Source organism: Coregonus clupeaformis, chromosome 1 (genome assembly GCF_020615455.1).
Source record: "Coregonus clupeaformis isolate EN_2021a chromosome 1, ASM2061545v1, whole genome shotgun sequence".
In the NCBI taxonomy this organism is placed as follows: Eukaryota; Metazoa; Chordata; class Actinopteri; order Salmoniformes; family Salmonidae; genus Coregonus; species Coregonus clupeaformis.
Window position 1 is genome coordinate 68,735,643 of NC_059192.1, and position 568,919 is coordinate 69,304,561.

At 43.3% G+C, this 568,919-nt stretch overlaps 3 protein-coding genes and 1 non-coding gene across 4 annotated transcripts; 2 read left to right on the forward strand and 2 right to left on the reverse strand.

The window, feature by feature from the left end:
- The first annotated feature begins 43,380 nt into the window (after positions 1-43,380).
- On the forward strand, positions 43,381-446,289 carry LOC121554626 (pro-neuregulin-3, membrane-bound isoform-like). The gene is made up of 5 exons (XM_041868619.2): positions 43,381-45,521; positions 284,165-284,297; positions 372,351-372,424; positions 403,739-403,765; positions 446,183-446,289. The coding sequence occupies exons 1-5, from the start codon at positions 44,804-44,806 to the stop codon at positions 446,287-446,289; spliced, it is 1,059 nt and encodes a 352-aa protein (XP_041724553.2). The 5' UTR covers positions 43,381-44,803.
- LOC121581302 (ribosomal RNA processing protein 36 homolog) lies at positions 287,615-312,656 on the reverse strand. The gene is made up of 2 exons (XM_045223697.1): positions 312,611-312,656; positions 287,615-288,387 (listed from the first exon to the last, which is right to left on the reverse strand). The coding sequence occupies exons 1-2, from the start codon at positions 312,654-312,656 to the stop codon at positions 287,900-287,902; spliced, it is 534 nt and encodes a 177-aa protein (XP_045079632.1). The 3' UTR covers positions 287,615-287,899.
- Positions 446,290-488,534: 42,245 nt separating the features above from the next.
- On the forward strand, positions 488,535-508,179 carry LOC121572783. The gene is made up of 4 exons (XM_041884815.2): positions 488,535-488,792; positions 499,805-499,920; positions 500,502-500,657; positions 506,963-508,179. Exons 1-4 carry the CDS (start codon positions 488,745-488,747, stop codon positions 507,732-507,734), a joined length of 1,092 nt encoding a protein of 363 aa, XP_041740749.2. The 5' UTR covers positions 488,535-488,744; the 3' UTR covers positions 507,735-508,179.
- Positions 508,180-555,301: 47,122 nt separating this feature from the next.
- Positions 555,302-555,375, reverse strand: trnaa-ggc. The gene has a single exon. It is a non-coding gene; the product is annotated as a tRNA-Ala (tRNA).
- Positions 555,376-568,919: the final 13,544 nt, after the last annotated feature.

Below are 568,919 nucleotides of genomic sequence, written 5' to 3' on the forward strand. Positions count from 1 at the left end.
TCCTCTGCCACCGGTTTGAGGTAATCTTGCAGTCCTATGTGTGGAAAAATGCAGTGATGCATCGCACACTTTCACATAGACAAAAACTATGCGAACACACATTTTACTGTAAAACATACAGGTGGGTGCATGTAAGGTGCAGTATGTATCTGTATAGAGTATATTTCTGTATGCTGTGAAATACAAGTGGACTACTGTAATATGAAGCATTGTAGGAAGTATACAGTATACTGCTTATATACAGTAACAGTGCACTGTACATTGGTGGACATACCTGTTCTCTCTTCGAAACGTTTGTACTATTGAGGACACGGTTGATCTCCCAATATTCGGCTGCACCCTTCGACCCGCCTCAGCCATTGTAAGGCCATGATTGACAACATGGTCTACAATAGTGGCCCTTATGTCATCAGATATGCGCCTATGTCCTCTTCTGCCTCTTCCTCTGTTTTGCCTTCCACCACGCATCCTTGCTCCTCTTCTTCCTCCTCTTGGCTGTTGACCCTGTTCGTTTCCTGGTCCATCCATTATTGGAAAATTGCAACTCTGTGTTGTGGTCTGTCTATATATGCTTGCCAATTGATTCTTCATGAGATGCACCTTTGAGCAATTTAGACAACTGGTTGATTGTTGGTTGAACTAACACTTTACATTCCTTCATGAGTGAGGGTTAATTTCACCTGCACGATTCAGCAATTTACGTTTTTGTACAAAAGGTCTAATAGAAATGTGTAAAACTATGCTTGACAGTTTATGACAAATAGTTCAACAATTTTGCATGTAATGGCTTATGCAAGGAACTAATGCCTAGATGTTTTGAGGGGTAAGACTATTCAACAGAGAACCATCTACTATATTTTGATCAACATGACATGAGCAATTGAAAATGTGGAAAAAAGCTGACACTTGTACATTATCAATTGCAATATGTACAAAAGCAATTGCAATTTGTTCAAAGGAATAAGAAATTGCTTTAATGATGTGCACAAGTGACTAGATGATTTGGAATTTGTACAAGTAGTATCAAGAATTGCACTTTTGATCTAAGAAATGCACCAAAGCGACTGAGAAAAACTGTAATTTGCATTTTATTGCATGACATAAGTATTTGATCACCTACCAACCAGTAAGAATTCCGGCTCTCACAGACCTGTTAGTTTTTGTTTAAGAAGCCCTCCTGTTCTCCACTCATTACCTGTATTAACTGCACCTGTTTGAACTCGTTACCTGTATAAAAGACACCTGTCCACACACTCAATCAAACAGACTCCAACCTCTCCACAATGGCCAAGACCAGAGAGCTGTGTAAGGACATCAGGGATAAAATTGTAGACCTGCACAAGGCTGGGATGGGCTACAGGACAATAGGCAAGCAGCTTGGTGAGAAGGCAACAACTGTTGGCGCAATTATTAGAAAATTGAAGTTCAAGATGATGGTCAATCACCCTCGGTCTGGGGCTCCATGCAAGATCTCACCTCGTGGGGCATCAATGATCATGAGGAAGGTGAGGGATCAGCCCAGAACTACACGGCAAGACCTGGTCAATGACCTGAAGAGAGCTGGGACCACAGTCTCAAAGAAAACCATTAGTAACACACTACGCCGTCATGGATTAAAGGTCCCCCTGCTCAAGCCAGCGCATGTCCAGGCCCGTCTGAAGTTTGCCAATGACCATCTAGATGATCCAGAGGAGGAATGGGAGAAGGTCATGTGGTCTGATGAGACAAAAATAGAGCTTTTTGGTCTAAACTCCACTCGCCGTGTTTGGAGGAAGAAGAAGGATGAGTACAACCCCAAGAACACCATCCCAACTGTGAAGCATGGAGGTGGAAACCTCATTCTTTGGGGATGCTTTTCTGCAAAGGGGACAGGACGACTGCACCGTATTGAGGGGAGGATGGATGGGGCCATGTATCGCGAGATCTTGGTAAGAGCATTGAATATGGGTCGTGGCTGGGTCTTCCAGCATGACAACGACCCGAAACACACAGCCAGGGCAACTAAGGAGTGGCTCCGTAAGAAGCATCTCAAGGTCCTGGAGTGGCCTAGCCAGTCTCCAGACCTGAACCAAATAGAACATCTTTGGAGGGAGCTGAAAGTCCGTATTGCCCAGCAACAGCCCCAAAACCTGAAGGATCTGGAGAAGGTCTGTACGGAGGAGTGGGCCAAAATCCCTGCTGCAGTGTGTGCAAACCTGGTCAAGACCTACAGGAAACGTATGATCTCTGTAATTGCAAACAAAGGTTTCTTTACCAAATATTAAGTTCTGCTTTTCTAATGTATCAAATACTTATGTCATGCAATAAAATGCAAATTAATTACTTAAAAATCATACAATGTGATTTTCTGGATTTTTGTTTTAGATTCCGTCTCTCACAGTTGGAGTGTACCTATGATAAAAACTACAGACCTCTACATGCTTTGTAAGTAGGAAAACCTGCAAAATCGGCAGTGTACACATACTTGTTCTCCCCACTGTATATATATAAATAAATAATCACTGGGGTGAAATATGTTTACCAATACTGAATGAGACGCTCAAGGACCAAAGCCACAGCGTGATAGTCGACATAAAATACACATTGGCTATGCTAATACATTGTAGGTCTGTACATATATAAAAAAGCGAGTGCAGGCAAGGTAAAGCCAGTGGAGGCTGGTGAGGGGAGGATAGCTCATGGCTTTATATACATACATATATATAGAGAGAGAGAGAGCCTGTGTGTTTTATGTTGACTATGTCATGCTGTCGCTGTGGTTTTCAAGTGTCTTATTTACTATTCGTACACATATTTCATAATAATTATTTTGTTCCCCAAACTCTATATTATATTAAAATATATATGTATGTGTTGTTTATTTGATGTATTGATGCAGGGCTCATCTGTAAAAGTAATGATGCAGGGCTCACCCCCTGCTAAAATAAAGGTAACAATAAAATAAGTCATAGTAAACTTGAGTTCTTACTGAAGAAGCCAGACAAGAAACGGAGGATAGTAAGTGCACCAGCGGCAACCACAGAGGCACAGGACCGTTGGCAGCCAGGAACTCAGCTGGACCTGACTGGAAAGTACAGCCGCCCTTCTTTTCCAGATGTTTTTCTCCTTGTCAGTTTTTGGTTTGCTGGTGTATAACACCAACAATTATGGGGCTAAGAAGCAAGCAGGAAAGAAAGAGGCATGGAAGCCCATTTCCATCCAAGACCTATGCTGTTACATCTCACTGGTCATTTACATGGGGCTTGTGAAGTTGAAAAACATGAAGGACTACTGGAGAACATCAACACTCTACCAACTGCCTTTTCCCACCACTGTCATGTCTTCTACCAGGTTTCTGACTACCTCGCGGGCGCTTCATATCAGTGACCTACAAGCTGACGACGACAATGAGAAGAAGAGAGGCACAGCAAGCTTTGATAGGCTCTGCAAAATCAAACCTCTCTACTCCAGCATGGTTGAGGCCTGCAAGACCCAAAAATATCCCAATTCCAGCTGCTGTAAAGGATTACAACAAGACAATGAAATGGTAGAAGACATTGTTCTATCACTTCATCGACATTGCTGTGGTGAATGCATTCATTCTCCAGAAGGAAATGGCAAAGAGCTGCTGACTATCGCACAAATTCCACTGCAGGACCTTCTGTCCCCTCTAACTCTGTCCCTTTTACTCCTGCCACCAGTGGTGTTCACCTGCCAAAATACATAACTGCAGACATAAATGTGCCTCATTGCCAATTTACCAATTCGGCCACTTGGGTACATTTGGGCAAACTCATGAGCGACACCAGGGTGACTTCATACTAAATGTTATGTAGCTCCCTCATTCTTGAAGGTATCAGTCCGAAACTTTGCACATACATTGTTCCCCTCTTGTAGACAACATCTAAATTACCTCCAGCTTCCTATCTGAATGTATGGCTTTTATTTTCCATGTCAATGATTTTGTTTGTTTTATCTTTTACCAGATCTATTGTGATACGTTCTCCTACATTAATTTCACATTTCCACAAACTTCAAAGTGTTTCCTTTAAATAGTACCAATAATAGGAATATCCTTGCTTCAGGTCCTGAGCTACAAGCAGTTAGATTTGGGTATGTCATTTTAGGCGGAAATTGAAAAAAAGGGTCTGATCCTTAAGAGGTTAAAATAAAATTACAAAGTTTAAAGATACATTAATACACATTTAGAAAGTGCATACATTCTTCATAGAACAAGAAGTATAAAAGCAGTAATTCATTGATTGCATGGGTTCCTGCATGTGACCGGCTAAAATAACATCCCACTCTCAATACCACCAAGTGATATTCTATGATGGGCAGTAACGTACGGAACCCCAAAATAACGCTACATATAGAAACTTAGTATCCAAATGTAAATAATCGTATTATGCAAATGTCTGTATCTTATTATCCCAATTTAAGGTTAACACTTATTTTTACAGTCACAATAACATCTAACCATAGTAACCCAGGGCATACCTTGTCTATTCAAACACCCAATTTAATCTGTTCAAGTATACTTAGGTTTCGCCAGGCCAGTGTCTCACTCAGACTCACACAGCAACACACAGTCTCCACTGGCTCTGATCCCTCACCTAATGGAGCTCACTGGTCTGCTGGGGATCAATCCAACCAACCAGACTTTTGGTTACTCTAAACCGGTTCCACCAGCAATCAATCCCTGAGGACACTTATTCCTCTGAAATATTGCCTGGTTTACCTAATTCTGCCATTTACCCCAGCTGTGTCTCTTAACCTATTGGTGATTTATTCTGCTCACCTCTCTCAATACTATGTTCGGAATGTGTGTCAGCGGCTGATGTGGATGTGGTGTAGGAGTCAGGCGCAGGACACAGAAGCTTCGTCCAACAGACTTTACTAGACGACAAATACAAAATAACGGGCCTCAACTAACCCGGAGGCGAGCGATTACGCAACAGTGCGCAAAACACCAAAATACAAACAGAACACGCAAATAGTGCGTCTGTACTCAAAAACATTGGAGCAAAATCAACGGCACCTAATGACAGGCGGAACAATTACACACAACTCACGACAAACAAAACGAGAAACTTATAGGGGACATAATGAACACTAAAAGGAAACAGGTGTACAAGGAAGACAAAACCAAACAAACATCGATAACATACAATGGTGGCAGCTAGTACTCCGGGGACGACGAACGCCGAAGCCTGCCCGAGCAAGGAGGAGGAGCAGCCTTGGCCGAAACCGTGACAGTACCCCCCCCTTGACGCGCGGCTCCAGCCGTGCGCCGACCCCGGCCTCGGGGACGACCAGGAGGACGCGGAGCAGGGCGCGTGGGATGACCACGGTGGAACTCAGTCAGGAGAGATGGGTCTAAGATGTCCCTCCTCGGCACCCAGCACCATTCCTCCGGGCCGTACCCCTCCCACTCCACAAGATATTGAAGACCACCCATCCGACGTTTCAAATCCAAGATGGACCGAACTGTGTACGCCGGAGCTCCCTCGATGTCCAGTGGGGGCGGAGGAGTCTCTCTTATCTCACAGTCCTGGAGTGGACCAGCTACCACCGGCCTGAGAAGAGACACATGGAACGAGGGGTTAATGTGATAATCAATAGGCAGGAGTAACCTGTAACACACCTTGTTCAATCTCCTCAGGACTTTAAATGGCCCCACAAACCGCCAACCCAGCTTCCGGCAGGGCAGGCGGAGGGGCAGGTTTCGAGTCGAGAGCCAGACTCGATCTCCAACTGCGTACACCGGACCCTCACTGCGGTGGAGATCGGCGCTCGCCTTATGTCGACGGATGGCCCGCTGCAGATGGACGTGTGCAGTGGTCCACATCTCCTCCGAGCGCCGCACCCACTCATCCACCGCAGGAGCCTCGATCTGGCTCTGATGCCATGGTGCCAGAACCGGCTGATACCCTAACACACATTGGAAAGGGGTTAGGTTGGTGGAGGAGTGGTGGAGAGAGTTCTGTGCCATCTCTGCCCAGGGGATATACCTCGCCCACTCCTCCGGCCGGCCCTGGCAATACGATCTCAGAAACCTACCCACATCCTGGTTCACTCTTTCTACCTGCCCATTGCTCTCTGGGTGGTACCCCGAGGTAAGGCTCACCGAGACCCCCATGCGCTCCATGAACGCCCTCCAGACTCTGGAGGTGAACTGGGGACCTCGATCAGACACTATATCCTCGGGCACCCCGTAGTACCGAAAGACGTGGGTGAACAGTGCCTCAGCGGTCTGTAGGGCAGTAGGGAGACCCGGCATTGGGAGGAGACGACAGGCCTTAGAGAACCGATCCACAACGACCAGTATGGTGGTATTCCCCTGAGAGGGGGGAAGGTCTGTAACGAAATCCACCGAGAGGTGAGAACAGGGTCGTTGTGGAACGGGCAGGGGTTGTAACTTCCCCCTGGGCAGGTGTCTAGGCGCCTTACACTGGGCGCACACCGAGCAGGAGGAGACATAAACCCTCACATCCCTGGCTAACGTTGGCCACCAGTACTTAGCGCTAAGGCAGTGCACTGTCCGGCCAATACCTGGATGTCCAGAGGAGGGGGACGTATGAGCCCAATAAATCAGACGATCCCGAACCTCGAGCAGAACGTACGTCCGACCCACAGGACACTTTGGGGGACTAGGGTCGGTACGCAACGCCCGCTCGATTTCCGCATCGACCTCCCACACTACCGGTGCCACCAGACAAGACTCCGGCAGTATGGGAGTGGGCTCAATGGACCTCTCCTCTGTGTTATACCGCCGGGACAGGGCGTCTGCCTTACCGTTCTGGGACCCAGGGATGTACGTTATTTTAAATACGAACCGGGTTAGAAACATGTTCCACCGAGCCTGACGAGGGTTCAATCTCCTAGCTGCCCGGATGTACTCCAGGTTACGGTGGTCAGTCAAAATGAGAAAAGGGTGTTGAGCCCCCTCAAGCCAATGCCTCCACACCTTTAGGGCCTGTACCACGGCTAACAGCTCCCTGTCCCCTACGTCATAATTTCGCTCCGCTGGGCTGAGCTTCTTGGAATAAAAAGCACAGGGGCGGAGTTTAGGTGGCGTGCCGGACCGTTGCGATAGTACGGCCCCAATACTGGCCTCTGACGCGTCCACCTCTACCTGGAATGGTAAAGCGGGGTCCGGATGCGCCAGCACCGGAGCCGAAGTAAACAGGTCCTTCAGTCTCCCAAATGCCCTGTCCGCCTCAGCTGACCACTGCAAACGCACCGGGCCCCCCTTCAGCAGGGACGTTATGGGAGCTGCCACCTGTCCAAAACCCCGGATAAACCTCCGGTAGTAATTTGCAATACCCAAGAACTGCTGCACCTCTTTAACCGTGGTTGGGGTTTGCCAATTACGCACGGCTGACACACGGTCAACCTCCATCCTCACCCCTGACGCGGACAACCGATAACCCAAAAAGGAGATAGACTATAGACAGACATTTCTCTGCCTTGACATACAAGTCGTGCTCCAACAGCCTCCCCAACACTCGGCGCACCAGGGCTACATGCTCGGCTCGGGTAGAAGAGTACACTAGAATGTCGTCAATGTACACGACCACACCTTGCCCCTGCATGTCCCGGAAGATCTCGTCCACAAAGGATTGGAAGACTGAAGGAGCATTCATCAACCCGTATGGCATGACGAGATACTCGTAATGACCCGAGGCGGTACTAAATGCTGTCTTCCATTCATCGCCCTCCCGAATGCGCACCAAGTTGTAGGCGCTCCTGAGATCCAGTTTTGTGAAGAAACGCGCTCCGTGTAATGATTCCGTCATAGTCGCAATCAGAGGGAGTGGATAACTGTATTTCACAGTGATCTGATTGAGACTACGGTAATCAATACACGGGCGCAACCCTCCATCCTTCTTCTTCACAAAAAATAAACTCGAGGACGCAGGGGAAGTGGAGGGCCGTATATGTCTCAGAGACTCGGCTATGTATGTCTCCATAGCCCCCTTCTCCTCTTGAGACAGAGGATACACATGGCTCCGCGGAAGCGCTGCTCCTGCCTGGAGGTCTATCGCACAATCCCCCTGTCTATGAGGAGGCAACCGCGTCGCCCTCGTCTTGCTAAACACGAGTGCTAAATCCTCATACTCAGGGGGAATGTGCATTGCGTGCTCAGTCCCCTCCTGTACTCTCTGTTCACCCATGACTGCATGGCCAGGCACGACTCCAACACCATCATTAAGTTTGCCGACGACACAACAGTGGTAGGCCTGATCACCGACAACGATGAGACAGCCTATAGGGAGGAGGTCAGAGACCTGGCCGTGTGGTGCCAGGACAACAACCTCTCCCTCAACTTGACCAAGACAAAGGAGATGATTGTGGACTACAGGAAAAAAAAGAGGACTGAGCACGCCCCCATTCTCATCGACGGGGCTGTAGTGGAACAGTTTGAGAGCTTCAAGTTCCTTGGTGTCCACATCACCAACGAACTATCATGGTCCAAACACACCAAGACAGTCGTGAAGAGGGCACGACAAAGCCTATTCCCCCTCAGGAGACTGAAAAGATTTGGCATGGGTCCTCAAAACCTCAAAAAATTCTACAGCTGCACCATCGAGAGCATCCTGACTGGTTGCATCACCGCCTGGTATGGCAACTGCTTGGCCTCCGACCGCAAGGCACTACAGAGGGTGGTGCGTACGGCCCAGTACATCACTGGGGCCAAGCTTCCTGCCATCCAGGACCTCTATACCAGGCGGTGTCAGAGGAAGGCCCTCAAAATTGTCAAAGACTCCAGCCACCCTAGTCATAGACTGTTCTCTCTGCTACCGCATGGCAAGCGGTACCGGAGTGCCAAGTCTAGGTCCAAAAGACTTCTCAACAGCTTCTACCCCCAAGCCATAAGACTCCTGAACAGCTAATCATGGCTACCCTGACTATTTGCACTGCCCCCCCACCCCATCCTTTTTACGCTGCTGCTACTCTGTTAATTATTTATGCATAGTCACTTTAACTCTACCCACATGTACATATTACCTCAACTACCTCAACTAGCCGGTGCCCCCGCACATTGACTCTGCAACGGTACCCCCCTGTATATATAGCCTCCCTACTGTTATTTTATTTTACTTCTGCTCTTTTTTTCTCAACACTTTTTTTGTTGTTGTTTTATTTTTACTTTTTTTGTTAAAAATAAATGCACTGTTGGTTAAGGGCTGTAAGTAAGCATTTCACTGTAATGTCTGCACCTGTTGTATTCGGCACATGTGACCAATACAATTTGATTTGATTTGATTTGATTTGAAGAGCGTGTTTTCGGCTCGTACGGAGAGCAGGGCCGTGGAGTTGCTAACTCTTAGCCCTAGTCGACCAGCAGTACATCCAGCACACCCGAAAGATGTGCGTCCCTGTTTCTATTGTCATAAGGTGGGACATATGGTTAATGATTGCTTTCTGCTAAAACGCAAACAGGGGATGCCTCTGCACGCCAGGCCACCATTGAGTGTTGGGCTGATTCGTACGGTTGTAAGACCAGAATCAAAACAGATGCCTCAGTGTAAAGGTGGTTTGAAAGTCCCAGTCCCAGATCGCAGTTATGAACCGTTCATTTTTGAGGGGTTTGTTTCCATATCAGATGACGAAGCATCTCAGCGTCCGGTTAGAATCCTTAGAGATACTGGTGCGGCGCGGTCGTTTATACTATCTGATGTGTTTCCCTTGACTGATAATACATATTGTGGTTCCAGTGTGTTAGTACAAGGAATTGAAATGGGATTCGTCCCAGTGCCATTGCACTTTGTGAACGTACACTCTGAGTTAGTCAGTGGATTGTTCAGAGTTGGAGTATGTCCTATGTTGCCAGTAAAAGGTGTGACATTTATAATGGGCAACGATATTGCCGGAGGAAAGTTGATACCCGTATTGGAGGTATTAGATGGAAGTGACCAGTCTCTCTCTGAGGAGCTGGCACAGAGTTATCCAGATGTGTTCCCCGCTTGTGCTGTCACACGTGCTCAAGCACGACAAGTGGGTGACGTGATAGATTTGTCGAACACGATTCTATTCAGAGAGTGTGACCCAGAGGATAGCTTGGCTGCTACCTCTGGTAAGCTGGTGCAGTCTGACCAACAGCCCAGGGAGAGGAGGAAGTATGTGGAACTTGTTGCTGATGCAATACAGTTACCAGTCACTCGTGAGCAGCTGATCGCTAACCCGAGTGGCGCAGTGGTCTAAGACACTGCATCGCAGTGCTAGCTGTGCCACTAGAGTTCCTGGTTCGAGTCCAGGCTCTGTCGCAGCCGGCTGCGACCGGGAGACCCATGGGTGGCGCACAATTGGTCCAGCGTCGTCCAAGGTAGGGGAGGGTTTGGCCAGCAGGGATGTGGGTTTGTTTCCCACGGGGGGCCAGTATGAAAAAAACAAAAAAACATGTATGCATTCACTAACTGTAAGTCGCTCTGGATAAGAGTGTCTGCTAAATGACGAAAATGTAAATGTAACCAGAAGGTTGACATTAGCCTGGCTAAATGTTTTTCTAGTGTTGTTTCAGAGGAGGAGCTAAAGAAAAACATGGCATACTTAATTGATGGTAATCTCCTCATGCGTAAATGGACATCCCATGTTGACGCTGGCGGAGACAGCTTTTTGACAAAATGTTTCATCCCTCGCTCATGATCACCAGTTGTCCGGACATCTGTGAGTCACCAAGACTTATGATCGGGTTTTGTGACATTTATTTTGGCCTGGTTTAAAACAAGATGTGGCTCAGTTCTGTTGGACATGCCACACCTGTCAAGTAACTGGGAAACCGAACCAGGTTATTCCTCCCGCGCCTCTTTGTCCCATACCTGCCATTGGTGAACCATTCGGACATGTGATTGTTGATTGTGTTGGACCATTACCAAAGTCAAAATCTGGTAACCAGTTTCTGTTAACGATAATGTGTGTGGCCACCAGGTACCCAGAGGCCATTCCTCTGCAAAGGATTACTGCTCCGTTGGTGAGTAAAGCTTTGATCAAATTCTTCTCAACTTTTGGGTTACCTAAGGTGGTACAAACTGATCAGGGTATGAATTTCCTTTCTAAGCTTTTCAAACAAGTGTTAAAATCCTTGTCAGTTACACACCATGTGTCAAGCGCATATCACCCAGAGTCTCAGGGTGCGCTTGAACGTTGGCATCACACACTGAAGTCTATGCTCCGTAATTATTGCTTGGAATCTGAGAAGGATTGGGATGAGGGATTTCCTCTAGTTTTGTTTGCTGTCCGTGAGACGGTACAGGAATCCCTAGGGTTCAGCCCAGCTGAACTGGTGTTTGAACACACCGTGAGAGGACCTATGAAAGTCCTTAAGGATCAGTTTTTATCACAAGAGTTGTGTGTGAAAGAAAATGTGTTGGACTACGTTAGTCGCTTTCGTGAGCGCCTACATGGTGCCTGTGCTCTAGCAAAGGAAGCGCTGTCTTCCTCACAGAGACGTATGAAACGGCACTATGAGAACCAGGCTGTTTCTCGTTCACTGCAGCCAGGTGACCAAGTTCTTGTATTGTTGCCTGTGCCAGGAGCGTCATTGTCAGCACGTTTCTCTGGTCCTTATGTAATTGAAAATAAACTAAGTGAAACTGATTACGTGATACAGACTCCTGATAGAAAACGCCAATCTAATGTGTGCCACATTAACATGTTGAAGACATACCACACCAGACCCGTCACTCAGATAGACAGTCCAGAGAAACTAGCCGAGATGGCTGTCTCTATTGCTGCTGCGGCTGTAGTGGGAGGTCACGTTAATGATGTGGACGGAGATGGTTTGGAGTTGCGCAATACTCAGCAGCAGTGTGCTAGATTGCCCAATTCAGAGATGCTGCTGTCTCTCCCGTCAAGCCTGATTCATTTAACGGATGGACAGACAGATGATATTGTGAGGCTATTACACAGCTTTCCATGTCTTTTTAATATAGTTCATACACGCACAAATGTGTTAGAATGCATGACATTAATGTTGGAAACGCTGCAACTATCGAAAGGTCAATGCTATCACAGTGCCCGACTCGTTCCCGTTACCCAGACTGGATGACTGTATTGACACTGTTGGTGCTGCTACTTATGTAACCAAACTAGATCTTCTAAAAGGTTACTGGCAGGTGCCGTTAACCTCACGTGCCTCCGACATCTCTACCTTTGTGACCCCAGAACACTTCCTACAATATGCTGTCATGGCATTTGGGATGCGGAACGCACCAGCCACTTTCCAACGCCTGGTTAACACAGTATTGGCTGGAGTTCATTACATTCATAATTGTAGTGCTTACCTTGATGATCTTGTCATTTATTCTACTGAGTGGTCAGATCAAATTAACACTCTAAGGGTAGTGTGTGAACGTCTAGCAGCTGCTTCTCTAACCCTGAACTGGGCAAAGTGCGAGTTTGGGAAGGCTACTGTTACTTATCTCGGTGAACAGGTCGGCCATGGTCAGGTGCGCCCTGTAGATGCCAAGGTCTCAGCTATAAATGCATTTCCTGCACCTACCACTAGAAGAGAGCTACGTCGCTTTTTAGGGATGGTTGGCTACTACCGTAGTTTCTGTAAAAATGTATCTGCGGTAGTTGCTCCATTAACGGATTTGCTCAGTCCAGCGAGAAAATGTGTATGGCCTGCAGATTGTCACACTGCTTTCAACATTGCTAAAGCACTCTTATATAGTACCCCTGTTCTTGCTGCACCAGATTTTGAACGGCCGTTTAAACTGGAGGTAGATGCAAGTGCCAGAGGAGCTGGTGCTGTTCTACTGCAGCCGGACCAGAGTGGAGTGGACCATCCTGTCTGTTATTTTTTGTGGAAATTTAACAAATGTCAAACTAACTATTCAACCATTGAACAAGCCCTAGCTTTGTTGTTAGCTCTGTAGTACTTCGAAGTCTATGTTGGTTCCAGTGCACTACCAGTGAGAGTGTATACTGACCATAACCCCTTAGTTTTTCTCCACCGAATGTACAACCAGAACCAACACCTTATGCGCTGGGCACTTGTTGTGCAAAATTATAATTTGGAGATCCGCCACAAAAAGGGTTCGGATAATGTGTTGGCAGATGCTTTGTCTCGTGTTTAGAGATGTAGGATATATATATATTTTATCCCGTCAGGATGCTTTTGATCTTAGAATTTTTGTGTGTTGTGATAGTAAGTGTGTCACAAACCATTGTGGTTTGCTCTTTTAAGGGTGGGAGTGTTACGGATACAGGTATCCTGTATGTGTTTTTGTGTTTTTCCTCTCCCTTTGCCCTAATCACAGGTGTCCTTTGTGTTCCTGATTGGAGGTCGTTGGTGTGTCCCAACTGTCAGTTATCAGTTAATCTGCTGATTGCTGAGGTGGACCAATCAGTGGACATTTCTCCTGATTGCACCACCTGTTTCTGTTTTCTTACCCAATCATATCACACATCCCCTTGTTTTAAAAGCTAGTTAGTTGTGTTTCCTGACAGAGAGACTCTTTTTGTTTGTGAGTATGTAGACGGTGGTGTCTTGTTTTTGTGTACTCACTCGTTAACTGTTTAGTCCGTATGGTATCTATATTGTTTGTTTGTGCCTGGGAAAAGGGGGATTTAGCAAGTCGCCCTTGGGCATACACTACCCGTAGGAAAACCTTGTCTAAACACACTAGTTAGACCTGAGCGGACCACCCACTGTATTTTTGTATGGTTAGCAGTAAGCTTATTAGTTCTTGAGGCAGGCAAGATCAGTTTAGGGGCTTTTGACTTTATTGTTTCATTCTTTGGGTCCAGCTCAGCCCCTCTTCCCCAAACCATTTACCGTGTGTTTTATAATAAACATTTTGTGTTTGACGGTAGCATTTGGTTGTTGGCATATTTTGTTCTCACTGTTCCTTGGCAATAGCCTAATTTGCATGAGTTATGTTACGCCCTCTTTTCCATCCACCCTAGACTTTTAAAGCCACAGGGTTCGTAACACTCTGGAAACATTTCAAAGAGAGAGATAGACACCCCATCCTCTCCTAAAAGAGAAAGTGTACATTTTGTTAGTATTCACTATGCTAAATCTTAATCAGCAACACAAACATTTTAAAAGGTAATTTTAGGTTTGGCAACCCCAATGCTGGCGTCTGACACAATTGCTTTTTCAACACTATGAACAATTACTCACAATATTAACTCCACTCTAATTTCTTGTGACCCCTCCTCCCTTTCGTCAATTCTATTAAGCCATTTCAGAATAAGACGGAATAAAGTATCTCACGAGATTGAAAAACACCTAGGGTTTTCTGAGCTTGCAAGGAGTGTTTGGCCTGGTAATTTTAACTTGTTACCTTTTAGAATCCATACCGCTGGCATTTCACATACTGTAGATTCTTCCAACCACGAAATTGGTTCCACACCCGTCGCCATGTAATATTATCCGGGTATTGTTACTGGTCCTATGGTCAGAGACATGGGTAGTAGTCGAATCGCTTTCGATTCTGCCCCAGTTACCCTGCTGAATGTAATACTTTTCCCTTTGGGTAAATTTCGAGCTCCCTTGCCCCGCTACACTAACTTTTCCAATGACCAACACGCCCCTCACCTACAACAGGGCTCTGATGATCTATACCTGGGGATAGATTCACTGCCTGTTTCTTTGTCTTACCTTGGCCGTTAAAATTACAGTGACTTTCACTGTGGCTGTATTAACCACACGCACGGTTGCAAAGTGAGCGGAATTGGATTCCACTCTCAAAACCTCCTTTACTATTTCATCCCAATGAAAATATTGGTCCACTACCCCCGCAATATCCGTTTTGATAACAGGTTTCAAACCTACCATCAAATTATACGTAAACATTCTATCAACATACTCACATACCCAGTCGTTTTTATGCTGAGTACATCTACTAATTTTGGTTTTATCGGTTTTTGCTTTTCTGTTGATAGAACGCTAACATCAAAATGCTGGTGTATTGAGGTTTTTATTTTTATTTTATGTCATTGTGCCAACTCACAATAGCATCTCTGAATTCTTTATTAGATTGGAATTTTCCGTCAGCAGGGAAATGCTGCCCAATTTTTGTCCATGATTGGATTTCTTTTCATTTTCGTGCCGAATTGGTAGAATGCTCTTGCACTTTTTTAGCGCATCTATGGCTTTGCTATAGTTTACCTCTTCTATTCCCCCTTTTATGGGAGTGTCAGAAACCACAGATGAAATTTCAATGGTGGTTATTTCTGCGCCTCTCTCGATGGTGTCCAGAGTGTTTAGATTTCCTCATTCACAGCTCTAATATACACTACCAGTCAAAAGTTTGGACACAACTACTCACTACATTGTAAAATAATAGTGAAGACATCAAAACTATGAAATAACACATATGGAATCATATAGTAACCAAAAAAGTGTTAAACAAATCTAAATATATTTGAGATTCTTCAAATAGCCACCCTTTGCCTTGATGACAGCTTTGCACACTATTGGCATTCTCTCAACCAGATCATGAAGTAGTCTCCTGGAATGCATTTAAATTAACCTCTTAAGGATCACATCCTTCTTTAAAATTTTCGCCTAAAATGACATACCCAAATCTAACTGCCTGTAGCTGAGGACCTGAAGCAAGGATATGCATATTCTTGATACTATTTGAAAGGAAACACTTTGAAGTTTGTGGAAATGTGAAATTAATATAGGAGAACATAACACAATAGATCTGGTAAAAGATAAAACAAACAAAGAAACATGTGTTTAATATTTTTGTTGCATCATCTTCGAAAAGCCATAGATTCAGATAGGAAGCTGGAGGTAATTTAAATGTTGTCCACAAGAGGTCAGCAGTGTATGTGCACAGTTTCAGACTGATACCTTTAAGAATGAGCGATCTACATAACATTTAGTATGAAGTCACCCAGGTGTCCCTCACGAGCTTGCCCAAAAGTACCCAAGTGGCCGAATTGATACAAGTACATAACTATAGCGAACATACAAAAATGCTATGGTAATAACAATTCAAGTTTACACACTCCAAGGAATGTCATACACAATGGATCATTAGCTTCCCTACATAAGACACTAACATTCACACATCTAGATGTGGGTGCGGAGCCAGGGACAGCAGCAGGGGTCCGACTGAATGAACCAGTTTCTACTGGAGGACTTGAATGTGGTCTTTTTGGTGTTGGTTCCCAGAGGTCATCTGTGTCAGAGTCAATAGCACTATAGAAAATACAAAAAATGCAGTTAGAACTCAGGTTTACTATTACTTATTATATTTATTTTAGTAGGGGGTGAGCCCTGCATCAATACTTTAACGGATGAGCCCTGCATCAATACATCAAATAAACAACACATATTTATAAACATATATATTATAGAGTCTGGGGAACACAATCACTATGATGAAATATGTTTACCAACAGTAAATAGGGCACAGACCTACAATGTATTTATACAGACCTAAAATGTATTAGCATAGCCATTGTGTATTTTATGTTGACTGAGTCTCTAGCACTATTAAATATATTTTTTTAATGCAGTAAGAACTCAAGTTCACTATTAATTATTTTATTGAACCTTTATCTTAGCAGGGGGTGAGCACTGCATCAATAATTTTAGCAGGGTGATGAGCCCTAGCCAATTTTATGTTGACTATCACATGCTGTGCCTGTGGGTGTCGAGTGCCCTATTTACTATTGGTAAACATATTTCATATTTCATTCTTACCCACTAAGCGGCAGGTAGCTTAGTGGGTAAGAGCGTTGTGCCAGTAACCAAAAGGTCGCTGGTTCTAATCCCCGAGCCGACTAGGTGAAAAATCTGTCGATGTGCCCTTAAGCAAGGCACTTAACCCTAATTGCTCCTGTAAGTCGCTCTGGATAAGAGCGTCTGCTAAATGATGTAAATGTATATATAGCAATCAAATAAAAATATATCAAATGAATAATATGCAACCATTTAAACAACGGCATAAGCATGATAAGAAATTAAGTATTTTACTTACCAGTCTAAAGTTACATATTTCCCATCCAAAATAAATCAGCGTGAGCCTACAGTGTAATCACTAACTGAGTCCTCATCAACTTCTATGTCACTTTCCCGATCGATTTCTGCAATAATCTCATCCAAATCTGTATACTTGGTCTTCGATTGAGCTTTTCCTGTTTAATTAGCCATGTTCTACTTTCTAAAATAGCAATAAACTTGGTAGAACTAATCGAGCGTGCGTGCGTAATACGATTCCCTCTTTGTTCTCTTGATTGTATCTGCCCAATGTAGGTTGTTGTGCGCAAGTTCAGCACAATGGCCTTTACTCACACAAAGGACCACCCCATACTCCTGTAAAGCCCAGCTCATTGGCTATCTATCTATCTATCTAGCTAGCTATGTTTCAAAATGATAGGTTGTCATTGGACCAGAATACAGTCAATCAAGTGAACACCGCCCGTCTCATTGGTGCGTAATCATGTCAATCCTTGGTGGGCAAATATACCTTTTGTTTAGCCGATGCGTCATGCAGAATCATGAAACATGTTCGGTCGCCTTCTAGAGTATCTGAGGATTGCACAAAAAAACTAGTCGGAATTCAGGCGAAACGCTGTATACAACATGGACCGTGTTAGGATATAAAAATGGATTTTATCAAACAAAACAATGCTACGTTTTATCTCTGGGACCCTCAGGATGACAAATCAGAGCAAGATTTCTGAATGTAAGTTCATTATTTACCTTCAGAGATGAATGTATCAAACCAGTTGCCTTGATAAAAGTGTTTTGTTGTTGTGCACTATCTTCAAACAATAGCATGGTATTTTTTAGCTGTAATACCTACTGTAATTGGACACTGCAGTTAGATTAACAATAATTTAAGCTTTCTGCAATTATAAGACATGTATATGTCCGTGAAAATGTGCTTTTGTTTACAACATCATTGTAGTCACATTATCCATATTGAGCAACAACTGTCCCGATTTCGGGACACCCATCCAGTAGAGGTTAACAGGTGTGCCTTCTTAAAAGTGAATTTGTGGAATTTCTTTCCTTCCTAATGCGTTTGAACCAATCAGTTGTGTTGGGACAAGGTAAGGGGGTATACAGAAGATGGTATTTTACCAAATAGGGCTAAGTCCATATTTTGGCTAGAAAATATCAAATAAGCAAAGAGAAACGACAGTCCATTATTATTTTAAGACATGAAGGTCAGTCAATCTGTCAAGCACTTTAAAAGTTTCTTCAAGTGCAGTCGCAAAAACCATCAAGCGTTATGAAACTGGTTCTCATGAGGACCGCCACAGGAATGTAAGACCCAGAGTTACCTCTGCTGCAGAGGATAAGTTCATTGGAGTTACCAGCCTCAGAAATTGCAACCCAAATAAATGCTTCACAGAGTTCAAGTAACAGACACATCTCAACATCAACTGTTCAGAAGAGACTGTGTGAATCAGGTCTTCATGGTCGAATTGCTGCAAAGAAACCACTACTAAAGGACACCAATAAGAAGAAGAGACTTGCTTGTGCCAGGAAACACGAGCAATGGACATTAGACCGGGGTAAGTTTGTCCTTTGGTCTGAAGACCAAATTGGAGATTTTTGGTTCCAACCGCCGTGTTTTTGTGAGACGCAGTGTGGGTGAACGGATGATCTCTGCATGTGTAGTTCTCACCGTAAAGCATGGAGGAGGAGGAGGTGTTATGGTGTGGGGGTGCTTTGCTGTTGACACTGTCTGTGATTTATTTAGAATTCAAGGCAGCATTCTGCAGTGATAAACCATCCCATCTGGGTTGGGCATAGTGGGACTATCATTTGTTTTTCAACAGGACAATGACCCTACACACCTCCAGGCTGTGTAAGGACTATTTTACCAAGAAGGAGAGTGATGGAGTGGTGCATCAGATGACCAGTCCTCCACAATCCCCCGACCTCTACCCAATTGAGATGGTTTGGGATGAGTCGGACGGCAGAGTGAAGGAAAAGCAGCCAACAAGTGCTCAGCATATGTGGGAACTCCTTCAAGACTGTTTTAAAAGCATTGCTGGTGAAGTTGGTTGAGAGAATGCCAAGAGTGTGCAAAGCTGTCATCAAGGCAAAGGGTGGCTATTTGAAGAATCTCAAATATAAAATAGATTTTTATTTGTTTAACACTTTTTTGGTTACTACATGATTCCATATGTGTTATTTCATAGTTTTGATGTCTTCACTATTATTCTACAATGTAGAAAATAGTAAAAATTAAGAAAAACCCTTGAATGAGTAGGTGTGTCCAAATGTTTGACTGGTACTGTATGCCAATTTTAATCATTATCTAAAGTAGTTATGGTATTTGTGACTTTTAATTGGTCACGGCACCTGATACCTTGTACTAGAACCAATACTGAAGCATCTGCAAATGTACTACTGGAGAATATGGGAGACCTAATGTGTTATACTGGTGTCACGCTTCAAATATCACTGTTGTTGCCAACACATTTAAAAAAAAAATGGTTCCATCGTCCATCCATAATATCAATCTCTCGTCAATTCACATACACTCAGGAAACAAAAGCAAATACGCAAAACAAACATTTATTTAGTTAGGAACATCTTCCTTTCTTATAATTTAAAAGGAGTCCTTCTCCAAAATATTTTTAATTACTCTATGTAATTTTACATTTTGTACCCACATGGTAGTTCCTCCAATGCAAATTTCCGTGTAAGTTTTAAATTTATATCTGGTTTCCCAATCTTAACCAACGGTTTTACCAGTCCAATATTAATTAATTTTATTTTGCAATATTTTTCTAACCTGCAGGGATACTTTCTTACTTCTACAGTGAGGGAAAAAAGTATTTGATCCCCTGCTGATTTTGTATGTTTGCCCACTGACAAAGAAATTATCAGTCTATCATTTTAATGGTAGGTTTATTTGAACAGTGAGAGACAGAATAACAACAACAAAAAATCCAGAAAAACACATGTCAAAAATGTTATAAATTGATTTGCATTTTAATGAGGGAAATAGGTATTTGACCCCCTCTCAATCAGAACGATTTCTGGCTCCCAGGTGTCTTTTATACAGGTAACGATCTGAGATTAGGAGCACACTTTTAAAGGGAGTGCTCCTAATCTCAGTTTGTTACCTGTATAAAAGACACCTGTTCACAGAAGCAATCAATCAATCAGATTCCAAACGCTCCACCATGGCCAAGACCAAAGAGCTCTCCAAGGATGTCAGGGACAAGATTGTAGACCTACACAAGGCTGGAATGGGCTATAAGACCATCGCCAAGCAGCTTGGTGAGAAGGTGACAACAGTTGGTGCGATCATTCGCAAATGAAAGAAACACAAAAGAACTGTCAATCTCCCTCGGCCTGGGGCTCCATGCAAGATCTCACCTTGTGGAGTTGCAATGATCATGAGAACGGTGAGGAATCAGCCCAGAACTACACGGGAGGATCTTGTCAATGATCTCAAGGCAGCTGGGACCATAGTCACCAAGAAAACAATTGGTAACACACTACGCCGTGAAGGATTGAAATCCTGCAGCGCCCATTAGGTCACCCTGCTCAAGAAAGCACATATACAGGGCCGTCTGAAGTTTGCTAATGAACATCTGAATGATTCAGAGGGGAACTGGGTGAAAGTGTTGTGGTCAGATGAGACCAAAATCGAGCTCTTTGGCATCAACTCAACTCGCCGTGTTTGGAGGAGGAGGAATGCTGCCTATAACCCCAAGAACACCATCCCCACCATCAAACATGGAGGTGGAAACATTATGCTTTGGGGGTGTTTTTTCTGCTAAGGGGACAGGACAACGTCACCGCATCAAAGGGACGATGGACGGGGCCATGTTCCGTGAAATCTTGGGTGAGAACCTCCTTCCCTCAGCCAAGGCTTTGAAAATGGGTCGTGGATGGGTATTCCAGCATGACAAAGACCCAAAACACACGGCCAAGGCAACAAAGGAGTGGCTCAAGAAGAAGCACATTAAAGTCCTGGAGTGGCCTAGCCAGTCTCCAGACCTTAATCCCATAGAAAATCTGTGGAGGGAGCTGAAGGTTCGAGTTGCCAAACGTCAGCCTCGAAACCTTAATGACTTGGAGAAGATCTGCAAAGAGGAGTGGGACAAAATCCCTCCTGAGATGTGTGCAAACCTGGTGGCCAACTACAAGAAACGTCTGACCTCTGTGATTGCCAAAAGGGTTTTGCCACCAAGTACTAAGTCATGTTTTGCAGAAGGGTCAAATACTTATTTCCCTCATTAAAATGCAAATCAATTAATACAATTTTTGACATGCGTTTTTCTGGATTATTTTGTTGTTATTCTGTCTCTCACTGTTCAAATATACCTATCATTAAAATTATAGACTGATCATGTCTTTGTCGTGGGCAAACATACAAAATCAGCAGGGGATCAAATACTTTTTTCTCTCACTCTATATGTTTTAATCCGAGTTTGGAATGACATAACACATGCATTTATATCTTACGATAGTAAACCCTGTCATGTCATGGCCAGTTCTCTGCTCCAACAGAGATCCCCGGGAACGATCAGCAGTCAGAGTTAGCCATCCCATTCTTGTCACCAAATTGTTGTGGAAATTCTAACAAAAAGGAAGTGAGACTGTAGATTCTTCAAACAACAACCTCTCCATTTTTTGCTAATCTTATAATAAAGTTAACAATCACTCAATGGTGCAGAGTTAAGAACCCAACGAACAGAGTTCGGTCTCAGCTTTTATATGAAAGTACAACCTCTTATGTTTACGTGGCATTTAGCAGATGTGTGGAAACAAGGGAGGGGAACATTGTGCGGTCTTTTTATAGGTTAGAAATAACACTAGCATATAACAATAGACAATTATCCAATGTCTAATTTGTAATTTTCCACAATAGGATTCACATGTGAGGCCATGTACTAAACAACCCATATCTCAAGACTAAAGACTGGTTTATATTACGGGTCTGTTCGTAAATTCAATCTGGAGTGCCAGAGTGTGCTCACAGTGCGCTCTGGGCGTTCGTAAACTCAAAGCGTTGTCAGATTGTCTGTTCGTAAATTCAGAGCGTTTCGCTCTCGGAGCGTTCAGAGCGCACACTGGACGCTCTGGCCGAGAAGTAGGGTTGATCTGAGCGCTCTGACCTTACAACAGCAGTCAAGCCCCAATCTAACTGGCTAACGTTGGCTAGCTTGCTAGCTACTTCCAGACACAAATGAGGGAACAGCTCACTCTGACCATTTTACTCGCCCTTGCAGAGCTGGTTAGGCTGTTTTTATGTTATCCAGAGCGTTGTTGACTGCAACTGTGCTGCTGGCAACAATTGTATTACTTTTTTTTGCCAATGTTTACTGCCACTGGCCATATTCCGTGGGTGTTGAGCATTCATAAATGTGTCAGTTATTCTGCGCTCTGACACACTCAGATGAGTGCTCTGAAATCGGAATAGATAGCCAGAGCGAATTTACCAGCTACGTCTATCAACAGTTGTCGAAGTGACATCATGAACATTCTATTGAAATGGTTACTTGCTAGTGGAGTCTTTTGTTTAGACATGTAGCTAGCTAGCTAAACATTGAACCATAATCCCAACTCAGAACGTTACTACCCTGCATGAATCTGCAGGTAGCTAACCAACCATGTTCAATGTTAGCTAGCTAGCTAACATTAGGCTATAACTATCAATGCAAATGGCTCTGAGATACGAACAATATTACTACACAGATCATACATGTAATGTTAGCTAGCGAGCCAGCCAGCTAACGTTAGCTAGCTAGCTAACATACGCTATAACTTCAAATGAAAACGACTTTCTGACAAAATTAGAAACGTGTAATATCTGAAAATGTAGCTAGCTATCTTACCCATAAACATGGATGGAGGCTTCTCCCTCTCTGTCATGGATGCCATGGTTGCCTTAGTTTGAAGATGTAATGCGGAGACAGGTGTTTTATAAACAGCCTTCTATGTGTTCTCTTTTTGACTCTGTCTGCATATTTGCAATCAAACGCCAGAATCTTCTCCATCTCCATAGCTATCATACTCTAACTCCACCGTGCATTCCACTGATTTCAAAACTCGGTCCTCCAGAAAGTGGAGAGCAACACCTTTGCAGTTCTACTACGTGATATCTTTCTAAAATGCAGAGTTAGAAAAGATTACCTACACATACTGACCAACTCATGTTATAGACAGAAGCCCTTTCCGAAGTCATCTATCGGCATGTCCAGCCCATCCTTTATCTCAGCCAATCGTTGCTAGCAGGAAGGTTCCTGTCTTTTTCTGTGGCTAAACCAACTATGCTCGTAATTTAACAATTGTATTCGTATTTACAGATGGCATACAAGTTTGTTATGAAGGCACATGAACGTTCACATGTTCCAGAAGGCATTGCTGCCAAAAAACGAATTTTGATAATTGAAAAAAAGTTTACGTTCAAATGGCTCTCCTGTGAAGTAGGGACGCGCGACATATGCCTAGTTTCCTGAAATTAGTCACATTTATGGATTTCTCATAACTGGGCAGGGGCACAGCAATGGCTGGGCCTGGGAGGGCATAGGCCCACCCACTTGGGAGAAAGGCCCAGCCAATCAGAATTAGTTTTTCCCCACAAAAGGGCTTTATTACAGACAGAAATACTCCTCAACTGTAACTCAGTAATAGAGTTACAGTAAATACAACAGTCCCATAACAGCGTAAAACGTAAAAGAGAGTGGTATCAACCCGCAAGGTGCACGGTCAAATTATTAACATGAGTGCCAACGCTGATAAATAATCATAACAACCGAGTGCCTCCCGAGTGGCGCGGTGGTCTAAGGTACTGTGCCACTAGAGATCCTGGTTCAAATCCAGGCTCTGTCGTAGCCGGGCCGCGACAGGGAGAACCATGGGGCGGTGCCCAATTGGCCCAGGGTAGGGGAGGGAATGGCCGGCAGGGATGTACCTCAGTTGGTAGAGCATGGCGTTTGCAACGCCATGTTTGTGGGTTCGATTCCCACGGCGGGTATACCTTTAAAAAAAATATATAGTATGCACTCACTAACTGTAAGTCGCTCTGGATAAGAGCGTCTGCTAAATGTCTAAAATGTAAATGTAACGCAAACTCATCATTACACTATTGTTGTTCTGAATTAAATCAACCTCTTCACCCTCATCATTCAGGCAATTTAAATTTGTTTGTTTAGTAACTTGCACAATTATCGCCCATTCCATCTATTTGTCATTCATTCAGTGGGATGGCGTCATTTGCTTCGCTGGATAGTCAACGATATGTTTTGCATTATTATAAAGGCCTACTGCAACATGTAGCATGTTTTTGTTTCCCTTACAATACATTTGATTAGTAATAGTTATAGTAAATACAACAGTCCCATAACAGCTTCTTTTTACAAAGTAAAACGTAAACGAGAATGATATCGGTCAAATTATTTGCTGCTGATAAATAGGCATAACACATAATTAAATCAACCTCTTCACTCTTCTTATCATTCAGTTAGGCCTAATTTAAATTCAGTTGTGAAGTAAGGTGCACAATTATCGCCCATTCATCCATTCGTCATTCATTCAGTAAGAAGAGAGAAACGCGTTAGCGCCTGGCTGGGTACCAATGTCCTACAGCACATTGTCTTGGTGTGTTAAGTTGGGAATACTATAGGTTTGAAAAGGCTCTAAATTATTTTCTGTATTTGATTTCAAAATTCTGACAAATGAGCAGTGTAAAATAAAAACATTTAGGAAAAGTCAGGGAAGGAGCAAGACATAGCTTTTATTTGGGCAGAATTTTTTATTTAAAAAATCAAAATTATTTACAGACTCAACCATTACTTCCATGGTCCTTCATCCCAGTCCTTTACCTGCCAACAAGCTACGCAGTAATAATCAATTAGCTTATATAGCAACTATTACATCTGAAACAGCGGAATTACTATCAGAACCCAAATTAATCAATCAAAGATTATTTTACATTTTAGTCATTTAGCAGACGCTCTTATCCAGAGCGACTTACAGTTAGTGGTGCATATATTTTCATACTGGCCCCCCGTGGGAAACGAACCCACAACCCTGGCGTTGCAAGCGCCATGCTCTACCAACTGAGCTGATTGCAAAACCACACCAAGCCAGACTAAGTCCTTTCTAAAATAATATTAACTCCTCTTCTCTCGACATAGGAAGCCAGCCCGCTGGGAACCCCAAAAAAACTGTATAGCATGAATAAAGACAAATCACCTGGATGGGACGGTATTCCTTCTGAGGTCTATTTAAAATGTTGGGATCAGTTAGGTCCACTATTACTCGAAATTATTAACACAACCATTCACAAAGGTTCATTTGGGAGAGGTGAATACAGCCCTACTGCCTGTCAAGAACCTCCATCTCTACTTATGGAATCCCATTTTTTCCCCCACATTTTAAATATTTGGGAGTAGATATTTCCTTCCTTAGATAAAAGCATAGTCAGAAACTTTAACAGAACGCTCAAATCAATTAAATCCAACCTCAGTAGGTGGAATAACATCCCAGTTGCTTTAACCCGCAGAATATCTAGAAAATGAATATATTGCCACGGCTTAAATTCTGTAGTTCAATGCTTCTCATGGCTCCCCCCTCATGGCTATTGGGATAAGAGACATAGTGCGGATTCAAAATGTATATGGCAAGGTAAGCGATCCCAGATAAAATTAGCAAACTTACAAAGAGGGAAAGACATAGGAGGACTGTCCATACCAAAGTTTAAATTGTATTTCCAGGCACTAGCATTTAGCCAAATCCTAAATTGGTTTAGACATGATTCTTCCGCCCCCTGGCTGAGTATAGAGAGAATTATGGTGTCTCCATTGCCCTGGAGGAGGTGATCATTTGTAGCTCAGTTGGTAGAACATGGCGCTTGTAAAGCCAGGGTAGTGGATTTGATTCCCGGGACCATCCATAGGCCTATGTAAAATGTATGCATGCATGACTGTAAATCGCTTTGGAGAAAGGCATCTGCTAAATGGCATATATTATATAGAGAAAAATGGTGTCTCCTATTGCCCTGGAAGATGTGGTCTTCACTGATGTATCCCTTAAACAATGTAAACTACGCTTTGGTCCTATTGTTGCTCACACAATTTCTATTTGGCGCAAAATATAAAAAAAACAACAACAATGTAACTGTGTGTAACCACACCAGCCCAGGATCTTCTTTACCTGCGTGATCATCTGAGACCAGCCACCCGGACAGCTGATGAAACTGAGGAGTATTTCTGTCTATAATAAAACATTGAAAAACTCATTATGATTGGCTGGGCCTGGCTCCCCAGTGGGTGGGCCTATGCCCTCCCAGGCCCACTCATGGCTGCGTCGCGCCCAGTCATGTGAAATCCATATACAGTGCATTCTGAAAGTATTCAGATCCCTTGACTTTTTCCACATTTAGTTACGTTACAGCCTTATTCTAAAATGGATTAAATAGTTTTTTCCCCTCATCAATCTACACACAATACCTGATAATGACAAACCAAAAACAGGTTTTTAGAAATTTTTGCACATTTATTTACCCCGCCTCCCCCCCCCCCCATATATATATATATTTTTTTTGAATCACATTTACAGAAGTATTCAGACCCTTTACTCAGTACTTTGTCGAAGCACCTTTGACAGTGATTACAGCCTCGAGTCTTCTTGGGTATGACACTACAAGCTTGGCACACCTGTATTTGGGGAGTTTCTCCCATTCTTCTCTGCAGATCCTCTCAAGCTCTGTCAGGTTGGATGGGGAGCATTGCTGTACAGCTATTTTCAGGTCACTCCAGAGATGTTAGATCGGGTTCAAGTCCGGGCTCTGGCTGGGCCACTCAAGGACATTAAGAGACTTGTCCCGAAGACACTTCTGTTTTGTGTTGGCTGTGTGCTCAGGGTTGTTGTCCTGCCACCACCGTGCTTCAATGTAGGGATGGTGCCAGGTTTCCTCCAGATGTGACACTTGGCATTCAGGCCAAAGAGTTCAATCTTGGTTTCATCAGACCAGAGAGTCATGTTTTCATGGTCTGAGAGTCCTTTAGGTGCCTTTTGGCAAACTCCAAGTGGGCTGTCATGTCTTTTACTGAGGAGTGGCTTCCGTCTGGCCACTCTACCATAAAGGCCTGATTGGTGGACTGCTGCAGAGATGGTTGTCCTCCTTGAAGGTTCTCCCATCTCGACAGAGGAACTCTGGAGCTCTGTCAGAGTGACCATCTGGTTCTTGGTCATCTCCCTGACCAAGGCCCTTCACCCCCGATTGCTCAGTTTAGCCGGGCGGCCAGCTCTAGGAAGAGTGTTGGTGGTGCAAAACTTCTTCCATTTAAGAATGATGGAGGCCACTGTGTTCTTGGGGACCTTCAATGCTGCAGAAGTGTTTTGGTACCCTTCCACATAAATGTGCCTCGACACAATCCTGTCTCTGAGCTCTACAGAAAAGTATTTCGACTTCATGGCTTGGTTTTTGCTCTGACATGCACTGTACACTGTGGGTCCTTTATATAGACAGGTGTGTGCCTTTCCAAATCATGTCCAATAAATTGAATTTACAACAGGTGGACTCCAATAAAGTTGTAGAAAAGAAACATCTCAAGCATGAACAATTGAAATGAGATGGACCTAAGCTCAATTTAGAGTATTATAGTAAATAAGGTATTTTATGTAAATAAGGTATCTGTTTTTAATTTTTTATAAATTTGCAAAAAAATCAAAAAATCTGTTTTCGCTTTGTCATTATGGGGTATTGTCACGGTTTCGGCCGAGGCTGCTCCTCCTCCTTGTTCGGGCAGGCTTCGGCGGTCGTCGTCCCCGGAGTACTAGCTACCACCGTTCGATGTTTCATGTTTGTTTGGTTTTGTCTGTTTGTACACCTGTCCCTTGTTAGTGTTTGATTTGGTTTCCTATTTAGTTATCGTGTGTTGGGTCAGGTGTTATGTGTGATTGGTTATTGTCTAGCTGTTGCTCTCGTTATTACTCTCGTGTTTTGTTGTTTTCGAGAGTCCGCACTGTGTGCGCTATTGCCTTTTACGCACTTTGTATTTTGTGCGTAATTTGTATTTTGCCTCCCGGTTGGGTTGGCTGTTCGCCTGTTTGGTGCTGACTTCATTTACTAAAGTCTGTTCACGAACGCCCGTGTTTCCTGCGCTTGATTTCCACACCGCATCTACACTCAGCTACTGACAGAATCACACATCACACCCATGGAATCAGCAGGAGCAACCGCGCCAACGGACATCATGGAGGATCGTCTGCGTGGGCAGGAGGACAGGATCAACCAGATCGGTCACGCCCTGGATCGGGTGATGAACACTCTCCACCGATGGGAAAGCAGCGGGGTACCCACGCCCACACCTACCGGACCATCCACATCGGTCAGTCCTCCTGTCCCCCTTCCGGAACCCAGCGGGATTCGGCTCTCGCTCCCGAGGGCGTACGACGGCTCCGCTGCCGGGTGTCAAGGGTTCCTGCTGCAAGTGGAGCTCTACCTCGCCACCGTACACCCGGCGCCCTCGGGACACGAGAGCGTCTCCGCCCTCATCTCCTGTCTCACCGGCAAGGCGTTGGAGTGGGCCAACGCCGAATGGAGGAGAATAGACGCCGCTACTATTACCTACGCAGAGTTCTCCCGCCGCTTCCGTGCCGTGTTTGACCATCCACCAGAGGGGAAGGCGGCGGGGGAGCGTCTATTCTACCTCCGACAGGGGATGAGGAGCGCACAGGATTTTGCTTTGGAGTTCCGGACTCTAGCGGCAGATGCAGGGTGGAATGAGCGGGCCCTCATAGACCACTTCCGCTGCAGCCTCCGGGAGGACGTCCAGAGAGAGTTGGCGTGCAGGGATACCACGTTGTCGTTTGACCAACTGGTCGACATGGCCATTCGGCTGGATACCCTGCTCGCCACCCGTGGACGTCCCGGGTGGGGGTTGCCCATTCCACCTTCCGGCACCTCCGAGCCGAGCCCTATGGAGCTCGGAGGTGCTGGCGCTAGAGAACGGAGGAGTAGGAACCCGAGGGGGGCCGTTCCCTGCACCAACTGTGGCCGTGGAGGGCACACCGCGGCTAGGTGTTGGGGAAGGTCCCCCGGTGGAGGTGAAGGCAGGCCCCGCATTGGGGAGTCCTCCCAGGTGAGTAGGCATCCTACTTACCCAGAGCTTTCTGTCGTTCACAGAACCTTGCCTGTTTGTTTTCCAAAGGTTGCACCTCGTTCCCAGCATAAGGCGCTAGTAGATTCAGGCGCAGCTGGGAATTTTGTAGATCGCCAGTTCTGTGTAGAGTTAGGGATTCCTCTCCTTCCCGTTGATAAGCCTTTCCCTGTACATGCCCTAGATAGCCGTCCGTTAGGATCTGGGTTAATTAGGGAAGTTACAGCGCCCCTTAGGATGAAGACGCAGGGTGGTCATGAGGAGACGATTCAGCTCTATCTGATTGACTCTCCTGCGTATCCGGTGGTGCTGGGACTTCCCTGGTTGATTACCCATGATCCTACTATTTCGTGGCGAGAGAAAGCTCTTAAAGGGTGGTCTGTTCAGTGTGAGGGGCTATGTCTGGGTGTTTCCATAGGGGCGACCTCGGTGGAAAGTCCAAATCAAATGCCCGCACTGCATATTCCCCCCGAGTATGAGGATTTGACACTGGTGTTTAGTAAGACAAGGGCGGCGCAGCTGCCGCCTCATAGACAGGGGGATTGTGCGATAGATCTCCAGTTAGGAGCAGCACTCCCGCGGAGCCATGTGTATCCCTTGTCTCAAGAGGAGAGGAAGGCGATGGAAACTTACATCGCTGAGTCTCTGAGACAGGGATACATACGGGCCTCCACTTCACCCGCTTCCTCAAGCTTCTTTTTTGTGAAGAAAAAAGATGGAGGTTTGCGCCCGTGTATTGATTACCGCGGTCTCAATCAGATTACGGTGAAGTACAGTTATCCACTTCCTCTGATTGCGACTATGACGGAGTCATTACACGGTGCTCAGTTCTTCACAAAATTGGATCTCAGGAGCGCATATAACTTGGTGCGCATTAGAGAGGGCGATGAATGGAAGACAGCATTTAGCACGACCTCCGGTCATTACGAGTATCTCGTCATGCCATATGGGTTAATGAATGCTCCCTCAGTCTTCCAATCCTTTGTATATGAGATTTTCCGGGACATGCAGGGGCAGGGAGTAGTCGTGTACATAGACGATATTCTGGTGTACAGTTCTACCCGAGCTGAGCATGTAGCCCTGGTGCGCCGAGTGTTGAGGAGACTGTTGGAGCATGACCTATATGTCAAGGCAGAGAAATGCCTGTTCTTTCAGAAGTCGGTCTCCTTTTTGGGTTATCAGTTGTCTGCGTCAGGGGTGAAGATGGAGGTTGACCGGGTGTCAGCTGTGCGTAGATTGGCAAACCCCAACCACTGTGAAAGAGGTGCAACAGTTCTTGGGTTTTGCGAATTATTACCGGAGGTTTATCCGGGGTTTTGGACAGGTGGCAGCTCCCATAACGTCTCTGTTGAAGGGGGGTCCGGTGCGCTTGCGGTGGTCAGCTGAGGCGGACAGGGCTTTTGGGAGACTGAAGGACCTGTTTACCTCGGCGCCGGTGTTGGCGCATCCGGATCCCGCTTTACCATTCCAGGTAGAGGTAGACGCGTCCGAGGCCGGTATTGGGGCCGTCCTCTCACAACGGTCTGGCACACCACCTAAGCTCCGCCCCTGTGCTTTTTATTCTAAGAAGCTCAGTCCGGCGGAGCGGAATTATGATGTAGGGGACAGGGAGCTGTTAGCCGTGGTACAGGCCCTAAAGGTGTGGAGGCATTGGCTTGAGGGGGCTCAACACCCTTTCCTCATTTTGACGGACCACCGTAACCTGGAGTACATCTGGGCAGCTAGGAGACTGAATCCTCGCCAGGCCCGCTGGACTATGTTTCTAGCCCGGTTTGTGTTTAAAATCACTTACATCCCTGGGTCCCAGAACGGGAAGGCAGATGCCCTGTCTCGGCGGTATGACACGGAGGAGAGGTCCGTTGAGCCCACTCCCATACTACCAAAGTCTTGTCTGGTGGCACCGGTGGTATGGGAGGTCGATGCAGAGATCGAGCGGGCGTTACGCACTGACCCAAGTCCTCCACAGTGTCCAGTGGGTCGGACGTATGTTCCGCTTGAGGTACGCGATCGCCTCATTTATTGGGCTCATACGTCCCCCTCCTCTGGACATCCAGGTATCGGCCGGACAGTTCACTGCCTTAGCACTGGTGGCCAACGTTAGCCAGGGATGTGAGGGTTTATGTCTCCTCCTGTTCGGTGTGTGCACAGTGTAAGGCGCCCAGACATTTGCCCAGGGGTAAGCTACAACCCCTGCCCGTTCCACAACGACCCTGGTCCCACCTCTCGGTGGACTTTGTTACAGACCTTCCCCCCTCACAGGGGAATACTACCATCCTGGTCGTTGTGGATCGGTTCTCGAAGGCCTGTCGTCTCCTTCCCATGCCGGGTCTCCCTACTGCCCTACAGACCGCTGAGGCTCTGTTTACCCATGTCTTCCGGCATTACGGGGTACCCGAGGATATAGTGTCTGATCGAGGCCCCCAGTTCACCTCCAGAGTGTGGAGAGCCTTTATGGAACGGTTGGGGGTTTCGGTGAGCCTTACCTCGGGTTACCACCCGGAGAGTAATGGGCAGGTTGAACGTGTCAACCAGGATGTGGGTAGGTTTCTGAGGTCTTATTGCCAGAGCCGGCCGGAGGAGTGGGCGAGATACGTTCCGTGGGCCGATATGGCACAGAACTCTCTCCGCCACTCCTCCACCCAACTAACCCCTTTCCAGTGTGTGTTAGGGTATCAGCCGGTTCTGGCACCTTGGCACGAGAGCCAGATCGAGGCCCCTGCGGTGGATGAGTGGGTGCGGCGCTCGGAGGAGACATGGAACGCTGCCCACGTTCATCTGCAGCGGGCCATCCGTCGGCATAAGACGAGCACCGATCTCCACCGCAGTGAGGGGCCTGTATACGCACCTGGAGATCGAGTCTGGCTCTCGACAAGAAACCTGCCCCTCCGCCTGCCCTGCCGGAAGCTGGGTCGGCGGTTTGTGGGGCCATTTAAAGTCCTGAGGAGGTTGAACGAGGTGTGTTACAGGTTAGAACTGCCTATTGATTACAGGAATATTAACCCCTCGTTCCATGTGTCTCTCCTCAGGCCGGTGGTGGCTGGTCCACTCCAGGACTATGAGATAGAGAAGACTCCTCCGCCCCGTTGGACATCGAGGGGCTCCGGCGTACACTGTGAGGTCCATCCTTGATTCGAGACGCCGGATGGGGGGTCTCCAATATCTCGTGGAGTGGGAGGGGTACGGCCCCGGAGGAGCGGTGCTGGGTGCCGAGGAGGGACATATTAGACCTGTCCCTGCTGACCGAGTTCCATCGGGGTCATCCACGCGCCCTGCTCCGCGTCGTCCTGGTCGTCCCCGAGGCCGGGATCGGCGCACGGCTGGAGCCGCGCGTCAAGGGGGGTACTGTCACGGTTTCGGCCGAGGCTGCTCCTCCTCCTTGTTCGGGCAGGCTTCGGCGGTCGTCGTCCCCGGAGTACTAGCTACCACCGTTCGATGTTTCATGTTTGTTTGGTTTTGTCTGTTTGTACACCTGTCCCTTGTTAGTGTTTGATTTGGTTTCCTATTTAGTTATCGTGTGTTGGGTCAGGTGTTATGTGTGATTGGTTATTGTCTAGCTGTTGCTCTCGTTATTACTCTCGTGTTTTGTTGTTTTCGAGAGTCCGCTATTGCCTTTTACGCACGTTGTATTTTGTGCGTAATTTGTATTTTGCCTCCCGGTTGGGTTGGCTGTTCGCCTGTTTGGTGCTGACTTCATTTACTAAAGTCTGTTCACGAACGCCCGTGTTTCCTGCGCTTGATTTCCACACCGCATCTACACTCAGCTACTGACAGGTATTGTGTTTAGATTTATTGAGGAAAAAAATGTATTCAATCTATTTTAGAATAAGGCTGTAAAGTAACAAGGGGTCTGAATACTTTCCAAATGCACTGTATTATGACCTAATTTATTTATTTCATTTGACTGATGAACTGTAACTCAATGAAATTGTTGCGTTTATGTTTTTGTTCCGTGTGTATATAATATACACACATATACACACACACACACACACACACACACACACACACACACACACACACACAGTAACAGTAAAGAGTTTGGACAACTTTGCACACTCTTGGCATTCTCTCAGCCAGCTTCACCTGCAATGCTTTTCCATCAGTCTTGAAGGAGTTCCCACATATGCTGAGCACTTGTTGGCTGCTTTTCCTTCACTCTGCCGTCCGACTCATCCCAAACCATCTCAATTGGGTTGATCCCGGGGGATTGTGGAGGCCAGGTCATCTGATGCAGCACTCCATCACTCTCCTTCTTGGTAAAATAGCCCATACACAGGCTGGAGGTGTGTTGGGTCACTGTCCTGTTGAAAAACAAATGATAGTTCCACTAATCCAGAGCAGCGCTTAATTATGGACCTACTTCTCCCCATTTTAGCAACTGTTTTATCAATATGCTTTGACCGTGACAGTCTACAATCCAGGATTACTCCAAGCAGTTTAGTCACCTCAACTTGCTCAATTTCCACATTATTCAGTACAAGATGTAGTTGAGGTTTAGGGTTTAGTGAATGATTTGACCCAAATACAATGCTTTTAGTTTTGGAAATATTCAGGACAAATAATTGTATGTGTGGGGTACAGAGATGAGGTAGTCATTAAACACTATTATTGAGTCCATGCAAAATATTATATGACTTGCTAAAGGTAAAAATTCAACATATTTTTTATGCAAGGTTTGTCTATGTTGAATTTTGGTTACCATGATGACATAATCCTGTGTTTGGAATTTCACCCTCAAAACAACAGTTGATTACTTTTTTCAAATCCAATGTATTTTCCACGTAGATTTCACATCAAAATACGTTGACAAATTACGTTGAAACAATGTTGATTCAACCACTTTGTGCCCAGTGGCAATCATTTTTCCAATAACAGATTATGGTCAATAATTTCAAAGACTGCACTGAAGTCTAACAATACAGCTCCCACAATATTCTTATCAATTTCTTTCAGCCAATCATCCGTCATTTGTGTCAGTGCAGTACATGTTGAGTGCCCTTCTCCATAAGCATGCTGAAGGTCTGTTGTTAATTGGTTCACAGAGAAATAGCATTGTCTCTGATCAAACAAATTTTTCCCAAAAGTTTGCTAAGAGCCGGCAGGAAGCTGATTGGTCGACTGTTAGAATCAGTATAGGGTGCTTTACCATTCTTGGGTAGCGGAATGACTTTTGCTTCGCGTTTACGTCTGAGGACAAACACTTTCCTCCAGGCTCAGATTAAAGATATGACAAAAAGGAGTGGCAATATAGTCTGCTACCATCCTCAGTAGCTTTCCAAGTTGTCAACACCAGGTGGTTTCTCATTATTGATGGACAACAATAATTTTTCCACCTCTCCCACACTAACTTTGCAGAATTAAAAAGGACAATGCATTTTTAATTATTATTAGGTATTTAATGCATGAATATGATGCTCACAGTTTGTTGTTGGCATTTGATGCCTGAGTTTGGATCTGATTTGCCCAAAGGACACCATCATTGCAACATGCAGCTAGGTATACTATCATTCATCCATGTTTGATTGGATCTTTGGAAGTTCAGAAGTAGTTATCATTAGCCCTATAAATAGGATGCCAAATGCATGATATTAATAACAAACCTTTACCTTTGGATATTATATTTTATATGAAGGATGGTTGGTTGATTTCAAATGTGTTCTACAAGTTAATAATAATTAATATGTTGGATTTACGTCTCCATCTCAACCAAAAATCTAAGTTGAAGAATAGGACTGAATCAAATCAAACTTTATTTAAAGTGTATTTTATAGTTTGAATTGATTTAGTGCTATTATTTAACTTAGAGTTTTGGTTGAGATGGAGGCATGAATCCAACATATCAATCATTAATTTGTAGACAAACTGGATATTGAATTGTGAACGCAACCAAATATCAACATTTAAAGGAGGTGTATCTTCTGCTTGGATAATATATATATATATATATATATATACTAAACTTAGTAGTGTACATAGAGGTAGGCATCTGGATGGTAGACTCGTTCTCACTGAAGTGCATAACCTCTCATATACCAGTAGGAGTCACTGTTCCAGCCCGACTCGTTGGATTGTGGCTTCACATTTTATTTCAATATACCTCTTTATTTAGGTTGATGGCAGGATGTTGACTTAATGACGTTGATTCAAACATACCATTTAACTATCAACATTGAATAAAGGTCAAATAAAATATGTCTAATCAAATACGAAATTCAACATAATTTCAACCACCCAATATATATTTCATATAGGATGAAAAATAGCTTTACAGTTTCAACGCAATTTCAACATTTACATAGTTCTGATGATTATGTTGAAATTAGATTCATGTAACAACCTGCTATCCATGTTAAGTAATTGCATTTACAGTGCGTTCGGAAAGTATACCCCATAAACACTACCCCATAATGACAAAGCGAAAACAGGTTTGTAGAAATGTTTGCAAATTTATAAAAAATAAAAAACAGAAATACCTTATTTACATACAGTAAGTATTCAGACCCCTTTGCTATGAGACTCGAAATTGAGCTCAGGTGCATCCTGTTTCCATGTTTCTACAACTTGATTGGAGTCCACCTGTGGTAAAGTCAATTGATTGGACATGATTTGGAAGGGCACACACCTGTCTATATAAGGTCCCACAGTTGACAGTGCATGTCAGAGCAAAAACCAAGCTATGAGGTTGAAGGAATTGTCTGTAGAGCTCCGAGACAGGATTGTGTCGAGGCACAGAGTTCTGGATACTTAGGTAAATGTGATATTTCATTTTTCTATATTTTAATAAAAAATACATTTGCAGAAATGTCTAAAAACCTGTTTTTGCTTTGTCATTATGGGGTATTGTGTGTAGATTGATGAGGGGAAACAACTATTTCATCAATTTTAGAATAAGGCTGTAACGCACCAAAATTAGGAAAAAGTCAAGGGGTCTGAATACTTTCCTAATGTACTGTAAGTTGAAGTTGTACCTTTAATTTCAATGTTTACAACGCTGGTTGAAATTAGATTAAAACAGCACTGGTTGAAGACTTTATGCAATCCAAATCCACGTCACATTAGTTTGACAAATGACATTGAAACAATGTTGATTCAACCAGTGTGTGAGGATGGAAGTGTGTGGGAGAGTAGAGGAACAGAGAAAGAGGAGGGGGAGGTCTAGAAAAAGAGAGACAGGTTGGAGAGAAGTATATCCTTACATAAGCCCCTTCGAGAGCCTTATGTAAGGATCCATATTTAAGACCCCAAGTTTAATCCACCAAGTTAACTTCAACAATCAAGTCATCAACATGCAGGGCTTAAAGTTTGTAGAACACATTTATGGATTTTTCACATGTTCATATCTCCTCCTATCCCCCCGCTTCCTAGTCTAGCTGACACCAAACCCAAAAGTCTCCTTGATGTTGTAGGTACGATGCGTCAATAATGAAGAGGGCTGTGGTTTTTTACTGATTGGTTCTCATCTGCGTCTTTCTCACTCAAACACCTACATGAACAACCACACACACAGCCCACGATATGTCCAGAACAGTGTGTCACAGCTCTCCCTCACTGTGTACCAGGTGAGTCGTGTCAGCCAGGCTACCCGCCTCCTCCTTAACAGATAATTCATAAATCACAATTATGAATATACTTTGGAGAATAAACACTCCCCATCGCCCTGCGGTGCGTTTCTCTTTATTAATCACCATAAATAATGGAATGACTGACAAAAAACAATGACAGCTCCATGGATATTCATATCTGCGTATAGATGATCATTCTGTTTCATTAGTGGCATGTGCTAATGCAAGTGATGACTCAGATGGTATTGTTTACTTACTGCAAGGCTTCAGTGAGAGGCACTCTAAGATCCCTTTGAACTTAACATGCTGCCATGACGGAGCCTTTCCCTGGAGTTCCCTGTGCCACATTTTACCCTGTAAACATCTCGCTGAGAGACATCAATTTCATTCCACAATCTCTCAATCAGCAGGCCTCATTCACATGGCTTATAATCAGAACCATATCTAACTATCTTAGTTGTTGTTAGTTTTTGCCCCTCAAAGGTCAATTCTTAGTCATCCATCATTCAAAGGTATCTGAACAATGTACCTTTCCCAGTAACAAAGTAAAAAAATGATCTAATATTAATTAATAAAGGAGCACAATTATAATTGTTTTCTCAGTGAAGGATCTCTTTTTGTATGTTGGCCTCTTCCAATATGTGCCTCTTTCTTAGTCTTTTCAACTCAATTATGAAATGCAGACTAGCGAACTTACATGAAAGTTCTAATGTGAGACAGTTTTTCACCGCAATTGGCTACATTTATCTAAACATTATTCACCCCTTCAAACACTCTGTCACTATTGAAAAATAGTACTTTGTGCAAAACATATTTATGTTATTGGTTTATAGATCCAACTCCAAAGGCTGAACTAGCATCTGGGTCAAGGAATACTTTGTACATTTATATTTTGAGTGAAGTGACCCTTTAACTGAGCTATTACACTGGATGCAACACTTTTACTAGGCGTGAGATGCTCCCATTGTTTTAAATTAAACCTGGAAGTGAGAAGCCTGGCTCTGCGAGCACTCAACATAAAATTACACTCTGGTACTATTTTAAATAATTCAATGTGCAAATTCGCACCCGAGAACACACCCGTCTGGGTAAGCTTCCTGTGTAGCAGCTAAAAAACCTACTGCTTTTGAAACCAGTGTGCTGCTAACAATATAGCTTCCTCCACTGTCCCTGTCCCCATTCCGGGCTTGGAACTAGTGATCCTCTGCTCACAAACACAAGACTGCCCTCCTTGACAACGTACTAACCGATTTTAGCTATACAAAAGGATCCAATTGGAAAGCTCCATCTGCAACATTTCAAGCTAGCTGTGGAGTGAGCTTAACCGATTTTAGCTATACAAAAGGATCCAATTGGAAAGCTCCATCTGCAACATTTCAAGCTAGCTGTGGAGTGAGCTTACTGTACATTCTTAACATCGTTACACTTTCACAAAACCCCAGTAGTAGATATGTTAAAGGGGGGCTGAACTCACTCATTTCACTTCCACATGCTAGAATCAACGTGAGTTTGAAGTGGGTGTGTTATGTACACTCCTGAGTGGCGCAGTGGTCCCACTAGAGATCCTGGTTCGAATGCAGGCTCTGTCGTAGCTGGCCGCAACTGGGAGACCCATGGGGCGGCGCACAATTTGTCCAGGGTAGGGGAGGGAATGGCCGGCAGGGATGTAGCTCAGTTGGTAGAGCATGGCGTTCGCAACACCAGGGTTGTGGGTTCGATTCCCACGGGGGGCCAGTAATAATAATAATGTATGCACTCACTAACTGTAAGTTGCTCTGGATAAGAGTGTCTACTAAAATGTTCGCTGCTGTTGTGTGTTCCTCTTTACTTGAAATATCCCAAACAGCCAACGTACATGTGACGAATGGCTCAGCAACCATGTGACGCAACATGACATCGTGAAAGTGATTGGTCAAGAATCCCAAGCTCCGAGCATTTCCTGCTTTCTACCCACTGGGCACAGATGTCAATTCAATGTCTATTCCACCTTGGTGCAGCCACTTTTTCCTCATCAATCTACACACAATACCCCATAACGATGAAGCGAAAGTGAACAGATTTGTAGAAATCTTAGCAAATTTTAATTAAAAAAACAACAGAAATACCTTATTTACATGATTATTCAGACACTTTGCTATGAAACTCGAAATTGAGCTCAGGTGCATCCTGTTTCCATTGATCATGCTTGAGAGGTTTCTACAACTTGATTGGAGTCCACCTGTGGTAAATTCAACTGATTGGACATGATTTCGAAAGGCACACAGCTGTCTATATAAGGTCCCACAGTTGACTGTGCATGTCAGAGCAAAAACCAAGCCATGAGGTTGAAGGAATTGTCTGTAGAGCTCAGAGACAGGATTGTGTCGAGGCACAGATCTGGGGAAGGTTACCAAAACATTTCTGCAGCATTGAAGGTCCCCAAGAACACAGTGACCACATAGAATCTTCCTAGAGCAAACAGAGCAATCGGGGGAGAAGGGCCTTGGTCAGGGAGGTGACCAAGAACCCGATGGTCACTCTGACAGAGCTCCAGAGTTCCTCTGTGGAGATGGTTGTCCTTCTGGCAGGTCCTCCCATCTCTGCAGCACTCCACCAATCAGGCCTTTATGGTAGAGTGGCCAGACAGAAGCGACTCCTCAGTAAAAGGCACATGACAGCCCGCTTGGAGTTTGCCAAACGGCACCTAAAAACTCTCAGACCATGAGAAACAAGATTTTCTGGTCTGATGAAACCAAGATTTAACTCTTTGGCCTGAATGCCAAGTGTCACGTCTGGAGGAAACCTGGCCCCACCCTACGGTGAAGCATGGTGGTGGCAGCATCATGCTGTGGGGATGTTTTTCAGCGGCAGGGACTGGGAGACTAGTCAGGATCGAGGGAAAGATGAATGGAGCAAAGTACAGAGAGATCCTTGATGAAATCCTGCTCCAGAGAGCTCAGGACCTCAGACTGGGGCAAAGGTTCACCTTCCAACAGGACAATGACCCTAAGCACACAGCCAAGACAACGCAGGAGTGGCTTCGGGACAAGTTTCTGAATATCCTTGAGTGGCCCAGCCAGAGCCCGGACTTGAACCCGATCGAACATAGCTGTGCAGCAACACTCCACCATCCAACGTGACAGAGTTTGATAGGAATAGCAGAGAAGAATGAGAGAAACTCTTTAAACCCAATAAGTCTCGAGGCTGTAATCGCTGCCTAAGGTGATTCAACAAAGTACTGAGTAAAGGGTCTGAATACTTATGCAAATATATATATATTTCTATAAACCTGTTTTTCTTTTGTCATTATCGGGTATTGTATGTAGATTGATGGTGGGGGGGGGGTGGGAAACAATTTAATCAATTTTATAACAAGGCTGTAACGTGACAAAATGTGGAAAAAGTCAAGGGGTCTGAATACTTTCCGAATGCACTGTAAATGCTGCATGTCACAACATGAGAGGGGAAATGATGATGAACAGGCAATCTCTTATGTACAACATCTTTATTAATTAAAGTATAAAAAAACTGTAGAATTCACACGTGAGTTTGAGGGTAAACATTTCTCAAAGCCCATCGCTCAACTTTTTGTGTTTTGTGCCTTTCAGAATGCAGCAAAAGTTCAGTCATAATAAAAGAGCTTGTACCTTCCTCGCTGTGTCTCACTCTCTTTCTCACTCTCTTAATGTAGTTTGCTCTTTGAACGTAGCTCCGTGATCTTTGCATTAATGGTGCTTCACATGTTAGATAGGGCGCTCCCTCGCCCTCCATTTGGCAAATCTGACCATAATTCTATCCTCCTGATTCCTGCTTACAAGCAAAAACTAAAGCAGGAAGTACCAGTGACTCGCTCAATACGGAAGTGGTCAGATGATGCGGATGCTACGATACAGGACTGTTTTGCTAGCACAGACTGGAATATGTTCAGGGATTCATCCAATGGCATTGAGGAGTATACCACATCAGTCACTGGCTTCAATAATAAGTGCAATGACGACGTCGTCCCCACATTGACCGTACGTACATATCCCAACCAAATGCTACGGATTACAGTCAACATCAGCACTGAGCTAAAGGCTAGAGCTGCCGCATTCAAAGAGCGGGACACTAATCCGGACGCTTATAAGAAGTCCCGCTATGTCCTCAGACGAACCATCAAACATGCAAAGCGTCCATACAGGACTAAGATTGAATCCTACTACACATGCTCTGACATTCGTCAGATGTGGCAGGGCTTGCAAACTATTATGGACTACAAAGGGAAACCCAGCCGCGAGCTGCCCAGTGACACGAGATTAGCTAAATACCTTTTATGCTCGCTTCGAGGCAAGTAACACTGAAGCATGCATGAGAGCACCAGCTGGTCCGTACGACTGTGTGATCACGCAAGTGTCTTCACTGACATTTTCAAGCTCTCCCTGACCGAGTCTGTAATACCTACATGTTTCAAGCAGACCACCATAGTCCCTGTGCCCAAGAAAGTGAAGGTAACCTGCCTAAATGACTATCGCCCTTCACGTCGGTAGCCATGAAGTGCTTTGAAAGGCTGGTCATGGCTCACATCAATGCCATCATCCCGGAAACCGTAGACCCACTCCAATTCACATACTGCCCCAAAAGATCTACAGATGATGCAATCTCAATTGCACTCCACACTGCCCTTTCCCACCTGGACAAAAGGAACACGTATGTGAGAATGCTGTTCATTGACTACAGCTTAGGGGTCAACATTATAGTGCCCTCAAAACTCATCACTAAGCTAAGGACTCTGGGACTAACACCTCCCTCTGCAATTGTATCCTGGACTTCCTGACGGGCCGCCACCAGATGTTAAGGGTAGGCAACAACACATCTGCCACGCTGATCCTCAACATGGGGGCCCCTCAGGGATGTGTGCTTAGTCCCCTCCTGTACTCCCTGTTCACCCACGACTGTGGCCACGCACGACTCCAACACCATCATTACGTTTTCCGACTACACAACGGTGGTAGGCCTAATCACCGACAACGATGAAACAGCCTATAGGGAGGAGGTCAGAGACCTGGCAGTGTGGTGCTAGGATAACAACCCCTCCCTCAACGTGAGCAAGATAAAGGAGCTGATCGGGGAGTACAGGAAAAGGAGGGCCGAGCACGCCCCCATTCACATCGACGGGACTGTAGTGTGGACTACAGGGGGAAAAAAAGAGGACTAAGCACGCCCCCATTCTCATGGGTTGAGAGCTTCAAGTTCCTTGGCGTCCACATCACCAACATACTATCATGGTCCAAACACACCAAGACAGTCGTGAAGAGGGCACGACAAAGCCTATTCCCCCTCAGGAGACTGAAAGGATTTGGCATGGGTCCTCAGATCTTCAAAAAGTTATACAGCTGCACAATCGAGAGCATCCTGACTGGTTGCATCACTGACTGGTATGGCAACTACTTGGCATCCGACCGTAAGGTGCTACAGAGGGTAGTGCGTATGGCCCAGTACTTCACTGGGGCCAAGCTTCCTGCCATCCAGGACCTATATACTAGGCTGTGTCAGAGGAAGGCCCAAAAAATGGTCTAAGACTCCAGTCACCCAAGTCATAGACTGTTCTCTCTGCTACCGTACGGCAAGCGGTACCGGAGCACCAAATCTTGGTCCAAAAGGCTCCTTAACAGCTTCTACCCCTACTTACATTTACATATTACCTCAATTACCTCGACTAACTTATACCCCCGCACATTGACTCGGTACCCCCTCTATATAGCCTTGTTATTTTTATTTTATTGTGTTACTTGTTTTACTTTAGTTTATGACAAGTATTTTCTTGCCTACTTAAAAAAAAACTCTGCATTGTTGGTTAAGGGCTTGTAAGTAAGCATTTCACTGTAAGGTCTACACCTATTGTATTCGGCGCTTGTGACAAATAACATTTTCTTTTATTTTGATTTGAGAGGTCTGTCTGTGATAAAGAGATGCTCAGCATATTTAACACAACAGTCAACCAAACAAGTCCTGCAGGCTCTAGTTTGATCTAATCTTGACTATTGCCCAGTGATATGGTTAAGTGCTGCAAAGAAGAACCTAGAAAAGCTGCAGCTGGCCCAGAACAGAGCAGCACGTCTGGCCCTTCAATGTACACACAGCTGTCAACAGTATGCATGTAAGTGTCTCTTGTCTCAAAGTAGAGGAGAGACTGACCTCATGATTGAGCCATGTTCACATGGAACTCCCTTCCATCTCAAATGACTCAAGTAAACAGTCAAATTAGCTTTAAAAAACAAATAAAACAACACGTCACAGCACAACGCCGCTCCCCTGTCTGACCTAAATAACTCATAGACATATGTATATGTACTGAAGTATGTATGTGTGTAACTCATAGATGCTGCTGCATTTAAATATAATATATGAAAATGTAATATATTAATGTATTTGGATGTAGGCCTAGAGTAATGGGTCTCTCTGTTTCTCTGTGCTGTGTCAGTAGGACCTTTTTTGGTTCAATTGTTCTTATTTCATATTTGTGTAGTTCAGTCCTTGAGCTGTTCTTGTCTATTGTTATGTATTATGTCATGTTTCATGTGTTGTGTGGATCCCAGGAAGAGTAGCTGCTGCTTCAACAACAGCTAATGGGGATCCTAATAAAATACGAAAAATACTAAAGATAAGGTTGAAGGAGGGCTTTAACCCACCCATAAATTATGAGCCCAATGTCTGGTTTGTTTCTCTCCCGCACTGCTGGTGTTTGTTCGGGGGGATGTAGCGCCTCCCTACCTCTCCCTCTCTCTCTCCTCCTCCCCTTCTTCCGTGCCTCTCTCTCTCTGTTCCCTGGAGTGTGTCTGTGGCCACTCTTCTCTCCTCCACACGGAGTATTGTGCTGCTGCTGATGCTGCAGAGCTTACTCCCAGGATCTCTGCCTCATTTTGCTTTCTCTCTCTCCCTCTCTCTCATTTAACGGTGATAGGGAAGGCAGTGTGGTCTCTGCCTCTGTCTCGCTTTCACACGCAAAAGCTTACAAGGGCGCACAGAGAAGGGATGGGGCAGTTGTTGTTTGTCAGTCTGGAGTCCTGCTGAGAGTGAAAGGGAGGAAAGCGCCAGTCGGGAGCCGCGCAGCCTACATATCTCTCTCTCTCCCAGTCTGCAGCCTTCAAGAACAGCAACCGCATCAGTTTTTCAGAGCAGCACTCTCCCCCGTCCCCTCCTCCTCCTCTTTCTTGCTCTCTCTCTTTCCCTTTCCGTCGCCAATGTGGGAATGTAGCGGACTGAGGTAGCAAGCAAGCAGCCAAGGCTTTCAGATTTTTCTACCACAATGACAGGCGGTGGACAGACAGCTGGAGAAAGACGGACAGTCCGGGAGATCTGAGGGGAAAGGAATTGGATGGGGATCAGTTGGATTTACCCCCTCCCCCTCTTCCGCCTCATCCCGACAGATCCTCTCCCTCACTCTCTCTCCAGTTCCACTGGCTCTCTTCATGCAGGATTACCGTTCGCCACTACAGCTGAAACACCGCTGCACAGGGCTGCCTGGGTGAACAGCAAGGGGTAGGCTGACCAAAAGCAGGGAAGACGACTGTAGAGGAAGCCCCTTGACTGGAGCCTATATAAAACGAGTGCAACCCCTCCAGAACCCCAGAGGAAAAGGAATCGAGGGCTGTGGATTAGAGTGCCATTGAGAAGCAGTGAGTTGGAGCCGCAGAGGAGGGGTGCTACCCTGCCTGGTTTGTTTCTCATTGAAACACACACAGGATTTACAGCTACGGTCTTAAGCTCGCCACACCGTGGATCGATGCCCTTCTGCCTGCCTTTTTTCTTCAGCTTTTTTCCTCATATGGGAGTGAAGTACCTTGGGATTTACCGTTGTTTCGTTACCACCTAACTACAGCGAGGCTCGCCCCCTCGGTTCAGCACCCTCACCTGTCCGTGTCCAACCTGTGTGTGTGTGTGTGTGTGTGTGTGTGTCTGTTTGTTTGTTTCTGTATTTGTGTGTACTTAGCTAGCTCTGCGCCAGAGGGAGTGTATATTTGCTTACGTGTGCATCCTCGTGAGCTGCTTGGCTTCTAATTACTTGTACGTGTCTGTGGGTGCTCTCTTGTGTCCGTGTGGGTATAAATTTAGGCATTTTGTGTGGGTGCATTGGTAAAATTTAAAAATAAATTAAGATGTAAGATGCCGTCTGTCATTCGTGCCCTTTTGTCATTGGGCCACCGGTTTGACCCCTGACCTTTGACGGCATCGGCAAGATGAGTGAGCACTCGGGAGCGAGCACTCTGGAGGCCATGACCCTGGAGGAACCCGGGGACGAACAGGCCTCCCCTCGGGCACCGGGGCCTCTTCGCTGTGGGCCCTGTGCTGTGTGGCCCCGCCAGCAGACCTGGCTGTGTGTGGTGCCCTTGGTGATGGGCTTCGTGGGCCTGGGCCTCAGTCTCATGCTGCTCAAATGGATTGTAGTGGGCTCCGTTCAAGACTATCTGCCCACGGACCTGGTGGACGCCAAGAGCATAGGGCAGGATCCCATCTTTCTCTCCGAACCCAGCGCCCTGCCCAAGCGACCAGACACTATGACCACGACTTCCACCACCAACCCTCCAGCCCCGAGAACTCGATTTGGGCAGCCCTCCAACCACTCGGCCCCGCACCTCCACAACCGGATCGGCAGTGGCACCCATGTGACGGGCACCACCACCACTACCCATACCACTCGACTCGTCCCGCCCGGGGGTAAAGAGGTGACCCCGCGCAGCACCACAGTACGGCGGAATGGCAACACGGGTAACGGTCGTAAGGATAAGAACCCACCGAACTCACGACCTAGTCCAACTTCCACGACTACCAAACCCACAACCAAGGCGCTATCGCCCACTTCTCCGCCATCTCCCCCAGCCAAGCCCACCGGGCGCTGGAACCCTGGACGCTCTGTGAAAGGTCCAGCCACACGCCCACACCACCGCTTCAGAACATGTAAGTCTGTTTTTCTTAAAGGGAGGGTGTGTTTGTGTCTGTGTGTGCAAATGGAACAGTGTTTCACAAGAGCTCTAGCGTTTGTTCTATCCGGCGAATGGCATTGGAGTGCTGGTGGAGCTGGTGCCCAATTACCATACACTAATGTATTGCTGCTGGATATGAAAAAACCCACAAAAGGCTACTTTGTATAAACCATAGTCTAAATATGTACTCTATAAAGATTATCTACTCTAACGTCATGAAAGGAGGCACTCATGTAACGTAATGGCATTCACACTGTGGTATTCATTAGCCAGTCCCTCCAGGATTTCGTGGGGACGTTGTGATATTTGCGGGCAAAAATGCTTTATTTTGCTGCAGAAATTCCGACATTTTGCATGGCAATATGCAATGATTTTGTCCAATTAGTTTGTTGACGTATGGCTTGATTGAAACATATTATGCAATAAATGTGCAGAGCTCTCTTTTTGCACTGCGGTGATGGGTCCGTTTTATAATAATAATAATATGCCATTTAGCAGACGCTTTTATCCAAAGCGACTTACAGTCATGTGTGCATACATTTGTACATATGGGTGGTCCCGGGGATCGAACCCACTACCCTGGCGTTACAAGCACCATGCTCTACCAATTGAGCTACAGAGGACCATAGTATGCGATAATATGTCAGCGATTTTACTGTTTTATGCAGAAATAGTGTGGTGATTGGTCAAATTTGCAAGCCCTCGCATAATATGCGGGGAATTGTTGATTTAGCAACCAAAAAAATGCAATCTCAGAATCGCGGAATCCTGGAGGGACTGAATAGAAATCTGGAAGCACTTGATTTCCTTCCCCTCATCTTTATCTTTGGCTTGTGCATTAACGTGATAAGAATCTCTGCTCCTGCAGGCTCCACGCACTTGATATTAGTGTCATAAAAAAATGGTTGCTGCTATCTCTGTGAATTGGCTCTATGATGGGTCCTGTTTCTCAGCTGAACGCGGGGGACACGAAAGCTTCTTAGGCAAGCGCTGTGACTGTGGACAACATATCCATGTTTTGGAAAACAAATATGGAGGAGGGAGAGCGGAGGAGACCGGGAAGCTCTCACCTCCTGCCTGTGTGTATCAGATGGCGAGGCAAAGATCCCATTTAGATAAGTGATGATATGAGCACTGCTGCAAGTAAAGCAGAGAGACTGAGAGCTGAAGCTCCGCTAGCCTAACCCTAGGGCAATATTTTCATCTTGACTGGCTTAGGTTGAATATAAAACTCCATTAATGTATGTTTAAATCGGGAGATGCTTTGCATGGCTGATGTCAGTTATGCAAGATATCGCGAATGAGGGGGCTGTCTGCATATAGACTACAGATTCTATGACATGGGTGGAGACTTCACAGAGAATAATATTTAGGCCTCCTCATCAAGTCTCTTTCCCATGGGGTTTCAGGTGAGACCTGAGGTTTGGAGTTAATATGTAATGGAACGCCATAAAAACATTATTTTCCAGTTAAACAGTTTCAGGTTGAGGAGGTGTTACATAACCAGATTACATCTAGCTAAATATGTATTTATCAGGTTGTTAAATAGACGTGTTTAAAAAAGTAATCTTACGACCATTATACAACCTTACCATGACGAGGTGAGAACACGTCAAGCTGATGTCACTGATGTCATTGTGGCTGGTAGCCTAGCGGTTAAGCGCGTTGGGCCAATAACCGAAAGGACAGCATACAGGAAGGTATAAGAGCGTCTGCTAAATGACGTAAATGTAAATGTAGTGTATAATATTTGTACATTGCTATATTAGCAGAACACTGCTTCTACAGTATTATGTGAAGTATGGAACCGTCACACTTGAAAGTTATCAAAACACTTTGTTTAGAATATCTACATAAGTTCAGCAATTGCATTCTTCTCATATTACTCTGTAGGCTACTGACAATGTAAAGCTTCCTCCTGGAGGAAGCTATGAATTGGTCAGTAGCCTACAGAGTGGTATGAGATGAGTGCCATCCTCCTGCATGACACATCTGCCTGTAGTTACTGCTGGACTCATGGGTTGAGGCAAACTCTGTCATGTCCAGAATGAAGTGTCATGCACTCCACCACTCATGCCACCTGACTGCAGCTGTCCATAACCTGTAATACATTACATAGATTAGATAGAAGAGACTTCACCCACTGGATATTTGAAGACAGAACATCACCCGAGAGCTGTGCATGTCAGTATGTGGTTAGACAGCCAAATCCTTAGATTTGACATTCTAGTTGACATTCTAGTTCTGGTTAGACAGCTGAAGTTGTACTCTATACACACCTTTTTTTTTTTTGCTAGGTAAGTGTAGGCATACTGTCTTTATAAGCCATTGATATGATATTTACAGCATAACATTTTTGTCTTTGTTACACGATTATACTTTGTTACACGATTATACTTATATAATTTTTTTGTTGATAAGCAGAGCGATGTTTGTGCAATGTCCACCACATGTAGCCTACACCATATTAGTAGTTCTGGAATTTGTCCCCCGGGAAAGATCTTACAGTGGGCATAAGGAGAGATGAGACGAGACAAAACTTGCCAGTTATAGAATATTGTGTTGTAGGACAGCTGAGCTGACTGAAGACCAGGCATTCAACTCGCAGTTGATACCGTTTCCATGTTAAGATGTCTTTAGATGACATGATGAAATGTTGAAACTAAGTTGCAAGCTACTTTCGTAGCGATTGTCTTGTAAAACACATTCCAGACACAGTGGGTGGACCGCCGGCCATCTTTGTGGTAGTACCAAATTGCAGTAGTCTGAAGGGATATGTCCATTCTATGCATTCTATTTCTATGATTGAAATTACATCCACCCTGTATTAAAGAGTATGCTTTGTCTCAAATGATGGCGGGCACAACACAAACACCTCAGATGGTATAAATAGGATATAAGCTACAACATACAGTATGTGAAAAATCAGAGTTTAGGCGTTTTATTATTATTTACATTAAAGGTAAAAAAAAAAATGAAAATGTGTATTAAAAACATTTTTCTATAAATTATAAAAAAAGTTTGACAACCCTGTTTGTAAGCTTTTAAATTATATCAAACTCAACCATTTATCTTTTCCAGTGATGAAGACATGGATGTCTCATGGCAGGCTGGGGTATGCAAAATGGGTCAACTTTGAGCACCACAATCTCCTAAATGTTTTGGCATTCAGGTCCAAAAAATCACTTCCTGACCACGTCTACCATGGAAAATATGTATGGAAAGTTTCGTTCAAATCAAAAGGGGTGCAGTCAAAAAGTTATTGAAATCAAATGGAACGACCAAATATCAAATAATCAAAATATATTGTGATTGTCTTCAAACTATTACACTTCTCTATATTTTTTTACATTGGATTTACACATTAAATATACAAAGTGAGGAACAATACTGCAATTGTTTTTGTGTTTGTATAGAATGTATTTATGTTCAGGGCCAATGCAAATTCCTCAGCGGTTTCTATGACTGTAAGTAAATATATTGTTATATTTCTAGTACAAGGGTCTAGACCTCAGGGCTATGTGTTAATGCCAGAAATATTAGTTTAAATACATGTAAAATATATACACTACCGTTCAAAAGTTTGGGGTCACTTAGAAATGTCCTTGTTTTCGAAAGAAAATCAATTTTTTTGTCCATTAAAATAACATCAAATTGATCTGAAATACAGTGTCAACATTGTTAATGTTGTAAATGGCTATTGCAACTGGAAACGGCTGATTTTTTAAATTTTTTATCTACATAGGCGTACCGAGGCCCATTATCAGCAACCATCAGTCCTGTGTTCCAATGGCACGTTGTGTTTGCTAATCCAAGTTTATCATTTTAAAAGGCTAATTGATCATTAGAAAACCCTTTTGCAATTATGTTAGCACAGCTGAAAACTGTTGTGCTGATTTAAAGAAGCAATAAAACGGGCCTTCTTGAGACTAGTTGAGTATGTGGAGCATCAGCAATTGTAGGTTTGATTACAGGCTCAAAATGGCCAGAAACAAATAACTTTCTTCTGAAACTCATCAGTCTATTCTTGTTCTGAGAAATGAAGGCTATTCCATGCGAGAAATTACCAAGAAACTGAAGATCTAGTACAACGCTGTGTACTACTCCCTTCACAGAACAGCGCAAACTGGCTCTAACCAGAATAGAAAGAGGAGTGAGAGGCCCCGGTGCACAACTGAGCAAGAGGACAAATACATTAGTGTCTAGTTTGAGAAACAGGTGCCTCACAGGTCCTCAACTGGCAGCTTTATTAAACAGTACCCGCAAAACAGAAAGGGGACAAATATTTTATCATGGCACTGTATCTCAATTTTTTCATTTGTTACTGTTTCGGTTTGGACGATTTTGACTTATTTTGGACTTTAAAGAAACACCATAGCTAGCATATGTCTGGCTATCTTTCATTTGGACAGATGTACTTCCCCAGAAACATATATATTTTAGTCCCAAAACCATACTTTTTCTTGATATATTAGATGTTTGGTAGTGACACGTCTTAAAAATACATGAAGATTTACCAATTTGCTCACTCATTTTCTCCAAAATGTTTACACACAGACTACTCACCATGTGGCCATGCTGGTGAGGGGTGCAATCCCATCATCTGGTGATATTTGTAGTGTTATTTGTAGTGATACTTTTATTGTGTGTGCTTCAGTAGTGATATCAAAATATGTTCTATTGAAATAATAGTGTTAAAATAAATACAAAATATTAGCTTTATTTTCAAACATGTTTAGGAGTCAGGGTTTGTGACAGCCACCTACCTCTCAATAATAGGTGTATAAACTGACTTTGTAAATTATGTTTGTTATTGCCTTTGAATTAGAACATATCATGATGCAAATAAATGTTCCTTTTTTTGGAGACTTAACTGTAGTAAACAATGACTTTGTACAATATGTTTTTTATTGCCTTGGATTGAATTAGAACATATCATGATGTAAACACATGTCCTAAGTTTGTAGACAACTGTTTTCTTGAAATAGTTGTTTTGGGGTGGGTCTGCAATTTTCACCACTTCTGTAGAATCACCCATATAGGGAATACGGTGCCATTTCGGAATCATTCACTGAAACCTCACATGGCTCCTCTCTTCATTTGTTCCTTTCCTCTTTTCCTCTCCTTCTTGGTGATGGTCACTCATTCTCTCCATATCATTGTGTTCTATCTCGATCTACTTTCTGTCGCACTTTCTCCTTCACTTTCTCTCTACCTCTGAATCCTTTTCAATCAAGTTCTCTTTAATCATATAAATACTGCATTATGCATGCAAGCACACAAATCTACACACACATTTACACACGCACCATCAAGGCTTTTTGTACAGAGCATCATTGCCCCTATTTGTGACTCACCACCTGGATTTGTTCTTATGTAGCTAAATTTGAAATTGTGTTTTTTACATTGGATAAAAGTAGAGACTCAGAGCTACAAAATGGTATATCACACATTGCATTTGTGGAACAATGGGAAAGTAATTCTGCTTTGAAAGTTGTAAACTCACTTTTGATAAAATGGCATTTGAATGTTTTGGTGTCTAGTGAAGAGCTCCTTTGTCTACACCCATTCAGCATCGTTCACACCCTCTTAAGCTTTAGCCCCACCCATCTCATTTCGCTCTCAGAGCGTTCAGAGCGCACACTTGATGCTCTGGCCAATGATTTGTTTAAATAACGTGTAAGATTATATATGTCACGTAACGTTAGCTAACGAGCCAGCCAGCTAACGTTAGCTAGTTAAACAACAATGAACATGGTTCAATGTAAGCAAGCTAACATTAGGCTCTAACTAGCAAAGCAAACGGCTCTGGGATACGAATAATAACATCATACACGTAACGTTAGCTAGGGATTCAGCCAGTTAACGTTTGCTAGTTAGCTAACAGTACACTTTAGTTTGAAATGAAACCACTTTCTGTCAAAATTAGAAACGTGTAAGATCTGAAAATGTAGCTAGCTAGACTATCTAACCCGTACATCATCATGCATGATGGACGCGTCTCCCTGTCACGGATGCCATGCCACGGTTGCCCTTAGTTTGAAGATGTAATTCGGAGATAGGTGTTTTCTCCATCTCTTTAGGTATCATACACTAATTCCACTGATTTCAAAACTCGATCCTCCAGAAAGTGGAGAGCAACACTTATGCAGCTCCACTACACATTTGTTTTTAAAACAGCGTTCGACAGGATTACCAACACAGACTGACAGAAGACTTCTACATGGCAGACCAATCCGAACGAACACAATAAAATAACGAGGCTATATACAGGGGGTATCGGTACCGAGTCAATGTGCGGGCGTACAGGTTAGTCAAGGAAATGTGTATATGTAGGTAGGGGTGAAGTGACTATGTGAGTAGCAGCAGTGTAAAAAGCAGGGGCCACCCGGACTGTAAATAGTCTGGGTGGACATTTGATTAATGGTTCAGCAGTCTTATGGCTTGGGGGTAGAAGCTGTTAAGGATCCTTTTGGACCTAGACTGGCACTCTGGTACTGCTTGCCGTGCGGTAGCAGAGAGAACAGTCTATGACTTGGGTGACTGGAGTCTTTGACAATTTTTTGGGCCTTCCTCTGACACCGCCTAGTATATAGGTCCTGGATGGCAGGAAGCTTGGCCCCAGTGATGTACTGGGCCGTATGCACTACCCTCTGTAGCACCTTACGGTCGGAGGCCGAGCAGTTGCCATACCAGGCGGTGATGCAACCGGTCAGGATGCTCTCGATGGTGCAGCTGTATAACTTTTTGAGGTTCTGGGGACCCATGCGAAATCTTTTCAGTCTCCTGAGGGGGAAAAGGCGTTGTCATGCCCTCTTCACGACTGTCTTGGTGTGTTTAAACCATGATAGTTTGTTGGTATGTGGACACCAAGGAACTTGAAACTCTCAACCCGCTCCACTACAGTCCCGTCGATGTGAAAGGGGTGTGTTCGGCCCTCCTTTTCCTGTAGTCCATGAAAAGCTCCTTTGTCTGGCTCATGTTGAGGAGAGATTGTTGGCCTGGCACCACACTGCCAGGTCTATGACCTCCTCCCTATTGGCTGTCTCAACGTTGTCAGTGATCAGGCCTACCACTGTTGTGTCGTCAGCAAACTTAATAATTGTGTTGGAGTCGTGCTTGGCCACGCAGTCATGGGTGAACAGGGAGTACAGGAGGGGACTAAGCACGCACCCCTGAGGGGCCCCCGTGTTGAGGATCAGCGTGGCAGATGTGTTGTTGCCTACAATTATCACCTGGGGGCGGCCTGTCAATGATAGCATTACCAATCAAGGCACTATACAGCACTGTGATCTACACTGATTGTACAAAATATTAAGAACACATGCTCTTTCCATGACTTCGACTGACCAGGTGAATCCAGCTGAAAGCTATGATCCCTTATTGATGTCACTTGTTAAATCCACCTCAAGCAGTGTATATGAAGGGAAGGAGACTTTTTAGGCTTTGAGACAAATAGGATATATATTGTGTAGGTGTGCCATTCAGAGGGTGAATGGGCAAGACAAAATATTTAAGTGCCTTTGAATGGGGTATGGTATTAGGTGCTAGGAGCACCGGTTTGTGTCAACAACTGCAAAGCTGCTGGGTTTTTCAAACTCAACAGTTTCCCCTGTGTATCAAGAATGATCCAACACCCAAAGGACATCCAGACAACTTGACACAACAGTGAGAAGCATTGGAGTCAAAAGGGGACAATCACGCTCTCCCAGAAGCTTGGCTGGTGCGTAAAACCCGTGAATTCAGACAAACAAAACATGCAATGGGTCCGCACTCAAAAAGATGTCGCATAAAGCATACTTCATTTTTCGATTTGTTTATTCTTTTCACTGCATCAGGGATAGTGTGCACAGACGTTTCTGCTTTGCAGCCTTCTTCAGTGTGGAGAAGGCTGCAAAGCCGAAACGTCTGTGTACGATATCCCTGAAGCATTGGAGTCAACATGGGCCAGCATCCCTGTGGAATGCTTTCGACACCTTGTAGAGTCCATGCCCCAATGAATTGAGGCTGTTCTGAGGGCAAAGGGGGTGGAAGGGCTGCAACTCAATATTAGGAAGGTGTTCTTAATGTTTTTTACACTCAGTGTATATTATTATTTCAGAGCAGGAGAGGGAGCTATGAGAAAGAGGGGTGGGGGTGGGGGGAGGGAGATACTGAGAGAGAGGGGAGAGGGATATATAAGACAGGAGATGGAGATACTAATAGAGAGGGGGAGATACCGAAAGACAGAAAATAGGGATTATTAACATTTACATTTAAGTCAGAAAGGTGACAGAAAGGGAGCGAGGGAGATAGATACATAGCGAGGGACAGTAGATGCTTCATTACTATTTGCTGTACAATCCTCAAGCCACCATTTTACACTTCCCCGTACAATTTTCACTTTTGTCCGGTTTGTTCTCAAGATATCATATATATTTCATGAAACCAGAGTGCCTTTTTTTGACACTAGAAAAGCAGAGAGCTTCATGTGGACAAAAAATGTTCCCCCATCCTTGACTTTTCCTAAATAAGTATATATAACACACTGTCGTTGTTAGAATCTTAATATCACGAACAGAATAGTATGTGTTATAAGCTGTTTTAAGAGGATGTCATTTTTTCCCCCCTGCAACCTCATTCACTGCCAGTTATTCACTGGCAGTCAGCCTGCACAGCTGATGATGGCCCGTCGAAACTACACCTAAACTACAGTTAACTGCCAAAATAAAGGAAACAAACACCAACAAAAAGTGTCTTAATATGGCATTGGGCCACCACGAGCCACCAGAACAGCTTAATGTGGTCCTCTGTAGCTCAATTGGTAGAGCATGGCACTTGTAACGCCAGGGTAGTGGGTTCGATCCCCGGGACCACCCATACGTAAAAATGTATGCGCACATGACTGTAAGTCGCTTTGGATAAAAGCGTCTGCTAAATGGCTTATTATTATTATTATTATATTATTATTTATTGTGCCTTGGCATAGATTCTACAAGGGTTTGGAACTCTATCGGAGCGATGCGACACCATTCTTCCATGAGAAATTCCATCATTTGGTGTTTTGTTGATCGTAGTGGAAGACGCTGTCTCAGGCGCCACTCCAAAATCTCCCATAAGTGTTCAATTGGGTTTTGATCTGGTGACTGAGACACACACACACTTTAAACTCCCTATGCTCCTTTGAGACCCCTTTTTCAACATCACTGAGATCTATTCTTCTAGCCATGGCTGCCAAAATAATGGGCAACTGAGTATTTTTATACATTACCCTAAGCAGGTGAAAGATCTTTTAAATCAATAAAAATAATTTTACAAGGAGCTGTTACAACTGCAGGAAAATAGCATCAAAAGCTTTGTCCAAATACTGGTAGATTCAACCAACAAAATAATGGACGATCTGACCACAGAGGTTCAAGACCTGAAAAAAAAAAATCCCAGTGAGACCTTGATAAGTTGCAGCAACATAACAACTAACTGTGAGTCCACAGTGCGACGTGTTTTACCTTTTTCTTCGCAACATTTGTATCAGAGACTATAGACAAAGCTTGTGCGCTTGTGTCTTGATTGAGTGGGCCCTGGATAGGGTCTCGAGTGAGAGCGAGAGTAAATGGATTGTTAACGTCCTTCCTAAGGGTGTTAACTCTGGCGGACCTGTTGTCCGGCAATTCCACGTCTGGTCATGGTGACTTGTCTTTTTCCTGTTTATCAAATTCTTTCCGGTTCTTTATTTCTCTTAGCAGAGCTTTTAGCGAGTATTGGCGTATGAACCCTTTTTCACCCTTGTTACCCTTGTGCAATGACACTTTGGTTGGATTGGGTGCAGGAACGTAGCGATCTGGTCGATTGTAGTCATTTCGTTGGCAACATACTTTAGTTATTTCAACCGTGGTGGGTATTGGTTTCGTGGTAGAAACAGTTGTTGTACGTCATCTCTTGACGCTTCAATACCTGATAATGCACCCTCTAACTGGAGTGAGTGCTCTTGTTCAAACTCCAAAATTGAGATGTCACAGCTCTTAGAGCTGTGCACTTTTGATGCCTCAAAAGCTGTGCTCGCAAGCTCTCTGAGTTCTGAGATTGGCAGACCAACATGGGCTGTAGGACCCAAGTAGGTAATGAAGGTGGGATACATCTTCGACAGAAACATTTGTTTGAATGGTAATAGCTCTTCCATTCCTGTTTCAGTGAGTAGGCCAAAGTAAGCTGAATGAAGCCTTTGATAGTAAGCTTGTGGGTGTTCATTCCGAGCTTGTTTGAGAGTGTTAGCCAGCGAGCTGTTGTGTTTACGAGCCGCAGAACCACTGAATTCTATTTTCAAAGCTGTGGCAAGTTTAGCGTAGTCGATTTGCACGTGTTGCTGTTGGAGACGATTGGACCTTGTTGTGTCTATTCGACGTTCGCTTCAACAAGTAAAGCCTGTCAGCACCCGTAGCATTTGGGTAGCCATTCAAGGCGCCCTCTATGTCTGCAAGGAATGTCTCAGTGTCGTTTGGCTTACCTGGAACAGGGTCAAAGGTGCAGATGTTTTTGACGAGTTTGTCAAGGCGTTCCGTGCCAAGTGCGCGGGGAGGGTTGGCTTTATCCTGTGGGGAATTGTGGGCCGAAAGGCCAAGAGGAGAAGCGAAGCTTTGGCTTTGTTTGCGAGGAGGCGCCATATTACCCTGTGCCGAATGGCCAAGAGGGGAAGACTGAGGGACATCTGCGAGAGGCAAAGTCTGAAACCTTCTGTCGTCTTCACTCCTTTGTGTACCGAGCTCTGGTTGCGAGCTTGGTTGCTTGACTGTGTAGTCATGCTGTAGAGCGTGACTGTTCTGTAATTCCTCCAGATTGTACCTATGGGTGGTATTCTGCTGCATGGCAGAGTCCACTTGGGTGCTTAGAGTACTTATTTCAGACACGTGAGTGCACACTTGCTCCGTTCGGCCTCATACTTATCTGACATGGTTTGCAGGTAGAAGTCTTGAGTACGGAGTGAGAGATTCTGTGATGAGATTTCCTCTGCTTGCTTAGAAATCAATATTTCCATCTTCATCATCTGAGTTCTCATATCATTCATCTGGTCAGCGACTTCAATGAGTTTAGCTGATTTGTCATCCAACTTTGGTCATGGTCTTCATTAACTGATCGTCTTTGGTGTGCAGCATTTGGACTAGAACATTATTACTTTGAGTAACGTTCATCAAAACTGCATACATGTTATCAAGTTGCGCGCTCCTGTTTGTAGATAACTCATCAGATTTATCTAGTTTGGTGTGGACTTTGTATTTAGTTTTTGCTAAATTGAGTTGTTCTTGTAGAAGACGATTTTGTTGAAGAGTTTGTGCTCGTTCATCGTCATAGGTTTTTGCAATTACTTTTAATTGCTCTGTTTTCAAATGCAGTTCCACAGCTAGCATTATTTTTCCCTTTTCTGCTTTTGTCATTACTTTCCCGGTTCTCTCCACCTTTCCCTTCATGTCTACCGTTTCTTGCTCGTGCTTTAGCTGTGCACTGCGGTATTGGACCGATGCCAATCTCAGATGACAAGACATCAGGGCTAAACTGGAGAGAACCTTTACAAGGCCTGCGCCCGATGGTTGATTTTGGAGAGCGTTTGCCGCAATTTCTGCTGTTTGTCCGCTAATGGCACAGTTAGGGTTGGTATCGCTGCTGAGGTCAGCGATCAATTATTTTATGGGTGAGAGTTCACTAATTAGCGGGGTAGTGGGGACTACCCCCTCTGATAGCTTGCACATTATTATTATTATTAATTTATTTTTATTTGTTGGGGTTTTGAGTTGTTGGAAGCTGCAAAAACGATTTTAATCTATTTATAGATGTTAATGAACCATCACTACTGCATCAGTAATGTGGGAGTTGGACGTGAATTACTTTGCAATAGCAAATTGAGTTGATTAATCAATGATAATGATTAATCATACCTGTATATGCTATGTGGGAATTAAACTTTAATGAACCTGAAAGTGTTGCTTTATCTAGGTTAATATGGAAAAGTTTAAAATTGTCTCCTTTGTTGAACCAAATCAATTTGGATCTTATCCAAATGATCAATTTTAAAAGGTGTGTTTGGCAATTTAACTTATTCAATTGAATGAGACAATGATATCCAGTCAGTTGAGATTGGCTGGATTATCATAAATGTAACCAGTAGTTCAAATGTGAGGGAACATTTACCACCATGGTCAGTTATCCCTAAGGCTGAAGCCACATGGGATTCCTGTGAAGGCGGGACATCCGTCAATACTGGTTCAGTACTGTGGGGGTTGGCTCCAATGAGCTTGCAAAAGCAAATTGAATAGATTAATCAATGTTAATGATTATTGGCTGTCCCAATATGTCGTGGCTCGTAGCATTCAGTAATTCACTCTACACACTGACTTTTCATCAGATATACAACACCGGAGGCCGCCTCTAGTATCTTGTTCAAATGGAAACACACATACCTCAACCAGTACTGCCTACTGCTCTACTGATGTATAACGTAACCTGGGTGTATAACGTAATGTGCTGCACAATTCATATAGACTGAATTCAACAGTAAGGCCTCATTCTATCTTAGATTCCTCGCACAGGGGCTCCATTATGTCGTGACGTGACTTACTTTAATGTATGACTGTAATTTATCAAATCACTAACTATGTTTAATTGTCACGCGATTAAATTAATCATGTAACAATTAACTCATTAGGAATTTGGGGCACCATGTCAGAGTTGTTTAATGAGTTACCATCTCCCGAATTAAACTCTTAGAAGACATATATATGTATATATATATACACTGCTCAAAAAAATAAAGGGAACACTTAAACAACACAATGTAACTCCAAGTCAATCACACTTCTGTGAAATCAAACTGTCCACTTAGGAAGCAACACTGATTGACAATACATTTCACATGCTGTTGTGCAAATGGAATAGACAACAGGTGGAAATTATAGGCAATTAGCAAGACACCCCCAATAAAGGACTGGTTTTGCAGTTGGTGACCACAGACCACTTCTCAGTTCCTATGCTTCCTGGCTGATGTTTTGGTCACTTTTGAATGCTGGCGGTGCTTTCACTCTAGTGGTAGCATGAGACAGAGTCTACAACCCACACAAGTGGCTCAGGTAGTGCAGCTCATCCAGGATGGCACATCAATGTGAGCTGTGGCAAGAAGGTTTGCTGTGTCTGTCAGCGTAGTGTCCAGAGCATGGAGGCGCTACCAGGAGACAGGCCAGTACATCAGGAGACGTGGAGGAGGCCGTAGGAGGGCAACAACCCAGCAGCAGGACTGCTACCTCCGCCTTTGTGCAAGGAGGAGCAGGAGGAGCACTGCCAGAGCCCTGCAAAATGACCTCCAGCAGGCCACAAATGTGCATGTGTCTGCTCAAACGGTCAGGAACAGACTCCATGAGGGTGGTATGAGGGCCCGACGTCCACAGGTGGGGGTTGTGCTTACAGCCCAACACCGTGCAGGACGTTTTGGCATTTGCCAGAGAACACCAAGATTGGCAAATTCGCCACTGGCGCCCTGTGCTCTTCACAGATGAAAGCAGGTTCACACTGAGCACGTGACAGACGTGACAGAGTCTGGAGACGCCATGGAGAACGTTCTGCTGCCTGCAACATCCTCCAGAATGACCGGTTTGGCGGTGGGTCAGTCATGGTGTGGGGTGGCATTTCTTTGGGGGGCCGCACAGCCCTCCATGTACTCGCCAGAGGTAGCCTGACTGCCATTAGGTACCGAGATGAGATCCTCAGACCCCTTGTGAGACCATATGCTGGTGTGGTTGGCCCTGGGTTCCTCCTAATGCAAGACAATGCTAGACCTCATGTGGCTGGAGTGTGTCAGCAGTTCCTGCAAGAGGAAGGCATTGATGCTATGGACTGGCCCGCCCGTTCCCCAGACCTGAATCCAATTGAGCACATTTGGGACATCATGTCTCGCTCCATCCACCAACGCCACGTTGCACCACAGACTGTCCAGGAGTTGGCGGATGCTTTAGTCCAGGTCTGGGAGGAGATCCCTCAGGAGACCATCCACCACCTCATCAGGAGCATGCCCAGGCGTTGTAGGGAGGTCATACAGGCACGTGGATGCCACACACACTACTGAGCCTCATTTTGACTTGTTTTAAGGACATTACATCAAAGTTGGATCAGCCTGTAGTGTGGTTTTCCACTTTAATTTTGAGGGTGACTCCAAATCCAGACCTCCATGGGTTGATAAATTTGATTTCCATTGATAATTTTTGTGTGATTTTGTTGTCAGCACATTCAACTATGTAAAGAAAAAAGTATTTAATAAGATTATTTCATTCATTCAGATCTAGGATGTGTTATTTTAGTGTTCCCTTTATTTTTTGAGCAGTGTGTATATATATATATATATATATATATATATATATATATATATATATATATATATATATATATATATATATATTCTATATCAATAACAGTCACTTATCAAATAATTACCTCTTATCAGTCTCATTCTGAACGTCGCATAATCCTTGAACCTGCAAGAACCCTAACCTTATTGATGAATCAGCAATACACAAATTGGCTTAATTATTTATTTACTAACTAAATAATAGCACAATACAAACACACATAGGTTATTGATTACTAACGTAATATAATGAAAACATTAGCATGAATGATTGGGTAGTGGTTGGGTCAGAATGGAAGGGAGAGACAGAGATTTGAACTATCGTAGTTACTTTGGAAACTACGCTCACAGTAATCATAATACTTATGTACCCTAATAATCGCTCATTCAGATTAGAAATTCAACATGTATTTACGTGTTGCTGTCCTTGATAGTTGATGATGTAGGACTCTGGTTTGCCCACCAGAGATCTCAATGTCCTTGGTAGAGTTTCTGGTCATAGTGGTGGTTAGAATGACTACTTCAGATGTACCAGCGGTTGTCTGAGAGGGATTTTCCTCTCCTCTCTCGTGTCTTTAGTGGAAGTTCTCTAGATGACTATACATGCCAGCTGCAGACTGAAATGATAAGGTCTACTGCATTTTCTTCTTCTTCACCTTGTGTAGAGGTTGAGAGTTTCAGAGTTTCTCCATTTCAAACGTGTGGACTAACGTCATACGTTTTCTGGTCTTTCTAGTCTAACCATTTTGTAACGTGTAGCTTCAACTTCATGCTTCTTGGTTTTGTAGAGTGTCAACCATTTTAAGTCGTGGGGCTTACTGGTCAGGTAGAAATTCAACCATTTACAACGTTTGGCTCACGCTTCACTTCTGCTGGTCTGAGGTGAATTTCGTCACAAGGCTTTTATGCACTCAGGGTAAAAGGGGCATTCCATCATGTTTGTGCTCATCTGGGCGTGGCCACTGACTGAGAACAAATCAATATGGAAAACAATAATCTCATCTAGAATGCTAAAATCACATTGTTATCTTCACTAAAGTATTATTATACTTAATCATTCATTTTATACAACAATTAGATGAAAACCTCATAACTGGGAAGTGTACCCCCCCAGAGATACAGTTATGTTGTTCCACCGTCTTTAATGACATCACAACATAGTAATGAATTTGACATGATTGTTCTTTAAGTCCCCACCAACAATTCCCACATTCTTTCAAGTAGGAATATTGTTTCATTATCCACTTTTGGATGTTGGAGTCTTGGCGGGAAGACTTCCTTTGTTAACAAAGGGGTCTTTTCTCCCAATACTTCATGGTAAGGAAGAGAAAGTCTGCACGGTATTTACGACCGGTCATAAAACTGGCCCCCAGGAAAGGGGGTGTTCAAACCTTTGCCTAGCCGGCATGTTTGATGCTAAACCCATGAGGGCAAGTCATGACACTTCCTAACTTCAGATAACATTCATATATTGGCCATCACTAAGATTCACTTAGATAATTCCTTTGACAATACAGTATTAGCAATACAGGGATATAACCAGATAACATCCATAGAAGATAAATATGGTGAAGGTGTCACTGTATGTGTTCAAAGCCAAATTCCTGTGAAGCTCAGAGATGATCTCATGCCTAAGGTTGTTGAAGTGTTGTGGTTGCAGGTTCACCTGCCACATCTAAAGCCTATTATTTTGGGGTGCTGCTATTGATCACCAAGTGATAACAGTCAGTATCTGGATAATATGTGTGAAATGCTTGATAGTGTGTGATGTTAACAGAGAGGTCTATTTTCTGGGTGACTGGTTTTCATTGAGTTGTCTACTCAAGAAGAAGCTGCTCACTGTAACTGTATTAAGGTTCAGGTTATCAATCAACCTACCAGTGTGTTTACAGATAGTACAGGAACTATATCATCCATGTTTATTGATAATATGTTTACTAACACTGCAGAACTGTGTGTACTATTGGATGTAGTGACCACAATATTGTGGCTGTATCCAGAAAAGCAAAAGTTCCAAAGGCTGGGCCTAAAAACTTTATAAGAAATCGTACCAAACGTTTTGTAGTGATTCCTAAACTGAAGATGGAAAGATGATTGGCTGTGTGTGTATAGTGTGTGTATATTGAGAAGCATCCAGATGCTGCACTTCATGCATTTATGAAATTGCTTTGATAAGGATGCACCTATTAAGAAACTGACTGTGATAACTACTAAGGCGCCGTGGATTGATGAGGAACTGAAAAACTGCATGGTTGAGAGCGATGAAGCAAAAGGAGTGGCTAATAAGTCTGGCTGCACATCTGATTGGCAAACGTACTGTAAATGTAGAAGCTTATGTAACTAAACTGGACAAAAAGAAGAAGAAACTATATAAAATATGAAGGAAAAAAGCTTTTGAGAACTTTAAATGAAATGATGGGCAGAAAGACTAATTAAACCGCCCTTTATTGAATCAGATAGCTCATTCATCACAAAACCCTTTGATGTGTCCAATTACTTCAACGACTACTTCATTGGCAAAGTGGACAATCTCAGGAATTAAATGCCAACAACAAACTCTGACCAAACATATTCATGCATAAAATACCTAATTTTGAAATACAAATATATTGTAAAGTTAGTATGGAAAAGATGGAACAATTATTGCTGGTAAAAAAAATTAGAAACCACCTGGTATTGACAACATAGATGGAAAGCTACTGAGCATGGTAGCGGAATATGTTGCCGCTCCTATTTCTCATATCTTTAATCTGAGCCTGATTTTTTATTTTTTTTTCTAACCTGGAGGGAAAAAGACATTCCGCTACCCAAGAATGGCAAAGTGCCCTTTACTGGTTCTAACAGCCGACCAATCAGTCTACTGCCGGCTTTTAGCACACTTTTGGAAAAAATGGTGTTTGACCAGATACAATGTTATTTCTCTATGAACAAATTAACAACATACTTTCACCATGCATATCGAGGCCACTCAACATGTACTGCACTAACACAAATGACTGATGATTGGCTGAAAGAAATTGATAATAAGAAAATTATGGGAGCTGTACTGTTAAACTTCAGTGCAGCCTTTGATATTATTGACCATAATCTGTTAGAGGAAAAACGTATGTGTTATGGCTTTACACCCTCTGCCATATCGTGGACCGAAAGCTATTTATCTAATAGAACAGAGTGTTTTCTTTAATGGAAGCCTCTCTAACGCAAAACATGTTGAGTGTGGTATTAAACAAAGCATGTGCGTATATGTATGCTGATGATTCAGCCCTATACACGTCAGCGGCCACAGCTAGTGAAATCACTCTAAACAGAGAGTTGCAGTTTGTTTCAGAATGGGTGGTCAGTAATAAACTAGTCCTGAATATACACTATATAGAGAAAAGTATATGGACACCCCTTAAAATGTGTGGCTTTCAGCCACACCCGTTGCTGACAGGTGTATAAAATCGAGCACACAGAATGGCCTTACTGAACAGCGCAGTAACTTTCAACGTGGCACCGTCATAGGATGCCACCTACAAATTCAAGGCAATGCACAGGAATATATAGAGCCATGATAGCATGGAACTCCCTGCAATCTCAAATCACTCAAGCAAGCAGATAAAACAGCGAACTTAGCTTTTAAAACTAATAAAACAGCACATCACAGCACAATGCCTCTGACCAAAATAGCTTGTAGCATCTCCCTCCCGAGCACATCTGGTGTTTGGGTTAAAGTTAAAGATCAGCTGTGCCTTTAGCATTAGGATATCAGGGCCTGCTAAGAGAAAGCAATTGTATGATATGATACTCTGCTCAGCTCACTGACTAACTGATGTTGTGAGAATCTCTAACGTTGTTTAAAGAACATTGGTACAGTGGCATTAGGATATATGGGCATGCCTCAGTAGACCAAGTATTATTGATGTATGGAATGTTAAGCTTAATTGTATAAAGTGTGTGTTCTTATTTTAAATGTATATAGGTATGTCCTGGAGTTGATACCTACGTACAGTTGAAGTCGGAAGTTTACATACACCTTAGCCAAGTACATTTAAACTCAGTTTTTCACAATTCCTGACATTTAATCCTAGAATCACCACTTCATTTTAAGAATGTGAAATGTCAGAATAATAGTAGAGAGAATGATTTATTTCAGCTTTTATTTCATTCATCACATTCTCAGGGGGTCAGAAGTTTACATACACTCAATTAGTATTTGGTAGCATTGCCTTTAAATTGTTTAACTTGGGTCAAACATTTCGGGTAGCCTTCCACAAGCTTCCCACAATAAGTTGGGTGAATTTTGGCCCATTCCTCCTGACAGAGCTGGTGTAACGGAGTCAGGTTTGTAGGGCTCCTTGCTCGCACACGCTTTTTCAGTTCTGCCCACAGATTTTCTATAGGGTTGAGGTCAGGGCTTTTTGATGGCCACTCCAATACCTTGACTTTGTTGTCCTTTGTCACGCCCTGACTCTGAGGACTTGTATTTGTTGAGTCAGGGTGTGTATTTTCTGTGTTGTGTTTGCTAGGTTGTTTTTCTATGTTTTAGATCTAGATGTGTAGATCTATGTTGGCCGGGGTGGTTCCCAATCAGAGATAGCTGTAGCTCATTGTCTCTGATTGGGGACCATATTTAGGCAGCCTTTTGACACCTGTTAGTTGTGGGATCTTGTTGCGTGTGAGGTATGTTATTTGTCTACCTTGGACTTCACGTTTCGTTTGTTGTTTTGTTGTGTGTTCAGTACGTAAATAAATATGAATGCATATCACGCTGCGCCTTGGTCCTTCTCGTTCATGAACGATCGTGACATCCTTAAGCCATTTTGCCACAACTTTGGAAGTATGCTTGGGGTCATTGTCCATTTGGAAGACCCATTTGCGACCAAGCTTTAACTTCCTGACTGATGTCTTGAGATGTTGCTTCAATATATCCACATAATTTTCCTTCCTCATGATGCCATCTATTTTGTGAAGTGCACCAGTCGCTCCTGCAGCAAAGCACCCCCACAGCATGATGCTGCCACCCCCGTGCTTCACGGTTGGGATGGTGTTCTTCAGCTTGCAAGCGACCCCTTTTTTCCTCCAAACATAACGATGGTCATTATGGCCAAACAGTTATATTTTTGTTTCATCAGACCAGAGGACATTTCTCCAAAAATATATTTGTCCCCATGTGCAGTTGCATAGTCTGGCTTGCTTTTTAATGGCGGTTATGGAGCAGTGGCTTCTTCCTTGCTGAGCGGCCTTTCAGGTTGTGTTGATATAGGACTCGTTTTACTGTGGATATTGATACTTTTGTACCTGTTTCCTCCAGCATCTTCACAAGGTCCTATGCTGTTGTTCTGGGATTGATTTGCACTTTTCGCACCAACGTACGTTCATCTCTAGGAGACAGAACGCGTCTCCTTCCTGAGAGGTATGACGGCTGCGTGGTCCCATGGTGTTTATACTTGCGTACTTGTTACGGATACAGGTATCCTGTGTTTTTGTGTGTTTCTCTCCTTCTGCCCTAATCACAGGTGTCCTGTATGTTCCTGATTGGTGGTCGTTGAGGTGTCTGCTGATTGGACCAATCAGTGAACATTCCTGTGAATTGCACCACCTGTTACTCGTTTGTTCAATCACACATCCCATTTTATAAAAACCAGACTTGTGTTTGTTGCAAGAGAGAGAGACTTTTTGCCATATGTGAGTATGGACACGGTGGTGTCCTGTGTGTTGTGTACGCACTAAGTTGTTGGTTACCCTATTGGTAACATTATTAGAATATATTTCTTTACCTGAGTGTGGATACTGTTGTATCCTGTGTACTTATTTAATTGCTGAGTACCCTGTTTAGTAGTTTTGTGTGTTTTTTTGGGAAAAGGGGGGTTTAAGCTAGTTGCCCTTGGGCGTACGTTACCCGTAGGAAGAAATCTGTCTATAAACACCAGTTAGACCTGAGCGGACCACCCACTGTATTTTTGTATGGTAGCAGTAGCCTAGCGGTTCTTCAGGCAGGCTAGATCAGTTTAGGGGGTTTTACACTATTGTTTCATTTCTTGGGTCCTGCTCAGCCCTTTTTCCCAAACCTTTACCGTGTGTTTAGTAATAAACCATTTATGTTTGACGGTAGTTCACGGTTGTTGTGTCATTTTTGTTCTCACTGTTCCAGGTCACACTTATAATTTGCATAATTTATGTTACGGGTCTCATGTCCATCCACCCTAGACGTTTAGAGCCACGGGGTTCGTAACATAAAGTGGGGGTTCGTCCGGGATCTATCCCATGCTACTCGTGCAAATTAGTAAGTGTCTGGTTCAGTGTTGAGCTTGGCAGCTGTACTACCTGTTTTTTTTTGTGTTCAGTAGTCGACGGCTCGTGTTGCTAGTAGGATGGCTACTTTTGATTTGGAAGCATTTTTGGAAAACCCTACGTGGGAGATTTTTGAGAATTGTCGTAGAGTGGATCTACAGGCTTTGGCTGACCACTTTTCTGTACCCATACCGAGGGGTTTAGTGAAAGCAGAAGTTAGGGAAGTAGTGCTAGCGATATTGTTAAACGAGCGAGTGCTTGAGTTACCGCCGCCTGAGTCTGCTGCTCCTGTAGGGGATGTGGTTGATGTTTCTGTAAGCCCATCAGTGTCTGAGGACGAGACTAAGGCTCCAGCCACATTGCCCCGTTATGACCCCCTCTCCCCACTGACTGACAGTGATGCCAGGATGGATGTCCGCTCGACACGGCTCCAAATAGAGGCGGAAGAGCGGGCACAAATCAGGCAAGACAAGCTGGAGATGCGTAAAATGGAGCTAGAGGCAGAACAGGAGACGCGTAAGATAGAACAGGAGACGCGTAAGATGGAACTGGAGACGCGTAGGCTTGATCAAGAACTGGAGACGCGTAGGCTTGATCAAGAACTGGCGATGCGTAAAATGGAACTAGAGGCAGAAACAGCGAGGTTAGTCTCTGCTAATACTATGCCTGCTAGTGAGCCATCCTCACCAGCTGTGTCATCTGCTACGTTTGATATTAGTAGGCAGATCACCTTGGTACCTGTGTTCAGGGAGTCAGAGGTTGATTCCTATTTCAGTGTTTTTGAACGTATAGCGGTAGCATTGAAATGGCCCGACGAGGTATGGTGCCTATTACTTCAGTGTAAGCTAACAGGTAAAGCCCAAGAGGTTCTGGCAGCGCTACCTCTTGAAGACAGTTTGAATTATGAGGTGGTCAAAGCTACTGTTCTTCGTGCCTATGAGCTTGTTCCTGAGGCATATCGACAGAGATTTAGGTCTCATAAAAAGTCTCCTACTCAGACTTATGTGGAGTTTGCTAGAGACAAAGGAAATCTGTTTGACAAATGGCACAGTGCTAGTAAGGTAACTGATTTTAACTCTCTACGGGAGTTAATCTTGTTAGAAGAGTTTAAAAATTGTTTACCGGAACGCATTGTAGTTTATCTGAACGAACAGAAAGTATCCTCACTGTCGGAAGCGTCTGTATTGGCAGACGAGTTTGTGTTGACGCATAAGAGCGTGTTTTCGGCTCGTACGGAGAGCAGGGCTGCGGAGTTGCTAACTTTTAGTCCTAGTCGACCAGCAGTACATCCAGCGCGCCCAAAAGATGTGCGTCACTGTTTCTATTGTCATAAGGTGGGACATATAGTTAATGATTGCTTTCTGCTAAAACGCAAACCGGGGATGCCTCAGCACGCCAGGCCGCCAACGGGTGTTGGGCTGATTCGTACGGTTGTAAGGCCGGAATCAAGACAGAAGCCTCATAGTGAATGTGGTTTGAAAGTCCCTGTCCCAGATCACAGTTATGAACCGTTCATTTTTGAGGGGTTTGTTTCTATATCAGATAATGAAGCGTCTCAGCGTCCAGTTAGAATCCTCAGAGATACTGGTGCGGCGCAGTCGTTCATACTAGCTGATGTGTTGCCCTTGTCTAATAATACATATTGTGGTTCCAGTGTGTTGGTACAAGGAATTGAAATGGGTTTCGTCCCAGTGCCATTGCACTTTGTGAACGTACACTCTGAGTTAGTCAGTGGATTGTTCAGAGTTGGCGTACGTCCGATGTTGCCAGTAAAAAGGGGTGACCTTTATAATGGGCAACGATATTGCCGGAGGAAAGGTAATACCCATATTGGAGGTATTGGATAAAAGTGACCAGTCTCTCTCCGAGGAGCTGGCACAGGGTTATCCAGATGTGTTCCCCGCTTGTGCTGTCACACGTGCTCAAGCACGACAAGTGGGTGAAGTGGTAGATTTGTCAGACACGATTCTATTCAGAGAGTGTGACCCAGAGGATAGTTCGGGTGCTACCTCTGGTAAGCTGGTGCAGTCTGACCAACAGCCCAGAGAAAGGAAGAAGGATGTGGAACTTGTTGCTGAGGCAATACAGTTACCAGTTACTCGTGAGCAGCTGATCGCTAACCAACAGGTTGACATTAGCCTGGCTAAATGTTTTTCTAGTGTTGTCTCAGAGGACGAGCTAAAGAAGAAAAACATGGCATACTTCATTGATGGTAATCTCCTCATGCGTAAATGGACATCCCATGTTGACGCTGGCGGAGATTGGAATGCTGTTTACCAAATAGTGATTCCTACAGCCTTTCGACAAAATGTTTTATCCTCGCTCATGATCACCAGTGGTCCGGACATCTGGGAGTCACCAAGACTTATGATCGTGTTTTGCGACATTTCTTTTGGCCTGGCTTAAAACAAGATGTGGCTCAGTTCTGTCGGACTTGCCACACCTGTCAAGTAGTTGGGAAACCGAACCAGGTTATTTCCCCCGCGCCTCTTTGTCCCATACCGGCCATAGGTGAACCATTCGAACATGTGATGGTTGATTGTGTTGGACCATTACCAAAAACAAAATCTGGTAACCAGTTTATGTTGACAATTATGTGTGTGGCTACCCAGGTACCCAGAGGCCATTCCTCTGCGAAGGATTACTGCTCCAGTGGTGAGTAAAGCGTTGATCAAATTCTTCTCAACTTTTGGATTACCTAAGGTGATACAAACTGATCAGGGTACGAATTTCCTTTCTAAACTTTTCAAACAAGTGTTAAAATCCTTGTCAGTTACACACCGTGTGTCAAGCGCATATCACCCAGAGTCTCAGGGTGCGCTTGAACGTTGGCATCAGACCCTGAAATCTATGCTCCGTAAATATTGCTTGGAATCTGAGAAAGATTGGGATGAGGGAGTTCCTCTAGTGTTGTTTGCTGTCCGTGAGACAGTACAGGAATCCCTAGGGTTCAGCCCAGCTGAACTGGTGTTTGGACACACCATGAGAGGACCTATGAAAGTCCTTAAGGATCAGTTTTTGTCACAAGGGTTGTGTGTGAAAGAAAATGTGTTGGACTACGTTAGTCGCTTTCGTGAGCGCCTACATGCTGCCTGCGCTCTAGCAAAGGAAGCGCTGTCTTCCTCACAGAAACGGATGAAACGACACTATGACACACAGGCGGTTTCTCGTTCACTGCAGCCAGGTGACCGAGTTCTTGTGTTGTTGCCTGTGCCAGGAGCGTCATTGTCAGCACGTTTCTCTGGGCCTTATGTCATTGAAAAGAAACTAACTGAAACTGACTATGATATACAGACTCCTGATAGAAAACGACAATCTCGTGTGTGCCACGTTAACATGTTGAAGACATACCACAACAGACCCGTCACTCAGGTAGACAGTCCAGAGAAACTGGCCGAGTCGGCTGTCTCTGTTGCTGCTACGGCTGTAGTGGGAGGTAATGTTAATGATGTGGACGGAGATGGTTTGGAGTTGCGCAATACTCAGCAGCAGTGTGCTAGATTGCCCAATTCAGAGATGCTGTTGTCTCTCCCGTCAAGCCTGATTCATTTAACGGACAGACAGTCAGATGATATTGTGAGACTGTTACACAGCTTTCCATGTCTTTTTAATGATGTTCCTACATGTACAAATGTGTTAGAACATGACATTAATGTTGGAAACGCTGCACCTATCAAGCAACATCCTTATCGTGTTAACGTCGCTAAGAGAAAGATAATGAGGGGTGAGGTCGGTTATTTGCTGGAGAATAACCTGGCTATGCCAAGTTCAAGTCCTTGGAGTTCTCCGTGCATTCTGGTTCCTAAACCTGATGGGACATCCAGATTATGTACGGACTATCGGAAGGTCAATGCTGTCACAGTGCCCGACTCGTTCCCGTTACCCAGACTGGATGACTGTATTGATACTGTTGGTGCTGCTACTTATGTAACCAAACTAGATCTTCTAAAGGTTACTGGCAGGTGCCGTTAACCCCACGTGCCTCCGACATCTCTGCCTTTGTGACCCCAGATCACTTCCTACAATATGCTGTCATGGCATTTGGGATGCGGAACGCACCAGCCACTTTCCAACGCCTGGTTAACACAGTATTGGCTGGAGTTCCTAATTGTAGTGCTTACCTTGATGATCTGGTCATTTATTCAACGGAGTGGTCTGATCATGTTAACACTCTAAGGGTAGTGTGTGAACGTCTAGCAACCGCTTCTCTAACCCTGAACTTAGCAAAGTGCGAGTTTGGGAAGGCCACTGTTACTTATCTGGGTAAACAGGTCGGCCATGGTCAGGTGCGCCCTGTAGATGCCAAGGTCTCAGCTATAAACGCATTTCCCGCACCTACCACCAGAAGAGAGCTACGCCGTTTTTTAGGGATGGTTGGCTACTACCGTAGTTTCTGTAAAAATTTCTCTGCGGTAGTTGCTCCATTAACGGATTTGCTCAGTCCGGCGAGAAAATTTGTATGGTCTGAAGATTGTTGTACTGCTTTCAACACTGCTAAAGCACTCTTGTGTAGTACTCCTGTTCTTGCTGCGCCAGATTTTGAGCGGCCGTTTAAACTGGAGGTAGATGCAAGTGCCAGAGGTGCTGGTGCTGTTCTACTGCAGCAAGACCAGAGTGGAGTGGACCATCCTGTCTGTTATTTTTCACGGAAATTTAACAAATGTCAGACAAACTATTCCACCATTGAACAAGAAGCTCTAGCTTTGTTGTTAGCTCTGCAGTACTTTGAAGTTTATGTTGGTTCCAGTGCATTACCAGTGGTAGTGTATACTGACCATAACCCCTTAGTTTTTCTCCACCGGATGTACAACCAGAACCAACGCCTTATGCGTTGGGCACTTGTCGTGCAAAATTATAATTTGGAGATACGCCACAAAAAGGGGTTAGATAATGTGTTGGCAGATGCTTTGTCTCGTGTGTAATGATCTAGGGTTTTTTTTGTTATCCCGACAGGATGATTATTGAAATTTGGGTGTTGTGATGGGTACGTGTCGCAAACCATTGTGGTTTGCTCTTTTAAGGGTGGGAGTGTTACGGATACAGGTATCCTGTGTTTTTGTGTGTTTCTCTCCTTCTGCCCTAATCACAGGTGTCCTGTATGTTCCTGATTGGTGGTCGTTGAGGTGTCTGCTGATTGGACCAATCAGTGAACAGTCCTGTGAATTGCACCACCTGTTACTCGTTTGTTCAATCACACATCCCATTTTATAAAAACCAGACTTGTGTTTGTTGCAAGAGAGAGAGACTTTTTGCCATATGTGAGTATGGACACGGTGGTGTCCTGTGTGTTGTGTACGCACTAAGTTGTTGGTTACCCTATTGGTAACATTATTAGAATATATTTCTTTACCTGAGTGTGGATACTGTTGTATCCTGTGTACTTATTTAATTGCTGAGTACCCTGTTTAGTAGTTTTGTGTGTTTTTTGGGAAAAGGGGGGGTTTAAGCTAGTTGCCCTTGGGCGTACATTACCCGTAGGAAGAAATCTGTCTATAAACACCAGTTAGACCTGAGCGGACCACCCACTGTATTTTTGTATGGTAGCAGTAGCCTAGCGGTTCTTCAGGCAGGCTAGATCAGTTTAGGGGGTTTTACACTATTGTTTCATTTCTTGGGTCCTGCTCAGCCCTTTTTCCCAAACCTTTACCGTGTGTTTAGTAATAAACCATTTATGTTTGACGGTAGTTCACGGTTGTTGTGTCATTTTTGTTCTCACTGTTCCAGGTCACACTTATAATTTGCATAATTTATGTTACGGGTCTCATGTCCATCCACCCTAGACGTTTAGAGCCACGGGGTTCGTAACAGTACTATTGTTTGTACAGATGAACGTGGTACCTTCAGGCGTTTGGAAATTGCTCCCAAGGATGAACCAGACTTGTGGAGGTCTTGGCTGATGTCTTTTCATTATCCCATGATGTCAAGCAAAGAGGCACTGAGTTTGAAGGTAGGCCTTGAAATACATCCACAGGTACACCTCCAATTGACTCAAATGATGTCAATTAGCCTATCAGAAGCTTCTAAAGCATGACATAATTTTCTGGAATTTTCAAAGCTGTTTAAAGGCACAGTCAGTGTATGTAAACTTCTGACCCACTGGAATTGTGATACAGTGAATTATAAGTGAAATAATCTGTCTGTAAACAATTGTTGGAAAAATTACTTGTGTCATGCACAAAGTAGATGTCCTAACCGACTTGCCAAAACTATAGTTTGTTAACAAGAAATTTGTGGAGAGTTGAAAAACTAGTTTTTATGACTCCAATCTAAGTGTATGTAAACTTCTGACTTCAACTGTATGTACTGATACTGTATGTGTATGACTGGTGGATGCTTCTGGGTGTGAATGTAATGTAGTGGAATGAAAGTGGAACTGTAAGACATGTTGCTGAGGGGGAAACCATCAAAGTGTAAGCCGCATTACAAGAGACATGCCAAACGGGAGATGTAAAAAAAAAAATCTGCAATTTCAATGTTGTTTGATTTGCTTTTTGTATCACCAAATTAGCTTGAGCTGATTTTACTGCGAAACTCCTCTTGCATCCAAGTTTCTTGACATAGTCGTTTCAAAGAGCTGTCAGTCAAGGCGAGCTCATGAATATAAGATCCCCGCCCACTCAGGCGGTCTACTTACTAGTAGTTAGCGATGAGAGAAAAAGTACTTACTCAAACATTTTGAGCATTTCTATCCCCAAAAATATAATGGGTGATATTTTAGTCACTCAAAAGGCTATTTTACATGGGAATAGGAATGACTGTTCTGGACCTTTAACTAGTGATGTTACTTTTGAACCCGGAGCGCCAAGGCATGCGTAAAATCACATGCTTCGTTTGATCACGTGCTTTTTCAAACCGTGTATTGCAAAATGTGAGATCCCAATGATTTCGCTGTGGTTCCGGTGCTTTCTTCAATTCCAAGCTGCTTCAAAAAACCGACCTCTACTCGACACTGTAGGTACAAATATAGTTCAAACTTGTTACAAAAAGTTTCACCTGACCGGTAGCTTAGCAGGTAGAGTAGGGAACTAGGGAACATTCAGGGACTTGAGGGTATGAGGTTGAATCCCGTTGAAAGTACACTATTTTGAAAATTGTTTTATGTGAAACCACACTTTCTGCACTGTTGTTTAAATAAAAATGTTATTTAGTATAGCATAAGCTTGTCTTACGCATCTTAAATAATGCCAAAAAGGAAGCATGACGTAAGATGCGAACCTGGTATTCAAACTGAATATAAACGACTAAAGCGCCACAGAGTTTTGCTGAAAACAGTGGAGAAAAAACTCAGTCTGTCTGATTATCACATGCTGCTATTTATTGTTGACCAGCAGATGTCACTAATGTGTATTATGAACAGATAATGAACCACTGAGTTAAGAACCTTTTTTTAGCACAATTTTGTGAAACCACTAAGCCTTCAGAAAGCCTCAATTTATATTCACTACTTTTAGCATATGTTAAAAATACAACAGAACAGATTAACCATAATGACATTTACACTCATGGTGAATAAAAATAACTATCTGAAAGCCACACTCATACTTAGCCACGCCTCCAGTCTTCTGATCTGACCCATTTGAATCATAGCTCAATAACACAACTAAGTGACCCAACTGGCTGGGTCAAAAATAACCCAACGTGTGTTCTGTCCACTATTTACTCAGTGCTGGGTTGTTTTTATCCCAGCATTTTTTTGAGTGTAACATGAATGACTTTCATCTTACAGGAGGTCTGCCTGCCTGCAGGAGTGCTCGTTGCCAACTGGGTATCCCCTTTCTTCCTCACAAATATTATAAAAAATATGCCAGAATAGGTTACATTTTCATCCCATAATATTAATGTAGTGCAATGTTACGCTATCTTCAGACATATAGCCAGTAGCCACCCAAACTAGGACTATCTGAAATATGACTGATCAATTAAATCACCAGGTACACTCCAAAAAATCAAGGCTAAAAACAACCCAATTTTGGTTATTTGGTAACCCAGCGCTGGTTAAATAGTGGACAGAACACATGTTGAGTTATTTTTACCCAGCCAGTTGGGTTGCGTGAATAACCCAACAAATTGGATTGTTGGGATTACCCAAACAATTGAATCATCAGTTAGGTATTTTTTACTCTCATGCTGGGTTGACCTAGCAGCTGGGTCTTTTTGAATATAATCCTTAGGTTATTTTTAGGCGGTGTTGCTTATTAGGGGCGTGCCTTTCAGGTAGATTTTTATTGGCCACCTATGAGAGTAAAGGTCATTCCTGTTCATCATTTTAAGTTTACCATACTTCAAATAGTTTTACACACATTTTTCTTCTATAATATTAAGATGATTTATAACATATTGTAAAATGGTGTACTCACGATTGGGACGTACATAGGCTTTTAAGGAACTCATATACTTCTCTAAGCATCAATGAAGATATAAAATGTCAATGTTCAACCTTAAAACCTGTTAACAATGCAACAGAACAGGTGAACAGGAATGACATTTACTCTCATGGATGGCTAAAAAGAACTATGAATGTAAAACACCAGGCGAACATCTCCGAGTGGCTTTAATTTAGGAAATCTCTTCACAAGTATTCCCATGCATAATAGAGGGAAACGTGATCGTGTACAAATGTAAGCAAAGTTAGAAATTATTATGTTTTAGTCTAATATTATATCTGTTTAGGCTTCTTGCGGTGAATTTGAAGTCTACAAATTATTTGTAATTATGTTCCGGCCCCCTGACCGTCCGCTCAAGAAGCCTGCAACTGAATCTAGTTGATGATCCCTCCCATTGGTCTATGTTAGAAACCAGATCAAATAGGCAAATGTATAAATATAAAATACAAATGGTATGTATAGTAACAGTCAAAAGTTTGGACACGCCTACTTATTCCAGGGTTTTTCTTTATTTTTACTATTTCCTACATTGTAGAATAATAGTGAAGCCATCAAAACTATTAAATAACACATATGGAATCATGCAGTAACCAAAAAAGTGTTAAACAAATCAAAATGTATTTTATATTTGAGATTCTTCAAAGTAGCCACCCTTTGCCTTGATGACAGCTTTGCACACTCTTGGCATTCTCTCAACCAGCTTCATGAGGTAGTCACCTGGAATGTATTTCAATTAACAGGTGTGCCTTGTTGATTTGTGGAATTTCTTTCCTTCTTAATGCGTTTGAGCCAATCAGTTGTGTTGTGACAAGGTAGGGGTGGTATACAGAAGATAGCCCAATTTGGTAAAATACCAAGTCCATGTTATGGCAAGAAATGCTCAAATAAGCAAAGAGAAACGACAGTCCATCATTACTTTAAGACATGAAGGTCAGTCAATCCGGAAAAATTTAAGTTCAGTCGCAAACACCATCAAGCGCTATGATGAAACTGGCTCTCATGAGGACCACCGCAGGAAAGGAAGATCCAGAGTTACCTCTGCTGCAGAGGATAAGTTCATTAGAGTTACCAGCCTCAGAAATTGCAGCCCAAATAAATGCTTCACAGAGTTCAAGTAACAGACACATCTCAACATCAACTGTTCAGAGGAGACTACGTGAATCAGGACTTCATGGTCGAAATTGCTGCAAAGAAACCACTATTAAAGGACACCAATAAGAATAATAGACTTGCTTGGGCCAAGAAACACAAGCAATGGACATTAGACCTGTGGCAATCTGTCCTTTGGTCTGTTGAGTCCAAATTTGAGATTTTTGGTTCCAACCGCTGCGTCTTTGTGAGACGCAGTGTAGGTGAACAGATGATCTCTGCATGTGTGGTTCCCACTGTGAGGCATGGAGGAGGAGGTGTTGGGGTGTGGGGATGCTTTGCTGGTGACACTGTTGGTGATTTATTTAGAATTCAAGGCACATTTAACCAGCATGGCTACCACAGCATCCTGCAGCGATACGCCATCCCATCTGGTTTGCGCTTAGTGGGATTATCATTTGTTTTTCAACAGGACAATGACCCAACACACCTCCAGGCTGTGTAAGGGCTATTTGACCAAGAAGGAGGGTGATGGAGTGCTGCATCAGATGACCTGGCCTCCACAATCACCCGACCTCAACCCAATTCCAAATCAAATCAAATCAAATGTTATTTGTCACATACACGTGTTTAGCAGATGTTATTACGGGTGTAGCGAAATGCTTGTGCTTCTACCTCCGACAGTGCAGTAATATCTAACAAATAATATCTAACAGTTTTACAACATATGGAATTTAAGAATATATATACATATATGGACAAGCAATGACAGAGCGGCATGGACTAAGATACAGTTGAATATTATAGAATAGAATACAGTATATACATAGAGATGAGTAGTGCAAGATATGTAAACATTATTAAAGTGACTAGTGTTCAATTTCTTAAAGTGGCCAGTGATTTCAATAGGCAGCAGCAGCCTCTAATGTGCTAGTGATGGCTATTTAACAGTCTGATGGCCTTGAGATATAAGCTGTTTTTCATTCTCTCGGTCCCACTTTTATGTACCTGTACTGACCTCACCTTCTGGATGATAGCGGGGTGAACAGGCAGTGGCTCGGGTGGTTGATGTCCTTGATGATATTTTTGGCCTTCCTGTGACATCGGGTGCAGTAGGTGTATTGGAGGGCGGGTAGTTTGCCCCCGGTAATGCATTCGGCAGACCGTACCACCCTCTGGAGAGCCCTGTGGTTGCGGGCGGTGAAGTTGCCATAGTTGCCATTTGTAGTCCGTGATTGTCTGTAGACCCTGCCACATAGGTCTCGTGTCTGAGCCGTTGAATTGCGACTCCACTTTGTCTCTATACTGATGTTTTGCCAGTTTAATTGCCTTGCGGATTGAGTAGCTACACTGTTTGTATTCTGCCATATTCCCAGTCACCTTGCCATGGTTAAATGCAGTGGTTCGCGCTTTCAGTTTTGCGCGAATGCTGCCATCTATCCCCAGTTTCTGGTTAGGGTAGGTTTTAATAGTCACAGTTGGCACAACATCACCTACACACTTCCTGATAAACCGTTTCAGTGTATTTGTCTAAATTATTTTCACAAGCTACCCGGAACATATCCCAGTCCGCATGATCAAAACAATCTTGAAGTGTGGATTCCGATTGGTCAGACCAGCGTTGAATAGTCCTTAGCATGGGTACTTCCTGTTTGAGTTTCTGCCTATAGGAAGCAATGAGCAAAATGGAGTCATGGTCAGATTTGCCGAAAGGAGGGCGGGGGAGGGCCTTATAACCATCCTGGAAGTTCGAATAGCAATAGTCGAGGATTTTAGCAGGGCGAGTACAACAGTCGATATGTTGATAGAATTTCGGCAGCCTAGTCCTCATATTTGCTTTGGTAAAATCCCCTGCTACAATAAATGCAGCCTCAGGATATGTGGTTTCCAGTTTGCATAAAGTCCAGTGAAGTTCTTTGAGGGCCGTCGTGGTATCGGCTTGAGGGGGGATATACACGGCCTTGACTATAAAATAATAAAATAATCTTGGGAGATAATACGGTCGGCATTTGATTGTGAGGTATTCTAGATACAGAAAGAGTTGAGTTCCTGTATGTTACTACAATTACACCATGAGTCGTTAATCATGAAACACACACCTCCGCCCTTCTGCTTCCCGGAGAGATATTTATTCCTGTCTGCGTGTCACGCCCTGGCCTTGAGAGGCCTGTTGTCTTTAGTTGGTTTGGTCAGGGCGTGAGTTTCTATGTTATATATTCTATGTTTATGATCTAGTTAGTCTATTTCTATGTTGCAGTGCTAGGTTGTGTTTCTAGGTTTGGCCGGGTGTGATTCCCAATCAGAGACAGCTGTCGCTCGTTGTCTCTGATTGGGGATCATACTTAAGTAGCCCATTGCCTACCGTGTATTATGGGATCTTGTTTTATGTTTGGCTTGTTGTGTGTATAGCCCGTAGAACTGCATGATTACGTTGTTTGTTATTTTTTAAAGTGTTTCTTCGTTTAATAAACATGTACGCTTTTCACGCTGCACCTTGGTCCGACCCATCTCTCAACAATCCTGACACTGCGCGATGAACTGAGAACCCATCTGGCTGGACCAATTTCGACAGAATATCCCCAGAGAGCCATGTTTCCGTGAAACAAAGTATGTAACAGGCCTTGATGTCTCTCTGGAAAGAAATCCTTGCCCGGAGCTCGTCGAGCTTGTTAACCAGAGACTGAACATTAGCAAGTAGTATACGTGGAAGCGGTGGGTCGTGTGCGCACCTCCTAAGTAGAACCAGCAGGCAGCTCCGTGTGCCTCTCCTCCACCGGCGATGTTTTGGTTCAGCCGCTGGAATCAGTTCAATTGCCCTGGGGAGAGCAAACAAAGGATCTGCTTCTGAAAGTCGTATTCCTGGTCGTAATGCTGGTGAGTTACCACCACTCTGATATCCAATAATTTTTCCCGGCTGTATGTAATGATACAAAACACTTTCTGAGCTAATAATGTAAAGAATAATACATAAAATGCAAGAGTGTGCAAAGCTGTCATCAAGGCAAAGGGTGGCTATTTGAAGAATCTCAAATATAAAATATATTTTGATTTGTTTAACACTTTTTTGGTTACTACATGATTCCATATGTGTTATTTCATAGTTTTGATGTCTTCACTATTATTCTACAATGTCGGAAATAGTAAAAATAAAGAAAAACCCTTGAATGAGTAGGTGTGTACAAACTTTTGACTGATACTGTATATGTAGTCAATTAAAATATGTATGAAAAGTATGTATTTTTCCCATTCAGTTTTATACTCACGACCCCCAAAACCTTTTCCACTTTGAGAACCACTGCTCTAACTCACCTGACCTTTGTTGACTGACAGTTTGCTGGTCTAATCAGATGGCCGAGTGTGCGTTTCACTACCCAATCTGTTGCACGTTTTTTTTGGAAGTGCAATGCTGTGGCTAGTCTTTGGCTGCGTGGAGAGTTATCCACGGAGACTCTGTGCTGCGAAATGAGTGACAAAACATTACAAAACCTGTCCAGATAATTTCAAGGCTCAAAGTCCAAGTCAAGTCTCAAGTCATAAAATTTGTGACTCGAGTCACAACTCTGAATTTATGTGGAAATGTCCGCTGGGATGTGGTTGAAAAGAGAAGGGGGGGCTGAAATATGAATGGAAGGAAAACTTGTGGAAGTTGTGTGGCAGGAAACGTGAATAATTGATGAAGCTTCCCTTTTATAAAGTGGTCAGGATTTCCCAAGCTTATAGAAGCCTAGTGCCAGGAAGACGGTGTGGGATTTACTCGTGCCGGGAAGACGGTTTGGGATTCACGTTGATTCACTTTACTGCAGACATGTTCGGTAGTCATACTTGGATCACCGAACCACTGTTAGCATGATGAAAACGATGTCGGTTTCTAAGTTCACCTAAACAGAGCCTATTTATAGAACTTTCTCATATCCCCAACAACATCTACATTTACTTGGTTTTTCATGCCTTTGTACAGGTTGCATTTCCCCCAAGAAAACATTGAGACCAGAACTTATGGTTCTGCTTCAGTAATACAGCCTCTGAGAAATCAAGGCATTATCGGTGGTGAACAAAACCAGAATAATCCGGGGTGGGGGGAATTTTCAAAGCGCGGACCAGGGAGCTATTTACCCAGCTCATTCATTTTGAACACATATTCAGTTGAGCTCACTCACCGATCACATCACTGGTCGTTGATGCATGGCGGACATTTTATGGATGGTGGATATGTAGTGTTGATCTGGCACTAATGTTTCGCCATTTGCTGAGGATGCAGGCTCACAATGGTTCCAGGGTAATGAGATATAGGCATGACAGTATTGAACACAGAAAAATCAATGGTGTACATTTAACTATTTAACTATTTTCAGTTAACATGTGTCTCACTTTAACTCTGTTACAGGGTTCCCCATTCAACTCTTAAAGTGTTAAAAATGAACTTGATTGTGATGTTTGCATAGCTCTACTGTAGAGTAATATGCAACACCTACAGTGTAAAACATCACACTTGCAGAGTAAACTGGACTCACTTTGCTTAGTGCTGATGCTGTTACACGTTCTCAGTGTACGAAATGAACACCTGTATTGTTACAGTAAATCATTTTGGGGTGTCGTTTTAACACTGTGATGTAAAGCCTAATTTGCATATTTCCCAGGGTGCCTTTTCTCTTCCAGGGAATTATGGAGTTACCAGCCAGGACTGTGGACTGTATTTGTTAGTGACAGAGACATGCTTATTGAATTCACCAAGTGAGAACTTTGGTGAATGCTGTTGTTAGAGGTCTGAAACAGTCATCCTGAATCCCATTAATAGCTAGGTTTCCATCCAACTGGTGATAGATTTTCATGTGAATATTCTGAAATCTGCAAAAAAACAAATGTGAATTTTCCTGCCAGAGATGTGTTTCCATCACATTTACATTTACATTTACATCATTTAGCAGACGCTCTTATCCAGAGTGACTTACAAATTGGTGCATTCACCTTATAGCCAGTGGGATAACCACTTTACAATTATTATTTTTATTTTTTTTGGGGGGGTAGAAGGATTACTTTATCCTATCCCAGGTAGTCCTTAAAGAGGTGGGGTTTCAAGTGTCTCCGGAAGGTGGTGAGTGACTCTGCTGTCCTGGCGTCGTGAGGGATCTTGTTCCACCATTGTGGTGCCAGAGCAGCGAACAGTTTTGACTGGGCTGAGCAGGAACTGTGCTTCCGAAGAGGTAGGGGGGCCAGCAGGCCAGAGGTGGATGAACGCAATGCCCTCGTTTGGGTGTAGGGACTGATCAGAGCCTGAAGGTACGGAGGTGCCGTTCCCCTCACAGCTCCGTAGGCGAGCACCATGGTCTTGTAGCAGATGCGAGCTTCAACTGGAAGCCAGTGGAGTGAGCGGGGTGACGTGAGAGAACTTGGGAAGGTTGAACACCAGACGGGCTGCGGCGTACTGGATGAGTTGTAGGGGTTTAATGGCACAGGCAGGGAGCCCAGCCAACAGCGAGTTGCAGTAATCCAGACGGGAGATGACAAGTGCCTGGATTAGGACCTGTGCCGCTTCCTGTGTAAGGCAGGGTCGTACTCTCCGAATGTTGTAGAGCATGAACCTACAGGATCGGGTCACCGCCTTGATGTTAGCGGAGAACGACAGGGTGTTGTCCAGGGTCACGACAAGGCTCTTTGCAGTCTGGGAGGAGGACACAACGGAGCTGTCAACCGTAATGGCGAGATCATGGAACGGGCAGTCCTTCCCCGGGAGGAAGAGCAGCTCCGTCTTGCCGAGGTTCAGCTTGAACCTCGGCATCAAACGTACTTGTTGCAGCTAAAAGGCTGTGTGACATAGTGCACACAAAAAAATACATTTTGTGGTTAAATTCCCATGTACCGATTACAAAATACAAGTTAAATGGGATTCCATCACATTTTCAACTCTGAAGGTTTTCTCAGAGAAAATGTTGCGTTAAATAGTGTGTGCCCACTCTGGTATTGGCATGTGCGCTCTAGCCAACAGCGCTATCTGCGCGCTGTTGGCTAGAGCGCACGTAGGCTATAGCCTACATGATGAGCTTATTATAGACAAAAGAGGCCAAGCATCAATTATCATGACACCATCATAAGACCCCTGATATTTGGAAAGGAGCATCAAGCTCATCACCTTGCACTTCCACCACCCTGTGAAGTTCGTCATAATTTCTGCCTAATAAACTGCATGCTTTCCCAGAGTCATAGTGGAAGGACAACACAACATGTCATCACGTGACTCCAAGTTTACTTCAATATGATGGTTGTTACAGTGAGGGAAAAAAGTATTTGATCCCCTGCTGATTTTGTACCTTTGCCCACTGACAAAGAAATGATCAGTCTATAATTTTAATGGTAGAATGGTTTATTTGAACAGTGAGAGACAGAATAACAACAAACAAATCCAGAAAAACGCATGTCAAAAATGTTATTAATTGATTTGCATTTTAATGAGGGAAATAAGTATTTGACCCCCTCTCAATCAGAAAGATTTCTGGCTCCCAGGTGTCTTTTATACAGGTAACGAGCTGAGATTAGGAGCACACTCTTAAAGGGAGTGCTCCTAATCTCAGTTTGTTAGCTGTATAAAATACACCTGTCCACAGAAGCAATCAATCAATCAGATTCCAAACTCTCCACCATGGCCAAGACCAAAGAGCTCTTCAAGGATATCAGGGACAAGATTGTAGACCTACACAAGGCTGGAATGGGCTACAAGACCATCGCCAAGCAGCTTGGTGAGAAGGTGACAACAGTTGGTGCGATTATTCGCAAATGGAAGAAACACAAAAGAACTGTCAATCTCCCTCGGCCTGGGGCTCCATGCAAGATCTCACCTCGTGGAGTTGCAATGATCATGAGAACGGTGAGGAATCAGCCCAGAACTACACGGGATGATCTTGTCAATGATCTCAAGGCAGCTGGGACCATAGTCACCAAGAAAACAATTGGTAACACACTACGCCGTGAAGGACTGAAATCCTGCAGCGCCCGCAAGGTCCCCCTGCTCAAGAAAGCACATATACAGGCCCGTCTGAAGTTTGCCAATGAACATCTGAATGATTCAGAGGAGAACTGGGTGAAAGCGTTGTGGTCAGATGAGACCAAAATGGAGCTCTTTGGCATCAACTCAACTTGCCGTGTTTGGAGGAGGAAGAATGCTGCCTATGACCCCAAGAACACCATCCCCACCGTCAAACATGGAGGTGTAAACATTATGCTTTGGGGGTATCTTTCTGCTAAGGGGACAGGACAACTTCACCGCATCAAAGGGACGATGGACGAGGCCATGTACCGTCAAATCTTGGGTGAGAACCTCCTTCCCTCAGCCAGGGCATAGAAAATGGGTCGTGGATGGGTATTCCAGCATGACAATGACCCAAAACACACGGCCAAAGGCAACAAAGGAGTGGCTCAAGAAGAAGCACATTAAGGTCCTGGAGTGGCCTAGCCAGTCTCCAGACCTTAATCCCATAGAAAATCTGTGGAGGGAGCTGAAGGTTCGATTTGCCAAACGTCAGCCTCAACCTTCATGACTTGGACAAGATCTGCAAAGAGGAGTGGGACAAAATCCCTCCTGAGATGTGTGCATACCTGGTGCCCAACTACAAGAAATGTCTGACCTCTGTGATTGCCAACAAGGGTTTTGCCACCAAGTACTAAGTAATGTTTTGCAGAGGGGTCAAATACTTATTTCCCTCATTATAATGCAAATCTATTTATAACATTTTTGACATGCGTTTTTTTGATTTTTTTGTTGTTATTCTGTCTCTCACTGTTCAAATAAACCTACCATTAAAATGATAGACTGATCATGTCTTTGTCAGTGGGCAAACGTACAAAATCAGCAGGGGATCAAATACTTTTTTCCCTCACTGTATATCAATATTTGCTCAAAAGCATTTCCACCAAAAATGTTTCACATTCATTTTACCGATACAAAAATATCCCACCTTATCTAGTGTATTGTGTTTTGTCAACATTTGGAAGGTTTAGCAAAAAATATTCTGTTTCCTTCAGGCCTGTCATGACATTTTTAATCTGACATGTACTTTACACACACAAAAAGGTTGGATTGAAACCTGGTTAGTGATGGGCGTTCCATGTTAATTTGGCTCCCAACCGGCTCTTCGTTCAAAATGCGTAAAAATTGACCTAGAACCATGAAAATAATTGCAAATCTCCAATGTAAAGCCCAAAAGATAGGCTACCATTATTGCATTCTTTTTTTTACGCACTGAAAAAAATCACCTTGGACCAGATTGATATGCTCTCACCACTATTTATTGTTTCTCCAGTGAGGATTCACCCTCTTTAGAGAATAATTATTACATAAACCACGCCCCTCTGCAAACATGCCTTCTCCGATGTTGGTTACAAGGCGGTACTTATTTCAATTAGGTAAGAGAATATCATGTAACCATTGGTGTATTAAAGAGTATTGAGAGTTAGGGTGATGTCACCTATCCCCTTAATAATCCTGCCTCCTCAATACAAGGGTTTGACATGGGGGAGGGTACCAGTAACTTCATGATCAAACCTGATCGACGTACTAGGAAGTCATTTTTCATACTTTGATCATTATACTTTGAACTAGTTTCATCCAATTTCATGAAAAACATAATTTGACTGTTTATGACCTTTGAAATTAAACTACGACAATACAATACTCATAAAGCCTTACTTTGATTGCCTGGTTTTACCCTAACACAGTGGTGTTAGGAAACTCCAGGTTTACAGGCCATATCAGATGTGCAAGTCACATTGTGCTGGCTTGTAAAGTGTGCTGGCTTTCCGGCTGTTCAAGCACACATTTTGTTATTGAGGCTTGTTGAAGTTTTCATTCATTTTTTTTTTTTGAAATACTGCAGCAAACATCTTAGTTAGATGTAAAATTGCGCGACTAAGACGTCCTTGGCAAAAATTTATTACAGATTTCTTAAATTAATTTGGACTATTTTGAGGAAGTGTACTGCCTAGGGTGTCTTTAGAGGGACACAGTAGTATTGCAGTTTTATTCTCATTTTTCAAGCAAAGGTATTTTAAGGGATTATGCGAGCACAGATGTTCACTTCACCTAATTCTGCTAGGAGCGGACGCCTTTACTCTCCAAAGTGTAAAACAATACATCTGGTTATTAACACCAACACTGGGGGTCCTTTTAGACCACTGAGTGTTAATTACAGAGTGAATTGAACTCCTGAATCAACACTAGACATTTTACACTGAAAAATCATTACTGCTGTGCATGCGGCTGTGTGGCACTGCAGCCAAAAATGATTACAGTTCATTGTATCTGATCCGAGGGGCTGTTAGATCCTACTATTGAATTATTGACGCTCATGGGCCCGGGTTCCAGTATTAATTTGCAAACGGACAAATGGGAAAGAGAGACAAGTCGGGGGACCTCCATTGCAGGTTCAGACAGGTCATTACCAATCCAATAACAACCATTTTGGTTGGAGGGACTGCAGGAGGGGATGCCTAGCATTTGGGCTCACTTAGTTTTCCCATCGCCAGTAATGCCTGGAGGTTGATTCAATTTCAAATTCAGTAATGAATCCAAACGCTGTCATTGAAAAGTGATGGCCTTTCTTCAAGTGGAGGACTCACATTTCAGGCTCATTTCCCTGCACGCGATATAAAATGGAGAAACTCCCTCCAGCCTAACTGCTTAGTTAGTATAGTACACAGAGTCTTAGAACATCAGGAGCCTTTCGAGAAGTGTGACTTGTTGGATGGCTCGTCAGGCTGTCTGAGTCTGATGTGTGGGCCGGCTGCCATGTTTCGGGACGTGCTCTCTCTCTCTGTGTGTGTGTGTGTGTGTGCATTTGGGGTTCTATTTCAACCTTCCATGTGCTGTGGCTATGAATATCATCCAATGCATGTGACCTCCTTTTTCTTTCCAAGTACTTTTCTTTACTGATGCATCCCGATCATCAAAGGAGATTACACTGCTCGTTCACGCTGCTCGCTCCGTGGGTAAGCGAATGCTCCTACCACTGTCCTTCCCATTCATCTTTGACTGATGTTTTGGCTTACTGCCTCGCATACTGCTTGTATCCACAGCACCAACTTGCGAGTTCGTTATCTCCCGCTCGTTTAGTAAACTACAGCCAGGATCCATGCAGTGAGCAAGTTCTCCGCTTTCTCTCTGTTTATCGTACTGGTGCATGTGTGATCAAGTGTGTGTTGCTTGTGTGTGCTTGCCATTTCACTGTTGGAGCTTGTTTTCAGGAGGCGGGTGGTAGGTTGTTTGCGAACTCATTTTAGCTCACAACAAGCTTGTAGCATGGCTAATACTAGACAGATAAACGCCTCAAAGCTCAGTGCGGAAGAGGAATACGTTTCAAGCACTACACTCCATGAACTACTCTATCAATGAAAATAGTTCTATAAAGAGCTAATAGATCTGCAGGAAAATTACTTTAAGTCCTTCCTACAACTCTTTATGGATTCTACCAACAAAAGGGTCGATGATCTGTTTAAGGATGTAATGGAATTTAAACACAGTTTGGAATTTATGCAGTTGGAGGTGATGGAGTTAAAGGGCATGCATGTCTCCAGCCAGACCACATTCAAAACCATGTCTAACCACATTCAAAACCAACACTTGACAAGCACTCTTCCAAAGGAGACTACCTCGAAAACCAATCGAGGCGCAATAACATTTTAATCAATGGAATCGAGGACGTAAAAACTGAAACTTGGCATGACACAGAAGTTAAGGCCAAGAAACCCCTGGCAGATCAACTCAAACTGGACCCTAAACTCTTTGAGATGGAGAGGTTGCATAGGAATGGCATTTTCTTCCCTGATGAAAGGCCCAGATCTATAGTGGTGAAACTGCTCAGGTTCAACGACAAGGAGGAGATTCTCAGGAGCTCCAAGTGACTGAAGGGAACCAAAATCTTCATCAATGAAGACTTCTCCGAAAAGGTACGCCTCAAAAGAAAGGAACGGCTGCCACGACTAACTGAAGAATGAAATAAAGGCAACATTGCATACCTGAAGTATGGTTAGCTGGTCGTTCACCTCCCTCTCGTAGGCCTATGGCAAGTGACCCTGCTATCGTCAACTGATTATCCTACCAATGGGACATTAAAAACTGTAATATATTATGTTTCACCGAGTCATGGCTGAACGACGACATGGACAACATACAGCTAGCAGGCTATACGCTACATCGGCAGGATAGAACGGCTGACTCCGGTAAGACAAGGGGTGGCGGTCTGTGTATATTTGTAAACAACAGCTGATGCACAAAATCAAATACTAAGGAAGTCTCGAGGTTTTGCTCGCCTGAGGTAGAGTATCTTATGATAAGCTGTAGACCACACTATTTACCAAGAGAGTTTTCATCTATATTTTCATAGCTGTCTATTTACCACGACAAACCAATGCTGGCATTAAGATTGCACTGAGTGAGCTGTATAAGGCCATAAGTGAACAGGAAAACGCTCATCCAGAGGCAGAGCTCCTAGTGGCCGGGGACTTTAATGCAGGGAAACTTAAATCAGTTCTACCTAATTTCTACCAGCATGTTAAATGTGCAACCAGAGGAAAAATAACTCTAGACCACCTTTACTCCACACACAGAGACACATACAAAGCTGTCCCTCGCCCTCAATTTGGTAAATCTGACCATAACTCTATCCTCCTGATTCCTGCTTATAAGCAAAAACTAAAGCAAGAAGCACCAGTGACTTGGTTAATAAAAAAGTGGTCAGATGATGCAGATGCTAAGCTACAGGACTGTTTTGCTAGCACAGACTGGAACATGTTCCGGGATTCTTCAGATAGCATTGAGTAGTACACCACATCAGTCACTGGTTTCATCAATAAGTGCATCGATGATGTCGTCCCCACAGTGACCGTACGTACATACCCCAACCAGGAGCCATAGATTACAGGCAACATCCGCACTGAGCTGAAGGGTAGAGCTGCCGCTTTCAAGGAGCGGGACTCTAACCCAGACGCTTATAAGGAATCCCGCTCTGCCTTCCGACAAACCATTAAACAGGCAAAGAGTCAATACAGGACTAAGATTGAATCGTACTACTAGGGCTTGAAAACTATTGCAGACTACAAAGGGAAGCACAGCCGCGAGCTGCCCAGTGACACAAGACTTCCAGACGAGCTAAACCACTTCTATGCTCGCTTCGAGGCAAGCAACACTGAAGCATGCATGAGAGCACCAGCTGTTCCGGATGACTGTGATCACGCTCTCCGTAGCCAATGTGAGTAAGACTTTTAAGCAGGTCAACATTCACAAGGCCGCAGGGCCAGACGGATTACCAGGACGTGTACTCCGAGCATGTGCTGACCAACAGGCAAGTGTCTTCACTGACATTTTCAACATGTCCCTGACTGAGTCTGTAATACCAACATGTTTCAAGCAGACCACCATAGTCCCCGTGCCCAAGGACACTAAGATAACCTGCCTAAATGACTACCGACCCGTAGCACTGAAGTCTGTAGCCATGAAGTGCTTTGAAAGGCTGGTCATGGCTCACATCAACACCATCATCCCAGAAACCCTAGACCCACTCCAATTTGCATACCACCCCAACAGATCCACAGATGATGCAATCTCTATTGCACTCCACACTGCCCTTTCCCACCTGGACAAGAGGAACACCTACGTGAGAATGCTATTCATTGACTACAGCTCAGCATTCAACACCATAGTGCCCTCAAAGCTCATCACTAAGCATCCTGGGACTAAACACCTCCCTCTGCAACTGGATCCTGAACTTCCTGACGGGCTGCCCCTAGGTGGCAAGGGTAGGTAACAACACATCTGCCACACTGATCCTCAACACGGGGGCCCCTCAGGTGTGCGTGCTCAGTCCCCTCCTGTACTCTCTGTTCACCCATGACTGCATGGCCAGGCACAACTCCAACACCATCATTAAGTTTGCCGACGACACAACAGTGGTAGGCCTGATCACCGACAACGATGAGACAGCCTATAGGGAGGAGGTCAGAGACCTGGCCGTGTGGTGCCAGGATAACAACCTCTCCCTCAACGTGACCAAGACAAAGGAGATGATTGTGGACTACAGGAAAAAAAAGAGTACTGAGCACGCCCCCATTCTCATCGACGGGGCTGTAGTGGAACAGGTTGAGAGCCTCAAGTTCCTTGGTGTCCACATCACCAATGAACTATCATGGTCCAAACACACCAAGACAGTCGTGAAGAGGGCACGACAAAGCCTATTCCCCCTCAGGAGACTGAAAAGATTTGGCATGGGTCCTCAGCTCCTCAAAAAGTTCTACAGCTGCACCATCGAGAGCATCCTGACTGGTTGCATCACCGCCTGGTATGGCAACTGCTCGGCCTCCGACCGCAAGGCACTACAGAGGGTAGTGCGTACGGCCCAGTACATCACTGGGGCCAAGCTTCCTGCCATCCAGGACCTCTATACCAGGCGGTGTCAGAGGAAGGCCCTCAAAATTGTCAAAGACTCCAGCCACCCTAGTCATAGACTGTTCTCTCTGCTACCGCACGGCAAGCGGTACCGGAGTGCCAAGTCTAGGTCCAAAAGACTTCTCAACAGCTTCTACCCCCAAGCCATAAGACTCCTGAACAGCTAATCATGGCTACCCGGACTATTTGCACTGCCCATAGGAAGTGCACCCCTATTGATAAAACTAACACACATGCATGGTTGTAATGGACATGTGAGGCATGCACTTCTATGTTTTCATTCCAATCCCTGGATGATTCCGACTGTGTATCTCTCTTAGTTGGCCAGGATATACAGTGGAGAAAAAAAGTATTTAGTCAGCCACCAATTGTGCAAGTTCTCCCACTTAAAAAGATGAGAGAGGCCTGTAATTTTCATCATAGGTACACGTCAACTATGACAGACAAAATGAGAAAAAAAATTCCAGAAAATCACATTGTAGGATTTTTAATGAATTTATTTGCAAATTATGGTGGAAAATAAGTATTTGGTCAATAACAAACGTTTCTCAATACTTTGTTATATACCCTTTGTTGGCAATGACACAGGTCAAACGTTTTCTGTAAGTCTTCACAAGGTTTTCACACACTGTTGCTGCTATTTTGGCCCATTCCTCCATGCAGATCTCCTCTAGAGCAGTGATGTTTTGGGGCTGTCGCTGGGCAACACAGACTTTCAACTCCCTCCAAAGATTTTCAATGGGGTTGAGATCAGGAGACTGGCTAGGCCACTCCAGGACCTTGAAATGCTTCTTACGAAGCCACTCCTTCGTTGCCCGGGCGGTGTGTTTGGGATCATTGTCATGCTGAAAGACCCAGCCACGTTTCATCTTCAATGCCCTTGCTGATGGAAGGAGGTTTTCACTCAAAATCTCACGATACATGGCCCCATTCATTCTTTCCTTTACACGGATCAGTCGTCCTGGTCCCTTTGTAGAAAAACAGCCCCAAAGCATGATGTTTCCACCCCCATGCTTCACAGTAGGTATGGTGTTCTTTGGATGCAACTCAGCATTCTTTGTCTTCCAAACACGACGAGTTGAGTTTTTACCAAAAAGTTATATTTTGGTTTCATCTGACATTCTCCCAATCCTCTTCTGGATCATCCAAATGCACTCTAGCAAACTTCAGACAGGCCTGGACATGTACTGGCTTAAGCAGGGGGACACGTCTTGCACTGCAGGATTTGAGTCCCTGGCGGCGTAGTGTGTTACTGATGGTAGGCTTGGTTACTTTGGTCCCAGCTCTCTGCAGGTCATTCACTAGGTCCCCCTGTGTGGTTCTGGTATTTTTGTTCACCATTCTTGTGATCATTTTGACCCCACGGGGTGAGATCTTGCGTGGAGCCCCAGATCAAGGGAGATTATCAGTGGTCTTGTATGTCTTCCATCTCCTAATAATTGCTCCCACAGTTGATTTCTTCAAACAAAGCTGCTTACCTATTGCAGATTCAGTCTTCCCAGCCTGGTGCAGGTCTACAATTTTGTTTCTGGTGTCCTTTGACAGCTCTTTGGTCTTGGCCATAGTGGAGTTTGGAGTGTGACTGTTTGAGGTTGTGGACAGGTGTCTTTTATACTGATAACAAGTTCAAACAGGTGCCATTAATACAGGTAACGAGTGGAGGACAGAGGAGCCTCTTAAAGAAGAAGTTACAGGTCTGTGAGAGCCAGAAATCTTGCCTGTTTGTAGATGACCAAATACTTATTTTCCACCATAATTTGCAAATAAATTCATTAAAAATCCTTCAATGTGATTTTCTGGATTTTTTTTTCTCATTTTGTCTGTCATAGCTGACGTGTACCTATGATGAAAATTACAGGCCTCTCTCATCTTTTTAAGTGGGAGAACTTGCACAATTGGTGGCTGACTAAATACTTTTTTTCCCCACTGTATACCCTGATAACATGGTCTTTAACCCATTTAGATATTAATGATGCGAACGATAAATATAATGATTGTGTTGATCCAGATTCAAATTTCCTGAAATTTACCAGAGAAGAGTCTATCACTTGTGATTGCTATAATGTTAAGCAATTTAACAACCTGTATAGGAGTTTATCTAATTCCAAGACAAGCTTATTTTCTACCTTTCATTTGAATGTTCGCAGTTCGCAGTCTTCCTAAAAATCATGACCACCTTGTTCATTATGTCTTCTCTCAATCATGAATTTTCCATTAATGCCCTTTCAGAAACATGTTTGACTGAAGAGGCAATCATGCTTTATGACATGTTTCTTTATAATGCTGTTCACCACTGTAGAACATCAAGAGTGGGAGGAGGAGTATCCATTTTTGTTCATAAACATTTTTAAATTATTTGTAAGAGAGGACCTCGCACTTACATCTGCTAACATTGATGTTGAATCTCTTTTCATAGAACTTCCCTCCTGTTCAATTTTTGGTGGTAAAAAAGTGGTATCAGCCAACCGATTCTGACATTGGTAGTTTCATTGATATCCTTGCATCAACCTTGGATTTGATTAATAATGAAGATGAAATGTGTTTTCTATTGGATGATTACAAAACAAACTTATTTAAAAGTAAGAACCACTCACTGACATCTGACTTTTTGAATAATTTTTACTCCAGCTATCTGTATCCCCTCATCTATAAGCCCACAAGAGTGAACAGTTAATCTGCCACCCTTATTGATCATATTTCTACAAATTATTTGAATAATGTGGCTAATACAGGTATAGTTTATACTGACATTTCTGACCACTTTCCAATTTTTCACTTATCTTTGGCAGCTGGAAATGAAGAGATGAAAATGATTAGTAGCATTAAATGTTGAATATTTAACACAAGTAGTTGTCAGCGCTTTAAGATGTTGATTGATGATATTTCATGGATTTAAAAAAATAATAATTAGGCCGATGTGGAGTCTGCTTACCAGACTTTTCTCACATCTTTCAATTCTGTATTTCACCACTGCTTTCACTTAGTTAAACCACATAAGAGAGCAGCAGAACGGTTCTGGAAACCTTGTTTAACAACCTGTCTCAAAAAAATCCTCAGTAAAAAGAAACAAGTTCTACAAAAGGTTTCGCACAAATCCCTCTCCCCTGAATTCTGCAAAATACAAAAAGAATAAGAACAATTTTCCTCACCTACTTCGGATATCCCCCAAAATACATATTTGTTAACAAATTTAAAGAATCCTTAAATAAGGATAAATTAAGGATAAATAATCAAGTCAACTTGGAAAATTGTCAATCAACTGTTGAATAAGAAGAAGGCATCTACAACTATCCCATCTCAATATATTGTTGGAAATAAGACCTACAGTGATCCTGATGTTGTGAATGTGGGTTGCTCTCTGTCAAAGATAATACATAACATTTATGGAAATCCCTTGGATTACATTAACGGACATTTCCCTTCTCTGCTTCCGTTTGATCCTCCTGATGTAATGGAGGTGATGGAGGTAATTGGTAACTTAAAGATATCAGCAGCAGCTCATGATGAGATTGGTGCCTCTTTGGTGAAATCAGTGTCTTCCTCAATTACTGAGCCCCTAACATATATCTTCACAAAATCTATGCAAACTGGTGTTGTTCCAAAAGATGAGAAAATTGCCAAAGTTATCCCCCTCTAAATTCTGGGGATCCAAGATATTTAACAAATTATCGCCCAATATCTGTACTACCATGTTTTTCCTAATTCCTAGAAAAATTGGGCTGAATTCCTCACTCCTCCATAAACTATGGCTGTCCTACCTTATCAGTGATTGAAACCAGACTGTTGCCTTTGGCCTCCCTCCTTAGGAGCCATGGTATTTAACAATAACATGTTTGACAGAATGTAAACTTTCTGCACTCCCTCTTGTCTCAGTCAGTAACGTACCATACACCTAGTTTTTATCCACCCTCCATTGACCACAACATATACATTCCTTATACATGTACAGTAATCAATAAGTTCTAGTCTGGTAGCATAAATAAGTACATTTCAAGCTAGAATCCAACAATCGAAAGTATTTGACACGGTTGATCATGAAATAGTACTTTCTAAATTGCATTATGGTTTTCATACAAATAATTGGCTATATAGTGATGTTTATGAAAGAGAACAATTATGCAAACGGCTGTGCATCTATCATGCCAAGATATCCTGTGGCGTGCCACAGGGTTCGATAATTGGACCTTTGTTATTCCTAATCTATATCAATGACCTTGCTGCTGTGTCTTCTACCGTACTTCCCATTCTCTTTGCTGATGATACCAATTTTTATCACACTAATTTTGATTCACTAATTAATGAAGCCAATTTTCTGAATGGTTCCAGATAAACAAAGTATCTTTAAATGTTAAAAATTCCAACTTTATTGTATTCACTAGTAAGAATAAGAAATATTGTCAAAAAAAAGAAAAGAAAGAACAGCCAGAATCTCAATTGGTGGGAATGAAATGGAACAAGTCACATCCACTAGATTCCTCTGAGTTCTAATTGATGAAAAGTTATCCTGGAAAGATCATATTCAATTTGTCTGCAACAAAGTGATGAAATCTGTAGGTCTCATCAGAAAGATTAGTGGTTTGGTTCATCAGGCTCACTTCCTAACTATATTCTATAGCTTAATTTACCCATATCTCATTTACTGTAATATAGTCTGGGCCAGTACATATGCCTCCTACCTACAAAAATTACTCATGATACAAAATATATTTGCAAGACTAGCCACTTCCTCTAATTACCTGGCTGCATCTGCACCTTTGTTTAAGAAACTCAATATCTTGTCTATTTACGACATTAATGTATGCCAATTATGCACTTTCATCTACAAATAGTCATACCTCCCAGACAGTTGTCCTAAACCCTTCAATGGATTTTTCCAGCTTAATTCTGAAATCCATCTATATAACACAAGACACTGTGATAACCTTCACCCTCCCCAATGCCGCACCTCACATAGTCAATTCTCTATCAGATACAGCGGTACCATACTCTGGAATTCTTATCTTCACACTGCCAAAACATCATCATCCTCAATAACTTCAAGCGAAGACTGGGTGTCAGCCTGATGAACCAAACTACTCAGTAATCTCCTCCACACAGCCTAACTGTCACACACTCACATTTAAACAAAACAAATATTTTTTATTTTGTTTTGTTATTACTGATCAATTCATTTATACATTTATAAATAGTACGTTTTGTTATCTGTTTTAACAAACCTTTTTTATTGTTGTACTTATGTATGTAATATTGTTTTTTTGTGGTGTGGCTTCCAACCCCACCTGCACAACTTTTTTTTGTATGTATTTTTATCTGTATTGTTGTCTATTGTTGTCTGTTTTTCTTTAGTGCAAATACAGTGAGGGAAAAAAGTATTTGATCCCCTGCTGATTTTGTATGTTTGCCCACTGACAAAGAAATGATCAGTCTGTAATTTTAATGGTATGTTTATTTGAACAGTGAGAGACAGAATAACAACAACAAAATCCAGAAAAACGCATGTCAAAAATGTTATAAATAGATTTGCATTTTAATGAGGGAAATAAGTATTTGACCCCCTCTCAATCAGATTATTTCTGGCTCCCAGTTGTCTTGTATACAGGTAACGAGCTGAGATTAGGAGCACACTCTTAAAGGGAGTGCTCCTAATCTCAGTTTGTTACCTGTATAAAAGACACCTGTCCACAGAAGCAATCAATCAATCAGATTCTAAACTCTCCACCATGGCCAAGACCAAAGAGCTCTCCAAGGATGTCAGGGACAATATTGTAGACCTACACAAGGCTGGAATGGGCTACAAACCATCGCCAAGCAGCTTGGTGAGAAGGTGACAACAGTTGGTGTGATTATTCGTGCAAGATCTCACCTCGTGGAGTTGCAATGATCATGAGAACGGTGAGGAATCAGCCCAGAACTACACGGGAGGATCTTGTCAATGATCTCAAGGCAGCTGGGACCATAGTCACCAAGAAAACAATTGGTAACACACTACGCCGTGAAGGACTGAAATCCTGCAGCGCCCGCAAGGTCCCCCTGCTCAAGAAAGCACATGTACAGGGCCGTCTGAAGTTTGCCAATGAACATATGAATGATTCAGAGGAGAACTGGATGAAAGTGTTGTGGTCAGATGAGACCAAAATGGAGCTCTTTGGCATCAACTCAACTCGCCGTGTTTTGAGGAGGAGGAATGCTGCCTATGACCCCAAGAACACCATTCCCACCGTCAAACATGGAGGTGGAAACATTATGCTTTGGGGCTGTTTTTTTGCTAAGGGGACAGGACAACTTCACCGTATCATAGAGACGATGGACGGGGCCATGTACCGTCAAATCTTGGTTGAGAACCTCCTTCCCTCAGCCAGGGCATTGAAAATGGGTCGTGGATGGGTATTCCAGCATGACAATGACCCAAAACACACAAACAAGGCAACAAAGGAGTGGCTCAAGAAGAAGCACATTAAGGTCCTGGAGTGGCCTAGCTAGTCTCCCGACCTTAATCCCATAGAAAATCTGTGGAGGGAGCTGAAGGTTCGAGTTGCCAAACGTCAGCCTCGAAACCTTAATGACTTGGAGAAGATCTGCAAAGAGGAGTGGGACAAAATCCCTCCTGAGATGTCTGCAAACCTGGTGGCCAACTACAAGAAACGTCTGACCTCTGTGATTGCCAACAAGGGTTTTGCCACCAAGTACTAAGTAATGTTTTGCAGAGGGGTCAAATACTTATTTCCCTCATTAAAATGCAAATCAATTTATAACATTTTTGACATGCGTTTTTCTGGATTTTGTTGTTGTTATTCTGTCTCTCACTGTTCAAATACACCTACCATTAAAATTATAGACTGGTCATGTCTTTGTCAGTGGGCAAACGTACAAAATCAGCAGGGGATCAAATAAATTTTTCCCTCACTGTACCTATACATTTTTTCACATCTGTTTTGTGGATTGCTGTACTGCAGTATTATAGCTATGTCTCTAACCAGCTTGTACACTGAGCGTACAAAACATTAGGAACACCTGCTCTTTCCATGACGTAGACTGACCAGGTGAATCCAGGTGAAAGCTATGATCCCTTATTAATGTCAGTTGTTAAATCCACTTCAGTCAGTGTAGATGAAGGAGAGGAGACAATTTAACAAAATATATTTTTGCCTTGATACATCGATTCTGTATGTGTTCCATGCAGAGGATGAATGGGCAAGGCAAAATATTTAAGTATAAGTGCCTTTGAACGGGGTATGCGCATCGGTTTGTGTCAAGAACTGCAACACTGCTGGGTTTTCCACACTCAACAATTTACTATATGTATCAAGAATAGTTCACCACCCAAAGGTCATCCAGCCAACTTGACACAATTGAGGGAAACATTGGAGTCAACATGGGCCAGCATCCCTGTGGAAGGCTTTCGACACCTTGTAGAGTCCATGCCCTGATGAATTGAGGCTGTTCTGAGGGCACATTGATATCCAGAGCAATGCCAATTTATGTATGGATAAAAAATGAGTGTTAATGTCCTTTTAAGTATTTTAATTACCCAATTAGCATACAAGGAACAATTATGAAGTATTTACCTGATTGTTTCCTACTAAAAGGCACTGTTACAGATGATTAGTCACCAATGGGAATGTGAACCAACACATTGTACTTCTTTATCCAAACCAAGAGCATTACATTTTTACATTTTTAGTCATTTAGCAGACGCTCTTATCCAGAGCGACTTACAGTTAGTGAGTGCATACATTATTTAAATTGTTTCATACTGGCCCCCCGTGGGAATCTAACCCACAACCCTGGCGTTGCAAACGCCATGCTCTACCAACTGAGCTACATCCCTGCCGGCCATTCCCTCCCCTACCCTGGACGAGGCTGGGCCAATTGTGCGCCGCCCCATGGGTCTCCCGGTCGCGGCTGGCTACGACAGAGCATGCGATGTGTAGCTCAGTTGGTAGAGCATGGAGCTTGCATTGCCAGGGTTGTGGGTTTGTGTTCCCACGGGGGACCAGTATGAGAAAATTGCTCTGGATAAGTGTGTCTGCTAATTTACGAAAATGTAAATGTACACTTGGCAAACTGTCAGAAAACACAGTGAATTATATATCAAATATTCCCGCGGAACATCGTAGGTGAAACATCGTTCTCTCTTCCATTTGATGTACTTTCGCTGAATCATTGATAGGACATCCTGAACAATCGCGCTCTCATTCTTATACAACACCTGTCACTGGTAGACACAGAGAGAGTAGTTGAGCAGTTTTGATCTGCCTAAGAGGCAGCAAAATGCACCAAAATGGGACCCCATAAACTGCCAACAGAGAGCTGTCTGCTGTAATACCTGTCATGCCGCTCCCACGCTGGAAGAAATCATTGTGTCGTTTCAACACAGTTTCTCCCCCACTCACTATCAACACAAACATAATGGTCCACATTCACTATCAGCAAAAATAAAATGGTACTCATTCACAATCAGCAGAAACACCATGGTTCAATTTGCCATAAACATGGAATTAAGGTCTCCCCAGATCCCCTAGGATAATTTGAAATCACATTTTTATATAAGTATAAAACTAAAAGAATGTGCCAGTTAGGTACCTGCAGAATGCAGATTCATTTTAGATGAGATATGAGTGGGAGTCCAAATTAAATTGAAGATGACCTCTTCCCAAAATGTTATTTTGATGATGTTCAGTCCAATTGATTCAATATTTATATTTTTACACAGCAAATTCTCCAGTGTTAATTATTTATATATTTTTTAGATCAACACTGAACCCATATAGACACCGGAACAGTGTTAAATTAACACACTGCTTAGTGTAAAGCCTTATTTTAATATTTCCCAGATCAAACTATGAAAAATGACTGTTACTTTTACATTAATAAAGTTTGATCATAAAGTTACTGGTCTCCTCCACCATGTCAAACACTTGGATTCAGGAGGCGGCGTTATTAAGGGGATAGGGTGACATCACCCTCACTCTAATTTTAATACACCAATGGAAACTTGATATTCTCTTACCTAATTTAAATAAGTACCGCCTTGTAACCAACATCGGAAAAGGTGTGGTTTATATTGCTAGATAGCTACTCTACTGGTGCCAACATTTGACTGTCGGGTGTCAGCAAATATACTGAACAAAAATATAAACGCTACATGCAACAACTTCAATGAATTTACTGAGTTACAGTTCATATAAGGACATCATTCAATTGAAATAAGGGTCATTCAAAACTCTGATGCAATTGTCATGTTTACACGTCTGTCAGTGTTGCTGTGAACCTCATCACAAAAGACATGCCAAACGGGAGATGTAAAACAAAAAATGGACGTCATTGTTTCTATTTCAATGTTGTTTGAGTTAGTTTGTGTATCACCAAATTTGCTTGAGATTATTTTACTGCAATGCTGCTCACTGCATCCAAGTTTCTTGACATAGGTGTTTCAAAGAGCTGTCAGTCATAGCGATCTCATGAATATAAGCTCCCCGCCCAATCAGCCTGTTTTTTCAAACTTCCTGGTAGTTAGCCATGAGAGGAAAACCCTTTTTTTTTTGCATTTCGACCCCCCCAAAAATATTATGGGTGATATTTTAATCACTCAAAAGGCTATTTTACATGGGAATCAAAATAGCTGTTCGGGACCTTTAACACAATACCATACATATTTCATAAGGCCATATTTTTATGGCCTAGTTTTATCCTAATACAGGGGCCTGAAACTCATACTAGTAATGTTACGTTTGATGCCGGAGCTCTTAGGCATGCGCCGAAATCGCTAAACAGTGTACTTCGAAAGCAGTGTGCCGATGCATGTATCACTTAATCAGAAGCACGTGGTCACCTGATTGGTTTGGCATTGGTTTGTTTGAAGACAAAAAGGCTACGCTACGCACGTGCTACGGGGTGTGGGATGTCATCTATAATAATTTGGCACCTCTAAATTACACTGCTCAAAAAAATAAAGGGAACACTAAAATAACACATCCTAGATCTGAATGAATGAAATAATCTTATTAAATACTTTTTTCTTTACATAGTTGAATGTGCTGACAACAAAATCACACAAAAATTATCAATGGAAATCAAATGTATCAACCCAAGGAGGTCTGGATTTGGAGTCACACTCAAAATTAAAGTGGAAAACCACACTACAGGCTGATCCAACGTTGATGTAATGTCCTTAAAACAAGTCAAAATGAGGCTCAGTAGTGTGTGTGTGACCTCCACGTGCCTGTATGACCTCCCTACAACGCCTGGGCATGCTCCTGATGAGGTGGCGGATGGTCTCCTGAGGGATCTCCTCCCAGACCTGGACTAAAGGATCCGCCAACTCCTGGACAGTCTGTGGTGCAACGTGGCGTTGGTGGATGGACCGAGACATGATGTCCCAAATGTGCTCAATTGGATTCAGGTCTGGGGAACGGGCGGGCCAGTCCATAGCATCAATGCCTTCCTCTTGCAGGAACTGCTGACACACTCCAGCCACATGAGGTCTAGCATTGTCTTGCATTAGGAGGAACCCAGGGCCAACCGCACCAGCATATGGTCTCACAAGGGGTCTGAGGATCTCATCTCGGTACCTAATGGCAGTCAGGCTACCTCTGGCGAGCACATGGAGGGCTGTGCGGCCCCCCAAAGAAATGCCACCCCACCCCACACCATGACTGACCCACCGCCAAACCGGTCATGCTGGAGGATGTTGCAGGCAGCAGAACGTTCTCCACGGCGTCTCCAGACTCTGTCACGTCTGTCACATGTGCTCAGTGTGAACCTGCTTTCATCTGTGAAGAGCACAGGGCGCCAGTGGCAAATTTGCCAATCTTGGTGTTCTCTGGCAAATGCCAAACGTCCTGCACGGTGTTGGGCTGTAAGCACAACACCCACCTGTGGACGTTGGGCCCTCATACCACCCTCATGGAGTCTGTTTCTGACCGTTTGAGCAGACACATGCACATTTGTGGCCTGCTGGAGGTCATTTTGCAGGGCTCTGGCAGTGCTCCTCCTGCTCCTCCTTGCACAAAGGCGGAGGTAGCGGTCCTGCTGCTGGGTTGTTGCCCTCCTACGGCCTCCTCCACATCTCCTGATGTACTGGCCTGTCTCCTGGTAGCGCCTCCATGCTCTGGACACTACGCTGACAGACACAGCAAACCTTCTTGCCACAGCTCGCATTGATGTGCCATCCTGGATGAGCTGCACTACCTGAGCAACTTGTGTGGGTTGTAGACTCCGTCTCATGCTACCACTAGAGTGAAAGCACCGCCAGCATTCAAAAGTGACCAAAACATTAGCCAGGAAGCATAGGAACTGAGAAGTGGTCTGTGGTCACCACCTGCAGAACCACTCCTTTATTGGGGGTGTCTTGCTAATTGCCTATAATTTCCACCTGTTGTCTATTCCATTTGCACAACAGCATGTGACATTTATTGTCAATCATTGCTGCTTCCTAAGTGGACAGTTTGATTTCACAGAAGTGTGATTGACTTGGAGTTACATTGTGTTTGTTTAAGTGTTCCCTTTATTTTTTTGAGCAGTGTATTTTGACAAGCAGGTGCCACTAGTGTACACAGTGTTGATCAAAGCCTTAAGTAATGAACCTATTTTCGAAGCAATTGGCTGGAAAACCTCAGTGCTCAGGAAGCTTAGTTTCCCCATTACAAACTCACTTTGAACCAAAATCATGCCCATCATTATCATATTTCCCAGCATGCTCTATTGCAGGTTCCTTTTTTTATTGTTTCTTTCAATAGATATGTTTGTGCATATTACACAAATATAAATAACATACATTTCTCTAAACTAATCCAATCAGTTGCTTGTTCCAGTTTTAATGCTTTAGGTAGTCACCTCACAATGTTCTTAACCCTTGCAGTCATTCTGAATGCAGGTTGTAGGTGAATAAGCTTTTCAACTGTTGTAAAGACTAACTCTGACTGTATTACAACAGGAATTACACCTTGCAAACCAGCATAATGTGACTTGAAGGTAGAAAAGGCTTTTCCATGTCTTCCCTTTCATCTATGTCTGGTGTTAGCTAGTTATTGGCTAGCTAGGTATTCAGCCAGCATGGAAGAAAAGGGGGGGAAGGGTCATTCGAAACTCTGACGCAGTTGTCATGTTAACACATCTGTCAGTGCTGCTGTGAACCGCATCACAAGAGAAATGCCAAACGGGAGATGTATAAAATAAATGACATCATTGTTTCTATTTCAATGTTGTTTGAATTGCTTTGTGTATCAACAATCAGAGGCAGCTGTCGCTCATTGTCTCTGATTGGAGATCATACTTAGGTAGCCTGGTTGCCTACCTTAGTTGTGGGATCTTGTTTGTGTTCCTGTTATGCTTGTTGTGTGTATAGCCCATTGGACTTCACATTTTCGTTGTTTTGTTATTTTGTCAAGTGTTTATTCGTATTATTAAATATGTATGCATATCACGCTGCACCTTGGTCTGACCCCGTCTCTCAACGACCGTGACACACAGCTATAATATATGTGTTATAAAAATAAAAATAAGTAACAATAACAAACAGTACGTTACAATCAATAACTTGTTCCTTCCTTAAAAAACTAATGGCCACCTTGGGCCTGCATACCGCTGACCAGGGATGGGATGTCAGGTGCGATGCTAGTGACAGCCAGCCTAAAGTCCTGGTGGACATCGAGCCTGTTACGGGCTTTTGTTTTTATTGTTACAAGCGAGCTGAAGGCCATCTCAGATAGGTACGTAGTGCTGAATGGTATAATAACCCTTGTAGCTGCGTGTTTGGCCAGTCTGGGTGCAACAGCGTGTCCTTTGACAATCCAAAACTTTTTGTATCCGTTCTCGTGGAAATATTTATTTGACATAGAATCGCCTTTAAGGTCAGCAAGCTCATCTTCACAGCCTAGGTATTCCACATCCTCGAGACTGCAAATATAATGGTCCATCACCCACGATTCCTTTGATAAGTATTCGTCAACATCGGCAAAACAGGATTTAATTTCCTCCCGAAGCATGTTCATGTGCCTGGTAAACTCAGTGCATAAAGACGCAGGCACAGTGCCACCAAACTGTTTCATCTGCAGTGGATATTGTTGTAGCTCCCCTTTTGAAAATGTTCCATCTCTGTACTCCAGTTTCCGCACAAAAGCGTCGAGAGTCTTTGCACTGCATGACGTTTGATTCAGGACCCTGCATCCGCTTGTTTGTCTCATTGTAGGGAGTGAATGTATCCGCTGGGTATGCCATTTTGATTCAAAACGCATCAGTCAGCTGTTCGCACAGTGGTCGATTGTGATCTTGCAAGAATTCCTTAATTTTTTTCCTGCAGTTCCATAAAACGCACAAGCACTTGTCCACGTGACAACCAGCGTACCTCTGTGTGTAACAGCAGTGTTTGATGCGCTTCATCCTCACACAGCTGCGCAAACCGTCTCTTGTTAGTAGGGCGAGCCTTAATAAAGTTTACAACTTTAACAACAGTTGCCAGGGTGTTACTAAGGTCTTCCGAAAGTTTTTTACTGGCCAATGCTTGGCGATGTAGCATGCAGTGGAAAATTGCGCACCCCGGGGCTTTTTCCTTCAATCCGCTGTTAAATCCCTTGTTTTTGCCCATCAACGCTGCAGCCCCATCAGTGCAGCATGCAACAATATTCTCGTAGGGCAGATTGTTGGGCGAGAAAAAGGAGTCCATAGCTATAAAAATATATTTGCCTGTTGTTGTTGTGGCTAGATTGGTAGACATAAGAATGTCTTGTTTCAAGTCATCACTGTCAATATATTGCACATAAACGATGAGCACGGATTCGTCTGACACTGTTGTTGTTTCATCCAACTGAATGGCAAAGGAAACATTCCCAAGCTTCTCGTGCAGCTGGTTTTGACAATCTCCAGCCATTTGATCAATTCTGTCTTTGACAGTGTTGTCAGAGAGTGGGACAGTTCTCACTTTATCCACCACATGTGGGCCACACAGCCTCACTACAATTTTCAGGCAGACGGGTTTGATTAGCTGCTCTCCAATATTGTGCGGGTTTTTAGCCTTGGCAATTAATAGCAAACACTCAAATGACGCCTCCGTGGCTCTGTGTAAATCACTGCCTGCTCTTTCAAATGCTTTTCTGATGTCTGGCATCTTTAATCACCCGCTACCTGTATTAAGAATGACTGCCAGGGTTGGGGGGACTAAGCTATGAGTCTACCTAAAGCATCTAAACTGGAACAACCATTTCAGTATGGGTGCAATACGTCCAAGTAACATTTTGGATTAGTTTAGTTTAGTCAGGTTGGTTGGGGTGCGTCGCTGCACAGCTATTTTCAGGTCTCTCCAGAGATTTTCGATTGGGTTCAAGTCCGGGCTCTGGCTGGGCCCTCAAGGATATTCAGAGACTTGTCCCCATAGCCACCCCTGCGTTGTCTTATCTGTGTGCTTAGGGTCGTTGTCCTGTTGGAAGGTGAACCTTCGCCCCAGTCTGAGGTCCTGAGCGCTCTGGAGCAGGTTTTCAGCAAGGATCTCTCTGTACTTTGCTCCGTTCATCTTTCCCTCGATCCTGACTAGTCTCCCAGTACCTGCCGCTGAAAAACATCCCCACAGCATGAAGCTGCCACCACCATGCTTCACCATAGGGATGGTACCAGGTTTCCTCCAGATGTGACGCTTGGTATTCAGGCCAAAGAGTTCAATCTTGGTTTCATCAGACAAGAGAATCTTGTTTCTCAGGGTCTGAGAGTCTTTAGGTGCCTTTTGGCAAAATCCAAGCGGGCTGTCGTGTCTTTTACTGAGGAGTGGCTTCCATCTGGCCACTCTACCATAAAGGCCTGATTGGTGGAGTGCTGCAGAAATGGTTGTCCTTCTGGAAGGTTCTCCCATCTCCACAGAGGAACTCTGGAGCTCTGTCAGAGTGACCATCAGGTTCTTGGTCACCTCCCTTACCAAGGCCCTTCTCCCCCGATTGCTCAGTTTGGCCAGGCGGCCAGGCGGCCAGCTCTAGGAAGAGTCTAGGTGGTTCCAAACTACTTCCATTTAAGAATGACGGAGGCCACTGTGTTCTTTGGGACCTTCAATGCTGCAGAAATGTTTTGGTACCCTTCCCCAGATCTGTGACACAATCCTGTCTCTGAGCTCTACGGACAATTCCTTCGACCTCATGGCTTGGTTTCTGCTCTGACATGCACTGTCAACTGTAGGACCTGATAGGCAGGTGTGTGCCTTTCCAAATCATGTCCAATCAATTGAATGTACCACAGGTGGACTCCAATCAAGTTGTAGAAACATCTCAAGGATGATCAATGGAAACAGGATGCACCTGAGCTCAATTTCGAGTCTCATAGCAAAGGGTCTGAATACTTTTGTAAATAAGGTATTTATTTTCTTTATTTTTAATACATTTGCAAAAATGTCTAAAAACCTGTTTTTGCTTTGTCATTGTGGGGTATTGTGTGTCGATTGATGAGGAAAAAATGTATTTAATTTATTTTAGAATAAGGCTGTAACGTAACAAAATGTGGAAAACATCAAGGGGTCTGAATACTTTTCAAATGCACTGTATATTTGAGTAGCATAAGATTAATTAATTAATCAAACAATATCTGCAATAGAGAATACTGGGAAATATGATAATGAAGGGCGTGGTTTTGGTTCAAAGTGATGTGTATGAGTTTCAGGCCCCTCCTTGTATTAAGGTACAACTAGGCCCTCAATGTAAGGCCTAATGAAATATGTGTGGTATTGTGTTAAATAATTCCTATTTTTTATGATAACATATTCACTTAGGATCACACTTGGTGAAGTCCATAGAACCAAAAATGGATAAATGCAACAAGGATGTCTCTGTCACTAACACATACAGTCATAGGTGGCAACTCTACAATTTACTCAAAAGGCAAGGCACTCTGGGAAATATTAGAATAAGGCATTACACTAAGAAGTTTAACACTGTTCTAGTGTCTATATGGGTCCACAGACTCAACACTTTCAGGTTTTATTTAACTCTCTCAGTCTAATAATTTTTTAACAATGGAGAATTTGCTGTGTATTTTTGTTATGCATGCAATGTTCAGAGTAGGAACTACACATTGGATTAGATAACTTTAATTAGTTATTTGATCTTCAACCTTCAAGCTCCTAGTCACTATCTGCATTCATCCTTTTCAAAGTACAGAAAAATGTCTGAGTATCATCAACGGAAGTGTTAAAAACATACACAATTATAATTGTTTTATCCAGGGTCATTATGGTAGAGAGCTCAACATTTCTCAAAAATACTGTCTCGTGGCTCCATTGCCATTTAATGGCAAATATTAACCAGGGAAGTTAATTCTAGATACCCAAGTATTATCATGGTTATTTTAAAGGAGCAAAGGCACCGTGAAGGCACCGTGAAAGCCGGCAAGTGTATCCGAATCACCAGTGGATTGCAAGATACAGATATGGTCTCCTACATTAAGTATTACTCTTTGATCCCTGCTGGTGTCCTGGGTGCTTCTGGGTTATGATGGAATGTTTTATTATGGTTGCCGAATACGCTCTGCGAGGTCGCCAGAGTCAGTAGGCTTCGGCCTGCTCAGTGTATTAGCTTTAGCTACAGGTTTAGTGAGCGAGTGGTCTGTTGCAGTCTGTTTTCTCTTGTTGCAACATGTTTTGGTTGGTTGTGAGAGAGTGACCCATCTGGAGCGGTTGGAGCATGGCTTGTCCTTTACGTCTCTGTTGGTTGTTTTCTCTCCAAGTGCCGGGGTCGCCCCCTGTGGTCTCCCAGGGTTTTATGGAGAATAATTAAGATTCATTTGAGATGGGGGGGGTGGAGATTGGAGGATAATGGTGAGACAAATGCATGGCTGAACGGGGGGAGGAGAGGGGAAGGGAAGGTGAGGGTGGGGGCGAGAAGGATGGATGGATTTGCCCTCCCTCTCAGACAGGAATCCATTTGGATTAAAAAGAAAAGTCGGAGCCCTGACCTATTTCTCAGGGCTCTTGGGTCGTGTCCTGGACACAGAAATAGTGTGAGGCAGAAATGCCATTATTAACTGAAAGTAGTGGGGGTTTTTTCACTCCAGAGGAGGCTGGTGAGGGGAGGAAAGCGATGTGTTTGATACCGTTAAATTAATTCCATTCCAACCATTAGAATGAACCTTTCCTCCGATTTAAAGTGACACCAGCCACCATTGATTCACACTTCCCTAATTAACTTTATCTCTGTCAATGACTGTGAGATATACATACAGTATAAAACAGTGGGTAGTATACGATAATGCTGGTAACAGCATGGGTTTGCTAGTGGAGTAATGTTCAGAGGGAGGTTGGCGGAACAGCCCTGGGTTTAGTTGAGAACGAAGGGAGGGTGCCATATCAGAAGCTCCACTTAATCCTTAAGAATCTATTGACGCACCCGTGCATCAATCTAAGTAACAAAACAAAAAAATCCCCATCAAAATCCGTCAGTTTAAACATTTAAACATCTCAATCCACATCATCCGTCTATGTCGGCCTTCCGCATCTGCGGTGGAAGTTGGCCGAGCTACAGTGGTGTTTGTCAGACAATGAGACATCCCGAAAATTGGTCTTCTCACAAAAACATCTGTAGCGTCCAAACGGTTTGGCCAACAAACTAATATGACACCACTATGGAAAGGGGAGACTCTCACTAACAAGACCCCATCTACAACACCCACAAGTGTGATGGGACTCGAATGGAAGTATGGATGTAGTTTTGTGCCAACAAAAATAAGCGGTTAAATATGTGTCCTAAAAACAACAATATTTTCTGAGCTTTCTTATACAGTATCTCGTAGATAAAGGACAGACGGTAACACTTTACATGACACCCAGTGTCATAACACGTTATGACCGTGTCATAACATGTCATTCTCTGGTCATTATATGGTCATAACACTGTCATGACCCATATATTTACACCTGTTGTGACATACACTACATGGCCAAAAGTAGGTGGACAGCCCTTCAAATTAGTGGATTAGGCTATTTCAGCCATACCCGTTGCTGACAGGTGTATAAAATCGAGCACACAGCCATGCAATCTCCATAGACAAACATTGGCAGTAGAATGGCCCGTACTGAAGAGCTCAGTGACATTCAACGTGGCACCGTCATAGGATGCCACCTTACCAATAAATCAGTTTGTGAATTTTTTGCCCTGCTAGAGCTGCCCCAGTCAACTGCAAGTGCTGTTATTGTGAAGTGGAAACATCTAGGAGCAACAACGGCTCAGCCGCGAAGTGGTAGGCCACACAAGCTCACAGAAAGGGATCGGTGAGTGCTGAAGCGCGTAGCGTGTAAAAATAATCTGTCCTTGGTTGCAACACTCTCTACCGAGTTCCAAACTGCCTCTGGAAGCAACGTCAGCAAAATAACTGTTCATCGGGAGCTTCATGAAGTGGGTTTCCATGGCCGAGCAGCCACACACAAGCCTAAGATCACCATGCGCAATGCCAAGCGTTGGTTGGAGTGGTGTAAGCCTCCCGAGTGGCGCAGTGGTCTAAGGCACTGCATTGCAGTGCTAGCTGTGCCACTAGAGATCCTGGCTCGAATCCAGGCTCTGTCGTAGCCGGCCGCGACCGGGAGACCCATGGGGCGGTGCACAACCCTGGCCCAGGATCATCCAGGGTAGGGGAGGGAATGGCCGGCAGGGATGTAGCTCAGTTGGTAGAGCATGGCGTTTGCAACGCCAGGGTTGTGGGTTTGATTCCCATGGGGGGCCAGTATGAAACATTTTAAAATAATGTATGCACTCACTAACTGTAAGTCACTCTGGATAAGAGCGTCTGCTAAATGACTAAAATGTAAATGTAAAAAATGTGTAAAGCTCGCTGCAATTGGACTCAGAAGCAGTGGAAACGTGTTCTATGGAGTGATGAGTCGCGCTTCACCATCTGGCAGTCCGACAGACAAATCTGGGTTAGGCGGATGCCAGGAGAACGCTACCTGCCCGAATGCATAGTGCCAACTGTAAAGTTTGGTGGAGGAGGAAGAATGGTCTGGGGCTGTTTTTCATGGTTTGGGCTAGGCCCCTTAGTTCCAGTGAAGGGAAGTCTTAACGCTACAGCATACAATGCCATTCTAGATGAGTCTGTGCTTCAAACATTGTGGCAACAGTTTTGGGAAGGCCCTTTCCTGTTTCAGCATGACAATGCCCCCATGCACAAAGCGAGGTCCATACGGAAATGGTTTGTCGAGATTGTTGTGGAAGAACTTGACTGGCCTGCACAGAGCCCTGACCTCAACCCCATCAAACACCTTTGGGATAAATTGGAACACCGACTGCGAGCCAGGCCTAATTGCCCAACCTCACTAATGCTCTTGTGGCTGAATGGAAGCAAGTCCCAGCAGCAATGTTCCAACATTTAGTGGAAAGCCTTCCCAGAAGAGTGAAGGCTGTTATAGTAGCAAAGGGGAGACCAACTCCATATTAATGCCCGCAATTTTGGAATGAGATGTCCACATAATCTTGGCCATGTAGTGTATATTGCGTTATTTTATGGCTGGTTATGACACCGACAGTGTCAGAACCCAGATTTATTCAAATTAGTTTTTTACCTGCCAAGAAGTTTCTTTTATACTTTGTTGTTGTTGTAATGAATTCTTTACAGTCATGTTTTTTTCATTATATTTTAAATAACTTGTAGAATATATACATTTATGACACTGTCATGAAGCATTATGACCATCCTGTGTCACTTTACTTGGACTGAGAAAATACTCTTCATGACACTGTCAAGAAGCATTATGACCATCATAATCATACAAGCCAGATAGGCATATCACATACAGTTGAAGTCGGAAGTTTACATACACTTAGGTTGGAGTCATTAAAACTCGTTTTTCAACCACTCCATACATTTCTTGTTAACAAACTATAGTTTTGGCAAATCGGTTAGGACATCTACTTTGTGCATGACACAAGTCATTTTTCCAACAATTGTTTACAGACAAATTATTTCACTTATAATTCACTATATCACAATTCCAGTGGGTCAGAAGTTTACATACACTAAGTTGACTGTGCCTTTAAACAGCTTTGAAAATTCCAGAAAATGATGTCATGGCTTTAGAAGCTTCTGATAGGCTAATTGAAATCATTTGAGTCAATTGGAGGTGTACCTGTGGATGTATTTCAAGGTCTACCTTCAAACTCAGTGCCTCTTTGCTTGACATCATGGGAAAATCAAAAGAAATCAACCAAGACCTCAGAAAAACAATTGTAGACCTCCACAAGTCTGCTTCATCCTTGGGAGCAATTTCCAAACGCCTGAAGGTACCACGTTCATCTATACAAACAATAGTACGCAAGTATAAACACCATGGGACCACGCAGCCGTCATACCGCTCAGGTAGGAGATGCGTTCTGTCTCCTAGAGATGAACGTACTTTGGTGTGAAAAGTGTAAATCAATCCCAGAACAACAGCAAAGGACCTTGTGAAGATGCTGGAGGAAACAGGTACAAAAGTATCTATATCCACAGTAAAACGAGTCCTATATCGACATAACCTGAAAGGCTGCTCAGCAAGGAAGAAGCCACTGCTCCAAAACTGCCATAAAAAAGCCAGACTACGGTTTGCAACTGCACATGGGGACAAAGATCTTACTTTTTGGAGAAATGTCCTCTGGTCTGATGAAACAGAAATAGAACTGTTTGGCCATAATGACCATCGTCATTGTCGTTTGGAGGAAAAAGGGGGTCGCTTGCAAGCTGAAGAACACCATCCCAACCGTGAAGCACGGGGGTGGCAGCATCATGCTGTGGGGGTGCTATGCTGCAGGAGCGACTGGTGCACTTCACAAAATAGATGGCATCATGAGGAAGGAAAATTATGTGGATATATTGAAGCAACATCTCAAGACATCAGTCAGGAAGTTAAAGCTTGGTCGCAAATGGGTCTTCCAAATGGACAATGACCCCAAGCATACTTCCAAAGTTCTGTCAAAATGGCTTAAGGACAACAAAGTCAAGGTATTGGAGTGGCCATCACAAAGCCCTGACCTCAATCCTATTGAAAATGTGTGGGCAGAACTGAAAAAGCGTGTGCGAGCAACGAGGCCTACAAACCTGACTCCATTACACCAGCTTTGTCAGGAGGAATGGGCCAAAATTTACCCAATTTATTGTGGGAAGCTTTTGACCCAAGTTAAACTTTTTAAAGGCAATGCTACCAAACACTAATTGAGTGTATGTAAACTTCTGACCCAATAGGAATGTGATGAAAGAAATAAAAGCTGAAATAAATAATTCTCTCTACTATTATTCTGACATTTCACATTCTTAAAATAAAGTGGTGATCCTAATTGACCTAAAACACTGCATTTTTACTAGGATTAAATGTCAGGAATTGTGAAAAACTGAGTTTAAATGTACAGTGGAGAAAAAAAGCATTTAGTCAGCCCCCAATTGTGCAAGTTCTCCCACTTAAAAAGATGAGAGAGGCCTGTAATTTTCATCATAGGTACACGTCAACTATGACAGACAAATTGAGGAAAAAAAATCCAGAAAATCACATTGTAGGATTTTTTATGAATTTATTTGCAAATTATGGTGGAAAATAAGTATTTGGTCAATAACAAAAGTTTCTCAATACTTTGTTATATACCCTTTGTTGGCAATGACACAGGTCAAACATTTTCTGTTGCTGGTATTTTGGCCCATTCCTCCATGCAGATCTCCTTTAGAGCAGTGATGTTTTGGGGCTGTCGCTGGGCAACACGGACTTTCAACTCCCTCCAAAGATTTTCTATGGGGTTGAGATCTGGAGACTGGCTAGGCCACTCCAGGACCTTGAAATGCTTCTTACGAAGCCACTCCTTCATTGCCCGGGCAGTGTGTTTGGGATCATTGTCATGCTGAAAGACCCAGCCACGTTTCATCTTCAATGCCCTTGCTGATGGAAGGAGGTTTTCACTCAAAATCTCACGATACATGGCCCCATTCATTCTTTCCTTTACACGGATCAGTCGTCCTGGTCCCTTTGCAGAAAAACAGCCCCAAAGCATGATGTTTCCACCCCCATGCTTCACAGTAGGTATGGTGTTCTTTGGATGCAACTCAGCATTCTTTGTCCTCCAAACACGATGAGTTGAGTTTTTACCAAAAAGTTATATTTTGGTTTCATCTGACAATATGACATTCTCTTCTGGATCATCCAAATGCACTCTAGCAAACTTCAGACGAGCCTGGACATGTACTGGCTTAAGCAGGGGGTACGCCTGGCACTGCAGGATTTGAGTCCCTGGCGGCGTAGTGTGTTACTGATGGTAGGCTTTGTTACTTTGGTCCCAGCTCTCTGCAGGTCATTCACTAGGTCCCCCCGTGTGGTTCTGGGATTTTTGCTCACCGTTCTTGTGATCATTTTGACCCCACGGGGTGAGATCTTGCGTGGAGCCCCAGATCGAGGGAGATTATCAGTGGTCTTGTATGTCTTCCATTTCCTAATAATTGCTCCCACAGTTGATTTCTTCAAACCAAGCTGCTTACCTATTGCAGATTCAGTCTTCCCAGCCTGGTGCAGGTCTACAATTGGGTTTCTGGTGTCCTTTGACAGCTCTTTGGTCTTGGACATAGTGGAGTTTGGAGTGTGACTGTTTGAGGTTGTGGACAGGTGTCTTTTATACTGATAACAAGTTCAAACAGGTGCCATTAATAAAGGTAACGAGTGGAGGACAGAGGAGCCTCTTAAAGAAGAAGTTACAGGTCTGTGAGAGCCAGAAATCTTGCTTGTTTGTAGGTGACCAAATACTTATTTTCCACCATAATTTGCAAATAAATTCATTAAAAATCCTACAATGTGATTTTCAGGGAAAAAAAATCTCAATTTGTCTGTCATAGTTGACGTCTACCTATGATGAAAATTACAGGACTCTCTCATCTTTTTAAGTGGGTGAACTTGCACAATTGCTGGCTGACTAAATACTTTTTTCCCCCACTGTATATACTACCATTAATTTTTTCAACTGGTACCGGGGACCTTCAGACAAGTCTTGGGAGGCCTGTGGGCAAAACAAGGTGAGAGTCTCACCTTTGGACAGAGGGGGTCTTCATATTTGCTGTACCGACTTCCGACGAGTCCCAAGACACTTATGGCGATCGTAGAACCAAAACGAAGAACACAATCGTGTTTGTGAGAGTCTCATCTTTCCATAGAGGGGTCATAATAGTAGGCTTAACCGTTCAGATGCTACAGACAATTCTGTGAGAAGACCACCGATTTTCGGGATGTGTCATGGTCTGACAAACATTGCTCTAGCTCTGTCACCCTTCACCACAGATGCGGAAGTGTGATGTAGGCAGATGCGGTGCAAAAAACCCAGATATCTCTAGCTTACAAACTCTTGAATGTAATGTCAAAATTTAGATTTCCGCCTAAATAGACATACCCAAAAGTAACTGCTATTCATGTGTAATTACATGATTCTGACATGCCACAACATGGTATATTTGGAAAGAAGACATCTGGGAGATTGAGGAAATGATCAGAAGATAGATAGGAGTTACATAGTTCAGAATACACAAGATCAAGCACACACAAAATAACCTGTTTTTTTATTTATTTATTTTGAAAGTAATCTTTCATTGACAAGCTATAAGTGAATTATTAATGCCCAGAACTGGAAATACATCAGATGGCTTCCACAATATGTGAACAATATCAGAAAATAAAATGGGATTGATAGACCTAATAACTAGAAATGGGCAGTTGTTTTAGTAAGTGGTGTCAGGTGTGGTCACTGGATGTTTCCAAGTGTCCCTAAACCTCTCCAAAGTGGTATATGTCTGTAAACTAGATAATTCCAGTGCTATTACATATTTGCAATCCCTAAATATTATTTTTTCAGTATAAAAACACAATTTCTACCATATCAAAGTCACTCAAACATTGTGGCGGTGTTATGGGGTATCCAGGGTACATTCAAGTGTCCTTTCAACCTCTCCAAAGTGTTCAAATGTGGTAATTGCACTGTTTTTGCACACTGGATGTGCCTAAAAGTTATTGTTCACTTTAAAATCTAAATTTCTACAACACCAACCTCTCTCAAACATTGTGGTGGTGTCGGGGGACATACAGGGGACATCCTAGTGTTTTTTCAACCTCTCCAAAATGCCTGAACGTTTAGCCTAGGTATATCCAATGTATTGGTCCCACATACAAATGAACTGTTTAGAAAAACAATAAAAAAGCAATAGATATACATGAAAAATATATACAAAAATGTCTTATCAAACACAAACTTGGTTACACACGTGTCCTTCACTACAAAAGGTGCAAAAATAGAAATAAGCGGAACTATTTACAAATGGCATTCGTGTTCGTTTTACATCCCAGGTGTAGATGATTAGATTTCACTTTCACTGTAGCTTGTGCATGTCGTGATAGTCTTTGAAGCAGTCCCTCTCTGCCAGGAAACAAAAAGTGAACTGGCATTTCGGACAGAAGATCTGGTATTTCACCAATTTTTCCCCCCTTGTGTTTTGTGCAATGCTTGCAGTTCTTCCTTTTGTCTTTTGGCATGTGTGTTGGATAGTGGCGCTCACCTTGAGTGGGGGTCTTGTGATGGTTGTGAGGTTGCTTTGGGCCCCCAATTCAGCCATTTCCAACACCAGCTACTCTCAGAAGGCCAACTGGGAGAGAGGGGGTTGACCGTTAGCTTTGGCCATCTGCTTGTGGAGAATGAAAGCATTTACTGTAGCAATGTCCACAAAGTGGTAAAAAAAGTATTATACCACTTAATGGTCTTGTGGAGGACCTGGTAGTAGCCTATCAGAGCATCAGATATGGGGACTTCACATTTAAGAGGTTAATCTGACGGATTGTTATGGGGATTTTTGTATTATGCTAATTAGATGTACGCTGGTGCGCGGACATTGACCTTAGGGGGTTTTAAGGTAAGGGTTAAGGTTTGGGATAGGCTTAAAACAAAAATCTAAAAAACGACTTTCTATTGCTGTATTCAAACTTGCAACTTTTGAAATCAGAGGCAGAAGCTTACGCACATCCGCCATCCCCAACCTCAATGCCCTGGCAACACCGAAACAGCGCTCACTGTTGTCCCTAGTGGCCGGTTTCCACGTCATCTCCAGATGTCCTCAGACATGGATGGACGTCGAATACTGACTTGTGTCACAGGAGACCTGGCTGCAGATACTACAGATCAGACACCATTAAGCAGCTGCTGAATGCTCCACATAAGGGGTGTGTAAAACACAACTGCTTTAAGATGGTCCTGTGTGGCTCAGTTGCTAGAGCACGGTGCTTGCAAAGCCAGCAGGCGTGGGTTTGATTTCTGCTAGAGCCATCTATATGAAACTGTATGCATGTGTTGTCTGCTAAATGGTATACAGTGCCTTCAGAAAGTATTCACACACCATACCTTTTTCCAAATGTTGTTGTGTTATAGCCTGAATTTTAAATGGATTAAATTGAGATTTTGTGTTATTGGCCCAATAATGTCAAAGTGGATTCATGTTTTTAGGAATTTTTACAAATTCATTAAAAATGAAAAGCTGAAATGTCATGAGTCAATAAGTATACAACCCATTTGTTATAGCAAGCCTGAATAAGTTCAGGAGTAAGAATGTGCTTAACAAATCACATAATAAGTTACATGGATTCACTCTGTGTGCAATAATAGTGTTTAACATGAATTCTGAATGACTACCTCATCTCTGTAACCCACACAAACAATTATCTGTAAGGTCCCTCAGTCAAGCAGTGAATTTCAAACACCGATTCAACCACAAAGACCAGGGGGGTCTCGCAAAGAAGGGCACCTATTGGTAGATGGGTAAACATTTAAAAAGCAGACATCAAATATCTGTTTGAGCATAGTGAAGTTATTAATTACACTTTGGATAGTGTATCTGTTATGGGTTGAAAACAAAGTCACTAAAAACAGACACCCCTTTATTATAATTTTTAAAAACCTATTAGTTTTTTTGTCTTAATTAATCTAAATGGTATACTCTACATGCTTGAGCATTAGTAGTCCATCATGCCAATAGATGGCGGTGTTGCACTGTGGTAGTAGGAGAAACAGCAAGTTCTGGCCAAGCGTGCGCACCATTCTTCAGAATAAAGAAAGCGCCAGAACTTTGCAGATGTAAACTTGTGTCCATTCTCTTTACTATTACAGTTATGTAATAGAACTTAAAAACGTTCTAATATCGAAAGAATATGTAATAACATGCTATTGTCTCCTGAGTGGCGCAGTGGTCTAAGGCACTGCATCGCAGTGCTAGCTGTGCCACTAGAGATCCTGGTTTGAATCCAGGCTCTGTCGTAGCTGGCTGCGACCGGGAGACCCATGGGGAGGCGCACAATTGGCCCAGGGTAGGGGAGGGAATGGCCGGCAGGGATGTAGATCAGTTGGTAGAGCATGGTGTTTGTAATGCCAGGGTTGTCGGTTCGATTCCCACGGGGGGCCAGTATGACATTTTAAAAATAATAATGTATGCACTCACTCGCTAAATGTAAATGTATTAAACAACTTTGTCAAGGTGTTATCACGTTAGGGAAGGTTTGGTGTTGTTTTTGTGTCGAACTGAGTGAGAGAAGAACGCGAGTTACAATGAGTGAGAGTATAGGTTAGCTTGATGCTAGCTGAGGTAAAAAAATTATTTACAAGTCACAGAAACTGTTTACTGAGTAGCCTACTTGTACTGGATTTATGTTAGCTTGATGCTAGCTGAGGTAAAAACGATTTACAAGTCATAGAAACTGTTTACTGAGTAGCTTACTTGTACTGGATTTTGTCTAGGAGATTTGATAAAGAATCCACTTGTTAGGGATTTCTGAGTTCGTTTTACATGTTATTGGTTTTGTGTAAAGTTGTGCTCATGAGCTGGTAAACTCACTGCGCACGCAGTGTGGGTGCATGAGAGAGAGACGATTTTACGGAGGTGCTACTATCTTAAAGCTGAATGTATTGTTGTCAGTTTTCTATATTGGTAGAGGTATATAGAAAAACAATCAGAAACACATGACAAAAATAACTATTGTATGAATGTGAAATACATTTTGGTTTTCATGTGAAATTGTACAGTAAAACAAGGTTATTTGTGGGACATTTTTGAATTCTGCTTTAGGTAGTGCATTTATGTTATGTAATTTAAAGTGTGCACTTGTTTGAGGTGAATGTTTTTAAAAGTACGAACAAGAAAATAAGTGGGGAAAAACATTCTTCAGAATAAGGAAAGAGCCAGAAGATATTTCTGTATTTCATTTTCAATACATTTGCTAAAATGTCTAAAAACAGAATAGAATAGAATGTTATTTACATGGGGGATACAATTTCCCAGCTCTGCAGATTGTGCTGCGAAGAGACAGAATCATTAGATTGTTTGTTTTGGTACTGTCCATGTGTAGCTCGTTTTTGGACACCGGTCCAGGAATGGCTGATGGATTGAAATATTTACCTGGAGCTAACCCTGCAGATAGCACTACTGTGTGATCTGAAAAGTCATAGTCAATCGATCAATAATATAATAACACTTTTAGAAAAAACATTTTTTTTCAATTTACAATCTGTAGAAACAATGAGAATAGAAGGGTTCAGAACTTTTGTGAAACATCACAGTACAGTGAAGAGGCGACTCTGGGATGCTGACCTTCTAGGCAGAGTTGCAAAGAAAAAGTCCAGTGTCTGTGTTATTTTGCCCATCTTAATCTTTTCTTTTTATTGGCCAGTCTGAGATATGGCTTTTTCTTTGTGACTCTGCCTAGAAGGTCAGCATCCCAGAGTCACCTCTTCACTGTTGACGTTGAGACTGGTGTTTTGCGGGTACTATTTAATGAAGCTGCCAGTTGAGGACCTGTGAGGCACCTGTTTCTCAAACTAGACACTATAATGTATTTGTCCTCTTGCCCAGTTGTGCACCGGGGCCTCCCACTCCTCTTTCTATTCTGGTTAGAGCCAGTTTGCGCTGTTCTGTGAAGGGAGTAGTACACAGTGTTGTACGAGATCTTCAGTTTCTTGGCAATTAATTAATATAATAATACTGTTTTGCTGATTAAAGAAGCAATAAAAATAAGCAATAAAAAACATTGAATAGCCTTCATTTCTCAGAACAACAATAGAGTTTCAGAAGAAAGTTCTTTGTTTCTGGCCATTTTGATGCTGTAATCGAACCCACAATTGCTGATGCTCCAGATACTCAACTAGTCTCAAGAAGGCCAGTTTTATTGCTTCTTTAATCAGTGCAACAGTTTTCAGCTGTGCTAACATAATTGCAAAAGGGTTTGCTAATGATCAATTAGCCTTTTAAAATGATAAACTTGGATTAGCAAACACAACGTGCCATTGGAACACAGGACTGATGGTTGCTGATAATGGGCCTCTGTATGCCTATTTAGATATTCCATTAAAATCAGCAGTTTCCAGCTACAATAGCCATTTACAACATTAACAATGTCTACACTGTATTTCTGATCAATTTGATGTTCTTTTAATGGACAAAATATTGCTTTTCTTTCCAAAAAAACAAAACAAGAAAAGTGACCCCAAACTTTGCATACATTTTTATGTATGGGTGATCCCGGGGATCGAACCCACTACCCTGGCATTACAAGTGCCATGCTCTACCAATTGAGCTATAAAGGATAGATAGATAGATAGATAGATAGATAGATAGATAGATAGATAGATAGATAGATAGATAGATAGATAGATAGATAGATAGATAGATAGATAGATAGATAGATAGATAGATAGATAGATAGATAGATAGATAGATAGATAGATAGATAGATAGATAGATAGATAGATAGATAGATAGATAGATAGATAGATAGATAGATAGAGTTTGAGAGAGAAAAAAAACATATGGGGGATTGGAAGTGATGCAGACAATTACATTGATGGAAGTTACAATCTATCTGCAATATTAAAGCTGATCTAGCCCAAATGAAAATGTCTAAAAACATGTTTTCACTTCGTTATTATGGATTTAGGGTGTAACACAACAACATGTGGAATCAATGGGTATGAATACTTTCTGGAGGCACTGTACGTTGGTGGGGCATATTACTCTGTTTTAATGTTACTCCTGAATCACCATGATAAATACAATTGTTTTTCTTGACTGTATTTTTAACAGCGCTAAGATTTACTTTGAAGTGCAAAGTGTAGCAGTACAAGGGAAATCAGGCATTGACACAGACTTGGTGGTGCAGCATGTAGATTGGAATGCTGTGAACCAAGAGGTTGTGAGTTCTAATAATAATTACTGTATACATGACCATGCACAAGGTAATTATGTATGTCAAAGTTTGTCAAATATGTAAGTTAAAAACACTATGTTAAAAGCACTGTGTGTGTGGGTGTCCCTGTGCCAACAGACAAAGAGCTGTGAATGGATCATTGGTTCACCAGTCAAGGCCTTGATGGGCTCAGCAACAGTAACAAGGGGGATGTCTAGTGAAATGAGGGTGCACATGCCCAGGTAGGTGGGTAGACAGTAGAGGGGAATGTTTCTCTGGGACCATCAGGCGAATTCCTGATGACTGATACACTGAATTTCCTGAGAATTTCCTAAAAACATCCTGACCTGGTCCTCAATGATATCCCAGGAACATAGAGGGAAGTAGATAAAAGTCTCCTAGAGAACGGTCCCCTGTGAACATCACACTACGTCGCAATGACAGTGAAAACAATTTGCATACAGGAAGGGACCAGGAAATCTGGTGACAATCCAGACACAGTGGATGGATAAGAGACACATTTTAATAACAGGCAGGGTTCCTGACTAACATTTCCGCCTGGTGCCACTAGGTTTTTCAGTTGGTGGCACCAGCCCATGATTTGGGCGCACAAATTTTTCCTCAGCGTCACGCAATAAAAAAAAATGTGTAATCATCTTATAAAGTCATTCACAGAGTTTTATTAAGAACTGTAATAGACTATGGAGATGGTATTCAAGAAATAACTTGTTTAATCTAAAATGTTGTTATTCAAAATATTTTGATGTTTGATTTGATATAATCCAGTGATTGTCATGGATTTTGGGTTGCCAATTAGGCTTATTGTTATATTTTACTGTAAAAATGGGGCTCCAGAATATAAAAAAAAAAAAAAGAATTTGTGGGATGAATTTGCCTACATCTTTATGTGCACTAATATCATAGGCTAATTCATTTGGGGCTAATTCACCACCTGTACTGAGTAAGTGGAAACTCAAAACACATTAGCTAGATCGCTAACTCTAAATATAATACCCACTGCTAGTAACCTCTAACAGTAAATGTAATGTCCTAAAATGTTTTGCATTTGTAGCCTACTACCCAATACAATCACAATGGCCGATATCTCAAAGCAATATCAATTATCTTGGTTGTAAAATAGTTGCTATTGAGTTTAATATTTAGAGTTGAGAAATAAATACCTAGAGAAAGCTGAGGACCTCCTCTCTTCAATGGTGACAATAGTATTACACAGGATAGCTGTGTTTTTCCCGCAGTTGGATTTTGAAATGTTTTTCAATCATAATTAGATTTTATTTTTCCTGAGCTTTTTTTTGTATCTCCCTGGAAAGGCAGTGAGAGTGGCTTGTTCGTCACAACCGCAGGCCCCAGCCAAACAGGCACAGGGGCAGGGCAGGCGCTTTCATTACAGGAATCATGAAGATAATGTACTTTACAGTTTGACCAAATCATGGTTTTAGCCTCCTAACAAATGTGACTTTTTGAGTGAGGTCACCATGTAGACTGTGCAACTCGCACCGACGTGACCAATTAAATGTTTTACTTGCACAGCCAAGTCAAAGGGTTGCAAAATGCAACTAAATGGTTGCATTCTGGAGCCGTGCCATGTGTAGACACATGTCTGAAAATGTGGGCACAATCAAAATGTGGACAAGCTCAAGAGAAAATACGCATGTTAGAACCAGGTATAAACGGGGTTAGACAGTGGCCATCCCTGACTTTTCCCCTTTTTTAAATGGTCATCCTCAGAGGATAGGTACAGAGAGTGTTCCCCCTGCTCTCCTTCTTTCCCTTTCTCTCTCTTGGTAGTGTGAGTCTCTCTTGCTGAAGGGTAGATGCCCTCGTCCAGAGCTTGCCGTTCTACAAATTGACAGCTTGGCTCAAAGAGCGGAGGACACTCCGTTTGAATGTAGATGAATGTGGCCTCAGTGTGTCTTGGTGCATGAGTGTGTGTGTTTGCACACATGTATGTGTACGTGTGTGTGTGTGTGCGTGCACATATGAGTGTATGTGTGTTTGTGTCTTCAGTACCAAGGAATAGAGCTGGGCCAGATGGGGCGTGCATGTGTCTTGCCTGGTGTCTGCCTATCTACTTCTCTATCCATCAGTCTGTGTCTCTGTTTGACAGCACTGCATGAGAATGATCTATGAGCCCATGTTATTTTCACTCTGTCATGGAACCCTCCTTTCCTACTCGTTCTCGCCTAACCGTGGGCCACGGACAGGTGTCAGATTATTTTCGTCAAGAGCCTACCCTGCTAACTCCTGCAAAGTAGGAGGATATATATGCAAATAAAAGATCACTGGTCAATGTTCAGAATAATCAGATCAGCTTGTGATGCCATGCTGTGGGCCAAAAACTCCATTCCACCTGAACAGGCTGAAATAAAAAAATTACACTAAAAGGGCATTATATCATTATTTAGACCTCATAGTGTGGAAATATCATTATAAAAACCAGGAAAATCTATTTTGACTGCACTGCCCCTTTAAGACAATGATACATGTCCAACGGGCCTGGCAACTCTTAAATCTTGACTAAGAGGATTAGGTTTGACAAGTGCCTTCTCTGTGCTTGTGTGGTCTGGCCCGCATCTCTGGTGCCAGCGAGCTCCATGATACATGATAAGTAGTGATGGGGAAATGAAGCGTCCTGAAGCATTGAGGCTTTCCAGCCAATTGTGTCGAAAATAGGTTAGTCAAGGCTTTGAACAACACAGTGTACACTAGTGGCACCTGTTGGTCAACATAATTTAGAGCAGCCAAATTATTATAGATGACGTCCCACACGCGCACGAGTGCGCATAGTAGCCTTTTTGTCCTCTACCGAAACCAATGTCAAACTAATCAGGTGGTTGTTCGACGAAACGAAGCTTCGGACATCATTGATCACATGCTTCTGATAAAGTGATACAGGCATCGGCACACTGCTTCGAACTGAACTGCTTAGCGATTTCGACGCAAGCCTCGGAGCTCCGGTATCAAACGTAACATCACTAATGACAAGCCTATAAAGAGGTCACAGTGGAGCACCCGCTAAACGCTTGGAGGACAATTTGCACCAGTAGTGGTCCTTTGTGGCTTAGTGGGTAGAGCATGGCACTTGCAATGCCAAGGGTTGTGGAATTGATTCCTGCCTGGCCCACCCATACGAAAATGTATGCACGCTTGACTAGAGTAATTTTAATTAAAGCATCTGCTAAATGGCATATATAATTATCATTACTATTATTAGGACCATTCACAGCAGTACATCAGTGACAGACTGGCTATCATACTATCGAAATGAGCGAGAGTTCTGGCAAGAGCAAAGCCAAAACCACTTAATTAACCATTTTGTTTCCAGTGCAGGTGAAAGACCTGCTGTTTGTAAAAGGCTGTTTTGACCATCTATATCACATTTTTGTTTAGCAATGTCCTAGTATTTCACTTTGCGGTTTGGAAGCGTACCTTACAGACAGCACCTTTCTAAAAGCTCTAAATTGCCTTCTACATTTTGTTAGACAGTACAAGCTGCGAGACTGTTTCGTTCCATCTTAATATAGGGGGAGGTCAAAAAGGCTGCTGGCAGGTTCTGTTCACCACTAGTGTTTTTCTCACCGTGCTCCTCCAAATCATAATGTGTACTATTTAAAATGTCATTCTCCATTTACCTCTGGACCCGAGGCCTGGGGGCATTCTGTTGAGTAGAGTGGTACCCTCCCTCTCTCAATTCCATCTACACACACCCACACCTCTGCAGTTCATCTCTCTAGAGCCTCTTTCCAAACCATGTAGGACTATTGTGTTTGGGTAGCCATCCCTCTTTCTGTCTCTCTCCCTTTCTCCCAATCCCCCTCTTGCTTTCTACCAGTGTTAAGCTGAGCATTCATAGCAGAGGAAATCATAGGAGGGAACATTGGCATTTGATTAATTTGAAAGTACGATCAAACAATTGGCTCAATGAATGAAATGAAATTATAATGAAGCCCTTTTTAATGGTCACTGCAACCTGAGTGTGAAGTTTAAATACAATTGGTAACTGTACATTTACAGTAAAACACTGGCAGCACAGAAGCCAGTAAATTACTGAAACACACATTTACAGTATATTACTCTAATACCAGACTACACCAACATGCTGCATTTCTAGAATTTACAGTACATCACTGGAAGCACAGTGGTTAGTAAGCTGTTGCGGATTTACAGTGCAGGCAGCTAGTACCAACAATGGGCTTATTTCTGTTACATCTACTTCATGTAAATATCTCTATAGCTTCAACAACTATTTTGTCATTTGTATTTCACTGGCCTGCAGTTCAGTTAATGTATTTTGTAACAGTTTACTTAGAATACAAGTTTTTTAATTATTTCAAATACAATCATAAACTTGCAAGTAACCCGCTTAACTACAACAGCATTTTCGATAATGGTGACATAATATTTTTCCTTGCTATGACTGTGATATGTTATTTTTTTAGCTACCTTAGTTTAATGCACTGACTGTAAGGCGCTCTGGACAAGACCGTCTGCTAAATGACCGAAATTGAAATGTAAAAATGTAACTTGTAAAGCACACTGCTGAGGTATTATTTTAATGAGCTCCGCCCCCAGAAAAGGCCAAATTTGATCAAAATATAACTAGTTTGAGGGCGGAGCTCATTCGAATAATGCCCAGCAGTGTGCTTTGCGAGTGTTCATTTTACAATTACATTTTGGACATTTAGCAGATGTTCTTGTCCAGAGCGACGTACAGTCAGTGCATTGAACTAAGGTTGATTAAAAAAACACATCTCAGTCATATCAAGAGAAAAGTTTCCGTAACCGTTACTGAGAATGTTGTTGGTCTTGAAGGTAATTTACATTTCCAAAGTAATTCCATTTGATGTATCTTTGCAAATCTCTGCTTTGTGTGAAGTACAGTACTGTAATATTCACAGCAAATTGCCACCAGCTTAATGTATGTTACTGTAATATCAGAGCCACGATACAGCATTGGTATTTTACAATAATTACATGTGATTGCTGCAAGCAGGTTGGCTGCTAGGTATGTGTATATTCCAGCACTTTTATGAATATTTTGTGTTTTATATCAGTTGCACTTCAAAAGGCCTAAACAATAGCTTCCAAACTGGCTGCGATTACAGGGCAAAACAGACCAGAAGGACTTAGCAAACCACTCAAACAGTAAATGTGACCGACCGGCTCGATTCGGTCCTATGCAGAAAAATTGGAAATTGTGTTTTTTTACATTGGATAAAAGTAGAGACTCAGGGCTTGAAAATGGTATATCATACACTGCAGTTGAGTAACAATGGGAAAGTAATTCTGCTTTGAAAGTTAATAAATGTATAACCCCATTTCTGAGAAAATGGCCTGTTTTGGTACACATACTGGAGAGCTCTTATTTGTCTACACCCATTCAGCATCCTTCACACCTTCTTAACCCTTAGCCCCACCCATCTCTTTAAGGATTCACATGTGAGGCCATGTGCTAAACAGAGTAAGGTAGTGTAGTAAACAACCAAAGATTTCAAGACTAAAAGTGGTGAAAGTAGTAGTAAAAATAAACTTTATCTAGTCCTTGGCCTATATCCTAATCTGACTTTGGTGCAGGTTATGTTGTTCTTCACATTGCCGTCTCTGGTAAACACACACCATATCAAATAAAATCAAAGCGTATTTGTCACATGCACGGGATACAGAAGGTGTAAATGGTGTAGTGAAACGGTTACTTGCATATTTGCAGGGAAGCAATTTCAAAAATAGAAAGTGTCCAGATAAATATTTTATAAATATTTTATAATTATTAAATGATTCTTACCCAGACACACTTGTCTAAGTTGATGGGTCATGTGAAATAAATGTTATAACCACCCCCCAGCCACATCACGCTAAGTGGATGGGTCACTATTGTCTAGACATGCACACATGTTCATGAAATACAATAGATGATCGTAATCACCCCCAGACACACCTGGCTAACTTGATGGGACCTGTAATCTGGCAAAGTGGATCATTTTGTTAAGACATGTAGCTAGCTAGCTAAACAATTAACCTTACAGTGGGGAAAAAAAGTATTTAGTCAGCCACCAATTGTGCAATTTGTTTAGCTAGCTAGCTACATGTCATCATAGGTACACGTCAACTATGACAGACAAAATGAGGAAAAAAAATCCAGAAAATCACATTGTAGGATTTTTAATGAATTTATTTGCAAATTATGGTGGAAAATAAGTATTTGGTCAATAACAAAAGTTTCTCAATACTTTGTTATATACCCTTTGTTGGCAATGACACAGGTCAAACGTTTTCTGTAAGTCTTCACAAGGTTTTCACACACTGTTGCTGGTATTTTGGCCCATTCCTCCATGCAGATCTCCTCTAGAGCAGTGATGTTTTGGGACTGTCGCTGGGCAACACAGACTTTCAACTCCCTCCAAAGATTTTATATGGGGTTGAGATCTGGAGACTGGCTAGGCCACTCCAGGACCTTGAAATGCTTCTTACGAAGCCACTCCTTTGTTGCCCGGGCGGTGTGTTTGGGATCATTGTCATGCTGAAAGACCCAGCCACGTTTCATCTTCAATGCCCTTGCTGATGGAAGGAGGTTTTCACTCAAAATCTCACGATACATGGCCCCATTCATTCTTTCCTTTACACGGATCAGTCGTCCTGGTCCCTTTGCAGAAATACAGCCCTAAAGCATGTTGTTTCCACCCCCATGCTTCACAGTAGGTATGGTGTTCTTTGGATGCAACTCAGCATTCTTTGTCCTCCAAACACGACGAGTTGAGTTTTTACCAAAAAGTTCTATTTTGGTTTCATCTGACCATATGACATTCTCCCAATCCTCTTCTGGATCATCCAAATGCACTCTAGCAAACTTCAGACAGGCCTGGACATGTACTGGCCTAAGCAGGGGGACACGTCTGGCACTGCAGGATTTGAGTCCCTGGCGGCGTAGTGTGTTACTGATGTTAGGCTTTGTTACTTTGGTCCCAGCTCTCTGCAGGTCATTCACTAGGTCCCCCCGTGTGGTTCTGGGATTTTTGCTCACCGTTCTTGTGATCATTTTGACCCCACGGGGTGAGATCTTGCGTGGAGCCCCAGATCGAGGGAGATTATCAGTGGTCTTGTATGTCTTCCATTTCCTAATAATTGCTCCCACAGTTGATTTCTTCAAACCAAGCTGCTTACCTATTGCAGATTCAGTCTTCCCAGCATGGTGCAGGTCTACAATTTTGTTTCTGGTGTCCTTTGACAGCTCTTTGGTCTTGGCCATAGTGGAGTTTGGAGTGTGACTGTTTGAGGTTGTGGACAGGTGTCTTTTATACTGATAACAAGTTCAAACAGGTGCCATTAATACAGGTAACGAGTGGAGGACAGAGGAGCCTCTTAAAGAAGAAGTTACAGGTCTGTGAGAGCCAGAAATCTTGCTTGTTTGTAGGTGACCAAATACTTATTTTCCACCATAATTTGCAAATAAATTCATAAAAAATCCTACAATGTGATTTTCTGGAAATTTTCTTTCTCAATTTGTCTGTCATAGTTGACGTGTACCTATGATGAAAATGACAGGCCTATCTCATCTTTTTAAGTGGGAGAACTTGCACAATTGGTGGCTGACTAAATACTTTTCCCCCCCACTGTATAGTGCTTTCAAGACAACTGGGAACTTGGAAAAATACGAGGTCAAATCATGACGTCAGTGATTATCATGTCGAAAAGTCGGGGCTCTAGAAAGAGGCCAGAGTTCCCGAGTTGGAATTCCGAGTTGGATGACCGTTCAAAAAAAGAAAACAGTCTGAGGTCGTTTTTTTCAGAGTTCCAGTTGTCTTCAACGCACTGAAGTCGGAAGTTGGAGATTTCCGAGTTCCCAGTTCCGAGTTCCCAGTTGTTTTGAATGCGGCAATAATCCCATATACTACTAGCAGTAGAAACTGATTGTCATAGCTAGCCTCCATGCATGAATGTGCAGATAGCTAAAGCTAACCAACTATGTTCAATGTCACGTCTGGAGAAAATCTGGCACCATCCCTACGGTGAAGCATGGTGGTGGCAGCATCATGCTATAGGGATGTTTTTCAGTGTCAAGGACTGGGAGACTAGCCAGGATTGATGGAAAGATGAACGGAGCAAAGTACAGAGAGATCCTTGATGAAAACCTGCTCCAGAGCGCTCAGGACCTCAGACTGGGGCAAGGTTCACCTTCCAACAGGACTACGACCCTAAGCACACAGTCTCTGGAGAGACCTGAAAATACCTTTGCAGCGACTCTCCTCATCCAACCTGACATAGCTTGAGAGGATCTGCAGAGAAGAATGGGAGAATCTCCCCAAATACAGGTGTGCCAAGCTTGTAGTGTCATACCCAAGAAGACTCAAGGCTGTAATCGCTGCCAAAGGTGCTTCAACAAAGTACTGAGTAAAGGGTCTGAATAATTATGTAAATGTGATATTTCAGTGTTAAATTTTTCATAAATGTGCAAAGAAATCTTACAAGTTTTGTCATTATGGGGTATTGTGTGTAGATTGATGATGGGGAAAAACAATTTAATCCATTTTAGAATAAGACTGTAACGTAACAAAATGTGGAAAAAAATGAGTCTGAATACTTTCTGAATGCACTGTATGTATGTATGTATGCATGTATATAGTTTGTCATGTTTCTCGCAATGTGGTTCACAGCAGCACTGACAGATGTGTTGACTTGACAACTGCGTCAGAGTTTTGATTGACCCTTGCCCCCCTTTTGTTCCATACTGGCTGTAGACCTAGCTAGCCTGTAACTAGCTAACACCCAACATGGATGAAAGGGGTAACATATAAGTATCTTTGTCATAGATTTATAGGATAAACTTGTAATTATATTTTCTGACACCCTAGAGTGAAATTTTGGCACCTATCAAGCTATATAAACCACGCTCCACTGCAAACACGCCTTCTCCGATGTTGGTTACAAGGCGGTACTTATTTAAATTAGGTAAGAGATATCATGTTATCATTGGTGTATAAAAATGAGAGTTAAGGTGATGTCACCTTGTCGACTTAATAATGAATCCACGGGTTTGACATGGGGGAGACGACCAGTAACTTTATGATCAAACTTTATCAATGTAGAAGCAACAGTCATTTTCATACTTTGGTTATCATACTTTGATCTGGTTTCCTTCAAATATTTAACAAAAGCTTCTAAACTGGCAGTGACTGCAGGGCAAAACAGATTAAATAGACACTCAACCATCCAGTCATTTTATTTGGTTATTCCAAAATGCATTCATTCAAGTTAAAATTCAATCCATCATTAATTAAAAATTCCAAATAATAAACAATTCAAACAATAAGTAATCAATTAAAATTAGGCAAAAACATATGGTCATCCAATCAAACAAAAACAAAACAAAATCAATCAATTAATCAAAAAAGATTCAGAAGAATCTGTCAGTCCATTCAGTCAGTCAATCCACAATGTGTCTTTGTGTTGGGGGAGGGGAGGGGAAGGAAAGGGTTGGGGTCTGGGCTGGCAGTTGCTGAAAGGAATTGGCAGTTCTGGTTGGTCGGTGCTGTGTCCAGGGTTGGTGCTGGTGTTGTGGGAAAACCTGGTTGGCAATTGCGTCACAACCTCCATTCGGAGAATCCGACCACATTTTCAGATTAAGCATAAATTGCCTCTTAGACCCAGAGGTCAATTATGGTAATTCCCTGTGGCCTCCTCGCTCCGCGTGAAGGTGTGATCTTTGGTCCCTCCTCTGCGCCTCGTCTGGTGCTCTGGTGCTGGGACTGGCCAATGGAATCTGGATTCGTACTGGTGCTGGTGCTGGATCTGCAGAGGGGAGAAAGTACAACCTGAGGAGCAAGCAGACACAAGAGGGAGCCCTAAACCCAGAGTTCAAATGTTGCTCTCCCCTGTGGTCCGCTTGCTCCGGGTGAAGGTCTGGTGTTTGGTCCCTCCTCCATGCCTCTTCCGGTGTTCTGGTGCTGTGACTGGGTCTGGATCTGGGTCTGGTGCTGGAACCGGGACTGGTGTTGGATCTGCAGAGGGGAGGAAGGACAACCTGACGAGCGATGTTATCTATGTAATTGCAGATTTGGATGAGGGCCGTTTGTGTTGGGTGGTTCTTGGCTGTTCACTGGTCTTGACATGCCTCCCCACTGACTGCCTGGTGAAACCCTGTACTGTCTAGGTGATGGAATGGGGGATGCTGGGAGGGGAGAAGGCGGTTCGGAGGGTCCGAGGGGTCTGGACTGAGGCTGGCTGGATTGCTGCTGTGCGGGGTGGCTAAGGAGGGCTAAGGGGTGTGGATCTGTGTCGCTAAGGAGCAGGGGAGAGGGGTCAGGGGCAGTAGGGGGTATGGTAGGGGGTCAGGGGCTGTTTGTGGTGGGAGTGGGGAATTAGGGACAGTAAGGGGTAGGGAGGAACGATCAGAGGAAGTAATGGACTAGGGTAGAGAAGGGGTTGGTATGATGAGGGTTCTGGGAGGGGGAGACGGTTTCTCTGAGGGGATAGGGGGTTTGGCGGGTCGTGTTTGCTGGCTTCTGGGTTTGGGTTCTGGGGTGGTCTTCTGGTCTGGTCTCTTGTTGGTCTGTTGTTTGTCTAGTGTTTTACGTTTAGTAAGTTTGTCCAGTTTGGGTCGTTGTCATCTTAAGAACTGGAGTTGTGTGGTGAGGGGGTCTTCCGGTTGTATGACCTCTCTCTAAACCGGCTTCCCTTTGACCAGGGGTTTAGAGGGGGTCGAAGTGGCAAGGAAGGGATTTGTTGCGGGTGCAACGTGGAGGGGCTGGTAGGGGTCTGGGACGTCTTGGGTGGTGACAGGGATGGAGGCCGTTTCTGAGACATATTGGGTGGTTGGTTGGGCAGTGCCTGTGGAAAGGACTGGGTCTTCATTGTTGTTGTCTGGTGGAGGGGGTGGGTTTGGGATTTGGGTTGGTGGTTCTGAAGAAATGGCCCTCTTTCCCGCACAGGTTGCAGGGGCGTGTGGAGGTACAGTCTGAGGTGGAGTGGTTGTCTTTACAGATCTTGCAGATGATGGCTGTGCAGGCTGCGGACATAGTTTCTGCACAGTTTGGGCATGCCGTAAAAGTGTACGGAGCCATATTTGCAGTTAAATTGGTACAGCACATAAATTGGTACAGCAACGGGTGCAACAAATATAATATTTTACAAGACGCCTCAAAATACACTGAACAAAAATAGAAACGCAACATGCAACGATTTCAACGATTGTACTGTTACAGTAAATCAGTCAGTTGAAATAAATTCATTAGGCCCTAATCTATGGATTTCACATGACTGCGCAGGGGCACAGCCATGTGTGGGCCTGGGAGGAAATAGGTCCACCCACTGAGGAGCCAGGCCCAGCCAATCAGAATTATTTTTTTCCCCACAGAAGGGCTTTATTACAGACAGAAATACTCCTCAGTTTTATCAGCTGTCCGGGTAGCTGGTCGCAGACGATCCCGCAGGTAAAGAAGCCGGTTGTGGAGGTCCTTGGCTGGCATGGTTACACGTGGTCTGTGGTTGTGAGGCCGGTTGGACGTACTGCCAAATTCTCTAAAATGACGTTGGAGGCGGCTTATGGTAGAGAAATTAACATTTGATTCTCTGGAAACAGCTCTGGTGGACATTCCTGCAGTCAGCATGCCAATTTCACGCTCCCTCAAAACTTGAGACATCTGTGGCATTGTGTTGTGTGACAAAGCTGCACATTTTAGAGTGGCCTTTTATTTTCCCCAACAAGGTGCACCTGTGTAATGATAATGCTGTTTAATCCGGTTCTTGATATGCCACACCTGTCAGGTAGATGGATTATCTTGGCAAAGGAGTAATGCTCACTAACAGGGATGTAAACAAATTTGAGTGAAATAAGCTTTTTTTGTGCGTATGGAAAATTTTTGGGATCTTATATTTCAGCTCATGAAACATGTAACCCACACTTTACAAGTTGTTTTTATATTGTTGGTCAATGTATGTTAATGAGCCATAAACAACCATACCATGCACTCATTAGTGTTCAAAAGGGTTTTGGCACTTCAGAAATACAGTATGGTATTGAATTACAGCAAATTACTGGCATCACAGTAGCCAGAAAATTACTATATATTTACAGGAAAAGGTTTTTAGATTCCAATCTATGTTATGGTACTGTTATCAGTGGGGTACAGCATTCTTACTAATGGGTGCAACAAATATAGCCTGTTACACGGCATGCTTTAAAATATGTTAATGAGTCAGAGGTTCTTTCCCCGCCCACAACATTTCCCCACAATGCACCATAATTCACAGTGCTTTACTGTAAAATTGCTGTAATTTTACAGCAGTGTAGTGGAACGCCTTTGAACCACCATAATGCATTGCTCTGTACTGTACTGTAATATATAATTACAGTAGCTAACTAAATGTTTTACTGTAAATTTACAGCAATTTGTTTACAGTGATATAGTTGAAGTTGTGTTGGAGATACAGATCTTATATCCAAAAATGTTTACGGCATGGATGCTTTGCTAATTATTTATGAGCAAATTCATACCGTGTAAAATGTATTACACCTGGCGCTTTGCCAAATGTGGCATAAACCATTTCCCACCCTCTATACCATAAGATGTCCTGAATGACTTGTGAAAAAGGAAGGTTTTATAAACGTATTGTTTGTTTAAAATTGAACACTTTGTTCTAATTTTCCTTCCTCGTCATCCTAACCATCATCGTCACCAGTGTCATAGTCATTAGTTAAATCTGAGCTATGATTTAACTGATCAAAACATAATTTTAAGAAGAAATGTAAAAAATGAATGTCTGGGAGTCCAGTGCTGAAACTAGGGACTTGAAGCTGGGCGTTACACACAGCTCAAACCTATTCTTCAAATGATATTAATTATAAGGCGTTCAACAAGATCTCACGTTTTCCCCCTGAACAGTTTGGCCTATAAAACTATTATAACCACTCTATAGAAAGATGAGACAATCCCCAAGGGCTCATCTGAAGTCGGTACCGTCAATGTGCCAACTTCTGTTTGGAGCGTCCAAACCGTTTGGGCTACAGACTAATGTGACGCCACTGAGGAAAGGGGAGATTCTCACGACACAAGTCGCATGACCAGGAATCAGATTTGTATCTGACTTCAAACCACCTTTGTATGCGCCAAAATGTATGCGCACATGACTAAGTCGCTTTGGATAAAAGCGTCTGCTAAATGGCATATTATTATTATTATTATTATTATTATTAAAATCCCCCTAGCCCCATCTCAGATTTATCTCCGCAAAATACACAAATTACTCTTTGCAGTGAGGCAGTGTTAGATAGCGCTACATGGGGGTCACTCACCCTGTCAATCTAAAGGTCATGGTTGACTTGAGACAAGCTGAGGGTGTAATGACTATGATAATCATTTAAACTTGCCTCCTTTTCTTGTCTCCTTTCAGTACTACTGATTGTCCAGGTAACTGGATGGGTTTCCTCTTTATTTTCCTCAGGACATTTCAGATCAGTGGACAATAAAAGGAAGCTAGTGAGGACAATGGGAACATACCCACAAAATCAGACTGGCTTTCATTTTTAATTGTTATTGCCATTGGGATGTTATAACTTTGTTGTATTATTGTAGAACACATTTTTTTCATAGCAATATAAAACCCCAGGGGGGACAATTTATATTGTTGATGGAAATTGTATTTCTATGTAAATTGGCGGACAATTCAGTCTATAACTGTGAGCTGCTGACAAATGATTAAATTACTACCCAATGGGATAATTTGATGGATCTCAAAAGTAAGGAAAGTCAATGACTACTTAACCCTTTGACGCGTATGATCACGTATTTGACACGTATGATCATTGTTGAGTGGTCCCTGCAGCGTACGATCTCAAATATGTGATTGGAACAGTAGCAACAGAACGTATGACGCAACAAACACGTCTAAACAGCATTGTTGTCTGAACAGCATCTAAATACTTTTTTGTACTGATGAAAAATAAAGGTCTTAAACTTTATTCCTCAATTTTACCATTTATTGTAAAAGATAAATGCGAACTTCATCATCCAAGCATTACACGGAACACATCCACATTCCATAAACCAGTCTAAACAACAGGTTGTGCTGACAAAAAACAAAACATATGTTAGCGACCTAACAGCTAGACTAGTTTACAATGTACCACATCTCTGGTGAGCACAAGAGACTAATGTAATGTTGTTTAGAAAATAAATGCGTGTCAGCCAAGGTAACAGCAGCTAAATTCTTTATGATGGCAGCCATGTTTGTTTATGTTTGACTTGGCGAAAATTCCCTAATTCCAGAATGCCATTCACTATAAGACACAAATAAACAAAGTCAAAGATGGCTGTGCTCATTGCCTGAAAAATATGAACTTAGTTTAGCCACTTTTCAGCATATTACAAATCGTTGATGTACTAGTTACAGTGTATACAAGAACCGGAGCACATGACTTGACAAGTCGTTTACCGTGTTTGACAAATCATAAAGCAAATAAAATGTTTTCACCTCACAGATCATCATATCAAATACAAGCCTACTGCCTAGCCTAACCGTAGCGCGAAAGCTAAACAGGGATAAAACCATTTTAGGGGGATTTGTGGGGGGGTTCATTTAATTTGTGGGGGGTTTTTAAGTCCATGGGGGGTAGAAATGGGTGAAGGTATCGTGGGGGGATATGATACAGGAAATATTACTATGATGGGGGATTTAGCAATAAATGGGGGGCAAACACAAGATAAGTTTATACGCTAAATAAAAATAAAACCCCAGGAAAGGGGGTCTGAGCTGGCAACCCTGAGGTACCAAAGTTACAATCTGATGCCGCATTCAAAACAACTGGGAACTGGGAAATATTCGACTTCCGACTTCAGTGCGTTCAAGAAAACTGGCAACTCGTGAAAAAACGCGCTGCGACTGGGAAAATAGTTTTGAACGGTCATCCAACTCGGAATTCCAACTTGGGAACTCTGGCCTCTTTCTAGAGCTCCGACTTTCCGACCTGAAGATCATTGATGTCATGATTTTACCTTTTATTTTTCGAGTTCACAGTTGTCTTGAAAGCACCATAAGTCAGTTGAGTGAACTATCCTTTGTTATAGCATCTTTGATCTGACAGACGCTTACGTGACAACCGGAATGCATTGTATAATGTCAACAAACATGGCGCCACACATAGCCGGCAAATATCTTAGCATTAGCTCATCATAATCAGTACAACTTTCAAAAAAGTATTTTAAACACATATGTGTCCATTAAAATCTATGCAAAAATCGGAATGCATGATTTGTCACCAGTACAGATCCATACATTCATACGGTGTGCTACAGCAGAAACGACAACACGATATACAGAAAATAAGCCACTTACTTTGATAGGAACGCACACATGTCGAAAGTCCAATTTGTAAGGAAAACAACCATGAAGGCAATGCGGGCGCCAGCCAGAAAATGTGCTCGGGGAAAACGTTTGTGCAAGGCCTGTTCTGACTAGAGATGCGCAATGTCTTCATACTTGATCTGGGGAAACACTAGGGAAGTGCTTGGGCTCTCATTGAAAAGATAACTTTGTCCGGCTCAGTAAAGCCTCAAACATAAATTGTCAGCAACAGTGAAATGGCTACTGTAATTGTATATTGAAGAGAATGCTGTACCCAAAAGAAAACAGTATAATACAGTATTTTTCACTGACTACCGTGTTGCCAATAATTTACTGTAATTCAGTACCAACCCCAAAGAATACAGTGCCATACTCTATTCTTTGGAGCTCAAAAAGCATTTTGAACACTAGTGGGTGCATGGTGTTGTTGTTTCTGGCTCATTAACATATTATTGAGTCACGCATTGTAAGAGGTTGTATATGTTGCACTCATTAGTGAGAGTGCTGTACCAATTTAACTGAAATGTGGTAGAAGTTCTCTAACATTTTAATGTGTGTACTGAACAGATCAGAGTCGCAGCAAGTTTTAACGCTTTAATGGTTGAGCATTTAGTCATGTCCTTTTGCTCTGCAGTCACTGCCAGTTTAGAAGCCTTTGTTAAGGCCTCTACAAATGGAAGTGATACAAAACATGAAATATGCGTTGGTATGCTGTAATATATCATTACATACTCACTGTTCAAATTGCTGTAATTTTATTACAATACAATTAGTAATAAATGGCGTCAACACACATGGCAGCTCTGCTTCTAGCTCCAAAGCAACTTTGCAGTATTTTGTTTTTTGTGTGTGTTATTTCTTACATTATTAGACTAGAACGTTTTTTGTGTTATTACATACAGCCGTAAATAACTTTTGGACATCAGAGCGGCGGTAACTCACCAGCATTACGACCAGGAATACGACTTTCCCAAATTGGATCCTTTGTTCGTACCCTCCAGGGCAATTGAATTTATCCCAGAGGCTGCTCCAAGACACCGCCGGCAGAGAAGAGGTGTTCGGTGTGGAATTCTAGTCCGACTCAGGAGGCGGGCGCACCATCCACCGCTTCCGAGTATATTACTCGCTAATGTTCAGTCTCTGGACAATAAAGTAGATGAGCTCAGGGCAGGATCTCCTTCCAGAGAGACATAAGGGACTGTAACATACTCTCTTTCACGGAATCATAGTTCTCTCTGGATATACTGTCCCCGTCCATACAGCAACTGGGTTCTCAGTTCATCGCGCAGACAGGAATAAAGAACTCTCCGGGAAGAAGACCGGTGGGGGTGTATGTTTCATGATTAACTACTCATGGTGTGATTGTGATAACATACAGAAACTGTCCTTTTGTTCACCCGACCTAGAATACCTCACAATCAAATGCCGACCGTATTACCTCCCAAGAGAATTCTCTTCGGTTATAGTCACAGCTGTGTATATTCCCCCTCAAGCCAATACCACGACGGCCCTCAAGGAACTACACTGGACTTTATGCAAACTAGAAACCACATATCCTGATGCCGCATTTATTGTAGCTGGGGATTTTAAAAAAGCAAATTTGAGGAAAATGCTGCCAAATTTATATCAACACATTGTCCACTATCGGCATATCTATTTATTGTGGCCATCGAGATGTTAGCTATTAAAATCAGATCCAATAATAATATCAGAGGATTAGAAATCCAGGGCTTAAAAACAAAGGTGTCATTGTACGCTGATGATTCATGTTTTCTTTTAAATCCACAACTAGAATCCCTCCACAGCCTCATAGAGGATCTAGATACATTTTCTAACCTCTCTGGATTACAACCAAATTATGACAAATGTACTATATTACGTATTGGCTCACAAAAAATACAATTTGTACATTACCATGTAGTTTACCAATAACATTTTCTGATGGTGATGTGGATATACTTGGAATACATATCCCAAAGGAAATAAATGATCTCACTTCAATACATTTTAATAGAAAGTTAGCAAAAATAGATAAGATCTTGCTACCATGGAAAGGTAAATACCTGTCAATTTGTGGAAAAATCACCCTGATTAACTCTTTAGTATTATCCTAGTTTACCTATTTGCTTATGGTCTTGCCTACGACTAGCGAACCATTTTTTAAATTATATGAGAAAAAAAGATTCCATTTTATTTGGAACGGCAAGCCAGACAAAGTTAAACGGGCCTATTTATATAATGAATATGAATTCGGAGGACAGAAATTATTAAATATTAAAGCATTAGACCTATCACTAAAAGCTTCAGTCATACAAAAGTTATACTTAAATCCGAACTGGTTCTCAAGCAAATTAGTAAGATTGTCTCACCCAATGTTCAAGAATGGCCTTTTTCCCTTTATTCAGATTACAACCACTCATTTTCAGTTATTTGAAAAGGAAATAATCTCCCAAATATCACTATTTCTAAAACAAGGCATAGAAAGTTGGTTGCAATTTCAATTTAATCCTCCAGAAACGACAGAACAAATAATGCAACAAATATTGTGGTTAAAATCAAATATACTAATTGACAAAAAAACGTTATTTTTTTGACAAAATGTTTAAAAAAGGTATAATCTTCGAAAATGATATCATCGGTAGGACTGGTGGAGTTATATCGCACATGCAGCTAACAAAAACATATGGAAATGTCTGCTCTACCCAAAATTACAACCAAATAATTGCAACCTTACCGCAAAAATGGAAGAGGAAAGTGGAAGGGGGAGAAAGTAAGGAACTTGTCTGTCGGCCTTGCATTAAAGAACATAATTGGTTAAGGGAAACTGTGATAAATAAAAAAGTATATCAGTTTCATTTAAGGACCAAAGGATTGACAGCCATCCCATATAGATTGCAAAATAGTTGGGAAGAGATTTTTGACGTATCCCATGGCATAGTGTTTATGAACTGACACACAAAACGACACCGGATTCAAAAATTAGAATCTTTCAATTTAAATTATTATATAAAATTCTTGCTACCAATAGAAAGTTATTTATATGGGGGATACAATCTTCCCAGCTCTGCAGATTTTGCTGCGAAGAGACAGAATCATTAGATCATTTGTTTTGGTACTGTCCAATTGTAGCTTGTTTTTGGACACAGGTCCAGGAATGGCTAAATGATTGCAATATTTACCTGGAGCTAACCTTGCAGATAGCATTACTGGGTGATCTGAAAAGTCATAGTCAATCGATCAATATTATAATAAGCAAAATTTTTATTTTTAAGTCACAATCTGTAGAAACAATGAGAATAGAAAGGTTCAGAACTTTTGTAAAACATCACAGTACAGTTGAAATATATATGGCAAATATAAATCCTATATGGATGGTATTAAGAGATAGATGGGAGGTGTTGAATGGAGTTGAAGGATGGGACTAATAACAACTAACAACAAATAATAACAAGATAACTAATAATGTAAGCATACTGTCTCCATAATAAGTATATAGGTTGTATGTTGGGAGCTTTTGGGAAAGAGCACAGTTAGAAAGATATGGCATATAGAAGCAAACCGGATGGACATCATGAAAATGATCGGAGAGGTTGAGAGTAGAAGAAGTTCAGGAGAAAAAACTAACAAAATATAATTATTGTAAAATTGACAGTGTAAAATCTAGATAGTAAGTATAAGCTGGAAGTAGAGGCCTAAGCATCGTTGTTCACTAATTTACCCCAAGTAGGGAAAGGATGGCGGGGTTGGAAAGTAATAAAGGGGAGAATATATATAAAAAACATGGGAGATTGGAAGTGATGCAGACAATTACATTGATGGAAGTTACAATCTATCTGCAATATTAAGCTGATCTAGCCCCCCAAAAAAAAAACACATTTACTGTAGTACTCGCTTAGGAAAAACACTAGACTACCGCTGCTCGCCATTTCGAGACGCTTACAAGGCCCTCCCCCTCCCTTCCTCCCTTCGGCAAATCAGATCACGGCTCCATTTTGCTCCTCCCTTCCTATAGGCAGAAGCTCAAACAGGAAGTACCCATGCTAAGGTCTATTCAACGCTGCTCTGACCAATCGGAATCCATGCTTCAAGATTGTTTTGATCACGCATACTGGGATATGTTCCGGGTACCTCTGAGAATAACATTGACGCTTACACAGACATGGTAACTGAGTTCATCAGGAAGTGTATAGGGGATGTTGTTCCCATGGTGACTATTAAAACCTACCCAAACCAGAAACCGTGGATAGATGGCAGCATTCGCGCAAAACTGAAAGCGCAAAACCACCGCATTTAACCATGGCAAGGTGACTGGGAATACGGTTGAATACAAACAGTGTAGTTATTCCCTCCCAAATGTGCCGATTCGCAAATCAACAACTCAGACACGAGACGTATGTGGCAGGGTCTACAGACAATCACAGATTACAAAGGGAAAACCAGCCACGTCGCGGACACCGACGTCTTGCTCCCAGACAAGCTAAACACCTTCTTCGCCCGCTTTGAGGATAACACAGTGCCTTCGTCGCGGCCAGCTCCCAAGGACTGTAGGCTCTCATTCTCCATGGCTGACGTGAGTAAGACATTTAAGCGTGTTAACCCTCGCAAGGCTGCCGGCCCAGACGGAATCCCTAGCCACGTCCTCAGAGCATGCGCAGACCAGCTGGCTGGAGTGTTTACGGACATATTCAATCTCTCCCTATCCCAGTCTGCTGTCCCCACTTGCTTCAAGATGTCCACCATTGTTCCTGTAACCAAGTAAGCAAATGTAGCTGAGCTAAATGACTATCGCCCCGTAGCACTCACTTCTGTCATCATGAAGTGCTTTGAGAGGCTAGTTAAGGATCATATCACCTCTACCTTACCTGACACCCTAGACCCACTTCAATTTGCTTACTGCCCCAATAGCTCCACAGACGATGCAATCGCCATCGCACTGCACACTGCCTCATCTGGACAAGAGGAATACCTACGTCAGAATGCTGTTCCTTGACTATAGCTCACCCTTTAACACCATAGTACCCTCCACACTCATCATTAAGCTTGGGGCCCGAACCCCGCCCTGTGCAACTGGGTCCTGAACTTCCTGACGGGCCGCCCCCAGGTAGGGAAGGTAGGAAACAACACCTCCACTTCGCTCATCCTCAACACAGGGGCCCCACAAGGGTGGGTGCTCAGCACCTTCCTGTACTCCCTGTTCACCCATGACTGCATGGCCACGCACGCCTCCAACTCAATCATCAAGTTTGCAGACGACACAACAGTAGTAGGCCTGATTACCAATAATGACGAGACAGCCTACAGTGAGGAGGTGAGGGCCCTGGCGGACTGGTGTCAGGAAAATAACCACAGCGTCAACAAAACAAAGGAGCTGATCATGGATTTCAGGAAAAAACAGAGGGAGCACGCCCCTATCCACATCGACGGGACCGCAGTGGAGAAGGTGGAAAGCTTCAAGTTCCTCGGCGTACACATCATTGACAATCTGAAATGATCCACCCACACAGACAGTGTGGTGAAGAAGGCGCAACAGCGCCTCTTCAACCTCAGGAGGCTGAAGAAATGTGTCTTTGCCCCTAAGACCCTCAGGAATTTTTACAGATACACAATTGAGAGCATCCTGTAGGGCTGTATCACCGCCTGGTACGGCCTGGTACGGTTTGCCCAACACATCACCGGGGGCACACATCCTGCCCTCCAGGACACCTACATCACCCGATTTCACAGGAAGTTGAGTTCCACCCTCAAACGATTACCATTTTAAATCAAATTTGGCCTTGTTTGCGGACGAAGCTCATTAGAATAATACCCAGCAGTGTGCTTTGCAAGTGGTAATTTTAACATTTACATTTTAGTCATTTAGCAGACACTCTTCTCCAGAGCGACTTACAGTAAGTGCATCTTAATATAGTTTCTTAAATGGTTCTTCCTCTGCTCTTAAGGTTCCTTAGAGAATTCTTAGCCAATAAATAATCTTTGAGTTAAGTGGTGGGTTCTTGACGTGGCATCTACGGTTCTTCAGAATTCTAAAAGGGTCTTGAAATGCCTGTAGATGTGTCCCTTTCATAGCACACAGTAAATTGGCCAGTCTTAACTACTGTTGATTCAGGAGTTAAATTAACACTGTAAAGAGTTCAATTAACACTCATTGGTCTAAAAGAAGCCCAGTGTCGGTGTTAATAAACAGAGTTGAACCAAAACCATCCCCATCATTATCATATTTCCCAGCATCCTCTATTGCAGGTTGATCTTTTATGCTATATATGTTTTTGCATGTACATTGACTGATTAATTAATCTTATGCTACTCAAACATAAATAACATAACTTTTTCTAAATAATTCCAATCTGTTACTTTGACTTATTGCACCCATTACTGAAATGGTTGTTCCAGTTTAAATGCTTTAGTTAGTCTCATAGCTCATTCCTGACAATCATTCTGAATGAAGGTTGTGTGTCAATAAAAATTCAAAATGTTGGATATCCCCACTCTTGCTGGATTCCAATAGGATTTACACATCACTTTGCAAGCCAACATAATGTGACTTGCAGGCCTGATGTGGCCTGTAAACTATGAGTTTACGGCCACTGTATTATTGTAACACTAGGCACTCAAAATAAGGCCTTATGAAATTAATTAAAAGTTATTCAATTTTAATGACAACATATTTACTTAAAATCTGATGGTGAAGGCCATAGGACTAAACATTTTTGAATGCAATAACCATGTCTCTGTCACTAGCAAACACAGTCATGGGTGGTAGTGGTAACTGTACTCGAAAGGCACCCTAGGAAATATGCAAATAAGGCTTAAAATTAGCCGGTCCTGGAGAGCTTCAACATTTCTGGTTTGGGATTTTTGTATGGTTCTTCAAAGAACTGTCACATTTATGGTTCTTCAGAGACCCTAAAATGGTTCCCCTATGGCATTGCTCTCAATAACCTTATTTGTTTCCAACTTGCACCTTTATTTTTACATTTTAGTCATTTAGCAGACGCTCTTATCCAGAGCGACTTACAGTTAGTGAGTGAATACATTTTTATTTTATTTTTTCATACTGGCCCCCCGTGGGAATCTAACCCACAAACCTGGCATTGCAAATGCCATGCTCTACCAACTGAGCTACATCCCTGCCGGCCATTCCCTCCCCTACCCTGGACGACGCTGGGCCAATTTTGCACCGTCCCATGGGTCTCCCGGTCGCAGCCGGCTACGACAGAGCCTGGATTCGAACCAGGATCTCTAGTGGCACAGCTAGCACTGCGATGCAGTGCCTTAGACCACTGCGCCACTCGGGAGACCTATTTAAGAGTGTAGGTGAGACAACCTCATATCGCAGTCAAATATACAGGATATGATCATTCCATTTCAGCTAAACAATGGATATATAGCGTTTTGCAAAAAAAACACAAAAAAGAACACACACATGAATGTATCCATAAGCAATAATTTCTGATGAAAAAACACAAATGTGAAAAATTGGTGGATATAGCATTTTGGAAATAAACTCTTCATATGATATCACTATTAATTCCTGTACCATCGCCCTGCAAAAAACATAACTTCAACGTAACAAGCCTGAATGTGTAAAGCATTCCGCCTCTAGAACATGTACTATGAACCGCTGCCAGCATGGTTTCAAATCCAGCCCATTGCTCTTTCAGCAGACTCTCCTACCTTTCCTCTCTACGTCTCTCTGACCTATCCTATAAAAACAAGAAAAAAATTGTAGTAAATGTACAGTATATACAATGAATTTATATGCAGTGCATGTATGGGGAATGTGCAGTCAATAATCATGATTTGCTCCGTTATGTTATTGCATGACTCCACCACCACCTCCCATGATTCTTCCACTGTGGTTCTCTCCGAGACGTGCAGCTCTTGCAGCTCCTGACTGCCCAAAAGCTAATGGCTACATATTAATCTTTAAACGCACTGGGATAGATCCAAAGTTTTTACATGTGCGTGACAGCACCCACATTAAAAAAAATGCTGGGTCGTTTGGGTGACCCAACTGCTGTGTTGCAGACATTGTGTCACCTAGCTGGGTTATTCTCTTTAAAAATAGCAAGATTGGGCTGTTTAAAAAAAATATATATAGTCATTTAGCAGACGCTCTTATCCAGAGCGACTTACAGGAGCAATTAGGGTTAAGTGCCTTGCTCAAGGGCACATCGACAGATTTCTCACCTAGTCGGCTCGGGGATTAGAACCAGCGACCTTTCAATTACTGGCACAATGCTCTTAACCACTAAGCTACCTGCCGCCCCTTGTTGACTGGGTTATTGCAATATGACCCAGCAGGTCAGTTCAGAAAACTGGAGGAATGGCTTAGGAAAATGGTAATTTGCAGTGTACAATCTTACAATGATGAACAAGAATGACATTTACTATCATGGGTGGCCAAAAATAGCGATATGAAAGACACACCCCTAATAGGCCACACTTCCTGAAAATAACCTATGGATTACATTAAAAAAATAACTAGCATTAAGTCAATAAAACCCAACTGATGGTTAAATTAACCCATGTTTGGGTAATCCAAACATCCCAACATGGCTTGGCCAAAATAACCCAGCACATGTTCTGTCCAATATTTACCTAGTGCTGGGTTACCAAATATCTCAAATTGGGTTGTTTTTAACCCAGCTTTTTTTTTAGTGCACCCAATCAGTCAATCTATGTTCACTGCTGTGCTGAGAAACACAGACCCGACACTGAGCTGTGTTGTTTTGGGTGGCGTAAGGTACTGGCTTGGGTCGTTTCCATCTCAGTTAAGGAAACAAATTGAAATTCCTCCAAGTCAAAGAGCTGAAAAGTAGCATCTATTTTAGATGAGGACTTTCTGTCCCCTCTTTTTTCCCACCTTGAATTTTCCATTCACTTTCTGAATTGAATTGCAGTCCACTAAAGGGAAATGGGTGGGGTATTATGGTTGAAACACTACTACTGGGGAGGAACATGCTTGGCATTTGTTTTCATGCCCTAGTATCTTGCCAAGATCTTGATTTGGGTGATTCTAATGCACTGCATGTTGGACTGATGCGCTGGCTGTTTTAGATGAAGACAGAGAGAGGGAGGAGGCCTCTCTCAAAGGATAGACAAATCAGTAAATATTTGGAAAGCAAGGTCTAGTCTGTGTGTTTGTGATAGCTAATGTGTTTTAGTCTGTGAGTGCTTATGTATCTGTGTGGGCGTGTGTGTCTGCATATGTGTATGTTTGTCATTGTATATGTTTGTCATTGTGTGTGTGTGTATTTTCTGCATATTTCGCAGTGTGTGTGTGTGTGTGAGGCGTGATATATCACATTGCCCGACACATAGCCCGTGACGGGGCCCAGCGCATCTACTTCGAGATCAGGTTCATGCCGGTCCATCACTCTTGTCCCTAAAGCCCTAGGTGACAGGTGAAGGCCCCTGATGGTCTTTCTGCAGCAGAGGCAAGAACATGTGAGGCCTGGGAGAGGCTGCTGCTGCTGCAGACATTGTGTACTGCAGATAGATGATATAGCCAGGAATTAGAGAGAAAAAGGCAGACAGCGAGCCAGACTCTTCTGCCTTCTATCTACTTGGTAGCAATGGAACATTATTTAAAAGTGATGAATTGTTATTTCAACATAATTTACACGTTTCAGTGGATGCACCTCCACTGAAACTTGGCAGGTGCCAGGTAGAATAAAGTTGAAGTGAAGAAAACAAATCTGCACACTATTGCATCCATTCTCATCCATTCCCAAATTATAAATTTCATTAGAATAACATTTGGACCTGGTCCTGGTTATAAGGCCCATTGAGAGTTGTCCTACTAAATCAAATAACTTGGGAGTGTACAACGTTGTAGGTGTTCAATGCATTATTAACAATACAAATCAACACTTTATGCAAGAGGTACAATTCCACAAGAGGAATAATTTTTGATGGACAAGATTGGACATTTATGTATGTTACTGTATTGTGTTGCCACTAATACAGGTCTAGTCAGAATTACCTTATGGCTAATAAATAGTTAATAAATGCTGCAAACACACACAGAAATTAGTTCTCTATTCATATTGGATAATTGGTGTGCTGATAGCAAAATGGCAAAAACAGATCAACACACAGTACACACCAGAGTATGATACATATTATACTGGCTCTGGGACACACTAAGGCAGCATCCCAAATGGCACCCTATTCCCTTTGTAGTGCACTACCTTTGACAAGGGCCCATATGGCTCTGGTCAAATGTAGTGGACTATAAAGGGAACAGGGTGCCATTTGGGACACATAATATTCCACAAGTCACCTCAATGCATCCGATATGGCCGCCCATAATGCAAGGAGCCATCAACGGAGCAATGAACTGCTGGGTTAAAAACAACCCAAATTGGTTATTTGGTAACCCAGCGCTGGGTAAATATTGGACAGAACACACGCTGGGTTATTTTGACCCAGCCAGTTGGGTTGCGTGAATAACCCAACATGCTGTGTTGTTGGGATTACCCAAACATGACAGTAAATGTATTTTGTATCCATTTGTTAAATTCAGGCATTATGTTGCACTGGCATAACATTATGCCATAACACAGTCCTCAGGACCCCAAGGGGTGCACAATTTGTTTTTTGCCCTATCACTACACAGGTGATTCAAATAACTAACGCTTGATGATTCGTTTATTATTTGAATCAGCTGTGTAGTACTATGGCAAAAACCAAAACATGCACCCCATGGGGTTTGGGAAACACTGCCATAATATATCCTTATATGTCCTCTGTTTTACTGCTACAAGGTCATGCTATTTTAATCATTGTAAAATTATTGTTGTCCTCCAATCAAGCAGATCACTCATGTTTTGGACAGTTCACCTTAAAACTTCTTTCACTTGTCCTTTATATTTTTCCAATGGTTGTATACAGTGGCGACAAGGTCTGTTTTGAGCCCCAATTTTGGGGGGGAGTTTAAAGGTCTCTTTTCCAAGCTTAAAATTATAAACATTAAACATTGGCCATGCTCTCAATCCAGTATGATTTCTGCCGCGGTCAAAACTGGGAAATTTGACTTCAGTGAAACCAAGACAACTGGAAACTCTGGAAAAAACTAGCTCCGACTGGGAAAATACGTTTTGAACGGTCATCCAACTTGGAATTGTAAGTCGGGAACTAGGCCTCTTTCAAGAGCTACGACCTGAAGATCACTGACGTCATCATGATTCGACCTTGTTTTTTTCGGAGTTCCTAGTTGTCTTGAAAGCACCATAAATCCAGAGAATGCCAGACTTTGATGCAAAGTTTGATGACAAAATTTGCCCACGAAGGACCGCCGCGCCACCTTCCTGTTCAAGTGAGCACAGCACAACAAGGTGAGTCCAAAAATGTATTGTATGCTGCTGCATAAATCATGTAATATGCCTGGGAGATATGTATACTGTAGCTAAGAAAGCAATACTAAGTGTATGTTGTGTAGTAAGCTGTTAGTAGCCCATGTGCCTCACACTAATAATTTGGTCTATTTTCCCCTGTTAATTTCGCCTACTTTTCTGACTTGGTGGTGCACATGTAGCCTATAACCTGTTTTAGAGAAATGTAATCATCGAATATTGTAAGAGCTTTCATTGTCTGCTTATATGCCCCCTTTATTTATCCTACAGTTCTGACTTGGTGTACAGGGAGAACACTGTAAGTACGGCCCATGTTCTGAATTCTGTCACTGTACATTTCAAAAGTGCTGAACAAATAGTTATATTGACTATGTCCGTCCTAGCTCGCTCATTAATGTCTTAATCGAAATTACGGATTGTCTCTTATAGGCTTGTAGTCCCCTTATGACATAGTTTGTACATCTCAATTGTCAGTAGAAACCACATTTGTTTAAGCAAGTCAGCCATATCAGCTATGTTTTATTTAAAGGCAGTAAATTAGGCTGAATTAACTGTTTCACTGCCAGACAAGGCTCCGCTGATAGCAAGGTGTAGCAGTGGTAATGTGTTGGGACTGCTGTTGGGACAGCTTTATGTAGGCCCTAACAGTTTGTGTGCACCGCTTGTCACCGTTATAGTGCAATTAATGTATTGTTTAGTGTTGTGTTGTGTAGTGTAGTGGCTTTGCTGGCATGCACCCCCCCACACACCAAAAAAATTGTTTGCCCCACCAAGATTTGCATGCTGAAATTGCCACTGGCTCTCTAGTACTGTCTGAAACTCAGCTGTCTGTCTCTGTGTGGGTCTGTGTGCTTAATCTGAAAAACACACACAAAAGTACAGCAGCAGACTAAAATGCTTACAAAAATAAAATAATGCCTTTCATCAACTTACACTCGCACTTTACTTTTGCCCCACTACTAGCACTGACTTGATGATAGCTACTTTATTGATGAAAAATGTGCTTACTATGACTGAGATACAGTTGAAGTCGGAAATTTACATAGACTTAGGTTGGAGTCATTAAAACTCATTTTTCAACCACTCCACAAATGTCTTGTTAACAAACTATAGTTTTAGCAAGTCGGTTAGGACATCTACATTGTGCATGACACATGTAATTTTTCCAATAATTGTTTACAGACAGATTATTTCACTTATAATTCACTGTATCACAATGCCAGTGGGTCAGAAGTTTACATACACTGTCTCCTAGAGATGAACGTACTTTGGTGTGAAAAGTGCAAATCAATCTCAGAACAACAGCAAAGGACCTTGTAAAGATGCTGGAGGAAACAGGTACAAAAGTATCTATATCCACAGTAACACAAGTCCTATATCGACATAACCTGAAAGGCCACTCAGCAAGGAAGAAGCCACTGCTCCAAAACTGCCATAAAAAAGCCAGACTACGGTTTACAACTGCACATGGGGACAAAGATCTTACTTTTTGGAGAAATGTCCTCTGGTCTGATGAAACAAAAATAGAACTGTTTGGCCATAATGACCATCGTTATGTTTGGAGGAATAAGAGGGATGCTTGCAAACCGAAGAACACCATCCCAACCGTGGAGCACGGGGGTGGCAGCATCATGCTGTGGGGGTGCTTTGCTGCAGGAGGGACTGGTGCACTTAACAAAATAGATGGCATCATGAGGAAGGAAAATTATGTGGATATATTGAAGCAACATCTCAAGACATCAGTCAGGAAGTTAAAGCTTGGTCGCAAATGGGTCTTCCAAATGGACAATGACCCCAAGCATACTTCCAAAGTTGTGGCAAAATGGCTTGAGGACAACAAAGTCAAGGTATTGGAGTGGCCATCACAAAGCCCTGACCTCAATCCTATAGAACATTTGTGGGCACAACTGAAAAAGCGTGTTAGAGCAAGGAGGCCTACAAACCTGACTCAGTACACCAGCTCTGTCAGGAGGAATGGGCCAAAATTCCCCCAACTTATTGTGGGAAGCTTGTGGAAGGCTACCCAAAACATTTGACTGAAGTTAAACAATTTAAACGCAATGCTACCAAATACTAATTGAGTGTATGTAAACTTCTGACCCACTGGGAATGTGATGAAAAAATAAAAACTGAAATAAATAATTCTCTCTACTATTATTCTGACATTTCACATTCTTAAAATAAAGTGGTGATCCTAACTGACCTAAGACAGGGCATTTTTACTAGGATTTAATGTCAGGAATTGTGAAAAACTGATTTTAAATGTATTTGGCTAAGGTGTATGTAAACTTCCGACTTCAACTGTATGTGGTTGTCCCACTTAGCTATATTAGGATGATTATACTAACTGTAAGTCGCTCTGGATAAGAGCATCTGTTCAAAGACTAAAATGTAAATGTAAATTGATTATAGCAAAATGTCAATTCTTAAGGTTTTATTGCAGCACAAATTCATGCTATTTTAATTCTTAAATGTGTTGTCCATGAATCAAGCAGATCACTCATGACAATTTATCTAAAAACGTATTTCACTTGTCCTCTTCATTGTCCATTGGCCCTGTGTGCCTGGATCTGTGTGGAGCATCTGGACAAAAACACACAACAAGCACAACATAGTTGTCTTTAAACATATTAGATATACAGTAAAAAAAAAAAAAGATAAACAATTATAAATACAGCACATAGTCAAGTTAAATCTTTGTTCAATCAAAATCAATGTAAAATCAAACAGATAATAATGGAAAGGTTTGATTTTGTAATTTATAACTTCTCTCTTCCGTTCTTATCATTTTTCCAGTGATTTTAGACTCTGTTCAAGTTTATGCCTCCCTCTTCTTATATTTACCAGACATTGTGCACACATTAAATCCCATGCGGTATACACCTCTTTCATATAATCTAAATTCCATTTCGGGTTGCTTATGGCTGTATTATCAATTATATACTTTCGTGCCACTTGTAATTTATCCCTCTTAAAACTACCATCTTGATGATAGTCATTATCTGTCCATGCTGACAAATCACCAAGATATTGTCCCACATAGAAAAATCCTAATTTACTTAACCCTTGTGCTTTGCTGGAAAAAAATGACATCCATTATGTTACGGGTCAAATTGACCCGCACAGTTTAAACACACTCAAGACAGTCAAAGAATTAAGTAAAAACAGAAACAACTTTATTTTGTCTTATCAGACATTTCAGAAAGAAGAAATACAATACTTTTTATTTTTTTTAAACAATATTTAAGAACTATTTGTTAAACATATTTCCTTTCTCACAAACAAGATTTTTCAGTTTCCCCAAGTAGGTTTTTTCCCCCTATTGGTCCATATTATCCCTTCAGTCTTTCTCTCTACATGTTGAACACAATGTGTGTGTGTGCTTTCTGCAGATGTATTTATTGCATTCTACACAAGTGGTGCTTGTTTTACTGTCTTGTCGAGGAGGGCAGAGCTGGCATCTTTTCCGTTTCTTGCCACTGCCTGTATCCACTGGATCCATTTCTGGTTGATTGGAGGCATGTGTTGATGGTCCAGCTTGAATTTTCTGGACGGCAGATGCAGCTGCTGTCGACCGAGGAGGCCGGACTCTCCTCTGGATCTTGGGAGTGATGAGAGCTTTGCCGAGCTCCTCTAGGAAAAGCCGGCGTCGGTACAATTTGCCACCATTCCATTGCTGGTTGATTTCAGTCCACAGGACATAGGCATTGTAAGCAGACACATCCACAATGTTGTAGAAAATCACCAAAGGCCAGCGGGCAGTCATGCGCTGACAACTATATGTTGCTGTGACTTTATCCAAATTGTCAACTCCTCCTTTGGTGGAATTGTAGTCCAGTATTATTTGTGGCTTGATGTCCTCTCTTGCACTCAGCGATGCATCTTTGTGCATTGTGCTCATTACAAGAACATTCTTGTTCTTCTTTGGGCAGTATGAAACAACAGTTGCATTTTCAGAGAAAGCAAATTTAGAGGAATGCACAGTTCTGCCCTGCATTTTCAGAAGCTCACTGGGAAGTTCAGGTTTGTTTTTTCTGATTGTTCCAACCATGGTCAGCTTTCTCTTCTGTAGTTCAACACCAAGGCGGTAGGATGTGAAGAAGTTGTCACACGTGATGTTATGACCTTGCAGCCCTTCACTCATGTCCAGCACCACCCGCATCCCCTGGTTTTCTCAGGCACTCCGCCGGGTGGCTTCCCAGTGTAAACTTGCATATTCCATGCATAGCTTGATGTGGCATCACATGCTGCCCATATTTTGATGCCACATTTTGCAGGCTTGTTTGGCATATACTGTCTGAAGGGACAACGTCCTCTGAATGGAACAAGGCGTTCATCAACTGTAACATGAGGACTGGGATTGTACAGTAACGGTAGAATTTCCACCCATTTATCCCATACATCTCTGATTGCAGCTAGTTTGTCTCTTTCACGTCGACCCGGTCTGGTATCACGGTTATCAAAGCGAATCACCCGAGAAATTATGTGGAATTCTTGTAGAGACATTGTTGCCCGAAATATTGGCCTTCCATTCTCTTCATTCCACAGGCTGGCCGTTGCTTCTCCGTTTGACCGGTAGACTCCAGCTAATATGAGCAATCCAATGTATGCATGCAAGTCAATCCGATCCAGTGGCTTCCAGTTCTCTTGAAACACACGGCTCCCCTCCAAGTTGGTCATGTCCAGAACAATCTTCTCTATTGCTTGGGGTAAAAAGAGCTCAAAAGCTGATTGTATGTCATGGACTCGAGTGACAGCAAATCGTGTAGGTCCTGGAACCATTTTTATTACATTGGAAGCTGAGAGTCTACCTTGACCTCGTTGTGGTGACGGTGACCATTCAATATGACCATCTTTAGACTTCCATGTCTTCTCTTCTCTTGATGATGCTTGTTGCATGCTCTGTCTCTCATCTGATGTAGGGGATGGTACGGCAGACTCCTCCTCTGAATCCTCTTCAATGAAGACAAAATCTGGATCATCAACAGCATTGTCCTCTATCTCTGAAATATCCTCTATCTCTGAAACCTCTTCTTCTTTTTCACTGTCACAGTCCAGAATTTGTGATAAGACTTCATTGATTGAAAATCTTTTGGAGCTCATTTTTGAGTGTCTGTGTCAGGGACCTGCTGCTCTCACACTGAGGAGAAGCTTGGGAAAGCCCTTTTAACCCAAACACAATTCTAAAAGTGCAACCAGGACCAGTCAAAACAAAATAAATCAAAGACACTTTTTTGTTTTGCACCTGTGCAAATATATATACACATGAAAGCCTCCGGGTCAAAATGACCCACAACATCATGTTTGTATACAAAATGTACACAGACATTCCACAACACATCAGTGTGTCCACATTTTGCAGTTAGGTTCATGACCCTAAATGAGGAAAAGTCATGTAATTTCATGGCGAAAAAGAGTGGTTAACTAGTATTTTAGACAACGCAAAAGTGGAAACGGGTCAAATTGACCCACAACATAATAGGAGGGTTAACATCCATTTGCACATTATTTGATTTATCTTACTGTTACAATAGACTTGTTCTAAATGCAGATTTGTCTATAATAATTTCATCATTTCCTGTCTCTCTCTTCGAGTTAAATGAAGCTCTGCTTTACTCTTAATGGTGTCTGTTTTTCCTGATACCAGTCTAATTCTCTCCTCATGTTATATGTTCTACCACAGTATTCTTAAACATGCATGGCCTCAAACCATATCCTTTATAATGTTCTTTAAACATTCATGGCCTCAAACCATATCTCTTAAACATTACTGGCCTTAAACCATATCCTATATAATGTTTTTTAATCATTCATGGCCTCAAACCATAATGATAAAGGGCTCTAACATGTATCCCTAAGTCTGCTGAGGACTTGAACCTCACAACTTTTCACCTTTTTAGTATTGTCTTTCTACTAAGGACTGTAATTTTCAACCAAATAATTTTAACCTTCAACCGTAGGCCTCGAACCTACACCAAAATACCTCATAGGGCCTTTTTAACCTTCTACCAAGTACTACTAAGGATTTTAACCTTCAACCAAGGACTTGAACCTTAATATCTATAACCTTTCATCACAGGACTCGAACCTATGAACAATGTTTATTCTTTCATCACATTACTTTATCTAGGACTTGAACCTATTTTATCTAGGACTTGAACCGACTTTATCTACTTTATAATCTAGTCATTTTGAGGACTCGAACCTCTGACCTATTGTATAATGTCGTACACCTTACAATCTTGTCATGTTGAGGACTCGAACCTCTGACCTATTTTATAATGCCGTACACATTAAAATACCCTGTGCCCAATCTTATTAAACCCACTCTACTTCTTCTGTTTTGTCTTTTGGTCCTTACTCTGACCCAAACCTTCTTAGAATCATAGCACCATGTTATTGTATAATTTGATAATTCTCCTTACATCCATTTTATAATGTTCTACCACAGTATTCTTAAACATGCATGGCCTCTAACCATATCCTTAAAATGTTCCTTAAACATTCATGGCCTCAAACCATATCTCTTAAACAGTACTGGCCTTAAACCATATCCTATATAATGTTTTTTAAACATTCATGGCCTCAAACCATAATGATAAAGGGCTCTAACATTTATCCCTAAGTCTGTTGAGAACTTGAACCTCACAACCTTTCAGCTTTTTAGTATTGTCTTTCTACTAAGGACTGTAATTTTCAACCGAAGAATTTTAACCTTCAACCGTAGGCCTCGAACCTACACCGAAATACCTTATAGGGCGTTTTTAACCTTCTACCAAGTACTACCAAGGATTTTAACCTTTAACCAAGGACTTGAACCTTAATATATATAACCTTTCGTCACAGGACTCGAACCTATGAACAATGTCTATTCTTTCATCACATTACTTTATCTTGGACTTGAACCTATTTTATCTAGGACTTGAACCGACTTTATCTACTTTATAATCTAGTCATTTTGAGGACTCGAACCTCTGACCTATTGTATAATGTCGTACACATTAAAATACCCTATGCTCAATCTTGTTAAACCCACTCTACTTCTTCTGTTTTGTCTTTTGGTCCTTACTCTGACCCAAACCTGCTTAGAATCATAGCACCATGTTATTGTCTAATTTGATAATTCTCTTTACATCCATTATACATACCGCAACACCACTCATCATCCCCCTTTAAAATATAGATTTTTTAAACGTTCGTTACAGCTTAGCTTTACCATAGATAAGCAGAATTTGACATAATCAAAAAAATGAAAGTCTGCTTACCTGTTAGTTCGGCTCTAAACTACATCCTGTTCGTTTAGACGCCAATCTGTTATGATGAGTTTCTGGTATTGAGAAGTTCAGGATGCAAGAGAGCAGTTGACACAGATGGAGATTGGATTCAATCATTATTTAATGGTTATAATAATGGATTCACAAACAGTGACTACGTGCTTAGCCTCTTGTCATATGAATAATTTCCATGGAATATCTCTCAGTTTATATACTGCTCTTCCAACCTACTTTTATCTTATCCAGTTGCTAACCATTATTGATTGTCACTCATCCACCACCATATCATCTACCTCCTTGGTGTAGTGTGGCACCCTAGCCAGGCCATTCCATCACGCACCCATCCTAAGATTAGCACCAGTGGCCCCCAATCTATCTTGGCACACTGACCTTCTATTCCTCCCTCGTGATACCACTAACACATGGTGTGTCCCTGTTCATTGTCACTCATTCAGCTTAGGAGTTTACACACATTAATGAATATTGTATTATAAATCATCATATCAATAGCAAAACGGTTGGACATAGAAAAACTGGATTTTCATAGTAAAACAAACAAAAAAACTTTATTAATTATGACATTTTGAAAAATATTAATAACATTCAACCCATGAGACCAAAGAGGGCGCTTTTGGTCATTGACTGCAGGAAAGGGCTACATACAACTGTCGTTTAAACAAAATTGTCTAGTCATTTCTTATCAAGATTGGGGATAAAATATCCCTGGATTGTCCATATTTAAAATGTGTAACTAAATCAAGTTAATCGTGATTGAGTTATATAATCTATATTTTTTATCAAATGAAACTAATAAAGTTATTTCAAATGGCATATATTATATTATTTTGCCATTTAAGGGGAAACATTTGAATGAAATATAGGCCTACTGCTTGTTTTATGAAATCCAGTGCTACATTCTTCCTGTTAGTTGAAATGCGCCGTTAACGGTTGTCCTTTTGGTCTGTTTTGCCCTGTAGTTCCTGCCAGTTTAGAAGCCTTTGTTAAGGCCTCTAGAAGTGGAAATGATATAAAACACAAAATATTAATTGATATGTAAACACATTACATGAACATGATTCAGCCTGGGAGCCATTTTACCAGTTGCACAGAGCCGATTCATAGAGCATGCAGTGCACAATATGGAGAGAGAATCCCCCCCTGCAATCTGCATGTCACTCTGTGACGTACCCTTCTGCACAAGACCCGGTTAGCAGTGGGTCTGTAAACACACAGCTCAGCATGGTCTCCGGTCAGCTATATACCTGCGATCCAGTTCTCTAGATATTCATCAGTCAGTTCGTATACTCATACTACACACGTTGACACACACACACACACACACTAAAGCGTACACACACTCTTGATCATATGGGCACACAGACATCTCTCAGTATTCGTTGGTCAGTTAGTTCAATACACAGACACACTCTCTCTCACAGACTCGCTCACTATCGCATATTTAATCAACGGCTCTGCGCAGGTACTCCTGCATGTTCTTGAGTGGAGGAGCAATTACTGTCAGGGAGCAGAGAGTAATGCTCCTTGAGCATGTCCTCTCCTCTTTTTCATCTCCCAACTGAAGGCCTACCGCATATGATCCATAATTTAAGGCCTGGGAGAGGCGGGGGGTAGAGGGAGAGAAGGGCAGGTCGAGAAACAGCAGCGGCACTCTGTAAAATCTATAGCCTTGACTGATATATGGCTCGACAGGTTAGATATGCAATTATTGGTGGTAGAGTGTAGGTGGTATTGCAAGTTGAGATTAAATGTTAACGCCGCACGCTGCCGTGCTTCTCTCATTTGCGGTGCAGGGGAATTTTTACAGCTGAAAAAGTTGACGTATTACCACCGTATGTTGTTTATTGTGTCTAAGTTTTGGTCAGAGGCCTCCTTTTTACAATGGTATTGCGAGTAGAAGCACAAGAAAAAAAAGCACTTAAAGAGTGAGAGGAGAAAGTAGGCATTGCACAGTATTGCACAGCTTTTGGAAGATGATATTATGTTAGTTTGTTTGCAGCCATTTTTTTATCCATGTTGGTCATTTGCTAAAGAAAAAAATCAATTGGAGGCCTAGGGTGGTTTAGTGGTCTAAACTGCTGTCTCTGGATCACATATACCACTACAGAAGGGGCTGCAGCTACCCATATTTGCATAGTTTAGTGCAGAAAACATGGTAATTAACTACAACGACCATAATACATTGAGCGCCAGCTTGTCTGGTCTGTGTGGAGCAGACATGGAGACCTCATTGACAGAGAGAAGAGAGAATGTGAGAGAAGGATAAAAAGCAGTTGCTGTGCGAGGTATCTCTACCTGAAAATACACAATCTAAGTGATTGGTATTCAGCAGTCATAAAAATATTCATTTTTTACTTTGAAGAACTACTAAAATTGTGATTTTGTCAGACAGCATAGGCAGCAGCTCTATAGAGATGAGATGACTTGGAATGAAATAATAAAGTCATCAAAGAAAACAAATATAAGTAAAGTAATGTGAATAAATTATGGTTGATAAGTGATAAGCAGTAATGGACAGCCACTACCATCATGGGACTTGTATTAATTGTTTTATTCTGTGTTGTTACATAATTCAACCCACATAATGCATAGTGCATTTAATGTCCCCCCGAAATTGGAAACCGTGATCATTTTTTAAATAATCAAACCGAAACCGAACCGACCTCAGCACTACCAAATGAGATGTTAAGTGAATTGGCTAATCTCACACTTGAACCAGTGGGATATAGCCTAGTTTAGTGCATTAAGTATATTTTTCTCTCTCTTTGCAAAGTGAGTTTTCAACGCTTCAAATAGGGAGCTGCTGCACACACAGTGGATCTCCCGGATCGGTCTAGTGTGAGTGAGAGGGAGTGTCCTTTGAGCACAGCTCTGTTCCAGGGGGCATATGACCCCCATGGGGGGGTGGCGCAATAATGAATGCATAGTAGAGGGAGCAGGTTCCCCCGTCCAACAGGTTTCATAAAATGTGTCTTGTGTACACAAGGTGCTGATGTGCTTCAGCGAGTGTGCTACAGCTTAGTAAGTAATGATGACATAGTAGCATAGAGCTCCCAATGCTCAAAATGGACAATACCACACACACAAACACACACACACTAACACCATAGACCCCGCCCCCACACACACACACACGCAGACACACCCACACATGCCTCCAAGTGCATGTATCACTATGCAGAGACACAGTTCAATTACAACGGATGGATGGCCCTATAAACAATACATACCGCATAAAATTCCCATGGCCTGCAAAGCCTCAGCATCTCGTATGCTTCATCAAGTACATTCAAACCGGCAGTGAAAACCGCTTTCCTCTATGGATCAAAAATAATGATGGCGCAGACAAATCATCTCCGAAGGGTAACACACACTAAGAATGTATGTTCTTTGTGTGTCGCTTCTTCTTCCACTGGAGAAGGCACACTCATCCCTAAAATGTCTGCTTTAGTTCACATAAGCCAGCAGGCAGTTCTAAATGATAAAAGAACACATACAGTGACTTGCGAAAGTATTCACCTCCCTTGGCATTTTTCCTATTTTGTTGCCTTACAACCTGGAATTAAAATGGATTTTTTGGGGGGTTTGTATCATTTGATTTACAGAACATGCCTACCACTTTGAAGATGCAAAATATTTTTATTGTGAAACAAACAAGAAATAAGACTAAAAAACAGAAAACTTGAGCAGGCATAACTATTCACCCCCCAAAGTCAATACTTTGTAGAGCCACCTTGCAGCAATTACAGCTGCAAGTCTCTTGGGGTATGTCTCTATAAGCTTGGCACATCTAGCCACTGAGATTTTTGCCCATTCTTCAAGGCAGAACTGCTCCAGCTCCTTCAAGTTGGATGGGTTCCGCTGGTGTACAGCAATCTTTAAGTCATACCACAGATTCTCAATTGGATTGAGGTCTGGGCCATTCCAAGACATTTAAATGTTTCCCCTTAAACCACTCGAGTGTTGCTTTAGCAGTATGCTTAGGGTTATTGTCCTGCTGGAAGGTGAACCTCCGTCCCAGTCTCAAATCTCTGGAAAACTGAAACAGGTTTCACTCAAGAATTTCCCTGTATTTAGCGCCGTCCATCATTCCTTCAATTCTGACCAGTTTCCCAGTCCCTGCCGATGAAAAACATCCCCACAGGGATGGTGTTCTCGGGGTGTTGAGATGTGTTTGGTTTGCGCCAGACATAGCATTTTCCTTGATGGCCAAAAAGCTAAATTTTAGTCTCATCTGACCAGAGTACCTTCTTCCATATGTTTGGGTAGTCTCCCACATGCCTTTTGGCAAACACCAAACGTGTTTACTTATTTATTTCTTCAAGCAATGGCTTTTGTCTGGCCACTCTTCCATAAAGCCCAGCTCTGTGGAGTGTATGGCTTAAAGTGGTCCTATGGAAAGATACTCCAATCTCCGCTGTAGAGCTTTGCTGCTCCTTCAGGGTTATCTTTGGTCTCTTTGTTGCCTCTCTGATTAATGCCCTCCTTGCCTGGTCTGTGAGTTTTGGTGGGCGGCCCTCTCTTGGTAGGTTTGTTGTGATGCCATATTCTTTCAATTTTTTTAGAATGGATTTAATGGTGCTCCGTGGGATGTTCAAGGTTTCTGATATTTTTTTATAACCCAACCCTGATCTGTACTTCTCCACAACTTTGTCCCTGACCTTTTTGGAGAGCTCCTTGGTCTTCATGGTGCCGCTTGCTTGGTGGTGCCCCTTGCTTAGTGGTGTTGCAGACTCTTGGAATTAATACTTTTGCAAGGCACTGTACAGCATTGGCCACACCAACACAGTATGTGCCAGTGTGCTCACATGCACACACACACACACACACACACACACACACACACATACATACATACATACATACATACATACATACATACATACATACATACATACATACATACACACACCACACACACTTGCTCAGAAAGCAGAAAGTGAAAATAAACTTAAAGTAAATTCAAGGTGAATCTTGTCCACACTGCAGGGGCAGAGCCGAGCCATCTCATAAATTGTTAAGCAGGCTAGAGGTGAGTAAATCGGGGAGTAGACTCATTACTCGCTGTGTAAAGTAGCAGAGAGTGCCTAGAGCAAGAACTGTAAACAAGCAACGTACTGCAGTGGTGAATAGTGCACTCTGCAGAAGTGCTCACTCTCCCTCTCGCTCTCTCTGTTTCTCTCTGTATTGCTCTCTCTCTCTCACACACACAATTGTTCTCTTCCTCTCTCGCTCTCTCCATCTCTTTTGCTCTCTCCCTCTTTCTCCCTCGATCTCACTTGCTCTCTCTCTCCCTCTGTCTTGCTCTCTCTCAAACGCACACTTACTCTCTAGACTCTCCAGCGCTTTCTTCCTCTCTCTCCCTCTATCTTACTCTCTTGCTTTCTCTCTTACTTGCTCTCTTCCTCATGAGACTACAGTGAGGGAAAAAAGTATTTGATCCCCTGCTGATTTTGTATGTTTGCCCACTGACAAAGACATGATCAGTCTATAATTTTAATGGTAGGTTTATTTGAACAGTGAGAGACAGAATAACAACATCAAAATCCAGAAAAACGCATGTAAAAATGTTTATAAATTGATTTGCATTTTAATGAGGGAAATAAGTATTTGACCCCTCTGCAAAACATTACTTAGTACTTGGTGGCAAAACCCTTGTTGGCAATCACAGAGGTCAGACGTTTCTTGTAGTTGGCCACCAGGTTTGCACACATCTCAGGACGGATTTTGTCCCACTCCTCTTTGCAGATCTTCTCCAAGTCATTAAGGTTTCGAGGCTGACGTTTGGCAACTCGAACCTTCAGCTCCCTCCACAGATTTTCTATGGGATTAAGGTCTGGAGACTGGCTAGGCCACTCCAGGACCTTAATGTGCTTCTTCTTGAGCCACTCCTTTGTTGCCTTGGCCGTGTGTTTTGGGTCATTGTCATACTGGAATACCCATCCACGACCCATTTTCATTGCCCTGGCTGAGGGAAGGAGGTTCTCACCCAAGATTTGACGGTACATGGCGCCGTCCATCGTCCCTTTAATGCGGTGAAGTTGTCCTGTCCCTTTAGCAGAAAAACACCCCCAAAGCATAATGTTTCCACCTCCATGTATGACGGTGGGGATGGTGTTCTTGGGGTCATAGGCAGCATTCCTCCTCCTCCAAACACGACGAGTTGAGTTGATGCCAAAGAGCTCGATTTTGGTCTCATCTGACCACAACACTTTCACCCAGCTCTCCTCTGAATCATTCAGATGTTCATTGGCAAACTTCAGACGAGCCTGTATATGTGCTTTCTTGAGCAGGGGGACCTTGCGGGTGCTGCAGGATTTCAGTCCTTCACGGCGTAGTGTGTTACCAATTGTTTTCTTGGTGACTATGGTCCCAGCTGCCTTGAGATCATTGAGAAGATCCTCCCGTGTAGTTCTGGGCTGATTCCTCACCGTTCTCATGATCATTGCAACTCCACGAGGTGAGATCTTGCATGGAGCCCCAGGCCGAGGGAGATTGACATTTATTTTGTGTTTCTTCCATTTGCGAATAATCGCACCAACTGTTGTCACCTTCTCACCAAGCTGCTTGGCGATGGTCTTGTAGCCCATTCCAGCCTTGTGTAGGTCTACAATCTTGTCCCTGACATCCTTGGAGAGCTCTTTGGTCTTGGCCTTGGTGGAGAGTTTGGAATCTGATTGATTGCTTCTGTGGACAGGTGTCTTTGATACAGGTAACAAGCTGAGATTAGGAGCACTCCTTTAAGAGTGTGCTCCTAATCTCAGTTTGTTACCTGTATAAAAGACACCTGGGAGCCAGAAATCTTTCTGATTGAGAGGGGGTCAAATACTTATTGCCCTCATTAAAATGCAAATCAATTTATAACATTTTTGACTTGCATTTTTCTGGATTTTTTGGTTGTTATTCTGTCTCTCACTGTTCAAATAAACCTACCATTAAAATTATAGACTGATCATTTATTTGTCAGTGGGCAAACGTACAAAATCAGCAGGGGATCAAATACTTTTTTCCCTCACTGTATGTTGCTCTCTCTCTTTCTATTTCTCTGTCTCTCTTCATCTTGAACAAAGGCAACTGAAACATGTTTGGGGTTTGGAAATATGGTGCGTGCTTCACATACGTCTCTCATTCTCATATCATCTGGGATTGATGCTATGACCCAAGGCATTCCATCTTTGATTGGCGTTAACATTTTTCCTGGATGACATCCTCTTAAGGTGGAGTTTTCATGCCTATGAGAAGAGATAGAATGTAGTAGTATGTAAGTCTTATAAATTCACCCATATGAAAGTCAATCTTATATGAGTATGGCCTACTTATAAGAAAACACAGAGAACATGTATGATTCTTATACAATTCCTGTGTTTCTCACATATATTTGACAACAAACACCTAAAACATATGGTTATTGTATGATGCCTGTGTATGATTATGGCCTACTTCTTATAACATACTTTTTTTGTTTTGTTTAAGGAGTACCCATAGTAAGAATCCTTGTATGATTCATATAGACCCTTTTCCAAATGGGTTTATGAGTAACTGTGAGCTTTTCTGAATCATAATACGCTAGAGTGCAATGGATTTTGAAAGCATTAATAGTGTGCTATTGGTTTATGGGGGATACGTCATATTGCCCATCTGCGCATGTGCAGATCATTAAAAGAAAGATGTTGCCGAAGTGAAGCTGCATAATGGATGTCCTGCTGTTTATTTTCAGTGAAGTGAAGTACACTTATTCCTGTGGCCTTCATGCATCAGAGTTGGGATCATTTCAAATTGAAGTCACTAAATTCAGGAAGGGATTTGAATTTACATTTTTTTATGAAAAATGTTTAAAATAAATAGCTTCTCCTTTACAATTTATTGAGAAATCATTGAAAAAATGCAATTATTGAATTGGAATTTGAGATTACTTCGTAAATTGACTTACTTCAAATTAGATTTTTAAATTTTATTTAACTAGGCAAGTCAGTTAAGAACAAATTCTTATTTACAATGACGGCCTACACCGGCCAAACCCAGACGACTCTGGGCCAATTGTGCGCAGCCCTATGGGACTCCCAATCACAGCTGGTTGTGATACAGCCTGGAATTGAACCAGGGGGTCTGTAGTGACGCCTCAAGCAGTGATATGCAGTGCCTTAGACCGCTGTGCCACTCGGGAGCTCCGATCCTGGCCTACATTAATCCAAACCTTATCCTGAGTGACTATGAACCCATTATTACCTCTTAAATGGTCTTTATGCATTTATGAAGGTTTTTGTAAGGAACCATGAGCAGTAACGAATGTTATCTGGTGTTATGATACAATATGGGGTGAATACATATATACAGTGGGGAGAACAAGTTTTTGATACACTGCCGATTTTGCAGGTTTTCCTACTTACAAAGCATGTAGAGGTCTGTAATTTCTATCATAGGTAGACCAGAAAATGACATTGTATGATTTTTAAGTAATTCATTTGCATTTTATTGCATGACATAAGTATTTGATCACCTCCCAACCAGTAAGAATTCCGGCTCTCACAGACCTGTTAGTTTTTCTTTAAAAAGCCCTCCTGTTCTCCACTCATTACCTGTATTAACTGCACCTTTTTGAACTCGTTACCTGTATAAAAGACACCTGTCCACACACTCAATCAAACAGACTCCAACCTCTCCACAATTGCCAAGACCAGAGAGCAGTGTAAGGACATCAGGGATGAAATTGTAGACCTGCACAAGGCTGGGATGGGCTACAGGACAATAGGCAAGCAGCTTGGTGAGAAGGCAACAGCTGTTGGCGCAATTATTAGAAAATGGAAGAAGATCAAGATGATGGTCAATCACCCTCGGTCTGGGGCTCCATGCAAGATCTCACCTTGTGGGGCATCAATGATCATGAGGAAGGTGAGGGATCAGCCCAGAACTACACGGCAGGACCTGGTCAATGACCTGAAAAGAGCTGGGACCACAGTCTCAAAGAAAACCATTAGTAACACACTACGCCGTCATGGATTAAAATCCTGCAGCGCACGCAAGGTCCCCCTGCTCAAGCCAGCGCATGTTCAGGCTCGTCTGAAGTTTGCCAATCTGGATGATCCAGAGGAGGAATGGGAGAAGGTCATGTGGTCTGATGAGACAAAAATAGAGCTTTTTGGTCTAAACTCCACTCGCCATGTTTGGAGGAAGAAGAAGGATGAGTACAACCCCAAGAACACCATCCCAACCGTGAAGCATGGAGGTGGAAACATCATTCTTTGGGGATGCTTTTCTGCAAAGGGGACAGGACGACTGCACCGTATTGAGGGGAGGATGGATGGGGCCATGTATCGCAAGATCTTGGCCAACAACCTCTTTCTCTCAGTAAGAGCATTGAAGATGGGTCGTGGCTGGGTCTTCCAGCATGACAACGACCCGAAACACACAGCCAGGGCAACTAAGGAGTGGCTCCAAAAGAAGCATCTCAAGGTCCTGGAGTGGCCTAGCCAGTCTCCAGACCTGAACCCAATAGAAAATCTTTGGAGGGAGCTGAATGTCCGTATTGCCCAGCGACAGCCCCGAAACCTGAAGGATCTGGAGAAGGTCTGTATGGAGGAGTGGGCCAAAATCCCTGCTGCAGTGTGTGCAAACCTGGTCAAGACCTACAGGAAACGTATGATATCTGTAATTGCAAACAAAGGTTTCTGTACCAAATATTAAGTTCTGCTTTTCTGATGTATCAAATACTTATGTCATGCAATAAAATGTAAAATGAATTACTTAAAAATCATACAATGTGATTTTCTGGATTTTTGTTTTAGATTCCGTATCTCACAGTTGAAGTGTACCTATGATAAAAATTATAGACCTCTACATGCTTTGTAAGTAGGAAAACCTGTAAAATCGGCGGTGTATCAAATACTTGTTCTCCACACTGTACATATACATACATTCTGCATCACACAGAGAAGGTCCACAAAGTGTGTTACCATATACACTAGTATGGGTCGGACCCCCATTTGCCTCCAGAACAGCCTCAATTCTTCGGGGCATGGATTCTACAAGGTGTGGCATTCAAACGTTGCTCAATTGGTATCAAGGGACCTAACGTGCCAGGAAAACATTCCCCACCCCATTACACCACCGCCACCACCCTGTACTGTTGACACCAGAGAGGATGGGGCCATGGACTCATGCTGCTTACTCCAAATCCTGACTCTGCCATCAGCATGATGCAACAGGAACCGGGATTCATCGGACCAGGTGATGTTTTTCAACTCATAAATTGTCCAGTGTTGATAATCACGTCCCCACCGGAGTCGCTTCTTCTTGTTTTTAGCTGATTGGAGTGGAACCCGGTGATCTTACCACGCTCAATGTTGCTTAGGTCACTCGTTTTGCCCATTGTAATGTTCAATCAAACAGTAACGGAATGCCTCAATGCCTGTCTGCCTGCTTTATATTGCAAGCCACGTGACTCACTGTCTGTAGCGAACCAGTTTCGTAAACTGTCCACTGAGTATATATGACTGACATCTCTCTGTGTGTGTGTGTGTGTGTGTATGTGGAAACAATGTTGATTCAACAAGTGTATGCCCAGTGGGGCTTCTGTGCCAGTGTGTGTGATGTCTCTGACTTCATATCTGCAGGTCCTCAGCAGCTTTGATGAAATAAGCCCTTTTAATTACAGCCAGCCATTAATTTGGAGACAGGATGTAATTAACTTATTCATAAGAATACAGCTCGGCTCTGGTTTTACATCATTCCCAATTAGTTATGCTAGGTTATACTATGAGTATTAGAGGGCTCCATCTGTTGAAGGTGTAGAAGTTGCCGCAGGGAAACGTAATTCTATTAGCATACGGTGAAATGATTCAACGGTTCTCGCAAAAATGATACTTTTTTTCATCAACTCATTGGTTATCCATCACCGTTTTTGCATTTAGAATTTATTTGAATGTTCGTGAGATGTATTTCTCTCTAGGCTGGTTTCTGTTCCATTGTTTTTATATTGTGCAGCCAACCTAATGTAAGGAGGCATCATTAAAAAATGTCCTAGGCTAAGGAGAAGTGCGATTTGCATTTAGATTTAAACTGGAATTCCTACGCCGCCTCAGAAGGTCACATACGACAGACCGGCGAAAGTTTCACACTCTTTTCACCCAAGATTAACACCTTTAAATGGTGCCCCTTGTCTAGTGTAAAATTTCACCAAGATGACTTTGGTCACAAGTTCATTGCCTTGGATTATAATGTATGCAGTCCACCTGCAGAAGAAATGCAGGAAATAAATGCATCTATAAGAAAAAATGAAGCGTCAGAATTTTAAACTGGAGTGAAATGGATTCCACAACACATTTGAAATCTTGGGAGCCCAAGTTAGTCATATGAATATGTCTTAAAGGGACAGTTCAACCCAAATCATCGTCAGATGTTTTCATGGATCAAAAGTAGTCTTAAGTCGAGCTGAGTACATATTTGCTAATGGTGCAAATATTTTTCATTCATTTCATCACAGTTTCTCCTACTGCATATAACTGGATCTACGGAACAGATGTCGTTGGTCCGTAAAAACTTTTGATTTCCTCTAACTTTGAAACTGTCCCCATACGTCGGGACTACCGGCCGTGGTGACTCCTTGCTGTCCCCAGTCCGCCTGGCCTTGCTGCTATTCCAGTTTCAACTGTTCTGCCTGCGGTTATGGAACCCCTACCTGTCCCAGACCTGCTGTTTTCAACTCTTAATGATCGGCTATGAAAAGCCAACTGAGATTTATTCCTGATTATTATTTGACCATGCTTGTCACTTATGAACATTTTTGAACATCTTGGCATGGTTCTGTTATAATCTCCACCCGACACAGCCAGAAGAGGACTGGCCACCCCTCATAGCCTGGTTCCTCTCTAGGTTTCTTCCTAGGTTTTGGCCTTTCTAGGGAGTTTTTCCTAGCCACCGTGCTTCTACACCTGCATTACTAGCTGTTTGGGGTTTTAGGCTGGGTTTCTGTAAAGCACTTCGAGATATTAGCTGATGTAAGAAGGGCTATATAAAATAAAATTGATTGATTGATTGATTGAAGCATATTCATATGGCAAAGTTGGGCTCCTCATACTTTAAATCCTCCTTGCAGCATGTAAGAAGATTATGTATGCTTACTGACCTTTAAGTGCTTAATGTGTCGCTCCTAAGGCCTTCTTGGAACTGTAGCAGTGGTTCTTCCTAGAAACAGTATTTCCTAGAAACTAGTGTCAAAGGTACCTGAAATGCCTTTATGTCAGAAAAGCTGGGAAATCTTACAGTTAAAAGCGCAATAAGTAACTTTGTGGGCGACCCGACGAATTCACATAAAAATGTGACTTATAGATTTGTCATTCTTATTGAAAGCAAGTCTGAAAAGTGGTATATTTGTTCTACAGTCCTCACCATATATATTTGGAGAGTGAAGCTCTGTAATCCGCATTTTGGATATGAGATCAAATTCAATATTCAAAATGTTTTATTCAGGAGTAATTTCATACATACTGTACCTGTTTTACCATTTTCATATAATGATACTTTATGAAGAAATCATAAATATTTGGATAAATTCAGTTAAAGTGTATTAAAACAGGGGTCTCCAACCTTTTCTAGCATGAGAGCTATTTAAAAAAAATAAAACATGTCCCGAGTTCCTAATTATTTTTCTTTCAAATAGGTACTTCTCTGCTCCTCTGCCTTGCAACTCTTCCCCAGGTCCTTGGTGTACAAGAGATCTGTTTTCTGTCAATATACCTGGTAAAATAATGGTTAATAAACAACTCTAAGGGGGCCCCATAAAACAATATTTAGTATTTTTCTGAATTATGTTTTCTCTGTTTTATGTTTCCTTGTTTGGGATGTTTTTTTTCAGTTTTTTACTCTCAATAATACAATTATTCATAGAGAAACAACGAAAATGGATGTTCTGAGTCCATGGCCATGCTTAAAGGCCCAATGCAGCCATTTTTATATCAATATGTTATTGGCAGAGAGGTTTGGAACTCTCTTAGTTATTGGTCTATTAAAACTAGAACCTTGAGGGACCGCCCTTCAAGCTAATGAGCAGTCATTCTGACTGCAACATTCTAACAGTTTAATTAGTATATTTCACATATGCTATAGCAAAAATATTAATTTGGTTGTGTTTACTTAATTTATTTCATCTGTTATTTGTGTGAAATTAGTTTCGGTATAGCTTAGGTTCAGTATTGAAGCAATTATCGGGGTGATTTTCAGCTGGGCACTGTAGTTTCAACTGTCGGGAGAAGGAGAGGAGCAGGCCCTACTGTTGGGAGGAGGGGCAACGGGGGAAAACCATTCAAAAAATGACATCCCTTTCTAAAACTGGTGATAACTCTAGTTCAGTTTGTGATATTAAGATTCTAACAACATTTTCAACCAGAAACTACAAGGAAATAACACTGAGAAAATATTGTCACACTTTTACAGTGTTGGTTTCATCAGCTGTTGTACAATATGATATAAAACACAGGAAAAATGTTGACTGCACTGGGCCTTTAAATAACATTTTTGAGGTCTGGAAAAAAACTATCAAATTTAGATTTGTTTGTGTAATTCCCCTTTAATTGCCATCTAGCAAGAGAGGAATGTGTTGGTCTAGCAATGTTTCTGTTGTTAGGCCTACTGCTGCAGCACATGTCAAAACCATTGTCACCCGGTTGATAAAACTAATCATGATATAGTTCTGTCAGGTAAGCCTACTTTGCAGTTAACATTTAATTGAGAACATTTTTTGGGAAAGTCTTTCTTCTGTCTACCCACAAGACGGTTATCATTAGCATTACTAACTGGCTACATACAGAGTGATAGACAAACGCGGGCACCAAACAGACATATATTGCTGGAAATTAATTAGCAGATATTGTGTTACGTTTGGGGTTTTAAGCCAATAGTGTCTAACCAGGGGTGGGATTATGTCAATGTGGCTTTGATTGGATAGTAGCCTGGAGCTATATTTTTATGACAGTTTGTGATGGAACACATGAAAAAATGCATTTACTTTCAAAATTGATTGGCGAGCTACTCATAGGTGGGCTGCGAGCTACTGCTAGCTCGCGATCTACCTGTTGGAGAACCCTGGTCTAAAGGTTAGTATTTGGTCCCACATTGCTTGCACCGAAAGACTGCATCAAGCTTGCGGCTCTACAAACTTGTGGGGTGAATTTGCTGTTTGTTTTGGGTGTGTTTTGGGACATGTCTTACCCAATAGTATGGTCATTCTACAAATAGAGTACATTTTGCGTCCCTTTGATATTTTAAGTAGAAATTGTGCACCAATATTGCATTTTTGCGACGTGAGATCCACTCTCCATACAGTAAATTACCGCTGGGTCAAGGCCATTACATTATACAGCTGTGCAGTGAATTACAATCATAGCACTGTCTTGCAAAATTATTAGAGCTGTATTAAAAAGCAATAAACATAAGCGTGGAAATTCTAAATGTGACTGCAGTTTATTAAGCAAAACACATCCAGGCTGCTGTTGATGTTGGTGTCCCTACGCCAAGAAAAATAGTAAGACATGCACAGTGCACACACAGAGATGCAGCACACTGCCACACAGGCGCACGCACACACACACAGATCGGGAGAGATAAAGAGAAACACCTCTCTCTCTCTCTCTCTCTCTCTCTCTCTCTCTCTCTCTCTCTCTCTCTCTCTCTCTCTCTCTCTCTCTCTCTCTCTCTCTCTCTCTCTCTCTCTCTCTCTCTCTCTCTCTCTCTCTCTCTCGCACACTCACACTCACACTCGCACACACACAGATAGGGAGAGATAAAGGGAAACACCTTCTCTCTCTCTATCCCTCCCTCCCACACGCACACGCACACACACACAAAATATGCACACCCACACAACCTTCCTCTTTCTTGACCTTCCTCTTTATTGATGCTGGCACACACACAACCAGGAGAAGCTGTTGCTTATTTATCAGGGCTACAGCTCTCACTGTGGAATATTCCACTGATGGTCCTTGCTGTCCGGGATCCTTGGGACGTCCCTACCCCATTGAAGTTGATATTTTAAATGGTAAGGGTTAAGGTTAGGGTTAGGTTAAGGTTAGAGTAGAGGTTAGGGTTTAGGGTAGGGACTTCCCAAGATCCCATTTAGCACTAACCTTCCACTGATACACGGGATCTTCGATTTAAATCTGTTTGGTCTATTCACACTGTTCTGCAGAGGCCCAGCTGGATATCCTCTAAAATGACATATCTCCATGCCTTGATATCAGAATATCTGTAAATCTTAATATTGTATGCTTGAATGTCTAGATATGCTTTATATCTTATATCAGGGGGCTAATCCTGTTAGCAAATGAAATACGCTCAGAGATTCCGATTGCTCTGGGTGATAGAACGCAAGTGTTTCTGTTTGAGGGAGAGAGAATGTTATTTTTGTGAAAATATATATAATTTAAAACTATGAATATTTCAGCATTCTTCGAATTTTTCTTCTTCTGGCTCTTGCCCTGGCCGAGAGAGAGTGCCTTTCAATCCCACACAGAGATGCTCTCAGAAATGCTTTATAGCATAAAAACCTTTGATAAAAATCTTATCAGTAAATTGTGTGTTCATTAATGTGTGTTCAGTAATGGCTTCACAGTGAGACTTCAAAAGATAGTGGAAATAAAAAACAGCCAATGGGGATGTTGCGGCATCATCACAGTGAAAGTCAAAGCAGTCGGCCCACTCTGTACCGTTGTGACGACTGGATGACATGAAAATAGTGAAAATTATGACCTATTCCGTAAATTATAGCTTTCCGCTTCCACTCACTCATAAGTAGTTTCAGTGGATGTGGCAAGCATTTCAAATGATTGCAGCATCTCTATGCATAGAGAGAGGCGTAGCACTGAGAAAGCCTGGAGCTGCACTGTAAAAAAATATCCTGTTGTTTTTACAGTAACTTACTGGCAACCAATTACCTGTAAGTTAATGTTAACGGTATACTGTTACTATTTTTATGGTATACGATTTTAGGGTATACCAATACTGTTACTATAATTGATTTACAGTACCAATAATACTACTGTAGTAATTTTACGGTAACAAATACTCTTCCTGTAAGGCCTAATTTGCATATTTCCCAGAGTGCCTTGCCTTTCAAGTGAATTGTAGAGTTACCACCCATGACCGTATGTTTTAGTGACATAGACATGCTTGTTGAATTCCTTAATTTTAAGTCCTGTGGGCTTCACAAAGTGAGTTCCTAAGTGAATGTTATCATTCAAATTAACCTCTTAAGGATTGGACCCTTTTTTTCAATTTTCCCCAAAAATGACATACCGAAATCTAACTGCCTGTAGCTCATGACCTGAAGCAAGGATATGCATAATAATAATAATATGCCATTTAGCAGACGCTTTTATCCAGAGCGACTTACAGTTACTGAATGCATACATGTTTTTTTTGTTAGTTTTTATTTCATACAAATTGGTGCATTCAACTTATGATAGCCAGTGGGAGAACCACTTGTTTATTTTTATTTTTTTTATTTTTTATGGGGTGGGGTGAGGGAGGGATGGGTAGAAGGATTACTTTTATACTATTCCAAGTATTCTTTAAAGAGGTAGGGTTTCAAGTGTCTCCGGAAGGTGGTCAGTGACTCCGCTGTCCTGGCGTCGTGGGGGAGCTTGTTCCACCAATGGGGTGCCACAGCAGCGAATAGTTTTGACTGGGCTGAGCGGGAACTGTGCTTCCGTAGAGGTAGGGGGGCTAGCAGGCCAGAGGTGGATGAACGTAGTGCCCTCGTTTGGGTGTAGGGTCTGAAGGTAAGGAGGTGCCGTTCCCCTTACAGCTCCGTAGGCAAGCACCATGGTTTTGTAGTAGATGCGAGCCTCAACTGGAAGCCAGTGGAGTGTGCGGAGGAGCGGGGTGACATGAGAGAACTTGGGAAGGTTGAACACCAGACGGGCTGCAGCGTTCTGGATAAGTTGTAGGGGTTTAATGGCACAGGCAGGGAGCCCAGCCAACAGCGAGTTGCAGTAATCCAGACGGGAGATGACAAGTGCCTGGATTAGGAACTGTGCCGCTTTCTGTGTAAGGTAGGGTCGTACTCTGTGAATGTTGTAGAGCAAGAACCTGCAGGATCGGGTCATCGCTTTGATGTTAGCAGAGAACGACAGGGTGTTGTCCAGGGTCACGCCAAGGTTCTTTGCACTCTGGGAGGAGGACACAATGGAGTTGTCAACCGTGATGGCGAGATCATGGAGCGGGCAGTCCTTCCCCGGAAGGAAGAGCTGCTCCGTCTTGCCAAGGTTCAGCTTGAGGTGGTGATCCGACATCCACACTGATATGTCTGCCAGACATGCAGAGATGCGATTCGCCACCTGGTTATCAGAAGGGGGAAAGGAGAAAATTAATTGTGTGTCGTCTGCGTAGCTATGATAGGAGAGACCATGTGAGGATATGACAGAGCCAAGTGACTTGGTGTATAGAGGGAATAGGAGAGAGTCTAGAACTAAGCCCTGGGGGACACCAGTGGTGAGAGCACGTAGTGCGGAGACAGATTCTCGCCACGCCACCTGGTAGGAGCAACCTGCGCCGGAGATGCCAAACTCGGAGAGGGTGGAGAGGAGGATCTGATGGTTCACAGTATCAAAGGCAGCAGATGGGTCTAGAAGGATAAGAGCAGAGGAGAGAGAGTTAGCTTTAGAAGTGCGGAGAGCCTCCGTGACATAGAGAAGAGCGGTCTCAGTTGAATGACCAGTCTTGAAACCTGACTGGTTTGGATCAAGAAGGTAATTCTGAGAGAGATAACAGGATAGTTGGCTAGAGACGGCACGCTCAAGAGTTTTGGAGAGAAAAGAAAGAAGGGATACTGGTCTGTAGTTGTTGACATCGGAGGGATCGAGTGTAGGTTTTTTGAGGAGGGGTGTAACTCTCGCTCTCTTGAAGACGGTAGGGACATGGCCAGCGGTCAAGGATGAGTTGATGAGCGTGGTGAGGTAAGGGAGAACGTCTCCGGAAATGGTCTGGAGAAGAGAGGAGGGGATAGGGTCAAGCGGGCAGGTTGTTGGGCGGCCGACCGTCACAAGTCGCAAGATTTCATCAGGAGAGAGAGGGGAGAAAGAAGTCAAAGCATATGGTAGAGAGAGGAGGGAGTGAAAAGATGACAGGTCCGCAGGGAGTCTAGTTTTCCTCCATTTCCGCTCGGCTGCCCGGAGCCCTGTTCTGTGAGCTCGCAATGGGTCATCAAGCCACGGAGCAGGAGGGGAGGACCGAGCCGGCCGGGAGGATAGGGGACATAGAGAGTCAAAAGATGCAGAAAAGGAGGAGAGGAGGGTTGAGGAGGTAGAATCAGGAGATCGGAGGGAGAAGGATTTAGCAGAGGGACGAGATGATAGGATGGAAGAGGAGAGAGTAGCGGGAGAGAGAGAGCGAAGGTTACGACGGCACATTACCATCTGAGTAGGGGCAGAGTGAGTAGTGTTGGAGGAGAGCGAGAGAGAAAAGGATACAAAGTAGTGGTCGGAGACTTGGAGGAAACACTTTGAAGTTTGTGGAAATGTGAAATGAATGTAGGAGATATATAACACATTAGATCTGATAAAAGATAATACAAACAAAAAAACGCGTTTTCTATACATTTTTTTTTTCCATCATCTTTGAAATGCAACAGAAAGTCCACAATATAATATTGCAGTATAGGCGCAATTTAGATTTTGTCCACTAGATGGAAGCAGAGTGTGTGCAAAATTTCAGTGGAGCATTGCAATACTGGACTATTTTGTATCAAGTCTGCCCAAATGTGACGAATTGGTCAATTGATATCGATCCCGTAGAGGTTAAACTCTTTATGACAATACATTACATATCTCATCAGGCCTTATTTTGAGGCCTAGTTTGATCCAAATATAGTGGCCTGAAACTCACGGTCTACAGGCTAGATCAGGCCAGCAAGTAGTGTTGCAAAATTCCAGTAACTTTCCCAAAATTCCCAGATTTTCCAGAAATCCTGATGGAAGGATTCCAGATTTCCTGCTTATTCCCTCCTGTTTCCAGCACTATTCCAACTGGGATTTCTGGAAAACCTGGGAATGAACCAGTATTTTTCAACCCTATCTACAAGTCACATTATACTGGCTTGCAAAGTGATGTGTAATTCCTATTGGAATCTAGCTAGAGTTAGGATATCCAACAGTTGGAATTTTCATTCACCCGCAACTTGCATTCAGAATGACTGTCAGGGTTAGGGACATTGTGAGGAGACTACCTAAACCATTTAAATTTGAACAACAATTTCAGTAAAGGGTGCAAATAATCTAGCTAATTTAATGGATTAGTTTAGAAAATATATTTGTATCTTTGTGTAGCATGTGATTAATCAACCAATCAAATTCAAAAACACAGATAAAAAACTATTTTTAAAATTCTACCTGCAGTAGAGAATGCAAGGAAATATGTAGTAATACTGTAGTCTTTTTACGGTAGGCCTACCAAATACTCTTACTGTAATCCTTTCCACTGTTGTTTTACATTAACTTAGTTTTACTGCACCAATGCCATTACTGTAATCCATTGACGGTACCATTACTGGTACTGTAATCTAATGTAAGGGGTGGTGGAGGGGGAGAGTTGTTTGGAATTAGGCTTAGTGATGATGCAATTCGTCTATTTCCACAAGGGGCCTGCATTTTACATATACAGTGCATTTTGAAAGTATTCAGACCCTTGACTTTTTCCACATTTTGTTATGTTACAGCCTTATTCTAAAATTGATTAAATCGTTTTTTTCCCAAATCAATCCTCACACAGTACCCCACAATGACAAAGAGAAAACAGGTTTTTAGAAAAACAGAAATATCTTAATTACATAAGTATTCAGACCCTTTGCTATGAAACTCGAAATTGAGCTCAGTGAATCCTGTTTCCATTGATCATCCTTGAGATGTTTCTACAACTTGATTGGAGTCCATCTGTGGTAAATCCAATTGATTAGACATGATTTGGAAAGGCACAAACCTGTCTATATAAGGTCCCACAGTTGACAGTGCATGTCAGAGCAAAAACCAAGCCATGAGGTCGAAGGAATTGTCCGTAGAGCTCTGAGACAGGAATGTGTCGAGGCACAGATCTGGGCAAGGGTACCAAAACATTTATGCAGCATTGAAGGTCCCCAAGAACACAGTGGCCTCCATCATTCTTAAATGTAAGCGGGTTTGGAACCACCAAGACTCTTTCTAGAGTCGGCCACCCGGCCAAACTGAGCAATCGGGGGAGAAGAGCCTTGGTCAGGGAGGTGACCAAGAACCTGATGGTCACTCTGAAAGAGCTCCATAGTTCCTCTGTGGAGATGGGATGACCTTCCAGAAGGACAACCATCTCTGCAGCACTCCACCAATCAGGCCTTTATGGTAGAGTGGCCAGACGGAAGTCACTCCTCAGTAAAAGGCACATGACAGCCCGCTTGGAGTTTGCCAAAAGGCACCAAAAGGACTCTCAGACCATGAGAAACCAGAATTGAACTCTTTGGCCTGAATGCCAAGCGTCACGTCTGGAGGAAACCTGGCACCCATCCCTACATTGAAGCATGGTGGTGGCAGGGACTGGGAGATTAGTTAGGATCGAGGGAAAGATGAACGGAGCAAAGTACTGAGAGATCCTTGATGAAAACCTGCTCCAGAGTGCTCAGGACCTCAGACTGGGGCGAAGGTTCGCCTTCCAACAGGACAACGACCCTATGCACACAGCCAAGACAACACAGGCGTGGCTTCGGGAAGTCTCTGAATGTCCTTGAGTGGCCCAGCCAGAGCCCGGACTTGAACCCGGTCGAACATCTCTGGAGAGAACTGAAAATAGCTGAAAAGCGATGCTCCCCATCCAGCCTGACAGAACTTGATAGGATCTGCAGAGAAGAATGGGAGAAACTCCCCAAATACAGGTTTGCGAAGCTTGTAGTATCATACCCAAAAAGACTCGACGCTGTAATCGCTGCCAAAGGTTCTTCAACAAAGTACGGAGTAAAGGGTCTGAATACTTGTTTTTGCTTTGTCATTATGGGGGATTGTGTGTAGATTGATGAGGGAAAAACATAATTTCATCCATTTTAGAATAAGGCTGTAACATAACAAAATGTGGAAAAAGTCAAGGGGTCTGAATACCTTCCGAATGCACTGTAAACTTGTCATCGGTAATTCCAAAAGGTCAAATGTACAGTATTATGCTCAAACAAAGGACACAGGAAAAAAGCACAAAATTACTTTTTCAATACATAATTGAAGCGTCAAATGCTTTATCTTTTAATCATCAAATGACAACAAAACATTAACAGGTTTTTTTGTATTTTTATATTGATAATGTAAGACAGTTCAAAGATCTGTAAGGTATTTTATCATAGTATTCTTCAAAATCAACAAATGTAGCATTATATTTCACATTCATGTACAAAAATACAGGCAATGGCTGCTAATGTTAGCAGTAGAACTCATACAAACTTTCAGCCCAGGGCTCAATGCGATCCACCAGTCATCCATTATGCTAATGTCCTGACCTGAGTCTTTATATTCAGATGATGGTACATGGCATGGAAGGTTATTCAGATGAATTGAGTTAGATGATATGATTGACAGTTGGCAGTTCAGTTGGCGTTAGTCTGGGATCCTGGTCTTGATTGGCTTTAGTTAGGATTGGCCAGCCGGTGGTATGTTTTTCTACAGGAAAACAGAAGTAGCAAATAATAACAAGCAATAATGATAGTACATGAATGCATAATTTGGTTATCAAATGCTATAATATAATAAATCGCTATATGAATACAATTATTAAACATATCAATAGCAATATGCAAAAAACATATATACGTGATTAAGCTATGCAAATATAGCAACAAGATAACAATATTAATGTGAAAAGTGGGATGCACTAACATGTGGTGTGGTAGGCCAAAGCTATCCCTTGATCATGACTCTCAGTTCCATTACATTACACATCAGAGTCATTGGTCGAAGGCATCTTCAATATGGGGGAGTTTTGTTAAGAGCCCTGACGCTCGGTCTGAACATTCAAACGCATCGCTTGCGGTACGGTTTTGGAAGCATAAGGACCTTATCTTTCATATCAGTGAAAAATAATTGTCTTAAAACAAAATGTTAAATTGATACACACTTTTATAGGGTTAGGATACCCACACGGCCATATTTCCATGTTACAGCGCTTGTTTACGGAAAACTATCACAAGACAGTGTGGACTACCTGTGCTAATTAGCTATCTGCGTCTCCGAACACCTGTGTGTAAACGGAAGACGGACACCACAAACGTGTTGTCACTGAAAAATACTTCCAGCTGCAACTGTGTTAAAACCGGTTAAAACAGTGTACTTTGCATTTGTGAAATTATTTTGATGTCATATGAAAGTACAGGGATTTATGTTTCTAGAACCATACCACAATTTAAAATCGATTCACATTTAGATGGAGTTTTTGTCTGTTTTGGCTTCCAGAGCCAATTCGCCTTTAAATAGAATATGTAAGGTCCTTGGACAATAAGGAGTAACGTCAGGCTCCTTTAGTCCATTATTGGGCTAGTCCAAAGCTAGAGCAGGCTAAAATGGCAGTGGCTATTTAGTGTAGCATATCGCAGGAGGTTGGAGGCACCTTCATTGGGGAGGACGAGCTAGTGGTAATGGCTGGAGCGGAATGAGTGGAATGGTATCAAATACATCAAAAACATGATTTCCATTTGCTCCGTTCCAGCCATTATTATGAGCCGTCCTCCCCTCAGCAGCCTCCACTGTAGCATATAGCGTGTGGGGTATAGATCAAACAGTAAATAAAACTCATAAAGCGAGAAGGCAAACAACCCAACAGTATTAACTAAAAAGCAGGCCTTAATTTGCATGAAAAAAGTGCAATGACATGTCAATTAACAAATATGTGTCATCATGAAAATGGATCAATTAATCAAAATGGCTGTTTTAGTTGGGACTATTAGCATTAGCGGCCAAAATACTACACATATTTATATATATATTTTATATATATATTATATTTATATTTACGTCATTTAGCAGACGCTCTTATCCAGAGCGACTTACAGGAGCAATTAGGGTTAAGTGCCTTGCTCAAGGGCACATCGGCAGATTTTTCACCTAGTCGGCTCGGGGAATAGAACCAGCGACCTTTCGGTTACTGGCTCAACGCTCTTAACCACTAAGCTACCTGCCGCCCCTACACAAAACAAATGTTCTTATTGAGTGAATTCCTTTTCTGGTTCCTTCAATGTGATAACATAGTGTACTCACATTTCCATTTATGCATACTTTCTTGGATTGTTTTGGATAGTTTTCATTTGAGCATTTGGTGTGCGCTTACCTGTCTGAGTTCGTGAAGGACACGAATACAGGGGAGACGCCCGCAAACTTGTTTTTATACAGTGAGTGAAAAAAGTATTTGATCCCCTGCTGATTTTGTATGTTTGCCCACTGAGAAAGACATGATCAGTCTATAATTTTAATGGTAGGTTTATTTGAACAGTGAGAGACAGAATAACAACAAAAAAATCCAGTAAAACGCATGTCAAAAATGTTATAAATTGATTTGCATTTTAATGAGGGAAATAAGTGTTTGACCCCTCTGCAAAACATGACTTAGTACTTGGTGTCAAAACCCTTGTTGGCAATCACAGATTTCAGACGTTTCTTGTAGTTGGCCGCCAGGTTTGCACACATTTCAGGAGGGATTTTGTTCCACTCCTCTTTGCAGATCTTCTCCAAGTCATTAAGGTTTCGAGGCTGACGTTTGGCAACTCAAATCTTCAGCTCCCTCCACAGATTTTCTATGGAATTAAGGTCTGGAGACTAGCTAGGCCACTCCAGGAACATAATGTGCTTCTTCTGGAGCCACTCCTTTGTTGCCTTGGCCGTGTGTTTTGGGTCATTGTCATGCTGGAATACCCATCCACGACCCATTTTCAATGCCCTGGCTGAGGGAAGGAGGTTCTCACCCATGATTTGATGGTACAAGGCCCCGTCCATCATCCCTTTGATGCGGTGAAGTTGTCCTGTCCCCTTAGCAGAAAAACACCCCCAAAGCATAATGTTTCCACCTCCATGTTTGACGGTGGGGATGATGTTACATTTACATTTTAGTCATTTAGCAGACGCTCTTATCCAGAGCGACTTACAGTTAGTGAGTGCATACATTATTATTTTTATTTATTTTTCATACTGGCCCCCCGTGGGAATCGAACCCACAACCCTGGCGTTGCAAACACAATGCTCTACCAACTGAGATACATCCCTGCCGGCCATTCCCTCTCCTACCCTGGAAAACGCTGGGCCAATTGTGCTCCGCCCCATGGGTATCCCGGTCGCGCCTGGCTACGACAGAGCCTGGATTCAAACCAGGATCTCTAGTGGCACAGCTAGCACTGCGATGCAGTTCCTTAGACCACTGCGCCACTCGGGAGTATTCTTGGGTTCATAGGCAGCATTCCTCCTCCTCCAAACACGGCGAGTTGAGTTGATGCTAAAGAGCTCGATTTTGGTCTCATCTGACCATAACACTTTCACCCAGTTCTCCTCTGAATCATTCAGATGTTCATTGGCAAACTTCAGACGGGCCTGTATATGTGATTTCTTGAGCAGGGGGACCTTGCGGGCGCTACAGGATTTCAGTCGTTCACGGCGTAGTGTGTTACCAATTGTTTTCTTGGTGACTTTGGTCCCAGCTGCCTTGAGATCATTGACAAGATCCTCCCGTGTAGTTCTGGGCTGATTCCTCAACGTTCTCATGATTATTACAACTCCACGAGGTGAGCTCTTGCATGGAGCCCCAGGCCGAGGCAGATTGACAGTTATTTTGTGTTTCTTCCATTAGCGAATAATCGCACCAACTGTTGTCACCTTCTCACCAAGCTGCTTGGCAATGGTCTTGTAGCCCATTCCAGCCTTGTGTAGGTCTACAATCTTGTCCCTGACATCCTTGGAGATCTCTTTGGTCTTGGCCATGGTGGAGAGTTTGGAATCTGATTGATTGCTTCTGTGGACAGGTGTCTTTTATACAGGTAACAAACTGAGATTAGGAGCACTAATCTCAGCTCGTTACCTGTATAAAAGACACCTGGGAGCCAGAAATCTTTCTGATTGAGAGGGGGTCAAATACTTATTTCTCTCATTAAAATGCAAATCAATTTATAACATTTTTGACATGCGTTTTTCTGTCTCTCACTGTTCAAATAAACCTAACATTAAAATTATAGACTGATCATTTCTTTCTCAGTGGGGAAACGTACAAAATCAGCAGGGGATCAAATACTTTTTTCCCTCATTGTACTTGACCATAGAATTTGCTAGAGGGCACACCTGCAATGAATGCCCTCTCTCCACCTCCATGCCTCAAACTGGGGGAATTCTGAACAGTACCTTTCTTTTGACTTTAATCTAAACATTTGTCTTCTGATATGAAGGTATGACAAAATAAAGGTGGAATTTCACAGAAAATAACATTCTCCCTAGCCAGTATTTAGACTTGAGATAAGTTGATTTAACGTGGACTTTAAAAAATGTTGCCTGTATTACATTTATCATTGAGTCCATGTTGTCTACTTATCTCTGTATTGTACTGTGTGTCATTGCACAATACTTGCTTTGATACTGTATTTAGATTACAGTAGTGTAATGCAATATGCAATACAGTAATTTACCACTAGCTGCCTGTAAGTTACTGTCAAATTCATGGCAACTTTACAGTGTATCCAGACACAATGTGTGTCTGACTACCGCCGGAGTTGGTCAGGAAGATGTGTCTTTTAATTGTCCACACCTGTCTAAATACATGGGCACAATCAGAATGTGGACAAGATCAGGACAAAGAACACATGTTAAAACCAGCTATAAACAGGGCTTATACACTGAGTATACCAAACATTAGGAACACCTTCCTAATACTGAGTTGCACCCCCCCTTTTGCCCTCAGAACAGCCTCAAATCGTCCGGGCATGGACTACAAGGTGTCGAAAGTGTTCCACAGGGATGCTGGACCATGTTGACTCCAATGATTCCCACAGTTGTGTCAAGTTGGCTGGATGTCCTTTGGGTGGTGGACCATTCTTAATAGCACACGGGAAACTGCTGAGCGAGAAAACCCCAGCAGCGTTGCAATTCTTGACACAAACCGGTGCGCCTGGCGCCTACTACCATACCACGTTCAAAGGCACTTAAATCTTTTGTCTTGCCCATTCACCCTCTGAATGGCACATATACACAATACATGTTTCAATTGTCTCAAGGCTTAAAAATATTTTTTTTACGTGTATCCTACCCTCCATCTACACTGATTGAAGTGGATTTAACAAGTGACATCAATAAGGGATCATAGCTTTCAACTGGATTCACCTGGTCAGTCTATGTCATGGAAAGAGAAGGTGTTCTTATTGTTTTGTATACTCAGTGTACGTCTAGACCTATATTGCACAGGAGTCTTATTGCCTTGTAACTGAGTGTTGCTGGCTCAAGCCCCACTGCAACTACAGTATTTTCTCTCAATTGCTGCACTGCCTTTGTCAATGTTTAACACCAATAAATGGTTAAACCAAGTAAACGGTTAAACCAAAACCAGGGTTTGTGACTCAGATGCTGGCTGAATGCTTTTCACATGAACATTTTTCTCAGGATGTTTTTGATGGTTTTTGGGGTTTGTCCTAATCTTGTTTTCTTCAAAAGGATACAAGTGATGCCTCACACTTCGGTGTAGTATCTACATTAACTTATCACTGTGACAGGTCTCTGTGATCTGTCATTGATCTATCTCTTTGTCAATCGGAATCTGCGGGATCCATCAGCTTTCTGGGTGAGCTGCCCGCGCAGATGTCCTTCTACACTCATGCACATGGATGACTATTATTGCGTCACTAAAGAAATCTATTTTGGTCTATTTAACCATTCTGTAGCCAGGTTAGTCATATGAAAACCTCCAATAACAACCTGACTAAGATATGCTAGACAAAGAGATGTTATGCACCTAATTTTTTGGAGAGGGCACTGAAGGCCTATTCGAGAATCTTCAAATAAATGATGCGTGAAATACAATATCTTCTATATTTTCAGTGTATAAATGGATAAAGACGACATAGTTCTGTGCCCACTCAATTTCAATGGGAATGACACTCCTGGATATTAGATTAAGGATAAAATATACAAAGAGAGAAAAGATATGTTGGTTTGTGTAAATTATAATTATAGTCTGTTGAGCATCTACAGATGGACCATCAAAGTATGTGGTACCACCAAGGATATGTTCTTGTCTATTGATGTTCTGTATTATGTCATGTTTTATGGTTTTGTGTGGACCCCAGGAAGAGTAGCTGCTGCTTCAGCAATACATGTTCTGTATTATGTCATGTTTATGTTTTGCATGGACCCCAGAATGAGAAGCTATTGCTTCCGCAAAGGACTCAGGTAGGATACACATGACTATCCTCGATGAAAGGTGGCTATCGAGGAGGGGAGGATAATCTTCCGTTCTCCTACTAACGAATTGACATATCCTCGACCACTTATCAGTTTCCAGGTCAAGGAGGATGGAGGAGGGAGGACAGACTTGTTCCCAAATGAGAAACGGCCTTACTCTTTTTCTCTCTGTCTTTCCACACAAACACTTGCATGCACGCACACACGCACACAGACAGACACACACACATACACACTTCCTCTCTGTGGCAGCAGAGCCCAAGATCAGTAGTGCAGTGTCCTGTGGATAATAATATTCTGCTGTGGCAGTAGAACCTGCAGAAGTTCCAATTGTCTACATATTGCCTTGGAAATATTAAAGGAAATATAAAGAACGAGACTATACACCAGAGTTACAGTATGCCATTGCAGCATAGGTCGAATCCTGCCCACTGCTACTTCAGCACACTATTTCCTCTCTATCTCTATCCAATAAACCAAAAATATGTCCCACTCCTTTAAAGAGTATGGTAAGTAAAGGATAATCAACAATGGTCATGGTTCATTTTCATTGAACTACCTGCACAATTCGTCCATGATTACTCTGCTCATGCTTTCTACTTACACTTAAAAAAGAATGTGCATTATTTTCAGTAAGAAGTCATCATCATCGTTTGGCTGCAGAACAGTCAACCACAAGCTTCCTCCAGTTGCTACGGTCAGTAGCAAGGTTTGTTATTTGGTGTGGTTGAAGTAAGAAGTAGCTGGCTGCCAAAACATGTAGCTCATGAGACTGGGGTGAGAAACATATTCCCTTGAGAGGAAAGCTATTATCATTGCTACGTACTTACCAACGTTATCTGTTACTTTGCTGCCAGTTATGGAGCAGTAATGCATTTTTGTGTTGGAAGTACTAAAACTGTGCATTAGCTTTTGTAACCATGTGGCTATTCAAAATGAATACACACCCTCTTGGCCAATCAGATTTGAGTAATTAACAAAGCCGTAACAAATTACAGTTGCCTGCACTAAAATAATATTTTTCTTATAGTGAAGATGCAAGAGAAAACGTCCTACAATCTACAAGCTACAAATGCAGATAAGAGCAGGCGCTTCTGATTTAGAAAAACACTGGTTTGATTATTCATACAAATACTTCAGCTTTGGCAATAGGTCTGCGTGCAACAGAGTGAGTTGACAATACAACACAGCTGCATCAACAACAAAAAAACACTCAAGCCACGCTGTCAAGTGACACTTAACTTCGCTGATGAAGTGGGCATCATAAGTCCATACACAATAGTCCACTGCCACTGCTCGCCATCACAATGGGCTGGCATGATACTCGATGAATGATACCCTTGTGTGATTGTGCTAATGTGTGTGCTAATGTGTGTGCTCATTGACCCTGGAGTGCAGTCCACACACAGGTGGTGCTGAAATACACTAACGTGAAGTCCCTTACTCTGAGATGTGTCTCTCTGAGGCCATGAGGGAGTAGGAGAATGTGTGTGTGTATCCATTGGAAGCCTCAGTTGTGGCTCTAGGGCAGGAGTGTGTGTGTGTGTGTCAATTGGAAGCCTACTCAGCCTACTCAGTTGTGGCTCTAGGGCAAGTGTGTATGTGTGTGTGTGCGTGTATGTGTGTGTGCACACTAGAAGCCTTCTCAGTTGTGGCTCTATAGGACAGGAGTGTGCACTCGCGCATGTGTGTGTGCACCTGACAGTGTGGTGGATGGATGAGATGTGTTAGTAATACTGACGTGTGCTTGCGTCAGAGCCCAGGTCCACATTCTTGGCATCTCCTCTAATCTCTGTGATCCCAAGCAGGGGTGCTGACTCCCGACAAAAGATCTGCTACTTACTGTATCGAAACCTACCCTGCCTCGAAATAGATGGGATGCTCTAAATATAGCAGTGTTAGTCAGCTTCTCTCCCCAGTGTTTCCTAATTTTCCTTCCCCTTTGTTTCAGTCACACTTCAGTTAAATGTTCTGTGTAAATTCCAACATAGGGTTGTCATGAACATAACTTACATGCTGACTATATCGGCTAAGCGCCTTCGTCCGCTTACACCATCGCCCGCATGATGTCCATCCATATCAGACACGATCTTGACACACAGGTTAAAATATCAAAACTAACTATTTTAATTTGGGGGCATGTTGAGTATTCAGATCCCTTGACCTTTTCCAGATTTTGTTAGTCAAACAGTGTGGATGTGTTGAGTGCCAGGTCTCTCTCTATTCAGAGATGTCAGAATTAAGCCTGTCTGTCTATCGGGACTCCAACACCTCATCTTGCAAGTCTCCAAGTGCTTTCTCCATAAATGCATCTGTGAACACATACACACAGTCAATTTTCTATTACCAATGGCAGTTAGGATAGGTGATATCTGACAAACAAACATACAGTGCATACGGAAAGTATTCAGACCCCTTGACTTTTTCTACATTTTGTTATGTTACAGCCTTATTCTAAAATGGATTAAATTGTTTTCCCCCCCTCATCAATCTACACACAATACTCCATAATGACAAAGCAAAAACAGGTTTTTAGAAAATTTAGAAAATGTATTAAAAATAAGAAACTGATTTCACAATTTACATAAGTATTCAGACCCTTTACTCAGTTGAAGCACCTTTGGCAGCGATTACAGCCTTGAGTCCTCTTGGGTATGACGCTACAAACTTGGCACACCTGTATTTGGGGAGTTTCTCCCATTCCTCTCTGCAGATCCTCTCAAACTCCGTAAGGTTGGATGTGGAGCGTCGCTACACAGCTATTTTCAGGTCTCTCCAGAGATGTTCGATTGGGTTCAAGTCCGGGCTCTGGCTGGGCCACTCAAGGACATTCAGAGACTTGTCCCGAAGCCACTCCTGCGTTGTCTTGGCTGTGTGCTTAGGGTCATTGTCCTGTTGGAAGGTGAACCTTCGCCCCAGTCTGAGGTCCAGAGCGCTCTGGAGTAGGTTTTCATCAACGATCTCTCTGTACTTTGCTCTGTTAATCTTTCCCTCGATCCTGACTATTCTCCCAGTCCCTGCTGCTGAAAAACATCCCCAAAGCATGATACAGCCACCACCATGCTTCACTGTAGGGATGGTGTCAGGTTTCCTCCAGACATGACGCTTGGCATTCAGGCCAAAGAGTTCAATCTTGGTTTCATGAAACTAGAGAATCTTGTTTCTCATGGTCTGAGAGTAAGTAAGGAATTTCTGTATGTTTTTTTATTAGAAATTTGTAAACTTTTCGAAAAACCTGTTTTCGCTTTGTCATTATGGGGTATTGTGTGTAGATTTATGATTTTTTAAACAATTTAATCAATTTTAGAACAAGGCTGTGTAAGTAACAAAATGTGAAAAAAGTCAAGGGGTCTGAATACTTTCTGAATGCACTTTATACTATGTTTAAGTTTGAACAGGTCAGACTAAACCTACCTAATTCTGATCTCCCCATCGACGACCGTTGGTGAGCAGGCAAGAGGTGAGGCTGGAGGTGAGGTCTTTGCCAGAGCCCCATTTTTTATTTAATTTAATTTATTTCACCTTTATTTAACCAGGTAAGCCAGTTGAGAACAAGTTCTCATTTACAACTGCGACCTGGCCAAGATAAAGCAAAGCAGTGCGATAAAAACAACAACACAGAGTTACATATGGGGTAAAAAAAACATAAAGTCAAAAAAATACAACAGAAAATATACAGTGTGTGCAAATGTAGCAAGTTATGGAGGTAAGGCAATAAATAGGCTATAGTGCAAAATAATTACAATTAGTATTAACACTGGAATGCTAGATGTGCAAGATATTATGTGCAAATAGAGATACTGGGGTGCAAAAGAGCAAAATAAATAACAATATAGGGATGAGTATGTTGGGTGGGCTAATTTCAGATGGGCTGTGTACAGGTGCAGTGATCGGTAAGGTGCTCTGACAACTGATGCTTAAAGTTAGTGAGGGAGATAAGAGTCTCCAGCTTCAGAGAATTTTGCAATTCGTTCCAGTCATTGGCAGCAGAGAACTGGAAGGAATGGCGGCCAAAGGAGGTGTTGGCTTTGGGAATGACCAGTGAGATATACCTGCTGGAGCGCAGACTACGGGTGGGTGCTGCTATGGTGACCAATGAGCTAAGATAAGGCGGGGATTTGCCTAGCAGTGATTTATAGATGGCCTGGAGCCAGTGGGGTTTGACGACGAACATGTAGTGAGGACCCAGCCAACAAGAGCGTACAGGTCACAGTGGTGGGTAGTGTATGGGGCTTTGGAGACAAAACGGATGGCACTGTGATAGACTACATCCAATTTGCTGAGTAGAGTGTTGGAGGCTATTTTGTAAATGACATCGCGAAGTCAAGGATCGGTAGGATAGTCAGTTTTACGAGGGCATGTTTGGCAGCATGAGTGAAGGAGGCTTTGTTTGCGAAATAGGAAGCCGATTCTAGATTTAACTTTGGATTGGAGATTCTTAATGTGAGTCTGGAAGGAGAGTTTACAGTCTAACCAGACACCTAGGTATTTGTAGTTGTCCACATACTCTAGGTCAGACCCGTCGAGAGTGGTGATTCTAGTCGGGTGGGCGGGTGCCAGCAGCGTTCGGTTGAAGAGCATGCATTTAGTTTTACTAGTGTTTAAGAGCAGTTGGAGGCTACTGAAGGAGTGTTGTATGGCATTGAAGCTCGTTTGGAGGTTTGTTAACACAGTGTCTAATGAAGGGCCAGATGTATACAAAATGGTGTCGTCTGCGTAGAGGTGGATCTGAGAGTCACCAGCAGCAATAGCGACATCATTGATATACACAGAGAAAAGAGTCGGCCCAAGAATTGATAACTAATTATGGCTACCCGGACTATTTGCACTGCCCCCCCCCCCACCCCCACCCACCCCCACCCCATCTTTTTACGCTGCAGCTACTCTGTTAATTATTTATGCATAATAACTTTAACTCTACCCACATGTACATATTACTTCAACTACCTCAACTAGCCGGTGCCCCCGCACATTGACTCTGCACTGGTACCCCCTTGTATATATAGCCTCCCTACTGGTATTTTATTTTACTTCTGCTCTTTTTTTCTCAACACTTTTTTGTTGTTGTTTTATTTTACTTCTTTATAAAAAATATAAATGCACTGTTGGTTAAGGGCTGTAAGTAAGCATTTCACTGTAATGTCTGCACCTGTTGTATTTGGCGCATGTGGCCAATAACATTTGATTTGATTTGATTTGATCTGCCGGACAAGCTGTGAAAATAGCAAGTGAACCGTGAATACAATTATTTTTGGAGGTCGCTAAACCATTGCAATTACATTGATACCCATCTTTGCTCCTTATGGTAGGTCCCAGCATCAGTTCATGACCAGTGGATCAGTCTGGCACCGAACTGTGCACTTTGTCTAACAAAAAAATAGGGTAAACTATTGTCAATTATAAACATAGCTCGATAAATAACATAATCTCATTTGGAAGCTAAATCTATGCTTTTCAGATGTAGACTGACTGGCTCCAGATTGGATTTTATTCAGGCCGGTGACGCCTTTACACTATGCAATCAACTGTGACATGTTTTGCTATGGTCCTGGGATGGTGTGTTTTTTTTGTTGATGCTAGTTAGTACAGTGTTGTAGTCAGACAAGTGTTAGCTAATACCACCATAGCTGCATCCAATATTTATTTGTGACCTAGACATGGGTTGTACCTCTGATGCTAATGTGACTGTTTCATCTAAATTACGCTAACTTATAGTGGCATGGAAATACGATGACATTGCTAAATTAGACAAATAATTAGTAGGAAACAACTTTGCCATATTAAGTTGTCGTGAAATTTACTTCAGAGAGATGGCAATGTTGCTATTACTGTTGCTATCAAAGTTCATAGAATATAGCTTACAATGCTAATGTTAGCTAGCTAAAATACAGTGGTCCCCTCAAACTTAGTTAGCTGGCTAAAGTTATACTGCATCTAAAATCCATCTGGCAACATCACAATCATGACAAAAGGTTTTCCTACTAATTATTTGCCTTCTTTTGAAATGTTATCGTGTTTCCAAGCCAAATCCAAGTTGTATTAAGGTAGGCTAAGGTTAGCCAGCTAGCTAGCTAGGGTCCTTCGGCAGGGTATGCAAACCATAGTTTGCTGTGCATCCTGCTGGAAGCATGTATTGTCGAACCGGAGAGGCATGGTCAATCCGTGTAGGGCTTTTCAGTCTCAAACGGCCGTGATCCTTTGAATGTGTTAGGGGCAATGAAACAACAGAGCCCCATTCAATGAAGGGAAGCGAAGTGGGCGGAGGGGTGATTAGTACCTGGAGCTTTGCAAAATGGGGCCATGAATTATTGACTTAATTGTAATCCAAACCCAACCTTCAAGTTCCAAACTCTGTATTAGACGAAACTGACTTTATTACTAAAATCCTATTTACACGTTGTAGTCATTTTTAACGGTAACACTTTATTTGATACATAGCGTCATAACATGTTATGACACAGTCATAACTATGTCATAATATGTCATAACAGCTGACATAACTTGTCATACCATGTCATAATATGGTCAAAACACTATCATAATATGGTCAAAACCCTGTCATGACACATATATTTAGACCTGTTGTGACAAATATTGCGTTATTTTATGGCTTTTTATGACACCTACATAAAAGTGTCAAATCCACAAAACCTACCACACAAGGCAAACCATTCCATTACACCATGGCCTACTTGTACACAGTATGGTTATGTTATACAGTACAGCATTAAAAAGTTTTTTATTATCATTGAAATTGCACATACAGTGGGGAGAACAAGTATTTGATACACTGCCAATTTTGCAGGTTTTCCTACTTACAAAGCATGTAGAGGTCTGTAATTTTTATCATAGGTACAGTTCAACTGTGAGAGACTGAATCTAAAACAAAAATCCAGAAAATCACATTGTATGATTTTTAAGTAATTAATTTGCATTTTATTGCATGACATAAGTATTTGCTCACCTACCAACCAGTAAGAATTCCGGCTCTCACAGACCTGTTAGTTTTTCTTTAAGAAGCCCTCCTGTTCTCCACTCATTACCTATATTAACTGCACCTGTTTGAACTCGTTACCTGTATAAAAGACACCTGTCCACACACTCAATCAAACAGACTCCAACCTCTCCACAATGGCCAAGACCAGAGAGCTGTGTAAGGACATCAGGGATAAAATTGTAGACCTGCACAAGGCTGGGATGGGCTACAGGACAATAGGCAAGCAGCTTGGTGAGAAGGCAACAACTGTTGGCACAATTATTCGGAAATGGAAGATGTTCAAGATGATGGTCAATCACCCTCGGTCTGGGGCTCCATGCAAGATCTCACCTCGTGAGGAAGATGAGGGATCAGCCCAGAACTACACAGCAGGACCTGGTCAATGACCTGAAAAGAGCTGGGACCACAGTTTCAAAGAAAACCATTAGTAACACACTACGCCATCATGGATTAAAATCCTGCAGCGCACGCAAGGTCCCCCTGCTCAAGCCAGCGCATGTCCAGGCCCGTCTGAAGTTTGCCAATGACCATCTGGATGATCCAGAGGAGGAATGGGAGAAGGTCATGTGGTCAGATGAGACAAAAATAGAGCTTTTTGGTCTAAACTCCACTCGCCGTGTTTGGAGGAAGAAGAAGGATGAGTACAACCCCAAGAACACCATCCCAACCGTGAAGCATGGAGGTGGAAACATCATTCTTTGGGGATGCTTTTCTGCAAAGGGGACAGGACGACTGCACCGTATTGAGGGGAGGATGGATGGGGCCATATATCGCAAGATCTTGGCCAACAACCTCCTTCCCTCAGTAAGAGCATTGAAGATGGGTCGTGGCTGGTTCTTCCAGCATGACAATGACCCGAAACACACGGCTAGGGCAATTAAGGAGTGGCTCCGTAAGAAGCATCTCAAGGTCCTGGAGTGGCCTAGCCAGTCTACAGACCTGAACCCATTAGAAAATCTTTGGAGGGAGCTGAAAGTCCGTATTGCCCAGCGACAGCCCCGAAACCTGAAGGATCTGGAGAAGGTCTGTATGGAGGAGTGGGACAAAATCTCTGCTGCAGTGTGTGCAAACCTGGTCAAGACCTACAGGAAACATATGATCTCTGTAATTGCAAACAAAGGTTTCTGTACCAAATATTAAGTTCTGCTTTTCTGATGTATCAAATACTTATGTCATGCAATAAAATGCAAATTAATTACTTAAAAATCATACAATGTGATTTTCTGGATTTTAGATTCCGTCTCTCACAGTTGAAGTGTACCTATGATAACAATTACAGACCTCTACATGCTTTGTAAGTAGGAAAACCTGCAAAATCGGCAGTGTATCAAATACTTGTTCTCCCCACTGTACATTGATGTCAGACATGTACCTACCCCAAAGCTCTGTTTCTGATGACTGGGATGAATCCAGGAGCAGATTACAGGAGCAGGACAGGACTTGTGATTGATGACTGACATAAGGAAATGTTTGTGATAGGCCTATCTGGCTTATTTGATTACGATGGTCATAATGCTTCTTGACAGTGTCATAAAGTGTATGTTCTACCAGTTATTCCAAATACGATAAAAAAACATTCAACAACAACAACACCCAGGTGGCGACACGCATCTCTGGCTGACATCTCAGTTTGGATGTTGGCCCACCACATCAAGCTTAACCTCGACAACAGAGCTGCTATTCCTCCCGGGGAAGGCCTGCCCGCTTCAAGACCTCTCCATCACGGTTGACAACTCCACAGTGTCCCCCTCCCAGAGTGCAAACAAATTAGGTGAGACTGGACAACACACTGTCGTTCTCTGCAAAAATCAAAGCAGTGACTCGCTCCTGCAGGTTCATGCTCTACAACGTCCATAGAGTACGACCACAGGAAGCGGCACAGGTCCTATTCCATGCAATTGTCACCTCCCATCTACATTACTGCAACACTCTTTTGGCTGGGCTCCCTGCTTGTGCCATCAAACTCCTGCAACTTATCCAGAACTCCGCAGCCCGCCTGGTGTTCAACCTTCCTAAGTTCTCCCATGTCATCCCGCTCCTCCGCACACTCCACTGGCTTCTAGTCGAAGCTCGCATCATCTTCAAGACCCTGGTGCTTGCCTACGGAGCAGCAAGGGGAACTTCCCTTCAGGCTATGTTCAAACCGTACATCCCAAACCAAGCACTCCATTCCACCACCTCTGGTCTCTTGGCCCTCCCACCCCTATGTGAGGGCAGCTCCCACTCAGTCAAAGCTCTTCTCTGTCCTGGCACTCCAATGGTGGAACAAGCTTCCACTAAATTCAAGACAGCGGAGTCCCTGCCCATCTTCTGAAAACGTCTGAAACCCTACCTCTTTGAAGAGTATCTTACATAACTCTTACGGCACCCCCAATCTCACTCGTTTTTCACTCGGTCTAAACCCTTAAATTGATATTATACATCAAAATGACAAGAAAACTCATCACAGTTTAGATAAATATGTTATCTCTAGATTTCAAAAACAAAACCATGCTTATAAATGTTTACAAACCTGAAAACAAGATTAATAAGGAGACACGGACAATTAAAATGTTTCCACTAGGGTTCTCTTCCTGCTTCTCTTCTTCCAACGCATGAGGCACACACCTGCAGCTAACAGTTCGAATGTCTCCCTCTAGTGGTAGCGTTACAGCTGCAATATGTGACTTTTTGGGCGACCCAAACAAATTAACATAGCAATGTAAGTTATAGATCTGTCATTCTCATTGAAAGCATGTCTAAGAAGCGGTACGGGATTGTTGTCCCGTATACAGGACGGTTGAGCTAACGTGTGCTAATGTGATTAGCATGACTGTTGTAAGTAACAGCAAACTTTCCAGGACATATACATGTCTTATATGGGCAGAAAGCTTAAATCCTTGCTAATTTAACTGCACTGTTCAATTAACAGTAGCTATCACAGTTAAAAAATGCCATATTATTGTTTGAGGCAACTGGTTTGATACATTCACCTCTGAAGGTAAACAATGTACTGTCATGCCCTGACTCAGAGGACGCTTGTATGTTGAGTCAGGGTGTGTATTTTCCTTGCTGTGTTTGTCCATGTTGTGTTTTCTAGGTTTAGATCTAGATCGTCTAGATCTATGTTGGCCGGTGTGGTTCCCAATCAGAGGCAGCTGTCGCTCGTTGTCTCTGATTGGGGACCATACTTAGGTAGCCTATTGGCACTAGGGGGTTGTGGGATCTTGTTCCGTCGTATGGTATGGTATGGTATGGTATGGTATGGTATGGTATGGTATGGTATGGTATGGTATGGTATGGTATGGTATGGTATGGTATGGTATGGTATGGTATGGTATGGTATGGTATGTTGGACTTCACGTTTCGTTTGTTATTTTGTCGTTGTGTATGATATTCAATAAACATGTATGCATATCACGCTGCGCCTTGGTCCGTCCCATCTGTAAGCGAACGTGACATGTACTTACATTCAGTGATCTTGCTCTGATTTGTCATCCTGAGGGTCCCAGAGATAAAATGTAGCATAGTTTTGTTTGATAAAATCCATTTTTATATTCAAATGTAGGAACTGGGTTCTACAGTTTGAACCCTTGCTGTCTCTGGCTCCACGCCCACCCCGCCCGGCCATCTAGATATGTGAAAGTTAGTGTATAAGCTAATGATCCATCATGTATGATATTCCTGGGAGTGTGTAAATTTACATTTTGTGTTACCATATCATTTTTGTATGTTCTCTATAGTTATGTACTTGAAAATGTATAAATTGACCAATTCGGCATTTTTGGGCAGACTTGATACAAAATAGTCCAGTATTACAATGCATCACTGGATCAATCTGAATCTTTGCCCACACACTGCTGCCATCTAGTGGTCAAAATCTAAATTGCGCCTATACTGCAATATTATATTGTGGCCTTTCTCTTGCATTTCAAAGATTTAAAAAATAAAACAGAAAACGCATGTTTTTTTGTTTGTATTATCTTTTACCAGATCTAATGTGTTATATTATCCTACATTAATTTCATATTTCCACACACTTCAACGTGTTTCCTTTCAAATGGTATCAAGAATATGCATATCCTTGCTTTAGGTCCTGAGCTACAGGCAGTTACAAAAAAGGGTCCAATCCTTAAGAGGTTAACCCTGGTGTCCTGGCCAAATTCCCAATCTTGCTCTCATACCATCATGGCCACCTATTCATCCCCAGCTTCTAATTGGCTCATTCATCCCCCCTCCTCTTCCTTGTAACTATTCCCCAGGTTGTTGCTGTAAATGAGAATGTTTTCTCAGTCAACGTAGCTGGTTAAATAAATAGGAAAACTGTTTTTGGTTCCAGATAAAACCTCTTTGGGTTCCATGTAGAACCCATTCCACAGAGGGTTCTAAATTGAACCCAAAAGGATTCTACCTGAAACCAAAAAGGGTTCACCTATGGGGACAGCTGAATAACCTATTTTGATATTTTTTTTCTAAGAGTGTAGGTGAAACTTCAGCTTGGCATAAACTGAAAACGAATTTCTACTTACAAAAGGCCAGACCCAGTAGACCTGTTTGAGTGGACACGGTGGCTTGCTTGTTGCTACAGCAGGTTCAAACGCTTGACTGAACCTGACGGAAGCTGCAGAGGCAGAAAGCAGTCGGCAGGATTACAACCCATGCTGCAGCGTTATATGTGATCTGGAGGCAGCGGCTTAGATCGCTAGACCATCTGAGGCCACGGCTCTTCCATTCTTAAATTGCATGTCCTGTCGTCCACTTCCATGGTGGACATCAGATCACATCTCTTGTACTGACCAGACCAGGCCGAGCGGAGCTGTCATCATCTCTCAGGTCAGAGATCCAATTCAGCTGCACTGTAAGAAATGTCCAGTAATTTCCACAGCAAATTACTGGCAGCACAGAAGTCAGTAAATTACTGTAGATTTCCAGGACTTTTACTGAAACACAAATGTACAACATATTACTGTAACACCAGACTACAGCAACATGCTGTATTTTAAAATGTACAGTACATTACTGGAAGCACAGTGGTTAGTAAACTGTTACAGATTTACAGTGCAGGCAGCTAGTGCCAACAATGGCCAGTATTTCTTTTACATGTATTTGATATACAGTACCAGTCAAAAGTTTGGACACACATACACATTCAAGGGTTTTTCTTTATTTTTACAATTTCCTACATTGTAGAATAATAGGGAAGACATCAAAACTATGAAATAACACATACGGAATCATGTAATAACCAAATAAGTGTTAAACAAATCAAAATATATTTTATATTTGAGATTCTTCAAAGTAGCCACATTTTGCCTTGATGACAGCTTTGCACACTCTTGGCATTCTCTCAACCAGCTTCATGAGGAATGCTTTTCCAACAGTCTTGAAGGAGTTCCCACAATTCTGTGGTAGCCATGCTGGTTCAGTGTTCTAAATAAATCACAGACAGTGTCACCAGCAAAGCACCCCCACACCATCACACCTCCTCCTCCATGCTTCACGGTGGGAACCACACATCATCCGTTCACCTACTTTGCTTCTCACAAAGACACAAATTAACTTTTAACAAGGCACACCTGTTAATTGAAATGCATTCCACCTCATAAAGCTGCTTTAGAGAATGCCAAGAGTGTGCAAAGCTGTCATCAATGCAAAGGGTGGCTACTTTGAAGAATCTCAAATATAAAATATATTTTGATTTGTTTAACACTTTTTTTGGTTACTACATGATTCCATATGTGTTTTTTCATAGTGTTGATGTCTTCACTATTATTCTACAATGTAGAAAGTAGTAAAAATAAAGAAAAACCCTTGAATGAGTAGGTGTGTCCAAACTTTTGACTGGTACTGTAGGTATTTCAATAGTTTCAATACCTATTTTGTAATTTGTTTTTCACTGGCCTATTTTGTAACAGTTTATTTAGAATACATGTATTTTGTATTTTCTAATACAAAAATAAACTTGCAAGTAGTCCCGCTTAACTACAACAACATTCTCGGTAATGGTAACATAATATATTTTCTGTGATATGTTTTTTTCTATCTACCTTGGTTGAATGCACTGACCGTAAGTCGCTCTGGATAAGAGCGTCTGTTGAATGATCAAAATGTAAATGTAAAAATGAACACTTTCTAAGCATACTGCTAGGTATTATTCTAATGAGCGCCTTCAAACTATTTCTAATTCAATCAAATTTGGCCTTGTTTGGGGGTGGAGCTCATTAGAATAATACCCAACAGTGTGCTTTGCAAGTGTTCATTAAATTTACATTTTGGTCAATTAGCAGACGCTCTTGCCCAGAGCGACGTACAGTTACGTACACATTAAGCTAAGGTTGAGTAAAAAAATTAGCCAAGTGATTCTTTCCCCTCCCACAACATTTTACCACAATGCATCATCATTTACAGAATGCACCCACGTGTTCAAAAGGTTTTTGGAGCTCCAAAAATACGGCGTGGTACTGTATTCTGTTGGGTTGGTGCTGAATTACAGTAAATTACTGGCAGCACAGAAGCCAGTAAATTACTGTAGATTTACAGGAAAAGGTTTTTAGATTCCAAAAATAAAGTATGGTAGAGATTCTTTCCCCGCCCACAACATTTTCCCACAATGCACCATAATTCACAGTATGCTGATGTAAATATACAGCAAAACAGGTAATACAGTGCTTTACTGTAAAATACAATTTTATAGCAGTGTAGCAGAATGCCATTGAGACCCAATAATGCATTGGTCTTTACAGTACTGTACTTTGTGATATACTTTATGTATGTATCAGTGGAGGCTGGTGACTTGAAGAATTGAGGAGGATGGGAGACCCACGGTATAGGCGCGAAACGCACGGAGATGACAAAGTGTGTTTCAAAAATCGTCAAAGACTAATTATTTTAACCTAAAGCATTTAATAAAGACATTTATTGTACAATATTATGGGGAATGGGAATGAGAAGGCTACTTACATTGTTGGAAAGGGATCACAGCAGTGGTTGAATGAGGGTATGAGGCATGAGTTGAGGTGTTCAGAGGCTTGACCTGTGCAGGACAGGATTTGACTGGGAAGACAAAAAACAATAACACAACACACTATACAGTTAGACAAAAGAGCTAAGAATGAGTTAGTCCAAGCAAGGAATAAAATTATTGATGTGTAATAATGTGATTGTGTTTGTGTATGTGATTGACTCTACATACAGTAATGAGAGAAAATTGATAGGGGTACTCACAGTGCTTGGAGGGGAAACATTAAATGTGCCAGTGGATGAGCGGGCACATGAGACGTGGCTTCAGTTCATGTCAGGAGAAAGTTAACAATGGTAGTTGAGTGGAGTAGTCATCACCTCTTAATTAGGGAACAGGAGGGGACTTAGCTGTAAATACAAATAGCAGATACAGTCTATTACAGCTGCACCATCGTAGGTTTGGACAACAAGTTTCTCTATGAAGTTAAACTCAGACATCTCAAAATTCATAAAGTCAAACACAGACTGCGCATCTCGCCCACTTGACACATCAAAGTAGCCCAAAAAACGTTCCTGAATAAAGCCCTGATCATCCACATACCTGACGATAACTGACAACTGCAAGCAGACTGGTGGCACCATAGGTCCCAGAGCGGTGGGGCAATTTTTAACCCCTGGGGCCTGGAGTTTTTCCTTATATGTTAACCTAACTAGGAAAACTCTGGACCCTATAAGGTATGACAGTGATTAATCAATTGTAAAAAGGTTTTTTCCTAATCAGGTCACATTGTTTAAAAAAAACTCCTAAAAAATCTCCTGGCCCTGGGTGGGATGAAAACCCTGTCAAACTACAGCTACCTTATATTTGTTCATATAAATTATATAGACAATAAAACTCACAGGGCTGAGCTTGCTTTATGCATGTTAGTATCACGCAGGCCTATGCAACTGTAGGTCTTATAAAATGTTTTACTCACATCTGTCATCCCTATTATGTTGATTGATTATTTCCAGTTAATAATTTTGGATTAAAAAAACATTTAGGCAGCCTAGCCAGCCCAATTTGGAATCTAAACTAAATTTGATCACATTCACATTTTCTCCTGACACAAAAATGGACTATAAACAGTGGTGGAAAAAGTACTCAAATGTCATACTTGAGTAAAAGTAAAGATACCTTAATAGATAATGACTCAAGTAAAAGTGAAAGTCACCCAGTAAAATATTACTTGAGTAAAAGTCTAAAAGTATTTGGTTTTAAATATACTTAAGTATCAAAAGTAAATGGAATTTCTAAAATGTACTTAAGTATCAAAAGTAAAAGAATAAACCATTTCAAATTCCTTATATTAAGCAAACCAGACGGCACTATTTTAAACGTTTTTTTATTTATTTACGGATTGCCAGGGGCAAACTCCAACACTCAACATATTTACAAAGAAGCATTTGTGTTTAGTGAGTCCGCCAGATCAGAGGCAGTAGGGATGACCAGGGATGTTCTCTAGATAGGTGTGTGAATTGGATCATTTTCCTGTCAAAATGTAACAAGTACTTTTGGGTGTCAGGGAAATGTATGGAGTAAAAAGCACATTATTTCCTTTAGGAATGTAGAGAAGTAAAAGTAAAACTTCGCAAAAATATAAATAGTAAAGTAAAGTATAGATACCTTAAAAAACTACTTAAGTAGTACTTTCAAGTATTTTTACTTAAGTACTTTACACCACTGACATACACAACGTTACCAATTAGTTTACCCTGACCAGATGGACAGTGCGCATAGGCTGTATGCAACTGCTCTTATTAGTAGCCTACAGTTGATCAAACTGAAAAAGAGTCTTGTTTTCATCCCATACAGCATGTCAAATTTCTAATGTTTAGGTGTAGCCTAGGCTGCTGCAACATTTATCATGAGATTTTGCTTGTGTCTGTCCGGAGTGATTATGTGTTATCATCATTGCTAAATAAATACCGGAGGAAAGTGGAAAGCCTACTTGAGCGCACGCAAAAAAATGCGCTGCGTCAACCTCTCTGTCACGCCCTGGCTCTGGGGACTCTTATATGTTGAGCCAGGGTGTTAGTTTCTATGTTTAGTGTTCTATGTTCATGTTCTAGTTCATGTGTTTCTTTCTAGATCGTTTATTTCTATGTTGGCCAGGGTGGTTCCCAATTAGAGACAGCTGTGGCTCGTTGTCTCTGATTGGGAACCATACTTAGGCAGCCTGTTTTGCACTTGTCATTTGTGGGATCTTGTTCCGTAAGGTTTGTTTTGGTGTTTAACCTAGGACTTCACGTATCGTTTTGTTGTTTTGTTATTTTGTGTATAGTACTCATTAAAAGATGTACGCATATCACGCTGCGCCTTGGTCCGGTTCTTATGACGTCCGTGACACTCTCTCTTTAATCTAACTTTTAATGGATGATGTGATGGAAGCTATCAAATAATTTGGAATTGTTTTCAACATCCCATAAAAGACAGTAGAAAGTTTGATATGTTCAGTAAGTAAAGAATCGCAACGTGCAATTACCTCTGCAAGCTCCTTGTAGTTGCCCTTGTTGGCGGAACTTTCCCTCTCGTCGTGTCCTCTAAAAGCAAATTCTCCCATGCCCAAAAACGCAGTGCTGTTGATATGCCGCTTGACAACATCCCTGTTTCTTCTTACATTCTCGTTGTGTTGCGCAGTTTGAATATGCAGACCTTTGTCATAATCAATGCAGCTTTTTCCCAGAAGCTTGAATCTGATGTGGGCATTTATATGCTCCCTGCTTTTGTTTTGCCGTTTAGCTGAACGATCGATGTCCTTCAGGTCACTGTACCCACCTTTCGACCAAGGCTCAGACTTTCCAAAAAGCAGGCAATGCCAGCAATAAAGGCGGCTTGATGAAAGGCTCCCTGTTAACCAGCTATACTTTTCATCCTTCTTCATGAAACTGATCTCAGGCAGAGGTTGACCCTCACTTTTAATTCACACCTTTTCCGTGTACTCCAGAGAAAGAAAGGGGTTCTTCAAAAGAAAGTCCACAACATTTTCGGCAGCGTTGGCCATTCTACCATTCTGACGGAGAAAACTGCACACTTGAGCTGGCAGCTAGATAGCTACTGAAGTTAGCAGGGCAAATTTAAATAAATAAATAAATGGCACTAACTGGACACAAAAATACAGTTCTAAAACCAAGAAAACAATTTATAATATACCTCCTCCGTCTCCTGTAATTTGAAGAAACTAATTAGAATTGAATAATATCCCAAAAATGCTTCTTCTTCGTGGGGAAAAAGGATGGTGGGCAGCGGCCGTGCATTGATTACCGGGCGCTCAACGACATCACGTTTAAGAACCGCTACCCACTCCCCCTGATGACGACGACATTTGAGTCATTGCAGGGAGCCCGGGTCTTCACCAAGCTGGACTTACGAAATGCCTACAACCTGGTGAGGATTCGGGAGGGGGACGAGTGGAAGACGGCTTTTAACACACCCAGTGGGCATTACGAGTACCAAGTCATGCCATTCGGTCTAGCCAACGCGCCTGGGGTGTTCCAGGCGTTGGTCAATGACGTACTCCGGGACCTCCTCGACTACAGCGTCTTCGTGTATTTGGATGACATCCTAATATTTTCAAAGGACATGAGTGAACACCAGCAGCATGTTCGGCAGGTCCTCCAACGCCTTCTCCATCACCAGCTCTACGTCAAGGCGGAGAAGTGCGTGTTCCACACAGAGACAGTCTCCTTCTTGGGGTTCATTGTCACCCAGGCAGACCTACGGATGGACCCAGCCAAGGTCAGTTCGGTACTGGATTGGCCCCAGCCCTCATCCCTCAAGCAACTACAACCGTTTTTAGGGTTCACACATTTTTATAGGTGATTTATTCGCAATTTTAGCTCCCTAAACACTCCCCTGACAGCCCTCACCCAGACGAGTGTGTGCTCCTTCGCCTGGACCCCGGAAGCGGGGAACGCATTTGATGCGCTTTAGTGGCGCTTTACATCGGCCCCTGTCCTAGGGCATCCTGATCCGTCCCTGTCATTCATTGTGGAGGTGGATGCTTCAGAAGTTGCGGTGGGAGCAATCCTGTCCCAGCGGTTCCTCATGGATGGTAAGACTCACCCCTGCACGTTTTTCTCCCGTCGGCTATCTCTGGCGGAGCGGAATTATGACGTGGGGAACCATGAGCTGCTAGCGGTCAAGCTCGCCCTGGGGGAGTGGAGGCATTGGCTAGAGGGGGCCGCCCATCCATTCATCGTATGGACTGACCATAAGAACTTAGCCTACATTCAGGGGGCCAAGAGGCTCAATTCGCACCAGGCAAGGTGGACGTTGTGGAGAGGGACGACCCCATTCTCCCCAACGCCCTGATTGCTGCCCCAGTTTCGTGGGGAATCGATAGGCTGGTCAGAGCAGCGCTACGGCGGGATCCCGATCCGGGCGGAGGTCCATCGGGGAGGATGCGCGCTCACGACTGCTTCAGTGGGCGCACGCATCCGACCTCACAAGCCATCCGGTGGGTGCCAGGACGTTGGAGTTCCTGCGTAGGAGTTTCTGGTGGCCATCAGCTGAGGGGGATACACGCGCCTTCGTGGCTGCTTGCCCGGTGTGCACGCGCACGAAGAGCTCACGTCAGAAGAGCTGCTCTGACCCCTGCCTATCCCAATGCGCCCCCTGGTACCACATCTCGCTGGATTTTCATTTCCGCCTTATCCCCCTCTGATGGATTCACAGTCACCCTGGTCGTTGTGGACCGGTTTTCGAAGGCTGCCCACTTCATTCCCTTTGTCAAACTCCCGTCGGCCCGGGAGACGGCTGAGTTGGTGGTGCAACACGTTTTCCGGGTCCACGGCCTTCCCCAAGATGTGGTGTCGGATCGGGGTCCTCAGTTCGCCTCCAGGTTCTGGAAGGTGTTCGCCACCTGCCTCGGCGCCTCCGTCAGCTTGTCGAACGGCAGACGGAGCGCGTCAACCAGGATCTGGAGGGGTGCTAAGTTGCTACGCCTCCAGCAACCCAGCTACGTGGAGTCAGCGACTGGCGTCGGCGGAGTACACCCACAACACCCTTCTCTGCTCGCCCACCGGCCTGTCCCCCTTCCAGTGCCAATACGGGTACCAACCCCCCCTATTCCCCGAGCAAGAGGAGGAGGTGGCAGTCCCGTCTGTCCCACATCAGTCGCTGTCGCCGCACCTGGAGGCAGGTACGGGCGGCGCTTAAGCGGGCCTCGGTCAGGTCTCAACATCAGGTCAACCGCAGGCATTGGCCGGCCCCGGTTTTTCACCCGGGACAGAGGGTGTGGCTCTCCACGCGGGATCTTCCCCTCCGCGTGGTGTCCAGGAAGCTGTCCCTCCGGTTTGGCGGCCTGGTGAGTCAACCCAGTGGCCTACCGCCTGCAACTTCCCCCCACCATGCGGGTGCATCCCACGTTCCATGTGTCCCTCCTCAAGCCCGTCGCCACCTGTCCCCTGGTTCCCCCTCCTTGTCCTGTTCCCCCGCTGCGCCTCGTCGGAGGGCAGCCAGCTTTTACTGTGGACCGGATCCTGGACTGCCGGCGGGTGGGGAGGGGTCTCCAATTTCTGGTGGACTGGGAGGGTTATGGGCCGGAGTAGCGGTCCTGGGTGCCCTTGAGGGACATTCTGGACCCAGGGCTGATAACAACATTCCGTCGCCTCCACCCGGAGGTGCCGAGATGAACGGCTAGGGCCGTTCGTCAGGGGGGGACACTGTTACAGGAGGGGGTCGCAGTTCCGGAGTGACCCAATAGGTGTCATCCTCCGACAACCTTAGGCACCTCCTCACTCACAGTCTGGACTAATCATTATCCTATTGGTGTAACCTGTGTCTACCTGTTCACCTGTGTATTTATGCCCTCACTTCCCTGTGTTCCCTTGCTCTGTTTTCTCTGCTAGTTTCTCGATGTCAAACAGTACTAATCAGTGTCTGATCGCGAGACGTATGTACAGGTACTTGAGAAGTGTTCTCCCTGTTTCATTGTTTTTTTCAGTCATAGTTAGTATTTTGTATGTTTGCTGTCAGCCTGTTTTTGGAGACCAATTTGCGCATCATTTATTTTGGAGACCAATTTGCGCCTTCTTTATTTTTATGAAATTCACTGTGGTGGATGGTCCTCCTCTTCCTCCTCTGAGGAGCCTCCACTTCTTGATACACACAGGAAACTGTTTAGCGTGAAAAACCCAGCAGCACTGCAGTTCTTGACATACTTAAACCGACGTGCCTGGCACCTACTACCCTACCCCGTTTAAAGGCACTAAAATATTTTTCTTGCCTATTCACCCTTTTGAATGGAACACATACACAATCCATGTCTCAAGGCTAAAAATCATTATTTAACAAGTCGCCTCCCCTTCATCTACACTTAAGTGGATTTAACAAATCACATTAATAAGGTATCAAAGCTTTCATCTGGATTCACCTGGTCAGTGTCATGGAAAGAGCAGATGTTCCTAATGTTTTGTACACTCAGTGTATGATTACATTGACGGGGGAGCTGGTCCTAGATCATTACTCATACTTTTTTGAATACGGGCCCTGGAATAAAGCTGTTGCCCAATACCTTGCACAACAGTCGTTTCACCAGAGGACCCTATAGTTATTACAATCAATGCTTATGACCTGCATATAAGTGAATGACAGCAATAAATAGGTTGAATTGTTCAGCAACGTGCAGCAGTAGCTGTCGGTGCCGTTTAAGATTAGGGAGGCCAATTGGGCGGCGCACAATTGGCCCAGCGTCGTCCAGGGTAGGGGAGGGAATGGCCGGCAGGGATGTAGCTCAGTTGATAGAGCATGGCGTTTGCAACGCCAGGGTTGTGGGTTCGATTCCCACGGGGGGCCAGTATATATAAAAAAATTAATAATGTATTCACTAACTGTAAGTCGCTCTGGATAAGAGCGTCTGCTAAATGACTAAAATGTAAATGTAAATGTAAATGTTTTTATCAGCATGGCCTTATTTCTATTACAGCATATTGGATGACTGTCATTCATATTCCATTTACCCAGCTAAATGTAACATCGATAGGTTTAGGCTACTACATGATACTCGAATTGTCCCTATACCCATCATGAGGTTGCAACAACCTAGCATACGAATGAAAGTTTACAACGTAGGTGCACAGGTTGAGACATAAATGTGAGTAATCAAGGTGACAGACAACGACACTGTCAATACCGCCTTGAACACTCGTGCCTGCATCTAGCTGAACTAGGGTGTAATCATTAGTCCAAATAGTTGCAAACAATAGTTTTAATTGGACAAATTCAGGTATTTTTATCACCGTTTTGTTCCGTTTGCTTCCGTTTAAGAAATGTTTTTCAACAGAATCGATGGAATGAATACGCCCCTGATCACACAGTTCACTTTCATAGCAGCCACATACAAACAGCATGATCACTCTGCTCATTGTATAATTCCTTCTCGCATCTACGCGCTAGTCTGTGACCAGCCGAAAAAACCTTTCCAAGCCAAACCTTCATACCATTACCGCTAACCGCTACACAAAGCCTACATCTTTGTCACCATATTAGCTAATGTCATTGTCAACATAGAGTGTATTCGGAAAGTATTTAGACCCCTTGACTTTTTTTGTTACGTTACAGCCTTATTCTAAAATTGATTAAATAAATGTTTTTCCTCATCAATCTACACACAATACTCCATAATGACGAAGCGAAAACAGGTGTTTAGAAATGTTTGCAAATGTATTACAAATAAAAAACGGAAATATCACATTTACATAAGTATTCAGACCCTTTACTCAGTACTCTGTTGAATCACCTTTGGCAGCGATTACAGCTTTGAGTCTTCTTGGGTATGATAATACAAGCTTGTATTTTGGGGAGTTTCTCCCATTTTTCTCTGCAGAGCCTCTCAAGCTCTGTCAGGTTGGATGGGGAGCGTCGCTGCACAGCTATTTTCTGGGCTCTGGCTGGGCCATTCAGAGACTTGTCCTGAAGCCACTCCTGCATTGCCGTAGCTGTGTGCTTAAGGCCGTTGTCCTGTTGAACCTTGGCCCCAGTCTGAGCTCCTGAGCGCTCTGAAGCAGGTTTTCATCAAGGATTTCTTTGCTCTGTTCATCTTTCCCTCGATCCGGACTAGTCTCCCAGTCCATGCCTGTTACAGGAGGGGGTCGCAGTTCCGGAGCAACCCACTAGGTGTCATCCTCCGACAACTTTAGGCACCTCCTCACGCACAGTCTGGACTAATCAGTATCCTATTGGTGTCAACTGTGTCTACCTGTTCCCTGTGTTCCCTTGCTCAGTTTTCTCTGTTAGTTTCTCAATGTCCAGCAATACAACTCAGTGTCTGATCAGAGACCTATGTACAGGTACTTGAGAAGTGTTCTCCCTGTTTCGTTATTTGTTTCAGTCATAGGTAGTATTTCGTATTTTGGCTGTCAGCCGTTTTTTTTTAGACTTATTTGCTCCGCCGTTCTTTTATAGTGATAAATCCATTATTCTGGCTTCGGGACCACCAGTAAAGATCCTCTATTTACTGCCTACTGTATATCCTGCACCGCACCTGGGTCACACCTCACACCAACCCTTACACATGCCGCTGAAAAACATCCCCACAGCATGATGCTGCCACCACCATGCTTCACCGTAGGGATGGTGCCAGGTTTCCTCCAGACGTGACACTTGGCATTCAGGCCAAGGAGTTCAATCTTGGTTTCATCAGACCAGAGAATCTTGTTTGTCATGGTCTGAGAGTCCTTTAGGTGCCTTTTCGCAAACTCCAAGTGGGCTGTCATGTGCCTTTTACTGAGGAGTGGCTTCTGTCTGGCCACTCTACCATAAAGGCCTGATTGGTGGAGTGCTGCAGAGATGGTTGTCCTTCTGGAAGTTTCTCCCATCTCCACAGAGGAACTCTGGAGCTCAGAGTGACCATCGGCTTCTTGGTCACCTCCCTGACCAAGGCCCTTCTCCCCCGATTGCTCAGTTTGGCTGGGCGGCCAGCTCTAGAAAGAGTCTTGGTGGTTCCAAACTTCTTCCATTTAAAAATGATGGAGGCCACTGTGTTCTTGGGGACCGTCAATGCTGCAGAATTGTTTTGGTACCCTTCCCCAGATCTGTGCCTCTGCACAATCCTGTAACGGAACTCTACGGACAATTCCTTTGACCTCATGGCTTGGTTTTTGCTCTGATATGCACTGTCAACTGTGGGACCTTATATAGACATGTGTGTGCCTTTTCAAATCATGTCCAATCAATTGAATTTACCACAGGTGGACTCCAATCAAGTTGTAGAAACATCTCAAGGATGCTCAATGGCAACAGGATGCACCTGAGCTCAATGAAAAGGTCTCATAGCAAAGGGTCTGAATACTTATGTAAATAAGGTATATCTTTTTTTCTAAAAACCTGTTTTTCACTTTGTCATTATGGGGTATTGTGTGTAGATTTGAGGAGGATAATGTTATATTTAATCAATTTTAAAGGCTGTAACGTAATAAAATGTCAAAAAAAGAGAAGGGGCTGAATACTTTCCGAATCCACTGTAGTTAGTAAGTTTGTTGCATCCTTCCTCAGGGAATTATCTCTGGATAGCTGACAACAGGGTGGAATATTTTTTGAAGTGCTGCTCTAGAGTTCCATAGCCCAGAAGACTCACCTGGGGATAGGGGGATGGACACGTGTTAGTTTTTATAAAGGTATGGGAGACTTTTACAGGGAGGAGAGAGCATGAGTTTGAGTGAGTACATTAAATCCAATCCAACCAGTGGCCCTGGATAATATGCTATGCGATCACACAGGCAGACTGCCATTGTGAAGGAGTGTATCAAGTATACTATTATGAGTGGAGCTTACTTTTCTGTGCTCTGGAGAGATTGCAGGTAGTTGGTCAGAAGGCTCTGGAGGTCCTTGGATAATTCTGTCTCTGTAGCACCTGGAGAGAGACGGAGAGAGATAGTGACTGTGCTTGAAATAGAGTCCTCACCCTTGACCTCCCACTGGCCCAGGGCCTCTTGCCTAACCCTCTAATCACAGTCTCTCTGACAGGGAGTTACTCCAGGATTATACATGTGTATGGTGCATAGGGCTTCTCCACTCATATGAGTGGAGTATTAGTATTCTTGTATTAATATCATGCAATGTAAAGGAAAACAATATCATGACTTACTGACACGGAGTGCTCCATGTTCCTGCTGGTAGCAAGCCTCAACCTGGATGCAGATAAATGTCCTGCCTTGTAGAATGGTGGCATCTATCTCCACCAGACTCCAAGAAATCAGATGACAAACCTGTAGAGATTAATACATGAATCCTAAATGCAGGGACCATTTTCTTGTGTTAGTTTGCCTATTTCATGATTCATGTCTGTAAATGACAATAAATATGATATGCCATCAAAGTGAATTATATAATGGCACCACGTCTCATCTCACTGACAATTGCTACCTCGACTTATTCCATCATGACAACATCATGCTCCTCTTTATTTTACTGTAGTTATCTAGCTGTTAACTTAGATGCCTGTGACTGTTGAGACCTAATTTTGCCGCCAAACTGCTTCAAAGATGGTGATGTCAGGGAACTTAGCCTAGGTAGCTAGCTAACTAGCTAGCTAAGTGACAACCCTATTAATTAGATAAGTATAAACTATATTGTTTAAGTAGGCTACACCTCCGAGTTACATCTGTAGGCTATAGTTAGCTAGCTAATGGGATCTAGCTAATGTGAGGTAGCTAGTAAACATGCATTGTTTCTGACACGTCATGATCCTTCTTGCTTTACATCTGACAGATATAGCTACCACAGGTAGCTAGATAATAATGGTTTATGATAGTCGAATTTTAGTTCATTATCTAAATAGCTACATGTAAAACTGACACAGTCTGGCCAGCAAGCTATCTAGCTACTGTAGATAGGTTGACACTCACTCAGTAATGTTAGCTAACCATGCTTTTCAGGACAACTCGACATTCTTCTTGCCAATCCTAGTCGACTCCTTCTTGCCTACTCCCGTCTCTCGGTCCTCTTCTAGGTTCAAAACTTTATGGCTGTAGACAGTCCGGTGCCTTATTGTCAAAAAGCAGCCACCTGGTGCAGTCAAATGGCTCAGTGTTCCAAAGCTGTTCACCGGCACAGCAGCATCGCTTTTATCTCAAATTTCCAATGTCGGATACAAATACCAAGTGACATATCATATTGATGCATACACTATATATACAAAAGTATGTGGACACCCCTTCAAATTAGTGGATTCGGCTATTTCAGCCAGACCTGTTGCTGACAGGTGTATAAAATCGAGCACACAGCCATGCAATCTCCATAGACAAACATTGGCAGTAGAATGGCCTTACTGAAGAGCTCACTGACTTTCAACGTGGACCGTCATATGATGCCACCTTTCCAACAAGTCAATTCGTCAAATATCTGGCCTGCTAGAGCTGCTACGGTCAACTGTAAGTGCTGTTATTGTGAAGTGGAAACGTCTAGGAGCAACAACGGCTCAGCCACGAAGTGGTAGGCCACACAAGCTCACAGAACGGGACAGCTGATTGCTGAAGCGCGTAGCACGTAAAATCGTCTGTACTCAGTTGCAACACTCACTACCGAGTTCCAAACTGCCTCTGGAATCAACGTCAGCACAATAACAGTTCGTCGGGAGCTTCATGAAATGGGTTTCATGGTACTCATGGAACTCATGGTAAGATGGCCACGACAGACATGGCAGCTCTGCTTCTAGCTCCTAAGCAACTTTGCAGTATTTTTTGTTGTTGTGTGTGTTATTACTTACATTATTAGACCAGAATGTTTTTTGTGTTATTACATACAACAGGAAGGAACATTTGGATATCAGAGCGCCGGTAACGACCAGCAATTCGACTTTCCCGAATTGGATCCTTTGTTCGTACATTTACATTTTTACATTTTAGTCATTTAGCAGACGCTCTTATCCAGAGCGACTTACAGTTAGTGAGTGCATACATTATTTTTAGTATTTTTTTTCATACTGGCCCCCCGTGGGAATCAAACCCACAACCCTGGCGTTGCAAACGCCATGCTCTACCAACTGAGCTACATCCCTGCCGGCCATTCCCTCCCCTACCCTGGACGACGCTGGGCCAATTGTGCGCCGCCCCATGGGTCTCCCGGTCGCGGCCGGCTACGACAGAGCCTGGATTCGAACCAGGATATCTAGTGGCACAGCTAGCACTGCGATGCAGTGCCTTAGACCACTGCGCCACTCGGGAGATTCGTACCCCCCAGGGCAATTGAACTTATCTCAGAGGCTGCTCCAAGATGCCGGCGGCGGAGAAGAGGTATTCGGAGTGGACTTCTAGTCCGAATCAGGAGGCGTGCACACCATCCACCTCTTACGAGTATATTATTAGCTAATGTTCAGTCTCTGGACAATAAAGTACACGAGGTCAGGGCGAGGATCTCCTTCCAGAGAGACATCAGGGACTGTAACATACTCTGTTTCACAGAATCATGGTTCTCTCGGGATATACTGTCCCCGTCCATACAGCAAGCTGGGTTCTCAGTTCATCGCGCAGACAGGAATCAAGAACTCTCCAGGAAGAAGATAGGCGGTGGTGTATGTTTTATGATTAACTACTGATGGTGTGATTGTGATAACATACAGAAACTGAAGTCCTTTTGTTCACCCGACCTAGAATTCCTCACAATCAAATGCCGACCGTGTTACCTCCCAAGAGAATTATCTTCGGTTATAGTCACAGCCGTGTATATTCCCCCTCAAGCCGATACCACGATGGCCCTCAAGGAACTGTACTTTATGCAAACTGGAAACCACATATCCTGAGGCCGCATTTATTGAAGCTGGGGATTTTAACAAAGCAAATTTGAGAAAAACGCTACCGAAGTTCTATCAACACATTGACTGTAGTACTCGCTTAGGAAAAACACTAGACCACTGCTACTCACCCTTTCGAGATGCCTACAAGGCCCTCCCCCGCCCTCCCTTTGGCAAATCAGATCACGACTCCATTTTGCTCCTCCCTTCCTATAGGCAGAAACTCAAACAGGGAGTACCCGTGATAAGGTCTATTCAACGCTGGTCTGACCAATCGGAATCCATGCTTCAAGATTGTTTTGATCATGAGAACTGGGATATGTTCTGGGTAGCCTCTGAGAATAACATTGACGTATACATGGACACGGTGACTGAGTTCATCAGGAAGTGTATAGGGGATGTTGCTCACACGGTGACTATTAAAATCTACCCAAACCAGAAAACGTGGATAGATGGCAGCATTCGCACAAAACTGAAAGCGCGAACCACCGCAATTAACCAAGGTTGCCGGCCCAGACGGCATCCCTAGCCGCGTCCTCGGAGCTGGCTGGAGTGTTTACGGACATATTCAATCATCCCCTATCCCAGTCTGCTGTCACCACTTGCTTCAAGATGTCCACCATTGTTCCTGTACCCAAGAAAGCAAAGTAACTGAACTAAATGACTATCGCCCCATAGCACTCACTTATGTCATCATGAAGTGCTTTGAGAGGCTAGTTAAGGATCATATCACCTCTACCTTACCTGAAACCCTAGACCCAATTCAATTTGCTTTCCGCCCCAATAGATCCACAGACGATGCAATCGCCATCGCACTGCACACTGCCCTATCCCATCGGGACAAGAGGAATACCAATGTCAGAACGCTGTTCATTGACTACAGCTCAGCCTTCAACACCATAGTACCCTCCAAGCTCATCATTAAGCTCGGAGCCCTGGATCTGAACCCCGCCCTGTGCAACTGGGTCCTGGACTTCCTGACGGGCTGCCCCCAGGTGGTGAAGGTAGGAAACAACACCTCCACTTCGCTGATCCTCAACACATGGGCCCCACAAGGGTGCGTGCTCAGCCCCCTCCTGTACTCCCTGTTCACTCATGACTGCGTGGCCACACACGCCTCTAACTCAGTCATCAAGTTTGCAGATGACACAACAGTAGTAGGCCTGATTACCAACAATGACAAGACAGCCTACAGGGAGGATGTGAAGGCCCTGGCGGAGTGATACCAGGAAAATAACCTCTCACTCAACATCAACAAAACAAAGGAGTTGATCGTGGACTTCAGGAAACAGCAGAGGGAGCACACCCCTATCCACATCGATGGGGCCGCAGTGGAGAAGGTGGAAAGCTTTAAGTTCCTTGGCGTACACATCACTGACAATCTGAAATGGTCCACCCAAACAGACAGTGTGGTGAAGAAGGCGCAACAGTGCCTATTCAACATCAGGAGGCTGAAGAAATGTAGCTTGGCCCCTAAGACCCTCACAAACTTTAACAGATGCACAATTGAGAGCATCCTGTCAGGCTGTATCACCACCTGGTACGGCAACTGCACCACCCACAACCACAGGGCTCTCCAGAGGGTGGTGCGGTCTGCCCAACACATCAACAGGGGCACACTGCTTGAACCTCCAGGACACCTACAGCACCCAATGTCACAGGAAGGCCAAAAAGATCATCAAGGACCTCAACCACCCGAGCCACGGCCTGTTCACCCTGCTATCATCCAGAAGGCGAGGTCAGTACAGGTGCATCAATGCTGGGACAGAGAGACTGAAAAACTGCTTCTATCTCAAGGCCATCAGACTGTTAAACAGCCATCACTAGCCGGCTACCACCGAGTTACTCAACCCTGCACCTTAGAGGTGCATAGACATGGAATCACTGGCCACTTTAATAATGTAATACTAGTCACTTTAATAATGTTTACTTACTGCTTTACTCATCTCATATGTATATACTGTATTCTATTCTACTGTATATTAGTCAATGCCACTCCGACATTGCTCGTCCTAATATTTAAATCTTTCTTAATTCCATTCTTTTACTTTTAGATTTGTGTATTGTTTTGAATTGTTGGATATTACTGTACTGTCGGTGCTAGAAACCCAAAAATGTCGCTACACCCACAATAACATCTGCTAAATATGTGTATCTGACCAATACAATTTGATTTGATTTGATTTGAGCAGTGGAAACGCGCTCTCTGGAGTGATGAATCACGCTTCACCATCTGGAAGTCCGACAGACAAATCTGGGTTTTGCGGATTCCTGGAGAACGCTACCTGTCCGAATGCATAGTGCCAACTGTAAGGTTTGGTGGAGGAGGAATAATGGTCTGGGGCTGTTTTTCATGGTTCGGGCTAGGCCCCTTAGTTTCAGTGAAAGGGAATCTTAAAGCTACTGCATACAGTGACATTCTAGACAATTATGTGCTTCAAATTCTGTGGCAACAGTTTGGGGAAAGCCCTTTCCTGTTTCAGCATGACAATGCCCCTATGCAGAAAGCGATGTCCATACAGAAATGGTTTGTCGAGATTGATGTGGAAGAACTTAACTGGCCTGCAAAGAACCCTGACCTCAACCTCATCAAACACCTTTGAGATTAATTGGAACGCCGACTGCAAGCCAGGCCTAATCGCCCAACATCAGTGCCCGACCTCACTAATGCTCTTGTGGCTGAATGGAAGCAGGTCCCCGCAGCAATGTTCCAACATCTAGTGGAAAGCCTTCCCAGAAGAGTGGAGGCTGTTATAGCAGCAAAAATGGGACCAACTCCATATTAATGCCCATGATTTTGGAATGAGATGTTCGACGAGCATGTGTCCACAAACTTTTGTTCATGTAGTGTATATGCACTACACATTATTGTTTGACGGGTGCTAATGTGAAACATGGCATTTAATGAAAATATAAATGTAGAACAAATGCTACATTTTTTGTGTTTCCCCGGCGGTACAATAACTACTACGCACAGGGCTTAAAATCACCGCCCCCCAGTACGCCTTCGCCTAATCCAGATTCCTCCAAATGACCAATGAAGTAAACCCAAAACGAGGAACTACTGCAGCTCGTAATCACATCATTCTACGTGAGTCTTGACAGATTCTCACCGTTCACACATTGAATCTGTCCAAGAGAGATTACATACTGTACACTGGTAATAGTCTGGGAATATAATGCTAGAAGAGAAAAACTAATACCTTTGTATATTTTAAAATTCTAATAAAATAAAAAATGCAATTGCAAAAACGTAAACAATAGAGCATTTCTCAAGGTGCATTCTATTAGATTTATACACACACATAGTCCCAGATCTGTTTGTGGTCTTGCCATCTCCATTGCTGTCATTGTCAAGCCAAACATGTTTGGCATGACAATTCCATATGGAGTTGACAAGACAGCATGCTATGAAAAATCTATTTAGCATACAAATACCATACAATTTAAAGTGGTAGTGGTAAAGGAACTAAATTCTCTTTGAGAGAAAAATTACTTTGTTTGCAAAGTCTCCTATAAAAACATAAACAAGTGAGTAATAAGCCCTTAATTAGTTTAAGCTTTTTCTGCTGAGGCAAGACAGCCGTACTAAGCTCCCTATTGATATCAAAAACGTATAGTATGACGTTAGTTGAAATTACCAGGCTCTACTACAGATTGCAACTTGGAAAGAAACGGAGGTGGAGGAGGGAACCAGACGAGGTGGGCGCCTTGGTGATAAGCCTTCCCACACAGTGCGCCTCTCGCCTGGGCCCTGTCACCTTCCATTGTTGCACCCAGCTTGGAGAACACAGGGCTCAAGGGCAGGCAGACAAGCAGGCGAGGCAGAGGTGTCTCAGGAAATGGATTAAGAGGTGCTCAACCCACCACCTCCTGCTTAGGTGGGCTCGCTCGCATGATGCATTTTCCTTCTAGTTTCTGAGTCTCTTTCCTCCCCCAACCAACCTCCCTCACCTAATTTATTTCCATCCCCCTTAGTTTACTCATCAGCCCCACAACAAAAGCAGCAAGCACTTAGATCTTCTCCAAGGGGCTCAAAGCAAGGAATTTTCTTTCTCCATGAATATTAAATAGAGAACTTGGAGGATATAAGATGTTCCAAATGTTCAGAGTTCCACAGAGCGACTGAAAGAAATAGAGAAAGAAAAAAAGAGAGAGCTGAAGTATTAGGCCGCCTCAGTCTCGACCTCTGTGGTCCCCTCCAGCTAAATGCTGAGTTGGTGACACACCCTGTAGCTCATGAATAATTAAACAGGCTATTTTCATTTTTGTGAGAAAGTTGGGCTGTAGGTGATTATTATATCCACTATCTCACGGCTAATTAAATAGTGGCACTGCTTTGCCCTACGAACCACCTCCCTCCCCACTGTATTTTCTCAAGGGGGGTAAAGAGGATAAATGTATCCCCATGATATCAACAGTGAGGGAAAAAAGTATTTGATCCCCTGCTGATATTGTACATTTGCCCACTGACAAAGACATGATCAGTCTATAATTTTAATGGTAGGTTTATTTGAACAGTGAGAGACAGAATAACAACAACAAAATCCAGAAAAACGCATGTCAAAAATGTTATAAATTGATTTGCATTTTAATGAGGGAAATAACTATTCTCTCACTTTTCAAATAAAGCTACCATTAAAATTATAGACTGATAATTTATTTGTCAGTGGGCAAACATACAAAATCAGCAGAGGATCAAATACTTTTTTCCCTCACTGTATGAGCATTGTGTACATACGATGAGTCCCAAATGGCACCCTATAACCTATTTAGTGCACTACTTTTGACCAGTGCCCAAAGGCCAATAGTATTATGTTTTACCTTCATGTGGCTGGATGGTTCATGAGTGGCCAGATCTGATGTGTACCAAACAGTGTATGATGATATATTGAGCTTTACAGCATTGTGACTTTGCAGTGCAGGCTGGTAGTACACTGGACAGAAACGTGCTGGACGTCTCATCATGAGTGGCCCGCTGTGATGAAGCAGTGTGTCTAATTAACACATCTGACAGCAACACTGACTAGGCAATCACACTCTTCCAGTTTATTAAAGTGGTTGGGGAAGTCACTCTGACCCTCCGGGGACTGGTAGTAATTTTTCACCCACAAGTCGGATGATACGCCGAGAGATGAGGCGAGCCAAGTGTGACCGTCTCTTCCTCTTTGTCTCTATTTCCTCCCTCCTTCCCACGCTTGCTTTCCAACCCCTTCTCTCAGCTCTCTCCTCCCTCCCTCCTTAGTTTCCCTATGCCTTCTCGCTGCCCATCTCTCCCTCACCTCCCTCCCTCTCTCTCTTTCCTCCTTCATAATCTGAAATATAATATATCTGATGCGCTCTTCCACTCCCTTTTTCATGGTGCCCAAAATAGCTTCACAGCAGGAAGTGCTGACTTTCCCCTTCCCACACCGCTTTCGTGTGCTAAACTGTGCCGAGCAAACTGATTGGTGGAGACAAGCCTGGGAGCACTTGGGCTTGATTTGCATTTGGCCAGTGGCGATTAACACAGTCTACACATACCCCTAAAAACATGTAAAAGCCATAAACACATTCATATTAGAGATGGAGATCCAGCTGTCGTATTTAGTACCTGGCACATGGGGATCGCCTCGCTCAGAAAGCCAAACCACTTTCCCAATGATTTAGATGAATCACGATGGTTATAATTGCTGTTTACCTTTTTTCTGAAGTGAAGTTCTCTGTAATGGAAGTCTGTGAGTAGGAAGATACACACGAGTGACAGAGGGATATCAGAAGTGAGAGAGCTTAATACCTCTTGGTCTGACAGCCTAGCTATTAGCTAATACCTTTTTGAGGAGGAGGTCCGTAACTTGCTATCCCATGTAGCTCAGTTGGTAGAGCTTGGCACTTGCAATGCCAGGGTTGTGGGTTCGATTCCCACGGGGGACCAGTATGACAAAATAAAATAATGATGCACTCACTAACTGTAAGTCGCTCTGGATAAGAGCGTCTGCTAAAATGTAAATGTGTTTACGGCAACAAAGAGAGATTGATTTCTTATCTTGCGGTGATTTCCAACAAAAGTATACCTGAGGACTCACTCAAAAATCACTCGACTCAGGAGTTCCCTAGATAAGATACTATTATATCCCATCTCCGTCTGACTTGCGAAAGTATTCACCACACTTGGCATTCTTCCTATTTTGTTGCCTTACAACCTCGAATTAAAATAGATTTTGGGGGGGTTTGTATCATTTGATTTACACAACATGCCTACCACTTTGAAGATGCAAAACATTTTTTATTGTGAAACAAACAAGAAAATAAGACAAAAAAACTGAAAACTTGAGCGTGCATAACTATTCACCCCCTCAAAGTCAATACTTTGTAGAACCACCTTTTGCAGCAATTACAGCTGCAAGTCTCTTGGTGTATGTCTCTATAAGCTTGGCACATTTAGCCACTGGGATTTTTGCCCATTCTTCAAGGCAAAACTGCTCCAGCTCCTTCAAGTTGGATGGGTTCCGCTGGTGTACAGCAATCTTTAAGTCATACCACAGATTCTCAATTGGATTGAGGTCTGGGCTTTGACTAGGCCATTCAAAGACATTTCAATGTTCCCCTTAAACCACTCAAGTGTTGCTTTAGCAGTATGCTTAGGGTCATTGTTCTGCTGGATGGTGAACCTCCAACCCAGTCTCAAATCTCTGGTAGACTGAAACAGGTTTCCCTCAAGAATTTTCTTGTATTTAGCGCTATCCATCATTCCTTCAATTCTGACCAGTTTCCCAGTCCCTACTGATGAAAAACATCCCCACAGCATGATGCTGCCACCACCATGCTTCACTGTCTTCAATGGTGTTCTCGGAGTGATGAGAGGTGTTGGGTTTGCGCCAGACATAGCGTTTTCCTTGATGGCCAAAAAGCTCAATTTTAGTCTCATCTGACCAGAGTACCTTCTTCCATATGTTTGGGGAGTCACCCTCATGGCTTTCGGCAAACACCAAACATGTTTGCTAATTTTTTTTTTTAAGCAATGGCTTTTTACTGGCCACTCTTCCGTAAAGCCCAGCTCTGTGGAGTGTACGGCTTAAAGTGGTCCTATGGACAGATACTCCAATCTCCGCTGTGGAACTTTGCAGCTCCTTCAGGGTTATCTTTGGTCTCTTTGTTGCCTCTCGGATTAATGACCTCCTTGCCTGGTCTGTGAGTTTTGGTGGGCGGCCCTCTGTTGGCAGGTTTGTTGTCGTGCCATATTCTTTCAATATTTTTCTCATATTCTTTTATAACCCAAACCTGATCTGTACTTTTCCACAACTTTGTCCCTGACCTGTTTGGAGAGCTCCTTGGTCTTCATGGTGCCTCTTGCTTGGTGGTTCCCCTTGCTTAGTGGTGTTGCAGAATCTGGGGCCTTTCAGAACAGGTGTATATATACTGAGATCATGTGACAGATCATTTGACACTTAGAATGCACACAGGTTGACTTTATTTAACTAATTATGTGACTTCTGAAGGTAATTGGTTGCACCAGATCTTATTTAGGGGCTTCATAGCAAAGGGGTGAATACATATGCACAAACCACTTTTCTGTTATTTATTTTTGAGAATTTCTTGAAACAAGTTATTTATTTTTTTTCACTTCACCAATTTGGACAATTTTGTGTATGTCCATTACATGAAATCCAAATAAAATCCATTTAAATTACAGGTTGTAATGCAACAAAATAGGAAAAACGGCAAGGGGGTTGAATACTTTTGCAAGGGACAGTTGAAATAAGATACTTTTCTATCAATGATATGCTGCTATTCTACCGTTTTGACATGAGGGGAAATAAATTGGAAATAGCATTTTAATGCTAGGTTGTGAAGCTCCATAGTCTCTCCAGTTTCTATACCTGAAAAGATTGCAGGATATTAGCTAGCCTTGTTATGTGCAGTGGGACTTGAACAGGACCAGAGGTGAAATGGAAACAACTCTATTTCCTGCCAGCACTCTCTTAAAAGGTTGAGTCCCAAATGCATCATATTCCCTATGTAGTGCACTTCTTCTGATCAGGGCCCATATGGCTCTGGTCAAAGGTATTGCACTATATTTAGTCGAGCTGAATATTTTTCACCAGGCATTGTTCAAGCCAGCCGAGTGGGGTGGACTGCTGCACCGGCCACTGCCATAACAATCGTCCACCGTAACGAATTGTTGCATTATCAGTTTGAAAGAAGAAATGTCATCACATATGGGGGCTGCAACAAGATTTAAAAATAAATTAACGAGTGATAATGCAATGATTAAGTAAAGGTGGTCGAAGTACACCGTAATTAATACATCTTAGCAACATGAAAAGCTAACATATCACAATTAATTTAACTATTTACACCTAAACACTGAAAAAGCATGGCCTCGAGGGACCCCCCTTCGAGCCAATGATGAGACTTTTGGATGTCAACATTCTAACAGTCTAAAAATTACATTTCATATATACTATCGCAAAAATAATAATTTGGTTGTGTTTATGAAGGTGTTAAGTAACATTAGAATATGAAAGAAAATGTATTTCAATGAACACAATAGCATTTTCATTAGTTTATATAACTGAACCACTAAAACACCACAAATCAAGTCTTAAAATCGATTAAATACATACCATCACAAAGATCATTCAAAATTAATTTGTTAAGGGCAGGTCTTAAGGAACATTATGGACTTAAGAAAATGCATTTCAAACTACAGAATGGCATATTTTTTGTTTAAATATATTACTGTACTTTGAGTGTTGTGAGCAGGGCTCTAGAGTGCGAACCAATTTGGACGTATATGCGACAGAATATTTTGCTGTGCAACCAGAAGTTTTACTTGAAAATGAAAATGACCTCCCCGATAATAATTGTTGTAATGATAAGGCTTCACTGTAATGTTGTTTCCGATGGTTGCATAATTAATACAGCGAAAATGGCTTGCTTCTAGCTGTTGAGGAAAACTCGTTCCAAGGATCAGGCAGAGCTCATTATCCAGTTAATAAGAATTTATTCAAGTGATTGCAGGGGAGATCACACTCAGGATAAACCGAGAGGAACTAAAAAATTACAGAACCTCACAGTCATTATATACAGTGCATTCGAAAAGTATTCAGACCCCTTCACTTTTTCCACATTTTGTTACGTTACTGCCTTATTCTAAAATGGATTGAATGGTTTTTTTCCCTAATCAAATTACACACAATACCCCATAATGACAAAGCACAAACAGGTGTTTAGATTTTTAAAAAGGAAAAAAAAGAAAAAAGAAAGAGGAAATATCACATTTACAAAAGTATTCAGACCCTTTGCTCAGTATTTTGTTGAAGCACCTTTGGCAGCAATTACAGCCTCAAGTCTTCTTGGGTATGACGCTACAAGCTTGGCACACCTGTATTTGGGGAGTTTCTCCCATTCTTCTCTGCAGATCCTCTGAAGCTCTGTCAGGTTGGATGGGGAGCGTCGCTGCACAGCTATTTTCAGGTCTCTCCAGAGATTTTCGATTGGGTTCAAGTCCGGGCTCTGGCTGGGCCACTCAAGGACATTCAGAGACTTCTCCCGAAGCCACTTCTGCATTGTCTTGGCTGTGTGCGCTTAGGGTCGTTGTCCTGTTGGAAGGTGAACCTTCGCCCCAGTCTCAGGTCCTGAGGTTTTCATCAAGGATCTCTGCCACCACCATGCTTCACCGTAGGGATGGTGCCAGGTTTCCTCCAGACGTGACACTTGGCATTCAGGCCAAATAGTTCAATCTTGGTTTCATCAGACCAGATAATCTTGTTTCTCATGGTCTGAGAGTCCTTTAGGTGCCTTTTGGCAAACTCCAAGCGGGCTGTCATGTGCCTTTTACTGAGGAGTGGCTTCCGTCTGGCCACTCTACCATAAAGTCCTGATTAGTGGAGTGCTGCAGAGATGATTGTCCTTCTGGAAGGTTCTCCCATCTCCACAGAGGAACTCCTGAGCTCTGTCAGAGTGACCATCGGGTTCTTGGTCACCTCCCTGACCGAAGCCCTTCTCACCCAATTGTTCAGTTTTGCCAGGCAGCCAGCTCTACGAAGAGTCTTGGTGGTTCCAAACTTCTTCCATTTAAGAATGATGGAGGCCATTGCGTTCTTGGGGACCTTCAATGTTGCAGACATTTGTTGGTACCCTTGCCCAGATCTGTGCCTCGACACAATCCTGTCTTGGAGCTCTACGGACAATTCCTTCGACCTCATGGCTTGGTTTTTACACTGTCATGCACTGTCAACTGTGGGACCTTATATAGACATGTGTGTGCCTTTCCAAATCATGTCTAATCAATTGAATGTACCAAAGGTGGACTCCAATCAAGTTGTAGAAACATCTCAAGGATGATCAATGGAAAGAGGATGCACCTGAGCTCAATTTCGAGTCTCATAGCAAAGGGTCTGAATACTTATGTAAAAAAGGTATTTCTGTATTTAACTTTAAATACATTTGCAAAATGTTCTAAAAACCTGTTTTTGCTTTGTCATTATGGGTTATTGTGTGTAGAATTATGAAGATTTTTTAAAATCCATTTTAGAATAAGGCTGTAACGTAACAAAATGTGGAGAAAGTGAAGGGGTCTGATAACTTTCCGAACGCACTGTATGTAATCTACACAAAGAGCTGCTTACCCCTCCTAGGGGGACAAGATTAAATGAGAGATAAAGGGTACTTGGCTCCACTTCCTTAAAGCTTTGTACAAACAAGAACAGGTTCTAACCAGTTCTCACAGCTTATATGTCTAAGATAGGTGAGTGATACAGTGCCTTACAAAAGTATTCATCCCCCTTGGCGTTTTTCCTATTTTGTTGCATTACAACCTGCAATTTAAATGGATTTTATTTGATTTCATGTAATCGACATACACAAAATAGTCCAAATTGGTGAAGTGAAATGGAAAAAATAACTTGTTTCAAAACATTTAAAAATATATATAACGGAAAAGTGGTGTGTGCATATGTATTCACCCCCTTTGCTATGAAGCCCCTAAATAAGATCTGGTGCAACCAATTACCTTCAGAAGTCACATAATTAGTTAAATAAAGTCCACCTGTGTGCAATCTAAGTTTCACGTGATCTGTCACATGATCTCAGTATATATACACCTGTTCTGAAAGGCCCCAGAGTCTGCAACACCACTAAGCAAGGGGCACCACCAAGCAAGTGGCACCATGAAGACCAAGGAGCTCTCCAAACAGGTCAGGGACAAAGTTGTGGAGAAGTACAGATAAAAAAAAGCCATGTTCGCCAAAAGCCATGAGGGAGACTCCCCAAACATATGGAAGAAGCTACTCTGGTCAGATGAGACTAAAATTGAGCTTTTTGGCCATCAAGGAAAACGCTATGTCTGGCGCAAACCCAACACCTCTCATCACTCCGAGAACACCATCCCCACAGTGAAGCATGGTGGTGGCAGCATCATGCTGTGGGGATGTTTTTCATCAGTAGGGACTGGGAAACTGGTCAGAATTGAACGAATGATGGATGGCGCTAAATACAAGAAAATTCTTGAGGGAAACCTGTTTCAGTCTTCCAGAGATTTGAGACTGGGACGGAGGTTCACCTTCCAGCAGGACAATGACCCTAAGCATACTGCTAAAGCAACACTTGAGTGGTTTAAAGGGAAACATTTAAATGTCTTTGAATGGCTAGTCAAAGCCCAGACCTCAATACAATTGAGAATCTGTGGCATGACTTAAAGATTGCTGTACACCAGCGGAACCCAACTTGAAGGAGCTGGAGCAGTTTTGCCTTGAAGAATGGGCAAAAATCCCAGTGGCTAGATGTGCCAAGCTTATAGAGACATACCCCAAGAGACTTGCAGCTGTAAATGCTGCAAAAGGTGGCTCTACAAAGTATTGACTTTTGGGGGGTGAATAGTTATGCATGCTCAAGTTCTCCGTTTTTTTGTCTTATTTCTTGTTTGTTTCACAATAAAACATATTTTGCATCTTCAAAGTGGTAGGCATTTTGTGTAAGTCAAATGATACAAAAACCCCAAAATCCATTTTAATTCCTGGTTGTAAGGCAACAAATTAGGAAAAATGCCAAGGGGGGTGAATACTTTCGCAAGCCACTGTACATTCTTTAAAACCTATTCAGATAGAAGAAGAATTCAGCCTTGAGCTATAGCGGATCACCAGGTCCGCATTTTGGCTTTCTGATTCATTAAGTAAGCTAAACTGAAATATGTGTTTTTGGTTGTTGAGTCAGTTAGGCCATGCCCATTTGAAGCTTATACTTATACAGTGGGGAAAAAAAGTATTTAGTCAGCCACCAATTGTGCAAGTTCTCCCACTTAAAAAGATGAGAGAGGCCTGTAATTTTCATCATATGTACACGTCAACTATGACAGACAAAATGAGAAAAAAATATCCAGAAAATCACATTGTAGGATTTTTAATGAATTTATTTGCAAATTATGGTGGGAAAATAAGTATTTGGTCAATAACAAAAGTTTCTCAATACTTTGTTATATACCCTTTGTTGGCAATGACACAGGTCAAATGTTTTCTGTAAGTCTTCACAAGGTTTTCACACACTGTTGCTGGTACTTTGGCCCATTCCTCCATGCAGATCTCCTCTAGAGCAGTGATGTTTTGGGGCTGTCGCTGGGCAACACAGACTTTCAACTCCCTCCAAAGATTTTCTATGGGATTGAGATCTGGAGACTGGCTAGGCCATTCCAGGACCTTGAAATGCTTCTTACGAAGCCACTCCTTCGTTGCCCGGGCGGTGTGTTTGGGATCATTGTCATGCTGAAAGACCCAGCCACGTTTCATCTTCAATGCCCTTGCTGATGGAAGGAGGTTTTCACTCAAAATCTCACGATACATGGCCCCATTCATTCTTTCCTTTACACGGATCAGTCGTCCTGGTCCCTTTGCAGAAAAAACAGCCCCAAAGCATGATGTTTCCACCCTCATGCTTCACAGTAGGTATGGTGTTCTTTGGATGCAACTCAGCATTCTTTGTCCTCCAAACACGACGAGTTGAGTTTTTACCAAAAAGTTATATTTTGGTTTCATCTGACCATATGACATTCTCCCAATCCTCTTCTGGATCATCCAAATGCACTCTAGCAAACTTCAGACGGGCCTGGACATGTACTGGCTTAAGCAGGGGGACACGTCTGGCACTGCAGGATTTGACTCCCTGGCGGCGTAGTGTGTTACTGATGATAGGCTTTGTTACTTTGGTCCCAGCTCTCTGCAGGTCATTCACTAGGTCCCCCATGTGGTTCTGGGATTTTGCTCACCATTCTTGTGATCATTTTGACCCCACGGGGTGAGATCTTGCGTGGAGCCCCAGATCGAGGGAGATTATCAGTGGTCTTGTATGTCTTCCATTTCCTAGTAATTGCTCCCACAGTTGATTTCTTCAAACCAAGCTGCTTACCTATTGCAGATTCAGTCTTCCCAGCCTGGTGCAGGTCTACAATTTTGTTTCTGGTGTCCTTTGACAGCTCTTTGGTCTTGGCCATAGTGGAGTTTGGAGTGTGACTGTTTGAGGTTGTGGACAGGTGTCTTTTATACTGATAACAAGTTCAAACAGGTGCCATTAATACAGGTAACGAGTGGAGGACAGAGGAGCCTCTTAAAGGCGAAGTTACAGGTCTGTGAGAGCCAGAAATCTTGCTTGTTTGTAGGTGACCAAACACTTATTTTCCACCATAATTTGCAAATAAATTCATTAAAAATCCTACAATGTGATTTTCTGGATTTTTTTTCTCTCAATTTGTCTGTCATAGTTGACGTGTACCTATGATGAAAATTACAGGCCTCTCTCATCTTTTTAAGTGGGAGAACTTGCACAATTGGTGGCTGACTAAATACTTTTTTCCCCCACTGTAAGTATTTCAGGATATTTAGGCAAGTTAGCTGGCTAACTCATTGATCCTGCTTTGTAGTATACCCCGCTGGTAACTTTACCAGTATATCCAAACATTTGGGGGCACAGACAGAAAGGAAAAGGGATAGCTTCTTCAGGAGATCAATGATCATAGCAATGACAGATCTCTTGCATGTCGTCATCACAAACCTAACGGTTTAAATAGACAGTAAATGGAACTGACATATTTGGATTTAATAACTGAGTGAACTTGATCCTTTTAGTCAAATCAATGTGAACAAGGAAGTAAGTATAGGCGCGGACCGCATGGATACGACAAAAATCGTCAAAGACAAAATCAGCAGGGGATCAAATACTTTTTTCCCTCACTGTATTTAATTGAATAATGACATTTTAAATGAAAATATACACACAGTGTATCAATGATATCCTTGTAGAACGCATCTTCTCCAATTTCAGTCACAATGAATATTCCGATGTCCACTACCTTTGTGGTCTGCTTTTCTGGACAGACAGGTTAATACAAAATAACCAATTACTAATGTGTGCATATACAAAACCTTGAGAGGCTCAGTTCCAATACTTATGGTTTTGTTAGAATAAGCTCAATGATTACTCTCCAATTTTGAGATTATAAAGCTTATTCACTTATGAATTGCAGCAAACAAGGAGTGTGAAATGGGTATATATGGACTATGTGTTCCCTAGAAAATACTGTATAGTAGTTACACACACCTCAGGTCTTGATGAAGTTGTAGGGATCCTCTCTCAATAATCATGGAAGGCAGGGCAAAGCAGCAGCACTTCTATTCTGGTTGGAGTTCTGCAATGATAGAGAGAAAGAGAGAGTGTGTGTTTGTGCATTACTTTTTACCAGAAGACCAGAACAGTTATTAATGCACACACACGTACCTCTCCAGGGATCCCGTTGAAGATGAGGAAGGAGCTTCCTGCCATGTAGTTATCCAGGAAGTCATATATTTCCACTGACTCCTGGTCCACCTGGGAGGAGGACACCTGTTCTACTAACACACACTTATACATACACGGGCAGGGAAGACACACAAACACACTCGTTATGATGGGTTCAGAGATTCAAGTGCATTTCGGTGGAGATGAGTTTGTAGATGGATGCAAGGTTGTTTGTGTTTGAGTTATAAAGGTGTGTGTGAGTTATAAAAGTGTGTGTGTCTCACCTTGCTATGAGAGTGAAGAATAGAAGGTAGAGAGGGTAGATATCCAGACAGATGACCACTCCCACAGCCACAGTCTCCCCATTCACTGTTATCAGCCTTGACACCGCCATAGACCTAGAATAGGACAAAACAGTCAGTACTGTAACATGCACACACACACACGGACACACTTCCCTCCATCCCCCAATCCCCCTTCACCTGTTGTTCCTATTGGCTACGATGCTGTACCACAGAGTGTTAAGCAAGCAGGCTGAGCTGCATTAGGTTCACAGCAAATAGGCCAGTGTCAGAGCACCTTACCGATCACTGCACCTGTACACAGCCCATCTGAAATTAGCCCACCCAACTACCTCATCCCCATATTGTTCTTTATTTTGCTAATTTGCACCCCAGTATCTCTATTTGCACATCATCTCTTGCACATCTATCATTCCAGTGTTAATACTCATTGTAATTATTTTGTACTATAGCCTATTTATTGCCTTACCTCCATAACTTGCTACATTTGCACACACTGTATATATATTTTCTGTTGTATTTTTAACTTTATGTTTTGTTTTACCCCATATGTAACTCTGTGTTGTTGTTTTTATCACACTGCTTTGCTTTATCTTGGCCAGGTCGCAGTTGTAAATGAGAACTTGTTCTCAACTGGCTTACCTGGTTAAATAAAGGTGAAAATAAATAAAATAAAATACATATATAAAAGTTACCTCAATCAATCAAATGTATATATAAAGCCCTTTTTACATCAGCAGATATCACAAAGTGCTATACAGAAACCCAGCCTAAACCCTAAACAGCAAGCAATGCAGATGTAGAAGCACGGTGGCTAGGAAAACCTCCTTAGAAAGGCAGGAACCTACGAAGAAACCTAGAGAGGAACCAGGCTCTGAGGGGTGGCCAGTCTTCTGGCTGTGCGGGGTGGAGATTATAAGAGTACATGGCCATTAAGGCCAGATTGTTCTTCAAGATGTTCAAACGTTCATAGATGACGATCAAATAATAATCACAGTGGTTGTAGAGGGTGCAACGGGTCAGTACCTCAGGAGTAAATGTCAGTTGGCTTTTCATAGCCAAGCATTCAAAACTGTGGCCTCGTCCGACGAAACCCCCGGACAATGCCAACCAGGTAGGATATAACCCCACCCACTTTGCCAAAGCACAGCCCCCACACCACCAGAGGGATATTAACAGACCATCAACCTACTACCCTGAGACAAGGCTGAGTATAGAGCACAAAGATCTCCTCCACAAAACCGGCCAGGAAGATCACGTCAGTGACTCAACCCACACAAGTGACGCACCCCTCCTAGGGACGGCATTGAAGAGCACTAGTATGCCAGTGACTCAGCCCCCGTAATAGGGCCAGAGGCAGAGAATCCCAGTGGAGAGACGGGAGCCGGCCAGACAGAGACAGCAAGGACGGTTCGTCGCTCCAGTGCCTTGCCGTTCACCTTCGCACCCCTACACTCAATCAGAGGACCCACTGAAGAGATTAGTCTTCAGTAAAGACTTAAAGGTTGAGACCAAGTCTGCGTCCCTCACATGGATAGGCAGACCATTCCATAAAAATGGAGCTCTATAGGAGAAAGCCCTGCCTCCAGCTGTTTGCTTAGAAATTCTAGGGACAATAAGGAGGCCTGTGTCTTGTGACTGTAGCGTACGTGTAGGTATGTACGGCAGGACCAAATCAGAGAGATAGGTAAGAGCAAGCCCATGTAATGCTTTGTAGGTTAGCAGTAAAACCTTGAAATCAGCCCTAGCCTTAACAGGAAGCCTGTGTAAAGTGACTACCACTGGAGTAATATGATAAAAATGTTTGGTTCTAGTCAAGATTCTAACTGAAGTTTACTTAGTGCTTTATCCGGGTAGCCAGTGAGTGTTGATACCTAGTGTTGATTTTTCAGGGTAACATTTCTAGTGTTGATTCAGTTGTTAAATTAACTCTGTAAGTGTTAAATTAACACTCATTGGTGTAAATTATACAATGGGTGGGTCTAATCCTGAATGCTGATTGGTTAAAACCGCAATCGAACGCTTCTCCTTCACACAAATTCAGACAGCTGATGTTTTGAAAGCGCTGCAAAATCTGGACCCCTACAAATCAGCTGGGCTAGACAATCTGGACCCTTTCTTTCTAAAACTAGCCGCCGAAATTGTCGCAACCCCTATTACTAGTCTGTTCAACCTCTCTTTCATAACGTCTGAGATCCCCAGAGATTGGAAAGCTGCCGCGGTCATCCCCCTCTTCAAAGGGGGTGACACTCTAGATCCAAACTGCTACAGACCTATATCCATCCTGCCCTGCCTTTCGAAAGTTTTCGAAAGCCAAGTTAACAAATAGATCATCGACCATTTCGAATACCACCGTACCTTCTCCGCTATGCAATCCGGTTTCCGAGCTGGTCACGGGTGCACTTCAGCCACGCTCAAGGTCCTAAACGATATTATAACCGCGATTGATAATAGACAGTACTGTGCAGCCGTCTTCATCGACCTGGCCAAGGCTTTCGACTCTGTCAACCACCGCATTCTTATTGGCAGACTAAATAGCCTTGGTTTCTCAAATGACTGCCTCGCCTGGTTCACCAACTACTTCTCAGATAGAGTTCAGTGTGTCAAATCGGAGGGCCTGTTGTCTGGACCTATGGCAGTCTCTATGGGGGTGCCACAGGGTTCAATTCTTGGGCCGACACTTTTCTCCGTGTATATCAATGATGTCGCTCTTGCTGCTGGTGACTCTCAGATCCACCTCTACGCAGACGACACCATTTTGTATACATCTGGCCCTTCATTGGACACTGTGTTAACAAACCTCCAAACGAGCTTCAATGCCATACAACAATCCTTCAGTAGCCTTCAACTGCTCTTAAACACTAGTAAAACTAAATGCATGCTTTTCAATCGAACGCTGCTAGCACCCGCCCACCCGACTAGAATCACCACTCGACGGGTCTGACCTAGAGTATGTGGACAACTACAAATATCTAGGTGTCTGGTTAGACTGTAAACTCAACTTCCAGACTCACATAAAGAATCTCCAATCCAAAGTTAAATCTAGAATCGGCTTCCCTATTTCGCAACAAAGCCTCCTTCACTCATGCTGCCAAACATGCCCTCGTAAAACTGACTATCCTACCGATCCTTGACTTCGGCGATGTCATTTACAAAATAGCCTCCAACACTCTACTCAGCAAATTGGATGTAGTCTATCACAGTGCCATCCGTTTTGTCTCCAAAGCCCCATACACTACCCACCACTGTGACCTGTACGCTCTTGTTGGCTGGTCCTCACTACATGTTCAGTCGTCAAACCCACTGGCTCCAGGCCATCTATAAATCACTGCTAGGCAAATCCCTGCCTTATCTTAGCTCATTGGTCACCATAGCAGCACCCACCCGTAGTCTGCGCTCCAGCAGGTATATCTCACTGGTCATTCCCAAAGCCAACACCTCCTTTGGCCGCCATTCCTTCCAGTTCTCTGCTGCCAATGACTGGAACGAATTGCAAAAATCTCTGAAGCTGGAGACTCTTATCTCCCTCAATAACTTTAAGCATCAGTTGTCAGAGCACCTTACCGATCACTGCACCTGTACACAGCCCATCTGAAATTAGCCCACCCAACTACCTCATCCCTATATTGTTATTTATTTTGCTCTTTTTGCACCCCAGTATCTCTATTTGCACATAATCTCTTGCACATCTAGCATTCCAGTGTTAATACTATTGTAATTATTCTGCACTATAGCCTATTTATTGCCTTACCTCCATAACTTGCTACATTTGCACACACTGTATATATATTTTCTGTTGTATTTCTGACTTTATGTTTTTTTTTTACCCCATATGTAACTCTGTGTTGTTTTTATTGCACTACTTTGCTTTATCTTGGCCAGGTCGCAGTTGAAAATGAGAACCTGTTCTCAACTGGCTTACCTGGTTAAATAAAGGTGAAATAAAAAAAATAAAAAAATAAAAATTCCAGCCAGTGTCTATTCCACAAGTTACCACTGGCTAAATCTATGACGTTAAAATGCCTATTTACTCTGTTCCATCTGACTGCGCAATTCACTGTCTCATCAGCCCAGCCAGGCACTTTATAAACTTGATCTCCACTATAAAAAGCATCTAGACATTATCTCACATTTCTTTTAAACTAACATTAAGTTTTCAACAACATAGATTTGTATAAACCTTGCTGTCTGTCTCTCTGACATTTGCAACAGTGTTTCAATATTCAAATTCGATCTCCAGCTGTCCCATAGTAATGAACGTGTCGAGAGTAGGGACGAGACAGACAGGCTACGTTTCTCAGCCAGTCGAAATGATGAATCAGCTGTTATAATTTTTATGTGTATATACAAAGAGCTATCGATGTCAATTGAAAAAACGTCAAACTAAATGAAGTGCAGCTAGTTTGCAGTCTTTCCAGCTTCAATTTGTTGTTGGCTAGCTCCTCTGAACAAAAGTGTCCTGACGATTGAGCACATTTTCCATGCCAGGCGAAATCACGCCTCATTACCTCATTGTTATTGATGTATCCAAATAAATGTCATCAGAAAGCAGCTTAAACAAATGCAAATGCGGCTACCTTGCTGTTATTCTGGCTGCACTGTTTGACATGACTGTAAATTAGCCGTAGTTGGCTAGCTAGCAAGCAAGGGATAAGAACATTTTGAACAAACGACTGGGTTGCGTCCATAGATACAGAACAAAAAGACTGAACGACTGGGTCACGTCTCTAGCAACCCAACCAATAGAACGAACGACCAGCCGGCTTGGGTAGCAACCCTAGATTTGTGTCAGGACTATATCTTGTGGAAGGATGAAATAGTGTGAATAAATTCAGAAAATAACGTTTTTAATGAAAATATGTAAATCTTTATTTGAATATGTTGGTAACCCGTTGTATAAAAGTGATAATGCCCTTGAAGCCAGTGTTTGGATGATAAATTGGCACGGTTTGCCGGTTCTCCACTTCGTCTCGGGCTAGCAAATGTCCCCCAAAGAGGGCCAATAGGGAGAAGCAGGATTAACCTGATTAATCTCAGAAGACCAGATTTTTACAAAATGTGAAATAACATGGAATAACCATGTCACATAAACTGTACCTTTACCAAAATGACATCCTGTGCACTCACCTTGATTTCTATGACTTTTTTATTAAGAAATAAATGCATTGTTGGTTAAGGGCTGTAAGTAAGCATTGGCAAATAACATTTGATTTGATTTGATTTGAAAGGTGTTGATCTTACGTCAACCAAGCTAATTCCAAAAGAGCCCATACGAATAAAAAAAATACATTTAAAATACATTTTTTGATACACTGTTTGGTCAAATAATGTATACGTTTTTTTTATTTAATACAATTAAAATACATTCCATAATATATTATGTACATTACCAGTCAAAAGTTTGGACACACATACTCATACAAGGGTTTTTCTTTATTTTAAAAATGTTCTACATTGTAGAATAATAGTGAAGACATCAAAACTATGAAATAACACATATGGAATCATGTAGTAACCAAAAAAGTGTTAAACAAATCAAAAATCTACAATGTATTTTATATTATATTTTCACATGTATTTATCAATATATTTGATAAAGGTATTTTAAAGTTTCTTGTGATATGTTACAATTGATTGTAATTGAAAGAAATATGTCTACGTTGTAATGTATGACAGATAAATAAATGTGCCAAACCACATTGCAATGAAATGGTGACTGTATTAAAAATGTAGTTCTTCAGTATCACATGCACTTATCTTTTATTTTATTAAAACCAGCAGCATACATTCTCATGCTTCTTTAAGAGTAAAACATAACACATGAACTGGCATGACACTTTCTACCATGGGTTACCCAAAAAAGGCTAAGACCACGCCTCCAACAAGCCATGCCTCCAGCTCCTCTAATAGGCTGCCACAGCTACAATGTATTTAGTCAACTTTTATTTTTATTATACTTGACACATACCAAAAGCATACCAAAAGCACTAAAATGCATTTCAATGACTACAAAAAAATTATACAAACATGATACATTATCTGTAGCGATTTTTTCATTACATTTATTTTACAGCTTTGTCATTTAGCACACGCTCTTATACAGAGCGACTTACAGTTAGTGGTGCAGGAGGAGATGGCTGCCGTTTTACGGGCTCCTAACCAATTGTGCTATTGTGTGTGTTTTTTCACGTTATTTGTTACTTATTTTGTACGTAATGTTTCTGCCACCGTCTCTTATGACCAAAAAGAGCTTCTGGATATCAGGACAGCGATTACTCACCTCGTACTGGACAAAGATTTTTTCTTTAATGAGTCAGATTCGAAGGATCTTAATCAGACACCTGACAAGGCCCAAATCCCCGTCATTCGCATGAGAAAGAGACAGAGATATCAGGGACGTAGGTCGGGGTGCCTTGTAAGGATCCGACGGCGAGTGGGTAATCTGCCTCTACCATCAGTCCTATTAGCCAACGTACAATCATTGGATAACAAAATAGACGAACTACGATCACGGATATCCTACCAACGGGACATTAAAAACTGTACTATCTTATGTTTCACCGAGTCGTGGCTGAACGACAACATGGATAACATACAGCTGGCGGGATAGACGCTGCATCAGCAAGATAAAACAGCTGCCTCCTGTAAGACAAGGGGTGGCGGCTGGTGCACAAAATCTAATATTAAGGAAGTCTCTAGGTTTTGCTCGCCTGAGGTAGAGTATCTCATGATAAGCTGTAGACCACACTATTTACCAAGAGAGTTTTCATCTATATTTATCGTAGCTGTCTATTTACCACCACAAACTGATGCTGGCACTAAGACCACACTCAATGAGGTGTATAAGGCCATAAGCAAACAGGAAAACGCTCATCCAGAGGCGACGCTCCTAGTGGCCGGGAACTTTAATGCAGAAAACTTAAATCAGTTTTACCTCATTTCTACCAGCATGTTAAATGTGCAACCAGAGGAAAAAATCTGTCGACCACCTTTACTCCACACACAGAGACGCGTACAAAGCTCCCCCTCACCCTCCATTTGGCAAATCTGACCATAACTCTATCCTCCTGATTCCTGCTTACAAGCAAAAACTAAAGCAGGAAGCACCAGTGACTCGGTCAATAAAGAAGTGGTCAGATGATGCAGATGCTAAGCTACAGGACTGTTTTGCTAGCACAGACTGGAATATGTTCCGGGATTCTTCCGATGGCATTGAGGACTACACCACTTCAGTCACTGGCTTCATCAATAAGTGCATCGATGACGTCGTCCCCACTGTGACCGAAGGACATAGCCCAATCAGAAGCCATTGATTACAGGCAACATCCGCACTGAGCTAAAGGGTAGAGCTGCTGTTTTCAAGGAGCAGGACACTTATAAGGAATCCCGCTATGTCCTCCGACAAACCATCAAACAGATAAAGGGTCAATACCTGCCTAAATGACTACCGACCCGTAGCACTCACGTCTGTAGCCATGAAGTGCTTTGAAAGGCTGGTCATGGCTCACATCAACACCATTATCCAGAAACCCTAGACCCATTCAAATTTGCATACCGCCTCAACAGATCCTCAGATGATGCTATCTCTATTGCACGCCACACTGCCCTTTCCCACCCGGACAAAAGGAACACCTACATGAGAAAGCTGTTCATTGACTACAGCTCAGCGTTCAACACCATAGTGCCCTCAAAGCTCATCACTAAGCTAAGGACCCTGGGACTAAACCCCTCCCTCTGCAACTGGATCCTGGACTTCCTAACGGGCTGCCCCCAGGTGGTAAGGGTAGGTAACAACACATCTGCCACACTGATCCTCAACACGGGGGCCCCTCCTGTACTCCCTGTTCACCCATGACTGCATGGCCAGGCACGACTCCAACACCATCATTAAGTTTGCCGACGACACAACAGTGGTAGGCCTGATCACCGACAACGATGAGACAGCCTATAGGGAGGAGGTCAGAGACCTGGCCGTGTGGTGCCAGGATAACAACCTCTCCCTCAACATGATCAAGACAAAGGAGATGATTATGGACTACAGGAAAAAGAGGACCGAGCACGCCCCCATTCTCATCGACGGGGCAGTAGTGGAGCTGGTTTAGAGCGTCAAGTTCCTTGGTGTCCACATCACCAACAAACTATCATGGTCCAAACACACCAAGACAGTCGTGAAGAGCGCACGGCAATGCTTATTCCCCATAAGGAGACTGAAAAGATTTGGCATGGGTCCTCAGATCCTCAAAAGGTTCTACAGCTGCACCATCAAGAGCATCATGATTGGTTGCGTCACTGCCTGGTATGGCAACTGCTCGGCCTCCACCGCAAGGCACTACAGAGGATAGTGCGTACGGCCCATTACATCACTGGGGCCAAGCTTCCTGCCATCCAGGACCTCTATACCAGGCGGTGTCAGAGGAAGGCCCTAAAAATTGTCAAAGACTCCAGCCACCCTAGTCATAGACTGTTCTCTCTGCTACCGCACGGCAAGCGGTACCGGAGCACCAAGTCTAGGTCCAAAAGGCTTCTTAACAGCTTCTACCCCCAAGCCATAAGACTCCTGAACAGCTAATCAAATGGCTACCCGGACAATTTGCAGGCATTATTATTTATTTAAGCTGACAAGAGGCATTTACTATAATATTTGTTCATTTAACCTCTTCAGTAGAACATTTATGAACATTTTTGACTTGTTTCAGGAAACTAGGCTTATGTCGTGTGTCACTACTTCAAAGGAGAGGCATTTGAACGTAAACATGTATTTTTTTGGCAAAAATGCCTTCTGGAACATGTGAACTTTCAAGTGCCTTAGTAACAAACTTGTATGCCATCTGTAAATATGAATAATATTGTTAAATTACGAGTCTAGATGCTTTAGCCACAGAAAAAGACAGGAACCTACCCGCTAGCCATGATTGGCTGAGATAATGGATGGGCTGGGCATGCCAAGAAATGACTTTGGATTGGTCTGCCATGCAGCCCGCTTCTGTCTATAACATGATCTGCTCAGTATGTGTAGGTAATCCTTTCTAACGCAGCTTTTTTGAAAGATATCACAAAGAACTGCAAAAGTGTTGCTAATGCACTACACTTTTTGGAGGACTGAGTTTTGAAGTCAATGGAATGCCCGGTGGAAGCAGAGTATGATAGCTAAGGAGATAGAGAAAATTCTGCCATGTGATTGCAAATATGCGGAGGGAGTCGAAAAGAGAACACACAGAAGGCTGTTGTAGAAAACACCTGTCTCCGCATTACATCTTCAAACTAAGGGCAACCATGGTATCCGTGACAGACAGGGAGAAGCGTTCATCCATGTATACGGGTAACAGTCTAGCTAGCTACATTTTCAGATATTATACATTTCTAATTTTGTCCGAAAGTCATTTTCATTGCAAGTTCAAGCATACTGTTAGTTAGCTAGCTAACGATAGCTGGCTGGCTCGCTAGCTAACGTTATGTGTATGATCTGTGTAGTAATATTATTCATATCTCAGAGCTATTTTCATTGGTTAGCTTCAGCTACCTGCAGATTCATGCTGGGTAGTAATGTTGTGAGTTGGGATTATGGTTCATTGTTTACATGTCTATACTAAAGACTCCACTATGCAAGTAACCATTCCACTGTACTGTTTACACCTTCTGTATCCTGTGTATTATTTGATATTGTGTGTGTTTACCAGAAACGGTAATATGAAGAAAAACATGACCTGCACCAAAGTCAAATTAGGATATAACGTTAGGCCAACAAGACAGTGTCCAAGTAAAAAAATTCTCAGGTAGAATGCCCTGCTTTTATTTTGTCACACTCAGACCTGTAAACTGTTTTCTGTAATTAGCTCGCCATTAACTTGTAAATAGTGATCTTGTTGTGAGTTTATTTTCCTGTAATAATGAATACAAATTAGCTAAAGTTAAGACGTTGTCAGCTATATGATATGGTCATTATTTGAACTGACTAGCCAGCTAACTTAACATTAGCTAGCTAGCTAACGAGCTAGAAACTAACCAAAACATTGTTTAGAAAGTTGCCTTTAGCTGCCTGGTTTGCTAGTTTGACATACAGTATACTAAATTAATTTTTCAACAGATGGGTTTATTAGTGTTAAAAAACGCCAGTTATGCTATTTTGTACCAGCAGGCTGCTGATGTCATGCAGCCTGTCGTTTTTGTGTTCATACTTTTTCATAACGACAACGACAAGTTTGATGTTGGACGACAATAGAATGTTCATGATGTCACTGCGACAACTGTCTACAGACATGTTGATAGATGTAGTATAAACCAGCCTTTAATCTTTGGTTGTTTAGTACACTACAATACTCACTCTGTTTAGCACTTGGTCTCACATGTGAATCCTTAAAGAGATGGGTGGGGCTAAGGCTTAAGAGGGTGTGAACGATGCTGAATGGGTGTAGACAAAGAAGAGCTCTCTAGTAGGTGTACCAAAACATTCAAGGACCATTTTCTCAAAACTGGGGTGACAAGTTGATCAACTTTCAAAGCAGAATTAATTTCCAATTGTTCCTCAACTGTAGTGTATGATATACACGTCTCCACTTTTATCCAATGTAAAAAACACAATAAAAAATGTTGCTACATAAGACCTAATCGAGCCAGTCGGTCACATTTATGCCAGAATGTAAAAATTTGGTGAATTCCCAAAAAACATGTTTTTCACCATAACAATTTCAATTACATCACAGCCAAAGTTTTGTGGTGGCCACAAAAATAGTAAAGAGTAATGAAATAATCCTCTGTAGGGCCATGTTATATGTCGAATTAGGAACCACTTTGGCCACCCTGTAGACTAGATGTCATAGCCATGTGTTTCTGGAATTGTCAGGTATTACATGCATTGGAGCAAAGATGCAAAAGTATTCACAACCCTTGGCATTTTTCCTATTTTGTAGCCTTACAACCTGGAATTAAAATAGATTTTTGGGGGGTTTGTATCATTTGATTTACACAACATGCCTACCACTTTGAAGATGCAAAATATTTTTTATTGTGAAACAAACAAGAAATTATATTTAAAAAAACAGCCACTCTTCCGTAAAGCCCAGCTCTGTGGAATGTACGGCTTAAAGTGGTCCTATGGACAGATACTCCAATCTCTGCTGTGGAGCTTTGCAGCTCCTTCAGGGTTATCTTTGGTCTCTTTGTTGCCTCTATGATTAATGCCCTCCTTGCCTGGTCCGTGAGCTGTGGTGGGCAGCCCTCTCTTGGCAAGTTTGTTGTGGTGCCATATTCTTTCAATTTTTTAATAATGGATTTAATGGTGCTCCGTGGGATGTTCAAATTTTCTGATATTTTTTATAACCCAACCCTGATCTGTACTTCTCCAAAACTTTGTCCCTGACCTGTTTGGAGAGCTCCTTGGTCTTCATGGTGCCGCTTGTTTGGTGGTGCCCCTTCCTTAGTGGTGTTGCAGACTCTGGGGCCTTTCAGAACAGGTGTATATATACTGAGATCATGTGACAAATCATGTGACACTTACATTGCACACAGGTGGACTTTATTTAACTAATTATGTGACTTCTGAAGGTAATTGGTTGCACCAGGTCTTATTTAGGGGCTTCATAGCAAAGGGGGTGAATACATATGCACACACCACTTTTCAGTTATTTATTTTTTAGAATTCTTTGAAAGAAGTATTTTTTTCAATTTCAATTCACCAATTTGGACTATTTTGTGTATGTCAATTACATGAAATCCAAATAAAAATCCATTTAAATTACAGGTTGTAATGCAACAAAATAGGAAAAATGCCAAGGGGGTTGAATACTTTTGCATCTTTTGAATACATTTTAAGGTATTACATGCATTTTAGCAAAGATGCAAATTTATGTAAAGTTTACATACACTTAGGTTGGAGTCATTAAAACTCGTTTTTCAAACACTCCACAAATTTCTTTTTAACAAACTATAGTTTTGGCAAGTTGGTTAGGACGTCTACTTTGTGCATGACACAAGTAATTTTCCCAACAATTGTTTACAGACAGATTATTTAATTTAGAATTCACTATATCACAATTCCAGTGGGTAATACGTTTACATACACTAAGTTGACTGTGCCTTTAAACAGCTTGGAAAATTCCAGAAAATGATGTCATGGCTTTCGAAGCTTCTGATAGGCTAATTGACATAATTTGAGTCAATTGGAGGTGTACCTGTGGATGTATTTCAAGGCCTACCTTCAAACTCAGTGCCTCTTTGCTTGACATCATGTGAAAATGAAAAGAAATCAGGCAAGACCTAAGACAAAAAATGGTAGACCTCCACAAGTCTGGTTAATCCTTGGGAGCAATTTCCAAATGCCTGAAGGTACCACATTTATCTGTACTGAAAAAGTGTGTGCGAGGAAGGAGGCCTACAAACCTGACTCAGTTACACCAGCTCTGTCAGGAGGAATGGGCCAAAATTCACCCAACTTATTGTGGAAAGCTTGTGGAAGGCTACCCGAAATGTTTGACCTAAGTTAAACAATTTAAAGGCAATGCTACCAGATACTAATTGAGTGTATGTAAACTTCTGACCCACTGGGAATGTGATGAAAGAAATGAAAGCTGAAATAAATCATTCTCTCTACTATTATTCTGACATTTCACATTCTTAAAATAAAGTGGTGATCCTAACTGAATTTTTACTAGGACTAAATGTCATGAATCGTGAAAAACGGAGTTTAAATGTATTTCACAAAGGTGTACGTAAACCTCCGACTTCAACTGTACATGTATTTGAAATACATTTTACGTGAAGTTAAATATATTGAAATTATTCTTTTTTTCGTATGGGAGAAAGCCACTGAAATTACATTTAATGTTATATGTTAATGATCTTTCATGACTTAGCCGAATTGCCATGATTAAAGAAAAACACTGAAAGAGAGTGTGTGTGGAAACGAGTGTGGAAAGTATGGGCCATTACATAGCACCTTCTATCAACATTAGAAAATATACTCTTATACGAGATTGAATATTATCTTCTATTTTGAAAATATAATTATTTATTACAAGCTGCCAATGCTTTTAAAGGACTGATTGGATCATGACAATGCATGTAAGTGTTATTGTTATACTGAAGAGGGAATTAGAGTATGTACGTCTTAGGATGTAAACAAACACCGGTGTATGGATCTGTATGTATATTCAAATGCAAGGATATGCAGCATGTGAAAGAATGTGTGATTGTGCATGTAAATCTGTGTACGTGTGTAGAGTAAGTATGCTATTCATGCATTGGTGTCTGTGTGTGTGTGTGTGCACACGTGTCTGTGTGTGTGTGCCTGCATATGTGTGTGTGAAACCTACTGAGCCATACCTATAAATCACCCTGCTGCACTATTTAATGAGACCTGCCTCCATGTGGCTATAGCAGCACCCAGCGTACTCGCTTCTCTCCTCTCTACTCAGATGTCTATCTCCCTGTGCCCGGTCGGCAGGGACAGCACACACATGGCAGGCTAAGGCGGAAATGCCGAACAGGCCCAGCACAGCACTGACTGACTGACTGACTGACTGACTGGTTGGCAGGCAGGCAGGCAGGCACACACGCATACCCTGCAGGGCGTCAGGGTTAAATGGGATAACACTGATGCCAGTCCCAGCAGCCACCTCTGCGGGGCCGGTGACAGCCCACGCCAGGGGGGCCCAGGCCGTGACCTTTCTGTTGTTTTCCGAGTGTGTCACAGTGATTGGATCAGAGTTGTCTCACTGGGCAAGAGAAGTTGGAGGTCAGAGCTTGTATTCCTTTTTCCACGTATGTGCCCCAATATTTGTTGAGGCATATTCACTGTGACTGTTTGGGATGTAGTGGAATGGTAAAGCACTGCCCCCAGGGATGGATGGATGTTGGATGGTGGCAGCTAGGGATATTTTCCCTGAAAAGCACAAGCAGGCTCTATTTGCCTGTAACATTGGGATTGGGAATCGATCTAGCCCCAACTTTCTGGTTTGTTTGTAGGGGCTCTGTAGTATATTAAAAAGCATAGCACAGGAAAACGTGTATTGCACCATTCGTTTTCACATAAAAACACATATCTAGTAGAGATTAGAATAGATGGCAATATTGCACAAATGTTGTTATTTTTGCTGTAACTGTACCCAACCTGACACATCACACACAACATGAAAGGCTGGGTGACACTCAACAGGCAATGTTGAAAGGGGCACAACAGAGCAACAACTTAGGCAAGACCTAAGAAAAAAAATGGTAGACCTCCACAAGTCTGGTTCATCCTTGGGAGCAATTTCCAAATGCCTGAAGGTACCACGTTTATCTGTACAAACAATAGTACGCAAGTATAAACACCATGGGACCATGCAGCCGTCATTCCGCTCAGGAAGGAGACAAGTTCTGTCTCCTAGAGATGAACGTACTTTGGTGCGAAAAGTGTAAATCAATCCCAGAGCAACAGCAAAGGACCTTGTGAAGATGCTGGAGGAAACAGGTACAAAAGTATCTATATCCACAGTAAAACGAGTCCTATATCGACATAACCTGAAAGGCCGTTCATCAAGGAAGAAGCCACTGCTACAAAACCGCCATAAAAAAGCCAGTTTGCAACTGCACATGGGGACAAAGATCGTACTTTTTGGAGAAATGTCCTCTGGGCTGATTAAACAAAAATAGAACTGTTTGCCCATAATGACCATTGTTATGTTTGGAGGAAAAAGGGGGTTACTTGCAAGCCGAAGAACACCATCCCAACCGTGAAGGACGGGGGTGGCAGCATCATGCTGTGGGGGTACTTTGCTGCAGGAGGTACTGGTGCACTTCAAAAAATAGATGGAAAATTATGTGGATATATTGAAGCAACATCTCAAGACATCAGTCAGGAAGTTAAAGCTTGGACGCAAATGGGTCTTCCAAATGGACAATGGCCCCAAGCATACTTCCAAAGTTGTGGCAAAATGGCTTAAGGACAACAAAGTCACGGTATTGGATTGGCCATCACAAAGCCCTGACCTCAAACTAATAGAACAATTGTGGGCAGAACTGAAAAAGCGTGTGCGAGGAAGGAGGCCTATAAACCTGACTCAGTTACACCAGCTCTGTCAGGAGGAATGGGCCAAAATTCACCCAACTTATTGTGGAAAGCTTGTGGAAGGCTACCCGAAACGTTTGACCTAAGTTATACAATTTAAATGCAATGCTACCAGATACTAATTGAGTGTATGTAAACTTCTGACCCACTGGGAATGTGATGAAAGAAATGAAAGCTGAAATAAATCATTCTCTCTACTATTATTCTGACATTTCACATTCTTAAAATAAAGTGGTGATCCTAACTGAATTTTTACTAGGACTAAATGTCATGAATCGTGAAAAACTGAGTTTAAATGTATTTCACAAAGGTGTACGTAAACCTCCGACTTCAACTGTACATGTATTTGAAATACATTTTACGTGAAGTTAAATATATTGAAATAATTCTTTTTTTCGTATGGGAGAAAGCCACTGAAATTACATTTAATGTTATATGTTAATGATCTTTCATGACTTAGGCGAATTGCCATGATTAAAGAAAAACACTGAAAGAGAGTGTGTGTGGAAACGAGTGTGGAAAGTATGAGCCATTTTTATTTTATTTTTTATTTCACCTTTGTTTAACCAGGTAAGCCAGTTGAGAACAAGTTCTCATTTACAACTGTGACCTGGACAAGATAAAGCAAAGCAGTGCGATAAAAACAACAACAGATTTACATATGGGGTAAAACAAGACAAAGTCAAAAATACAACAGAAAAAAAATATATACAGTGTGTGCAAATGTAGCAAGTTATGGAGGTAAGGCAATAAATAGGCTATAGTGCAAAATAATTACAATTAGTATTAACACTGGAATGATAGATGTGCAAGAGATGATGTGCAAATAGAGATACTGGGGTACAAATGAGCAAAATAAATAACAATATAGGGATGAGGTAGTTGAGGGCTAATTTCAGATGGGCTGTACAGGTGCAGTGATCGGTAAGGTGCTCTGACAACTGATGCTTAAAGTTAGTGAGGGAGATAATTGTCTCCAGCTTCAGAGATTTTTGCAATTTGTTCCAGTCATTGGCAGCAGAGAACTGGAAGGAATGGCGGCCAAAGGAGGTGTTGGCTTTGGGGATGATCAGTGAGATATACCTGCTGGAGCGCATACTACGGGTGGGTGTTGCTATGGTGACCAATGAGCTAAGATAAGGCGGGGATTTGCCTAGCAGTGATTTATAGATGGCCTGGAGCCAGTGGGTTTGGCGACTGAATATGTAGTGAGGACCAGCCAACAAGAGCGTACAGGTCACAGTGGTGGGTAGTATATGGGGCTTTGGAGACAAAATGGATGGCACTGTGATAGACTACATCCAATTTGCTGAGTAGAGTGTTGGAGGCTATTTTGTAAATGACATCGCCGAAGTCAACGATCGGTAGGATAGTCAGTTTTACGAGGGCATGTTTGGCAGCATGAGTGAAGGAGGCTTTGTTGCGAAATAGGAAACCGATTCTAGATTTAACTTTGGATTGGAGATTCTTAATGTGAGTCTGGAAGGAGAGTTTACAGTCTAACCAGACACCTAGGTATTTGTAGTTGTCCACATACTCTAGGTCAGACCCGTCAGAGTAGTGATTCTAGTCGGGTGGGCGGGTGCAAGCAGCGTCGGTTGAAGAGCATGCATTTAGTTTTACTAGTGTTTAAGAGCAGTTGGAGGCTACTGAAGGAGTGTTGTATGGCATTGAAGCTCGTTTGGAGGTTTGTTAACACAGTGTCCAATGAAGGGCCAGATGTATACAAAATGGTGTCGTCTGCGTGAGGTGGATCTGAGAGTCACCAGCAGCAAGAGCGACATCATTGATATACACAGAGAAAAGAGTCGGCCCAAGAATTGAACCCTGTGGCACCCCCATAGAGACTGCCATAGGTCCAGACAACAGGCCCTCCGATTTGACACATTGAACTCCATCTGAGAAGTAGTTGGTGAACCAGGCAAGGCAGTCATTTTAGAAACCAAGGCTATTTAGTCTGCCAATAAGAATGCAGTGGTTGACAGAGTCGAAAGCCTTGGCCAGGTCAATGAAAACGGCTGCACAGTACTGTCTATTATCGATCGCGGTTATAATATCGTTTAGGACCTTGAGCGTGGCTGAAGTGCACCCATGACCAGCTCGGAAACCGGATTACATAGCTTAGAAGGTACGGTGGTATTCGAAATGGTCGGTGATCTGTTTGTTAACTTGGCTTTCAAAAACTTTTGAAGGGCAGGGCAGGAAGGATATGGGTCTGTAACAGTTTGGATCTAGAGTGTCACCCCCTTTGAAGAGGGGGATGACTGCGGCAGCTTTCCAATCTCTGGGGATCTCAGACGTTACGAAAAGAGAGGTTGAACAGGCTAGTAATAGGGGTTGTGACAATTTCGGTGCTAGTTTTAGAAAGAAAGGGTCCAGATTGTCTAGCCCAGATGATTTGTAGGGGTCCAGATTTTGCAGCTCTTTCAGAACATCAGCTGTCTGGATTTGTGTGAAGGAGAAGCGGGGGGGCATGGGCAAGTTTCAGTGGAGGGTGCAGAGCTGGTGGCCGGGGTAGTGGTAGCCAGGTGGAAAGCATGGCCAGCCGTAGCAAAATGCTTGTTGAGATTCTCGATTATTGTAGATTTATCGGTGGTGATAGTGTTTCCTAGCCTCAGTGCAGTGGGCAGCTGGGAGGAAGTGCTCTTATTCTCCATGGACTTTACAGTGTCCCAAAACTTTTTGGAGTTAGTGCTACAGGATGCAAATTTCTGTTTGAAAAAGTTAGCCTTTGCTTTCCTAACTGCTTGTATATATTGGTTCCTAACTTCCCTGAAAAGTTGCATATCGCGGGAGCTATTTGATGCTAATGCAGTACGCCACAGGATGTTTTTGTGCTGGTCAAGGACAGTCAAGTCTGAGGAGAACCAGGGGCTATATCTGTTCTTAGTTCTGTATTTTTTGAATGGGGCATGTTTATTTAAGATTGAGAGGAAATTACTTTTAAAGAACAACCAGGCATCCTCTACTGACGGAATGAGATCTATATCCATCCAGGATACCTGGGCCAGGTCAATTAGGAAGGCCTGCTCGCTGAAGTGTTTTTTGGGAGCATTTGACAGTGATGAGGGTGGTCGTTTGACCGCGGACCCGTTATGGACGCAGGCAATAAGGCAGTGATCGCTGAGATCCTGGTTGAAGACAGCGGAGGTGTATTTAGAGGGTAAGTTAGTCAGGATGATATCTATGAGGGTACCCATGTTTGCGGGATTTAGGGTTGTACCTGGTAGGTTCGTTGATAATTTGTGTGAGATTGAGGGCATCTAGTTTAGATTGTAGGATGGCCGGGGTGTTAAGCATATCCCAATTTAGGTCACCAAGCAGTACGAACTCTGAGGATAGATGGTGGACAATCAATTCACATATGGTGTCCAGGGCACAGCTGGGGGCTGAGGGGGGTCTGTAGCAAGCGGCAACAGTGAGAGATTTATTTCTGGAAAGGTGGATTTTTAGAAGTAGAAGCTCAAACTGTTTGGGCACAGACCTGGATAGTATGATAGAGCTCTGCAGGCTATCTCTACAGTAGATTGCAACTCCACCCCCTTTGGCAGTTCTATCTAGACGGAAAATGTTATAGTTGGGGATGGAAATTTCAGAATTTTTGGTGGCCTTCCTAAGCCAGGATTCGGACACTGATAGAACATCAGTGTTGGCGGAGTGTGCTAACGCAGTGAATAACTCAAACTTAGGAAGGGGGCTTCTGATATTTACGTGCAGAAAACCAAGGCTTTTACGGTTACAGAAGTCAACAAATGATAGCTCCTGGGGAGTAGGAGTGATACTGGGGGCTGCAGGGCCTGGGTTAGCCTCTACATCACCAGAGGAACAGAGGAGGACTAGAATAAGGATACGACTAAAGGCTTTAAGAACTGGTCTTCTAGTGCGTTGGGTACATAGAATAAAGGGGGCAGTTCTCCGGGCGTTGTAGAAAAGATTCAGGGCATTATGTACAGAAAAGGATATGGAAGGATATGAGTACAGTTGAGGTAAACCTAAGCGTTGGGTAACAATGAAAGAGATAGCATCACTGGAGGCACTGATTGAGCCGGTCTCGGCGTGTATGGGGCGTGGAACAAAGGAACTACAGTGGGGAAAAAAAGTATTTAGTCAGCCACCAATTGTGCAAGTTCTCCCACTTAAAAAGATGAGAGAGGCCTGTAATTTTCATCATAGGTACACGTCAACTATGACAGACAAAATGAGAGAAAAAAAATCCAGAAAATCACATTGTAGGATTTTTTATGAATTTAATTTGCAAATTATGGTGGAAAATAAGTATTTGGTCAATAACAAAAGTTTCTCAATACTTTGTTATATACCCTTTGTTGGCAATGACACAGGTCAAACGTTTTCTGTAAGTCTTCACAAGGTTTTCACACACTGTTGCTGGTATTTTGGCCCATTCCTCCATGCAGATCTCCTCTAGAGCAGTGATGTTTTGGGGCTGTCGCTGGGCAACACAGACTTTCAACTCCCTCCAAAGATTTTCTATGGGGTTGAGCTCTGGAGACTGGCTAGGCCACTCCAGGACCTTGAAATGCTTCTTACGAAGCCACTCCTTCATTGCCCGGGCGGTGTGTTTGGGATCATTGTCATGCTGAAAGACCCAGCCACGTTTCATCTTCAATGCCCTTGCTGATGGGAGGTTTTCACTCAAAATCTCACGATACATGGCCCCATTCATTCTTTCCTTTACACGGATCAGTCGTCCTGGTCCCTTTGCAGAAAAACAGCCCCAAAGCATGATGTTTCCACCCCCATGCTTCACAGTAGGTATGGTGTTCTTTGGATGCAACTCAGCATTCTTTGTCCTCCAAACACGACGAGTTGAGTTTTTACCAAAAAAGTTATATTTTGGTTTCATCTGACCATATGACATTCTCCCCAATCCTCTTCTGGATCATCCAAATGCACTCTAGCAAACTTCAGACGGGCCTGGACATGTACTGGCTTAAGCAGGGGGACACGTCTGGCACTGCAGGATTTGAGTCCCTGACGGCGTAGTGTGTTACTGATGGTAGGCTTTGTTACTTTGGTCCCAGCTCTCTGCAGGTCATTCACTAGGTCCCCCCCGTGTGGTTCTGGGATTTTTGCTCACCGTTCTTGTGATCATTTTGACCACGGGGTGAGATCTTGCGTGGAGCCCCAGATCGAGGGAGATTATCAGTGGTCTTGTATGTCTTCCATTTCCTAATAATTGCTCCCACAGTTGACTTCTTCAAACCAAGCTGCTTACCTATTGCAGATTCAGTCTTCCCAGCCTGGTGCAGGTCTACAATTGTGTTTCTGGTGTCCTTTGACAGCTCTTTGGTCTTGGCCATAGTGGAGTTTGGAGTGTGACTGTTTGAGGTTGTGGACAGGTGTCTTTTATACTGATAACAAGTTCAAACAGTTGCCATTAATACAGGTAACGAGTGGAGGACAGAGGAGCCTCTTAAAGAAGGAGTTACAGGTCTGTGAGAGCCAGAAATCTTGCTTGTTTGTAGGTGACCAAATACTTATTTTCCACCATAATTTGCAAATAAATTCATAAAAAATCCTACAATGTGATTTTCTGGATTTTATTTTTCTCAATTTGTCTGTCATAGTTGACGTGTACCTATGATGAAAATTACAGGCCTCTCTCATCTTTTTAAGTGGGAGAACTTGCACAATTGGTGGCTGACTAAAAACTTTTTTCCCCACTGTATTTGAGGCAGTTTGAGAGGGACTAGGGGTTCTACAGTGAAATTGTATAATAAGAACTAACCCAAACAGCAATAGGCAAGGCATATTGACAAGGGAGAGAGGCATAAAGCAATCACAGGTGTTATTAGAGAGAGCTAAGACAACAACTGGTAATAGCGATAAAGTTTGGGCTGAGGCTAAACAGAATAAACAGGACAGGGTACCGTGTAAAGGAACAGTCCAGCAGGCATCAGCTGTGCAGCTGAGTGATCATAAGGTCCAGTGAACAGCAATAGTGAGTCCGAGAGCAGTTCAAATTGGTGCTTCAGCACAGCTAGCAGGGAGCACAGTTGTAGTTTGCGTGTGCTAGCGGGCCGGGGCTAGCAGATGGATCTTCGTGGTCGTCGCAACGGGAAGCCTGTTGAAACCACATCAGACGATTTCGTCGGCAAACCAGTCGTGTTGGATCGGCGGGGCTCAGTGTCAACACTAGGAGGTCCCGTCCGGTTGACAGAGAGGTAGATAGCCGGGAGATGGGCCTGAGGCTAGCTCAAGGCTAACTGGTGCTTGCTATGGGGCAATGGTAATTAGCCAACAACAGGTTGCAGCTAGCTAGCTGGTTGCGATGATCCGGCGCTAGGGTCCATTACATAGCACCTTCTATCAACATTTAAAAATATACTCTTATACGAGATTGAATATTATCTTCTATTTTGAAAATATAATTATTTATTACAAGCTGCCAATGCTTTTAAAGGACTGATTGGATCATGACAATGCATGTAAGTGTTATTGTTATACTGAAGAGGGAATTAGAGTATGTACGTCTTAGGATGTAAACATGCACCGGTGTATGGATCTGTATGTATATTCAAATGCAAGGATATGCAGCATGTGAAAGAATGTGTGATTGTGCATGTAAAATCTGTGTACGTGTGTACAGTAAGTATGCTATTCATGCATGTATGTGTGTGTGTGTGCGCACACGTGTCTGTGTGTGTGTGCCTGCATATGTGTGTGTGAAACCTACTGAGCCATACCTATAAATCACCCTGCTGCACTATTTAATGAGACCTGCCTCCATGTGGCTATAGCAGCACCCAGCCTACTCGCTTCTCTCCTCTCTACTCAGATGTCTATCTCCCTGTGCCCGGTCGGCAGGGACAGCACACACTTGGCAGGCTAAGGCGGAAATGCCGAACAGGCCCAGCACAGCACTGACTGACTGACTGACTGACTGGTTGGCAGGCAGGCAGGCAGGCACACACGCATACCCTGCAGGGCGTCAGGGTTAAATGGGATAACACTGATGCCAGTCCCAGCAGCCACCTCTGCGGGGCCGGTGACAGCCCACGCCAGGGGGGCCCAGGCCGTGACCTTTCTGTTGTTTTCCGAGTGTGTCACAGTGATTGGATCAGAGTTGTCTCACTGGGCAAGAGAAGTTGGAGGTCAGAGCTTGTATTCCTTTTTCCACGTATGTGCCCCAATATTTGTTGAGGCACACATGTGGTCCTCTGTAGCTCAGCTGGTAGAGCACGGCGCTTGTAACGCTAAGGTAGTGGGTTCGATCCCCGGGACCACCCATACACAAAAAAAAAATGTATGCACGCATGACTGTAAGTCGCTTTGGATAAAAGCGTCTGCTAAATGGCATATTATTATTATTATTATTATTATTATATTCAATGTGACTGTTTGGGATGTAGTGGAATGGTAAAGCACTGCCCCCAGGGATGGATGGATGTTGGATGGTGGCAGCTAGGGATATTTTCCCTGAAAAGCACAAGCAGGCTCTATTTGCCTGTAACATTGGGATTGGGAATCGATCTAGCCCCAACTTTCTGGTTTGTTTGTAGGGGCTCTGTAGTATATTAAAAAAGCATAGCACAGGAAAACGTGTATTGCACCATTCGTTTTCACATAAAAACACATATCTAGTAGAGATTAGAATAGATGGCAATATTGCACAAATGTTGTTGTTTTTGCTGTAACTGTACCCAACCTGACACATCACACACAACATGAAAGGCTTGGTGACACTCAACAGGCAATGTTGAAAGGGGCACAACAGAGCAACAACTCCTACATTTATTTTCTTAAATTTTGTAGATAGCTCCGTTCTTTATCACAAAACAAAACATCCACCGACCCACACACAACCTGAGAATCTGTTTATCACAATAAAAAACTCATCCACTGAATCTCACACAACCTGGCAACCCATTCGCTCCACGCCAGAGGAGATCATAGGAAGGCACCGCCTGGCCACATTGATCTCCCTGGTCACACGGGAGTAAACTGTGTCAGTGGGTCCTAGTACCCAACACCCGAGCCATGCCCATGCCCTCAGCGCCATATGCCGGGAGCAATGCCAAGGGGAGGCGAGCACGCTGAGCGCCGTCAACTGCGAAACTGCATATGCAGAGCTTTTCTCCCCATCCTCTCATGCATATTAAACACCCCCTCCCCCCAGCCACCTGCTCGCCATACATCACGCCCTGCTTTCTTGTGCCCTGGAATTTTAATGATGCCACAGACAGGAAGCACCGCCTAGCCTAGCGCTCTATGGTGTGAACATGTGAATCATTTGCCAGCCACTCTCTCTCAGGGTGGGGGGGGGATGACTTGATTTCTCCAACTAACCGCTTAGAACAAATGGGAACAGTCACACGGAAACTAGATGAAAATAAGAAATGAAGAGAGAGAAAAATAGGCATATCTCCCCTTCCTGGGGTAACACCCTGGTATGTTATCTTTTCACTTGAGTTGCCGTGGCACGGTTCTTTCGCTCCCGTCCTCTCAGGTCCCTAGTATCACTTTCCGCATCTTGCCCCAGTGAAAGTGATTTAAAGTAAGCCAAACAGAGACCAAGAGAGCGAGAATAGAGAGTTAGAAAGAGAGAGAGAACAATACGTGGGCGATCCAGATAACAGTTTTACTCAAATCAAATCAAATTTTATTTGTCACATGCGCCGAATACAACAGGTGTAGACTTAACCGTGACATGCTTACTTACAAGCCCTTAACCAACAATGCAGTTCAAGAAATAGAGTTAAGGAAATATTTACTAAAAAAACTAAAGTAAAAAATTAAATAAAAAGTAACACAATAAAATAACAACAACGAGGCTATATACAGGGGGTACCGGTACTGAGTCAATGTGCGGGGGTACAGGTTAGTATAGGTAATTTGTACATGTTGGTAGGGGTAAAGTGACTATACATAGATAATAAATAGCGAGTAGCAGCGGTGTCAATGTAAATAGTCCGGGTGGCCATTTGAGTAATTGTGGGTAGAAGCTGTTATGGAGCCTTTTGGACCTAGACATGGTGCTCCGGTACCACTTGCCGTGTGGTAGCAGAGAGAACAGACTATGACTTGGGTGACTGGAGTCTTTGACAATTTTTTGGGCCTTCTTCTGACACTGCCTAGTATGTAGGTCCTGGATGGCAGGGAGCTTGGCCCCAGTGATGTTCTGGGCCGTACGCACTACCCTCTGTAGCGCCTTACGGTCGGATGCCGAGCAGGTGCCATACCAGGTGGTGATGCAAGCGGACAGGACGCTCTCGATGGTGCAGCTGTAGAACCTTGTGAGGATCTGGGGACCCATTCCAAATCTTTTCAGTCTCCTGAGGGGGAAAAGGTGTTGTCGTGCCCTCTTCACGACTGTCTTGGTGTGTTTGGACCATGATAGTTCGTTGGTGATGTGGACACCAAGGAACTTGAAACTGCCGACACGCTCCACTACAGCCCCGTCAATGTTAATTGAGGCCTGTTCGGCCCTCATTTTCCTGTAGTCCACGATCAGCTCCTTTGTCTTGCTCACATTGAGGGAGAGGTTGTTGTCCTGGCACCACACTGCCAGGTCTCTGACCTCCTCCCTATAGGCTGTCTCATCGTTGTCGGTGATCAGGCCTACCACTGTTGTGTGGTCAGCAAATGTAATGATGGTGTTGGAGTCGTGCTAGGCCACGCAGTCGTGGGTGGGCAGGGAGTACAGGAGGGGACTAAGTACACACCCCTGAGGGGCCCCAGTTTTGAGGATCAGCATGGCAGATGTGTTGTTGCCTACCCTTACCACCTGGGGGCGGCCTGCCAGGAGGTCCAGGATCCAGTTGCAGAGGGAGGTGTTTAGTCACAGGGTCCTTAGCTTAGTGATGAGATTTGTGGGAACTATGGTGTTGAACGCTGAGCTGTAGTCAATGAACAGCATTGTCACATAGATGTTCCTTTTGTCCAGATGGAAAAGGCCAGTGTGGAGTGCAATTGGGATTGCATCATCTGTGGATCTGTTGGGGCGGTATGTGAATTGGAGTGGGTCTAGGGTTTCCGGGATAATGGTGTTGATGACCAGCCTTTCAAAGCACTTCATGTCTACTGACGTGTGTGCTACTTGGCGGTAGTCCTTTAGGCAGGTTACCTTCGCTTTCTTGGGCATAGGGACTATGGCTGCCTTGTGAATGATGAACTGTTTAAAGGTCTTACTCACATCAGCTATGGAGAGCGTGATCACACAGTCGTCCGGAGCAGCTGGTGCTCTCATGCATGCTTCAATGTTGCTTGCCTCGAAGCGAGCATAAAAGGCATTTAGCTCGTCTGGTAGGCTCGCGTCACTGGGCAGCTCGCAGCTGGGTTTCCCTTTGTAGTTCGTAATAGTTTGCAAGCCCTGCCACATCCAACGAGCGTCACAGCCAGTGTAGTAGGATTCAATCTTAGTCCTGTATTGACGCTTTGCATTTACATTTTTACATTTACATCATTTAGCAGACGCTCTTATCCAGAGCGACATACAAATTGGTGCATTCACCTTATAGCCAGTGGGATAACCACTTTACAATTTTTTGTTTTTTTTTGTTTTTGTTTTTGGGGGGGTAAGGGGGGTAGAAGGATTACTTTATCCTATCCCAGGTATTCCTTAAAGAGGTGGGGTTTCAAGTGTCTCCGGAAGGTGGTGAGTGACTCCGCTGTCCTGGCGTCGTGAGGGAGCTTGTTCCACCATTGGGGTGCCAGAGCAGCGAACAGTTTTGACTGGGCTGAGCGGGAACTGTGCTTACGCAGAGGTAGGGGCCAGCAGGCCAGAGGTGGATGAACGCAATGCCCTCGTTTGGGTGTAGGGACTGATCAGAGCCTGAAGGTACGGAGGTGCCGTTCCCCTCACAGCTCCGTAGGCAAGCACCATGGTCTTGTAGCAGATGCGAGCTTCAACTGGAAGCCAGTGGAGTGTGCGGAGGAGCGGGGTGACATGAGAGAACTTGGGAAGGTTGAACACCAGACGGGCTGCGACATTCTGGATGAGTTGTAGGGGTTTAATGGCACAGGCAGGGAGCCCAGCCAACAGCGAGTTGCAGTAATCCAGACGGGAGATGACAAGTGCCTGGATTAGGACCTGTGCCGATTCCTGTGTAAGGCAGGGTTGTACTCTCCGAATGTTGTAGAGCATGAACCTACAGGATCGGGTCACCACCTTGATGTTAGTGGAGAACGACAGGGTGTTGTCCAGGGTCACGCCAAGGCTCTTCACACTCTGGGAGGAGGACACAATGGAGTTGTCAACCGTGATGGCGAGATCATGGAACGGGCAGTCCTTCCCCGGTGAGGAAGAGCAGCTCCGTCTTGTCGAGGTTCAGCTTGAGGTGGTGATCCGTCATCCACACTGATATGTCTGCCAGACATGCAGAGATAAGATTCGCCACCTGGTTATCAGAAGCGGGAAAGGAGAAGATTAGTTGTGTGTCGTCTGCGTAGCAATGATAGGAGAGGCCATGTGAGGATATGACAGAGCCAAGTGACTTGGTGTATAGCGAGAATAGGAGAGGGCCTAGAACTGAGCCCTGGGGGACACCAGTGGTGAGAGCACGTGGTGCGGAGACAGATTCTCGCCACGCCACTTGGTAGGAGCGACCGGTCAGGTAGGATGCAATCCAAGAGTGAGCCGCGATGGAGATGCCCAGCTCGGAGAGGGCGGAGAGGAGGATCTGATGGTTCACAGTATCAAAGGCAGCAGACAGGTCTAGAAGGACAAGAGCAGAGGAGAGAGAGTTAGCTTTAGCTGTGCGGAGAGCCTCAGTAACACAGAGAAGAGCAGTCTCAGTTGAATGACCAGTCTTGAAACCTGACTGGTTTGGATCAAGAAGGTCATTCTGAGAGAGATAGCAAGAAAGTTGGGTAAAGACGGCACGCTCATGAGTTTTGGAGAGAAAAGAAAGAAGGGATACTGGTCTGTAGTTGTTGACATCAGAGGGATCGAGTGTTGGTTTTTTGAGAAGGGGTGCAACTCTCACTCTCTTGAAGATGGAAGGGACATAGCCAGCGGTCAAGGATGAGTTGATGAGCGAGGTGAGGTAAGGGAGAAGGTCACCGGAGATGGTCTGGAGAAGAGAGGAGGGGATAGGGTCAAGCGGGCAGGTTGTTGGGCGACCGGCCGTCACAAGTCGCAAGATTTTATCTGGGGAGAGAGGGGAGAAAGAAGTCAAAGCATAGGGTAGGGCAGTGTGAGCAGGACCAGTAGTGTCATTTGACTTAACAAACGAGGATCGGATGTCGTCAACCTTCTTTTCAAAATGGTTGACGAAGTCATCCACAGAGAGGGAGGAGGGGGGAGGGGGAGGAGGATTCAGCAGGGAGGAAAAGGTGGCAAAGAGCTTCCTAGGGTTAGAGGCAGATGCTTGGAATTTTGAGTGGTAGAAAGTGGCTTTAGCAGCAGAAACAGATGAAGAAAATGTAGAGAGGAGGGAGTGAAAAGATGGCAGGTCCGCAGGGAGTCTAGTTTTCCTCCATTTCCGCTCGGCTGCCTGGAGCCCTGTTCTGTGAGCTCGCAATGAGTCATCAAGTCATGGAGCAGGAGGGGAGGACCGAGCCGGCCGGGAGGATAGGGGACATAGAGAGTCAAAGGATGCAGAAAGGGAGGAGAGGAGGGTTGAGGAGGCAGAATCAGGAGATTGGAGGGAGAAGGATTGAGCAGAGGGAAGAGATGATAGGATGGAAGAGGAGAGAGTAGCGGGAGAGAGAAAGCGAAGGTTGCGTCGGCGCATTACCATCTGAGTAGGGGCAGAGTGAGTAGTGTTGGAGGAGAGCGAGAGAGAAAAGGATACAAAGTAGTGGTCGGAGACATGGAGGGGAGTTGCAGTGAGATTAGTAGAAGAACAGCATCTAGTAAAGATGAGGTCAAGCGTATTGCCTGCCTTGTGAGTAGGGGGGGACGGTGAGAGGGTGAGGTCAAAAGAGGAGAGGAGTGGAAAGAAGGAGGCAGAGAGAAATGAGTCAAAGGTAGACGTAGGGAGGTTGAAGTCACCCAGAACTGTGAGGGGTGAGCCATCCCCAGGAAAGGAACTTATCAAGGCATCAAACTCATTAATGAACTCTCCAAGGGAACCTGGAGGGCGATAAATGACAAGGATGTTACGCTTGAATGGGCTAGTGACTGTGACAGCATGGAATTCAAATGCGGAGATAGACAGATGGGTCAGGGGAAAAAGAGAGAATGTCCACTTGGGAGAGATGAGGATTCCTGTGCCACCACCCCGCTGACCAGATGCTCTTGGATTATGCGAGAACACATGGTCAGACGAGGAGAGAGCAGTAGGAGTAGCAGTGTTTTCAGTGGTAATCCATGTTTCCATCAGCGCCAAGAAGTCGAGGGACTGGAGGGTAGCATAGGCTGAGATGAACTCTGCCTTGTTGGCAGCAGAACGGCAGTTCCAGAGGCTGCCTGAGACCTGGAACTCCACGTGGGTGGTGCGTGCAGGGACCACCAGGTTAGAGAGGCAGCAGCCACGCGGTGTGAGGCATATGTATAGCCTGTGCGGAGAGGAGAGAACAGGGATAGACAGAGGCATAGTTGACAGGCTACAGAAAATGGCTACAATAATGCAAAGGAGATCGGAATGAAATGAACTAAACATCTGGGAAAGGAGAGAGCGGGGCCTCCCTCACTTACGTTTCACTGAAACACCCAAATATGACTCTCCCATCTTCCACCTCAGAAACTATAATTGTTGTAAACTACAGCGGTTCAATGTTTTCTAGGAATACACTAACTTAGTTTATTCAGCTAGCTAACTTGGTACAGTATTCTTCCGTGAAAATCGTCCAGGGCACTTAGTCATATGACGCCACAGCCAACTAGCATGCCGGACTCCAACAACACGGTTTAGCACCAATACTCGGCCACAACAAACCACCAGTGTGTCAACCAATACTCGGCCACAACAAACCACCAGTGTGTCAACAGGCCAAGCAGATCATTCGTGTCTGTGTCTAACATTGTGGGTTAGTCCCGACAGCTTGAGCGAGTCTGTCGTCAACTTATTCAGCCAGTTAGTTAGCTAGAATAGTTAGCATACTAGCTAGCCATTGCTTTCAGACCAAAAAAAACCCTCCTCCCACAGCACGAACACACAGAGAGAGCCAAGCTAACGTTAACTAGTCACCCATGTCCCGAATTCCCTTGAACGACTCTGGCTACCGGTATGTAAAAACAAAACACAAATGTAGGTTATAACTTACCCCTAGCAGCTACTGTTAGCTAGCCAAGTGCAAAGCTAGCCACTGAATTGACTCAGCCAGTTCGCGTCTGTTCGCGAGGTCGTTCCAGCTATTGTTTACTAGTAGCTATCCAGGTAGCAACAAGCTAGCTAAATTTCAAGCACAGTAGCCACTTACTACCTAACGTTAACGCTTCAGACAATGAGGTTAGAAAAACAGCTGAATGGTAGGCATTATTGTATGTAATTACTGTAGGCAGCTAGCTGGCGTAATTACAGGTACTCTCAGGCGTGAAACAACTATCCACAGTTGCTAATAGTTACCAGTAGCTACCCGCCAGCTAGTCCAGGTAGTGGGTTAGCTAGCTTTGTGCTTCACCGGGCTCAGCCGAATACAATACTAACCTACAATAATTACATACAACAACCCACGATAACTACCTAAAATACCTAACTACAATCTAAATACATAGTTTAAGCTTTACTCGACAAAGCCCAAACTATGTATATACGCCATATAAGCCAAGTTTATCTCCCGCCAGAGAGAGACACAACCTCACCCGACGACAACGGTTGTTGATGGTTTGTCTGAGGGCATAGAGGGATTTCTTATAAGTGTCCGGATTAGTGTCCCGCTCCTTGAAAGCGGCAGCTCTAGCCTTTTACTCGGTGCGGATGTTGCCTGTAATCCATGGCTTCTGGTTGGGATATGTACGTATGGTCACTGTTGGGACGACGTCGTCGATGCACTTATTAATGAAGCCGGTGACTGAGGTGGTATACTCCTCAATGCCATTGGATGAATCCCGGAACATATTCCAGTCTGTGCTAGCAAAACAGTCCTGTAGCATAGCATCCTCGTCATCTGACCACTTCCGTATTGAGCGAGTCACTGGTACTTCCTGCTTTAGTTTTTGCTTGTAAGCAGGAATCAGGTGGACCGAATCATGGTCAGATTTGCCAAATGGAGGGCGAGGGAGAGCTTTATATGCGACTCTGTGTGTGGAGTAAAGGTGGTCTAGAGTTATTTTTCCTCTGTTTGCACATGTGACATGCTGGTAGAAATGAGGTAAAACGGATTTAAGTTTGCCTGCATTAAAGTACCCGGCCACTAGGAGCGCCGCTTCTGGATTAGCATTACCAGACGTAGCTGCTCTGTCCTGCCGATGCACGGAAAACCCAGCCAGCTCTATATTATCCGCATAGTCGTTCAGCCATAACTCGGTGAAACATAAGATATTACAGTTTTTAATGTCCCGTTGGTAGATATTACCGTTTATTTTTGTCACGCCCTGGCTCTGGGACTCTGTTATGTTGAGCCAGGGTGTGTTGTTTCTATGTGTTTTGTGTGCTAGGTTTAGTATCTAGTTCTTTTGGTTCTATGTTGGCCGGTGTGGTTCTCAATCAGAGGCAACGTGAATCAGCTGGTGCTTGTTGTCTCTGATTGGGAACCATACTTAGGCAGCCTGTTTTCCACAGTGTGTTGTGGGATCTTGTTCCGTGTATGGTTAGTGTTTGTAACCAAGGATGTCACGTTATCGTTTTGTTGTTTTGTTCTCTAATAAATAAGTATGTTCACTCATCACGCTGCGCATTGGTCCACTTCCTCCAGCGATCGTGACAATTTTCCAATGATTGGCCAATAGGACGGATGGTAGTGGCGGTTTACCCACTCGCCGACAACTTCTGACAAGGCACACCGACCTCCGCCCCCTGTATCGCATGATAATTATAAACGCAGTGGGATGTCATCTTGGCAACTGTGGATGGGATCCCATTCATTGGCCTTGATTGGCTTGGAGTTCATCGCAAATCAGACTTCTCTGGCTTTTTCAGACCGTTTGATCTTCCAGCAAGAAATTCTGCGCATAGCAATGGTGCTGCTGCATCGAAAGTATTTTAAGCCATTTCCAATTAAAATACATTTGTAAAGAGGGCGTGAGGTAGCGGCTACCCCTGTGAATGAAATACCTCAATTTCAAATGATTGTTTACTCCCTGAATGCATAATAAACACATCTGTAGCCTATATCACAACATCGAACACATTGAATCTGAAATACACTGAAAGTCATTCCGTAGCTGTATTACCAGACAATGTCCGGGCCATGTTTTCAGTGGTAACACCTTGTAAATAGAAATGATTTGATGAAATTTCATCAGCCGGTGATTGTCAAGCAAATAACTGTTGGTCTCATGGTAATTGAACGTTAATTAACATCAACACATTTAGTATCTCCTGGCTTCCACACATAGCCACTGATGCAGACCTTTGGAATGTCTACATTTGAAAAAGTCTAATAAATCCATGTAATATAGCGTACACCTTCACAATAAATCCATTATTTATTTTAGACAGGTCTAAAGAAGCATGACAGGAAGAAAATGTAGTCTATTTCAGAATAACAGAATAACATACTCTGAGTTGTCCTTATGTTTGGTCCTGATGTGGCTATGCCAAATGGCTGTGGGCTACACTAGTTCATTTAGCAGACAAGATTTGCTTAGAATTCCATGGCATTATTTACATTATTTTATAATATGAAGAATACAATTGAACAAAGCTAAATAAAATATAAATATTTTCTCCAAACGATTTGATGGAATGCGCACATGCGGCTATTCTGTGTTGAGCAGGTAAGAAATAAATAGGTAAATAGGTACATATGCTTAATTTAGAGTTATTCAAGTAACTTTAGTTGTTCTAAAAACATTGGGCTATATGTTTAGATTTTTAATACATTGTAAGGCTGCATGATGCGACTCTATTGATGATTTGAAAAAAGTTGCTTGAAAGGCATGAGCTCTGCTTTGTTTTTTTGCGCAGGATGTACACACTTCAATAGTCTCTCATTCACAATTTAACAAGCACTTGATAATGCCTTGAATTTCACGGCGGCATTCGCCTTTGTGGCCGTAATGCATCCTAAAAAAATCAATGTATTTTGCGGCCAGTGGCCGTTGTGCCCTTGGCCCGGAGTGCTAAGTTCTGCCCTTCTCGCTGCGAGCTCCGAAGCGCCTCTCACTCACATGGCTCTCTGTCACGTGATCGGGTCTTTCTCACAGGCTACAAGTGAAGACAGACACATCGGGGACGCAACTGCGCGCGTCCTTATCCAATTCCGAGGTGCATATTGAAGATATTGGAAGAACTGTCCACATGGACTTTTCATCAGTCAACAAGATGAGTAGGCCTAACGAACAGCAAAATACTAGCCTATGTCAATCTACTATCCACCATATTACAAAAGTCGACCTATTCTATGCAAGCAATAAATATTCCAAACATAGTCTGGGACAGTTGTGGGATGCAATAGCTCCCAAATTAATACAACCACTAGCATAAAACATATATTTATTTTACGCAATGTGGCTGACGGAACAGATCAGAACGTTAAGTTTAAAATGTTGATAAACTATTAGGCTATTTCTTCACATTAGAAGTGCAGCAATGTACACATGGCAGTACGCTATAAGTGTGAATGTGCCATTAGTGGGAAAACAACATTATCAAAAGTGACCGCAAATGCAATTATGCATGTAATGCTTTTATAATAAAGGTGCATTTTGATGTTGAAAATTATCTTGCCCAAACTTGAAACTCATGCACTGCTTATGTATGCCAGTTAGGCTCTAAACCCCTTGTAAAGCGGATTCGTTTTGGCCACTTTAGTTGTGATACAAAACTAATCAAAACATATGGCCTATGGGCTAGGCTACATGAGGTGTGCGACTATGATTCGAAAAAGTCACAAAAAAAAGGCAGTTTATTATGCTAGGCATCATTCACAAGTAATACTATATAATTCACAAGTTATAGGCTTATATTGTCACCCATCAGACTATTCTTGATTTAATCATTTCTTTACATATACTAAATAATATATGTATGAAATGTGTTTTGATTTAGAATGGACCATTATCATGCACCTGTCTGAAACAGGGGCAGCGGGAAAATAATACATGTCATCTATGCACTTAAAGAGCTAATGGAGGATGCTTTTCCTGTGGTTAATTTTAATGCCAGCCAGGTAGGCTATACTCCTGTTGTAAAGATAAACAATGTGCTTAATATTAGGAAAGTTGAGAAATAAATATAGTAGGCCTAGTCTATAGAAAGCTGATGGGATCCTCCTCTTTTTAGAAGAGGCCATCACTCTGTTTTCTCAAGCAATTGCATAGCCTATAGAAATGTTGCGCAACATGAGCTCATGGGCTCTCATGAAGTGTTTAATTAGATTTTCGATTACATTTGCATTGATGTCAGAGTGATTAGAGGGACTGAGTACCAGGCATTTAGCACGTTTGGTAGGCTACTAATGACCATCAGCAGCATCAGAGCTTGGAGAAGCCTAATTACTGTGACTAAACGGTCACCTGGAATTTGACTGCCTTCATGACTCGTGACCGCCGGTGTGGTGGTAATAGATCACCGCAACAGCCCTAGGTGCAACTCATTATTAGGAAGATGTCCTTAATGTTTTGTACACAGTGTATACTGCGGCATGCACATGAAATCAATAGTTATTTTGTTCATTAAACAGACACGACACACTTAGGCTACCCTGATCAGTCAACACACATATATAGCAGGCTAAGAATTCAATTAAATATAACAGAATAAAATACAAATAATATTTTTCCCACACAACTTGCATCATGGCAACGTGTGGGATCACTGTCATTTAAAAAAGTATATTTTTAAACAGAGGCCAAAGCAAACCCATGCTTTTTTGATCCACGTTTAATGTTTGTCCTACCCTCACTCTGCTTTGTTAGGGAGCAGGCGTAGGGTCTTACATTGAGAGTACCTTCATCATGATACTGATAGAAAATACTAGCAATCTATTTTTTCAAAAGCATTTCAGTCTCTTGTTCATATTTCACAACCTCTGCAGGCTTTTGGAGTTGCCTATATGCGATCAAGCAAAATAATAGGGCTACTCTTGATTTAGGCTACATTATTGCATGCTAAATGTTTCTGATCAGTGATAGATCAGCAAACGAATAGATAAGCTATACCACCTCCACTTATTTGCCCAGCCAGAGAATTAACAAAGTATACAGACAGAGATTCAGTGAAACAAAATCACATTGATTGATTAAGACAAGTCACATGCTTTTGATCGGGAGTAGGCCTAGGCTACTAAGTGACTGCAAGTGAAAAGCTAAATAATCCACTTGTACATAACATGCTGGAAATATCTTACATTTTACATTTAAGTCATTTAGCAGACGCTCTTATCCAGAGCGACTTACAGTTAGTGAATACATATTTTTTTATACTGGCCCCCCGTGGGAATCGAACCCACAACCCTGGCGTTGCAAACGCCATGCTCTATCAACTGAGCTACATCCCTGCCGGCCATTCCCTCCCCTACCCTGGACGAATTGTGCGCCGCCCGTGAGTCTCCCGGTCGCGGCCGGCTGCGACAGAGCCTGGATTCGAACCAGGATCTAGTGGCACAGTTAGCACTGCGATGCAGTGCCTTAGACCACTGCGCCACTCAGTGGTCTAAGGTCTTCTGATCAGTGCTAATAAATGAGCCAACTAGACAAGATGATCGTGAGCAGCACTTACTTCAACTTAGCTAACATTTCCACAGCCTAATTGTAGCCTAACCAATATCCAAACGGAGATTCCGTGAAAATAAAAATCGGACATTGATTGATTGTCTCGAAGCAGAAATAGTTGACCAAACGCGGGTTGGCTATTTCTTCAGTCAAATGTATTATAACAATTGGATGACTTTGGGAGTTACAGTAAGCAACAATTCAATGTCTTATATTGCATTAGCCTACTTTATTCCAATATTTTCATCATTCATTGATATTTATTCCCACAGTAATTCTTTGTGGATCCATCCAGTTGTGGTTAAGAAAATAGTGCAGGAGGTGGGCTATGTGAAGAGATGGGTGAAGTAACATGCCTCACAAAGTTTAGAACTGCCAGGATGATAGTAGTAATTGGCACTGCCTAGCAACCATCAAGAGCTTAAGAGCGTAGTGCGTGCCAATGCCGCCTTGGCATTATGGCTACATTTCATACAAAGCCGTAGGCAGAACTATACCGCAATCATGACTAGGCCGGTTAGCGGAAATAAAAGTATAGGCTTTGTCGGCAATACCTTTCATATCTGAAAGTATGCAAAAAGTTGGCGGAAAAAACGTATTGGTTTGAAAGGTGTAATAGAGACGGACAATAGAGATCAGGACTAGAGGGCAAACGTACTTTAAGGGGCACAGAGGTTAGTGGTGAGGTCATCCTTAATCCCTTGCTCTTTTCGAATGAAGGCCACCTACCCAGTAGGCAACATTTGGTATGGCTTAATGATGTAATTGTCACGACTTCCTCCGATGCATTTCTGCGTAACTCTGTGTTTCAGAATAAAGCCTGTTATTCTGTGATTTACCCTCCTGCGCCTGACTCCTTTCGAAATCACCTCATCACAGTAATCTTTTGGTTAAAATCTCAGCTAACCAGATTACAAACAAGTAAATATGTCTTGATTTTATCAACACATTAGTTAGAACTGGCACAACTCAGTGGCCTTGTGGTTAAAGTGTCTGCTCTGAGATTAAAAGGTTGGGAGTTTGATTCCTGGCCGAGTCATACCAAAGACTGTAAAACATACCAACTACAGCAAAAATGCGATAGACTAACGTCCTGTCCAAGGGGTGTACTTGTACATCAAGCTGCTCCTATGAGTCGTTCCAGCTCGTGCAAGGCTACTTACAGGGAAAACTGGCAGGGGATTTTATAATGACATCATTTTCTCTTTGAAATCTGTATTTTGGGTTGAAGAGATGTCAGATAACAAGAATACCCGCTGGGGCCACCCATGCGAATGTATGCATGCACATCACTTTGGGGGAGAGTGTCTGCTAAATAGCATATATTAGAATACAATCAGGTAAAGACATATTTTTCTGGTCACTTCAAAGATAACCAGTATTCAACCTGGCCTCCTGGTTGAAGACATCCTCCTGACGTCACTGCAACCAGTTTTGCCCGCTGGGTGATCATCTTCTGAAGCCTAATTGGAATAATTCGCTCCTCATCTCTCCACTTGAATAGATGATGTGTGGTGAGCATTGTACCATCACCCAGGTGGCCAAGGGATGCTTGTTGGCTTGGTCAATTGATTTTTACAGTGTAGTTTCTGTTGTACAAAGGTTTAAGTGTTAAGATATGCATAATGCACAGATTCATTTTTAAAACGCTGTATCATTTCATAACATCCAATGCGTACGGTAATGCATTATTCAAGCTCAAGAAAGCTTGTTTTCGTTGTATGTTATGGGGATAGGGATCCTAGACCATAGCGTCTATGCAAATGAAATGTTATAGATGTTGTGTTAAAAGCACTGAACCCCACCTGCTTATTAAATATACATTTGAATTTTCCAAATTCATCACTTCAATTCTGTTACATGCTACTCCAGTAATGAAGATAATGGAACTTACGTGCATAAAGCATCTGTTAGAATTTGAAGGAGACAACTTTCTATAATTCCCTTAAAAGCATATGGTATCTTTAAAAGCTGTAATGTAGATGCTGGCGCTATTTTTATGAGCCCAGTGACATTTTGGATGAGGAGTCTCGTTAGTTTTTTTGGGCTACACAAAGTGTAAGTCATGAACCCTTCATAATAAACAGCACCACATCAGCTTTATAACTCAAACATGCAATGTTGTCTTTCCTTTTAAAGTTTGTCATAGGCTGGCACACATTCGTTATGACTCGGCATAGTAACATCACATGAGCATCTTTCAACAGCATGTGCCATGTCACCCATTACTTACTATAACATATTATATGGAATAGCCGTGATGTCATGTCAGAATGGGTATACACAGAATATGTGTGTATTGACATGCAATGCATCTCTGCAAAGCTGGCATGCTGAATTTCCGAAATCCTGAATTTCTGAAACCCTTTGTGGTGTTTATATGCAGGATTATAATGTGTAAGGAGACGTGACAATAATGGGATATTATGTACTGTAGTATTTACAAAGGCAACCCTGCTGAAAAAAATAACATAGACCAGCATAAATTTCAAGCTGGTCCATGCTGGTCTATGCTGGTCCGTGCTGGTTGGATGCTGGTCAAGCTGGTCTGACCAGCATGGTCTAGCTCCCCCATGCTCAACTGGAGGACCACAGTCCAGATCCGGAACCAGAACGGGGTCAATATGGACCGCGGGTCCCGACTACAAAATAAATAAAAACTTGGAACATGGTCGGGCTTCGACCCTTGGTGTCATACAAACACACATAAGACATGGAAAATGTGTAAAATTGCAGGAAATTTCTCTCCACCAACAAGAAGGGTATGAACAGTTTGGGGTCGCACGGGCTGCGAGGTGGGGGTTCGTTACTACGCCGATGAATGACGATATCTCCGGACCTTTGCCACCTAGGAAATTTGGTTGACCGGACTTTCTAAAATAGTTCTTGGTCTAGCTGGTTCTGCTGGCCGACCAGCATGGTCTACCTGGTTAAGCTGGTCTAACCAGCATGGTCTAGCTGGCAGACCAACCTTCGTTGTGCTTTCGCTGGTGACCAGCCTTCGTTGTGTTTCGCTAGTGACCAGCCTTCGTTGTGTTTTACTGGTGTCCAGCCTTCGTTATGCTTTTGCTGGCAGACCAGACTTAATTGTGTTTTTGCTGGTGACCAGCCTTCTTTGGGTTTTTCTGTGGTGACCAGCCTTCGCTGTGTTTTGGACACTGGTGACCAGTAGTGATGGGGAAACTAAGCTTCCTGAAGCATTGAGGCTTTCCAGCCAATTGTGTCAAAAATAGGTTAATTACTCGAGTCTTTGACACAGTGTACACTAGTGGCACATGCTTGTTATAGATTATTATAGATGATGTCGTACACGCCGTAGCACGTGTGCAAGGTAGCTTTTTTGTAATCTACCGAAACCAATGCCAAACCAATCAGGTGGTTGTTCGGCGAAACGATGCTTCGGACGTCATTGATTAAGTTTTTCTGATAAAGTGATACAGGCATCGGCACACTGCTTCGAAGTGAACTGCTTAGTGATTTATACGCATGCCCCGGAGCTCTGGTATCCAGCTGCTCTCTCTTCATCTGACTATGTTTTTTCTCATAGTCCAAGAGCATCTCGTCGTCGCGGTGGTGGCACAGGGCTACTCATTTCTCCTAAGTGGACATTTTCTCTTTTCTCCCTCTCATCTGTATGGCTGACCCCGTTTAGTGGACTGGTCGATTGTTTGGTTGATAGGCTGTTGGTCGACTGAGATTTCTTTAGTCGAGCAATCGCAATTTATTTATATTTTTAGACACCTGTCTGATTTGCGCCTGTCTCAGTGGACTAATCCATTGCGGAGGCCACAGGGATGGCACAGTCCATCACTCTAAGACATGATACTGAAATTGTATATGGTTATAGTATGTAAAAATAATGGTTCAACACTAATAAATCTATAATGCGCTTGATGGTTTTTGCGAGAACACTTGAAGAAACTTTCAAAGTTCTTCACATTTTCCGGATTGACTGACCTTCATGTCTTAAAGTAATGATGGACTGTCATTTCTCTTTGATTATTTGAGCTGTTCTTGCCATAATATGGACTTGGTCTTTTACCAAATAGGGCTATCTTCTGTATATCTTCACCCCCACCTTGTCACTACACAACTGATTGGCTCAAATGCATTAAGAAGGAAATAAATTCCACAAATTAACTTTTAACAAGGCACACCTGTTAATTGAAATGCATTCCTTGTAACTACCTCCTGAATCTGGTTGAGAGAATGCCAATAGTGTGCAAAGCTGTTATCAAGGCAAAAGGTGAATCCTGGTGAACCTTGAAGAATCTTAAATATAAAATATATTTTGATTTGTTTAACACTTTTTGGTTACTACATGCTTCCATTTGTGTTATTTCATAGTTTTGATGTCTTCACTATTATTCTACAATGTGAAAAATAGTACAAATAAAGAAAAACCCAGGAATGAGTTGGTGTGTCCAAACTTTTGACTGGTACTGTAAGTATTCAGACTCTTTACTCAGTACTTTGTTGAAGCACCTTTGGCAGCGACTGCAGCCTCATGTCGTCTTGGGTATGACGCTACAAGCTTATCACACCTGTATTTGGGGAGTTTCTCCCATTCTTCTTTGCAGATCGTCTCAAGCTCTGTCAGTTTGGATGGGGAGCGTCGCTACACAGCTATTTTCAGGTCTCTCCAGAGATGTTTGATCAGGTTCAAGTCTGGGCTCTGGCTGGGCCACTCAAGGACATTCAGAGACTTGTCCCGAAGCCAGTCATGCGTTGTCTTGGCTGTGTGCTTAGGGTCATTGTCCTGTTGGAAGGTGAACCTTCGCCCCAGTCTGAGGTCCTGAGCGCTCTGGAGTAGGTTTTCATCAAGGGTCATCTTTCCCTCGATCCTGATATTCTCCCAGTCCCTGCCGCTGAAAAACATCCCCCCTGCATGATGCTGCCACCACTATGCTTCACCGTAGGGATGGTGCCTGGTTTCCTCAAGACGTGACGCTTGGCATTCAGGCCAAATAGTTCAATCTTGGTTTCATCAGACCAGAGAATCTTGTTTCTCATGGTCTGAGAGTCTTTAGGTGCATTTTGGCAAACTCCAAGTGGGCTGTCATGTGCCTTTTACTGAGGAGTGGCTTCCGTCTGGCCACTCTACCATAAAGGCCTGATTGGTGGAGTGCTGCAGAGATGGTTGTCTTTCTGGAAATTTCTCCCATCTCCGCAGAGGAACTCTGGAGCTCTGTCAGAGTTAACATTGCGTTATTGGTCACCTCCCTCACCAAGGCCCTTCTCCCCCGATTGCTCAGTTTGGCCTGGTGGCCAGCTCTAGGAAGAGTCTTGGTGGTTCCAAACTTCTTCCATTTAAGAATGATGGAGGACACTGTGTTCTTGGGGACCTTCAATGCTGCAGACATTTTTTGATACCCTTCCCCAGATCTGTGCCTCGACACAATCCTGTCTCTGAGCTCTACGGACAATTCCTTCGACCTCATGGCTTGGTTTTTGCTCTGACATGCACTGTCAACTGTGGGACCTTATATAGACAGGTGTTTGCCTTTCCAAATCATGTCCAATGAATTTAATTTACCACAGCTGGACTCTAATCAAGTTGTAGATACATCTCAAGGATGATCAATGTGAACAGGACGCACCTGAGCTCAATTTCGAGTCTCATAGCAAAGGGTCTGTTTTTTAAATATATATATTTAAAAAAAACTGTTTCCTCTTTGTCATTATGGGGTGTTGTTTGTAGAATGATGAGGGAAAAAATGAATTTATTCCATTTAAGAATAAGGCTGTAACTTAACAAAATGTGGAAAAAGTCAATGGGCATGAATACTTTTCGAATGCACTGTATATGAAGGGCCTACATGTTTTGTGCGGATGAATTGAATATTGCCAAATGCTTCAGTAAAATATATTGCGCCTATTTAATATAACCCTTGCTGTTAATAGATCACAAAGCAGCATACAACTGACCTAAACATTCGGAAATGATCACTATCGCATCCATAGCCTTAAAACGCATCTCAAGTGCATGTTTGGCTCAAATCTGAAGGCTGGGGGGAATTAGGACGTCTACTGTGGATCGCTAAAATATCCTAATGATTATGATTACACGTCCACAATTCAAATATTATGGCGACACTATACCAAAGATGGTTTGGAATGCTTTAGAAACTTAGGAACCAAGCTCGAGTTATCAGTGTACCCTATTATGGCCTTGACTTGTTGAAATATCCTCACGCCAAGAAAAAAACTTCCAGGCTTTCGTCATAACTGTCAATTTATTGAAAAAAAAAAAACAATTACAGGGCGCAGTTTGGAGAAAACGAATCTTGTCCGAATCTTCCTATGGAATAATGGACATTCTGGGGTAATAATTACATAACCAATGTTAACTAGTAATACTAGTCCCGTGTGAATAGGGCTTAGCCTAATTGTCAAAGAAAATAGAGGAGACTGCAAACCCCAACTTTATTAGGTCTGGTGGAAAAAGTACTCAATTGTCATACTTGAGTAAAAGTAAAGATACCTTAATAGAAAATGACTCAAGTAAAAGTGAAAGTCACCCAGGAAAATATTACTTGAGTAAAAGTTTTGGTTTTAAATATACTTAAGTATCAAAAGTAAAAGTATAAACCATTTCAAATTCCTTATATTAAGCAAACCAGACGGCACAATTTTTATTTTATTTTTATTGACGGATAGCCAGGGATAGCAAACACTCACACATAATTTACAAACGAAGCATGCGTTTAGTGAGTCCGCCAGATCAGAGGCAGTAGGGACGACCAGGGATGTTCTCTTGATAGGTGTGTGAATTGGACAATTTTCCTATCAAAATGTAACGAGTACTTTTGGGTGTCAGGGAAAATGTATGGAGTAAAAAGTACATCATTTTTAGGGGGAATGTAGTGAAGTAAAAGTAAAAGTTGGCAAAAATATAAATAGTAAAGTAAAATACAGATACCCCAAAAACGACTTAAGGAGTACTTTCAAGTATATTTACTTAAGTACTTTACACCACTGGGTCTATAATCAATAGCCTACAGTGCCTTGCAAAAGTATTCATCCCCCTTGATGTTTTTCCTATTTTGTTGCATTACAACCTGTAATTTAAATTGATTTTGATTTCATGTAATGGACACACACAAAATATTCCAAATTGGTGAAATGAAATTTAAAAAATAACTTGTTTCAAAAAATTCAAAAAAATTAATAACGGAAAAGGGGTGCATGCATATGTATTCACCCCTTTGCTATGAAGCCCCTGAATAAGATCTGGTGCAACCAATTACCTTCAGAAGTCACATAATTAGTTAAAGTCCACATGTGTGCAATCTAAGTGTCACAAGATCTCAGTATATATACACCTGTTCTGAAAGGCCCCAAAGTCTGCAACACCAGCAAGGGGCACCACCAAGCAAGCGGCACCATGAAGACCAAGGAGCTCTCCAAACAGGTCAGGGACAAAGTTGTGGAGAAGTACAGATCAGGGTTGGGTTATAAAAAAAATATCTGAAACTTTGAACATCCCACGGAGCACCATTAAATCCATTATTTAAAAAATGGAAAGAATATGGCACCACAACAAACCTGCCAAGAGAGGGCCGTCCACAAAAACTCACGGACCAGGCAAGGAGGGCATTAATCAGAGAGGCAACAAAGAGACCAAAGATAACCCTGAAGGAGCTGCAAAGCTCCACAGTGGAGATTGGAGTATCTGTCCATAGGACCACTTTAAGCCGTACACTCCACAGAGCTGGGCTTTACGGAAGAGTGGCCAGAAAAAAGCCATTGCTTATAGAAAAAAATAAGCAAACATGTTTGGTGTTCGCCAAAAGGCATGTGGGAGACTCCCCAAACATAAGGAAATTGAGCTTTTTGGCCATCAAGGAAAACGCTATGTCTGGCGCAAACCCAACACCTCTCATCACCCTGAGAACACCATCCACACAGTGAAGCATGGTGGTGGCAGCATCATGCTGTGGGGATGTTTTTCATCGGCAGGGACTGGGAAACTGGTCAGAATTGAAGGAATGATGGATGGCACTAAATACAGGGAAATTCTTGGGGTTAAACCTGTTTCAGTCTTCCAGAGATTTGAGACTGGGACGGAGGTTCACCTTCCAGCAGGACAATGACCCTAAGCATACTGCTAAAGCAACACTCAAGTGGTTTAAGGGGAAACATTTAAATGTCTGGGAATGGCCTAGTCAAAGCCCAGACCTCAATCCAATTGAGAATCTGTGGTATGACTTAATGATTGCTGTACACCAGCGGAACCCATCCAACTTGAAGGAGCTGGAGCAGTTTTGCTTTGAAGAATGGGCAAGAATCCCAGTGGCTAGATGTGCCAAGCTTATAGAGACATACCCCAAGAGACTTGCAGCTGTAATTGCTGAATAGTAATGCACGCTCAAGTTCTCTGTTTTTTTGTCTTATTTCTTGTTTTTTCACAATAAAAAATATTTTGCATCTTCTAAGTGGTAGGCATGTTGTGTAAATCAAATGATACAACCCCCCCAAAAATCCATTTTAATTCCAGGTTGTAAGGCAACATAATAGGAAAAATGCCAAAGGGGGTGAATACTTTCGCAAACCACTGTAACTGTTAAATGTGCCTGGCTTTATAAATCATCCATATATATCTACAGAAGTAAGACAGATCTGGCTTCTGTTTCCGGTTTGAGTGTTTGTTTAATAGCCTACTGATTCTGTGAGCACCAAGGCTCATGCAATGGCAAAATGTTGATTAAAGCAATTTCCCAGATTTGGCTGTTTTAAATCTTTGCTATGCTGTAATACAAGCTTAACTTATAATTCATTTAGTGTTGTTTACACTGTTCCAATCAGCCAGAAAAATAATATTGTAATCCAAAAACAGCTGTTTGTCACACATAATATGCATGCAGCTCTCGCTCCTATACCCTCCTTTTTTAAATCTCCTTTTTATTGTTATTATTACAATTATTATTATGATCATAATTATAATAATAAGTAATGTCGTTATCATTAGTAGGCTTTGTATAGTAGCCTAGTATAACTACCATTGAGCTGTAGGCCTAAGAGCGCGTCATGTTAGGTCTTAATACCGTAACTTACTTAGGCCTATATTTCAATATATACGCTACTGTATCAATCAATCAATCAATCATTCATTAGTTCATGCCATCACACAGTATACGAGACATTCATGCTTTGAAATGCAATCAAGCGTTTTAGTTTTAAAATTAAATAACAAAGGGAGCTTTGAATAATTAACCTAAACAATAAATAAATGCAATTCATGGAGTATGTGAGTATGTGCATGTGTGCTTGTCTGGCATCTGTTGTGGGGGGATGTTGGGGGGTATGGGATGGACCGCCGGGAATTATTTGCTAGGATAATAATTGCTTGTCAATGAATTAAATGTAATACAATGGCAATCCTGGTTATTTGTTAGAATCCTATGCGTGAACTGCCGACATTATTACGCATATTAATTGATAATGATGGAAAATAGGATATGCATAATTAAAAAAATAATAATAGTTATATAGATATATATATATAGAGGTGAAAGCATTGGAAATGCTTTTGGCGGTTAACCTGCTTCTGTTTTGTGGGTGGCACTGTGTGCTGTTTTCGATGGATGGGTCCTGGCCTCTCGGGGCCTTAGGGATACGGAGGGACGTGGGTGGGATGCTGATCACTGGGATGACGGCTCAACTTGGGATGGGGAGGGGCTTTAGCGGGGGAATTAGTGGAGAACAACTGAAGGGTTACTCCGTAGCAATGCAAATATCACGGTACAGCTATATGGACACTCAATCATTACGCTATTTTTTATTGGTAAATTTACAAACATATATAATGATAAATAGACTTGAAACTTGTATCTCATTATGGTGTATGGTGAAATAAGTATAGCCAGTTATAATTGTAATGGCTTAGCTGATAATAACAAAAGAAGAACAATATTTACATGGCTCAAAGAGAAGGAATATAATATCTATTGTATACAGGAAACTCATTCAACAATTCGAGATGAAGTAGCGTGGAAAAAAGAATGGGGGGGGGGGGGAAATATACTTCTCCCATTGGCAAAGAAATTCAAAAGGGGTGATGATATTAATTAATAGTAATTTCGATCCGAATGTGCAAATTGTCCAAATAGATACGCAAGGTAGATGGATTATTTTAAATATGGTATTGGACCATAAACAGATATGGCTCATTAACCTTTACGGACCAAATAATGATGATCCACAATTCTTTGACAATATATATAATAAATTATCAAGCCTGCAAGCAACTCAAGACAATATTATTATGGTGGGGGATTATAATACTGTTTTAAATAGCTCAATGGACCGAAAAGGAAATCACACCACAAACAATCACCCACATGCTCTTAAGGAAATTGTGAATGTCATGGATACATTAGAACTAGTAGATATATGGAGGCTTAAATATGCTGATCTAGTGAGATATACATGGCGGAGACTGAATCAAGCTAGTCGTCTTGACTTCTTTCTTATCTCATTCTCGTTGGCATCAAAAGTAAAAAAAAGTGTTGATAGGGGACAGAATGCGGTCGGACCATCATATAATAGGCATATACATTACTCTGACTGAATTTCCACGTGGGCGAGGATATTGGAAATTTAATCAAAGCCTATTAGATGATAATTTATTTATAATTAGAACAAAGGAATTTATAACTGACTTTTTCCAACATAACATAGGTACAGCGAATCCCCTTATTGTATGGGACACCTTTAAATGTGCCTTTAGAGGCCATGCAATTCAGTACTCATCTCGAAAACAAAAGCAATTTAGGTCAAAAGAGTTTATACTAAGAAAGGAAATAGAAAGTCTAACAGAACAGATAGATGGCAATAAAAACTGTAACATAGAGGCTCAGAATAAATTAGAGGAAAAACAAAAAGAAATGGAAAAACTTATTCAAGAAAGATCAAGTGTAATATATTATAAAAATAAAGCAAACTGGATGGAATATGGGGAAAAATGCACAAAATTCTTTTTTAATCTTCAACATAGGAATGCTACCAAAAAGAACTTAATGAAACTGGTTACAATTGACGGAGTCACCCATAATTCACCTAATTATATTTTGAAGGAAGAAACAAAGTATTTTAAGCATATGTTTTCTTTTCAGTCGCCTCCATCTCCTCTAACTGAAGCTAATTGTAGAGATTTTTTTTCTATTGATAATGTCAAATTAACAGCCACACAGAAAGACTCATGTGAAGGTGAAATTACAGAGGAGGAACTTCTGGATGCAATTAAAGACTTTAAGTCCGGGAAAACTCCAGGGTTGGATGGCATACCAATCGAGGTATACCAAACCTTTTTTGATATACTAAGAGGACCGTTATTAGCATGTTTTAACCACTCCTATGTAAATGGTAGATTATCTGACACGCAAGAAGAAGGTCTGATCTCATTATTACTGAAACAGGATACAAGTGGAAAATATAAAGATCCAGTCCATTTACAAAATTGGAGGCCACTTACACTTCAGTGTTGTGATGCAAAAATCCTAGCAAAATGTATAGCGCATAGAATTAAAAAGGTATTGTCGGATATTATTCATTCTAATCAGACAGGTTTTTTACATAGAAGATACATTGGAGATGATATAAGGCAAGTATTGGAAACAATAGAACACTATGAAAAATATGGGAAACCAGGCCTGCTATTCATAGCAGACTTCGAAAAGGCATTTGATAAAGTTCGACTGGAATTTATATATAAATGCCTGGAGCATTTCAATTTTGGAGAATCTCTTATAAAATGGGTCAAAATCATGTATAGTAACCCTAGGTGTAAAATAGTAAATAATGGCTATTTCTCAGAAAGTTTTAAACTGTCAAGAGGAGTGAAACAAGGTTGTCCACTATCGGCATATCTATTTATTGTGGCCATCGAGATGTTAGCTATTAAAATCAGATCCAATAATAATATCAGAGGATTAGAAATACAGGGCTTAAAAACAAAGGTGTCATTGTACGCAGATGATTCATGTTTTCTTTTAGATCCACAACTAGAATCCCTCCACAGCCTCATAGAGGATCTAGATACATTTTCTAACCTCTCTGGATTAAAACCAAATTATGACAAATGTACTATATTACGTATTGGATCACTAAAAATACAATTTTTACATTACCATGTAGTTTACCAATAAAATGGTCTGATGGTGATGTAGATATACTCGGAATACATATCCCAAAGGAAATAAATGATCTCACTTCAATAAATTTTTATAGAAAGTTAGCAAAAATAGATAAGATCTTACTACCATGGAAAGGAAAATACCTGTCAATTTGTGGAAAAATCACCCTGATTAACTCTTTAGTATTATCCCAGTTTACCTATTTGCTTATGGTCTTGCCTACGCCTAGCAAACAGTTTTTTAAATTATATGAGAAAAAAATATTCAATTTTATTTGGAACGGCAAGCCAGACAAAATTAAAAGAGCATATTTATATAATGAATATGAATTCGGAGGACAGAAATTATTAAATATTAAAGCATTAGACCTATCACTAAAATCTTCAGTCATCCAAAAGTTATACTTAAATCCGAACTGGTTCTCAAGCAAATTAGTAAGATTGTCTCACCCACTGTTCAAGAAAGGCCTTTTTCCCTTTATTCAGATTACAACCTCTCACTTTCAGTTATTTGAAAAGGAAATAATCTCCCAAATGTCACTATTTCTAAAACAAGCCATAGAAAGTTGGTTGCAATTTCAATTTAATCCTCCAGAAACGACAGAACAAATAATGCAACAAATATTGTGGTTAAATTCAAATATACTAATTGACAAAAACCTTTATTTTTTGACAGAATGTTTAAAAAAAGGTATAATCTTCGTAAATGATATCATCAGTAGGACTGGTGGAGTTATGTCGCACATGCAGCTAACAAAAACATATGGAAATGTCTGCTCTACCCAGAATTACAACCAAATAATTGCAGCCTTACCGCAAAAGTGGAAGAGGAAAGTTGAAGGGGGAGAAAGTAAGGAACTTGTCTGTCGGCCTTGCATTAAAGAACATAATTGGTTAAGGAAAACTGTGATAAATAAAAAAGTATATCAGTTTCACTTAAGGACCAAAGGATTGACAGCCGTCCCGTATAGATTGCAAAATAGTTGGGAAGAGATCTTTGACGTACCGATCCCATGGCATAGTGTTTATGAACTGACACGCAAAAACGACACCGGATTCAAAAATTAGAATCTTTCAATTTAAATTATTATATAAAATTCTTGCTACCAATAGAATGTTATTTATATGGGGGATACAATCTTCCCAGCTCTGCAGATTTTGCTGTGAAGAGATAGAATCATTAGATCATTTGTTTTGGTTCTGTCCATTTGTAGCTTGTTTTTGGACACAGGTCCAGGAATGGCTAAAGGATTGCAATATTTACCTGGAACTAACCTTGCAGATAGCATTACTGGGTGATCTGAAAAGTCATAGTCAATCAATCAATAATATAATAATACTTTTAGCAAAAATGTTTATTTTTAATTCACAATCTGTAGAAGCAATGAGAATAGAAAGGTTCAGAACTTTTGTAAAACATCACAGTACGGTCGAAATATATATGGCAAATAGACATCCTATATGGATGGTGTTAAGAGATAGATGGGAGGTATTGAATAGAGTTGAAGGATGGGACTAATAACAAATAACAACAAATAATAACAAAGATAGCTAATAATGTAAGCATACTGTGTCCATAATAAGTATATAGGTTGTATGTTGGGAGCTTTTGGGAAAAAGCACAGTTAGAAAGATATGGCATTTAGAAGCAAACCGGATGGACATCATGAAAATGATCGGAGAGGTTGAGAGTAGAAGAAGTTCAGGAGCAAAAAAATAAATAAATATATATATATATATATATATATATAGATATAGAATTATTGTAAAATTAACTCTGTCCATAAGGTGTAGATAGTAAGTATAGACCGGAAGTAGAGGCCTGGGCGTTGTTGTTCACTAATTTACTCCATGTAGGGAAAGGATGGTGGGGTTGAAAAGTAATAAAGGGGAATATATATATAAAAAATAAAATAAAACATGGGGGATTGGAAGTGATGCAGACAATTACATTGATAGAAGATACAATCTATCTGCAATATTAAGCTGATCCATCCCCCCAAAAACAAAGAAAAAAAAAAAAAAAAAAAAAAAATGCAATTCACGAATGCATGCAACTGTTTTTAAACTGCTGTAATAAAGGCTTCATTTTTTTTTTCTCCGTTAGAACAGACTCTCTGGTATGCTTATTTATTTAGTGTTGTTTACACTGTTCCAAATGGTCAGAAAAAAGAATAATATTGTAATTTAACGGCAACTGTTTGGCACACATAATACTCACGCAACTCGGCCCTCCCCTCCTGCCAGCTCGGCCCTCCCCTCCTGCTACGTGGCTGAGTGACTCATTGCGAGCTTACAGAACAAAGCTGCGGGCAGCTAAGGACCTATCATCCTTTCACTCCCTCCTCTCTACCTTCTATTCCTCTGTATCTGCTGCTAAAGCCACTTTATAGCACTCTAGCTTCTGCCTCTAACAAGCTTCTGCCTCTAACCCTAGGAAACTATTTTCCACTGTCTCCTCCCTCCTCCCTCTCTGCGGACGACTTTGTCAACCACTTTGAAAAGAAAGTTGACGACATCTGATCCTCATTTACTCAGCCTATTGAATCCACTGGTCCCACTCACACAGAACTACCCTATGCCTTGACCTATTTCTACCATCTCTCTCCATATGAAATCCTGCGACTAGTGAAATCCGTCCCCCGAACAATCTTTCTCTATACACCAAGTCACTCTGCTCCGTCATATCCTCACATGGTCTCTCCTATCATTGTTATACGGATGACACTCAACTATTTTTCTCCTTCCCACCTTCTGACACCCAGGTGGCAACATGCATCTCTGCGTGCCTGACAGATATCTCAGCTTGAATGTCGGCCCACCACCTCAAGCTGTACCTTGACAAGATGTAGCTGCTCTTCCTCCCGGGGAAGGCCTGCCCGCTCAAAGACCTCTCCATCACTGTTGACAACTCCATGGTGTCCCCCGCCCAGAGTGCAAAGAACCTTGGCGTGACACTGGACAACACCTGTCATCCTCTGCAAACATTAAAGCAGTGACTTGCTCCTGCAGGTTCATGCTCTGCAACACCCGTAGAGTATGACCCTACCTCACACAGGAAGCAGCACAGGTCCTAATCCAGGCACTTGTCATTTCCCATCTGGACTACTGCAACTCGCTGTTGGCTGAGCTCCCCGCTTGTGCCGTCAAACACCTGTAACTTATCCAGAATGCTGCAGCCCGACTGGTGTTCAACCTTCCCAAGTTCTCCCATGTCACACCGCTCCTCCGCACACTCATTTTACATTTACGTCATTTAACAGACGCTCTTATCTAGAGCGACTTACAGGAGCAATTAGGGTTAAGTGCCTTGCTTAAGGGCACATCGACAGATTTTTCACCTAGTCGGCTAGGGGATTAGAACCAGCGACCTTTCGGTTACTGGCACAACGCTCTTACCCACTAAGCTACCTGCTGCCCACTGACACTCCACTGACTTACAGTTGAAGCTCGCATCCACTATAAGACCACCGTACTTGCCTATGGTACTTGCCCACGGTACTTGCCTACCACCCCTAGGGCAGCTCCCGCTCAGCACAGTGCAAGCTCTTCTCTGTCCTGGCACCCCAATGGTGGAGCAAGCTTCCCCCTGAAGCTTGAACAGCAGAGTGTCTGCCCATCTTCCGAAAACATCTGAAACCCTACCTCTTCAAAGAGTATCTTAAATAATCCCCCCCTCCAAAAAAAAAAAGAAGAAAAGATTGCCTTTCGTGAACTCACACTAGTTAACTTTAGATGAATGCACAAACTGTAAGTCACTCCGGATAAGAGCGTTTGCTAAATGACTCAAATGTAAATGTATCAAACACAGTAGCTTTTGGGGTTATCTGTACTTTACTTTACTATTTATATTTTGACGACTTTTACTTTTACTCCACTACATTCCTAAAGAAGATAATGTACTTTTTACTCCATACATTTTCCCTGACACCCAAAAGTACATTTTGAATGCTTAACAGGAGAGGAAAATGGTCCAATTCACACTCAGGGGAATCAGTTGGTCAGGACTTCGGTTTGGCTGTAGCGAAGGACCGCTTCCCCCACTGTCGGCCTCTGTTGGGAGACCCAAACTGTGGGGTCTCTGGGGACTTCGCAGTGCAGAAAACCCTGGTGACAGCGTGTTGCCCTCTCCCTGCCGCGTTTGGTGGTATAGCTGGCCTTGCCGCGAGCCAGCCGGGTGAGCTAAGTCTTGCGGCGAGAGCTAGCCAAGTCTCAGTAGCTAGCCGTGTGACACTAGCTACCACAGACTTAGTGAGTATAAAAAGCAAAAGAGCTAATAATACACAAAGCAAAAAAATTATTCATTTCGGTCAGTTGTTCAACACAAAAAGACGAGAGCTGAGGTCTTATATTCGGCAGTGTTAACCTTGCGGTTCGCCTGAACAGTTAAGCAGGAAGACAGGGATCAAGTCACGATGCGGAGAGCTTCACGAGCGTAATGAAATTCGCAAGGAAGAGAATAATCAGAGGGCAGGACGAGTGGTGCCTTATAAGGAGGGAGAGGCTCACATCATTTGCCACACAGGACGAATAGCTGTGGCTTATGCACAGCTAATGGGGATCCAAATAAACTAAACTAAAAACTTAACCTGTCTGTCTCCGACAGATGTTGTGTGATTGGTTGCTCCTGTAGTGAATCCACCTATCAGTGAATCCCATTGTGAGACAACGAAACAAATATTTGAAAGAGAACAGCTTAAAGAAAAACAACAACCAAAATTGTTGCCACACATTTGCCAGTTAAACAGCAATTGAAATTAATAAATAGATCAAGGCCTGGAGACAAGGAATATTCTAATCTCAGTGACCACCAAAACAAGAGCCAAACAAGAGCCCCTATGGGCCCCCTATGGGCCCTGGTCAAAAGGAGTACACTATATTAAGAATATGCAGGGAATAGTGTCACGTCTACTCCCGCTCCCCCTCTCCGGCGCTCGACGTCGCCGGTCTACTAACCACGGGTCCTGGCAACCCATCATTACGCAGACCTGGCAAACATCATTACGCACTCCTGCACCTCATCATCAGACACACCTGGACTTCATCACTTCCCTGATTACTCCCCCTTTATCTAGCCCTCCATTGTATTCACCCCTCAGGCTGTATTGTTTATGTTTCCATGTTTGACGCTTCCCTTGTTTTGTATTTTTCCATGTTCGTCGTAATTAAACTCACTAACTGCACTTGCTTCCTGACTCCCTGCGTCTACGTTACAAATAGGGTGCCATTTGGTACCAAGCTATTATGTGTGCCATGTAGTGGAGGGGGTGTCCCCGAGGCAACCACTTTTGGAGTTAATAAACTCGTCAGTGATTGGACACCAGAGTAAGACAGATCCTAATTGCTCCTTCAAATCTCGGAGCATCGATCTTCATCTTTATAAATTTGTTAAAGGCTTCCCCCACCTCAAGAGGACCCAGGGTCATCCATTTATAAGGGATTGTTGTTAATTTTAATATTAAGCTTGATAGTGGATGGTGGCTGGTGGTTGGTGGTGTTACAGTACAGTAATGGGGTTGCATGTTTCTGTGGTCTTTATTGCAACAAGATCAATCTGGAAGTTTAGGACCACATCCCAGCGTGCAAAACTGGATGAAATTACGTCATTCCAACCAGAAACTGGCTAGAAACCACAATAGCAACTAACCTTTGCAGCTAAAGATCAGACAGATCCCAGTGGGCAACACTGGGCAAAACTGGTTGAAATTACGTCATAATGGTTTCTAGCCAGTTTCTGGTTGTAATGACTAAAGGTTTTGAGCAATACCTGAACTTTGCTGACCTACTTGTAATAAACAGCAGTCTATTGTGGTCTATCAGTGCTTGCAAGTCTCTTGTTTAGTTGGTCGACCCTGTTGTACGTCTAGAGTAGCTCAACTAATGAGTCTCTGTGGTACAACATGACAATTAGCACATTAGACATTCGTACAATGGGGAGCTTTGTGTTCTATTTGCTATTCATGAAGTAAAGTCTTGAAATAGATAACCTTTGAACACCATGCCTTGGGAGTTTATTGAATTGATAATACAGAGTATGTAGTCCACTGTCTTTTTAAAATCCTAAGAATTAGGTCTTGGATGTCGAGGCTTAATTAGATATGCAAGCAGGACAGAATCCTGGGTCCGCTGAATATGCAAAGGCATCCATATTTCCATTTTGGCATAGGCCATTGCAAATGTGTAAAGAAGCAAAAAAGTTGTACAGTAAGACTTCCTTTGAACCACTGGCCCAATGCCCAGTGACAGGCATTCACCATGCATGTATTGGCTGTTATAAGGATAGCAAATCTTCTAATGTGTTATCAATGCATACGGGAAGGCACTGTAAATGCAGTGATAAGTAAGTTATAATTGGTAACTTCCTCTATTTATTATTTTTTATAATAATAAAGTTAGGTAACACTAAGTTGCTCTCATACATGTGTAATAAAACTGTGATTACTTTAGTAACTAATGAAAAATACCGTTAAAGGTTTATAAAAACTCATAAAAATAGTTATAGGTTCGCCCATCTCTTTTCGTGTCGAGCAGATCTGTCATCTTTCAAGGCCTCACAAAAGGCCTGAGACTTATCAATCAATACCCTGGAGCAACAGCAACAGATTGATCTGGACATTATGGCACAACTAAGGGATTCTCTAATTTAGAAATGCATCTATTTCTCACATGGGATTGGTCAACAGAAGCACGGGTTGCTGTAAAAGTAATGATGCACATATGATAGGCGTAATGCTATGATGGCTGTGGTGACAGGACAGAAAAGGCCCATGACAACAACAACACAAGTATCAAAGATGTAATTCAATTGTGTTGCTAAACCTAAAGTATGGGGGCAGTAAACCAGCCAATGCGCTAGGCTTGTAATAATATTATGGCATGATGATATGACCAGGCGCATAAATATTAGAAACAGGTCAATTTGACCCCCCCAATAATATACCATGATGAATTTGATGGATGATACAGGCCATTATCATAGAGCCAAGATATTTGGCAAAACCTTCAAAAATCCTTACTGTTTATGCAATAAGCCAAATCAAATAATAATTCAGGTCATTTTGACACATCTCTCTCCCTCTGTCGTCTTTCTTTCTTGGTAGTTTATATGTTACCCAAAGAAAATGGTTCTTCAATAATGGTCTCTCTGTGACACCCAGTAACCACATCTCTCTCTCTCTCTCTCTCTCTCTCTCTCTGTCTCTCTCTCTCTCTCATGACGTAACAATGCACTGTACATATTGCCAAAGATTACTTTGAATATTTACACTATTAACATAATTAAAATAATAATAATCAATATTGTCAACAGTAACAACAATAACCAAGGGTCAAAATAACCATTGAACAATAACAATATAGAGGACATGTGCAGGTTGGTTGGTCTGTCAGACACTGTCCCTCATCTTATGGCAACATGCAATGTAGTGCGCTGCCAACCCACAGCTCTCTGCGTCCTCCTCCAACAGGACAGGTAGCCTATTCTCATCAGAGAGGTCTTTGAAACCTTGAAAAACTGTTTCAAATTTGGGGAAATGACACTCTCTAATTGTTTAATATTTTTGATATTTTGTCAGGAAATGCAGCTCTGTCTCAGGTTCTGCTGTGGTGCAGTGGTTGCACAGCCTTTCCTCTGCAGGGAGGTCTACCCTTCTCAATGGCAAGGCTGTGCTCACTGAGCCTGTACTTTGTCAAGGTTTTTCTAAGGTTTTGATCGGTAACCATGGTCAAATAGTTAGCCACGGTGTACTGTCGATTTAGGGCACTGCATTTTATTTCGTGCTTGTGCTTGTGTTTCCCAAAAAGCAACGTAGTTTTGTGTTGACTGTGATGTAATTTGGTTTATTCTGATTAATTGGATGTTCTGGTCCTGAGGCTTCAGTGTGTTAGTAGAACAGGTTTTTGAACTCAGCCCCAGGACCAGCTGGATGAGGGGACTCTTTTCTTTGCTCAGCACTTGACATTGCAGGGCTTGGTAATGATATGAAAGGGGGTCACTGTATTTTCCAAAACTTAATTGCTATTTTTTGAGTTTTTATTATTAGTGGATATTGGCCTAATTCTGCCCTGCATGCATTGCTTGTAGTTTTCCTCTGGACATGTAGGAGAATCTTACAGAACTCTGCATGCAGGGTTTCAATGGGGTGTTTGTCCCATTTGGTGAAATCTTGTTTTGCAAGTGGACCCCACACCTCGCTGCCATAAAGTGCAATTGGTTCAATGACACATTCAATTAGTTTTAGCCCAATCTTAATAGGTATTTCAATTTGAATTTGTTTTTTAATGGCGTAGAATGCCCTGTGTGCTTTCTCTCTCAGTTCATTCACTGCATCGTTAAGGTGTTCAGTTGAGCTTATTTTTAAACCTAAGTAATTGTAGCATGAGCAGTATTCTATATATTTTGTACCAATTGAGAACTTTGGTCTAATTCCCTGAGATCTTCTCTGGAAAATCATTATTTTAGTATTCTTGGGGTTTACTGCCAGGGCCCAGGTCTGGCAGTACTGCTCTAGCAGGTCCAGGCTCTGCTGTAGGCCATGTGCTGTGGGTGACAGCAGGCATAGGTCATCTGCGAAGAGCAGGCATTTAACCTCTGAATTGTGGAGACTAACACAGGGGCTGGGGATTTTTCTAGAATAGTTGCCAATTCGTTGATGCAAATATTGAAGAGTACAGGGCTCAGATTGCAACCCTGGCGAAGGCCCCGTCCCTGGTTAAAGAATTCTATTATTTTCTTGCCAATTTTGATGCTGCACATACAGTGGGGGAAAAAAGTATTTAGTCAGCCACCATTTATGCAAGTTCTCCCACTTAAAAAGATGAGAGAGGCCTGTAATTTTCATCATAGGTACACGTCAACTATGACAGACAAATTGAGAAAAGAAAATCCAGAAAATCACATTTGTAGGATTTTTAATGAATTTATTTGCAAATTATGGTGGAAAATAAGTATTTGGTCAACTACAAACAAGCAAGATTTATGGCTCTCACAGACCTGTAGCTTCTTCTTTAAGAGGCTCCTCTGTCCTCCACTCGTTACCTGTGTTAATGGCACCTGTTTGAACTTGTTATCAGTATAAAAGACACCTGTCCACAACCTCAAACAGTCACACTCCAAACTCCACTATGGCCAAGACCAAAGAGCTGTCAAAGGACACCAGAAACAAAATTGTAGACCTGCACCAGGCTGGGAAGACTGAATCTGCAATAGGTAAGCAGCTTGGTTTGAAGAAATCAACTGTGGGAGCAATTATTAGGAAATGGAAGACATACTGATAATCTCCCTCGATCTGGGGCTCCACGCAAGATCTCACCCCGTGGGGTCAAAATGATTACAAGAACGGTGAGCAAAAATCCCAGAACCACACGGGGGGACCTAGTGAATGACCTGCAGAGAGCTGGGACCAAAGTAACAAAGCCTACCATCAGTAATACACTACGCCGCCAGGGACTCAAATCCTGCAGTGCCAGACGTGTCCCCCTGCTTAAGCCAGTACATGTCCAGGCCCGTCTGAAGTTTGCTAGAGTGCATTTGGATGATCCAGAAGAGGATTGGGAGAATGTCATATGGTCAGATGAAACCAAAATATAACTTTTTGGTAAAAACTCAACTCGTCGTGTTTGGAGGACAAACAATGCTGAGTTGCATCCAAAGAACACCATACCTACTGTGAAGCATGGGGGTGGAAACATCATGCTTTGGGGCTGTTTTTCTGCAAAGGGACCAGGACGACTGATCCGTGTAAAGGAAAGTATGAATGGGGCCATGTATCGTGAGATTTTGAGTGAAAACCTCCTTCCATCAGCAAGGGCATTGAAGATGAAACGTGGCTGGGTCTTTCAGCATGACAATTATCCCAAACACACCGTCCGGGCAACGAAGGAGTGGCTTCGTAAGAAGCATTTCAAGGTCCTGGAGTGGCCTAGCCAGTCTCCAGATCTCAACCCCATAGAAAATCTTTGGAGGGAGTTGAAAGTCCGTGTTGCCCATTGACAGCCCCAAAACATCACTGCTCTAGAGGAGATCTGCATGGAGGAATGGGCCAAAATACCAGCAACAGTGTGTGAAAACCTTGTGAAGACTTACAGAAAACGTTTGACCTGTGTCATTGCCAACAAAGGGTATATAACAAAGTATTGAGAAACTTTTGTTTTGTTATTGACCAAATACTTATTTTCCACCATAATTTGCAAATAAATTCATTAAAAATCCTACAATGTGATTTTATGGATATTTTTTCTCATTTTGTCTGTCATAGTTGACGTGTACCTATGATGAAAATTACAGGCCTCTCTCATCTTTTTAAGTGGGAGAACTTGCACAATTGGTGGCTGACTAAATACTCTTTTTCCCCACTGTATTGCCAGTTTATGTAATTATGTCATATTTTTTACCCCCTTCACCACTTTCAATAACTTTTTAGAACAGTCCTGTATGCCAAATAGAATCAAATGCTTTTTGGAAGTCGATAAAGCAAGCGTACATTTTTGTATTATTTTGTATTATGTTTATCTATCAGGGTGTGTAGGGTGTAAATATGATCAGTCGTGCGATGTTTTGGTATAAATCCAATTAGGCTTTTACTCAAGACATTGTGCTTATTAAGGAAGTTTATAACTCTTACATTTATAATACTACAGAAAACCTTCCCCAGGTTACTGTTCACACAAATGGCTCTGTAATTAGGGTCTGTCACGGATTCTGCCGAGGCTGCTCCTCCTCCTTGCTCGGGCAGGCTTCGGCGTTCGTCGTCCCCGGAGTACTAGCTGCTGCCGATCGGTGTTTGTCTAGTTTAGTCTGTATTGTTTACACCTGTTCCCCATTATGTTTGATTGTATGCCCAATATTTACCCCTGTCTCTCATTTGGATTTTGTGTGTGATTGTTTCTTTGTGACGTGTGTCGTTGGTGAGCGGGTTAGTTCCTCCCTGTGTGGAGGTTTTCTGTTTCGTGTTCTTTGCATTCTGAGTAAAGTACGTTTCAGAGAGTTCTGTGTCCTGCACCTGACTTCTTCCACCGCATTTCACTGACATTCGTGACAGGGTCATATTTGTCTCCGTTCTTAAAGATTGGGGTTATGAGTCCTTGATTTCAGATGTCAGGGAAATAACCTACACTAAGGATTAAATTGTCATTTTGCACTAGTGAATTTGAGCATCTCATTTAGGATGCCATCAGGTCCGCATGCTTTTTTTAATTTCAGGGCCTGAAGTTTCTTATAGAGCTCCTGGTCAGTAACTGGGGAGTCCAATGGATGTTGATTGTCCTTTAAAGCTTTTTCTAATCCATTAAACATGAATTTGGCATTGTTCTGTGTTTGTGTCAATTTGAACGGTGTTGTAGAGTGTTTTAAAATGGGTTGTCCATATGTCACCATTTTGTATCGCTAATTCCTCTTGTTTTTATTTTCTTTCGTTTTTTTCCAATTTTGCCAGAAGTTGTTTGTGTTTATGGACTCCTCAATTAGTGCCAGCCGCTTGCTGTTGTACTATGCTTTTTTGGTTCTGAGTGTACAGTCGTGGTCAAAAGTTTTGAGAATGACACAAGTATTGGTCTTCACAAAGTTTGCTGCTTCAGTGTTTTTAGATATTTTTGTCAGATGTTACTATGGTATACTGAAGTATAATTACAAGCATTCCATAAGTGTCAAAGGCTTTTATTGACAATTACATTAAGTTTATGGAAAGAGTCAATATTTGCAGTGTTGACCCTTCTTTTTCAAGACCTTTGCAATCCGCCCTGGCATGCTGTCAATTAACATCTGGGCCACATCCTGACTGATGGCAGCCCATTCTTGCATAATCAATGCTTGGAGTTTGTCAGAATTTTTTTGTCCACCCGCCTCTTGAGGATTGACCACAAATTCTCAATGGGATTAAGGTCTGGGGAGTTTCCTGGCCATGGACCCAAAATTTCGAGCCACTTAGTTATCATTTTTGCCTTATGGCAAGGTGCTCCATCATGCTGGAAAAGGCATTGTTCGTCACCAAACTGTTCTTGGATGGTTGGGAGAAGTTGCTCTCGGAGGATGTGTTGGTACCATTCTTTATTCATGGCTGTGTTCTTAGGCACAATTGTGAGTGAGCCCACTCCCTTGGCTGAGAAGCAACCCCACACATGAATGGTCTCAGGATGCTTTACTGTTGGCATGACACAGGACTGATGGTAGCGCTCACCTTGTCTTTTCCGGACAAGCTTTTTTCCGGATGCCCCAAACAATCGGAAAGGGGATTCATCAGAGAAAATGACTTTACCCCAGTCCTCAGCAGTCCAATCCCTGTACCTTTTGCACAATATCAGTCTGTCCCTAATGTTTTTCCTGGAGAGAAGTGACTTCCTCGCTGCCCTTCTTGACACCAGGCCATCCTCCAAAAGTCTGCGCCTCACTGTGCGTGCAGATGCACTCACAACTGCCTGCTGCCATTCCTGAGCAAGCTCTGCACTGGTGGTGCCCCGATCCCGCAGCTGAATCAACTTTAGGAGACGGTCCTGGTGCTTGCTGGACTTTCTTGGGCACCCTGAAGCCTTCTTCACAACAATTGAACCTCTCTCCTTGAAGTTTTGATGATCCGATAAATGATTGATTTAGGTGCAATCTTACTAGCAGCAATATCTTTGCCTGTGAAGCACTTTTTGTGCAAAGCAATGATGACGACACATGTTTCCTTGCAGGTAACCATGGTTAACAGGGGAAGAACAATGATTTCAAGCACCACCCTCCTTTTAAAGTTTCCAGTCTGTTATTCTAACTCAATCAGCATGACATAGTCATCTCCAGCCTTGTCCTCGTCAACACTCTCACCTGTGTTAGCGAGATAATCACTGACATGATGTCAGCTGGTCCTTTTGTGGCAGGGCTGAAACGCAGTGGAAATGTTTTTTGGGGATTAAGTTCATTTTCATGGCAAAGAGGGACTTTGCAATTAATTTCAATTAATCTGATCACTCTTCATAACATTCTGGAGTATATGCAAATTGCCATCATAAAAACTGAGGCAGCAGACTTTGTGAAAATTAATATTTGTGTCATTCTCAAAACCTTTGTCCATGACTGTATGTTTATAGAGTTTTAAAGTCTCATAGTAATGAAGGCATAATTCACCATTATTTGGGTCTCTGTGCTTTTGGTTTGATAGTGTTCCAAGTTTTTTCCTTATAATTTTACAATCAAACAAGTTGTCATCTGTGGTCTTTTTTGTTTTGTTTTTTAAAAAATTCAGTTGTGCTTCTTTTGCCGTTTGCCTGAATATATAGTTCATGTTTTTTACTGCTAGATTGATGCCTTCTTTACTGTGAGTGAAAGTGGTATCCAGAAAGTTATCTAAAAGTGTTTGGATATTTTGGTTACTAGTTGCTTTCTGGTATTCTTCTGTGCTGTTTTGGGCCCATCTGTATGAATTGCTGATGTTGTACAGCTTACTGGGCTGTGAATGTGTGGTTGTTTCCATGTCTGTTCTTTTGAGGAACGACGTAATTTGGCTTTGATCAGACAGAGGTGTTAGTGGCTTGACGGTGAATGAGCTGAGAGAGAAAGAGTCAATGTCTGTAATCATATAGTCTACTGTGCTGTGGCCAAGAGGTGAGCAATAGGTGAATCTCCCAAAAGAGTCCTACCATTGACAAAGTACAAACCCTGCTTCGACAGAGCTGCAACAGATCCCTTCCGTTTTTGTTGATGGTGCTGTCACTGTTGTTTCTATGGGGGAGATTAAGACAGTTAGAAACAGTATGGTCTGTAATAAAGCTGTCCCCTCGTGTGGTCGTTAAATCAGGTAGTGTTCCTGTGCGCGCATTTGTGTCCCCACAAATGAGCACATTTCCCTAGGCCTGGAAATGGCACGTCTCTATGTAATATGGGTAATATGGGGATTCTGAGGGGGGTATATATTGCGCAAAGGAACAAATATTTTTCTGTCAGTAAAAGTTATTTTTTCAGTTTTAACCAAATGTGATATTTACCCATTTTGAGGGGATCAATTAGATTTTGTAGTTCGGATCAATCCTCCAGAGTCTCTGCCTCTATTGACAGAGCTGTGTTTCTGTGACGGCACAATTACCTCTCTGTAGCCTGTGGGACAGTGAGTGACAATGTCTGCCTTACACCATGTGTCCTGCAGAATGATGACGTCAACATCTTTAAGATTTTTTTTTTACTCCAGTGCTAAACTCTTCAGTCCAAAAGTTGATGAGTTTAGGCCCTGAATGTTCCTCATGGTAACTGATAACGATTTCATGTTGCTAAAAGAAAGAACAGCACAGTCAAAAATACAGTAACTACTAACTACTAAGTTGTTAAGCGTGAGATAAACAGGATAACAGCAAACATTTGTTCTGTTATATATATATATATATATATATATATATATATATATATATATATATATATATATATATATTCCTATTAATTGAAGAAGTAAACTTTTAGTACAATAGGTGTGTGTTTATGTCTGTGTATGTGTGTGCGTGTTTAGTGCAGTTTATAGCAGATGTATTGGAGGAGCTGTTTAATCTCACTCAATCCTACAGGGTTCGCCTGTCCTCTGAGGACCTCCACGTAGCTGAGACCTCCTGCTGTTGGGCCCTGTGGAGTGGAGGGGGGCCAGGTCTGGGCCGGGGGGCTTCCTCTCTGTTCTGGTAGAGGTGGTGGTCTGGTGCGAGGTAGTAGGCTAGGCCCGGTCCAGTCTGGGGGGTTGTGGGTGAGGGTGGATCAGTGGGGGTGTTAGGAGTGGTAAGGGGCTGCAGCTTCTCTCTAGGGGTCTCTACAGTCTGTTCTCTATGCTGCAGCACCCTCTTGATGACAGACAACTCCTTTGCCATCTCCTCCTTTACCTGCACTAGCTCTCTCCTCATTGTGGCCTTTACCTCCTCAAGCGCTGTGATAAGGCTCCTGGTCAGAGTTCTTCAGCTGGGTCCTGCACTGGTTGATCTGGTCCTGTAGAAGCTCTGTGTCTGGGCTGTAGGTGGTGTAGCTGGGGGGCTGCTCCTTTAGCTCAGTAACCCATACCTCTAACAGAACCAGCCTGTCTCTCAGCAGGCTGATGGTAGTGTAGTCTTGGCTCTGGTGGTCGTAGGCAGGCAGGGGGGAGGACAGACCTGTTGTGTGGGCCTGGGCTCCTGCTGTTGGAGTGCCTGAGGTGAGGGGAGAGGTCGGGGTGCTGTCCTTGTCCTTTTTGATTTTTGCTATCTTCCTTAGGGTGGAGAAGTCCTGCACAAAAGAGCTGAGTGCAGCCTCACTGCCCTGGACCATGACAGTGTCGTTCTGGTACATGTTACCATCAGAAACCTGTTTTCTTGGTCCTTTTCGCTGTCCTCAAACATGTGGATTTGCCTTCTCTTGTAGATGCCTTACCTGAAATGCCTGGTTACATCTGTATGCCAGGCAGTTGTGTGGTCTGTGTAAAATAACAGGTTTATAACAGTCCTGTTGTGTGAGCAGTCGGAAAACAACGTTTCTGGGTTCTCCCTCAGAATTCTGTATTTAAAGTTGATTCTTCCCTTCTCTGATTTGATTTCTGCTGGAAATTCAAAAAAGGGGGGGGAAAGTCTCTCAGTCTCTGCTGCTGCTGGCGCTGCTAGCGCTGCCTCAGTGGCCATGTTGCTATGGTTACCACAAGTAAAGTTGGAGCTAGACCTGAGCTAGCTGACAAATTCGAATTTGGCTACCTAGCACGATTAAGATTGGTCTTTTAACTCACACTCTGTCGATCTTTTCCTCCTGTGTTGATCTTCAGTTGTACAGTTTTATTTTGTTAATCTCTCTTAACAACCAGAAAGTTATAAGAAGTCAGGAGCTGTTCGTCTGCATGACTCTCTCTCTCTCTCTCTCTCTCTCTCTCTCTCTCTCTCTCTCACAGTGGCCCCCACATCCCCTAGTCTGCGTTTGGAGGTCTTCAAGCCTTGCATTGATGACAAGGACCTAGCCTTCTGCCTCAACGAGGGCGAGTGCTCCATCATTGAGACAGTAGCAGGAGTGCACAGACACTGCAGGTGAGTCTCTGTGTGTGTGCGTGTCTGTAGGCTGGACACATTTTTAACAACACTTTTTCCGGATAAAAACTAGTTCATTGCATCCGCCGTGGAGCCCAGTTTCATAATATTACCATATGTCCCAACTGCTTCCCATAATTTTGAAGTAATCGTGAAAAAACAGGCCTTATTTTAGGGCATTTTTCACCCTGCCAGCTCCTATTAGTTCAATTGAGCACCGTGACACCAACTCCCCTTCCGAAGGTTCTATTCCCGGCCCATTGTTCTACGTCACAATGCCTGCTTCGCTGTTGTTGGCAATGAGATCTGCCCAAGTTGAACGCGGAGGCATACCTCAGGTAATTTGTTATTAACAAAGTTACAGCTACTTCATGAGCACGTTCACCTGGGAACACATTGTTGTGACCCACACTGCTAAAGATGGCTGGCGTGTACCCATCAAACGTTAAACATTTTCTGGTCATGGTTAACCATATTTATTTTCAGAAAAAGGTGTACACCTGAACAAAACGCATGTCTCTGTCCTCTTTTTCTAGATGTGGCCGATTTAAACAGCCAGAATACGTTTTTTATTTAAGAAATTACCTTTATTTTTGACGATTTGTTGTTTGAAAATGGCTGCTGGGTAATTTGAGATGCGTCGATATCTGTTTGTTCGTAGGCATCGAATTGAGCGAATGCTGCGCAGGTTCACTGAGTTGCTAACCAAATGGATAGGTCTAGCTCATTGATTTGTAGATCTGACGCAGTTGCTACCTCAGATTATGAGCCTAGCAAGTTTTGTGAATGAGTTATATAGTACCCACAGGGAGGAGCAAGAGAGCTATAAACCCATACTATTTTAGCCTTAACCCTAACCCAACCCTGACTGGTAAACACAATGCACCTATAACTGTAATGGTCACCATTTTTCTAATCCTAACCCTAACTCTAACCCTGACTTGTAACACAACGCACCTATAGCTGTAATGGTCACCATTTTCCTAACCCTAACCCTGACTTGTAACACAATGCACCTATAGCTGTAATGGTCACGGTAATTCTAACCCTAACACTAACTGTAACCCTGACTGGTAACACAACTCACTTACAGCTGTAATGGTAACCCTAACCCTAACTGTAACCCTAACCCTAACACTGACTGGTAACACAATGCACCTACAGCTGTAATGGTAACCCTAACCTTAACAGTAACCCTAAACCTAACCCTAAACCTGACTGGTAAAACAAGTCCAGCAATTGGATACACTTTATTTCTCAGCTGCCTCACCAATGTCTTTATGTGAATGAGTAACTTTTAATTGCTAAATATTTCCAATAGATGGAAGCATAAGACCACGAAGCATCAGTGATAGGCTATAGCAGCAATATGATTGACATAAAATAGCATGCAACCAAAGACTATATGTCCCATGATCTTCTAAAATGGTTACTCATTTCTTTACAGTTATATATCATATATATATATATATATATATATATATATATATATATATCGTATTAGGCCTGTGTTGCTTTTGGGAGAGCAAAAATGAAAAAATAACCATAGTAGGTATTGAACCTCTGCCAAATAATCACTAGTCAGATGCTCTAACCTCAACTCTAGTTTACATGCATTATATAGTCATCTTAACATCTCATGTAACACTAATAGAAAACACAAACGACTACATCTTCAACAGCCTGCGAATAAATTACATCATGCAACCCTCGCAGTTTACAAATTTACCTCAACATGCCCTTTGCTTGGGCGAGAAGACAGAGTGATCGCTGCTGCTGACAGCACAAGCTTTTGGTGGAGCTTGTTGAGTTGGCTACTTGTGCGAGAAGGCAGAGCGGCTTGATGCTGGTTGATAAATTTGACATTGAGTGTACTAGGAAAATACGTTTTTGTCGACCAGAGGTGACTGAATTAATGTTCAGGCTTATTGATAATCATTATAGTAATGAAGTATAATTTCAAAACATGAGTATAAAAACAGGTAATAATAAACAGGAATCATCATTATATTACTTCACAGTAATCTGTTAAATGCTTTTTCAGTCCTTCCTCTTGCATTAGGGACAGAAAAAAGTGCACACAGGAGTTTTCCTGTGAAGGGAAGGGGGTTGGGGGAGTGGTGTATCCAGGGGGAGAACTGATTTTCTGAAATTTCATTTGTGGTCTTATGCTGCCATATATTGGAATTATTTAGTAATTGCAGTTCAATCATTTTCTTTAACAATCTGATCAGACCGTCAAAGTTTCTATACCTAAGGTCACTGAATAAAGTGTATATCGTTACTGAAGTAGTAATTACTCCGAATTGTCTGCCTGCCTGCCAATTCATCAGAGAAGTAAATCTGTGAATAGTTAGTAAGTTATTGCCACGCTTTCACATAGAGGCCTAGTTCCAACCACAACATTTCTAACACAAAAAACTGGCAAATAACAGCAGATAAATGGTAAGCTGGTTAAATAAATGACTGCTCTTAGATCTTTCAGACTGTCACTGTTTTGGGAAAATAGGGACATGTCTATCTATTTCGCCAAATATCTCTAAATGTATGTATTTTAATGGTTTGAAGTTCTACACCATTTTAAATCAGGATAACCTGTTATTTCTAATTAAGTACGTTTGGGCAGCTTACAATGCTGTTACCAATTGCTGGTAGTTATAACGTCAACAACAACAAAAAAATACTCATGGAACTCTGAGGTATTCCCATTGTTTCCTATAGGGGAAATATAGGTATGTCTGTTTATTTCACAAAATATCTCGCAATGTGTATATTTTGATTGTTTCAAGTCAGACACCATTTTAATCAGGATATTCTCCTCTTTCTAATTATGTAAGGCTAGGCAGCGTACTCCGTTGTCATCAAAAGCTAGCATTTAAAATGTAAGAAAGTATACATTATTGTTGGAACTCTGAGACTGCCCCATTGTTTCCCTATGGGAACATTCTACGTAGACATGTATATCTATTTTGCCAAATATCTCGCAATGTGTATACTCCGTTGTCATCAAACGCTAGTCCCAAAATACTTTTTGCCGTTGGAATGCTGAGCTCCCCCCATTGTTTTCCTATGGAGAGGCATGCCGGTATATTTCGGCAAATATCTCGCAATGTGTATATTTTGATTTTTTCAAGTAGGACATCATTTTAATCAGGATAATCTCCTCTTTCTAATTATTTTACATTTTAGTCATTTAGCAGACGCTCTTATCCAGAGCGACTTACAGTTAGTGGGTGCATACATTTTTCATACTGCATCTTGGACTCTCACATAAATCATACTTTATTTACATTTTAAAATGTATTTACATTACATTGTTAAGGGGATTTCAGACCAAAGTTCAAGTTACTCACATGCATCTCAAGTTAGAAGAGTGGCCCTTGGTTGATTGACCCTTAGTAAAAAACAAAGCTGTGTAAACTGTTCCTGGGACAGCTTCTGAGGCCAAAATGTCGCATCATCATCATCAGGACAAATAAAACCGCAATACTTTTCCTGGGCCAGTTTCTGCGGCCAAAATGTCCCATCATCATCAGGACAAACAAAACAGCAAGACTGTTCCTGGGCCAGTTTTTGAAGCCAAAATGTCCCAATCAGGACGGTCACTTCTGCTGGAAAGGCAGCTTCCTACGGTCTTTGCCAGCATTCCTCTTCCTCTTCTTGCTGAGGAAGTTTTCCAGCTTGCCGCTCTTCTTCAGTTCGCTGTACTTCTCCGCCAGCTCCAGCTTCTTCTTGCCGGATTTCTTGAGGAAGAAAGGCTTCAGTCCCTGGCCCGCCATCTCTCTCTGTTTCCTCTTGAACTCTAGCTCCTTCTCACACTGCTGTTCCCGGCTCTTCCGGGCCCGCTCCTGGTTCTCCATCCTTTTCAACAGGAACTGAAGTTTCTCCTTCTTCTGGTTGCTCATTAATGGTTTCTTGAGCTTCTTCTGCACTACATCTCTCTCGCGCTGTTTGATGTCGTTGATGAATCTGTAGGTTTTCTCAAAGATCTCCGGTTTGTATTCACCAGACAGATCGTCAAATCGAGGGTCTCTTGACACTGTTTTCTTGACAGGAACTACTTGTCTGAGAAAAGGGGCTGGCCTCTTGGCTAATAGCAACCAGCCCAAGATGTTATCCACCTGGGTTTATGTCTGAGTTGTGTACTGTTACGTAAGGCTGGGCAGCGTACTCCGTTGTCATCGATCGCTAGACCAGAAATAGTCAGAAGTTGCTAGTTTTTAGTTAACCCTCTACTGCACACATATTTTTTTTTCAAAAACAATATTTGGAAGATTTAAGTTTTCTGATAATGTAGCAATAATAAATATGTAACTTCTACCCCCCACACCCAGATGCTTCTTTTGTTGCCTCAGGGCAATGCTGTTCCATAAGGGTACTAAAACACCAAGGAAAATCAGATATTTTCAGAACATTTATTAAGTCAAATATAGTAGAAACAAGCACTCTTTTCATAAGAAAATACAGCTTCTGGGGTCCATGATATTGCCCTGACAAGTAACCTAACTGCACAACGCTGCCCTAAGGCAACAAAAATAAAACTATATTTTAAAAAATATGTATAGAAACTAAATATCTTCAAAACCTATCAAATATGCTTCTTTAGAGATTCCTACACAAGTACATATTTTTTATTTAAACATGCAAAATAATTAAATGTATCTTATCTTTCACTCACACCATGCACTCACATCGCGCTGCTTCCTGAAAGAAGGTCCCTACCAGGGACGGCTTGTTCAATAGGGCGATATGGGCGACGCACTGCCAAACGGGAAAAGGAAGGGATTTTTTTTCTAATCAATTATATCACGGCAACAGCAGTTATCAGTGTTCACGTCTGATCTGCCAGCCACTAAATGTCAAATCAGGCTAAAGTCGTGCTTCAAATGGCCCCGCCCGTTTTTGGGGCGATTTCAGTCAAGTTGAAAATCGCCCAGAAGTCTCTCATAGCCTGTCATGTAAAATCTATTTTTTTCACATTTCAAAGCTTTCAATACATTCTCTATGGGTGTCTGTGGGCTTGCACTTACGCGCTTTCGTCATACGTGACGTAACGTTGAACGTAACTAAGACAATGGCGGCTAGAAGCGTCTCTGTTGCGACCTGCAGTGCGGCGTTATTTTATGTTTTTAATTTGTAGACTTAGTTTACAAACATTCTGCCAACCATGGATTTCCAGTGGTTGGTTTTGGACTGATCTTGTTGATCGTGGTACATACCCGCTACGAACGGACTAAATAATGAAAACGCTGCTGGCAGCTGAATCCCAATACAGCTGGGAGACTTGGCTCGATGAGTCCCGGACAGAGAAGTGGAGCCGGCCACCTTCACCCTGGTCAGAGCGGACCGCGATCCTGGTAAGAGAGCGACTCTGTACCCCGACATTGAACTGCTTTCTGTGTCATTGCGACCTTACTATCAATTCAATTCAATTTAAGGGCTTTATTGGCATGGGAAACGTGTGTTAACATTGCCAAAGCAAGGGAAGTAGATAGTAAACAAAAGTGAAATAAACAATAAATATTAACAGTAAACATTACACTCAGAAGTTTCAAAAGAATAAAGACATTTCAAATGTCATATTATGTATATATACAGTGTTGTTACAATGTGCAAATAGTTAAAGTACAAATGGGAAAATAAATAAACATAAATATGGGTTGTATTTACAATGGTGTTTGTTCTTCACTGGTTGCCCTTTTCTTGTGGCAACAGGTCACAAATCTTGCAGCTGTGATGGCACACTGTGGTTTTTCACCCAGTAGATAAGGGAGTTTATCAAAATTGGGTTTGTTTTCGAATTCTTTGTGGATCGCTGTAATCTGAGGGAAATATGTGTCTCTAATATGGTCATACATTTGGCAGGAGGTTAGGAAGTGCAGCTCAGTTTCCACCTCATTTTGTGGGCAGTGTGCACATAGCCTGTCTTCTCTTGAGAGCCAGGTCTGCCTACGGCGGCCTTTCTCAATAGCAAGGCTATGGTCACTGAGTCTGTACATAGTCAAAGCTTTCATTAAGTTTGGGTCAGTCACAGTGGTCAGGTATTCTGCCACTGTGTACTCTCTGTTTAGGGCCAAATAGCATTCTAGTTTGCTCTGTTTTTTTGTTTGTTCTTTCCAATGTGTCAAGTAATTCTCTTTTTGTTTTCTCATGATTTGGTTGGGTCTAATTGTGTTGTTGTTGTTGTTGTTGTTGTTGTCCTGGGGGCTGTGTGGGGTCTGTTTGTGTTTGTGAACAGAGGCCCAGGACAAGCTTACTTTAGGGGACTCTTCTCCAAGTTCATCTCTCTGTAGGTGATGGCTTTGTTATGGAAGGTTTGGGAATCGCTTCCTTTTAAGTGGTTACTATCTGCCCCGTGAGTTCCCCCAATTGTTTGTTACCGTTGTGTACTGTTGATAATCACAAGTTTACTGGAGAACTGAGACCAAGTAGAGACTTTGGACAGGGTGGATATGGTATAATAAAGGCAGTTTATTCAGAGGTAAAGATATCTGGAATCGCGTGCACGGACTCGTGCACGTGTGTAGGTCACCTAAATCATCAGAAAAATTGCCCCTCCTGAGAATTTTTTCAGGAGCCGCCACTGGTCCCTACCCCAATTGATACATCATACCAACTTCTGTACCTCATTGGATTGTTTACAGGATTGTTACATGTCATTGCATATTGTCATGTGTAGAATAAAAAAAAATAAGTATAATTATATGGGGGCAAAAGGGTTTTCTGTTGCCTAAGGGCAATGATGTGCATTAGAGGGTTAAACTGCCATTTTTGTCAGCATGCTAGGCTTGCTAATTCTAAAGCAACCCATTGGATTCGACAACACTTCCGGTGGCTACTCACCCCAATGCTAGGCATCACATTTTCATGGAATCCAATGGGCTGCTGTAGCATTAGCTAGCATAGCATGCTGGCGAAAACAGCCATTTAAATAAAAAGTAGCAGAATTCCAATCGTCTTGATTCACCATTCAAAATTTCGGGATAATTAGGAGTACAGCGACCTATTCCATCCCTGGATTGAGGTACGTTCCCCCCCTATTCTCTGCTCTCCTCTTCGCTTCTCTTCTCCACTAAGCACGGACCGGTCTTTTGGACATCTTGTTTTGGTCCTGTCCGGACCGGCCATCTTCTTTTTTGGGTGCAGTCCGGTCCACAGACGTAGATTTTTGTCTATAATTGGTTCAGATTTTGTCCGGTCCGGCCTTGATTTGGCCCAAACTTAGACGTCTATGATTCACAAGTTTGGACAGCACAATACAGTGCAGTAGAGCACAGCAGAGTACAGTACATTACCGTACAATAAAGTATAGATTAGTATAGTACAGTATAAAATAAAAATTAAATAATATGCCATTTAGCAGACGCTTTTATCCAAAGCGACTTACAGTCATGCGTGCATACATTTTTGTGTATGGGTGGTCCCGGGGATCGAACCCACTACCTTGGCGTTACAAGCGCCTTGCTCTACCAGCTGAGCTACAGAGGACCACAGTATAATGTACTGTATTGTACCCTCCTTTACTCTAATGCTGAACTAAACTGTACTGTATTGTACTCTATTGTACTGAACTGTGCCGTGCTGTACTGTGCTGTTCAAACTTGTGAAACATAGCCTAGACATCTATGATTCATTCAGATTTGGTCTGGTCTGGACCATACTTGTTTGGGGGCGGAGCTCATTCGAATAATACCCAGCATGCTTCGCAAGTGTTTGTTTTACATTTTGGCCATTCAGCAGATGCTCTTATCCTTATCATTCAACTATGGTATATAAACAACAACATATCACAATCATAGCAAGAAAAAAAAATCTGTAACCGTTACTGAGAATGTGATTGTAGTTGAAGTGGTCTGTTGGTTTATTCTATAGGCTGGATGACTTTGAACATCATCGTTGCCAGTTTTATGTTCAAACATTATGTTTAAACTTTCATTCAGAACTGAAAATGAACCTGATTTCAACTTCCGGAAAATACATATTTTCAATGTCTGGAAAAAAACACATTGTCAACGTTTGGAAAAGACACCTTTTAAACGTCCAGAAAAGACACATTTTTACCTTTCATTCAGAACCTAAAATTAATCTAACATCAACGTCTGGAAAGTACGTATTTTAGATGATTTTCAACGTAATTTGCATACTGGGTCTCTTCTATTCAGCTACAACAATACAGAACCTGCTAGTTTCACAGCTGAACCTAGTTAACGTAATTGATGAGGGATAGACTGGAGCTGTGCCCCGAGTTCCACCATGATGACTGGTGCGGTTGCACGAAACATTCCACTTTTGTGACAGACCATCTCTCCAACCACACTCATGGGTATAATTAAACTAAGGGATACGTGGTATAGAGGAAGGACAGGGGGTACTTAACCCGAGGACTAGCCCACTAGCCCACGCAAGTGCCAGTGTTCTGAAGCAATGATTACAGGTTTCTCTCAAGAGCTTCTATTGAATGGTTGTTTCTCTGAAGAACTGGATAGTAAATGAGAAAAATATCATATTTTGGTTCTAAATACACTGGACCGTGGTGGTATAATAGCGGCTTGCTCGCGTACCGGAGCTCCACTGTTGTACTATTATCGTTGTGAATTCCTGCTGTTGGAAATAAAAGTAAAGAGGTTGGGAAGATGATGGTGAAACGTGCCGGTGCCTATCACTGGATATGTCTTCCACCAATCACAGTTTGGCCGCATCCAAGCATCTCTGATGACCATATACGGATTGAATCAAATATAAGTCCAATAAGATGCCAATATCGACCTTTTCTCTTGTTTTCTCCGACCCCGTGTGGGGTTAGATGAAAGGCAATACTTTATTTTTTGGAAAACATGGTTATTGTGGATGTTGTTTCAAAGCCTAACACAACAAAATGGACAGTGCTTTCTAAGGTGATAATTAATCACCTATATATGAGGCCAAGCCCGAAAAAATATGCTGTATTAAAATAATGATTGTGCCATTATACAATACATAGCCTACCGCATATTACACATGACAGAAAAACTGAAAAAAAATACTGATTTACGATATCTTTGATAAATAACTGGTCTAGCCTAAATTAAACAAATTCAGAGTTAGCCTACAATTATAGTGAATTTGTATATGGTTTTGAATAGCCTAGTAATAGGGCATTTTTTATATTTTCATAATTCATATGCTGACACATTACCTTTAGCTACAGAATATCTCACCACTGTGCGTTTCCATCACCTCCCCTCTCTCCTTCATTCCTTTCTCCAGTGCACAGAGAGATGGGCTGTCAACAGTTTAATGAAATATGTGAACATTACTATAGATGTTCCCAAACAGATTTCACTTGGTTTCCCAAATGAAGCACTGGGTAGCTGCAGGAACAGGGTTGGAGAGCCCATGGCATACAGAGTTTGGGCGGAATATCACCTGTTGCCAGGCAAAATAAACGGAGTAGCCTACCCAACATAAGTGAAACTAACCGGCAGGAATGTGGCCTCCATTCGCTATTCGAGTGTATACAGATTACATGTATTTTTTTATTTTACATATTAGTAAAGACAAGATTAAATTGAGAAGAGTCTGATGGGTGAAAATATGATCACTTGATGAGACAACAGCATGTGTAGCCTGAGGCAAGGAACAGAGCGTAAGCTTTTTTTGCAACTTTCTCAAATCATCAATAGCCTAAAGTCACAGCCCATATATATTTTGATTTCTAAGGCATTCTATGGATTGTATCATTCACAACTAAATTTGCCAAATAGCTCTAAATTAGCGTATAGGACCTGTTTCAAATAATCACTTTTACGCTCAACATAGCCACTTCATTTGCGCACTCGCTCTAGAATGGGAAAAATATCCTTTCTATTTTATTCAGCTAAATTCAATTATATTCTTCTTACTATAAAATCATACAGTGAGGGAAAAAAGTATTTGATCCCCTGCTGATTTTGTACGTTTGCCCACTGACAAAGAAATGATCAGTCTATAATTTTAATGGTAGGTTTATTTGAACAGTGAGAGACAGAATAACAACAAAACAATCCAGAAAAACGCATGTCAAAAATGTTCTGAATTGATTTGCATTTTAATGAGGGAAATACAGTGGGGGAAAAAAGTATTTAGTCTGCCACCAATTGTGCAAGTTCTCCCACTTAAAAAGATGAGAGAGGCCTGTAATTTTCATCATAGGTACACGTCAGCTATGACAGACAAAATGAGAAAAAAATATCCAGAAAATCACATTGTAGGATTTTTAATGAATTTATTTGCAAGTTATGGTGGAAAATAAGTATTTGGTCAATAACAAAAGTTTCTCAATACTTTGTTATATACCCTTTGTTGGCAATGACACAGGTCAAACGTTTTCTGTAAGTCTTCACAAGGTTTTCACACACTGTTGCTGGTATTTTGGCCCATTCCTCCATGCAGATCTCCTCTAGAGCAATGATGTTTTGGGGGCTGTCACTGGGCAACACGGACTTTCAACTCCCTCCAAAGATTTTCTATGGGGGTTGAGATCTGGAGACTGGCTAGGCCACTCCAGGACCTTAGAAATGCTTCTTACGAAGCCACTCCTTCGTTGCCGGGCGGTGTGTTTGGGATCATTGTCATGCTGAAAGACCCAGCCACGTTTCATCTTCAATGCCCTTGCTGATGGAAGGAGGTTTTCACTCAAAATCTCACGATACATGGCCCCATTCATTCTTTCCTTTACACGGATCAGTCGTCCTGGTCCCTTTGCAGAAAAACAGCCCCAAAGCATGATGTTTCTACCCCCATGCTTCACAGTAGGTATGGTGTTCTTTGGATGCAACTCAGCATTCTTTGTCCTCCAAACACAACGAGTTGAGTTTTTACTAAAAAGTTCTATTTTGGTTTCATCTGACTATATGACATTCTCCCAATCCTCTTCTGGATCAACCAAATGCACTCTAGCAAACTTCAGACAGGCCTGGACATGTACTGGCTTAAGCAGGGGGACACGTCTGGCACTGCAGTATTTGAGTCCCTGGCGGCGTAGTGTGTTACTGATGGTAGGCTTTGTTACTTTGGTCCCAGCTCTCTGCAGGTCATTCACTAGGTCCCCCCGTGTGGTTCTGGGATTTTTGCTCACCATTCTTGTGATTATTTTGAAGTTGATTTCTTCAAACCAAGCTGCCTACCTATTGCAGATTCAGTCTTCCCAGCCTGGTGCAGGTCTACAATTTTGTTTCTGGTGTCCTTTGACAGCTCTTTGGTCTTGGGCATAGTGGAGTTTGGAGTGTGACTGTTTGAAGTTGTGGACAGGTGTCTTTTATACTGATAACAAGTTCAAACAGGTGGCATTAATACAAGTAACGAGTGGAGGACAGAGGAGCCTCTTAAAGAAGAAGTTACAGGTCTGTGAGAGCCAGAAATCTTGCTTGTTTGTAGGTGACCAAATACTTATTTTCCACCATAATTTGCAAATAAATTCATTAAAAATCCTACAATGTGATTTTCTGGAATTTTCTTTCTCAATTTGTCTGTCATAGTTGACGTGTACCTATGATGAAAATTACAGGCCTCTCTCATCTTTTTAAGTGGGAGAACATGCACAATTGGTGGCTGACTAAATACTTTTTTCCCCCACTGTAAGTATTTGACCCCCTCTCAATCAGAAAGATTTCTGGCTCCCCAGTGTCTTTTATAGAGGTAACGAGCTGAGATTAGGAGCACACTCTTAAAGGGAGTGCTCCTAATCTCAGCTTGTTACCTGTATAAAAGCACCTATCCACAGAAGCAATCAATCAATCAGATTCCAAACTCTCCACCATGGCCAAGACCAAAGAGCTCTCCAAGGATGTCACGGACAAGATTGTAGACCTACACAAGGCTGGAATGGGCTACAAGACCATCGCCAAGCAGCTTGGTGAGAAGGTGACAACAGTCGGTGCGATTATTTGCAAATGGAAGAAACACAAAATAACTGTCAATCTCCCTCGGCCTGGGGCTCCATGCAAGATCTCACCTCGTGGAGTTGCAATAATCATGAGAACGGTGAGGAATCAGCCCAGAACTACACGGGAGGATCTTGTCAATGATCTCAAGGCATAGTCACCAAGAAAACAATTGGTAAAACACTATACCGTGAAGGACTGAAATCCTGCAGCGCCCGCAAGGTCCCCCTGCTCAAGAAAGCACATATACAGGCCCGTCTGAAGATTGCCAATGAACATCTGAATGATTCAGAGGAGAACTGGGTGAAATTGTTGTGGTCAGATGAGACCAAAATCGAGCTCTTTGTCATCAACTCAACTCGCCGTGTTTGGAGGAGGAGGAATGCTGCCTATGACCCCAAGAACACCATCCCCACCGTCAAACATGGAGGTGGAAACATTATGCTTTGGGGGTGTTTTTCTGCTAAGGGGACAGGACAACTTCACAGCATCAAAGGGACGATGTACTGTCAAATCTTGGGTGAGAACCTCCTTCCCTCAGCCAGGGCATTGAAAATGGGAAATGGGTCGTGGATGGGTATTCCAGCATGACAATGACCCAAAACACACGGCCAAGGCAACATGAAGGTCCTGGAGTGGCCTAGCCAGTCTCCAGACCTTAATCCCATAGACAATCTGTAGAGGGAGCTGAAGGTTCGAGTTGCCAAACGTCAGGCTCGAAACCTTAATGACTTGGAGAAGATCTGCAAAGAGGAGTGGGACAAAATCCCTCCTGAGATGTGTGCAAACCTGGTGGCCAACTACAAGAAACGTCTGACCTCTGTGATTGCCAACAAGGGTTTTGCCACCAAGTACTAAGTCATGTTTTGCAGAGGGGTCAAATACTTATTTCCCTCATTAAAATGCAAATCAATTTATAACATTTTTGACATGAGTTTTTCAGGATTTTTTTGTTGTTATTCTGTCTTTCACTGTTCAAATTAACCTACCATTAAAATTATAGACTGATCATGTCTTTGTCAGTGGGCAAACGTACAAAAGCAGCAGGGGATCAAATACTTTTTTCCCTCACTGTATAATATAAAATAATGGCACGGGAAGTCTACAGCCTATGGCATGACGCATAGCCAGATAACATACAATAATCCAACTCATGTTTTGTTCTTCTGAAATACATTTTCTTCATATCATAATGTTTCTTTAGACCTGCCTAAAATAAATAATGGATTTATTGTGATGGTGTATATTCAGTTTATTTATTCAACTTTTTTAAATGTAGATGTTCCAAAGGCGCGTATCAGCGCTTGTATGCGGCTTGTATGCGTGGAGGCCTGGAGAAGCTAAACGTGTTTATGTTAATGGTCAGTTACTGTGAGACCGGCATTCTTTTGAATGACAATAACCAGCTGACAAAATGTTATGACCCCCACAGCCCTAGTTCAGAGGCATAATTTGATAACTGATCTCGTTCCCTGACACCCACATAATGAGTTTGACGGAACAGGTAGATGAAAAGAACCCATTGTAACTTTATGCCGTCCTACGCTGGCTTTAGATGAGAAGGTGCCGATATTGGTCGATACACATACTGTATTAGAAATTATATCACCAAAGGGTTATCTTGTATTGTACAGCTGTCAACTATGATGTCCATATTAGGACAGTCTCAGCCTTACAAGTAGTTGTGTCAGTCTCACAATGACACTACTCCTTGTGAGGTTGAGCCTGTCCTAATATGGACACCGTAGAGAACAGGAAGGGAGTCAGTGTGTTGTGATTACCATATTAAGGATTTGAGAATGTCTAAAGACGTCACTATAATGTCTGGTGTGCTCGTAATAACTGACAACAATTGAATAATTGACCAGTCAGGTGGTTGGGGGAAGGTATTACGTTGACGCGACAGACATTCATTGGGATTGCATGCAAAATAATCTTGCAAGAGATCTCTCCCTCTGCCTCCTAGGTTGTCTGGCTCACTCTAATGGCTTGCTTTCGTTGTGTTAAATATGAGGAGTTTACATTTAGATTTGACTTTTTAGTCATTTAGCAGACGCTCTTATCCAGAGTGACTTACAGTTGTGAGTGCATACATTTTAATACTTTTTTGTACTGGTCCCCCATGGGAATCAAACCCACAACCCTGGCGCCATGCTCTACCAACTAAGCTACATGGGACCATGGGTTTACGGTTCTCGGTTTATGTGTGAAATCCTCAAGACACAGAGCAGCTTAAGGTAGCTCTTTCCTTACCATTGCTATGGTAACCTCTCTCTTCTCATTAGGCTGTCAGACCAACAACAGAAAACACGAACGCGCACGCACACACATATACACATACACACAAGCATGCCACGACATGCTAACAAAAGTCTCAGTATTCAACATTAAAACGGTGCTTGCTGTTTTACGTAACTCGCCTTTCATGGAGCAATGCACTCTTTGATTTTGAAACATGTCTCTATTCTGTTATACAATAATGTCTGCTTTTATATGTGATAAATTGCAGATCATGAAAATAAAACCAACATAATTTAAATGAATAAGTCTCAGCTTAAATAATAGATTGAAAATATGCATATTCGATTGATTCATGAGCAATGATGACAAAGTGTATTAGGGCACCATAACGGAACATTCTTAATAATCACATCTGTCTATTTCTATATATTTCTATCTTCTCATTGAATTCATGAGGAATTCTAACTGAATATACTGATACCTACAGGAAACAGCAGTGCTGTATGGGATTGTGCTTTCAATACAGCACACTGTCAATTCATTTTGATCTTATGTTTTTGGGGTGAGCACTATGATGCTATTCCAATGAACACACTGAAATCTACTGTGCAGAGACAAATGGGTATACGATTCTGTTGGCCAATACACACACACACACACACACACAAACTCACACAGAGGGATCCAGGAGCCCTTGACAGCAGTTTTAACAGGATCTGATATGACAAAATGAATTATATTAATGACAGTGGCGGTCAGTGCCGTTTATGATGAGGGAGGAAGTTTTTTGATGACAGTGACACATAGACAGACAGTGACACATTCAATACCGCCTTGCACACTCTTGCCTGCATCTAGCTTATCTAGGGTGTAATCATTAGTCCAACAGTTGCAAACAAGAGTTTCTATTGGACAAATTCAGGTATTTTTATCCACGTTTTGTTTGCTTCCGTTTAAGAAAAGTTTTTCAACAGAATCAGGCGGAATGAATACACTCCTGATCACGCATAAACACAGCTCACTTTCATATGTAGCAGCCACGTTGTATTCATTCTAGCCTCTATGCACTCTCCTCCTCTCACCTTTTCCCTTCGTTGGTGGACTTCAATGAACAACACATCAGCTGTATGTGACCAGTCTAAAAAACCTTTCCAAACCATATCATAAACGATACACACAGCCTACATCGTTGTCCCCATATTAGCTAAAGTAACGTCCTAGCCAACATAGCTAATAGAACTAATGCGTTAGTAAACCCGCTACAATCACGCAGTAACGTTACAGTGTATAGTCAGTAAGCAGTTAGCCCCGGTGGCAATAAATTAATAAAACCAAAAGCTTACCTTGACTTGGAAGAGTTCCAGTGTTGTGTTGGATAGTCATAGCAAGCTAGCTAATATAGCATCCCTCTGTTTGAGCCGGGTGTTTGAGTAACTAAACTAGCCAGCTGCATTTGCTAGCTAAGTAAGTAAAACTAAAGTGAAAAAAAAGAGATCTCTCTCTCTTGCCTCTCCTTCATTTGTGAATAAATTCTTTTTCTGAAAATTGTTTAACTATTGTCTTTCTCTCTCTTTGAGTCAACTATTCACCCCATTTTATGCACTGCAGTGCTAGCTAGCTGTAGCTTATGCTTTCCGTACTAGATTCATTCTCTGATCCTTTGATTGGGTGGACAACATGTCAGTTCATGCTGCAAGAGCTCTGATAGCTTGGAGGACGTCCTCTGGAAGTTGTCGTAATTACTGTGTAAGTCTATGGAAGGGGGTGAGAACCAAGCGCCTCCTAGGTTTTGTATTGAAGTCAATGTACCAAGAGGAGGACGGAAGCTAGCTGTCCTCCGGCTACACCATGGTGCTACCCTACAGAGTGCTGTTGAGGATACTGTAGACCTTCATTGCAAAACAGTGTGTTATAATCAATTATTTGGTGACGTGAATATATTTAGTATAGTTTTATCTAAAAAGGACAACTTTTTCAATGTTTAACTATTTTTATTTTTATGAAATTCACTGAGGAGGATGGTCCTCCACTGATTAATGAAGACACCTTCACTTTTTTTTCTTCTGCGCTTCTCTTCCCCCTTCTTTCTGCGAGGAACCAGTTCTGCGATTAAATTGTCACCACGCCATCAGACCTTGACAGCTCCACTAATCCATGTGGCTATCGCTCCTCAACTCATCCGTCCTGAAAGAGGGAAGTGTTCGCCAGGCTCGGAGCCGCTGCGGAACCACACTCTTAGAAAAAAAGGAGCTATCTAGAACCTAAAAGGGTACTTCAGCTGTCCCCATAGGAGAAATCTTTGAATAACCTTTTTTTGTTCCAGGTAGAACCCTTTTGGTTCCACATTGAACCCTTTTGGGTTCCATGTAGGACCCTTTCCACAGAGGATTCTATGTGGAACCTAAAAGGGTTCTACGTGGAACCCAAAAGGGTTCTTCCTGGAGCCAAAAAGGGTTCTCCTATGGAGACAGCCGAAGAACCCTTTTCGAACCCTTGTTTCTAAGATTGCAGTGGGCCATGCTATATGGGAGAAATTATGCCAGCCACCATCTCTCCCCCACGCAATAAGACAGGGAACGTAATTAGGATTTGCGAGCAGCCGTATTACCTATGAGAAATACCCATGACAGCCTATATGAGGCACTAATCTCACAATGATGTAATGTCGCAGTAGTGAGTGAGCTGGGTCGGTTAACCTGGGCGCTGTTTGACTGTGGCTGAGTTTGATAGCCGGTGTGCTATGGGTCTCAGGAGTAGGAAAGTGTCGCAATCGGGCCATGAGTGGTGCTCAATTGCGATGCCACATGACTGGGAGTTGAAAGGCAGCGGAAGCATGAAGGTTTACATTATACATTTAGACAGATGATGTAGCACACCGGTCTCCAACAGGGTGTGCAGGCTTTTGTTCCAGCCTAGCACTAACACACCAATTTCAACTAGTCTTGTCCAGTCTAATTGCATGATAAGTTGCTGAATTGGATGTGTCAGTGTTGAGCAGGAACAAAAGCCTGCTCACCCTATTTCTCCATGACTGGAGTTATAGACATCTAGCCATGAGATTTAATTGGTAGAGTAGATTAAGATAAAAAGGAAATTATGACATTATATTAGTTTTTTTCTGTGACTTTGGTGCATTTTTCCGATCAAAGTACAACATTCTAAACTGATAACACTTGTAATGCCTTTGATTGTTCATTCATTGGAGTTGAAAGCATCTTTCACCCCTGAGTCATTCATGCAAAATATATATATTTTTAAATCCATGAAAACATTTTGTTAAGTCACCAATTCATCAGATAATGTTTAGTCATTTTAACTAATATTTAGATCCAATAGCAAAAAATACAAGATATCATTTTCAAAACAGATCTTTTTGAAGTGCTGAATTGAAGGAATAGTAGAAGGTAAAAATACTTTTCCATCTAGTATTTGGCTAGAACTTGACATGCTCCACTTTTTCAAGTTTACTGCAAACCACATTTTGTATCATTTGAATCCAAGTAAGGTTGTGAGCATGTTGAGAAATATGTCTTACAGGTTCAGTATCCTTATACAGTACATAAATAGAACAAATCCTCATACATATGGGTATTGTAAAGCAATAGGCTACAGTAAAATAGTGTTTGTGTAGTGTAGCACAGTATGTATATGCCATTTCTACCTCATGCAATGATGCAACATTATACAAGATCACCTTTTCTATGTGACTTGTCAACTGTCTCTCCACTTGACAACAATCATCAGCTTACTGTGTATTAATGAAATTTAGATAATGAGTGGAATATACTGTTATATACAAACCAGGTATTTCATTGTGCACGACACCATAATTTCAAATTATTGTACATAATGACTCTTTCAACTTTGTCCTATTGAAGCACACTGGCTGGAGGATCACGAGTATTTACAGCCACATCCATATATGATTGTGCATTGTGAAAAGCAGATACATTTTACATTTTTAGTAATTTAGCAGACGCTCTTATCCAGAGCGACTTACAGTTAGTGAGTGCATACATTTTTCATATTGGCCCCCCGTGGGAATCTAACCCACAACCCTGGCGTCGCAAATGCCATGCTCTACCAACTGAGCTACACAGGGCCTTGAATATGTATGCAAAAAACGTTCTGCCCAGAGGGCCACCACTACTGGTCTTTACTTTCCTCTAAAGTCATCCGCATGCTTCCCATCCGAAACAGTTCGGAACAGTTTGTGATTATATTATGATGACATTTTGTGCCGTTTTTGTTTGTTTTGGCCATCGACAGGTTTTTTCAGCTGTTCGTGCACACTGCATTTTTTCTCGAGGCAAGCCGATGTTCGGAAGCCAAAGTCAGTGAATGGTCAACAGTAGGGATTCTTCAATTAAGTATTTGTTGTCATTCACTTAAGAAATACTGCACCAAACATCCTAGTTAGATGTAAAATTGCGTGACTAAGATCTCCTAGGATAAAACGTGACAGATTTCTTGAGTTATCTTAGATTAATTCTGACTACGGCCTCTCAAGATGGAAAAACAGTACTATTGCCTCTATTTTCTCGTAATTCAAGCAAAGATCTTTTCAAGCGATATTCAAAGATATGCGAGCACACTCGTTCAGTTCAGCTAGGCGCCAGCCGAACCGAAGCATGCGGAAGCCTTAAGGGACCGTTAAAAAATTACTATTACTACCCATGAGAGTAAATGTCATTCCTGTTCATGTTAGGATTTACATAAGCTTTTAGGAAACTCATACACTTCTATAAGCCTCATTGAAGCTACAAAAATGTCAATGTTTGACCTTAGCATGTGATTACTATATTGATTATCTTGATTATTGTCCAGTCATATGGTCAAGTGCTAAAAAGAAAGACCTAGTTACGCTGCAGCGGGCCCAGAACAGCCCCACACGTCTTGCTCTTCATTGTAATCAGAGGGCTAATAGTAATACTATGCATGCCAGTCTCTCTTGGCTAAGAGTTGTGGAACTTGTTGTCACTTCTTGTTTTTATAAGAAACATTAATGTGTTGGAAATTCCTAATTGTTTGCCTAGTCAACTTATACACAGCACTGACACACACTTACCCCACCAGACATGCCACCAGGGGTCTTTCACAGTCCCCAGGTCCAGAAAAAATTCAAGGAAATGTACAGAATTATACAGCCATGAGTGAATGAAACTCCCTTCCATCTTATATAGTGAACAGTAAACCTGGTTTCAAAAAAATATATAAAGCAACATCCCACTGCACAACACCTCTCCCCATGTCACCTACTTGTTGTGTTTACAGTATGTACTGATATGTACACTACATGACCAAAAGTATCTGGACACCTGCTCGTCGATTATCTCATTCCAAAATCATGGCCATGGATATGGAGTTGGTCACTCCTTTGCTGCTATAACAGCATCCACTCTTCTGGGAAGGCTTTCAAGTAAATGCTTCCATTCAGCGCAGTCTGCGTTCCAATTCATCCCAAAGGTGTTCGATGGGGTTGAGGTCAGGGCTCTGTGCAGGTCAGTCAAGTTCTTCCACACCGATCTCGACAAAGCATTTCTGTATGGACCTCGCTTTGTGCACGGGGGCATTGTCATGCTGAAACAGGAAAGAGCCTTCCCCAAACTATTGCCACAACGTTGGAAGCACAGAATCATCTAGAATGTCATGCTGCAGTGTTAAGATTTCCCTTCAGTGGAACTAAGGGGCCTAACCCGAACCATGAAAAACAGCCCCAGACCATTATTCCTCCTCCACCGAACTTTACAGTTGGCACTCTGCGTTCGGGCAGATAGCGTTCTCCTGGCATCCGCCAAACCCAGATTTGTCTGTCGGACTGCCAGATGGTGAAGCTTGATTAATCACTCCATAGAACGCTTTTCCACTGCTCCAGAGTCCAATGGCGGCGAGCTTTACACCACTCCAGTCGACGCTTGGCAATGCGCATGGAGATCTTAAGCTTGTGTGTGGCTGCTCGGCCATGGAAACCCATTTCATGAAGCTCCGGACTAACAGTTCTTGTGCTGACGTTGCTTCCAGAGGCAGCTTGGAACTCGGTAGTGAGTGTTGCAACTGAGGACAGACAATTGTTACGCACTACACGCTTCAGCACTCGCCTGTCCCGTTCTGTGACCTTGTGTGGCCTACAACTTCGCGGCTGAGCCATTGTTGCTCCTAGACGTTTCCACTTCAGAATAACAGCACTTACATTTGACTGGGGAAGCTCTAGCAGGGCAGAAATTTGATAAACTGACTTGTTGGAAAAGTGGACGGGCCATTCTACTGCCAATGTTTATTGTATGGAGATTGCATGGCTGTGTGCTCAATTTTATACACTTGTCAGCAACGGGTGTGGATGAAATATCAAAATCCATTAATTTGAAGGGATGTCCACATACTTTTGGCAATGTAATGTTTATATACATCGAATTCGGACAGTATTCAGATCCCTTGACTTTTTCCACATTTTGTTTTGTTAGAGCCTGACTAAAATTGATTATATATATTTTTTTATCTCTCACCAACCTACACACAATACCCCATAATGACAAAGCAAAAACTGTTTTTTAGAAATTTTTGCAAATGTATTGAAAATAAAAAAACTTCAATATCACATATACATAAGTATTCAGTCCCTTAACTCAGTACTTTGTTGAAGCACCTTTGGCAGCGATTACAGCCTCAAGTCTTCTTGGGTATGACTGTATTTGGGGAGTTTCTGCCATTCTTCTCTGTAGATCCTCTCAAGCGCTGTCAGGTTGGATGGGGATTGTCGCTGCACAGCTATTTTCAGGTCTCTCCGAGATCTTTGACCGGGTTCAAGTACGGGCTCTGGCTGGGCCACTCAAGGACATTCAGAGACTTGTCCCGAAGCCACTCCTGCATTGTCTTGGCTGTGTGCTTAGGGTCGTTATCCTGTTGGAAGGTGAACCTTTGCCCCGGTCTGAGGTCCTGTGCGCTCTGGAGCAGGTTTTCATCAAGGATATCTCTGTACTTCCTCTTGCATATTCAACATTAGGTGGAGAATATGTTTAAGAAAATGATACCCACCTGTTGTATAATCTAAACGCTCTGCTCTAGAATTTACCAACACACAAATATGTTATGTTGTGTGCAAGATCAAACACCCTATTTACGAGATTTGGTTGTTCATTTTTCGGAAGGGGCTTCCACTGTGGCTGAGGTACATTGTAAACATTTCAAATTAATACAACTTTTTTAAACTGTGGAAAAAAACGAACACCCACTTAACAATTGCTTTCTCATCTGTGTTGTGGTATAAATATTATCTTGGTGCATAAAAAACCAAATCTAAAACCAGGTGCCATTGTTGACATTTTGAAGGGGACTGGTATGTATTTGAGAGGGCATAGCAGACATTTGCGCGATTGTAAAATCAATGGGAAAATGTGCTTTGTTCAAGCACGAGTTGAAATGTGCATTGCTTTTCTTTTGAAATAAATAGATTGAGCAACAATTATGTGACAAGCGAATTTACACTTCACAAAAACAGGGAATAATGGAATGAGGTGGGCAGGGCATGCACATTACTATTTCATGGCTTCCTTTCCTTGTTTCTTTTCCCTCATAACCACAAACAGGGGAAAGGATTGGGTAGGCTTTCAACATATTTATTTTTAGAATAACAACAAAACAGTCCAGAAAAACGCATGTCAAAAATGTTATAAATTGATTTGCATTTTAATGAGGGAAATAAGTATTTGACCCCCTCTCAATCAGAAAGATTTCTAGCTCCCAGGTGTCTTTTATACAGGTAATGAGCTGAGATTAGGAGCACACTCTTAAAAGGAGTGCTCCTAATCTCAGTTTGTTACCTGTATAAAAGACACCTGTCCACAGAAGCAATCAATCAATCAGATTCCAAACTCTCCACCATGGCCAAGACCAAAGAGCTCTCCAAGGATGTCAGGGACAAGATTGTAGACCTACACAAGGCTGGAATGGGCTACAAGACCATCGCCAAGCAGCTTGGTGAGAAGGTGACAACAGTTTGGTGCGATTATTCGCAAATGGAAGAAATACAAAAGAACTGCCAATCTCCCTCGGCCTGGGGCTCCATGCAAGATCTCACCTCGTGGAGTTGCAATGATCATGAGAACAGTGAGGAATCAGCCCAGAACTACACGGTTGGATCTTGTCAATGATTTCAAGGCAGCAGTGACCATAGTCACCAAGAAAACAATTGGTAACACACTATGCCGTGAAGGACTGAAATCCTGCAGCGCCCGCAAGGTCCCCCTGCTCAAGAAAGCACATATACAAGCCCGTCTGAAGTTTGCCAATGAACATCTGAATGATTCAGAGGAGAACTGGGTGAAAGTGTTGTGGTCAGATGAGACCAAAATCGAGCTCTTTGGCATCAACTCAACTCGCCGTGTTTGGAGGAGGAGGAATGCTGCCTATGACCCCAAGAACACCATCCCCACCATCAAACATGGAGGTGGAAAGATTATGCTTTGGGGGTGTTTTTCTGCTAAGGGGACAGGACAACTTCACCGCATCAAAGGGACGATGAACGGCGCCATGTACTGTCAAATCTTGGGTGAGAACCTCCTTCCCTCAGCCAGGGCATTGAAAATGGGTCGTTGATGGGTATTCCAGCATGACAATGACCCAAAACACACGGCCAAGGCAAGAAAGGAGTGGCTCAAGAAGAAGCACAGTAAGGTCCTGGAGTGGCCTAGCCAGTCTCCAGACCTTAATCCCATAGAAAATCTGTGGAGGGAGCTGAAGGTTCGAGTTGCCAAACGTCAGGTTCGAAACCTTAATGACTTGGAGAAGATCTGCAAAGAGGTGTGGGACAAAATCCCTCCTGAGATGTGTGCAAACCTGGTGGCCAACTACAAGAAACATCTGACCTCTGTGATTGCCAAGAAGGGTTTTGCCACCAAGTACTAAGTCATGTTTTGCGGAGGGGTCAAATACTTATTTCCCTCATTAAAATGCAAATCAATTTATAACATTTTTGACATGCGTTTTTCTGGATTACATTAAAAAAGAACCAGCTGCTAGGTCAAAACAGCATGAGAGTAAAACATTTAACTGATGGTTAAATTAACCCATGTTTGGGTAATCCCAACAACACAACTTGTTGGGTTATTCATACAACCCAACTAGCTGGGTCAAAATAACCCAGCGTGTGTTCTGTCCAATATTTACCCAGAGCTGGGTTACCAAATAACCCAATTGGGTTGTTTTTAACCCAGCATTTTTAGAATGTAGATAGCTATGTAAACCACACCCCTCTGCAAACACGCCTTCTGCAATGATATGTACGAGGCGGTACTTATTTAAATTTATTTATTTATTTAAAAGACGTTACCATTGGTGTATTAAAATAAAGGGGCTTTACGTGATGTCACAAGATCCCTAAATAATCCCACCTCCTGAATTCAAGTTCTTGATACAGGGGAGGGGACCAGTAACTTTATGATCAAAATTTATCAATGTAACAGCAACAGTCATTTTTCATACTTTGGTCATACTACTTTGATCTGGTTTCTTCCAAGTGTCATCCAATTTGATGAAAAACATGATTTTAACTGTGCGGGTCCTTTAAACCTTCCTAGACATGGAAATCTAAAAGCTACAAGATCTCAAAGGTATTGTATGACACACAAGATGCACTGTTTCAAGGAAATTGTCATGTTAGTTATTATAAGACATTGTAAGTGTTCAACACCTATTTTGTCATTATAATGACAACATTACTGTAAGTGGGCCTCAGGACGGACAGTTCAAGTAAAGTTTAACTGAAACTTGACTATGGTAGACGGGACTAAAATTGACTTGGATTAAAAAGCAATGTGACACAGTGCATCGAAAAAATAATGTAGGCATAAACAATGTTATTGGAACCTTGGCATAAAGCCAAGGCTTAAGTCATAGGGTTCATTATAAATGCCCCTATCTTTGTATTCAATAGCGTCAAGGCCTGCATTTTAAGTCATGTCTCGCACTCCACATTGCATCAGCAGGCGTATCACTGCATTATCATACCCAGAGAGAGAGTCCCAAAGAGAGGGAGAGGGCCTGCCAAGAGTAGTATGTCATTATATAATGATGGATGACAGGCAATGACAAGGGTTTATGTAATTTGATTGATCCGGGGCTGAGGGAGATTTCCCCTACGCTTAGACACCGGGGATTTCTTGTTTGTTCGAAAGAGTGCAAACTCTTCTTGAGAGCTCTACTTAGAACTGTCAATCTCCCTCTGTCCACTCATCTACAGTGTTCCGCATCATCATGGAACATAAGCCATAGCTCCGCTCACTAACTAGTGATGGTGTAAAAGGGGATGAGTCAGTCTAGAAAAAGGTGATGCCTCTTAGCAGGTCTAGGATCAGTTTCTAGCTTCAGTTTCTTGTCATCAATGTCACTTGCTCACTGGGTCTCTTGGTGGGTTTTGCATGGCAATAGAAGCTCCAGCTCCTCTTCGTCGACACAGATTAAAGAAAAGCATGTCTGTGGTGCTTGCATAGCCTAGTGGTAACACTCCCAGCAATATGCACACATGTTACAACCCCGAGGGTTTGTTCAATCCCCACCAGTTATTTTTTACTGTCTAAATAACCCTCCTTGGAAAAAAATAAGAAAAAAGATATGCATCTCTTACTGTTCTGATTCAATGAGCAACATGCCCCTGGGTCTGACAGCATGCAACGAAGGGCCCTTGTGGTGCGATGCATTCTACCTGAATGATAGTGTTATTCTTCCCTGTCTGTTGCTGCTGTTGCTGCTGAGGCACCTTTCTCTGAATATATAAGCAAGGCAGACTACGGTGGAGGCTTTGCACAACTCACTGATAATCCCAATGCTGGTGAAATATGGCTGTGACCTTGCCCTGTCATTAAGATTTGATAGAAATGCCCTGTTTCTGCTCCTCCCACCACCTCCCACCCAATCCTTGGATGAGAAAGGTGTACAGAATAATGCAATAGCAGCACAGGTTGGCAGAATTCCTCTTTTAAAGTGGGATATTCTTCTGGGCTCCGAGAGGGCTGCTGTTTGGAGGGAAAATGAAAGGTATTGGCAGAAAAATAAGAGGAATCAGAGCCATTATACCACTGCCATGCCCTACTACAACAAACAGTAAGCATCAATGGAGTCTCTCTGAAACAATTTCATATCTGTTCTTCCTTCCTGACAGGCGGGTATGTGAACATACACGCTCCTCAAGAGCACAATGAGCAGATGTCATATCAGTGCCAGTCAGTATTTTTGGTGCACATCTCGAGGTGAGACAACACACGCCTGACTATTCTCTGTGGTGAATGTGTAAGCTCTGACCTTGCAAGACTATGCAGGATTGTATTCATTATGTCGAGTTGTTCACACTAATCATTGTGGGGTGTGAACCCTTGATTATCTGCTGTGACGAATGCTCTTGCGTGAATTAATGCTAACCTTGGAAGACCATGTTTGTGTCCCAAATGCAGAAAGTATTCATACCCCTCGACTTATTCCACATGTTGTTGTGTTACAGACTGAATTCAATATGGATTAAATATATTTGTTTTCTCACCCATCTACACACAACACCACATAATGACCAAGTGAAAACATGTTTTTTCAAAAAAAAATTTACAAATGTATTGAAAATTAAATACAGAAATATATCATTTACATACAGTACCAGTCAAAAGTTTGGACATGCCTACTCATTCCAGGGTTTTTCTTAATTTTTACTATTTTCTCCATTGTAGAATAATAGTGAAGACTATGAAATAACACATATGGAATCATGTAGTAACCAAAAACAAAAAAGTGTTAAACAAATCAAATATATTTCATATTTTAGATTCTTCAAAGTAGCCACCCTTTGCCTTGATGACAGCTTTGCACACTTTTGGCATGAATGAATAATTTTACCATGCTCAAAGGGATATTCACTGTCTGTTATTTTATTTATTTTTACCCATCTACCAATAGGTGCCCTTCTTTCCGAGGCATTTGAAGACCTCCGTGGTCTTTTTGGTTGAATCTGTGTTTAAAATTCACTGCTCGACTGAGGGACATTACAGATGATTGTACAGTGAGGGAAAAAACTATTTGATCCCCTGCTGATTTTGTACGTTTGACCGCTGACAAAGACATGCTCAGTCTATAATTTTAATGGTAGGTTTATTTGAACAGTGAGAGACAGAATAACAACAAAAAAATCCTGAAAAATGCATGTCAAAAATGTTATAAATTGATTTGCATTTTAATGAGGGAAATAAGTATTTGACCCCTCTACAAAACATTACTTAGTACTTGGTGGCAAAACCCTTGTTGGCAATCACAGAGATCAGACGTTTCTTGTAGTTGGCCACCAGGTTTGCAGACATCTCAGGAGGGATTTTGTCCCACTCCTCTTTGCAGATCTTCTCCAAGTCATTAAGGTTTCGAGGCTGACGTTTGGCAACTCGAACCTTCAGCTTCCTCCACAGATTTTCTATGGGATTAAGGTCTGGAGACTGGCTAGGCCACTCCAGGACCTTAATGTGCTTCTTCTTGAGCCACTCCTTTGTTGCCTTGGCTGTGTGTTTTGGGTCATTGTCATGCTGGAATACCCATCCACGACCCATTTTCAATGCCCTGGCTGAGGGAAGGAGGTTCTCACCCAAGATTTGACGGTACATGGCCCGTCCATCGTCCCTTTGATGCAGTGAAGTTGTCCTGTCCCCTTAGCAGAAAAACACCCCCAAAGCATAATCTTTCCACCTCCATGTTTGATGGTGGGGATGGTGTTCTTGGGGTCATAGGCAGCATTCCTCCTCCTCCAAACACGGTGAGTTGAATTGATGCCAAAGAGCTCGATTTTGGTCTCATCTGACCACAACACTTTCACCCAGTTCTCCTCTGAATCATTCAGATGTTCATTGGCAAACTTCAGACAGGCCTGTATATGTGCTTTCTTGAGCAGGGGGACCTTGCGGGCGCTGCAGGATTTCAGTCCTTGACGGCGTAGTTTGTTACCAATTGTTTTCTTGGTGACTATGGTCCCAGCTGCCTTGAGATCATTTACCTGATCCTCCCGTGTAGTTCTGGGCTGATTCCTTTCCGTTCTCATGATCATTGCAACTCCACGAGGTGAGATCTTGCATGGAGCCCCAGGCCGAGGGAGATTGACAGTTATTTTGTGTTTCTTCCATTTGCGAATAATCGCACCAACTGTTGTCACCTTCTCACCAAGCTGCTTGGCGATGGTCTTGTAGCCCATTCCAGCCTTGTGTAGGTCTACAATCTTGTCCCTGACATCCTTGGAGAGGTCTTTGGTCTTGGCCATGGTGGAGAGTTTGGAATCTGATTGATTTATTGCTTCTGTGGACAGGTGTCTTTTATACAGGTAACAAGCTGAGATTAGGAGCACTCCCTTTAAGAGTGTGCTCCTAATCTCAGCTCGTTACCTGTATAAAAGACACCTCGGAGCCAGAAATCTTTCTGATTGAGAGGGGGGTCAAATACTTATTTCCCTCATTAAAATGCAAATCAATTTATAACATTTCTGACATGCGTTTTTCTGTCTCTCACTGTTCAAATAAACCTACCATTAAAATTATAGACAGATCATTTCTTTGTCAGTGGGCAAACATACAAAATCAGCAGGGGATCAAATACTTTTTCCCTCACTGTATGTGTGGGGTACAGAGATGAGGTAGTCATTCAAAAATCATCTTACAAACTATTATTGCATGTAGAGTGAGTAAATGCAACTTATTATGTGGCTTGTTAAGCAAATCTTTACTCCTGAGCTTATTTAGGCTTCCATAACAATGGGGGTTGAAAATGTATTGCCTCATGACATTTCAGTTTTTCATTTGAATGAATTTGTCAACATTTCTAAAAACCTAATTCCACTTTGACATTTTGGGGTATTTTGTGTAGGACAGGGAAAAATAATCTCAATTTAATTCATTTTAAATTCAGTCTGTAACACAACAAAATGTGGAAAAGGTAAAGGATTGTGAATACTTTCTGAAGGCACTGTAGCTCTGATGCACTGTAGCTCTGATGTGTGGTTCTAATGAAACAGAACCACACAAAGGTTTAAGGAAAGGGGGTACAAAGACAATTGGGTCAAACATGCCAATGATCATTTTGAAGGGCTAACAGAGTTGGAAAGCCTTCAACCAAATGTAAAAGAAAAAGCAGAACGTGCCCCCTCATGCTTCTCCCAATACTCACCTTTGGTGAAGGCATTTAAGGACATTATCAGGAAGCACTGGTACATTGTTGACACTGACATACAACTGAAACTCATATTTAATCATCCTCCACTTATGGTCTTTAAATTATGCCGTTGTGTATATGCAAATGATTATTTCCAAACGCTATTATTCTATCAATATAATACCAAAACACATACATTTGCCATATATGGTTTTAAAATGTTGTAATGTATCGTTTCAAATAAGATTATTATATATTTTTAAACCTGAAACCTGACTTGAAACCTGACTTCCCACCAAAACCTCTTAATTCCATAGATTTTTTTGTATCAGTAGCTAGGCTTCCATCAATTTGTCGAAATATTTTCAAGCAAATATTTTTATATTTGCACAAAGAAATATGCGCATTTTACCAGCATTGGCTTCTTGTGAATTAAAAGCTGCGTAATGACGTAATGCACATAAAAAGCTCTATGTGTTCCCAAAGAAACATTGGTTTAACAGTAAATTACTGTAAACTTTAAACCAGGATAGTTTTCGGAATTTACGGTAACATGCTGTACCTTTTTTACAGTAACTTACAGATAACTGGCTGCCAGTAAGTTACCGTGAAAACAACAGGATTTATTTTACAGTGCAAATACAGCACAGAGGGTAGGCTACTGTACATGATGAGGCTATATGGAAAGAACAAGATAATCTTTATTTGTCAATTGGCAGCCAAACACAGATCATCAAGTCACCAGCATAAAATTAAGACCCTTGATAGTTGTTGGAAATGAGCATCAAGCTCATCACCGTGCACTTTCACCACCCCTGTTAACTTATTTCATATGTAGCCTTATAAACTGTGAAGGACCACACAGCATCGTGTGACTGCATATTTACTGCAACATGGTAGCAATGGGATGGATGGAGTCAGGCACAGGAGTGTGAAGAAGGAATATGATTTATTCAGCCCAATAAGGTAGTCCACAGCAATGTGTAAACACAATCCCAGTGCGACATAAATGCGTACTGGGAACTAGACATACACAGGTAAATATTCCCGGCGATAAAATAACAAAAATGCTCAACCGAGCTAGCGATACCTCCACAAAGTAAAAATAATACACAAAGACATGGGGGAGCAGATGGAATACTTATACAGACACTGTAGTTATGTTGCTGTGGTCAGTAGTTATGGTCAGTCGTTTGATGGGCAGTAGTCGTGGTCATTAATTGTGTTTAGTAGTTGTATGGTTGTGGTCAGTAGTTGTGGTCAGTAGTTGTGGTCAGTAGTTGTCAGAGTTGTGTGTTTGTGGTCAGTAGTTGTGGTAATTAGTTGTGGTTAGTTGGTGTCTGGTTGTAGTTAGTAGTTGTGGTCAGTAGTTGTGTGGTTGTGGTCAGTAGTTTCAGTCAGTAGATGTGGTCAGTAGTTAAGTGGTTGTTGTCAGAAGTTCTGGTCAGTAGTTCTAGTCAGTGGTTGTGTTCAGTATTTGTGGTCATTGGTTGTAGTCAGTCGTGGTAATTAGTTGTCTGGTTGTGTTCAGTAATTGTGGGCAGTATATTTAATCAGTAGTTTTGTGGCTGTGGTCAGTGTTTGTGGTGTTTAGTAGTTGTGTGGTCACTAGTTGTGTTGTTGCAGGCAGTAGTTGTGTGGTTTTGGTCAGTAGTTGTGGGCAGTAGTTGCAGTCAGTTGTGGTCGGTAGTTGTGAAGTTCAGTAGTTGTGTTCAGTAGTTATGGTCTGTATTTGTGTCGTTGTGGTTAGTAGTTTTTTTCAGTAGTTTTGTTGTCAGTAGTTCTGCGGTTGTGTTCAGTAGTTGTGTGATTTTAGTCAGTAATTGTGGTTAGTAGTTATGTGGTTGTGGTATGTAGTTGTGTGGTTCATTAGTTGTGTGGTTGTTGTAAGTAGTTGTGGTCAGTAGCTGTGGTCAGTAGTTGTGGTCATTGATAGTGGTCAGTAGTTGTGGACAGTAGTTGTAGTCAGTAGTTGTAGTAAGTCGTTGTTGTCAGTAGTTGTAGTCAGTAGTTGTCAGTAGGTTAGTTATTGTGTGGTTGTGGTCAGTAGTTGTGGTCAGTTATTGTGTGGTCAGTAGTTCTGTAGTTGTGGTCAGAAGTTTTGTGGTCAGTAGTTCTGTAGTTGTGGTCAGAAGTTTTGTGGTTGTGATCAGTAATTGTGGTAATTAGTTGTGTAGTAGTGGTCAGTAGGTATGGTCAGTGGTTGTGGTAGTTAATGTGTTCAGTAGTTGTGTGTTTGTGGTCAGTAGTTGTGGTCATTAGTTGTGTTTAGTAGCTGTGTGGTTGTCGTTAGTAGTTGTATGGTTTAGGTCAGTAGTTGTAGTCAGGAGTTGTGTGCAGTACTTGTGGTCAGTTGTTATGTTGTCAGAAGTTATGTGGTTCTGGTCAGTAGTTGTTGGTTATGGTAAGTAGTTGTGGACATTAGTTGTGATCAGTAGTTGTATGGTTATGGTCAGTGTTTGTGGTCAGCAGTTGTGGTGTTGAGTTGTGCTCAATAGATGTGGTCAGATGTTGAGGTCAGGAGTTGTGTTGTTGTGTAAGTAGTTGTGGAAAGTAGGTGTTGGGTTGTGGTCAGCAGTTGTGGTCAGGGTTTGTGTGTAGTAGTTTTGGTCAGTAGTTGTGTGGTCAGTAGTTGTGTGGTTAGTAATTGTATTCAGTAGTTGTGGTCAGTACTTGTGTGGTTAAGTTTTTGTGGTCAGCAGCTGTGTGATTGTGGTCAGTCGTTGTGGTCAGTAGTTGAGTGGTTGTGGTCAGTCGTTTTGTGGTTGTGGTCAGTCGGTTAGGTCAGTCGTTGTGGTCAGTAGTTGTTGTCAGTAGTTGTGTGGTCAGTAATTGCGTGGTTGTGGTCCGTAGTTATGTGGTTGTGGTCAGTAATTGTGTTCAGTAGTTATGTGGTTCATTAGTTGTATGGTCAATAGTTGTGGTCAGTAGTTTAGTGTTTAAGGGCTATTACTTGTTGTCAGTAGTTTTGGTCAGTAGTTGTGTGGTTGTGGTCATTAGTTGTGGTCAGTAGTTGTTAGGTTGTTTTTAGTAGTTGTGGTCAGGGCTTGTGTTCAGTAGTTGCGGTCAGTATTTTCTATCAGGAGTTTTGTGGTTGTAGTCAGTAGTTGTGGTCAGGAGTTGTGTTCAGTAGTTACGGTCAGTAGTTTTGGTCAGGAGTTATGGTCTGTACTTGTGGTCAGTAGTTGTGGTCAGTAGTTGTGTGGTAGTTGGTCAGTAATTGTGGTCATTTGTTGTGTGGTTGTGGTCAGTAGATGTGTTGTTCAGTAGGTGTATGACCACTAGTTCTGTGGTTGTGAGCAGTAGTTGTGTGTTTTTGGTCAGTAGTGTTTTTTAGTACTTTTGATCAGTGATTGTGGTCAGTAGTTGTGGTCAGTAGTTTTGAAGTTGCAGTCAGTAGTTGTAGTGAGTAGATTTGGTCTGTGGTTTTGGTCAGTAGTTGTGGTCAGTACTGGTAAGTAGTTGTGTGGTTGTGGTCAATAATTGTGGTCAGTATTTGTAGTCAGTAGTTGTTTGGCTGTGGTCAGTATTTGTGTGGTTCAGTAGTTCTGTGGTCACTAGTTATGTGGTTGTGAGCAGTAGTTGTGTGGTTGTCGTTAGGGCTGTGGTGGTCACGAAATTTCGTCAGCCGATGATTGTCAAGCAAATAACTGTCGGTCTCACGGTAACTGACCGTTAATTAACATAAACACATTTAGCATCACCTGGCTTCCACACATAGCCTACAAGCAATTTTTAAAAAGTCTAATATATCCATGTAATATAGCCCACACCTTCACAATAAATCCTTTATTCATTTCAGACAGGTCTAAAGAAGCATGATGTGAAGAAAATGTAGTCTATTTCAGAAGAAAATAATAGCATATTCTGAGTTGTCCTTATATTTGGTCCTGATGTGGCTATGCCAAATGGTTGTGGGCTACACTAGTTCATTTAGCAGGAAAGATTGGCTTTTAATTCTGTGGCATTATTTTGTATTATTTTATAGTATGAAGAATGCAATTGAACAAAGCTGAATAAAATATAAATATTTTCTCAAAACGATTTGAGGGAGTGCGCACGTGGCTATTCTGTGTTGAGCGGTTAACAAAGAAATACATTAGGTTCTCCTATATGCTTAATTTAGAGTTATTAATGTAACTTTAGTTGTTCTACAAACATTGGGCTATATGTTTTGATTTTTAATACATTGTACATGAGACTCTAATGATGATTTGAAGAAAGTCGCTTGAACGCCATGAGCTCTGCTTTGTTTTTTGCGCAGGCTGTACACACTCCAATAGTCTCTCATTCACAATTTGACAAGCACTTGATAATGCCTCTAATATCATGGCGGAATCCCCTTTGTGGCCGTAATGTACCATAAAAAAATCCATGCCTTTTGCAACCCGGAGTGCTGCATTGTGCCCTTCTCCCTGAGTGTGCTGCGCAATCCGAAGCGTCTCTCACTCACAAGGTTGTCCCTCGTGATCTCGTCTTATTTATAGGCTACAAGTTAAGACAGACACATCGGGGACTCAACTGCGCGTCCTTATCCAATTCCGAGGTGCATATTGAATATATTGGAAGAACTGTCCACATTTACTGTCACGGTTCAGACAGACGACAAGAGGACCACAATTGCGTCACACCAGAAAGTTTATTTAAACTTAAGGGGAAAGGGATGTAGGGAGTGAGTGAAGGCTCCAGGGGTTATCCCGTCCGATGTGCTGGGTCTGTGCCTCCCCCCAGTGGCAGCGATGCGTCCGATGACGCCGGTGGTTGGCGGTCCAGAAGTCCTGGGGGGGGGAGGAAACACAGACACAACGGGGCGGAATGAAACCAGGCAGCAGTACAGTTCAAGGGAAATCCAAAATACGTAGTAGCAAGGCAGAAGGCTGGTCAGAGTTACCGGGATTGAAGAGTAGTCAGGAGTCGTAATGGCAGAAGCAGGTCTGGATCTCCTGAGGCAGAAGAGTATCCAAAAACCAGGCAGGTCCGGGGTCACAAAACCAGGGTGAGCCAGAAGCGCGAGCAAACAGGTTCCGGGTGTGAGCTTTGCAGACGATCTGACACCGGAGAGCTGAAAGACAGGGCCTTAAATACTGGGAGAGGTTAGTGGGTAATGCAGCGCAGCTGGCAGAGTAATTAGAGCCGAGCAGAGCAGGGACAGGTGGAGCTAGTTAGGCTGAGTAGAGAGAGGGAGGTGAGCAGAGTGGAAGCTAGTGGAAACCAATTAAGGTGGTAACCCGGTGGAGTGAGAGGGCTCATGACAGAACCCCCCCCCCAAGGGACGGCCCCAGAAGTCCCAAGAGCAACACCACGCCGGGCGGGAGGAGGGGAGCCGGAGGAGGGCTAGAACTCCTCCGAACGGTCCGAGTGAACGTCCTCATCCTCGGAGGAAGCCGGAGGGCCGTGGTCGGGAGATGGGACAGGTCCCGAGACAGGATCAGGCACAGGACAGGAAGCCGAGCGGGCCGGACGGTTAGGGACCCCTCTGGGGCGGCCCCTACGGATTGCAGGTTGATCAGGATGCCGTTGGTGGAAAGCGGTGATGAGAGTCCTATCCACAATCCGACTAGCTGGCACCCAGGTCCTTTCCTCAGGTCCATAGCCCTCCCAGTCAATGAGGTACTGGAGACCCCTACCCCTCCGTCTGGACCGAAGCAGGCGGCGGACGGTGTAAACCAGACCACCATCGACGAGCCGTGGAGGAGGAGGGCAAGGCGCAGCAGGGACCAGCGGACTCCTGGGCACAGGCAGGGGCTGCAGCAATCCGGCTGGGGGGCTGGCAGAACGACTTGTGTTGGTTGCAGATGGGGCAGGCTTGGACGAATTCCCGTACATCCTTCCTCAGAGAGGGCCACCAGAACCTCTGGGCGAGCAGGTTGTAAGTGCGGGTGGAGCCAGGGTGACAAGCTAGGCGGGAGTCATGTCCCCACTGAACGACCTGGGACCTCAGGTCTTCGGGGACAAAAAGGCGGTCAGCTGGGCAAGTGCTGGGACCTGGCTGGTTACGGAGAGCCTCCAGCACCTGTTCCTCAACAGCCCAGGTCAGAGCTGCAACGATGCAGGGACTTGGCAGAATCGACACAGGGTCCTTGGAGGGTCAGGAGCGGAGTTAGTAGGTACTGGCCGAGGGGTAGTGCGGCGGCAAGCAGGCAGGTTCGGTGGCAGTCCTCTCCCCACTCCCTGATCACCCCGGTCACCCAGTCGAGCTGAGGGTTGTGCCGGGCGGAGCCATGGGTAACCCAGGATGAGGGGTTGGCCTGGAGAGGGGAGCAGGTGAAACTGGATAGTTTCTTGATGGTTTCCGGACAGACCCATCGAGACCGGGGCCGTGACATGAGTGACCGATCCGAGTAAGTGTCCGTCCAGTGCCCGGGCAGGAATAGGAGGTGTCAAACGGAGGTTCTCCAGTCCCAGTTGGCGTGCCAGCTTGATGTCCATTATGTTGGCTTCGGCGCCAGAATCCACCAGAGCAGCCAGGGTGTGAGTTGAGTCAGGGAGGCGGAGGTGAACTTGCAGCAGGGGTTTGCGGTCGGAGGACTGGATGGTCATTGAACTCAACCGGACTCCCCCTATGCCCGGTGAGCTTCGGCCCTTTAAAGGGCAGGTTACCACACGATGTCCATCACCTCCACAATAGAGGCAGAGGTTTGAGGTGAAGCGTCGCTGGCGCTCTGCAGGAGTGAGAGAGGCTCGCCCAATCTCCATAGGCTCAGACTGATCAAGCTGACCTGGGTGAGTGGCAGTAGATGACAGGAGCCCAGTCGGATCTCTCCGAATGCCGGTAGTAGGTGGACCTTGGCGCCCCCTCCCACGACGACGGGTCTGTATCCTACTGTCGATCCTGACAGTCAGTGCGATGGCTTCATCAAGAGTGGAAGGCAGTTCATGGGAGACCAACTCGTCCTTGATATAGTCAGCCAAACTATGGAAGAACGCGTCCCACCAACGATGGTGTGTTCCAAGAACTTCGTCTAGCCAGGGTTCGGAAGTCGATGGAATGGTCTGCGACTGTACGTCTGCCTTGTCGAATACTGAACAGTTCACGAGACGCCTCTGCGGTTGGGGAATCCAGGTCAAACACCTTCAGCATCTCCTCAGCAAACAGGTCGAAGGTTGCACATGCGGGGGTTTGACGTTCGAACTCTGCTGTTCCCCAGAGTCGAGCTCGGCCCGTCAGGTGAGTGATGGCATACCCAACTTTAGCCCCCTCCGTGGCGAAGGTCCTTGGCTGCAAGGAGAACTGAAGTCGGCAGCTAGTCAGGAATGGCCGGACCTGGGTTGAATCGCCGTTGAACCGCTCGGGGTTTCCAATCTTGGGTTCGGAGCAGCGGCTGCAATGACCGGGGCAGGTAACTCGGGGGCAGGGCTGGTGGGCAGACTGGCTGGGGTCAGGTTGGTGAGGAGTTGAATGATCATGGCGAGTTGTTGTTGCTGCTGCTGGGACTGCTGCTGGTGCTGCTGGAACTGCTGATGCTGTTGGTGGCCGACCTGAAGCAGAGAGGAGATGACGCCGCTCATGCGGCCTAGCTCTCTCTCAGTGTGTTCCAGGCGTAGCATGGCGGTGGGTTGCTCAGGCTCTTCGGTTTCCATGTCGGGGGAAGTGTGCGCTGAGTCCATGATGGTCAGATCGTACTGTCACGGTTCAGACAGACGACAAGAGGACCACAATTGCGTCACACCAGAAAGTTTATTTAAACTTAAGGGGAAAGGGATGTAGGGAGTGAGTGAAGGCTCCAGGGGTTATCCCGTCCGATGTGCTGGGTCTGTGCCTCCCCCAGTGGCAGCGATGCGTCCGATGACGCCGGTGGTTGGCGGTCCAGAAGTCCTGGGGGGAGGAAACACAGACACAACGGGGGCGGAATGAAACCAGGCAGCAGTACAGTTCAAGGGAAATCCAAAATACGTAGTAGCAAGGCAGAAGGCTGGTCAGAGTTACCGGGATTGAAGAGTAGTCAGGAGTCGTAATGGCAGAAGCAGGTCTGGATCTCCTGAGGCAGAAGAGTATCCAAAAACCAGGCAGGTCCGGGGTCACAAAACCAGGGTGAGCCAGAAGCGCGAGCAAACAGGTTCCGGGTGTGAGCTTTGCAGACGATCTGACACCGGAGAGCTGAAAGACAGGGCCTTAAATACTGGGAGAGGTTAGTGGGTAATGCAGCGCAGCTGGCAGAGTAATTAGAGCCGAGCAGAGCAGGGACAGGTGGAGCTAGTTAGGCTGAGTAGAGAGAGGGAGGTGAGCAGAGTGGAAGCTAGTGGAAACCAATTAAGGTGGTAACCCGGTGGAGTGAGAGGGCTCATGACATTTACTTTTCGTCAGCCAACAAGATGTGTTGGCCTAACGAACAGCAAAAGCACTAGCCTATGTCAATCTACTATCCCCCTTAGTATAAAAGTCAACCTATTCTATTCTGTGCAATAAATACATATTTCAAACATAGTCTGTGACAGTTGTGGGATGCGATAGATCCCACATTAATACAACCACTAGCATTAAAAAACATTTTTTATGCAATGTGGCTGACGCAACAGATCAGAACATTTAGCTTAAAATGTTGATAAACTATTAGGCTATTTCTTCACATAATAAGCGCAGCAATGCGCACATGTTAGTAGACTATAAGCGTGAATGTTCCATTAGCAGAAAACACCATTATCAAAACTGACCGCAAATGCAATTATGCATGTAATGCTTTTATTTTAAAGGTGCATTTGTATGGTTGAACATTATCTTCCCCAATCTTGAAACTCACACACTGCTTATAAATGCCAGTTAGGCTCTACACCCCTTGTAAAGCGGATTAATGTGCTTAATTTTAAGAAGTTATTTGCCCACTTTAGTTATGATACAAACCTTATTAAAACATATAGGCCTATGGGCTAGGCTACATGAGTGTGCGACTATGATTTGAACAAGTCGCACAAAAATGTGTTTTGATTTGGAATGGACCATTATCATGCACCTGTATCGAAACAGGGGCAGCGGGAGAAAATACATGTCATCTATGTACTTAAATAGCGAATGGAGGATGGTTTATCTTCATGCCAGCCAGCTAGGCTATACTCCTGTTGTAAATATAAGCAATGTGCTTAATATTAGGAAAGTTGTGAAATGAATATGGTAGGCCTAGCCTATAGAAAGCTGATGGGATCCTCCTCTTTTTATTAGTGGCCATCACTCTGTTTTCTTTCGCAATTGCATAGCTTATATAAATGTTGCGCAACATGAGCTTATGGGCTCTCATGAAGTGTTTGATTAGATTTTCGAAGACATTTTCATTGATGTCAGAGTGATTAGAGGGACAATAGAGTGCTGAGTACCAGGCAGTTAGCAAGTTTGGTAGGTTACTAATGACCAGCAGCAGCATCAGAGCTTGGAGAAGCCTAATTACCGTGACTAAATGGTAATGTAAAATTTGACAGCCTTCATGACTCGTGACCGCCGGTGTGACGGTAATACGGTCACCACAACAGCCCTAGTTGTGGTCAGTATTTGTGCAGTTCAGTAGTTGTGTGGTCACTTGTTGTTTGGTTGTGGGCAGTAGTTGTGTGGTTGTGGTTAGTAGTTGTGGTCAGTAGTTATGGTCCGTAGTTGTTGTCAGTAATTGAGTGATAGTGGTCAGTTTTTTGTAGTCTGTAGTTGTGTGGTTGTGTTCAGTAGTTGTGTGGTTCATTAGTTGTGTTGTCACTAGTTGTGTTGTCGTGGGCAGTAGGTGTGGTCAGTAGTTGTGGTCAATGATTGTGGTCAGTAGTTTTGGTTAGTAGTTGTGTGGTTCGGTAGGTGTGGTCAGTAGTTGTGGTCAATAATTGTGTTGTTGTGGTCAGTACTTTTGGTCAGGAGTTGTGGTCAGTAGTTGTGTGGTCAGTAGTTGTATGGTTGTGGTCAGTAGTTAGGTGCAGTCTTAGAAAACAACATTCTGGAAAGACCCAGAAATGGTTATATGCTTGCTTCGTGTATGGCACCCCTTAAGGTCCTATATAAAACCGAAATTGGTTCCATATAGAACCCTATATGGAAACCAAGGGTTCTATATGGAACACATTTTGGTTCAGAGAAGAAGAACCCCTTGGTTTCTGATCAAATAACCCTACAAAATAGTTATATCTTGAACCTTTTTGGGTGCCATATGTGAAGCAAGCAATATAACCTTTTTGTTCTATCCAGAACAGAGTGTGGTTGCGGTTAGAGTCTAAACTACAGTGGTAAGTAGTTGTGTGGTTCAGTGGTCAGTAGTGGTCAGTATTTGCGGTAAATAGATGTGCGGTTCAGTAGTTTTTTGGTCACTAGTTGTATGGTCGTGGGCAGTAGTTGTGTGGTTGTGGACAGTAATTGTGGTCAGTAGTTGTGGTTAGTGATTGTGGTCAGTAGTTGTGGTCAGTAGTTGTGATCAATATGTGTAGTCAATAGTTGTCAGTAGTTGTAGTCAGTAGTTGTGTGGTTGTGGTCAGTAGATGTGTGGTTGTGGGCAGTAGTTGTGTGGTTGTGGTCAGTAGTTGTGGTCAGTAATTGCGTACTTCAGTAGTTGTTGACAGTAGTTCTGTGGTTGGGGTCTGTAGTTTTGGTCATTAGTTGTGGTCAGTAATTGTGTGGTTCAGTAGTTGTGGTCAGTAGTTGTAGTCAGTAGTAGTGGTCAGTATTTGTAGTCAGCAGTTGTGAGGTTGTGGCCAATAGTTGTGTGGTTCACTAGTTGTGTGGTCACTAGTTGTATCGTTGTGGGCAGTAGTTTTGTGGGTGTGGTCAGTAGTGGTCGGTAGTTGTGGTCAGTAGTTTTGGTCAGTAGTGGTCACTAGTTGTGGTCAGTAGTTGTGTGGTTGTGGTCAGTAGTTATGGTCTGTAGTTGTTTTGTTGAGTAATGGCGCCGGAGGGGATGGCTGCCGTTTTATGGGCTCCTGACGAATTGTGCTATTTTGTGTGTTTTTTTGCGTTGTTTGTAATTTAGTTTGTACATAATGTTTCTGCCACCGTTTCTTATGACCGAAAAGAGCTTCTGGATATCAGAACAGCGAATACTGGAACTGGACGAAGATTTTATCTTTAACAAGTCGAACGCAAAGGATTTACTGCTGCTCCCGGACCAGGCCCAAATCCCCGTCATTCGCATGAAGAGGAGATGCCAATACAGGGGGCGCAGATCCGGGTGCCTTGTGTGAATTAGTCGGCGAGTGGGTAACCCACCTCTATCATCCGTCCTATTGGCCAACGTGCAATCATTGGAGAATAAACAGGATGAGCTCAGTTTAAGACTATCCTACCATGTCACATTAAAAACTGTAATATCTTATGTTTAACCGAGTCGTGGCTGAACGACGACAGATAATATACAGTTGGCTGGGTTTTTAGTACATTTGCAAGACAGAACAGCTACCTCCGGTAAGATGAAGGGTGGTGGTATGTGTCTATTCATCAATAACAGCTGGTGCGCAAAATCTAATATTAAAGAAGTCTCAAGGTTTTGCTTACCTGAGGTAGAGTACCTCACGATAAGCTGTAGACCACAGTATTTACCAACAGAGTTTTCATCTATATTTTTAGTTGCTGTCTATTTACCACCACAAACCAATGCTGACACTAAGACCGCATTCAACGAACTGTATAAGGCCATAAGCAAACAAGAAAATGCTCATGCAGAGGCGGCGCTCCTAGTGACCGGGGACTTCAATGCAGGCAAACTTTAATCCGGTTTACCTAATTTGTACCAGCATGTCATATGTGCAACCAGAGGAAAAAAAACTGTAGACGACCTTTACTCCACACAAAGCTCTCCCTCGCCCTCCATTTGGCAAATCTGACCATAATTATATCATCCTGATTCCTGCTTACAAGCAAAAACTAAAGCAGGAAGTACCAGTGACTCCCTCAATACAGAAGTGATCCGATGACGCAAATGCTAAGCCACAGAACTGTTTTGCTAGCACAGACTGGAATATGTTCCGGGATTCAATCAACGACTTCATCAATAAGTGCATCAATGATGTCGTCCCTACAGTGATCGTAAATACATACCCCAACCAGAAGCTATGGATTACAGGCAACATCCGCACTGTGCTGAAGGGTAGAGCTGCTGCTTTCAAGGAGCGGAACACTAACCCGGACGCTTATAAGATATCCCGCTATGCCCTCCGATGAACCATCAAACAGGCAAAGCATCAATACAGGACTAAGATTGAATCCTACTACACCGGCTCTGAAGCTCGTCGGATGTGACAAGGCTTGCAAACTATTACGGACTACAAAGAGAATTCCAGCCGCGAGCTGCCCAGTGACACAAGCCTACCAGACGAGCTAAATGACTTCTATGCGCGCTTCGAGGCAAGCAACACTGAAACATGCATGAGAGCACCAGCTGTTCCGGATGACTGTGTGATCACAGTCTCCGTAGCTGATGTGAGTAAGACCTTTAAACAGGTCAACATTCACATGGCCGCAGGGCCAGACGGATTAGCAGGACGTGTAATCAAATCAGTTAATACGCTGACCAACTGCCAAGTGTCTTCATTGACATTTTCAACCTGTCCCTGATCGAGTCTGGAATACCTACATGTTTCAAGCAGACCACCATAGTCCCTGTGCCCAAGAAATCCAAGTTAACCTGCCTCAATGACTACCGACCCGTAGCACTCACGTCTGTAGCGATGAAGTGCTTTGAAAGGCTGATCATGGCTCACATCAACACCATCATCCCAGAAACCCTAGACCCACTCCAATTCGATTACCGCCCCAACAGATGACGCAATCTCTATTACACTCCACACTGCCCTTTCCCACATGGACAAAATGAACACCTACGTGAGAATGCTGTTCATTGACTACAGCTCAGCGTTCAACACCGTAGTGCCCTCAAAGCTCATCACTAAGCTAAGGACCCTGGGACTAAACAACTCCCTCTGCAACTGGATACTGGTCTTCCTGACGGTCTGCCTCCAGGTGGTAAGGGTAGGCAACAACACATCTGCCACGCTGATCCTCAACACGGGGGACCCCTAAGAGGTGCATGCTTAACTTGGAGTTCTTAGTCCCCTCCTGTACTCCCTGTTCACCCACGACTGTGTGGCCAAACACGACTCCAACACAATCCTTAAGTTTTCAGACGACTCACCGGTGGTAGGCCTGATCACCGACAATAATGAGGCAGCCTATAGGGAGGAGGTTACAGACCTGGCATTGTGGTGCCAGGACAATAACCTCTCCCTCAACGTGATCAAGACAAAGGAGCTGATCGTGGACAATAGGAAAAGGAGGGCCGAGCACGCCCCCATTCACATCAACGGGGCTGTAGTGGAGCAGGTAGTGTCTACGTCACCAACAAACTATCATGGTCCAAACACACCAAGACAGTTATGAAGAGGGCACAACAATGCCTATTCCCCCTCAGGAGACTGAAAAGATTTGGCATGGGTCCTCAGATCCTCAAAAAGTTATACAGCTGCACCATCGAGAGAATCCTGACTGGTTGCATCACTGCCTGGTATGGCAACTGCTCGCCATCTGACAGCAAGGCGCTACAAAGGGTAGTGCGTACGGCCCAGTACATCACTGGTGCCAAGCTTCCTGTCTAGATCCAAAAGGCTCCTTAACAGCTTCTACCCCCAAGCAATAAGACTTCTGAACAGTCAATCAAATGGCTACCCGGACTATCTGCATTAACCCCCACCCCCCTTTTTTTACACTGCTGCTACTCACTGGTTATTATCTATACATAGTCACTTTACCCCTACCTACATGTACATATTACCTAAATTACCTCGACTAACCTGTACCCACAGACATTGACTCGGTACTGGTACCCCCTGTATATAGCCTCGTTATTGTTATTTTATTACTTTTTTTTTCTTTAGTTTATTTAGTAAATATTTTATTTAATGTTATTTTTCTTAAAACTGCATTGTTGGTAAGTAAGCATTTTACAGTAAGGTCTACTCCTGATGTATTCAGCGAATGTGACAAATATAATTTGATTTGATTTCTTGTGGTCAGTAGTTGTGGTCAGCAGTTGTGTGGTTGTGATCAGTAGTTGTGTGGATGTGGTCAGTAATTGTGGTCTGTAGGGGGGTGCTAAACTGACATATGTGATTGTTTTAAGATTGTCATATTATGGATCATTTACTGTGAGGGAAAAAAGTATTTGATCCCCTGCTGATTTTGTACGTTTGCCCACTGACAAAGAAATTATCAGTCTATAATTTTAATGGTAGGTTTATTTGAACAGTGAGAGACAGAATAACAACAAAAAAATCCAGAAAAACGCATGTCAAAAATGTTATAAATTGATTTGCATTTTAATGAGGGAAATAAGTATTTGACCCCCTCTCAATCAGGAAGATTTCTGGCTCCCAGGTGTCTTTTATACAGGTAACGAGCTGAGATTAGGAGCACACTCTTAAAGGGAGTGCTCCTAATCTCAGCTTGTTACCTGTATAAAAGACAACTGTCCACAGACGCAATCAATCAATCAGATTCCAAACTCTCCACCATGGCCAAGACCAAAGAGCTCTCCCAGGATGTCAGGGACAAGATTGTAGACCTACACAAGGCTGGAATGGGCTACAAGACCATCGCCAAGCAGCTTGGTGAGAAGGTGACAACAGTTGGTGCGATTATTTGCAAATGGAAGAAACACAAAATAACTGTCAATCTCCCTCGGCCTGGGGCTCCATGCAAGATCTCACCTCGTGGAGTTGCAATGATTATGAGAACGGTGAGGAATCAGCCCAGAACTACACGGGAGGATCTTGTCAATGATTTCAAGGCAGCTGGGACCATAGTCACCAAGAAAACAATTGGTAACACACTACGCCGTCAAGGACTGAAATCCTGCAGCGCCCGCAAGGTCCCCCTGCTCAAGAAAGCACATATACAGGCCCGTCTGAAGTTTGCCAATGAACATCTGAATAATTCAGAGGAGAACTGGGTGAAAGTGTTGTGGTCAGATGAGACTTCTTGGCATCAACTCAACTCACCATGTTTGGAGGAGGAGGAATGCTGCCTATGACCCCAAGAACACCATCCCCACCGTCAAACATGGAGGTGGAAACATTATGCTTTGGGGGTGTTTTTCTGCTAAGGGGACAGGACAACTTCACCGCATCAAAGGGACGATGGACGGGGCCATGTACCGTCAAATCTTGGGTGAGAACCTCCTTCCCTCAGCCAGGGCATTGAAAATGGGTCGTGGATGGGTATTCCAGCATGACAATGACTCAAAACACGGCCAAGGCAACAAAGGAGTGGCACAAGAAGAAGCACATTAAGGTCCTGGAGTGGCCTAGCCAGTCTCCAGACCTTAATCCCATAGAAAATCTGTGGAGGGAGCTGAAGGTTCGAGTTGGAATAGTCTTCATTTCTCAGAACAAGAATAGACTGACGAGTTTCAGAAGAAAGTTCTTTGTTTCTGGCCATTTTGATGCTGTAATCGAACCCACAATTGCTGATGCTCCAGATACTCAACTAGTCTCAAGAAGGCCAGTTTTATTGCTTCTTTAATCAGTGCAACAGTTTTCAGCTGTGCTAACATAATTGCAAAAGGGTTTGCTAATGATCAATTAGCCTTTTAAAATGATAAACTTGGATTAGCAAACACAACGTGCCATTGGAACACAGGACTGATGGTTGCTGAAAATGGGCCTCTGTACGCCTATGTAGATATTCCATAAAAAACAGCTGTTTCCAGCTACAATACCCATTCACAACATTAACAATGTCTACACTGTATTTCTGATCAATTTGATGTTATTTTAAACTTGACCCCAAACTTTTGAATGGTAGTGTATATATTTTATTTTTATAAAATATTGATTTTGTCCTTTACTACTAAAACCCATAGAAACGCATTGAACAACATATTTATTAATAGCAAAAAATAAATCATAAGAAACACGTTTTTGAAGTGTCTGTCATAAATCTAGGAGAAATAAAAATACTTTTTACACATATTTGACCCCTTTTTTGGGTAGGAACAAACTACCTTCATACTTCCATTAGTTTTTTTTAAACCAGTAACGGTTACATTTAGACTAGTCCCGTGACACTTGTGGGGCTCCTAGAGCAAAACGGAGAACACCACTCCCCTTTCCATGGTGGACATAATAGTTTATCTCTAGCATAAACTGACGGATTTTGATGGGAATTGATTCCATATAGTACCTTATGTGTGTGTGGTTGTGGTCACAGTGTAAACTACAGTTGTTGCGTGTGAAAACTGAATGAAAGGCGATGAGAAGTTATCGGGTGAAATATGAAATGAGTGAATGGAGACAGCTTCGGTCGATCCAATCAGAGCAGCAGGATCAACGTACAGCCCGCCCTTCTCTAGGTCGTCCAGACTGGGAAGCATTCGGAATCTTAGCTCTAGCTGTTCGGTCCGAAACAAATCATGGGAATTTGTCGAGCAATGAAGACGTTGTCTCCCTCCGAGGCACATGTTGCTAGGCAACAGTTTCCTTGGCAACCCTGCTCCCTCCATGGCTAAAGGCAGTGTGAGAAACATGGTAACAAACGTTTGTGCCATGAAACTGAATAAATACTGCACTTTCACCCACACAAATGTTGAGGACATGCCACGAAAGTGGATGGATGACAAAAAGAAGCACAAAAAGCTTAATAGTTGAAAAAGTAGAAAAGACATCAAAAAGTTGTATACAAGATTTTTTATGCGGACCGTCTACTCATATTAAAGTTTGAATTACGTTTCTAGCTTAAATTGTGTAAGAGGAGTAGCGTGCCAAATAATAGTAATAACTATAATTTAGATGTATGTTGAAGATTTAAAGTGGGGACTCTTGCTAATTGACATACATGAAGTATGCTTCTAGAAAACATTTTGGATTGGACACGGCTAAGATATCACCCAAATGACAGCCTTAGTGGAATACAAAACCAATGAAGACTTTAGGCTGAGAGAAACAAAATCCCTTACATTTTTTTTTAGAATGGATTGAATATTTGGAGATGAAAAATGGTCCATTGTGGAGAATGTATAGGTGGGAAGCTAGACTACATGACCAAAAGTATGTGGACACCTGCTCGTTGAACATCTCATTCCAAAATCATGGGCATTGATATGGAGTGTGTCCCCCCTTTGCTGTCCCCCCTTTGCAGCCTCCACTCTTCTGGGAAGGCTTTCGATTAGATGTTGGAACATTGCTGCGGGGACATGCTTCCATTCAGCCACAAGAGCATTATTGAGGTCGGGCACTGATGTTGGGCGATTAGGCTCGCCGTCGGCATTCCAATTCATCCCAAAGGTGTTCGATGGGGTTGAGGTCAGGGCTCTGTGCAGGCCAGTCAAGTTTTTCCACACCGATCTCGACAAACCATTTCTGTATGGACCTTGTTTTGTGTAAGGGGGCATTGCCATGCTGAAACAGGAAATGGCCTTCCCCAAACTGTTGCCACAAATCTTGGAAGCACAGAATCGTCTAGAATGTCATTGTATGCTGTAGCATTAAGATTTCCCTTCACTGGAACTAAGGGGCCTAGCCTGAACCATTAAAAACAGCCCCAGACCATTATTCCTCCTCCACCAAACATTACAGTTGCCACTATGCATTGGGGCAGTTCTCTTGCCATCTGCCAAACCCAGATTCGTCTGTCGGACTGCCAGATGGTGAAGCGTGATTCATCACTCCAGAGAACACATTTCCACTGCTCCAATGGCGGCGAGCTTTACACCACTCCAGCCAACACTTGACATTGCGCATGGTGATCTTAGGCTTGTGTGTGGTTGCTCAGCCATGGAAACCCATTTCATGAAGCTCCCGACGAACAGTTATTGTGCTGACGTTGCTTCCAGAGGCAACTTGGAACTCGGTAGTGAGTGTTGCAACCGAAGAAGATGATTTTTACGCACTACGCGCTTCAGCAGTCGACAGTCCCATTCTGTGAGCTTGTGTGGCCTACCACTTCGCGGCTGAGCCGTTGTTGCTCCGACACGTTTCTACTTCACAATAACAGCACTTATAGTTGACCACTCTAGCCGGGCAGAAATTAGACGAACTGACTTGTTGGAAAGGTAGCATCTTATGACGGTGCCACGTTGAAAGTCACTGAGCTCTTCAGTAGGGCCATTCTACTGTCAATGTTTGTCTATGGAGATTGCATGGCTGTGTGCTAGATTTTATAAACCTGTCAGCAACGGTGTGACTGAAATAGCCGATTCCACTAATTTAATGGGGTGTCCACATACTTTTGTATATATAGTGTAATTAGAAGAGAATTGGCACCGGAGAAATACTGTCAACTTTATAGATTTATGTGTGTCCTTTTTGTACAGTGATGTATATTTATTTAACTTGCTGTAAATACAACATTTTCTGATTCATCTATCTGTGAATTGTCTGAATAAAGGTTATTTGTTAACCTAGGGACAGCTGTGAATTGCTGTTGATTTAATTATAATTGAATTCCCCTCGTTTTGCCGTTAACACCCATCTTTTTGCACATGGCAGTAGGCTATAAGCGCAAATGTTCCATTAGCGGAAAACACCATTATCAAAAGTGACCACAAATGCAATTATGCATGTAATGCTTTTATTATTAAGGTGCATTTTTATGGTGAAAATTATCTTCCCCAAACTTGAAACTCACGCGCTATTTATGTATGCTAGTTAGGCTCTATACCCCTTGTAAAGCGGATTAATGTGCTTAATTTTAAGAAGTTATTTGGCAAACTTTAGTTGTGATACAAACCTTATTAAAACAGATAGGCCTATGGGCTAGGCTACATGAGGTGTGCGACTATGATTCGAAAAAGTCGCAAAAAAAAAAGGCTTTGTTTCTTATGCTGGGCATCATTCACAAGTGATAATATATAATTCACAAGTGATAGGCTAATATTGTCACCCATCAGATTATTCTTGATTTAATCTTGTCTTTAAATATACTAAATAATATATGTGTGACATTTGTTTTGATTTAGAATGGACCATTATCATGCACCTGTATCGAAACAGGGGCAGCTGGAAAAAATACATGTCATCGATGCACTTAAATATTGAATGGAGGTCGTTTTTCCCTTGGTTCATTTTCATGCCAGCCAGGTAGGCTTAATATTAGGAAAGTTGTGAAATAAATATAGTAGGCCTACCTATAGAAAGCTGATGGGATCATCTTCTTTTTAGTAGAGGCCATCACTCTGTTTTCTTGCGCAATTGCATAGCTTATAGAAATAATAATATGCCATTTAGCAGACGCTTTTGTCCAAAGCGACTTACAGTCATGTGTGCATACATTTTTACGTATGGGTGGTTCCAGGGATCGAACCCACTACCCTGGCGTTACAAGCGCCATGCTCTACCAATTGAGCTAATGTTGCGCAACATGAGCTCATGGGCTCTTATGATGTGTTCAATTAGATTTTCGATACATTTGCATTGATGTCAGAGTGATTAGAGGGACAATAGAGTGCTGAGTACCAGGCAATTAGGAAGTTTGGTAGGCTACTAATGACCAGCAGCAGCATCAGAGCTTGGAGAAGCCTAATTACCATGACTAAACGGTCACATAGAATTTGACTGCCTTCATGATAATAATAATATGCCATTTAGCAGACGCTTTTATCCAAAGCGACTTACAGTCATGCGTGCATACATTTTTTGTGTGTATGGGTGGTCCCGGGGATCGAACCCACTACCTTGGCGTTACAAGCACCGTGCTCTACCAGCTGAGCTACAGAGGACCACATGACTCGTGACTGCTGGTGTGGCGGTAATACGGTCACCGCCACAGCCCTAGTGTCAAGTTGGCTGAATGTCCTTTGGGTGGTGGACCATTCTTGATAGACACGGGAAACTGTTGAGCATGAACAACCCAGCAGTGGTGCGCCTGGCACCTGTTCAAAGGCACTTAAATAATTTGTCTTGCCCATTCACCCTCTGAATGGCACAAATACACAATCCATATCTCAATTGTCTCAAGGCTCTCCTCCCCTTCATCTAAACTCATTGAAGTGGATTTAATAAGTGACATCAAAAAGGGATCATAGCTTTCACTTGGATTCGTCTGGTCATTCTATGGAAAGATCCGGTGTTCATACTGTTTAGTACATTCAGTGTACATGGTCTGTACATGTGTGAGTTAGTATTGGAGAGTGCCAGTGTGTGAGAGAGTGCATTATTTCCGTTATGTGTCCCTCAGAGCAAATTAGCGTTTGCAACGTTCCGAGCCCAATCTTCCAGAATGTCTCTGACAAGATTAACGTAGTTCAGGCAAAATGTTAGCATCCTAAATGTTGCGTACAAAATGTGTCGTCCTCCGTCTTTACATTAAACAATTTTTAAAACTCCATAATGTGCTAGCTTTTCAGAGGGGGAGGGCGGAGGGCACACGGCTGACCCGAAAGGCTTCGCATTTGGCGAAGAGTGGGCACCGGCCGACCCATTACCACACAGGCAACGATGGAAACCCTTTGTATTGTTAGATCATCCAGAGACATTAATTGCAGATGGCTGCCACGAACCTTGGAGCGCCATAGCGGTGCACCTTTTGTGTTCTGTCACACATCACAAGGCTGGGAGAGCACAGATGGGAAAACAGCCAGGTCAGTTATCAGAACAAGAGCAGAGGGAGAAGGCCTTTAATGTCATCCACATACAGTGAGGGAAAAAAGTATTTGATCCCCTAATGATTTTGTATGTTTGCCCACTGACAAAGAAATGATCAGTCTATAATTTTAATGGTAGGTTTATTTGAACAGTGAGAGACAGAACAACAACAAACAAATCCAGAAAAATGCATGTCATACATTTTATAAATTGATTTTCATTTTAATGAGGGAAATAAGTATTTGAACCCTCTGCAAAACATGACTTAGTACTTGGTGGCAAAACCCTTGTTGGCAATCACAGAGGTCAGACATTTCTTGTACTTGGCCACCAGGTTTGCACACATCTCAGGAGGGATTTTGTTCCACTCCTCTTTGCAGATCTTCTCCAAGTCATTAAGGTTTCGAGGCTGACGTTTGGCAACTCGAACCTTCAGCTCCCTCCACAGATTTTCTATGGGATTAAGGTCTGGAGACAGGCTAGGCTACTCCAGGATCTTAATGTGCTTCTTCTTGAGCCACTCCTTTGTTGCCTTGGCTGTGTGTTTTGGGTCATTGTCATGCTGGAATACCCATCCACTACCCATTTTCAATGCCCTGGCTGAGGGAAGGAGGTTCTCACCCAAGATTTGACAGTACATGGCCCCGTCCATCGTCCCTTTGATGCTGTGAAGTTGTCCTGTCCCCTTAGCAGAAAAACACCCCCAAAGCATAATGTTTCCACCTCCATGTTTGACGGTGGGGATGGTGTTCTTGGGGTCATAGGCAGCATTCCTCCTCCTCCAAACATGGCGAGTTGAGTTGATGTCAAAGAGCTCGATTTTGGTCTCAGCTGACCACAACACTTTCACCCAGTTCTCCTTTGAATCATTCAGATGTTCATTGGCAAACTTCAGACGGCCCTGTATATGTGCTTTCTTGAGCAGGGGGACCTTGCGAGCGCTGCAGGATGTCAGTCCTTCACGGCGTAGTGTGTTACCAATTGTTTTCTTGGTGACTATGGTCCCAGCTGCCTTGAGATCATTGACAAGATCCTCCCATGTAGTTCGGTGCTGATTCCTCACCGTTCTCATGATCATTGCAACTCCACGAGGTGAGATCTTGTTTGGAGCCCCAGGCCGAGGGAGATTGACAGGTCTTTTGTGTTTCTTCCATTTGCAAATAATCGCACCAGCTGTTGTCACCTTCTCACCAAGCTGCTTGGCGATGGTCTTGTAGCCCATTCCAGCCTTGTGTAGGTCTACAATCTTGTCCCTGACATCCTTGGAGAGCTCTTTGGTCTTGGCCATGGTGGAGAGTTTGGAATCTGATTGATTGATTGCTTCTGTGGACAGGTGTCTTTTATACAGGTAACAAACTGACATTAGGAGCACTCCCTTTAAGAGTGTGCTCCAAATCTCAGCTCGTTACCTGTATAAATGACACCTTGGAGCCAGAAATCTTTCTGATTGAGAGGGGGTCAAATACTTATTTCCCTCATTAAAATGCAAATCAATTTAGAACATTTTTTACATGCGTTTTTCTGGATTTTTTTTGTTGTTATTCTGTCTCTCACTGTTCAAATAAACCTACCATTAAAATTATAGACTGATCATTTCTTTGTCAGTGGGCATACGTACAAAATCAGCAGGGGATCAAATACTTTTTTCCCTCACTTTTTTTGTTTCACCCGTGAGTGAGAATGCTGTACCAATTTAACTCCTATGTGGTTATAGTGCCCCATCAATATAAAATGTATAGGGGACAGATTGGAGTGGCAGCTAGTCTTAAACCTTAAATGGTTGTGCATTTTGCCCTGTCCTTTTTTTTCCTTATGCCCTGTAGTTGCTGGCAGTTTGGAAACCTTGCACTCTAGAAGTGCAAGTGATGTGTAACACCAAATATTCATTAATATGGTGTAATGTGATAATACTCTACCTAGCAATCAACCTGCTTGCACCAATCCCTTGTAACTACAGTAAAATACTGTAAAAATAAATAAAAATAATAATCCCCTCAATGAATTTCATTCATCCATTCATTCTTTCCGATTACGGTAGCATTTACTTTTTTTTTACAGTATAATACAGTACAGTTTACGATATTTGTTCTGGTAAATGTATGTCTATCTGTAGTTAGTATTATAGCGCTCTATTGCTCTACTCTGAATAGAACTTGGGTACTGTAGCTTTAAATCAGCTAGCTTCCTGTTCAGAGCTCATTCCCATTACAAGCAATCTGAAGAACGGCAACATACAGATGAGCTTCATCTTTCTTACTTACTTACTAGGCCTTGGATAAAGATAAGTATTTAAATATATATATATATCTCACTAAAGATTCAAAACAATACTCCTTCCTCAAAAGTCTTTATTGGGAGTTGTAAGCTGTCTGCCAAGCTTTATACTTACACATATCGTGAGAGCAGAACAGTAAAAAGACTGACTATAAAGCGGGCCCAGCCAAAGGAAGAGTGGATCCCTTCTACATGTTGCCATCCAGCCTCTTCAGCCATCAGACTCTACAGAGAGGTATCCCGGCTCATTATGCAACAACCAGGGGATCAAGGTAACACACCAGACATCCTTCAGCATCCAGACGCAGAGGACAGCACATTCAACATGCTAGGGACCAAGTCACTGTGCTCAAGCTCTAGAGACTCTAATAAATCTGATCTGACATTAGCCAGATCTAAGCACAATAGTTCTAGACATTCGAGACACTCTAACCTGTCATCAGCTAGTACTGCAGCCACCAGGCTGCAAAAGCAGAGGCTGCACGTGCACTGACTTCCTATGCAATATGGGAAGCTGACATGACAAGAGAACAAGGCTGCATAGAAGAAGAGCATCATAGGGTTACAGCTGAAGTAGCTAGAAGAAAAGCTTAAGTAAAGGCACACTTACATATTCTCAAGCAGAAGAAAGCTACCACAGCAGCCATAGCTGCGGTTCTCGAAGCGGCTGCCAATCATGAAAACAGATAGCTACGCCGTCTGATAGAAACCCAGATGACACCTCTCAGCGCAACTCAATGCACCTGTGAGTATGTACAGTCACACGCAACCATGTACACTGCTCAACCACCTTGTGACACAAAGCCATAGAGACTATCGAAGGTCCAGTTAGCAGCGGTCAACATTGATACAGCCAGAAGCTTCAATACAGAACCAGACCTCCGATGTGAAAAGTCAAGAAGAGACCTACCTGTCAGTCCCACAGGAAACCAGAAGAACCATGACATAATCTCTCCACTTCAGAACACCATTATAGGCTACATAGGAGAGATTATCATTGTAGGGGAACAATCACATAACAAGAGAGGGTCCAACCAAGCCCACCTGCTGTCTCGCCATCCACAGTCAAACACTGTGGCTGCCCCCAGAGAAGATTCACCTAGACAGGACTCACCCGATACGTCAGGAGCTACAGATGTAACCAAGTACCTGATACGTCGTGAAATGGGGAATTCTGGCCTTCTGAAGTTTGATGACCACCCAGAAAACTATTGGGCCTGGAAATCATCCTTTCTTAGCAGTACCCAAAACTTAAATCTGATAGCCAGAGAAGAACTGGACCTACTCTCCCAATGGCTCGGGCCCGAGTCATCTGAGCAGGCCAAGAGAATCAGATCGGTGCATGTCCACAACACAGGGCTCACAATGGTATTGCAGAGACTTGAAGACTGCTATGGTTCAACTGAAGTAATCAACAACGCACTTCTGAAGAAAATTGAAGATATTCCTAGGATAGCAAACAAATACAACCAAAAGTTGAGAGAGCTTAGGGACATGATTCTAGAGCTGGAGGCAGCTAAAGCTGGTGGACACCTGACAGGTCTCTCGTATCTGGACACAGCTCGCAGTCAATCATATCATAAAGAATCTTCCCTACAGCCTACAAGAAAGATTGATCTCGCAAGCGTAAAAATACAAGGAAGATCATCGGGTTGCATTCCCAACTTTTTCCTTCTTTGCCAAATTCATCCTAAACCAAACGAAGATACGCAACGATCCAAGCTTCGCCTTCTTGAACACAGGAGGCTCCAGCTCCAGTAAGACTGATAAACCACCTGCGAAGGACAACAAAGAACACAGAACACCAGTGTTCGTAAGGAAGACAAAAGTCTCATCTGAGTCTGAAGGCAACCAGGCTAGTCCATCAGGGAAGGAAGTTGAGGACCCAGAAAAAACAGTGTCCGCTGCACAGCCAGCTTCAACCGCTGAGAAAATGCTGCAGCTTCAGGAGCAAAACACTAGATGAGCGTTAGTTTTATCTCAAGGACAACCACATTTGTTACATACAGTGGGGGAAAAAGTATTTAGTCAGCCACCAATTGTGCAATTCTCCCACTTAAAAAGATGAGAGGCCTGTAATTTTCATCATAGGTACACGTCAACTATGACAGACAAAATGAGAAAAAAATATCCAGAAAATCACATTGTAGGATTTTTAATGAATTTATTTGCAAATTATGGTGGAAAATAAGTATTCGGTCAATAACAAAAGATTCTCAATACTTTGTTATATACCCTTTGTTGGCAATGACACAGGTCAAACGTTTTCTGTAAGTCTTCACAAGGTTTTCACACACTGTTGCTGGTATTTTGGCCCATTCCTCCATGCAGATCTCCTCTAGAGCAGTGATGTTTTGGGGCTGTCGCTGGGCAACACAGACTTTCAACTCCCTCCAAAGATTTTCTATGGGGGTTGAGATCTGGAGACTGGCTAGGCCACTCCAGGACCTTGAAATGCTTCTTACGAAGCCACTCCTTCGTTGCCCGGGCGGTGTGTTTGGGATCATTGTCATGCTGAAAGACCCAGCCACGTTTCATCTTTAATGCCCTTGATGATGGAAGGAGGTTTTCACTCAAAATCTCACGATACATGGCCCCATTCATTCTTTCCTTTACACGGATCAGTCGCCCTGGTCCCTTTGCAGAAAAACAGCCCCAAAGCATGATGTTTCCACCCCCATGCTTCACAGTAGGTATGGTGTTCTTTGGATGCAACTCAGCATTCTTTGTCCTCCAAACACGACGAGTTGAGTTTTTACCAAAAAGTTCTATTTTGGTTTCATCTGACCATATGACATTCTCCCAATCCTCTTCTGGATCATCCAAATGCACTCTAGCAAACTTCAGACGGGCCTGGACATGTACTGGCTTAAGCAGGGGGACACATCTGGCACAGCAGGATTTGAGTCCCTGGCGGCGTAGTGTGTTACTGATGGTAGGCTTTGTTACTTTGGTCCCAGCTCTCTGCAGGTCATTCACTAGGTCCCCCCGTGTGGTTCTGGGATTTTTGCACATCGTTCTTGTGATCATTTTGACCCCACGGGGTGAGATCTTGCGTGGAGCCCCAGATCGAGGGAGATTATCAGTGGTCTTGTATGTCTTCCATTTCCTAATAATTGCTCCCACAGTTGATTTCTTCAAACCAAGCTGCTTACCTATTGCAGATTCAGTCTTCCCAGCCTGGTGCAGGTCTACAATTTTGTTTCTGGTGTCCTTTGACAGCTCTTTGGTCTTGGCCATAGTGGAGTTTGGAGTGTGACTGTTTGAGGTTGTGGACAGGTGTCTTTTATACTGATAACAAGTTCAAACAGGTGCCATTAATACAGGTAATGAGTGGAGGACAGAGGAGCCTCTTAAAGAATAAGTTACAGGTCTGTGAGAGCCAGAAATCTTGCTTGTTTGTAGGTGACCAAATACTTATTTTCCACCATAATTTGCAAATAAATTCATAAAAAATCCTACAATGTGATTTTCTGGAGAAAAAAATTCTCAATTTGTCTGTCATAGTTGAAGTGTACCTATGATGAAAATTGCAGGCCTCTCTCATCTTTTTAAGTGGGAGAACTTGCACAATTGGTGGCTGACTAAATACTTTTTCCCCCACTGTATGCAGTGCTTCAACCAGTCATCTTGCAAAAGACTGTGGGAAAGTGGTGCTGTGCAAAGAATGCAACAGTGACAGACATCCGTCCGCGCTGCATCCGGGGCCAGCCCCATGGAGAACAGAGAACTCATGGTGTTCAGCAAAAGGAGATTGCAACACCTGCAGTAACCTCAAAGTGCACTGAGATCTGTGGAGATGCAGTCAGCTCAAGAACATGCTCCAAGATATGCTTAGTCAAAGTGTATCCCGCAGGCCACAGAGAGAAGGCAGTCAGAATGTACGCTGTCTTAGACAAAGAAAGTAACACGTTTTTAGCAAGAACCGAGTTATTCAACCTCTTTGCAGTCAGAGGCGTTCCGTTCCATACACTCTGAAGACATGTTCAGGAGTAGTGGAGACATCCGGCAGGAGAGCATGCAACTACAGTACCAGTGTTTCTTTATTTTTTACTATTTTCTACATTGTAGAATAATAGTGAAGACATCAAAACTATGAAATAACACATATGGAATCACGTATTAACCCAAAAAGTGTTAAACAAATCAAAATATTTTTTTGATTTTAGATTCTTCAAAGTAGTCACCCTTTGCCTTGATGACAGCTTTACACACTCTTGGCATTCTCTCAACCAGGTTCATGAGGAATGCTTTTCCAACAGACTTGAAGGAGTTCCCACATATGCTGAGCACTTGTTGGCTGCTTTTCCTTCACTCTGCGGTCCAACTCATCCCAAACCATCTCAATTGGGTTGAGGTCAGGTGATTGTGGAGGCCAGGTCATCTGATGCAGCACTCCATCACTCTCCTTGGTCAAATAGCCCTTACACAGCCCGGAGGTGTGTTTTGGGTCATTGTCCTGTTGAAAAACAAATGATAGTCCCACTAAGCTCAAACCAGATGTGATGGCATATCGCTGCAGAATGCTGTGGTAGCCATGCTGGTTAAGTGTGCCTTAAATTCTAAATAAATCACAGACAGTGTCACCAGCAAAGCACCCCCACACCATCACACCTCCTCCTCCATGCTTCACGGTTGGAACCACACATGCGGAGATCATCCGTTCACCTACTCTGCGTCTCACAAAGACATGGCGGTTGGAACCAAAATCTCAAATTTGGACTCATCAGACCAAAGGACAGATTTCCACCGGTCTAATGTCTGTTGCTCGTGTTTCTTGGCCCAAGCAAGTCTCTTCTTATTATTGGTCTCCTTTAGTAGTGGTTTCTTTGCAGCAATTTGACCATGAAGGCCTGATTCACACAGTCTCCTCTGAACAGTTGATTTTGAGATGTGTATGTTACTTGAACTCTGTGAAGCATTTATTTTGGGCTGCAGTCTGTGTAGTTAACTCTAATGAATTTATCCTCTGCAGCAGAGGTAACTCTAGGTCTTCCTTTCCTGTGGCGGTCCTCATGAGAGCCAGTTTCATCATAGCGCTTGATGGTTTTTGTGACTGCACTTAAGAAACTTTTAAAGTTCTTGAAATTTTCCGTATTGACTGACCTTCATGTCTTAAAGTAATGATAGACTGTCATTTCTCTTTGCTTATTTTAGCTGTTATTGCGAGTCGAACAACTGGGTATCTCCCCTACCTTCCGTTCACCCCGGTGTCGCCGCCCTAACAACAGAGGACAAGCAGTGAAACGACTCACTTCACTGCAACATACTCTGGAAAGAAAGCTGGACATGAAAGAACACTTCCGTGACTTCATGGAGAAGATTTTCGACAATGATCAAGCTGAAAAAGCACTACCATTGTAGGGAAAACGAGTGTTGGTACTTACCGATCTTTGGTGTGTATCATCCCCAGAAACCAGGTCAGATACGAATAGTATTTGTCTCCAGTGCCAAGCATGAAGGCATCTCCCTCAATGATGTCCTCCTCAGTGGACCAGACCTGAATAACACACTCCTCGGAGTCCTCATCCGATTCCGAAAATAACTTATTGCAGTCAAAGCAGATGTGCAACCGATGTTCTACTGCTTCGTTGTCCACGAAGACCACCGCTACTACCGGAGGTTCCTGTGGTATGAAGACAATGACCTCAACAAAGATATCACAGAATACAGGATGAAGGTGCAGGTGGATGAAAGAACTCAAGGACCTGGATCTAGGATTAGATCCGCTACCACTTCAGCGAAGCCTAGGGCTTAGTTGGAATCTGGAAACAGACGGCTTCACATTCCGAGTATCCCGAGAAGAGAAGCCGCTCACAAGAAGAAGTGTCCTGTCCACGGTCAACAGCCTGTATGACCCCCTAGGGTTCGTAACACCTATCACTATGCAAGGCAAGGCTCTAATGAACATGAACAATGTGATTGGGACACACCACTCCCAGAAGAGAAAGAAACTCAGTGGAAGCTGTGGAAAGACTCATTGATGGAACTTGAACAGCTCGCCATCCAAAGGCCCTATGTCCCTGTGTCCTTGTCATTCACGCAGCAGAGGTAACTATGGCCATATCATCTGTAGCCTACCTCAGAGTGGTCGACATCGAGGGACAAAGTCACGTTGGGTTCATCATGGGAAAGTCCAAACTTGCTCCACGTCCTGCTCACACTGTTCCACCCCTAGAGCTTTGTGCCGCTGTCTTAGCAGTTGAGATGGCAGACCTGATGGCAGACAATGAAATGGAAATTGAGATTCATGCAGTGAAGTTCTACATAGTGTGACGTCACGAGAGGCTACACAGCTTTCAGCGGGATTGCTCAAGTAGTGCAAGGAGACAAGGTTCAAACAAAACAAGGATTTTATTATAGGTCTTGGGAAATTAACGAAAATATAACAAAATTCTGTTCTCTTGTGGCTCTTTAAGGGTTAACAGTTCAGGGATGTCTCTTCCACATCCAAAATCATAATTCTCACTCGCTCAGATAACTTTTCCCCAGCCTTACTGTAGTCCACGTTGCAGCTAGTGGCCAACCCAGCAAAAAGTCCTTCCAAATGTCTCTCACGTATTTCCACAGGTGCATATATCCAAAGGTGAGTATTTCCCAAAGGTAAGTATCTCCAAATCCTTATATTCCTCATGGAAGTGGACGTGCAGCACTCTTGTCCTCCAGAGAGCCCAGGTTGGAGACTGTGTCTCTTCACCCCCCACACCTTCAGCTCATCAGCTCCTCATTTGTTTCAGCTGCGTGGGAAGATTGGCCATAGAGGGGGTGGAGTTCCCGACCATACCAGCAGATGGAGCCATAGCTGTCTGGGTTTGCAGCCACCTCAGGGGGATGTAACGTCCCTCCAGGACACAGCCTCTCGTGACATCACACATCCCCCTCCTCGGGACCGACGTCCTCGTCGGGGTAAAGGCAGCGAAGAAGGCATCACGCCGGGAGAGGGCGTCCGCATTGCCGTGGTGCTTCCCAGACTGCTCTCTCTTCAACTCCTCCAACTCTAGGACCAGGGACTCAGCCTCCTGTTGTCTCTCCTTGAGTTTCTTACTGAACGCATCAGCCTTGGTTTTAGCAGAGTTTAGCTTCTGTTGAGCAGCTTTCAGTTCCTTCTCTCTCTCTGCCTCCGCATTCTTCATCTTGTTCTCCAACACCTTGTACTTCTCCTCTGCCTTCTTCTGGACCTCCTTACTACTGCGCAGGGTCTCCTCACACTCCTCGATGGTCCTGCGCAGCCTCTCCAGCTCCTCCTGTTGCTTAGGGAAGGAGCTCTGTTGGAGTTTAGCCTGGAGGATATCTAACTCTTCTGTCTTCATGTCTAACTGTTGCTTTAACAAACGATACCTCTCAGCGGTCCCCTTCAGACCAGACAGTTCTTTGTCCAGATTCTGTAGCTCCGTCTCTGTGTCGGTCTGGGCACCTGCCATCCCTATCAGAGCCCGGGCGGGAGTGAGTAACTCGGAGGATTGCACCGGAGCCTTCCCAGGATGAGTCTTGCCTCTCCGTTTCCGAGGTACTCGGGTTATCCTCTCCTGAGACTCTCTCCAGAGTGGGTAAAAGGCTGGGCAGTCTCGTCCAATTAGGACAGGGACGGGGAGGGAATCAACCACCCCCGCCGTCGTGTGTATGGTTCCCCGTGTGCTGGTCATTGTAAGTTCAGTAATGGGGTATTCTCTGGTGTCCCCATGGACACAGGAAACTGGGAGGACTTTCCCCGGGGTCAGACACGTTGGGCCCACCAAATCCTTACGCACCAGGGTGGCCCGGCTACCAGAATCCAGTAAGGCCTCCACATCATGGTGATTCACAGTTACCGGGCAGGTGGGGGGTCGATCTGGGCCGCCATCTACGACTCCCAAGAGCGAGGCAAAACGGTGTGTGGGTGCTGAGCTGGAGGACTCCGCAGTGGGCATAGGTTCATCGGCTGGTTTCCCACACTGCCAGGAGATATGTCCCATCTCCCCACACCGGTAACACTGTCGAGTTTCCCCCTCCTGGTGTACTCTTCTTGGACCCGCCTGGTTTCTGGCTCCCCCTGGAGCCGGGATAAGTCCTGACGTGGCTGGGTTCGAGACCTTGGGGTCCTTTGGACGGGTTCTTCCCATTTGTGGTGGGGCCGCACTCCTGGGGTCTTTTCGGGAAGCATTCAGCATCTCCGCTGTGGCCTGGTACTTTTCCACAGCTTCCACGGTCAGATCAGCCGTGGTCAAGGCCTGTTGACTGATGAACCGTTTTGCCTCATAAGGCAGGGCGCGTAGGTAACGATCCACCACAACGGCCTCCACCACCGCCGCTGCTGTATTCCTCTGCGGATCCAGCCATTTCCTTGCGATTCGGACAAGTTCATGCATCTGCGCCCGAGGAGGTTGGTCTGGTTGGAAGGTCCAGCTGTGAAAGCGCTGGGCCATACCAAACTTTGTGAGTCCATATCTGCTGAGGATCTCAGACTTCAGGGCATCATAGTCAGTAACCTGGTCAGGGCCCAGGTCCCGGACAGCATTCAGCGATTCCCCGGTTAGAAAGGGGGCTAACAGACCAACCCACTGTTGCTTGGGCCAGGCTTCCCTAGTGGCCGTGGCCTCAAATGCATGCAGGTATGCCTCAATGTCATCGGTAGCTCCCATCTTAGATATAAAGTCACTTGCCTTTATTGGGCGGGTATTTTGGACAACCCTCTGTCTCTGCAACTGCAATTCCTCTGCCTTCAGAAGGTTGGCTTTCTTTTGCTCCTCCAAGAGAGCCACGTTTGCTTGCATCTGGGCTTGCTGGCCAGCAACAAGGGCTTTCAATATGTCCTCCATTTCAGTCGGCGGGGAGCCTACGGCCAACTTGGAAAACTGGGTGATCAAACCTTCGGTATCCTCCTCTGACATGCACTATTAACGCTTGGGCGTGCCCGTATTCTCCACCATCTGTGACGTCACGAGAGGCTACACAGCTTTCAGCGGGATTGCTCAAGTAGTGCAAGGAGACAAGGTTCAAACAAAACAAGGATTTTATTATAGGTCTTGGGAAATTAACGAAAATATAACAAAATTCTGTTCTCTTGTGGCTCTTTAAGGGTTAACAGTTCAGGGATGTCTCTTCCACATCCAAAATCATAATTCTCACTCGCTCAGATAACTTTTCCCCAGCCTTACTGTAGTCCACGTTGCAGCTAGTGGCCAACCCAGCAAAAAGTCCTTCCAAATGTCTCTCACGTATTTCCACAGGTGCATATATCCAAAGGTGAGTATTTCCCAAAGGTAAGTATCTCCAAATCCTTATATTCCTCATGGAAGTGGACGTGCAGCACTCTTGTCCTCCAGAGAGCCCAGGTTGGAGACTGTGTCTCTTCACCCCCCACACCTTCAGCTCATCAGCTCCTCATTTGTTTCAGCTGCGTGGGAAGATTGGCCATAGAGGGGTGGAGTTCCCGACCATACCAGCAGATGGAGCCATAGCTGTCTGGGTTTGCAGCCACCTCAGGGGGATGTAACGTCCCTCCAGGACACAGCCTCTCGTGACATCACAATAGATAGCAAGACTGTGCTAGGATATATTCACAACGCGTCCAGAAGATTTTACGTCTACGTGTTAAACAGAGTTACACGTATCAGAAAGTCCAGACACCCAAACCAGTGGCACCACGTCAGTACGGACAGAAATCCAACAGATCATGGAACTAGGCCTGTGCCAGCAGCTGCCCTCAAGCTCACCAACTGGTCCTTAAGTCTAACCTTCCTGACAAGAACAGAGACAGATAAGACTACTCAGTCAAAGACTTTTGATCTTATCAGACCAGATACCGATACAGAAATCACAACCTTCACTAAGTCAGCTTGACTCACACAGGTTTGAACTATTCTCCAGCTGGAAATCGCTCACCCGAGCAACAGCAAAGCTCATACACCTGGCCAAATCCTTCTCCAGGGCTCCTAACAGTGAGAAGTGCAACAGAAACCATTTTGCACAAGCCAAAACCACCATCATTAGATGCGTACAGCAAGAACTATTCAAAGAAGAAATCAAGTGCCTTACCAAAAGAGAAGAAGTCACCAAACACAGCTCAAGAAGCTGAACCCCACCATTGATGAAGATGGAGTTCATGAAAATCGGAGGCCGCACGTCAGCAGCTGATATGACGTGGGAAGAGAAATACCACCTCATCATCCCCAAGAACCACCTCATCGCCACTCTGTTGGTAAAATACTACCACGAGCAAGTTGCACACCAGGGTCGTCACTTCACCAGAGAGTAAACGCTGGGCCATCATGTTCTCCTGCATGAGTACAAGAGCAGTACACAGAGGTGATTGAGTCTATGTCTACCCCCAGCTTCATCAACGCTTTGTGAAGATTCTTCTCTATCCGAGGACCTGCGATGCAACTCCACAGATCATGGCACGAACTTCATCGGACCCTCCAAAGAACTGAAGATCAACACATAGGACTCTGAGATGAGAACTTACCTTCAAGACCAAGGATGGTGTTCTACCCCAGAGGAGACAGCATTCCACGGAGCCCAGAAGGCGGTAACCCGGAAGAGGTCTCCTGGAGGAGACCGGTTTCTTTTCTTTTTCTTTATTGTTTGAAATGAACACCCTTGAAACTGAGGTATCACACTTGTGTCTGATCTGTGTAAACTTCTTGATCAAACCCCCTGGTCTGCCACATTACACATTCTTTTATAGCATATGTATATTACAGTAGGTGTACTGTAATATTAAATTCAGAATTTTACTTGCCACCGAGCTGCCTGTAAATTACTGTCAAATTCATGGTAACCCCTTTACAGTGTATGGATTCCATTTAAAAAGACCAGCTGCTGGGTCAACACCCACCCCTCAGGAATCACAGCGCATGTGTTATTATACGCTCAAATTGTTTCTAAGTAGCTGCTGCTCACAAACACCTCCCTACACGTTTCTCTCTTTACTCACCCTCTTCAGATCCATGATGATGTAGCCTATGTATCTGCCTCATATTTCTGAACAGCTGAAGTATAAACCCTGTGGGGATTTGTATGAACATTCAAGGCCATTAAGACGGCTACAAACTTTTCTGTCTGTTGTAACGGATATTGCAGTTGCACAAGCAGGATACAGTCCATACACATTGCATTGGAGCAAAAACAATCTGCATTTTGTGTAATGATATAGGCTAATCTTTGTAGTTGCTGCCATATCGCGCAGCAGGTAGCCTAGCGGTTAATAGGGTTGGGCCACTAACTGAAAGGACACTGGTTCTAATCCTCCAGCCGACTAGGTGAAAAATCTGTTGATGTGCCCTTGAGCAAGGCACTTAACCCTAATTGCTCCTATAAGTCTGCTAAATGACAAAAGTAAAAAATATTGTAGCCACGCTCCAAAGATGCTGAAAAAGAACACTTCTGCCTCCTGCTTAGCCAATGTTTGCGATGATGAAAATAGAACATTAAATCACTAATTAGACTGTGTGTGTTTGATATGCTGCCTAGATAGCTGTATGTAACTCCCCACTTGAGTTTTGCATTGGGGCAACAACAACAAAAGTTGCGAGTTGTACGAACCTGTTGATCATGTCTTTTGTGTACAACATGTAAATAGCTGCATGTAGCCTAACTCCCCTCCTGAAAAAAGAACACGGAATCACGTTTATGCTTAATAGCCTACTCAAGCATGGAATACAGTTTCAAACATGTCGACCATATCCTTTGTGTACAACATGAAGTTTGTAGGCTACACCAGACAAAGGCCAATCAAAGAAGGGGAAGCGGCAGCAGAGCGCTGAGCAGCAGCTACGTAGGCAACGGAGTGGGCAGCAGCTATGTGAAAAAAATTCCTGCAGATGCACAGAAATCTCAGTATCTTCAGTCACGGCAAATCGAGTTTCCAGAAAATCTGTAACTACATTTACATTTTAGTCATTTAGCAGACGCTCTTATCCAGAGCGACTTACAGGAGCAATTAGGGTTAAGTGCCTTGCTCAAGGGCACATCGACAGATTTTTCACCTAGTCGGCTCGGGGATTAGAACCAGCGACCTTTCGGTTACTGGCACAACGCTCTTAACCACTAAGCTACCTGCCGCCCCCTAACTACAGCCACTCGGTAACAAAAATCCCCATTTCTGGTTAAATTAACCCATGTTCGGGTAATCCAAATAACCCAACATGTTGGGTTATTCACACAACCCAACTGTCTGGGTCAAAATAACCCAGCTTGTGTTCTGTCCAATATTTACCCAGCACTGGGCTACCAAATAACCCAAATTGTTTTGTTTTTAACCCAACATTTTTGGGGGGTGTACCAGCTAACAAGTTATGGTTCCTAGAATGTTCCTTCTAATAATTCCATACTGTATAGGTTGTTATCAATAAACGTCACTATAGGGTATCAGAACATGTCAGGCAAGGACACCCCCTACTCTGCTAAATCTATTAAAAACTGCAAGGGATTGCCAAGTCAATTGTACCATTATTTGGTTGTAAAATGATCACCACCTGAAGAGTACAGTCAGAATTATTCCATGCAAAACATTTAGCTCTATAATCAGCGTTATATAGCAAGTATCTGCATGCTTTTCATCAGAAAACATTACCTTCAATGATCCTGCTATTTCGGATACGTGTGAGTAGCCTAAACAGCATCATCAATTTGGCATGTAGCTATATACAGTGCATTCAGAAAGTATTTAGACCCCTTCACTTTTTCCACATTTTGTTACGTTACAGCCTTATTGTAAAATGGTTTAAATTGTTTTTTTCCCTCATCAATCTAGACACAATACCCCATAATGACAAAGCAAAAACAGGTTTTTAGATATTTTTGCAAATGTATATTAAAAGAATACTGAAATATTACATTTACATAAGTATTCAGACCCTTTATTCAGTACTTTGTTGAAGTATCTTTGGCAGCGATTACAGCCTTGAGTCTTCTTGGATATGACGCTACAAGCTTGGCACACCTGTATTTGGGGAGTTTCTCCCATTCTTCTCTGCAGATCCTCTCAAGCTCTGTAAGGTTGGATGGGCAGCGTTGCTGCACAGCTATTTTCATCAATCAATCAATCAATCAATTTTATTTTATATAGCCCTTCATACATTAGCTAATATCTCGAAGTGCTGTACAGACACCCAGCCTAAAACCCCAAACAGCTAGTAATGCAGGTGTAGAAGCACGGTGGCTAGGAAAAACTCCCTAGAAAGGCCAAAACCTAGGAAGAAACCTAGAGAGGAACCAGGCTATGAGGGGTGGCCAGTCCTCTTCTGGCTGTGCCGGGTGGAGATTATAACAGAACCATGCCAAGATGTTCAAAAATGTTCATAAGTGACAAGCATGGTCAAATAATAATCAGGAATAAATCTCAGTTGGCTTTTCATAGCCGATCATTAAGAGTTGAAAACAGCAGGTCTGGGACAGGTAGGGGTTTCGTAGCCGCAGGCAGAACAGTTGAAACTGGAATAGCAGCAAGGCCAGGCGGACTGGGGACAGCAAGGTGTCAGCATGCCCGGTAGTCCTGACGTATGGTCCTAGGGCTCAGGTTCTCAGAGAGAAAGAGAGAACGAGAGAATTAGAGAGAGCATACTTAAATTCACACAGGACACTGGATAAGACAGGAGAAGTACTCCAGGTATAACCAACTAACCCCAGCCCCCCGACACATAAACTACTGCAGCATAAATACTGGAGGCTGAGACAGGAGCGGTCCGGAGACACTGTGGCCCCATCCGAAGACTCCTGGGCCAGACTACACTCAATCATATGACCTACTGAAGAGATAAGTCTTCAGTAAAGACTTAAAGGTTGAGACCGAGTCTGCGTCTCTCACATGGGTAGGCAAACTGTTCCATAAACATGGAGATCTATAGGAGAAAGCCCTGCCTCCCGCTGTTTGCTTAGAAATTCTAGGGACAATTAGGAGGCCTGCGTCTTGTGACCGTAGCGTACGTATTGGTATGTACGGCAGGACCAACTCGGAAAGATAGGTAGGAGCAAGCCCATGTAACGCTTTATAGGTTAACAGTAAAACCTTGAAATCAGCCCTTGCCTTAACAGGAAGCCAGTGTAGGGAAGCTAGCACTGGAGTAATATGATCAAATTTCTTGGTTCTAGTCAGGATTCTAGCAGCCGTATTTAGCACTAACTGAAGTTTATTTAGTGCTTTATCCGGGTAGCCGGAAAGTAGAGCATTGCAGTAGTCTAACCTAGAAGTAACAAATGCATGGATTAATTTTTCTGCATCATTTTTGGACAGAAAATTTCTGATTTTTGCAATGTTACGTAGATGGAAAAAAGCTGTCCTTGAAACAGTCTTGATATGTTCGTCAAAAGAGAGATCAGGGTCAAGAGTAACGCCGAGGGTCCTTCACAGTTTTATTTGAGACGACTTTACAACCATCAAGATGAATTGTCAGATTTAACAGAAGATCTCTTTGTTTCTTGGGACCTAGAACAAGCATCTCTGTTTTGTCCGAGTTTAAAAGTAGAAAGTTTTCAGCCATCCACTTCCTTATGTCTGAAACACAGGCTTCTAGCGAGGGCAATTTTGGGGCTTCACCATGTTTCATTGAAATGTACAGCTGTGTGTCATCCGCATAGCAGTGAAAGTTAACATTATGTTTTCGAATAACATCCCCAAGAGGTAAAATATATAGTGAAAACAATAGTGGTCCTAAAACGGAACCTTGAGGAACACCCGAAATGTACAGTTGATTTGTCGGAGGACAGACCATTCACAGAGACAAACTGATATCTTTCCGACAGGTAAGATCTAAACCAGGCCAGAACTTGTCCGTGTAGACCAATTTGGGTTTCCAGTCTCTCCAAAAGAATGTGGTGATCGATGGTGTCAAAGGCAGCACTAAGGTCTAGTAGCACGAGGACAGATGCAGAGCCTCGGTCTGACGCCATTAAAAGGTCATTTACCACCTTCACAAGTGCAGTCTCAGTGCTATGATGGGGTCTAAAACCAGACTGAAGCATTTCGTATACATTGTTTGTCTTCAGAAAGGCAGTGAGTTGCTGCGCAACAGCTTTTTCTAAAATTTTTGAGAGGAATGGAAGATTCGATATAGGCCGATAGTTTTTTATATTTTCCGGGTCAAGGTTTGGCTTTTTCAAGAGAGGCTTTATCACTGCCACTTTTAGTGAGTTTGGTACACATCCGGTGGATAGAGAGCTGTTTATTATGTTCAACATGGGAGGGCCAAGCACAGGAAGCAGCTCCTTCAGCAGTTTAGTAGGAATAGGATCCAGTATGCAGCTTGAAGGTTTAGAGGCCATGATTATTTTCATCATTGTGTCAAGAGATATAGTATTAAAACACTTAAGTGTCTCTCCTGATCCCAGGCCCTCGCAGAGCTGTGCAGATCCAGGACAGCTAAGCCCTGGATTCAAAGAGGAGTCAGTAATTTGCTTTCTAATGGTCATGATCTTTTCCTCAAAGAAGTTCATGAATTTATTACTGCTGAAGTGAAAGCCATCCTCTCTTGGGGAATGCTGCTTTTTAGTTAGCTTTGCAACAGTATCAAAAAGAAATTTTGGATTGTTCTTATTTTCCTCGATTAAGTTGGAAAAAGTAGGATGATCGAGCAGCAGTGAGGGCTCTTCGGTACTGCGCGGTACTGTCTTTCCAAGCTAGTCGGAAGACTTCCAGTTTGGTGTGGCGCCATTTCCGTTCCAATTTCCTGGAAGCTTGCTTCAAAGCTCGGGTATTTTCTGTATACCAGGGAGCTAGTTTCTTATGACACATGTTTTTCGTTTTTAGGGGTGCAACTGCATCTAGGGTATTGCGCAAGGTTAAATTGAGTTCCTCAGTTAAGTGGTTAACTGATTTTTGTCCTCTGACGTCCTTGGGTAGGCAGAAGGAGTCTGGAAGGGCATCAAGGAATTTTTGTGTTGTCTGAGAATTTATAGCACGACTTTTGATGCTCCTTGGTTGGGGTCTGAGCAGATTATTTGTTGCGATTGCAAACGTAATAAAATGGTGGTCCGATAGTCCAGGATTTTGTGGAAAAACATTAAGATCTACAACATTTATTCCATGGGACAAAACTAGGTCCAGAGTATGACTGTGGCAGTGAGTAGGTCCAGAGACATGTTGGACAAAACCCACTGAGTCGATAATGGCTCCGAAAGACTTTTGGAGTGGGTCTGTGGACTTCTCCATGTGAATATTAAAATCACCAAAAATTAGAATATGATCTGCTATGACTACAAGGTCTGATAGGAATTCAGGAAACTCAGAGAGGAACGCTGTATATGGCCCAGGAGGCCTGTAAACAGTAGCTATAAAAAGTGATTGAGTAGGCTGCATAGATTTCATGACTAGAAGCTCAAAAGACGAAAACGCCATTTTTTTTTTGTAAATTGAAATTTGCTATCGTAAATGTTAGCAACACCTCCGCCTTTGCGGGATGCACGGGGAATATGGTCACTAGTGTAACCAGGAGGTGAGGCCTCATTTAACACAGCAAATTCATCAGGCTTAAGCCATGTTTCAGTCAGGCCAATCACATCAAGATTATGATCAGTGATTAGTTCATTGACTATGACTGCCTTTGAAGTGAGGGATCTAACATTAAGTAACCCTATTTTGAGATGTGAGGTGTCACGATCTCTTTCAATAATGGCAGGAATGGAGGAGGTCTTTATCCTAATAAGATTGCTAAGGCGAACACCGCCATGTTTAGTTTTTGCCCAACCTAGGTCGAGGCACAGACACAGTCTCGATGGGTATAGCTGAGCTGACTACACTGACTGTGCTATTGGCAGACTCCACTAAGCTGGCAGGTTGGCTAACAGCCTGCTGCCTGGCCTGCACCCTATTTCACTGTGGGGCTAGAGGAGTTAGAGCCCTATCTATGTTGGTAGATAAGATGAGAGCACCCCTCCAGCTAGGATGGAGTCCGTCACTCCTCAGCAGGTCAGGCTTGGTCCTGTTTGTGGGTGAGTCCCAGAAAGAGGGCCAATTATCAACAAATTCTATCTTTTGGGAGGGGCAGAAAACAGTTTTCAACCAGCGATTGAGTGCTGAGACTCTGCTGTAGAGCTCGTCACTCCCCTAACTGGGAGGGGGCCAGAGACAATTACTCGATGCCGACACATCTTTCTAGCTAATTTACACGCTGAAGCTATGTTGCACTTGGTGACCTCTGACTGTTTCATCCTAACATCGTTGGTGCCGACGTGGATAACAATATCTCTATACTCTCTACACTCGCCAGTTTTAGCTTTAGCCAGCACCATCTTTAGATTAGCCTTAACGTCGGTAGCCCTGCCCCCTGGTAAACAGTGTATGATCGCAGAGATGTTTGATCGGGTTCAAGTCCGGGCTCTGGCTGGGCCACTCAATGACATTCAGAGACTTGTCCCGAAGCCACTCCTGTGTTGTCTTGGCTGTGTGCTTAGGGTCATTGTCCTGTTGGAAGGTGAACCGTCGCCCCAGTCTGAGGTCCTGAACGATCTGGAGGAGGTTTTCATCAAGGATCTCTCTGTACTTTGCTCTGTTCATCTTCCCTCAATCCTGACTAGTCTCCCAGTCTCTGCCGCTGAAAAACATCCCCACAGCATGATGCTGCCATCACCATGCTTCACCGTAGGGAAATTCAGAAATTTCATTTTTTGGGGGGGTAGCCTTCCTCAGATCTTTGCCTCGACACAATCGTGTCTCGGCGCTCTATGGACAATTCCTTCGATCTCATGGCTTGGTTTTTGCTCTGACATGCACTGTCAACTGTGGGAACTTATATAGACTGGTGTGTGCCTTTCCAAATCATGTCCAATCAATTGAATTTACTACAGGTGGACTCCAATCAAGTTGTAGAAACATCTCAAGGGTGATCAATGGAAACAGGATGCACCTGAGCTCAATTTTGAGTCTCATAGCAAAGGGTCTGAATATTTATGTAAATATGGATTTACACAACATACCACACTGTTGGTGTAGGCAATTGAAAAATGAATCTAGCTTGCAGATGTTTTTTCTAACACATTTACATATGCAAATTCATCCTTCAGCTGCTTGACAAGCAGAGCCCACAATTAATGGTCACCAATAATGAGAGAGAAAGGGGTCATGGAATGATGGGGTCAAATAATTATTACGTTATTGAAAACAACCTATATTTGGGGGAAAGCTAGTTGGCATTATGATTGCATTTGTCTTCATGAACCAGAAGTGCATAATGATACGTGAAACCCATTCACTGCAGCCCATGGCTTCTTATGACAATCTTTTCAAAATGCACAACAGCTATAATTGCATAGCATTACATACAGGTGGTGTAGTGTAGAAACTTCCCACTGGGGACACACTGGTTGAATCAACCTTGTTTACATGTAATTTCAATAAAATTACATTGAACTAATGTGGAATATACGTTGAATTGACGTCTGTGCCCAGTGGGTTGTGTGGTGTAGTAACTTGCTAAATTAGCATGAATGCAAAACATTTATTTATAAACTGGGTGGTTCATTGAAATTCATAATAACATTCCTTTCCATTGCCCATAGCAATACAAACACCAAACCATGTATTTCTTAAACGTATAATGGGTCTCCAAAGGATTATCACGAACTCACAGGTGAGCTATATAGTAATGATAGGTTACAAAACATAAATTAGAAACAAATCAAATTTAGACTCCTGTTGCAATGCCAGCGTCAGGTAATTTCGCCCCAAGAGTTATTTGAACGTACTGTTCCCGCCTTCTTAATTTCACGTGACATAAGGCACAAATGACGTTACCAAAGGGATTTGACTTATTAAGCTCTGAATAGATTAATTTGATTCTGCTCTAGTTAGACAGAAGAACAGAACAGTGGCAGGTAATTATGATTATATAGAAAGGTAAGGAGAAATGTTCATTGTACAAAGACACCTTCTGATGGAGTGTTCATGAGAGAGAGAGAGAGAGAGAGAGAGAGAGAGAGAGAGAGAGAGAGAGAGAGCTAATGCATTCTAAAGTAATTGCTTTAAATCAACCCGGAGGAGACGCCTCAGGAGGAGGCTATGCAGCTGGGAGCAGCGCGCTTGTCCAGGATGGAGAGGCAGAGGCGTCTGTGCCAGGGACGTTGCCTGTACTGCGGCCAGGCAGGTCACCACTGCAACATATGCCCTGAGAAGCCGGGAAACAGGAGGGCTCGCTAGTATCGGGAGTGGTGCTAGCGAGCAGGAACCGAAATCCCAACTCAGGACTTCCAGTGAAATCAAATCAAATCAAATTTTATTGGTCACATGCGCCGAATACAACAGGTGCAGACATCACAGTGAAATGCTTACTTACAGCCCTTAACCAACAGTGCATTTATTTTTAACAAAAAAAGTTAAAATAAAACAACAACAAAAAAAGTGTTGAGAAAAAAAAGAGCAGAAGTAAAATAAAATAACAGTAGGGAGGCTATATATACAGGGGGGTACCGTTGCAGAGTCAATGTGCAGGGGCACCGGCTAGTTGAGGTAGTTGAGGTAATATGTACATGTGGGTAGAGTTAAAGTGACTATGCATAAATAATTAACAGAGTAGCAGCAGCCTAAAAAGGATGGGGTGGGGGTGCAGTGCAAATAGTCCGGGTAGCCATGATTAGCTGTTCAGGGGTCTTATGGCTTGGGGGCAGAAGCTGTTGAGAAGTCTTTTGGACCTAGACTTGGCACTCCGGTACCGCTTGCCGTGCGGTAGCAGAGAGAACAGTCTATGACTAGGGTGGCTGGAGTCTTTGACAATTTTGAGGGCCTTCCTCTGACACCGCCTGGTATAGAGGTCCTGGATGGCAGGAAGCTTGGCCCCAGTGATGTACTGGGCCGTACGCACTACCCTCTGTAGTGCCTTGCGGTCGGAGGCCAAGCAGTTGCCATACCAGGCGGTGATGCAACCAGTCAAGAGGACAAGGCGGCGAGCTAGCAGCGAGGCAAATGCTATCGCATTCGCCTGATGCGTGGTAGCATTCTGGTCTAGGGGAAGTACCCCAAAAATGGCAGTGAATGGGTTGGAGCTAAAAGTTGTATTACACATATGTGAGAATGCCTCAAAAATGGGGTCCCAGAAGCACTCAAAGATTGGCATGACCAAAACATGTGTCCCACAGTCGCTGGACTCTGGTGTTATCTCAAACACTTGGGGTCAACATTTGTATATATTTTTGCCAATCTGTAATTTGAGTAATGGAGACGGTGCAAAACCTTGAACTGAATGAGCCCATGCCTTAAGCAAAATTATGAGGTGTGAATACTCTCAATACTCTGTTGCCATATGTTATCAGGTAGCTCGCCACTCATATCTTGCTACCATGCAGAGTTTGTATTTGCCAAGGAAGGCAGATTCATGTTCTGTATTAAGTCATTTAATCTGGAGATTGTTCAGATACGGGTTAAGATCTAAGCACCTCTCGACTGGACACTTAGTAGGCTCGAGTGGAAATGAAGGGAAATGTTTTTTGGCAAAGCTGCGAGTTTACAGGTATCGAAAAAAGTGGGTATTGGGAATATTATGGGCAACCCTCAGAGTATCGAATGAGACGAATGTGTTATCAATAAATAGGTCACAAAAAAACACGACCATTCCTATGTAAAAACTGGAATGCTGTGTCAATCTGCAACGCTGGGAAGAGATGATTAGATGTTAATGGAGAGAAGCAGCTTGCTTGTTTAATGGCAAAAGTGATTTCGGAATTGGGACCAGATTTTAAGGGAGTTCTTGACAATCAAATCAAATCAAATGTTGATGTAAATAGTCCGGGCGGCCATTTGATTAATTGTTCAGCAGTCTTATGGCTTGGGGGGTAGAAGCTGTTAAGGAGCCTTTTGGACCTAGACTTGGCGCTCCAGTACCGCTTGCCGTGCGGTAGCACAGAGAACAGTCTATGACTTGGGTGACTGGAGTCTTTGACAATTTTTTGGGCCTTCCTCCGCCTAGTATATAGGTCCTGGATGGCAGGAAGCTTGGCCCCAGTGATGTACTGGGCCATACGCACTACCCTCTGTAGTGCCTAACGGTCAGATGCCGAGCAGTTGCCATTCCAGGTCAGGATGCTCCCGATGGTGCAGCTGTATAACTTTTTGAGGATCTGGGGTCTCCTGAGGGGGAAAAGGTGTTGTTGTGCCCTCTTCATGACTGTCTTGGTGTGTTTGGACCATGATAGATTGTTGGTGATGTGGACACCAAGAAACTTGAAACTCTCGACCCACTCCACTACAGCCCTGTCAATGTTAATGGGGGCCTGTTCGGCCCTCCTTTTCCTGTAGTCCACGATCATCTCCTTTGTCTTGCTTACATTAAGGGAGAGGTTGTTGTCCTGGCACCACACTGCCAGGTCTCTGACCTCCTTCCTATAGGCTGCCTCATCATTGTCGGTGATCAGGCCTACCACTGTTGTGTCGTCAGCAAACTTAATGATGGTGTTGGAGTCGTGCTTGGCCACAAAGTCATGGGTGAACAGGGAGTACAGGAGGGGACTAAGCACACACCCCTGAGGGACCCCGGTGTTGAGGATCAGTGTGGCAGATGTGTTGTTGCCTACCCTTACCACCTGGGGGCGGCCCGTCAGGAAGTCCAGGATCCAGTTGCAGAGGTAGGTGTTTAGTCACAGGGTCCTTAGCTTAGTGATGAGCTTTGTGGGCACTATGGTGTTGAACGCTGAGCTGTAGTCAACGAACAGCATTCTCACATAGGTGTTCCTTTTGTCCATGCTGGTAGAAATGAGGTGAAATGGATTTAAGTTTGCCTGCATTAAAGTCTCCGGCCACTAGGAGCACCGCTTCTGGATGAACGTTTTCTTGTTTGTTATGGCCTTATACAGCTCGTTGAGTGCGGTCTTAGTGCCAGCATCGGTTTGTGTTGGTAAATAGATGGCTACGAATAACATAGATGAGAACTCTCTTGATAGATAGTGTGGTCTACAGTTTATCATGAAGTACTCTACCTCAGGCGAGCAATACCTCGAGACTTCTTTAATATTAGACATTGCGCAACAGCTGTTATTGACAAATAGACACACACCATCGCCCCTCGTCTTACCAGACGTAGCTGCTCTGTCCTGCCGATGCACGGAAAACCCAGCCAGCTCTATATTATCCGTGTGTCGTTCAGCCATAACTCGTTGAAACATAAGATATTACAGTTTTGAATGTCCCGTTGGTAGGATAGTCTCGATCGTAGATCATTCAGTTTGTTTTCCAGTGATTGCACATCGGCCAATGGTAGTGGTGATTTAATCACTTGCCTACGAATCCTCACAAGGCACCCCGACCTTCGCCCCCTGTATCTCCGTCTTTTCTTCACGCGAATGACGGGATTTGGGCCTGGTCTCCAGGAAGCAGTATATCCTTCGCATCGGACTCGTTAAAGACAAAATCTTCATCCAGTTCGAGGTGAGTAATCGCTGTTCTGATGTCCAGAAGCTCTTTTCGGTCATAAGAGACGGTAGCAGCAACTTTATGTACAAAATAAGTTACAAACAATGCAAAAAAACTAACAAAATAGCACAGTTGATTAGGAACCCGTAAAATGGCAGCCATCCCCTCCGGTGCCATCATTCAAAACATGGGTGCCAAGGTTCAATTGCAGTGGGGAGCACAGGAGCGAGACAGGAGAAGTTGGAAGGCTTGACTGTAACTCCATGATGGCCCAAGTTGGAGCATCCTTGTTTTTAAATGTAGAAACGCAATAAACACATTTAGATATATTTGCTGACCAGTAGTAGTGTAAAAAAATGGGTAGGCCTGCGGGTTTAGGTCTCTCTAGATATACCTTTCTCATTCGTGGATGTCACGTCCTGACTCAGGGGACGCTTATATGTTGAGTCAGGGTGTGTATATTCCTTGTTGTGTTTGTTTTATGTTGTAGGATCTAGTATGCATAGATCTATGTTGGCCGGTGTAGTTCCCAATCAGAGGCAGCTGTCGCTCGTTGTCTCTGATTGGGGACCATACTTAGGCAGCCTATTGGCACTAGTGGGTGGTGGGATCTTGTTCCGTGTGAGGTATGTTGTTTGTGTACCTTGGACTTCACGTGTCGTTAGTTTGTTGTTTTTGTCGTTGTTTATTCGGTTCAAATAAACATGTATGCATATCACGCTGCGCCTTGGTCCGTCCCGTTTATGAACGAACGTGACAGAAGATCCCACCAAACGAGGACCAAGCAGCGTGCCCAGGAGGAGCGAATAGCCATGTCACAGGTGGGCAAATGGTGGTCATGGGAGGAGATATTTGCGGGGAAAGGGCCATGGACGAAGGTAGATGCCCAGGCAGGAGAGGAGAAACGGCGCCAACCGTGCCGACGACGGAGACCCGAGAGGCAACCCCAAGAAACATTTTGGGGGGGGCACACGGGGTGAATGACGAGGCTACAGGAGGCTAAAAGGGAGAAGGAAAGTGTAGAGGCACGGCAAGAGGAGCTGGTTAGGCAGCAGAGGGAGCGGGGGTTAATAAAGGAACCCAGTCCCGCTCCTCGCACCAAGCAAGTGGTGCGTGTCGCCAGTCCGGTCCGGCCCGTTCCTGCTCCCCGCACTAAGCCAGTGGTGCGCTTCGCCAGCCTGGCCCGGCCTGTTCCTGTCCCTCGCACCAAGATAGTGGTGTGCTTCGCCAGCCCGGCCCGGCCTGTTCCTGCCCCTCGCACCAAGCTAGTGGTGCGCATCGCCAGCCCGGTCTGGCCTGTTCCTGCCCCTCGCACCAAGCCAGTGGTGCGCGTCGCCAGCCCGGCCCAGCCTGTTCCTGCCCCTCGCACCAAGCTAGTGGTGCGCTTCGCCAGCCCGGCCAGGCCTGTTCCTTAATTATATTAGGCATCACTGTCTCTAAACGGCACGAGAGGACCTTAGTGAGAATTTTATAATCGCAGCACAAAATACTTATAAGGCGGTATGAGCCACAGCCTTTTTAAGCAAAACCGAAATAGTCGCCTGGGTAAGTGTCTGGGGCAGTTTCTGACTAGAAAGTATTTCATTGTACTTTGAGCTGAGGATAAGGGATAGTTTAGAGGAGAATGCTTTATAAAATTCAATAAGGAAGCCATCAGGCCCAGGAGCTTTACCACTCTGCATGGACTGGATTGCCCGAGTAGCTTCATCATCATTTATTGAGGCATCCATGTTAATTTGTTCATCTGAATTGAGACAGGGGATGTCCAGATTGTCTAGAAATGCATGCATACGAGATGTATCAGGAAGAGCCTCTGACGAGTAAAGAGCAGAGTAGAATTGCTTAAATTGATTGTTGATTTACTTGGGATTAGTAGAAGTTAAATCAGCTGCAACACAGTTTTCAGGTATGGTGCTGCTAGCAGCGAATTGTCGAAGCTGGTGAGATAAAAACCTGCCAGCTTTCTCTCCTGTTCATAAAATGTCTGCCTCGACTTAAACAGAAGCTGCTCCGTTTGTTTAGTGGAAAGATAGTAAAATTCCGATTGGTGTAGCAGTCTCCCTTTGTAGAGTTCAGGAGTCGGAGAAGAGGCATATCTGTTGTCCACACCTAGAATGAGTTGAGATAGCTCTGATAAGCGTTAAGTGCACTGTTTGCTGTCAAACGCTGTGTATGAAATAATTTGGCCCCTTAGATATGCTTTTAATGACTCCCACACAGTACAATGAGACACATCAGGAGTGCAGTTGATCTGTAAAAAGACATCAATGTTTTTTATTTATTTCACCTTTATTTAACCAGGTAAGCCAGTTGAGAACAAGTTCTCATTTACAAATGCGACCTGGCCAAGATAAAGCAAAGCAGTGCGATAAAAACAACAACACAGAGTTACATATGGGGTAAAACAAAACATAAAGTCAAAAACAATACAACAGAAATATATACACAGTGTGTGCAGATGTAGCAAGTTATGGAGGTAAGGCAATAAATAGGCCATAGTGCAAAATAATTACAATTAGTATTAACACTGGCATGATAGTTGTGCAATGTGAGTTGATATGTATTTTTTAAAAGGCACTACAGGATATTAGTAGTGGGTCAAGTTGTCCAGCAGGAAAAACTCAATCCTAGAGTATGAGTGGTGGACTGGAGAAAAACAGGAGTACTGTTTAGCAGTGGGATTGCTCCTCCTCCATGGATCAGACAAATGATAGGATTCTAGAAATGAGTTGATTACTGCGCCTGATTTTGAAATTAATGTTTCCACCTCCATGTTTGACGGTGGGGAAGGTGTTCTTGGGGTCCTAGGCAGCATTCCTCCTCCTCCAAACACGGCGAGTTGAGTTGATGCCAAAGAGCTTGATTTTGGTCTCATCTGACCATAACACTTTCACCCAGTTCTCCTCTGAATCATTCAGATGTTCATTGGCAAACTTCAGACGGGCCTGTATATGTGCTTTCTTGAGCAGGGGGACCTAGCGGGCGCTGCAGGATTTCAGTCCTTCACGGCGTAGTGTGTTACCAATTGTTTTCTTGGTGACTATGGTCCCAGCTGCCTTGAGATCATTGATAAGATCCTCCCGTGTAGTTCTGGGCTGATTCCTCACCGTTCTCATGATCATTGCAACTCCACGAGGTGAGATCTTGCATGGAGCCCCAGGCAGAGGGAGATTGACAGTTATTTTGTGTTTCTTCCATTTGCAAATAATCGCACCAACTGTTGTCACCTTCTCACCAAGCTGCTTGGCGATGGTCTTATAGCCCATTCCAGCCTTGTGTAGGTCTACAATCTTGTCCCTGACATCCTTGGAGAGCTCTTTTGTCTTGGCCATGGTGGAGAGTTTAGAATCTGATTGATTGATTGCTTCTGTGGACAGGTGTCTTTTATACAGGTAACAAGCTGAGATTAGGAGCACTCCCTTTAAGAGTGTGCTCCTAATCTCAGCTCGTTACCTGTATAAAAGACACCTGGGAGCCAGAAGTCTTTCTGATTGAGAGAGGGTCAAATACTTATTTCCCTCATTAAAATGCAAATCAATTTATAACATTTTTGACAAGCGTTTTTCTGGATTTTTTTGTTGTTATTCTGTCTCTCACTGTTCAAATAAACCTACCATTAAAAATATAGACTGATCATTTCTTTGACAGTGGACAAACGTACAAAATCAGCAGGGGATCAAATACTTTTTTCCCTCACTGTATGTATGCCAATAAGAAAGTAGACTGGGAATGCATCCCAAATGGCATCCTATTCCCTATATAGCGCACTACTTTTGACCAGGACACAGAGTGTCATTTGGGACACAGCTTGTCCCTTCTCAGAGGCAGCACATTCTGCTCCCAGCCAGCAGTCATTCACAAGACACTATTACTTGCCTTAGTCATACTTAACATGTAATGTCATAACACAACAGAATGACACTCTCACTCACAGTTGCACAAAAAGCGCTATAAGCAAATCGCACCCCAAAATATTCTAATGAGCCGCCGGCCCTACATTTGAATTATCACTAAAAGAGAAAATAACATTTTTCGGAACTTTGAGAAACCCTATTTTCTTAGTGTGTACAGTCCCATGTGACATGTGAGCCATGTATATATGAGCCAAGTATACACTACTGTTCAAAAGTTTGGTGTCACTGTTTTCAAAAGAAAACCAATTTTTTGGTCCATTAAAATAACTTTTGATCAGAAATACAGTGTAGACATTGTTAATGTTGTAAATGGCTATTGTAGCTGGAAACGGCTGATTATTTATGGAATATCTACATAGGCGTACAGAGGCCCATTATCAGCAATTATCAGTCCTCTGTTCCATTGGTACGTTGTGTTTGCTAATCCAAGTTTATCATTTAAAAAAGCGAATTGATCATTTGAAAACCCTTTTGCAATTATGTTAGCATAGCTGAAAACTTTTTTGCTGATTAAAGAAGCAATAAAACTGGCCTTCTTGAGACTAGTTGAGTATCTGGAGCATCAGCAAATGTGGGTTCGATTACAGGCTCAAAATGGCCAGAAACAAATAGCTTTCTTCTGAAACTCGTCAGTCTATTCCATGAGAGAAATTGCCAAGAAACTGAAGATCTTGTACAACGCTGTGTACTACTCCCTTCACAGAACAGTGTAAACTGGCTCTAACCAAAATAGAAAGAGGAGTGGGAGGACCCGGTGAACAACTGAGCAAGAGGACAAATACAGTGGCTTGCGAAAGTATTCACCCCCTTTGGCATTTTTCCTAATTTGTTGCCTTACAACCTGGAATTAAAATTGATTTTTGGGAGATTTGTATCATTTGATTTACACAACATGCCTACCACTTTGAAGATGCAAAATATTATTTATTGTGAAACAAACAAGAAATAAGACAAAAAAACTGAAAACTTGAGCGTGCATGTCTATCTTCAAGACAAAACTGCTCCAGCTCCTTCAAGTTGGATGGGTTCCACTGGTGTATAGCAATCTTTAAGTCATACCACAGATTTTCAATTGGATTGAGGTCTGGGCTTTGACTAGGCCATTCCAAGACATTTAAATGTTTCCCCTCAAACCACTCGAGTGTTGCTTTACCAGTATGCTTAGGGTCATTGTCCTGCTGGAAGGTGAACCTCCGTCCCAGTCTCAAATCTCTGGTAGACTGAAACAGGTTTCCCTCAACAATTTCCCTGTATTTAGCACCATCCATCATTCCTTCAATTCTGACCAGTTTCCCAGTCCCTGCCGATGAAAAACATCCCCACAGCATGATGCTGCCACCACCATGCTTCACTGTGGTGATGGTGTTCTCGGGGTGATGAGAGGTGTTGGGATTGCGCCAGACATAGCGTTTTCCTTGATGGCCAAAAAGCTCAATTTTAGTCTCATCTGACCAGAGTACCTTCTTTCATATGTTTGGGGAGTCTCCCACATGCCTTTTGGCAAACACCAAAGGTATGTACTTATTTCTTTCTTTAAGCAATGGCTTTTTTCTGGCCACTCTTCCATAAAGCCCAGCTCTGTGGAGTGTACGGCTTAAAGTGGTCCTATGGACAGATACTCCAATCTCCATTGTGGAGCTTTGCAGCTCCTTCAGGGTTATCTTTGGTCTCTTTGTTGCCTCTCTGATTAATGCCCTCCTTGCATGGTCCGTGAGTTTTGGTGGGCGGCCCTCTCTTGGCAGGTTTGTTTTGGTGCTATATTCTTTCCATTTTTTAATAATGGATTTAATGGTGCTCGGTGGTATGTTTTAGTTTCTGATCTTTTTTTATAACCCAACCCTGATCTGTACTTCTCCACAACTTTGTCCCTGACCTGTTTGGAGAGCTCCTTGGTCTTCATGATGCTGCTTGCTTGGTTGTGCCCCTTGCTTAGTGGTGTTGCAGACTCTGGGGCCTTTCAAAACAGGTGTATATATACTGAGATCATGTGACACTTAGATTGCACACAGGTGGACTTTATTTAACTAATTATGTGACTTCTGAAGGTAATTGGTTGCACCAGATCTTATTTAGGGGCTTCATTGGAAAGGGGGTGAATACATATGCACGCACCACTTTTCCATTATTTATTTTTTAGAATTCTTTGCAACAAGTAATTTTTTTTCATTTCACTTCACCAATTTGGACTATTTTGTGTTTGTCCATTTCATGAAATCCAAATAAAAATCCATTTAAATTACAGGTTGTAATGCAACAAAATAGGAAAAACGGCAAAGGGGATAATACTTTTGCAAAGCACTGTATATTAGAGTGTCTAGTTTGAGAAACAGATGCCTCACAGGTCTTGAACTGGCAGCTTCATTAAATAGTAACAGCAAAACACCAGTCTCAACGTCAACAGTGAAGAGGCGACTCCGGGATGCTGACCTTCTAGGCAGAGTTGAAAAGAAAAAGCCATATCTCAGACTGGCCAACAAAAAGAAAAGAATAAGGTGGGCAAAAGAACACAGACACTGGACAGAGGAAGATTGGAAAAAAAGTGATATGGACAGACGAATCAAAGTTTGAGGTGTTCGGATGACAAAGAAGAACATTTGATAAGATGCTGGAGGAGTGCTTGATGCCATCTGTCAAGCATGGTGGAGGCAATGTGATGGTCTGGGGGTGCTTTGGTGGTGGTAAAGTGGGAGATTTGTACAGGGTAAAAGGGATCTTGAAGAAGGAAGGCTATCACTCTATTTTGCAACGCCATGCCATACCCTGTGGATGGCGCTTGATTGGAGCCAATTTCCTCCTACAACAGGACAATGACCCAAAGCACAGCTCCAAACTATGCAATAACTATTTAGGGAAGAAGCAGTCAGCTGGTATTCTGTCTATAATGGAGTGGCCAGCACAGTCACCTGATCTCAACCCTATTGAGCTGTTGTGGGAGCATCTTGATCGTATGGTACATAAGAAGTGCCCATCAAGCCAATCCAACTATGGAAAGATGAAATTCTCACGAACACGAGAGAGTGCTCCGTTTTGCTGCACTACTCCCACAAGCATCATGGGACTTGTCTGAAGTCAATGTTCAAACTTCTGTCTGGAGAGTCAGAACGGTTTGGGCTACACACTAAAGGTGTCCGAATACTAGGTTGGGATTGCTCCTACCAGAACTCGGCTAGGCGAAGCGAACGTCTGTGCCTCACATACTCCCTTAAAAATACATTTGGTTATATTACTGTTTGTCCCTCTTGAGATGCCGTACGCAACAACATACAGTAACACTTCCTCAAAATAGTCAAGATAAATCAAGAAATCTGTCATTACTTTTGTCAATTTTGCCAAGGAGGTCATATTGGCAAAATGTTACATCTAACTAAGATGTTTAGTGCAGTATCTCTCCAGTGAAAAAATTTGCATGAAAACTAGTCGTCTGTCTTTGAATGACAACAAACACTTAATTGAAGAATCCCTACTGTTGACCAATCACTGATGAAGGGGCGTAGACTTTGTCTACCGAAATTCGGCTTGCCTCCCCAAAAAATGTGTGTGCTCGATCAGATGAAATAAAAACCTGCCGAATGCTGACGAACACCAAAACGAACAAAGATGTCACAAAATTTTGTTATGTTAATTTTTTTTATCCACCAAAAGCCATCAATAACCGGCAAACGGAAACCCTTCTCTCTCGCTCTCTTTTTAATTTTTGTTTTTTTATTTCACCTTTATTTAACCAGGTGAGCCAGTTGTGAACAAGTTCTCATTTACAACTGCGACCTGGCCAAGATAAAGCTCTCTCACTCTCACTCAAACACACACACACACACACACACACACACTTTTTCTTACACATATGCACACAGACACACACACATAGTGATAGGAAATCAAGTCTTTCTGAAGCCTTTCGGGCTTTCACCAAATTGTGCCGAAAAACAATGAATTACTCTGAGCTTTTAACACAATGCACATTAGTGACATCTGCTGGTCATCAATAAATATCGGCATTTGATGTTGACGTAGAAGTGTTTTCCCCACAATATTCATCAAACTCTGTGGCGCAGTGTTTATTTGCGGGTGTTAATAGCCTACAATCAGTTAGAATAACAGGTTTGCAACGTACATAATGATAAAAAAAATTGCCTTTAAGTTGACTATTTTTTTAAAACGAATATTATGGCATTATTTAGGATGCTAAAACTGAAGTTTATACTATACTAAATAAAATAAATGATTTCAACAGCAATGTGAAGAAAGTGTGGTTTCACATAAAACTATCTCCGATATAGAGTGCCTTCCCCGGGACTCAACCCCATACCCTGTCTTCTCTGAGTGTTCCCGACTCTACCTGCTGTAATACTGTTCAGTGCAGTAATTTGAACAAATCCTAACTTGATTTCTAATACAGTATGGTGTCCAGTAGAGGTCGGAGTGTGAAAGCAACTTGGAATCGAAGTAAGCACCAGAACCACGGTGAAATCAGTGGGATCTCACATTTTGCAACACACGGTTTGATCAAACGAAGCTTCGGACGTAATTGATCACGTGATAATATTACTTTGAAATGAGCATCGGTACATTGTATCAGATCAGTAGTGCTTTGAAAACTGCATCGGAGCTCCGGTATCAATCGTCCCATCACTACACACACTCACGCATAGTCATCATCATACACATCCTTTATCGCATTCAAGCACACACTCGACACGCACATTAGCACAAACATATTTGTCTACAAAGCATTGTTTGAATCTCATTGAAGGATGTCAGCTTGTTTCACAGTGAAACAGAGACAGAGGGGGAGAGATAGAAACAAGACAAACAAAAGGAGAGTGGAGATAAACAGATAGCCAGACAGACATTTGAGTTGTGACTCAGAATGCTAACGAGGCATTTCAGCACAGAGAGGGTAGGAAGGTGTGACTAGAAACAGGAAAATGTGAGGCGCAAATACTCTTTCATGCCTCCTGGTGCCATGATATGTAACAAAAGCAATCTGGGTAACACCTTTTTGTACAGTCCACTAATTTGGTGTTTACTTACTCGCCCTAGCAGAGCTGGTTAGGCTGTTTTCATGTTATCCAGAGCGTTGGTGACTGTAACTGTGCTGCTGGCAACAATTTAATTACGCTTTGAATGCTCCGAGAGCGATACGAGTTGGGTGGGGCTAAAGCTTAAGAGGGTGTGAACGATGCTGAATGGGTGTAGACAAAGAAGAGCTCTTCAGTAGGTGCAAAAACATTCGAAGGCCATTTTCTCAAAAGTTCCCTTAAATGCAGTGTATTATATACCATTTTGTAGCTCTGTGTCTCTGCTTTTATCCAATGTAAAAAACACAATTTCAAATTTTGCTACATAAGACCGAATCAAGGCGGTCGGTCACATTTGTTCTCTTTCAAATACATTAAAGTGTAACTGACAGCATTTTAGCAACGTGGAATCTAATTAAAATCTGTTCACATACACCCCCAGGAAGAACATGGGACCTTTTTTAAAGACCCTTTACCCAGTACTTTGATGATGCACCTTTGGCAGCGATTACAGCCGCGAGTCTTCTTGGGTATGACGCTACAAGCTTGGCACACCTTTATTTGGGGAGTTTCTCCCATTCTTCTCTGCAGATCCTCTCAAGCTCTGTCAGGTTGGATGGGGAGTGTCGCTGCCCAGCTATTTTCAGGTCTCTCCAGAGATGTTAGATCAGGTTCAAGTCCAGGCTCTGGCTGGGCCACTCAAGGACATTCAGAGATTTGTCCCGAAGCTACTCCTGCATTGTCTTGTTTCTCATGGTCTGAGAGGTGCCTTTTGGCAAACTCCAAGCGGACTGTCATGTGCCTTTTACTGAGAAGTGGCTTCCACCAGGCCACTCTACCATAAAGGCCTGATTGGTGGAGTGCTGCAGAGATGGTTGTGTTTCTGGAAGGTTCTCCCATCTCCACAGAGGAACTCTGGAGCTCTGTCAGAGTGACTATCAGGTTAATGGTCACCTCCCTGACCAAGGCCCTTCTCCCTGATTGCTCTGTTTGGCCGGGCGGCCAGCTCTAGGAAGAGTCTTGGTGGTGTCAAACTTCTTCCATTTAAGAATGATGGAGGCCACTGTGTTCTTGGGGACGTTCAATGCTGCAGAAATGTTTTGGTACCCTTCCCCAGATCTGTGCCTCGACACAATCCTGTCTTGAATCTCTATGGTCAATTCCGTCGACCTCATGGCTTGGTTTTTGCTCTGACATGCACTGTCAACTGTGGGACCTAATATAGACAGGTGTGTGCCTTTCCAAATCATGTCCAATCAATTGAATTTACCACAGGTGGACTCCAATCAAGTTGTAGAAACATCTCAAGGATGATCAATGGAAACAGGATGCACCTGAGCTTAATGTTGAGTCTCATAGCAAAGGGTCTGAATACTTATTTAAATAAGGTATTTGTGTTTTTTATTTTTAATACATTTGCAAAACATGTTTTTGCTTTGTCATTATGGGGTATTGTGTGTAGATTGATCAGAACAATTTTTTTTTTCATCCATTTTAGAATAAGGCTGTAACGTAACAAAATGTGGAAAAGGAAAGGGGTCTGAATACTTTACGAATGCACTGTAAGCCACTTGGCACAAGGGCCTGCCATCATTCAGTTTGAACTGGACTGCGTGTTTACAGGCAGTAGCAACAGCGCGACTTCAGATCATTAGAACGCATTCACCAAAAGCCACAAAATACACCTGAATGGATTTCAGCAAATATGTAAATACCACGGGAGTCTTACATTTGGGAACTTCACAATCCTATTGATCAAACAACCATAAAAAGGTAGACTCTCTCTTCCTCAGTTATGCACATCAACAACAACAAGATCAACAACTAATGCAAGTCAGAGCAGGGTGAGCTAAAATCTAATGAGGGAACATTAGATAAACCTTCTCAAACTTTTTCAGCTAGTTGGCCGTCAAAATTGCACTGATAAACGATGGGGAATAGTAGCCTGCTCGTCCTTCTGCAGCTTTCCTGCCAATGCATGCTTGTCCCAACCCAGGTTTTGACAACTGAATGGGAACTTGCCTGCCTGCCCGCCCATTTGATCGATGCCAACTACATTTAAATGACAACTAAGCGATATGCTAACTAGCATACCTAGCTAGCAAAGCGATCAACCTTTCTTGCTAGCTAACCAAATGACACCTGCAGCATCTCTAACCGTAGCCAACGAAAAACGATATGAGGGGAAAAAGTTGGTCACTCACCCACTCCTCCAATGACATGACATTCTCTCAACTGGCCATTTGTTTTATTAGAATAAATATGGCCCTTTATAGTGTCCAGTTATGTACATAGGATGCCGTATACAGCATTTTAACATATACATTTTTTTTATTACTAAGATATAAATAATATTTGTCCAGCCTTTGCTGCTCTGCTAATAGATGTGTATAATATGCTGTGACCCTAATCAAAAAGTAAGTATTTAATAACTCCAAATAACAAAAATGTAACTATAGGTTGTTGTAACATTTGAACTTAAAACATTTTTCTTCCTTTTGCACTGCATGAATCACCGGTGCGGTTGAATGCAACATTGCTGTATGGTGCACTTAAAATGTAGCTATCGTAGTTGAGCAGCCAACCTAGGCTACTGCTCAAATGTTGCTGTAATAGGCCTACATTTCTCTGTTGCATTGTGTTTCGTTGCAGGTTTCGGTTATTAATTGTCAAGCTTTAAAAACCAAAGCCAGACTGCAACATTTTAGTAGCCTAGCTAGGACTGTAGCATGTGTCTGTACACTTTCCCTCCGCTGCGCGCTGTAAACAGGACACACGAAAGATGCTCAATTGAAGTTGAATTCACTGATGCGAGCTCATCAGGCTATAAAATTCATAAAGTAGATGACTCAACTGTTGACTCATTTATACTCATTTGTGTGTCCAATTCGGCCTGCGGGCCTTGTGTTTGACATGTGCGCTAGCCTATTAGCCATGTTATGACTGACGTGATCATTGCCCTTGCTAGTTTGATTGTATTGACATTCCCAACCTTAGTTACAGTCGTCTGTTTTTGTTCAAAATAAGTGATTGAAACTGAAACGGTGCATCCCGAATGGGTTTTGGCAGCAAACGATGTACCAGGCCAGCTGTGATTTACAAACTAATAGCAATATCTTTTGGACTGCCAAGAAATGTATTGGTGAATTATATGAATCATGCATTGACTGCATCCATCTATTCTGCCAACAGTGCCTTGCTGTACCTTACTGTACGTCATGGAATTTTGAGTCAAATATAATCTATTTTTAAAACCTCTTATAAAGTTGGTTTTGAAGCATAAACTGGGAATTTTATATTTTTGACTGATATTGTTGTCTGTTTGTTTCATATCTGCAAAGTAGTCAAAACGGAGTCAGTTCACCTTTAAACGCTTGATTGAGCCTGCCTGGAGTGTTTGATCCTGCCTGGGTGTGCACATTTGGGACTATTCCATTGTTTCCATTGTGCCATACGAGCTCAATCAAGTGTAGAAACTTGGAAGAAAACAAATACTTTTTAAACCCAGGTCTGGAAGAGAGAGAGAGTCTTTCCATCCCAGTCCTTCAAATACCTCCACTGGTATATTACATTACTGTCAGGACTGTGCTATCAGTGGGTTGCAGGCACTGCTTAGGATGGGCCAAAATGGCCTTCTTCTCCTATTTTCTCTCTCTTTCTTCCCCTCCTCATTAGCATACTCGTCCTCCAATATGACTCTCCCTCGCTCCCTCCAGTCTCTGAATCTTTATCCCCAAAATGTGAATCCTTTTCAATGTCTTCTTTCTCTCCTTTGTTTCCTTTGAAGATGGACATACAGTTGAAGTCGGAAGTTTACATACACTTAGGTTGGAGTCATTAAAACTCGTTTTTCAACCACTCCACACATTTCTTGTTAACAAACTATAGTTTTGGTAAGTCGGTTAGGACATCTACTTTGTGCATGACACAAGTAATTTTTCCAACAATTGTTTACAGACAGATTATTTCACTTATAATTCACTGTATCACAATTCCAGTGGGTCAGAAGTTTACATACACTAAGTTGACTGTGCCTTTAAACAGCTTGGAAAATTCCAGAAAATGATGTCATGGCTTTAGAAGCTTCTGATAGGCTAATTGACATAATTTGAGTCAATTGGAGGTGTACCTGTGGATGTATTTCAAGGCCTACCTTCAAACTCAGTGCCTCTTTGCTTGACATCATGGGAAAATCAAAATAATTCAGCCAAGACCTCAGAAAAAAAATTGTAGACCTCCACAAGTCTGGTTCATCCTTGGGAGCAATTTCCAAATGCCTGAAGGTACCATATGCATCTGTACAAACAATACTACGCAAGTATAAACACCATGGGACCACGCAGCCGTCATACTGCTCAGGAAGGAGACGCGTTCTGTCTCCTAGAGATGAACGTACTTTGGTGCGAGAAGTGCAAATCAATCCCAGAACAACAGCAAAGGACCCTGTGAAGATGCTGGAGGAAACAGGTACAAAAGTATGTATATCCACAGTAAAACAAGTCCTATATCGACATAACCTGAAAGGCCGCTCAGCAAGGAAGAAGCCATTGCTCCAAAACCGCCATAAAAAAGCCAGACTACGGTTTGCAACTGCACATGGGGACAAAGATTGTACTTTTTGGAGAAATGTCCTCTGGTCAAATAGAACTGTTTGGCCATAATGACCATCATTATGTTTGGAGGAAAAAGGGGGAGCTTGCAAGCCGAAGAACACCATCCCAACCGTGAAGCACGGGGGTGGCAGCATCATGCTGTGGGGGTGCTTTGCTGCAGGAGGGACTGGTGCACTTCACAAAATAGATGGCATCATGAAGAAGGAAAATGATGTGGATATATTGAAGCAACATCTCAAGACATCAGTCAGGAAGTTAAAGCTTGGTTGCAAATGGGTCTTCCAAATGGACAATGACCCCAAGCATAATTCCAAAGTAGTGGCAAAATGGCTTAAGGACAACAAAGTAAAGGTATTGGAGTGGCCATCACAAAGCCCTGACCTCAATCCTATAGAACATTTGTGGGCAGAACTGAAAAAGCGTGTGCGAGCAAGGAGGCCTACAAACCTGACTCAGTTACACCAGCTCTGTCAGGAGGAATGGGCCAAAATTCACCCAATTTATTGTGGGAAGCTTGTGAAAGGCTACCCGAAACGTTTGACCAAGTTAAACAATATAAAGGCAATGCTACCAAATACTAATTCAGTGTATGTAATCTTCTGACCCACTGGGAATGTGATGAAAGAAATAAAAGCTGAAATAAATCATTCTCTCTACTATTATTCTGACATTTCACATTCTTAAAATGCTAGGATTAAATGTCAGGAATTGTGAAAAACAGAGTTTAAATGTATTTGGCTAAGGTGTATGTAAACTTCCAACTTCAACTGTACATAGGCTATACATACACTTGTACTTGCACTTATCTTCTCTTCCACCCTCTCTAGCACTGATTTGGCAGATGTATGCAAGTATGTATGCACTCACTAACTGGAAGTCGCTATGGATAAGAGTGTCTGCTAAGTGACTAAAATGTCAAATGTAAATATGTAGTTGTTTTGCTTACTTTAGTTGAATTCAATGATTGTAAGTCACTCTGGATAAGAGTGCCTGGTAAATGACTAAAATAACTCAGACTCTACCCACTCTACCCACATGCATGTTGTGAGAGGGTGTTTTTCCTCCATAGACCTCGGATATTGATCTCTGTTGTCTCTGTTGCAGGTGTAAAGAGGGTTACCACGGACTACGCTGTGACCAGTTCGTACCCAAGACGGACTCCATCTTATCTGACCCAAGTACATGTCTTCCTCTATTGATCCTGCAGAAAAAGTTAAAACAAAAGAGTGTTAGGGAATTATCTGTCTTCTATGCCTCAGAGTAATGCTCTTATTACTCTGGTCAAGATAAATACAAACTTATTGAGCCAGGCTTCACATGTTCCCCTCCAGCAAGGGACACATAAACTGTGTAGGCCAGAAGACACACAAACATACCAAATCCTCGTATAACTATCTAGTCAAAGAAGAGAAAGTATCCTTGAGTTTACTTTCTCTTGTTTAAAAGTACTTCTAGCATTTTAGCTTTAGGTGTGTTTGTTTATCCCTTGAGTATTCTCAGTGTTGCTGCAATGCCATTGAAATTATTCCAAATCTGATATGCCAAAAATATGTCATTACCTTTCTCTGGAATGATGGATATTTTCATTACCTTACAATATCAACGTTTGATTAATACATTAATATATTTGGATTGAAGTAGATCTGCATATATCTTTTAAGTGGTATAAATTGCTTGAGTGTAACACAGGCAGTGTCCTTCTATTGGAGAATTAGAATTGAGAAAGTAGATGTGGCAATCACACTAAGTTGAAATCAAAATAAAGCTAATTACCGTACCAAGGGATGGAACTGGTTCAGGGAAAGGAACTGAAAAACTGAAAATAAGTACATTATTTGAGGAACAGAACCCGAACCGGAAACAAAAGAGATCTATACTGTTCTGGAACAGAACTGTTATTTTAAAAGCATGGGAACCGGTTAATAATGTTATTTTACGTTCTGGGCATTTTTTTCCTGTCAAAGTGCCTATGCAAAGCCCTCACTCTGTCACTAGGAAACTTAATCCAGCATCTTCCTGCCAGCTAGAAATATTTGCCGTGTAGGCTACCTGCCCCTCCCCTCTGAAGCTTAGGTTACTGTAGCCTACTGATGACATTACAAGCATGATTCAGAAATTAGGGAGAGACTTTAAAGGAATGGATTAACTTTTTCAATGCTAGTTAAGGATACTATAGTTATCATGTTTCACATTGGATTTTTTAACTACAAAAAGGTAAGACTAGCTAATGTTTGCTCTGGTCCAACGTTAAACCAACTTGGAAGTTCAAAGACATTCAAAGTTCCTCCATAGAAGCCGCTCCTCTGTAGGTATAATTCTGTGGGCCTAATTCAGATAAGGCAAGTCATAACAAGATGCACAGCTCTTCAAGGCAAGCTTCCTCCATCCTCTCTCGCTCTCCCCTCACCTGCAAAAGTTCAGTTTCATCTTGCGCCCTACACTGTGACTGGCAGCACAGTGTGTGTGATGTCTTTCATTATGATTAAACCATGCTGTTACGGCAAAATACAATACAAACTTAACGACTTTCCTGTACAGTTTAAATCACTTACCCGCTCCATAGCAAGCTGCTCTATCCGCACTAATTGGTAAAGTAATTTAATGTTGAGTGAAATGTAACAAACATTTTGATTTCAGAGGTTTAAAAAGGAACAGAAAGGAACGATATCAACTGGTACTAGTTTTTGGTTTGAACCGGTTCAGAAATGTACTTTGCTGGTCGGAACAGTTCATAAACGAAACTATTAGAAAATAATTTCGATTCCAACCCCTGGTTAGAACAGTCTAAAGCAGTGGTATTTGAAGTTGGGGGAATTGCAGTGTGGTCACCCCCATTTTTTATTTAAATATATATATATATATATATATATATATATATATATATATATATATATATATATATATATATATATATATTAAATAGAGTACCAGTCAAAAGTTTGGACACCTACTCATTCCAGGGTTTTTCTTTATTTTTACTATTTTCTACATTGTAGAATAATAGTGAAGACATCACAACTATGAAATAACACATATGGAATCAGGTGTGCCTTGTTAAGAGTTAATTTGTGGAATTAATTTTCTTCTTAATGCGTTTGAGCCAATAAGTTGTGTTGTGACAAGGTAGGGGGGGTATACAGAAGATAGCCCTATTTGGTAAAAGACCAAGTCCATATTATGGCAAGAACAGCTCAAATAAGCAAAGAGAAACAACAGTCCATCATTACTTTAAGACATGAAGGTCAGTCAATACGGAACATTTCAATAACTTTTCAAGTTTCTTTAAGTGCAGTCGCAAAAACCATCAAGCACTATGATGAAACTGGCTCACATGAGGACCGCCACAGGAAAAGAAGACCCAGAGTTACCTCTGCTGCAGAGGATAAGTTCATTAGAGTTACCATTCTCAGAAATAGCATTCCAAATAAATGCTTCACAGAGTATAAGTAACAGACACATCTCAACATCAACTGTTCAGAGGAGACTTTGTGAATCAGGCCTTCATGGTCGATTTGCTGCAAAGAAACCACTACTAAAGGACACCAATAAGAAGAAGAGACTTGCTTGGGCCAAGAAACATGAGCAATGGACATTAGACCGGTGGAAATCTGTCCTTTGGTCTGATGAGTCCAAATTTGAGATTTTTGGTTCCAACCGCTGTGTCTTTGTGAGACGCAGAGTAGGTGAACGGATGATCTCTGCATGTGTGGTTCCCACCATGAAACATGGAGGAGGAGGTGTGATGGTGTGGGGGTGCTTTGCTGGTGACACTGTCTGTGATTTATTTAGTATTCAAGGCACACTTAACCAGCATGGCTACCACAGCATTCTGCAGCGATACGCCATCCCATCTGGTTTGAGCTTAGTGGGACTATCATTTGTTTTTCAACAGGACAATGACCCAACACACTTCCATGATGTGAAAGGGCTATTTGACCAAGAAGGAGAGTGATGGAGTGCTGCATCAGATGACCTGGCCTCCACAATCACCCAATTCCAACCCAATTGAGATGGTTTTGGATGAGTTGGACCGCAGAGTTAAGGAAAAGCAGCCAACATAAATGGGAACTCCTTCAAGACTGTTGGAAAAGCATTCCAGGTGAAGCTGGTTGAGAGAATTCCAAGAGTGTGCAAAGCTGTCATCAAGGCAAAGGGTTGCTACTTTGAAGAATCTAAAATCTATTTGGATTTGTTTAACACTTTTTTAGTTACTACATGATTCAATATGTGTTATTTCATAGTTTTGTTGACTTCACTATTATTCTACAATGTAGAAAATAGTAAAAATAAGAAAAACCCTTGAATGAGTAGGTGTGTCCAAACTTTTGACTGGTACTGTATATATATACAAAAGTATGTGGACACCCTTTCAAATGAGTGGATTCGGCTATCTAACAAGTCCGTTTGTCACATTTCTGCCCTGCTAGAGCTGCCCAGTCAACTGTAAGTGCTGTTATTGTGAAGAGGAAACATCTAGGAGCAACAACGTCTCAGCCGTAAAGTGGTAGGCCACACCAGCTCACAGAACGGGAACGCCAAGTGCTGAAGTGCGCAGTGGTTAAAATTCGTCTGTCCTAGGTTGCAACACTCACTACCAAGTTCCAAACTGCCTCTGGAAGCAACATCAGCACAATAACTGCTCGTCGAGAGCTTCATGAAATGACATTCTAGACAATTATGTGCTTCCAACGTTGTGGTAACAGTTTGGGGAAGTCCCTTTCCTGTTTCAGCATGACAATGACCCCATGCACAAAGCGAGGTCCATACAGAAATGGTTTGTCGAGATAAGTGTGGAAGAACTTGACTGGCCTGCCCAGGCCTAATCACCCAACATCAGTGCAAGATCTCACTAATGCTCTTGTGGCTGAATGGAACCAAGTCCCTGCAGTTATGTTCCAACATCTAGTGGAAAGCTTTCCCGGAAGAGTGGAGGCTGTTATAGCAGCAAAGGGGGACAAACTCCATATTAATGCCCATGATCTTGTAATAAGATGTTCGACGAGCAGGAGTCCACATACTTTTGTAGTTTAGTTTCCTTACAGACGATGAAGAGAATTTCCAAGACGGCACCGATCCGATTGAGGAGTAAGTATATTAAAATTGTGACATTGTTTGAAAATATTTACTGTGCTGATAATGCATGGGCTATTTGGTTTATTTGAAAATAATTACTTTTTGGTGAGTTGATAATGGTACTAGGCACTTATGTACTTTGTGTATACGGGAGTAACCTAGTCTATAATAATAATGTCATTGGATGTGATAATATATTTACATTGAGGGGAAAAAGTATTTGATCCCCTACTGATTTTGTACGTTTGCCCACTGACAGAGACATGATCAGTCTATAATTTTAATGGTAGGTTTATTTGAACAGTGAGAGACAGAATAACAACAACAAAAATCCTGAAAAAAACGCATGTCAAAAATGTTATAAATTGATTTGCATTTTAATGAGGGAAATAAGTATTTGACCCCCTCTCAATCAGAAAGATTTCTGGCTCCCAGGTGTCTTTTATACAGGTAACGAGCTGAGATTAAGAGCACACTCTTAAAGGGAGTGCTCCTAATCTCAGCTTGTTACCTGTATAAAAGACACCTGTCCACAGAAGCAATCAATCAATCAGATTCCAAACTCTCCACCATGGCCAAGACCAAAGAGCTCTCCAAGGATGTCAGGGACAAGATTGTAGACCTACACAAGGCTGGAATGGGCTACAAGACCATCGCCAAGCAGCTTGGTGAGAAGGTGACAACAGTTGGTGCGATTATTCGCAAATGGAAGAAACACAAAAACCTGTCAATCTCCCTCAGCCTGGGGCTCCATGCAAGATGAACTCCTCGTGGAGTTGCAATGATCATGAGAACGGTGAGGAATCAGCCCAGAACTACACGGGAGGATCTTGTCAATGATCTCAAGGCAGCTGGGATCATAGTCACCAACACACTACGCCGTGAAGGACTGAAATCCTGCAGCACCCGCAAGGTCCCACTGCTCAAGAAAGCACATATACATGCCCGTCTGAAGTTTGCCAATTAACATCTGTATGATTCAGAGAACTGGGTGAAAGTGTTGTGGTCAGATGAGACCAAAATGGAGCTCTTTGGCATCAACTCAACTCGCCGTGTTTGGAGGAGGAGGAATGCTGCCTATGACCCCAAGAACACCATCCCCACCGTCAAACATGGAGGTGGAAACATTATGCTTCGGGAGTGTTTTTCTGCTAAGGGGACAGGACAACTTCACCGTATCAAAGGGACGATGGATGGCGCCATGTACTGTCAAATCTTGGGTGAGAACCTCCTTCCCTCAGCCAGGGCATTGAAAATGGGTCGTGGATGGGTATTCCAGCATGACAATGACCCAAAACACACGGTCAAGGCAACAAAGGAGTGGCTCAAGAAGAGGCATATTAAGGTCCTGGAGTGGCCTAGCCAGTCACCAGACCTTAATCCCATAGAAAATCTGTGGAGGGAGCTGAAGGTTCGAGTTGCCAAACGTCAGCCTCGAAAAGTAATGACTTGGAGAAGATCTGCAAAGAGGAGTGGGACAAAATCCTTCCTGAGATGTGTGCAAACCTGGTGGCCAACAACAAGAACATCTGACCTCTGTGATTGCCAACAAGGGTTTTGCCACCAAGTACTCAGTCATGTTTTGCAGAGGGGTCAAATACTTATTTCCCTCATTAAAATGCAAATCAATGTATAACATTTTTGACATGCGTTTTTCTGGATTTTTTTGTTTTTATTCTGTCTCTCACTTCAAATAAACCTACCATTAAAATTATAGACTGAACATGTCTTTGTCAGTGGGCAAACGTACAAAATCAGCAGGGGATCAAATACTTTTTTCCCTCACTGTATTTAATTGAATAATGACATGTTAAATGAAAATATACACACAGTGATATAGGATATATAGGCCTAGTCTATAGTTTACATTTGAACTACCCCTACATCCATATCATTGTGGACTGGGGGTAGGGGACATTCACACCCGCACTGAGTTGAATGGCTACTTCATTCAGTGATAACATTATTGTCGAATGCACTTTTTTTTACTGTGTGTATTCGGGAGTAGCCTATTCTACAATAATGTCATTGGATGTGCTAGTGTTATTTATTTTATTGGTGAATTAAATTGTAAATGTAAATATACACACATGGCGATGATATAGGATATACACTGAGTTTAACAAAAATAAATTGTAAATGTAAATATACACACATGGCGATGATATAGGATATACACTGAGTATAACAAAAATTAGGAACAACCCCCCCCTTTCTTTGCCCTCAAACAATTTCTCAATTGTCTCAAGGTTCAAAAATCGTTCTTTAACCTGTCTCCTCCCCTTCATCTACACTGATTGAATTGGATTGAACATGTCACATCAATAAGGGATCATAGTGTTCACCTGGTCAGTCTATGTCGTGGAAAGAGCAGGTGTTCTTAATGTTTTGTATACTCAGTGCATGTTACATTGTAATACATTGCCCCTACAGGGGGGTAGAGAAAAGTTTTTCACTGGCTGTAAACATTCACACCCTCTCTGAGTTGAATGGGGGGATGGGTAGACTACTTCATTCAGTGGCTAGCTGTGGGAGCATGGTCATGAAGGCTTTTCAGCTTTTGAAATGTGTTAATGTAGAACTAATTTCTAAATCTGTCTTTCTTTTAGTCAAGATGATGTGGATGAGTCAGAGCAACAAACCTCCTTCACTACAGCTGTTCCACCCACCACCCCCACCGCTCTCCCTCCTCAAGTGAGCACCTCTTCTGCTCCTCCACAAGCAACCACATCCTCTTCTACTGTTCAATCCAGCACCTTCACTGCTCCTCTTCAACCCAGCACCTCCAGAACACCAGCAAGGAGAAGGTCAGCCTCACCTTCTCAGAGGGCCCATCCTAGGGGGAAGAGGCATTCCACCCCAGGGAGTCTGTCCTGCCCCATACAAGGACGTAGGGGTTCATGGTCTACAGCAAGGTCATGGTCACCACTCCTGTTCCGCCGAGATTTTGCCATGCCAGGAACCCTGGGGTGCAACTGGACACAAGGGTAGAGTACAGTCCCCTGGAACTATTCAAGCTCTTCTTCAGTGCCGGTGTGGTCAGAACATTGTGTGACTACAGAAACAAATTGGCAGACCGGAATATAGCCAATGGTGAGAGAAAAAAAAGTGGACTCCCATCAACCCCCTAGAGTTGTTCAAGTTTATTGGGATTGTTCTGTACATAGCCATCCTGAAGCTTCCAGCAGTGACTGGAGAACAAAACTTTTCTCTGGAATCCTAAAATGCGAAAAACAATTAAAATATGGAGTTTCAAGAAAAGACACCTCTTTGAAGTGTAATGAGTGTGATGTGCCCCTCTGTGTCAATGTTGAAAGGAACTGCTTCCATCTCTGGCACATGTAGATGTAACATAAATGAAAGTAGATGGCAAAAGAGAAGGTGAGGGTGTGAAGAAGAACAATACTTTGATCTAAAATTAATATTGTGTCCCCTTTTTGTAATTGCGGATGAGAGGAAGGCCCTCAAAATTGTCAAAGACTCCAGCCACCCTAGTCATAGACTGTTCTCTCTGCTACCGCACGGCAAGCGGTACCGGAGTGCCAAGTCTAGGTCCAAAAGACTTCTCAACAGCTTCTACACCCAAGCCATAAGACTCCTGAACAGCTAATCATGGCTACCTGGACTATTTGCACTGCCTCCCCACCCCATCCTTTTTAGGCTGCTGCTACTCTGTTAATTATTTATGCATAGTCACTTTAACTCTACCCACATGTACATATTACTTCAACTACCTCAACTAGCCGGTGCCCCCGCACATTGACTCTGCACCGGTACCCCCCTGTATATATAGCCTCCCTACTGTTATTTTATTTTACTTCTGCTCTTTTTTTTCTCAACACTTTTTTTGTTGTTGTTTTATTTTTACTTTGTTTGTTAAAAATAAATGCACTGTTGGTTAAGGGCTGTAAGTAAGCATTTCACTGTAATGTCTGTACCTGTTGTATTCGGCGCATGTGACCAATACAATTTGATTTGATTTGATTTGAAATATATACTGAACAAAAATATAAACCCAACATGCAACAATTTCAATTCTTTTACAGAGTTACAGTTCATATAAGGAAATCAGTCAATTGAAATAAATCCATTATGATTTCACATGACTGGGCATGGGTGCAGCCATGGGTGGGCCCAGCCCATCAGAATGAGTTTTTCCCACACAAAGGGCATTATTACAGACAGGTTCATCAGCTGTCTGGGTAGCTGGTCTCAAACGATCCCACATGTGAATTCTCTAAAACAACGTTGGAGGCGGCTCATGGTAGAGAGATTAACATTCAAATATCTGGCAACAGCTATTGAGGACATTCCTGCAGTCAGCATGCCAATTGCACGCTCCCTCAAAACTTGAGACATCTGTGGCATTGTGTTGTGTGACAAAACTGCACATTTTAAAGTGGCCTTTTATTGTCCCCAGCACAAGGTGCACCTGTGTAATAACCATGCTGTTTAATCAACTTCTTGATATGCCACACCTGTCAGGTAGATGGATTAGCTTGGCAAAGGATAAATGTTCACTAACAGAGATGTAAACACATTTTTGCACAACATTTGAGAGAAATAAGCTTTTTGTGCGTATGGAACATTTCTGAAATATTTTATTTCAGCTCATGAAACATGGGACCAACACTTTACATGTTGTGTTTATATTTTTGTTCAGTATATATTGTTTTCAATGCTGACAGGAATAATGCAGCTGAAAAATAAATATGTCCATTTTGGGTGATTTTGTTTTGTTCTGTTGAATAATGGATGTGGGCAGTAGTCCCAAAAATGTATATAATTGTTTGTTTCATTGATATTTGTGCCCCCAAACACTTTTACAGTTATTCTCAACACCTGGGGGAACCACAATCGGGTGTTGGATATCTTGTTTATTATGGTTTGCAATGCTTTTCACAATAAAAAACGAAGAATTTCAATATGTGTTTTTAGCTTTTTTGCCTTTATGGCACATTATCAAAAGTATTCATCCCCCTTGGCATTTTTCCTATTTTGTTGCATTACAACCTGTATTTTAAATTGATTTTCATTTGGATTTCATGTAATGGACATACACAAAATAGTCCAAATTGGTGAAGTGGAATGAAAATAATTCAAAAAAATAAATAACGGATAAGTGGTGCGTGATATGTATTCACCCCCTTTGCAATGAAGCCCCTAAATAAGATCTGGTGCAACCAATTACATTCAGAAGTCACATAATTAGTTAAATAAAGTCCACCTGTGTGCAATCTAAGTGTCACATGATCTATCACATGATCTCAGTATATATACACCTGTTCTGAAATGCCCCAGAGTCTGCAACACCACTAAGCAAGGGGCACAACCAAGCAAGCGGCACCATGAAGACCAAGGAGCTCTCCAAACAGGTCAGGGAAAAAGTTGTGGAGAAGTACAGATCAGGGTTGGGTTATAAAAAAATATCAGAAACTTTGAACATCCCACGGAGCACCATTATATTTTTATTTATATCCATTATTAAAAAATGGAAAGAATATGGCACCACAACAAACCTGCCAAGAGAGGGCCGCCCACCAAAACTCACGGACCAGGCAAGGAGGGCATTAATCAGAGAGGCAAAGAGACCAAAGATAACCCTGAAGGAAATGCAAAGCTCCACAGCGGAGATTGTAGTATCTGTCCATAGGACACTTTAAGCCGTACACTCCACAGAGCTGGGCTTTACGGAATAGTGGCCAGAAAAAAGCCATTACTTTTAAAAAAAAAATAAGCAAACACATTTGGTGTTCGCCAAAAGGCATGTGTGGGGCTCCCCAAACATATGGAAGAAGGTACTCTGGTCAGATGAGACTAAAATTGAGCTTTTTGGCCATCAAGGAAAACGCTATGTCTGGCGCAAACCCAATACCTTTCATCACCCCATCACCACAGTGAAGCATATTGGTGGCAGCATCATGCTGTGGGGATGCTTTTCATCGGCAGGGACTGGGAAACTGGTCAGAATTGAAGGAATGATGGATGGCGCTAAATACAGGGAAATTGTTGAGGGAAACCTGTTTCAGTCTTCCAGAGATTTGAGACTGGGACGGAGGTTCACCTTCCAGCAGGACAATGACCCTAAGCATACTGCTAAAGCAACATTCAAGTGGTTTAATGGCTAGCTAGCTTGCTAACTATTCTAGCTAACTAACTGGCTGAATAAGTTGACGACATACTCACTCAAACTGTAAAAACTAACCCAAAACTTTACACAACGTTAGACACAGATACGAATGATCTGTTTGGCGTGTTAACACACCGGTGGTTTGTTGTAACCGAGTATTGGTGCTAAACCATGTTATTGGAGGCTGGCATGCTAGTTGGCTATGGCGTCATAGGATTCGGTGCCCTGGACGGTTTTCACGGAAGAATACTGTACCAAGTTAGCTAGCTGAATAAACTAAGTTAGAGTCTATTCCTAGAAAACATTGAACTGAAATTATAATTTCTAAAGTGGAAGTTGGGAGACTTATACTTGAGTGTTTCAGTGAAAGGTAGGTGAGGGAGGCCCCGCTCTCTCGCTTTTCCAGATGTTTAGTTCATTTAATTCCTTTCTCCTTTGCATTATTGTAGCCATTTTCTGTAGCCTGTCAACTATGTGTCTGTCTATCCCTGTTCTCTCCTCTCTGCACAGGCCATACAAACGCTTCACACCGCGTGGCTGCTGCCACTCTAATCTGGTGGTCCCTGCGCGCACGACACACGTGGAGTTCCAGGTCTCCGGCAGCCTCTGGAACTGCCGTTCTGCGGTCAACAAGGCAGAGTTCATCTCAGCCTATGCTACCTTCCAGTCCCTCGACTTCTTGGCGCTGACAGAAACATGGATTACAACAGAAAACACTGCTACTCCTACTGCTCTTTCCTCGTCTGACCATGTGTTCTCGCATACCCCGAGAGCATCAGGTCAGCGCGGCGGTGGCACAGGAATCCTCATCTCTCCCAAGTGGACATTCTCTCTTTTTCCCCTGACCCATCTGTCTATCTCCTCATTTGAATTTCATGCTGTCACAGTCACTAGCCCATTCAAGTCATTTATCGCCCTCCAGGTTCCCTTGGAGAGTTCATCAATGAGCTTGACGCCTTGATAAATTCCTTTTCTGAGGATGGCTCACCCCTCACAATTCTGGGCGACTTTAACCTCCCTACGTCTGCCTTTGACTCATTTCTCTCTGCCTCCTTCTTTCCACTCCTTTCCTCTTTTGACCTCACCCTCTCACTGCCCCCCCCTATTCACAAGGCAGGCAATACGCTTGACCTCATCTTTACTAGATGCTGTTCTTCTACTAATCTCACTGCAACTCCCATCCAAGTCTCCAACCACTAATTTGTATCATTTTCTCTCTCGCGCTGCTCCAACACTACTCACTCTGCCCCTACTCAGATGGTAATGTGCCGTCGCAACCTTCGCTCTCTCTCTCCCGCTACTCTCTCCTCTTCCATCCTATCATCTCTTCCCTCTGCTAAATCCTTCTCCCTCCGATCTCCTGATTCTGCCACCTCAACCCTCCTCTCCTCCCTTTCTGCATCTTTTGACTCTCCATGTCCCCTATCCTCCCGGCCGGCTTGGTCCTCCCCTCCTGCTCCGTGGCTTGACGACTCATTGCGAGCTCACAGAAGAGGGCTCCGGCCAGCCTGAACGGAAATGGAGGAAAACTAGACTCCCTGCGGACCTGTCATCTTTTCACTCCCTCCTCTCTACATTCTCTTCCTCTGTTTCCGCTGCTAAAGCCACTTTCTACCACTCTAAATGTCAAGCCTCTGCCTCTAACCCTAGGAAGCTCTTTGCCACCTTCTCCTCCCTGCTGAATCCTCCTCCTCCTCCCCCTCCATCCTCCCTCTCTGTGGTTGACTTCGTCAACCATTTTGAAAAGAAGGTTGATGACATCCGATCCTCATTTATTAAGTCAAATGACACCGCTGGTCCTGCTCACACTGCCCTACCCTATGCTTTGACTTATTTCTCCCCTCTCTCTCCAGATGAAATCTTGCGACTTGTGACGGCCGGCCGCCCAACAACCTGCCAGCTTGGGGCGTGGCTGCCAGCAGGTGGCATGGCGAGAATCTGCCTCCGCACCACGTGCTCTCACCACTGGTGTCCCCCAGGGATCAGTTACATTTTACATTTTAGTCATTTAGCTGACGCTCTTATCCAGAGCAACTTACAGTTAGTGAGTGCATACATTATTTTATTTTTTACATTTTAAATTTCATTTTTTTCAAACTGGCCCCCCGTGGGAATCGAACCCACAACCCTGGCATTGCAAACGCCATGCTCTACCAACTGAGCTACATCCCTGCCGGCCTTTCCATCCCCTACCCCGGACGACGCTGGGCCAACTGTGCGCCGCCAAAGTTCTAGGCCCTCTCCTATTCTCTCTATACACCAAGTCACTTGGCTCTGTCATATCCTCACATGGTCTCTCCTATCATTGCTCTATGCAGACAACACACAATTAAGTTTCTCCTTTCCCCCTCCTGATAACCAGGTGGCGAATCGCATCTCTGCATGTCTGGCAGACATATCAGTGTGGATGTTGGATCACCACCTCAAGCTGAACCTCGGCAAGACGGAGCTGCTCTTCCTCCCGGGGAAGGACTGCCCGCTCCATGATCTCGCCATCACGGTTGACAACTCTATTGTGTCCTCCTCCCAGAGTGCAAAGAACCTTGGCGTGACCCTGGACAACACCCTGTCGTTCTCCGCTAACATCAAAGCGGTGACCCGAACTGCAGGTTCATGCTCTACAACATTCGCAGAGTACGACCCTACCTTACACAGAAAGCGGCACAGGTCCTAATCCAGGCACTTGTCATCTCCCGTCTGGATTACTGCAACTCGCTGTTGGCTGGGCTCCCTGCCTGTGCCATTAAACCCCTACAACTTATCCAGAATGCTGCAGCCCGTCTGGTGTTCAACCTTCCCAAGTTCTCTCATGTCACCCCGCTCCTCCGCACACTCCACTGGCTTCCAGTTGAGGCTCGCATCTACTACAAGACCATGGTGCTTGCCTACGGAGCTGTGAGGGGAACGGCACCTCCTTACCTTCAGGCTCTGATCAGACCCTACACCCAAACGAGGGCACTACGTTCATCCACCTCTGGCCTGCTAGCTCCCCTACCTCTACGGAAGCACAGTTCCGGCTCAGCCCAGTCAAAGCTATTCGCTGCTCTGGCACCCCAATGGTCGAACAAGCTCCCCCACGACGCCAGGACAGCGGAGTCAATGACCACCTTCCGGAGACACTTAAAACCCTACCTCTTTAAGGAATACCTGGAATAGTATAAAGTAATCCTTCTTCCCCCACCCCCCTTAAAAATAAAAATAAATAACATAATAATAATAATGGAAAAAAAAAGTGGTTGTCCCACTGGCTATCATAAGTTGAATGCACCAATTTGTAAGTTGCTCTAGATAAGAGTGTCTGCTAAATTATGTAAATGTAAATGTTTAAGGGGAAACATTTAAATGTATTGGAATGGCCTAGTCAAAGTCCAGACCTCAATCCAATTGAGAATCTGTTGTATGACTTAAAGATTGCTGTACACTAGCGGAACCCATCCAACTTGAAGGAGCTGGAGCAGTTTTGCCTTGAAGAATGGGCAAAAATCCCAGTGGATAGATGTGCCAAACTTATAGAGACATACCCCAAGAGACTTGCAGCTGTAATTGCTGCAAAAGGTGGCTCTATAAAGTATTGACTTTGGGGGGGTGAATAGTTATGCACGCACCAGTTTTCAGTTTTTTTTGTCTTATTTCTTGTTTGTTTCACTATAATTTTTTTTTTGCATCTTCAAAGTGGTAGGCATGTTGTGTAAATCAAATGATACAAACCCCCCAAATTCCAGGTTGTAAGGCAAGAAAATAGGAAAAATGCCAAGGGGGGTAAATACTTTCGCAAGCCACTGTAAGTGTCTCAAACATTTATTTTGACATTATACTGAGAGTGTACTGAATCCATAGTCATATAGCACTTGATTTCCCTATACAGGAAGAGCACTGTAGAAGCAAAAATGTCAGGAGTGTGAAAAACATATTTATTCTGTAAGGTTGCAGCCCCCATCATCGCCGAACCTATTTCTCACCTTTTTAACCTGTCTCTCCTCTCTGGGAAGGTTCCCATTGCTTGGAATGTAGCCACGGTGAATCCTTTATTTAAAGGGGGAGATCAAGCTGATCTTAACTGTTATAGGCCAATTTCTATCTTGCCCTGTTTATCAAAAGTGTTGGAAAACGTGTCAATAGTCAACTGACTGGCTTTCTTGATGTCTATAGTATTCTCTCTGGTATGCAATCTGATTTTCGCTCAGGTTATGGATGTCACTGCAACCTTAACGGTCCTAAATGATATCACCATTGCCCTTGATTCTCAGTAATGTTGTGCTGCTATTTTTATTGACTTGGCCAAATCTTTTGATACGGTAGACCATTCCATTCTTGTGGGTCGACTAAGGAGTATTGGTGTCTCTGAGGGGTCTTTGGACTGGTTTGCTAACTAAATTACCTTTCTCAAAAAGTCAGAACATCTGCTGTATCAGCCACTGCCTTTACCAAGGAAGTACCCCAAGGCTCGATCAACAACATACAGTATCTTCTTCCGGTCATCCTCATCATGGTACTCAGGGGCCTGATTGGTGTTACACTTTCCCTCCAGCCCCAGCTAACACACCTGATTAAACTAATTGCATTCCGAGAACTAGATTGCCCATCTCTAAGATAGACTGTCACCATGATCACCTGAAAAACATAAATAGTGTCACAATGAATTTGTTTTCAAACTGTAGCAACACTGCAACTTGTTAAAAACAGCAAATAAAACAAACAGGTACATATAACAAACATCCATTTGAAGTATATTCAATGTGTTCACTGAGTTGGATCATCTCTACATACGGTAGCCAAGGAGAGGTGAGGTGGGGAATGTGATTAGTCTAGATAGAACAGCATTTCTTAATCCTGGTCCCGGGGACCCAAAGGGGTACACATTTTAGTTTTTGCCCTAGTACTACACAGCCGATTGAAATGATCCTCTTATCATCAAGTGTTGATTATTTAAATCAGGTGTGTAGTGCTAATGCAAAAACAGTACAGTGAGGGATAAAAGTATTTGATCCCATGCTGATTTTGTACGTTTGCCCACTGACAAAGACATTATCAGTCTTTAATTTTAATGATAGGTGTATTTGAACAGTGAGAGACAGAATAACAAGAAAAAAATCAAGAAAAATCCATGTGAAAAATGTTATAAATTGATTTGCATTTTAATGAGGGAAATAAGTATTTGACCCCTCTGCAAAACATGACTTAGTACTTGGTGGCAAAACCCTGTTGGCAATCACAGAGGTCAGAGATTTCTTGTAGTTGGCCACCAGGTTTGCACACATCTCAGGAGGGATTTTGTCCCACTCCTCTTTGCAGATCTTCTCCAAGTCATTAACGTTTCGAGGCTGACGTTTGGCAACTCGAAACTTCAGCTCCCTCCACAGATTTTCTATGGGATTAAAGTCTGGGACTGGCTAGGCCACTCCAGGATCTTAATGTGCTTCTTCTTAAGCCATTCCTTTGTTGCCTTGGCTGTGTGTTTTGGGTCATTGTCATGCTGGAATACCCATCCATGATCCATTTTCAATGCCCTGGCTGAGGGAAGGAGGTTCTCACCCAAGATTTGACGGTACATGGCCCCGTCCATCGTCCCATTGATGCGGTGAAGTTGTCCTGTCCCCTTAGCAGAAAAACACCCCCAAAGCAAAATGTTTCCACCTCCATGTTTGACTGTGGGGATGGTGTTCTTGCGGTCATAGGCAGCATTCCTCCTCCTCCAAACACGGCGAGTTGAGTTGATGCCAAAAAGCTCGATTTTGGTCTCATCTGACCACAACACTTTCACCCAGTTCTCCTCTGAATCATTCAGATGTTCATTGGCAAACTTCAGACGGCCCTGTATATGTGCTTTCTTGAGCAGGGGGACCTTGCGGGCGCTGCAGGATTTCAGTCCTTCACGGCGTAGTGTGTTACCAATTGTTTTCTTGGTGACTATGGTCCCAGCTGCCTTGAGATCATTTACAAGATCCTCCCGTGTAACTCTGGGCTGATTTCTCACCGTTCTCATGATCATTGCAACTCCACGAGGTGAGATCTTACATGGCGCCCCAGGCCTAGGGAGATTGACAGGTCTTTTGTGTTTCTTCCATTTGCGAATAATCGCACCAACTGTTGTCACCTTCTCACCAAACTGTTTGGTGATGGTCTTGTTGCCCATTCCAGCCTTGTGTATGTCTACAATCATGTCCCTGACATCCTTGGAGAGCTCTTTGGTGTTGGCCATGGTGGAGAGTTTTTGGAATCTGACTGATTGATTGCTTCTGTGGACAGGTGTCTTTTATACAGGTAACAAGTTGAGATTAGGAGCACTGCCTTTAAGAGTGTCCTCCTAATCTCAGCTCATTACCTGTATAAAAGTATTTGATCCCATGCTGATTTTGTACGTTTGCCCACTAACAAAGACATTATCAGTCTTTAATTTTAATGGTAGGTGTATTTGAACAGTGAGAGACAGAATAACAACCAAAAAATCCAGAAAAATCCATGTGAAAAATGTTATAAATTGATTTGCATTTTAATGAGGGAAGTAAGTATTTGACCCCTCTGCAAAACATGACTTAGTACTTGGTGGCAAAACCCTGTTGGCAATCACAGAGGTCAGAGATTTCTTGTAGTTGGCCACCAGGTTTGCACACATCTCAGGAGGGATTTTGTCCCACTCCTCTTTGCAATTCTTCTCCAAGTCATTAAGGTTTCGAGGCTGACGTTTGGTAACTCGAAACTTCAGCTCCCTCCACAGATTATCTATGGGATTAAAGTCTGGGACTGGCTAGGCCACTCCAGGATCTTAATGTGCTTCTTCTTGAGCCACTCCTTTGTTGCCTTGGCCGTGTGTTTGGGGTCATTGTCATGCTGGAATACCCATCCATGATCCATTTTCAATGCCCTGGCTGAGGGAAGGAGGTTCTCACCCAAGATTTGACGGTACATGGCCCCGTCCATCGTCCCATTGATGCGGTGAAGTTGTCCTGTCCCCTTAGCAGAAAAACACCCCCAAAGCAAAATGTTTCCACCTCCATATTTGACTGTGGGGATGGTGTTCTTGCGGTCATAGGCAGCATTCCTCCTCCTCCAAACACGGCGAGTTGAGTTGATGCCAAAAAGCTCGATTTTGGTCTCATCTGACCACAACACTTTCACCCAGTTCACCTCTGAATCATTCAGATGTTCATTGGCAAACTTCAGACGGCCCTGTATATGTGCTTTCTTGAGCAGGGGGACCTTGCGGGCGCTGCAGGATTTCAGTCCTTCACGGCGTAGTGTGTTACCAATTGTTTTCTTGGTGACTATGGTCCCAGCTGCCTTGAGATCATTTACAAGATCCTCCCGTGTAACTCTGGGCTGATTTCTCACCGTTCTCATGATCATTGCAACTCCACGAGGTGAGATCTTACATGGCGCCCCAGGCCTAAGGAGATTGACAGGTCTTTTGTGTTTCTTCCATTTGCGAATAATCGCACCAACTGTTGTCACCTTCTCACCAAACTGTTTGGTGATGGTCTTGTTGCCCATTCCAGCCTTGTGTATGTCTACAATCATGTCCCTGACATCCTTGGAGAGCTCTTTGGTGTTAGCCATGGTGGAGAGTTTTTGGAATCTGATTGATTGATTGCTTCTGTGGACAGGTGTCTTTTATACAGGTAACAAGTTGAGATTAGGAGCACTCCCTTTAAGAGTGTGCTCCTAATCTCAGCTCGTTACCTGTATAAAAGACACCTGGGAGCCAGAAATCTTTCTGATTGAGAGAGGATCAAATACTTATTTCCCTCATTAAAATGCAAATAAATGTATAAAATTTTTTAGATACATTTTTCTGGATTTTGTTGTTGTTATTCTGTCTGTCACTGTTCAAATAAACCTACCATTAAAATTATAGACTGATCATTTCTTTTACAGTGGGCAAATGTTCAAAATCAGCAGGGGATCAAATACTTTTTTCCCTCACTGTATATCTTCCTCCACTGTCCCTGTCACACACTGGGATTGAACTAGTGATCCTCTGCTCGCAAACACACAACTGTCCTCCTTGACAATGTACCAACACTTTGAGCCACCTTAAAGATACCAATTGGATGGCTCCATCCGCAATATTTCAAGCTAGCTGTGGAGTGAGCTTATGGCACGTTTTTAACTCTGGTACACATTTGTATGTGAGTGTGTGTCTGTGATGCCTCTTGTGACCCACCTTCCCTCGGCACTACTCATTCATGTCGCCTCGCTCACTTAGACTATGGTACTGTACTAGTACTGCTCTGTCTTGCCTTCATCATTCTTCATTGAGACGAGGTGGTGGTATTGGTGGGTTGCCCTCGGTCTCATTCATCCGAGGCAGGCCTCTACAGAGGATCACTGAAGGGGAAAAGAGGGATAGATGGGAATGAGAGGAAATTGACATGGTCTTACACTCTATATACAAAAGCATGTGGACACCCCTTCAAGTTAGTGGATTTGGCTATTTCAGCCACACCCGCTGCTGACAGGTGTATAAAATCGAGCACACAGCCATGCAATCTCCATAGACAAATATTGGCAGTAGAATGGCCTGTACTGAAGAGGTCATTGACTTTCAACGTGGCACCGTCATTGCATGCCATCTTTCCAACAAGTCAGTTCGTCAAATGTCTGCCCTGCTAGAGCTGCCCCAGTCAACTGTAAGTGCTGTTATTGTGAAGTGGAAACGTCTAGGAGCAACAACGTCTCAATTGCGAAGTGGTAGGCCACACAAGCTCAAAGAACTGGAACGCAGAGTGCTGATGCGCATAGCGCGTAAAAATTGTCTGTCCTCGGTTGCAACACTCACCACCGAGTTCCAAGCTGCCTCTGGAAGCAACATCAGCACAAGAACTGTTCTCCGGGAGCTTCATGAAATGGGTTTCCATGGCCAAGCAGCCGCACACAAGCCTAAGATCACCATGCGCAATGGCAAGTGTTGGCTGGAAGGTGTAAAGCTCACCGCCATTGAACTCTGGAGCAGTGGAAACGCGTTCATTGGAGTGATGAATCACGCTTCACCATCTGGCAGTCCGACGGACTAATTCCCCGTGCACAAAGCACGGTCGATACAGAAATGGTTTGTCGATCGGTATGGAAGAACTTGACTGGCCTGCACAGAGCCCTGACCTCAACCCCACCCCACCTTTGGGATAATAATAATAATATGCCATTTAGCAGACGCTTTTATCCAAAGCGACTTACATTTTTTTTTGTGTATGGGTGGTCCCGGGGATCGAACCCACTACCTTGGCGTTACAAGCGCCGTGCTCTACCAGCTGAGCTACAGAGGACCACATGAATTGGAACGCCAACTGCGAGCCAGGCCTAATTGCTCAACATCAGTGCCCGACCTCATTATTGCTCTTGTTGCTGAATGGAAGCAAGTCCCCACAGCAATGTTCCAACTAGTGGAAAGCCTTCCCAGAAGAGTGGAGACTGTTCTGACAGCAAAGGGGGGACCAACTCCATATTAATGCCCATGATTTTGGAATGAGACGTTCGACTTTTGATCATGTAGTGTATCAGTAAGGCATACCAGTATAAATACAGGTATTCTGGTTGGAAATGGGGTCTTTGTCAAGGCAAATAATGCATTAATAAACCTTCCAAAAATACATTGAGACTGAGGGGAGTGTACATGGAGAAGAAGCCATAGGTGGAGTTGACTCCGTACGTCTCCTAGTTGAACATCTCACTGGCATCTCAGCCATTAGACTAACAGCGAGTTACAAGGGAATGGTGATTAGTGTGTGTGTCACCAGAGTAGTATACTAGTCAGGCTTTTATAAAGCTAGCCAGCTTCAGTTAGCTTCAAATTACAGGTCAGGCTTTATCCCTACTACAATGGTGGATATTGCTCACTTGCCGCTAACTCTAGCAGGCTTGTAACTGCGCGTTCATGACGCACATGGCTAGTCGAACGCCAAACTCTTCATTGAGAATGCCACATTTTCATTTGTGACTAAATCTATTGGTGACAAAATCTTGCAAATTCAACAGGCTATGGTGTAAAATAGGCTTTTAGAAGTGCCGTCTTTTTTTAATTATTCATTGTTAATGCCGTCTTTGGTGTGCTTATAAATGCACTAGTACCTTTTTCCCACTCCTATCTGTGGAATAGCTTGTTGCGTTGTGGCCATAGACATATAATCCATAGAAGGGTTTTGAAACCTCTAACCCTGGCAACTTGACTGTTAAACTCATGGGTACTCTAGCAATGGCTGCCAATCTTGACTTGAATGGGAACTGCTATCTATGGATTACATGTCTATTGTTGGTTGCGGCTGTCAGTTTGCCTTTTGCAAATTTCAAAATACAATAGCGCAAAAAACATAGAGTTTGCAAAGCAAATGCTGTCCTTACTAAATGTGTATTATGATAGGCATTTTAACCATGGGGTTGGAACCGGTTCCGAAGCCGGAAAAGAACAACACTTTTCAAGGAAAGGAAACAGAACCTGTCACTCAAACTTATTACAGTGTCTGCCTGCAGGCTGAAATTCTTTGCCTGTGTGTGTTTAGGCTACCTGCCCATCCCCCCACCAAAGCATAGGCTACTGTACTGACATTACGAGCTTGATTCAGAAGATACGGAGAGAGATTTTTAATTAGCTAGAGACGAATGGATTAACTTTTTCAATGCTAGTTAAGGATACTATAGGCCTAGTTAACACGTTTCATGTTGGATTTATTAACTGTTGTTAATTCTGGTGCAGCTCTGCACACACAAGCTTGTTAGCTAGCTAGCGCAAAGGCCATTCAAAGTTCCTCCATAGTAGCCGCTCCTCCTAGGTATAATTCTGTGGACGGAATTCAGATAATGCATGTCATAACAAGATGCCCAGCACTTCAAGCCTCCTCCTCAACCCTCTCTCGCTCTCACCCCACCCGCAAAATGTCAGTCACATCTTGCACCATAGACTATTGTAAACAACCACCTAATTTAACCCCCTAGAGTCGATGTTGGTTCCAACCTGATATTACGTATTTTATACAAGATTAGTTAATGTTTGAAATATTGAGAGCTACATAGGATATGGAGGATGAGGACATTCCATATATTTATTTCTGTCACTGGTGGATGCTAGAAGGTATGCGGGCCAAGATAGCTGGGGGGCCAATGGTGCTAATCTTAGAAGGAATACGTGATGGAATATCCTGACTAGGGTGCAACACGGTACCATATAGGGTGATCCTATTGTGGTGAGGAGTGACACTCAATAAATGGTTGGCAACTGTTGGATAGAATTAGCTTGCAAACAAGTACATAAGCTAAGAGATTTCCTTTGTTCAGTTAGTTCAGATAGAAATGGGCCACCCACGTGCCGTTTGCTATGTGAACCCGGTACCGCAATATTAAATACTTTGAATCAACTCTCCATGTAAGCATTTAAGTATTTTCTTGCATACTGAATTACTTGATGCCAGAGAAATGCATCATAACACAACCTTATAATAGTTTGTAGGCCAAACCATTCGGACGCTGTCACGCTCTGGCTCCGGGACTGTGTATTTTGAGCCAGGGTGTGTTCATTTTGGTTGTGTTTCATTGTTTGGTCGTGTGACTCCCAATCAGTGGTAATGAGTGTCAGCTGTCGGCTCGTTATCTCTGATTGGGAGCCATATTTAAACTGTCAGTGTTCACCTTAGTGTTGTGGGTTTTTGTTCCTTGTCAGTCATTGTAACGGAGGACTTCACGTTTCGTCATTGTTTATTGTTTTCGTGTTTAGGCTTTAATTTAATAAAGTCATGTTCACCTTCAACGCTGCGCATTGGTCCTCCTCATTAGACGATCGTGACAGAAAAACCCACCAAGATGGGACCAAGCAGCGTGTCCAGGAGCCGTCGCCAGGGAGATCCCTCACAGATCTCCTTCGCCTCCTGGACTGGGTCAAGCCGAGTGAGGAGGAGAAGGGCTTGACACTATGGCAGAAGGGCGAGAGGCTGGCGGGGGATATGGAGACCTGGTCCACGGGTAGGAGAGACGCCCCGAAAATTTTTAGGGGGGGGCTCACGACGTCGGACCAGCAGGAGGCCGCGATAGAGCGGTCCAGTGGGTTGCCGGAGAAGGCCGCCGGGTTACGGGGGCCACTGGTCGAAGAGGGGATGGAGGAAGTAGAGGCACGGCGAGAGGTACTGGCGTGTGTTGCCAGTCCGGTCCGGCCCGTTCCAGATCCCGGTGTAGGACCAGTGGTGTGTGTCCCCAGTACAGTCCGGCCCATCCAAGCTTCCCGCACCAAGCCAGTGGTGTGCGTCGTCAGCCCGGCTCTGCCCGTGCCTGCTCTCCGCATCAAGCCTGTGGTGCGTCTCGTCAGCCCGGCTCTGCCCGTTCTGCTCTCCGCACCAGGTCTGTGGTGCACGTCGCCAGCCCAGTCCGGCCCATTCCTGCTACTCGCAACAAGCCAAGGGTGCGAGTCGTCAGCCGGATTCAGCCCATTCCTGCTACTCGCACCAAGCCAAGGGTGCGAGTCGTCAGCCGGATTCAGCCCATTCCTGCTACTCGCACCAAGCCAAGGGTGCGAGTCGTCAGCCGGATTCAGCCCATTCCTGCTACTCGCACCAAGCCAGGGATGCGAGTCTTCAGCCTGGTGAGGCCTGTTCCGGCTCCACGCACCATGCAAAGGGTGCGTATCGTCTGCCAGGTCCGGTCCATTCCTGCCTCACGCGCCAAGCCAGGGGTGCGCGTCGGCAGTCCTGATCCAGCTAACTGGGTCAGATCGGACTGGGGACACTGCGGGGGGATTGTAGTAGGGTGGTGGTCAAGCCCGGAGCCGGAGCCGCCTCCGAGGAGCAATACCCACCCAGCCCTTCCCTATTTGGGGTGTAGGCGCGGTCGGAGTCCGCGCCTTTAGGGGGGGGTACTGTCACGCTCTGGCTCCGGGACTGTGTATTTTGAGCCAGGGTGTGTTCATTTTGGTTGTGTTTCATTGTTTGGTCGTGTGACTCCCAATCAGTGGTAACGAGTGTCAGCTGTCGGCTCGTTATCTCTGATTGGGAGCCATATTTAAACTGTCAGTGTTCACCTTAGTGTTGTGGGTTTTTGTTCCTTGTCAGTCATTGTAACGGAGGACTTCACGTTTCGTCATTGTTTATTGTTTTCGTGTTTAGGCTTTAATTTAATAAAGTCATGTTCACCTTCAACGCTGCGCATTGGTCCTCCTCATTAGACGATCGTGACAGACGCTACAGACGATTTTGTGATGAGAAGACCGATTTTCGGGATTGTCTCATGGTCTGACAAACACCGCTTTAGCTCTGTCACCTTTCACATGCGGAAGTGCGACATCGGCGGATGCGGTGGATTGAGACGCATCCAATGCAAAAAATATATCTCTAGCTTAACCCTTTGACACGTACCAACACACGAGTGTGATCATCCTACAGTGGTCCCTGCAGCGTACGCTCAAACGGTGTGATTAGAACGCTTATTTAGAACGTCCAGTTTAGATTGACGCAACAGTCAGCATTTGATCTGGCCACACTGAGCGAAGAGGCTACTAGCAGGAGGAAAGTAATGCTAACTAGCAAGCCTGTAAGTTAGCTAGTTAACAGTGTCGCAATGCCGAAGATCGCAAGTCTGTTGCTAGTTAGCTAGGTAGCGAGAGAACTTGGCTAGTTTGGTTGTCTGTGACCTAACGTTAGCTAACTAGATAGTTACTAGCTAAAGGTAGTGTCTGCTAATATCAGTGATACAATGGCACCGTTCACTTACTTAACTAGCTAACGTTGTCTAGCTAGCTACAACGTTAATGTAAATAAAACGGGAATACCATGACTTATTTGTTACAATGACGGAAGGCCCTATCAAACTAGCTAGCTGTGTATCTTAAGGGGGGGTGTATAGTTGTATCTTATGAAATAGTTCGCTAGCTAGCTATCAATGTTCAAATGTTACCTAACCTAGCTATGTGGCTAGCTATTACCTATGTTCAACATTTAACGTTGTTAGCGAGACACAAACAGAACAATACATTGAATGACCTGCAAAAAAAGGCAACCAAACAAGGTCTATTAGCTAACTAACCCCCTTTGGTCCTTTTCTAGATTAACTTTCAAACTTTGTTTACAAATAATCATCATCATCTGGTGAGTGGCACTGTTTTTTGTTGCAGTTCTCTTTAAAAGTAATGACTGTGAAATATTGTTGCATTTAAACTTTAGATCACTGGTTAGTGTGAACTTGATAAAATATATTTGCATGGGAAATAATAGCTGGTTTGTTAATTTCAGCTATTACAGCCTCGAGTCTTCTTGGGTATTACGCTACAAGGGAACACCTGTATCTGGGGAGTTTCTCCCATTCTTCTCTGCAGATCCTCTCAAGCTCTGTCAGGTTAGATGGGGAGCGTCGCTGCACAGCTATTTTCAGGTCTCTCCAGAGATGATCGATCGGGTTCAAATCCGGGCTCTGGCTGGGCCACTCAAGGACATTCAGAGACTTGTCCCGAAGCCACTCCTGCGTTGTCTTGGCTGTGTGCTTAGGGTCGTTGTCCATTTGTAAGGTGAACCATGTGCCTTTTACTGAAGAGTGGCTTCCTTCTGGCCACTCTACCATAAAGGCCTGATTGGTGGAGCGTAGTAGAGATGGTTGTCCTTCTGTAAGGTTCTCCCATCTCCACAGAGGAACTCTGGAACTCTGTCAGACTGACCATTGGCTTCTTGGTCACCTCCCTGACCAAGGCCCTTCTCCCCCAATTGCTTAGTTTGGCCTGATGGCCAGCTCTAGTAAGAGTCTTGGTGGTTCCAAACTTCTAGCATGTTTTGGTAACCTTCCCAAGATTTGTGCTTCGACAAAATCCTGTCTCGGAGCTCTACGGACAATTCCTTTGACCTCATGGCTTGGTTTTCGCTCTGACATGTACTGTCGACTGTGGGACCTTACATAGACAGGTGTGAGCTTTTCCAAATCATGTCCAATCAATTGAATTTCCCACAGGTGGACTCCAATCAAGTTGTAGAAACATCTCAAGGATGATCAATGGAAACAGGATGCACCTGAGCTGAATTTCGAGTCTCATATAAATCCTTATATAAATAAGGTATTTTTCTGTTTTTTTTTTTTTTTTTGCAAAAAAAAATAACAACCTGTTTTCGCTTTGACATTATGTGGTATTGTGTGTAGCTTGATGAGGTAAAAAAAAAGTATTTAATCAATTTTAGACTAAGGCTGTAACGTAACAAAATGTGGAAAAGTGGAATGGGTCTGAGGACCTTCCGAATGCACTGTACGTATTCCTGGGAGTCGTAGCTTTCAGGAATGGGCTTTTCTTTATTTTGACTATTTTCTACAGTGTAGAATAATAGTGAAGACATCAAAACTATGAATTAACACATATTGAATCATGTAGTAACCAAAAAAGTGTTAAACAAATCAAAATATATTTTATATTTGAAATTCTTCAAATACCCACCCTTTGCCTTGATGACAGCTTTGCACACTCTTGGCATTCTCTCAACAAGCTTAATGAGGTAGTCACCTGGAATGCATTTCAATTAACAGGTGTGCCTTCTTAAAAGTTAATTTGCTGTCATCAAGGCAAAGGGTGGCTATTTGAAGAATCTCAAATATAAAATATATTTTGATTTGTTTAACCTCTTAAGGATCGGAACCTTTTTTTCAATTTTCGCCTGAAATGACATACCCAAATCTAACTGCCTGTAGCTCAGGACCTGAAGCAAGGATATGCATATTCGTGATACCATTTCAAAGGAAACACTTTGAAGTTTGTGGAAATGTGAAATTAATGTAGGAGAATATAACACATTAGATCTGGTAAAAGATAATACAAACAGAAAAACATGTGTTTTCTATTTTGTATCAAGTCTGCCCAAATGTGCCGAATTGGTCAATTGATACATTTTCAAGTACATAACTATATAGAACATACAATAATGATATGGTAATACAAAATGTACGTTTACACACTCCCAGGAATGTCATATATGATGGATCATTAACTTATACACTAACTTTCACACATCTAGATGGCCAGGCGGGGTGGGTGTGGAGCCAGAGACAAGAGGGGTTCAAACTGTAGAACCCAGTTCCTACATTTGAATATAAAAATGGATTTTATCAATCAAAACTATGCTACATTTTATCTCTGGGACCCTTAGGATGAAAAATCAGAGCAAGATTACTGAATGTAAGTACATTATTTACCTTCAGAGGTGAATGTATCAAACCAGTTGTCGTGATAAGTCTTTTGTTGTTGTGCACTCTCCTCAAACAATAGCATGGTATTTTTTCACTGTAAGAGCTACTGTGTATTGGCCAGTGCAGTTAGATTAACAATACTTTAAGCTTTCTGCCCAAATAAGACATGTCTATCTCCTGGAAAGTTTGCTGTTACTTACAACACTCATGCTAATCACATTAGCGCACGTTAGCTCAACCGTCCGGTATACGGGACACCGATCCCGTAGAGGTTAACACATGATTCCATATGTGTTTTTTCATAGTTTTGATGTCTTCACTATTATTCTACAATGTAGAAAATAATACAAATAAAGAAAAACCATTGAATGAAACTTTTGACCGGTAGTGTGTATATATATATGTTAAATATAAAATAAAGTGCATGTTTTCTGGAGAACAAAGGAGAGTTGAACAAAAATAATAATCTGAATGCACAGAACGTCACTGTGGGCCATGCAATATTAATGTATAAGTCACTCTGTGCCTTGCCCTGCATTAATGAGAGAAATTACACTTTCTGTCTCCTGCCAATCCTTTGAACTTTGGTACAAAAGGTGTGAGAGTAACTCTGAGACACTGGTTCAGGTGTTCATTGGTGAGCATGGTGCGGTATTTGTTTTTAATAAAGTTAATTGTGGAAAAGGCTGATTCACAGCTGTATGTGGAGCCAAACATGGTCAGGATAAATAGTGCCAGTTTCTTGAACAGGGACATCATCTGCAGGCACCATCTTTCCCCAGAAAGTGACAGGGTCACAATCACCAGCCTGCTCCTTCAAAGCTACATTTTCTTGCAGCTCAATCACCTCCATTTGCATTGATGCAACATGTACCCATGAAGATCTGTTTTGCTTCTTCTGACAACTTTGTCACATTTGTGAGCAAGAAGGAGTTCTGGATGAGCAGCAGCAGTTCTCTTCCAACAGTGAAGTTATCAAAGCGATCCTTGAAGTTATCCATCAGCTTCTGAATGAAATCCACATGGTTGGGAACATCTTTGTTTCCCTGTGTTTGCACCAGAAGATTGGGGATGTGGACAAGTTCTCCCTGGAGATCATTTTTGAAAACTTCAAATTTCTTCTGGAAAGCCCAGGCTGCTGTTATCATATCACACACTGTGTTGTCCCATCCCTGCAGCTTAACATTCATTAGATTAAGGTCTGATGTAATGTCTGTCAAAAATGCAACCGTTTCCATCTTCTCCTCATCTTCCAAAAACTCAGAAAACTGAGTTACCTTGTCACTCTTTTGCTCTGATAAGAAAGCTTTGATTTCCTCCTGAATGGCCCAAAAGCGTTCCAAAACCCTGCCGTTGCTGAGCCCTCTGACATTGTTGTGTAGTAGTAAGTCATCAACACTGGCATTGGCCTCTGTCAGAATGCCTCGTAACAGGCGGTGTTGTAGGGATGATGTTGCTCACAAAAAGTTGATCAGTTTCATCATCGTTGCCATGACCTCAATACTCTTTTCCCAGACTGGCGCACAGGACAGATTGGTGGATGATGCAGTGATATATGATGTCAGGTCAGGGTGGTCCTCTTTCAAATGTGCAACCAGTCCCCTCCCTCTTCCTATCATGGCTGGAGCTCCATCTGTGGTGATGGAGACCACTGACTTCAGATCTATCCCCCTTTTTGTCAGCATCCCTGTGATGGCCTCATGGATATCCTCTCCCCGTGTGTGTGCTTCTAGATTTGTTAAGCCGAACCGCTCCTCACAGAATTCCTTCTTTGTTTCATTATAAAATCTGACAAACACCAGAAGCTGGGCATTATCAGTATTATCTGTTGATTCATCCACAGCTAATGAAATGCATGGTGCATTCTGAATGGCCTCATCAAGTTGTGAAGTTAAATCTTCAGCTAATATTTCAGTTGTCCTCATTGCTGTGGAATCTGACAGTGGGATCTGTTTGATCTTTTCCCTGAGCTCATCTTTTTGTTTACCTTCAAGCAAGGTGTCAGCAACTTCACACAAGCATTATTTTACCATCTCAGCATCTGAAAATGTTTTTTTGTGTTTTCCCAAAACCCAAGCTATCCTCAGTGAACACTCCATTGCATGTTGTTGGGCTGTCAGGGAATTGGTAAGGACTTTGGTGGACCTCTCATATTGGGATTTGAGTTGGTTAATCTTGTTTGTTCTCACCTCCGTGTTCAGGGGATACGTCTGATCGAATTTATTATGCCTGGTGTCATAATGGCGCATAACATTGGCACTTTTCACGAGAGCTACGGACTCACTGCATATCAGGCACATTGGTTTTGTGCTAGTTGCGGGGAGAATAAATACTGTTCCGTCCACTCGTCTTTGAATATACCGTTTTCAGAGTCAACTTTTTTTTTTTTGAACAAGCCATTTTAACAAATACTGGTAACTAAGCTCCTATCTGTGATATTTACAGTTGAACCGCGGTCAAATCTTTCTGTTTCTTTCTGCCTGCTTGTCCCAAGTTTCCGCTGAGGATATTTGGATGAATGTGATTGGGTAAGATGCTGCGTCTTGTATTTGTATAAAACCACGCGATTGGGTTAGATGGCACTAGTAGAGGCGGGCGTTTCTTCGAGAGAGAGAGTGAGAAAGAGGGGTTGCTGAGTTAAAGAGGCCGATGCGCCAGGTAGATTTTTAAAAAGCTGTGTAAAAATAATGTATTGACTTTTATATGACAAAATGCGATGTTGTCCGGTCCGGATTGACCCTTCTCCGGGTCCGGACTCGTACCGCGATCCGCCAGTTGAGTTTGGCTGCCCTATACACTTCCTGATGAACTCAGTCACGGTGTCCGTGTATACGTCAATGTTATTCTCAGAGGCAACCTGGAACATATCCCAGTCCGACATGACCTTTGAATCTTATCTGACCTTTGAATCTTGGTCCACTGACCTTTCTTTGGAGGGCATAAAAAATGCTGGCCCTTGGTCTCGCTGTCCCACCTCTTCGGCCACACATCTATCATAATGGCTCTAATCTTACATTTGGCCTCACCTACCTCTCCCGGTCTAACTGTCTGAACTAACTTGACTGTGTATCAGGGTTCCTTTTTACAGTTGGTCTAGTGTCTGTAGCTTAAACTGTTAAAGAGCAAAGTATTCAGACCCCTTCCCTTTTTCCAAATTGTGTTATGTTACAGCCTTATTCTAAAATTGATTAAATAAAAAAATGTCCTCATCAATTTACACACAATACCCCATAATAACAAAGCGAAAGCTTTCACGACTGGCTCGCTTGGGGAGAAAGCGGGCCTCTAATTAGGGTATTTATCTGTCAAGGTATTAGGGCTGTGTAAGCAGCAGCAGCTAGCGGTAGCCAGAACCAGGTTCCCTCTCGCCACCGACTAAAGGAAGGATTAAGATTTGATTCACTCCTGCTATTGTTTCCCCAGCGGCGCAGATGTGTTCTAAGTAATCACCCCCCAACGACTAGCGACGTGGAGCATGGCCTCCTCATATTCTCCATGGTTACTCGAGGTCCCACATGATGACACAAATGCCTCCCAAGGGTGCCTTGAGATGCCAGAGAAAAGGGTGGGGGGCTTTGCTTTATGACTGTGTGCTTTTTCCAGACCTATCTAAGTGATGCCAGAGGAACAGATGTGTATCAGTGCTTAATGACATCATCTGTGCAGACAATGACAGTAGAGCGATTAAAGGAGATAAATGTTGGGTTGTTGTGGTGGGAAATCGGATGGTAAGCGTGAATCAGCAATACTGAACTGGCAGCATCAATAAGAGACCCTTCCAGCCTGCCAAAGGTTTTTGCCACCGCAATGGTAAAGAATTAGTCTCAAATGTCACAACCATCCCTTACGATTGCTAATGGCAGAGCTAAAAACTGCAATCATGTCTACCCCTATCACTACCATTTCTCCCTCTTTCATCGCATTCAGATTAATGGCATTCTCTGGAGACCATTTTAAACTAAATGGGAGCACCACTGGCAGCTAATACTGACTCATTCAGTTTGCCTACCTGTATATCCAGTGTGTTTTAATCGTTTGTCCATTTTACATTTTGGTCACACTTTACATTAAGGTACCCTTTATAAAGGGTACCTTATTGTAAATTGTAACATACTTTTCGTTTTCTGGGAAACAAACGTACATTATGGGACTATGACTAGTATGACATTGACACGCTGTCAGGGAGTTTTACTTCTCCCTTATTTTTTGACTGTGGCCACCAAATAATCTGTCACCAGGACCTGCGAGCCACATTCTATTTAAAAACCCAGACCACCTCTGTCAGTTAAGCAATTGAGTGTGAGGGTTTCATTTCATTTTAATTGTAATTATATTATATTACAGTGGCGTGAAAAGGGGGAGGAGGGGGGCCGCGTCAGGATGAAGGGAACACGAGTGCTCCTCTTTATCTATCGCCCCAGCTCTGGGATTGTGGAAAAATGCTTTAATGCATGGAGAAAGGCACACACGTATTTAGCAGATGTTATTGCGGGTGTAGCAAAATGCTTGTGCTTCTAGCTGTCTATGTGCGTGTGTCTGTCTTTACTGACAGTCTTGTGAACAGAAGAGCTGGGGATAACTAAGTAGAATATTGAAACAAACATAAGGTTGGGGTCAGAGTGGTGGTGAGAAAACAATTATCACAATCGCCTGGGCTGAAAAACCAATACCAAGGCCTGTACGGAGCAAATTACAATCACATAACAATCCATGACATTGTCAACTATCAACCTGCCTTGAAGTGTACACCTCCCCCTTCTCCCCACCATTGACAGGTTATGCTTACTCAGCTACTCTTTGTTTACTAGTACCTACAACATAGGTACTAGTACTAGTAGGAACGTTTTCTTATTGTCTGGACTTGGAACATGAAAGGCATTTTAGGTCGGTCTCAATTCTACTATTTATTTCTATGTCTTGGGTTATGACTGTGTTTCATATAACGCTATTCAATAAAGCTGTATTGTCTTCCCACTCTTTCTCTCCCCCTCTCCTTCTCCCTCTTCCCATCTCCCTCTCTCTCTCTCTCTCTCTATGTACATTGCTCTCCTTCACTTTTTCTTCATCTATTCCCCCTCTCTGTGTCCATCCCCCTCCCCCTCTCTCGCTGTGTCCATCTCTTTCTCTCTCCCTCTCTTATGTACTGTGTCCTTGGATGGAGCAGCGGGTGAACTGGGCATCGAGTTCATGGGTAAGTAAACTTTTCATTTGTGCAGTAAATCTCTCTTTATTTTCTCTCAACCTTTCATAAAATACCTCGCACAAAAAACACAATCGAGCAAAACCCTCTATGCTCACCTTGGAAAAGATTAACGTGCTCCGGTCACCATGGATGCATACATGTATTCTATCTGCATGGAAGCTAGTATTGTCTGCAAGCGTGATGTAAGGGCCGATATGGCAATCGAAAGAAGGATCTCTGCAGTGTGCTTGACTGGTTACATTTGTGTGTGTGTGTGTGTGTGTGTGTGTGTGTGTGTGTGTGTATGTGTGTGTGTGTGTAGACCTACATTGTGTATTTTTGTGTGTGTTTGTAAATGCATTGTCCTATGTTGCGTGTGTGTTTGCACATGTTATCCTGTGTGTGAGTGCAAATATACACTACATTGCCAAATGTATGTGGACACATGCTTGTCAAACATCTCATTCCAAAATCATGGGCATTAATATGGAGTTGGTCCCCCCATTGCTGCTATAGCAGCCTCCACTCTTCTGGGAAGGCTTTCCAATAGATGTTGGAACATTGCTGCGGGGATTTGCTTCCATTCAGCCACAAGAGCATTAGTGAGGTTGGGCACTGATGTTAGACGGTTAGGCCTGGCTCGCAGTCGGCGTTCCAATTCATCCCAAAGGTGTTCGATGTAGTTGAGGTAAAGGCTCTGTGCGGGCCAGTCAAGTTTCCGTATGGACCTCGCTTTGTGCACGGGGGCATTATCATGCTGAAACAGGAAAGGGGCTTCCCCAAACTGTTGCCACAAAGTTGGAAGCACTGAATCGTCTAGAATGTCATTGTATGCTGTTGCGTTAAGATTTCCCTTCACTGGAACTAAGGGGCCTAGCCCGAAGCATGAAAAACAGCCGCAGACAATTATTCCTCCTCCACCAAACTTTACAGTTGGCACTATGCATTAGGGCAGGTAGCCTTCTCCTGACATCCGCCAAACCCAGATTTGTCTGTCAGACTGCCAGATGGTGAAGCGTGATTCATCACACCAGAGAACGCGTTTTCACTGCTCCAGAGTCCAATGGCGGCAAGCTTTACACCACTCCAGCTGACGCTTGGCATTGCGCGTGGTGATCTTAGACTTGTGTGCGGCTGCTCGGCCATGGAAACCCATTTCATGAAACTCTCGACGAACAGTTATTGTGCTGACATTGCTTCCAGAGAAAGTTTGGAACTCAGTAGTGAGTGTTGCAACCGAAGAAGACAATTTTTACGCGCTATGCGCTTCAGCACTCGGTGGTCCCGTTCTTTGAGTTTGTGTGGCCTACCACTTCGCGGCTGAGCCGTTGTTGCTCCTAGACGTTTCCACTTCACAATAACAGCACTTACAGTTGACCGGGGCAACTCTAGCAGGGCAGAGATTTGACGAACTGACTTGTTGGAAAGCTGGCATCCTATGACGGTGCCACGTTGAAAGTCTCTGAGCTCTTCAGTAAGGCCGTTCTACTGCCAATGTTTGTCTATGGAGATTGCATGGCTGTGTGCGCGATTTTATACACCTGTCAGCAACGGGTGTGGCTGAAATAGCCGAATCCACTAATTTGAAGGGTTGTCCACATACTTTTGTATATATAGTGTATGTATTTATTCATATTTGTGGATGTGTCTTTAAGATGGCATTTACCGCTACATCCCTGGAGTGTATTCCTCGCTTCACACTGTGTTCTTATTTAAATGGTTGGAAATGTCCTATGGGCATGTACACCATATTTAATGCCTTCAAGCTATACCCTAAATCCCAAACCAATGCCTATCACATACCCCTACTGCATATAGGCACTTGAGTAGATGTGAGAGGAGTGGATAGGTGTAAGCAATTTAGTGGTAGCTCCATTTTGCCTCTTGTCACAATATTGCATATGAAACATATGTGCTATCGAATTGCTAGCTTTTTGGTAGCGTAGTTGGCTAAGCCGTTGTCAAGAGGGCAGTCAAGTGTGTTTGCAAGGCAGAGGTCCCGGGTTCTAGTCTCAATATAAGCTGGTGTGGTAGGAAGTGGTAGGCCCACAGTACGACTATGCAAGCACAGTGACATCCGTCACGCACCTATCCAATCCTCTCACATCTACATTGGTGCCTCATGGAAAGGGGTTGATTTGGGATTCACACACAGTAACAATGGCGTTCATTAGCAATACAGTCGACAATATGTTGTTTTGGGGCATCTGAAAGAAATATACACTCTTTGGTCCGGTTTACCGGACACATAATCTTCAATGAACATGCTTTTCAGTTCAGGACTACACTTAGGCCGGGATTTATTTTCCGAGGCGCGTTATAGAGCAGTGCACTGGACAGCTGACAATGCGCCTTTTAAAGGCATTTTCTCCTTTAAAAGTAAAGTTCAATTTGTTGCTCTATGAAGCGGCTTGGATTGAATCCCGGCCTAGGCTTAATCTGTGTCCAGGAAACCAACCCTTTGAGTCCCATCTACTGGATTGTCACGTCAACGGTGTGTGAACTCTGTCATGAATATCCCTATCTCGACTTGGATGAGTTTCATCCATCCCACCTGCCCTTTCCCACATGCAATGACTAGTGAACACATCCAACGTGTTACTGCACATTTTTCCATTAACTCCGGCTTCACACGCTGGGTTTACTTCACACACTTCCACTTAAAAAATTTATAAAAGTGAGAGGGTAGAGATGGAGACAGAGGAAAGTGAAGCAAGACAGCGAGGCAGATACATCTCTCTTCAGTTCAGTGATTTTAATCTGGGTGGTAAATGAGTTAAGTCTCAGTCACTACACAAACTGTACAGTGAGGGAAAAAAAGTATTTGATCCCCTGCTGATTTTGTAAGTTTGCCCACTGACAAAGAAATGATCAGTCTATAATTTTAATGGTTGATTTATTTGAACAGTGAGAGACAGAATAACAACAAAACAATCCAGAAAAACGCATGTCAAAAATGTTATAAATTGATTTGCATTTTAATGAGGGAAATAACCCCCTCTCAATCAGAAAGATTTCTGGCTCCCAGTTGTCTTTTATACAGGTAACGAGCTGAGATTAGGAGCACACTCTTAAAGGGAGTGCTCCTAATCACAGTTTGTTACCTGTATAAAAGACACCTATCCACAGAAGCAATCAATCAATCAGATTCCAAACTCTCCACTATGGCCAAGACCAAAGAGCTCTCCAAGGATGTCAGGGACAAGATTGTAGACCTACACAAGGCTGGAATGGGCTACAAGACCATCGCCAAGCAGCTTGGTGAGAAGGTGACAACAGTTGGTGCGATTATTTGCAAATGGAAGAAACACAAAAGAACTGTCAATCTCCCTCGGCCTGGGGCTCCATGCAAGATCTCACCTCGTGGAGTTGCAATGATCATGAGAACGGTGAGGAATCAGCCCCAGAACTACACGGGAGGATCTTGTCAATGATCTCAAGGCAGCTGGGACCATAGTCACCAAGAAAACAATTGGTAACACACTATGCCGTGAAGGACTGAAATCCTGCAGCGCCCGCAAGGTCCCCCTGCTCAAGAAAGCACATATACAGGCCCGTCTGAAGTTTGCCAATGAACATCTGAATGATTCAGAGGAGAACTGGGTGAAAATGTTGTGGTCAGATGAGACCAAAATCGAGCTCTTTGGCATCAACTCAACTCGCCGTGTTTGGAAGAGGAATGCTGCCTATGACCCCAAGAACACCAACCCCACCGTCAAACATGGAGGTGGAAACATTATGCTTTGGGGGTGTTTTTCTGCTAAGGGGACAGGACAACTTCACCGCATCAAATGGACGATGGACGGCGCCATGTACTGTCAAATCTTGGGTGAGAACCTCCTTCCCTCAGCCAGGGCATTGAAAATGGGTCGTGGATGGGTATTCCAGCATGACAATGACCCAAAACACACGGCCAAGGCAACAAAGGAGTGGCTCAAGATGAAGCACATGAAGGTCCTGGAGTGGCCTAGCCAGTCTCCAGACCTTAATCCCATAGAAAATCTGTTGAGGGAGCTGAAGGTTCGAGTTGCCAAACGTCAGCCTCGAAACCTTAATGACTTGGAGAAGATCTGCAAAGAGGAGTGGGACAAAATCCCTCCTGAGATGTGTGCAAACCTGGTGGCCAACTACAAGAAACGTCTGACCTCTGTGATTGCCAACAAGGGTTTTGCCACCAAGTACTAAGTCATGTTTTGCAGAGGGGTCAAATACTTATTTCCCTCATTAAAATGCAAATCAATTTATAACATTTTTTGTTGTTATTCTGTCTCTCACTGTTCAAATAAACCTACCATTCAAATTATAGACTGATCATGTCTTTGTCAGTGGGCAAACGTACAAAATCAGCAGGGGATCAAATACTTTTTTCCCTCACTGTAGTGCTTGAGAGAAAGAAGTGAGGATCGGTGAAGAAGAGAGAGATCGATATCAGAGAGGATTTGATGGAGAAGTCTCTGTGGAGCTCTGAGGAATCGGAACGCATGAGAAAATTTCACCTTTATAATAAAGCATTGCATGCATATCATCACATTTGCGTAGTGGCGTAGAACAGCAGAGTAGAGGTGCTAACAGAAGTTGCACACATGGGGAACATTTTAGTAGCCTAGCCAACTGGGCACAGACTTCAGTTCAATGTCTAGTTTTGATTTACATTTGGTTGAGTTGTCAACTAATGTGAATTCATTGTGAAATGTAACAAAAAATTCACCATGTCATTGGATTTAGGTTAAAAGTTGGGTGAAAAAAAAGACAAAATGCCCTTAAATTGATGACTTTTTGCAAATCCAATGAGTGTTCCACGTTGATTCAAATCAAATCAAATGTATTGGCCACATGCGCCGAATACAACAGGTGCAGACATTACAGTGAAATGCTTACTTACATCCCTTAACCAACAGTGCATTTATTTTTAATAAAAAAGTAAAATAAAACAACAACAAAAACGTGTTGAGAAAAAAAAAGGAAAAAAAAAAGAGCAGAAGTAAAATAAAATAACAGTAGGGAGGCTATATATACAGGGGGGTACCGGTGCAGAGTCAATGTGCGGGGGCACCGGCTAGTTGACGTAGTTGAAGTAATATGTACCTGTGGGTAGAGTTAAAGTGACTATGCATAAAGAATTAACAGAGTAGCAGCAGTGTAAAAAGATGGGGTGGGAGGGCAGTGCAAATAGTCCGGGTAGCCATGATTAGCTGTTCAGGAGTCTTATGGCTTGGGGGTAGAAGCTGTTGAGAAGTCTTTTGGACCTAGACTTGGCACTCCGGTACCGCTTGCCGTGCGGTAGCAGAGAGAACAGTCTATCACTAGGGTGGCTGGAGTCTTTGACAATTTTGAGGGCCTTCCTCTGACATCGCCTGGTAAACAGGACTGCACTACTACGCCTGTTAATCCAAGATGGCGTAGTAGTGCAGTCCTGTTTTTGTCGTGTGTCTGTAAATAGCCTGTAAATACCCTGTTTTTTTTTGTATTTTTCGTACATATTTCCCTATCAGACTTTTCATCCTTCTACAATATATACTTTCCTGCAACCCGCCTCACTCAATGTGGAACGGATTATATTATTGACTTACCTTTTATCTAGAATCTCCAGTTGAAACTAGCTAGCCAGCTAACTAGCTACTTGCTATTAGCCACAGTTAGCGGTATTTCACCCAGAACATTGGATTTTCTGCGGGAATAATTTAATCACTGGACATTAATCACCGGATCGCAACTAGCTAGCCGCAACCGAATGGATGTTGCTGTCTGGCTAATTCACCACTGCCCCCGATGCAAGCACCAGTTAGCTTCGAGCTAGCCTAGAGCCAGGCTCATATCTACCTCTAGGTCTACCGGACGGGAGTAGCCAGCTAACTAGCTACTTGCTATCAGCTACCGTTAGCGGTTTTTCACCATTGTCCGTGGCCTGCACCACCCACCAGCCAGCTCTAGTCTGGACTATTATTCGGCCAGTTTTCACTGTCTGCACAGCGCGTTATCGACCCAGAACATATCAGTTTTTCTGCCGGAATCACTGAATCACTGGACCTTTAACTCCGGATTCATCGCTACCAGCTAGCTGCAACAAAATGGACGTTGTGGTCTGGCTAATCATCCTGAGCTAGGCCCATCTCCCGGCTATCTACCTCACGTCAACCGGACGGGACCACCTAGTGTTGACAGGGAGCCCCGCCCGATCCTACACGACTGGTCTGCCGACGAAATCGTCTGATGTGATTACAACAGGCTTCCCGTTACCACGTCGACCACGAAGATTCCATCTGCTAGCCCCGGCCCGCTAGCACACGCTAGCCGTGGCCTCTTGCTCGCTAGTGCTTTAGCAGCCCCCGAACTATCCTATTGCTGTTCACAGGACCTTATGATAACTCAGCTATACAGCTGATGCCTGCTGGACTGTTCCTTTTTACGGTACCGCATCCTGTTTATGTTTAGCCTCAGCCCAAACTGTGTCGTCATTACCAGCTGTTGTCTTAGCTCTCTCAAATTACACCATGATTGCTTTATGCCTCTCTCCCATCTCAATATGGTTAGCTTATTGTTGTTTCGGTTATTTCTAATTGTACTATTTCACTGTAGAAACCTGCCTTAGATAACTCCTTTGTCCCACCCCCCATAAACGCGGAGACGGACTCAATTGGTGCCTCCAGTGATGCTATCTCTTTCATTGTTACCCAACGCTTAGGTTTACCTCCACTTTACTCATATCCTTCCATATCGTTGTCTGTACATAATGCCCTGAATCTTTTCTACAACGCCCGGAAATCTGCCCCCTTTATTCTATGTACCCAACGCACTAGAAGACCAGTTCTTAAAGCCTTTAGCCGTATCCTTATTCTAGTCCTCCTCTGTTCCTCCGGTGATGTAGAGGCTAACCCAGGCCCTGCAGCCCTCAGTATCACTCCTACTCCCCAGGCGCTATCATTTGCTGACTTCTGTAATCGCAAAAGCCTTGGTTTCCTGCATGTAAATATCAGAAGTCTACTTCCTAAGTTTAAGTTATTCACTGCGTTAGCACACTCCGCCAACCCTGATGTTCTAGCAGTGTCTGAATCCTGGCTTAGGAAGGCCACCAAAAATTCGGAAATTTCCATCCCCAACTATAACATTTTCCGTCTAGATAGAACTGCCAAAGGGGGTGGAGTTGCAATCTACTGTAGAGATAGCCTGCAGAGCTCTATCATACTATCCAGGTCTGTGCCCAAACAGTTTGAGCTTCTACTTCTAAAAATCCACCTTTCCAGAAATAAGTCTCTCACTGTTGCTGCTTGCTACAGACCCCCCTCAGCCCCCCAGCTGTGCCCTGGACACCATATGTGAATTGATTTCCCCCATTTATCCTCAGAGTTCGTACTGCTTGGTGACCTAAATTGGGATATGCTTAATACCCGGCCATCCTACAATCCAAACTAGATGCCCTCAATCTCACGCAAATTATCAACGAACCTACCAGGTACAACCCTAAATCCATAACCATGGGTACCCTCATAGATATCATCCTGACTAACTTACCCTCTAAATACACCTCCGCTGTCTTCAACCAGGATCTCAGCGTTCACTGCCTTATTGCCTGCGTCCGTAACGGGTCCGCGGTCAAACGACCAGCCCTCATCACTGTCAAACGCTCCCTAAAACACTTTAGCGAGCAGGCCTTCCTAATTGACCTGGCCCAGGTATCCTGGATTGATATAGATCTCATTCCGTCAGTAGAGGATGCCTGGTTGTTCTTTAAAAGTAATTTCCTCTCAATCTTAAATAAACATGCCCCATTCAAAAAATACAGAACTAAGAACAGATATAGCCCCTGGTTCTCCTCAGTTTTGACTGCCCTTGACCAGCACAAAAACATCCTGTGGCGTACTGCATTAGCATCAAATAGCCCCCGCGATATGCAACTTTTCAGGGAAGTTAGGAACCAATATACACAAGCAGTCAGGAAAGGCTAACTTTTTCAAACAGAAATTTGCATCCTGTAGCACTAACTCCAAAAAGTTTTGGGACACTGTAAAGTCCATGGAGAATAAGAGCACTTCCTCCCAGCTGCCCACTGCACTGAGGCTAGGAAACACTATCACCACCGATAAATCTACAATAATCGAGAATTTCAACAAGCATTTTGCTACGGCTGGCCATGCTTTCCAACTGGCTACCACTACCCGGCCACCAACTCTGCACCCTCCGCTGCAACTTGCCCATGACCCCCCGCTTCTCCTTCACACAAATTCAGACAGCTGATGTTCTGAAAGAGCTGCAAAATCTGGACCCCTACAAATCAGCTGGGCTAGACAATCTGGACCCTTTCTTTCTAAAAACTAGCCGCCGAAATTGTCGCAACCCCTATTACTAGTCTGTTCAACCTCTCTTTCGTAACGTCTGAGATCCCCAGAGATTGGAAAGCTGCCGCGGTCATCCCCTCTTCAAAGGGGTGACACTCAGATCCAAACTGTTACAGACCTATATCCATCCTGCCCTGCCTTTCGAAAGTATTTGAAAGCCAAGTTAACAAACAGATCACCGACCATTTTCGAATCCCACCGTACCTTCTCCGCTATGCAATCCGGTTTCCGAGCTGGTCATGGGTGCACTTCAGCCACACTCAAGGTCCTAAACGATATTATAACCGCGATCGATAATAGACAGTACTGTGCAGCCGTCTTCATCGACCTGGCCAAGGCTTTCGACTCTGTCAACCACCGCATTCTTATTGGCAGACTAAATAGCCTTGGTTTCTCAAATGACTGCCTCGCCTGGTTCACCAACTACTTCTCAGATAGAGTTCAGTGTGTCAAATCGGAGGGCCTGTTGTCTGGACCTATGGCAGTCTCTATGGGGGTGCCACAGGGTTCAATTCTTGGGCCGACTCTTTTCTCCGTGTATATCAATGATGTCGCTCTTGCTGCTGGTGACTCTCAGATCCACCTCTACGCAGACGACACAATTTTGTATACATCTGGCCCTTCATTGGACACTGTGTTAACAAACCTCCAAACGAGCTTCAATGCCATACAACACTCCTTCAGTAGCCTCCAACTGCTCTTAAACACTAGTAAAACTAAATGCATGCTCTTCAATCGAACGCTGCTGGCACCTGCCCACCCGACTAGAATCACCACTCTCGACGGGTCTGACCTAGAGTATGTGGACAACTACAAATACCTAGGTGTCTGGTTAGACTGTAAACTCTCCTTCCAGACTCACATTAAGAATCTCCAATCCAAAGTTAAATCTAGAATCGGCTTCCTATTTCGCAACAAAGCCTCCTTCACTCATGCTGCCAAACATGCCCTCGTAAAACTGACTATCCTACCGATCCTTGACTTCGCGATGTCATTTACAAAATAGCCTCCAACACTCTACTCAGCAAATTGGATGTAGTCTATCACAGTGCCATCCGTTTTGTCTCCAAAGCCCCATACACTACCCACCACTGTGACCTGTACGCTCTTGTTGGCTGGTCCTCACTACATGTTCGTCGTCAAACCCACTGGCTCCAGGCCATCTATAAATCACTGCTAGGCAAATCCCCGCCTTATCTTAGCTCATTGGTCACCATAGCAGCACCCACCCGTAGTCTGCGCTCCAGCAGGTATATCTCACTGGTCATTCCCAAAGCCAACACCTCCTTTGGCGCCATTCCTTCCAGTTCTCTGCTGCCAATGACTGGAACGAATTGCAAAAATCTCTGAAGCTGGAGACTCTTATCTCCCTCACTAACTTTAAGCATCAGTTGTCAGAGCACCTTACCGATCACTGCACCTGTACACAGCCCATCTGAAATTAGCCCACCCAACTACCTCATCCCTATATTGTTATTTATTTTGCTATTTTGCACCACAGTATCTCTATTTACACATAATCTCTTGCACATCTAGCATTCCAGTGTTAATACTAATTGTAATTATTTTGCACTATAGCCTATTTATGGCCTTACCTCCATAACTTGCTACATTTGCACACACTGTATATATATTTTCTGTTGTATTTTTTGACTTTATGTTTTTTTACCACATATGTAACTCTGTGTTGTTGTTTTTATCGCACTACTATGCTTTATCTTGGCCAGGTCGCAGTTGTAAATGAGAACTTGTTCTCAACTGGCTTACCTGGTTAAATAAAGGTGAAATATAATTTTTTTTTAAATAAAAAAAAATAGAGGTCCTGGATGCCTTGCGGTCGGAGGCCAAGCAGTTGCCATACCAGGCGGTGATGCAACCAGTCAGGATGCTCTCGATGGTGCAGCTGTAGAGTTTTTTGAGGATCTGAGGACCCATGTCAAATCTTTTCAGTCTCCTGAGGGTGGAATAGGCTTTGTCGTGCCCTCTTCACGACTGTCTTGGTGTGTTTGGACCATGATAGTTCGTTGGTGATGTGGACACCAAGGAACTTGAAGCTCTCAACCTGTTCCACTACAGTTCAGTCGATGAGAACGGGCCTTTTTTTTCCTGTAGTCCACAATTATCTCCTTTATCTTGGTCACGTTGAGGGAGAGGTTGTTATCCTGGCACCACACGGCCAGGTCTCTGACCTCCTCCCTATAGGCTGTCTCATCGTTGTCGGTGATCAGGCCTACCACTGTTGTGTCGTCGGCAAACTTAATGATGGTGTTGGAGTCGTGCCTGGCCATGCAGTCATGGGTGAACAGAGGGTACAGGAGGGGACTGAGCACGCACCCCTGAGGGGCCCCCGTGTTGAGGATCAGTGTGGCAGATGTGTTGTTACCTACCCTTACCACCTGGGGGCGGCCCGATGTGAGCCATGACCAGCCTTTCAAAGCACTTCATGGCTACAGACGTCAGTGCTACGGGTTGGTAGTCATTTAGGCAGGTTATCTTAATGTCCTTGGGCACGGGGACTATGGTGGTCTGCTTGAAACATGTTGGTATTACAGACTCAGTCAGGGACATGTTGAAAATGTCAGTGAAGACACTTGCCAGTTGGTCAGCACATGCTTGGAGTACACGTCCTGGTAATCCGTCTGGCCCTGCGGCCTTGTGAATGTTGACCTGCTTAAAAGTCTTACTCACATCGGCTACGGAGAGCGTGATCACATAGTCATCCGGAACAGCTGGTGCTCTCATGCATGCTTCAGTGTTGCTTGCCTCGAAGCGAGCATAGAAGTGGTTTAGCTCGCCTCGAAGTCTTGTGTCACTGGGCAGCTCGCGGCTGTGCTTCCCTTTGTAGTCTGTAATAGTTTTCAAGCCCTGCCACATCCGACGAGTGTCAGAGCCGGTGTAGTACGATTCAATCTTAGATCTGTATTGACTCTTTGCCTGTTTGATGGTTCGTCGGAGGGCATAGCAGGATTTCTTATAAGCGTCCGGGTTAGAGTGCCGCTCCTTGAAAGCGGCAGCTCTACCCTTTAGCTCAGTGCGGATGTTTCCTGTAATCCATGGCTTCTGGTTGGGGTATGTACGTACGGTCATTGTGGGGACGACATCATCGATGCACTTATTGATGAAGCCAGTGACTGATGTGGTGTACTCCTCAATGCTATCGGAAGAATCCCGGAACATGTTCCAGTCTGTGCTAGCAAAACAGTCCTGTAGCTTAGCATCTGCGTCATCTGACCACTTTTTTATTAACCGAGTCACTGGTGCTTCCTGCTTTAGTTTTTGCTTGTAAGCAGGAATCAGGATGTTAGAGTTATGGTCAGATTTGCCAAATGGAGGGCGAGGGAGAGCTTTGTATGCGTCTCTGTGTGTGGAGTAAAGGTGGTCTAGAGTTTTTTTTCCCTCTGGTTGCACATTTAACATGCTGGTAGAAATTAGGTAGAACGGATTTTAGTTTCCCTGCATTAAAGTCCCCGGCCACTAGGAGCACTGCCTCTGGATGAGCGTTTTCCTGTTTAGTTATGGCCTTATACACCTCATTCAGTGCAATCTTAATGCCAGCATTGGTTTGTGGTGTTAAATAGACAGCTATGAAAAATATAGATGAAAACTCTCTTGGTAAATAGTGTGGTCTACAGCTTATCATAAGATAGTGTACCTCAGGCGAGCAAAACCTCGAGACTTCCTTAGTATTTGATTTTGTGCACCAGCTGTTGTTTACAAATATACACAGACCGCCACCCCTTGTCTTACCGGAGTCAGCCGTTCTATCCTGCCGATGTAGCGTATAGCCCGCTAGCTGTATGTTGTTCATGTCGTCGTTCAGCCAAGACTCGTGAAACATAAGATATTACAGTTTTTAATGTCCCGTTGGTAGGATAACCATAATCTTAGGTCATCCAATTTATTCTCAAATGATTGAAGATTGGCTAATAGGATTGATGGGAGAGGCAGTTTACTCGCTCGCCGTCGGATCTTTACAAGGCACCCCGACCTACGTCCACGATATCTCTGTCTCTTTCTCATGCGAATGACAGGGATTTGGGCCTTGTCGGGTGTCTGTAGGATATCCTTCGCGGCCGCCTCGTTGAAGGAAAAATCTTCGTCCAATACGAGGTGAGTAATCGCTGTCCTGATATCCAGAAGCTCTTTTTGGTTATAAGAGACGATGGCAGAAACATTATGTACAAAATAAATTACAAATAACGCGGAAAAACACACATAATAGTACAATTGGTTAGAGGGCTGTAAAACGGCAGCCATCTTCTCCGGCGCCATTCTTTGCCAGATCGTCATCACATTGATTTTTTTGGTTGAAATGATGTGGAAACGCTGTTGTTTCAACCAGTTTTTGCCCAGGGGGAGGGTCCAGATTTAGTTTGCCTTTTATAAACGTATTTCATACAATTCTAACTCATTTTACATGACTGGAGACTTTGACAGAATCTTTTTTAATACAGCACAAATGATCGAAATGACAGGCTACTTTGACACTGACAAACATGAGAATTTGAGATCAATTAAAAACGACCTAATCTTGAATCCTTCAACAGCCTAGGCCTAGGTGTGTGGAGACACAAATATTGTACAATATGAGGAGGAAATTATAATCCTAAAAAAGCTTTCCAGTTTCACTGACTCACCCAATGACGCACAGCTCACTCGCCTACGATGGCCGATGCGCTCGTGCCAAAAGCCTATCTCTCTTGTTTTACTTTGTAAAACAATGTTCGCTCAATAGGCCTATTTGGAAGTTAATCAAATATTTTGGTAGCTTGTGCAGACAGATTATTCTTCTCGTTTCAGCAGGAGCCATTTGCTTTCCAACCTTCCTGCGATTGTATTTGATATATTGCGTGTGGTAGGCTATTCTGAATTATTTAATTTATATCTGAACAGAGCTATAATTCTATAACTTTGGCAAATGTGTTTCATTTTATCAGGGGTGCTGCAGCACCTCCAGCACCCTTCCCGGAGCTATGATTCTATAAGGAAATAAATGATGAAGTGTTGCTGCACATAAGCTATCAGCCAACCAGACTGAATAGTGATGATGATGTAAATCAAGTGTTATCAAGTGTTAATCAAATGTTATGCTGCTGTGGCAGTCCTGTTGATATTTAAATACTCGACCGGTGACCGCATCTTGCCATGCATGTTTGGATACCGGGCGCACGCAATCTCCGAACAGGGCAGATGAAAAAAGGCACAGCATGTGAGGTCCGTACAGGTCAGTACAGGTCAGACCAATGGACAGGGTAGGGTAGCGGTGGGTGGGTGGTGGCGAGCTTGATGATGTCACAACGACTTCGGGGCAGTGGGTTCAGAATAACTACAAAAACGGTATACAAAAATTAATTATACCACGACCCAAAAGGGCCCTTGGCGAGTGGGAGGGCAAAGGGGCAGGTGCTCGGGCACAGGTAGACCCCTCTCTGTGCACGTGCCTGATGCTGGGTGACCAGCATGGCCAAGCTGGAAATTGGGTGGTCATGTTGATAGACCAGCTTTGTCAAGCTGGTTGAGCTGGAAGGTTGACAATGTAACCTGGCTAAGCTGGTTAAGTGACCAGCTAAACTGGCAATGAGATGATCATGCTGGTAGACCAGCTTGATCAAGACCTAAAGCAGGGCTGTTCAATTCCTGTCCTAGAGGGCTGAAACACTTCTGTTTTTTGTTATCCAATTCGCCATAAATCTCCAGCATTGTTTTTTTTTTTTTTTATCATAACCTGTCATTTATACAAATATTTGTTTTTATTCAATGTTTATTTGTGGAGCAAATGGCATCCAAGTGAGAAAGCTTATGTGACCATTATCTTTATTAAATGCAGTGCATGTGACAGAGTCTTCCCCATCTTCCCTCAGCACTATGTTCTCACATTATTTACCGGGTTAGCTTCAGTTGCTGGCATGTTAGCTTAAGTTGCATCTAAAACGATTAATAATGGGGTTAGGTAGTTGAAACATAATACACTGCTCAAAAAAATAAAGGGAACACTTAAACAACACAATATAACTCCAAGTCAATCACACTTCTGTGAAATCAAACTGTCCACTTAGGAAACAACACTGATTGACAATAAATGTCACATGCTGTTGTGCAAATGGAATAGACAACAGGTGGAAATTATAGGCAATTAGCAAGACACCCCCAATAAAGGACTGGTTTTGCAGGTGGTGACCACAGACCACTTCTCAGTTCCTATGCTTCCTGGCTGATGTTTTGGTCACTTTTGAATGCTGGCGGTGCTTACACTCTAGTGGTAGCATGAGACGGTGTCTACAACCCACACAAGTGGCTCAGGTAGTGCAGCTCATCCAGAATGGCACATCAATGCGAGCTGTGGCAAGAAGGTTTGCTGTGTCTGTCAATGTAGTGTCCAGAGCATGGAGGCGCTACCAGGAGACAGGCCAGTAAATCAAGAGACGTGGAGGAGGCCGTAGGAGGGCAACAACCCAGCAGCAGGACTGCTACCTCCGCCTTTGTGCAAGGAGGAGCAGGAGGAGCACTGCCAGAGCCCTGCAAAATGACCTCCAGCAGGCCACAAATGTGCATGTGTCTGCTCAAACGGTCAGAAACAGACTCCATGAGGGTGGTATGAGGGCCCGACGTCCACAGGTGGGGGTTGTGCTTACAGCCCAACACCGTGCAGGACGTTTGGCATTTGCCAGAGAACACCAAGATTGTCAAATTCTCCACTGGCGCCCTGTGCTCTTCACAGATGAAAGCAGGTTCACACTGAGCACGTGACAGACGTGACAGAGTCTGGAGATGCCGTGGAGAACGTTCTGCTGCCTGCAACATCCTCCAGCATGACCAGTTTGGCGGTGGGTCAGTCATGGTGTGGGGTGGCATTTCTTTGGGGGGCCGCACAGCCCTCCATGTGCTCGCCAGAGGTAGCCTGACTGCCATTAGGTACCGAGATGAGATCCTCAGACCCCTTGTGAGACCATATGCTGGTGCGGTTGGCCCTGGGTTCCTCCTAATGCAAGACAATGCTAGACCTCATGTGGCTGGAGTGTGTCAGCAGTTCCTGCAAGAGGAAGGCATTGATGCTATGGACTGGCCCGCCCGTTCCCCAGACCTGAATCCAATTGAGCACATCTGGGACATCATGTCTCGCTCCATTGATGCTTTAGTCCAGGTCTTGGGGGAGATCCCTCAGGAGACCATCCGCCACCTCATCAGGAGCATGCCCAGGCGTTGTAGGGAGGTCATACAGGCACGTGGAGGCCACACACACTACTGAGCCTCATTTTGACTTGTTTTAAGGACATTACATCAAAGTTGGATCAGCCTGTAGTGTGGTTTTCCACTTTAATTTTGAGGGTGACTCCAAATCCAGACCTCCATGGGTTGATACATTTGATTTCCATTGATAATTTTTGTGTGATTTTGTTGTCAGTACATTCAACTATGTAAATAAAAAAGTATTTAATAAGATTATTTCATTCATTCAGATCTAGGATGTGTTATTTTAGTATTCCCTTAATTTTTTTGAACAGTGTACATTAATTGTTTAAGGTAAGGTTAAGGCTGAGGGATCATAGGGCTGAGGGAACATACACATGATCTCCATATGACCACATCACAACGTACAATGCATTTCCTCTTCACCAGGAACAAATCGCTTTTACAAAATAATACCAATTCGATCAACTGTAGTAGAAAAATAGATTATAAACAACAAAGGGAAAAAAGCATGTTACAAAATCCCTACACATAATATTTAATTTCCACACAAAGAATTCACATAATTTCACAAAAACATACAATAGATATGTTATTTTTATTTAGAAGACTTAAGTTAAGTGTGCACTGCGGGCATCTACAACGCAACATACTACAAAATCACTACATTATTTAGCCTAAGCATAAATGTTTTATGTCACAAAATTGCCATTTGATTACCACAGAAATGTTAATTATCTATAAATAAGCTTCCTTGAAACTAGGCAGATTTCAATTGACCCAGGTTTATTCTACAAAAGCAATGTCGCAAATAAAATCATTGCGACTTTTGCAGGCTACCTGAAACAAAACCAACTCAGTAGCCTTGTGGTTAGTGTCCGGCCTGAGATTGGAAGGTTGGGAGTTCGATCCCCAGCGAGTCATACCAAAGACTGTAAAAATGGGACCCAATGCGTCTCTGCTTGACACTCAGCATAAGGATATAGATTGGTGGTAAGGCCCTGCGATAGACTAGCGTCCTATCCGGGGGTGTGCTTGTACATCAAGCTTCATCACGATACACAAACAGGAGATAGGCTCCTGCTCCTATGAGCCATTATGGCTTGCACAGGATAGGTGGGCAGTGCATACAGGCTGTCGCCACTTTAATAATGTGCAATTTATAATGGAAACACTTCAACCACTTCATTTTTATTAAGCATTCTATATTTTTGCGACATTTTTTGTTGTTTGTCACTACGTCCAGCTGTTTTTATCGACACAAGACAGTTCAATCGAAACACACCGTGGCAGACAATTGTTGCATCTACATTCTATGCAAACTTTCTAAATCTCGACAAAAAAAAACACTGGACAAGTTAATGTAAACCTAGCTACTGACAGTGAGCATAACAGCTTGTTAATCCCTTTCATACAGTGGGGGGAAAAAGTATTTAGTCAGCCACCAATTGTGCAAGTTCTCCCACTTAAAAAGATGAGAGAGGCTTGTAATTTTCATCATAGGTACACGTCAACTATGACAGACAAAATGAGAAAAAAATTCCAGAAAATCACATTGTAGGATTTTTATGAATTTATTTGCAATTTATGGTGGAAAATAAGTATTTGGTCAATAACAAAAGTTTCTCAATACTTTGTTATATACCCTTTGTTGGCAATGACACAGGTCAAACGTTTTCTGTAAGTCTTCACAAGGTTTTCACACACTGTTGCTGGTATTTTGGCCCATTCCTCCATGCAGATGTTTTGGGGCTGTCGCTGTGCAACACGGACTTTCAACTCCCTCCAAAGATTTTCTATGGGGTTGAGATCTGGAGACTGGCTAGGCCACTCCAGGACTTTGAAATGCTTCTTACGAAGCCACTCCTTCGTTGCCCGGGCGGTGTGTTTGGGATCATTGTCATGCTGAAAGACCCAGCCACGTTTCATCTTCAATGCCCTTGCTGATGGAAGGAGGTTTTCACTCAAAATCTCACGATACATGGCCCCATTCATTCTTTCCTTTACACGGATCAGTCGTCCTGGTCCCTTTGCAGAAAAACAGCCCCAAAGCATGATGTTTCCACCCCCATGCTTCACAGTAGGTATGGTGTTCTTTGGATGCAACTCAGCATTCTTTGTCCTCCAAACACGACGAGTGGAGTTTTTACCAAAAAGCTCTATTTTGGTTTCATCTGACCATATGACATTCTCCCAATCCTCTTCTGGATCATCCAAATGCACTCTAGCAAACTTCAGACGGGCCTGGACATGTACTGGCTTAAGCAGGGGGACACGTCATGCACTGCAGGATTTGAGTCCCTGGCAGCGTAGTGTGTTACTGATGGTAGGCTTTGTTACTTTGGTCCCAGCTCTCTGCAGGTCATTCACTAGGTCCCCCCGTGTGGTTCTGGGATTTTTTCTCACCGTTCTTGTGATCATTTTGAACCCACGGGGTGAGATCTTGCGTGGAGCCCCAGATCGAGGGAGATTATCAGTGGTCTTGTATGTCTTCCATTTCCTAATAATTGCTCCCACAGTTGATTTCTTCAAACCAAGCTGCTTACCTATTGCAGATTCAGTCTTCCCAGCCTGGTGCAGGTCTACAATTTTGTTTCTGGTGTCCTTTGACAGCTCTTTGGTCTTGGCCATAGTGGAGTTTGGAGTGTGACTGTTTGAGGTTGTGGACAGGTGTCTTTTATACTGATAACAAGTTCAAACAGGTGCCATTAATACAGGTAACGAGTGGAGGACAGAGGAGCCTCTTAAAGAAGAAGTTACAGGTCTGTGAGAGCCAGAAATCTTGCTTGTTTGTAGGTGACCAAATACTTATTTTCCACCATAATTTGCAAATAAATTCATTAAAAATCCTACAATGTGATTTTCTGGATTTTTTTCTTCTCAATTTGTCTGTCATAGTTGACGTGTACCTATAATGAAAATTACAGGCCTCTCTCATCTTTTTAAGTGGGAGAACTTGCACAATTGGTGGCTGACTAAATACTTTTCTCCCCCACTGTATACAGTAGGTTTGGGAAGTCACACAAATCTTATTGGCAGATTTCACAACCATACATTACTGGTATAATTTATCGACCGTAATCAGTCAGATTGGAGATCAATTAATATCTGTAACATACAGAATATGGGACACAAACCCATAACCCTGTGGTAGTGGGAAGCAATATTCCTTCCAAAAAAATTCAGCACTGAGCAAATTTCAGGTCTGCTGAGCGCAAACTTGAAAGTTGTGAAAATGCTGTGCAACTTCCAGCGCGCGTTTAACGTGAACACTGAGGTAGTACCCACTTTAAATGACAGTTTTAACAGTGGCCACTGTAGCTATTTTATCATTATGTAGGGCTAATAGAGTGGCCTACCATCAAAAACAATGGAGAAAATGCATCCCATAACATTTAAACATGGAAATAGCTACAGCCTACAGTAGCAGCCAATGTGTGGTGTTCAATGTAGGCCTATATTCCATGAGACCTTTGGGAAAAAAAAACATGCAGGGCTTGACATGAACCTGTTTATCCACTTGTCCTTCAGACAAGGATGTGACTGAAAATGTTGTGTTTTCTGATGCAAGAAACCACTTTACAAAATAAAATGCATTATTATTCCCAACCATTATTACAGAAAATCTGACAAATTATGCTACCCTCTGCCTACTTAGTTTATTGAAGCCTGTCTAAAACTACAACACTGCCCCTTTTAAGACAAAAAAAAAAGCTATTCAAGTGTCACGGTCGTCGACAGATGAAGCGGACCAAGGCGCAGCGTGATAAGCGTACATACTTTATTCAGTACTTACACGAACAAAACAATAAACCAAACGATACGTGAAGTCCTAGGTTACAACACAAACCTTTCGGAACAAGATCCCACAAAACTAACATGCCAAAAGGCGGCCTAAGTATGGTCCCCAATCAGAGACAACGAGCTACAGCTGTCTCTGATTGGGAACCACCCTGGCCAACATAGATATAAACGATCTAGAACGAAACACATAGAAAACTAAACAATGAAAATCCACACCCTGGCTCAACATTTAAGTCCCCAGAGCCAGGGCGTGACATCAAGTCTAGAAATGTATAAGTTTTGTGCTCATGTAGAAAGCAATCAAATCAAATCAAATCAAATTGTATTTGTCACATACACGTGTTTAGCAGATGTTATTGCGGGTGTAGTGAAATGCTTGTGCTTCTAGCTCCGACAGTGCAGTAATATCTAACAAGTAATATCTAACAATTTCACAACATATACCCAATACACACCAATCTAGTAAGGAATGGAATTTAAGAATATATACATGGACAAGCAATGACAGAGCGGCATGGACTAAGATACAGTAGAATATTATAGAATAGAATACAGTATATACATATGAGATGAGTAGTGCAAGATATGTAAACATTCTTAAAGTGGCCAGTGATTTCAATAGGCAGCAGCAGCCTCTAATGTGCTAGTGATGACTATTTAACAGTATGATGGCCTTGAGATAGAAGCTGTTTTTCATTCTCTCGGTCCCAGCTTTAATGCACCTGTACTGACCTCACCTTCTCGATGATAGCGGGGTGAACAGGCAGTGGCTCGGGTGGTTGATGTCCTTGATGATCTTTTTGGCCTTCCTGTGACATCGGGTGCTGTAGGTGTCTTGGAGGACGGGTAATTTGCCCCCGGTAATGCGTTCGGCAGACCGCACCACCCTCTGGAGAGCCCTGCGGTTGCGGGCGGTGCAGTTGCCGTACCAGGCAATGATACAGCCCGACAGGATACTCTCAATTGTGCATCTGTAAAAGTTTGTGAGGGTTTTAGGTGCCAAGCCAAATTTCTTCACCACACTGTCTGCATGGATGGACCTTTTCAGTTTGTCAGTGATTTGTACGCCAAGGAACTTGAAGCTTTCCACCCTTCCACTGCGGTCCCATCGATGTGGATAGGGGGGTGCACCATCTGCTGTTTCCTGAAATCCACGATCATCTCCTTTGTTTTGTTTTGTTTTGTTGAGTTAGAGGTTATTTTCCTGGCACCACACTTCCAGATCCCTCACCTCCTCCCTGTAGGCGGTCTCGTCATTCTTGGTAATCAAGCCTACTACTATTGTGTTGTCTGCAAACTTGATGATTGAGTTGGAGGTGTGCTTGGCCACGCAGTCATGGGTGAACAAGGAGTACAGGAGGGGGCTGAGCACGCACCCTTGTGGGACCCCAGTGTTGAGGATCAGTGAAGTGGAGATGTTGTTTCCTACCTTCACCACATGGGGGCGGCCCGTCAGGAAGTCCAGGACCCAGTTGCACAGCGCGGGGTTCAGACCCAGGGCCTCGAGCTTAATGATGAGCTTGGAAGGTACAATCACTCCCCTATTGCTGACTACAAATGATCTATAACTGAGCTAATAACTCACTAACTAGCAAAGGATATGAACAAAATGTGCAGACGTGACTACATGCAGCTCTCGCTTTGATCTCTAAACAAGCGCATCTACTCACGACCGTTCATGCTGTAAACACAGTCCAGTTCAAAGTAAATGGCACAGATCCATCCATATATCTGACTCGTTTCAGGAAACTAGGCGTATGTCACGGGTCACTACTTCACAGGAGAGCCATTTGAACGTAAACTTATTTTTAAAATCAAAATGCGTTTTTTGGCAGAATTGCCTTCTGGAACATATGAACTTTCATGTGCCTTAACAACAAACGTGTATGCCATCTGTAAATACGAATACATTTGTTAAATTACGAGCCTAGTTGGTTAAGCCACAGAAAAAGACAGCAACCTTCCCACTAGCCATGATTGGCTGAGATAATGAGTGGGCTGGACATGCCGAGAGAGGAGTTCGGATTGGTCTGCCATGTAGCGCGCTTCTGTCTATAACAAAGGGCTGCTCAGTATGTGTAGATAATCCTTTCTAACGTGTCTTTTTAAAAATATATCATGAATAACTGCAAAAGTGTTGCTCTCCACTTTCTGGAGGACAGAGTTTTAAAATCAGTGGAATGCCTGGTGGAAGCAAAGTATGATAGCTAAGGATATGGACAAAAGTCTGTCATTTGAGTGCAAATATGCGGAGGGAGTCGAAAAGAGAACACACAGAAGGCTGTTATATAAAACACCTGTCTCCAGATTACATCTTCAAACTAAGGGCAACCATGGCATCCGTGACAGATAGGTAGAAGCGTTCATCCATGTATATGTGTAAGAGAGTCTAGCTAGCTACATTTTCTGATACAAGTTAGGGATTACTGTTAGCTAGCTAGCGAACGTTAGCTTGCTGGCTCGCTAGCCAACGTTACGTGTATGATCAGTTTAATAATGTTATTTGTATCTCGGAGCCATTTGCATTTCTAGTTATAGCCTAATGTTAGCTAGCTAACATTTTAATCTTGTTGGTTAGCTACCTGTAGATTCATGCAGGGTAGTAACGTTATTAGTTGGGATTATGGATCATTGTTTAGCTAGCTATGTTTAAACAAGACTCCACTATGCAAGGTACCATTTCACTGTACCGTTTACACCTTCTGTATGCTGTGCATGTGACAAATAAACTTAGATTTTATTTGATATAGTGTGCATTTTCCAGAGATGGTAATGTGAAGAACAACATGACCTGCACCAAAGTCAAATTAGGATATGACTTTAGGCCATCGAGTCAGTGTCCAAGTTCTAAAATTCTCCGGTAGAATGCCCTGCTTTTATTTTGTCACACTCACAACCGCAAGCTATTTTCTGTAATTAGCTTGCCATTAACTTGTAAATAACGATCTTGTTGTGAGTTTATTTTACTGTAATAATGAATACAAATTAGCTAAAGTTATGTCGTCGTCAGCTATATGATATGGTCATTATTTGAACTTAGGTTAGCTAGCTATCTAACAAGCTAGAAACTAACCAAAACATTGTTTAGAAAGTTACTTTAAGTTGCCTGGTTTGCTAAATTGACATATATTTAATTGATTTGTAAATGGATGGGTTTATTGGTGTTAAATACACCAGTTATGCTATTTTGGACCACCAGGTTGCTGATGTCATGCATGTGAATCCTTAGAGATGGGTGGAGCTAAGGCTTAAGAGGGTGTGAACGATGCTGAATGGGTGTAAACAAAGAAGAGCTCTCCAGTACGTGTACCAAAACATTCAAGGGCCATTTTCTCAAAAGTGGGATTACAAATGTATCAACTTTCAAAGCAGAATTACATTGTTCCTCAACTGTAGTGTATGATATACCATTTTATAGCTTGGAGTCTCTACACAATTTAAAATTTTGCTACATATGACCGAATCGAGCCGGTCGGTCACATTTTGTAAAATAATATGTAAAAAATGTAAGTAGGATTTATGATCACACCTGTAATAGATCCGTTGTTGTATAACTTGTGAAGCACAGCTGAGTGAGCATACATTTGAAATAATGTGCTTTTTATTTTTATTTTACTGGGCTGATTGGTGCCTGCATCTGATGGTCAATCTCAATGGAGGGAGAGAGCAGCAGGCTGAGGGTCCGCCTCTCAACATACCTCCGCTCGCCCTTTCCTCCACTGACACTGACCAAAAAGGGACATCGTCTTCCAGCTTATGGCGAAACTCCAGTTGCACCGTATTATGTATGCCTCATGCACAAATTCATGTTGTTACTCCTATGAACAGAGAAAGTGAAATATTCCTCGATATTAAAAAAGACCCAATCCTCTAATAATTACAACAACGCAAGCCTATAGATACTTTCCTACTCATACATTACTGCTGCAGTGCTTGCTATAGCGCTGAGTGGAAATAGGAAGAACGCACATTTTATGGCTTATAAGTGTTGAATACAAAGTGTTGACAGTGCTGAGTAAGAAGTTAAACATGAACTCATAAAAACAGCATCTCTTTGCTATATTTGTTGACAGTTTCTCTCTAGTCATGTTTTTACCATTTTAGAAATCTCACAGTATCAACTTTGCTGTAGCTTTCTTTTATGCCTGCTACATTACTACAGACACGGTCATCTGAGCCATCCAATTGGCCAGCGGTAGGCCTATAGTGCACTTCATTTACTCTCTGGGCCCGCCGGGAAGGCAGAGTTTGTACCTTCAGACACATGAAATTGTTCAAAATGGCAACAGTTCGTCTACCCGGCGCGCAGGGCAGCTGAATCGGGTGCACCTACCGCCAACAGCCTGAGACAAAAAAATAAAGATAGGAACACAAGGCTTTATCGTTGTTTTTTTTACAGAAATGTTTGCCGATCGACTAGGAATGCCTTGGAGATCGACCAGTTGAACGCAATCGACCAGTTGGTGACTACTGCTCTAGAAAGTTGAGTGAAGTTCAATCTCATGCTTCTCTCTGGGGGCTGATATTTCTGCATGGCAGTCCCGGGGAGCTGCACGGCATTCTCGGTTTAGATGGAACATTGCTACTGACCACAACCACACAATTACTGTTCATACAACTACTGACCACAACCACACAACTTCTGACCACAACCACACAACTGCTGACCACATCTAGTGACCACAACCACACAACTAATGAACACAACCATACAACTTCTGACTACACAACTACTGACCACACATTTAATCACCATAACTACTGACAACCACAACTACTGATCACAACCACCTGGCAACAACTACTGAACACAATTACTGACCACAACCACACAACTGCTCACCACACAACTACTTATGACAACTACTGAACCACATCTACAAAACCACACAACTACTGACCACACCCACACAAATACTGACCACAAAACTACTGACCACAACCACACAACTTTTGACCACAACTACTGACCACAATTACTGACCACAACTCCTGACGACAACCACACAACTACTGACCACACAACTACTGACCACAACTCCTGACCACAACCACATAACTACTGACCACAACCAAAAATGTACAGACATTTACCATGCCAACTGGCCACATGGTGGCGCTATAACAAGCGATTGGAAATGCTAACTTTTAAAGGTTAGACCCCGCACCCCAAGTGTCATGAAAATTGGTCCATAGTTCCCTCTCCTCACAAGGAACAAATGTCCCTCAAGAACCCATAAAGTCCGCCATGATGGATTTTCCGCCATTTAGAATTTTATAAAATGTTACTCCTCTAGCACCGATTGACTGATCTGCACTAAACTTGACATGTAGCATGTATGGTCCAAGGTCTCTTCGCAATATTTCCCAGACTAGTAACAAAAACAACATGGCCTCTATTGACCAATGAACATTCATGTGGGTGTGGTCTCGCACATAAATGCATACAAATCAGACAAGGATCTTCGTATTGTGACAAAAATGTGTACAGGTTCCAATTACTGTCAAGACTCAAAATATCTAAGCACATTTATATTGACCACAGGGTGGACGACAGGCAGATGTTTAGATCTCTTGATCTGTTTGACTCAGTGATGAAAGTTGGCACATGCTCAGGAATATGAGTTTAGCTAAGTTGTAAAGTATGGTTCAGTTCGGCACATGGTGGGGCTGTTTAGAGTCTTGGAAAATAATGTGTTTAAAGACGTCCATGGATAGATGCTATATACCAAATTGGGTGTTGATCGGTCCAGCGGTTCTGGAGAAGCAGAGTTTTAAAGTAATTAACATAATTGGAAAAGGTCCAAAATATACATTTTTCAAGATCTGTTCGATGTTGAGTTCTGATATTTGGCAAGCACGGAATAAAGTACAAAGTAGCTCATCCTACGGGAATGGGTCCAAAGCACCAACAGCTTGGACCACACAATCACATAGACATATGCTGGACACACACACACACACATTGACAGACCAGTTCCTCCAGGATTCTGCTGAGATTCTTTGTGACATAAAAACATTCCGTAGTTGTTAATAATGGTATTTAGCAGTCAAGGTTAATTCAATGGTTAAGAAAACCAGGTGATGTTGTATTCAATTATGTATTCCGTTTTCTAAGGGAGACTGGTTTGACTGGTAGGGTTAAACTGTTTCGAGCTTCCCTGCTCCACGCTCCAGTTCAGTTCGTGGTGGAAATGCACCATTAACGTTGGTTGTCCACAGCGATAAAGAAGAACGTGTTCTAACCACACAAGGTCTGAGACGAAAAGAAAATACAAGATAACACTTCTAAATCATCATTCAGCATACTGCTTTGCGCACCTGTGAGCAAGGTTGGCTAACCATATGAAGTTATACCAAAATGAAGTGATGATTCAACCAAATAAAGTTATGCGTGTTGCCATTTTGGCAGTGTTATGTTTGTTGGTGTGTACTGTGTAGCTAGCATACTAATGGTAGCTAACTAGCAAGGTAATAACTAGCTATATAAAGTTAGCTAGCTAACATCAGTTAACATGATCGATTGTGCATGGGTGGTTGTGCAAAATAGTTTTTGTGTCTGATAATGATAGCAGTTGTATCTGAGTTGGTCAAACTTTTAACTTAGTTGGTAACATTAGTGTCAGAGGCCATAATAATGTAGCTTAGATAGGCTACTCTTGCCGTATTATGATGGTAGCTAGCGTTAGTCATAGTCATTGAGGCTATAGTTATTAGCTAAATAGCTATGTTAGCAACCTAGCTAGCTAACTAGCTCGCTAAGTAATGGTGTTGTACAACTATACTCAGCGATGTGACATTGCACGAGCAGCACAACAGATATTGCGACGAAAGTGATACAAGACATGGCGCTCACACAGTCACACACAGTATGTGCACGAGTTCCCTTCATGCAGTTACAATGGGATAGATACAGGACCAAAACAGCGGAGAAGTTGAGCCTCAAGCTTCTAAGCTCTTAGTTGCGGAAAGTGACCCATTGCTGAGTGTACAACAAATTAGCTAAATTGGTTGGTGTTTTTGCAAGTGGTTTTATCTAAGTTTTTTGATTGCTCCTAGTGTCTGAGACTTTGACAGTGCCACAACTTTAGCTCAATTGGTTAGGTGGTAGCTAGCTAACTGAATCTTAGCTGGCTAGCTAGCTACATTTAGACATAGCTGCCTGATGTTAGTTGATGTTGCTTAGGCCTACAGTCTGTTTTAAGTTTATTTGCAACAGACCACAAAACTTCATGTAGGCATAGGGCGCTAATCGATTTGAGGTTAGGTTTAGAAACATGTGTACAGTTTCACTAAGGTTCAGATGACACATAACATATAAAGTGGGTTAAATGAGACTGCTGTCAGCATGTTGTTATACTGTGAACTGACCTATGTGAAGCTAGCCACAATAGTTGATTTTGCGGTTTGCCTTCAAAATAAAAGTCCCTCAGTGAAACTGATGCAAACTGATAAAAATTGTGGAATCGTGCCATACTTAAGCCAAATCATCTTAACCAAGATTGGAATGCTGTAAAATAATTGTGTATGTATGTTTGACTATGTGCAATTATGTATGTATGTGAAATGTTTCATTGTGAAACACTATCAATACTCCTAATGCATCTCGTCCCCTGTAGCTCAGTTGGTAGAGCATGGCGCTTGCAACGCCAGGGTTGTGGGTTTGTTTCCCACGGGGGGCCAGTATGAAAATGTATGCACTCACTGTAAGTCGCTCTGGATAAGAGTGTCTGCTAAATGACTAAAATGTAAAATGTAAATCTCTTCATGTACTACTAACACTTTTGCCATCTTAACTGCTCAACTCACTTCAACATTTACCAACAATGAATAACAGTACTTAACTTGAACCCCGGCAACGCTGCTTGCAGCTTTAATTATTATTATTTACATGCAAATTCCTCTGAGATAAGGCCTAGGAGGGTGCAACTTGGTATTATGGTACACTACAGTACATGACCAATTGTATGTGGACACCTGCTCGTCGAACGTCTCATTCCAAAATCATGGGAATTAATATGGAGCTGGTCCCCCCTTTGCTGTTATAACGGCTTTCCACTAGATGTTGGAACATTGCTGTGGTGACTTGCTTCCATTCAGCCACGAGCATTAGTGAGGTAAGGCACTGATGTTGTGCGATTAGGCCTGGCTCGCAGTCAGCGTTCCAATTCATCCCAAAGGTGTTCGATTGGGTTGAGGTCAGGGCTCTGTGCAGGCCAGTCAAGTTCTTCCACACCGATCTTGACAAACCATTTCTCTATGGACCTCACTTTGTGCATGGGGTCACTGTCATGCTGAAACAGGAAAGGGGCTTCCCCAAACTGTTGCCACAAAGTTGGAAGCACAGAATTGTCTAGAATGTCATTGTATGCCGTAGCATTAAGATTTCCCTTCAATGGAACTAAGGGGCCTAGCCCGAACCATGGAAAAATAGCCCCAGTGTCACGGATTCTGCCGAGGCTGCTCCTCCTCCTTGCTCGGGCAGGCTTCGGCGTTCGTCGTCCCCGGAGTACTAGCTGCCACCGTTAGATGTTTCGATGTTTGATTGGTTTGGTCTGTCTGTTGCACCTGTGTCCGTTTGTGTCTGATTATGTGTCCTATAAGTTTCCTGCTTTGTGTTTGTGTGTTATTGTCCGCCTGTCCGTTGGTGCTGCGTGTTTTTCTCTGATTTATTGTTTTGTAGTTTACGCACAGTTTGCGTAATCGCTCGCCTCTGTTTTGTGTCGAGGCCGTTGTTTGTATTTGCCTAGTTTTGACTAGTAAAGTCTGTTGGACTAAGCTTCTGTGTCCTGCGCCTGACTCCTACACCACATCTACATCAGCCCATGACACCCAGACCATTATTCCTCCTCCACCAAACTTTATCGTTGGCACTACGCATTCGGGCAGGTAGCGTTCTCCTGGCATCCGCCAAACCCAGATTTGTCCTTCAGACTGCCAGATGGTGAAGCGTGATTCATCACACCAGAGAGCGCATTTCCACTGCTCCAGAGTCCAATGGCAGCTTCCAGAGGCAGTTTGGAACTTGGTAGTGAGTGTTGCAACCGAGGACAGACGATTTTTATGAGCTTCAACACTCGGCGGTCCCGTTCTGTGAGCTTGTGTAGCCTACCACTTTGCGGCTGAGTCGTTGTTGCTCCTAGACGTTTCCACTTCACAATAACAGCACTTACAGTTGACCGGGACAGCTCGAGCAGGGCAAAAATTTGATGAACGGACTTGTTGGAAAGGTGCCATCCTATGACAGTGCCATGTTGAAAGTCACTGAGCTCTTCAGTAAGGCCATTCTTCTGCCAATGTTTGTCTATGGAGATTGCATGGCGGTATTCTCGATTTTATACACCTGTCAGCAACGGGTGTGGCTGAAATTGCCGATTCCACTAATTTGAAGGGGTGTCTGAATCCACTAATTTGAAGGGGTGTCCACATACTTTTGTATATATAGTGTACAGTCGTGGTCAAAAGTTTTGAGAATGACACAAGTATTGGTCTTCACAAAGTTCGCTGCTTCAGTGTTATGAGATATTTTTGTCAGATATTACTATGGTATACTGAAGTATAATTACAAACATTCCATAAGTGTCAAAGGCTTTTTTTGACAATTACATTAAGTTCATGCAAAGAGTCAATATTTGCAGTGTTGACCCTTCTTTTTCAAGACCTCTGCAATCCGCCCTGGCATGCTGTCAATTAACTTCTGGGCCACATCCTGGTTGATGGCAGCCCATTCTTGCATAATCAATGTTTGGAGTTTGTCAGAATTTGTGGGTTTTTGCTTGTCCACCCGCCTCTTGAGGATCGACCACAAGTTCTCAATGGGATTAAGGTCTGGGGAGTTTCCTGGCCATGGACCAAAAATGTCGATATTTTGTTCCCCGAGCCACTTAGTTATCCCCTTTGCCTTATGGCAAGGTGCTCCATCATGCTGGAAAAGGCATTGGTCGTCACCAAACTGTTCTTGGATGGTTGAGAGAAGTTGCTCTCTGAGGATGTGTTGGTTCCATTCCTTATTCATGGCTGTGCTCTTAGGCAAAATTGTGAGTGAGCCCACTCCCTTGGCTGAGAAGCAACCCCACACATGAATGGTCTCAGGATGCTTTACTGTTGGCATGATACAGGACTGATGGTAGCGCTCACCTTGTCTTCTCCGGAGAAGGTGTTTTCCGGATGCCCCAAACAATCAGAAAGGGGATTCATCAGAGAAAATGACTTTACCCCAGTCCTCAGCAGTCCAATCCCTGTACCTTTTGCAGAATATCAGTCTGTCCCTGATGGTTTTCCTGGAGAGAAGTGGCTTCTTTGCTGCCCTTCTTGACACCAGGCCATCCTCCAAAAGTATTCGCCTCACTGTGCATGCAGATACACTCACATCTGCCTGCTGCCATTCCTGAGCAAGCTGAATCAACTTTAGGAGACGGTCCTGGCGCTTGCTGGACTTTCTTGGGCGCCCTGACACCTTCTTCACAATATTTGAACCTCTCTCCTTGGAAGTTCTTGATGATCCGATAAATGGTTGATTTAGGTGCAATCTTACTAGCAGCAATATCCTTGCCTGTGAAGCCCTTTTTGTGCAAAGCAATGATGACGGCACGTTTTTCCTTGCAGGTAACCATAGCTAACAGAGGAAGAACAATGATTTCAAGCACAACCCTCCTTTTAAAGCTTCCATTTTGTTATTCTAACTCAATCAGCATGACAGAGTGATCTCCAGCCTTGTCCTCGTCAACACTCTCACCTGTGTTAACGAGAGAATCACTGACATTATGGCAGCTGGTCCTTTTGTGGCAGGGGCAGGGGCGGTGTGTTCATTAGGGCGATATGGGCGACGCACTGCCAAACGGGAAAAGGAAGGGATTTTTTTTCTATTCAATTATATCACGGCAACAGTAGTTATCAGTGTTCTAATCTAGACGTCTGATCTGCCACTAAATGTCCAATCAGGCTAAAGTCGTGCTTCAAATGGCCCCGCCCGTTTTGGGGCGATTTCAGTCAGGTTGAAAATCGCCCCAGAAGTCTCTCATAGACTCTCATGTAAAATCTTTCTTTTTTCAAATATCAGAGCTTTCAATACAATCTCTATGGGTTCCGGGAGGGCTTGCACTTACGCGCTTTCGTCATACGTAACATAACCATGAACATAACTAAGAAAAGAGCGGGTAGCAGCGTCAATCAATTCACGTACTACTGTCAAGATGGCTAGCGTTCAGTGCAACTCGATTGTCTCTTTGAAAGAAGTTCCTTTTTGTCGGCGAACAAATCAAGATAAATTGGCAACGAAACAATTAGGACCTCCCAGACCAAATTTAATAATTCAACAGGTTTCTACTAAAGGGGGAAAGTCCTACACCCGAGGATTTTCCAAACATTGGTACGAACGAAAAACCTGGCTAGCAGGCTGCGATGTAGCTAATGCAGTCTTCTGCTACCCCTGCTTACTCTTTCACCCTGAAGGCGGCACGGCAGACAGCACCGCTTGGACAGCGACTGGTGTAACGGACATGCACCATCTTTCAGAAAAGATTAAGAAACATGAGCTGTCAAAGACCCACATGGATAGCTGTTTGAGATTGTCTGCTTTGGGGAGAGTGAACATTGCCACTCAACTGGATGAGGGATACAGGCTAGCTGTCCGCCGCCACAACGATGAGGTTAGCAAAAACCGCCACATCCTCAGCCGGCTAATCCAGTGTGTGAAGTTTTGCGGAGTGTTTGAGTTAGCTTTGCGAGGCAAAGATGAAACTGAGGGCTCCACCAACCCTGGTATTTTTCTTGGACTTGTCAACTTTGTGGCACAATTAGATGAGGTGTTTGATGACCATCTTAAAAATGCTAAAGTTTTCAAGGGCACATCAAAGACCATTCAAAACGAGCTACTGGAGTGTATGCTAGCGGTCATGAGGGAACATATTGTGGAGGAGGTGAAGTCGGCGAACTTCGTAGCTATCCAAGCTGACGAGACCACGGACGTTTCTACACAGACACAGCTGGTGCTTGTGCTGAGGTACATAGATAGCAACCACAAAGTGCAGGAGCGCTTTTTGAGTTCCTTCCCATCTCGGAATCAACCTCAGTCTCAATCGCCAGTGTGCTTTTGGAGAGACTGAACGGTCTTTTTGCCGACGACGAGAAAGTCAAACTCATTGCGCAAGCTTACGATGGAGCCAGTGTGATGAGGGGAGAGAAGGCTGGTGTGCAGCAAAAGGTGCGTGAGCATTTCAAGAATGACCATTACGTGCATTGCTATGCGCATCAGCTGAATTTGATCATGCAGCAAGCTACTTCTCGCATCAAAAAAGTGAACATTTTCTTTTCCGATCTGAGCGGGATTGCAACTTTTTTTCCCGGTCACCCAAACGCACCAGCATTCTTGACCAGACTGTTGCACGAAGACTGCCCAGACCTTCATCCACACGGTGGAACTTCAACAGCAGAGTCGTGAACACTGTCTACGAGAATCGAGACGACCTCATAGAATGTTTTGAAGCCATCCGGACGGGTTCATTGGGTTCATTTGACCAGCCCACCGTGAGAGAGGCATCTGGCTACGTGAGGATGCTACATGATGAAGATTTTATTTTTTTCCTGGGGCTTTTTCACAAAATCATGCCCCACGTCGACATTCTGTACCAGAAGCTACAGAAGAAGGACATCGATGCTGTCTTCATCAAACGTGCCCTCGACAGCTTCACAAGCAGTGTGCAGGCCATAAGGTAAGATTAAACAATATCATTCGATCTTTCTCAAAGCAGAGCTTTATTTGAAAATGTATGCATGAAAGGAGACTGCATTTGTGTTTGAAATTACATTATTCTCATTATATATGGCCAGTGGTGTAATCTAGCTTATTTTATATACTATGTGTACTGTACAGTGGTGCTCATAAGTGTATGAACACATTCTAAAGTCTAAAAAGAGGAATAAAAAAATAAAAAAATCATATTTTGGAAATTGATCTTAATGACTTAATTAAAAAAGTTGGAAAATCCAACCTTTAAGGACACCAATTTTCTTTTCTTTTTTATTCCTCTTTTTAGTCAACTTTAGCACGGGCTCATAAGCTTATGAGCACCACTGTATACTGTGGCTATGTGAGACACAAAGGCTAACTTAAACACTAAAGACTTTATGCATCCCTGCCCATTTTAAGTGGAACTGAAGTTTGTACTATACATGGATACATTGCATATACCTGTGCATCACATAGACAACAATACTGTACAAAGCCAACAAACACATTGGTCTGTTTGCCTTCAGGGACTCCTCTCAACAGCAGCTGCAAGAAGCAACAGGAGCCAAAAGACACAGAACAGCTTTGAGAGAAGAGGAGAAGCAGAGGCTGTCTGAAGAGGTCTGCAACACCATCCTGGATCACACCAAAGAAAGGTTCTCTTTCTCTGGCCACCTTGTGAGTGCTACCTTACTGCAAGCAGACATGTTTGAAAGGTACTGCCATTCATTTCCTGATGAGGCTCTGAATGCCACTGTGAATGCATACCCCATGCTGAGCAAGGCAAAGCTCAAGACAGAACTATCTCTGATCTATGAGAATCCTGAATTCAAGGGCTGCTGTGGTGCACTGGCACTGTACCAGGTTCTCATGAGCTACAACCTCCAGGAGACGTTCTCTGAGACTGTGACTCTGTTGAACATCCTCATAACTACTCCCATGACAACAGCTGAAGCTGAGAGATGTTTCTCAACTTTGACACGAGTTAAGACATTCCTGCGAAATTCTATGGGCCAGGAACGTCTGAATGCACTGGCCATGCTTTCCATGGAGAGGGAACTAGTCCTCAGCATGCCTGATTTCAATGAGAAAGTCATTGACCGCTTTGCTGCATTGAAAGAGAGAAGAGAACAGTTTCAGTACAAGTAATGTAGCCTCTCTCTCTCTTTGTCCCTCCCTGTCTGTCTCTTTAACACACACACACCCAAATCAGTTCACAGTTGATGTTGTTTAAAATAGTTATTTTTCATTTAAAAAAAAGTAAAAAATAAAATAAAATCTGTTCATGTTCATTTTTACAAATCTATACAATTGGCCAGAATATGGTTGTTCATATTTACAAATCTATACAATTGGCCAGAATATGGTTGTTCATTTTTACAAAGCCATACAGATAGCTGTGTTTACCTTTTCTAGAAATTATTTTCAAATTCTGTTTTCAGGCAAAATGTCTATCACTGTTCATTTTCACAAATCTATACAAGAGGGCAGAATATGGAAGTCTATAAAAATGTCTTATTACCAATAACTTGCATCAATGTTTTCAGTAGCCTCTATCAAAAGCTCCTGCTTGCTTGTTGTGAATTATGCTCAGGTGCACATATTTCCAATTCAACCATGAGGCCTTTTTGAAGCAAGTAATGTGTATATCAGTATTGACTTATATGCTGCCCCTGTCTTCATGTTGTTGCTGGACATATCTTTTTTAAAATGTGTGTAGGTCACCTAAATCATCAGAAAAATTGCCCCCCCTGAGAATTTTTTCAGGAGCCGCCACTGGGCAGGGGTGAAATGCAGTGGATGTTTTGGGGGGGATTAAGTTCATTTTCATGGCAAAGAGGGACTTCGCAGTTAATTGCAATTCATCTGATCACTCTTCATGACATTCTGGAGTATATGCACATTGCCATCATCAAAACTGAGGCAGCAGACTTTGTGAAAATTAGTATTTGTGTCATTCTCAAAACTTTTGACCACGACTGTATATGCCCATTGTCCACACCCTCATGCAATGCCATGCCAATTGGCCACATGGTGGTGCTATAACAAGTATTGTAAATGCAAACTTTGAAAGCTCACACCCCTGACCATGTGTGACCTAGAGTCATGAAATTCAGTACATAGGTCCTTCTCCTCACAAGGAACAACATTTTCCTTAAGGACCCATACAGTCCACCATGATGGATTTTCCGCCATTTAGAATTTGGTGAAAAACCCTTAAAACGCTACTCCTCTGGCACCGAATGACCGATCTGCACGAAACTTGATATATAGCATCTGTGGACCAAGGTCTCTCAATGAAACATTTTCCAGGCTAGCATCTCAAACAACATGGCAGCTATCGACCAATAAACATGAATATGGGCATGGTCTGGCACATGTATGTAAATCAGACAACGGTTATTCATATCATAACAAAAAAGCACTTTTATATCAACCATGTGATGGCGCTATTATGGGCACATGTTTCTATGGGTCTTACATGTTTATATCTCTTGATCTGTTTGACTCAGAGTGATGGAATGTGGCACAAATTCCTGTAGAGTATGGTTCTGTTTTGGCCGCATGGGGGGCTGTTTGACAGGAAAACCCTTCATGCAAGCTCATTGGCTTATAGCAGCCATATTGTTTGAGCTAGAGTCTTTGAAAATGTTGCGATTGAAGAGGTGCATCCATAGATGCCATATACCATCTACCAAATTTGGTGCCAATCGGTCCAGCAGGTCAGGAGAAGAAGACGTTTAAAGTAGTCAATATCATAATTTTTTTTCCAAAATACATCAAAAGCATATTGCATGATCTAGTTGATTTAGAGTTGTGATATTTGAGAACCGTGGTTAGGAGTACAGAAGTAGCTCATCCTAAGGAGAATTGTCCAATTTGTCGTGATGGTGGCACAGTGGGCCCACAGCTTGAACCCCGGCAACGCTAATTGTAGCTTTAATTTTAATCCACTACATATTTTTGCATTATTAACCGTGTTTCCATTCAACCTTTTAGGCGAGTAAAGTACATGTCGGATAAAAAAATGTCATGATAGGCCTGATGGAAACAGAAAATGTGTGTGTAAACTTTCCAAATGTCGACAAAACTAAATACACTAGACAAAGTGGGATCTTTTTGTGTCTGTAAAATGTATTATGAGAGTAAAGTCGGTGGAAACGCTTTCATGCACAAAACATGGAGTCACGCGATGACATGTTTTGTGGCCCTCCCACTACGACTCCTCAGGAAAGCATATAGTTTATTAGGCTACAGATTAAATTAGTTATGATGAACTTCACAGGTTGATGCTCCTTTCCAATAAATATCGAGGGTCTTATTCTGGTGACATGATCATCGATGCTTGGCTACCGTTTGACAAATAAAAAGAATCTCGCTCTTTTGTCCATAATAATCCCATCATGTAGGCTATACCCACACTGTATCTGCGAGCTGTTAGCTAGAGCACAAGTGCCAATACCAGAGTTGGTACACTCACTTTTTAACAAAACATTTTGTTGTGAGAAAACCAGCAGTAGAGCTGCAAAATGCAAAGGAAACATTTAACTTTTTTACTCGGTACATGGGAATTTAACCACAAAGGGTATTTTTATTCGCACTATGTCATCACACACAGCCTTTTATCAATTTGATGGAAACATCTTTGGTGGGAAAATGTGAATATTGTTTTTATGTGGATTTTAGAATATTCACATGAAAATATGTCACCATTTGGATGGAAATCTATACTCAACAAAAATATACATTCATGCAACAATTTCAACGTTACAGTTACAGTTCATATATAGAAATCAGTCAATACCTCCTGAGTGGCGCAGTGGTCTAAGGCACTGCATGGCAGTGCTAACTGTGCCACTAGAGATCCTGGTTCGAATCCAGGCTCTGTCGCAGCCGGCCGCGACCGGGAGACTCATGGGCGGTGCACAATTGGCCCAGCGTCGTCCAGGGTAGGGGAGGGAATGGCCGGCAGGGATGTAGCTCAGTTGATAGAGCATAGCGTTTGCAACGCCATGGTTGTGGGTTTGATTCCCACGGGGGGCCAGTATAAAAAAAATATGTATTCACTAACTGTAAGTCGCTCTGGATAAGAGCGTCTGCTAAATGACTAAAATGTAATTGAAATAAATAAATTAGGCCCTAATCTATGGATTTCACATGACTGGGCAGGGGCGCAGCCATGGGCCTGTCTCCCAAATAGGCCCACCCACTTGGGAGCCAGGCCCACCCACTGTGGAGCTAGGCCCAGCCAATCAGAATGTTTGACCCTACATAAGGGCTTTATTACAGACAGAAATACTCCTCAGTTTCATCAGCTGTCCGGGTGGCTGGTCTCAGATGATCCCGCAGGTGAAGAAGCTGGATGTGGAGGTCCTGGGCTGGCGTGGTTACACATGGTCTGCTGTTGTGAGGCCGGTTGGACGTACTGCCAAATTCTCCAACAATGTTGGAGGTGGCTTATGTTAGAGAAATAAACACTAAATTATCTGGCAACAACTCTGGTGGACATTCCTGCAGTCAGCATGCCAATTGCACACTCCCTCAAAACTTGAGACATTTGTGGCATTGTGTTGTGTGACCAAACTGCACATTTTAGAGTGGCCTTTTATTGTCCCCAGCACAAGGTGCACCTGTGTAATGATCATGCTGTTTAATCAGCTTCTTGATATGCCACACCTGTCAGGTGGATGGATTATCTTGGCGAATGAGAAATGCTCACTAACAGGGATGTAAGCAAATTTGTGCACAAAATTTGAGAGAAATAAGATTTTTGTGCATACGGAACATTTCTGGGGTCTTTTTTATTTCAGCTCATGAAACATGGGACCAACACTTTACGTGTTGCGTTTATATTTTTTTGTTCAGTATATTTATTGAGACAATGAAAGAGGGCGATACAGGCAGGTTGGATATACAGGTGGAAGGGTTGGAGAGGTGATTGAACCCTGGTCTGCAGTGGGGAGAGAAGTTTGCATGTGTCAAAACTGGGAGTGATATGGCTAGACCACAGACTCAGCAGTGTGTGTGTGTGTGTGTGTGTGTGTGTGTGTTTCTTTGTCTGTGTGTGTCACATGGTAAGGATTTGTGTATGTCCATCTGTCCGTGTCTGTTTGTGTGAATAAGCATGGCTTTGAAATCATCCCTACAACTTCATCACTACTCTCACTTGTGGCCAAACTCTATAACCTTTTGGAAATCAGAGATGATTGCCAAACAACACTTTATGGTCCTATACGGTGTCCATTTGAGGACATACTCAGAGACTGAGGATGTCGTAATATGGACACGTAGCACTAGGCAGCCACACATTATATGGCATAAGCCTTGTTCCAAAGCAAGTAGAATAACCTATATATTATTTTCATTTAATTCAATTCACATGCCAACAGACTGAGGCCTGCGTGATTAAATGAGGCACTGTGCTTTTACAGGTATTTCCAGCATTATCCGGCTAGTGTCGCTGCATATAGAAAATCCTAGGAAAAGTTCTGTATTTTTTTTCTTTGTTTTTAGTCATTTAGCAGACACTCTTATCCAGAGCGACTTACATTTAGTGAGTGGATACAATATATATATTTTTTCATACTGGCCCCCCATGGGAATCGAACCCACAACCCTGGCGTTGCAAACGCCATGCTCTACCAACATCCCTGCCGGCCATTCCCTCCCATACCCTGGGCCAATTGTGCGCCGCCCCATGGGTCTCCCGGTCGCGGCCGGCTACAACAGAGCCTGGATTCAAACCAGGATCTCTAGTGGCACAGCTAGCACTGCGATGCAGTGCCTTAGACCACTGCGCCACTCAGGAGACATTAATTAACACATGGTGTCTCCAATCAATCAATGTCTGATTGTGCGCATATATTTTGGCCGGGGGATCGCCTGGCAAACGGGATGCAGATTATTTGGCAAGGACAACTTTGCTCAAGCTGATCCTCTCCAACTGACTCAATCTCTGGTCATCGGAATTTGTAAAAATGGGGCAATTAAGGGCAGTTAAAGGGGAGTCAAGGAATCCAACCATGGAAGAAAAGAAAAAAAGAATAGGAAATCCAAGATCTGAATATCGCTTGGGAAAAAAGTGCTTCAATACACTGCTGGGATACTTGTTGCAGATTACAATAATATATTCTGCAAAACCTGCAGCATTAGGCTACTTTAGACTAAAAAAGAAAATGTGCAATAGACCATCTGAAATCAAGCAATAAAAAAAGCTTTATTTTACCTTTATTTAACTAGGCAAGTCAGTTAAAAACAAATTCATATTTACAATGACGGCCTACACCGGCCAAACCCGGACGATGCTGGGCCAATTTTGCGCCGCCATGTGGGACTCCCAATCACAGCCAGTTGTGATACAGCCTGGAATCGAGATGCAGTGCCTTAGACCGCTGCGCCACTCGGGAGCCATTCTCTCAACCAGCTTCATGAGGAATGCTTTTCCAACAGTCTTGAAGGAGTTCCCGCATATGCTGAGCACTTGTTGGCTGCTTTTCCTTCACTCTGCGGTCCAACTCATCCCAAACCATCTCAATTGGGTTGAGGTCGGTGGATTGTGGAGGCCAGGTCATCTAATGCAGCACTCCATCACTCTCCTTCTTGGTCAAATAGACCTTACACAGCCTGGAGGTGTGTTGGGTCATTGTCCTGTTGAAAAACAAATGATAGTCCCACTAAGCCCAAACCAGATGGGATGGCGTATCGCTGTGGTAGCCATGCTGGTTAAGTGTGCCTTGAATTCTAAATAAATCAGACAGTGTCACCAGCAAAGCACCATCACACCTCCTCCTCTGTGCTTCACGGTGGGAACCACACGTGGCCAAGACCAAAGAGCTGTCAAAGGACACCAGAAACAAAATTGTAGACCTGCACCAGGCTGGGAAGACTGAATCTGCAATAGGTATGCAGCTTGGTTTGAAGAAATCAACTGTGGGAGCAATTATTAGGAAATGGAAGACATACAAGACCACTGATAATCTCCCTCGATCTTGGGCTCCACGCAAGATCTCACCCCGTGGGGTCAAAATGATCACAAGAACGGTGAGCAAAAATCCCAGAACCACACGGGGGGACCTAGTGAATGACCTGCAGAGAGCTGGGACCAAAGTAACAAAGCCTACCATCAGTAACACACTACGCCGCCAGGGACTCAAATCCTGCAGTGCCAGACGTGTCCCCCTGCTTAAGCCAGTACATGTCCAGGCCCGTCTGAAGTTTGCTAGAGTGCATTTGGATGATCCAGAAGAGGATTGGGAGAATGTCATATGGTCAGATGAAACCAAAATAGAACTTTTTGGTAAAAACTCAACTCGTCGTGTTTGGAGGACAAAGAATGCTGAGTTGCATCCAAAGAACACCATACCTACTGTGAAGCATGGGGGTGGAAACATCATGCTTTGGGGCTGTTTTTCTGCAAAGGGACCAGGACGACTGATCCGTGTAAAGGAAAGAATGAATGGGGCCATGTATCGTGAGATTTTGAGTGAAAACCTCCTTCCATCAGCAAGGGCATTGAAGATGAAACGTGGCTGGGTCTTTCAGCATGACAATGATCCCAAACACACCGCCCGGGCAACGAAGGAGTGGCTTCGTAAGAAGCCTTTCAAGGTCCTGGAGTGGCCTAGCCAGTCTCCAGATCTCAACCCCATAGAAAATCTTTGGAGGGAGTTGAAAGTCCGTGTTGCCCAGCGACAGCCCCAAAACATCACTGCTCTAAAGGAGATCTGCATGGAGGAATGGGCCAAAATACCAGCAACAGTGTGTGAAAACCTTGTGAAGACTTACAGAAAACGTTTGACCTGTGTCATTGCCAACAAAGGGTATATAACAAAGTATTGAGAAACTTTTGTTATTGACCAATACTTATTTTCCACCATAATTTGAAAATAAATTCATAAAAAATCCTACAATGTGATTTTCTGGATTTCTTTTTCTCATTTTGTCTGTCATAGTTGACGTGTACCTATGATGAAAATTACAGGCCTCTCTCATCTTTTTAAGTGGGAGAACTTGCACAATTGGTGGCTGACTAAATACATTTTTTTTCCAACTGTACTTATCCTCTGCAGCAGAGGTAACTCCGGGTCTTCCTTTCCTCTGGCGGTCCTCATGAGAGCCAGTTTCATTATAGTGCTTGATGTTTTTGGCAACTGCACTTAAAGAAACTTTCAAAGTTCTTTATGTTCCAGATTGACTGACCTTCATGTCTTAAAGTAATGATGGACTGTCATTTCTCTTTGCTTATTTGAGCGGTTCTTGCCATAATATGGACTTGGTCTTTCACCAAATAGGGCTATCTTCTGTATACCACCCCTACCTTGTCACAACACAAATGATTGGCTCAAACGCATTAAGAAGGAAAGAAATTCAACATATTAACTTTTAACAAGGCACACCTGTTAATTGAAATGCATTCCAGGTGACTACCTCATGAAGCTGGTTGAGAGAATGCCAAGAGTGTGCAAAGCTGTCATCAAGGCAAAGGGTGGCTACTTTGAAGAATCTCAAATATAAAATATATTTTGATTTGTTTAACACTTTTGGATACTACATTATTCCCAATGTGTTATTTCATAGTTTTGATGCTTTCACTATTATTCTACAATGTAGAAAATAGTAAAAAATAAAGAAAAACCCTGGAATGAGTAGATGTGTCCAGACTTTTGACTGGTACTGTAGTTATTTCTATGGAGATAGATTTCTATCAACATTTTGTATATGTATAAGTAGCGAGTCACAAACAAAAGAGGTGTTGTGCAAATACAGAATGCAACATTCAAATAAAAATCATAGTCTGTCAATATCCCCAATAAGTATTCAACCCCTTTGTTATGGCAAGCCTAAATAAGTTCAGGAGTAAACATTTGCTTAACAACTCACACAATAAGTTGCATGGACTCACTCTGTGTGCAATAATAGTTTTTAAGATGATTTTTGAATGACTACCTTGTCTCTGTACCCCACACATACAATTATCTGTAAGGTCCCTCAGTCGAGCAGTGCACTTCAAACACAAATTTAACCACAAAGACCAGGGATCATTGATAGATTGGTAAAAAAGAAAAAAGGAAAAGACATTGAATATCCGTTTGAGCATGGTGAATACACCCAGTCATTACAAAGATACAGGTGTCCTTCCTAACTCAGTTGCTGGATAAGAAGGAAACCACTCAGGGATTTCACCAGGAGGCCAATGGTGACTTTTAAACAGTTACAGAGTTTAATGGCTGTGACAGGAAAAAACTGAGGATGGATCAACAACATTGTAGTTACCCCACAATAAGAACCTAAATGACAGAGTGAAAAGAAGGAAGCCTGTACAGAATACAAATATTCCAAAACATGCATCTTGTTTGCAATAAGGCACTAAAGTAAAACTGCAAGAAATGTGGCAAAGAAATGAACTTTATGTCTTGAATACAAAGCATAATGTTTGGGGAAAATCCAACACAAGACTTCACTGAGTACCACTCTTCATATTTTCAAGCATGGTGGTGTCTGCATCATGTTATAGGTATGCTTGTCTTTGGCAAGGACTAGGGAGTTTTTTTTAATGAAAAGAAACGGAATAGGGCTAAGCACAGGCAAAATCCTAGAGGAAAACCTGGTTCAGTCTGCTTTCCAAAAGGCACTGGGAGACAAATTCACCTTGCAGCAGGGCAATAACCACAAGGTCAAATATACACTGGAGTTGCTTACCAAGACAACATTAAATGTTCTTCAGTGGCCTAGTTACAGTTTTGACTTAAATCGGCTTGAAAATCTATGGCAAGACTTGAAAATGGCTGTCTAGCAATGACAAACAACCAACTTGACAGAGCTTGAAGATTTTTTTTAAAGAAAAATGCAAATACTGTACAACCCAGGTGTGCAAAGCTCTTAAAGACTCACAGCTGTAATTGCTGCCAATCGCTGATATTCCTGTATTTCATTTTCAATAAATGTGCACCAAAAAAATTATTGTTTTTCACTTTGTCATTATTGGGTATTGTATGTAGATGGGTGAGAAAAACAATATTTGTTATCCATTTTGAATTCAGGCTGCAACACATCAAAATGTGGAATAAGTCAAGGAGTATGAATACTTTCTGAAGGCACTGTATGCACATCTTACAGAGTGTGTCTTTAACATGGTTCTTGTCTGTGTCACGAGACCGACCATTACTATTGTGTGTGTTACTATCAAGGAGTTATAATTTTTGTTGGTGGCTCACTCTTTGATGGTACTCTACATGCATATCGGGTGTGTCTCCACAGAGAGCCGCAATACCTACAATTACTATTGTGTGTGTTACTAACTCCATTTGATGGTACTCTACATGAATATACAGAGTGTGGCTTTAACATCATATTTATTTGCCTGTGTCTCCACAGAGAGCCGTGAGACTTACCAGAGACAGGTGATGTCCATCTTCAGCATCGCCTCAGGAATCAGTTTTCTCGGAGTGGCGGGCTTGGCTCTCTATCGCCGCAACAAGTGAGTGATTGTCACACCAGGTAGATAAGGATGCCACCAAACAACGGAGGGACAATTGTATCATCATTGGAGATAAACTGTAAGATACAAAAGCATGAGCCAGCATTAGCATAGGAAGGTAGAGGTGCAGCCCTGGGGCCTCATTTATACATTTTGCGTACGCACAAAATATGCCTCAAAACATGCGTGCTCCAGTTTTCACGCAAAAGTGGGCATTTTTTACAGCTGAACTTGAGTTGAGAATGTGCTTATCCTCCCGCAAACTTTAGACCAATGTTTCCCAAACCTGGTCCTCGAGTACCCTCAACAGTACCCCGTTTTGTTGTAGCCCTTGACAAACACACGTCATTCAACTCATTGAGGGCTTGATGATTAGTTGACAAGTTGAATCAGGTGTGCATGTCCAGAGTTCTGTTGAGGGTATTCGAGGACCAGGGTTGGGAAACACTGCTTTAGACCATGCGTATATACAGTTTCTAGTGGTTGAAGTATTTGCATTGCAAGAAGGCAAAAGTGGCTTAGTAGTAGCCTTGTGCAAATGGGGAATAAATGATGACACTCTTATTCATAACAACAACAAAAAACAGGTAGCTAAATATAAAAATAAGATTCAGTCATTTGCCATTAGTGAGAAGATTGAAAATATATTTATTTTATCATTGCATCCAGAGCATATGAGCGGAGTGGAGCGGGAGCGAGCGTGGAGCGTGAGCGGACGGATTTTGACAGAGCGGCATTTTTAAAAGGACGGAGCGTCGCCCTATGTCCCGCTCCAATTTCGCTCGCTCACACCACGAGTCTGAAGCATGCTCAAGCCTGACCCAGAATCCATCTGTTTAATTTAATTTGTGTCGTCCATGAATTTGTATTTTATAGAGCGAGGGGAGCAGCAGCAGCAACAAGAGAAAAGGGTTGAGGAATTCAAAAGTTTATTCACTGCACGTAAAGGCCCAACCATAACAAGGGAGAGAAAAAGAGAGCTGGATGTAGCATTTTTTGAAATGATTTTCATGGACTATGAACCGCTGAGTAAAGGAGAACGCGAAGGGATGCAACACTTCGCCAGCGTAGCTCAACCGGGCTACACCCCCCCAAGAAACTATGATAAATTAGTACTTTACTTTGTCAAATTTACATCTGAGATGCCCCATTCACATGCTTCAGCTGGCGATCAAAAACGCTGTTAACAAGCACGACAACATTAATAGGCTGTTAGTGAAAGTCGGGCACCTGGTGAAAAGTGTACGCAAGAGCACAGAGGAAACCGACCAATTAGGTGTCCGCCCCACAAATGCCTGCGCCATTCGATGGAGCAGCCAGCTGCGGATGATTCAGTCGTTCATCCGGTTGTTCCAAAAAGACCCGTTATGGTAAAACAAACTCAAGTCTAATGTTGCTAACATCACCCTGAATCAAGTACGGCAGCTGACGCACCTTGTCAGTGTGCTGACACCACTAGCAGACCTCACAGACAAAATGCAGAAGGAGCTGGGGAACCTGGGGATGATCCTCCCTGCTGTCACAGAAATCAAATCCCTGCTCACCGATTACACTCACGCTGCACTTCCAATGGGCATCGCTGCTTTTGCAGAAACATTGGCAAACAACGTGTCAATTCGCTATGGAATATACTATACTGATTAACATCTCATTTTAGCGTCAGTGTTAGATCCCCGTTTCAAGACAGAATGGATAATCCGAGATGAGTCTGTATGCAACAAATTCGGGGAGATAAAGTAAGGCTGTGGTTTAAGCTAAAAGTGAAATACATGCAGATTTTGTTCCTTTTTTGGAGTGAGCGGGGGGCGATTTGAGTGGAGCGCGATGCAAACTGCGTTGAGCGCTGAGCGATAATGAGCGGACTGGCCTGATGTGACTTTGAGCGGGGGGAGCGGAGGGGTGAACAGCTCCGTGAGCGAGGAGCTGAGATTCTCACCGCTCCACTCCGCTCATATGCTCTGATTGTATCTATTTCCTATTATTATTTTTCATTTCCATTATCATTGCAGAATAAATTCCTTACCTATTTCTGACGGTATGAAATAGACTATAGGCCTAAAACAGGTTAGGATAGGCTACCATTTGTCCCATCTCTCATTTAATTGGACCCACATCACACACTGCACCAAATACCCTAGTTTCAGACTCCTAATTATCCTTACACCTCTGAAGGCTCTAGCCACATCCATGCCAGTCGGAAGTACTTAGGTGTTTTATCTATGAACACTCAAAAGCTGGTTTCTCCACCAACTGTTGGATAAGGGGAACCATGGGGTGTTAACAACACTCAGTGGAGACTAGAGATCCTGACTGACCAAGTTGAACAAATATTTCCAAACCCCATTCCAAAAAATAAGTTATGAAATCAGTTAAATTAAATACCCCCCCAAAATACAATTGCACTGTATTGCAATAACCCCAAAACACCCCCCCACAAAAAAAAGTACAAGTATTCAGAAGTCAAACAAATGATAAAATACAACATCTCTAATGAAATAAAACATTCTAAAAAGAAGTATACAACATAAGACATAAGTAAAATAAATATTCCCAAACCCGCTTCCTAAAGATAAGTTATGAAATAACAAAAAACAATACATTGCAAGCTCTCAACGGTGCAAAACACTATCAAGACATTTCATTTAAAAAAAGAGTAGTAAAAGGAAGAGGGTAATGTTCTGTGTGTGTACAGTGCCTTCAGAAAGTATTCACACCCCTTGATTTTTTCCACATTTGGTTTTTTTACAGCCTGAATTTTGTGTCACTGGCCTACATTTAAAAAAAAATATATATTCATTTAGCAGACGCTCTTATCCAGAGCGACTTACAGTTAGTGAGTGCATACATTTTTTTAAAATTTTTATTATATATATTTTTTTTCTTCTTCTTCATACTGGCCCCCCGTGGGAATCAAACCCACAACCCTGGTGTTGCAAACACCATGCTCTACATCCCTGCCGGCCATTCCCTCCCTTACCCTGGACGACACTTGGCCAATTGTGCACCGCCCCATGGGTCTGCACATAATACCACATAATTTCAAAGTGGAATTATATTTTTAGACATTTTTACAAATGAATTAAAAATGAAAAGCTGAAATGTCTTCAGTCAATAAGTATTCAAGCCCTTTGTTATGGCAAGCCTAAATAAGTTCAGGAGTAAACATTTGCTTAACAAGCCACATAATAAGTTGCATGGACTCATTCTGTGTGCAATAATAGTGTTTAAGATGATTTTTGAATGACTACCTCATCTCTGTACCCCACACATACAATTATCTGTAAGGTCCCTCAGTCAAGCAGGTAATAAAAAATAAAAAACTGACATTGAATATCCTTTTGAGCATGGTGAAGTTATTAATTACACTTTAGATGGTGTATCAATACATCCAGTCACTAACTCAGTTGCTGGAGAGGAAGGAAACCACTCAGGGATTTCACTATGAGGCCAATGGTGACTTAAAACAGTTACAGAGTTTAATGCTGTGATAGGAGAAAACTGAGGATGGATCAACAACATTGTAGTTACTCTACAATTCTAACCTAAATTACAGAGTGAAAAGAAGGAAGCGTGTACATAATATTCCAAAACATGTCTCCTGTTTTCAATAATTCACTAAAGTAAAACTGCAAAAAATGTGGCAAAGAAATGAACTTTATGTCCTGAATACAAAGCCTTATGTTTGGGGCAAATCCAACATAACACATCACAGAGTACCACTCTTCATATTTTCAAGCATGGGGGTGGCTGCATCATGTTATGGGTATGCTTGTCATCAGCAAGGACTAAGGCGATTTTTGTAGGATAAAAAGAAACGGAATAGAGCTAAGCAAAGTCCTAGAGGGAAACGTGGTTGTTTGCTTTCCAACAGACACTGAGAGACAAATTCACCTTTCAGCAGGACAATAACCTAAAACACAAGGCCAAAAATACACTGGAATTGCTTACCAAGACGACGTTGAATGTTTCTTAGGGGCCTAGTTACAATTTTGACTTAAATTTGCTTGAAAATGTATGGCAAGACTTGACCATGGCTGTCTAGCAATGATCAACTTGACAGAGCTTGAATAATTTTTTTAAAGAATAATGTGCAAATATTGTAAAATCCAGGTGTGCAAATCTCTTGGAGACTTACCCAGAAAGACTCACAGCTGTAATCGCTGCCAAAGGTAATTCTAACATGTATTGAGTCATGGGTGTGAATACTTATGTAAATTAGATACAGTGAGGGAAAAAAGTATTTGATCCCATGCTGATTTTGTACGTTTGCCCACTGACAAAGAAATGATGAGTCTATAATTTTAATGGTAGGTTTATTTGAACAGTGAGAGACAGAATGACAACAACAACATCCAGAAAAATGCATGTCAAAAATGTTATACATTGATTTGCATTTTAATGAGGGAAATAAGTATTTGACCCCCTCTCAATCAGAAAGATTTCTGGCTCCCAGGTGTCTTTTATACAGGTAACGAGCTGAGATTAGGAGCACACTCTTAAAGGGAGTGCTCCTAATCTCAGCTTGTTACCTGTATAAAAGACACCTGTCCACAGAAGCAATCAATCAATCAGATTCCAAACTCTCCACCATGGCCAAGACCAAAGAGCTCTCCAAGGATGTCAGGGACAAGATTGTAGACCTACACAAGGCTGGAATGGGCTATAAGACCATCGCCAAGCAGCTTGGTGAGAAGGTGACAAAAGTTGGTGCGATTATTTGCAAATGGAAGAAACACAAAAGAACTGTCAATCTCCCTCGGCCTGGGGCTCCATGCAAGATCTCACCTCGTGGAGTTGTAATGATCATGAGAATGGTGAGGAATCAGCCGAGAACTACACGGGAGGATCTTGTCAATGATTACAAGGCAGCTGGGACCATAGTCACCAAGAAAACAATTGGTAACACACTACGCTGTGAAGGACTGAAATCCTGCAGCGCCTGCAAGGTCCCCCTGCTCAAGAACATAAACAGGCCTGTCTGAAGTTTGCCAATGAACATCTGAATGATTCAGGTGAAAGTGTTGTGGTTTGATGAGACCAAAATCGAGCTCTTTGGCATCAAATCAACTCGCCGTGTTTGGAGGAGGAGGAAAGCTGCCTATGACCCCAGGAACACCATACCCACCGTCAAATATGGAGGTGGAAACATTATGCTTTGGGGGGGTTTTCTGCTAAGGGGACAGGACAACTTCACTGCATCAAAGGGACGATGGACAGGGCCATGTACCGTCAAATCTTGGGTGAGAACCTCCTTCCCTCAGCCAGGGCATTGAAAATGGGTCGTGGATTGGTATTCCAGCATGACAATGACCCAAAACACACGGCCAAGACAACAAAGGAGTGGCTCAAGAAGAAGCACATTAAGGTCCTGGAGTGGCCTAGCCAGTCTCCAGACCTTAATCCCATAGAAAATCTGTGGAGGGAGCTGAAGGTTCGAGTTGCCAAACGTCAGCCTCGAAACCTTAATGACTTGGAGAAGATCTGCAAAGAGGAGTGGGACAAAATCCCTCCTGAGATGTGTGCAAACCTGGTGGCCAACTACAAGAAACGTCTGACCTCTGTGATTGCCAACAAGGGTTTTGCCACCAAGTACTAAGTAACGTTTTGCAGAGGGGTCAAATACTTATTTCCCTCATTAAAATGCAAATCAATGTATAACATTTTTGACATGCGTTTTTCTGGATTTTTTTTTTGTAATTCTGTCTCTCACTGTTCAAATAAACATACCATTTAAATTATAGACTGATCATGTCTTTGTCAGTCGGCAAACGTACAAAATCAGCAGGGGATCAAATACTTTTTTCCCTCACTGTATTTCCGTATTTCAATACATTTAAAAACATTTCTCAAAACATGTTTTCACTTTGTCATTATGGGGCATTGTCAGTCCATTTTGAATTTAAGCTTTAACATACCAACATGTGGAATTAGTCAAGGGGTATGAATACTTTCTGAAGGCACTGTATGTCAGTCAGTCCATGTCTTTATGGCACAACTCACCTTCAAACTCTGCCATGCTCCACTCTCCATCTGTGTACCTTAATCTCAGCTGAATGACCAGCAGATAGTTGTGCGGAATGTTCTTCCTGAGACATGACAAAGAAAAAACATGAAATTAAGTTCATGCATAATCTTCGCACCACTATTTCATGTAACATATTTGAGAATGTCAAGATAACCATCATACAACAACCTACCCTGATTGCTTAGTCCCCCAAAAACGTCATTTTGTCATATTCAAAGTCATAAACGAATACAAATTTATCCTCACTTTTCTTGTGGCTTATATTTGTCCTCCTCGCCAGCATTAATGTTTAAATCCCTTAATGCCGGCTATTAAAACAGAAAATACAAATTAGCAAATTAACAGGATTCAAATATTCAACATTCGCTACCACCAAAGTGACAAGTTGTAAAAGTAAACATTTAATTTTTGGATAGCTCCTTCCATCTTGCTTGACGAATGCCCGTTCCGGTGCAGTCGCTGGAGGACACCTGCTGTAGCTGCTGTTGTTGTTGGAATAGTTGTGCTACATGTATCATCAGCCTTTCTTTCATAAAGGCTTCAGACCCCTTACCTTTTTCCACATTTTGTTACGTTACAGCCTTATTCTAAAATTGATTAAATAAAAAAGTTTCCTCTTCAATCTACACACAATACCCCATAATGACAAAGCGAAAAAACAGGTTTTTATAAATGTTTGCAAAAACAGAAATACTTTATTTACATAAGCATTCAGACCTTTTGCTATGAGACTCGATATTGAGCTCAGGTGCATCCTGTTTCCATTGATCATCCTTGAGATGTTTCTACAACTTGATTGGAGTCCACCTGAGGTAAATTCAATTGATTGGGCATGATTTGGAAAGGCACACACCTACAGTATCTATATAAGGTCCCACAGTTGACAGTGCATGTCAGAGCAAAAACCAAGCCATGAGGTTGAAGGAACTGTCCGTAGAGCTCCGAGACAGGATTGTGTCGAGGCACAAATCTGGGGAAGGGTACCAAAAAATGTCTGCAGCATTGAAGGTCCCCAAGAACACAGTGGCCTCCATCATTCTTAAATGGAAGAAGTTTGGAACCTCCAAGACTCTTCCTAGAGCTGGCCGCCTTGCCAAACTGAGCAATCGGGGGAGAAGGGCCTTGGTCAGGGAGGCGACCAAGAACACAATGGTCACTCTGATATAGCGCCAGAGTTCCTCTGTGGAGATGGGAGAACCTTCCAGAAGGACAAATATCTCTGCAGAACTCCACCAATCAGGCCTTTATGGTAGAGTGGCCAGACGGAAGCCACTCCTCAGTAAAAGGCACATGACAGCCCGCTTGGAGTTTGCCAAAAAGCACCTAAAGGACTCTCAGACCATGAAAAACACATTTCTCTGGTCTGAGGAAACCAAGATTGAACTCTTTGGCCTGAATGCCAAGCTTCACGTCTGGAGGAAACCTGGCACCATCCCTACGGTGAAGCATGGTGGTGGCAGCATCATGCTGTGGGGATGTTTTTCAGTGGCAGGGACAAGGAGACTAGTCAGGATCGAGGGAAAGATGTACAGAGCAAAGTACAGAGAGATCCTTCATGAAAACCTGCTCCAGAGCACTCAGGACCTCAGACTGGGGCGAAGGTCAATGACCCTAAGCACACAGCCAAGAGAAAAAAAGAGTGGTCTCTGAATGTCCTTGAGTGGCCCAGCCAGAGCCCGGACTTGAACCCGATCGAACATCTCTGGAGAGACCTGAAAATAGCTGTGCAGCAACGCTCCCCATCCAACCTGACAGAGCTTGAGAGGATTTGCAGCGAAGAATGGGATAAACTCCCCAAATATATGTGTGCCAAGCTTTCAGCGTCATACCCAAGAAGACTCAAGGCTGTAATAGCTGCCAAATGTGCTTCAACAAAGTGCTGAGTAAATGGTCTGAATACTTATGTAAATGTGATATTTCAGTTGTTGATTTTTTATAAATTTGCAAAAATGTATAAAAACCTGGTTTTGCTTTGTCATTAAGGGGTTTTGTCTGTAGATTGATGAGATTTTCTTTTGATTAAATCAATTTTAGAATAAGGCTGTAACGTAACAAAATGTGGAAAAAATCGAGGGGTCTAAATACTTTCCGAATGCACTGTGACATGATCATGTTAACTACAATGTTTGTTTACTAGCTAGTAATGTTAGTTATTGACTACGTTAGCTGTAGTAATTTGACTTAGCTATCTAGCTACCTCTGCTTTAAACGTTATCTGTAATCATTTCTATGGCTTGGTGCGTAGAAAGTAGAAATTCCTGGAGTTGTTCATTCGTTGGTATCTACAGGAATATAAAACATTTTAATGACCGCAAGTAGAAGACACCTGCAAGGAAGTGCTATGGCAGAGTTTTCAAATCGCTTTAATTTTGTTGGTCATTTTCAGCAGTCACGCCCTCACTTCTGGTTTTGTTAGTTTGATTTGATTATTTATCTTTCAATCACTACGCCCTTCCTTCTGTTCCCATGCATTTGATTGGCTGATGAGTTTGTGCTGGTGTTTCATTAAACTACACTTCCTGTCCCATCGACATCCCGGCAATAAAAAAAAAAAAAATGTTATTTCAGAATTTCTACAATTTATCTTCTTAAAATGTGATTTTAAACCTAATGATAACCTTAACCACACTGCTAACCTTACGCATCACCCTAACCTTAATTTTTATTTATTTATTGCTATATAGCCAATTTGGACCTTGTGGCTGTGGTAACTAGTGGAAACCGTTGTGCCTGTTGTTCACACGTATCTGCCCTCTCATTGGCTGGAATGGTTCCACCTCATCTTGCCTCCTCCCGACTGCCCTCCATTTTTGAAGACATTTATTTTCATTGTTAGAGCGGCCACTATCACAGTATCTGGTCAATATAATGGATACTATGTGTACAAGTGTGTCACCCCCAATGACTCTATATTGTGGCTTCAGCAGAAACGGAAAATGACATTTCACTGGCTCCATTTTTTCTGGTTAATTTACAAGTAGACCAGACCCAGCTGCTATCATATTGGTATCTACAGTATGGTAGAGCCACCCCTTAAGTAGACTGGAACTGTGACTTTTTTAGTGGGGCTTGCAAAGCAAGAGTCCCCATTATAAATCTTTGACGTACTTCTTATTGTGGGACTTGGCAAAGCAAAAGCCCTGACTTAAATCTTCAACATTCTTCTGACTTACTATTATTATTATTATTATTATTATTATTATTATTATTATTAAGCACGCTACTCCTCTTACACCGTTTAAGCTAGAAACACCGTTCAAACTTTAAAACGTGTAGACTGGTCAGGACCAGTGAGCAACTTTTTCATACCTTTTATACTTTGAAAGTTTTTGTTTTTGTCCTTTTTGTCCTCCATCCACTTACATGGGATTTCCTCAACATTCTAAATCTCCCCATTGTGACATCACTTCCAACATTCCATTCACTGTAACTGCAACAATGCAACTTTTGACACAAATCGTTGTGGTGTTCCGAGACAACAATGATGATCTATGCTGTGATGATAAGAAGTCCGCTTACACTGTACTTTGATTATAAAGGTTTATTTATATCAAAGGTCACAGTATCAATTTACAGACATCTGCAGAATATCTGGAGAACAACGGCCCAATCTGTTGATATAATATGTTGTCTCTCCCGTCCTTTGTTCAGAACATGGTATTTATATCCTATGTAACATAATATGGCGTGATTTTAATAAACCAATCCCCGGCCTCTACATAGCAGACTTTCCTCTATTCCAAGAAACCTATGTAGTAATGCTTTCCTGATGTTTCCGCAAGCAGAGCCAAGTTCCTCTAACACACCATTTGCAAACGTCAGCAAAATCATAAACTGTTTAGATACTACATCGTCTACTTTGACCACTTTAACATCATACAAAAAGTTAGAGCATATGAAATCTTCCTCTACTATTCTGCTCTTCAAATCTAACCGCGGAACAATATATATTATTCTGATAAAAAGTTACAGCTTTTTTAGTAACCGCATTAACAACACTAACTTTATATTAACAGCAGACATTTTTACCACTTCCCCAACAAGTTAGACAAACAGTTAGAGGGTAGGACATCTTTGTCTACTTCTCTGCTATTCAAATCTGTTTGCGGAACTATCCGCTACGGATCTAACGATTCAGCTGTTTCAGTAACTGCAATAACACATTAGCACATTTTTCCCCAAACTTTTTCCAAACAACTGCCGTTTTGACAACTTCCCCAACAAGTCACACAAAAACTTAGAGCGTATGAAATCTTCCTCTACTTCTCTGGTTTTCAAAACTGAAAATATTAGGAATAGCTTCAACTTTGAATAGATAGAGCTGTTTTAGTAACCCATCAACTGCTCTATTTTGCAGTAAGTCATGTCAGAAGCTAGAATATTCATTACTTACCAACAACAGCTACAAATTCCAATAAAACTACATCACATTATGAAGTTCACTTTCCTTGCAAATAGGTTTTGTGGGTCAGAGTGCAGCATTTATTTTGTTTAAAAGCCCAAATGTACTGTATGTTAGCATGTTTCTCACACTGGCTTTAGCCATGGAGGGAGCAGTCCAGCAAAGGCAACTGTTGCCAAGCAACAACGGCTTCGGACAACAACTGCCACCATATTTCACCCGGTCACTTCTCATTGCACTTCTTTCAGTTTTCACACGCAACAAGTGTAGTTTAGACACTGACCACAACCACACAACTACTGAACACAACTACACGCCACAACTACAGACCACAACTACTGACCACAACTACTGACCACAATTACTGACCACAACCACACAACTACTGACCACAGCAACACAACTACAGACCACAACTACTACCACACACACACACAAACACACACACACACACACAAATACATACTCACACACACATATACAGTTGAAGTCGAAAGTTTACGTACACCTTAGCCAAATACATTTTAACTCAGTTTTTCACAATTCCTGACATTTAATCCTAGTAAAAAATCCCTGTCTTAGGTCAGTTAGGATCACCACTTTATTTTAAGAATGTGAAATGTCAGAATAATAGTAGAGAGAATGATTTATTTCATATTTTATTTATTTCATCACATTCCCAGTGGGTCAGACGTTTACATACACTCAATTAGTATTTGGTAGCATTGGCTTTAAATTGTTTAACTTGGGTCAAACGTTTCGGGTAGCCTTCCACAAGCTTCCCACAATAAGTTGGGTAAATTTTGGCCCATTCCTCCTGACAGAGCTGGTGTAACTGAGTCAAGTTTGTAGGCCTCCTTGCTTGCACACGCTTTTTCAGTTCTGCCCACACATTTTCTATAGGATTTAGGTCAGGGCTTTGTGATGGCCACTCCAATACCTTGACTTTGTTGTATTTAAGCCATTTTGCCACAACTTTGGAAGTATGCTTGGGGTCATTGTCCATTTGGAAGACCCATTTGCGACCAAGCTTTAACTACCTGACTGATGTCTTGAGATGTTGCTTCAATATATCCACATAATTTTCCTTCCTCATGATGCCATCTATTTTGTAAAGTGCACCAGTCCCTCCTGCAGCAAAGCACCCCCATAACATGATGCTGCCACCCCGTGCTTCACGGTTGGAATTGTGTTCTTCGGCTTGCAAGCACCCCCTTTGTCCTCCAAACATAATGATGGTCATTATGGCCAAACTGTTCTATTTTTGTTTCATCAGATCAGAGGACTTTTCTCCAAAAAGTACGATATTTGTCCCTATGTGCAGTTGCAAACTCTAGTCTGGCTTTTTTATGGCGGTTTTGGAGCAATGGCTTCTTCCTTGCTGAGCAGCCTTTCAGGTTATGTCGATATAGGACTCATTTTACTGTGGATATAGATACTTTTGTACCTGTTTCCTCCAGCATCTTCACAAGGTCCTTTGCTGTTGTTCTGGGATTGATTTGCACTTTTCGCACCAAAGTACGTTCATCTCTAGGAGACAGAACGCGTCTCCTTCCTGAGTGGTATGACGGCTGCATGGTCCCATGGTGTTTATACTTGCGTACTATTGTTTGTACAGATGAATGTGGTACCTTCAGGCGTTTTGAAATTGCTCCCAAGGATGAACCAGACTTGTGGATGTCTACAATTGTTTTTCTGAGGTGTTGGCTGATTTCTTTTGATTGTCCCATGATGTCAAGCAAAGAGGCACTGAGTTTGAAGGTAGGCCTTGATATACATCCACAGGTACACCTCCAATTGACTCAAATGATGTCAATTAGCCTATCAGAAGCTTCTAAAGCCATGACATCATTTTCTGGAATTTTCCAAGCTGTTTAAAGGCACAGTCAACTTAGTGTATGTAAACTTCTGACCCACTGGAATTGTGATACAGTAAATTATAAGTAAAATAATCTGTCTGTAAACAATTGTTGGAAAAATTACTTGTGTCATGCACAAAGTAGATGTCCGAACGGACTTACCAAAACTATAGTTTGTTAACAAGAAATGTGTGGAGTGGTTGAAAAACAAGTTTTAATGACTCCAACCTAAGTGTATGTAAACTTCCGACTTCAACTGTACATACATACACACAAGTATTCAGACTTTTTCCAAATGTTGTTACGTTAAATACTAAAATTGATTAAATTAATTGTTTTCCTCATCAATCTACACACAATACCACATAATGACAAAGCAAAAACAGGTTTATGTGAGAAATGTCGGTGGAAACGCTTTTATATGCAAATATTGATATAATAATCATCATATCGAAGTAAACTTGGAGTCACTTGATGACATGTTGTGTGGTCCTCCCACTACGACTCGGGGAAACCATGCAGTTTATTAGGCTACAGATTAAATAAATTATGATGAACTTCACAGGGTGGTGAAAGTGTACGGTGATGGAGTACAAGGAATGCTATGCTAGCAATAGACAACAAGAAATCAAAATGGGCAGACCAAATGGCTCCGGGTCTTCTTAAGTATGCAGCGCCCATCATTGCTGGCTCAATAACACACATGTTTTGCATTTAACATTGTTATCGGGAAATATTCAAGTGTGGAAATCAGCTCTCGCTGCCATCCATAAGGGCGGGGATAGAAGCGATCTTAATAATTATCGCCCCGTTTTCAAAGCTTCCTTGTCTAGCTGAGATTCTTGAATCCTTGGTAAATGTACAACTTTGCGCTTTTTTATCTGAGAAATGTATTTTGAATGTAAACCAATCAGGGTTTAGGCCTGGGCATAGCACTATTACAGCAACCACTTTAGTTATTAATGATCTTGTCAATGCTTTAGACACTAAAATGATATGTGATGTTTTGTTTGTGGCCTGTCAAAAGCTTTTGATACTTTTGATCATGCTATTTTATTGAATAAGTTGTCCTCGATGTGCCTGAGCTCTGACGCCTGTTCATGGTTTCATGATTATCTTAGTGACAGAACTCAGGCCATCGTGATTGGTGGGGTTAAGTCTGAATTTCTTGGAGTACATAAAGGTGTATCACAGGGGTCGATTTTTGGACCTATTCTCTTCACTATTAACAGTGCATTCGGAAAGTATTCAGACCCCTTGACTTTTTCCACATTTTGTTACATTAAAGCTCTCCTCCCGTTGCTCCCCTCCGGCGCTCTGATTTGCCGGTCTACTGAGCCACCGGTCTGAACGCACCACCTCGGCAACACCGGAATGGAAACCCAACGCACCCTAATCACCTCCAGCGCACCTGCAACTCATAATCTCATCACCACCCCTATTTAGCCCTGGACTGTTCTGTATAATGTTGTGTGTGATTGTTAAGCTTTGTGTCGTTTACGCTATCTTTGTTATTTCTCTTTACATTTTAGTCATTTAGCAGACGCTCTTATCCAGAGCGACTTACAGTTAGTGAGTGCATACATTGTCATACATCTTTCTCATTGTTAAGTAAACATTGACCTTGTTAATTCCTGCGTCTGCGTCCTGCCTCTTCGTATATTCAGTACTCGTCACAGAATCACACACCAAACAAAAATGGATGCAGCAGGAGTTTCCCAGTGCCTCGACCCGCACCAGCAGCAGCTTGCCCAGTTGAACAGCACCATGCAGGAATGCTCCAAACCCTCAGGGAGTGCCCCCAATCCACCTGTTCCCATGCTATCACCCAGTTCTGCGGGAACCCTCGCCCTACCGGAGCGTTATGACGGTAAAACTACTAAATGTAGCGGCTTCCTGCTACAGGTTTCACTTTATCTGGCGCATCAGCCTGGGGCATATCCATCTGACCAAGCCAGGATAGCGCTGTTGATTTTGCTACTTAAAGGAAAGGCGCTGGATTGGGCCACGGCAGTCTGGGAAGGAGAGGAGGCAGTGGCGCTTCCCTACCCCACCTTCCTCGCTCGGTTCAGGGCGGTGTTTGATCATCCCACAGAGGGAAAGGACGAGGGTGAGCGTCTCCTCCATCTACAACAGAGAGAGGTGCCCGCGTCCGAGTACGCGCTGAGCTTTTGCACGGTGGCGGCATCTTCCGGCTGGAATGAGCGTGCTCTGTGCACAGCCTTCAGGAGAGGCTTACAGGAGGACATCAAACGGAATTCGCATGTCGAGACGACGAGATGGACCTTGATACCCTCATCACAACGTCCATCCATCTTGACGACATGTTGAGAGAGAGACGGCGTTCCCAACACCTCCCGGACCCTCGACTCTCACCCCATCTGAGCTATGGAAGCCGCCCTGCTTCCAAGTCCTCACCCATGGAGGTGGGCAGCTCCCCCTACACCACCATGGACCACAGATCTCCTGGCGGCTCCGTGAGTGTTACATAAGCTCCTATCACAAAAGCATTGTTTTTAGTTCCCATAACGGTGACTGGTTATTCCTTCTATTCAATTTCTACTGCAATGATAGATTCCGGATCAGCGGGGAACCTTATAGATAGGGAGCTGGTCTCTGAATGGGGGTTGCCCACCGTGCCACTGCCATCTCCGCTACATGTCACCTCACTGGACGATAAACCCCTTGGATCAGGCACCATTACGCACGTCAATCTCCCCATCACCATTCCCACACTACCAGAGCACCATGAGGAGCTGTCATTCCACATCGTCACGTCACCCCTTCACCGGATCGTCTTGGGATTGCCCTGGCTCAGACTACACAACCCCACCATCAATTGGAGCACCAAGAGGATCACAGCCTGGTCCACCTCATGCCGGAAGACCTGCCTGCCGGTGGTTTGTTGTTCCACGTCAGTGGAGAGTCCGGAGTCCGCCCTCCAGCCCATCATTCCACGTTAGTATGCAGATCTCTCCGATGTCTTCTCTTCATTAAAGGCTATGTGTCTCCCTCCTCACAGGCCCTGGTACTGCGCCATTGACCTGCTGGAGGGACAACACCCCCCGAAGAGTCGCATTTACCCCCTTTCCATGGCGGAGACTGAGGCCATGGAGAAGTATGTGGCGGAGACCCTGAAACAGGGGTTCATCAGACGCTCTACCTCTCCTGCATCCGCCAGCTTCTTCTTCGTAGCCAAAAAAGACGGAGGACTGAGACCATGCATTGACTACAGGGGGCTGAACGCAGTCACCACCAAGTACCGGTACCCCCTCCCTCTGGTTCCGTCGGCCATCGAGCAGCTACGAGGGGCCCGATACTTTACCAAGTTGGAGCTGAGGAGTGCCTACAACCTGATCCGAATCTGGGAAGGAGACGAGTGAAAGATGGCATTCAGCACTACCTCAGGCCACTACGAATACTGCGTCATGCCCTACGGCCACGCCAACGCACCTTCTGTGTTCCAGTCCTTCGTCAATGACGTGTTCCAGGACATGCTGAGTAGACAGGTAGTGGTGTACATCGACGATATTCTGATCTACTCGGCTATGTTCGAGGAGCACGTCAGGGACGTCTGAGCTGTCCTACTCCGCCTCCGGGAACACAGCCTGTTGGTGAAGGGGGAGAAATGCGAATTCCACCAACAGGCCATCTCTTTCCTGGGATACCGGATCAGTCCTCAGGGGGTGTTCATGGAAGGAGTGAAGATGGACGCCGTCAGGTCATGGCCAGTTCCCACCACCATTACATTTTAGTCATTTAGAAGACGCTCTTATCCAGAGCGACTTACAGTTAGTGAGTGCATACATTTTTCATACTGGCCCCCCGTGGGACACGAACCCATAACCCTGGTGTTGCAAGCGCCATGCTCTACCAACTGAGCTACAGGGGACACCATCAAGGGCCTACAGAGCTTCCTGGGCTTCGTTAATTTCTACCAGCGTTTCATCAGGTCCTTCAGCTCCATAGCCACCCTGCTCACCTCTCTCCTTAAGGGTGGGCCTCAGAAGCTGGCCTGGAACCCTGAGGCTGACGCTGCCTTCAAGAGGCTGAAGGAGAGGTTCAACACAGCGCCCATCCTAAAACACCAAGATCCATCTCGTCCTTTCAGCCTGGAGGTGGATGCATCGGAGGAGGGCGTGGGTGCGGTCCTCTCCCAGCGGCATGGTAAGCCAGAGAAAATGTCTCCCTGTGCATTTTTCTCTAAAAAGCTTACCCCCGCAGAGAGGAACTATGGAGTTGGAGACAGGGAGCTGTTAGCGTTGGTCCTCGCTCTGGAGGAATGGAGACACTGGCTGAAGGGTGCAGTCCATCCATTCCAGATTCTTACTGACCATCGGAATTTGGAGCACATATGGGCAGCGAAATGGATGAACTCTCCAGGTGGGCCCAATTTCTCACTCGCTTCCAATTCATTCTGTCCTACAGCACAGGATCCCAGAATGTGAAGGCCGACGCACTCTCCAGGATGCACCATACCGGAGAAAGGAAGGATCTGGGGTGTCCTATCCTGCCCTTGTCTCTCATCGTTGCACCTGTCATTTGGGATGTGACGAAGACATCCGCCTGGCGGCTCAGGAGACCCAGTGCCTGCCAACGCCCCTCCGGGGCGCGTGTATGTACCCACCAGTGTCCGTGACCGCCTGCTGATCTGGGCGCACACTTCCCTTACGGCAGGGCACTCTGGTATTACGCGTACCCTGCATTCTCTAGCCCAAAAATAAAGGCGGCCCACCTTGACTTCTGATGTCTCCCGCTATGTCAACTCCTGTTCCGAATGTGCCCAAACGAAGACACCTCAGAACGCCGCAGCAGGCAAACTAATTCCTCTCCCAGTGCCTCAGCGACCTTGGTTACACCTGTCCATAGACTTTGTCACCAACCTACCACGTTCTGACGGCTTCACCACAGTCATGGTGGTCATAGATCGGTTCTCCAAATCATGCCGTTCTTTACCACTAACTGGTCTTCCTTCTGCTTTCCAGGTTGCTGAGGTCCTGTTCCAACAGGTCTTCCGGCATTATGGACCTCCGGAGGACATCGTCTCGGACCATGGGCCCCAATTCACCTTCCGAGTGTGGAAGGCTTTCCTGGAGAAGATCGGGGCCATGGCCAGCCTCACTTCCGGGTATAGGCCTCAGTCGAATGGCAGGTGGAGCGCATGAACCAGGAGTTGGGGAGGTTTCTTCGTTGCCACTGTCAGGACCGGCAGGGTGAGTGGGAAAGGTTTCTTCCCTGGGCAGAATATGCCCAAAACTCCCTCGTTCACTCCGCCACGGGGCTCACTCCCTTCCAGTGCATCCTGGGGTACCAGCCGGCCCTGGCCCCTTGGACACCCAGCCAGACCGATGCGCCCTCTGTCGACGAGTGGTTCCACAGTGACGGACAGGTCTGGGACGCCGCCCATGTCCATCTCCAGAGGGCCATTCGTCGGCAGAAGGACCAAGCCGACCGCCACCACATTGAGGCCCTGTATTCCAGCCTGGGGATCGTGTCTGGCTGTCCACAAAAAAACTCTCTCTCCGCCTGCCCTGCAAGAAACTGAGCCCCCGGTTTGTGGGACCGTTTACGGTCCTCCGGCGGATAAATGAGGTATCATAATGGCTGCTCCTTTCCCCTCACTACCGTGTCTCACCCGCTTTTCATGTGTCTCTCCTCAGGCCGGTGGTTCCTGGTCCTCTGGCGGATGCCGTCCCCCGGGGTACGCCTCCTCCACCCCTGGACATTGATGGGAGTCCGGCGTATGCGGTGAGGGACCTGCTGGACTCCAGGTTCCATGGGGGATGGCTCCATTACCTGGTGGACTGGGAGGGGTATGGTCCTGAGGAGAGGAGCTGGTTTCCGGCTGGGGAGGTTCTGGTCCCCAACCTAATTAAGGACTTCCACCGTCGCCGCCCTGACCGGCCCGCTCCTCGTCCTCGGGGTCGTCCTCCTGGCCGGCGACGTCCAGCGGCTGGGGCTGCGCCTCCGGGAGTGGGGTACTGTCATGTCTCCTCCCGTTGCTCCCCTCCGGTGCTCTGATTCGCCGGTCTACTGAGCCACCGGTCTGAGCGAACCACCTTGGCTACACCGGAATGGACACCCAACGCACCCTAATCACCTCCAGCGCACCTGCACTTCATCATCTCATCACCACCCTTACTTAGCTCTGGACTGTTCTGTATGATGTTGTGTTTACTCTATCTTTGTTATTTCTCTTTCTCATTGTTAAGTAAACCTTGACCTTGTTTATTCCTGCGTCTGCGTCCTGCCTCTTCGTATACTCAGTACTCGTCACAACAGCCTTATTCTAAAATTGATTTAATTAATTGTTTTCCTCATCAATCTATACACAATACCCCATAATGACAAAGCGAAAACAGGTTTTTATAAAACTCGAAATTGAGCTCAGGTGCATCCTGTTTCTACAACTTGATTGGAGTCAACCTGTGGTAAATTCAAGTGAAAGGCACACACCTGTCTATATAAGGTCCCACAGTCGACAGTGCATGTCAGAGCAAAAACCAAGCCATGAAGTCGAAGGAATTGTCCGTAGAGCTCCGAGACAGGATTGTGTAGAGGCACAGATCTGGGGAAGAGTATCAAAACATTTCTGCAGCATTGAAGATCCCCATGAACACAGTGGCCACCATCATCATTTTTAAATGGAAGAAGTTCTGAACCACCAAGACTCTTCCTAGAGCTGGCCGCCCGGCCAAACTGAGCAATCGGGGGAGAAGGGCCTTGGTCAGGGAGGTGACCAAGAACCCGATGGCCACTCTGACAGAGCTCCAGAGTTCCTCTGTGGAGATCGGAGAACCTTCCAGAAGGACAACCATCTCTGCAGCACTCCACCAATCAGGTCTTTATGGTAGAGTGGCCAGACGAAAGCCACTCCTCAGTAAAAGGCACATGACAGCCCGCTTGGAGTTTGCCAAAAGGCACCTAAAGGACTCAGACCATGAGAAACAAGATTCTCTGGTCTGATGAAACCAAGATTGATCTCTTTGGCCTGAATGCCAAGCATCATGTCTGGAGGAAACCTGGCACCATCCCTACGGTGAAGCACGGTGGTGGCAGCATCATGCTTGGGGATGTTTTTCAGCGGCAGGGACTGGGACACTAGTCAGGATCGAGGGAAAGATGAACGGAGCAAAGTACAGAGAGATCCTCGATAAAACCTTCTCCAGAGCACTCAGGACCTCAGACTGGGGTGAAGGTTCACCTACCCTAAGCACATGCAGAAGTGGCTTCGGGGCAAGTCTCTGAATGTCCTTGAGTGGCCCAGCCAGAGCCCAGACTTGAACCCGATCTAACATCTCTGGAGAGACCTGAAAAAGCTGTGCAGCAACGCTCCCAATCCAACCTGATAGAGCTTGAGAGGATCTGCAGAGAAGAATGGGAGAAACTCCCCAAATATAGTAGTGCCAGGCTTGTAGCAGCATACCCAACAAGACTTGAGGCTGTAATCACTGCCAAAGGTGCTTCACAAAGTACAGAGTAAAGGGTCTGAAAACGTATTTAAATGTGATATATCATTATTTATTTTTTCTACAAAGCTGTTTTTGCTTTGTCATTATGGGGTATTGTGTGTAGATTGATGAAGGGGACAAACTATTTAATCAATTTCAGAATAAGTCTGTGATGTAACAAAATGTGGAAAAAGTCATGGGATGGGATGTATAGACATTATGGACAGTATATGGATAGAATGTGGTATATCTGAAGAATACGCACGATAGAATAGTATATGTACAGCAATAGTTAAATAGAATAGGCCTAGACTAGAATACAGTATATACTGTACATATGAAGTGGGTAAAACAGTATGTAGACATCATTAAAGTTACCAGTATTCCATTATTAAAGTGACCAGTGTTCCATGTTTATGTACATAAGGCAGCAGCCTCTAAGGTTTAGGTGGTAGCCGCCTAGTGACAGTGACTAAAGTTCAGGGCAGGGAACTGGGCGGAGGCCGGCTAGTGGTGACTATGTAACAGTCTGATGGCCTTGAGATAGAAGCTGTTTTTCAGTCTCTCTGTCCCAGCTTTGATGCACCTGTACTGACCTCGCCTTCTGGATGGTAGTGGGGTGAACAGGCCGTGGCTGAGGTCCTTGATGATCTTCTTGGCCTTCCTGTGACACCAGGTACTGTAGATGTCCTGGAGGGCAGGCAGTGTGCCCCCGGTGATGCGTTGGGCAGACCGTACCACCCTCTGGAGAGCCCTGTGCGGACGGTGCAGTTGCCGTACCAGGCGGTGATACAGTCCGACAGGATGCTCTGAATGGTACATCTGTAAAATTGTGTGAGGGTCTTAGGGGCCAGGCTAAATTTATTCAGCCTCCTGAGTTTGAAGAGGGGCTGTTGCGCCTTCTTCATCACACTGTCTGTGTGGGTGGAACATTTCAGATTGTTAGTGATGTGTACGCTGAGGAACTTGAAGCTTTTCACCTTCTCCACTGCGGCCCTGTCAATGTGGATGGGCACGTGCTCCCTCTGCTGTCTCCTGAAGTCCACGATCAGCTCCTTCGCTTTGTTGACGTTTAGGGAGAGGTTATTTTCCTGGCACCACTCCACCCGGGCCCTCACCTCCTCCTTGTAGGCTGTTGTTGGTAATCAGGCCTACCACTGGTGTGTCGTCTGCAAACGTAATGTTTGAGTTGGAGACGTGCGTGGCCACACATTCATGTGTGAACAGGGAATACAGGAGGGGGCTGAGCACGCACCATTGTGGGGCCCCTGTGTTGAGGATCAGCGAAGTGGAGATGTTGTTTCCTACCTTCACCACCTGGGGCGGCCCGTCAGGAAGTGCAGGACCCAGTTGCACAGGGCGGGGTTCAGACCCAGGGCCCTGAGATTAATGATGAGCTTAGAGGGTACTATGGTGTTGAATGCTGAGCTATAGTCAATGAACAGCATTCTTACATACAGTTGAAGTCAGAAGTTTACATACACCTTAGCCAAATACATTTAAACTCAGTTTTTCACAATTCCTGACATTTAATCCTAGTAAAAATTCCCTGTTTTAGGTCAGTTAGGATCACCACTTTATTTTAAGAATGTGAAATGTCAGAATAATAGTAGCGAGAATGATTTCTTTCAGCTTTTATTTCTTTAATCAAATTCCCAGTGGGTCAGAAGTTTACATACACTCAATTAGTATTTGTTAGCATTGGCTTTAAATTGTTTAACTTGGGTCAAACGTTTCGGGTAGCCTTCCACAAGCTTCCCACAATAAGTTGGGTGAATTTTGGCCCATTCCTCCTGACAGAGCTGGTGTAACTGAGTCAGGTTTGTAGGGCTCCTTGCTTGCACACGCTTTTGTCACGATTTAAACTGAATATGAACCCACATGCAGACAACTACACCGAGCCAGAGAAGGTTTAACAGGTTTATTTCAAAGTTAAATTGTCCAGGTTTCCAAAAATAGGGGAAGAGCAAGTCCAGGTCTACAGGGAGGGTAACAGATCCAGGGTTCTGAGCAGGAGTGGTACCGTAACGTCCTAGTGTCCGTGGTGAGTCCAAATGTGAGGTCCAGTAGTGGAAAGCAGGATGGTGGTGGCAGGAGTGAAGCGGAGGCAGGAGTCAGGTTCCAATAATCTGTGGCACAGGAGAAATATAAATAGAACAGGCCAAAAACACAAAGAGCGAAAACAAGCAGGTTGAGTCAGCAGCGAGACTAACATGGTCGTCTTGACTATGATCTGACGATGAGTGGCAAGTTTGACCGGGTCTTTAAGGCTGAGGTGATTATGGTGAATGAGCTGCAGCTGGAACCCTGACTCCCGCACACCAGACTTCACTCCTGCAATTAAGAACAGACAGATGGGAGGGGGAGAGCAGAGAGAGAGAGCTACCTAGCAGCAGTAGGCCTAACAGTACCCCCCCCTCTACGGACGCCACCCGGCGGCCGACAGGGTTTATCAGGATGTAACCGATGAAAATCACGGACCAGAGCAGGATCCACAATGAAGCTCCTGGGAACCCAGGAACGTTCCTCAGGACCATAACCCTCCCAATCCACCAGGTACTGGAAACCACGACCCCGGCGGCGAACATCCAGAAGTCGCCGGACAGTGTAGACAGGACCCCCACCCACGACCCTGGGCGGAGGAGGGGGACAAGAGGGCGGGCACAGAGGGCTAACAGACACAGGCTTAATCTGGGACACATGAAAAGTGGAATGAACCCGTAGGGAGGCAGGAAGCTGTAGTTTAACCGCGCAGGGGTTAACAATAGACAGTATTTTAAACGGTCCTATAAAACGCGGCGCCATCTTCTTAGATTCCACTTTTAATGGAAGATCACGTGACTTAAGCCATACCTCTTGACCAGGAGAGTAACCGGGAGCCTGGGACCGGTGACGGTTGGCTTGCCTCTGCATGTACGACGAAGCTCGGGACAGAGCTACCCTGGCCTTCCTCCAGACCTTGAAGCAGCGGCGCATGTGGGACTGCACCGAGGGTACCGCCAGTTCCCTCTCTTGAGAAGGGAACAGGGGAGGTTGATAACCAAGAGCACACAGAAAGGGAGACAAACCAGAGGAAGTGTTAGTCAAGGTGTTATGAGCATATTCCACCCAGGGGAGCATGGAGCTCCATGACCCAGGGTTAGACCCTGTGACACAGCGGAGAGCGGTCTCCATCTCCTGGTTCGCTCTCTCGGCTTGCCCTTTGGTCTGGGGGTGATATCCAGAGGACAGGCTGGATGTGATGCCCAAAGCTTTACAGAAAGCTTTCCATACCTGGGTGACAAACTGGGGACCCCTGTCAGAGACAATATCAGTGGGTAGACCATGAGAGCGGAACACATATTCAACCAAAATATCAGCAGTTTCTCTGGCAGTGGGCAGTTTAGGTAGGGCCAAAAAATGAGCAAACTTAGAAAAACGATCAATTACAGTAAGAATGACAGTCTTTCCAGACGAGGGGGGAAGTCCAGTGACAAAATCCAATGCAATGTGGGACCAGGGACGGCTGGGTATTGGCAGAGGTCGTAGATGACCAGCGCTGGCTTGGGTGGAGTTCTTACTTCGTGCACATACCGTACAAGCAGCAATGAAGGCGCGAGTGTCCGCCTCCATCCTGGGCCACCAGAACTTCCGTCGCAAAAAGTCAAGGGTCCGAGTAACTCCAGGGTGACAGGTAAGGGTAGACGAGTGAGCCCACTGAAGTACCTGGGAGCTAACAGACTCAGGGACAAACAACCGGTTAGGAGGACCGCTCCCAGGGTCAGCTTGTAGATGTTGAGCCTGTCTAACAATCCCTTCGATGTCACATGTAATGGCAGCAATACTGCAGGTAGGAGGCAAGATGGTTTCAGGGTTACTACCAGTATCAACAGCAGAATGAACACGAGACAGGGCGTCAGGCTTGACGTTGCGTGACCCAGGACGGTAAGACAGGGAAAAATTGAATCTACCAAAAAATAGTGCCCACCTGGCTTGACGGGGATTGAGCTGCTTCGCTGACTGGATGTATGCAAGATTTTTATGATCCGTCCAAACGATGAAGGGTTGTTCCGCCCCCTCCAACCAATGCCGCCACTCCTCGAGAGCCAGCTTAACGGCGAGCAGTTCATGATTGCCAACATCATAATTCCTCTCTGCCTGAGAAAGTTTTCGTGAAAGAAAAGCACAGGGATGCAGTTTGTTATCTTCAGGTGAACGTTGTGACAACACCGCACCTACCCCAGTGTCGGATGCGTCCACCTCCACGACAAACTGGCGGTCGGGGTCAGGCTGCATCCGAATGGGAGCCGAGGCAAAGCGATGTTTCAGCTCTTTGAACGCTGATTCGGTCCCTTCATTCCAAGCGAACGGTAGTGAGATGGAGGTGAGAGCGGTGAGTGGCGCAGCAATGCGGCTGTAGTCTTTGATGAACCTCCTGTAGAAGTTCGCAAACCCCAGGAATCGTTGAAGTTGTTTGCGGGTGGAGGGGGCTGGCCAGTCCGTGACAGCAGAGATCTTAGCTGGGTCCATCCGCAACTCCCCCTGAGCTATTATGTAACCCAAAAAAGAGGTTTCAGACACATGAAATTCACATTTCTCCATCTTCACAAATAGTTTGTTTTCCAACAACCTTTGCAACACCTGGCGCACATGCAGTTCATGTTCCTGGGAGGACTTTGAGTAAATCAGGATATCATCCAGATAGACAAAAAACAAAACGATTCAACATGTCCCGAAGGACATAATTCACTAGTGCCTGAAAAACAGCAGGGGCATTAGACAAACCAAAAGGCATAACCAGATACTCAAAATGTCCCAAGGGTGTGTTGAAGGCAGTCTTCCATTCATCGCCTTTACGAATGCGCACCAGGTGATACGCATTTCGTAGATCCAGTTTCGCAAAGATAGTTGCACCATGAAGGAGGGGAAAAGCAGAATTAATTAAAGGCAGAGAATATTTGTTCTTAATGGTGATGTTGTTAAGTCCACGGAAATCAATACAGGGTCTGAGGGTCTTATCCTTTTTCCCAACAAAAAAGAATCCCGCTCCTACAGGTGACGAGGAAGGACGAATAATACCTGCCGCCAAGGAGTCCCGAATGTAGTTCTCCATAGCCTCCGTCTCCGGGCGGGAGAGATTGTACAGGCGACTGTTAGGGAGAGGGGCTCCTGGCTGGAGGTCAATGGCGCAGTCATATGGCCGGTGAGGAGGAAGAGAAGTAGCTCTGTGTTTGCAGAAAACGGATGCCAGGTCATGATACACGTCAGGGACAGCAGAGAGATCCATGGACTCCAGTGGAGGTTGAGGAACAGTGCTGGCAGGGGTCTGAGCAGAACACAAACAGTTAACATGACAAAATGTGCTCCATGAAACAATTCTACCTGTCACCCAATCAATGTGTGGATTGTGTCTTATGAGCCAGGGGATACCAAGGACCAGGGCGGTCTGTGGGCAGTCAATTATGTGAAATTGAATGTTCTCCTGATGATTACCCGACACTGATGAGTAATACGGGTCAACAATTGTCCATTTAGACCCTTAAGCCTGCAGCGGACGGTCCATAGGAACAGTCTCTAAATCCATTTGTTGAGCCAACTCTCGATCTAAAAAGCTTTCATCGGCACCAGAGTCAACCAGCGCACTAACAGGGAAATTCTGGGACTGCCACTGGAGGGATGCCTGGAGCAGAATGCGGGGAGAAGAGGAAGAATCCGCTGCTCGGCTCACCAAAACTTCTCCCATTAATGATGAGCCGGCCCTTTTCCCGGACGAACTGGGCAGGAAGGAACGAAATGACCAGCTTCTCCACAATACAGGCAGACACGAGCCTGAATTCGACATGCACGCTCCTCTGAGGACAACCATGCACGACCCACCTCCATGGCTTCGGGTTCAGTGCTCCGGGAGGAAGAGCAGCTCCGTCTTGCCAAGGTTCAGCTTGAGGTGGTGATCCGTCATCCATACTGATATGTCTGCCAGACATGCAGAGATGCGATTCGCCACCTGTTTATCAGAAGGGGGAAAGGAGAAGATTAGTTGTGTATCGTCAGCGTAGCAATGATAGGAGAGGCCATGTGAGGATATGACAGAGCCAAGTGACTTGGTGTATAGCGAGAATAGGAGAGGGCCTAGAACTGAGCCCTGGGGGACACCAGTGGTGAGAGCACGTGGTGCGGAGACAGCTTCTCGCCACGCCACTTGGTAGGAGCGACCGGTCAGGTAGGGACGCAATCCAAGAGTGAGCCGCGCCGGAGATGCCCAGCTCGGAGAGGGTGGAGAGGAGGATCTGATGGTTCACAGTATCAAAGGCAGCAGACAGGTCTAGAAGGACAAGAGCAGAGGAGAGAGAGTTAGCTTTAGCATTGCGGAGAGCCTCCGTGACACAGAGAAGAGCAGTCTCAGTTGAATGACCAGTCTTGAAACCTGACTGGTTTGGATCAAGAAGGTCATTCTGAGAGAGATAGCAAGAGAGTTGGCTAAAGACGGCACGCTCAATAGTTTTGGAAAGAAAAGAAAGAAGGGATACTGGTCTGTAGTTGTTGACATCAGAGGGATCGAGTGTTGGTTTTTTGAGAAGGGGTGCATTGAAGTGTGTAGGCTACCACTGTAAGTAAGCCTACTGTAGGTTTCATTTTTTTCAGAGTAGACAATGTTTCTGAATTTGTGGGCTTTGCAGCATATTTTGGTTTGGGGAAAAAGTACATGCAAAACATTTTTGAATTCAAAAAATCTTTTACAGGCCCACAACAATTTGCAATTGTTTTTGTCTGTCAGAAAGTCAGATACAGCAAATTTCACTGCAAAATAATATATTCTGCCAACACCTCCAAAGCCATTTGATTAAGTTTGCCATTGCTATTTCCTTTAGATAGGCTACTGTCTTGGCCTAATTCCAATACTTCCAAAGTATACAGCAAATAATTATTGTCACCATTAAAGGTGAATGATGGTTTTTTTTTAGGCAGAGTTATAATGCTTGTTCCCACGTGCACAGTTTTACGACAGGTCTGGTTTATAATGGGAAACGTGCATATGCATGGCGTGGGCCAAGTTTATAAATGTCAGTACAGTGGGGGGAAAAAGTATTTAGTCAGCCACCAATTGTGCAAGTTCTCCCACTTAAAAAGATGAGAGAGGCCTGTAATTTTCATCATAGGTACACGTCAACTATGACAGACAAATTGAGAAGAAAAAAATCCAGAAAATCACGTTGTAGGATTTTTAATGAATTTATTTGCAAATTATGGTGGAAAATAAGTATTTGGTCACCTACAAACAAGCAAGATTTCTGGCTCTCACAGACCTGTAACTTCTTCTTTAAGAGGCTCCTCTGTCCTCCACTCGTTACCTGTATTAATGGCACCTGTTTGAACTTGTTATCAGTATAAAAGACACCTGTCCACAACCTCAAACAGTCACACTCCAAACTCCACTATGGCCAAGACCAAAGAGCTGTCAAAGGACACCAGAAACAAAATTGTAGACCTGCACCAGGCTGGGAAGACTGAATCTGCAATAGGTATGCAGCTTGGTTTGAAGAAATCAACTGTGGGAGCAATTATTAGGAAATGGAAGACATACAAGACCACTGATAATCTCCCTCGATCTGGGGCTCCACGCAAGATCTCACCCCGTGGGGTCAAAATGATCACAAGAACGGTGAGCAAAAATCCCAGAACCACACAGGGGGACCTAGTGAATGACCTGCAGAGAGCTGGGACCAAAGTAACAAAGCCTACCATCAGTAACACACTACGCCGCCAGGGACTCAAATCCTGCAGTGCAAGACGTGTCCCCCTGCTTAAGCCAGTACATGTCCAGGCCCGTCTGAAGTTTGCTAGAGTGCATTTGGATGATCCAGAAGAGGATTGGGATAATGTCATATGGTCAGATGAAACCAAAATAGAACTTTTTGGTAAAAACTCAACTCGTCGTGTTTGGAGGACAAAGAATGCTGAGTTGCATCCAAAGAACACCATACCTACTGTGAAGCATGGGGGGTGGAAACATCATGCTTTGGGGCTGTTTTTCTGCAAAGGGACCAGGACGACTGATCCGTGTAAAGGAAAGAATGAATGGGCCATGTATCGTGAGATTTTGAGTGAAAACCTCCTTCCATCAGCAAGGGCATTGAAGATGAAACGTGGCTGGGTCTTTCAGCATGACTATGATCCCAAACACACCGCCCGGGCAACGAAGGAGTGGCTTCGTAAGAAGCATTTCAAGGTCCTGGAGTGGCCTAGCCAGTCTCCAGATCTCAACCCCATAGAAAATCTTTGGAGGAAGTTGTTGCCCAGCGACAGCCCCAAAACATCACTGCTCTAGAGGAGATCTGCATGGAGGAATGGGCCAAAATACCAGCAACAGTGTGTGAAAACCTTGTGAAGACTTACAGAAAACGTTTGTCCTGTGTCATTGCCAACAAAGGGTATATAACAAAGTATTGAGAAACTTTTGTTATTGACCAAATACTTATTTTCCACCATAATTTGCAAATAAATTCATTAAAAATCCTACAATGTGATTTTCTGGATTTTTTTTTCTCATTTTGTCTGTCATAGTTGACGTGTACCTATGATGAAAATTACAGGCCTCTCTCATCTTTTTAAGTGGGAGAACTTGCACAATTGGTGGCTGACTAAATACTTTTTTCCCCCACTGTATTTACACAGATATTTAGTGTAAAATTTATGCAACAGTTATGAGGCCCCTGGTGTAAAAGGATATACTGAGCTTATGTTTATAGATGGGTTGGCTGACAACTTCACAAAATTGATGCAGGTGTATCGATGTGGCCGGAAGACGTGCGTTGTTATGATTCTGAATGGTCAGATAGCTAGCAGCAATGACAAGAAGCTGCCATGTGGGGAATCTTAGGTGGCTCGTTTTAGCTCGTTGTATCTTGTTATTGATACCATGTGTTGTTTTGAGGTGTTTTGACTGATGTCATGTCTATGCTAATATAGCTGAAATTCGCTAGCTAGCTAACCAACAACTGTAATGATTTATTTGAGAGACGACAAGTGCTCATTATGCAAATGTGTTTATGTTTTCAATAAACTTTTGAAGAATAAACATATTTTACATGTTGTCAACAGTCGAAGCCAACCACATCTGTTTTGCCCCATAGTTGCGCACACTTTGTTTTTGTTGCTAAACATTCAACGCGTCTATAGAATGGCAAAGAGTGTTAGGCTGCAGTTAAATGACGCAACTTGCACGCAATTTTAGTTGTCGCAACTGAGTTGCTTCTTGAGTTCTCTGTGAAACACCCCCTGCAATTAATAAGCAACTCATCTGCAATTTGGTTTCATCTAGTTGAAACTTTTTTACTTTGTGCAACTAGTTGCAAGCAACAGCTAATCCAAACAAATGCTTTTGTCACATGAACTATTCGAAGGTTTGGAACTCCAGCCCAGTTGTCATGTCAACAACACAGCTGTCAGTGCTGTGGGAACCGTGATCAAGGTGGACAGAAGAGACATTACCCAAATGGGAGCTGTATAAATAAATACTGGCATCAGGGTTAGTAAAGGTTTATGTACAGTACATGGTTTGGAAGTCAATAAATGACATTTATGAAGTGAACCCTGACCTCTCTCTGCCCAGTGTCAACTGAAATTGTTCAACATGAGCTGCACTAGCTAGCAAGTTTGTTAATAGCTTGGTTAGCTCGTTGCTATGTATCTAGCTAGCTTGAGGGCGTGCCCCAAGGGTCAATACTGGGGCCCCTTCTGTTCAGCCTGTACATTAATGATCTGCTTTCTGTCTGTACTTGGTTTGTAGTTCAAATGTATGCAGATGATACAGTGATATATGTGCATGCAAGTGGCTCAGTGACTCACGTTTGCATCTCAATGTGAAAAAAACAGTCTGCATGTTCTTTACAAAGAGTGCAACTGATGCTACTGAGCTGGATGTCTATGTGTCAGGGGAGAAGCTCCAAGTGGTATCCGATTTTAAATACCTTGGCATCAAACTTGATTCCAACATCTCAATAACCAAATTCAACCTAGCTAATGTCCGATTCATACAACATTTTTGACTACAGAGGTAGCACAACTGTACTTCAATGCTATGATACTCCCCCACTTCACATAGTGCTTGACTAGTTGGGCCCAAGCTTGCTGTACAACATTAATACCCATTCAGTCTGTCTACAAACAGGCTCTCAAAGTGCTTGATAGAAAGCCCAATAGGCATCATCACTGTTACATCCTCAGAAAGCATGAGCTCCTGACTTGGGAAAATCTTGTGCAATACACTCAGGTCTTGTATTCAAGATACTAAATGGCCTGGCTCCCACTCCACTTAGTACTTTTGTCAAACAGAAAACCCAAATCCATTGCAGCAGATCCACAAGGTCTGCCATGAGAGGTGACTGTATAGTTCCCTTAAGGAAAAGTACCTTTAGTCAATCTGCTTTCTCTGTGAGAGCTTCCCATGTCTGGAACACACTGCCATCAGACACATACAACTGCACCACCTATCGCACCTTCACAAAAAACATAAAGACATGCCTAAAGGACAATCAGACTTGTGAACATCCCTAGCTGTGTATTGCAGCTTTCCATGTTATCTGTTGTCTGTAGCTTGTGAGGTGTGTAAACACTTTGTTGCTTTTTGTGCTATTGCTTTGTCTACGTGTTATGTGTTGCTTGTCCTGTGTTGCTCTGCATGTGCTCACTGCTCATTGTTTGTCTGTATTATTATTGTAATTGTTATTAATAACCTGCCCAGGGACTGTGATTGAAAATTAGCCGGCTGGCAAAAATCAGCACTTTTACTGAAACGTTGATTAATGTGCACTGTCCCTGTAAAAAATAAACTCAAACAGTGTTGGCAACAATGTTCACTCTAAACTGTGCGTGCGCGCGCTGCTGCACAGACATTGCAGCTCCCCAGGACTGAGCACAGAAATATCAGCCCACAGAGAGAAGCACGAGATTGAACTTCACCCAACTTTCTAGAACAGTGGTTACCAATCGGTCGATCATGTTCGACTGGTCGATCTCCAAGGCATTCCTAGTAGATCGGCAAACATTTCTGTAAAAAACAACAACGATAAAGCCTTGTGTTCCTATTGGCTGTTGGCGGTAGGCAAACTAATGCCATTTTGAACCATTTCATGTGTCTGAAGGTACAAACTCGGCGGGCCCAGAAAGCAAATCAAGTGCCTTCGGAAAGTATTCATACCCCTTGACTTTTTCCACATTTTGTTATGTTAAAACCTTATTCTAAAATGGATTAAATAAAAAGCATTCCTAAGCAATCTACACACAATACACCATAATGACAAAGCAAAAACAGGTTTTTATTTATTTTTGCTAAGTTATTGAAAATTAAAAACAGAAATACCTTATTTACATAAGGATTCAGATCCTTTGCTATGAGACTCAAAATTGAGCACAGGTGCATCCTGTTTCCATTTATCATCCTTGAGATGTTTCTACAACTTGATTGGAGTCCACCTGTGGTAAATTCATTTGATTGGACATGATTTGGAAAGGCACACACCAGTCTATACAAGGTCCCACAGTTGACAGTGCATGTCAGAGCAGAAACCAAGCCATGAGGTCGAAGGAATTGTCCGTAGAGCTCAGAGACAGGATTGCACAGATCTGGGGAAGGGTACCAAAAGATTTCTGCAGCATTGAAGGTCCCCATGAACACAGTGACCTCCATCATTCTTAAATGGAAGAAGTTTGGAACCACCAAGACTCTTCCTAGAGCTGGCCGCCCAGCTAAACTGAGCAATCTGGGGAGAAGGGCCTTGGTCAGGGAGGTGACAAAAACCCGATGGTCACTCTGACAGAGCTCTAGAGTTCCTCTGTGGAGATGGGAGAACCTTCCAGAAGGACAACCATCTCTGCAGCACTCCACCAATCAGGCCTTTACGGTAGAGTGGCCAGACAGAAGCCACTCCTCAGTAAAAGGCACATGACAGCCCGCTTGGAGTTTGCCAAAAGGCACCTAAAAACTCTCAGACTATGAGAAACAAGATTCTCTGGTCTGAAGAAACCAAGATTGAACTCTTTGTCCTGAATGACAAGCGTCACGTCTGGAGGAAACCTGGCACCATCCCTACGGTGAAGCATGGTGATGGCAGAATCATGCTGTGGGGATGTTTTTTAGCGGCAGGTACTGGGAGAGTAGTCAGGATTGAGGGAAAGCTGAACAGAGCAAAGAATAGAGAGATCCTTGATGAAAACCTGCTCCAGAGCTCTCAGGACCTCAGACTGGGGTGAAGGTTCACCTTCCAACAGGACAACGACCCTAAGCACACAGCCAAGACAACAGAGGAGTGGCTTCGGGACAAGTCTCTGAATGTCCTTGAGTGGCCCAGCCTTTATTTAACTAGGCAAGTCAGTTAAGAACAAATTCTTATTTACAATGACGGCCTACACCGGCCAAACCCGGATGACGCTGGGCCAATTGTGCGCCGCCCTATGGGACTCCCAATCACGGCCGGTTGTGATACAGTCTGGAATCGAACCAGGGGGTCTATAGTGACGCCTCAAGCACTGAGATACAGTGCCTTAGACCGCCTTAGACCGCTGCGCCACTCTACACAGATCGGTGCAGCATAAACAATCAGAGTTGCAGTAGGCCTATATACAAATAGACCATTGCCATATAAGGATCTGTGCCATTTACGTTGAACTGGACTGTGTTTACCACATGAGCGGTCGTGAGTAGATGCGCTTGTTTTGAGATCAAAGCGAGAGCTGCATGTTGCCATGTGCACATTTTGTTCATATCCTTTGGTAGCTAGTGAGTTATTAGCCCAGTTATAGATCATTTGTAGTAAGCAATAGGGGAGTGAATGCTTCCTACAAGAGCACAAAACATATACATTTCTAGACATATTTGAAAAGCGAGTTATTTTTTTGTCTTAAATGGGCAGTGTTGTATTTTGAGACATGCTTGAATAAGCTTAGCCAATAGGCAGAGGGTAGCATCATTTATCTAACTCTCTGTAATAATGGTATGGGAATAATAATGCATTTTATTTTGTAAAGTGGTTTCTTGCATCAAACAACACAACATTTACAGTCACCTCCTTGTCTGAAGGACAAGTGGATAAACAGGTTAATATCAAGCCCTGTATGTTGTTGTTTTTCAGAAGTCTCATGGAATGTAGGCCTACATTGAACACCACGCATTGGCTGCTACTGTAGGCTGAATGATAGAGCAGCTATTTCCATGTTAAAATGTTATGGGATGCATTTTCTCCATTGTTTTTGATGGTAGGCATACATTATGTTCAAATAGCCACAGTAGCCTACATGGCCACTGTTAAAACTGTAATTTTAAGCCGGTACAGCCTCAGTGTTCACAGTAAACACGCGCTGGAAGTTGCACAGAATTTTACAAGCTGTTTAGAAGCCTGATTAGATGTTCAGGAGTCTGATGGCTTTGGTGTAGCAGCTGTTTAGAAGCCTCTTGGACCTAGAATTGGCGCTCCGGTACCACTTGCTGTGCGGTAGCAGAGAGAACAGACTATGACTAGGGTGGCTGGAGTCTTTGACAATTTTTAGGGCCTTCCTCTGACACTGTATATAGGTCCTGGATGGCAGGAAGCTTGGCCCCAGTGTTGTACTGGGCCGTACGCACTACCCTCTGTAGTGCCTTGCGGTCGGAGGCCGAGCAGTTGCCATACCAGGCGGTGATGCAACCAGTCAGGATGCTCTCGATGGTGCAGCTGTAGAACTTTTTGAGGATCTGAGGACCCATGCTAAATCTTTTCAGTCTCCTTAGGGGGAATAGGTTTTGTCGTGCCCTCTAAATGACTGTCTTGGTGTGCTTGGACCATGTTAGTTTGTTGGTGATGTGGACACCAAGGAACTTGACGCTCTCAACCTGCTCCACTACAGCCCCGTCGTTGAGAATGGGGGCGTGCTCGGTCCTCTTCTTTTTCCTGTAGTCCATAATCATCTCCTTTGTCTTGATCACGTTGAGGGAGAGGTTGTTGTCCTGGCACCACATGGCCAGGCCTCTGACCTCCTCCCTATAGGCTGTCTCATCGTTGTCGGTGATCAGGCCTACCACTGTCATCGGCGAACTTAATGATGGAGTCGTGCCTGGCCATGCAGTGATGAGTGAACAGGAGGTACAGGAGGGGACTGAGCACGCACCCCTGAGGGGCCCCCGTGTTGAGGATCAGCGTGGTGGATGTGTTGTTACCTACCCTTACCACCTGGGGGCGGCCCGTCAGGAAGTCCAGGATCCAGTTACAGAGGGAGGTGTTTAGTATGAAAAAAATATATGTATGCACTCACTAACTGTAAGTCGCTCTGGATAAGAGCATCTGCTAAATGACTAAAATGTAAATGTAGTCCCAGAGTCCTTAGCTTAGGGATGAGCTTTGAGAGCACTATGGTGTTGAACGCTGAGCAGTATTCAATGAATATCATTCTCACATAGGTGTTCCTTTTGTCCAGGTTTGAAAGGGCAGTGTGGAGCGCAATAGAGATAGCATCATCTGTGGATCTGTTGGAGCGTTATGCAAATTGGAGTGGGTCTAGGGTTTCTGGGATGTGAGCCATGACCAGCCTTTCAAAGCACTTCATGGCTACAGACGTGAGTGCTACGGGTCAGTAGTCATTTAGGCAGGTTACCTTAGTGTTCTTGGGCACAGGTGGTCTGCTTGAAACATGTTGGTACTACAGACTGTTGGTATTACAGTCAGGGACAGGTTGAAAATGTCAGTGAAGACACTTGCCAGTTGGTCAGCGCATGCTCAGAGTACACGTCCTGGTAATCCGTCTGGCCCTGCGGCCTTGTGAATGTTGACCTATTTAAAGGTCTTACTCACATCGGCTACGGAGAGCGTGATCACAGAGTCGTCCGGAACAGCTGATGCTCTCATGCATGTTTCAGTGTTACTTGCCTCGAAGCGAGCATAGAAGTAATTTAGCTCGTCTGGTAGGCTGGTGTCACTGGGCAGCTCGTGGCTGTGCTTCCCTTTGTAGTCTGTAAAAGTTTGCAAGCCCTGCCACATCCGACCAGCGTCGGAGCCGGTGTAGTACGATTCGATCTTAGTCCTGTATTGACGCTTTGCCTGTTTGATGGTTCGTCGGAGGGCATAGTGGGATTTCTTATAAGCTTCCGGGTTAGTGTTCCGCTCCTTGAAAGCAGCAGCTATACCCTTTAGCTCAGTGTGGATGTTGCCTGTAATCCATGGCTTCTGGTTGGAGTATGTACATACAGTCACTGTGGGGACGACATCATCAATGCACTTATTGATGAAGCCAGTGACTGATGTGGTGTACCAGTCTGTGCTAGCAAAACAGTCCTGTAGCTTAGCATCTGCTTCATCTGACAACTTCTTTATTGACCGAGTCACTTGTGCTTCCTGCTTTAGTTTTCATTCTACTGCGAATGACGGGGATGAGGGCCCTGTCGGGTGTCTGGAGCAAAAATACTAAAAAACGAAAAGAAAACGAAAAAACTAAATAAATATTTCATTTGCAACCTGCAACTACAACAAACATTGTGTGCAAGTTGCATTGTGTAACTGCAGCCGCAGCTCATTGATGCTGTACTTAGAAATATGACAAAAGAGATCATTCTCTTGTGCATTCATCCTCAACAGTAACCATAGGTAAATTCTGATGCGCTATATCTGACTTTTATTTTATTTTTTTATTTTTTTACATACTATCATGGTTTGTAGACTGCTGTTAACACAAGTGCAGTTGGAAACCAAAAAAGGTTTCAAACCAGTGTCTGTCTCTTACTGTCAATTCACATCGCTCTCTACCTGCCACTACTTTATTGCCAAACTCTCCCATTATGGGTTTTTCTTCCCAACAGCATGCACAACAGCATGTTAGTGGTAGCCTGTCCAGCACAGTGTTACTGTTAAGCTGCCAACCAGGTTATCGTAAAGTCGCATTGCTGAAATTTGCATGAGGTTGGATCTTACCAATGGGTTACCAACATATTCAAATAATGATAATGATTGACATTTTCGTTAAAAAAACGTTATTTTGAGGAATTTATTCATACTAATTCATCCTTCCACAAGAAATAGTCCCAACACATCTAGGGTAGCTACCCAAGCCGGCTGGTCATTTGTTCTATCGGTTCGGTTGCTAGAGATGCGACCCAAGTCGTTCAGTCTTTTTGTTCTGTATCTATGGACACGACCCAGTCGTTCGTTCTAAATGTTCAATTGCCATAATGGCTGGCAACGTTCTTATCCCTTGCTGTATTTGCATTTGGTTAAGCTGTTTTCTAGTGACATTTACTTGTATACATCCATAACAATGAGCCAAAGAGGCGCGTTTTCGCCTGGCATAGAAAATGTGCTCACTCGTCAGGACACTGTTGTTCAGAACAGGAGCTAGCTAACAACACAGCTAACACAGTCACTTCAAACTGAAGCTTGAAAGACTGCAAAATAGCCGCACTTTGTTTCGTTGTACCTTTTTTCAATTGATATTTATTTGTACAGTGAGGGGAAAAAAGTATTTGATCCCCTGCTGATTTTGCACTGACAAAGACATGATCAGTCTATAATTTTAATGGTAGGTTTATTTGAACAGTGAGAGACAGAATAACAACAAAAAAATCCAGAAAAACGCATGTAAAAATGTTATAAATTGATTTGCATTTTAATGAGGGAAATAAGTATTTGACCCCTCTGCAAAACATGACTTAGTACTTGGTGGCAAAACCCTTGTTGGCAATCACAGAGGTCAGACGTTTCTTATAATATGGCATTTAGCAGACGCTTTTATCCAAAGCGACTTACAGTCGTGCGTGCATACATTTTTGTGGTCCCGGGGATCGAACCCACTACCTTGGCGTTACAAGCGCCGTGCTCTACCAGCTGAGCTACAGTTGGCCACCAGGTTTGCACACATCTCAGGAGGGATTTTGTTCCACTCCTCTTTCTCCAAGTCATTAAGGTTTAGAGGCTGACGTTTGGCAACTCGAACCTTCAGCTCCCTCCACAGATTTTCTATGGGATTAAGGTCTGGAGACTGGCGGTATATGGCCCCGTCAATCGTCCCTTTGATGCAGTGAAGTTGTCCTGTCCCCTTAGCAGAAAAACACCCCCAAAGCATAATGTTTCCACCTCCATGTTTGACGGTGGGGATGGTGTTCTTGTGGTCATAGGCAGCATTCCTCCTCCTCCAAACAAGGTGAGTTGAGTTGATGCCAAATAACTCCATTTTGGTCTCATCTGACCACAACACTTTCACCCAGTTCTCCTCTGAATCATTCAGATGTTCATTGGCAAACTTCAGACGGCCCTGTATATGTGCTTTCTTGAGCAGGGGGACCTTGCGGGCGCTGCAGGATTTCAGTCCTTCACAGCGTAGTGTGTTACCAATTGTTTTCTTGGTGACTATGGTCCCAGCTGCCTTGAGATCATTAACAAGATCCTCCCATGTAGTTCTGGGCTGATTCCTCACCATTCTCATGATCTTTGCAACTCCACGAGGTGAGATCTTGCATGGAGCCCCAGGCCGAGGGACAGTTCTTTTGTGTTTCTTCCATTTGCAAATAATCGCACCAACTGTTGTCACCTTCTCACCAAGCTGCTTGGCGATGGTGTTGTAGCCCATTCCAGCCTTGTGTAGGTCTACAATCTTGTCCCTGACATCCTTGGAGAGCTCTTTGGTCTTGGCCATGGTGGAGAGTTTGGAATCTGATTGATTGATTGCTTCTGTGGACAGGTGTCTTTTATACAGATAACAAGCTGAGATTAGGAGCACTTCCTTTAAGAGTGTGCTCCTAATCTCAGCTCGTTACCTGTATAAAAGACACCTTGGAGCCAGAAATCTTTCTGATTGAGATGGGGTCAAATACTTATTTCCCTCATTAAAATGCAAATCAATTTATAACATTTTTGACATATGTTTTTCTGGATTTTTTTGTTGTTATTCTGTCTCTCACTGTTCAAATAAACCTACCATTAAAATTATAGACTGATCATTTCTTTGTCAGTGGGCAAATGTACAAATAGAGCAGGGGATCAAATACTTTTTTCCCTCACTGTATATATCCATAAAAATTATGCCTGGCTGAGAAACACTGTCTGCCTGTCTGTCTCGTCCCGACTCCCGACATGTTCATTACTATGGGACAGCTGGAGATTAAATTTGAATATTGAAACAATGTTGCAAATGTCGGAGAGACAGACAGCAAGGTTTATACAAATCTCTGCTGTTGAAAACTAAATGTTAGTCTAAAAGAAATGTGAGATAATGTCTAGATGCTTTTTATAGTGGGGATCAAGTTTATAAATTGATTAGCTGGGCTGATGAGACAGTGGATTGCGCAGTCAGATGGAACAGAGTAAATAGGCATTTAACGTCATAGATTTAGTGTCACGATCGTCTGAAGAAGCGGACCAATACGCAGCGCGTGGAGTGAACATGATGACTTTATTTAATAAAGCAACCACAAAAAACAACAAATGACGATAGTGAAGTCCTCTGTAACACTGACAGAAACATGGAACAAAAACCCACAAAACCAAGGAGAAACCACACAGTATAAATATGGCTCCCAATCAGAGATAACGAGCCGACAGCTGACACTCGTTACCTCCGATTGGGAGTCATATGACTAATCAAGCCCAAACACCAAACATAGAAATCAACAACCTAGACACCCCAACATAGAAATACACCCAAACAAATGAAAATGAACAACCCTGGCTCAAATATCAAAGTCCATGGAGCCAGAGTGTCACAGTACCCCCCCCCTAAAGGTGCGAACTCCGGGCGCACCAACATAAGGACTAGGGGAGGGTCTGGGTGGGCGTCTGTCCACGGTGGCGGCTCTGGCCCCGGTCGTGATCCCCACCCCACCACAGTCACAACCTGCTTCAGTAGCCTCCTCCCAATGACCACCCTCCAACTAACCCCACCTGGACTAAGGGGCAACACCGGACTAAGGGGCAGCACCGGACTAAGGGGGCAGCACCGGGATAAGGGGCAGCACCGGGATAAGGGGCAGCACCGGGCTAAGGGGCAGCACCGGGCTAAGGGGCAGCACCGGGCTAAGGGACAGTACCTGACTAAGGGGGCAGCACCGGACTGAGGGGCAGCTCCGGACTGAATGGCGGATCCTGGCTGGCTGGCTCTGGCGGATCCTGGCTGGCTGGCGGATCCGGGCTGGACGGCTCTGGCGGATCCTGGCTGGACGGCTCTGGCGGATCCTGGCTGGACGGCTCTGGCGGATCCTGGCTGGACGGCTCATGGCTGGCTGACGGATCTGGCTGCTCATGGCTGGCTGACGGATCTGGCTGCTCATGGCTGGCTGACGGATCTGGCTGTTCATGGCTGGCTGACGGATCTGGCTGCTCATGGCTGGCGGAAGGCTCTGGCTGATCCTGTCTGGCGGACGGCTCTGGCTGATCCTGTCTGGCGGAAGGCTCTGGCTGATCCTGTCTGGCGGAAGGCTCTGGCTGATCCTGTCTGGCGGAAGGCTCTGGCTGATCCTGTCTGGCGGAAGGCTCTGGCTGATCCTGTCTGGCGGAAGGCTCTGGCTGCTCCTGTCTGGCGGAAGGCTCTGGCTGCTCCTGTCTGGCGGAGAGCTCTAGCGGCTCCCGGTCTGGCGGACGGCTCTGAAGGCTCATGGCAGACGGGGCGGCTTTGCAGGCTCAGTACAGACGGGCAGTTCCTCGCGGCGCTTGGCAGACGGACAGTTCAGACGGCGTTGGGCAGACGGGCAGTTCAGACGGCGTTGGGCAGACGGACAGTTCAGGCCCCGTTGGGCAGACGGGCAGTTCAGACGGCGTTGGGCAGACGGACAGTTCAGGCCCCGTTGGGCAGACGGCAGACTCTGGCTGTCTGAGGCGCATCGTAGGCCTGGTGCGTGGTGCCGGAACAGAAGGTACCGGGCTGAGGACACGCATCTCAGGGCTAGTGCGGGGAGAAGCAACAGGGCATACTGGACCCTGGGGACGCACCGTAGGCCTGATGCGTGGTGCCGGAACTGGAGGTACCGGGCTGAGGACACGCATCTCAGGGCTAGTGCGGGAAGCAGGAACAGGGCATACTGGACCCTGGGGACGCACCGTAGGCCTGATGCGTGGTGCCGGAACTGGAGGTACCGGGCTGAGGACACGCATCTCAGGGCTAGTGCGGGAAGCAGGAACAGGACGCACAGGACTCGGGGAACACACAGGAGGCTTAGTGCGTGGTGTAGGCACTGGTGGTCCTGGACTGGAGACAGGAGGTGGTGCCGGAAATACCGGACCGTGCAGGCGTACTGGCTCCCTTGAGCACTGAGCCTGACCAACCTTACCTGGTTGTATGCTCCCGCCGCCTGACCAGTACAGGGAGGTGGAATAACCCGCACCCGGGCTATGTAGGCGAACCCGGGGACACCATGCGTAAGGCTGGTGCCATGTAAGCCGGCCCGAGGAGACGCACTGGTGACCGGATGCGTGGGGCCGGCCTCATGACATCTGGCTCAATGCTCAGTCTAGCCCGGCCGATATGTGGAGCCGGAATGTACCGAACCGGGCTATGCCTGCGTACAGGAGACACCATGCGCTCTACTGCGTAACACGGTGTCTGCCCGTACTCTCGCTCTCCACGGTCAGTCCAGGGAGTAGGCGCAGGTCTCCTACCTGACTTCGCCACACTCCCTTCTAGCCCCCCCCCAAGAAATTTTTGGGTAGTACTCTCGGGCTTCCAGCCTTGCCTCCGTGCTGCCTCCTCATATCGCCGCCTCTCGGCTTTAGCTGCCTCCCGCTCTTCACGAGGACGGCGATATTCTCCCGGTTGATCCCAAGGCCCCTCACCATCCAGAATCTCCTCCCATGTCCATGAATCCTTTATGGGAGTCCATAAATCCTGTGTAGGTAGGTCCTGTTGCCGCTTGACACGCTGCTTGGTCTTTTTGTGGTGGGTTTTTCTGTCACGATCGTCTGAAGAAGCGGACCAATACGCAGCGCGTGGAGTGAACATGATGACTTTATTTAATAAAGCAACCACAAAAAACAACAAATGACGATAGTGAAGTCCTCTGTAACACTGACAGAAACATGGAACAAAAACCCACAAAACCAAGGAGAAACCACACAGTATAAATATGGCTCCCAATCAGAGATAACGAGCCGACAGCTGACACTCGTTACCTCCGATTGGGAGTCATATGACTAATCAAGCACAATCACCAAACATAGAAATCAACAACCTAGACACCCCAACATAGAAATACACCCAAACAAATGAAAATGAACAACCCTGGCTCAAATATCAAAGTCCATGGAGCCAGAGTGTCACATTTAGCCGGTGGTAACTTGTGGAATAGACACTGGCTGGAATGCAGATTTAACTTATCAGCATTCAGGATTAGACCCACCCGTTGTATAAATTAGTTTACCCATCAAATTGCCAGGGTTAAAGCTTCCAAGCCAATTCTATTATCACCATAGAGATACAGTATAATACAAATTGTGCTCTATTAAATACAGTACTTCTCACTGTGTAAGAATCATCTCCTTCTGGCCGGGAAATATTATATTCTCCTTTGTTGCCTGTGCACAATGCAAAAGCTTTGCCGTTGTCCCTCGGTGTGTTGCTTTTGGGAAACGCTTCACTTAATGCACTGAAAGACTTGTGATAAGAAAGGCCCCATATAAGGTCTCTTAGAATGTATAGTATCCTCCCATTGGTGTAGAGTGAAGTTCCACCTAGACGCTGATCTTGGGGCAGTTTAGCATTTTCCCCACTAATGGTTAAAATTAGGATTGGGGGAGGGGAAGCTGACTTTATATCTGTACGTAGGGGAAACTTCACCCCGGAGTTATTTATTATCAGCCATTTTAAGTTGATATATTGCCACATAGAAAGACAAAACATTATAAGTGATATAATATATGCATGCTCATAACAAGTTTAATGCAAGATACCTTTTGTTATATACCCAGTGTTACAACACTTTCTTGTGAGCATGTAGAGCTGACAAACTTTATCATAAGTGGATAAGGGTGATGTCTACTCCACTAGCAGTACAAACGGCAACATCTAATAGGAGCTCACCTTCGACGAATGGTGTTGCAATTTCGGGTGCCTAATGGAAGTTTTATGCAACATCACTTTGATTAAACATTCACTTTGAAAACACTGCTTCTTCCTCTCCGCTCCGAGCACCTTTCCCTCACCACTATCCTGGCTCTCTGCAATTATTACAATGTAGCAATAGTGTAACGGCCATTAATGGCTTTGGAACATAGAAGTGTTTGCTTCAAAGCGTCCGCCACTATAATCCAGTGGCTGCTTGATTACAAATGATTTAACATGGCTGCAAAATAATTTAGCCTTGTCATGGGTGGAATGAACGAGATGAAAATTACCATTACTATTGACAACATTCACCATGTAGCAAAAGGGGTGCCGTTTAAAGGAGTGTAACATTTATTTTTAAATGATTACGCCCATTGTAATTGCACCCTGTGCGTACAAAGAGCTGGATTATCTGGACAACAGAATCTCATTAAGCAGTGACGAGACACCCATAAGGCGTGACTGCAGCTCAAATACAGTGGATCAGTGTACAAGAGCCAGGGACACAAAGCTCTAACCCAGAGCAATATACTGTACAGCAGGCCTACTGTATCTGAGGATCATGAAAGCTGAAGGTGGGGCTTTGTATTAAACTCGGTATGGCCTCTTTCCCTCTGCAGGAGACACAGGGAAAAGCTCAGGACGCAATTCTCTGAGAGCTGGAACCTGAGGGAGTGCAGTATTAACTCCTCTGAGCTGATGTCTAAATCCTGCCCCAGGCCTCAGTGCGGCCTGCAGCTTCAAAAGGTGAGATAAGGAACCAGCCTTTCTTATTGTATTCTACTTTGAGGTTTATATATATTTAAGATAAATGCAGTCTTTGAAAAAAATTATTGAGAGGTTCTTTGTCAGGGGTGAGGGGTATATGTGTAACAATTTTCACCAAATAGTTATTTGCATATCAGGGTTCTTTACTGTTGTGATGGATGTGAAGAACCATCCTGTTTTTCCTCTCTCCACCATGTTTCCTTTTATGCCATGAAATGCTGCTCATTAGGCCTGTTTCCTCTTATTTTATAGACTAACCTATTTCAACTACTCTCTTACTACAGGCCTTTTTATTAGATTATTGTATTACAGAATTAAATATAATTGTATGCATTGTCAGAATATGTTTATGTAAAAATGAAATGGAAAAGTATTTGAAAAAATACTATTTGTAAAAGAGGTTGATAGCCATCGTTGTTGTTGTTATGAAAGTGGGAACTGCAACTCAGTAGCCAGTAAGTTATTGTAATTTTACTAGAAAAGTATTACAGTAAAATCTTGTACATTTCTTTACTTTGAGCACACTTGGGACTCAACCTCAACTGGGATTTGAACTCACAACCTCTTGATTGCCAGCAACCTGAATTTCCTGCTACGCCAACAGGTCTGTGGCCATGGATTTATTGGCAAGAACACATTTCTGCACTTTGCTAAAAGTTGCCCAGAATCAAGTCAATAATTCTCAGATTGTCTGACAACACCAACATCGCAGTGCTCAGCAACACTTGAATGCTCTGGGGATTTGAATTTGCAACCATTTGATCGGGAGTGCATCAATGTTTTGCAGTGCCACCATGTACATATTTGTTAACATACACTACCGGTCAAAAGTTTTAGAACACCAAGGGTTTTTCTTTAATTTTACTATTTTCTACATTGTAGAATAATAGTGAAGACATAAAAACATATGAAATAACACATATGGAATCATGTAGAAACCAAAAAAGTGTTGAACAAATCAAAATACATTTTAGATTTAGACTTGAAATAGTCACCCTTTGCTTTGATGACAGCTTTGCACACTCTTGGCATTCTCTCAACCAGCTTCATGAGGTAGTCACCTTGAATGCATTTCAATTAACAGGTGTGCCTTCTTAAAAGTTAATTGGTGGAATTTCTTTCCTTCATAATGCGTTTGAAACAATCAGTTGTGTTGTGACAAGGTAGGGGTGGTATACAGAAGATAACCCTATTTGGTAAAAGACCAAGTCCATATTATGGCAAGAACAGCTCAAATAAGCAAAGAGAAACGACAGTCCATCATTACTTTAAGACATGAAGGTCAGTCAATACAGAACATTTCAAGTACTTTGAACGTTTCTTTAAGTGCAGTCGCAACAACCATCAAGCGCTATGAAGAAACTGGCTCTCATGAGGACCGCCACAGGAATGGAAGACCCAGAGTTACCTCTGCTGCAGAGGATAAGTTCATTAGAGTTACCAGCCTCAGAAATTGCAGTCCAAATAAATGCTTCATAGACTTCAACTAACAGACACATCTCAACATCAGAGTGTGTGAATCAGGCCTTCATGGTTGAATTGCTGCAAATAAACCACTACTAAAGGACACCAATAAGAAGAAGAGACTTGCTTGGGCCAAGAAACACGAGCAATGGACATTAGACCGGTGGAAATTTGTCCTTTGGTCTGGAGTCCAAATTGGAGAATTTTGGTTCCAACCGCCGTGTCTTTGTGAGATGCGGTGTGGGTGAATGGATGATCTCCGCTTGTGTATTTCCCACCGTAAAGCATGGAGGAGGAGGTGTTATGGTGTGGGGGTGCTTTGCTGGTCACACAGGCAATGTACTCATTAGCATATATGGGGGCATGGTCTAAAATATGTTGTATTTGTGCCAACCGTTAGTGGGTAACGCCATACATTAAGTTGCTCCTATTAGTATGTAGCTACACAGTAATAACTGTAGTAACATAGTAGTTACATATGTGTTACTATGTAATTACATGGTAATAAGGTTGTAGCACTATCAGTTATTACACAATTGGAACAAGGAATGCATAATTACACATCCACTTGCTACACATTTGTTGTTCCACTATGTAACTATGTTTTGTAATTTGATGTTTAAAAGTCACCTGTGAATTACCATGTTAATAACTCAAACCAAAATCTGACCTTGTCACATGTAACTACAAAGTGCCACTACCATCGAATCCATATGTAATACCAGGGTTGATAAATAGGGTAGGACCTTTTTCACTCATGTAGTTACATATATTAGATCACACCCCAAATATGCTAATGAGCTCCTTTACAACACCTACATTTTAAAGCGCAGTGCTGATTTGACTTTATATTCAAAATATTGGGTAGAAACATCTACTATTACGTTATACACACCGACCACTAGTAAATATTCCCTGTTTTAGGTCAGTTAGGATCACCACTTTATTTTAGGAATGTGAAATGTCAGAATAATAGTAGAGAGAATGATTTATTTCAGCTTTTATTTCTTTTATCACATTCCCAGTGGGTCAGAAGTTTACATACACTCAATTAGTATTTGGTAGCATTGCCTTTAAATTGTTTAACTTGGGTCAAACGTTTCGGGTAGCCTTCCACAAGCTTCCCACAACAATACGTTGGGTGAATTTTGGCCCATTCCTCCTTTCAGAGCTGGTGTAACTGAGTCAGGTTAGTAGGCCTCCATGCTCGCAAACGCTTTTCAGTTCTGCCCACACATTTTCTATAGGATTGAGGTCAGGGCTTTGTGATGGCCACTCCAATACCTTGACTTTGTTGTCCTTAAGCCATTTTGCCACAACTTTGGAAGTATGCTTGGGGTCAATGACCATTTGGAAGACCCATTTGCGACCAATCTTTAATTTCCTGACTGATGTCTTGAGATGTTGCTTCAATATATCCACATAATTTTCCTTCCTCATGATGCTATCTATTTTATGAAGTGCACCAGTCCTTCCTGCAGCAAAGCCCCCCCCCCACAGCATGATGCTGCCACCCCTGTGCTTCACGGTTGGGATGGTGTTCTTCGGCTTGCAAGCTATCCCCTTTTTCCTCCAAACATAACAATGGTTATTATGGCCAAACAGTTCTATTTTTTTCATCAGACCAGAGGACATTTCTCCAAAAAGTACAATCTTTGTCCTCATGTGCAGTTGCAAACCGTAGTCTGGCTTTTTTATGGCGGATTTGGAGCAGTGGCTTCTTCCTTGCTGAGCGGCCTTTCAGGTTATGTCGATATAGGACTTGTTTTACTGTGGATATAGATACTTTTGTACCTGTTTCCTCCAGCATCTTCACAAGGTCCTTTGCTGTTGTTCTGGGTTTGATTTGCACTTTTCGCACCAAAGTACGTTCATCTCTAGGAGACAGAATGTGTCTCCTTCCTGAGCTGTATGATGGCTGTGTGGTCCCATGGTGTTTATACTTGCGTACTATTGTTTGTTGAGGTGTTGGCTGATTTCTTTTGATTGTCCCATGATGTCAAGCAAAGAGGCACTGAGTTTGAAGGTGGGCCTTGAAATACATCCACAGGTACACCTCCAATTGACAAAAATGATGTCAATTAGCCTATCAGAAGCTTCTAAAGCCATGACATAATTTTCTGGAATTTCCCAAGCTGTTTAAAGGCACAGTCAACTTAGTGTATGTAAACTTCTAACCCACTGGAATTGTGATACAGTGAATTATAAGTGAAATAATCTGTCTGTGAACAATTGTTGGAAAAATGACTTGTGTCATGCACAAAGTAGATGTCCTAACCGACTTGCCAAAACTATAGTTTGTTAACAAGACATTTGTGGAGTGGTTGAAAAACGAGTTTTAATGACTCCAACCTAAGTATATATGTAAACTTCCGACTTCAACTGTATATCAATGATGGCGCTCTTGCTGCTGGTGACTCTCAGATCCACCTCTATGCAGACGACACCATTTTGTATACATCTGGCCCTTCATTGGACACTGTGTTAACAAACCTCCAAACGAGCTTCAATGCCATACAACACTCCTTCCGTAGCCTCCAACTGCTCTTAAACGCTAGTAAAACTAAATGCATGCTCTTCAATCAAACGCTGCTTGCGCCCACCTGCCCGACTAGAATCATTACTCTCGGCAGGTCTGACTTAGAATATGTGGACAACTACAAATACATAGGTGTCTGGTTAGACCGTAAACTCTCCTTCCAGACTCACATTAAGCATCTCCAATCCAAAGTTACATCTAGAATCAGCTTCCTATTTCGCAACAAAGCCTCCTTCACTCATGCTGCCAAATATGCCCTCGCAAACTGACTATCCTACCGATCCTTGTCTTCGGCGATGTCATTTACAAAATAGCCTCCAACACTCTACTCAGCAAATTGGATGTAGTCTATCACAGTGCCATCTGTTTTGTCACCAAAGCCCCATATACTACCCACCATTGTGACCTGTATGCTCTCGTTGGCTGGCCCTCACTATATATTCGTCGCCAAACCCACTGGCTCCAGGTCATCTATAAATCACTGCTAGTCAAATCCCTGCCTTATCTTAGCTCATTGGTCAACATAGCAACACCCACCCGTAGTATGCGCTCCAGCAGGTATATCTCACTGGTCGTCCCCAAAGCCAACACCTCCTTTGGCCGCCATTCCTTCCAGTTCTCTGCTTCTAATGACTGGAACGAACTGCAAAAATCTCTGAAGCTGGAGACTCTTATCTCCCTCACTAACTTTAAGCATCAGTTGTCAGAGCAGCTTACCGATCACTGCACCTGTACACAGCCCATCTGTAATTAGCCCACCCAACTACCTCATCCCCATATTGTTATTTATTTTGCTCATTTGCACCCCAGTATCTCTATTTGCACAACTTCTTCTGCAGATCTATCTCTCCAGTGTTAATACTAAATTGTAATTATTTTGCACTATGGCCTATTTATTGCCTTACCTCCAAAATTTACTACATTTGCACACACTGTATCTAGATTTTCTATTGTGTTATTGACTGTATGTTTTGTTTTATCCCATGTGTAACTCTGTGTTGTTGTTATTTTTATCGCACTGCTTTGCTTTATCTTGGCCAGGTCGCAGTTGTAAATGAGAACCTGTTCTCAACTGGCTTACCTGGTTAAATAAGGGTGAAATAAAAAAAATATCTGAGTGTTGATTCTACACTCTTAGAAAAAAGGATTCCAAAAGGGTTCTTTGGCTGTCCCCAAAGGAGAACCCTTTTTGGTTCCAGGTAGAAACATTTTGGGTTCCATATAGAACCCTCTGTAGAAAGGGTTCTACACCCACCCTAAAAGGGTTCTACAAAATTATTTGATAAAATATTGATTTAGGCCTTTACTACTAAAGCCCATGGAAACGCATTGAATTACACATTCATAAATGGCAAAAAGGACAGTAAAAAAAATTAACCATGAGAAACAAGGTTTTGAAGTGTCTGTCCTAAATCTACATTTGTATTTTTTACACATACAGTATTTGACTATTTTTTGGGTAGGCACAAAACTACCTTCATACTTCCATTCATTTTTTTAAACCTGTACCGGTTACCTTCAGACGAGTCCCATGACACTTGTGGGTGTTTTAAAGCAAAATGCCATCGTGTTCGTGAGTCTCCCCTTTCAATAGAGTGGTCATAATACTTTCTAGGTCCAACCGTGAGAAGGTCTGACAAACACCGCTCTAGCTCTGCCACCTTTTGAATGCAGTGTATTAAGACGCATCCAATGCAAAAAACCTTGATATCTCTTTCTTAAACTAACAGATTTTGATGGAGCGTTTTTGGTTATGTAACTTAGATTGACGCACCGGTGTGTCAATCAAATCTAGGGGGTTAAACACTATTATTGCACACAGAGTCCATACAAGTTATGTGACTTGTTATGCAAATGCTTGCCATAACAAAGGGGTTGAATAATTATTGACTCAAGACATTTCAGCTTTGCATTTTTTATTAATTTGTAAACATTTCTAAAAACATAATTCCATTTTGATATTATGGGGTATTGTGTGTAGGCCGGTGACACAACATCTCAATTTAATCAATTTTAAATTCAGGCTGTAACACAACAAAATGTGGAAAAGGTCAAGGGATGTGAATATTTTCTGATGGTAATAAAGTGTGTACTTTTAATTCAAACACATGCACTTAGGCAGTCACTTGGTGAAGGCTTCATAACTAGAAGTTATTGAATGCAGCAATGATGTCTTTGTCACTTATATCTGACATTCACTTAAAAAGCATGCTGGGAAATATGCAAATAAGGCTTTACAACCTACAATGTTAACCCCCCTCCCCCAACTCAAATAAAGTGTTAATTTAAGTCGTAATATGCAACACCCAATTTGTGAACATTTTGAAAAGTGTTAGGTTAACACTATTTCGGTGGGTCACATACAGTATAATGTCTAAGAAAGTCTTAAAATTCTGATCTCAAATTTGCTGTGCAGAGCATTTATGAACACTTTACATCAAGTGTTGCTGAGCACTGCTATTTTGATGTTGGTTTTGTCAGATAATATGACAATTATTGACTTGATTCTGGGCCACTTTTAGCAAAGTGCAGAAACAGATTGTTGCCAATAAATCTGAGGCCAATCTCTGTTATGCCAACAGACCTGGTGGCGTAGTAAGAAATTCAGGTTGATGGCAACCAAGAGGCTGTGAGTTAAAATCCAGGCTGAGGTTGAGTCCCAAGTGTGCTCACAGTAAATAATTTTACTGTAATACGTACAGTGAGGGAAAAAGTATTTGATCCCCTGCTGATTTTGTACGTTTGCCCACTGACAAAGAAATGATCAGTCTACAATTTTAATGGTAGGTGTATTTGAACAGTGAGAGACAGAATAACAACAACAAAATCCAGAAAAACGCATGTCAAAAATGTTATAAATTGATTTGCATTTTAATGAGAGAAATAAGTATTTGACCCCCTCTCAATCAGAAAGATTTCTGGCTCTCAGGTGTCTTTTATGCAGGTAACGAGCTGAGATTAGGAGCACACTCTTAAAGGGAGTGCTCCTAATCTCAGCTTGTTACCTGTATAAAAGACACCTGTCCACAGAAGCAATCAATCAATCAGATTCCAAACTCTCCACCATGGCCAAGACCAAAGAGCTCTCCAAGGATGTCAGGGACAAGATTGTAGACCTACACAAGGCTGGAATGGGCTACAAGACCATCGCCAAGCAGCTTGGTGAGAAGGTAACAACAGTTGGTGCGATTATTCGCAAATGGAAGAAACACAAAAGAACTGTCAATCTCCCTCGGCCTGGGGCTCCATGCAAGATCTCACCTCGTGGAGTTGCAATGATCATGAGAACGGTGAGGAATCAGCCCAGAACTACACGGGAGGATCTTGTCAATGATCTCAACGCAGCTGGGACCATAGTCACCAAGAAAACAATTGGTAACACACTACGCCGTGAAGGACTGAAATCCTGCAGCCCTTGCAAGGTCCCCCTGCTCAAGAAATCACATATACAGGGCCGTCTGAAGTTTGCCAATGAACATCTGAATGATTCAGAGGAGAACTGGGTAAAAGTGTTGTGGTCAGCTGAGACCAAAATCGAGCTCTTTGGCATCAACTCAACTCGCCGTGTTTGGAGGAGGAGGAATGCTGCCTAAGACCTCTGTAGCTCAGCTGGTAGAGCACGGCGCATGTAACGCCAAGGTAGTGGGTTCGATCCCCGGGACCACCCATACACAAAAATGTATGCACGCATGACTGTAAGTCGCTTTGGATAAAAGCGTCTGCTAAATGGCATATTATATATTATTATATTATATTATAACACCATCCCCACCGTCAAACATGGAGGTGGAAACATTATGCTTTGGGGGTGTTTTTCTGCTAAGGGGACAGGACAACTTCACAGCATCAAAGGGACGATGGACAGGGCCATGTACCGTCAAATCCTGGGTGAGAACCTCCTTCACTCAGCCAGGGCATTGAAAATGGGTCGTGGATGGGTATTCCAGCATGACAATGACCCAAAACACACGGCCAAGGCAACAAAGGAGTGGCTCAAGAGGAAGCACATTAAGGTCCTGGAGTGGCCTAGCCAATCTCCAGACCTTAATCCCATAGAAAATCTGTGGAGGGAGCTGAAGTTTCGAGTTGCCAAATGTCAGCCTCGAAACCTTAATGACTTGGAGAAGATCTGCAAAGAGGAGTGGAACAAAATCCCTCCTGAGATGTGTGCAAACCTGGTGGCCAACTACAAGAAATGTCTGACCTCTGTGATTGCCAACAAGGGTTTTGCCACCAAGTACTAAGTCATGTTTTGCAGAGGGGTCAAATACTTATTTCCCTCATTAAAATGCAAATAAATTCATAACATTTTTGACATGCGTCTTTCTGGATTTTTTTGTTGTTATTCTGTCTCTCACTGTTCAAATAAACCTACCATTAAAATTATAGACTGATCATGTCTTTGTCAGTGGGCAAACGTACAAAATCAGTAGGGGATCAAGTAGGGGATCAAATACTTTCTTCCCTCACTGTATCCTATAAAATTACAATAAGTTACTGGGTACTGAGTTGCTACGTACAGTATATATATTAGCACTTTGCACTTTTTCTAAGTAATTCCCTAATTCCTCTAAAGTAAGTAAAAAAATAAAAACATTGCAGAACCAATTTTATTTCTGTAAACTTAAGTTTACCATTTTTATTTAGATAATAAAGACAAATGGTATGGACAAAATGATTGGTAGTTGTTTGCACAGCCTTTGGTCAATATAACTGGCAACACAATCTTATTGTAGCCATCAATAAGCTTGCTGCTCATTTCTACTAGCAATTTGGCCCGCACTTCAATGTTTGATTAAGGTTTAACACTAACTCTAACCCTGCTGATTTTATGATGTCTTGCACACATTCAAGGACCCAGTACCAGAGACAGCAAAACAACCCCACAGCATTATTGAACTTCCCCTATGTTTGATTGTAGGGAGGGTGTTATTATTCTTTGAATGGTTCATTTGGTCATTGGTAAAAATAGGAAGACCCCACTGCTGAATGAGACACAATAATGCCTGATTTAACTATAAAAATAATAAACAAGCCTAAATCCTGGGGGAAATGTTCTGTGGACCAATTAAACAAAATTAGAGCGCATTGGCAATACAGATGAGCATTGTGGTTACTGACGACCAAATGAAGCATTCAATGAAAATAACACCCTCCCTACAATCAAACATAGGGGAGGTTTGATAATGCTGTGGGTTTGCTTTGCTGTCTCTGGTACTTGGGGCCTTGAACGTGTGCAAGGCATCATGAAATCAACAGATTATCTGGTGTTTTGGAGTCCAATGTTCAACCCAGTGTCCAAAAATTGGGTATCCATTGAAGGTTGTGGATCTTCCAGCAGGACAACAACCTCAAGAAGAGATGCTGGACTGCTCTGGAGTGGCCAGCGAAGAGTCAAAATCTGAATCACATCCAAAACCTATGGCGAGATCTGAAAACAGCAGTTGGTGGAGGGCACCCCTTAAACATTGAAGAATTAGAGCAGTTTGCTGCTAGAAAGTGGGCCAAATTGCCAGGAGAATGGTGCAGCAAGCTCATTCATGGCTATAAGAAGCGTTTGTCTGCTGTTATCTTGGCCAAAGGCTGTGCAACAAAGTACTAGCTCTGGGGTGCCAATCATTTTATCCATGCCATTTGTCTTTACTTTCTAAATTAAAATTTGTGAATTTAAGTTGACCTTCTGAACCTCTCTGTGGGTCTTTTGGGCAGGATGAACCTGTTACTGAAGCTCCTACTGTGTTGCATTAGAGTGCTGTGGAGTGGGTGTGCGGCATTGTCCATGATCATGTGTGTTTTAGCTTGCAGACATTTTATTAACATGCCATGCATTGACTGTAGAACTTGCATCTGATTGTAGCACTTGCTTTGTTTTTTTTCCTCAAAAAAAAAAGGGGGGAACTATTTAAGAAAAGTGCAAGGGTGCCAATATATTTGGCCACACCTGTATATACTGTATATGTCAATAAAAACACAAACAAAAACTAAAATGTGGCAGATTGCTTAAGAGAGGAGGTGCCACAACTGGCAATTACAGAAGTCTCCAGTGAAACATCTCATAGTTTTACGACCTCCTGGTCATGTTTGCACCGACAGACTCCTGTGACACCGATTGCAATCCTGCCTCCTCATGTCACATTACTCTTAAGTCCCGTTCCCCCCAGCTGAGTTTGTGAGGGTGGTCAAAATGATCAAATCTTCCTGCGCCGGAGGAGAACAAGCTGTAACAGGTCACTAAGGGAGTCAAGGGTGTAAAGGCAGAGAAGAGCAAGTGAGCTTATCAGCAATGAGAGCTCTGAAAAAGACTCTAAGTCTGTGTCCCAAATGGCACCCTATTCACTAGTGCACTACCCTATTCACTGTGCATGATATACAGTAGGGAATAGGTTGTCATTTGAGACACAACCTAAGTCACATCCAATCGCTTTAATAATGCACCGTAAGGACGGAGGCTGACAAACATGAGAACTTTAGTCAGTGGAATAATACTATCTGCTGTTATTCTCCGTGTTCAGGAGGCTTTGGGGCATCGCACTGCGCCTTGCGTGCGTCAATGATCCCAGTACCGGGGCCCTTGTAAGATAATGGTTCTAATTTTGATAGAGGAAGAAATAGAGAATTGAGGGGAAATTATTTAGGAATCCATTAATGTAATCTTGTCTGGGATTAATTCCTGGCCTCTGTAGAAAGTAGTGGGAGAGCCGCCAGGGACTGTAATCAGAAAGTGTTGACTTAATCTGCAGTTTAATTAAAGGGACCTGTGCTGAGGGGGCCATATATCACAGGGGAACATCTCCTACAGTGACTCAGGACTATTGTGGCTGCATCTGCTGAGTGTATATCGTGTTATCTATGGCTATCGAGGAACCCACGTGTATTCATTATGTTTGTATATGTCCACGAACTGTATGGGGTCCTAATATATACTTTCCAATTTCCTATTTTCCTCAACTCATGTCCTTATTTGGCCTTTATTTGTATTTCACTGCAGTGCTGCAAATCTCATGGGTCCTCCCCTCCTCAAGGGGACAGCAGTCTGCCAGCTGGCGCACCCACAGCAGCTCCACCTATTCTCAACAGAGAGCTCTCCAAAGGGAAACACTTCAGGTACTTGTACAGTAGAACATCTTCTCTCGTTCTTCCCGCACCTCTAGTTTAAATAGGCCGCTCCAGTCTACAGAAGTGGATGCAGCCAAGTAAGACTTTTAATCATCCCACAATATGGCACAATATGTTAGTGTAAAACATAAACAGTGCTTTCATGGAATGTAAAAAAGATTTATGATAATTGTAATTGGTAATAAACATGTTAATATGCAATTAGGCTCCGTTGCCAGGCACAAAGGCGCTTATCTGCATCAAAAGCAGATACACGTATCGGGACATTTCCGTTTGATTTACAGTTTTACCAAGTTAGCGGCTAGCATGAAAATCACACTGATGGCTTCACAACAGATGGGGAAATAAATATTTGTATATTCGAATAAGATTGCAATTGCAATAGATGTTTGCATATCATCCACAATGTGTTCATGTGCCATGTATTTCTTTATAGTCTCCTGTTTCTCTTATTTGCTGAAGAGAAACTACAGAGTGGGAACTACAGTGTGGTCCTTTAAGCCTTTTCAATATTTTGACCAATGTTTTGTGTTTCTGTCTTACGTATTCTTTAACATGGCTCGTCCCAGGAGTAGCTCCCTGTCCCTCAGTCTAGCCCAAAGACACTGGGACACTCATCGCACGAGGAACCCACCCATCTCTCGAGGACCAAGGGTTGCTGGCCCCCCGTATAGGCACCTGCAGGAGGTGGAGTCTACAGAGATGGAGGCAGAGTCTTTAAGAGGGTAAGCACCTGGATGTTCTGCTTTCCTTTGAAACTGAATGAGGACAGTGTTGATGGCAAGGTTGTTTGGTCTTGATAAGTCAGTTTGAATCATGTGCTTTGAAATATACTGAACAAAATTATAAATCAACTTGCAACAATTTAGAAGATTTTACTGAGATACAGTTCATATAAGGAAATCAGTCAATTGAAATAAATGCATTAGGCCCTAATCTATGGATTTCACATGACTGGGAATACAGATATGCATCTGTGAGATTGAATAGGGCAGTCAACATGAGACAAAGTCCTGCTGGCACTTTCTCTGCAGAGGACTATCCGTCAAATGTTCACACAAGACCTGATGCAGCATTATGAGGACACGATTAGGGAGCAACCCTAGAGAGCGGGTCAGTGACGTCAAAATGTATTGATTCTGCTTTAGAAATAAATAAGAATAGAGTAGATATTCAACTGTACTGTACAGTACTGTTCTGATTGTCAATTTTTGTGAGAAACCCCTTCCACACACACGTTAAGAGGCTTCAGTGGTTAAGTGCCTTGCTCAAGGGCACAATGGCAGGAGATGCTACCTGGGATCAGAGTGATGCATCAGAAGTTGAGGCTCGACACTGTCTCCATTATAACAATATATTATTTATTATAAATCCAAGGTTAGAAAACGAAACGAGACGTTTCGGTCAGAGACCTTCATTAGACAGACCTCTTTGAACACAAAACCCCCTTTCATGGGATCAGAGCAGCCAGCCCTCCGGTGGCCAGTTCACTTCCCACTTTATTGGGAACAATTTATTCTATAGTCCAGTGTTTCCTTTTAGAAAATCTATGTTAAAATGTGAATTTACACACACGTTACTACAGTACAATGCACCCAATTGCCAGGTAAGGGACCAATCATACTAATCATGACCAGTCATGCTAATGCTGATAGCTTGCTCTCCCTTTCTCAGTTTTTCTATGATACCCTGATTCAACTGCTGAAGTTAGCAAACGAGGCACTGTGGTGAGTGTGAAGGAAAGACGGCAGCGTTCAAAGTGCTAAATTACATCAAACTGCAGCCTCACAAACTTTGTGCACGTCCGCTATTGTGTTAAATTTGACATACCAAACGATACTGCTGATAACACCAGCAAAAAAGGCCTGTAAAAGAATCATACCATGCCTATACTCATACTCTAAAGTAAGATATTCCTATTTAACCAAGTAGTCTGCTATTGTTTTGAATTCAACATACCAAAAGATACTGCTGGTTACCATTATTATAATTTTTTCTTAGTAAATGCCAGACAAACACTACCTAAAAAGGCCTGTAAAATAAAACATTGCCCAATCATATCTCCATGTCACTGACAACACTATTCCTATTTTGCTAAGGTGGTTTAGTTAGCATAATTTGCTGGCAGCTTGGAACTTGAGTGACGGTGTGACTATGTAAGATGTCTGTCATTAAAGCAATTCTAAATGCATCCCAAATAAAAATGCATCCCAAAATACTTTTGACCAGTGCCCTATTCATGGATGGCACCTCCATAACTTGGTCGCGTAACACCATTGTTATGAGCGTTCTAAAATCAAATCAAAGTTGATTGGTCACGTGCACAGGATACAGAGTGTAAACGGTACAGTAAAATGCTTACTTGCAAGCTCTCCTCAACAGTGCAATACACATTTATATAATTGTTTAAAATAAAAAGTAGTAAAAGATTAAGAATAATTGTAATGTTAGGAAATATATATACAGTAAGAATATACAGTATAGACTATGAAATGTGCTAGAGTTTGTAGTGACATGGTTGAGCAGCTTAAATAATAATACATTGTAGCAGCAATGGTGACTGTGTGTGTGTGTGTGTGTGTGTGTGTGTGTGTGTGTGTGTGTGTGTGTGTGTGTGTGTGTGTGTGTGTGTGTGTGTGTGTGTGTGTGTGTGTGTGTGTGTGTAACAGTGGGTGAGTCAGAGTCCCGAAAGTTGAGTGGTGCCCAGTCATTCTTAACGAGGGCTAATTATTGTTTTGTCTAAATTACACTATAATGGCTTGGAAATAAGATTGCATTCCTAAAGTAAGCAAATAATTATTAGGAAACAACTTTGTCATCATTATGATGTCGTCAAATTTACTTTAGAGAGATGGTAATGTTGCCATTAGCTAGCAAACTTTGTCAAAAATACCTAGCAATGCTAATGTCAGAAAGCTTAAATCCAGAGCTTTTCCCTAAATCTTAGCTAGTTAGCAAATGTTATACCACATCTAAAGTCAATCTGACAACTTCTCAATGATGACCAAAGGTTTTCCTACAAATCATTTGCCTCCAATTGAAAATGCATTGAGTAGAACGTTCAGTCAGGAGTCAGTCTTCAAAATAACTTTCAAAACAATATTGTGATGAAACGTGCAACCCATGAGTAGACCTTGGCCAAAAGTAGTGCACTACAAAGTGAATAGGGTGTCATTTGGGATGTAACCATAGTTCTCCCAGAGTATATTTTTCAATATTCTTATTAACATGCCAACCTGATTGAGTATCACAGTGACTTGTAAGATACACAATGCTGTCAAACTCTTTATATATGACCTATTTCCATAATTAACATTCTGAAACAGTGCAGCATGCAGACAGCTCAGCATATTCTTTCAATGGCTGTGAGAAGATCTCCTCCTGTAGCACTGCACAAACACACGCAAACACATACAGTATGCAGACTAGTATGCATGCATACACACACTATGCACACACACACTTACAATGTGCGCACACACATTCAGTGTGCAGACTTTTCACGCATACACACACACACAGTATGCACGCGCACACATAGAGTATGCACACCCCAACACGCGTGCGCACACACACACACACACAGTATGCATTCACACACAAATAAACACACACACACGCAGAGAGAAAAGAACTAACTAGGATAATTTTTTTAAAGCCGCAGAGGAGGAATCTGTAGCCATAGGCAATTATTGGTAACATGAGGCTTGCAAATGCTCGGGGAACGAGTGGTATAAGATTTTTTTTCTTCTTCACCGACGTGCAAAGATTGTGTTAGTTATATTTGACTAGTTGGAACATATTAACTATTGATAACCCCTTTACAGATCCATCAACAAAGCAAGGCTGTGCTGGCCCATGGAAGTTGGACTGACCTATTTCTATACTTAACAGCCATACAATACTAACATCCTCCCTCCCTTGTTGCCATGGAGATACCCTTTGGTCTTCGGGAATGAGGAATGAGCAGTAAAAGATGGATAGTGAGAGAGAGAGAACGCAGAGACAGAGCGAGGGAGTGAGAAAGAGAGAGAGAGGAAGTGAGGGAGACAGAGAGAGAGTGAGGAAGGGAGAGAGAGAGACCAAAAAGAGAGAGAACAAGAGTGGGAAAATGGGCATGAGAACCTGCCTGTGTTTTCAATGTTGTCAGCAAATCCCCATAGAGCATTGTCAGTTTCATTAAACACTGTTAGAAACACATATTTACCCTTCACAGAATGGATTGAAGCCGAATTTGCCATGACAGTTATTTTTAGATATGTTAAGATGCCCTGGTTTCCCCCAATAATACAGAAGAACGGGGAAAGTAATTCAATTATTTAAACGGTCTCTGAAGTGAGCGGGTCTTTGTAGGTTTCACTAACAGCGTATGAGATTTAAGACACTTTTTAAAGTTAGTGCTCAATACAGTACCATTTGTTTCTGTGTCAGTATAGTATTAGACAGCTTATCCTAGTGACCATGGGCAAAATAGTCTCTAGTGTATATGATTTTAGGTTTGGTGTGGGGTTTAAAGACACATTTATTTATTTATTTTCTTTACTTGTTTCAGTCCAAAAACATCCCTAACACTTAAACTTAGAGATGGGGCTTGGGAAATTTAACCACTCTCAAAATCATAGCTGGAGCTATGGATACAAGGACTGACAGTCCACGAGATTGACATGATAGTTTGAAACTAGGATTCATATGACAACATAAACATAATCGATGGAGTAATATACAGTGAGGAAAAAAGTATTTGATCCCCTGCTGATTTTGTATGTTTGCCCACTGACAAAGACATGATCTGTCTATAATTTATATATATAAGCTTTATTTGAACAGTGAGAGACAAAATAACAACAAAAAGATCCAGAAAAACATATGTCAAACATTTTATGAATTGATTTGCATTTTAATGAGGGAAATAAGTATTTGACCCCTCTGCAAAACATGACTTAGTACTTGGTGGCAAAACCCTTGTTGGCAATCACAGAGGTCAGACGTTTCTTGTAGTTGGCCACCAGGTTTGCACACATCTCAGGAGGGATTTTGTTCCACTCCTCTTTGCAGATCTTCTCCAAGTCATTAAGGTTTAGAGGCTGACGTTTGGCAACTCGAATCTTCAGCTCCCTCCACAGATTTTCTATGGGATTAAGGTCTGGAGACTGGCTAGGCCACTCCAGGACCTTAATGTGCTTCTTCTTGAGCCACTCCTTTGTTGCCTTGACTGTGTGTTTTGGGTCATTGTCATGCTGGAATATCCATCCACGACCCATTTTCAATGCCCTGGCTGAGGGAAGGAGGTTCTCACCCAAGATTTGACGGTAAATGGCCCCGTCCATCGTCCCTTTGATGCTGTGAAGTTGTCCTGTCCCCTTAGTAGAAAAACACCCCCAAAGCATAATGTTTCCACCTCCATGTTTGACGGTGGGGATGGTGTTCTTATGGTCATAAGGCAGCATACCTCCTCCTCCAAACACGGCGAGTTGAGTTGATGCTAAAGAGCTCGATTTTGGTCTCAGCTGACCACAACACTTTCACCCAGTTCTCCTCTGAATCATTCAGATGTTCATTGGCAAACTTCAGACGGCTCTGTATATGTGCTTTCTTGAGCAGGGGGACCTTGCGGGCATTGCAGGATTTCAGTCCTTCACGGCGTAGTGTGTTACCAATTGTTTTCTTGGTGACTATGATCCCAGCTGCCTTGAGATCATTGACAAGATCCTCCCGTGTAGTTCTGGGCCGATTCCTCACAGTTCTCATGATCATTGCAACTCCACGAGGTGAGATCTTGCATGGAGCCCCAGGCCGAGGGAGATTGACAGTTATTTTGTGTTTCTTCCATTTGCAAATAATCGCACCAACTGTTTTCACCTTCTCACCAAGCTGCTTGGCGATGGTCTTGTAGCCCATTCCAGCCTTGTGTAAGTCTACAATCTTGTCCCTGACATCCTTGGAGAGCTCTTTGGTCTTGGCCATGGTGGAGAGTTTGGAATCTGATTGATTGATTGCGTCTGTGGTCAGGTGTCTTTTATACAGGTAACAAACTGAGATTAGGAGCACTCCCTTTAAGAGTGTGCTCCTAATCTCAGCTCGTTACCTGTATAAAAGACACCTGGGAGCCAAAAACCTTTCTGATTGAGAGGGGGTCAAATACTTATTTCCCTCATTAAAATGCAAATCAATTTATAACATTTTACACTATCTCTCACAGTTCAAATAAACCTACCATTAAAATTATAGACTGATCATTTCTTTGTCAGTGGGCAAACATACAAAATCAGCAGGGGATCAAATACTTTTTTCCCCTCACTGTAACCTTAATTTGGGTTTCGGTAGGGTAAGACAATTGTACCAAGCTCCCAAGGCATTTATAAGTTATATTCTTCAATAATTATATTGCAGGAAATACCCCAGATTGTGCCTTTAAAGCCAGTTATCCCGATGGCATTATTTTACAATTTACTGTCAAATAGCATCTTCAACTCTGCAACACTTTCGGTTCTTCAGGCAACGTTCCTTGATTCATATGCACACACTCACCTAATGCTAGGCCTAATTTCAACATTTCTGCTATCTGGGCTTTCAGGCAGTCATCAGAAAAGGTGTACTCAGTTTGATAAGGAGTCTGACTTTCAAGACCATACCCCCCACAATCCAATAAAGCAGTCAGTCCGTGGGGTTTTCATATAGCCGCTCAGACCCAGCTTTGATGCTAAAGCCTTAAATCTCTGATAAGGTTGTCACAAGAGAAATGATTTTCAGTTAAACATTTAAGCAGCCAGAGTAGACTGTCCATGCCGTAGATTATAAATAAGTACACAAAGATTATGAATTCCCAGATTTAAACAAATATTTCACCGGTGTAGACAGATGTTTTTTAGGCTTGAATTGTCTGGGAAGGATTTGTATTCAATTTTTTTCTCTCTCGCTCTCGCTCTCTCTGTCAGGTGAAAATGAGAAGTCATGCAATAAAGGTCTGGGAACAAAAGGTCATAATCTCCGCCCAGTTTTTTTATATTTTCTGTTCTCTGCGTCCCTGCAGGTTTGACACTGGGAGGGATGGAGGTGACGACCGCCAGCGCAGCGGGTTCCCGAATATGCAAACCATGTCTCGTTCCGCGAAGAAGAAGGGATGGAGGGAGGTTCCCTGCACCCGTCTGGACAGAGGAATAACACCCGCTCCTCCTTCTCTCCGCACGCACTCCGTCCCCATCATCCCCTCTCTCCAGGAACAGGACCGCGAGGGGGGTCACGTGGACGGGAGCAGGGAGAGGGTCTCGCATGGAGGAGGTCTCGCCGGGCCAGGTTACATGGCCCAGGCACCTGCCGGTGGCAGCAGCCACACACCCCCTCACTCCTCCTCCTCCACCTCTGTGACTGTACTAGAGTTAGAAGACAGACCCAGTCATGTGCGTCCCCACGACATTAAGACTACACTGGGGTCAGGGACAAGCCCTATTCACACGCAACAGGGCTCCTCTGAAACTCCAGTAGGGCCAGGGGGATCATTCCAACACTCTAGCCTTGTGGCCTCTGGGACAGCAGCATCTGGATCAGGTGTTGCCGGGTTGAATAGCACAAACACTCTTATTGCTGTGACCGTCCTTGAGTCAAAGAAAAAGAGAATGTGGTCTACACCCAGACTGCTCTACAGCATTCCCGGGAGCAGGGGTCCTCAGGAAGGTGTCCAAAGAGAGGCCCAGGCGCTCTGGAAACAAAATGTCCCCCTGGTGAATGGAGGGGCAAATGCCTTCCTTTCAGTAGTGGTGGCAAAAGGTGCTGGAATTGCTTGTGCCAAAACTTCTGCCAGCTGATTGGATTATTTCTCGCCAACTTGCAAGGAGAGACTCTGTCCACCTGCATCGATGACACGGGAGGGGGGTAGGACCACCTGCTTAACTAATTGGCCCCTGTTTTCTGTAAAAGAGCCACAGCAGCCTGGACTAAAGAGAGGAATTAATTGATACATTTAAGACACTGAATTCTTAAGAAAACACACACACAGTCTGTGTGAATAATGTGAAACAATGCAGACAGACATAAAGACCGGTGGAAGCTTGATATAAATGTGTATTTGAAAAAATATATAAATGATTTATATGCCACTATTTAAACAAAGCTTCTACTTAGAAACTAAAATAGTGTGTCATCTCTATGTTGTTTCTCTATTGTAAAGAAATGAAATTATACATGTCATATATATATATGTCCTATAGATGTGTATATATATTTGACATGACGACGTGACAAAATAAAGACAAAGACCACAGTGTTAAAAGGTGTGTGGTTGATTTAATTTCTGAAACATATTTCTGCTTAATCTTTGATGTCTGTGTCTCTCAAGTTGGTGTGGGTATAGTCTAGTAAATTGTATAGCAAAATAAGTTTATCCTACAGTGGGGGAAAAAAGTATTTAGTCAGCCACCAATTGTGCAAGTTCTCCCACTTAAAAAGATGAGAGAGGCCTGTAATTTTCATCATAGGTACACGTCAACTATGACAGACAAAATGAGGGAAAAAAATCAAGAAAATCACATTGTAGGATTTTTAATGAATTTATTTGCAAGTTATGGTGGAAAATAAATATTTGGTCAATAACAAAAGTTTCTCAATACTTTGTTATATACCCTTTGTTGGCAATGACACAGGTCAAACGTTTCTGTAAGTCTTCACAAGGTTTTCACACACTGTTGCTGGTATTTTGGCCCATTCCTCCATGCAGATCTCCTCTAGAGCAGTGATGTTTTGGGGCTGGGCAACACGGACTTTCAACCCTCCAAAGATTTTCTATGGGGTTGAGATCTGGAGACTGGCTAGGCCACTCCAGGACCTTGAAATGCTTCTTACGAAGCCACTCCTTCGTTGCCCGGGCGGTGTGTTTGGGATCATTGTCATGCTGAAAGACCCAGCCACGTTTCATCTTCAATGCCCTTGCTGATGGAAGGAGGTTTTCACTCAAAATCTCACGATACATGGCCCCATTCATTTTTTCCTTTACACGGATCAGTCGTCCTGGTCCCTTTGTAGAAAAACATCCCCAATGCATGATGTTTCCACCCCCATGCTTCACAGTAGGTATGGTGTTCTTTGGATGCAACTCAGCATTCTTTGTCCTCCAAACACAACGAGTTGAGTTTTTACCAAAAAGTTCTATTTTGGTTTCATCTGACCATATGACATTCTCCCAATCCTCTTCTGGATCATCCAAATGCACTCTAGCAAACTTCAGACGGGCTTAAGCAGGGGGACACATCTGGCACTGCAGGATTTGAGTCCCTGGCAGCGTAGTGTGTTACTGATGGTAGGCTTTGTTACTTTGGTCCCAGCTCTCTGCAGGTCATTCATTGCGTGTGGTTCTGGGATTTTTGCTCACTGTTCTTGTGATCATTTTGACCCCACGGGGTGAGATCTTGCGTGGAGCCCCATCGAGGGAGATTATCAGTGGTCTTGTATGTCTTCCATTTCCTAATAATTGCTCCCACAGTTGATTTCTTCAAACCAAGCTGCTAACCTATTGCAGATTCAGTCTTCCCAGCCTGGTGCAGGTCTACAATTTTGTTTCTGGTGTCCTTTGACAGCTCTTTGGTCTTGGCCATAGTAGAGTTTGGAGTGTGACTGTTTGAGATTGTGGACAGGTGTCTTTTATACTGATAACAAGTTCAAACAGGTGCCATTAATACAGGTAACGAGTGGAGGACAGAGGAGCCTCTTAAAGAAGAAGTTACAGGTCTGTGAGAGACAGAAATCTTGCTTGTTTGTAGGTGACCAAATACTTTTTTTCCACCATAATTTGCAAATAAATTCATTAAAAATCCTACAATGTGATTTACTGGGAAAAAAATCTCATTTTGTCTGTCATAGTTGACGTGTACCTATGATGAACATTACAGGCATCTCTCATCTTTTTAAGTGGGAGAACTTGCACAATTGGTGGCTGACTAAATACTTTTTTTCCCCACTGTATTTGACACATTATGTCAACAGTTGCTGACTATGGGATTATTCACTGTGCTGAATGAGGTCTCTCTACTACATCTTCTTCCATCGAAAGATGAATCAAGTCACACACAGAGCAGCCCAGACATCTCATGCCAGACCACGGCGGTGTTCCTCCCCGGTAAAAGCAAGGTCCTCCATTTGATAAGGAGCGTCAGACAGATTTAATCATTTACTTGTTTATCTCTTCCCCAAAACAGCCTCGTTAATTAAAGTGCCGGTCTCATTATTTTTGCATCAGCTATTTAGAAAAACTGTAGCGAGGAGAGGAGAAAAGTTTTTAACTAGCCGATCTTCAGGTGAGAATGTTTCTCAAGAGGAATTAATCAGGGGAAATATGAAAGCTCCGGCGCATGTCCCAGGTCCTGTTCACAACAAAGTAGAGTAACCCAGAGGGAAAATGTTGTCTTTCCCTCCATATTAGTAACACTTTTTTTCTGCTCAGCTCTTTTTTATCAGTTCTACAAGCAGCAAAATGACTGTGCAAAATATACAGGTTACTAATGAGTGGGAAAGGAGATAGGAGGATTGCAGAGGGTGAGTAGCCTACTCGTAGAGTAAGTGCAAAAAAGGCTTTTAGATGCCATTTCAGTGATCAATCAAATCGTATTTGTCACATGCTTCGTAAACAACATGTATAGACTAACAGTGAAATGCCTACTTATGGGTCCTTGCTAACAATGCAGCGAAAAATATATAACAAATAATAACACAAGGAATAAATACACAATGAGTAACGATAACTTGGCTATATACACAGGGTACCAGTACCGAGTCGATGTGCAGGGGTACAAGGTAATTGAGGTAGATAAGTACATTATAGATGTGACTATAGTCGCAAACTGTCTGTGTTTACATCTCTCTCAGTCCAATCAACAAAGATGGCTACAGTGCCTTGCAAAAGTATTCATCCCCCTTGGCGTTTTTCCTATTTTGTTGCATTACAACCTGTAATTTAAATGGATTTTCATTTGGATTTCATGTAATGGACATACACAAAATAGTCCAAATTGGTGAAGTGGAATGAAAAAAATAACTTGTTTCAACAAATTCTAAAAAATAAATAACGGAAAAGTGGTACGTGCATATGTTTTCACCCCTTTTGCTATGAAGCCCCTAAATATGATCTGGTTCAACCAATTACCTTCAGAAGTCACATAATTTGTTAAATAAAGTCCACCTGTGTGCAATCTAAGTGTCACATGATCTGTCACATGATCTCAGTATATATACACCTGTTCTGAAAGGCCCCAGAGTATGCAACACCACTAAGCAAGGGGCACCACCAAGCAAGCGGCACCATGAAGATCAAGGAGCTCTCCAAACAGTTCAGGGACAAAGTTGTGGAGAAGTACAGATCAGGCTTGGGTTATAAAAAAATATCTGAAACTTTGAACATCCCACAGAGAACCATTAAATCCATTATTAAAAAATTGAAAGAATATGGCACCACAACAAACCTGCCAAAAGAGGGCCGCCCACCACAACTCACGGATCAGGCAAGGAGGACAGTAATCAGAGAGGCAACAAAGACACCAAAGATAACCCTGAAGGTGCTGCAAAGCTCCACAGCGGAGATTGGGGGGGCACACGGTGTGGATGACGAGGCAGCAGGAGGCCGTGGAAGGGCGAATCTGCAGGTTAGGAGAGGAGGCCATCATGTTACGGGGGCTATTGGTTCAGAGGGAGCAGGAGTTATTCGGTCAGAGGGAGGCGCTACAGGAGGCTAAAAGGGAGAAGGAAAGTGTAGAGGCACGGCGAGAGGAGCTGGTTAGGCAGCAGAAGGAGCGGGGGTTAATAAAGGAACCCAGTCCCGCTCCTCGCATCAAGCAAGTGGTGCGTGTCGCCAGTCCGGTTCGGCCCGTTCCTGCTCCCCGCACTAAGCCAGTGGTGCGTGTTCCCAGTACGGCCCGACCTGCTCCTCGCACCAAGTCAGTGGTGCGCGTCGCCAGCCCGGCCCGGCCTGTTCCTGCTCCTCGCACCAAGCCAGTGGTGCGCGTCGCCAGCCCGGCCCGGCATGTTCCTGCTCCTTGCACCAAGCCAGTGGTGCGCGTCGCCAGCCTGGCCCGGCCTGTTCCTGCTCCTCGCACCAAGCCAGTGGTGCACGTCGCCAGCCCGGCCCGGCCTGTTCCTGCTCCTCGCACCAAGCAAGTGGTGCGTGTACCCAGTATGGCCCGACCTGCCCCTCGCACCAAGCCAGTGGTGCACGTCGCCAGCCCGGCCCGGCCTGTTCCTGCTCCTCGCACCAAGCCAGTGGTGCGCGTCGCCAGCCCGGCCCGGCCTGTTCCTGCTCCTCGCACCAAGCCAGTGGTGCGTGTCGCCAGCCCGGCCCGGCCTGTTCCTGCTCCTCGCACCAAACCAGTGGTGCACGTCGCCAGTCCAGCCCGTGCCCATTCCACCGGTACCTGGTCCGGCACCGGTCAGCTGCTCTACTCCGGAGCCAGAGCAGTCCGCTCCACCGGTGCCTGATCCAGTTCCGGTCAGCTGTTCCACTCCGGAGCCAGAGCAGTCCGCTCCGCCAGTGCCTGATCCAGCTCCGGTCAGCTGCTCCACTCCGGAGCCAGAGCAGTCCGCTCCACCGGTGCCTGATCCAGCTCCGGTCAGCTGCGCCACTCCGGAGCCAGAGCAGTCCGCTCCACCGGGATCCAGTCCAGCTCCGGTCAACGGCTCCACTTCGGAGCCAGAGCAGTCCCCTCCACCGGTGCCTGATCCAGCTCCGGTCAGCGTCTCCAGTCCAGACCATGACGTCAGCCCCTCTCCAGGTTCCGGGTCTCCCACACCAGGATCATGGGAGGAAGGAGAGGGGAAGCAACGCGCCGAGGTCTAGACCAGACCAGGGGCGCAACAGGGAGGCGAAGAGTGAGAGGTCGTCACGCCCTGAGCCGGATCCGCCGCCCTGAGCCGGATCCGCCGAGGCGGAATGCCCACTCGGCCCCTACCCTGTTATGTTTATGTTATGCGGTCGGAGTCCGCACCTTTGGGGGGGGGTACTGTCACGCCCTGACTCAGGGGATGCTTATATGTTGAGTCAGGGTGTGTATATTCCTTGTTGTGCTTGGTCTATGTTATAGGATCTAGTAGGTCTAGATCTATGTTGGCCGGTGTGGTTCCCAATCAGAGGCAGCTGTCGCTCGTTGTCTCTGATTGGGGACCATACTTAGGCAGCCTATTGGCACTAGTGGGTTGTGGGATCTTGTTCCGTATAAGGTATGTTGTTTGTGTCTACCTTGGACTTCACGTTTCGTTTCGTTTATTGTTTTGTCGAGTGTTTATTAAGTTTAAAATGAACATGTATGCATATCACGCTGCGCCTTGGTCCGTCCCGTTTATGAACGAACGTGACAGGTAGAAATTAGGTAAAATGGATGTAAGTTTCCCTGCATTAAAGTCCCTGGCCATTAGGAGCGCCGCCTCTTGATAAGCATTTTCCTGTTTGCTTATGGCCTTATACAGCTCATTGAGTGCGGTCTTAGTGCCAGCATCGGTTTGTGGTGGTAAATAGACAGCTATGAAAAATATAGATGAAAACATTCTTAGTAAATAGTGTGGTCTACAGCTTATCATGAGATACTCTACCTCAGGCGAGCAAAATCTTGAGACTTCCTTAATATTCGATTTTGTGCACCAGCTGTTGTTTACAAATACACAGACCGCCACCCCTTGTACCGGAGGCAGCTGTTCTATCTTGCCGATGCAGTGAATATCCCGCCAGCTGTATGTTATCCATATTGTCGTTCAGCCACGACTTGGTGAAACATAAGATATTACAGTTTTTAATGTCCGGTTGGTAAGGATATCCGTGATCGTAGTTAATCTATTTTGTTATCCAAATGATTGTACTTTTGCTAATAGGACTGATGGTAGAGGATGATTACCCACTCGCCGTCGGATCCTTACAAGGCACCCCGACCTACGTCCCCGATGTGTCCGTCTCTTTCTCATGCGAATGACGGGGATTTGGGCCTTGTCGGGTGTCTGAAGAAAATCCTTTGCGTCCGACTCGTTAAAGAAAAAATCTTCATCCAGTACGAGGTGAGTAATCGTTGTCCTGTTATCCAGAAGCTCTTTTCGGTCATAAGAGATGGTGGCAGAAACATTATGTACAAAATAAGTTACAAATAAGGCGAAGAAACACACACAATAGCACAATTGGTCAGGAGCTTGTAAAACGGCAGCCATCTCCTCCGGCGCCATTAGGACTCCGATGGTGTCATCCGTTTCTCCGACCCCAACAAGTGTCACGTGACTCGTCTGAAGGTAACCAGTACTGGTAAAAAAAATGAATGGAAGTATGATGGTAGTTTTGTGCCTACCCAAAAAAAGGGGTTAAATATGTGTAAAAAAAACAACTTACTTATATCTCCTAGAGATCCTCTGGGCTATAGTAGTAAAGGCCAAATTCATTTTCATACCAAAGGGGGTCCTAAAATTCCAAATCAAATAGCTAAATGATCCATAGTATGACAATTCCATATGTCAGCTTAGAGCAACCCCCCCCCAGACACCTTTTTTGTGATTTCACATGTTTTTTTTTAGAAACTTACCCCAAGCAGCAAATCACTAATCCTCATTGTGTAGTAAGGGGCCCCTGAAAAAAACACCCAAATACATCCTTTTAGAAATGGAAAGCTCTCAGTATAGTGATGCAGGTCTTTAGATGTCGTACAGATTAAATTGTGTGATTCCGAACATTATCCGCGACATTATATTTATTTTGTGCAACTCGAGACGTTTCTTCTACCAGCTGTGCTGCGCGGGCTGTGTCAGTGTACTATAGGAACACGCTTGGCCTGCACATATGTGTGGGGTAAACAGTGTGATGACCAAAATGGATTATAACGTTGAGGATCAAGTTTGGAATGACACAATTTCATGTGTACAAGGTCTAAAGACCTACATCACTGTACTGAGAGTGTCCGTTTCTACTTGTATTTGTGTGTTTTTGGAGCTTTTGTTCATGTATTTTGAATGCCCTGAGACTGCACAACGAGAAATGCGGCTGGGGTAAGTTTTTCAAAAACAAACCAAATCACAGAAAAAGTATCTGAACCCTTCTATAACATCCCATTTACATCAAAAATACTGATTTGTTTGTAAAAAAAGAACTTCTCCTTTAACTCTGTTACACGTTTGTATGTGATCATGTATTAGTGTATGTCTGTGATTACTCTCGTGAGAGAGGGATAGATGGGAAGGAGAGAACATTGACATGATCTTATCAGTAAAGTATACCAGTATAAATACAAGTATTCTGGTTGGAAATTGGGTGCTTGTCAGGGCAAATAATGCATTACCAAACCTTCTAAAAACAGATTGAGCAGCCATTAAGACATTGAGGAGATGAGGGGAGGATACTCACGTGTACATGGAGAGGAAGCCATAGGTGGAGTTGACTCCGTACTTCTGAACATCTCACTGGCATCACAGCCATTAGACTAACAGAGGGAATGGTGGTTAGTGTGTGTGTGAGTGGTATACCACAAAGCAAGCTAGATCTACTCAGGGTTTTCTGAAACTAGCCAGCTTCAGTTTGCTTCATATTCTAGGTCAGGCTTCATCTGTACTACGGCGGTGGATATTGCACACCTGTCAGTGTCACACCCTGGCTCTGGGGACTCTATATGTTGAGCCAGGGTGTGTCGTTTCTATGTGTTCTAGTTCTGTGTTGTAGTTCTATGGGTTGTATTTCTATGTTGGCCAGAGTGGTTCCCAATCAGAGGCAACGAGTGTCAGCTGTTGCTGGTTGTCTCTGATTGGGAGCCATATTTATACAGGCTGTTTTCCCACAATAGTTGTGGGATCTTGTTCCTTTTGGTTTATTCCGTGTTGGTTGTGTTTAAACTAGGACGTCACGTCATCGTTTATTGTTTTGTTTGTATTATCACTGGATAATAAAGTATGTTCGTTCATCACGCTGCACCTTGGTCTACTCCGTTAAACGATCGTGACAGAAGATCCCACCATACCAGGACCAAGCAGCGTGTCCAGGAGCAGGCAGCCTGGACATGGGAGGAAGCGCCGGGAAAGGAGCTGGAGAGGTTGGCGATGGCCCAGGTGGGCAAAGTGTGGTCCTGGGAGGACATGCTCAGGGGAAAAGGGCCATGGGCTAAGGTTAAGGCCCTGGCGAGAGAGGAGCAACGGCGTCAACAGTATCGTCGTCGGACGGACGAGAGGCAACCCCAAAACATTTTTAGGGGGGGGCACACGGCATGGGCGACTGGGCAGCAGGAAGCTGCCACAGGGCGAATTGGGAGATTAGGAGAGGAGGCCACCGGGTTTGGGGGGCCAGAAGGCAGGTTGGCGGAGCCTGGATGGAGAGCAGAGCCAACTCCCCGTACTCAGGCATGGCAGCATGAGACTGGGCAGGTTCCGGGGTATGCGGAGCTGCGTACTGTGCCACGAGTGGTCCGGCATAGTCCGGTACGTCCTGTGCGAGCACCCCGCACGTGTCGTGTGAAGGTGGGCATGCAGCCAAGACGGAGTGTGCCGGCTCAGCGCTCGTGGCCTCCAGTGCCTCTCCTCGGTCCCGGATATCCTGCGCCAGTGTCACGTGCTGTTATGCCAGTACGGGTACACAGCCCTGTACGTCCTGTGCGGATGCCTCACACAGAGTGTGTGAAGGTAGGCATTCAGCCAGGACAGGTTGTGGCGGCTCTTCAGTCCAGGCCTCCAATCCGTCTCCACAGCCCGGCCCGGCCTGTTCCTGCCACTCGCACCAAGCCTACGGTGCGCGTCGCCAGCCCGGCCCGGCCTGTTCCTGCCCCTCACACCAAGCCTACGGTGCGCGTCGCCAGCCCGGCCCGGCCTGTTCCTGCCACTCGCACCAAGCCTACGGTGCGCGTCGCCAGCCCGGCACGGCCTGTTCCTGCCACTCGCACCAAGCCTACGGTGCGCGTCGCCAGCCCGGCCCGGCCTGTTCCTGCCACTCGCACCAAGCCTACAGTGCGCGTAGCCAGCCCGGCCCGGCCTGTTCCTGCCACTCGCACCAAGCCAGGGGTGCGCGTCGCCAGCCCGGCCCGGCCTGTTCCTGCCACTCGCACCAAGCCTACGGTGCGCGTCGCCAGCCCGGCCTGTTCCTGCCCCTCGCACCAAGCCTACGGTGCGCGTCGCCAGCCCGGCCCGGCCTGTTCCTGCCACTCGCACCAAGCCTACGGTGCGCGTCGCCAGCCCAGCCCGGCCTGTTCCTGCCCCTCGCACCAAGCCTACGGTGCGCGTCGCCAGCCCGGCCCGGCCTATTCCTGCCACTCGCACCAAGCCTACGGTGCGCGTCGCCGGCCCGTTCTGTTCCTGCCACTCGCACCAAGCCTACGGTGCGCGTCGCCAGCCCGGCCTGTTCCTGCCACTCGCACCAAGCCTACGGTGCGCGTCGCCAGCCCGGCCCGGCCTGTTCCTGCCACTCGCACCAAGCCAGGGGTGCGCGTCGCCAGCCCGGCCCGGCCTGTTCCTGCCACTCGCACCAAGCCTACGGTGCGCGTCGCCAGCCCGGCCCGGCCTGTTCCTGCCACTCGCACCAAGCCAGAGGTGCGCGTCGCCAGCCCGGTCCGGCCTGTTCCTGCTCCACGCACCAAGCCAGGGGTGCGAGTCGTCAGCCCGGTAAGGCCCGTTCCTGCTCCACGCACCAAGCCAGGGGTGCGCATCGTCAGCCCGGTACGGCCCGTTGCTGCTCCACGCACCAAGCCAGGGGTGCGCATCGTCAGCCCGGTCCGGCCCGTTACTGCTCCACGCACCAAGCCAGGGGTGCGCGTCGTCAGTCCGGCACAACCCTGGCTCTGGGGACTTTATATGTTGAGCCAGGGTGTGTAGTTTCTATGTGTTCTAGTTCTGTGTTGTAGTTCTATGGGTTGTATTTCTATGTTGGCCAGAGTGGTTCCCAATCAGAGGCAACGAGTGTCAGCTGTTGCTGGTTGTCTCTGATTGGGAGCCATATTTATACAGGCTGTTTTCCCACAATAGTTGTGGGATCTTGTTCCTTTTGGTTTATTCCGTGTTGGTTGTGTTTAAACTAGGACGTCACGTCATCGTTTATTGTTTTGTTTGTATTATCACTGTGGATAATAAAGTATGTTCGTTCATCACGCTGCGCCTTGGTCTACTCCGTTAAACGATCGTGACAGTCAGTCTGCCGCTAACTCTAGCAGGCTTGTAACTGCACATGCATGTTGCACATGGCTAGTCGAACGCCGAACTCTTCATTGAGACTACGCTGAAACACCAACCCCATGGGTGACTCAGTGCAATATTTTAATTTGTGTCGAAATCAAAATGAAAGAAAAGTTATCTTGCAAATTCAGCAGGCTATGGTGTGAAATAGGCTTTTAGAAGTGCTCTCTTTATCTTATTAATTATAGTCAATGCCGTCTTTGGTGTGCTTATCAATGCACCAGCACCTTTTTCCCACTCCTATTGCTCCTTGTGGCCCTAGACATACAGTGCATTCGGAAAGTATTCAGACCCCTTCCCTTTTTCCACATTTTGTCACATTACAGCCTTCTTCTAAAATGGATTAATTATTTTTTCCACAAATTTCTTGTTAACAAACTATAGTTTTGGCAAGTCGGTTAGGACATCTACTTTGTGCATGACACAAGTCATTTTTCCAACAATTGTTTATAGATAGGTGGTCCTCTGTAGCTCAGCTGGTAGAGCACGGCGCTTGTAACGCCAAGATAGTGGGTTCGATCCCCGGGACCACCCATACACAAAAATGTATGCACGCATGACTGTAAGTCGCTTTGGATAAAAGCGTCTGCTAAATGGCATATTATATTATTATTATAGATAGATTATTTCACTTATAAATCACTGTATCACATGAAAGAAATAAAAGCTGAAATAAATCATTCTCTCTACTATTATTCTGACATTTCACATTCTTAAAATAAAGTGGTGATCCTAACTGACCTAAGACAGGGAATTTTTACTAGGATTAAATGTCAGGAATTGCACAAAACTGAGTTTAAATGTATTTGGCTAAGGTGTATGTAAACCTCAGACCTTTTTTTAAATTTATTTTTTACTGTGATTGTGATATTTAAGTTTATTTTTTATACATTTGCAAACATTTCTAAAAACCTGTTATTGCTCTGTCATTATGGGGTATTGTGTGTAGATTGATGAGGGGAAAAAAACTATTTAAGCCATTTTAGAATAAGGCTGTAACGTAACAGAATGTGGAAAAAGTGAAGAGGTCTAAATACTTTCTGAATGCACTATATAAGCCATAGAAGGGTTTTGGAACCTTTAACCCTGGCAATTTCACTGTTAAACTCATGGGTAAACTAGCAATGGCTTCCAGTCTTGACTTGAATGGGAACTGCCATCTATGGATTATATGTCTATGGTTGGTTGGGGCTGTCAGTTTTCCTTTTTGCAAATTTGTAAATACAATTGTGTGAAAAACGTACAGTTTGGAAAGCAAATTATGTCCTTACTAAATGTGTAATGTCATAGGTATTTTAACGTAATTTTTTTTACACACCATTTTTTTTATTCTATTAATTAAATATTTAATCAGTCGTCTTCCTCAAATGAAGGGGATGATGACACAACCTTTGCGGGAGGGAAGAGAGGTAATCTGATTTAATTGGTCCTCATCTCTTGGCTCAGACACTTTATTAAGGATAAATGGAGTTAGCTTTGAGTTAGCCTGTCCCGGAGAGGTTTGTTCTGAAGGATTTGTTGCCATAGAAATGTACCTGGCTAAAAGGTGAGCCAACTACTTAAGGCCTTGGCAGATTGTATTATTTTAGCTGTCGTATGCCACGATTTTTCTGTTCCAGACAACATTTTCAAGTCGTGGGCAAATACTTAGGTCGTAAACGATTGTCGGAGGTCTTGGCTTTTCAATGTGACAAGGTCTGCCGATTTAAGTACCACTATGTTGTAGGCTCCGACAAAGTTCTGGCAGTGTCAGATTTGTTTAGCCTATATCGTGTAGAGTGGCTGGTGTTAAGAGCTGGTCCCAGTGAATGACCAAAAGGAACACGGCCGGCACTAAGTATGCACACAATAATATGATTATTGTGAATAGTCAAATTAGTATAATAGTTTGATTTAAATGTTTACATGCTGTGGAAGAAGAACAATTTCCCTAATGATCTTGTATACATGACACATTTGAAATCAGGCTACCTGATGGGATTTTGATAAATGCTTGTTGGGTAAGACTGTTTGACTGTGAGTTCGGACATATAAAGTTTGTATGTGAAAACTATTTTTAAGATGCATAGGCCTACCTTCAGTTTTTCCGAACTCTTCACCCACGCATAAGCATAGAGAGGCTTGCACTGCTGGTGCTGGCACACGCGCAGATCAAATACACTGCTACAGTTGACCTAACCTCACAAGCCAATCACAGAATGTGACGACAGAACTGAAGCAAATCGTACAATCTGGCCAGGTTGATATCAAGATTTTAATTCGTGACTCATTTTCAGGAAACTAGGCATATGTCACAGGACAGCCATTTGAACGTTAACCTTTTTTTGTTTTTTAATCAAAATGCGTTTCTTTGGCAGAAATGCCTTCTGGAAAGTGATCTTTCATGTGCCTTAATAACAAACTTGTATGCCATCTGTAAATACTAATACAATTGTTAAATTACGAGCCTAGTTGGTTTAGCCACGGAAAAAGACAGGAACCATCCCGCTAGCCATGATTGGCTGAGATAATGGATGAGCTGGACATGCCGAGAGATGAGTTCAGATTGGTCTGCCATGTAGCACGCTTCTGTCTATAACATGAGCTGCTCAGTATGTGTAGGTAATCCTTTCAGACGCTGCAATAAAAAAAAGATCAGTGGAATTCCCGGTGGAATTAGAGTATGATAGCTAAAGAGATGGAGAAAATTCTGCCATTTGATTGCGAATATGCAGAGAGAGTCGAAAAGAGAACACACAGAAGGCTGTTGTATAAAACACTTGTCTCCGGATTACATCTTCAAACTAAGAGCAACAATGGCATACGTGACAGAGAGGGAGAAGCATCTATCCATGTATACGGGTACGATAGTCAAGCTAGCTACATTTTCAGATATTACACATTTCTAATTTAGTCAAAGTCGTTTTCATTTCAAGTTAAAGCCTACTGTTAGCTAGCTAGCTAATGTTAGCTGGCTGGCTTGCTAGCTAACATTATGTGTATGATCTGTGTAGTAATATTATTTGTATCTCAGAGCCATTTGTATTGCTATTTATAGCCTAATGTTAGCTAGCTAACATTGAACCTGTTTGGTTAGCTACCTGCAGATTCATGCAGGGTAGTAACGTTATGAGTTGGGATTATGATTCATTGTTTATCTAGCTAACTAACTACATGTCTAAACAAAAGACTCCACTATGCAAGTAAGCATTTCAATAGAATGTTCATGATGTCACTGCGACAACTGTCGATAGACATAGCTGGTAAATTCGCTCTGGCTATCTACTCCGATTTCAGAGCACTCTCATTTGAGTGTGCCAGAGCGCAAAATAACTGACAAATTTACGAACGCTCAACACCCGTTGAATATGGACGGTGACAGTAAACGTCAGCAAAAAAGGCATAATTAAATTGTTGCCAGCAGCACAGTAACAGTCACCAACGCTCTGGATAACATAAAAACAGCCTAACCAGCTCTGCGAGGCTAGTAAAATGGTCAGAGTGAGCTGTTCTCTCATTTGTGTCTGGAAGTAGCTAGCAAGCTAGCCAACGTTAGCCAGTTAGCTTGGGTGCTTGACTGCTGTTTTTAGTTCAGAACGCTCGGATCAACCCTACTCCTTGGCCAGAGTGTCCAGTGTGCGCTCCGAGAGCAAAACGCTTTGAATTTACAAACGTACAATGTGACAACAAGTTTATCAACTTTCAAAGCAGAATTACTTTCCCATTGTTCCTCAACTGTAGTGTATGATATACAATTTTATATCTCTGAGTCTCTACTTTTGTCCAATGTAAAAAACACAATTTCAAATGTTGCTACATTAGACCGAATTGAGCCGGTCGGTCACATTTGGTAACATCGCAAGTGTGACGTGATAATCGTAAAAGACTGAATCCGATGTGCAGTCTGCAAAGGCCATTAGCATCACTGAAATAGAGTTGTACTGTAGCATGAGGTCATAAAGACAGATGGAGACGTGCTCACCTCTATTGTGCCTTGCTGTACCTCTTCCATTTTTTTCTTTTTTTTTCTGGTGCCCATTCATGAAAGATAGGTTTCATTAGAATCCATTGAACAACAAGGCAGACCGGTTCAGTATATTACCCTCCAGCAGTTTCTAATAATGGTCACATTGTTGGACAATACACTACTGTTTTGCAGTCTGCTACATTAGCTTGTAACACTGTTCACTACATTAGATTAACTCTGACAATAACAAAGGGGCTGAAGCCTACATCATCCCTTTATTACAGTACACTCCATTAGGCCCCCCATGTACTGTATTTTCAAATGTGTTGGCAGATTACAGGTGGAAATAATTTTTTTGAATGTCATATCAGGTAAGGTATGACTGCCAGAAACAAATAACGCTTTTTAAATGATAGACATTTAATCATAGGACTGTATGGTTTCAAACACTAACATTCATTAGCTAGGTAACTAGCTAGTTATTCTATTTATCAAGGCCTTTTAAGAGTGAAAAATGATATTATTCCATTCAAATTAGTTTCTTCAAATTACAGGAGACGGAGGTGCTAGATTATAAATTATATTCTTGGTTTTATAACTTTATTCTTGTGCCCAGTTAGTGCAAATTATTTCAATTTGCCTTGCTAACTTCAGTAGCAAGTGGCAGTAGCTACCAGCGCAAGTGTGCAGTTTTCGCCGACAGAATGGTAGACTGGCCAACGCTACCTGAGAATGTTGTGGACTTTTTGTTGAAGAACCCCTTTCATTTTCTGGGGTAAACGGAAAAGGTGCGAATTAAAACCGAGGGTTGACCTCTGACTGAGATCAGTTTCATGAAGAAGGATGAAAAGGTGAAGGCGTTCGTATTGAATGGTATCAACAGTTAGCTGGTTAACAGGGAGCCTTTCATCAAGTCACCTGTATTGCTGGCCTTGCCTACATAAGGGACGCAGATGGCATTTGCCGTATGATCGATGAGAAATTTCATATGGCAAATAGACGGCCCCTAACTAGACGTCCGCGGGTGCGCTAAAAACAGGCCGACGGCCTTGGCTCGAGCGCCAAGGCCCGTTCTTCCGGGAAGTCACAAAAGAAAGTCTCCAGGACTCGGTTTCCCAGAATTGTTAATTTTTTTTCTGCTGGGGCGGGACAATTCCATAGTGTGTCGACCCGCTGTATATGGCAAATGGACATTTCATCACCAAATGGACATGGCCGTTTCTCGTAAACGGAACAGACTTCAAAGACGAAACTTGGTGAGCAGTGGGGCGGCCAGATGTACTTTTAGCCTGGAAACAAGGTGGCATCGAGGCCACAACGCTCTTTGAGTTAATGCACATTTTCTGGGATTAAAGGTTGAAAACGGTAATACAGCGCTAATTTCATAAACCTACGGTGTGTGGAAAAATAGAACCAGCCATTTATCTATCGTAGTTTATGAGAAATCATACAACGTCATCTTCGTGATGCTAAAAAAAAAAAAATATTGTAGAAAAAAGTTATAGATCCAGTTGAGGCGTGTTAAGGCGAATCCGTTCAGGCAGCTTTCTGTAATAAGTTAGGTGCATTTTCATATTGCAAATGGACAGACTCACACAGCCCTGTGTACTTCAAGTATTCTTTTGAGAACCAAAGAACCATCCCATAAGTCCAGGACACAGAGAGAGCACCCATAGAGACATGCTCTAGCCTGACAAGTGCTCACACTGCCCATCAGACCTCAGAGAAAAACTCACACACACAGCCAAGATGGAGTGACACATAGTGTGGCTTACAGACGCAAGGATCTTGCAATAGATACTGGCGTTCGAACCATCAAAGAACCGTCAGACCTAGAGCTCTGAAACGTTATAAACCTGTTCTATAGCTTAAGTCAGTACTGCACAGTGAGTTATCTGGCTCTAGGAGGTTCTCCGGCAGAGAAACAGCCTTGTCCATTTGCAATATATTCAATTAATTTTTTACATCACGAAAATGACGACATTTAGAAAAGTCCCAGAATCACAAGACTAGGTGCATTGAAACCGCCTCAGCCCATAGAAATGGACCTTACAAGTTTCTGGCCGATAGCTCATTCAGGGACCCCATAGCAACCCCCACCCCAAAAAGTAAATTTTCAGAAATAATGAAGGTTGCTGCTTGGGCTCCAAATGACCTATTGAGCCGAAACTCGGGATTCAGGTTCGCCTCAGCTAGGCCTACACATAATGTCAGAACTGGACCCGCAGCTCAAATGTAACTACGTGTTTTAAGGTTTTTTATGGTTTTAACAGAAGGCGCTATGAATTATGGGCCGGCTCTGACATGTGATAGTTGGCTTCTAAACGAGTTGGACAACGTCAGTTTGGTGTCAGTATGTATCAGTTTGGTGTCAGTATGATATCTTATTGACTGATGGCTGACTTGATGGCTGACTGTCCAATTGCAGTATAATATATTGGCTTTGTCCATATGTTATATTGATAATGGACAGCGTCCATTAGCCATATGTTTAAACAGAGAGTTACCATCACCAAATGGACATGCTAAAATTATCACTGAACGGCAAACAAACGGCATCACTATAGTCTCTAGGTGGTACCGAGTTCAACGAGGTTAATGTAGTTTGACCCATCTGAGTTGTTCCCTTAAGCGGCAGGTAGCTTAGTGGTTAAGAGCGTTGTGCCAGTAACCGAAAGGTCGCTAGTTCTAATCCCGAGTTGATTACGTGAAAAATCTGTCGATGTGCCCTTGAGCAAGGCACTTAACCCTAATTGCTCCTGTAAGTCGCTCTGGATAAAAGTGTCTGCTAAATGACTAAAATGTCAAATGAAAACATTGGATTACAGATTACGCTCTGATTCTGTGCATGCAATTTGCAAAGTTCCTGTTATCACGTGTTCATGGTCACCGGTAGCTCTACAGATATCAATATGAATAGAGTACATGGTCCCCTTCATATCCTAAATGAGAAGTATGAACTTGCAATATATCATATGGCAAATGCCATTGTAACATATTGCAATTGGACAGCATTCAAGTCAGCCATCTCATTGCTTAAAATTATCATAAACAGTCAAAGGACAGTTCATATGAATTATATTTGTACAGTAGAGTGTCCCAGTATTGGAGTGTCCCTTTATTAGTTTAAACCCTTTAACTGCATGTCCAATTCGTGATGGTAAATGCCCATTGTAATATATTGCTAATGGACAGTGTCCATTTGCCATATGATATATTGCCAGTGCCAATATGTTACACTGGACATATTGGCACTGGCAATATTTCATATGGCAAATGGACACTGTCCATTTCCAATATGTTTCAACAGGGATTTACCATTACCAAATGGACAGGCTGAAATCAACACCAACGAGCAAGGGAGAGGAACCACTATCACTGCTAGGCCATTCCGAGTTCAACGATGTGCCCCACTTGACCGTAGCTCGCTCGGTCTGACCGCAGCGACTGTGCTGTCCATTTCCAATATGTTTCAACAGGAATTTACCATCACCAAATGGACAGGCTGAAATCAACAACAAAGAGCAAGGGAGAGGAACCACTATCATTGCTAGGCCGTTCCGAGTTCAACGATTTGGCTCTCTTGACCATAGCTCGCTCGGTCTGACCACAGCGACTGTGCAAATAAGTAGGCCCGGAATGAAACCAGACTAGTAGTGATTTTACCATAATTTCAACATATTGCGGCCTCTGGGTCACACAGAGACACGCCATTTTCGACTGGGTCATCGGGGGGAGGTTGGGGTGGACAAGCCACAGAGTTATTCTAGCTGCATGCGGCGGTTCATTCAGTATGACCCATCTGAGTTGTTCCCTTAGGATAACATTGGATTACAGATTACGCTCTAACTCTGCTTCTGTATATGCAATTTGCAAAGTTCCTTTTGCCACGTGTTCAGGGTCACCGGTTGCTCTACATATATCAATATGAATAGACTATATGGTCCCCTTCATATCCTAAATGGGTAGTATGAACTCTACCATCAACAAATGAACAGGCTGAAATCAACAAACAACAAATGAACAGGCTGAAATCAACAAACGGATGTTGTGGAAAATAACCACTATACTTTATTACAAAAAAGGTCTTACAGAGTTTTTGTTACATCAATAAATGACTTTATTAAAGTTTTCAACAAAGCCGATACCAATCTGCAGAGTGGCACCCCGTTCTGTTTTCCTCACGTCACATTATATACCATTTTCCCCAACTCTTCTAGCTCGAAATCCCTCCCTCTTCAGTTTCCCGCTCTTTATCACTCCACACCCACTTCCTTTGTCCCTGAGGACGGCTGAACTATTACTCTAACCAATCACTCGCTCCCCTGTCTTGCACACACACTCATGTTTAGTTTAAACATGACAAAGCCCTAAATCACACAAACCTCACCCCTTCATGCTGTGATCAATCAAGAAGATACCAAGGAGACAAAGGTCTAGCCCAAACTCTATTCAACCCTGGTGCCGCTCCCTTCACTGTGTTTGAAGAGAGAGACAAAAGGCCACAAGCTAGTTTCAGTCTCTCATCAGATAAGACCGCCATGGATTTAAGTAAGAGCAAGCAATCTGACCCTAGGACAGATTTCCTCTCTACTCCCCCACACACACAGTGAAATGTACCAATTAAATTCCTAGCCCAGTAACAAACAATTCTAACTCAATGTTCATGATTAACCCAGTTATATCTCCTAATTCATTAAAGAATACACATCATATCCCTCCCTATGGATTTACTAATCCCATAAATTTACAAAAGTATATTATGTTTATGCTATCAACCACCATCCTTGCATTCAAAGTTATACTCATTATGAACAATAATAATATTTCTACCTAAACCAATTCCAATATAAGTGTTAGTATCCTAACACATTAAAACTGACGTAGCGTTGATTTAGCCATACTACCTAGGACATGTTTAAGAATAATATCAATGTCTAACTCACATAACTTCATTCAGATCAATCAGTCAGCTTACAATTCATAATCATACTCAAATTAATTACCCCAAAACAAATTTAGAATGACAATTCTTAGTTTGTCACCTTGGTTCCATCATTCAAAGTTAAAACTCTCACCTTGGCACATTTTGACACTGGCATACTGTATAGTTATATTATCACAATTCTAACATGACCTTCCTCATAACGAGAATTACAACAGATCAGTATCCCAATGCATTCCTAGTCTAAATTTCTATAAATTTAGCAGTGTATACTACCTCCTCAATTCAACATACTACCTCACCTAACACTCCCTTCCTCTACCGGCACTCAATCTTCTGGCGTCCTCATTATGTTCTTCAGATAGCTTCATAGTTCATCTTGGATTGCCCATGGCAATGTCCCAATTCCAATGTCACAAATGAGCCGCCCCACCTCCACCATCATTCTGTTTTGTCCAATTTGCCAACCAGTATACCCAATACTATGAAGAATGTTGTATTGGCATAGATCTTTCTTCCTGCTCACTCCACATGGACTCCTGTCACATTCTTGAGAGAAAAGGCACAAAAGAGAAGGCAATTGATTGCTTTGATTTGATGCTGGATTCAGGTCTCCTGGTAGAGGTGGTGTCGGACAGGAACGCCTTCAACGCCTTTGTTGCTCCTCTTCAGCCGGGTAGAGGGTTTTTGGTTTTTATTGAGGTTTACACCGTTCTGGACCGAATTATCTCTGCTATGCATTACGAGACCATCCGTAGTAACCTCAGGAAAGGACAGATCATAACAGTTTAGTTGAGTTAATTTCCAATCCAAAACATCCCTATTAACATTGACTATATGACAAATCATTATGTTTTACCACTCATTCTTAATACCCATTTCTAATACTTGATCCTGCTGCCTGATAGATTTTTCTTTGAGGGGTCCCTGTATTCCAAAGGCTATCTGTTTAAACGCCCCCTAGTTTCACATTCTCCCTTGAATTCTCCCAAATTATATAACTCAATTGTTTTATTGTAACATTCCTATATTTCCTCATAATCTATTTGATATTACTCTGGTGTTTCCCTTTTCCTTGTTCCTATTCTAACAATTGCTTACACTTTTCTCCTCATCCTGGTTGATCCTAAAATTGTTTATAGTTAGAATTTCCTAAATATTACAAAGTTGTGATTGAATTCTAGCACACAGTCCTGGTAACTGTGAAGATTTTGAACTACTGTTAATTCTTTAAACGGAGATGTGGTGCATATTAGACTATTTTCTTTATTTAATTGTAATGTAATATATTGTACTCATCTATACCAACCATTTTTTAACGGCTCCTTCTATTCCCTTTCTTCTGTATTTGGTATGGCTCTAACATGTACAGGGTTTAGTGCACTTTCCCAAGGAATAACTACTCCAACAACACTCCCCCCTGGAACTCTAACACTAAGTACTACATTAAATTGCTTATCTAAGTCTTGAACTGTTATCCTTATGTCTATGATCCATCTGTCTTTTTCTTTTACTATCTTAAGGTCACCGTTACCCCATGTGATTTCCCAATACTCCTTGTGCTGGTTCTTCCCACACCAATAACCATTTAACCCTTGTATTTTAATAGTGATCCCTTTCTGTATTTTAGTTATGGTTCCTGCCTGTGCAGGAATATACCTTCTAATCCTGTCTATATCCCTTCTATGTCTTGTTCTTCTGCTCTTTACTATTATCAGTACCCCATTCCCCTTATTCTCAGGGAACTAGTCAAGTGCAGAGAAATCAATGATGGGGATATCTGGTGCGTCTTGGAGGTCTGGAATCTCTCGGTGGTCTGGAATCTCTCGGCGGTCTGGAAGGTCTTGGAGGTCTTGAAAGTCTCGGTGGTCTCTTAGTCATCAGTTCCCTCACTCTGGTACAATGGTTTAGATGATACCCGATCGCGCTCCCCTCTATCCGTACCGCTGTTGGTGTAACCGGGACGATGATGTATGGTCACTTTAGCTGTTAACCTTCTTCCATCACTAGGGTCTCCGGATCAGCCAGAGTCCCTCTCAATCTATCGACATCGGTCTGCGAAGAGTGTCCTTCTATCAGCCTACCCATAAGGAAGCTCGGAGTTACTGCTGCAAGGACACACAAGCACAGACACACACAAAAGACAACAATGCTACCCAATGGCTGGGGTTGGAACACTCCTATAGCGGGAAACATGGATCTAAGTATCTGTCTCCACCACTTTTACTATCATTGAGGTAGCCAACAACACCTGGTACCTGCCCCTCCACATAGGCTCTTTCCAACTCTTTCTTCCGTAGTCTTTTACCATCACATAGTCTCCAGGGCGCAGAAAATACTCAGATTCTCCTACTCCGTTGGGCAGAGTTCCCTTCACCCATGGGAAAAAATCTTAAGAACATTTTTAGGTTAGGTGAGACACAGTATGCTACTTATGTCCTCTCATCCGTCAGGAAAAGCCTTGAGATTTTGAAGCGCATCTACTTCCAGCTCGTTGTAGTCCACTCATTTCATAGACAGACCTTCTCTACACCCTGCCTCCTATCACAAAAACAAAAAGATTTAACCTAACCCATAACACATTATTACTACTGCTCATATTAAAACCATTAAACCATTAAAACTCATGTAAGCCCAAAAATCATTAAAACCCCTGTAAGCCCAAAAAAACAAAATCGTTAACATCTTCCCCCCTTTGGACACATGCATCACATCGTGATTCATGTGTTCAAAAAACAAAACAACAATATTGCTTGTTAAACCAAAAATAATAACTGAACTTAAAATGACAAATGCCCCCCTCCTATAAAATCGAATGTGATGATGGTTTCGCCCATTAGCGTCATCGTCATTCGACACCCATAACACTTTACTAAAACCCATAACACACAAATTCAACCCCTCTAGCGATTGTTTAAATGCAGCATGATACACCATTTGACCATTTGTAACCCTCATTCGCACTGTCACCCATACATACTGTCAATTTACATTTCACCTTTCAGAATTTATTATCTTTGACCCTCAGAAGGATTCTTTAACCCCACTGAATGTAATACAGTGGGGGGAAAACGTTTTTAGTCAGCCACCAATTGTGCAAGTTCTCCCACTTAAAAAGATGAGAGAGACCTGTCATTTTCATCATAGGTACATGTCAAATATGACAGACAAATTGAGAAAAAAAAACCCAGAAAATCACATTGTAGGATTTTTAATGAATTTATTTGCAAATGATGGTGGAAAATAAGTATTTGGTCACCTCCAAACAACCAAGATTTCTGGCTCTCACAGAACTGTAACATCTTCTTTAAGAGGCTCCTCTGTCCTCCACTCGTTACCTGTATTAATGGCACCTGTTTGAACTTGTTATCAGTATAAAAGACACCTGTCCACAACCTCAAACAGTCACACTCCAAACTCCACTATGGCCAAGACCAAAGAGCTGTCAAAGGACACCAGAAACAAAATTGTAGACCTGCACCAGGCTGGGAAGACTGAATCTGCAATAGGTAAGCAGCTTGGTTTTAAGAAATTAACTGTGGGAGCAATTATTAGGAAATGGAAGACATACAAGACCACTGATAATCTCCCTCGATCTGGGGCTCCACGCAAGATCTCACCCCGTGGGGTCAAAATGATCACAAGAACGGTGAGCAAAAATCCCAGAACCACACGGGGGGACCTAGTGAATGACCTGCAGAGAGCTGGGACCAAAGTAACAAAGCCTACAATCAGTAACACATTACGCCGCCAGGGACTCAAATCCTGCAGTGCCAGATGTGTCCCCCTGCTTAAGCCAGTACATGTCCAGGCCCGTCTGAAGTTTGCTAGAGTGCATTTGGATGATCCAGAAGAGGATTGGGAGAATGTCATATGGTCAGATGAAACCAAAATAGAACTTTTTGGTAAAAACTCAACTCGTCGTGTTTGGAGGACAAAGAATGCTGAGTTGCATCCAAAGAACACCATACCTACTGTGAAGCATGGGGGTGGAAACATCATGCTTTGGGGCTGTTTTTCTGCAAAGGGACCAGGACGACTGATCCATGTAAAGGAAAGAATGAATGGGGCCATGTATCGTGAGATTTTGAGTGATAACCTCCTTCCATCAGCAAGGGCATTGAAGATGAAACGTGGCTGGGTCTTTCAGCATGACAATGATCCCAAACACACCGCCCGGGCAACGAAGGAGTGGCTTCGTAAGAAGCATTTCAAGGTCCTGGAGTGGCCTAGCCAGTCTCCAGATCTCAACCCCATAGAAAATCTTTGGAGGGAGTTGAAAGTCCGTGTTGCCCAGCGACAGCCCCAAAACATCACTGCTCTAGAGGAGATCTGTATGGAGGAATGGGCCAAAATAACAGCAACAGTGTGTGAAAACCTTGTGAAGACTTACAGAAAACGTTTGACCTGTGTCATTGCCAACAAAGGGTATATAACAAAGTATTGAGAAACTTTTGTTATTGACCAAATACTTATTTTCCACCATAATTTGCAAATAAATTCATAAAAAATCCTACAATGTGATTTTCTGGATTTTTTTTTCTAATTTTGTCTGTTATAGTTGACGTGTACCTATGATGAAAATTACAGGCCTCTCTCATCTTTTTAAGTGGGAGAACTTGCACAATTGGTGGCTGACTAAATACTTTTTATCCCCACTGTACTTTTCCCTCTCACAAATACAGTCAATTCCTCAGTGTAAGGAATCAGTGATATTTGATCCCAAGTATCTATTAAAATGTTGTTTGAGACGTGGTCTCCTACATCTCCCTCATCATTCATACTGTAGGGAATTTCCATCAATCTGTGAAGAAAGACTCCCAATCAAGACACATCAGACATTTTAATGTTTCATTAAGTGGAATACACACCTATAACATAACAAACCCATAACCACTTTCCAGTATTCTAATCATTTCAACTTGCTGCCTTGATTTTAGTAAAAATATAAATTGTTGTGTATCCAATCCAGAACCTACAAAAAGTTAGTCCTGTCCCCTAGTCCAAAATAAGTTTATACCTAAATGTGATTGTTCTCCTCTTCTTGGTGTGTAAACCTGCTGCTTCCTTTTACCTATTCTATCTCTACATTCCCTGTTATTGAGACTAAACCTGTGACCTGAGAATACTGCCCCCCTTCTGTGTATGGTGGTGGTGTAGTTGAACCAGCCTTTTTTGGTTCACTCCCTCTCTCTCTTCTAATGTTCTTGTTATTCTTTGTTCCCTTATCTTATCCATTTCCTCTCACACTGTTACATCAAATGTTCCCTCCTTTGGCCATTTAGTTACTATTTTCCTGGTCCTTTTTTCCCATTTGTCAGAGATATTACCAATATTACTATTTTCTGGAAAACTTCTCTTCATGATTGCTACTGGTGTTCCTGCCATCTCTACTACATGTGTGGTTCAGTGTCTATATTAGGGTGTAAGGTAAATTATTCCTGTTGTCTTTCTCAGCTAAACGTTTTATATCCCTCAGTTAATGGTATTTAACTCCCTAATATATCTTCATACTCTTCCTCTTTTTTGTATCCCTTGCCTTTCCTTTACTATCCTTCTATCATTACTGGATCAATTACACTTGTAATAACTATTTCGCATTAAATTGTGCCTTTTTCTGATAATGTTATAATTGTAGCCTATTGCATTACTTTAGTTTAAAATATAATTTTGTTTATTCAACAAATCTATAACCCACTATAAGTTGGTGCTATTCCCTCCGCATAATAGCTAAAGCTACTTGCATCCCCTGGTTCACGTAACGAAAACAAATTATTGTTTTAGAATTCGCCACCTATTTGCATACACCACTGGTGTTAAGCAACCTATCGAATAAAGTAATAACAATTAGAATTTGTCAAATAACTGTTTTCCAGTCAAGTATTTAGACTTCTACTTGAAATCTTACAGCTCAATTCGTACTAGCTGGACTGTCTCTCTTTTACCCGCGAACCAGAGCCATAAATTATTTTCCTTTGTTATCAATTCAAATCATTACCACAGCTCCAGTGCAATTGCCAGCCCGCTATTCAATTTCTATAACTGTCCTTTCTGATTACGCTCAAATTAATAAAACAAACACTGGCTATAATTGACAAGCATACATTTCATTCACATCCATATTCAATTCACTATTCCAAATCCCAATTAAATTCTCAGTAGTTTTCAAATTATCAACTAATTCAGGCAGCAGGTAGCCTAGTGGTCAAGAGCACTGTGCCAGCAACGGAAAGGTTGCCGGTTCTAACCCCCGAGCTGACAAGGCAAAAAATATGTTGATGTGCCCCCGAGCAAGGCACCCAACCCTAACCACTCCTGTAAATCGCTCTGGACAAGAGCGTCTGCCAAATGACAAAAATGTAATTCGGCCCCACAGAAAATAACTATCTTTCTCCCCCCCTATTCCGGTTGAATACCGGAGTCGTTCAATTTGAAATCAGCCAGCTGCTAAATCGTTCAGTCTTATAACACAAAATGAACACTGACTGTTCTATCAATCTAAGCAACCCATAATTGGACTATAATCAGAAAATCTAGATTTTAGTCCGTAATGCAGAATCTATGCTTTATTGGAATGACAAGTAAATCCTCCATTATTCCAATTCTAAATGGTCTGTATTTCTAGTATCTTGCACATACCACATTTATCACAAAATAGCTTTGAAGGACACAGATCTCACACGCTCAATGTAAACAACTTAGCAGTCAACGAGTCAACCCCGCATTCATTGATTTGGCAACAGATCTAACGACTTAACCAAATGAATTATATTTCCCCCCTAATATACTAAAATTCCTTGACTATATCACCTCTGCTTCTGAAATGATAGATATTATAATCTTTAACCTTTTCTACCACACGCTCTATGTACTGTCTCCCATCCCCCACGTACGTCTACGTGTTTGGGCGCGCAAGCCAGCACTTATATATTATTCCACTTTTATCCACTTATCCATTAATCAATTGCCCACACATAACATACATTATATGTCAATATTATTCATCATATCACATTCACACAACGTTGTTCTCAAACACGCTTCATCACTATTTGCATAACCTACCGGAATATTCCTTTACTATGGTCAATTTTAACATAATCCTATATCCCTTTTAAATGTCCCAACTTTAATTACCCCCTAAAAGCTTGACCGAAATTCAATGTATCGACGTCATATGATCACCCCCGTACACGTGACCTGTTCCTTCAACAGGATTTCTCTCTCTCTCCTTTACGTTAGTAAATGAATATCCACTTACTATTAATTCTCTCTCCCTAATGCAAGATTGGGCTTTCCCTTTCTCCACCAGCCTTAGAAGCTTCAAATGACCTAAAATATAGTCCCTTTCCTTACACTTTCTCCACAAAGAGAAGGCTATTATTTACAGGATTTCTTTTTGTTGTCCGATCACCCACACAGATAAGCCGCCACTCGTGCTTAAATGAGTCAGACAGAATGACAAGCAGGACGAACAATAGTGTCAGACAATTGAACGAAGCTGACCAAATGACAACTTAATCACAATTGAATGAACCACAGCCGCTCAAACAAATTATTTCCCCGCACAAGATGAGCAGACCTACTCTATCTTATTATTTCTCTATACTTTGAAGCCCTGGTGGCTGTTCACAACCGTGCACCTACTCAGGATGCCCGGCGCTACTTCCAATTTATGGCGTCACCTTCTCAGGATGACTTACTTAATTTTAGCTGTCTAATTTGTGCTTTACCTCAATCAGGATAATGCACACCTACCTGAGCAGTCCTCTAACAATGAACTCCACGTTAGAGCGGTACCGTAGGCCCTCTCAGTCTTATGTACACTACAGTTTTATGTACAACTCTTGGCTAGCCACCTGCTCTTCCAGCCTTACTCCAGTGCTAACTTAGCTCTCCACAGCGGTACCACAGGATTTAACTTATTTACACTTTCAACAATCACATTGCATGCCTGTTTATTCCTCATTCCAACAAAAACTCTGCTTCTTCTGCTAAATCTGGTCCTCAAATTTCTAGAGAGAACCCTTCCGTACCCCCCCCCCCTCAGATTCAGCTTGATCGAAACACACAGTTTAAGTAAGAACGAAGCTTACCTTTCAAACAGTGGCCACTGAGTCTGTGTGAGTCGCTCAAACTTTCTCTGACGGTAAAGCAATTTAAAGGTCTCTAACCAGTCCTGCAGGGATCGCCAAATATGTTGTGGAAAATAACCACTATACTTTATTACAAATAAGGTCTTACAGAGTATTTGTTACATCAAGAAATGACTTTATTAAAGTTTTCAACAAAGCCGATACCAATCTGCAGAGTGGCACCCCGTTCTGTTTTCCTCACGTCACATTATATACCATTTTCCCCAACTCTTCTAGCTCTAAATCCCTCCCTCTTCAGTTTCCCGCTCTTTATCACTCCACACCCACTTCCTTTGTCCCTGAGGATGGCTGAACTATTACGCCAACCAATCACTCGCTCCCCTGTCTTGCACACACACTCATGTTTAGTTTAAACATGACAAGGCCCTAAATCACACAAACCTCACCCCCTCATGCTGTAATCAATCAAGAAGATACCAAGGAGACAAAGGTCTAGCCCAAACTCTATTCAACCCTGGTGCTGCTCCCTTCACTGTGTTTGAAGAGAGAGACAAAAGGTCACAAGCTAGTTTCAGTCTCTCATCAGATAAGACCGCCATGGATTTAAGTAAGAGCAAGCAATCTGACCCTAGGGAAGATTTCCTCTCTACTCCCCCACACACACAGTGAAATGTCCCAATTAAATTCCTAGCCCAGTAACAAACAATTCTAACTCAATGTTCGTGATTAACCCAGTTCTATCTGCTAATTCATTAAAGAATACACATCACGGAGAGGCTGAAATCAACACTGAAAGGCAAATGAATGGCATCACTATGGTCTCTAGGCCGTTCCGAGTTCAAAGATGTGCCCCACTTGACCGTAGCTCTATGATCAAACATGACAAATAGACCTTCTCTGTTGATTCAGGACTTAACATACTGATATATACCATTTGGTCATTATATAGGCCATTTGGACATGGTTCACTGACTTTTGGGTTTGGAACTGACTTCCTATGATCATATATGGCAAATGGACATAACATCCTGATTTAGTTCTTTCAATACTTACTTATGCCATTTGGACATTTCATGTGCCATTTGGACATGGTTCTGTGACTTTTGGGTTCAGAACGCAACTTCCTATGATCATATATGGCAAATGGACATAACATCCTGCTTTAGTACTTTCAATACTTACATATGCCATTTGGACATTATATATGCCATTTGAACATGGTTCTGTGACTTTTGGGTTCGGAACCCGACTTCTTATGATCATATGTGACAAGTGGACACTTTCCCCATTTGGAGTATAATATGTGACAAGTTGACATTTTCACAATTTGCAGTATAATATGCCTGATATGGACATAACACAGGCCTCATGGGCAAACTCGCATAAAATAAAACAAATCTATATCCATACGGTTCTTTAGTAATGTATAATTGAGACAAAATCAAAACAATTACACTGGCATTTGCCATGTACCATTTGCAATATGGTTTGCACCATTTGATGTCCATTTGAGTGGTATTTGCAATTGTGTATATGTTTTCGTCCAATGGTAATAAGTTGCCATTCATTTTTGTCCATTAGGCATATGCTTTCCCTTACCTGCTTTTGGGAAAGTCTGAGCCTTGCGCGAAAGGGGGTACAGTGACCTGAAAAACATTGATCTTTCAGTTAAATGGCAAAACAAAAGCAGGGAGCATATAAATGCCCACATCAGATTCAAGCTTCTGGGGAAAAGCCGCATCGATCATGTGGATGAAGGTCTGCGTATTCAAACTGCGCAACACCACGAGAAAGTAAGAAGAAACAGGGATGTTGTCAAGCGGTTTATCGACACCACTGCATTTTTGGGAATGCAAGAATTGGCTTTTAGAGGACACAACGAGAGGTAAAGTTCCACTAACAAGGGCAACTACAAGGAGCTTGCAGAGGTAATTGCACGTTACGATGCTTTACTTGCTGAACATGGAACTTTTGACTGTCTTTTCTCGGATGTCGAAATCAATAAAGATTCATTTGACAGTTTCCATCACATCATCCATTAAAAGTGAGATTAAAGAGAGAGGTTGACGCCGGCAAATTTTTTAGTGTGCGCTCAAGTAGGCTTTCCACTTTCCTTCTGTATTTATTTAGCAAAGGTGATAACACATAATCACTCCGGACAGACACAAGTAAAAACTAATTACATAAATGTGGCAGCAGCCTAGGCTACACATAAACAGAGATCGGACATGCTGTATGGGATTAAAACAAGACAATTTTTCAGTCTGAACAGTAGGATACTAATAATAGCAGCTGCATACAGCCTATGCGCCATCTGGTCCAGCTGGTCAGGATAAACAAATTGGTGACTTTATGTATTTATAGTCCGTGTGATCAAATTTGGTTTATATTCAAACTTGGGATGGCTATGCGTTTTCAATCCAAAATTATTCACTGGAATGAATCAATCAACAAAATAGTGATGACAGATGTGAGTTAATGTTTTATTACGCTTACAGTTGCATAGGCCTGCATGATGCAAACATGCATAAAGCAAGCTCAGCCCTGTGAGTTCTATTGTCTATCAGTTGTCTCTGTGTGTCATGAGCCCTCTCACTCCACCGGGTTACCACCTTAATTTGTTTCCACTCTGCTCACCACTCTCTCTCTACTCAGCCTAACTAGCTCCACCTGTCCCTGCTCTGCTCGGCTCTAATTACTCTGCCAGCTGCGCTGCATTACCCACTAACCTCTCCCAGTATTTATAGTCCTGTCTTTCAGCTCTCCTTTGTCAGATCGTCTGCAAAGCTCACACCCGGAACCTGTTTGCCCGCGCTTCTGGCTCACCCTGGTTTTGTGACCCCGGACCTGCCTGATTCTTGGATACTCTTCTGCCCCAGGAAAACCAGACCTGCTTTCTGCCATTACGACTCCTGACTACTCTTCGACCCCGGACTTCTGGACCACCAACCACCGGCGTCATCGGACGCATCGCTGCCACTGGGGGGGGGGCACAGACCCAGCACATTGGACGGAATAACCCCTGGAGCCTTCACTCACTCCCAACTTCCCTTTTCCCTTAAGTTTAATAAACTTTCTGGTGTGACGCAATTGTGGTCCTCTTGTCGTCTGTCTGAACCTTGACAGTACGATCTGACCATCATGGACTCAGCGCACACTTCCCCCGACATGGAAACCGAAGAACCTGAGCAACCCACCGCCATGCTACGCCTGGAACACACTGAGAGAGAGCTAGGCCGCATGAGCGGCGACATCATCTCTCTGCTTCAGGTCGGCCACCAACAGCATCAGCAGTTCCAGCAGCACCAGTAGCAGTCCCAGCAGCAGCAACAACAACTCGCCATGATCATCCAACTCCTCACCAACCTTACCCCAGCCAGTCTGCCCACCAGCCCTGCCTCCGAGTTACCTGCCCCGGTCATTGCAGCCGCTGCCCCGGAACCCAAGATTGGAAACCCCGAGCGGTTCAACGGCGATTCTACCCAGGTCCGGCCATTCCTGACTAGCTGCCGACTTCAGTTCTCCTTGCAGCCAAGGACCTTCGCCACGGAGGGGGCTAAGGTCGGGTATGCCATCACTCACCTGACGGGCCGAGCTCGACTCTGGGGAACAGCAGAGTTCGAACGTCAAACCCCCGCATGTGCAACCTTCGACCTGTTTGCTGAGGAGATGCTGAAGGTGTTTGACCTGGATTCACCAACCGCAGAGGCGTCTCGTGAACTGTTCAGTATTCGACAAGGCAGACGTACAGTCGCAGACCATTCCATCGACTTCCGAACCCTGGCAAGACGAAGTTCTTGGAACACACCATCGTTGGTGGACGCGTTCTTCCATAGCTTGGCTGACTATATCAAGGACGAGTTGGTCTCCCATGAACTGCCTTCCACTCTTGATGAAGCCATCGCACTGACTGTCCGGATCGACAGAAGGATACAGACCCGTCGTCGTGAGAGGGGGCGCCAAGGTCCACCTACTACCGGCATTCGGAGAGATCCGACTGGGCTCCTGTCAGCTACTGCCACTCACCCAAGTCAGCTTGATCAGTCTGAGCCTATGGAGATTGGGCGAGCCTCTCTCACTCCTGCAGAGCGCCAGCGCCGCTTCACCTCAAACCTCTGCCTCTATTGTGGAGGTGATGGACATCGTGTGGTAACCTGCCCTTTAAAAGCCGAAGCTCACCGGGCATAGGGGGAGTCCGGTTGAGCTCAATGACCATCCAGTCCTCCGACCGCAAACCCCTGCTGCAAGTTCACCTCCGCCTCTCTGACTCAATTCACACCCTGGCTGCTCTGGTGGATTCTGGCGCCCGAAGCCAACATAATGGACATCAAGCTGGCACGCCAACTGGGACTGGAGAACCTCCGTTTGACACCTCCTATTCCTGCCCGGGCACTGGACGGACACTTACTCGGATCGGTCACTCATGTCACGGCCCCGGTCTTGATGGGTCTGTCCGGGAAACCATCAAGAAACTATCCAGTTTCACCTGCTCCCCTCTCCAGGCCAACCCCTCATCCTGGGTTACCCATGGCTCCGCCCGGCACAACCCTCAGCTCGACTGGGTGACCGGGGTGATCAGGGAGTGGGGAGAGGACTGCCACCGAACCTGCCTGCTTGCTGCCGCACTACCCCCTCGGCCAGTACCTACTAACTCCGCTCCTGACCTCTCCCATGTCCCAGAATGCTACCATGGTCTCAGAGAAGTGTTTAACAAAGCAAGAGCCACATCTCTGCCCCCTCACCGACCCGTACGACTGTGCCATCGACCTCCTCCCTGGAACAGCCCCTCCAAGGGGCCGTCTTTATTCGTTGTCTGCTCCTGAAAGAAAGTCCATGGAGGACTACATCAATGACTCTCTGTCCACAGGATTGATCCGTTCATCTTCATCTCCGGCTGGTGCTGGCTTCTTCTTTGTGGGGAAGAGGGACGGATCTCTTCGCCCCTGCATCGACTACAGGGGACTCAACGACATCACAGTGAAAAACCGTTACCCTCTCCCTCTGCTCACCTCTGCTTTTGAGTTGCTCCAGGGAGCCACTGTTTTTACCAAGTTGGATCTCAGAAACGCTTACCACCTTGTGCGGGTCCGGGAGGGAGATGAATGGAAGACCGCATTCAATACACCAACAGGCCACTACGAGTATCTGGTTATGCCTTTTGGCCTCACCAATGCTCCTGCTGTGTTCCAGGCTCTAGTGAATGATGTACTGCGGGACATGTTAAACAAGTTTGTCTTCGTTTACCTGGATGACATCTTAATCTACTCCAGAAACCTGTCTGAACACACCCGCCATGTCCAGCAAGTCCTTCATCGTCTTCTGGAGAATTCCCTCTACGCCAAGGCAGAGAAATGTGAGTTTCACGTCAAGACAGTGGCCTTCCTGGGGTACATAGTGGCAGAGGGAAGTATCCAAATGGATCCTGCCAAGGTATCAGCAGTCACTTCATGGCCAGTTCCGGAGAACAGAAAGAAGCTGCAACAGTTTCTGGGGTTTGCTAACTTCTATAGAAAGTTTATCCGGAACTACAGTACCGTTGCTGCCCCTCTCACTGCTCTAACCAGCACCAAGCAACCCTTCACCTGGACCCCAGCAGCCGACAAGGCCTTCAGTACCCTCAAGGTAAGGTTCACCTCCGCTCCCATCCTCCAGATGCCTGATGTGGACCGGCAATTCATTGTGGAGGTGGACGCCTCGGATGTGGGAGTTGGTGCTGTGATTTCTCAGTGGGCTGCGGAGGATAGGAAGCTCCATCCCTCTGCCTTTTTCTCACGTCGGTTGTCCCCCTCTGAGTGCAATTACGACATAGGGAACCGAGAGCTGCTGGCTGTGAAGCTTGCCTTGGAGGAGTGGCGTCACTGGCTGGAGGGGTCCACCATTCCATTTCTCGTTTGGACCGATCATAAGAACTTGGAGTACATCCGCACGGCCAAACGGTTGAACTCCAGGCAGTCCCGCTGGGCCCTGTTCTTCACCAGGTTTAATTTCACTCTGTCATACCGGCCTGGATCACGCAACACCAAGCCAGACGCCCTCTCCCGTCAATTCCAGAAGGATGACAACCCCTCCAAGGATCCTGTGTCGATTCTGCCGAGTCCCTGCATCGTAGCAGCTCTGACCTGGGCTGTTGAGGAACAGGTGCTGGAAGCTCTCCGTAACCAGCCCGGTCCCAGCACGTGCCCAGCGGACCGCCTTTTGTCCCCGAAAACCTGAGGTCCCAGGTCGTTCAGTGGGGACATGACTCCCGCCTAGCTTGTCACCCTGGCTCCACCCGCACTTACAACCTGCTCGCCCAGAGGTTCTGGTGGCCCTCTCTGAGAAAGGATGTACGGGAATTCGTCCAAGCCTGCCCCATCTGCAACCAACACAAGTCGTCCTGCCAGCCCCCAGCCGGATTGCTGCAGCCCCTGCCTGTGCCCAGACGTCCCTGGTCTCACATCGCCCTTGACTTTGTCACGGGGCTGCCCCCTTCAAGTGGCATGACCGTCATTCTCACCATAGTTGACCGATTCAGCAAGATGGCACACTTCATTCCCCTCCCCAAGCTCCCAACCGCCAAGGAGACCGCCCAGGTGGTCCTGGAACACGTCTTCCGGATCCACGGACTGCCAAAGGATGTAGTTTCTGACCGTGGTCCACAATTCTCCTCCGCTTTTTGGAAGGAGTTCTGTCACCTGCTGGGAGCCACAGTCAGTCTGACTTCCGGATTCCATCCCCAATCCAATGGGCAGTCAGAGCGGGCAAATCAGGAGCTCGAGAAGGCACTGCGATGCATGACTTCACGCAACCCCCACTCCTGGTCGCAGCAATTGACATGGGTGGAGTACGCACACAATTCTCTGACCTGCTCTGCCATCGGTATGTCCCCTTTCCAATGTGTTTATGGATACCAGCCTCCTCTATTTGCCAGCCAGGAAGGGGAGGTTACTTGCCCATCTGCACTTGCTTTTGCCCGTCGATGTCGCCGCACCTGGTCACAAGCCCGAGCCACACTTCTCAGATCCGTTGCCAGCTACACTACCGGGGCCAACCGTCGGAGAATCCCTGCTCCCACCTACCATGTTGGTCAAAGGGTGTGGTTGTCGTCAAGGAACCTGCCACTCAGGGTGGAGTCGCAAAAGCTGGCACCTCGGTTCATTGGCCCATTCCCTATCATAAGAGTGATTAGCCCAACTGCTGTCCGGCTCCAACTGCCTAGTTCCATGAGGGTGCACCCCACTTTCCATGTGTCTAAGATTAAGCCCGTTCATGAGAGTCCGCTGGTCCCTGCTGCGCCTTGTCCTCCTCCTCCACGGCTCGTCGATGGTGGTCTGGTTTACACCGTCCGCCGCCTGCTTCGGTCCAGACGGAGGGGTAGGGGTCTCCAGTACCTCATTGACTGGGAGGGCTATGGACCTGAGGAAAGGACCTGGGTGCCAGCTAGTCGGATTGTGGATAGGACTCTCATCACCGCCTTCCACCAACGGCATCCTGATCAACCTGCAATCCGTAGGGGCCGCCCCAGAGGGATCCCTAACCGTCCTGCCCGCTCGGCTTCCTGTCCTGTGCCTGATCCTGTCTCGGGACCTGTCCCATCTCCCCGACCACGGCCCTCCGGCTTCCTCCGAGGATGAGGACGTTCGCTCGGACCGTTCGGAGGAGTTCTAGCCCTCCTCCGGCTCCCCTCCTCCCGCCCGGCGTGGTGTTGCTCTTGGGACTTCTGGGGCCGTCCCTTGGGGGGGGGGTTCTGTCATGAGCCCTCTCACTCCACCGGGTTACCACCTTAATTTGTTTCCACTCTGCTCACCACTCTCTCTCTACTCAGCCTAACTAGCTCCACCTGTCCCTGCTCTGCTCGGCTCTAATTACTCTGCCAGCTGCGCTGCATTACCCACTAACCTCTCCCAGTATTTATAGTCCTGTCTTTCAGCTCTCCTTTGTCAGATCGTCTGCAAAGCTCACACCCGGAACCTGTTTGCCCGCGCTTCTGGCTCACCCTGGTTTTGTGACCCCGGACCTGCCTGATTCTTGGATACTCTTCTGCCCCAGGAAAACCAGACCTGCTTTCTGCCATTACGACTCCTGACTACTCTTCGACCCCGGACTTCTGGACCACCAACCACCGGCGTCATCGGACGCATCGCTGCCACTGGGGGGGGGCACAGACCCAGCACATTGGACGGAATAACCCCTGGAGCCTTCACTCACTCCCAACTTCCCTTTTCCCTTAAGTTTAATAAACTTTCTGGTGTGACGCAATTGTGGTCCTCTTGTCGTCTGTCTGAACCTTGACACTGTGTCTGGGTAGAGGAAATCCCCCTCTTAATCTAGTCTAAATATCATTCATATGAACAAGTATAAGGTTCCTGCAGTTTGACAGGGTTTTCATCCCCCCCAGGGCCAGGAGTTTTTTTCAGGAGTTTTTTAAAACCAATTGACCTGATTAGGAAAAACTGGTCCCATCATAGCCCGTATAAAACCTTTTTACAACTGATTAATCACTGTCATACCTTATAGGGTCCAGAGGTTTCCTGGTTAGGTTAAAAGATAAGGAAAAACTCTGGGCCCCAGGGGGAAATAATTGCCACACCACTCTGGGACCCGTGGTGCCACCATTCTGCTTGCAACTGCTATCGTCAGGATGATCAGGGCATTATTCAGGAGCGTTTCTTGGGCTACTTTGATGTATCAAGTGGGCGAGATGCGCAGTCTGTGTTCGACTTTGTGATTTCTGAGATGTCTGTTTATCTTCATGGAGAAACTCGTTGCCCACACCTACGATGGCGCAGCTGTAATGGAATGTATCTGCTATTTGTATTTACAGCTAATTCCCCTCCTGTTCCCTGATTAAGAGGTGATGACCACTCCACTACCATTGACATCTCTCTCCTGACATGAACTGAAGCCACGTCTCATGTGCCCGCTCATCCACTGGCACGTTGAATGTTTCCTCTCCAAGCACTGTGAGTACCACTATACATTTTCTCTTATTATTGTATGTAGAGTCAATCACACATACAAACACAATCACATTTGTCGTATCGGGTGAATGCTGGCAATTATTGCTGATAAACAAAGGAGTCTGCTCATACTGAACTTGGATCATAAGGTTTATTCATATCACAAGCTTCAGCATAAGTGACAGATGTCATGACATCCGGAGAGCGACGGCCCGGATTGCAATGGTCGCTCTGCCCTTTCATTGTCTAGCCCCTACTTAAAAACAATGCAAAAAGATGGGTGCTCCCTCTTCTGGCCAATCACCAGTCTCCCCTGGGGCGTCACCCTCCAACTGTTACATTCAAACTAAGATAAACAGTTCTTCTTTGTCCCTCAAGACTAGTCATAATCTTCATACACGACACATTATTACACATCAATGATTTTAATCCTTGCTTGGACTAACTCATTCTTAACTCTTTTGTCTAACTGTGTTGTGTTATTGTTTTTTTGTCTCCCCAGTCAAATCCTGTCCTGCCCTTAGTGGAAGAGTTGATCTCTTCTCCAACACCATCCATCCATGATGAGCCTGTCCTGCACTGAAGCCTATGGACACCTCAACCCCTGTCCTGCACTGAAGTCAAGCCTCTGAACACCTTAACTCATATATACATATCCTCATTCAATCACTGCTGTGATCCCTTACCAACACTGTAAGTAGCCCTCTCATTCCCATTCCCCATAATATTGTAGTATAAATGTCTTTATTGAATGCTTTAGGTTATAATAATCAGTCTTTGATGATTTTTTAAACATGCTTTGCCATCTCCATGCGTTTCGCACCTATACTGTGGGTCTCCCATCCTCCTCAATTGTTCAAGTCACCAGCCTCCACTGGTGGTGTGTGTGCGTGGGTGTGTGAATGAGTGTGCATAATTAGTGTTTATTTGAACTTATAAGTGATAGGAGGCAGTTCATTACGCATCTTCTCTTTTATAACGTTGCTCACCTCTGCTGTTGCATTTGTTGTGCTCCTACTTGCATATTGATTGATCGTTTCTTTAGAGCTGTCAAACTGGCTGTGAATGAAGGAACTCCGGCGCCACTAGCATGATCTCTGCCAGAGTGGCACTCATCGCCACAGTGTTGCGATCCACACCCACACTGTGGAAAGCAGTGGATATGTTCATTTCTTTTTGTATGTCGCCAGGACCTCCTTGTACCTTTTTGCTATGTCATCCGTTTTAGCTTTTATTTCTTTCATCACATTCCCAGTGGGTCAAAAGTTTACATACACTCAATTGGTATTTGGTAGCATTGCCTTTAAATTGTTTAACTTGGGTCAAATGTTTCGGGTAGCCTTCCACAAGCGTCCCACAATAAGTTGGGTGAATTTTTGGCCCATTCCTCCTGACAGAGCTGGTGTAACTGCGTCAGGATTGTAGGCATCCTTGCTCGCACACGCTTTTTCAGTTCTGCCCACACATGTTCTATAGGAATGAGGTCAGGGCTATGTGATGGCCACTCAAATACCTTGACTTTGTTGTCCTTAAGCCATTTTGCCACAACTTTGGAAGTATGCTTGGGGTCATTGTCCATTTGGAAGACCCATTTGCGACCAAGCTTTAACTTCCTGACTGATGTCTTGAGATGTTGCTTCAATATATCCACATAATTTCCCTTCCTCATGATGCCATCTATTTTGTGAAGTGCACCAGTCCCTCCTGCAGGAAAGCACCCCCACAGTATGATGCTGCCATCCCCGTGCTTCACGGTTGGGATGGTGTTCTTCGGCTTGCAAGATGCATCCTTTTTGCTCCAAACATAACGATGGTCATTATGGCCAAACAGTTCTACTTTTGTTTCATCAGACCAGAGGACATTTCTCCAAAAAGTACGATCTTTGTCCCTATGTGCAGTTGCAAACCATAGTCTGGCTTTTTTATGGTGGTTTTGGCGCATTGGCTTCTTCCTTGCTGAGCGGCCTTTCAGGACTCGTTTTACTGTGGATATAGATACTTGTGTACCTGTTTCCTCTGGCATCTTCACAAGGTCCTTTGCTGTTGTTCTGGGATTGATTTGCACTTTTCGCACCAAAGTACGTTCATCTCTAGGAGACAGAACGGATCTCCTTCTTGAGCGGTATGACGGTTGCGTGGTCCCATGGTGTTTATACTTGCGTACTATTGTTTGTACAGATGAACGTGGTACCTTCAGGTGTTTGGAAATTGCTCCCAGGAATGAACCAGACTTGTGGAGGTCTACAATTTCTTTTCTGAGGTCTTGGCTGATTTCTTTAGATTGTCCCATGATGTCAAGCAAAGAGGCACTGAGTTTGAAGGTAGGCCTTGAAATACATCCACAGGTACACCTCCAATTGACTTAAATTATGTCAATTAGCCTATCAAAAGCTTCTAAAGCCATGACATCATTTTTTGGAATTTTCCAAGTTGTTTAAAGGCACAGTCAACTTAGTGTATGTAAACTTCTGACCCACTGGAATTGTGATACAGTGAATTATAAGTCAAATAATCTGTCTGTAAACAATTGTTGGAAAAATTACTTGTGTCATGCACAAAGGAGATGTCCTAACCGACTTGCCAAAACTATAGTTTGTTAACAAGACATTTGTGGAGTGGTTGAAAAACGAGTTTTAATGACTCCAACCTAAGTGTATGTAAACTTCTGACTTCAACTGTATGTATGTATGGAGCATAATGTATTTACTGTTTTATTCACGTTTTCAAGTACTGGTGACAAATCTTGCATTCCAATTATTGCATAGATTGTAATGGACACATACGATGTGTGTAAAATTCTTTTTTGAAGGTTGTACTGATTATGATAAGCTAATGCTAAACTATTTGCCAGCTATGTGTGGCGCCATGTTTGTTGACATTATTCAATGCATACTGGGTGTCAAGTAAACGCCTTTCAGACCAAAAATGTTATAACAAAATGAGGTGAAGGGATGTTTCACTCATCTTTCAAGTAAACATTCGGAAGTGAATGAAGGGAAGTGAATGATGGTAGACAACACATCCCCAGACCAAACTCATCTCCTCTTCTTATCTTTGGTTGACGTGAAAAAACAAACACAGCGGCACATACAAACTAGCCATCGTCAGATTACTCCTTGATTTTTAGAAAGTGTTTTACTCAATTATTTCGATCAATAGTGAGTTTACCCGTGATATGATGAATTGTAAATAGTAATTGCTATTAGGTCATTCATATTATGCTTTCTGTCAGCCAAGAGTTAGATAAATATGACCGCTTGTGTTACGTCAATCTTTCCTCAGTTAGCGCTAGGACTAATGTAGCCTATATTTTCCAGTTTGGATGATTGTGTTATGCAGTCACTACTTCTGTGAATGTCTAAACATTGCATCCCAAAATGAATTGGTCACATTCAGGACATAACTTTATAAAGAATGTGTTTGTGCAAAATGTTTCTGTGAAAAAACAGTGTCCAGCTCAAACGCTGACTGTTGTGTCAATCGTAACTGGACGTTCTAATTAAGCGTTCTAATCACACCGGTTTGAGCGTACTCTGCAGGGACCACTGTAGAATGATCACACATTTACATTTACACTTACAAATTGGTGCATTCACCTTATAGCCAGTGGGATAACCACTTTACAAAGTTTTTTTTTTTGGGGGGTTGGGGTAAGGGGGGGGTAGAAGGATTACTTTATCCTATCCCAGGTATTCCTTAAAGATGTGGGGTTTCAAATGTCTCCGGAAGGTGGTGAGTGACTCCGCTGTCCTGGCGTCGTGAGGGAGCTTGTTCCACCATTGGGGTGCCAGAGCAGCGAACAGTTTTGACTGGGCTGAGCGGGAACTATGCTTCCGCAGAGGTAGGGGAGCCAGCAGGCCAGAGGTGGATGAACGCAATGCCCTCGTTTGGGTGTAGGGACTGATCAGAGCCTGAAGGTACGGAGGTGCCGTTCCCCTCACAGCTCCGTAGGCAAGCACCATGGTCTTGTAGCAGATGCGAGCTTCAACTGGAAGCCAGTGGAGTGTGCGGAGGAGCGGGGTGACGTGAGAGAACTTGGGAAGGTTGAACACCAGACGGGCTGCAGCATTCTGGATGAGTTGTAGGGGTTTAATGGCACAGGCAGGGAGCCCAGCCAACAGCGAGTTGCAGTAATCCAGATGGGAGATGACAAGTGCCTGGATTAGGACCTGTGCCGCTTGCTGTGTAAGGCAGGGTCGTACTCTCCGAATGTTGTAGAGCATGAACCTACAGGATCGGGTCACCGCCTTGATGTTAGCGGAGAACGACAGGTTGTTGTCCATGGTCACGCCAAGGCTCTTCGTTCTCTGGGAGGAGGACACAACGGAGTTGTCAACCGTGATGGCGAGATCATGGAACAGGCAGTCCTTCCCCGGGAGGAAGAGCAGCTCTGTCTTGCCAAGGTTCAGCTTGAGGTGGTGATCCGTCATCCATACTGATATGTCTGCCAGACATGCAGAGATGCGATTCGCCACCTGGTTATCAAAAGGGGGAAAGGAGAAGATTAGTTGTGTGTCGTCTGCGTAGCAATGATAGGAGAGGCCATGTGAGGATATGACAGAGCCAAGTGACTTGGTGTATAGCGAGAATAGGAGAGGGCCTAGAACTGAGCCCTGGGGGACACCAGTGGTGAGAGCACGTGGTGCGGAGACAGCTTCTCGCCACTCCACTTGGTAGGAGCGACCGGTCAGGTAGGACGCAATCCAAGAGTGAGCCGCGCCGGAGATGCCCAGCTCGGAGAGGGTGGAGAGGAGGATCTGATGGTTCACAGTATCAAAGGCAGCAGACAGGTCTAGAAGGACAAGAGCAGAGGAGAGAGAGTTAGCTTTAGCAGTGCGGAGAGCCTCCGTGACACAGAGAAGAGCAGTCTCAGTTGAATGACCAGTCTTGAAACCTGACTGGTTTGGATCAAGAAGGTCATTCTGAGAGAGATAGCAAGAGAGTTGGCTAAAGACGGCACGCTCAATAGTTTTGGAGAGAAAAGAAAGAAGGGATACTGGTCTGTAGTTGTTGACATCAGAGGGGTCGAGTGTTGGTTTTTTGAGAAGGGGTGCAACTCTCGCTCTCTTAAAGACAGAAGGGACATAGCCAGCGGTCAAGGATGAGTTGATCAGCGAGGTGAGGTAAGGGAGAAGGTCACCGGAGATGGTCTGGAGAAGAGAGGAGGGGATAGGGTCAAGCGGGCAGGTTGTTGGGCGTCCTGCCGTCACAAGTCACAAGATTTTATCTGGAGAGAGAGGGGAGAAAGAAGTCAAAGCATAGGGTAGGGCAGTGTGATCAGGACCAGCAGTGTCATTCGACTTAACAAACGAGGATTGGATGTCGTCAACCTTCTTTTAAAAATGGTTAACGAAGTCATCCACAGAGAGGGAGGAGGGGGGAGGGGGAGGAGGATTCAGCAGGGAGGAGAACGTGGCAATGAGCTTCCTAGGGTTAGAGGCAGATGCTTGGAATTTAGAGTGGTAGAAAGTGGCTTTAGCAGCAGAATCAGATGAAGAAAATGTAGAGAGGAGGGAGTGAAAAGATGCCAGGTCCGCAGGGAGTCTAGTTTTCCTCCATTTCCGCTCGGCTGCCCGGAGCCCTGTTCTGTGAGCTCGCAATGAGTCATCAAGCCACGGAGCAGGAGGGGAGGACCGAGCCGGCCGGGAGGATAGGGGACAAAGAGAGTCAAAGGATGCAGAAAGGGAGGAGAGGAGGGTTGAGGAGGCAGAATCAGGAGATTGGAGGGAGAAGGATTGAGCAGAGGTTTGAGCAGAGAACTCTGCCTTGTTGGCAGCAGAACGGCAGTTCCACGGGCTGCCTGAGACCTAGAACTCCACGTGGGTGGTGCGTGCAGGGACCACCAGGTTAGAGAGGCAGCAGCCACGCGGTGTGAGGTGTTTGTATAGCCTGTGCGGAGAGGAGAGAACAGGGATAGACAGAGGCATAGTTGACAGGCTACAGAAAATGGCTACAATAATGCAAAGGAGATCGGAATGAAATGAACTAAACATCTGGGAAAGGAGAGAGCGGGGCCTCCCTCACTTACGTTTCACTGAAACACCCAAATATAAAACTCTCCCAACTTCCACCTCAGAAACTATACTTGTTGTAAACTACAGCAGTTCAATGTTTTCTAGGAATAGACTAACTTAGTTTATTCAGCTAGCTAACTTGGTACAGTATTCTTCCGTGAAAATCGTCCAGGGCACCTAGTCATATGACGCCACAGCCAACTAGCATGCCGGACTCCAACAACACGGTTTAGCACCAATACTCGGCCACAACAAACCACCAGTGTGTCAACACGCCAAGCAGATCATTCGTGTCCGTGTCTAACGTTGTGGGTTAGTCCCGACAGCTTGAGCGAGTCCGTCGTCAACTTATTCAGCCAGTTAGTTAGCTAGAATAGTTAGCATACTAGCTAGCCATTGCTTTCAGACAACGAAGCAACCCCTCCTCCCACGGCACGAACACACAGAGAGAGCCAAGCTAACGTTAACTAGTCACCCATGTCCCGAATTCCCTTGAACGACTCTGGCTACCAGTATGTAAAAACAAAACACAAATGTAGGTTATAACTAACTACTGTTAGCTAGCCAAGTGCAAAGCTAGCCACTGAATCGACTCAGCCAGTTCGCGTCTGTTCGCTAGGTCGTTCCAGCTATTGTTTAGTAGCTATCCAGGTAGCAACAAGCTAGCTACATTTCGAGCACAGTAGCCACTTACTACCTAACGTTAACGCTTCAGACAATGAGGTTAGAAAAACAGCTGAACGGTAGGCAGTATTGGCATTATTGTATGTAATTATTGTAGGCAGCTAGCTGGCGTAATTACAGGCACTCTCAGGTGTGAAACAACTATCCACAGTTGCTAATAGTTACCAGTAGCCACCTGCTAGCTAGTCCAGGTAGTGGGTTAGCTAGCTAGCTTCGTGCTTCACCGGGCTCAGCCGAATACAATACTAACCTACAATAATTACATACAACAACCCACGATAACTACCTACAATACCTAACTACAATCTAAATACATAGTTTAAGCTTTACTCGACAAATCCCAAACCATGTATATAAACCATATAAGCCAAGCTTACCTCCCGCCAGAGAGAGACACAACCTCACCCGACGACGACGCAATAGAACCGCTAGGCTCCCTATTTAGTCTGAAGGATATGAATATATATATGAATACTTATCTAATCAAGAGATATTAGGGTTTTATTTTAGTTCTACTAAGGTAACATACAGAATTGTTTTAAGATGGTAATACCATGGATCATCTATATATTTGAATATTAGGGACCCTTTAGGTATAAAAACAAATATACTTTTTTTGGAAAGTATTGTATTTGGCCTTTACTACTATAGCCCATGGAAACACATTGAATAACACATTTATAAATGGCAAAAAAGACATACAAAAAATTAATCATAAGGAATAAGTGGCGCAGTGGTCCTGAGTGGCGCAGTGGTCTAAGGCACTGCATCGCAGTGCTAACTGTGCCACTAGAGATCCTGGTTCGAATCCAGGCTCTGTCGCAGCCGGCCGCGACCGGGAGACTCATGGGTGGCGCACAATTGGCCCAGCGTCGTCCAGGGTAGGGGAGGGAATGGCCGGCAGGGATGTAGCTCAGTTGATAGAGCATGGTGTTTGCAACGCCAGGGTTGTGGGTTCGATTCCCAGGGGGGGGCAGTATAAAAAAAAAAAAAAAAATTGTATTCACTAACTGTAAGTCGCTCTGGATAAGAGCGTCTGCTAAATGACTAAAATGTAAATGTAAAATGTAATAAGGTTTTGAAGTGTCTGTGCTATATCTACAGTGCCTTGCAAAATTATTCATCCCCTTGGCATTTTTCCTATTTTGTAGCATTACAACCTGTAATTTAAATGGATTTTTATTTGGATTTCATGTAATGGACATACACAAAATAGTCCAAATTGGTGAAGTGGAATGAATAAAATAACTTGTTTCAAAGTATTCAAAAAAATAAATAACGGAAAAGTGGTGCGTGCATATGTATTCATCCCCTTTGCTATGAAGCCCCTAAATAAGATCTGGTGCAACCAATTACCTTCAGAAGTCACAGAATTAGTTAAATAAAGTCCACCTGTGTGCAATCTAAGTGTCACATGATCTGTCACATGATCTCAGTATATATATATATATATATACAGTGGGGAGAACAAGTATTTGATACACTGCCGATTTTGCAGGTTTTCCTACTTACAAAGCATGTAGAGGTCTGTAAGTTTTATCATAGCTACACTTACACTGTGAGAGACGGAATCTAAAACAAAAATCCAGAAAATCACATTGTATGATTTTTAAGTAATTAATTTGCATTTTATTGCATGACATACGTATTTGATCACCTACCAACCAGTAAGAATTCCGGCTCTCACAGACCTGTTAGTTTTTCTTTAAGAAGCCCTCCTGTTCTCCACTCATTACCTGTATTAACTGCACCTGTTTGAACTAGTTACCTGTATAAAAGACACCTGTCCACACACTCAATCAAACAGACTCCAACCTCTCCACAATGGCCAAGACCAGAGAGCTGTGTAAGGACATCAGGGATAAAATTGTAGACATGCACAAGGCTGGGATGGGCTACAGGGCAATAGGCAAGCAGCTTGGTGAGAAGGTAACAACTCTTGGTGCAATTATTAGAAAATGGAAGTAGTTCAAGATGACGGTCAATCACCCTCGGTCTGGGGCTCCATGCAAGATTTCACCTCGTGGGGCATCAATGATCATGAGGAAGGTGAGGGATCAGCCCAGAACTACACGGCAAGACCTGGTCAATGACCTGAAGAGAGCTGGGACCACAGTCTCAAAGAAAACCATTAGTAACACACTACGCCGTCATGGATTAAAATCCTGCAGCGCACGCAAGGTCCCCCTGCTCAAGCCAGCGCATGTCCAGGCCCGTCTGAAGTTTGCCAATGACCATCTGGATGATCCAGAGGAGAAATGGGAGAAGGTCATGTGGTCTGATGAGACAAAAATAGAGCTTATTGGTCTAAACTCCACTCGCCGTGTTTGGAGGAAGAAGAAGGATGAGTACAACCCCAAGAACACCATCCCAACCGTGAAGCATGGTGGTGGAAACATCATTCTTTGGGGATGCTTTTCTGCTAAGGGGACAGGACGACTGCACCGTATTGAGGGGAGGATGGATGGGGCCATGTATCGCAAGATCTTGGCTAACAACCTCCTTCCCTCAGTAAGAGCATTGAAGATGGGTCGTGGCTGGGTCTTCCAGCATGACAACCACCCAAAACACACAGCCAGGGCAACTAAGGAGTGGCTCCGTTAGAAGCATCTCAAGGTCCTGGAGTGGCCTAGCCAGTCTCCAGACCTGAAACCAATAGAAAATCTTTGGAGGGAGCTGAAAGTCCGTATTGCCCAGCGACAGCCCCGAAACCTGAAGGATCTGGAGAAGGTCTGTATGGAGGAGTGGGCCAAAATCCCTGCTGCAGTGTGTGCAAACCTGGTCAAGACCTACAGGAAACATATGATCTCTGTAATTGCAAACAAAGGTTTCTGTACCAAATATTAAGTTCTGCTTTTCTGATGTATCAAATACTTATGTCATGCAATAAAATGCAAATGAATTACTTAAAAATCATACAATGTGATTTTCTGGATTTTTGTTTTAGATTCCGTCTCTCACAGTTGAAGTGTACCTATGATAAAAATTACAGACCTCTACATGCTTTGTAAGTAGGAAAACCTGCAAAATCGGCAGTGTATCAAATACTTGTTCTCCCCACTATATATATATATATATATATATATATATATATATATATATATACACCTGTTCTGAAAGCCCCCAGAGTCTGCAACAACACTAAGCAAGGCGCACCAAGCAAGCGGCACCATGAAGACCAAGGAGCTCTCCAAACAGGTCAGGGACAAAGTTGTGGAGAAGTACAGATCAGAGTTGGGTTATAAAAAAACATCAGAAACTTTGAACATCCCACGGACCACCATTGAATCCATTATTAAAAAATTGAAAGAATATGGCACCACAACAAACCTGCCAAGAGAGAGCCGCCCACCAAAACTCAAGGACCATGCAAGGAGGGCATTAATCAGAGAAGCAACAAAGACACCAAAGATAACCCTGAAGGAGCTGCAAAGCTCCACAGCGGAGATTGGAGTATCTATCCATAGGACCACTTTAAGCAGTACACTCCACAGAGTTGGGCTTTACAGAACAGTGACCAGAAAAAAGCCATTGCTTAAAGAAAAAAATAAGCAAACACGTTTGGTGTTCGCCAAAAGGCATGTGGGAGACTCCCCAAACATATGAAAGAAGGTACTCTGGTCAGATGACTTTTTGGCCATCAAGGAAAACGCTATGTCTGGCGCAAACCCAACACCTCTCATCACCTCGAGAACACCATCCCCACAGTGAAGCATGGTGGTGGCAGCATCATGCTGTGGGGATGTTTTTCATTGGCAGGTACTGGGAAACTGGTCAGAATTGAAGGAATGATGGATGGTGCAAAATACAGGGAAATTCTTGAGGGAAACCTGTTTTAGTCTTCCAGAGACTTGAGACTGGGATGGAGGTTCACCTTCCAGCAGGACAATGACCCTAAGCATACTGCTAAAGCAACACTCGAGTGGTTTAAGGGGAAACATTTAAATGTATTGGAATGGCCTAGTCAAAGCCCAGACCTCAATCCAATTGAGAATCAGGGGTATGACTTAAAGGGGGGGTTAATAGTTATACACGCTCAAGTTTTCTGTTTTTTTGTCTAATGTTTTGTTTCATACAACAACAACAAAAAATTGCATCTTCAAAGTGGTAGGCATGTTGAGTAAATCAAATTATACAAACCCCCCCCAAAAAAAATCCATTTTAATTCCAGGTTGTAAGGCAACAAAATAGGAAAAATGCCAAGAGGGGAATACTTTTGCAAGCCACTGGAAATATTATAGTTTTTTTGGACATATTTAACCCCTTATTTTTGTTGTCATAAAACTACCTATATACTGCCACTAATTTGTACAGGTTACCTTCAGAAGAGTCCCGTGACACTTGTGGGGGGTCGGAGAACACCATCGTGTTCGTAAGAGTCCCCCCTTTCTACAGTGGGGTCATATTAGTTTGTAGGCCAAATTGTTCGGACGCTATAGACGTTTTCGTGTGAAGACAGATTTTTGGGATGTCTCATGGTCTGACAAACACTGCTGTAGCTTGGCCACCTTCCCCCGCAGAAGGCTGACATTTACAATTTAGTCATTTAGCAGACACTCTTATCCAGTTAGTGAGTGCAAAATGTTTTTTCTTCTCATACTGGCCCCCCATGGGAATCGAACCCACAACCCTGGCGTTGCCAGCGCCATGCTCTACCAACTGAGCTACGCGGGGCTGACGAGGTGGATTGATATCTTTAGCTTAAACTGACGGATTTTGATGGGGATTTTTTCAATTATGTTACTTAGATTGATGCACGGGTCAATAGACTCTTAAGGATTTTACCAATGTATTTACATATTGAAGCAGTGCAATTAGAATAATGTGGACTGCAAACATGTTCAACATATTTAGCAAATATGGGGCAAGCTATGTAACGAACTAGGTTATAAGGGACTAACATTCTAATTGGAGTTGATGATAAAGCAATACATAATTGACCGTAAATACACAACTTGAAGCAACAAAATATTTAGCCATTCTGATTGGGACCATGGGGGACCATGCCTCGACACACCCACAACTTGTTTATTCATCAAAACCCAAAACCCAGCTCTTTCACGCCACTGCCAGCTACTGCACCCATAATTCTGGTTGTGAAAATAGCAAAACTACTTCTGACACACTCCCAAACCTATAACGCTACTGCCAGCGCTAAGATTGACCATTGCATTAGGTTTGTTAAAATAGAGCCCCAGGAGTAATATGGTTCGTTTAAAAAGATAGATGTGAGAATGTTGGAATATTTGTGCATTTACCTTGGAATATTTGTGCATGTACCTGGTATATTCTTAATCATTTTACATATACAATAAAATAGTAGTAGAATAGAAGGGAGTATGAGTAAACCAGCAGTGTATTGTATGCAGTGTTGGCTGGTTATCTGAACCTAACCATGAAAGACTCCAGACACTATAGGGCAGGGCTACCCAACCCTCTTCCTGGAGATCTACTGTCCTGTAGGTTTTTAGTCCAACCCTAATTTAGCATATCTGATTCAGCTAGTTAAGGTATTGTTGAGCAGCTAATAAGTAGAATCAGGTGTGTTAAATTAGGGTTGGACTGAAAACCCACAGGACGGTAGATCTCCAGGAAGAGGTTTGGGCAGCCCTGCTATAGGGTATGACAGTGATTAATCAGTTGTAAAAAGGTTTTAAATGGAATATGATGGGACCAGTTTTTCTAAATCAGGTCACATAGTTTTATAAAACTCCTGAAAAAACACCTGGCCCTGGGGAGGATGAAAACCCTGTCAAACCGCAGCAACCTTGTACTTGTTCATATGAATTACAGTACCAGTCAAAGGTTTGGACACACCTACTCATTCAAGGGGTTTTCTTAATTTTTACTATTTTTTACATTGTAGAATAATAGTGAAGACATAAAAACTATGAAATAACACATATGGAATCATGTAGTAACCAAAAAAGTATTAAACAAATCAAAATATATTTTATATTTGAGATTCTTCAAATAGCCACCCTTTGCCTTCATGACAGCTTTGCACACTCTTGGCATTCTCTCAACCAGCTTCACCTGGAATGCTTTTCCAACAGTCTTGAAGGAGTTCCCACATATGCTGAGCACTTGTTGGCTGCTTTTCCTTCACTCTGCGGTCCGACTCATCCCAAACCATCTCAATTGGGTTGAGGTCGGGGGATTGTGGAGGCCAGGTCTTCTGATGCAGCACTACATCACTCTCCTTCTTGGTCAAATAGCCCTTACACAGCCTGGAGGTGTGTTGGGTCATTGTCCTCTTGAAAAACAAATGATAGTCCTACTAAGCCCAAACCAGATGGGCATGGCGTATCGCTGCAGAATGCTGTGGTAGCCATGCTGGTTAAGTGTGCCTTGAATTCTAAATAAATCACAGAGAGTGTCACCAGCAAAGCACCTCCGCACCATAACATCTCCTCCTCCATGCTTTACGGTGGAAACTACACATGCAGAGATCATCCGTTCACCCACACCGCGTCTCACAAAGACACGGCAATTTGAACCAAAAATCTCCAAATTGGACTCCAGACCAAAGGACACATTTCCACCGGTCTAATGTCCATTGCTCGTGTTTCTTGGCCCAAGCAGGTCTCTTCTTCTTATTGGTGTCCTTTAGTAGTGGTTTCTTTGCAGCAATTCGACCATGAAGTCCTGATTCACGTAGTCTCCTCTGAACAGTTGATGTTGAGATGTGTCTGTTACTTGAACTCTGTAAAGCATTTATTTGGGCTGCAATTTCTGAGGCTGGTAACTCTAATGAACTTATCCTCCACAGCAGACGTAACTCTGGGTCTTCCATTCCTGTGGCAGTCCTCATGAGAGCCAGTTTCATCATAGAGCTTGATGATTTTTGCAACTGCACTTGAAGAAACTTTAAAAGTTCTTGAAATGATCCGTATTGACTGACCTTCATATCTTAAAGTAATGATGGACTGTAGTTTCTCTTTGCTTATTTGAGCTGTTCTTGCCATAATATGGACTTGGTCTTTTACCAATAGGGCTATCTTCTGTATACCCCCCCCCTACCTTGTCACAACACAACTGATTGGCTCAACCGCATTAAGAAGGAAATAAATTGCACAAATTAACTTTTAAGAAGGCATACCTGTTAATTGAAATGCATTCCAGGTGACTACCTCATGAAGCTGGTTGAGAGAATGCCAAGAGTCCTCTGTAGCTCAGCTGGTAGAGCACGGCGCTTGTAATGCCAAGGTAGTGGGTTCGATCCCCGGGACCACCCATACACAAAAATGTATGCACGCATGACTGTAAGTCGCTTTGGATAAAAGCGTCTGCTAAATGGCATATTATTATTATTATTATTATTATAAGAGTGTGCAAAGCTGTCAACAAGGCAAAGGGTGGCTAGTTGAAGAATCTGAAAATTGGCTACTACATGATTCCATATGTGTTATTTCATAGTTTTGATGTCTTCACTATTATTCTACAACGTAAATGTTTTTACAAATAAAGAAAAAACCTTGAATGAGTAGGTGTGTCCAAACTTTTGACTGGTAGTGTATATCTAGACTAGACTATCAGGGGGGGTTTCCTCTACACAGACACCGAGACAACAACTGATGGACAATAAAAATCACAGGGCTGAGGCTGCTGAGCTTGCTTTATGCATGTTTGCATCGTGAAGGCCTATGCAACTGTAGGCCTGAAAAAAAATGTACTCACAGTCTATGGAATCACTATTGTGTGATTTGATTAATTCCAGTTAATAATTTTGTATTGAAAGGATCTAGGCAGCCTAGCCAGCCCAAGTTGGAATATAAACAAAATGCACATTTTCTCCTGACTTAAACAAATGCACTTTAAATACATAACATTACCAATTCATTTACTCTGAGCAGATTAACAGGGAGCATAGGCTGTATGCACCTTCTGTTCTTAGTAGCCTACAGTTGATCAGACTGAAAAATTGTATAGTTTTCATCCCATACAGCATGTCAGTTAAGGTGTAGCCTAGGCTGCTGCAACATTTATGTAAAGAGTTCTTGCTTGTGTCTGTCGGGAGTAGTGATGTGTTATCATTATGTTTGCTAAATAAATACCGAAGGAAAGTGGAAAGCGCACTTGAGCGTGCGTTGTGCAAGAAAATGTGCTGCGTCAACCTCTCTTTTAATCTCACTTTTAATAGATGATGCGATGGAAGCTATCAAATCATTCTGAATTGATTTCGACATCCCAGAGAAGGCAGTAGAAATGTCCATATGCTTAGCAAATAAAGCATCGTAACGCGCAATTACCTCTGCAAGCTCCTTTTGTTGCCCTTTCCCTTTCATTGCGCACCTAAGTAAAAGCCAACTCTTGCATGCCCAAAAATGCAGTAGTGTCGATAAACCGCTTGAAAATATCCCTGTTTCTTCTTACCTTCTCATTGTGTTGCGCAGTTTGAATACGCAGACCTGCGTCCATTACATGAACGATTAGCTTTTTTCAGGGCCGGCGCCAGAATTAATCCGTTGGACTGGCATTTGATTTTCATAGGGGGCACGTTTTTTATAAAGCGACCTCCAATGTGGATATATATATACATATACAAAATTATTATAATAACTAAGTGTTCAATCAATTGTATTCGTGGAGTGCCTTTTTACAACTATGAAACAGAAAGCATTGGTGTTGGAACCCAGTATAAGCTTATTTTTATAAAGACAAAATAAAAATAAATACCCCAACCACCAAGAGGCACGGTCAGCAAGATGCATGGTCAAATGACGAAAACATCCGTAACCTAAACATCATTACAAGCACCAAGTGTGCACGATAAGAGTGAAAATAATCACAAAAGCAATAATGGCATTATGAATATAAGTGTTGATATGACAGAAAGTATATTATCAGTTGGAACATGTCCATGTCACATAGCCTAAACAACGAAAGCTGTTGAGTGCGTTGCTGATTTTATTTATTGCTTGAGATGTACAGTATATACAGTGGGGGAAAAAAGTATTTAGTCAGCCACCAATTGTGCAAGTTCTCCCACTTAAAAAGATGAGAGAGGCCTGTAATTTTCATCATAGGTACACGTCAACTATGACAGACAAATTGAGAGAAAGAAAATCCAGAAAATCACATTGTAGGATTTTTTATGAATTTATTTGCAAATTATGGTGGAAAAAAAGTATTTGGTCACCTACAAACAAGCAAGATTTCTGGCTCTCACACACCTGTAACTTCTTCCTTAAGAGGCTCCTCTGTCCTCCACTCGTTACCTGTATTAATGGCACCTGTTTGAACTTGTTATCAGTATAAAAGACACCTGTCCACAACCTCAAACAGTCACATTCCAAACTCCACTATGGCCAAGACCAAATAGCTGTCAAAGGACACCAGAAACAAAATTGTAGACCTGCACCAGGCTGGGAAGACTGAATCTGCAATAGGTAAGCAGCTTGGTTTGAAGAAATCAACTGTGGGAGCAATTATTAGGAAATGGAAGACATACAAGACCACTGATAATCTCCCTTGATCTGGGGCTCCACGCAAGATCTCACCCCGTGGGGTCAAAATGATCACAAGAACGGTGAGCAAAAATCCCAGAACCACACGGGGGGATCTAGTGAATGACCTGCAGAGAGCTGGGACCAAAGTAACAAAGCCTACCATCAGTAACACACTACGCCGCCAGGGACTCAAATCCTGCAGTGCAAGACGTGTCCCCCTGCTTAAGCCAGTACATGTCCAGGCCCGTCTGAAGTTTGCTAGAGTGCATTTGGATGATCCAGAAGAGGATTGGGAGAATGTCATATGGTCAGATGAAACCAAAATAGAACTTTTTGGTAAAAACTCAACTCATCGTGTTTGGAGGACAAAGAATGCTGAGTTGTATCCAAAGAACACCATACCTACTGTGAAGCATGGGGGTGGAAACATCATGCTTTGGGGCTGTTTTTCTGCAAAGGGACCAGGACGACTGATCCGTGTAAAGGAAAGAATGAATGGGGCCATGTATCGTGAGATTTTGAGTGAAAACCTCCTTCCATCAGCAAGGGCATTGAAGATGAAACGTGGCTGCGTCTTTCAGCATGACAATGATCCCAAACACACCGCCCGGGCAACGAAGGAGTGGCTTCGTAAGAAGCATTTCAAGGTCCTGGAGTGGCCTAGCCAGTCTCCAGATCTCAACCCCATAGAAAATCTTTGGAGGGAGTTGAAAGTCTGTGTTGCCCAGCGACAGCCCCAAAACATCACTGCTCTAGAGGAGATCTGCATGAAGGAATGGGCCAAAATACCAGCAACAGTGTGTGAAAACCTTGTGAAGACTTACAGAAAACGTTTGACCTGTGTCATTGCCAACAAATGGTATATAACAAAGTATTGAGAAACTTTTGTTGTTGACCAAATACTTTTTTTCCACCATAATTTGCAAATAAATTCATTAAAAATCCTACAATGTGATTCTCAGGATTTTTTTTTCTCAATTTGTCTGTCATAGTTGACGTGTACCTATGATGAAAATGACAGGCCTCTCTCATCTTTTTAAGTGGGAGAACTTGCACAATTGGTGGCTGACTAAATACTTTTTTCCCCCACTGTATACAGTATATCTAAATATAAAAGCCCACTGATTGATTCCTTCAAGCAAGCTTAAGATTGGAAAACGTTGATGGAGGAGCTCCTTCGCTAACGTTACCTATCTGTACGTATGCTATTTTATTTTCAGATTTTAGATATGATTTTATACATTCCATCACGGTTTACAACTAGTACTGTATAGCGTTTATGAATGTGTATTTCTCTTCTGAAAGTCCACTAGCATGTTATGCTAACAAGCTTCCCATACCTTTCTATTGTATGTTAGCTAGCTAGCTCGTTAACTTTATTTTATACTCACTAGCCAAGAGGGTGTTACATTTCATAGTAAAGATGTCGCCCTTTTCTGACAAGTAATTTGCCATTTCATGCCAACTGTCAGCCCAGCAACTTGTGATTAGAAATTTATTTCATCATTGTTATGTTACTGAAACTGACTTTGCTATCTTTTTCATGCCAGCTACAATGTTAGCTAATTTGTGTGCTAACCCAGCTAGCTATTTATTGTTCAAAGGCAGGAATGAGACACTAGATGTATGTCAGAGACACACACAGTAGTAACCCTGTGTGGCATCCCTGTATGCTTGCTTGACATCTACCAAGAGGTCTGGACCTTTATAGCACAGAAAGAACAGGATAGGTCTACACAAAGATACTGGTGATATAGCTATTGGCAAATATGCTTACCCTACACTGGTCCAGGGTAAGCAGCCCTGGTCCAACTTCTCTCCCTTAATCACTACAGTCGCATTACACTACAGTAGCATTACCTGAACTTCTACCGCTGCATACTGGAGCTGGTATACAGCGCATTCGGAAAGTATTACTTTTTCCACATTTTGTTACGTTACAGCCTTATTCTAATATGGATTAAATTAATGTTTTTGCTCATCAATCTACACACAATGCCCCATAATGACAAAGCGAAAACTGGTTTTTAGAAATTTTTGCAAATATAAAAAATAAAAAACAGATAATCCTTGAGATGTATCTACAACTTGATTGGAGTCCACCTGTGGTAAATTCAATTGTTTGAACATGATTTAGAAAGGCACACACCAGTCTATATAAGGTCCCACAGCTGACAGTGCATGTCAGAGCAAAAACCAAGCCATGAGGTCGAAGGAATTGTCCATAGAGCTCCGAGACAGTATTATGTCGAGGCACAGATCTGGGGAAGGGTACCAAAAAATGTCTGCAGCGCTGAAGGTCCCCAAGAACACAGTGGCCTAATCATTCTTAAATGGAAGAAGTGTGGAACCATCAAGACTCTTCCTAGAGCTGGCCGCCCGGCCAAACTGAGCAATCGGGTGGAAGGGCCTTGGTCAGGGAGGTGACCAAGAACCCAATGGTCACTCTTTATTTTTTTATAGTTTTATTTTTTTATATAGTTTTCTTTACTCCTTTTTGTAGTTTCAGTCTTGTCCCATCGCTGCAACTCCTGTACGGACTCGGGAGGGGTGAAGGTCGAGAGCCATGCGTCCTCCGAAACATAACCCTGCCAAGTCGCACTGCTTCTTGACACACTGCTCGCTTAACCCGGAACCATCAGGCCTCCCGTAGAACTGGCGACCAAAGTCAGCATGCAAGCGCCCGGGCCCGCCACAAGGATTTGCTAGAGCGCGATGGGACAAGGACATCTCAAACCCTCCCCTAACCAGGACGATGCTGGGTCGATTGTGCGCCGCCTCATGGGGTCTCCCATTCGCGACACAGCCTGGGATCGAACCCGGGTCTGTAGTGACGCCTCAAGCACTGCGATGCAGTGTCTCAGACCGCTGCGCCACTTGGGAGGCCCGATGGTTAATCTGACATAGCTCCAGAGTTCCTCTGTGGAGATGGAAGAACCTTCCAGAAGGACAACCATCTCTGCAGCACTACATCAATCAGGCCTTTATGGTAGAGTGGCCAGACGGAAGCCACTCCTCAGTAAAAGGCACGACAGCCCGTTTGGAGTTTGCCAAAAGGCACCTAAAGACTCTCAGACCATGAGCAACAAGATTCTCTGGTCTGATGAAACCAAGATTGAACTCTTTGGCCTAAATGCCAATCATCACGTCTGGAGGAAACCTGACACCATCCCTATGGTGAAGCACGGTGGTGGCAGTATCATGCTGTGGGGATTTTTTTCAGCTGCAGGGACTGGGAGTCTAGTCAGGATCAAGGGAAAGATGAACGGAGCAAAGTACAGAGATATCCTTGATGAAAACCTGCTCCAGAGTCCTCAGGGCCTCAGACTGGGGCGGAGGTTCACCTTCCAACAGGACAACAACCCTAAGCACACAGCCTAGACAACGCAGGAGTGGCTTCGGGACAAGTCTCTGAATGTCCTTGAGTGGCTCAGAGCCCGGACTTGAACCCAATCAAACATGTCTGGAGAGACCTGAAAATAGCTGTGCAGTGACGCTCCCCATCCAAACCGACAGAGCTTGAGAGGATATGTAGAGAAGAATGGGAGAAACTCCCCAAATACAGGTGTGCCAAGCTTGTAGCGTCATAACCAAGAAGACTTGAGGCTGTAATCGCTGCCAAAGGTGCCTCAACAAAGTACTGAGTAATGGGTCTGAATACTTATGTAAATTTGATTTGAATAAATCAGCAAACATTTCCAAAAACCTGTTTCTGCTTTGTCATTATGGGGTATTGTGTGTAAAATGATGAGGAAAAACACAAATGTAATCAATTTTAGAATAAGGCTGTAACGTAACAAAAATGTGGAAAAATTCAAGAGGTCTGAATACTTTCTGAATGCACTGTAACTACCATCCTCCTGTGCCAACATGTTTTGATGCTATTTACCATTGTGCACTCAGGTTTATCATGGGTGATAGTTACAAAACTCATCACTGTTTCCTATATCAACATGTGGGTTGGGCCTCTCTATCTGTGAGGCGAGAGCAACATGCTCTCTTGTTTATTTATATAGCACTTCTTTTAAAACTACCTCCATATATATCATCATTAATTTCCACTAGATATACTAATTTTAAAACCAGATCACAGATGTGGATTACATTAGAGACTTCTGTGGTCTCTACAGAGTTGGGTAGGACTGCCTTCAGTTCCTTTGCACCTTATTTATGGAACAAACTGCAGATCCAACTTAAGTTAGACACTCTGGTGTCCCTTGCCCATTTAAAAAATGTTATGGAGGATCAATATGATGTTGTCTGTGATTGTTTCTGTTGAATTGTGTTTTTGTTTTGTATGTTTGAAATGTTCTTGTCTGTATGTCTAAAACTGTACATGTCAACATGTTTACACAGGGCACAGCCGTAAAAGAGATCCAGGTCTCAGTCTGTTTTTCCCTGTTAAAATAAAGATTTAAAAATATATATATATATATACATTTTAAATATTGTATAATATATATCATGGCCTAGACTACTGCTTGGGCTTATTAGTCACCCACGAATAATAAAAAATGTCTATTCCCTATTTTTATTTTGTGCAATGGCTTGAATAATTTGCTCAGGACATATATGTAGCCTGTTAATGGTTTTCACAGTCCAACCGTTGTTATGCTACTTTGTTGATAAAGCAACACACATAATACTTGGATGGCTCACAACTTCCTCCAGCTAAATCAAGACCGAGGTACTTATTATTGGAGCCAAAGCACAGAGAGAAAATCTGGCCACACATTTTAATTCACGGTCAATAAAGATAAAACACCAGGTAAAAAATCTAGGTGTAATTTTTCATTCTGAACTCAATTTTGAATCACACATTAGGAATGTGACCAAAATAGCTTTTTACCAACTGAGGAACATTGCCAAGGTGCGGCCATTTCTCTCTCAGGCTGATACAGAGAGACTCATCCATGCTTTTACTACAAGTAGGCTTGACTACTTTAATGCTCTACTGTCTGGTCTACCCAAGAAAGCCATTGGTCAACTGCAAAACATACAGAATACTACAGCACGGGTACTGACCAAGACCAGACGAAGAGCACACATTACAACGGTTTTAAGGTCTCTGCACTGCCTGCCTGTGAGTTTTAGAATTCATTTTAAGATTATTCTATTGGTTTTCAACTCAATCAACTATTGTGCACCCCAATACATATCAGACATGCTTTTAAGTGATGTACTCAGTAGGCCCTCAGGTCCTCTGGCACTGGCAATTTAACTATCACAAAGCCTAGGACCAAGAGGCATGGAGAGGCAGCCTTTAGTTATTATGCCCCCAGCCTCTGGAACAGCCTGCCAGAGAACCTGAGGGGGCCCGAAACTGTGGACCTATTTAAAAGGGATCTTAAAACACACCTTATTTGCTTTGCTTTTCCTTAGGGTGCATTCATGTCTGAAATGTGTTATATAAATAAAGCTTGATTTGATTTGATTTATTACTATGTTCCAGAATAAATGGGCTTTGGAATGACCCAGGACCTTCCTTTGCCCCAGCCCGTGCAGGGAGCCCTCTCCGGGGGACGCCCCCACCCTCCCTGGGTCGGCCCCAGCCCTCTCTGGCCCTCTCCCCCATCTCGCTGGTGCAGTGAGCTGGCTGGCTGTAGTGGCACCCCCTGGTGGCCAAGGGCGGGGGTCGGCCCCCCTCTCTAGGTGTTGGCCCCCATCTCCCTGGGTAGGCCCCATCCCTCTCTGGCCCTGTCCCCTGATCTCCCTAGTGCAGGGAGCTGGCTGGATGGAGTGGAGCCCCCTTGCAGCCTTGGCAGCGGGTGGAGATCGGGCACCCTCTCCGGGGGTCGGCCCCCCTTCCCTGAGTTGGCCCCACCCCTCTCTGGCCCTCTCCCCCGATCTCCCTAGTGCAGGGAGCTAGGTGGATGTAGTGGCGCCCCCTGGTAGCCCTAGGCGGGGGTCGGCCCCCCTCCCTGAGTCGGCCTCAGATATCTCTGGCCCTCTCCCCCCATATCTCTGGGGCAGGGAGCTGGCTGGATGTAGTGGTGCCCCCTGGAGGCTGCTGTCGGGGGTCGGGCAACCTCCCTGGGGAAGGGAGCTGGGTGGATGTATTGGCGCCCCCTGGTTGCTGTGGGCGGGGGTTGGCCCCCCTCTCTGGGGGACGGCCCCCACTCCCTTGGTCGACCTCAGCCCTCTCCCCTCATCTCCCTGGTGCAGGGAGCTGGCTGGATGTACTGGTTCCCCCTGGTGGCCGTGGGCGGGGGTAGGCACCCCTCTACGGGGGTCAGGCCCCCCTCCCTGGGTCAGCCTCTGCCCTCTCTGGCCCTCCCTCCCCATATCACTGGGGAAGGGAGCTGGCAGGATGTAGTGGTGCCCTCTGGTGGCCAGAGAGGGCAGAGGCTGACCCAGGGAGGGGGGCCTCTGCCCTCACAACGGCAGTCAAGCACCCAAGCTAACTGGCTAATGTTGGCTAGCTTGCTAGCTACTTCCAGACACAAATGAGAGAACACCTCACTCTGACCATTTTACTCGCCCTCGCAGAGCTGGTTAGGCTGTGTTCATGTTATCCAGAGCGTTAGTGGCTGTAACTGTACTGCTGGCAACAATTTCATTATGCTTTTTTGCCAACGTTTACTGACACCGGCCATATTCAACGGGTGTCAAGCGTTCGTAAATTCATCAGTTAGTCTGTGCTCTGGTTCACTCAGGGCGCGTTCGTAAATTCACTACTCCAATTTCAGAGCACTCTAGTCTGAAAGTACAGCAATTGGAAAGTACAGCTCGGATCAACCCTACTCCTCGTCCAGAGCGTCCAGTGTGTGCTCTAAACGCTCCGAGAACAAAACGCTCTGAATTTACGAACAGACAATCTGACAACGCTCTGAATTTACGAATGCCCAGAGTGCACTCTGAGCGCTCTCTGGCACTCCAGAGTGAATGTACGAATGCACCCTCAGATGACAGTGCTCTGAAATCGGAGTAGATGGCCAGAGTGAATTTACAAACACACCCAAAGAAGAGCTCTGCAGTGGGTGTACCAAAACATTCAAAGGCCATTTTCTCAAAAGTGAGGTTACAAGTTTATCAACTTTCAAAGCAGAATTACTTTCCCATTGTTCCTCAACTTTTACTTATATCCAATGTAAAAAACACAATTTCAAATGTTGCTATATAAGACCAAATCGAGCCGGTCGGTCACATATAGTCTTTGGTTGCATGCTATTTTATGTCAATCATATTGCTGCTTGTAGACTATAACTGATGCTTCGTGGTCTTATGCTGCCATCTATTGGAAATATTTATCAATTAAAAGTTATTAATTCACATAAAGACATTGGTGAGGCAGCTGAGAAATAAAATGTATTTTTCTTATTAATTCCTGAGATCAGTCTCAAACCTGCCCCACCTACCCCATGCCAATTGCTGTACTTTCACATAGAGGTTACTAGGTCACACCCAGTTCAAACCACACAAAATAAAACAAATGTGGCTTGTTCATCAAGTGTTCTGCCCTGCAATAATACATATAATAAAATAACTAATAACAAAAAAACTGCAAAATGCTTACATAGGTTTTAATTAGAAAAATAACAATATAAAAATGCTATTTAGCACTATAATGGTATTTACTAACATAATATCATTACTAAAATAGTTTCTAAAAGTGTTCTAGGCTACCCTACCCTAGAATTAGGGTTAAGGCTAAAATAGGTTATACGTAGGTTTAGGGTTTTTAAGGCAAAAAACAGTATGGGTTCATAGCTCTCTTGCTCCTCCCTGTGGTCTTCTGTGGGTACTACATACCTCATTCGCAACACTTGTTATGCTCATAATCTGAGGTACAACTCTTTGAGCTAGACCTATCCATTTGGTTTGCAACTCAGTGATTACCCAGCAGCCATTTAGAAACAACAAATCGTCAAAAAAAATGGTTGTTTCTTAATTTAAAAATGTCTTCTGGCTGTTTAAATCGGCCACATCTTGAAAAAGAGGAAAGTGACATGCGTTTTGTTTTTCCTGAAAATAAATATGGTTAACCATGACCAGAAAATGTTTTAACGTTTGATCGCTATTCGCCAGCCATCTCTTTTTATTTTTTATTTTAACCATTGTGGGTTATCACAGTAGCAGTAACCTTGTTAATAATAAATTACCTGAGGTAAGCATACAAGGTTATCGCGGGCAGGTATCATTGCCAACAACAGCGAAACTGGCATAGCCTGGGAATAGAACGTTCGGAAGGCGAGTTGATGCCACGGTGCTCAATAGAAATAATTGGAGATGGCAGGGTGAAAAATGCCCTAAAATAAGGACTGTTTTTTCGCAATTACTTAAACTACGGCAAGCAGCTGGGTCTTATGGTAATATTGGCGGATGCAATGAACACGTTTTTATCTGGGAAAAAAAACGTGTCCAGCCTACCAAGAGGGCACATGACAAATGCGGTGCTTGGCTAAGTAATTTATTTTTCCTGCAAGCTACCTAGTTAGTTAACTTTAGTATATCTACTGAAACGCATATTGTGTATTGCTAACATACTAATGTGTTACAGTGGAGGAAAATTGAATAATTGTTCTGTTATAAACAACTACTGCCCGGTAGCCATATCTATGACTAAAAATAGAAGAGGTTTTACAATCTGAGATCTTTTGTATCTCGATTGTAAAACCTATTCTCTTTTTAGTCATAGATAAGGCTACTAAACAGCAAGCTACAGTCAGCCACCTAAAACCAGGTTTACCAGCAAACGTTACACATGAGTCATGTGACTGGAGTTTGCTAGCTAGTTTGCCTGGCGCCTGCTAACTTGTTATGCGCC

What these genes read in the sequence shown, in the direction of transcription:
- LOC121554626 (XM_041868619.2), top strand. Translation starts at nt 44,804, where the DNA reads ATGAGTGAGCACTCGGGAGCGAGCACTCTGGAGGCCATGACCCTGGAG. An exon ending in ACACCACCGCTTCAGAACAT is followed by an intron (nt 45,522 to 284,164) that starts GTAAGTCTGTTT and finishes TCTCTCTCACAG; the next exon opens with TGGCCCCCACATCCCCTAGT. An exon ending in GGAGTGCACAGACACTGCAG is followed by an intron (nt 284,298 to 372,350) that starts GTGAGTCTCTGT and finishes TCTCTGTTGCAG; the next exon opens with GTGTAAAGAGGGTTACCACG.
- LOC121581302 (XM_045223697.1), bottom strand. Translation starts at nt 312,656, where the DNA reads ATGTACCAGTGCTTCCTGATAATGTCCTTAAATGCCTTCACCAAAG. An exon ending in CTTAAATGCCTTCACCAAAG is followed by an intron (nt 288,388 to 312,610) that starts GTGAGTATTGGG and finishes GGTTGCTATTAG; the next exon opens with CCAAGAGGCCAGCCCCTTTT.
- LOC121572783 (XM_041884815.2), top strand. Translation starts at nt 488,745, where the DNA reads ATGTCTAAATCCTGCCCCAGGCCTCAGTGCGGCCTGCAGCTTCAAAAG. An exon ending in GCGGCCTGCAGCTTCAAAAG is followed by an intron (nt 488,793 to 499,804) that starts GTGAGATAAGGA and finishes ATTTCACTGCAG; the next exon opens with TGCTGCAAATCTCATGGGTC. An exon ending in GAGGCAGAGTCTTTAAGAGG is followed by an intron (nt 500,658 to 506,962) that starts GTAAGCACCTGG and finishes GCGTCCCTGCAG; the next exon opens with GTTTGACACTGGGAGGGATG.